Raw genomic sequence first — 576716 nt, 5'->3', positions numbered from 1 at the left:
CTTGGGCAAGTCACTTAGGCCCCCTTTTATCAAGCTGCAGTTGAGCATTTTAGCGCAGGCTGGCGAGGTAAATGCTCCCGAGTGCTCATTCAATTCCTATGAGCGTCAGAGCATTTACCTCACTGGCCTGCACTTAAACGCTCTACTGTAGCTTGATAAAAGGGGGCTTTAACCCTCCATTGCCACAGGTATCATAGTTAGCTGCCCCCCACCCCCCACCCCTTTTACTGTGGCACGCAGGTGCATGCTCTGACATCCATTCAACTCCTACGGGCTTCGGTAGGGTTACCAGTCTTCTGTATTTCCCCGGACGGCTTTTCAAATCCCAGCACTTTGCGTTTTGAAAAAGCTGGTGAGATCGGGGCATCTGCGGAACAGGGCAGGGCCACACATCCTCTTTTACCAGATGGAAAATCTGGTAACCCTAGACTTTGGAGCATTTATAGCGTCAGCCTGCACTGGGTAAGGGATTGGCTAGATGGTAGGCTTCAAAGGGTGATGGTAAACGGTACCCCCTCCAAAACGTCAGCAGTGATGAGTGGAGTACCTCAGGGCTCCGTCTTAGGGCCGATTCTATTCAATTTATTCATAGGAGATTTGACCCTAGGACTTAGAGGAAAAGTATCAATGTTTGCCGACGATGCCAAACTATGCAACATAGTTAGCAAAAGCAGTGTGCCTGACTTTATGACGCAGGACCTAAAACAGCTTGAACAGTGGTCATCAACTTGGCAGCTAGGCTTCAATGCTAAAAAATGTAAAGTAATGCACCTAGGCAAAAAAAATCCACACAGAACTTACACACTAAATGGTGAAACCTTGTCCAGGACCACGGTGGAACGTGATTTAGGAGTGATCATTAGCGACGACATGAAGGCTGCCAATCAAGTAGAGAAGGCTTCGTCCAAGGCAAGACAAATGATAGGCTGTATCCGTAGGGGTTTTGTCAGCAGAAAACCTGAAGTCATAATGCCACTATACAGATCCATGGTGAGACCTCATCTCGAGTATTGTGTTCAATTCTGGAGACCACACTACCGAAAAGATGTGTTGAGAATTGAGTCGGTTCAGCGAATGGCTACCAAGATGGTCTTGGGGCTCAAGGATCTCACGTATGAAGAAAGGTTAAAAAAACTGCGGATGTACTCACTGGAGGAGCGAAGAGAGAGAGGGGACATGATTGAGACCTTTAAGTATATTACTGGGCGTATAGAGGTGAAAGATGATATCTTCAGTCTTACAGGGCCCTCGGTAACCAGAGGACACTCGCTGAAAATCAGGGGAGGGAAATTTCAGGGTGATGCTAGGAAGTACTTCTTCACCGAAAGGGTGGTCGATCATTGGAACGAGCTGCCTCAGCGGGTGATTGAGGCCAGCAGCGTGTTAGATTTCAAGAAAAAATGGGATATTCATGTGGGATCTCTAGGAGAGTAAGAATCAGGGAGTGGATTATTGGTATGGGCAGACTCGATGGGCTATGGCCCTTTTCTGCCGTCAATTTCTATGTTTCTATCGGGCTTAGTAAAAGAGGGAGTTAGATTGTGAGCTTCTGGGACAGATAAGGAAAATACTATTCCTATTCAATGTAAACCGCTTAGGTTCCCCTTAGAGAGAGCACCTTTGTGAAGGGCCTCAAGAAAGGCCGAGTCATTACACTTAAGAACACCAGGGAAGGAGAGCAAGGTAAGGACACAGCTAAATAACCAGGGGGAAAAAAAACAACAACATACAACCAAGGAATAGGAAAGTAGCAAGCAGCAGGCACAGAAGAGAACACACGCACACACAAGCAAAAGGGTACCAGTGCAATAATAAAGAGTACTCCAAAAAGGCGGACAGCAATGGAAGCAGTGGGAATCCAGAAGATGAGCTTTCCAGTGTACTGCACGGACTGCCATATGTACGATTACCTCCCCTCAGGGAGGCAGTCGTATGTATGCGGTTGGTGTCAGGAGCTGAAAAGCTTGAAGAAAGAAGTTAGTCGACTGAAGTACAGGATACAAGAACTGGAGGGACTTTACATCGCAGAAGACCCAATCAGGACAGCTGAAGACCCTAAGAGAGAGAGGCACATCGAGGAGCAAGTCAGGGAGCTCGAGGAGTTCATTGAGGAGGCCTACAGGAGGGTGGAAGAACACGAACAATATAGGAAAGATGTAGATACACCCACATGGAATGGAGAACAAGAGGAATCTGACTCCAAGGAAGAGGAATCCCGCAGGAGGGGAGGCATGGTCTTGCCGATGCCTAGAAGAAGAAGCAGCGAAGCACATCAAGGATACAGACCTGCAACCGGAGTGAAAACTGAAAAAAGGAAAGTCTGCGATCCTAGTGGGAGACTCAATCCTAAGGCAAGTAGACAGCCACATAGCAGGAGGGAGAGAGGAACGCCTAGTGACCTGCCTCCCAGGAGCAAGAGCATGAGACATCATCGACAAAATTGAAAGGAACCTAGAAGGAGCAGAGACGGAAGAGACTACAGTGATGATCCACATAGGGACAAATGATGTCAGCAGGAGAGACTACAGTAGGAATGCACTGATCGAACAGTTCAAGATTCTGGGAAGGAAGTTGAAGATGAGGACTCAGAAGATAGCGTTTTCAGAGATCCTACCAGTACCGAGGGCAGATGTGAAGAGTAAGACGGAACTACAAACAATAAATGCATGGATGAGGAGATGGTGTGAGGAAGAGGGGTTTCACTTCATGAGGAACTGGACAATGTTTTGGGGCAAGAACAAACTTTTCAGGAGAGATGGACTACACCTGAGTGCAACAGGAACCAGACTTCTAGCAAACAACATCAGGAGAGGAAAAGAGCAGGCTTTAAACTAAGAAGAAGGGAAAAGCCGACAGTCGACCAAGTGTCGATGATTCGGAAGAAGGTATCCCGAGAAAATACTGAGTGGGTAAAATGCTGGGAAGACACAATGGGCAAAAAACAAGAGTTGACAGTTCAAGAAGAGGATGATAAGAAGAAAGTAGCACAGGAAAAGAAAATGAAAACAAAAAAATACCAGGACTTAAATTGCATGTACACTAATGCAAGGAGCCTAAGGAACAAAATGGGAGAATTAGAAGTCATAGCCAAAAAAGAGAACCTAGACATCATTGGGGTCTCTGAAACATGGTAGAATGAGGAGAACAAATGGGACATAGCACTTCCAGGGTACAAACTCTATCGCGAAGACAGGTCAGGTCAGAAAGGAAGAGGAATAGCCCTATAGATAAAGGAAAACATACACTCGACCAAAGTGGACACAGTGGCGATGAGCGACAAATTGGAATCACTATGGGTTAAAATACCGGGAAGGAATGGGCCCGAGATAAAGATGGGCCTGTACTATCGTCCACCTGGGCAAACCGAAGCAAATGATGAAGAAATGAAAGCCGAGATGAGGCGAGAATGCAAAAGCAGTAACACGATTGTTATGGGAGACTTCAACTATCCTGTGATAGACTGGAGTCTTAGAAACTCAAAATGTGCTAGGCTATACAGGACTGCTTCATGGAGCAGCTTGTCAGAGAACTGATGACAGGGAATGCCACTCTGGACCTAATCCTCAATGGGCTAAGAGGACCTGCAAAGGAAGTGGAAGCAGTGGGACTGTTGGGAAACAGCGATCACAATATGATCAAGTTCAAAGTAGAAGTAGGAATATCCAAGGGGAAGAGAACCCCAGCGATGACTTTTAACTTCAAGAAAGGAAACTACGAAGCGATGAGAGTAATGGTAAGAAGGAAACTTAGGAACAGCTCAAAGAAATTTCAGACTGTAGAGCAAGCCTGGTCTTTATTTAAGGACACAGTGAGCGATGCGCAAAATCTGTATATCCCCAGATTTAGAAAATGATGCAAAAAGAACCGAGCAAAAGACCCGGCGTGGATAACTAAAGAAGTGAAAAAAGCGATAGGAGACAAGAAACGTTCATTCCGGAAATGGAAAAAGGACAAAACCGGGGAGAACTGGAAAGAGTACAGGAAGTATCAAAAACAATGTCACTTCATGGTTAGAAGAGCAAAAAGAGAATATGAAGAGAAGCTAGCCAGGGAAGTGCAAATTTTTAAACCGTTCTTCAGATATGTTAAAGGAAAGCAGCCCACAAGAGAGGAGGTGGGACTGCAGGATGACGGAGATAGGAAAGGAGTGGTGAAGGAGGAAAAAGAAGTGGCGGATAGACTAAACATGTTCTTTTTGTCAGTATTTACAAAAGAGGACACATCCAACATGCCGGAACCGAAAAAAATCTTCAAAGGAGAACAAGTGGAAAAATGAACATCCATGGAGGTAAGCCTTGAAGACAAATCTTCGGGCCCGGACAAAATCTACCCTAGGGTATTGAAAGAACTAAAGGAGGAAATAGCAGAACTACTACAGCAGGTTTGTAATCTATCCCTGAAAACAGGCGTGATCCCGAAGGATTGGAAGATAGAAAATGTTACGCCCATCTTTAAAAAAGGATCAAGAGGTGACCCAGGGAACTACAGACTGGTAAATTTGACTTCAGTTCCGGGGAAGATGGCGGAAGCGCTGATAAAAGACAGCATCGATGAGCATCTAGAAAGGAATAAACTGATGAAAACAAGCCAACATGGATTCTGCAAAGGGGACCCCATAGACATCGTATACTTAGATTTCCAAAAAGCCTTTGACAAGGTACCCCATGAACGCCTACTACGGAAACTGAAGAACCATGGGATGGAAGGAAACGTACATAGATAGATCAAAAATTGGTTGGCGGGTAGAAAACAAAGGGTAGGAGTGAAGGGCACTACTCGGACTGGAGGAGGGTCACGAGTGGTGTTCCACAGGGGTCGGTACTCGGACCGCTGCTGTTCAATGTATTTATAAACGATCTAGAAACAGGGACGAAGTGCGAAGTAATAAAATTTGCAGATGACACCAAACTAGTGGAGTAGGGACAAAAGAGGACTGTGAGGACTTACAAAGGGACCTGACAAACTAAAAGAATGGGCAGCGAGATGGCAGATGAAGTTTAATATAGAGAAATGTAAAGTCTTGCATGTAGGAAACAGAAACCTGAGGTACAGCTATACGATGGGAGGGCTGGTAATGGGTGAAAGTACTCTAGAAAAGGACTTGGGGTAATAGTGGTCTTTTTAGGTTGCAGGGAATATGACTCAGGAGCAATGTTAGGAAATTATTTTTCATGGAGAGAGTGGTAGATGCCTGGAATGCCCCCCCCCCCCCCCCACCCGAGAGAAGTGGTGGAGAGGAAAAGTGTGGGATAAACATAGAGGATCTGTAATTAGAAAATGAAGGATGTAAATTAAGGAGCTAAGGCTGGTACTGTACAGACTTACACGGTCTGTGTCCCATATGTGGTGATTTGGTGTAGGATTGGGCTGGGGAGAGCATCAACGGGAACTCCACTAACTTGGAACATGAGATGTTATTGGCCAGACTTTATGGTAGATATCCTGTAAACAGGATGGTTGGATAGGCTGGAGTGAGCTTGGACAGCAACTTCAGCATTTGGAACCTAGGGCAATACCAGGTGGACTTTACAGTCTATGACCCAGAAATATCAAAGAAGAGAAAAGTTAATTTAATCATGTGTTTGTAATGGGTATAACTAATGGGCAGACTGGATGGAACGTTTAGGTCTTTATCTGCCATCATTTACTATGTTACTAGGAGTGCAATTCTGGAGACCGCACTTTCAAAAATATATAAAAAGGATGGAGTTGGTCCAGAGAAAGGTGTGGAATTCGTGATAAGGCGTATGGGGACAGAGTTAAAGATCTCAATCTGTATACTTTGGAGGAAAGGTGGGAGAGGGGACATATGATAGAGACGTTTAAATAACTATGTGATGTAAATGCGCATGAGTCGAGTCTCTTTCATTTGAAAGGAAGCTCTGGAATGAGAGGGCATAGGATGAAGTTAAGAGGCTCTGGAGTAATCTAAGGAAATACTTTTTTACAGAAAGGGGGGTAGATGCGTGGAACAGTCTCCCAGAAGAGATGGTGGAGGCAGAGACTGTCTGACTTCAAGAAAGCATGAGATAGGCACATGGGAAAAGATAATGGTTACTGCAGATGGGCAGATTGGATGGGCCATTTGGCCTTTATCTGCCATCATGTTTCTTTTTTGAGGACCTTCACGTTTCTTCATTATCTAGATCAGGGGTGTCAAAGTCCCTCCTCGAGAGCCGCAATCCAGTCGGGTTTTCAGGATTTCCCCAATTAATATGCATGAGATCTTTTGGCATACAATGAAAACAGTGCATGCAAATAGATCTCATGCATATTCATTGGGGAAATCCTGAAATCCCGACTGGATTGCGGCCCTCGAGGAGGACTTTGATACCCCTGATCTAGATACAGCTTAAAAAAATATTCCCTTCTAAGTCCTGTCAAACTGTGAAAGCATATCAGAACAACTTGTCTGAACAGTGTCAAAGAGGAAGGCCCTGCAAAAATTCACTTCCACTCACACAGACTCTCTTATGTGCTCCCATTGGGGTCAACGTTTGAGAATGTGCAGGCTCAAAAAAGGGTACAGAAAAGCAGAGCAGATGTCTTAATTTCAGCCAAGAAATCCTGGACACATGCCATAAAAAGAGGAGTGCCAGAGAGCAATAATACACATTTTGTGCACAATGCTAATTTTTTGTAAGTTTATTCAACATCTTACGATGGAAAGAACTTTCCAGCCACACTACTACAATCCTTGCTCCATTGCTAGGCTCTGAAAGTGACTTCTGTGGGGTTTTTTAGCCGTTATTAAGATGGACTTGGGGAAATCTATTGCTTATTCCTAGGATAAGCAGTATAAAATCTGTTTTACTCTTTGAGATCTTGCCAGGTACCTGGGACCTGGGTTGGCCACTGTTGGAAACAGGATACTGGGCTTGATGGACCTTTGGTCTGTGCCAGTATTGACAGCTCTTATGTTCTTATGTGAGCCAATTATAGGACGATCAAGCCATTGTGACATCACTGATGAGTTTGGTTCTTATGCATTGATGGAATGAGGCATTATGATGTCACAATCTGAGGTCTGGAATGTTGCTACTCTTTGGGTTTCTGCCAGGTACTTGGCAAATGAGGTTCAACATGGATAAATGCAAGGTGATGCCCGTCAGTAACGGAAATTATATGCACGAATACAGGATGTCCGGTGCTATACTTGGAGAGAGCCCCAAGGAAAGACTTGGGAGTACTTGTAGACAAGTCAATTAAACTGTTCACATAATGTGTGGTGGCGGTGAAAAAGGCCAACAGAATACTAGGAATGATTAAGAAGGGGATCAGAAACAGATCTGAGAAGGTTATCATGTCGCTGTACCGGGGCATGGTATGCCCCCACCTGGAATACTGCATCCAACACTGGTCGCCGTACATTTAAAAGGACATAGTACTACTTGAAAAAGGGTCCAGAGAAGAGCGACAAAATTGGTTAAGGGACTGGAGGAGCTGCCGTACAATGAGAGGCTAGAGAAACTGGGCCTCTTCTCCCTTGAGAAGAGGAGACTGAGAGGGGACATGATCGAAACATTCAAGATATTGAAGGGAATTGACTTAGTAGAGAAAGAGAGATTTTTCACTCTCCGAGGTGAAGAGAACGAGAGGGCACTCGCTAAAGTTAAAAGGGGATACAAAGTACAAATGTAAGGAAGTTCTTCTTAAACCAGAGAATGTTAGAAATCTGGAACGCTCTTCCAGAGGCTGTTATAGGGGTAAGCACCCTTCAGGGATTCAAGAAAAGGTTAGATAGGTTCCTGCTGGACCAGAACATACGCAGGTAAGGCTAGACTCAAATAGGGCACTAGTCTTTGACCTAAGGGCCGCCGCGTGAGTGGACTGCTGGGCACAATGGACCACTGGTCTGACCTAGCAGTGGCAATTCTTATGTTATGTGTCTAGTGGTCCTGAAACAATAGGGTTCTGTATCTCAATCGCACCTTGCTTGTAGAAAACTGCCAATTACGTATTCAATTCCGCTTCCTTCCCAGAGAGCTGCTCCTGCCCCCCCCACCCCCTCCAGTTTGTTTTCTGCAAGCAAGTTGCTCAGAAGTGCTTCTGATATGCTTTGCAGTTGTATTATTTTCGGTATTTTTCTCAGTGTTCATTTGGAGGTTCAGAACCCAGAGGTTCCCACCTCTGCCTGGGAGAAGATACAGACCCACACAGTGAAAGTATGCTGCTAGCAGGATCAGCCCTTGGGGACACTAGCCAGCCTACTTATATATTTTCTAAGCTCAGGGGCTGTCCCCTGTGCAGCTGCTCGCATCCCTGATTTACTCAGGTGCTTATGCAAAGGCTGTTTGTCTCCTTCCCTTTGTGGCAAGGTTTTCCAGGAGTTGAGGCTCAGTCAGACTGGCAGCCAGAACACCAGGTTCGTCCAGCAAATCTGTGAGGCAGAGTTCTTCTCTATTTGTTCCAGCTAAGGCAGGTAAGCACGCACCGCATGGCAAGGTGAGTAAAGCTATTATAGCCTATGGGGAAAATTGGGATTGTGGAGGAAGGGTCTTCAAAACTAATTTTTTAAGATTGCTGCAACTAGAGCTCCTCTAAAACTCTTTTCCCTGCATTTTTTTACTTTCAGAAAAGTCTCCACAGACCGTTGTTGGGGGTGATTTAACTGGCGGTGGCCATCTTGGATTTAAAATTATATTTTTTTCTGAATCCTCCATCTGACTCAAAACCCCTTGATTTTGCTTAAAATTTGACAGGGATAGACTCCTCAGGTGGTCTTACCCCTATATCATGCCAGGTTTGCGCTAGATGGCTGGCTGGGGAGCATCTATGTTATGCGAGCGATGGAGCACACGGGGGAGGTGCGGGAGCCTTAGGCTCAGCCTCCTCCGAGTCCACCATGGCTGGATATCTGCAGGAGGTACGTCCCCAGGGAAAGAGAACATTTCTGGGCCCCTCCGAACATGGTTTGGCCAAGCGCAGTCGTGTAGGCATTGTGGAGCCCGGGAGGATTGGCAAGGTGTCCCTGCTGGGATCTTCGATACCCCCAGTGCAAGGCTATACGCCAGATTTTTGTGAGCCTCATATGGAATGCTTATTTGACTTGCCGAGGGTCTTCAGCATCTGTTTGCAGCGCACCAGTAGTAGTAATGCGGGGAGCTCCCCTCAACATGCACCCCAGCCACATAGAGGGTGTGATAAGACAGAGTACGATTTGGGGGTTCAAGAAGGGATTAGATAATTTCCTGAAGGAAAAGGGGATAGAAGGGTATAGATAGAGGATCACTATACAGGTCCTGGAAGTAAAACCCGGATGCCTCAATCCATCCTCCTTTTTCTAGAGCCATATGGTAACCCTACATCACTCCCCTGATTTTCCCCATAGGCTTCAATAGCATTACTCAGTGTGCCATGTGGTGCTTGCCTGCTTCAGCATAGGATTTCAGCTGGAATTAAGGGAGAAGAAATCTGCCTCTCAGATTCCTGGACTTCGGGCTGCCAGTTGGACCAAGGTCGGATTGAATTTCAGCAGCTGGAAAACTGCACCGCGAAAGGGGAGTACCATGCATCCAGCCCACTGTTAGTCCAGGATGAGCCGGGAAGAAGCCAAACAGCCTGCGTTCCAGCTCCTTACTGAATCAGGGGTCCGAGCAGGTATGCAGGGGATGGCCCCTGAGCTCAAAAATATAAAAGCAGGCCAGGCAAGGTTTATCCTGCTACCGTGTTTCCCCAAAAATAAGCCCTAGCATGATTTTCGGGGTAAGTCTTAATATAAGCTCTAGCAAATGCAGCGTGTCCTCCCCCCCCATCACCGCGTGTAGCCAAACCCCCATTGACCTTCCCAAGTTGTAACCTCCTGTTGTGCTTCGCTCCGTTATATTGCCTCGGGCCTTTTTCGGGCTCCCGCTGCTTGGTTGTTTGCCGCTCACTTCTCTGGGGGGGGGAGGGATAGCGGCAACAACAAATATTTGCAAGAGGTTAATGAGAGAGAGACGCAGTGTGGGGAAGCCGAGTTCCAGATTCTTAAACTGAACCAGGTGTGGGAGAAAGCGCAAAGGCGGACCTCTACCCTGATGCAGGAATCAAAACACTGGCCGTGTCAGCAGCGGTCTGGTGGAGCAATTGTTCAAGCTTACAAGTTTAGTTTTTGTATGAGATATTGATCTGTTTTTAAAAGAGAAAAAGTTTTGTTAAAACTGTACGGGAGACCAATGATACAGGTGACTGTGAGTTGGCTTCTTTCAAGCACTCTTTATCCCCGGTGAGGTTTATGTAAACACTGCTGGATCTTTTTGCTTTTGTTTTTGAATGAGATATGTTTTGTGCTGGGGGGGTTTCTTGTTAGTTGCTGCAGAGGGGAGGCACAAGGGGATGGGTGAGCTGGGAGGGAAGATGCTGCCCATGTGGGTGAGAGAAAGGAAAGATGAAGAATTCGGATGGAGGAGAGGAAGGGAGAGATGATTATTATACCCCAAAAATAAGACCTAGTGCATTTTTTGGATCCAAAATTAATATAAGACAGTGTCTTATTTTTGGGGAAACACAGTAGCAGCCGACTTCTGTTATGCAAGTCTGCATCTTCTCCCAGGTAGAGGTCCAACCAAGTGGGAACCTCCGGGCACCAAGCCTCCGAAGAACACAGAGAAAAAAATACCCGAAAATAATAAAACTGCAGAGCAGATCAAAAACATTTCTGAGCAACTAGTTTGCAGAAAACAAGCATCTCCCTAGGAAGGAAGTGAATACATGATTGACAGTTTTCACCAAGCAACCCTAGCATTCAGGACCACTAGACACATTGCACTAGAATATGCCAAAGCAGCAATAAGGGAACCAAATGATTTACAATGTCCCTGTGGCTGAACCTTCCTTTTTTCGTATCTTTTCTATATACAACAAAATTTTCCAACACCCATTGCCATATCCCTGGAGCGCTAACTTTCAGCTTACCAGATTTAAAATCCCCCAAATTAAATCCCTTTCTCAGCTGCAGGACCAATCAGAAAGGGGGCAACAGAGTCACACCATAAGGAGACCTCAATTTGGGGAAAATATATATTTGTTTAACATCTTTTACTTAATTAAATGCTTTTACAGAATTTTTCTTCTTCGTTATAAACAAGTTTGTACGCTTACTACAGTTAAAAAAAAACCAACCTGTCTCAGATGCTTCTCGGTGTAATTATGAGTTCCAGGACTCTGGGGCCTCCTGATTTGCAGTGACCTGGGCTTCTGCCCAGCTGAGAATCACAACAGTTTAATGAGCTCAGAAAGCCAATCCAGGCTCAACTATACACCTATTCTCTTTGGGTTCCCCACCCCCCTCCCCAGGATACGCTCAAGTTTTCTGTCAAAAGCCATATGAATCTGTTGGTATCTTTGTCCCCCACTCCTTCCGCAGCCCTTAGTGTCAATTATGAAACAGCTCTAGTCTAAAGCAGACTGGACAAGAAGATCTCATCCCTGTGGTGCAAGCTAGAGAATGACATGGGGATAAATTTGTCCCCATCCCCCCAGGAACTCAATTTCCCTGTCCCATCCCCACTAGTTTTGTCGCTGTCCCTGCTCCATTCCTGCAAGCTCTGCCTTAACCGCACAAGCCTCAAACACTTATGATTTTAAAGTGTTTGAGGCTTGTGCAGATGGGGAAGGAGCTTAGGCATTGGTGGAAGGAGGCATTATGACATCACAATCTGAGCTCTAGAATGTTGCTACTTATGATTTTAAAGTGTTTGAGGCTTCTGCAGATGAGGACGGAGCTTAGGCATTGGTGGAATGAGACATTATGGCATCACAATCTGAGCTCTAGAATGTTGCCACTTATGATTTTAAAGTTTGAGAATTCTGCAGATGAGGACGGAGCTTAGGCATTGGTGGAATGAGGCATTATGACATCACAATCTGAGCTCTAGAATGTTGCTACTTATGATTTTAAAGTGTTTGAGGCTTCTGCAGATGAGGACGGAGCTTAGGCATTGGTGGAATGAGACATTATGACATCACAATCTGAGCACTAGAATGTTGCCACTTATGATTTTAAAGTTTGAGAATTCTGCAGATGAGGACGGAGCTTAGGCATTGGTGGAACGAGGCATTATGACAACACTATCTGAGCTCTAGAATGTTGCTACTTATGATTGTACAGATGAGGATAGAACTTAAACATTGGTGGAATGAGACATTATGACATCACAATCTGAGCTCTAGAATGTTGCTACTTATGATTTTAAAGTGTTTGAGGCTTGTGCAGATGAGGACGGAGCTTAGGCATTGGTGGAATGAGGCATTATTACATCACAATCTGAGCTCTAGTATGTTGCTACTTATGATTTTAAAGTGTTTGAGGCTTGTGCAGATAGGACGGAGCTTAAGCATTGGTGAATGAGGCATTATTACATCACAATCTGAGCTCTAGTATGTTGCTACTTATGATTTTAAAGTGTTTGAGACTTGTGCAGATGAGGACGGAGCTTAGGCATTGGTGGAGTGAGGCATTATGACATCACAATCTGAGCTCTAGAATGTTGCTACTTATGATTTTAAAATGTTTGAGGCTTGTGCAGATGAGAACGGAGCTTAGGCATTGGTGGAATGAGGCATTATGATGTCACAATCTGAGCTCTAGAATGTTGCTACTTAGGATTTTAAAGTGTTTGAAGCTTGTGCAGATAGGACGGAGCTTAAGCATTGGTGAATGAGGCATTATGACATCACAATCTGAGCTCTAGAATGTTGCTACTTATGATTGTACAGATGAGGATAGAACTTAAACATTGGTGGAATGAGACATTATGACATCACAATCTGAGCTCTAGAATGTTGCTACTTATGATTTTAGTGTTTGAGACTTGTGCAGATGAGGACAGAGCTTAGGCATTGGTGGAATGAGGCATTATGACATCACAATCTGAGCTCTAGAATGTTGCTACTTATGATTTTAAAGTGTTTGAGGCTTGTGCAGATGAGGACAGAATTTGCAGGAATGGAGTAGGGACAGGAGAATTTGTTCTCATAGGGACATGGTAAAATTGTCCCTGTGTCATTCTCTAGCGCAAGCCTGTACTGACAATTCATACCTGTTTCTAAAACTACCTTGACCCTGGAGTGGGGAAGTAGCCTATTGCAGTGGTTCCCAACCCTGTCCTGGAGGAACACCAGGCCAATTGGGTTTTCAGGCTAGCCCTAATGAATATGCATGAAGCAAATTTGCATGCCTATCACTTCCATCATATGCAAATCTCTCTCATGTATATTCATTAGGGCTAGCCTGAAAACCCGATTGGCCTGGTGTTCCTCCAGGACAGGGTTGGGAATCACTGGCTTATTGGTTAGAGCAGCTGAGAACAAAACAAAAAAGCTGGTATTAAAATCCTACTTCTCTCACTGATTCCGCTTGTGAGGTTGGACACAGGTCACTTTACCCTTTTGCCCCAGGAACAAGCTCACATTGTATGTCCACTCATAAAGGGGAATAACTTCTGTATCTGAACATGTAGCTCATTAGGTGAGTAAATTTAAATCCAAACAGAACTTCTTATTCACATTTATAAGCCCCTTTGTTAAGTGGGGTGCTAGGTAGAGAGTTGCATGGGGACAGAAATCCCACCCATCCCCGCCCGTCCCCACCAGGATCTTCTCCGTCCCCACCCGTCCCCGTCAGGATCCTCTCTGTCCCCATCCATCCCCGCAAGGAATTACCTCCATCCCTGCCCGTCCCCATAAAAAGCAGCAATTACTTCTGACAGGATCATCAATTCCACAGTTTCCTTGTGGAATCTCTTTGGTGGAACCCTTTTTTTGTTTTCTGTTCAGGTAATTAACTTATAAACCCCCTCTTTTACTAAGGCTGACGTGTCCATTATATTATATGGACGAACCCTGTTTCCAAAGCCTTCCATCCCCGTGGGAGTCCCGTTGGCTAGAGGGGGGGTCCCCGTGGGAGTCCCATGGGTTAGGGGGGGATTCCCGCAGGAACCCCGCGGGATTCCCGCGATCCCCATTCCCGTGCAGACCTCTAGTGCTAGGCAGAAAGAGTGAATGCCATGGCAGAATTTGTTTGGGACCAGGGCTGCTGTTACTTATTTATAGAGCTCTACCGGACGTACGCAGCACTATACAGAGTCACCCAGGAGACAGGCTGGGACCAACTTTGTAGCTGGGGCCCTTTGCAAACACACATCAGGCTGTCCGCTCCAGTGTCTCGCAAACTTTGCCAAGCCCACGGCACACTAAACACGGTGGCCATGGTGCGAGGCGTCTGAAAGTGCGCACATGCGCGACATCATGGCGTCGAAGCCCACGCATGCACGAAGGCCCTCTAACGGGGCCGTGAGCCACCTGCGTCGAGCGCTGGAAGGGAAGACACGCAGAGAGAAGGAGAGATGCTGGCGCTGGCTGCCTACAGGACGTGCCTCTTGCCACACATGTCCTGTAGGCAGTCAGCCAGCACTGTCACCTCTCCTCCTCAGCGCCTCGCAGCACACCTGGAATCTCGGGCGGCAATACACCGGTCCACTCCCGATAAACAAAAGGTAGGCCACACCAAACTCAAAGACTTTACTCTGCCCAGTTGATGAAAAAAGCACTTGACAATTACCCTGTTTCCCGCTAAAATAAGACCTATTCTGAAAATAAGCCCAAGCTACCTCATCCCACACTTTAAACTAAATCACAATAAGAACTCTCGCAGAATTCATCTGTTCGCCTTCCCCTCCCTAAAATTATGTCACCTCAAAAGGTTCCTTGACAAAACCTTCTCCTTCCAGGCAGCCAAACTAAACTCATGGCTTGCCCAAATTGTACTTGACGCCCCCACCTACCTTGGCTTCAGAAAAAAACTCAAAACTCACTTATTCCACGGACAGAACCCCTAACACACCCTCTCACTTCTTCAACTCCCATCAATACATGTGAACCTCCACCTTCCCCTCTTATTATACCCACCAAACCAATTAACTTCAATGACCGGTATTTTTCCCTGTAAATAAAATTTTACCTTCCTATTGTACACTCTTGTATATTCCTGTCAACTTCAATGACCTGTACACTCCAAAAATTGTTAATTCCAATGTTATCTTCGTTTGTAATCTTAATTAATTGCTGTGAACCGCCTAGAACTCTCTGGGTATGACGGTATACAAAATAAAGTTGTTATTATTATTATTATTAATAATAAAGATGCTCCTAATATAAGGCCTACTCCAAAAATAAGCCCTAGTTATGATTGACCCCCCGAACCTCCCTTCCTGAATGTCCCCGACACTCCCTGACTCTATCCCTGACACTAATGCTGCCTGATTTGCATAAAAAATTGGACTCGTCAATTCAGCAATCCCCCACCCCTGCTGCTTTAGGTGCCCTCGGAGCGTAGGTATGCCAGTCTCATGGTGGGAGGATCGGTGGGGATCTACTGCACAAGGAGATGGGCGAGAGGGGAGGAATGATGCTACACATTGGGGGGGGGAGAAAGGAAAGAGGAAGAATTGGGGTAGAGGAGAGGAAGGGAGAGATGATTGTTGTAAATGATAAAATTAAGACATCCCCGAAAATAAGATCTAGTGTGTTTTTTGGACCCCAAATTAATATAAGACACTGTCTTATCTTTGGGGAAACATGGTAGTTCCAGCACATATCGTACTGTTCATGTACTTTCTCCTTTCAGTAACCAGGATGTTAACTGCACAGTTCTTGGATGGGTGACATTAGCAAAATGCGAACAAGAAAGGGATTTGGGGGTACTGATTGACAGAACCCTGAAGCCTTCGGCACAATGTGCGGCGGTGGCGAAGAAAGCAAACAGGATTTTGGGAATGATTAAGAAAGGGATTACGAGTAGATCGGAAGATGTAATAATGCCACTTTATAGAGCAATGGTCAGACCGCAGTTGGAATACTGTGTCCAACACTGGTCTCCATACCTCAAGAAGGATATAATTCTACTGGAAAGGGTACAGAGGAGAGCTACGAAACTTGTCAAGGGATTGGAGAAATTGAGCTATAAAGAGCGCCTTAGGAAACTGGGATTGTTTACCCTCGAGCAGAGAAGACTGAGAGGGGATTTAATAGAGACTTTTAAAATAGTAAAAGGATTTGATAAAATCGACCAAGAAGAAGCATTACTAACCTTTTCAGATGTGACACGGACAAGAGGTCACAGACTGAAACTGAGTGGCAGCAGGTTCAGGACGAATGTCAGGAAGTTCTTTTTTACACAGCGCGTGCTGGGAATTTGGAATGCTCTCCCGAAGGATGTTGTGACGGAGATTACTGTTCTGGGATTCAAGCGCAAGTTGGATGCACACCTTCTTGCAAATCGTATTGAGGGCTATGGTATATCTGGGTCTCCAATCAGGAGTACCTAAAAGGGCCGCCGCGTGTGCGGATCACCGGACTGGATGGACCTCGGTCTGATCCGGTGAGGGCTTTTCTTATGTTCTTATGTTATGTTCTTATGTAATTGCTGCTCACCAAATTAGAAACATGACAGCAGATAAAGGCCAAATGGCCCATCTAATCGGCCCATCCACAGTAACCATTATCTCTTTCTCAGAGATCCCACATACTTGCAGGTACTGGTTCTTTGTACCAGTAGTTGTGAAGATTACCTCAGGCTACCAGAAGTCTGTTTATGTACATGCAAAATAAACACAGCAGAATAGATCCTGATGGACACAACGAGGGAAAAGACCTCAAATCCCCCTTTGTCGAAAAAACCTGGAGTTTTTGCAACGACAATCTGGTGGAGTCAGGTTCTTATCATAGGTCACAACCTCGTTGTGGCACCAGGATGTGAGAAAAGATGAATGCAGAAATGTTGGGGCATAGTAAAGTATTTAATTTGGTTTGGGGCCCGTTGACATCCTTAATTCAACATACAGTAGTTTCTTGGTTTAAAAATCTTTTGTTTATTTTTATACATGTCCAGTACAGGGTGGGTGGGGGGGGGTATATTTATTATCTGCATTGTTATTGATGGAATTTAAGGGGTTTAAGGCGTTCAACGGCCGGCCACGCTAGCCACTAACGCCTGCATTGAGCAGGTGTTAGTTTTTTAGCCATCCGCGGGGGTTAGCGCGTGATAAAATGTCCGACGAGCTAACCCCGCTAGCGCGGCTTGATAAAAGGACCCCTAAGTGCTTATTTTGTTATTAATGTATATATAATTTATGGCACTTTGTATTAGTTATGAAAATTAATAAAGATTAAAAAAATAAAAAATTATATTTTTTGTCAATATACATTTTTTATTACTGTTTTTAATCGTACAAAGAAAACAAATTAGAACAATAACCAGCAGTGCAACGGGTAATATAAAGCCCTCTGCATTGGTTCTTCACGAAGACTTTAAAGAGCAGAACAAAGAACAGAAAAACTAAACATTCCACCCCCACCCCCAACTCCTCCCCTGAAAGCTCAAGAATTCAAGAGAAATTATATTTTTTTATGAAAAAATTGTATGATGCAAACATCCTGTTTCCCATATTTGTGTATGGGGAGTTCCCCAAAATATTTTTTTTGTATGTGTGTGTTTATGTTCAAATATTTTATTGAAAGAATAAAGCAAAAATATAGATATTATACAGAAAGATATTCTTTACAAATGATTTCAGAAATGTTAAAATTCTAATCCATATATTCTATAAAATTCTATCATTGTAAATTTCTATATAAATCTACTATTCCAGATTTAATGAGTCACAGAAAACAAAAATGGTTGAAATGGCAGTCTTTGCCTTTATCCCTAGGTGGGCGTATTGCTCTTTTTAAAATGGTTCTTTTCCCGAAATGGTTATACAGTGGAACCTTGGTTTACGAGCATAATTCGTTCCAGAAGCATGCTCGTAAACCAAATTGCTCGTATATCAAAGCAAGTTTCCCCATAGGAAGTAAGGGAAACTGCTTTGATTGGTTCCACCTCTTCCCCCCCCCCACGAGGCTACCGGCGCTGCTCCATTCTCCTCCCCCGACGCTGTTCCAAACCCCTCCCCGCGATCCACCTTCCCCCCCCTGCGAACCGGCATCCCCCCTCGCTCGCGTTGCCCCCCCTCCACCGCGATCCTACTTTCCCCCCCTCCCTCTTCTGGCGCAGCTGGGTGGTGCGTCGGAGATCCTCCTTCTTCTGGTCTTGCCTGGGCTGGACTGGCTTTGAGCATTTGCGCATGCTCAAAGCCTTCTGGTCTTGCTCTCTCTGAGATTGAAAGCGAGACCAGAAGGCTTTGAGCATGCGCAAATGCTCAAAGCCAGTCCAGCCCAGCCCAGACCAGAAGAAGGAGGATCTCCGACGCACCGCCCAGCCCAGGCCACGCCAGAAGAGGGAGGATCTTCGGGCAAGTCGGGTAAAGGGTGTCATTGACTGCTCGGGGGGGGGGAGTAGGATCGCGGTGGAGGAGGGGCAATGCGAGCGGGGGGGGGGGGGAAGCCGGATCGCTGGGGGGGGGCTCGTACTCGTACAGCGAGGCAAGCTCGGTTTACCAGGCACCAAGTTTGTGAATGTTTTGCTCGTCTTGCAAAACACTCACAAACTGGTGCACTCGTAAACCGAGGTACCACTGTATTCTTTTCAAATGCTTCCCCTGAATTTGACAAATGGAGATTGGAGGAAATTAAAAACTGCTTTAACTAAATTTTGTTGGGCTGGGAAAAAGCCAAAATTATCTTTTGATTTTTTTTACTAGGATCAGGGATGAGGGGTGGTATGGGGCTACCTGATCTTTGTATTTATGGGAAGGCGTGTTTACTAAGACATATTAGGGATTGGGTTCTGGTTGATGTTTTATTTAATAATAATAATAACAGTTTATATACTGCAATACCATTAAGTTCTATGTGGTTTACAATACATTAAGCGAGGTACAAATTGATTGAATTTAAGAGGGGGGAAGAGGAGAGTTAATAGGACCGGAAATGCGTTGTTGAGAAGAAAGAGATTAATAGGACAGAGGAATGAATCACTATGGAGGAGAAAGAAGATGAGTGGGTCAGTTGTCTAGATACTTTAGGAACAGTTGAGTTTTTAGACGATTTCTGAATTCTCCTATAATATATGAAAAAGCTTTTTATCCCCAAAATATTTAATGAAAAAATAAACATAAATCACAGTGATCTTGCTGTCTGTAATACCCCTGTATAGCAAAAATTTGCTGATTTTCAAGGAGAATCCAGGGGCAGTAATAAGATATAATTAACTGCCCCCACACAGTGGAGCACTTATCTTAATGGCCCGACGGAGGCCTAGCAGGTACTGGTTCTTTGAACCAGTAGTTGTGAAGATTACCTAGGGTTACCAAATAAGAACATAAGAACATAAGCATCGCCTCTGCCGAGTCAGACCACAGGTCCATCGTGCCCAGCAGTCTGCTCTCGCGGCGGCCCCCCAGGTCAGTGACCTGCAAAGGATCCTCTTTTGAAGACATTTTGACCTGTATAGTACCCCCTCTATCTATATCCCTCAATCCCCTTTTCCTTCAGGAACCTGTCCAACCCCTTCTTGAAACCTGAAATGTCTGTTTACGTACCTCCAAAATGTACTGCTCTGTCATACAATTAGCTCCTTGTGCCAACTATATTTGTCAGTTTTAACTATACACTTCTCCCTCCATATTCACTGTGATAGGGGATTAACAGAACCGCAAATACAGAAAAACCGTGAATAACTTTTTTTATGTTATTTGCTGTTTTCTATTAAAAACCATCATGAATATGATGAAACCGAGAATAACATGGTGGGAGACCTGGCCTGTTTCAGAAGGAGAGGCAAAACACGGTGAAGAAAGTGCTGGGAATCAGCGATTTTCTCTGTAAACGCTTGGAATCAGCGATTTCTCCATGCAAGCTGATGTCATTTGGGGGGAGGAGCCAGCAAGCTAAAAACCGCGAATAATCGAAACCACGAATACGGAGGGAGAAGTGTAATATATGTATTTTATGATAATGCATACTGCCTAGAAGCCTGATTTGGCACTCTGTCCGGGTTTTGTAAGTCCCCGACCTCAGGGCTGCAGCTGAAGGCGTCCGCGCACGCATGGATGTTGACGCAATGACATCATACGCACGCACGTGACATAATTGCATCAATGTCCGCACATGCGCCCTTCAGACACGGTCCTGATCTCAGGGAGGTTTATGTGGGGGTGGGGTGGTGGGAGGCGAAACAGGGTGTGGCTGGGGCGAGAACAGGTGTTCTCATTTTTGAATAGAGGAATTCTGGCAACCCTATATATGAAATTCTCTCTTCTGCCCTGGATGTACTGTAGTTTCCCATGGAATGGAATATGGGCTGCCTGGATTGAACTGCTGGTTACAATCCCGGGGCTTTATTTTGTAGTGGGAAGGGTTCCCCCCAACCTTCCCAAGGTAACAAGTCAGCACCAGGTTTCTGTTACTGTTACTTGCCCTGGAGGAAGTGCCACTGCCTATGTTGACTAATGCTAGAGCAGAGGTGTCAAAGTCCCTCCTTGAGGGCCGCAATCCAGTCGGGTTTTCAGGATTTCTGCAACGAATATGCATGAGATCTATTAGCATACGATGAAAGCAGTGCATGCAAATAGATCTCATGCATATTCATTGGGGAAATCCTGAAAACCCGACTGGATTGCGGCCCTCGAAGAGGGACTTTCACACCCCTGAACTAGAGTTACCATATGGCTCCAGAAAAAGGAGGTCGGATTGAGTCATCCGGGGTTTACTTCCATTGAAAACATAGGAAGTAAAACCCGGATGTCTGAATCCGTCCTCCTTTTTCTGGAGCCATATGGTAACCGCGTAATTCTATTTTCTTTCAGGTGTTCAGCTGCAGATATTACCATAGGTACAGGGAAGGGGCTGTGCTTTAGATTTTCTGGCCAAGAGAGGATCCAAAGAAAATTTTGGCAGCAAAACAGAGCTTAAATCTTCTTTGGGAGTGTAGCTACTGTCACTAGCCCACCCCTTCAGAAAATCCTGGCTTCTACTGCTTCCAGAAACTACCAGAACCCTTGACCTGGCTTCTAGCAGTCGCTGTAAGTCAGCAGGTCTGTACATCGTATCAATTTGTTTTGGAACGTCCTAGCTCAAGCAGGTCAGGTGCACCTAGTTTCAAGCATAAACAAACAAGGCAAAAAGTACATCTCTAATTAAGTTCTGGGGTTGCAGATAGGCCAGGCTGCAAAGAGCTGCAGCACTGTTAATGAATTAAACAGTTTATAAGCAATCATGGGATAGAGAGATGACCCGGGGAACTACAGACTGGTAAGTCTGACCTCGGTTCTGGGGAAAATGGCGGAAGCACTGATAAAATATAGCATCGAGAAGCATCTAGAAAGGAATAAACTTATGATAACAAGCCAACATGGCTTCTGCAAGAGGACCCCCTAGACATCATATACTTAGACTTCCAAAAAGCCTTTGACAAGGTATCCCATGAACGCCTACATCGGAAACTGAAAAACCATGGGGTGGAAGGAGACGTACACAGATGGATCAAGAATTGGTTGGCAGGTAGGAAGCAGAGGGTAGGTGTGAAGGGCCACTACTCGGACTGGAGGAGGGTTCACGAGTGGTGTTCCGCAGGGGTCGGTGCTTGGACCGCTGCTGTTCAATGTATTTATAAATGATCTAGAAACAGGGACGAAGTGCGAAGTAATAAAATTCGCAGACGACACCAAACTATTTAATGGGGCTAAAGAGGACTGCGAAAATTTACAAAGGGACCTGAACAAACTAGGGGAGTGGGCGACGAGATGGCAGATGTTTAATGTAGAGAAATGTAAAGTCTTGCACGTAGGAAACAGAAACCTGAGGTACAACGATGGGAGGGCTGTCATTGAGTGAGAGTACCCAAGAAAGGGATTTGGGGGTAATAGTGGACAAGACAATGAAGCCGTCGGAAAGCGAATAGAATACTAGGTATAATCAAGAAGGGTATTACAACCAGAACGAAAGAAGTTATCCTGCTGTTGTATCGGGCGATGGTGCGCCCGCATCTGGAGTACTGCGTCCAATATTGGTCGCCGTACCTAAAGAAGGATAGGGCGATACTCGAGAGGGTTCAGAAGAGAGCGACACACTTGATAAAAGGTATGGAAAACCTTTCATACACTGAAAGATTGGAGAAACTGGAGCTCTTTTCCCTGGAGAAGCGGAGACTTAAAGGAGACATGATAGAGACTTACAAGATCATGAAGGGCATAGAGAAAGTGGAGAGGGACAGATTCTTCAAACTTTCGAAAACTACAAGAACGAGAGGGCATTCGGAAAAATTGAGAGGGGACAGGTTCAGAACCAATGCTAGGAAGTTCTTCTTCACCCAGAGGGTGGTGGACATTTGGAATGCGCTTTCAGAGGGCGTGATAGGACAGAGTACGGTTTTGGGGTTCAAGAAGGGATTAGATGATTTCCTGCATAAGTTGGCTCATGTATAATGTTATAGCTAACACAGGCATCTGAGAGCTTAAGAGTTAATCACCTTTGATGACAATACTACAAGTCCTAGTTGGTTTTCACTTTGTATTCTGAGGACTTTTTCCATTACTTTGATATAGGATATCTGTGACAGGCCAGTCACCAAACGATGGAGAAAATTCCCTTCGTCTTCACGGAGCATCTTCAAGTTCTCCTGATAGCACTGGAGCCTCCTGGCCTTCTGGCCTGGCATCTGCATTATTGGAGCCCATTTTGCACTAATCTAGGACCTGCCAAACTTTTCATGATCTATTTTCCAAGAGGGAGAATTGGACCAGTGGTTAGAACCCCTGTCTCAGAACCCTGAGGTTGTGGGTTAAATTCCCAGACAGTTCCTTGTGACCCTGGGCAAGTCACTTAACCCCCCATTGCAGCGTAACACCTTTACAGAAGCTCAAGTAAACCACTTTGAATGGTGTCAGGTCAAAAGCGCGCCGGGACAAAGGCGCGCCCAGACAATTGAGCGCAGTGCACGCCGCTGCGCCGCTCTAAATTACTGTTTTTAGGGCTCCGATGGGGGGGCGTGGGGGGAACCCCCCACTTTATTTAATAGACATTGCGCCGCGTTGTGGGGGCGTTGTGGGGTGTGTGGGGGGTTGTAACCCCCTACATTTTACTGAAAACTGAACTTTTTCCCTGTTTTTAGGAAAAAGTTCAGTTTACAGTAAAATGTGGACGGTTACAACCCCCCAAACCCCACATAACGCCGGCGCGATGTCTATTAAGTAAACTGGGGGGGTTCCCCAACAAAACCCCCCGTCGGAGCCCCTAAAAACTGTAATTTAGAGCGGCACGGCGGCGCGCGCGGCGCTCAATTGTCGGCTCGCGCTTTTTTCTTTCGCGCCGTTGTCTATGAACCCTTTGAATTGACTCCCCAGTCATTAGTAGCAGTATAGAAGCTTTCAATAATCATAAACCTAAAGGTGTGCCCACACTGAATATCTGGATCTAAATTAGCGGGTGACCCGTGTTTTCTTTTTATCTAGCAATTTTGCTGTCTGACTGCCCTGATTGGTAAAGTTGACATTTGCATGTGATTAGTTTGCTGCACTGGAAGGCAAAACTTTTGCCTCATGTTAGAAAGCTCTGACACTGCTTTTTGAATCAGTCCCTGTCAGGAAAGCTAAGGAGAGGGGGAGGGGGAGAGGGCAAATGAAATGCAGATGCATTTCACACTTGCTTAAAGCCTGTTTGCAGGAGCCCCTAGGAAGAGCTCTTTCTTATCCACACAGCTACAACCACAAAAGGTATGGAGACAAGCATGGTCAGAAGCGTAATTACTTTACCACATCCAGTAAATAAAGAGCACTGCTCAAGGGAGTCTAATTCTTCCTCACCAGCAGCACACACTGGTTTAACACTATCAAAATAAAGCAAGTCAACAATGCATTAAAAACAGCCTTCTTCGGGTTCTGAGGAAGTTGTTAATTCATTTAGGAAAGTGCCTAACAGAGAAAAATAGATTTTAATTAAGGTAAAGGAAACAGCTGCTTAGCAGGACCCGAAAAATCTCTGTTGGAGATCAATAATTTACAGCAACACCTTCAATTTAAGGCAGAACCATGTCAACCCAGATACACAATCGATCTAGAACGGTATAGATTAGGGAGTGAAGAGCTTATGTGCATGACAGAAGAGCAGGACCCGGGTGTGATTGCATGTGATGATCTTAAGGTGGCCAAACAGGTTGAAAAGGTGAGGGCGAAAGCTAGAAGGATGCTAAGGAGCATAGGAAGAGGTATGGCCAGTAGGAAAAAGGAGGTATTGATGCCTCTGAATAATAATAATAATAAACAGTTTATATACCGCAGGACCGTGACATTCTATGCGGTTTACAATGGTTAGAAAGATGCTACAAATTGAGTGGAACAAATATAATTAGAGTTTAGTGTCTAACAGATTAAGGGATCAGATTTATGGGAGAGATTGTGATGGTAGCGATTCTCCAGATTCGTTACCTAGGTACTTCAAGAACAGGTATGTTTTTAGGTGTTTCCTAAATTCACCATAGTTATTTGCTTGAGGACATGGCCACTAGCTGCAAAGCTTGGTTGCTAGACTGGAGGAGAAGATCTTTAGTTGGCAGGATCCCCACCAGCTCAAGTATTTATATTTTGCATTCAGGTGGGGAGAAAATTTGGTGCCTCCTCTGCACAGGCCTCAAACACTTTAAAATCCTAAGTAGCAACATTCTAGAGCTCAGATTGTGATGTCATAATGCCTCATTCCACCAATGCCTAAGCTCCATCCTCATCCGCACAAGCCTCAAACACTTTAAAATCATAAGTAGCAACATTCTAGAGCTCAGATTGTGATGTCATAATGCCTCATTCCACCAATGCCTAAGCTCCGCCCTCATCTGCACAAGCCTCAAACACTTTAAAATCCTAAGTAGCAACATTCTAGAGCTCAGATTGTGATGTCATAATACCTCACTCCACCAATGCCTAAGCTCCGCCCTCATCTGCACAAGCCTCAAACACTTTAAAATCATAAGTGTTTGAGGCTTGTGTAGTTAAGGCAGAACTTACAAGAATGGGGCAGGGACAGGAAAATAACTTGCCAGGACGGGATGGGAAAATGAGTTCTCGTGTGGATGGGGAAAAATTTGTCAAGTATTAAATAAAGTTGGAAACTTGGCATAATTGCTTGACACCAATAAGTTTTCAAATGCCTCCTAAAATCCAAGTAAGTGCTGAAAGTCATGATTAAGATATTTAGATCTTTATTCCAGGATGCTGCTTGGTAAGACAGAAGGCGATGGTGGTACTTTTTTTAATTTGCATCCTCTTACCGATGGAAAAATAAAATTGCCATGTGAACGTCTGGTATATTTATATTACATTAGTGTTTTTTATTCTGCCATTACCTTGCGGGTTCAAGGTGGATTACATATGAGGTTATCTGGACATTTCCAGAGGTGTTACAGAGTAGAGCGGGTTGCTTCAGGAGATTGAAATGCTTCCTGCGGTGTTAGTATGTCTTTATTAGTAGCAAATGAGAAATGAATTAGTGAGATAATTAGGGGACGTCCAAACAGGATGTTATAAGAAAAGCATCCAAACTTACACTTAATCCGAGCCTCCACTGGCAACCAGTGCAGAACGCGAAAGAAGGTAGTGATATGATCATATTTCTTCAGTCCGAAGATCAGCCTAACTGCTGCGTTCTGCACAATGTGTAGCTTCTGCAAATGTTTCTGTGTTCCTGCCAAGTAAACAATATTGCAGTAATCTAATTGGCTGAACCAAAAGTCTAAATCAGTAGTCTCAAACTCGCGGCCCGGGGGCCACATGCGGCCCCCCCCAGGTACTATTTTGAGGCCCTCGGTATGTTTATCGTAATCACAAAAGTAAAATAAAAGTTTCTTGATCATATGTCTCTTTAGCTATAAATTACAATATTATTATTAAGACTTAGCCAAAAGGAAAGATTTATAAACTATAAAAAGTTTTACCTCATGCAAAATTGTCATTTCTTTAATAAGACATTAACTATTTTTTTCTGAGGCCCTCCAAGTACCTACAAATCCAAAATGTGGCCCTGCAAAGGGTTTGAGTTGGAGACCACTGGCCTATAGGAAGAGGAGATGCAAATGTTAAGAGCCTTAGCCAATAGAGGGAGAGGAGAAGATAGTGGATGCTGTGGATTGGTCATTTGGCCTTTATCTGCCATCATGTTACTATGTTTCCATAACCATAAAGTTCTATGACAATGCAGGTGTAAAGAGCCTTAGCCTATAACAGTGGTCTCAAATTTGTGGCCCACCAGGTCCTATTTTGAGGCCCTCGGTATGTTTATCATCATCACAAAAGTAAAATAAAACCGTTTCTTGACCATATGTCTCTTTAGCTATAAATGACAATATTATTATTAAGACTTAGCCAAAAGGAAAGATTTATAAACTATAAAAAGTTTTACCTCATGCAAAATTGTTATTTCTTTAATAAGACATTAACTATTTTTTTTTTTGCGGCCCTCCATGTACCTACAAATTCAAAATGTGGCCCTGCAAAAGGTTTGAGTTTGAGACCACTGGTCTAAATGATTTAACATCAAAATATGCTCTGATTGATTGGAGCTTCCATAGTGTGTGGAATCCCCTCCTCATTAGGGCATCCACCTGATTCCTCATCGTCAGATTCTGGTCCAGGATTACACCTAGGATCTCTATGACGGGGTCAATTGAATAGGTTTTGTAAAATCTGGGCCCATAGCTCCGCCCCCAGGTTGGACCAGTTCTGCCCCAGCCTCACCCTGGCCCCACCCCCTCAACCTGTTCTCGTGTTCGGAGCTGTGTCGAGGGTGTTTGCACATGCACAGGTGAGACACGCTGATGTCACATGCATGCACGCATGTGCGTGATGTCACCACGTTACGTACACGCATGTGTCGATGCCTTCCCGACGCGGTCCCGAGGTGGAAGCTTTTCAGAACCCGGGCAAAGTGCCAGGTTTTGAAAAGCCGTCCGGGTAAATCCAGACGTCTGGCAACCACCGTACCTTTGCAGAACTTGCAATTAGCATGCATCATCCCAGTGCATGATACAGAATTTCCCCCTTTCCAAGTTAAAAATATTTTGTCAAATATGTTGAACACAGCACTCCTTGCCTGAGCCCCCACTCCTTCACGCTGCTGCTCTGTAATATGGTTTAATTGTGATGGCTGAACTAATAGGCTCACATCATAGACTTTTACAGCCTGACCCCATGTCATCCTGCTCTATCACTTTGCACCAGTTTTGTGCTGTAAATCAATTTAAGATCGGGAGCAAAAGGCTGCAGAGGCTGGTAATGCTGCTTTCTCTGCAGTCTCCTGAGACTCCCCATCATACCCAGACTCCATTATTTATAAAGGCAAATCATGCCTCCATTAGCCCAGGAAGGCTACGCATATGAGACACTTTTAAATAGAACTTGTTCTTATTTCTCCCTTCTGGTACAGTTCCAACACATGACTAATTTTGCCCTGAAAGTCTGCCTAATGAACTTGAAGTTTTGCTTTTTTGCATGGTCCATTTTTAGTAAGAAATGTCACCTAGACTATCCACATACAAGTCTGCAGGACAATTAGTAGCTTGCTGAATCAGGACATTGGAAATCTCCGCAGCCTGATCTACAGCTGGCAACATTCAAACTAGCCAATCTAATGATCAACAAACGTTTTCTCAGGGCAGACAGAAATATACACAAGGCGTAATAAGGGTGAGCAGTGCCCGGGGTGGTGGCACTCCTCCCCCGCCCTCTTCCCAGCCCCTTCCCTTTCCCCGTACCTTTTTAACTTCTCCGGTGCGAGCAGCATGCCTACATCGGTGTCCGCTTGCCCTCTGATGTCACTTCCTAGGTGTGCGTCCCAGAAGTGACGTCAGAGAGAGCGCCGATGCTGACGCGGGCAGCAACCTGGCGCCGGAGAAGTAAAAAAGGTACGGAAGAAAGCAAAGAGTGGGGAAGGGCAGAGAGGAGGAGGGGTGTGGCATACGAAAGACCACGCCCAGGGCGGACAAAGCCCCCCCATATCCGCCTTACTATGCCACTGCAAGGAAGTTATAATTTCCATAAATGGGCTGCATTAGTGTTAGGTCATCAAGCACATGGAAGACATACATTCGATTTTGTATAACAAGATGTTGAGATTCATAAGCAGCGGAACACTTTTTTGTTTGGGTGGGCCATAAGCTCTTTCCTAGATCCCGCCTCCAACCTGTCCAAGCTCCACCCCTGACCCGTACAAGCTCCGCCTCAGACCCCGCCCCCATAATATTAGTACTAATTGTAAATGCCATTCATTTCATTAATTTTTCATATACACACAATATAATCTTATTAACAATACGTAATGGTAACCGCAAAATTAAACTACACAAAGCACATTCCATGCACAGCATTTCTTCCTCTCTCCTCCACCCCCATGTGCAATGTCTCCCTCTCTCTCACTGTCCACCATCTCTCTCTCTCTCTCTTTCATTCCCTTCCTTGCTGCAAAGGGAGTAGGGAAAGAGAGAGGGAGGGAGGGATGCAATATGTATTTCTCCAACTCCCGCTACTGCCACATCCAACATTTCTCTCTCTTATCCCAGACTCTGTGTAGCATCTTTTGTCCCTGTCCACCAGCCCCATGCCCAGTATTTCTCCTTCTATCACCCCTTTCCAGCTCCATTCTACATCTCTTCCTCCATTCCCTCCACTACCATGTCCAACATTCCTCCCTCTTGCATCCATTTCCATCTGTCCCACAGTTTCCTCTCCACCACCACATCCAACATTTCTCCCTCTCATCTCTCTCTACTTCACTCCTCTCCCACCACCTGTCCAACAATTCTCTCCCTCCCTCTGCCCAACAATTCTCCTCTTTCTTCCTTCCCCCATGTACACCATCTCTTTCCCTCTCACTCATATTCATGTTCAACAATTCTCCCTTTCTATTCTCTCCCCCACCTCAGTATCTCTTTCCCTTCCTCCAGCCTATATCCCAAGTTCACGCCCCCTCCTTCCCTTTGGTGTTCCAAGTTTGTGCCCCCTCCCTCCTTCCTTCCAGCTTTTGTCCCAAAGTTTGTGACCCCTTTCTCCATTTTATATCCCAACATGTTCCCTCTTTCCATTCTGTATCCCAAGTTCATGCCCCCTCCTTCCTTCCTTTGTCCCAAGTTCACACTCCCTTCCTTCCTTGTGTCTCAATGCGCCCCTTCCATGTCCCAACGCACCCCTCTCCTTCCCTCCCTTTTGTGATTCAACATGCCTCTCTCCATTCCTCCCTCCCTTCTGTGTCCCAGGTTCATGCCTCCTCCCAGAACCTGTGTTCTGGCTGGCTCTAAGACATCTAAGTAGGTCTCCTCCTCCTTTTTCCCGGACACACTTCTTCACAAGGCCCCAAGCAGCAGCAGAAGAGTATGACCAGAGATCCTGGTGGTTGTGCAGCCTACTACCAAAAGGTGTACGGCCACACAGCTTAGAGGGAACATTGCTTTATTCCTTTTCACTTTTCATCTAATCAGCTTTCTGTCTCCTTCTCTCATTCCATAGCTTTCACATTTCTCATCCTATTTCTTTTTATCTGCTTAGCATTACCACATTTCTACCCTTGTAAATTAATTATTCTTCTCACTCATCTCCTTCACAACTCTCTCATATGGATCCACTATTTCTAGAATCTTCCCTATTTGTCACTCACTCTACTCTTGTAACCCAGCATTTCCCCCTCTCTTTCTTTCTCTCCCTTCAACAAGTCCCATCATCTTTCCTTTCTGCCCTTCCACTCCCTTCTCCCAAGTCTGATATCTCTCCTCCCTCCCCCATTTCAGACTCCAGTCCATATTCCTTCTGCCTTTCCCTGTCCATCTCTCCTCTCCCTCCTCTGCTCTGAGTCGTCCATCTTTCCCTCCCCCTTCTACCCCTCCCCTGAATATCTTTCCATTTCCCCATTTTGCCCTCTCCACCAAATCCATCTCTCTCTCTCCCCAGTTTTCCCCCTCCACATTCATTTCTCCCTTTTCCCTCCCTCTGCCATCTCTCCCTTTCACCCCCTTCTACCATCTCTCACTGACCCCACTGTGCCTTCCCCATGTCCATCTCTCCCTCTCTTGCTCCCTGTCTTCCTCCAAATCCATCTCTCATTGTCTCCCTTCTACCCCATCTGCCACCTCTCCTTGTTCTCCTTCTACCCTCTCTGTCCTCCCCAAGTCCATCTGTCTCAGTCCCTCACAAATCTGACATCTTTCCCTCCTGAATCTCACATCTCTTCCTCCTTCCCTCATTTGAGTCCAACATCTCTCCTTCTCCCACTTCCTCCCCCAAGTCCTATATTGCTCCCTCTCTAACTTCTATCCCTCCCCCAAATCTGAAATGTCTTGGGTGGGTCTTTATTTCTATGCGTCACTCCGGTGGAAGTGGCATCTCACTACCAGCCAGCATGCCTGCTGGTTGTCTCTCTCTGCCGTGTCCCATCCACGCCATCTACTCCCCCTACTGCATGTCTATCTCAAATTTATTATAAAAGCACAGCGCCGCCCAGCTGCTGACTCCGGTGTCTTCTCTCCACTGTGGTCCACCCTCTCTGACAACTTCCTGTTTCTGCTGGGGCTGGCTGTAGTGGAGAGAAGATGCCGGAGCCAGCTATTGGGTGGCAATATGCTTTTACAAGAAATTAGAGGTAGACACCTGGCGGGGGTGGGGTGTAGATGGTGGGGAAGGGATGCAGCAGAGAGAGATGTCAGCAGGCACGCTGGCTGCTAGTGAGATGCTGCTCCCATGAGAGTGCCGTCTGCCTAGATACATCACTGTAGTCTCACAAGAGGTGTATCTATCACTGGATCCCTGACGGCCTTGTTAGAGTACTACCAGTAATCTTTAGGGAGGCCATGACCACTGTGGCCCCCCCTTGTTCCGACGCCTATGTTGAGATTTATCACATATAAAGTCATGATGCAGGTAAGCACAGGAATGGGCAGTTGTCTGAAAGGACATAAAAAAGTTCATATGAAATAAGAGAATCAATTCAGTTTGGTGTGATATGAAGTAGAACCTGTCCTCATGGGGGCCCAGTATCCTCTTGCACCAAGGACATATCTCCAGGGGGCACATGCCCAGGTGAGACAGACATTGTTGTTGCTGATTCAAGCTGGTGGACATGAGGTTCATTTGGTAATTTGCCTACTAGGTTTGGTAGCAGATCTCATACATGATCTAGATAACATTTTAAGAAAGTTCAGATCATTTAAAGGTAAATAAATTGATTAGAGGATCTTACTTTTCTTTTGCCTCAGATTTAGTTGGAGAAGAGATGGCTCAGGGGTGATATAACAGAGGTCTATAAAATATTGAATAGATTAGTATCTGATATTAAAGTATTGCACTGCCCAAACTCCAGAGCAACACAATGTTTTACGATACCATTCCCATCTCCTCAGCAGATTTGCCAGAATCTACCTTTGAATTCCACGGACCCTGTTTTTGGAATAATCTGCTCCTGCCCCGAAAGCCTGCTAGACCACCAGGTGAGCCCGGGATGCCAGGGGGAAGGCTAAACTATACAGGGTTTTATTTTTTTCCCCCTCCCCAAAAAATTGCGAATATATGAAATTGCGATTGCCAAAACCGCAAATGGGGAAGGGGAAGTGTACATAAATGCTAGGACTAGGGGGGACTGATTGTAAAACCGCTTAGATAACCTTGATAGGTGGTATATAAAATCCTAATAAAACTTGAAAACTTGAAATGTCCTACACAGGCGTCTAATAAATAAACTGAGTGCCCTCAGGATGAGCCCCAAAGTGACGGGCTGGGTCAGGAACTGGTTGAATGGAAGACAACAGAGAGTAAAGATCAATGGAGATTGGTTTGAGGAAAGGGCTGTTACCAGTAGTGTGCCTCAAGTTTCTATTCTTAGGCCAGTTCTTTTTAACATTTTTATAAGCGATATTGCTGAAGATTTGCCACTTTGTGGATGATATCAAAATCTGTAATAGAGTAGACACTCCAGATGGTGTGAATAACATGAAAAAAGACTTGGCAAAGCTTGAAGAATGGTCTGAAACTTGGCAGCTAAAAATTTAATGCTAACAAATGCAAAGTGATGAATTTGGACTGCAAAAATCTGAAGGAATGGTACAGTTTAGGGGGTGAAGAACTTATGAGCATGACAGAAGAGTGGGACTTGGCCCAATGTACGATGGCGGCCAAGAAGGCAAACAAGATGCTAGGAATTGTTAGAAAACAAGACTAAGTATGTTATAACGCCTCTGTATTGTTCAATGGTACAACTTCACCTTGAGTACTGTGTTCAGTTCTGGTCTCCTTATCTCAAAAAATATATAGCAACACTAGAAAAGGTTCAAAGAAGAGCGACCAAGATGATAAAGGGGACGGAACTCATCTCATATGAGGAAAGACTAAAGAGATCTGACCTTAATCTTTTTAAAGTCCGTCTCTTCCTTCCTCACTGTCTATGACTCCTGGCTTTCCTTCTTTCTTGAACAATGATCTCCCTCCCTCATTCTTGGTGACATTAACATTTACGCTAACAACCCCTCCGACTCTTATGCTTCTAGGTTTCTAGCTCTAACATCCTAATTTGACCTTCAGCTGGGATCTACCACCCTTACCCACCAGAATGACAACTGCTTTATCTCGTCTTCTTTTCCAGATGCTCTTCCTCATCCTCTTTACCAGCTGCTCGTCCTCTTTTCACCACAGTACTTCCTCTCTATGATCATAGAAACATGAAAGCAGATAAAGGCCAAATGTCCCATCCACAGCATCCACTATCTCCTCCTCTCCCTAAGAGTCCCACCATGCTTGTCCCATGCTTTCTTGAACTCAGACACAGTCTTTGTCTCCACCACTTCTTCCGGGAGACTGTTTCAAGCATCTACCATCCTTTCTGTATAAAAGTATTTCCTTAGATTACTCCTGAGCCTATCACCTCTTAACTTTATCTTTGCCCTCTCATTCCAGGGCTTCATTTCATATGAAAGATATTGCCTCATGTGCATTTTTGCCACATAGATATTTAAATATCTCTATCATATCTCCCCTCTCTCGCCTTTCCCCAGATCTTTAAGTCTGACCCATATATTTGAAGAACATGGACCGTTTTAGTAGCCTTCCTCTGGGACAACTCCATCCTGTTTATATTTCTTTGAAGGTGTAGTCTCCAGAGTTGTACACAGTATTCCAAATGAAGTCTGTTAGCTTAGTGGGGTTTAAAAAAAGTTTGGATAAATTCCTAAAAGGGAAGTCCATAGGCCATTATTGAAATGGCTTGGGAAGATCCACTGGTTAGTCTTAGGATAAGCAGCAAAAAATCTGTTTTATTAGTTGGGATCTAGCTAGATACTTGGGACCTGGGTTGGCCACTGTTGGAAACAGAATACTGGGCTTGATAGACCTTCGGTCTGTTGCAGTATGGCAATTCTTATGCTATCTCCTGCTGTGGTAAGCTGGCTTAGTGCTATTTAGCCAACCAGGAGATGTTCCCAGTCAGCTGAATAGCACTGAATATCAGGCGATTAGAATTTTGGCATATATAAATAGAAGGAAATATGTTTTTTTTAAACGCAAAGAATAGTGCTCTGGAACTCATTGCCAGAGAGAAGCTGGTTACAGCAATTATTGTAGCTGGGTTAAAAAAAGGTTTAGATAAGTTCCTGGAGTTAAAGTTCATAGTCTGCTATTGAGAGAGACATGGGGAAGCCACTGTTTGCTCTGGGATTGGTAGCATGGAATGTTGCTACAATTTGGATTTCTGTTAGGTATTTGGACCTGGATTGGCCACAGTTGGAAACAGGATACTGGACTTGATGGACCTTTGGTCCCTCCCAATATGGCAGCTTTTATGTTCTTATGTGAGCCAAGTAAAAGACAATCAAGTCATTGTGACATCACTGATGAGTTTGGCTCTTAGGCATTGGTGGAATATAAACATAGAGGCAGATAAAGGCCGAATGGCCGATCTAGTCTGTTTGTCCGCAGTAACCATTATTTCTTCCTCTCTCTGAGATCCCAGGCGCCTAAACCACGCTTTCTTTAATTCAGACACAGTCTTTGTTTCCACCACCTTTTCCGGGAGACTGTTCCATGCATCTATCACCCTTTTTGTAAAAAGGTATTTCCATAGATTACTCCTGAGCCTATCACCTCTTAACTTCATCCTATGCCCTCTCATTCTAGAGCTTCCTTTCAAATGAAAGAGACTCGACTCTATCATATCTCTCTTCTCCCGCCTTTCCTCCAAAATACACAATTTTAGTAGCCTTCCTCTGGACCAACTCCATCCTTTTTATATATTTTTGAAAATGTGGTCTCCGGAATTGTACACAATATTCTAAATGAGGTCACACCATAGTCTTATACAGGGGCATCAATACCTCTTTTTTCCTACTGGCCATACCTCTTCCTATGCACCCTAGCATCCTTCTAGCTTTCGCAGTCGCCTTTTCAACCTGTTTGGCCACCTTAAGATCATCACATACAATCACCCCAAGTACTGCTCTTCTGTCATGCACATAATTTCTTCACCCCCTAGACTGTACTGTTCCTTTGGGTTTCTACAAGTTATTCACATCATTACATTAGTGACATTTATTCCATCATTACCTTGCGGTTCAAGGCAGATTACATAAGAGGTTATCTGGACAATTCCAGAAGAGATTACAATTCCAGAATAGATTACATAGTTGAGTGGGTTACTTCGGGCGATTGAGATGCTTCCTGCGGAATTAGTTTGTCTTGATAGATTTCTTGAATAGCAGGGTTTTTATTTCTCTTCTGAAAGTTTTGTAGTCTGGTGTCATGATCAGTAGCATCTGGAGTGTCTACTCTATTGCAGATTTTGGTATCATCTGCAAAGAGGCAAATCTTACTCGACAGTCCTTCAATAATATCGCATATAAAATTGTTAAAAAGAACACGTCCAAGAACAGAACCTTGAGGCACACCATTGCTAACATTCCTTTTCTCAGAGCGATCCCCATAGACCACTACCCTCTGTTGCCATCCACTCAACCAGTTCCTGACCCAGCCCGTCATTTTGGGGTCCATCCTGGGGGCACTCAGTTTATTTATTAGACACCTGTGTGGAATACTGTGAAAGGCTTTTTCCGTGTACATGCTCCACCACAGCATGTGCACCTCCCAGCTCCAGGCCCACCTTCTCCAGCAGCCACTACTCTACTATGGCTCACAGCTTAGCATCGCAGATGGTTTTGGGCAGGCCAATAAAGCGCATGTTGTTTCTGTGTCCTCTATCCTCCAGATCTTCCAGGCAACCAGTATGTGTGGCGCATTGAGCCTCAAGGGCTGAACGCGGGTAGCAGACCAGCCTTCCTGGTCATCCTACTCCTATAGTCTGTGCTCCAGCTGAGAGATCTGTGAACTCTGTCTCTCCATGCAGTCTTTAATTTCATCCACTGAAGCTTGAAATTTGCCAAACTTGTCATCGATAAGAACTGAGAGGTGCTTGGTGAGCTCTCGAATCGTGTCCTTCTATAGCGTTACCATGGTGCGGGCAGGAGTCCCCTCAGCCGCTATCTTAGGTGAGAGCTTGGTTTGTTGAAATTTAGTCGGCCACGGAGCCTTAGAGGGCATATTCCAGCCCTGTTGATATGCACCAATTAAACATGCAGAAACACTGAACAAGCACTGGGCACTAAAGAAGATCACAGATTCACGGCTGTAGTATAACGATATTAAGGAAATTTAAAGTGGAGGAGAGACGGAGTTCGGGCAGTGAGCCACCATTCAGCTATGCGTCATCATGTGACCACTGGCTTTGCTAAAATCTAAATACACCACATTAAGCGCACTCCCTCTATCCAATTCTCTGGTAACCCAGTCAAAGAAATTGATCAGATTTGTCTGACAAAACCTACCTCTAGTAAATTCATGGATTCCAGAAATTTCACTATTCTCTGTTTTAAAAGTGTTTCCATTAATTTGCTTACCACAGAAGTCCCTACTTCTTCCTTACTTCCACTTTTGTGTAGAGGTTCCACATCTGCCCTTCTCCAACCCTCCGGTACCACTCCTGACTCTAGAGAAAGGTTGAAAAGGTTAGTCATTAGAGCCACCAGAACTTCCCTAAGTTCCTTCAGCACCCTCAGATGTACACCATCCGGCTTCATCGCTTTGTCTACCTTTAATTTAGCTAGCTCCTCACGAACACAACCTTCTGAAAATCAATCAGGGTCTACCACTCTACCATCCCCATTTGCATTTGTCTCCTGCAGTCCTGCTCCTGGATCTTTAGCTGTGAACACAGAACTTAAATATTTGTTAAGCAATTCAGCCTTTCTTTATCAGCTTCTGCATATTCCTCCCCTTCAATTTTGAGTCTCTTCCTATCACTGATATATCTAAAAAAATGTCTTGTCTCCCCCTTTTACCATGTCAGCTATTTTTTTCTTCCATTTGTATTAAAGAATGACACGGGGACCGTTTACCGTGGTACACCGCGGGTCACCGCACGAAATCTGCTGGAATGGAGACATTTGCAACTGGTTTACCGCAGGAATGGGGTCAAGACCTTTACTGCCCCGTGGGAGCAGTGAAAAGTCTTATTCCTGTGGTAAAAAAAATTGCACCCGTGTCAGACTCGGCATCTTCTCCCCAGCTCCTCTTTTACCTTCAGGAGCCAGCCATGCCACGATGAAGACAGAAGAAACATAAAACCAAAGCCTGAGACCAATGTGATTTGAAGAATAAAATTACCAGACAACAAAAAGAAAAAAAATAAATTTATTTTATATTTTGTGATTAGAATATTTCAGATTTGAAATATGTATCCTGCTAGAAATAGTATTAGACATAACTGGGGACCGCAAAGTCCAGGCTGTGCTTCTTTAGCATCCAGCTGGCTTAGGGTCTCTCTCTGACCAGGGGGCAGTTGCCCTAGTTGCTCTCCCCTAACACTATTCCTGCCAAGTGTGACTGAAGTATTCTGTTAGCTTGATTTTTCTATGTAGCATTCTGTAGTAATTTGGTTTGTTCAGTTTTCACAATAGTGAAGGGGATATTTGTGAAAGGGAGGGGAGATGGGTTTTGTTCAACCTTGCTCTGTTTTATCTGTGTTTATAAAATGACAATTGTCAGAGGAGATGTTTCCGCCCACACACACACGACTGCAGGGTAGCACAGGCAGGCTTCGCCGGCATCAGTTTATTTTCTAAAGCGCCGTGAAGGTAAGGGGGAAGGAGGGAGGGAGATAGATTTGGCCAGAGGTAGGAAGGGAGGGAAGGGGCCGTGCGCATGATTGGTGACCGCGCGCCTTCACTCCCTTAAATTTCTTTACGCCGCAAAGGTAAGGGGGAGGGAGGGAGGGAGATTCTTGGGCTGCTGAAGGGCAGTGAGGTGGCGAGAGGGAAGTTGATGCTGTGGGGACGGGGCGGTGAAGGGGACAGCGGGTTCGGGGACGGGGCGGTGAAGGGAATGTCAGGGACGGGGCGGTGAAGGGGATGGTGGTCCAGTGATGGGGCAGTGACGGGGACAGATTTTTTTCCCCGTGTCATTCTCTAATTTGTATCTCTGCTTTCCTGACTACACGACCAGCCTCTCTTAACTTTTCCAGATATTTTTGCCTGTCTTCCTCTTTCTGTGATCTTTTGTAGTTTATGAAAGCAAACCTCTTATTCCTTACCTTCTCAGCTACTACTTTTGAGAACCAAAGTGGCCTTCTTTTCCTCTTACTTTTCCTTACTTGCCTCACATAAAGATTTGTCACCCTTACAATAACTCCTTTCAGTTTTGCCCACTGCATTTCCTCTCCTTCCAGATGTTCCCATCCAGACAACAATTCATTGATCTAATTCCCCCATCTGAACAAAGTTTGTTTTTTTTAAAGTCTAGAACTTTTACTTTTGAATGAGCCCTCTCTACCCATTTTAATATTAAATCTTACCATACTAGATGATCACCCGCTGTAACATCAGAAACACTTTTCCCGTTTGTAAGGACTAAGGGCTAGATTCACTAAGCAAACCGATTATGTACCGATTGGTTTGCGAGCCCTTTGCGACCTGATTTCCCTCTGACCCGATTCACTAACCTGTGTACCGATCCGATCCCGATCCGTGCATGCAAATGAGGGGAATTGGCATGCAAAGCAGGAAGGACGCGATTCACAAAACTTCTTCTGGCACATCGGCTAGCTGGCCGATCAAAAAACTAGCGACTGGTGAGGACCAGTTGCTTGTGCTAAAACCCTGCTCTCCGCCCCGATTCTCCTGCTCTGGCTGCCCTGCTCCCTACTCAGCCCTGACTCGCCTGCCCTTCTCTGCAGTGTGAGCCCATGGTTTTAACCTGCAGGTTTTAAGCGGGTTAAAACCACAGGCTTGCCAAGTAAAAAAAACAGTAAAGTTAAAAGTAAAAAAGCAAAAAACTCTGAGGGGCATGAAGGACCAGTGCATGCGCAGACCATCTACAGTCAAGGAAGATGGTCTGCGCATGCTTAAGGATCGCTCTCCAGCGATCCGGGCGGTTGGTGGGGTGTGTGCCTCTGATCGCCCCCATTAGAATATCCTTGTTTGCAGACTTGATCGGCCTTGCCTGGATCAGACATGGATCGGTCACGATCGGGCAGGTTAGTGAATCGGGCCCTAAGTCCAGTATGACCCCCATCCCGCTTGGGTTATATTACCAACTGCTGGAACAGTTCTCCTTGAAGAGAATCTAGGATCTCCCTACTTCTAGAAGACGCCAGGCTTACTGAGGTTTAGGCACTAGGCCAGCATTCCTCCCCTCAAGGGTCACCTGTGGAGTCTGATCTCTAGAAAAGCCCTCAGAGTTCATAATCTCAGCTCTGGAATGTTGCTACTCTTTGGGTTTCTGCCAGGTACTTGGGACCTGGATTGGCCACTGTTGGAAACAGGATATTGGGCTTCGGTCTGTCCCAGTATAGCAGCTCATATGTTCTTATGTGAGCCAAGTATAGTACAATCAAACCATTGTGACATCACTGATGAGGTTGGCTCTTAGGCATTGGTGGAATGAGGCATTATGACATCACAACCTCAGCTCTGGAATGTTGCTACTCTTTGGGTTTCTGCCAGATACCTGGGACCTGGTTTGGCCACTGTGGAAACAGGAATCTGGGTTAGATGGAAATATAAATGAAGCAGTCTTGGAAAAAAAGAAAGAGTAAACGAAGTGAAAATGCGCTAAATCAGCAGAATGATGGGCACGATGGACCACTGCTCTGACCCAGCAGCGGCAATAGTTTAGAAGTTACATGCTTTGTTGCATAAGATGTGAATATAGAAATTTAAACATGTATGGCAGTGTTTTCCTGCTGGACTATATACTATGGGGCTCATAATAATAATAATAAAAAAAAGTATCTAAAACCAGCTTAGGCCTTTCCCCTGTCTCTAAATGCCTAGAGCGAAAAGAGGTGTTTTTAGAGGAGGGGAAAGGGGGGGAGGTGGGCCGACCTAGACTTAATCGTACAGCAAGTATAACCAAAAACTTTAGCAGGTTGCCCAGTCGGAACTTATATGTTTTGACTTAAACCAAGTCAAAACAGATATAAGTTCCGAAAAGGGGCCACTGAGCTGATTGTGGCTACCGTGATCAGCTCAGTGGTCCCGACAACCTGCTCACCCCCACCGCAACGATCGCAGCAAGAGAGATGCCTAATCTTCCCTGCTGCAATCACGAACTGCTGCGACCCGTGGCAGGAGAGATGCCCAATCTCTCCTGCCGTGGTTTGTGGCAGTTTGAGGGGATGGGTGATCGTGATCGTGGCAGGAGAGATGCCCAATGTCTCCTGCCACGATCCACCCCCACCCCCGAACCAATACCGTCAGGAGGGAGCCCAACCCCTCCTACCCATGGCAACCCCCACCCCCTAAAATATGGGCAGGAGGGAGCCCAGGCCTTCCTGCCCATGATGCACCCCCCACGACTGCCCCCGAACCCCTGATCGCCCCCGAACTCTGCAACCATGGAGGGGCCTAAGGCCCCTCCTGTGGGTGGGGTCTTAGGTGCCTGGCCCATTCAGGCCCTAAGACCCACCATTCAGAGGATGGTGGGCCTGACGGGCGGACGGGCTTGGGACCTGTCCGTCCGTCCAATAATGTAAGTGAAGGGGGGGGTTAGTGGGGTGTCGGGGGGGGGGGGGTTGGTCATTGGGTCACGGGGTTTCGGGAGGCAGTCAGGATTCGGGGGGCGGTCATGGGGGGGTCGTGAGCAGGAGGGCCTGGGCTCGCTCCTGCTCATATTTTAGGAAGGGGTGGGGGTCGCTGTGGGCAGGAGGGGTTGGACTCTCTCCTGCCAGTATTTTAGGGGGGTGGGGGGGTTGACATAGGCAGATGTTGGGGGCTCCCTCCTGCATGTATTTTAGGGGGGGTGGGGAGATCGCCGTGGGCAGGATGGGTTGTGCTCCCTCCTGCCCATATTTTAAGGGGGGTGGGGGGGTCACCATGGGAAGAGGGCCTACGATCCCTCCTGCCCATATTTTAAGGGGGGTGGGGGTGGGGTCACAGGGCTCACGCCTAGGCAGGAGAGGTTGGACTACCTCCTGCCGGTATTGGTTCGGGGGTGGGGGGTGGATCACGGCAGGGGAGATGAACCGCGGGGATGTGGATTCTGTTTTTGACAGATGCCGGTTACAGAATCCAGCTTTTAGGCGAGGGACTGGCCCCTCCTTTGCCTAAAAGGTCTTGTTTTGGGCGTTTGGGACTTAGGCTATTTTTTGGTTGATATGTTGTAAGTTTAGACGTAATGGTAGTCTGGGTGTTTAAACTGCTGAATGTAGAAGTAGGCCATTGTTAAAAAAAACAACTAATTTTGGACGGTTTTTTTAAAAATGGACATTTTCCCTGCTGCTACTTTCAGCGTTTAGGGCCTTAGTTCTAAAGGGGACTTTGCCGGGTTTTTTTTTATTATGCTCTTCCACATCTTCTGAAAAACGATATGATTTTGTCATGAGTTTACTACAACAACCATACTAGAGAATGACACGGTGACAAAATTCATCACCGTTCCCGTGCCCGTGGATAACCGCGGGAAATAATCCCATGTGATTTTCTAGTATCTATTTCAACCTCGGTCCTTCTACACCAGCATTCTTCAAAGCAAAGCTTGCGGGTCAGTGGTTGTGGCCATTTATGCTCTGATTCTTATGTGAGCCAAGGATAATGAAGCCATTGTGACATCACTGATGTGATTGGCTCTTAGGCACTGGTGGAATGAGGCATTATGACATCACAATATCTGCTCTGGATACCAGAGACTGTCATTCTTTAGTGTCTGTTTCAACCTCAGTCCTTCTACACCAGCATTCTTCAAAGCAAAGTTTGCGGGTCAATGGTTGTGCCCAATTATACTCTGATTCTTTCCTTTCTCCTTAAAGAATGACATGAAGATGGCTTCCCGCGGTTATCCGCGGGGACGGGAATGGGAACGGTGATGAATTTTGTCACCGTATCATTCTCTAAACCATACTATCAGTTTTTCTATTGAGAAGGATTAAGAAGAATTGTGAAGACTTATGAATGTATTGATTAAATGATTGGATATAATTTTTATGAATTTGCCAGACGGAGTAATGAAATCTGCCCTCCTGAAAATAGATCAATACGTTTTATAAAGAATATTTATGAAAAAATTTTAATGGAAGAAATAATAAAGAAAATAAGACTAATAAAAGGTTAGAAAAAGGATAAAAATTAAAATTATATAATAAAGTCATATTAAAAGAGGGGGGGTTTGGCCTATGATTGAAAATGTGAGTGAACTGTTGTGATCCTATGCAACTATACAGTCACTCCACTCCGAGGGTATTTTTATCACCTATAGTGTAATATAGTGAGAAAAGAATTTAGGGATTTATGGGTGGAAGATATAGGACTCCTTTTACTAAGCTGTGCTAGCGGTTTTAGCGTGCGCCACAATGCCGCGCGTGCTAAACGCTAACGCCTCCATAGAGCCGGCGTTAGTTTTTCCGCGTAGTGCATGCTAATCTTCAGCGTGCGCTACAAACGCTACCGCAGCTTCGTAAAAGGAGGCCCATAATATATTCATCTTGTTTCAATGAAATTATATTTCTAGATGGACCATTGGAGATTTTTGTTTTCATTTTTAAGATATTGTAAAAATGAGTGAACGCTTCTAATTTGTTTTTCTATGTCTCCAAAAGTGAGGCTTGTAAACACACTTTCCAGCCGTGTTCTACCAGAAAAACCTCCCATCCCAAAATAGAAAACCAAGATAGCTAAGCTCAGCAGATTTCCACTCGGGTATTACCTGTCAGTGACTTAGAGGCAAGGAAGCACAGGAGCAAATACGCATAACTTAATAAGAGCAAGGCTAAGGGGCAGAAAGATGAAGAGGTTGTAAAGAGGCAGCTTCTGGAGCTTGTGCTCTTTACTGGGTTTGATCGTCAATAATGGCTGCAGGAGGTAGACATTGCTTCTTTGCTCTGACGTCAGTACCAGGGCTGTGGAGTCGGTAGATAAATGTTCCGACTCCGACTGCTCAGTTTTTGTACTTCAGACTCTGACTCCGACTCCAGGTACCCTAAATTTCCTCCGACTCCACAGCACTGGTTAATTTTCAGATCGTTAAAATGGAATGTCAAGTTGAGAGAAATGAGCATTTTCGACACCACCTGCTTTTTGCTTTTAATCAAGGTTCTAAGGCCGCAGAAGCTGCTCGCAACATTTGTGCTGCGTATATAGTGGGTGCTATAGCTGAAAGAATCGCTCGTGATTGGTATGCCAAGTTCAAAAATGGAGTCGGTAGATAAATGTTCCGACTCCGACTCCTCAGTTTTTTGTACTTCTGACTCCGACTCCGACTCCAGGTACCCGAAATTTCCTCCGACTCCGACTCCTCGACTCCTCCTCCGACTCCACAGCCCTGGTCAGTACACCACATGTGACCTGTTTTATATAGGCCATACCAAACGAGCTATTAACGTAAGGATTATGGAACGTCTGAGTAAGATACGACGCGAGGAATTAACTGCCCCTCTAGTCCAACATTGCAAGGATGCTGGTCACTCGGAGCATGATCTACAGTTTGTAATATTAGAGGTAATCTCAAAACCTGGCTATGGAAGAAAGAACAATTCTGGATTTTTAAACAGCAGCGCCTCACGGGCTTAATTGTGAGGTAGAATGGTGGGCGCTCCTTCATTAATGAGCTTTACATCAGTGGTTCCAAACCCTGTCCTGGAGGACCATCAGGCCAATCGGGTTTTCAGGATCGCCCTAATGAATATGCATTGAACAGATTTACATATCTGTCACTTCCATTATATGCAAATCTCTCTCATGCATATTCATTAGGGCTAGCCTGAAAACCCGATTGGCCTGGTGGTTCTCCAGGACAGGGTTGGGAACCACTGCTTTACATCACTTCCGGTATTTTGGAGATAAATGAACGCTGGTTGGGAGTAGGCATTGTGAGACTAAACAAGTAGGAAAGAACATTAGGTAAACTTCAGGATCGCTGTGAGTGTTTTAAATGTTTTGATTCAACACATCTTTTCAGGTTGGTTCACTTTTATTTAATGTTTTATTTTTAGATCACATAAATTTGGAAGAAATTACGTGTGGGTTCTCTGAGGAAGCCTGGTCTGGCGAAACGTGTCAGACCCTGGAAGAATCAGACCTTTAAGATGAGTACATAGTAGTTTTTTGTATTGTTCAACATTTTTAGCAATTGGAGTTTTCACCAATATAAAGTTTGAAGTCCAATGAACGAACATTGAAAACACCACCTTCGGGGGTTTCACCCTGTTGTGATCTTCTTTTACCATCTGAGTGGTTCTGAGCACTGTTAAGTTCTAACTGTTTCATATTAAAGTTTAGAGTGGGTGCTTTCATATTTGTATCTTTGCTAAGCCAGCCATATCTCAGATGTGCCAGGGAGGATGCAGCTACTTAATGACTGGGGCCGTGGGAAGCTCGGTTCTGTTGTTGTCACTGGCCACTTGCCTGGCAGTGAAGCAGAGTCATGGATACATTTCACATGCTGACTTAACACAATGGGTTTCGGTGTAAATCAGAGAGGAACTGGAGATGTTTCTAAACATTACCACCTGATCCGTTACTGGCCCTCTTGTGATCTGTGATTTGGGGGCTGTGCTATTTCCTTTCCCATGATTCTGCAACTTCTGAACAAGCTGGTTCTATTTTTGTCAGTCATTTCAGTATCTAAACCTTACAACAAGCTGATCGGGGACCCTCTCCAGACACATAATAACATAGGCCATTTCGAACAATCTGGGAATCTGCTCTATATTAAGAAATACCTTTTGTCTGCCTAAACAAAAGAGTTCCCTTGTTGGAATTGCTATGGCATAAAAGCGAGGCTTCTGGGTTACTGACACCCAGGTCACATCTGCTTAGTCTTCTGGCTAAAATCATCTTCTTCTTTTGCACAGTTACTGCACAGAGAAAATAGAATTCAAAGCTTGGGGTGTGTTCTTTATGTGATTGATGTAATTGAACAATAAGCAGAGAGCACTGGTCAAAATCTCTTCTATTGTTGTATGACTGGCACCAGGCAGAACACATCCTGTGCTTCATATGCCATTCAGACTCCTAACTATTCACTTATCAGGCATGTAAAAACAGATTTTAACTTGTACAGAGCCAAGAGCCACAAACTAATCAAAAGACTCATTCTCTCTCCCCTTGACTTTTTGTCCCAGAGGGGCTTTGAACAACCGGAGAGGTAGGAAGAAAAACCCCTACATGAAAAAACTTAGAAAGAAGTAGAAGTTGACCAAATGACTTCTGTCAGTCAGGTATGAATACATCAAAAGTTTATTTCCAAAGCATTCAAAATTAAAAATTCCCGACACAGGGCTGTGTTTCAGCGGCAAGTCACCCGCTTCAGGGGTCAAGGCAATGGCATAGCCAGACAGCCAATTGTGGGCAGGCCTGAGCCCAAAGTAGGCGACTTCTCTGTTTCCCTCCCTTTCCACCCCCAGCCCATACAGCAGCCTTTCTTTCCTTCTCTTCCCACCCACTACTCCGGTCCGCGCGGCCTCCCTCTTTCCCTTCCTCCCTCCTTTCCCACCCCCCAACCCTAGCCAGTACAGCATCTTCAGGTTGCTGGCAGCAGTTCCTACATGTTGCTGGCAGCTGACCCAGAAGTCTTCCCTCTGTTGCCAAACATGTCAAGAGGCTCAGCTGCTGGCGGCCTGTGGCTGCTCAGCAGGAGGGTCTGTTACATCCAGGCTTATCCCATGGCTTCGCCCCTGGGTCAAGCTGCTCTAAAACCAAAAATAAAACATAAACAAACAAACTTGGAGCTAGTTCTCTGTCCTTTTCTATAAAACTTTTCACAAGGAGCTAGACCGCTAATTCTCCTCATTACCACTCAATTAGAAGACTATTCTTCCCTCCTTCCTCCTGCTTCTATCTCCTCTCCCCGTTCTCTTTCTTCTGCCTTCACTCTAATTGTATGTCGCCTTGAACCTAATTAGGCATAGAGCGACTCAAAAATTGTAGATTAGATTAGATTCTCGATCAGAAAAATTGGAGGGACATAATTTGGGCTCTTAGTTAGTGCGATCAAAAAATTACAAAAACCCCCCCCCAAAATCCAAAAAAGAGAATGTAATTTTAAAAGTGTTATTCTAATGATACTGGTTGGCTAAATGCAAACAGGGAGCCTCTGACTACTGTCGGAGAGGATGCACAGAAAGGGGAACTTATCTACATAGGTGGTGGGCTTGGAAATATATCCAACAATTTTGGAACTTGGTAATTGCTGCAGCTAACTGGATGGTGTCTGGGTCGGTACCAGCCAGTCCAGGTCTCTGTTTAATCTCTGCTGGACTATTTGAGTGTTCTTCTGATCATCAGAAAATGATTGCCAACTGCTTTTTGGCAGCTAGGGGTGTGATTGCGCAATTTTGGAAGACCACTAAATCTCCTGCAATGAATCTGTGGAATATGTGCCTAAGAGATGTACTTCTGATGAAGCGTTTAACTGCTATTAAATATCATAAGGACGATGAATTTGTTACATCTTGTGACACTCTGCAATAATATTTAGCTTTAGTATAAGTTTGTTTGCTTCTTTATAAGACACTATTGGACTCTTGTCTGGGGAGGGGGGAAGGGGAAAGTTACTGATTTTTATTGAAAATTGTGAATGACACTTGGATAAACCAATATGTTTAGTTGGACTAAGTTGTTAACCTCTAAGATGTTAACATATGCTGTATTCAGCGCATGCACAAAATTATCACCGAAAATCTACCAGCTCCTAAAAAGGAGGCGGTAGTGGCTAGCGTGCTCGGGAATTTAACGCGCGCTATTGCGCCTGTTAAGGCCCTAGCACACCTTTGTAAAAGGAGCCCTAAGTGTGAGTGTGGTTTTTCTGTTAAACCAACATACAGTACGTTTCTTTTTTTGACTTTTCATACTTATACGACTGTACCCACTTTTTAGTAGTTATAATAGAACAATTTTAACCACTTCAGCAAGGCTTTTGACAGCGTCCCATACCCAGATGTTGGGCTGCATCTGGAGAAGTTTTGTCAGCCGAAAGCCCAAAGTGGTAATGCCGCTATACAGGTCCGTGGTGAGACCACATCTGGAATACTGTGAACAATTTTGGAGGCCACATTATCAGAAGGATGTGCTGAGAATAGAATCGGTTCAACGGTTGGCCACTAGGATGGTCTCAGGACTCAAGGATATCCCATATGAAGGACATCTAGGTAAGTTGCAGCTATTCTCTCTCGAGGAACGCAGAGAAAGGGGTGACATGATAGAGACATTCAAATACGTTACTGGCCGTATTGAGGTGGAAGAAGACATCTTTTTCTTTACAGGACCTACGGCGACAAGAGGACATCCGCTAAAAATCAGGGGCGGGAGATTTCATGGTGACACTAGGAAGTACTTCTTCACCGAAAGGGTGGTTGACCGTTGGAATGATCTTCCACTTCAGGGAGTTGAGGCCAATAACGTGACTGACTTTAAGAACAAATGGAATCAACATGTGGATTCACTTTAAAAAAGAACCTAGGGGGAGGGTTCTTTGAGTGGACAGACTTGTTGGGCCGAAGGCCCTTTTTCTGCCGTCATATTCTATGTTTCTACGTAACATAAACTTACCAGTATTTAAATGAGAAGTGTGGGTTTGCTTTTGGCTGATGAGATAGTCAATGTCTGGTTCCATGTTTGTCACTGTGCATCAGTTAGTCTGGATCTGGTTGGAGATTTCAGATGTTTCATTCGGGAAAAAGTCTGTTCACAGAAATACAGTAGTTCCATTTGGTAAATCGGATCAACAATTTCTATGTCAACAGAAAATGTTTCTGGAAAAGCTGTGGAGAAGGCTTCGTCCAAGGCAAGACAAATGATGGGCTGCATCCGTAAGGGTTTTGTCAGCAGAAAACCTGAAGTCATAATGCCACTATACAGATCCATGGTGAGACCTCATCTCGAGTATTGTGTTCAATTCTGGAGACCACACTACCGGAAAGATGTGTTGAGAATTGAGTCGGTTCAGCGAATGGCTACCAGGATGGTCTTGGGGCTCAGGGATCTCACGTATGAAGAAAGGCTAAAAAAACTGCGGATGTACTCACTGGAGGAGCGAAGAGAGAGGGGGGACACAGTGGCGTACCTAGGGTATGTGGCACCCGGGGCCCATCATTTTTTGACACCCCCCCCCCCCCCCCTCATGTAAAATTTTTTTTTTTTTTTTTTTTGCAATAACCATGAAATGGAATAAATGGTCAGAATAGAAACAGGCAGTGAAAATTTTCTTTTTTTTTTTTTTTTTTTTTCCAAAGTATTTTTATTGAGAATGGCAAAAGGTCCAGACAAGCAACCATGGTCTGTACAGAAACTTATACATTATCAAAAAGAACACAGAATGAGAGTAACAGCAACAACAAGCATGAACAAGCCTCTCCCAAGAGAAAATTGCCAATGAGAGGCATAGCAATACACAACAAAAGGCCAAAACTTGGGGCAAGCAAACAAATCCCACCCCAGAACCCACAAGAATAATAAGCCGGACTAGACCCTCAGCCATATTTTATAATGAAAAAAACCCCCACAAGCAACAACACCCAGACCGCTCACCAGACACACCAATCCGCACAACAAGCACCCAAGAAACACCCAGCCACCACCCAGACAAAACTACCAGACACACCTACCCCACCAAGCCCAGACCCAACCCCCCCTCCCCAGAGAGTGCAAGCGCAAAGTGGACCGTGAAAAGGGCAGCTGCAGAAGTGGAAAGCCCCAGATAAGTAGGTTAGCTAAAGAAAGCCCACAGATAGAAGAAATCAGGATAACAGAAGTTCCAACAAATGCTCCCACAGAAAATTTTATTTTATTGAACCTCATTTATGTAACCATTATTCCAAACATAACATAACATAAATTATGTCTGAATTGTCATGACATCAGAAGTACATATGGAGTAGTTGCAGGTGATGCTTGGGACAGTTCTGATTATGTTAGTTTGGTTTTATGTGTTTTTTTAATAGAAGGGTTTTTATTTCTTTTTTTAAGGTTTTGTAGTTTGTGGTCGAGGTCAATAGGTTGTAGAGTTGGGGGTCAAGTGTTGCAGCTCGAATGGCTAGGAGGTTGTCGAACAGTTTTTTTCTTTTGATGTTTTTGGTTGGAGGGTGTGTGAATGGTGCGTGAGTTCTCCTATGTCTGTTTGAAGTGGATTGAATTATTTAGCTGAAGAAATTAGTTACCCCCCCCATTCCACACACATTAATTCTCTTCCATTTTTGTTCCCATTATAAAAAAACACTGATAAGTTCCCAGGAAAAAAATACATTAAAATAAGAAGTGAAAACAAAGGCCCCTACAGATGAGAACATAACATAAGAATAGCCTAACTGGGTCACACCAATGGTCCATCATGCCCAGTAGCCCATTCTCATGGTAGCCAATAGTGCTGCCCGATTCAGAGAAAAATATTTCATTCGATCCGATTCACCCTGTTGAATCGATTTTTCGATTAGATTCACTGTTAATGACACCGCTTTTTAAGTTTAAACAAAGTATAACAATAAATTTCACAACAACAATAAATTTCACAAAGTACTTAAAAAAAAAAAAAATCACATTTTTCCATTAAAGCAGTTCTGGAGACATTTGCTTGAACAGTCTTTTTTCCCAGTCCATAAGCAAGCAATATGAAAAAGATTTCCTTAATTATCTACTCAAACATTTTTGCTATTTACTTTCATTGTACCTATACTATTATTCAGTAGAAAAAATGGACTTAACTGTGCAGGAAATGAATCTCCTCATACACCCACCATATAGTGCAAAAATGTGCAAAGGTCTGTTTTTTTCTTTCGATCACTACATAGCCTAATGCCACACAAGCAGCGCTGTTACAAACATATTCTGAAGGTCAATGCTAAGGTTGACAAAGTTTCCTTCCTTGGACCAGAAGGAGATACTGACAAACCACTGGAAGAGATTCTAAAACAACTACCCAGAAATAACACCCAAAGACCCACTCAGTGTGTGAACCAGTTGAGTGGAGTGGACTAACTGGGGGTGGAAATGGGCCCAGAGTTTGCTCAGCAGAATTTCCCAGACTACCTCTTCCTCTCAACACACTGACATGCTACCACCACCACCAACACTAGGAACACCTCACTGAGTATGCCAGCAATGCTTATAAACTTTATAAAACACATTATTATATTTTCTTATAAAGCATATATTTTAACTGAACTCAGCCTTGCCATTCACAAAAATAGAAAAGTTCCCATTTCAAGCTCTCATGTACACTTTTCAAATCTAACATATTGTAATCACAAAACAGAAAATAAAATTATTTTTTCTACCTTTTGTTCTCTGGTCAATATTCAAATCTTGTTGGTCCCAGGCTCTTGTTGTCTTGCTTGCCAGGGTCTCCTTTCTCCGTGCTAACCATCCGTCTGCCATCTCTGTTCTCCCCTTCCGTTTCCCTTCCCTCTCCCGGAGATCTGGCATCTTTCCTTTTTTTTGTCTCCATCCACAGATTCACCTTTTCTCAACTCCCCACCACCCCAGGATCCACCATCTCTCCCTTTCTGTTCCCAACTATCCTCCTATCCAGTATCTCTATCCCCCCTCCACACCATCCCCTGTTTCCAAGTTCTCTCCCTTTCTGTTCCTTCCCTCCCTAAATCCCATTATGCACCATCTCTCTCCCACTCCTCTGTTTTTAGACCCATTATTTCTAACCCCCAAAGTCTGGCATATGCATGTATCTTTGAACCCCCCCTTCCCTCTCTCCCTCTGTGTACTTTTACACCAGGACCCCCCTCCCCCGAAGGTCTGTCCCCCCTTCGAAGGGCTACACCCCACCCCTGAAGACCTGCACCCCCCGAAGGACTTTACCTCCCACCCGAAGGTCTGTCCCCCTCTGAAGGCCTAAACCCCACCCCTGAAGGACTGCACCCCCCCCCCGAAGGCCTGCACTCCCTTGAAGGTCTGCACCCCCCCCGAAGGCCTGTCCCCCCCTTGAAGGCCTGTCCCACCCCCTTGTAGGCCTGTCCCCCCTTTAAGGCCTGCCTGCCTGCCTTTCCCCCCCTTGAAGGCCTGTCTCCCCCTTGAAGGCCTGCACCCCCCCCTTGAAGGCCTGCACCCCCCCTTGAAGGCCTGTCCCCCCCCTTGTAGGCCTGTCCCCCCCCTTGTAGGCCTGTCCCCCCCCCTTGTAGGCCTGTCCCCCCCTTGAAGGCCTGCCTGCCTTTCCCCCCTTGAAGGCCTGCACCCCCTTGAAGGCCTGCCCCCCCCCTTGAAGGCCTGCACCCCCCCTTGAAGGCCTGTTCCCCCCCTTGTAGGCCTGTCCCCCCCCTTGTAGGCCTGTCCCCCCCCTTGAAGGCCTGCCTGCCTTTCCCCCCTTGAAGGCCTGCACCCCCTTGAAGGTCTGCACCCCCCCAAAGGCCTACACCCCCCCCCCGAAGGTCTGCACCCCCCTGAAGGCCTGCCTGCCCCCCTTGAAGGCCTGCACCCCTTGAATGTCTGCACCCCCCCCCCCCCGAAGGCCTGTCCCCCCTTGAAGGCCTGCCTGCCTGCCTGTCACCCCCTCCCCCTTGAAAGCCTGCTTGCCTGCCCGCCCGCCCCACCCTGAAGGCCTGATGCCCCGACCCACCCCGAAGGACCGCTCGCCCCCCTGGCCTCCCCGCACCACCTATGAACAGCCGCAGCAGGATCGCGAAGTCAGCGTCGGGTACCAGCCCTAAGGGGGTGTTCCCGGCCTTGCCGTTCAGTCCCCCGCCCCCCCCGAAGGACCGCTCGCCCCCCTGGCCTCCCCGCACCACCTATGAACAGCCGCAGCAGGATCGCGAAGTCACTTGCGTCAGCGATCCCTGCTGCTTCCTGCGCCACGGTCCCGCCCCTCCTCTGACGTCAGAGGAGGGGCGGGATCGCGTCGTAGGAAGCAGCGCAGGGATGCTGACGCTGACTTCGCGATCCTGCTGCGGCTGTTCATAGGTGGTGCGGGGAGGCCAGGGGGGCGAGCGGTCCTTCGGGGGTGGCGGGGGACTGAACGGCAAGGCCGGGAACACCCCCTTAGGGCTGGTACCCGGGGCGGCCCGCCCCCCCCCCCGCCCCCCCCTAGGTACGCCACTGGGGGGACATGATTGAGACCTTCAAGTATATCATGGGGCGTATAGAGGTGAAAGATGATTTCTTCAATCTTACAGGGCCCTCGGTAACCAGAGGACACTCGCTGAAAATCAGGGGAGGGAAATTTCAAGGTGATGCTAGAAAGTACTTCTTCACCGAAAGGGTGGTCGATCATTGGAACGAGCTACCTCAGAAAGTGATTGAGGCCAACAGCATGTCAGATTTTAAGAGAAAATGGGATATTCACGTGGGATCTATAGGGGAGTAAAAGTCGGGGAGTGGGTCATTGGTATGGGCAGACTCGATGGGCTATGGCCCTTTTCTGCCGTCAATTTCTATGTTTCTATGTCCTGTTCATGGAAATAAAGCTCTTTAAATCTAATTTGAAACTCCCTTTGCAACATTTCCAGTGATGGTGGCTTGGCAAGTCCTCGGCCCCAGTGCATCAGGTCACTGTGTGCCCCCAGCTGACGCTAATGACAGTTTTGGAGTTACCTTTGTAGTTTTCCATCACTGGAACTGTATGTTTCCTGAGCTTTTCCCTTTACAGTTTTACAAGAGATACCCAGAATTGCTGAAGATATGGTAAACATTATCAGGATATATGTAAATCTAAGATGAACAGAGAACACAATACAGGTATTATGTGTGCAAAAAAGTAGGATTTAGTATGAATATAGTACACAATACTAGTATTATATGTATATACAACCTCCACAAGAGGAAATTATGCTAGCTAGTTCCAACAACATCTGTTCTCTGAGTCAGCTAACTGCATCCCTGAAACGCAACTGTACTAAGACATGACACAAAACAAAACCAAAAACCCTTTTGATTTGGGCAGAATAGAATCACTTGTTGCACTGATTCTGTCAGCAGTTCCCACAGCATATGTCTCTGGAATCCATTCAAAGACTACAACTCATGTGATCTGGTCTAGAAAAATCATACCAAATCAAAAAGCCGCTTTTCGGCATGGCTCCGCGTTTTCAGTACAGTAAAAGGACCATTTTACATAGGACAGTGAGATTGGAATCGAGAAGACCGAGATGAGATGTACTCAGTCCCTATTACGTTTTATAAAAGGCTCTAATGAACGTGGGCCAACTTTTAATTATATTAGTATGAGCATTTCTATGCTCTTAGCAACTTTAAACAACTAAACATTTCTCCTTTTTTAAAGGAGTACCATTGGCTTCCCGTTAAATTTTGCCTTATGCATAAGGCTTTAACGCTTGCATATAAAGCATTACAATCAGGTCAACCAGACTACTTAGGAAAATTATTAGTTCCCTAGAAGCCTTCCCGTAGCCTACGTTCATCGACTGCTCACCAGCTGGCTTTTGCCTGCTGTTTAGCCATCTACGCAAAAGTCTGCCTTTTTTGCAGCAATTCCTTGCCTGTGGAATTCTCTTCTAGTTATGATTCGTTCTAAGCTATCTTATGTCAAATTTAGATCAATGGTTTAGCATTTTTACGAAACATTTGGAAAACCACGATCCTGTTTTTTTTTGGGGGGGGCAACTATTTAAACAAGATTTAAACAAAATTATTTTCTTTTTAGATTTAGATTACTTAGATTTAATCAATTTTTTAAATTTTATTTTATTTCATTTCTGTTCTTTCTCTATTGTTGGGAGGTTTTTTCTTTTTACTTTGCTTTCCTATTTTTTATGGCGTTCTTTTCATTTTTATATATTTTGTACAACGTGCTGTTAAAACTTTAACCGTGCTGTTAACCCATTAACCATGCTGTCAAAACTAACCGTGCAGTTAAAACTTTTAATAAACAAAAACATGAACAATTCACCGGTGTCAGGTCAAAAGCGCGCCGGGACAAAGGCGCGCCCAGACAATTGAGCGCAGTGCGCGCCGCTGCACCGCTCTAAATTACGGTTTTTAATGCTCTGACGGGGGGGGCGTGGGGGGGAACCATTTCACCAGTACTAAGATGCAGACAGCAAACCAGCAACAAGATGGGCGCTATCCAGTCTTTTGCACCGAGTGCCACATGTATGATTATCTCCTAACTGGCGAGAGATCATATGTGTACACTTAGAAGGGAGGTTCTTTTCTGTCATAGTCGGTGGCATCTCTAAGCAAAAACATTTGGGGTGGCAAACTAGGTATGAGGGGGCCACGTAAAAAAAGTAACATTTCTACACATCCTATTAACTCCATTTCTACCAAGAGAGGGGGAGTGGGAGTGTGTGGGCAGTGGTTAGAGCTAAAGCCTCGGCATCCTGAGGTTGTGGGTTCAAATCCATGGGCAAGTCATGTAATCTTCCATTACCCCAGATACATTAGATAGAGTGGGAGCTGGAAAAATGCTTGAGTACCTGAATAATTTGTAATCTGCAATGCACAGAATTGTAGGATATGCATAATATAAATTATTGAAAAAAAAAAAAAAAAGAAAGAGCACTTTCCACATCTGGTTCCCCTGAAATGTAATAAGAACATAAGAAGTTGCCTCCACTGGGTCAGACCAGAGGTCCATCACGCCCAGCGGTCCGCTCCCGCGGCGGCCCATCAGGTCTATGACCTGTGAAGTGGTTCCTGACCATTTCTCTAACCTATCTCTGTTTCTATCTGTACCCCTCAATCCCCTAAGAACGTATTGTAAATGATATTTAGTAGTAGGGTTTCATTCATACCACATAAATAGAAACTGCTAACATGACACAAATTGTGTATAAAATGAAAGATACAAAAAACGGAGAAATACAAACCTCAATTGCAAGCAGCCGGGACTACACAAGTACCCTAAGCCTCTTGCATCATCACTGATTTGTAAAAAAACTCCGTACAGATATATGTGCTTAGCTTTCATTCATATATAACCATATTTATATTTTTTGTCTTTTCAAAATTCTTTAAACGTAAAATGTGTCAAAAAGGTGAAAGAAATCCCAAACTATCTAAAATATTAGCGAGGGCAACAGCTCAGCTGCAAAATTTCAAGCGGTTTCAACAAACGTGGAATCCAAAGCGATAATGTCAGATATAAAAAGTTACTCATCTGAGGGCGCATGAATTGAAAAATCACTCTTCTCTTCTCATATCTGGCTTCTTATCCCGGCAGAAAAGTCTTTCTGTTTCGCCCCAATTGGCTCCATTCTCAAGGGAAAGTGCAGTCCCCAAAGAAAATCCTGCAGCCATAAGGACAATTTTATGCATTGATAAGCTGAATGTGTCTACATCTTTGTTTAAATAAAAAGGTTATTGGCTTGTTACTGTGGGAAGTAACACACTCTCTCTTTAAAAACTCCAGGAGTCCCCATCACGAGAGGATCTACTGGGGTCTTCTGTCCTCTTCTGTACCCTCCCTCTTCAGACTTATTCTTACTTGGATTCTCTTATGGGGTTAATTTCTCTTCCTCTTTATTTTTTCCTCTTTTTCTTCCCTTTTTAACCTAGTTTTCCTCACCATTTTGTCTATTTTTTGTATTTCATATACAGTATATATTTCACAGGTTGGGAGTAGGGGTGGGTGGGGGGGTTGGGGGTGGTGGTTTGGATCCGGTTTTCTACGGTGTATTCTACTGTATGTTATAGTATTGGGGTGCTACGATATGTCCTGGAGGGGGTTTTCAGAGGGTTTTACATGGAAAATTGTATTGAGCACCTCTTGTTCCTGAGACATCTGATCTTGGTTGTGTTTATGACCTTTTCTTTGTATGCCCGGTAGGGCGGTTTTTTCTGGATTGCTGGATGTCCCTTTACTCTGTTATGTTATGTGTGTAATGGTTTGCTCAATAAAGAAATATTATATATAAAAAAAAACAACAACTCCAGGAGGACATCAAAGTGAAGCAGGCCTATGTATATTAAGTGTCCTTGCAAGACTAGGTGTCCAACAAGTAGGCACGCCCCAGCATATTTTTCCTTCATATTATATAGTTTATTTTCCCATTCTAGTCCCTCCTGTCCAGGTGCCCATTGGTTAGGGTAGAGGTGGCTCACATCCTATCATCTTTCTCCTAAACTTCTTCTGTTTTTTCCTCCCCTTTTTATATCTTCCACTACTCTAATTCTTCCCCTCCCAGAATGACCCTGTCTCTTACTTTCTTTTATCCTTATATGGTCTATCTCTTTACTTATGTTCTCTGTCCCACCCTCAATTTAGTTCCACTGATGTTGTTCCCTGCATATGCTGCAGAAAGCAGTTTACCTTCTTATCTCTCTCAAGCAAATAAGAAGGTAAACTCTTCTCCCCTCCCACTCTTGTCTGCAACAAGCAACATAAAATTTATTTCTCTCACATTACTGAAACCAGGTCAAACAAATTCAGGCAGAACAGAAAACTACATAGGAGTAACTGAATGGGGAATCGCACTCTGCTAACTTAAACTTTAATCTTTAGCACATTTAAATTTCAGACTATTCACAACAATAATCTTTAGTACTTATAATTTTATAGTGCTGCTGGAAGTATACAGTGCTGTACAATGCAACACAGAAAAAGGATGGTAAACAAGACTAAAATTGTTATAATGCCTTTGTATCGCTCAATGGTGTGACCTCACCTTGAGTATGGCATTCAATTCTGGTCTCCTAATCTCAAAAAAGATATAGCGGCACTAGAAAAAAAGTTCAAAGAAGAGCGACCAAGATGATAAAGGGGATGGAACTCCTCTAGTAAGAGGAAAGACTAGAAAGGTTAGGGCTCTTCCGCTTGGGAAAGAAGCGGCTGAGGGGAGATATGATTGAAGTCTACAAAATCCTGAATGGTGCAGAACAGGTACAAGTGGAATGATTTTTTTAATGCAACAAGATTTACAAAGACTAGGGGATCCTGGATGAAGTTACAGAGTAATACTTTTTTCAATCAGAGAATTCGTACCGTATTTTTCGCTTCATAAGATGCACTTTTTCCGCCCCCCCCAAAAATGGGTGGAAATAAGGGTGCGTCTTATGGAGCAAATACCACAACCCCCCCGGTACCTGTTTTTAATTGTGGCAGAACCCCCCCCATACCTGCTTTTAATCGCGGCACAACCTTCGCACCCTTCTTTACCCTCCTTCCTCGTGCTTCTCCCCACCTCTTCCTCCCTTTCCCTGTAGACCAGGGCGCGTGGAGGATATGCATTCCATAAACATAGTGTCTCCCGTCACCACTAGAGCCCTCATCGAGAAGCCCCAGCATTGGCTCCTTGGCAGGATGATGGACCTGTTCAATACCCACATGCAGAACTGCTGGCGTGAGCTGCTGAAGGAGATGCGCACAAGGCTCGCCTGAAAGGTCAAATACGAGAGTGGGGGTTCCTGCTGCCATCGCAGCCCGCAAGCGATGCGAAGCTCCCGTCGTCGTCATGTGCGGCCTACCTGAGATCAGCGCCACCTGGAGGCTTTGATGTCAGCTGTATTGTGGGATTTGTGGTTCTGTATAGGAACCTTAATGCATTCTTGTGCATTGTCTATAAAAGATGAAACTAGCCAAGTGGCTCCCCCTAGTAACTGGAACTTGGAGACTGCCTGCGCTGTCCCTACCTGCCTGCCAACCACTAGGCCTGCCTGCCCTGTGCCATGTCCCTGCCTGCCCTGTCCTACCACTAGACCACCAGAGAGGAGACAGGGTGCAAAGCCTGGCAGGGAGAATTTGGTTCAGAATGTTTTTTTTTCTTGTTTTCCTCCTCTAAATCTAGGGTGCGTCTTATGGTCAAGTGTGTCTTATGGAGCGAAAAATACGGTAAGCTCTGGAATGCTTTGTCAGAGGATGTGGTATGAGCGGTTAATGTAGCTGGTTTTAAAAAAGGTTTGGACATGTTCCTGGAAGAAAAGTCCATAGTCTGCTGTTGAGACAGACATGGGGGAAGCCACTGCCTGCCCTGGATTGGTGGCATGGAATGCTGCTACTATTTGAATTTTTACCAGATACTTGTGACTTGGATTGGCCTCCGTGAAGATGGGATACTGGGCTAGATGGACCATTGGTCTGACCCAGTAAAGCTATTCTTATGTTCTTACCACAGTAATGTATGGTAAGTCCCTGCCCTACAAAGCAGGCTCCTGGGGCAATGAGAGATAAAGCAACTTGGCCAGCACTAAAAGGAGTTTATACAAAGAAGTAAAGATGGGAGTGAGTTGATATTAGTGTAAAGCAATAGATCATTAGTATAAATGGACAATTTAAATGAGTCATCCTGAATTTGTATACCATATATATTAGGATGGGCCTTTATAGTCAAAGCATGGGATTCCAGGGCTAAATTAAAAAGTAGTGGTGAAGGAGGACAGCCTTGCTTTGTTCCACGTTTGAACTCAAATGTTTTTGAAGCCATACCACTGATCATTATAGAGGCAACTGCTGATTCATATAAGGTTTATATCATGTAAAAAGTACCTTTATCTTTATTGGAAGCCTCTACACTGCTACTACTGATTGGGGAGTCAATTCAGAGCGGTTTTCAAAGACATCTGTAATAGATTTTATAATACAGATTCAGACGGATTCCACTGTGATTGTTGTCAGCCTCCTAGCTGCTTGGCTAGGATAGCATGTTTGCATTTGCTTTATTAAATATGTATGTATCATATGTATATTATGTTTACACAAGATTAGTTAACCATTCTAAGTATGCTATATTTACACCCTCCTAAATAGGTTAACCACTACACTTATGTAATCTACACAGGGTGCCCACAAAAACACTCTTTGATTTTAAATGGTTACAAACCCAAAATTTATTGGACTATTCTTTCACCTTTGAGGCTACAATTTCATCAACTCGTAAAGTTTCATTTGGTATCTGTTGATTACATGCACTCGATGTGGTCCCACCTGTTACTCGACAAACATCGATGCGATAATCGAGCTCGGACCAGACTCTCCGAAGCATATCCGGCGTGATCGCGTTTATAGCTTCAGTGATGCATTCCTGCAGATCATCCATAGTTGCGGGTAGTGGAGGTGCGTACCCCCAAAGGAAAAAGTCCAAACAGTAATGTCCAGTGATCTCAGGGGCCACTTGAGGAACACCTGGTCATTTTGTCGCGTTGCATTGTCGGAAGGTTGTAACTTTTGCACCAATTGCAGCTTATAAGGGTGAAAGGGCACGTGATTGTGCAAGATCTTGCTAACCGTGCTTTTTGGGACTTGTATTTGCTGTCGTCTTATTTATAAACATATTCCAATTTAGTAACCATTTAAAATCAAGGAGTGTGTTCCTTTGATCTGTTACATTGGGGGTTGGTTGGGGAGGTTTATGGGGGTTGCACGGGAGATGCAGATTACTTTCCCTTTTCATTCTTTCTTTTTTCCTTTTCTTCTGGTTCTTTTTGGGGTTTTCTTATTTTCTTGTTTTCGTTCTTGAGGGGGGGGAGGGTTCTTCTCTTTATCATTTTGAACCGTAGTATTACCCGGCTTGCTACAATTTGAGGCTGGGTGGCCAGTTTTCGAGCCTGCCCGCTGGCTTTTCCAGGACTCATAAGAATCCAGGGTCTTGGAATCTATCTTTCATTTCTTTACTTATGGCTGAGTGGGTGGGGCCAGGGTTCAGCTGCAGTAGCAAACGCACTTGTTCTATTGATTCTCCATGCTACTACCCAGGTAAGGCTAGACTCAAATAGGGTACTGGTCTTTGTCCTAAGGGCCGCCGCGTGAGATGAGTCTAGTTCAGTTGTTCTGGATTAGCAGACACTTGGAGTCTAAAGCATGCACAGGAAGAGAGTCATTGTGTGCAAAGGGAGAGTGTCAGTTGAATATCTATTAAGAATACTGTGGTTTGAGAGTAACCATCTGAATGCTAGCTTGTCTTGAGGAGTCAGGTGAAGAGGTAGTTTTTTATTGCTTTCCTAAAGCTCAAAAATCCATTATGAGATTTGATGTTAGGAGGTAGCTGATTCTAGTGCTTTGGTAAGAAGTGAGAGTATGAGAAGTGAGAGTATGCCTTCGTCTGGCACTTTCTAGTTTGAGGCTCCGACCAGGTGGTATTTGAAGACGCTTTTCCTCCTGGAAGTGGAGGGATCTGTTTGGGACATAAGGTGGGAGTTTGGCTGATATGTAGTCAGGATTCATGTCGTGTAAGGACTTGAACTCAAGTACTAAGCCTTTGAAGATGCAACATTTGGCTATGGGTAGCCAGTGGGCCAACACTAATGCTTGAGAAAATGAATTGCAGGCGCAAAGGTTCTTCAGTAGTCTGATTGATGCATTTTGTACACATTGGAGACGCTTAATATTTTTTGCAGTCAGTCCCTTGAATAATGTATTGCAGTAGTCCATGCGGGAGAGGATGAAGGTATAGAGAAATTGTGAAAAGTCTGGTTCAGAAAAATAGTTTCTTATTTTCCGTAGTTGTTGTAGATAGTAGAACAAAGACAAGACCACTTGCGAGATAGTTCAATTGCAGCATGTTCTCACGGAAGAGGGAAGCTTACAAAGCTTAGAGTCCCAGACGGGCCCTTCACCGACGGACAGATCATTTTGCCTGTCTCCAACTTTAGCATTAGAATAGGCTTACAATATGGGATTCTTGGGGTCTGCCCAGTGTCTGAAAAGCACAGTTACTTACCGTAACAGGTGTTATCCAGGGACAGCAGGCATATATTCTTACATGTGGGTGACGTCATCTACGGAGCCCCGATGCGGACAGCTTTTTTCAAGCAAACTTGATTGAAGATTTAAGTTTGCTCTGCTGCTCCACGCATGCGTGCCTTCCTGCTCCACTAGAGGGCGCATCCCCTCCTCGTGGTCTCCAGTTCACATAACCAGTAAAGAAGCCAACCTCGGGGAGGTGGGCGAGTTGTGAGAATATATGCCTGCTGTCCCTGGATAACAACTGTTACGGTAAGTAACTGTGCTTTATCCCAGGACAAGCAGACATGATATTCTCACATGTGGGTGACCTCCAAGCCAACCAAAAAAGGGCAGGTGGGAGGATGGCAATTTAGGAAAACAGGTTACGTAACACCGACTGGCCAAACCGGCCGTCGCTTCTGGACAAAGTGTCCAGACAGTAGTGGGAGGTGAACGTATGAACCGAAGACCAAGTGGCAGCTTTACATATGTCCTCCACAGGAGTAGACCGGAGGAAAGCAACAGAAGCTGCCATAGCCCGGACCCTATGTCCCGTTACTTGACCATGCAGCGCGAGACCAACCTGAGCGTAGCAAAAAGAAATACAAGCAGCCAACCAATTGGACAAGGTGCGCTTGGAAACTGGGCGACCCAATCGATTAGGGTCGAAGGACAAAAACAGTTGTGGGACTGTCCGATGAGATTGAGTGCGTTGAAGGTAAAAGGCCAACGCTCTCTTACAGTCAAGAGTATGGAGCGCCACCTCTCCAGGATGAGAGTGGGGCTTGGGAAAAAACACTGGCAAGACAATGGACTGATTGAGGTGGAAGTCAGACACCACCTTAGGCAAGAACTTAGGATGTGGAGGCCGCGAGAAAGCAGTAGATTTTTGTGGGTAGCGGCGCGGGGGGGCCCTGAATGGCCTGGACGCGGGCGATTTTGGCTTAGGCCGGACGAGGGAGGCAAACAAGCGTTCGTGTTCAGAAAGGCGTTTCGTAGCAGCCTCAATGGTATCATCAAAAAGTTCTTTGCCCACACAGGGGAGGTTAGCCAACCGGTCCTGTAAGTTGGGGTCCATGTCGACCAGGCGCAACCAAGCTAGCGCATGGCGATAGCAAAGGCTGCCACCCTAGAGGAAAGTTCAAAGCCATCATAGGCCGCGTGGAATAAATGGAGGCGTAGGTTGGAGAACACCTCCAAGAGCAAGACAAAGGCTCCTTGGCGGGAGGCCGGCAAGTCAGTCGCAAAGGCTCCCAGCAGTCCAATGAGGTGTTTCAGGTAGGATGTGAAGGTGTAATTTTGCACCCTAGAGGCCATCATGGAGTTCTGGTACAGTCTCCTGCCGAACTTGTCAAGGGTCCGACCCTCTCGACCTGGGGGGACAGCCGCCGAGACCCGGGAGGGGTGAGCCTTTTTTAAGGAAGATTCTACCAACAGCGATTGGTGGGAGAGCTGTGGGTGTTCAAACCCTGGGCAGGGTACTGTACGATACTTGGACTCCATTTTGGAGGGGACAGCCGTTACCATATAAGGGTCTCCAGATTCCTGATGAAGGCCTGTTGGAGTACCGGGTTGAGCAGTAGGCGAAGGGACTCTCTGGGCGGTGACGGCATATCCAGCTCCGCCAGGTACTCCTTAGAGTATCTTGAGTCGGACTGGAGGTCTAAGTCCAGAGCATGGCCCATGTCCTGGACAAAGCGAGTGAAGGAGGGACGGGACGTTCCCGGAGCCCCGTGTGGGGACGGTGAACGAGACCTCCGTTGGGCGGAGAAGGACGGGGAGGCTTCCCTCGAATATCGAAGTTCAAGCTCCGACCCGCGCTCCGAGACAGGGGAGACACTGCGAAAGTGTTCCGGGGTCGGGGACCTGCGTCATCTCGAGGAGCCCCTTGGAGACGATGCCGGGGTACGAGGTACCGACCGATGTCGAGTCGGCGACCTGGACCCGGACTCCCTCGGCGAAAGCCTGGAACCTTGGTTCGGAGCCCCGGACCGAGGGGGAGTTAGGAGAATCTGAGGGTTGGAAAGTGATAGCTCTACTACCTTCAGCGGTCCCGCACGAGGCGCCGGGGAACGGCCCCGTACAGTGGGAGAACTCCGGGCCTTCTTAGAGGTACGGCGGTTCGAGGTTTCGATCATTTTAGAGCGACGCTTCGCCCCGCGGCGCTCCGTGGAGGGAGAGCGTCTCGAGCGCCTCAGCGAGGAATCCGACGAGGATGAGATGCGGCGAGGCTGGCGCACCTTGCCCCGAGGGGGCTCGACGCAAGGCTCAGGCTGGTCCGGCGCACGCGGGGTCGAGGTCGGGGCCGGTTGCAGATGGGCCAGTGCAGCGGACAGCTCCGACGAGATCATCGCCCGGAGCATGTCCTGAAAAACGGGCACGGACAGCATTGAGGGCATGTCCGATGCTGCAGTGCACTCCACCGAGGGCGACCTCGATTTTGAGTATTCCCGGGTGGTGGAGGCACGTCCCGAGGGCTTGGAGGACTTCGCCGGGGCCGAAGGCATGGAACTTCCCCCATGCGCCACCGGTGTCCCCGAGGTTGGCTTCTTCGCCGTCACGGAACCTGAAGAAGGAAGAGGAGACTTACCCGGAGCCGAGGCTTTCTGCGTACCTGAGGACTTCGGGGTCGAGTCTCGAGGCGGTGCCAAGGTATTCGGGGCCGAGATCAAGGCTGGGGCCGAGGCCGACCTCGAGGCCGAGGTAGTGGGCTGGTCGGCGGCGAAAAGGTCCGCCATGCGGGCTTTCCTTCGACGGAGGGCCCAGTTCTGAAAAGTAGCGCACTGGGGGCAAGAATCAGTTGGATGGGCGGCCCCCAGGCAGAGGATGCACCGGCGATGCAGGTCTGTGATAGAAAAAAGCCGCTCGCACCGGGTGCACTTTTTAAAGCCGGTCAAAGGCCTGGACATAGAAAACAAACTGGCTGCGGCTCAAGTAGCCACGCGGCTGCGGCGACCCGGAAGCCTCCGGGTCGGTCAAAACGAAGCAGGAACAAATAAATAAAACAAGAAATAAACGCGCACAGCGACTTAATCGATTAAAAAAAAGAAAAAATTGCGGTGCTAGAAGGCAGTTGGGGCAGAGCCTAAAAACACACGACTTCTAGGCTCAGCGGAAAAATTTGAACTGGAGACCACGAGAAGGGGATGCGCCCTCAAGTGGAGCAGGAAGGCACGCATGCGTGGAGCAGCAGAGCAAACTTAAATCTTCAATCAAGTTTGCTTGAAAAAAGCTGTCCGCATCGGGGCTCCGTAGATGACGTCACCCACATGTGAGAATATCATGCCTGCTTGTCCTGGGATAATGTTATATTGAGTTGAACTCCCTGATCCACGCATTATGGGGGTATGGTTCTATTGCTGCTTTTTGGAGGTCAGTGACAACTTACTTGGAATGGGTACTGCATCAATCTATCAAGTCCCATGTGGGAACTATATATGGGCCAAGGGTCAGCCTTAGGAGTACAGGTCCTAGAATTTGGGTGATGAAGGTATACATAGTGGGGAAGAAAAGTATTCTTCAATACAGGACACAACCCAATACCCCCTATTTCTGGCATTGGAGGCACAAATTCAATGATCTCCTGCTGATAGAACTTAGAGATTTGCAGGTGACTTTTAAATGTAAGAAACACTTATTGCCCATGGGGGGGGGGGGGCATACATATATACGTTGCACCCAAGAATCAGGGGGAACTTTATGAATCAGATGGGGGATCCCTCATTTTCTGTGCCTTAAACTCTTAGGCTCCTGTCCTAGTGCGTTGAGGATTTTTTCCCTCTCAATATTAGCTCCACACTGCATTTTTTTTTTGTACTTTGGATTTTTTTTTTTGCTACTCCCCCTGAGATTCTAGGGTCAGTTAGTTTGCTCTGGCTTGGAGGGCTCTGTTGCGTTATTGGGTGGGGGGAATAAGGGAGGAGAGTAGATGGGGGATTAGCAAGAGGGATAGTTTTCTTAAGTAGGTTTCATATGGGGTGTGCGTCAGTAATTGGGGCTTTGGGGGAGACTTTATGTATGTATCTAATGTCCTAATCTTCTTATATGCTTATTTCCCATTGCAGTTCACTAAAACCCGTTTTATTGTACAGTAAGGGGGGGTTAAGCAAAATATAAACCTGGACATGTTTTATACCACTGCACTTCTTTATTGTTGTACAGTTGTGAAGTCATCAATATAATTGTTGCAGGAGTACCTAGAAGATTGGGGGGGGGGGACTTGAAATTGTAAAACACTGAACATTTTACATTCATGTTTCTAATGTATTTTAGATTCATGTTGAATTAAAAAAACATTTAAAACTTAATACTACGCCTCCCTCTCTAAGCAAGGATGTGCACTTGGTTACCTGAGCTACCAAGGAATCCACCTTAGGCTGAGCAAATATCTGTTGCCACTCAAGAGCATCCCAGCGCTCCATGACTAAAACACTCATATCAGGATGCAAGGGAAAAGATGTGGGCTGTGCTCTCACTCTGCTCAGGATAGAACAGAGTGGAAGGGAGGCTAACTGTAACTACCGCAGGGAGTCAGTAATCAGCTCTAACAGCACCGAAGCCTTGAACAGCCCACATATATAAGAGCATCCAAAACCAGGTACCAAAATCCCATACTGTGGACCTGTAGAAATTTCTAGTGCAGAGAGGTATCTTTTTCTACACCCCCACACCTGTAGGAAATATATGATTAAGGTTCGCACCCCCTACAAAAAAATAATATCACAACAACCTACTACTACCACTACTCAAAGAACGCTGGCTGAGTGATGGCTCGTGAGTCATCACTAAGGGACACGAGCCATTTGGTCGCACCCCCAGGTTGGGAACCCCTGTCCTACATCATCCGTTTAAAAGTTATACACCTGCTATTTGCGTTATCACCACCTAGCTCTGAATGTCACCCCCTTTTAAAATAAAATATATCACTTTGGTCCTTTAGCCATTTTTAAAACGCGCGAAACGTTACAGGATGCAACAGGCCTGGACTTTAGATTTTCCCAAAAGCAACGCACGCATAGAGGAAAACAAGCTCGCTTCGGGCTTTGCTGAGGTTCGTTCGAACTCCCAGGCCAACTGCTAACGCTTCCTCTTAACTCGCAGGCCTTGGCATTCACTGGCACTTCCCCCCAGAAGAGAACGCGGTTTGCCCAGAAAACTAGTTAAAAGAAAAAAAAATTGACCTAACAGAAAGATTCAGTTCTGTTACTTGATAATCCGTTACCTCGGTGGATTCAAATCGAGTTGTCGACCCGCGGCGGGCGCATAAGGTTAACCCCCCCCCCCAAAAAAAAAAAAAACAACAACAAACAAATTCCCGCTTCCTCAGCCGCTTTCTGTTCCCTAACGACGGCCGCAAAGCCGCTCCCACCCCCTGCAACATAGCAACCAGAGAACGCACCCCCACAGCCCCGGCCCAGCCGCCCGCGAGGGCCGCATTTACGGGAACGTCTCGGAGAAGCGGACAGTTTTGCGCTCGCTAAACGGTGGGGGAGTTTAGGAACAGGCAAGTCAGGGAGACCCTTTCTTTCCAGGCCGAAAGCGGGGCTCCCCCTCCACATCCTTCCCCCACCCCTTCGGAGACGCAATGGCTTCCGGGAATCGTAGTTCCGTCGCAGCCCGCGGCGCCCCCTTCCCTCAATTTCGTAGAGCCGGCCGCCGGGGCCGCGGGAAACCACAACTCCCAGCAGGCCGTGCGGCGTCGGTCCGAAAGTGAAAACAAAGTTTTTGGCCGTGCGTGTTTCTTCGGCGGCGCGTGCCCCTCCCCCCCCTCTCTTGTTCACTCACCTGCTCCTTCCTCTCACCCGCCGGAGCTCTTCGTTCCGGGTTCGGCGGCGATTTCTGTTTCCGGAGGAGCGCGCCCGATCCTGCCTCCCCCCCCCCCAGTGTGTCTCTCTCAGCGATGCGGGCTGCCCGTGCGCGGCTGCCCTGAAGGCCGGGGAGCATGGATGCGGCGGCCGGCGACGGCGGCGGGAAGAGCGAGGCTCTCATGGACGGCTACTTGCGCTCCCAGGGCTTCTATCGGAAGCGGGTCGCCAAGGACGGATCGTGCCTTTTCAGGGCCGTGGCCGAGCAGGTCAGTGGGTGTGGGCAGGAGGGAGCCGCGGCCGCCGTGGAGCTGCGAGAGGGGGGTCTCGGCCGGGCCCTGTAGGGAGGGAATTGCCGACTCCCGGGGTGGTTACTATGTGCTGCGGCCTCTAGATCCAGGCAGCCAGCGCGGTATAGGAGGGGGGAAAGGGGGCCGAGCACGCGCTCTCCAGGTCCTGCGGCTGACCCCTAACGGCCTCCTCTGGTTGCTAACAGTGCAATGTAACTATAGGGTTACTAAAGCCGCTGCTGCCCTGGAAGGGCTCGGCCCGGGCTCCCCCCGAAATGCCTCCATCCCAGGATCCACTCACAAAAAAAATGCAGTTCAGGGGATGATCTTAACAGTTAGGAGGGGTTGGTTTTTTATTTTTAGTATTTTCACAGAAAACAGGATACTGGCTCTCGGTCCTGCCCTTTTCCATTGAGAGCCTGCTGAGAAGTCGCTTTTGCAGTTTTATGTCACCGATCGCAGTAGAATCGGAGGTGTGGCAGTTGTTTCGCTGTACCATTCATTTTGGTTCCCAAAACTGGCCCTGGAAGCATCCCAGCCAGTCTGGTTTCAGAATATCCACAACGAATAATAAGAGAGATATGCATGCGATGAATGCAGGTATGCACATCTTTCTCATGATTATTTATTGTGGAGATCCTGAAAACCTGACTTACCGGGGTACCCCCCCACCCTCTAGGGCCAGGTTTGAGAACCACTGTATTATGAAAAAGTGTGCGGTGTGGTGAAGGGAGCAGGAGCACAGGGAGCAGCAGTGGCTCATTAGTGCCATGGATCAGAGAGAAAGTCAGAGGACAGTGACAGCCTCACCCATTTTGTCTTCACCCCCCCCCCCCCAAAGTCATTGCCGGAGCAATGGTGACTCCTTTGTGTCACTGATCAGGATAGACTAATGGGGTGTGATATTGCGTCCCATGCCCTGATCAGCGGCACAGTGGAGTTGCCAATGATGATTCTGTGCCACTCATCAGGGCAAAAAAGTAGCCTTTATATCTTAAAGAGGGCTACTACTGTGAAAATGTTGCACTTGCATACCTGTGCTAATAACAGTGAAAGATCTAGATAAGGGAAGGAGTCACATATATTATTGTGCCTGAAATTCACACCATGCAAGTTGTTCCACTGTATGCCTTCACTAGCTTAGGGTAACATAAATAGTGTTGTGACCAAAGTCTGTGCTCCCGTTAACATTGATTCCTCTCCTATTCAAATGGACAACAAAGTTAAACTTCTTGGCATTATCCTCGATAAAGATCTTACATTCCATCAGCAAATCAGTGCCATAACACAAAAATACTACTCATCCGCTCTATCTCTTATCGATTCTCCCTCAGTTAATATACTGATCCATTCCCTTGTTATTTCGACCCTAGACTACTGTAACTTCTCTACCAAGGCATAACTGAAAGAAATTTGTTGCGTCCAATTAGTACAAAACACTGCGGTGAAACTAATCTACTATCCAAAAATAATTCGACCACATTACTCCTCTCCTCCGCAAAGCATACTGGCTGCCCATCACTCATTGCCTTACCTATAAAATACTACTTCTTGCCATCAAAACAAAACACTCCCATCAACCAACTTTTCATTGATAAATTTCTAATTCCATATGCATCTTGTAGGACTCTTCGATCTAGTAATCAAAATCTATTCACCATCCCTTTGATAAGAGAACTCTTCTACGACACTGCCTGCAAATCCATCTTCTCTGCTACTGCTCCCACCCTGTGGAATGCCCTTCCTGCTGACCTTCGTTTAGAAAACTCTTCAGATAAATTTAAAATCAAACTTAAAACCCTCCTTTTTAAAGACGCCTATACCCTGTTAACCCTGACTTCAACGACAGTTGTTTCTCTTTTGCAGAACTTCTTTGACAACCAAAATGCTTCTTTTGAAGCGACCCCAAATGTACTTCCCCCTTCCACCCTTTATTTTTATTTTCCATCTCGATGTATTTAATAATTTTCCTCTCCCCATTTTGCCTTTCTGGATCATGTACATCAATGCATAAGTGCTTCCCTCCTTTTAGCTTAGATATGTTTTTATTTCTATTTTATAATTTTTATATTCTATTATATTGTTAACCATTCAGATACCTGTATAATAAACGGTATATCAAAAGTAAAGAAACTTGAAACTTGTGTAAAAAACTGTATAAAGGGGAATGCCACCTTTTTGTTGTTACACATTCAAAGCGGTTTACATACTTGTGTTTGAGTCTTAGCGACTTGATGAATTACATATCTAAAAAGAAATCGGTTTTGTGCAAGTCCGGTAAGGTCCTCCAACGTCATTCCCATGGTTGCTTTCAAAGTTTCCAGCCTTCTTTCTGATTGCAGGTCGGCCTTTTTGCCTGGTTCCTTCAATCTTCTCAAACATGATGTCCTTCTCCAGTGATCTTTCTCATCCGACGGTGTGACCAAAATAAGACAGTCCTAACTTCATCATTTGTGCTTTAAGTGACATTGCTGATTTGATCTCTTCCAGAATCTATTTGTTAGGTTTTTTTGGCAGTCCATGGCATGCATAAAATTCTTCTCCAGCACCAAAGCTAAAATGAGTCAGTTTTCTCTCTGTCTTGTTTCCGTAGTGTCCAGCTTTTCCATCCGTAATTGATCACTGAGAAAATCAGTGCATGGACAAGTCTGATCTTTGTTTGGAGTGTTATTTCCTTGCCTTTGAATACTTTGTCAAGAGCCTTCATTGAAGATTTACCAAATGGTATTCTGTGGAATTTTTCTTCCCTGCTAGTTGGTTCTTTGTTTACGAAAGAGTCCTTATGTTCAATTCTAATCCCACTTATTTTGTACCTGGGGCAATGGAAGATTTAAGTGACTTGCCCAAGGTCACAAGAAGGATTACGTGACTTGCCCAAGATCACTGGGATTCGATCCCACAAGCTCAGGGTGCTCAAGCAGCAGCTATGCCACTAGACCATTCCTCATGTTATCCCAGGACAAGCAGACAGCATATTTTTGACATGTGGGTGACGTCATCCACGGAGCCCCATCGCGGACAGCTTTCAAGCAAACTTGATTGAAGATCTCAAAGTTTGATAGTGCTGCACCACACATGCGTGTGCCTTCCTGCTCAACTAGAGGGTGCGTCCCCTCCTTGTGGTCTTCAGTTCTTAGTTTTCTGCGGAGCCAGAAAGCCCTGTCTCTCTTCTCTGCGATCCTGTGGCTTTCTTGCACCGCGGCTTCTTTTCTTGTTTTCGAGTCGGAAGTCGCTGTGCTCTGCGTTTTATTGTTTTCTTTTTTTAATGCCATATAACTAAAAAAAAAAAGTTTTGTTTTCGGTTCTCTGTGACCGGGGCATCCCGGTCTTTTTGTGGCCGCTCGGCCTCGCCTGCGCCGTGGCCCCCTCTCTTCGCCTTATGTCCCGGCCTCTCACCGGGTTTAAAAAATGCACGCAGTGCGGTCGGGTTATCTCTATCATGGTGTATGCTTTGCCTCGGTGTCGATCACCCCTCGGACTCCTGTCCTCGTTGCGTCACCCTTCAGCCTCGGGCTCTTCGTCTGCGTCGGGTGAGGATCCTTGACCTTGAAGCTGGTGACACCTCGACCCCGGCCTCGGTCTTGACGTCGGCCTCGAAGACCTCGGTCCCGGGCAAATCTCCCTCGGCCTTGAAGTCCTAGGGGGCCCCTGCTTCAAAGACCTCGGCTTCGGGTAAGTCTCCTCTTCCTCTTTCAGGTTCAGCTCAGCTACCGAAGAAGCCTTCCTCGGAGTCTCTGGCCTCCCAGGCAGTGAGCGTAGTCCTGCTGGCCTCGAAGAGACCTACTCCCAAGCATGCCTCCACTTTAAGGGAATACTCTGCGTCGAGGTCACCCTCGTTGGAGTGCAGTGGAGCACCGGTTCGTCCGAACCCTATGGTCTCCGTGCCGATGTTCGAGGATATGCTTAAGGCTATTTTAACTTCGCAGATCTCCTTGGCTTTAGCCCAACTTGCCCCGGCCTCGACCTCGCTCGTTGTAGACCAGCCTGAGCGTCGCGCTGGGGACTCTCGAGGCACATTGCGTCGGTCTCGACGCTTGTCCTCGAGTGATTCCTCACTGGTTCCGTCGAGGCGGACTTCTCCCACTGCCCGGCCTCGGGCGAAGCACCAGTCGAGACGTGCTTCGTACTTGAGGCAGAGAGCTGCAAAGCGACCCAGGGATTCTCCCCCGAGGCGAGGTCGATCCCCGGGTCCTCGCACTATGGGGTCCATTAAGCCGTCGGACCTCGTCCTGTCTGACCCCTCTCCTCCCGCCCCGATCTCCGGACTGCGGAGACCGGGGTTGAGGACTCTCGCTTCCCTCCAGGGTCACCGGGGCTCATCGGAGTGGGCTGCCCAGTTCTCTGTTCCTCGGACCCCGGGGTCTTCACCTTTCCGGGTTCCTCGACGCAAGCAGTTGTCGACTCCTCGTTCCTTCAGTGGGGCCTCCTCGCCGTCCATGCTTGTGGACACTGATACCCCGGCGCAGTATTCGTGGGAGGCATCCCCCTCATTTTCTGCTGCCCCGAAGTCTCGCTCGGCTTATCCCCGGTGGGGGGGGGAGGCCGTCTGCAGGTAAGCCGTCCTCCTTCACCAAGTTTGTGTTGGACCTGGGAAAGGCGCTGCAATTGGACCTCCAGTCTGATTCCAGGTACACCCAGGAATATTTGGAGGAGATGGAGCTTCCTTATCCTCCTAAGGAATCACTTCGTCTTCCTTTGAATCCGGTCTTGCAGCAGATCTTCTTCCGGAATCTGGAGACTCCTTGTGCTATCCCAGCTATTCCGTCCAAAATGGGGTCCAGGTACCCTTACAGTCCCCTGTAAAAGCTTTGAGAAGGCTCAACTCTCCCACCAATCCCTGGTGGTGGAGTCTTCCTGAAGAAGTCTAATCCTTCACGAGTCTATGCTGCTGTACTCCCGGGCCGGGAGGGCCGGACTATGGACAAGTTTGGCAGGCGCCTGTACCAAAACTCGATGATGGCCAATAGGGTGCTGAACTACAACTTCATGTTCACCTCCTACCTCAAAACAATGCATTAAATCTATGCCCTCCTTTCTGGAGGACTTGCCAATCCGTCGCCAGGCGGAATTTCGCCAGCTCCTGGATACCTTGTCGCAGATTCGACTTTATATGTTTCAGGCATCATATGATGCCTTTGAACTCTCCTCCAGGGTCTCTGCTTTTGCAATAGCCATGCGCCAATTGGCTTGGCTCTGCATCATGGACATGGACCTGAATCTGCAGGACCAGCTGGCAAATCTCCTGTGCTTGGGCAACGAACTCTTTGATGACTCTATCGAGGCAGCCACCAAACGCCTCTCTGAGCATGAGCGCTCCTTCGCCTTGTTGGTACGGCCCAAGGTGAAGCCCGCCCCTCTGAAGTTGTATAAGTTGCCCCCCCGGCGCTACCTCCAGAAGTTGACGCCGGTGTTTTCCAGGCCGCCTCCTCGGTGCCAGCAGCAGCAGAGGGCCCCTCAGAAGCCTCAGGCACCGGCGATGGCTAAGCCCGTGCCGTCCTTTTGACTATCTGGGTTGGGGCGGGCCAGCCCCCTCCATCCTCGAGCCTTCTCCTCTGCCTATAGGGGGGCCGCCTCAGTGCCTTTTCTCCCCGTTGGGCTGTGATTATGGCGGACAATTGGGTCCTCTCCGTCATCCGGGAGGGGTATTCTCTGCATTTCTGGGCGCCGCCTCCTGCCCGGCCACCAGGAGGGTGTCCTTCGAACAAAGCGCAACTCCCCCTTCTTCTCCAGGAGGCCCATGCCCTCCTTCGTCTCCAGGCTGTGGAGGAGGTGTGTTAACGGGGCTCGGGGTTTTACTCCCGGTACTTTCTGGTCCCCAAAAAGACCGGGGACCTGCGCCCTATCCTGGACCTCCGAGAGCTGAACAAGTTCCTGGTCAAGGAGAAGTTCCGTATGCTTTTTCTTCCCCTGTTGTACCCCCTGCTGGACGAGGGGGACTGCCTTTGCTCCTTGGACCTCAAGGAGGCCTACACTCACATTCCGATCCACCCGGCCTCTCGCAGGTTCCTTCGGTTTCAGGTGGGAGACCTTCACCTGCAGTATCAGGTCCTTCCATTTGGGCTCGATTCATTCCCTCGGGTGTTCACCAAATGCCTCGTGGTGGTAGCGGGGGCCCTGCGGTCGCAGGGTCTTCAGGTGTTTCTGTACCTCGACGACTGGCTTGTCAAAGCACCATCGCGGGAGGGGGTTATTTCAGCGACCCAACGGACTATTTTCTTCCTTCAGAATCTGGGCTTTGAGGTCAACTTTCCAAAGTCCCAGTTGAGCCCTTCTCAGTCTCTGCAGTTCATTGGGGCGGTGCTGGACACGGTTCGCCTCCGCTCATTCCTGCCTCAGTCTCGGCAAACTGCCCTTATCCACCTGTGCCAGAGGGTCGCCCTTCTGTCCATGACCTCCGCCAAACAGATGATGATCCTGTTGGGCCACATGGCCTCCACGGTTCATGTGACTCCATTCGCCAGGCTTCACCTCCGCATACCACAGTGGACTCTGGCGTCCCAGTGGAGACAGGACCGGGATTCTGCCTCTCGGCGCATTACGGTGACTCCCTCCTTAAAGCGTTCACTCCACTGGTGGACGCATTCTTCCAATCTTTCGAGAGGTTTGCTCTTTCTCGCGCCCCCGCCGCAGAAGGTCCTCACAACGGACTCCTCCGCGTATGCCTGGGGGAGCTCATCAACCTGTTGGAGCTTCGGGCCATTTTCAATGCCCTGGTTTCCTTTCGTCATATGCTTCAGGATCAGGTCGTCCTGGTGCTCACGGACAACCAGGTGGCAATGTATTATGTGAACAAACAGGGGGGTACAGGTTCCCTGTCTCTGTGTCGGGAGGCTCTTTGGCTCTGGGAGTGGGCAATCAGCCACAACATCTTCCTTCGAGTGGACTACATCCAGGGAGAACACAACTGCCTTGCGGACAGGTTGAGTCGACTTCTCTAGCCTCATGAGTGGTCGCTCCATGCCTCGATTCTGCACCAGGTGTTTGCTCGATGGGGGACGCCGCAAATAGATCTGTTCGCCTCTCCCCTCAACCGCAAGCTGCCTTACTTCTGTTCCAGGATTTACTCCCCGGATCATCTCGAAGCAGATGCTTTCCTGCTGGATTGGACGGGCCGGTTCCTCTACGCGTTCCCTCCTTTTCCTTTGATCTTGAGGACTCTCGTGCAGCTCGAGTCAGCTCGCACCACCATGATCTTGATAGCTCCTCGCTGGCCCTGACAGCCGTGGTTCTCCCTTCTCCTTCAACTCAATGTCAGGGAGCCTCTGCTGCTGTCTGTGTTTCTTTCTCTGCTGTCTCAGAGATGCTGTTGCATCCCAATCTGCAGACTCTACACTTAACAGCTTGGTTCCTCTCTACGTGCCTCCCTCTTTCGGCTTCTATCAGTTGGTGAGGGATGTTCTTGAGGCCTCTCGGAAGAGTTCCACTCGACAATGCTATTCCCAGAAATGGACCAGATTTGCTGCGTGGTGTGCTGAGCACCGCATGGAGCCACTATCTGCCTCCTTGCCTTCCGTGCTGGATTATCTGTTCCACTTGTCTCGGTCTGGCTTCAAATCGACATCTATTCGAGTCCACCTCAGTGTGATTGCTGCCTTTCATCAGCCGCTTGATGGGAAACCGCTCTCCGTCCATCTGGTGGTTTCCCGATTTTTGAAGGGCCTCTTCAATATTCATCCTCCACTCAAGCCCCCTCCGGTGGTTTGGGATCTTAATGTGGTTCTGGCTCAATTGATGAAACCTCCGTTTGAACCCATTGAAAAGGTTCATCTGAGGTACCTCACTTGGAAGGTGGTGTTCCTGGTTGCTCTCACGTCTGCGCGCAGAGTCGGTGAGCTGCAAGCGCTGGTTGCCTTTCACTGTATTTCATCACGACAAGGTGATCCTTCGTACTCATCCCAAGTTCTTGCCCAAGGTGGTTTCGGACTTTTACCTCAACTAGTCCATTGTTCTTCTGGTGTTTTTTTCAAAGCCCCACTCTCATTCGGGTGAGGTGGCGCTTCACACCCTTGACTGAAAGAGGATGTTGGCTTTTTACCTCCAACGCACCCAGTCTCATCGGACGACTCCTCAACTCTTCCTATCTTTTGATCCCAATCGGTTGGGCCGCCCTGTTTCCAAGCATACGTTGGCTGCTTGTATTTCCTTCTGCTACTACGCTCAGGCTGGTCTCCCGCTGCCGGGTCGGGTCAAGGGGCATAAAGTCATAGCGATGGCGGTGTCTGTCGCTTTCCTCAGGTCCACGCCTATTGAGGAGTTCTGCAAGGCCACCACGTGGTCCTTGGTTCATACATTCACCTCTCACTACTGTCTGGATACCTTTTCTAGGAACAACGGCCAGTTCGGCCAGTCGGTTTTGTGTTATCTGTTCTTCTAAATTGCCAACTCTCCCACCGTCCCATCCGGGTTAGCTTGGAGGTCACCCACATGTCGAGAATATGCTGCCTGCTTGTCCTGGGATAAAGCACAGTTACTTACCGTAACAGGTGTTATCCAGGGACAGCAGGCAGGTATTCTCGCAACCCTCCCACCTCCCTGGGTTGGCTTCTTTGCTAGCTATCTGAACTGAAGACCACGAGGAGGGGACACGCCCTCTAGTGGAGCAGGAAGGCACACGCATGCATGGTGCAGCACTAGCAAACTTTGAGATCTTCAATCAAGTTTGCTTGAAAGCTGTCCGTGACAGGGCTCCGTGGATGACGTCACCCACATGTCGAGAATATCTGCATGCTGTCCCTGATAACACCTGTTACCGTAAGTAACTGTGCTTCACAGCACTAAAAAATATTAGCTTTTAAGAGAGTGGCATGGCGCTCAACACAAAGACAGTATCAAGAGCAGGAAGTCATATTCAACCACAGCTTCTTTTCAATGCAGAGCCACTGTGTGCTATATAACTTAAGAGCATTGAAATCACTATATCACTTTGGCATCTTTCATCATCCCAAGATGGCAATCACTATATTGATGTTGTTGCAATAAACTTTATTGATACAAAAAACAATCATAACCTTACTATTAACTAGAATTGCTTTCTGAGTTTTCATTATGTTGCCATAAACTGATGGAGACATACAGTGGAGCAACTCACACAGTATGAATTTCAGGTACAATAAATATCTGCAACTTCTTCCTTTGTATAATTTTTCACTGCTATTGGCACAGGGGTGCAGCTGGAATATTTTCATAGTAGCTTTTGTACAGCTTTGGTTCTTTAATTTCATAGATTTTATTTTTTTGAAGTGGTTTTTTGGGAGGGTTAGGCATGATGGTGAGAGAGGATATTTTGGGTTAAGGCATGGATCTCAAAGTCCCTCCTTGAGGGCCGCAATCCAGTCGGGTTTTCAGGATTTCCCCAATGAATATGCATTGAAAGCAGTGCATGCATATAGATCTCATGCATATTCATTGGGGAAATCCTGAAAATCCGACTGGATTGCAGCCCTCAAGGAGGGACTTTGAAGACCCCTAGGTTAAGGGAACATAAGGCTATAGAGAGGGAAGAGTGGGGAATAAAAATGCTGGTGATTGAGGGATGTGGAGAGTTAAGTGTTTTTGTTTCTCCTGCTCTACCTGACAGTGGCAGAATCAGCTTTTAGGCTGAAGTCAACAGTAATTTGAAGAGAAGTCAGGGCACTGTAGCTTGTTAAAAGTACAGGGCACAGCAGTTAAAAGTACCATATTTCCCCATGTATAGGCCGTGGCCTATACATGGGTTTTACAAATCTGTGCAGTGGGTGCAGTTTGCTTAAATGGGGCGGCTTATCTAAAGACATTAAAACTCGCTGTTAGATAACCTGCACCATTAGATGAGTACTGCACCTGAACTTTTTTTTTAAAAATCATCCCCCTTAAATACCTGAGCAAACTGTGGACGCTGGTGGAAGGCGCGGCCCATCACTTGGAGTCAGGTTGGTGCCGGCCTTGGAGCTTAGGCCAAGGCCCCTCTGCATGTGTCGCTGTCCGACTCCAAAGACATCTCTGCTGGCAGGTGCTGCCTCCTCCAATCACGCTGTGCAGGGCAGTAGCGATGTATGCGATCTCAAGTCTCACCCCGCACTACTTCCTGAATGGCTGCCATTATGAGAACTGACGGCAGCCAATCAGGAAGCGGGGCAAGGCTTGAGATCGCAAACATCGCTCCTGCCCTGCACAGCATGATTGCAGGAGGCACCTGTCCACGAGGTATTTACCAGCAGAGAGGGCAGCAAGGGAGGAGGTATTTAAGGGGGAATAATGTATAGGCCACTGTAGGTTTAAAAACCTCTTACCATGTTTCCCCCATTATAGGACCTCCTCCTTTAGTAAGACACCCCCCTTTTTTTCCCCACCTGGGAAATATAAGGCCCCCCCCCAAAAATAAGGCACTATTTGGCAAGCACCCCCACAGCCTCCCGACCACCCCCATCATGTAGAAGCTCCTACCGGTGTCCTCCTGCTTCCTCTTGGCGGTCCCGACACGATCGGGGCAAGAGGGAGCTCAAGCCCTCTTGCCCCAGCCAACCGCGGCACCCCCGACACGATCGGGGCAAGAGGGAGCCCAAGCCCTCTTGCCCCCCCGACTCCCCGACACTATCACCACAGTTGAAGTGAACTTAGATCAGATATACTACCAGATTGACAAACTTAAAAGTGACAAATCCCCTGGACCGGATGAAATTCACCCGAGAGTCTTGAAGGAATTGAAGGTTGAAATCGGAGAGTTATTGCAAAAACTTGCAAACCTGTCAATCAGAACTGGTCAGATACCAAACGACTGGAAGAAAGTGAACGTCACGCCAATTTTCAAAAAAGGATCGAGAGGAGAACCGGGCAACTATAGACCTGTGAGTCTTACGTCTGTCCCCGGCAAGATGATTGAATCACTGATCAAGGATAGCATAGTTCAGCATTTGGACACACACGACTTGATGAAACCCAGTCAACATGGATTCAGGAAAGGGAAATCGTGTTTGACGAATTTACTCCAATTCTTTGAGACCGTGAACAAGCAAATTGATAGTGGAAAGCCGGTGGACATAATATACTTGGACTTCCAGAAAGCATTTGACAAAGTTCCACACGAAAGACTTCTCAGGAAACTACAAAGCCATGGCATAGAGGGAGATATACAAAGATGGATAGGCAAATGGCTGGATAACAGGAAGCAGAGAGTGGGCATAAATGGGAAGTTCTCCGACTGGGAGAAAGTGACTAGTGGTGTACCCCAGGGCTCGGTACTTGGGCCGATCCTTTTTAATATTTATATCAATGACCTGGAAAACGGAACATCCAGTGAGATCATCAAGTTTGCAGACGACACAAAACTCTGCCGGGCAATCAGATCGCAGGAGGACAGTGAGGAACTCCAGAGCGATTTGTGTCGGTTAGAAAAATGGGCGGAGAAATGGCAGATGAAGTTCAACGTGGAGAAATGCAAGGTAATGCATTTAGGCAGTAAAAATAAGGAATACGAGTACAGAATGTCAGGTGCAACTCTGGGAAAAAGTGAACAAGAAAGGGATCTGGGTGTACTGATAGATAGGACCCTGAAGCCGTTGGCACAATGTGCGGCAGCGGCAAATAAGGCAAATAGAATGTTGGGCATGATAAAGAAAGGAATCTCGAGTAGATCGGAGAAAGTTATAATGCCGCTTTATAGGGCAATGGTCAGACCCCACTTGGAATACTGCATCCAACATTGGTCTCCCTACCTAAAGAAGGATATAAAACTGCTGGAGAGGGTGCAGAGACGAGCAACTAAACTAGTGAAGGGTATGGAGAAACTGGAATATGAGGATCGACTTAAAACACTGGGATTGTTCTCCCTTGAGAAAAGGAGACTGCGTGGGGATATGATCGAGACCTTCAAAATACTGAAAGGAATCGACAAAATAGAGCAGAGAAGATTATTTACATTGTCCAATTTGACACGGACAAGAGGACATGAAATGAAGCTAAGGGGGGGCAAGTTCAGGACTAATATCAGGAAGTTCTGCTTCACACAGAGAGTGGTTGACATCTGGAATACTCTCCCAGGGGAGATTATTGCGGAATCGACAGTCCTAGGCTTCAAAAGCAAACTAGATGCATATCTCCTTGAGAGAGGCATATAAAGATATGGTTGGCTATAAAATAAGCCAGGTGTATACCTAGCAGGGCCTCCGCGTGTGCAGATCGCCGGACTTGATGGACCGAAGGTCTGATCCGGAGATGGCGCTTCTTATGTTCTTATGTTCTTAAAAGGGAGCCCAAGCCCTCTTGCCCCGCCGACTCCCCAACTCCCCGACAATATCGGGCCAGGAGGGAGCCCAAGTCCTCCTGGCCCTGGCGACCCCTCCCCCCCCCGCTAGTTGTTCGGGCTAGGAGGGAGCCCAAACCCTCCTGGCCACGGCGACCCCCTACCCCCATCCCGCACTACATTACGGGCAGGAGGGATCCCAGGCCCTCCTGCCCTCGACGCAAACCCCCCCTCCCTCCAACGACCGCCCCCCCCAAGAACCTCCGACCGCCCCCCCAGCCGACCCGCGACCCCCCTGGCCGACCCCCACGACACCCCCACCCCCCTTGGGCCCAACCCGACCATGTGCCCAAGGCCCCGCCCCCAGGAGGGACCTAAGGCTCCCGGGCCTATTCTGATTGGCCCAGGCGCCTTAGGCCCCACCAGTAGGCGAGCTTTGGGACGGATGGGCCAATCCGGCCTCATTCCGTCGTTGGCTGCCTGCCGGACAGGCGGGTTTGGCTCCCGTCTGTCCGGCCAACTACAGAAAGGTACGGGGAAGGGGGGTGGGGGTGTCGTGGGGGTCGGCCAGGGGGGTCGCGGGTCGGCTGGGGGGGCGGTCGGAGGTTCTTGGGGGGGCGGTCGTTGGGGGGAGGGGGGTTTGCGTCGAGGGCAGGAGGGCCTGGGATCCCTCCTGCCCGTAATGTAGTGCGGGGTGGTGGTAGGGGGTCGCCGTGGCCAGGAGGTCTTGGGCTCCCTCCTGGCCCGAACAACTAGCGGGGGGGGGGGTTCGCCAGGGCCAGGAGGACTTGGGCTCCCTCCTGGCCCGATATTGTTGGGGAGTCGGCGGGGCAAGAGGGCTTGAGCTCCCTCTTGCCCCGATCGTGTCGGGGAGTCGGGACCGCCAAGAGGTAGCAGCAGGACACCGGTATAAGCTTGTACATGATGGGGGGGGGGGGTCGGGAAGCTGTGGGGGTGCGAGCGGTCCTTCAGGGTGCGGGTGCGGGTGGGAGTGCATTCGAGCGGTCCTTCGGGGTGGGGGTGCGAGCGGTCCTGCGGGGGGAGGGGGGAGTCGGGGGGGGCATCAGGCTTTCAGGGTGGGGACAGGACGTGTGTGTGTGTCAGCTCTGCTGGTCCCCTACCCTGGAACAGGAAATTGATATGAGAGAATTTGGGGCCAGTGGAACAATGATGGCACACGTGGACTGCGGACCCACACCTGCTCCATGCACACACCCTGCCTATACCCAGAACAGACTACCCCTCTGCTCCTTCCTTGGTATGCTAGAGCAATTACCTACCAAATTAACAGAGAATGGAAATATGGAGATGTGATGACCTGTACCATATACAGGTAATAAATGTCTTTTTTTCAGCAATAAATGTGTACTGTATTCTTCTTCAAATAAGGGGGAAAAATAAGACATCCCCCTGAAAATAAGACCTTGTGCATATTTTGGAGTTTTTAAAAATATAAGACAGTGTCATATATTCGGGGAAACAGGGTAGATAAGCCATGGCTAGTAACATGGGACGGCTATCTAAGAGTTTTAAAACCTAAATCGGCATTTTCTGCAGCCTATACATAGGGGTGGCCTATACATAGGGGTGGCCTATACATAGGGATATACAGTATACTGTATAAAGTCCCCATCTGTTCTAATACTTTAAGGTTTAAATATTTTACTCAGCCTGCTGGGACATTGGGACATATGTTTTGGTGGTGTGTACCCATACAGGGTTTTTTGGAAAGCGATATGGAGCTTTATACGAAGAGTGGTTGGGGTTCATTTTGTGGGGACAAAGGAACAAATGATGCTGGATTTACCTGGTGCTTTCATAGCCTTGCCTAAGAAGAAGAAATTGTGGCGCAAAATGATTTTAGTAACTCGGAAATGAGTGGCACTGGAGGGCCTCCCTCCAAACATTGGCAGGATGGGAAGCCAAAGAAGTCAAAGGGAGACTTAAAGCAACAAATACTTTTATGAAGGTATGGGGTCCTTATTTGAATATTTTATCGCCTACTGGGCGCAGCTTACTATGTAACAAATTGTGAAGATGGGAAGGGGGTTGTTTGGGAGGGATGTGGGGATGTGTAAGAGGGGGGTGGTGGTATATTTCTGGGGAGAGACTTTGCAATCTAGTTGTTTAAACTTGGGGGATCGAGAAACAGTTAACCTATGAAGGGAATAGGATTCTTGGGGTGAACAGCTGTTGGTAATTTGTTGGTTGGGGTATATAGATTTCTCAATTTATGGCTGCATTAATTCAGGGTCCATAAGAACACAGGACCTCGGATTGATGTTTGTTGTAGTCATGGGGAGAGGTCTTTAATTTGCTTTGGGTGTTCAATAAGGATTAGGATATGGGGAGGGGTGAGGGAGCTGGGGACTTTATGTAAAATGCATTGATGACTAGACACCCTTGATTGCAGACTTGAGGTTGTATTCTGGATATACTGTGTTCAGAATATTGTGTCACTTAATCTTTCATACTCAAAGTTGAATCGAATCAGACTCCCAGAATCTTCAACTGTCTACATATTACAAATTTCATGTTATTCACCACGACACTTTGATGCCAAAGGGGGTCGGTCTTCTTACCAATTAATATCATACCTGTCTTGGTAAGATTTAGAACCAGCTTATGATCTGTCATCCAATCATCCACCGCTTTCAAACACACAGACAATTTTACATTCAATTCAGTTTTCCAGTCATCCATTGGAAAAAAGAATATCATCAACATAGAATCTATAATTGACATTCAATTTTCGAAAGACAGCACCTAGGTTCCTACTTGCTAATATCTTTTCTAGTAGATACTGTATTTTTCGCATTATAAGACACACCTGACCATAAGACGCACCCTAGATTTAGAGGAGGAAAAAAAACAATCTGCACCAAATTGTGTACTAATTTATACCAGGCTCTGCACCCAGCCCCCCTCACTCCCTGCCAGGCTTTGCACCCAACCACACTCTCCTTGCCAGGCTCCGAACCCAGCCCCCTTCCCTCCCTGCCCTACCAGGCTAAGCAGCTAGCCCCTCTCCCTGCCAGGCTCTGCACCCTGTCCCCCCACCCTGCCCTGTACCCCCTCTGGTGGTCTAGTGGTGGGACAGAATACAGGGCAGGTCTAAGTGGTAGGCAGTCCCAGTCCCCCGGAACCTTTAAATTCTGGTGGTGCAGCGGTGTTTCATCAGGAGCGAGCTTTCCTCGCTCCTGCCCCTCCCTTGCTGGACAGCTACCTCCTCATTTTCTTGGGGCCAGCGGTGCACAAGGTAGGAGTGAGCTTTTCGCTCTCCAAGCTGGGCCTGCACCGTTCCCTGACTGGCTGTTGTCAGTTCTTGCGGGACTCATGACAACTGACGGCAGCCATTCTGGAAGCGGTGTGGGCCCAGTTGGAATGCAAAAAGCTCGCTCCTGCCTTGTGCGTTGCTGGACCTGAGACAATGAGGAGGCAGACATCCAGCGAGGGAGGGACAGGAGCGCAGAAAGCTCGCTCCTGCCAGAATGGACATGAAATGTGTTCCGTGGTACTAGAGAATGACACAGGGAAAAAAAATCTGTCCCCGTCCCCGGACCACCGTTCCCTTCACCACCCCGAACCCGCCGTCCCCTTCACTGCCTTGTCCCCGCCGTCCCCTTCAAGGCCCCGTCCCTGCAGCATCCACCCTTCCCTCTCGCCACCTCACTGCCCTTCAGGGGCCCGAGAATCTCCCTCCCTCCCCCTTACCTTCGCGGCGTAAAGAAACTTAAGGGAGTGAAGGCACGCGGTCCCTTCCCTCCCTCTCTACCTCCGGCCAAATCTATCTCCCTCTCTCCCCCTTACCTTCACAGTGCTTTAGAAAAAAAACTGATGCCAGCGAAGCCTGCTTGTGCCACCCTGCAGTCATGTGTTTGTGGGTGGAAGCTTCTCCTCTGACAATTGTCATTTTATAAACACAAATAAAACAGAGCAAGGTTCAACAAAACCCATCTCCTCTCCCTTTCACAAATATCCCCTTCACTATTGTGAAAACTGAACAAACCAAATTACTACAGAATGCTACATATAAAAATCAAGCTAACAATACTTTAGTTACAAATGGCAAGAATAATGTTAGGGGAGTGCAACTAGGGCAACTGCCCCCTGGTCAGAGAGAGAGCCCTAAGCCAGCTGGAAGCTAAAGAAGCACAGCCTGGACTTTGCAGTCCATAGTTATATCTAATACCAGCTCTAGCAGGATACATATTTCAAATCTGAAATATTCTAGTCACAAAATTTAAAATAAATTTATTTTTTTTCTTTTTGTTGTCTGGTAATTTTATTCTTCAAATCACATTGGTCTCAGGCTTTGGTTTTAGGTTTCTTCTGTCTTCATTGTGGCATGGCTGGCTCCTGAAGGTAAAATAGGCGCAAGAGGAGCTGGGGAGAAGATGCCGAGTTTGACAAGGGTGCAATTTTTTTTTACCACAGGAGTAAGACTTTCTACCGCTCCCATGGGGTGGTAAAAGGTCTTGTCCCCATTCCCACGGGGCGGTGAAAGGTTTTGTCCCTATTCCTGCGGTAAACCAGTTGCAAATGTCTCCATTCCTGCGGATTTACTGCGGTGACCCGCAGTTTACCACGGTAAACAGTCCCCGTGTCATTCTCTAGCTGGTACTATACGCCGGCTTGTCTATGAGATTTGGGGGATATGTTTCACATTGGTGGGCTTGCCCAAAAATTGGTGGCTTTTGAAACTCTTTATTTGTTTTGGTACACCAGATCATGGGTGAGCATTAACTGGGTCAGGCGGAGTGTTGCCTTTTGCATGTTCGTCCGCCTGGGTTAGTTCCTTGGTTCACCGGCTGGCTTCCCACATTTTTGTGGTAGCTAGGCTGGTGTTGGCAAGAGCCTGGAAAATTCCTTCACCACCGTACTTGACAGCGGTACTCCATAGATTGGATTTTATTTTTCTGATGACAAAGTTAACCGCCCTAAGGTCTGGTAATCTGGTGTCCTTTTCTAAAGTTTGGGGCCCATATCTCTCTTGGAAAGAGGCACAACTATCATCTTCTTGATATTGCTTTTCTTGGTTTGGGGATTCATTCTGCTATTGTATATGTATATTTTTTATTGCTTTTTTAGTGTGTTGATGAACCTCTACTTGGGGGGGGGGGGGGGGGCGGGCTGGGGTTTTCTTTTATTACTTTTAGAAACATGGTGGCAGATAAAGGCCAAATGGCCATCTGAAGTAACCATTATCTCTTTCTATCTCGGAAAGATCCCACGTGCCTATCCCAGTCCCTTTTGAATTCAGACAAAGTCTCTGTCTCCACCACTTCTGCTGGGAGACTGTTCCATGTGTCTACCACCCTTTTTGTAAAAAAAGTATTTCCTTAGATTACTAAGGAGCCTATCACCTTTTAACTTCATCCTATGCCCTCTCATTGCAGAGTTTCCTTTTAAATTAAAAAGACTTGACTCATGCACATTTACATTATGTAGGTATTTAAACGTCTCTATCATATCTTCCCTCTCCCACCTTTCCTCCAAAGTATACAGATTGAGATCTTTAAGTCTGTCCCCATATGCCTTATGATGAAGACCACATACCATTTTAGTAGCCTTCCTCTGGACAGACTCCATCCTTTTTATATCTTTTTGAAGGTGCGACCTCCAGAATTGTACACAGTATTCTAAATGAAGTCTCACCAAAGTCTTATACAGAGGCATCAATACCTCCTTTTTCCTACTAACCATACCTCTCCCTATGCAACCTAGCATCCTTCTAGCTTTTGCTGTCACCTTTTCAACCTGTTTGGCCACCTTAAGATCATCACATACAGTCACACCCAAGTCCCACTCTTCTATTGTGCACATAAGCTCTTCACTCCCTAATCTGTATCGTTCACAAATGCATGGCCTTGCATTTCTTAACATTAAATTTTAGCTGCCAAATTTCAGACCATTCTTCAAGCTTCGCCAGGACTTTCTTCATGTTATTCACACCATCCGGTGTGTCTACTCTATTGCAGATTTTGGTATCATCCGCAAAGAGGCAAATCTTACCGATAACCCTTCAGCAATATCTTTTATAAAAATGTTAAAAGAACAGGCCCAAGAACAGAACCTTGAAGCACACCACTGGTAACATCCCTTTCCTCAGAGCGATCTCCATTGATCACTACCCTCTGTCACCTTCCACTCAACCAGTTCTTGACCCAACCCGTCGCTTTGGGACCCATCTCGAGGGCACTCAGTTTATTAGAAGTCTGTGTGGAACACTGTGAAAGGCTTTGCTAAAATCTAAATACTCACAATATACAAAATGTGAAAAATTGGAGTTTGCCACTAATAATCTAGTTCCTCACAAGGTAAACTACCGAGGTTAGCAAAAGTAGGAGGAAGTGTCTCAGAATACCACACAAAGGTTCATTTATTTTCACCTTAGACACTTGTGGTAATAGTAATTTTTACAGCTTAATTTAAATAAATATATAAATATCAATTGTCTGAAAAGTTAAAAAAACAATTGATATTTATATATTTAATATTTAAATTAAAAATATTTAAATTAAGCTGCAAAAATTGCAGCATTACCAGTGGAGGTTACCATTACCATAAGAACTGCCATCACCGGAACAGACCTTGGATATGCTCACGCGGTGATCCGCTCACGCGGAGGCCCAGCCAGGTGTAACCTGGCGAAAAACTTAGTCACTTGTAACCCTCTATGCGCCTTCCAAGGAGACGTGCATCTAACTTGCCCTTAAATCCTAGAACGGTGGGTTCCGCAGCAATCTCCACCGGGAGAGCGTTCCAGGTGTCCTCCACTCGCTGTGTGAAGCAGAACCTCCTGGCATTTGTCCTAGACTTGTCCCCCCTCAACTTCAGTCCATGACCTCTTGTCCTAGTCACATTTGACATCGCAAATAACTTTTTGTCCTGCTCTATCTTGTCGATTCCTTTTATTATTTTAAAAGTCTCAATCATATCCCCTCTCAGTCTCCTCTTCTCAAGGGAGAACAGTCCCAGTTTTCTAAGCCGTTCTTCATAGTTCAAGTTCTCCATACCTTTTACCAGTTTCGTTGCTCGCCTCTGCACCCTCTCGAGCAGTTTTATATCCTTCTTTAGATAGGGAGACCAGTGTTGGACACAGTATTCCAAGTGTGGTCTGACCATAGCTCTATAAAGCGGCATTATGACACACTCCGATCTACTCGTGATTTCCTTCTTTATCATGCCCAACATTTTATTTGCTTTCTTTGCCGCCACCGCACATTGAGCTGACGGCTTCAGGATCCTATCTATCAGTACCCCCAGGTCTTTTTCTCGTTCACTCTTACTCAGAGTTGCACCTGACATGCTAAACTCATGCTCCTTATTCTTTCTGCCCAAATGCATTACTTTGCACTTTTCCACATTAAACTTCATCTGCCACTTCTCTGCCCATCTCTCTAACTGGCTCAAGTCTCTCTGTAGTTCCTCGCTGTCCTTTTGTGATCTGATTGTCCGACATAGCTTTGTATCATCTGCAAACTTGATGATATCACTGGACGTTCCTTCTTCTAGATCGTTGATGAAAATATTAAATAAGATGGGCCCAAGAACCGAGCCCTGGGGCATGCCGCTAATCACTTTCTCCCAGTCTGAGAGCTTCCCATTTATGCCTACCCTCTCCAATCTGTTTTCCAGCCTTTTACCTATCCACCTTAGTATGTCTCCCTCTATTTCGTGGCTTTGTAATTTTCTGAGAAGTCTTTCGTGTGGAACTTTATCGAACGCTTTCTGGAAGTCCAGGTATATTATGTCCACTGGTTCCCCGTTATCGATAGATTTGTTTACTGTTTCAAAGAATTGTAGTAAATTCGTCAAACATGACTTCCCTTTCCTGAAGCCATGTTGACTGGCTCTCATCAGGTCGTGTGTATCCAAGTGCCGAACTATGCTATCTTTAATCAATGCTTCAACCATCTTTCCAGGGACAGACGTAAGACTCACCAGTCTGTAGTTGCCCGTTTCTCCTCTTGACCCTTTTTTGAAAATTGGGGTGACGTTCGCTATCTTCCAGTCTTCTGGTATCTGTCCAGTTTTAATTGACAGGTTGGCAAGGTTTTGCAGTAGTTCACCGATTTCCATCTTCAGCTCCTTTAATACTCTAAGGTGAAAATAAATGAACCTTTGTGTGGTATTCTTTGACACTTCTTCCTACATTTGCTAACTTTGGTAGTTTACCTTGTGAGGAACTAAAATCTAAATACACCACATCTAGCGCACAACCTCTATCCAATTCTCTGGACACCCAGTCAAAGAAATTGATCAGTGAATCCATGTTGCCTCCGGTCCTGTAATTCACAGGATTCCAGAAACTTGACCATTCTGTGTTTTAAGGGTGTTTTCATTAATTTGCATATCACAGAAGTCATACTTACTGGCTTGTAATTCCCTACTTCTTTCTTACTTCCACTTTTGTGGAGAGGGACTACATTCGCCCTTCACCAGTCCTCTGGTACCACTCCTGACTCTAGAGACTTGTTGAGAAGGTCAGTCAGCGGAGCTACCAGAAGTTCTCTAAGTTCCTTCAGCACCCTATGATGTACACCAGGGGTGCCCACACTTTATGGGCTTGCGAGCTACTTTTATAATGACTAAGTCAAAATGATCTACCAACAATAAAATTAAAAAAATACACAAAGCACACTGAAAGGCAGAGAAAATGTTAATTATTCATATTCCGGGTTTTTTCAAAGAGGTCACGGCAGATGACTCTATGCAATGTCACCTCAGTAACAAAATACAAAAATAGACAAATACACCCTCTCCCTTTTTACTAAACCACAATAGTAGGTTTAGCACAGGGAGTTACGCTGAATGCCTCGCGCTGCTCTCAATGCTCATAGGCTCCCTGCACTAAAAAACGCTATTGCGGTTTAGTAAAAGGGAGCCATAGTGCAAAATATAGACAGCAGATATAAATTCTCAAAACTGACACATTTTGAACACTAAATTGAAAATAAAAATCATTTTTCCTACCTTTGCTGTTTGGTGATTTCATGAGTCTCTGGTTGCACTTTCTTCTTCTGACTGTGCATCCAATCTTTCAGCCTCCTGTATGTTTCCTCTCCTCCAGTCCTCATTCTCTCCCCCAACTTTTTCTTTCTGTCTCCCTGTTCCCCCTTCTTTCTGTCTCCCTGTCTGCCCCCTTTCTTTCTTTCTGTCTCCGTGCCCTCCCCCAAGCCACTCGGTTTGCTGCCACCACCACGGGGAACAGCCCCCAAGCCACCGCCGTCCCAAGCTTTCCCTGAAGAAGCGTCGCTCTGACCAGCATTCCGCTCCCTGACGTCAATTCTGACGTAGGAGAGGAAGTTCCGGGCCAACAAGGCATTTCTCCTCATTCCATCCAGCCTGAGCCCCATCTCTCCTTGATCCAGCATTTCCCTTCTGTGTCTGTCAGAATTACCATTCCACCTATTTTCCAGCATCACCCTTCTTTGTGTCCATCTCACCTATATCCCTATCTCACCACTTTTTCAGAATCTTCATTTGTCTCTGTCCTTGTCTTTACCCCATGTTCACCATTTGCCCTTTCAATGTCTTTATCTCCCCCCCACACACACTTTTTCAGCATTACTTCTATGTCTCTATTTCACCTCCTCTTCATGTCCCCTCTGTATCTCTATCCTTATTCAGTAGGTCCTGCTTACTCTTTCTCTTCTTTGTGTCATTATCTCCATTTTCAGCTTTCCCCCCTTTTCCTTTGTTAATGCACCCTGTAGCCAGAATCTTTCCACCCTCCCTCCACTCCGGCCCAGCCCAGTATGAAATATTTCCTTTTGTTTCCCTCCCCTCTCTCTTTCTCTCTCTCTTCTGCTCCCTCACCCACGAGTCCTGCATCTGGCCCTCTCCCTTCTACCTGCACCTGGCAAAACCCCCCTGCTCCGCAGCTCTCTTAAGCAACTCGTCAGCAGCGGTGATCAAGACAAGCTGCCGACATCGAAGCCTTCCCTCTACGAGTCCCGCCTTTGTGGAAAAAGGAAGTTGAAACAAGCGGGACTCGCAGAGGGTAGGCCCCGACGTCAGAAGCTTGTGTCGATCGCTGCTGCTGAGTTGCCGAAGAGAGCCGCGGAGCAAGGGGTGTGGCCAGAAGCAGGTAGAAGGGAGAGGGCTGCTGGAAGAGGTACAAGTTCTGGAGTATGACACCGACCCGGGCCAGGATGATTTCTTTTTCAGGCTGTTGCTGCTGCCACCACCACGTCCCCCACCCCTCCCGAAATGACAAAAACAGCCTAATGCCCGGCGTCGGCGTCTTTGACGTCGGGGAGAGGAAGGCTGATAGGCCCGGTAGATCGGGACGGCAACACGAGTCTATCACAGAGCCCGGGATGGGCTCTGCGATCGACTCACGTTGCCTTCCTGAGCTATCGGTCGATTGCGATCGACGCGTTGGGCACCCCTGATGTACACCATCTGGCCCCATCGCTTTGTGTACCTTTATTTTAGCTGGCTCCTCATGAACACAACCCTCTGAAAATCGATCACTATCCCTATTCACATTTGTCTTCTGCGATCCTGCTCATGGCACTTCAGATGTGAACACAGAACAGAAATATCTGTCAAACAATTCGGCCTTTTCTTTATCAGCTTCTACACAGTCCTCCCCTTCACAATGCCACTTTTTCACTTCTTCCTATCACTAATATATCAAAAAAATGTCTTGTCTCCCCGTTTTACTGTGCCAGTTATTTTTTTCTTCCATTTGTATCTTTGCTTTCTTGACTACAAGACCAGCCTGTTGACTTTTCTAGATATTTTTGCCTGTCTTCCTCTTTCTGCAATCTTTTGTAGTTTATGAAAACTAACATTTTATTCTTTACCTTCTCAGCTACTACTTTTGAGAACCAAAGTGGCCTTCTTTTCCTCTTACTTTTACTTACTTGCCTCACAAAAAGGTTTGTCGCCCTTACAGTCGCTCCTTTCAGTTTTGACCACCGCATTTCCACTCCTTCCAGGCGTTCCCATCCAGACAATAATTCCATGAAGTAAACCCCTATCCGAACAAAGTTAGTTTTTTAAAGTCTAGAACCTTTGGTTTTGAATGAGGGCTCATTCAAAACCCATCTATGGCTCTCTATACCCATCTTAATATTAAACTGGATGCCAGATAATCACCCACTGTAACATCAGAAACAGTTTCCCCAGCACTAAGTCCAGTATGACCCCATCCCGTGTGGGTTCCATTACCAACTGCTGGAACAGTTCTTCTTGTAGAGAATCCAGAATCTCCCTACTTCTAGAAGACCCTGCAATAGGGATGCCCCAATCAACATCCGGCATGTTAAAATCACCTACTGTATTAGCAAGACTTCTCCTTTTTTAGATATATGCTGAATGTCTACTATTAAATCTACTTCTTCCATCTGTGAAGGAGGCCTGTATATCACACCAATGTAAATATATTCACCATTCCCTCTTTCCAAATTGATCCGCAGTGCCTCTTCCTTGCCCTGCAGATCCTGCAATTATGTGGCTTTAATATGTTTTTTAACATATAACGCTCCTTTTCCTCCTTTTCTTCCTACCCTGTCTTTCCTGAACAGATTATAGCTCGGTATAACTACATCCCAGTCACGGTTCTCTGTGAACCATGTCTCTGTGATCGCCACTATATCTAACTTCTCTTCTTCCATCACAGCTTCTAGATCCAGAATCATGTTTCCCATACTTCGAGCATTAGTATATACTGCTTTTCAGACATTGCCCCCTTTTCCCATCCATGTAGAGCTATTAAGTGATTTACTTACCTAAGGGCTTATACTCTCCCGGGAGCTTTGATAATCCTGCCCCAACACTTCTAGTTTAAAGCCCTCTTTAGTAGATTAGCCAGCCTGCTGGCAAAAACACTTCTTCCCTTCTTTGATAGATGCACACCATCGCTGCTCAGCAGCCCTTGGAAGATCATCCCATGGTCTCGGAAGCCAAAATACTCTTGATGACACCATCCACGTAGCCAAGCATTCATCTCCAGGATGCGAGCTTCTCTGCCCTTGCCTTTACCCTCGACAGGGAGGATGGACGAGAATACCACCTGCGCACTTGACTGATTCACCTTCTCTCCCAGAGCCACAAAGACACTTTTAAGACGTTCGCAGGGGTACCTGGCAGTATCATTAGTGCCAATGTAGATGAGCAGCATTGAATAGTAGTCATCAGGCCTTCAATGTAGGCGGCCTGCCTGGGGAGCATTTTTTAAGAAAATGTGCCTCCCGATTGGCTGAATAGATAGCTGTAGGATGCCTTCAGCTGCCTACATTCGGAACACACTTTGCAGAATCTGGGCCTACGGGTATGAAGAATAATCTATTGCTATAACACGTTGCGGTAATACTTGATATCCATAAATGTTTATGTTTGTCATGATTAGCTTTTTGTTTTGATTGTTCATTGGCAATATTTAACATGTTTGTTATGATTTCAAAGCAGAACAGAGTTGTAGTTTGGGGAGTGTCCCCCATACCCCTCCTTCATATGTGTTTTTATATAGGGCTATTGCCTGCTTTGGTACAAACTGAAGGAGGAAGAAGAGCCCTTTAGTGAAGGAGGAGGGATTCAAATGCTGGAGTGGATTCCTTTTGCATGGCTCGTGATCAAGGGGATATTATTACCCGTTCGTCCGAAGACACACCTATCTACTAGAAAAGATATATTAGCAAGGTAAGAACCTAATCTCTTTTTCGCTGCTACCATTGTGCTTTTTACCTATCGTAAGTGGTTTTTTAAATATTGTTACAGTTTTGCTTACCATTGGTAAGCTTTCAAAACATTTACTACTCTCTCAGTATGTTTACATATTTTTTATTAAAGTTTTCAAAAAAGAGTGCAAGTAAAATCACATAGCAGTGAAATCCAGAACCTGTTACATGTGCACAATACAAACCCCCACCACCCCTCCATCCATACCCTCCTCCCCCCCAACATCAATAGTATCAACATCCAACAATCTGACATGTGGCGTGTGACCCCCTTCACAAATTCAGTAATCGTCCACGAGCCTGGGGTGTAAGGTCCATCCAAAAGTGTTCCCAAATCTGACAGAAGTGGCGACCTGGTCCCAGGTCAAGGTCACCAGCCTGTCTCCACTCCAAAGAAGCATGCGATCTCCATTGACTGTAAGTTGGTGGAACCCGGGATAGCCAATTGGTCAAAATGGCTTTCTTTCCCAGAAGCACAGTTTACTACTCTCTCAGTAAAGGAACTACTTGCTTTTCACTTTTTGGCCTGCAATGTCCTAACATTGATCCTTGCCCTTGAATTTTTTTTTTATGGAAAATGTTCTGTATTGAAGCCGGCCAAATGTTCCCTTGTACAGCTGATTTGATGCAGGGTTGGTTCCATGTTAGGAGTCCACTGCCCAGGAAAAGAATCTAGGTATCATTATTGAGGATACATTGAAACCATTAGCTAAGAGTGCAGCAGCGGCTCAGAAAGCAAATACTGTACAATGTTAGGAATAATCAGGAAAGGAATGGAAAACAAAGATATAAATGTTATAATGCCCTTGTAGTATTCCATGGTGTAACCACACATTGAATGCTGTGTGCAATTCTGGTTGCCACATCTCAAAGAAAATATGATGGATTTAGGGGTGGCAAACAATACAAAAAGGTAAAGAAACGAAAAAAGTGGAAGTAGCCAGAAAATTGCAGGATGAGATCAGGAGTCCACAATAAAAAAAAGTCCATATACTGTTACTGAGAGAGACATGGGGGAAGCCACTGCTTGAGATACTAATAATCAATAATTATAATATGTAGGGTCCAGAGAGAAAGAACTATTGTACTTATATATAACTCTCTACAATGCACTCTATTGACTAACAACATAGACCAGTGGTCGGTGTTCAATATATCTGCTCAATCTCAACTACTGTAACAATTTAAATTTAAACTTTGTTTAAAAAGGAGGGGCCTCAGATCCCTGTGCGCTGCCAGCAATGTGCTTATCAGCTGCACTGGATAGGGAAACTACCTCATCGGCCTCCCTCCCCCTCCTGCCCGGTATTCACAACAACAACGAATGTTCAAATCAGACTTAACTTAGGCAGGGAAATGTTCGAAAGGTCAAATCTTCTTCAAATGCTGTCTCCCCTCGTCCGTTCCTGCCGACGTTTCGCTGCAAAAGCTGTGTCAGGGCGGTGGACTCCTAAATAGACAAACAGCAATATTAGAGAGAGCAAGAAATGGAAAACCTCTCTCTGCGTCTTGGTACTTACTCGGCTGTAATTCACAAGCTCACAGGGCGAAGACAGCGACTGCTTCGAGCAGCCTAAATTTATCTATGTGCTCACGTCTTAACGTTTGCCACGTGACACGAAACAGCTGTTGTGAATTAAATCCCCCCGCAGTTCCTCCAAACAAAACTCATATCACAAGTCCATGTCAAAGTGTGATGTGTACTGATATATTGTCACAATGAAAACTTTCAGTTCAGATGTGCATTAAATATTATCAAGGAGTTCTCCAAGGTGCACAAACATTCATCCACATTGTCCATCCATTCCTCCACTTTTTGAATCGGGTAACAGGAGTATCAAAGCTTTCCTTAATCTCTTCAGCCAGTTTTGCTTTCATCACTTCAGTGAGGGAAGTTCCTTAATAGAGGCATCTTGAAGCGTGAACACCATCGCGTTCCCCTCCTCCACCATTTTGGAATCCTGTCCGTGGGGTTTATCTTTTGATCCTTGGAGCGATTTGATAGCTATAATCCACTCAAAAAATTCAGAGGAGAGGATCGGAGTGGAGGACAGAAAATCCGCTAACAGGGATTGTAACTGTGAGAAAACCAGGGAGTTAAAAAAGCAAAAATGCCAAGCAGAATTAGTCAAGTGTCCTGCCAGAGACCCAGCCGCACACCCTTGGCTTTGGTGGGATAGGCTCTATACATAATTCTATATTGGGTCTCCTGTAAAGAAGCATTTTTAACAAAGGTGGCATTATAGAAAAACTTTTCCAGATCTTTGACAAACCCTGCTATGTAAATCTGTGGACCAGCCATCAGCTAAGACCTGAAGATGTTTATCCTCTTGAGAATCCCTACATAATTTGCACCAAAAAGAGAGTGTTATGGGAGGATGGTGTCTTAGTCAATTCTTTTATCTAGGGTCCCCAGGTCCCAAGAGTCCCCAAAGGATCTATTGAGAGATGTATAATAATGGTGAAGTTGTCTGTGAGCAAAATAATGTAGGGAGGGAATGTGCCAATGCTGCTGTACCTGAGGAAAGGAGGGGAAAATACCCCCTTCCACCTGAAGAACTTCCCTCAATAAATGGGCTCTTGCTTCTTCCCACCTACAGAATCTAGTATTTCTCACCCCTGAGAGAAAAGCAGGATTATCCACACAAGGGTAAATGGCGAGGCCTGAGAGGGCTTCCCTTGACAAGTGCGCCACCACTTCCATGCATGCTGAAGGGGGGGGGGGGAGAGGAAGGAAGAAAACCTACCATCCACATGAATCTTGAGAGGATACTGACAGCTCCAGGGTGCTTTGAACACGCCCTCCCCCCCAGAATGTCACTGGAACAGAACAATGGCAAAAAGACGAGAGAAAAAAAATTAAACAGTACTCCGCATGTCCAGTGGCAATAAGAACATAAGAAGTTGCCTCCCCTGGGTCAGACCAGAGGCCCATCCTGCCCAGCAGTCTGCACCCGCGGTGGCCCATCAGGTCAAGTCAAGCTTACCGGCCTGTAGTTCCCTGGATTGCCCATCGATCCCTTTTTAAAGATAGGTGTGACATTTGCTATTTTCCAGTCCTCCGGGATCTCCCCAGTTTTCAAGGATAGGTTACAAATTTGTCAGAGTGTTTCCGCTATTTCGTTTCTTAGTTCTTTTAGTACCCTTGGGTGGATTCTGTCTGGGCCGGTGATTTGTCGCTTTTCAATCTATCTATCTGTTGGAGGACATCCTCATGGCTTACCTCTATTTGCTCCAGTTTTTCATCTTGATCCCCACTTATGATCTCCTCGGGTTCTGGTACATTTGATGTGTCCTCGCTCGTGAAGACCGAAGAGAAGAACTTGTTTAACCTATAGCTACCTCTTTTTCCTCCTTTACCACTCCCTTTCTGTCTCCATCATCCAGTGGTCCCACTTCCTCCCTTGCCAGTTGCTTCCCCTTCACATATCTGAAGAACGATTTGAAGTTTCTTGCTTCCCCAGCCAGCCTTCTCTTTGTATTCTCTTTTTGCTTTCCTAACCACTCGGTAACATTCTTTTTGGTGTTTTTTGTGCTCCTTTTGGTTTTCCTCAGTTTGGTCCTTTTTCCATTTTCGGAACAAATTTTTCTTGTCACCTATCGCCTTCTTCGCTTCATTTGTTATCCACACTGGGTCTTTTGTTCGATTTTTATTTTTTTTTTGCACCCTTTCCTAAACCTGGGTATGTACAGGTTTTGTGCTTCTTGCACCGTGCTTTTGAGTAGGGACCAGGCTTTCTCCACGGTCTCCATCCTTCTTGAGCTGTTTCTGAGTTTCTCTCACCATTGTTCTCATAGCATCGTAGTTCCCTTTCTTGAAGTTGAGCGTTGTCGCTGTGGTTCTCTTCACTTTTGATGTTCCTACTTCTAATTTGTACTGGATCATGTTGTGATCACTGTTTCCTAGTGGCCCTACTACTTTCACTTCCTTTACAGGTCCCCATAGCCCATTGAGGATTAGGTTGAGAGTGGCATCCCCTCGCGTTGGTTCCTTGACTAGCTGTTCCATGAAGCAGTCCCTCGCAGCCTCTAGGAATTCTGTTTCCCTCGCACAGTTGGAGTTTCCAATACTCCAGTCTATCCCAGGGTAGTTGAAATCCCCCATCACCATCACTCTTCCGCTTTTGCATTCCTGCCTCAGTTCTGCCTCCAGGTCATGGTCATTTGCTTCTGGCTGTCCAGGTGGGTGATAGTACAGTCCCAGTTTCATGTCGGCTCCATTTCTTCCTGGTAATTTAACCCATAGTGATTCCAATCCTTCCACCCTTGCTGCCGTATCCATCCTGGCCGAGTGAATGGAGTCCTTTATATATAGTGCTATTCCTCCACCCTTCTTGTAAATCCTGTCTCTCCTATAGAGTTTGTACCCTGGCAGTACTACATCCCATTTGTTGTCCTCAGTCCACCATGTTTCTGTGATTCCAATTATGTCTAGGTCAACTTCTTTGGCCAAGACTTCCAGTTCTCCCATTTTGGTCCTTAGACTCCTAGCATTTGCGTATAAGCAATTTAAGTCCCGGTTTATTTTTTCCCCTGCTGCTTTTCCTCGTGGTTTGTTTCTCTTGCCGTCCCCCTCACGGGCTGCCAGCCCCTGAATTCCGTTTTGTTCTTCCCCTTCCTGTGGTGCGTCTTCCTCGTCCTCAGCCTGTTCCCTCATTTTCACCTGTTCCTCTAGCTCCTGCTGTTTTCTCTTCTTTTTGTTCTCTAGTTTCACTTGGTCCTTGGACCCCTGTAGTTCGTCTTTTACTTCTTCCCAGCAATTTTCCTGCTCAGTATCTTCACTTGATACTCTTGTCTGAAGCATCGACGTCAGGTCGTCTGTCGGCTTTCCCCTTCTTCTCAGTTTAAAGCCTTCTCTATTTCTCCCTTGATGTTATTTGCCAGCAGTCTCGTTCCTGCCATGCTCAGGTGTAGTCCGTCCCTCCTGTAGAGCTTGTTCTTCCCCAAAAAAGTTGTCCAGTTCCTCACAAAGTGGAAACCTTCCTCGTCGCACCATCTCCTCAGCCATGCGTTTATTGCTTGTAGCTCGGTTTGCCTCTTCACATCTGCCCTTGGTACTGGCAGGATCTCTGAGAATGCTATCTTCCGTGTCTCTGCTGTAATCTTGCAGCTTCCCACAAAAGTTGTGAGCAGCGGATTTGGAATGGAGATTCTTAGGAAGTCCATGCATAATCCAACAGTGAGTGCCCGCACTACCAAAACCATGGCATGACCAAAATACCAATGTAATTTAATGTATAAGGTCACTCAAAAGCAGAGGGTACATAATTCGAGTAAGAAAACAGATGGCCGCATGAATGTGGAAGAGGTCAAGGCTTCTGAGAAGCCATTTTTTTTTAGTATAAACTTTTTATTCACCAACATGAAAGATATACACAGAACAGAGAGAACACAATCATTTTCTCAGTACAATGCCACAATACAGATGAACACGGTAACACCCAACTAGAAATCCCAAATATCAGCGAGAGTCCAGGCCTGTACTCTGATAGCCTGGAGCCCTCCAAATCCATACTAGACACAACCCCCCAACCGCTCCCTCCCAACACCCCCCACCCCCAAAACCCCACCCTCAACCCACTGGCAAGACAGGGGCAACTGGCTTCCGCAAGCGATTGACCACTTGGCTCTTTATCACAGGGGGCAAAGTATCCAAATAAGAAGCCCAAACAGACAGAAAAAGCTTGCTCCGAGATCCAGAGAACCGAGCGGACATGGACTCCCAGTCCATTAAAAGATGCAATTTATTGCGCCAATACCAGATGGTGGGCGGGGAGTCCTGAAGCCAATGAGTAAGAATACATTTCATTCCCACAATATAGCCCTTACGAATGAGCTGGCTATCCCCTGCAGAACGGCCGCCTAAATAGCCCTCCGCCAAAAAAATAGTCCCTTCCACCGATGAGGGGAGCCGATAACCTACCAAAGATTCCAAATAACAGCGGACCTCCATCCAAAAGGCAGAAATTGAAGTACACAGCCACACCCCATGTGCCAAAGAATTATCAACCCGGTGACATTTCAGACAAATAGCCGTAGGGGCACATCCGAAATAAAAGGCCCGCTGCTGCGAGACATATCCCCGATGTAAGACCCGAAAGTGACATTCCCGGAGCTCGGCGCTCTGCACCACCCGAGGTATCCGGCGCACCAGAGGAGCCAAGGACGCCACCCGCGGGCGACATCCCAGGTCCCGGGCCCAAGATGCCAAAAGCCGCTGATAATCCCTCCGAGGCTGCAGAGCCACCAATCGGCGATGATATTGAGAGATAGAAAGCCAATCCCACTGAGCATCAAAGAAAAAGTCGCGTACAGTGATAGCAAAAGACTGGGTCAATGAGTCCCTGGGCAAGGAGGCAACATAATGTGAGAGCTGCATATAAGCAAACCGATCCGTCGCACCCAAAGACCAGGACGCCTGGAGAGTCAAAAAAGGAACAGCGCTACCATCCATCTGGAGAAACTGCTCCAAAGTTCGGAGTCCCTTCCTCGCCCACCGTTTGAAAACAACATTGTCCTGTCCCGGACTGAAGGCCGCATTGCCCACTATGGGCAGCATAATAGAGCTAAAAGGCGAGTGACCCCACATCCGCGAAACACATCTCCAAGCCCGACGAAGCGGCTCCACCAAGCAGCTACGGGCCCCAGGCCCCAATCTCACCTTCCCGTCCCACTGTAAAAGATAAGGCAGAGCCCACGGAAAAAAATAATCAACCTCCAACTCCCGATCAGTATGCTGAGAGCCAAAAAAGAGCCAATCCCGGACATGCCGAAGCAAGCATGCCAAATTATACAAACGAATCGAGGGAAGACCCAAACCTCCCTGTGCCCAGGACCCCTGAAGGAAAGAACGATGCATTTTACCTTTCTTACCCCCCCAGCAAAATGAAATCACCAGTCTCTGAAGACCCAAAATATCTTTTTCCAAAAGAAAGAATGGAAGCGTTTGCAGAACAAATAACCATTTCGGGAAAATAATCATGCGAAAAAGATGAACACGGCCCATCAAGGAAAGCGGTAGATTCAACCAGCGCCGTAAAAGCCCCTTAGTTCCCTGCAACAAATGATCAACATTCAAACGGTAAAGCGCGGAGACATCCATAGACAACAAAATACCAAGGTATCGAAAAGAGGATCCCGCCCAGCGCAAAGGAAAATCCGGCCCCCATTCCACCCGCAAAGATTCCGGAGACGCCATAGCCTCCGACTTCTGCTTATTTAAACGGAAACCAGAAAAATCCCCATACTCACGAAAACACTCCAAAAGAGCAGGAAGGGAGGCCCGAGGATCCGTCAAATAAACCAAGAGGTCATCGGCAAAAGCCGCCAGTTTAAAATGATGAGCCCCCACGACCATTCCCATAATGTCTGGGTTATCCTGCACATCCCGAATGAGAGGATCCAGAGTCAAGACAAACAACAAAGGTGAAAGGGGGCATCCCTGGCGAGTACCCCTACAAATTGGAAAAGGATCAGAAAGGGTATCATTGGCCCACACACGGGCCACCGGGTTTTCATAAAGAGTCCGCACCGCCTGAATGAACCAGGGGCCGAGACCGTACACTCGCAGGACCTCGAACATAAAGCCCCAATCCACCTGGTCAAAGGCCTTCTCGGCGTCAAAGCTGATCATCAAAGAAGGCACCTGATCCTGTGCGGTCCGCTCCAAAGCCGCCAATATACGGCGGACATTCTTAGCAATCGCACGTCCCTTCACAAAACCCACTTGCTGATCAGAAATAAGACTCGGGAGTACCAAGGCAAGACGGGTGGCCAAAACTTTAGCAAAAAGCTTAGCCTCAAAATTCAATAAAGAGATCGGTCGGTACGACTCGGGTCTAGTCGAATCCTTCCCAGGTTTCAACAGAACAATAATCTGTGCTACATTCAAGTGGCGAGGGAGCTCCCCCAAACCGACCGCCTCGTTAAACACCGAAGCCAACAAAGGCGCCACCTCAGCTCGCAATATCTTATAAAACTCGCTACGTAGCCCATCCGGGCCAGGAGACTTACCCAAAGCGCTAGCCTGGATCTCCCGCTCAATCTCCCCTGCAGTAACCTCCGCCTCCAACTGCTCCCGAGAGGAAGCTGAAAGAGTCGGGAGATCCCGTCCAGCCAAATATACCTCCCCAGCTAGCAGAGGGTCAGAGGGAGCAGAATACAAGTTCTCAAAGAAATCCCGCAACTCCCTGTTGATGTCTCCATCAGTATGCACTATCTCCGAGTTCCGCGTCTGAAGAGAAGCAATACGCGAACTACCCCGCTGCTGTCGAACTAGCTTTGCAAGAAACTTACTACTCTTATTCGCAAAACGATAAAGATGATACCTATAATGCTCCATAGACCGACGAGCATGTTGGTGTAACAGAGAGTTAAGCGCACACTGAGCCTCCAGCAATCTAGCCCTATCCGGGAGTGCCCGAGTGGTGCCGTAGCGTCGACGGAGAGAAGAAACCAGTCTCTCCAGCCGAAGCAGCTCTCGCGTGCGCGCTTTACGCTGAAAACTAGCATAGGAAATAATCTCACCCCGAAGGACCGCCTTTGCCGTCTCCCAAGCCAACGAAGGAGTACCAAAATGAGCTGCATTGGTATCCTGAAAGGAGCGCCACCGGGCTACCAGATGTTCGTGAAATTTACTATCACGATATAGGTGGCAAGGAAAGCGCCAACCCCGAGGGGTCCCCGGCGTCCGAGATAACTGCCATACCAACGCCACCCAAGCATGGTCCGATACCTCAATAGGCCCCAGCGTAGACTCTACGACCTCTGCAAACACAGAGCGGGAACAGAGAATATAGTCTATACGAGATAAGGAAGCATGGGCCCGAGAAACGTGAGTGAAATCCTTCTCCAAGGGATGCAAGACCCTCCAGGCGTCCACCAAGTCAAGGGAGGCACAAAGAATCTCAATTCCAGTAGCAGATTTCCGAGACTCCCTCCCCACCCCCGACGATCTATCCCAAAGAGGATCCGCCACCTCATTGAAATCCCCCCCCACCAACAGAGGAACATCTCCATAAACCGACAAAAGGTCTGCTAAATGATGAAAAAAACCCACGCCCGGGCTATTGGGAGCATAAAGGTTGCAGAGAATGTAAGGTTTAGAGTTCAAACTAACCGAGGCTATCACATACCTACCCTCCGGGTCCCTAAGGACAGTCTGTACCACCAAATGAAGATGTTTACCCACCAAAATAGCCACTCCAGCCCTCTTACCCAACGCCGGGGAATCCAGGACATCCCCCACCCACCAGGTGCGCAGTTTGGCATGCTCCGCAGCAGTCAAATGCGTCTCCTGCAAAAAGGCCACGTCCGCCCGGCTCCTCCGCAGCTGTCGAAGCACCTTCTGTCGCTTTATTGGGGAATGAATGCCCCCCACATTCCAAGATAATAACTTAAGGGACATAAAAATGAAACAAAAATACCCAACAAGGAATCAAAAAATTCAAAAGCCCAGGAAGAGGCGTCCCAGCAAGTCCCCCTCCTAAGGCCACAGTCCTGCGGAAGCCAGTGCCTGCGGTCACCATGGAACAAGAACAACAACCCTCCCCACCCCTCCCCCCCAACACCAACCCACCCCCACCCACCCCCCACCCCAACCCAACCCCCAAACCCAACCAGACCAATCCTACCCCACTAAACTCCTCCCATCCCATCCACCCCAACCCTTCTGGTCCCCACAGGAACCCAATCACTACAGACGCCCCCTCCACAGAAACCCCCCCAAAATAGCGAATAGAACTGGACAAACCCCCAAGAGCAACCTAGCTGAATTTGAACCCATCTCCCGATCTCAAGACAGCCTCATATAATGCCTCAGTGTCCCAGGAAGGGCCCCCCGACCCAAAGAAACCTAATCCCAAACCCTATCCACCCCCTAATATCCCTTGAACATGAAAAACCAAGAACCCCAAAACTCATACACAACCGGAACCCCAAAACCCCCACTCTAACTCTCCTCCCCCCCTCGCATCAGACACTCCACCAACCACTCGTCCCCATGCACGCCCCTCACCCCAGTCAACAAGCGCAACAACACCCGCTCCAAAAGATGGATCCAGGCCACCGTCCACCCAATACAGCCTGGGCCGTTTAGGGGTAGAGAGAGGCCCCGTCCACCCGTAGGAAACAAGAAAGCCCCACACATCCAAGGGCCTGGAGACCACTGAAAGTCAAAAGCACAGAAGCTGAGCAGCGCCCCAGTCAAAGACCGAAGTCCAACCAAGGTCCCAGCCAAATCCAAGAAGGAGTCCCAAGTTGTAGTCGAGCCAGAAGAATGAGGAGCTCCGAAGAGAGAAATCCAGCAGAAGTCCAGGGACACCGCGGCATCTGGAAGCACAGAATCCGAGCGGTGCCACCATCAAAGACATAGCCGCACAGGGCCATCTAAGAACCTGACAAAGATCCAAGGAGGAGACCATAGTTGCACCAACTCCAGAAGAAAGAGTGTCTCGGAAGACCGGCAGCTATCAAGCCGGACCAGCAGTAGAGGAGATCACACCAGCGGCACTAGTAGAAGGCAGGTCCACATTCCACGCATCCAACATGCTCTGCGCCTCCGCTACGGTAGAACAAAACTGAGTAGTGCCATTGTGATGGACCCTCAACCTCGCCGGGTAGAGGAGGGCGAAGCGAACATGGCGAGCCGCCAGCGTAGAGCACACCGGAGCAAATGCCCGCCGTTGCTGAGCCACTTTTGTAGAATAGTCCTGAAAACAGAGCACCCTGCCGTTTTGATAGGTGAGCACGCGCTCGCCCCGAGCCGCCTGAAGAATAGACTGTTTGTGAGCATAGTTCAAGATCTTTGCTATTACCACCCGTGGCCGGGCCTGATGAGCTGAACTGAGACCCAGGCGATGCGCCCTCTCGATACGAAGCGGGCCGAGATCCGCAGGAAAGGTAACGGAGGCAGCTAACCAGGCTTCCAGCGTGCCTCTCAAGTCCCGCTCCGCTACAGCCTCTGGAAATCCGATAAAACGCAAATTGGACCGGCGTGATCTATTTTCCAGGTCCTCAATGCGATCCTCGAGAGCAGAAATAAGGCGCTGCTGTGTTGTCTGGACATCCTCCACGTGCTGCAGGCTATCCTCCACATCGCTCACCCGCTGCCGGAACGCCGCCGTCTCCTGGCCCATAGCATCCAGCGAAGCCTGGACCACCGCCAGCTTGTGATCCAACGGCAGGAGCTTTTGTTCCAACACGAGCTCCATCGCCGCCGTAACTCCGGCCGTGATTTCAGTTATCCAAGCCGGCCCCCCCGTAGCAGCTCCAGGACTCGGCGGCGCCGCCATCTTAACTTCCCCCTGCTTGCCGCGGTCCTTTTCTCTGCGGGCCGACTTCAGCGACATGCCCCGAAACTCGCCCACAGCGACCGGAGAGGGGGGAGATATCGGAGGGTCCGGTCCGAAGGCTCAATGACAGAGAGTGCCTGTTAAGGGAGGAGAAGCTGCGAGGGGCCACGGGAGAGCGAGACACAGACCAGCTCTCAGGGCCAGATCACCATCTCTTCCAGTAGTCCCCAGAAACTCCGTTTGGAGCGAGTCCAACCTCCCCTCTCCTGATCGCCCCCCGTTTCATGGGCAGGAATGCTCCCTTGCAGACCACTGGAGCTGCGATCCCGGGACTGCCGCTGGACTCGGCGGCGCCGCCATCTTGGCTTCTCCCTGCCTGCCGCGGTCCCGTTCTCTGCGGGCCGATTCTAGCCACACGCCCCCGCGAAATCGGCCCGAAACTCACCCACAGTATCCGGGGGAGAGGAGGCAGCGGAGGGTCCGGTCCAGGGCTCAAAAGCCGAAGGATACCCGACAAGGGGGGGGAATCCGCGAAGGGCAGCGGGAGAGACACAGACTAGCGTCTGTCCCGCCGCATGGCGTCACGTGATCATCTTCTGAGAAGCCATTAAGGCCCCGCTGGGCTTCAAGGTGAGTGCTGGGAGGCTATTGACAAAAAGCTTCAATTCCTTAGGAGAGTCCATATAAAGTACCTTATTGTTATTAGCACTCGGGCCCTGGCAGGGTACATGAGATTGATGTGTATCCCACGTTGATACAATTTGTTACAAAAGAGTGCTATAGCATTGGGGTGCATTCAGACAGCAGCATAAAAATCTTGGAAGAGTAAAATTTTAGTACCTACGTACTTGCAATCTCACTTCGTATTCTACAGCCCTATAAGACAAACCAGAAACTGCTATCTTTTTGCATACCCAAGCATTATTAATTGTAAATACAAAACCTTTCTGGATAGAACTTTCGCGTACCAAGCAAACAAACAACAACATTGGCTAGACAACTACATTAATAAAACTAGACTGACCTACAACGCTTTTAGAAAACTCATAAAAACTGCCTTATTCGATAGATATATCACCTAAACAGAATCTTCTCCGAACACTTTTTTCTTTTCTCGTCTTCCCAATATGCCCCCTCTGAAATCCTAATCAAACTGTATCTCGTAATTTCGGGACCTTTCACCTAATATGTCCCCTCTGAAAATCCTTAACAAACTGTATATTGTAATTTATGCTTTATTTTTGTAATTTTCTCTGTATATTATAATTTTTGCTGTATTTTTTGTAATTCGTGACCTCTCTCAAACAGGTCCTCTCGGAAATTTCTTAGCAAACTGTATATTTTATTTTTTCGCTTTCTTAAAGTTTCTGTACTCTGTATTTCCTCTGACTATCTGGATATTGTAACTCGCTGAATGTCCAGCTCTCTTGACTGTAAACCGCCTAGAAGTCGCAAGATTGTGGCGGTATAGAAGAATAAAGTTATTATTATTATTCAAGTGGGATTTCATCTTTTTTCTTGTATTTCATCAGAATCTGTTCTCAAATGGCATAATTAAGAAAGCGGACGATGACCGGGTGTGTGCGATTATCCCCGTCCTTCCGAGGGCCTACATGATGCGCCTTCTCAATTGCCATGTGGTTGATAAGGCCCAGTAAGTCTAGAACTTTAGGCAACCAACCTTCCAGGATAGAGCATAAGTCAGCATCTTTGATGGATTCTGGTATACCGATGAATCTAAGGTTGTACCTTCCTCAATTTTTGTGGTCTTCCAATTGGTCCACTAGCATTTTCTGGCTTGATTCCAAGGTGCGCAAACATTCCCCCCACGTTGTCCATCCATTCCTCCACTCTTTGAATCGGGTAACGGGAGTATCAAAGCTTTCCTTAATCTCTTCAGTTGCTGTCTGTATTCCAGCCAGTTTTGCTTTCATCACTTCAATGAGGGAACAAGTGAGTTCCTTAATAGAGGCATCTTGCAGCGTGAACACCATCGTGTTCCCCCTCCACCATTTTGGAATCCTGCCGTGGGGTTTATCTTTCGATCCTCGGAGCGATTTGATAGCCATAATCCACTCAAAAAATTCAGAGGAGAGGATCGGAGTGGAGGACAGAAAATCCGCTAATAGGGATTGTAACTTTGAGAAAACCAGGGAGTTAAAAAAGCCAACAGAATTAGTCAAGTGCCTTGGAGCTGTATTCGCAAGTGTCCACACAGCTAGAGAGCATCATGTGACCCCCTCCCCACTTTTTATTTTTTATTGAAAAAGCAATATTAAAAAAAAAAAAAAATCAACATCATTAGCTCTGCCAGAAGACAAGTAAATGAGATGAGTTGATCTGCAGATGTAGACGCAGAATGGATAGAGAGTAGACAGGGTCCACCGTATGTTGAAAGCAGCAAGAGATATTTATTCAGTGAATGAACTACAGCAATTCCCAATGTGGCCATGTTTCACCTAAAAGTAGGCTGTGTGGGGGCTTAACCTTCCCTTTATAGCATGCCAACATGCAAATAGCCAAATGAAGTCACAGCACTTTTTCATACAGCTCAATAATGAAGTTTTACTGGGATGATATAGAAACCTACAAGCTATATTGTATTGGAAGCTACTCTGTGCTGGTTTTTCTTCTTTGAAGCTTTGTATCCCTGGGTTATTAACACATGCTCTGGAATGTGGGCTGGTGGGTAGACTCCCATTTTTATCTTATTTATTTATTTGGTTAGTTTTATATCCCATCTTCCCCAGCGAGCTCAGAACGGGTAACAAGGTTGACATACATAATATATAGACAAACAGATTATGAATTTACATTGTACTCTCACCAGAGCCAGGCAGTGAGTGTGCCACCATGCTAGTTAGTGCTTTTCAGCGTACAGGTCTTATAGTCATTGGACTTTTAGGCTTAATCCTTTATAGTGGCAGCTCCTTTTTTTCTTTTTCCACAGAAAATTTATTTGAGAAGGAGAGAGGTGGGAGAGCGCCTCCTACATTCAGATTATCTTGCTTCCCGCCAGTTCAGAAGTTCATCTTTACCTTCCTTCATATGTTGCACTGGTGCTTGCTTTGCAGAAGACATTTTTGGGTAGTGGCTGATGGTTCAGGTTATAATGAAATGAATTCCCCAAAAATTAGTTAGAAGCCCAAAGTCTTTTGGGCAGAAAGAAAAAACAAACAAACAAACAACCAAACCAGTTTGGAGACCACTAAAATGGTATTAGGACTTGTGAACTAAGTCGGATAGGTACTAGCAAGCAGTGCCACTATTTGTATGTACAGTATTTATTAATTTTTTTTATTGTAAATCTTTATTGAGAAAATTTTTATAAAAACAGTACACAAATACCATAACACATCCAATCTAGGAATATCCAGATTATAATACAACCATTTTTTTTCCCTCCTCTATTTCACACAAAAGATTACCATAATCTTCTATCAACAATAGTAACCTGAGGCTTAAAGAACACTATTTGCTATTATTATGTTCAACTTTCAACATTTCATCCAAAATTATATTGACTATACCATACTTCAAAAGATTCCCACCTCTTCTGAAAACCAGTCATTTGGTTCCTATGAATATCACCTGGAATTGTAACTTAGGTTTCTTGGAGGCCCAGCAAAACTTACCCCCTCTTCTATGAAACTGCACTAGCAGTTTTTAGCGCGGTGAGCCGCGCTGAATGGCCCGTGCTGCTCCCGACGCTCATAGAGTTCCTATGAGCGTCGGGAGCAACGCGGGCCATTCAGCATGGCTCTCTGCGCTAAAAACTGCTAGCGTAGTTTAATAGAAGAGGGGGGTTAGTGAACAGACTATGCAGTTTATGCACATATTTATGCAGTAAACGCAAGGGCAATGCCTGAAACAAATAGAGCCATTTTGGTAAAATAATCATCTTGATAAGACTGATACAACCCATCAACGATTTTGCAGCATTTGATTTATGGATGGCTGTGTAAGGTAGAAAGGGTTATCGGTGTTCTCCCCAGAAATTTTTTCCAGCCGGGTGGCATGAAAAAGTTGCCGGGTGGGGCGGGATGGGGAAATTTGGTGGTGGGGAAAATTAAATGTGCACTATTTTTATTAATTATTATTATTTTCCAATGCTCAATATGACTCCCTTTTTTAAGGGTTGACACTTAGTCAGTGTTCCAGTAGCATTTAAGCCAACCTTGTAAAAAAGTAATGCAGATCCTTTTATTCCGAATAACTACTGGCCAGTATTGAACCTTCCATTTCTTTTGAAGCTACTGTACTTAAGAGAGTGATATTCAACCAACTTCAAACTCATGTTGAATCAGTTAATGCTTTGCATCCCCGGCAATATGGTTTTTGTTTAAGACATAGCACAGAGACAGTAGTTCCTACCTTAGGGCTCCTTATACAAAGCTGCGATAGCAATTCTGCCACAGCAAATGCACTGAAGCCCATAGGAATTGAATGGACTTTGATGAATTTGCCATGGGAGAATTGCTACTGTGGCCTTGTAAAAGGGACCCTTACTGCGTGAACTCCATAGTCACCTAGATCAGTGTTTCTCAACTTTTTTAATTCAAGTACCCCCTAAGTCTAATAAATACCAACCAAGTACCCAGCCCAAGCTCTGCCCCTTACCCCACCCCCATTTATAATAGTACTAATTGTAATGCAATTTCTTCCATTCATACACAATATAATCTTATTAATTCACAATGGTAACCACAAATTTAAAAAAAAAACAACACAAAGCACACTGTATGCAGAGAAAATGATAATTATCATTTATATTTGTTTTATTTTTCAAAGCGGTCAAGGCAGATGACCAAAATATGCAATATCACCTCAGTAACAACTATAGTGCAAAATATAGATAGCAGATTATAAATTCTCAATACTGACACATTTCGATCACTAAATTGAAAATAAAATCATTTTTCCTACCTTTGTTGTCTGGTGATTTCATGAGTCTCTGGTTGCACTTCCTTCTGACTGTGCATCCAATATTTCTTTCTTTCTGCTTCCTGCAAGCTTCCCCTCCTCGGACCTCATTCCTTTACCCAACCACCATCTCTCTCTGTCCCTCCATGAGTCCAACTTTCCTTCCTCTCTCCTCTACCTCTATTGGCAACATGTCTCCCTTTCTCTCCCTCCTCTGTTATGATCTTGCATCTCTCTGTTCTTCCTCAGGGTCTCCCCTCCCCCCATCTCTTCTCTGTCTGCACCTCCCATAGTCCAGCATCTGCCTCATGTCATAGAAAGATGATTCAAAGCAAAAAATGGCACCAAATGCAATACTATTACAACTGTGAATACCTCCACCAGTCTCAATGTCAAGTCACATACGTTCCTCAGATTGCCACACCAATGTATAGTGTGGTAGCATATCCTCACTGGAACATTGTTTTGTGTGACATTATAAACTAAATTATTTAAACTTATTATAATGAACTGCTAATAATTTATAAAGATATTCTGTGCATTTAAAGTGACTTATCTTTTGCACCGGGTCTGCTTCATTCCCTACCGACGCGTTTCAGGTATTTCCTCAGGGTCGGGGACATGAACAGCAGACTTGTCCGGAGAACAGCATAACGCTAATCCATAGTAGAAAATCTGAGGCTACAGCTGTTCTCCGGACAAGTCTGCTGTTCATGTCCCCGACCCTGAGGAAATACCTGAAACGCGTCGGTGGGGAATGAAGCAGACCCGGTGCAAAAGATAAGTCACTTTAAATGCACAGAATATCTTTATAAATTATTAACAGTTCATTATAATAAGTTTAAATAATTTAGTTTATAATGTCACACAAAACAATGTTGCAGTGAGGATATGCTACCACACTATACATTGGTGTGGCAATCTGAGGAACGTATGTGACTTGACATTGAGACTGGTGGAGGTATTCACAGTTGTAATAGAAAGATGATGGCAGATAAAGACCAAATGGCCCATCCAGTCTGCCCCTTTGGTCCAGGCCTCTGTCTCTCTGTTACAAATACCCCCCATCCCCAGCATTTGTTCTCCTTTTTTCTAGGTCTTTCTCTGACTCTCTTTCTCTCCTTCCTTCCTCCTTGATCCAGAATCATTCAACCTCTCTGCAATCTCTTTCTCTCTTCCCTCTATATACCCCCAAGTTCAACATTTGTCCCTCTCTCTTCTGCCTCCCCTTTGTTTCAGGTTTCTCCCTCTATCTTCCTTCTGCTAACTTTTCGAGTCATCTCACCTTTGTTTCAGGTCTTTCTGTATCTCTCACTCTCACTGTCTTCCACCTCCCCAGGACCTGGTGTATGCATATCTCTCTCCTCGGTTCAAGGTGTTTCCCCTCTCTGCAGTCTCTTTCTCTCCCTCTATGCCCCTCTAGTCCAGCATCTGCCCTGTCTTCCCCCTCCCTTTTGGTTTAAGTCTACTTTCCCACCCTTTCTCAAGGTCCTTTTCTATCTCTGTGTCCTCCTTTTCCTCCCCCCCAATATTCAGATCCATTGTCTCTGAAAAGTTTTTTTTAAAGTTACTGACATTCATACGCCCTTTCCCCTGTAATATCAACCATAACACCCCCCCCCCCCAAACTCACTCACCTTCTTCTTTCTGAAACTCCCCGAGCATGGAAACATAACCAATTGTACCACAAAATCACCCTATACTGAGCAACAGACGCTCCTCTGAGCTCTTAACTCCTGCGCTGTAGTATCCAACTTATTTTTGATTTGAGTCAGGGTTGCCAAATACAAACTTTATTTATACACTGCACATATCCAAAAAGGCTATTCTTTTGTTTTTATACAATTCAAAAAGACATGGGGTATACACACAGCATTCCCCATTTGGGAAAAGAATAAAGTATAATATACTTCCAATCCAAGCAAAACATAACTTCCTCCCCCCCCCACATACGCATACACACCAAAAAAAGAGGAGCTCATGGGGTGGGGAAGAGAGGTTATCTGCACAGTGAGAGGATAACTTACATGGATCGGCAGGTTCAACTCTAGAGAACTTTACAAAACCCACTGAACCGCTGAGGCTGTCCTGCAGGATTAAATAAAGAGAGTGGCTGACAGTTTCACTGCCATAGCTCCTCCTCCTCCTCAATTATCTTCCATTCGACCCCTCTACATACAAAATAATAAAAAAGAGGGGGGGGGGGGGGGCTGAACAGAATTAAAATAAATGCAGGATAGGACTTAGAAGTCAGCGGCCCATCAGTCTGCCTTAGGAGGCCTGCATTCCGTCTTCAGCTCATCTCCCTTTCCCTTATAACTTTCTTTTTGGCTTCCTTATGCTGCAAATTTCGACTTTTTTTTTTTTTAACAAAACTGGTGGGAGATGGGGAAAAAAGACTACAAGAAAAATCTCTCCTGGCGAGGCATTTAGTAACAGAGGGATCTGAATCGCCAGCGCATTCTCTCATTACACGAAGGAAACACAGATGGTATAGTCGGCGGCAGCACGTGCACACAGACACCTACACACGCTTCTCACATTGATGAAAGCTACTGGTAAAAAATAAATAAATAACCCACCGGTTCACCTCCAAACCTCCTCCCTCACTCTTCAGGCTCCTACCCCAGCTGTTGGCCGTCTGCCCAGGACCTCTCCACTCCACGGGTTGTAAATTAAATGCTTCCAGTCGGTGCGGGTCTGTCCAAAGGTTTCTTGCTCTCCTCTTTGGCCATGGCGGGCTCGCTAGTGTTGGCGCTCTTCCCGTACCGACAGTGGCATGGCTCTTTCCCAAAGTTGAAACTTCTGCGGCGCCGGAATTTTCATTGGCTCAGCTAGGGCACAACGGATCAATCACAAACTACCTCAGAGTTCTAAGGTCATTTGTGATTGGTCTGTTGTGCTGCAGCTGAACCAATGAAAAAAAAACCCTCGGCAATAGGCGGTCCGGAACCAGCCAAAAAGTAGCCCAATAAAGCGGAGAGATTTGTGAGCTCTTGTAATGAGAACCACTGTAGCCAGTACTGTCCCATTAACTAGATTTTGAAGGGTAGTTGTGGTTTCATTATTTAACAAGTACCGTTCCACACTGTCTGTCTGAAATTCACATCCGGGTGCTCACTTAAATTAGCTGGGCTGGGCTAAAAGTCCCTAGGGAGAACACTGGATTATGATGAGATATTGAGGTATGAGTGAACAGTATGTTTTGTGTATTTGTTTATATTTTATATATGTTTTTACAGTGTGGTTTGCTCAGAATAGAAGGGATGTAGTGAGTAATAAATTTTTAAATAAATAAATAAATGCGACTGGAAGATCTCTCCACTCCTTCAGCAATACCCGGGTCTAAGACAGGATCTTTTATAAACTCTGATGTCGCACATGATTTACAGATCAAGAAGCTCACATATCAATTACACTAGATGGACAAGCTAGAAAACTAAAGACCACCAGCACCCAAACAAACAGTCAAGTGGGTCCAGAAGCCAGCGATTGAGTTCTAGAAGCTTGGCGAGTAAGGTGCCCCTTCCCATGAGACACCTTCTGCCAGCGTGGGTGCCCTCGCGGCAAGGGCAAGATGAATAATTAGTGTGTGTATGTCTAATAATTTATATTGTTTGTTTCCCAGCTATTTTAAATTATTATGTACAATGCTTTGTACCTTTGGATAAACGTTTAATCAGAAATTTAAATAAACTATGAAACTTTGAATGGCAGCACTTTGGTTTTCGATTCCAATTGAGACACAGGCTTAGGAGAGGAAAAAGAGACATCCAGAAATAAACCTTGAGCATCTTCCATAGTATGATCCAAATAAAAAGTGAGTGTGAATGAATGTTGCCATTTATATTACATTACATTACATTAGTGATTTCTATTCCGCTTGTGCCTTGCGGTTCTAAGCGGATTACAATTAGAAGAGATCTGGACATTACCGAGAGAATTACATATACAACGATTCAAGTAAATTACATGTTATGGTAGAATGTTACAGATTTAGAGACATCTGGAATTTTTCAGATAGAATTACATAGCCAGATTCAGGTAGTTACAGGATACAGTGGGGAGTAACAATAAATTCAGGTAACAGAAGAGCATTATCTAACATTGAAGGTAGTTTAGGGATACCACTGTCCACCAAATAGCAAGTATAGGGCTTTAGCTTTCCCCTTCTCCGAAGCATGACTACAGTTAAGTCTTGAAAGATTTGAATGGGATAGGAATCTCAGTGAAAAGAGTTCTTTTTTCGTGCTGCGGACATTATCAATTCTTTCAGCTTAAAGTCAGTAAAACAAGCCACAATATCCCACGGGATGTTAGCCCGCTGATGTACCAAAGTCCGATGTGTTCGCTTAGTACCAATGGCCTCAGGAGACAAGGACCTTGAGGTATCAGTTAATAGGAAGCTCACAAGCCGCAGAATTGTCAGTTCAAAGTCATTATAATTGGGTGATTCCTGAAGGCCCCAAAAACAGAGATTGTGCCTGCGGGACCTATTTTCGACATCTTCAATTTTGAATAACAGGTAGGTATTTGTAGACTTGCAATCTTGAAATGCCGACTCCACCGCAGTCAACGTGTCTTGATGTTCCTTCAGTCTTGCCTCGGCCTCTAGCACTCTGCCACCAAGTTCCTTAATCTCGCCTCATAGATAGCGGAGAGGGTGGTGAGCTCAGATTGAACTGCTTTTAAGATCTGATTTAATTTCCTCCTGGATCTGGTGAAAGTCTAACAAGGGATCGGTCACACCCAGCTGAACATTTTCGGCAGCCATGTCCCGCTGAGATCTTGCACAACACGCTGCATGTTCCGTCGCCATTTTATTCTCACCACGAGGCTGAGAGAAAGGAGGGCAATAAGCAAAATTGGCCAGATCCTTTTGTGTCACAGAGCCACTAGGCATACTAACGTGAAGGCCAGCCTTTCCAGCAACTGATTCTCCACAGAAAAAAAAACTGATAGCTGGTGAAGGATGCTGTTTATTGCTAAATACACTCTGGACCCTGCAGAGCTCTGGACCTAAGTTCTATTATGTGTGTGCTGTGTACTTCGCCTTGTAAAAGGTGGATTATAAATAAACAAACCATTTGAGCGGTTACGTCACGCTCCTCCAATGCAGCTTTTATTCATGTACTACTTCTTACTGCTAGGGAAATTCATGCACTTAGCCTCACCAGTGCATAGATGAAAGCGCGTGAGGACAAAAACACTAAAACAAATGCATGCATGACATCAGCGTGCCGGATTAAAAGGTAACTGTAAAGTGCTCAAGGGGGGTGTGTATGTGGTAGGAACCCCCAATCTTACTTAGAAGTGTTGGCACTGCCGTTGGGGGGTTTGGGGGAGGAAACCCCCCAATTAAAGAGGAAAGTGTAATTTTTCCCAGTGTTTTAACAAAAAAGTTATAGTTTCCTCTGTAAGTGTGTGTGTGTGTGTGGGGGGGGTTCCCCCCCAACAACAGTGGCAACTCTTCTACGTAAAATCGGAGGGTTCCCCCCCCACACACACCCTCGGAGTGCTTTAAAGCTACCTTTTAATCCAGGGCGCTGACGTCCTATGCACATTTGTCTTAGCGTTTTTGTCCGTACACGATTGTCTGGCGCGCTTTAGTCCAGTCACCAGCCTTAATACTCCTGGTGCATGAATTTATCCCAGGCTACAGTGGTCTCCTGATTGTTTGGACTTAACTAGTTCAAAATTGGAAGTTTAGTGCTGTTCGTTTTTTCAAACTGTATTTGGTTGTGTCTGCCTGTCTTTCTAAATAGACCTTTTTTTAAACTCTTTTCTTTCTTCTCAGGTTTTGAACTCCCAGGCTCGACATGTTGAAATTAGGAAGGCCTGTATAAAGTATCTCCAGGAGAACCGGGATCGCTATGAAGCGGTAAAGCCTTTGTGTTTCCTTCTTTTCTCTCTGGTATTGTTTCACAAGCTGGCCCTCCAAGGTGGGCATTGTTTGCATTGCTTGCTCTGCTGACTGATCAGGTTTTCCTATCTGCTGGTTTTCCTTTCCTGCTGCTTTTCCTGTCTGCTCTATCAACAGTTGCTTAGTATTGGTTGTTAAAGTGACTTTCTGGTGGAACAAGTAATTACAGTGGAATTCAAAACTGCTGATGAGAATAGCAGGCAAGTAGGCTTTGTCTAAAACTACTAGATCTAGAGTGGTGCTTCTAGTGCCCCGCAGGGCATCACAAAGCCATGTTTGGGGTGGTGACCAGGGTAAGCTCTCCATAAAGACATTATTTGGCCGTAGTGCACTTTATCCCAGGACAAGCAGGCATGATATTCTCACATGTGGGGTGACGTCATCTACGGAGCCCCAGCGCGGACAGCTTTTCAAGCAAACTTGATTGAAGTTTCAAGTTTGCTACACTGCACCACGCATGTGCATGCCTTCTTGCCCACTAGAGGGCGCATCCCCACCTCGTGGTCCTCAGTTCAGTTTTTTCCGCGGAGCCAGAAGCCCTGTGGAAATTGTGCTCTTTAGCTTTTGCCTTCTGACACCGCGGCTGGGTGTTTTCGCTCGGTCGCTGTGGTCCATTTGTTGTTTTTCTTCGTTCGTGTATTAGTTAACGTAAAAAAAAAATAAAGGTTTTTGTTCGGCTCCGGGGGCTCCCGGTAGCCGCGGCCGCGGGACATTGTTCGTTCCCGTCCATTTTTTGAGTTCATGTCCCGTCCCTTGACGGGCTTTAAAAAGTGCACCCGGTGTGATCGGTTGCTCTCTATCACCGATCCACACCGGTGGTGCTTGCTCTGCCTGGGTCCTGAGCATCCTACAGAGTCCTGTGATAGGTGCTCGACTTTTCAGTCTCGAGCGCTCCGCAGACGCCGTGCCCGAATGGCGGAGCTCTTTGCCGTGGACCCTGCGGCGCCAAAGGCCTCGACGTCGGCCTCGGCTTCGGCCCCGGCCTTGACCTCGGCCTCGGGTACCTCGACCTCGCCGCGACCTTCGGCTTCATCCAAGCCTGCTACCTCGACGAAGCCTGCCCAGGGTAAGTCCTCGCTTCCTTCCTCGACTCCAGGGTCTGCGAAGAAGCCATCCTCGGGCTCCTCCACGGCGGGTGGGTCATCCTCGGCCCCGCCCCGAGTGTCGAAGTCGGGTGCCCCGAGGGAATACTCGAGACCGAGGTCGCCCTCCAGGGAGCACCCGACGGCCCCGGACCTACCCGCCATGATGGGGGTTCCGGTCTTCCAGGACCTGCTCCGAGCGCTGATTGCCTCGGAGCTGTCCGGGGCCCTCGCACACCTGCAGCCGGCTTCGGCCTCGACTGCTCCGGCCACATCCTCGACTGCTCCGGCGGCCTCGGCCTCGGTCCCCTCGGCTTCGGCCCCCGGGGTTCTCCCGGTCTCGACCCCGACCTTGCCCTCGACCTCGGCCTCGGTTGACCAACCTGAGCGGAGCGTGCGGCCTCGGGACAAGGTGCGTCGGGTTAGGAGGATCTCTTCTTCTTCCTCTTCCTCGAAGTCCTCCCGGGAGGAAGCCCAAGCGTTCTCGGGGTTCTCCTCGGAGACGCGGTCGCTCCTCGCCGACCGGGGGTGAGACGTTGCGGGTCTCGGAGCTCCGCCTCGACAACCCGAGGCTTTTCCGTTCCTCCGAGGGCAGGGGTTCGAGAGGCTCCTCGCCGAGACGGAGGGGGCGTGCCTCGGTGCCTCGTACCCCGGGGACTTCTCCCAAGGGCTCCTCGGGGCATAGGAGATCCCCGACCCCTTCAAGGTCCCTGGATGTGGCCTCCTGGGGGTCGAGGTCTAGTAGGGAGCCTCAGTATTCCCGTGAGGTTTCCCCCTCCTTTTTGGCGGCACGGGCTTCTCGAACTCCTTCCCCGCCTTCCAGGCCCTACTCATTTTCCAGATTCGTGCAGGATATGGCACGTGCTTTGGACCTGGACTTACTCGCGGGTTCTCAATATACGAAAGAGTTTTTGGAGGAGCAAGACTTGCCCACTCCCCAGAGAGAAACTCCTCGGCTGCCTCTCAATAAGGTCCTCCACCAGACCTTCCTGAGAAATTTGGAATCCCCTCTTACAGTCACAGCGGTGCCGTCTAAGATGGAGTCCAAGTACCGGACCATCCCATGTAAGGGCTTCGAGAAGACACAACTGTCTCACCAGTCGTTACTTGTCGAGTCGGCGCTGAAGAAATCGCAGCCCTCGAGGGTTTCGGCGGCAGCTCCTCCCAGACGGGAAGGGCGGACCCTGGACAAGTTTGGTCGCCGCCTCTATTCCAATTCATTGATGGCTACCAGGGTCCTCAATTATGCCTTTACATTTTCCTCCTATCTTCGACGCATGGTGAAAGACTTGCCCCGTTATCATGGGGTCATGCCAGATTCCCATAAGGAGGGGTTTGCTACTTTCATGGCCAATTTGTCTCAATTGCGTCTGTACCTGTTCCACGCTGTTTACGACGCATTTGAACTGGCCTCGAGGGTCTCCGCCTTTGCGGTGGCGATGCGCCGGCTGGCATAGCTCCGTACGGTTGATATGGACCCGAACTTGCAGGAGCGTCTGGTCAATCTACTGTGTGTTGGATCGGAATTATTCGACGAGTCCTTGGAGGCGACGACCAAACGACTGTCGGAACATGAGCGCTCCATCGCCTCCTTGGTCCGTCCTAAACCTCGGGCCCCGCCGCAGAAGCCTTTCAGACCTCCCCCGCGGCGATACCCGCAAAAGTCCATGCCGGCTTTCTCGAGGCCTCCGCCCCGGCGCCCCCCGCGACAGGGTAGAGCGGGCCAACCAAAACCTCAGGCGCAGGGGGCGTCCAAGCCGGCGCCGTCTTTTTGACGTGATGTGCGGATGGGGGCGGGCCCCCTCCGCACTCTCGCCGGACCCCCTTCCCATCGGGGGTCGACTGCGGGCCTTTCATGCGGTCTGGACCGGGATCACCTCAGATGCTTGGGTGCTTCGGATCATCTCCGAGGGCTACTCACTAAATTTCTTAGCCACGCCGCCGGAACATCCGCCGGGGGCTTCTCCGTGCAATCGAGCCCAGCTTCCTCTACTCCTTGCGGAAGCCAGGGCCTTGTTGAGCCTTCGGGCGGTGGAGCGGGTTCCCCCCGAACAGCGGGGGCGGGGGTTTTACTCCCGCTACTTTTTGGTCCCAAAGAAGACCGGGGACTTGCGCCCCATTTTGGACCTCCGGAAGCTCAACAAGTTCCTGGTCCGGGAGAAGTTCTGTATGTTGTCGCTTCCAGTTTTATACCCTCTTTTGGAGGAAGGGGACTGGATGTGCTCCCTGGACTTGAAGGAAGCATATACTCATGTTCCGGTGCATCCCGCCTTCCGCAAGTTCCTACGGTTTCAGGTGGGGGAGTTGCACCTTCAATATCGGGTCCTCCCCTTCGGACTGGCTTCGTCCCCTCGAGTCTTCACGAAGTGTATGGTGGTAGTCGCTGCAGCCCTGAGATCTCGGGGGCTGCAGGTCTTTCCCTACCTGGACGATTGGCTGATCAAGGCATCGACCAGGGAGGGGGTTATCTCAGCGACCCAACAGACTATCATCTTCCTTCAACGTCTGGGGTTCGAAGTGAACTTTCCCAAGTCTCAATTGTGCCCTACTCAATCCCTTCAGTTTATCGGAGCCGTGCTGGACACGGTTCGCCTCCGTTCGTTCCTCCCCCCCCCTGGGTTGGAGGCCCTGCTTCAATTGAGTCGCCAGGTTTCGCTGATGCCTGTAGTATCGGCTCAGCGCATGATGGTTCTTCTGGGCCACATGGCATCGACGGTCCACGTTACTCCGTTCGCCCGCTTGCATCTGAGGCTTCCTCAGTGGACCTTGGCCTCGCAGTGGCGTCAGGATCGCGACCCAGTCTCTTGTCCGATAACGGTGACTCCTTCTTTGAGACGCTCGCTCCGTTGGTGGACCAACTCTTCCAATCTTTCTGGGGGTTTGCTCTTTCTCGTTCCTCCGCATCGCAAGGTCCTGACCACGGACTCCTCGGAGTACGTGTGGGGGGCTCATCTCGACGGTCTGCGGACCCAGGGTCTATGATCGGCAGAGGACCGTCTTTGTCACATCAATGTGTTGGAGCTTCGGACCATTTTTCTGGCGGCTCGAGCGTTCTGCCACTTGCTACACGATCAGGTAGTCCTCGTGCGGACGGACAACCAGGTGGCAATGTATTATGTGAACAAACAGGGCGGAACGGGCTCTTGGTCCCTGTGCCGGGAAGCCCTGCGCCTTTGGGAATGGGCGGTCTCCCAGAACATCTTCCTACGTGCGGTTTACATTCAGAGAGAGAGGAACTGTCTGGCAGACAAACTCAGTCGTCTTCTCCAGCCGCACGAGTGGTCGCTGAACTCCCGGGTTCTACGCGAGGTCTTCGACCGCTGGGGGACTCCTCAGGTGGATCTGTTTGCCTCCCCGGAGACTCACAAACTGCCCCTCTATTGTTCTCGGATGTTCTCCCGGGACCGTCTCGAGGCCGATGCCTTCCTTCTCGACTGGGGGGGGGAGGTTCCTTTATGCGTTCCCTCCTTTTCCTCTGATCTTGAGAACGTTGGTACATCTCAAATCGACCAGAGCCACTATGATTCTCATTGCGCCTCGTTGGCCCAGACAGCACTGGTTCTCCCTGCTCCTTCACCTCAGTGTCAGGGAACCTCTGCTTCTGCCTGTTTTTCCCTCTCTGCTGTCTCAGAGTCGGGGTTCGCTGTTACATCCCAATCTTCAGTCTTTACATCTGACCGCTTGGTTCCTTTCCCCTTGACTTCGGTTCCTGTTTCTCAGTCGGTGAGGGAGATTTTGGAAGCCTCGCGCAAGGTCTCGACTAGGCTTTGTTATTCCCAGAAGTGGACCAGATTTTCATCCTGGTGTTCCTCGAACCATCTGGACCCGAGTTCAGTTCCAGTGTCTTCGGTGCTGGAATATTTGTTGCATCTGTCTAAGTCTGGGCTGAAGACTACTTCCATTTGGGTGCATCTCAGTGCCATTGCGGCGTTCCATCGGCATCTCGAGGGTCGGTCTCTTTCTCTTCATCCTCTGGTAACTCGTTTCATGAGGGGTCTCGTAAATGTTCACCCTCCTCTGAAACCTCCTCCTGTAGTTTGGGATCTTAATGTGGTCTTAGCTCAACTGATGAAACCTCCTTTTGAGCCTATCGACAAATCTCATCTTAAGTTTCTCACTTGGTCTTTTTGCTTGCGCTCACGTCCGCTCGTCGGATTAGTGAGCTGCAGGCTTTGGTTGCGGATCCACCTTTTACTGTGTTTCATCATGACAAGGTGGTTCTTCGCACCCATCCTAAATTTTTGCCTAAGGTTGTGTCTGATTTACACCTCAATCAGTCCATTGTTCTTCCGGTGTTCTTCCCGAAGCCCCACTCTCATCCTGGTGAGGCGGCGCTTCACACGCTTGAGTGTAAGAGGGCGTTGGCCTTTTATCTCCAACGTACCAAGTCTCATCGGAAGGTTCCTCAATTGTTTTTGTCCTTTGATCCTAATCGGTTGGGACATCCTGTTTCCAAGCGCACCTTGTCCAACTGGTTGGCTGCTTGTATTTCTTTTTGCTACGCTCAGGCTGGTCTCACGCTCCATGGTCGAGTCACGGGGCATAAGGTCCGGGCTATGGCAGCTTCTGTTGCTTTCCTCCGGTCTACTCCTGTGGAGGACATATGTAAAGCTGCCACTTGGTCTTCGGTTCATACGTTCACCTCCCACTACTGTCTGGACACTTTGTCCAGAAGCGACGGCCGGTTTGGCCAGTCGGTGTTACGTAACCTGTTTTCCTAAATTGCCATCCTCCCACCTGCCCTTTTTTGGTTGGCTTGGAGGTCACCCACATGTGAGAATATCATGCCTGCTTGTCCTGGGATAAAGCACAGTTACTTACCGTAACAGGTGTTATCCAGGGACAGCAGGCATATATTCTCACAACCCGCCCTCCTCCCCGGGGATGGCTTCTTTGCTGGTTATGGAACTGAGGACCACGAGGTGGGGATGCGCCCTCTAGTGGGCAAGAAGGCATGCACATGCGTGGTGCAGTGTAGCAAACTTGAAACTTCAATCAAGTTTGCTTGAAAAGCTGTCCGCGCTGGGGCTCCGTAGATGACGTCACCCCACATGTGAGAATATATGCCTGCTGTCCCTGGATAACACCTGTTACGGTAAGTAACTGTGCTTTCTGTGGCTGTGCGATAGAAGTATTAAAAAACGTTGTCCTAATGCAATTTTACTATTCACTATTGAACTCGGATAAACTCATAAACTAGGCCTTACCGCTAAGTTTCTCACCGAAGCCTGTACAGTTAATTAGGGTATCTAGGATGTTTTATTTCTACTATAGTGGATTAGTATATCTAGATGGTTTATATCAAGCATAGTTGATTGATGTATCTCGAATGTCTATATCTACAATAGCATGTATAGTTAAAAATGTATCTCGAATGTCAATAACAGGTATGGTTAATTAATGTTTCTTGGCTGTTTATAGCATTTATAGTTATAGTTACTTACTCCCTCTTCTATGAATCTGTGCTAGTTTCTAGTGCGGGGAGCCGTGCTGAATGGCCCGCGCTGCTCCTGACGCTCATAGGAACTCAATGAGCGTCGGGAGCAGCGTGGGCCATTCAGCGTGGCTCTCTGTGCTCAAAACTGCTAGCGCAGTTTCATAGAAGAGGGGGTTAGTGTTTCTCAGATGATCTCTATTTTACCATAACTCCAAATATGTCTTGTCCACATTTGTCTCGACTAAGTACCCATGTAACCCATTCTGGGCTCTTTTGGGAGGACGGGCTAAATAAATGAATAAATAAATATTAGGATTTTTTTTTAATCCATGTTCAGGTCTCCTCTTATTCACAGGCTTTTGCTGGCTAGAAGGCTTAGAGGCAATTCTTCTCAGAGAACATAAGAACATAAGAATTGCCGCTGCTGGGTCAGACCAGTGGTCTATTGTGCCCAGCAGTCCGCTCCCGCGGCGGCCCTTAGGTCAAAGACCAGTGCCCTAACTGAGACTAGCCTTACCTGTGTACGTTCTGGTTCAGCAGGAACTTGTCTTACTTTGTCTTGAATCCCTGGAGGATTCTCCTATAACAGCCTCCGAAAGAGCGTTCCAGTTTTCTACTATTCTCTGGATGAAGAAGAACTTCCTTAAGTTTGTACGGAATCCCAAGGGTGCTCAAGGAATTAAGGAATGAAATAGCAGAGACACTTCAGCAAATATGCAACCTATCCCTAAAAACTGGAGAGATCCCGGAGGACTGGAAAATAGCTAATGTCACGCCCATCTTCAAGAAGGGTTCGAGGGGCGACCCGGGAAACTATAGGCCGGTAAGCCTCACATCGGTCCCGGGAAAGATGATGGAGGCACTGATTAAGGACAGCATCTGTGACCATATCAAAAAAAATGGACAGCTAAGGTCGAGCCAGCATGGGTTCTGCAAGGGTAGGTCGTGCCTCACAAACTTGTTGTACTTCTTTGAGGGGGTAAATAACCAGGTGGACAAAGGTGAACCCATAGACATAATTTACCTAGACTTCCAGAAAGCCTTCGATAAGGTACCACATGAGCGGTTGCTCAGGAAGCTATGGAATCATGGGGTGCGCGGGGAGGTCCACCGATGGATCAAAAACTGGCTGGCAGACAGGAAGCAGAGGGTTGGTGTAAAGGGCCATTACTCGGACTGGCAAGGGGTCACGAGCGGGGTTCCTCAAGGATCGGTGCTGGGACCGCTCCTGTTTAACATATTCATTGACGACCTGGAGGCGGGAACAAAATGCGAGGTCATCAAATTCGCAGATGACACCAAACTATTCAGCAAGGTTGAAACCACGGTTGACTGCGAGAATCTCCAAAGGGATCTTACGACATTGGAAGAATGGGCGAAAAAGTGGCAAATGAGCTTCAATGTAGGGAAATGCAAGGTCATGCATATAGGGAGAAGGAACCCGATGTTCACTTACAAAATGGGGGGATCAATGCTAGGGGTCAGTAATCTGGAAAGAGACTTGGGAGTGATGGTAGACACGACATTGAAGGCGTCGGCACAGTGCGCCATAGCCTCGAGGAAAGCAAACCAAATGTTAGGTATCATTAAGAAGGGTATCTCGACCAGAACGAAGGAAGTCATCCTGCCACTGTACCGGGCTATGGTGCGCCCGCATCTGGAATACTGTGTACAGTACTGGTCACCGTACCTCAAAAAGGACATGGCAATGCTTGAGGGAGTCCAGAGAAGAGCAACTAAACTGATTAAGGGTATGGAAAACCTTACATACACTGACAGACTGAAGAAGCTGGGGCTGTTCTCCCTGGAAAAGCGGAGACTCAGAGGAGATATGATAGAGACCTTCAAGATCCTGAGGGGCATCGAAAAGGTTGACAAAGACAGATTTTTCAATTTGAAAGAAACCACAAGAACAAGGGGTCACTCGATGAAATTGAAGGGGGACAGGTTTAAAACAAACGCAAGGAAGTACTTTTTCACACAGAGGGTGGTGGACACATGGAACACCCTTCCGGAGGCCGTGATAAGAAATAGCACTGTACAGGGTTTCAAGGATGACCTGGATAGGTTCCTGGAAGACAAAGGGATTGAGGGGTACAGATAAGAGCAGTGGAAGGTTTAGTGTAGAGGTAGGCAATAAAATTAGTCAGGGACCGCTGACCAGGCAATATGCCTGATGGGCCGCCACGTGAGCGGACCACTGGGCTGGATGGACCTCTGGTCTGCCCCGGCGGAGGCGACTACTTATGTACTTATGTACTTATCCCCTTTTAACTTTAGAGAGTGCCCTCTCGTTCTCTCTTCCTTGGAGAGGGTGAACAACCTGTCTTTTTCTACGTAGTCTATTCCCTTCATTATCTTGAATGTTTTCGATCATGTCCCATGCTTTCTTGAATTTAGACACAGTCTTTGTCTCCACCACCTCTGCCAGTTGACTATTTCACGCATCTACCATCCTTTCTGTAAAAAAACGTATTTCCTTAAATTACTTCTGAGCCTATCACTTCTTAATTTCATCCTAGTCATGTAGTTTAGTGGACTGGTTATTACCACCAAACAGGTAAGTCCTAGCTCTGACTTAGCTCCACTCTTGCAGCGAGATAGTACTGTGGCAGTCCATGGTAATTTTTGGCAGTATTATCCAGATAATGCTGAAAAACCCCAGTGAGCCACTGCTCCTAGCTGGTTAAGTGGCACTGAATATTAACACCTAAGATGAAGCAAAAACAACCAAACTTGAATTTCACATGTGCCGCATATTCTTCTGGGGGAGTGCCAAGTAGGCGATGTTACAATAATTGAGTTGACTCAGTATAAGAGATTGTACCAGAATTCGAAATGATGAGATATTGAAGTAAGCTCTGATGGACCGAAGTTTCCAGAGGGTGAGAAAGATTTTTCTAATCAAGAAGTCTACCTGGTCTTTCATGGTCAGGCTCTGGTCCAGTGTTACTCCCAATATCTTCATAGAGGGTTGAATGGGATAACTAAGGTTATTGATGCACATTGGTGCTTTAGTGTCAAGTGGGTATGGCGATGCTATGAAAAATTTTGTTTTCTCTGAGTTTAGTTTTAGTCTGAATTCAGTCATCCATTGCTCCATCTGATTTAGTACTTCTGTTGCTTTGGGGGTGACTTCTGAGACAGAGTTAGTGAATGAGATAATTATCATGAAGTCATCAGCGTAGCTAAATAGTTTTATCCCCAGCTAGGACAGTTGTGCACCCAATGAGGACATGTAAACATTGAGGAGCAAAGGGGATAGTGGTGATCCCTGTGGCACGCCAGATGGATTGCTCCATGTGTCAGAGAGATCGTGAATAAAATGGACTTGATAGGTATGTGATATAAGGAAACCTCGAAACCAGTTCAGTACCTCTCCTCTGATTCCAATTGCGTCTAGGCATTGTAACAGTTTTCCATGGGTGGATCAGCTTCAGACAGAAGTCACGTTTCCGTTAGGAAAAGACAGGCTATTTGCTTGTTGATGATCCAATCTTTAATTAAAAATGCTTTGTTCCTAACAGATCTGGTGTTAAGATATGCACAGGGAACGGAAGTAGATGTGATAGGTTTGGTGGATGTAGTGGTTCTGATAGGTTTTACTTCCCTTATCCTTTTATTTTTTGGGGTACATTGATGTGTTGTTTTATTTTACTCTATTTTTTAATATCTGAATATCTGCCCTGATTTGGTTGTGTCTTGAATAGATTGTAAGCTCTGTATCTTACATGTTTGCAAACAGTGTTGCAGATATCTAATGTCACTACAGCAGTGTCTCGCAAACGTTTTCGAGCTGGGGCACACTAAACCTTGTGTCCCCGGCTCGAGACACCCGGAAGTGTGCTGGCGTCAGCGTGATGGTGTCACGCGCATGCGTGACATCAGCGCATGCGCAAAGGCCCTTCAAACGGGCCTTGAGTTGAGAGAAGAACCTGCGCTGGAGAGAAGGGCTGGCAGAGAGAAGAGGTGCTGGCGACAGGAGATTGCTCTTCGTGAGAGGCACGTCCTGTAGACGGTCATCGGCACCTCTCCTCTTCCCCAGTGTACCGCGGCACACCTGAAATCTCAGGAGGCACACAGTTTGCGATAAACTGCACTATAGAAATGATGTTATTTTCAGTAGTAGTAAATTTTAGGAGCCCAGGAGAGCCTGCACCTGGGATTTCTTTGCTTTATTCTGCGAGTCTGCAAGACTCCACCAGCCTCTGTGTTGTTTTTGCTGCTATTCCCTGACACAGCTTCTCCTCTGGAAGTTTTCAGATACAGCATTCTTTCTCATCAGTTTCTATCAACTGATCTCCCCTTTTTCCATAGTTTCTTGGTTCCATATTCACTACGAAAAACCCTATGCTCTGCACAACAACAGTTATTATTTGTTCCTTCATTTTGACAATTTTTCCTTGGCTTTCACAGGAACTCTTCTTTCTCTGTCATGGCTCCTACTTTCTGGAATTCTTTGCCTCACTATCTCCGTTCTGAAAAATCATTTACAACTTTCAAGTTGCAATTAAAGACATACTATTTCTCTTTGGCTTTCTGTTCTTAATTTTTGTCAAGTGTAATAGCTGCTGGCAACTGTTCTCTTGTCAGTTTTCTTGACTTCTTTTCACGTGAGCAGAAATAAAACAAGTTTCCATTCTCCACCATATTGTTCATTCCTTTCCTTTCCCCAATCCTTTTTGTTTTTATTGTAACCTACTGATTTATTTCTTTCCTCATGTTTCCATAACCATTTGAATGTTGTGTTTTGTCTAATTTTCCTGCTCCCTATCTCATCTTAATTTTAAAAATATTTTTGCTTTTTTATTCATTTTGGCCCCCTTTTATTAAACCACTGGGAGCCACACTCATAGAGTTCCTATGAGCGTCAGGAGTAGCGCGCAGCACTCAGCGCGGCTAGCGCAGTTTAGTAAAAGGGGACCTTTATTATTATATTTTATTGTAAACCACTTAAATTTACTTTGGTTTTATATTTGTGGTATATCAAATAAATTGGACTTGAACTTCACAGAGGGCAAATGAGCCCTGGTTTTAAGCAGAGAAACATTAAGTTGTCCAAATTTCTATCTTCTGCCATCACCAGGTTTTCTCACAGTGAGATGACACATTTAATAAATTTCCGATTTGTTGTTTTTTCCCCAGTTTATCGAGGGATCTTTTGAAGACTATCTAAAACGCTTAGAAAATCCACAGGTATGTACTGAGTTAATGTGGATGATTTTGATTATGTTGAAATAAGAGTGGAATTAGCTCATAAGAGTTATCGCAAATAGATTTTTTGAGTTCCTCTTAGTTCCTTTTTTATTTGTATGTGTACTTTGGCGAGGAGGGCTCAATCTATGACCAGTTCAGGGTTATCTCAGCCTGCCAGAAAAAGGTCAATTTGCCCTGAATAAACTCCAAATGGTCAAATGTGGGCTTTTGGCCTAGTCACAGGTGTTTATTGAATCCTGGTATGGTGATGATGTTTTGCAATGTTTTGTTTAGTTAAAGCAGTGTACCTCAGGGCCTAGATAAATACATTTTTCCTTCACTTTTCTACTGATTTTATAATAAAAAGAAGTGCATTGTTGGTTGTTGCTTCCTGAACTAGACTGGGCTCAGAATCTGTCACCTTTGTTTTGTGAAATGCCCATCCTTTTCCTTTGGCAGTACTCGCTGTACAGCACTGTTCCAGATTCCTTGCTTCTCTGTCCTGTAGTCTGGTTATTTGTTCTGATAATGTGGACATAAACACTAGCTCGTGCTCAGTTCAACAATTGTTTGTTAATATATCGATATATGAGAACATGTAAGTCTTAAAGGGAGACATAGTATGTTCTAAACCAGGGGTGGACAAACTTTTTGACTCGTGGGCCACAATGGGATCTTAAATTTGACAGAGGGGCCAGGTGACGGGGGGGGGGGTGTGTGTGTGGGGAGGGGGTGGTACGGGAAGGTCTGATGCTGAAGGAGGAAACAACACTCCTGTGGCTGCCAGCTGCTGAATCCTCACATATCCTAAACATAACATATTCCAGTTAATACATTCAAAATAAAACACTTTTTTCTTCCTTGGTGTCTGGACTTTTTGTTTTTCCATCATCTTGGTCCCAGTTTCTCTTTCTTCTTTTTCTCTATCTTTTACTAATTCTCTTCTTTTGCTCCATTTCATTCACTATACCTGTCTCCAACATATTGAATTTTTTTCCCTTTCCCATGGGTTCAACTCTTTTCCTCTTTCCCCATGGTCCAACATTTTGCTCCCTCTCTTTTCTATTGTTGTGTTCTTCCCTTCCCCCTTAATGCTGAACAGTGGGTTGGAGGGAAAGAGAGATGTTGCATCTCTCGCTCCCTTCCATCCCCAGACCTAACATTTCTCCCTCTGTCCCTTCTTTCCATCCCCAGGTCCACCATCTCTCCCTTTCTCTTCCCAACTAGCCTCCCCCTATCTTTCCCTCCCTCCCCAGGTTCACAATCTCTCCCTTTCTCTTCCCAACAGCCCTCTCTTCAAGTATCTTTCCCCTTCCTTCACTCCACCCCACCCCACATCCAACTTTTCTGTTTCTCTTCTCTCCTTTCAGATCTCTCCCCCCTCCTTCCATCCATCCAACCTCTCTCCTCCTCCGTTTCCAGTACCATAAGCTCTTCCCCTTTATCTACTCCCACACTCAGTCTGCCACTTCTTTTAACTCCCTCCTCGTCCCCCTTCCTACTTAAAAAAAATTACAGCTAGTAACGAGGATTTCCTCACCCATATGTCTTCCTCCTTCTATCCATGCCAGAAGAGGCGGTGAGGGTTGCCAAAAAGGTCTATGAGGAGAAAATAGCGCGAGAGGCCAAAAATTTCAAGCCCTTTTTTAGATATGTAAAAGGGAAAAAACCGCACGGGAGGCGGTGGGACCGCTGGACGACCTGGGAGGAAAAGGGTGCGTCAAGGATGACAAACAAATTGCAGACAGACTGAATTCCTTCTTTGCGTCTGTCTTTACAAAAGGAAGACACCGCAACAATACCTGACACAATTAAAGTGTTCAAGGGAGTCGTACAGGACAGCCTCACCACAGTAGAAGTGTACTTGGACCAGATTTACCACCAGATCGACAAACTTAAAATTGATAAATCTCCTGGACCGGACGGAATTCATCTGAGAGTCCTAAAAGAACTGAAATTTGAAATCGGAGAACTATTGCAAAAACTTGCCAACCTGTCAATCAAAACAGGACAGATACCGGACAACTGGAAGATAGCGAACGTTACACCGATATTTAAGAAAGGATCGAGCGGAGTGCCAGGCAACTACAGACCTATGAGTCTCACGTCTTTCCCTGGAAAGATGGTTGAGGTACTGATCAAAAATAGCATAGTTTGGCACCTAGACACACACGACCTGATGAGAGCCAGTCAACATGGATTCAGGAAAGGGAAATTATGTTTGACGAACCTACTTCAATTTTTTGAGACAGTGAACAGACAAATTGATAGTGGAGAACAGGTGGATATTGTATACTTGGACTTTCAGAAAGCATTCAACAAGGTTCCACATGTAAGACTTCTCAGGAAATTACAAGGCCATGGAATAGAGGGAGATATACTAAGATGGATAAGCAAATGGCTAGAGAACAGAAAACAGAGAGTGGGCATAAATGGGAAGTTCTCAGAATGGGAAAAAGTGACTAGCGGTGTACCCCAGGGCTCGGTACTTGGAGCCATCTTATTTAATATTTTCATAAATGACCTGGAAGAAGGAACATCCAGTGAAATCATCAAGTTTGCAGACGACACAAAGCTATGCCAGGCAATCAGATCGCAGAAGGACAGCGAGGAACTCCAGAGCGACTTGAATCAATTGGAGAAGTGGGCAGATAAATGGCAGATGAATTTTTAATGTGGAAAAATGCAAAGTGATGCATTTAGGCAGAAAAAATAAAGATCACAAGTATAGTATGTCAGGTGTAACTCTGGGAAAGACCGAACAGGAAAAGGACCTGGGTGTACTGATAGATAGGACCCTGAAACTGTCGGCGCAATGTGCGGCGGTGGTGGCAAAGAAAGCAAATAAAATGCTAGGCATGATAAAGAAGGGAATTACAAGTAGATCAGAGAAAGTTATAATACCGCTCTACAGAGCCATGGTCAGACCGCACCTGGAATACTGCGTCCAGCATTGGTCTCCATACCTAAAGAAGGATATAAAACTGCTAGAGAGGGTGCAGAAACGAGCAACGAAGCTAGTGAAAGGTATGGAGAACCTGGACTACGAGGAACGTTCCAGAAGCATGCTCGTAAACCAAAGTACTCGTATATCAAAGCGAGTTTCCCTATAGGAACTAAGGGAAACTCACTTGATACGTTCCTCCTCCCCCCCACCCCCCCCAAGGCCCGCGGCGCTGCTCTAGCCCCCCCCCCCCGAGAACTGGCATTGCTCCCCCGCTCACGAAGGCCCCCCCCAGTGTGATTTGCCATCCCCCCCTCGCTGCGATCTGGCATCCTCCATGCACCCATCCACCCACCCGAACACATTGCTTACCCCCATCTGGCACCGGCACCAACGCACAGGACATGCCGGTGCCAGTGCCTGAAGATCTGCCGTCTTCTTTTTGCTCAAGGCCCAGGAAAAAGAAGACGGCAGATCTTTGGGCACCGGTATGTCCTGTGCGTTGTTGCCGGTGCCAGATAGGGGTAAGCAATGTGTTCGGGTGGGTGGATGGGTGCATGGGGGATGCCAGATTGTGGTGGGGGGTAGAGGCATGTGGGGGGGGGGATCGTAAATCGAGGCAAGCTCGGTTTCTGAGGCGCCGATTTTGCGAATGTTTTGCTTGTCTTGCAAAACACTCGTAAACCGAGGTACCACTGTACTTGTGTTGAGTTTAGGCACTGAGATAACTATACACTGCTCCCAGGTCTCTCTGATGATGACCTTTACTATTCATGTAATTTAAAAGAGAGGGTAAGGCTGGCCTGGTGGCTCCTAGGAGGGAAGACTTGGATTTATTCCCAGACTTTTTGTTCTTTTAGTCTGCCAGGGCTGGGGATGCTGCAGAGTTTTTGACTAGCTCTATCACTGACCTCTCCCTATTTGACCTTGGGTGCGGCACTTTACCTCCTTATGCCTCTGGAAACCAGTTGAAAGCAAGGTTTTAGTCTGAGCTCTCCTGGCTAGCAAATTTCATATTTTGATGCATTTTTAAATGAACATGTATTGTTGGCATAAATGGATTTTCGGTGCAATAGGTGACACATTCTAGACCAGGGGTCTCAAAGTCCCTCCTTGAAGGCCGCAATCCAGCTGGGTTTTCAGGATTTCCCCAATGAATATGCATGAGATCTATGTGCATGCATTGCTTTCAATGCATATTCATTGGGGAAATCCTGAAAACCCGATTGGATTGCGGCCCTCAAGGATGGACTTTTAGATCCCTATTCTAGACAGATGGGGTAGTGTCTCCATGGCCACTTGCCATCTACAGAATGAATCTACTCTGGATTTTTTCTCTGTGCCTCTGCTCTACTTCACTGGGCTCCTTAGCTCCTTCTACAGTTTTTCCCTTCTGCACGCATGCCTGCAGGAGTATGTTTGCTTTGCTCTCTACAATTTATTATTTTATTTGGTGTATTTTATGTCCCTTTTTAGGGGTTTTGTTGTGCTTGGAGTGATTATTCAGTTTTGCCAGCGTTATGATCACATAGACTTTGGTCTGCAGCTGACAGGCCAATCCCTGATGGTACCTGTCAGCCAGCCTGTATTTACTTTATAGGAGCTCAGGGCTATCCCCATCTTTCTCCTTCTGCTAAAGAAAGGTTCGTGTGCAGGCTGTTTGGCATCCGTTGGAGACTCGGCAGTGTCTCGCAGGTTGCCGGCTTTGTCGCTTTACCTCCGCCTGTCCCTGAGCATGTCCATTAGTCCACAGGAGTGGAGGGAGGTACAGTCAGGCATGCGGTCTGACTGGCAGCTTGAAGATCCCAGGCATTCTCAGCATGAGGCAGTGATTTTCTGATTCCAGCTGCTGACAGACAGCTGAGACAGACTGCAGCACATTTTCAGCATAGGCTGTAACAGCATGTGAGGTGAACTGGGGAGGTTGAAATTTAAAGTTTTGAGGGTTTCTGCATGTCCCCCTGTGTTCCCCCCTCCTGAAAAATCCCAAAATTGCAATTTTTGTAGTTTGTTTAATGTAAAACATATTTCGATTTTCTTAATGACAGCCATCTTGGATTTTTTAGCAATCTTTTTTTCAAAAGCTCCTTGCTTCTCCAAAACCGCAGTTTTTGCCTTAAAACTTGTTGGGATGGAGTCCTTGGGCTCTCCTTATATGAATTCTTACCAAGATTGTGCAATTTTAGCACCTCAAGAGCGTCCTTGTGCCGTGTGGTGCGGCCGAGTGAGGCAGCAGCATTTAGTTTAGCCTCTCCCATGTTGAAGCAGGTGACAATGTTTGGCTAGCCCAGTGGGGTACCTTTCTTTATTATCGGGGCTTGGCATGGCTGCTAGTTCCTTGTGCCTGGCTGCGGACCCTTCACAGCCTAAGAAACGCAAAGTTAAGTCATTAAATGGATGACCCAGGAGCCGGTGGCTTTCTCTGAATTCATAAAACATTTGTGGAATGAGTTTCAAAGCTGGTGTTCTTCTCCTGTGCAGTCCCGCTCCACTTCAGATGAGTCTCTTAGTGGCATAGCTTCTATGGACATGTCCCAGTCTTCTGCCTCCCGTCCTGCACCTTCTGCCAAAAAGGTACAATGACACCAGTCCCCAGGGATGCCCTTCTCCAGATAGGGGATAGGCTCTCAACATTCCTATCCGCCTGGATTTGCATTTCGTCCAACCAGTGGGTCTTGGACATGAACATTCCGATATTTTCAGCCCACCGCATATTCTTGCGGTTTCATGTCCTGGAACAGCATTACCAGTTCTCGACTGTACCCTTTGGGCTGGCAATGGCTCCCTGTAGTGGGAGCCCACTGCAATCATTGTCCCATCCAGGGAAGTTGGACATCCTCTCAGAGGAAATGGTCAATCATCTGGTTGAAGCAGAGAGCCATTTGGCTGGCCCTGATGTGATTGCAGAAGACTCTAGAGGGCTAAGTGGTCAGGGTCTTCTTTGACAATGTGATAGCAGTAGCCTATGTCAATCTTCAGGGAGGGACCAAGAGCACACATCTCGATCAGGAAGTCCGCCTTCTTTTTCTATGGGTAGAAGGCTATCAGCAGTGCATGTGGCAGGAGTCGACAATGTTCAAGCCGACTTTCTCAGCAGACTGGACCTGGGCGAGTGGGCTCTGTCTGCAACGGCGTGCCAAGCCATAGTACGGCACTGGGGCTGGCCCAGCTTCGACCTCATGGCCGCAGCAAGGCACAAGAAAGTGGATTGTTTATTCAGTTGAAGATCCGAGCCCAGAAGTGAGGGTCTCAATGCTCTAGTGCAGCTGTGGCCCCAGGAGCATCTTCTGTATATTTTTCATCCCTGGCCCATGATAGGCTGAGTCATTCGGCAGATTGCAGTCCATTCGGGCTGTGTCATTCTGGTCGCTCCAGATTGGCCTCGCAGTCTGTGGTACGCAGATCTGATGTGTCTTCACAAGGGTTGCGGCCTTTGGCTGAGCGCTCATCCAGACGGCATGGCTCTTGAGCATACAGCCTTAGAACAGAAAGGTTATTCTGCTGTGGTTAGACTTGAAAAGAGTGTCAATAAAGTCATCCACAGTTTTTGCTTATGCTAAAGCATGGCAGGCTTTCCAACATTGGTGTGCTCAGGACTAGGTGGACCCTTTTTGGCTCTGATCTTGGTGATTCTTGTCTTTCTGCAAGCTGGACTTGATAAAGGACTCACTGTAGCATCTCTTTGGGTCAAGGTAGCTGGGCTTTCTTGTGTTAGAGCCCGAGTTTGTCATTCCTCTTTGATGTCTCATCCTGATGTCACTAGATTTCTGAAGGGGGCTCTTTGCATTAGACTGCTGGTCAAGTAGCCGTTCCCTTTCTGGGACCTCAACCTGGTGCTGTCTAGCCTCGCCATGGCTCCCTTTTAGTACCTTTGGGATGCTTCCCTCTTGGACTTGACACTCAAGACTGTGTTTCTGCTCACTGTTACCTCAGTGTGGTGGGTCTTGGAACTCCAGGTTCTTTCTTGTAGGGAATCATTCCTCTGCATCTCGAAGACTGCAGTTTCCCTGCATGTGGTTCTTTCCTTGCTGCCGAAGGTGGTTTCAGCTTTCCATGTTAATCAGAAGGTGTGTTTGCCTGCTTTTCAGCCTACTGGTTCCAGGACTCAAGATCACATATTGAATAAACTTGATGTGTTCAGAGTGCTTTTTCGCTACCTGGAGGTCACTAACAAATTTCATCTCTGTCAATATATTTGTGCTGACTCATTCTGTTAAGCAGGACACTCCTGCTTCCAAGGCCACGATTTCCAGATGGGTCCATAGGACCATTTCGTCAGCCTATATTCTTTCTGGGAAACAGTCTCCTGCTTCTGATAAGGTGCATTCTACCAGGAGAGCTGTCTCCCCTGAGGAGATCTGCAGGGTAGCAACATGATCCTGTGTATACACATTTTGTCAAGTTTTACAGAGTGGATGTGGTTGCAAGACAGGACTCTGCCTTTGGGTCCGCTGTCATATGGGCCAGTGCAGCAAGCCCGCCGTAGCTTTTTGGGGACTGCGTTTGTACGTCCCATCTATTTAGAATGTCTCACCTATTGCATTGGAAAAAAAGATTATGTACTTATGTATGTAAGCTCTTTTCCAGTAGATAGATGAGACATTGTTGACGCCCGCCCTGTCCTTCCTGCCCTGCTTACTGTCTCAGTTTGTTTATGCTTCTCCAAGTTTTTTTCTTGGATACTCGTCAGCCCTTAAGGACTGGGAAGAACTCTGTATATATGTTCCTTTTTCTGTGGATATGTTCCTTTTTCTGCGGGAGTAGTTTCTGAGCTCCTTTGAGGCCTTTGTTGTCTGTTTGCAGTTGATGTTCTAATGTTGAGTAGCATGGTTGCTGCTGAACCTGATTGCCATAGGTGTCTCTACTTCACGTTTATTTAGTGGCTCTCGTTGCTTGGGTATTAACGTAGAGGGAGCTAAGGAGCCCAGTGAAGTAGAGCAGAGAAAAAATCCGGAGTGAATTCCTTCTGCAGATGGCATGCAGCCATGGCGACAGTATCCATCTGTCTAGAATGTCTCACCTATCTTCTAGAAAAGTGCTTACCAGGGTAAGTACATAATTTCTTTGTAGTTGGTAATTCAGTACAGATCTCTTTGAAGGAAATTTTTATGTTACAAATAATCGGGGCTTTGTTTTGAGGAGGTACTCGGGGGTACTGAGTACTGGCACTTGTTCCTTTACTTGATAAAAATGACCTGTGGGCTCCAAGTATTAATAAGAGATTAGGTTCTGCATACTCAGGTTCTGATTCTGGAAGTGGCACCTGCAAAATGAGTGTATGCCAATCACTTGCAGGAATCTCATCTTTTTGGTAACATAGGTGTCTTAAATGTAGACCAGCATTTTAAAGGCCTACATTTAAGACGCCTGTGGAGGCGCTTAGGGACGCCTATGGATGCCTAAGGCCATTTCCAGCGCAAACTACACCCATGGCTCCATAGACATCCCTATGTGCCTCAGGCGTGAGACAGATGCCTAAGAATGGCGCCTGCATTTTGTTTTAAAACATGTGTCCCGATTGGTTTGTTAGACGGCTGTAGGATGCCTACTGCTGCTTAACTTCGGGATGCTGTTTGGAGAATTGGGCCCTCAGTGCTGCCTTCTCATGGGTTCTGTGGCTGGTTGTAGGAGGCCTTGCTATAATAGGGTGGGTCCTTCAGTGATCATCCCATTCCTGAAGATTGGCCTGGTATTTGAGTACTAGAAACCTTTTTGCTTAAAATAAAAAAAAGCAGCACTGCAAATAATGAAGACCATAAATATTGTGCTTGGATTTTTTTTCATGTTATATTGATCAGTTTGTCTGAGTTTTCTCATATGTATGTATGTTGCCTACAGGAATGGGTTGGCCAAGTGGAAATAAGCGCTCTGTCCGTGATGTACAAGTAAGATAAATGTTTAATTCACTCTTACCTGATTGCACATTGTAGGCAGCTATGAAACTGAAGTTTCAGGTTTGCTTATACCAGGGGTGCCCAACCTGCGGCCCCGCGAAGTATTTTGTGCGGCCCCGGTCGAGGGCGATGCAGTGTTTTCCTCTGCTGCCCCCTGGTGTTTACCGTCTTGCTGGCTCCCACCTCTGTCTTGCTGCAGTGTTTGTGCGGCCCCAGAAACATTTTTTTGGGCCAATGCGGCCCAGGGAAGCCAAAAGGTTGAACACCCCTGGCTTATACCATTAGAGAAAAAGTCAGTTATAAGAAAGTTTTAGGGCTCCTTTTACGAAGGTGCGCTACGGGTTTTAGCGCACGTTAGCCAAAAATCTACCGCCTGCTCAAAAGGAGGCGGTAGCGGCTAACGCACGCGGCATTTTAGCGCATGCTATTCCGCACGTTAAGGCCCTAGTGCGTCTTTGTAAAAGGAGCCCTTATTGTTCATGCAATCCCCAGAATTTTTAGGGGAAAAATGTTGACTTGGTTTATATTAAGATAGGTTTAGATTTGAGTATATATGTTATGTGGGTCCCTGATTCTAGTCCAAACAAGCCCTGCACCCAGGTTTAGAAAGTGCTGTTGTTTGTTCTAGCACTGGTGAGCCTCTGACTTTGTTTTCTTTCTGCAAAGTGGTTTTAAATGTTCCATATTACAGACTTTGATGGGTTTTTTTTGTCTTATTATTCTGTGGCTGTGAATTGTACTGTTTCTCTTTTCTTCTTAGGAGAGATTTTGTAATTTATAATGAACCTAATTCATCTCCTTCGTATGTCACGGAAAATGGTTTTCCTGATAAGGTAAGAAAAGAGCAAGCATAATCTGAATCTCTCTTCTGAATTTCATATTCTTCACTTCTGCCCTCTTCTTCTGTCGGATATCTTACCTTCAGCTCACATTTTCCAAGGCCGAAAGGACTTGAGTCTGGAAAGGCTTACAGTTTGGAGGCCATTGGCCAAAAATGCTCTTGCATATCCTTAGAAATTCTCCCAAAGTGGTAATAACTACTGCCCAAAATATCTGGCGACAGCCAAAAAGGCTTTTAGGATGTATCCCTTAGAGCAGTGTTCTTCAACCGCCAGTCCTTGGACCGGTGCCAGTCCGCAGAAATTTCCTGCCGGTCCACAGGGCCGGCACATGTATTGGGCCCAATATTTTTGAATTTAGTGATTGAATTCTGTCTGAGAATTTACATCTGCTGTCTGTATTTTGCACTTTTCAGGAAGAAAAGCATTTGTTTCTTTTTCTCTGGGGTTGTACTGCATGTAGAGTCTTGCATCTTAGGGTTTGTTTGTATATATTAGTACTTTTAGTTTTTGGTCCCGTATTTGCATAGGGTTATCTGTGTTCTGGTAGGAATGAATGTTGAGAAGCATATGTACAGTCTGTTTTGTGTTGTTTAATTTTGTGGTTAACCATTATGTGTTTTTAATAAGATTATATTGTGTGTATATATGAAAAATGAATGGAAAGAATTAGTACTATTATGGGGGCGGAGATTGGGTGGAAATGGGCGGGGTCTGACCTATGGCTTAGCCCAGTGTTCTTCAACTGCCAGTCCGCAGACCGGTGCCGGTCCACAAAATAATTATTTTTATTTCCGCCGGTCCATAGGTGTAAAAAGGTTGAAGAACACTGCCTTAGAGGGCATTCTTTAGTTTAAAATTTTCTGCCCTTGTCAAATTAGGTGTCAGACTAAAATGAAGCCCAGTCCTTGATGAGTAGCTCCTTTCTGCAAACATCTCCTTACTGTGGCCATTGGAGCTTTTTATTTAGTTGTCTAAAACTACTTACAGAGAGAGCATCTGTAAAATAAGGCACTGTCCATTGCCCGGTGATAGCCCCATTTCAAACCACCTGACACCTATTACATAAAATCTACCCCCCCTTTCATTGCATTCCCTATATCATTGAGCTACAGCAGTTTTCTCAAACTCAAACCCTTTGCAGGGCTACGTTTTTGATTTGTAGTTACTTGGAGAGCCTCAGAAAAAAATAGTTAATGTCTTGGAGGCGAGGATTATCTTCAAATTTGCTTGCCTTTGCTTCAAAACCCTAACAGGCTCGTCTCCAATCTACCTATCAGATCACTTTGTCCTTCCTGGCCCCACCCGCACACGTAACGCCCACATGTTTGCCTTCCCGTCCCTAAAGTGCTGCATCTACAAGAGATTCCTTGACAGATCCCTGGCGTTCCAGGCATGCAAATGGAACAAATGTCTATCCACTCTCATCTCTAATTCTCCGTCCTACCAAACTTTCAGGAAGTCAATCAAAAACTTATCTCTTTGACAAATATCTCTGACTCCCGCCCTCCTTGTAACTCTACTTTTAACTATGCCTTGTACCTCCCACCTTCCTGCACCTCCCACCTACCTGCCTCCTCCCTACCTGCACCCGACTTCCTAAGCCACGCCGATTGACTTGTTTATAACCTCTCTATTTCCTTCTTGCCTGCTCCCGACTTGCTAAGTTATATTGATTGATTGACTTATTTGTAAATTTCGCTGTAGATGTACAGTCTCTTGTCATGTAAACCGCTCTGAACTATTCTGGTACTGCGGTATACAAAAATAAAGTAGTTATTATTATTATTATTGAAGAGGTAAAACTCTTTATAGTTTATAAATCTTTCCTTTTGTCTAAGTCTTAATAATAATATTGTAATTTATAGCTAAAGAGACATATGATCAAGAAACTGTTTTATTTTACTTTTGTGATTATGATAAATATACTGAGGGCCTCAAAATAGTACCTGGCAGGCTGCGAGTTTGAGACCACTGAGCTATAGTTATTTCCTTTCCATGTGCACACATCCCAATCTAAGAAAGTTTAGCTGTCATTTGCTGCTGTCTGCTTTGACCATATCTCTGGAATCTCAACGTAAACTTCTAGAGGTTCAAGTTTCTTATCAAAACAAATGTCTAGAAGGTGTACAATATAAAAAGATTGTAAGAAACAATTAAAATAGGTAAATAAAAAGCAATGTTTTATCAAATATTAAAAATACTAGACAAATTCTGAAATTCTCCCAAAGTGGTAATAACCTTTTTTGTTTCAGCTCTGAATGTTGCAGCCTGTTGCTGGCTGATATCATTCATGCCCAGGCCAACCAGTGCTGTAGGCATTCTGGATTGGGGGAGTGTGGGAACCTTTCTTATGCGTTTGGCCCACCAGAGCCTTCTTCCAGTGATGCGGTCATCTGCTATCAGCAGTGTAAGACTTAGGAGCACGCCTAAAGCAGCATCAAGATTCTTGCATGCCACCCCCTGGTGAGGTAGATTGGCACCCTGGCTGGTTGTCCACTTTTTCTGTTCTTCCAGTGGTTCTGGAAATGACAGCAGTGTTAGCAGGAGGGAAATCTATATCCTTTCTGCAACAAAGAAATAAGTCCTTCTGTAATCATAAGTGCAGATCCCTGAACAGTGATGGTGGGAGCTTTGGCATCTTTAAGAAGCAGGGAGTAGGGGAGGCAGTTAAAGGTTACCTGGCTCTTTTATATAGAAACATGATGACAGATAAAGGCCAAATGGCCCATCCAGTCTGTACATCCACAGTAACCATTATCTATTCCTCTCTCTAAGAGATCCTACATGCCTATGATCTCCCTTTTTGACGACCCGATGTGGTAACTGTGGGGCAACGTGTCATCGATGCGACAACCTAGTCAAATTTTCCTCAAGGACAACCTAGTCAAATTTTCAAAATTTCTACAATTAATATAAATGAGATTAATTTACATGTATTGTTCTATTGTGTGCAAATATATCTCATGCATATCCATTATGGAAATCTTGAAAATCTGAATTGGTTTTGGTCTTTGAGGACCATGGTTGCCAACCCCTTCTATGGAATTGTAATTCACCAAACTACATAGCATCAAAACTTCAAAATTACATTCCCAACCGATCACTGAGATCCCAAACAGAAAAACGGCTGGTCCTGCCACCAGGCCGCTCACTCACATCTGTGACAGCCCCCGAAGAAGCTCATATTTTCATTACATATCCAGAATGTGGCATGTCATCCCCTCATCCATAAGATCACTACACAGTCTATGGAACTTCAGAAAAGTTGTGAAAACCTTCCTCTTTACAAACCCAGCTTTTCGAAGACCCGCGTCTACACCCCGGACGGATGGAATCCCAAAGACACCACCTAATATACTAAACGTAATCTCGCTAAAATTCACATGCCACCGCAAATATAACCTGAATTACTACCAGTTTCTCTGACAACAAAGATGCACCCACCTGCAAAGAAAACCTATTTCACTTCCTAGTATATCTACACTGAAAATGCTGCAATTTAAACCACCCTAAGTCCACTAAGTCTGTATTTGTAAGTCTAAATGTTATATCTATACTGTAATTGCTGTAATCTATACTCTTGTCTATGCTGTAAAGTCTATGTCTCACTAAAATGTGTCCTACCCATAATATGAATGTACTCCTGTAACCCGTTCTGGGCTCCTTTGGGAGGACGGGCTAAATAAATGACTAAATAATATCCTAGCTGTAGTTTTCTCAGGGTTGCAGTACTTAATGTGCAAAATCATGTTAATTTTCCTGTTACTTGTGGTACATTTAAGATTTCCATGATAACTTTAAAATGTTGCCTATAGCCAGTTTTAATAACCTGGATATCACCTCTACTGTTTTCTTTTTTTGTGCAGGTAGTGCTGTGTTTTTCAAATGGAAATCATTACGATATTGTCTACCCAATGGTGTATGAAGAGAATGCCGCTTTTTGCCAATGTGAGTGCCTGTTAGTTGATGAGAACAATGCTATTCATTTGGACTGTATATGCAGAGGGCAGTTTTCAGAACAACCTAGCCAGCTAACTAAGGAATGAGCTGGCTTCTTTACTGGGTATGAAAATTGTCCTATGCAGAATAGCTTAATTAGCCTCTAGTATCTGCTGCTGTTTGGGGATCGACACCTTAGTTCCTTGGATCTCATTGGATCAGTCCAGATTAGAGAAAGCATTGGTTTTGCTTAGTTCTCATGCATGTTTATCTGTTGTTACTTAGATCTGGAGGGAAACCTTCATTATAGAGGGTTTGGGAATGGAGGGCGGGATGGTTTGGGGTCATTTTCAAAGCTAAAACACGATCAGTCAGGCTCTAAGCACCTTATTTTGTCCTGCAACACTGGGGAGACTGGAAGTGATGTCAGCTTGTGGTAATGGTGGTTGACCCGTGATCAGTGGCAGTGAGGTTTTTCCAGTGGTGATAAGTATCTGATAGTGCCTCTGTGAGGTAGATGTCGATATTAGAAAAGGTACAGAGAAGGGTGATGAAAATGACAGAAGGGATGTATTGTAAATCCAATTGAATTTTGGGCTCATTACGAATTATACCCCAAAATTGAGGAAGTACTGGACTTCCCTACAAGATGAGGAAAGTTTAGCAAGGAAGTGTTAGATCAATTAGCACCATTCCAAACTTACAAAAAGAAAGAAAGGGTGTTAAATGCTATATAGCCCTACAAGGACAACTAGAAATTGTAATTTATTTGCATGCCCAAGGATCACTGATTGTAAATACAAGCCCTTTTTGGATAGATCTTTCATGTTTCAAGCTAGTAAACAGCAGTCGTGGTTAGGTAATTACATCAATGGAGCCAGGTGTCTTTCGGAAAGAAATTAAAACTGACAGATTTATCTCCTAAACAGAAGTCATACTAAATTTAATAATTTTATACTGTCTATTTCTTGAGTAATATGTTGTACTTTCACTATTTGCATTTTGTAATTCGCTGATTGTCCAGCTCTCTTCAGTGTGAACCGCCTAGAAGTCGTCTGATTATGGCGGTATAGAAGAATAAAGTTATGTTATGTTATAATTTCTTTCCATTCCTAGAATCTGAGCTGTATTGTGCTTTCTGTTCAGGAGCTATGTTATGTCAAATATTTGCCTGTGTATTCAACGACAAACTTTTTCAACTTTGTGGTCCCCCAGTGATGCACCAAAGCATGCACCAATCATCTGAGTGATATATTTGAATTCAGTACAAAATGTTGTACTAGAAATATGACTTTCAGCTTGGTCAAGCAACTCTCCTTTCTACAATCTGAACCAAAAGTTGATGTTTTTTCACCATCTTCCATGGAACGAGAAAAGTGGCCCCAATAACAAGGCCCCTAACTTTGGAAGAAGTTGAGATTCTGCTCTAAGATTTTGCACATATTCATTGCATGTATTTCCAGTAAAGAATTAATCAACTTCTGAGATGGTCAAGTGGGGAGGCCTAGACCACTTGGCATGTAATAGCCCTAATGAAATTTTATTTGTACAGACATTCAAGTTGAAGTCTTCCCTCATGAAGTTCAGAAGCATGTTGTAGCTATTGTGTAGTTCAGTGCAAAGTCTAATATTCTTTGGTATTGTGTAGTGTACTTGGATGCTAAGTTGTTGTAATACATAAACTCTTGATCTCTCAGTTATCATCTTCAGGGGACATCAGATGTCTTGAAAGTTCATGCATAATGACATTTTTTCTTGACCCAAGAGAAGTAATTGCTTCCTAGAAATGTGCTCACTTTCTCCTGAACTGATGTAGCAAGAAGGATCCTAAGCTCTCGAATAATGTGAAAAATATAACATAATATAACACTATTGATTTTTCTCTTGCATTTACAGTGCAGCAGAATCCTCTGTAGTCTGCTGCCTTTGTCTGCATCGGCTGACCATATCTTGCTAAGCAGTAGAGATGCATCCTTTTTCTCTCTTTGACCTTTTTAAAAAAAAAAAATTAAATTTTTATTAAAGATTTTGTAAAATATACAGTACACACTTAGAATCAAACAACAGTCCAGTCTCATTAGATGCAAAAGAAACAACACATACAAACTCACAAGAAAAAAAGCACAATTACCGTACAATTTTCTCCCCATGATCCTCCCCCAAACTCCCCCAAGCACAAGATCCCCGCCACATTATTCCCCAGTATAACCCCCCCCAGCCAATCCCCTATCATCTCTGACCATCAAGGCGTCAAAAACAGAGATACCCTTACAAAGTGGTCAACAGATCCCCTATTTTATTCCAGGTCAGAGTGTGGATCATAAATTTATGGCGACGTTTAGCCACCGCTATCTCCATCCTCCCAATAGACAAGAATCGAGTGGTCCAGTCAATGTGTGTGGGAGCGACCCTATTTTTCCAATGATTAGCTATTAAACATTTGGCTGCTGCTAAGCCCCAACGAAGTAGCTTAGTCTGCCAGAGATGTTCCCGATTATTATGGAGGCCTAGCAAGCAGGTCTGAGGAGTTGAAGCAACCTGGTCTCCTAGTAATGTGGACAGAGCACGAACCACATCCTTCCAAAAGGGACCAATGATCACATACTCCCACCAAATATGTAAAAAAGACCCCACATGCAAACCACATCTCCAACATTGATCTGACACTCCGGGGAACATTCTATGCAACCGTTCTGGGATATAGTACCAGCGTGTCAGAACCTTGTAAGCATTCTCCTGAACCAATGCACATGTGGAAGCCTGATAGACTGCCCCACATATAACTCCCCAATTCTTAGTGGTTAAGGGCGACTGCAGATCCCTCTCCCAATGCTTATGAAAGGAGAAAAGAGTGGGGGAATGACCCCTCTTATACTGGTACAGCACTGAAAGTGGCCTAGGAACCTTCTGTATAATCAGCCATAGATTCTTGAAGTGTTCCCGCTCTAGAAATGAGGGAGAACCCCAACCGTGGGCCTGCATGAAATGCCTTATCTGGAAATAGGCCAAATAGTCCCCATCGGGCAAGTCAAATTTCTTCTGGAGCATGGCAAAGGATAGGATCCCGGAGGTCTCCAACAAATCTCGAAAGACACTCAGTCCCCGTTGTGACCACCGGTGAAATTATCTCTCCCTACCTGAAATTGGGGTTCGAATTCTATAGTAGCCAGCGAGAATACCAAAGCTCCAGTGCCCAAGGTAGCACAAGCTTGATTCCACACCTTAGCCAGATGTACAAAGGGGTTAGAGATACTATGAATCCATTGACGCTGTGATCCAGAGACCCAAAGCCTATGTCTCAACAACACCCGCTCCCCAAATTCCTGTTCCAGCTGTACCCCACTTTTATGTTCTCCTAATGCCCAATCAAGCACCAATTTCAGCTGAGCCGATTGATAATACCATTCTAGGTTCGGAAGCCCCCTACCCCCTACTTCTCTAGCAGCCCACATCAAAGATTGAGATAACCTAGGAGACCTGCGTTGCCAGATAAAACTATGCAGCTCCTGCCCCAGCCCCCTTAGCTCCCTGGAAGGCACTGGCACAGGCAGCATTTGAAAGAGGAACAGCAACCTTGGAAGTACATTCATCTTTACAATAGCTATCCTACCCCACCAGGACAGCCAAAGTCCGTTCCAGCGTTGTAAGTCAGCTCTTATGCGGTGGTAAATGGGCAGATAATTCTTCTCATAGATCAGAGTAAGATCCTTGGGGATGTAAATACCCAGATACTTAATCCCATGAGTAACCCACCGAAAAGGGAAACAACCCTTAAGCCCATCTAGCGGAGTTAGGGTCAAATTCAAGATTTCCGTCTTATCCAAATTTATTTTGACCCCAGAAATTCTCCCATACATTTCAAAAAGATGTGGAATTTTGACTTCAGGTTGTCCCACGTATAATAAAATATCATCTGTAAAAAGCGCTACCCGATGTTCAACCCCATTCCGCAAAAACCCAACCAAGTCAGGGTGGTTCCGAATACTCAAGGACAAAGGCTCTATAGACAGAGCAAATAAGAGAGGCGAAAGCAGATAGCCCTGTCTGGTCTCTCTATAAATAGAAAAAAAATTCGTATGAGTGATTAATATGCAGGCAAGCACGAATCCATGCACTAAAGATATGGCCCAAACTCATACGACCCATCACGTCCCAAAGAAATCCCCATAAAACCCGGTCAAAAGCTTTTTCAGCATCTACCGATATCAGGACCGATTTATCCGGACAGGTGCCAGCCCCCCACAGCAGATTAAGGGTTCGTCTAATGTTATCACTCACTTGTCTACGCTGTATGAACCCAGCCTGATCCTGGTGAATCAAGGATGGCAATACCTTTCCCAGGCGCAAGGCAAGTACCTTGGCCAGTATTTTAGCATCCAAGTTCAACAATTAAATGGGACGATAGGACCCACAAGACAAGGGATCCCATCCTGGTTTCAAAATTATAGTCGCGCCAGCTTCTCCCATCGTTTTCGGTAGGCTGCCCCATTGTGGAATCCCATTCGCCACCCGGACCAGGAGGGGCCCCAAGTGTGCTGAAAATTGTTTATAAAAACAACTGGTGTACCCATCTAATCCCAGGGATTTGCCGTTCTTCAACGCCCTGATCACGCCCAGAACTTCAGCCAATTTAACGGGTTCCTGTAAATACTCCTGATCCGAAACTGAGAGTCGCGGTAGCGGAATCGAGTCAAGGAATTTAGTCTGAGCCCCCTTATCCACAGGTCCAGGAGGACCATATAATTGAGAATAAAAGTTCAAAAACTCCTGGCTGATCGCTGAGTCCGTAACCCGTGGCTCCCCACTTGGGACTCCCCTTATACGAACTATTGTGGCCCGATTCTGTTTAATCCGTATATATCTAGCAAGTTGAGCACTAGCCTTATTACTATGTTTATAGATATTAATTCGGAAACGTTCACGCATCCTGTCCGTATCTTCCACTTGAAGTTGGTAGAGTTCATCTCTCACCCTCTTCAATTGGGTCAGGGCCTGTGCATCTCGAGTATCCTGATGAATCTTTTCCAGCTGAAACAACCGTTCACGTAACTGGAAGAACTTCTGGGTTCTTTGACGTTTATATCTAGCCCCCCATTTAATAAGTTCCCCACGAACCACCGCTTTTAGGGCATCCCACAAGACAGCATCGGAAACCTCCCCAGTATCGTTCAGAGCTAAATAATCATTCATAGTTCGTTCCACAGCAGCAACCACTGGTGGAGAGCTCAAAAGAGACTCATTAAGCCTCCAGTAGTTGCGACCTCCCTGGTCTATTTCTGCCTGGGTGAGCCCTCCCATCTGGTTCCTATGAATCCACAACCTAGTATATATATTTTGGGCATGAGAATAAAAGGTGAACGATTTTTGGGAGCCATGAAGCAAGTGCCAACAGTCCATTAAGCCCAGTGAAAGCATCAGTTTGCCAAATGCCTTAGCAGGACTCTGTAGTGATCTACGCCCCCCACCTGAGTGATCTAAAACGGGATCTGGAGGGACATTAAAATCCCCGCCAAGATAGACTGCTCCATGCACAAAATGACCCAGTTCTGATTGAAGACCCCTAAAGAAAGCAGCCTGGGCAGAACACGGTCCATAGATGTTGATAATGGTCAACGGGCGATCCTGCAGTACTCCCTTCAAGGCCAAGCAGTGACCTGCTTTATCCCTATATACTTGTTCCACCTGGAGCCCTAAGCCCTTTCGTACCAGAATGGCCAGCCCTCCCGCCCTTTTAGTGGCACCCTCATCTTGGTGTGTCCAAATCAAATCAAATTGGGGTCTTTGAAGAAGACCAATATCTCGGGGTCTCAAATGGGTCTCTTGTAGCAAACAAATATCCCATTTCATACGTTTTAAGTCTCTAAATACCATGCTCCTCTTACCGGGACTATTTAACCCATTAACATTCCAGGACCCTATAAGAATCTCATGATCCTTGGCCTCACCACTCTGTTTAACCAACTCCCTCCTTCTAGCAAATCCCCCCCACCCCCTTCCAAGTAGCCGATCCTCCTAATTTTGAATCAGCCAGGTCGAGAAAAAGAAGTCATATCGAAGAGGCTCACTTGGTTTGCATGATAGTAGAGAAAGAGAAGGCAACCTAATCATCCCCCCAAACATTCAATCAACACACTCAGCACACCATACATTCCTCCACATTAATATAAAGTGGCCACTGATAATGTGGCTATTAGCTAAGAAAAGAAAATGTGAAAAATCCAGCAAGACAAGGTACTAAAAACTAAGTAATACAAAACTTCCACTGAAGGGATCTCTAGTACCTAAGAAAAGAGTGCGTGAAAAGCACCACAAAACTAAGCACTATAAACAATTGAAAACCACAACAGTAAATATAACAATGCAAGCATTCTGAATTAGCAAATTTGAACTGTGAATAGTAGTCAGAAATAGCAAGAAAAATCAGACCAAATGAAGATATGTCAGTTCAAGTGCCTGAGCTTGAGCAAATCTCCCAAATCCCTGGCACTGGACTCTTCGATAGCGCCTGGAGAGCTCCGCTCACACCGTTCCACTGGCAATCGGCAGCCCAAGTCCTTCAGGGCAATCCAGGCATCCGCCAAAGTATCCACTCTGCGATGTTTCCCATTCACCGTAATTAACAATCCAAACGGAAAGAGCCAGCGATAATGGTATCCCTCAGCACGCATTATTTGAGTAACTTCCTTAAATGCATGGCGTTTTTGTAGGGTCGTATTAGCCGAATCCTGATACACTCCAACCGCTACTCCCTGCCAGATAAAATTGGGATGACGCGGGGTTGCTTGAAGAATCCGTTCTTTCAACAGAAAGTCTCCAAAGCAAGCGATGATGTCTCTGCTTCCTGTTCCCCGGGCTGGACCCAAGCTCCTATGGGCTCGCTGCAGGACAATAGGACTCCGGTCCTACCGATCCTCCTCCGAGAGCAGGTGGGTGCAAAAGTCCTGTACCACTGCACGCGCATCTTTATACCGATCGGTTTCAGGAATACCTTTAAAACGCAAATTATTGCGTCTCGATCGGTTCTCCAAATCCTCAACTTGATGCCGCAAATCTTCCAACTGTGACACCGCTGCACCCATCTCCGTGGATCGCTCCTGTAAAGTGGACTCCACTTGGTTCAATCGGCCTTCAGCTGCCGAAACTCTGGTGCCCAGGTTGCTCACCTCTGATCTTATCTCAGCCAGGGCCGCTTTAACATCCGATCGAAGCCCCACCATTTCTTCTTTAATTTCCCGGAACCATCTCTCAAGGTGCCACTCTAGCCGCTGCTCCCCCGATCCAGAGCCGGCCAGCAAAGATCCCGCCTGCACAGGCCCGGGCTGTTGCGCCATCTTGTCAGGAGCCGTCGGGGAGTCAGTAGCCTGCGATCGAGTTTTCACACTCACAACTCCCGAGTACTGAAATTTTGCCAACTTTTTCCTGCTCGCCATACATTCAATGACGATATGTGCTAAAAACAAGCTCACACTTCACAGTAGAGAAGTTTTATAAAACCGATGAACTCGAGCCCCTCTGGAGCTCCAAAATTAAGCGGCCATACTACTCGATGACGTCACTTCCTCTTCTTGTCTCTTTGACTTTGAGTATCCATGTACTTGATGTAAATTTATTGAGAGTTGCAAATTACGAAAACATGCTTTGCATAAGGTTTGGAGCATGGTTGGACAAAATGTTGGTTCTTAAGAGATGTCTGCAGCATGACATGAAGTGATGGAGAATGCCCTTCTAGAACGAGTATATATTTTCCCAGCTTCCTAGAGTTGTTGCCCTGTTTCTCTTTTACTGGAGATCTGCATTTTCTTGATGGATAACCAATTGATGATCTTGTGCAAGAATTTTGTATTGATTTTTACCATTCTGTGCAGCTCATGGCAACCGCGATTATCAATTGCCATTTCAAACATAAAATTATCTCTGTAGACTAGTCTGGCACTCAGAGCCAGAGTTTAAAGGTCAAGAAGCATTCCAGGCTGCTCTACGCCTACTGGCTCTGGCAGAGATAGTGCCAAGCGGTTCAACATATCTATCATGCAGGATCAGCTGTGATGGTTCAAACCAATACGAGATTGAAATGTTAACTTCCAGTGTGCTGGTCTGCGCTGATACGTTCCTGCAGCATCAGCCTTGTTTTTTCTGCTTCCTGGCTCTTAAATAGCTAGCAGACACGCACTGTATTAGGAAGGAATCCCAGATGCAGTTCAGGCACAATACAGCAATTGTTTCCTTTTTACTTTGCATGGGTTTCTTTGAACTGTGTCGAAGAAGCAGAACTGCTCAGTGGTCAATACAGTAAAATAAAATGTCCTTTCAGCGAGCATCTACTAGAGGTAGATGTAACATATGAAGTTAATGGTCTGCTTATAGTCTTGTGTATTATGAGCTGTTAAGCCGGGGACCTGTGGAAACCAAGGATTGCATGGCACTGTCAATTCTGGCATCTACATGGAAGACATAAAACTGGCTATAAGATAATCAACACATGCACAAAAAGTGTTGAATATATTGTTTTTTTAAAAAAAAATAATTCTATAACAGCAAAACTTCCCAAAGCGACCATTGAGGTCCCAAGGAGAAAAACGACTAACCATACCTCCTGACCGCTCCCTCAAAACTGAAACAACCCACAAATGCTCCTACTCGCATTTCATACCCAGACTATTGCACATCATCCCCCACCATCTGTTAGAATACTAGATGGACTTTGGAGCTTCAGGAAGGCCGTGAAAACCTTCCTCTATACAAACCCAGCGCCTTAAGGACATGCACCCAGAAATGCCATTCAGAGTCAATGCACCTAAGACACCTAATATCACCAGATGCTACTTAGCGTATATGTTTTATTGTCATGTCTATATTGTAAATTATGTCATCTCTGTCCTGTCTCGATTATATTCTGGATGTACTTTGTAACCTGTTCTGGGCTCCTTTGGGAGGACTAGCTAAATAAATAAATAAAAGAGGAGCAAAGGTCTAAGGATATACAACTCTGCTCCAAATGCCTTGAGTTGATGAGCTAAAGGCTGAGCACTGGGCTTTTTTAATTGACAAGTGACAAGATGGCTCTTTAATTGATGAACTCTAAAGAACATTTCCATCAGTATAGACTCTTCAGTCAATCATGAAAGGACAACGGGGATTTATGTCTGTTGGTGAAACATGAAGGCCTAATTCTCTGGACTTTTGATGGTTAGGATTTCTTTTTCTTTTTTTCCCCTTTTGTGGGTTGGGAGAGAAGGGTTAGGTTAGCATATGAGTAGAGCCCTGTACTCTTGCATCAGCCCTAAATGTACTGGCTCATTTATTTCTCTTTATGATGCTATAGCACTTAAGAGTCTGTGGTCAAAAAATGCTTTTTTAACTTGCGTTTATTGAGCAAGGTTAGACATCTCTTTCATCATCGACATTTTTCCATATTAGTTCAGTCAATTATATTATCTTGTCTCGATTATTGTAATGTTATCTACCTCAGTATCACAAAAACCTGTCTTCACAGATTGCAAATGATTCAAAACACTGCTGCGAAATTGATCTTTGGGAAACGTAAATTTGATCACGTGACTCTATTGCTCCAGAGTCTCCATTGGCTCCCGTTTTATTTTGGAGTTCAATTTAAATGTGCTTGTGTTGTTTTAAAAATCCTATATGGTATCTTTACTCCTCTCCTTCCTTTATCTTGGAATGCTTACAGACTTTCTTTTGCAAGAGGTAACCAACAATTTAAATTATCTCTTCCTTCCAAAAAAGGGATAAAAGGAGTCAAGATTTTCATTCAATCTTTGACTTTTAAGCTTTCTCAACTTTGGAATGATCTCCCACTCCTTTTAAGGAGCTCTGGTTCACTTCAACTTTTTCGTAAATCTTTAAAAACCATTTTATTTGCTAAACACTTTGAAAATTAATCTTCCGAAACTTAAGAACAGTTCTCCCTTGCATCCACTTATCTCCAATGTGACCTAAAATCATTTAGGGCTCCTTTTACAAAGGTGCGCTAGTGGTTTTAGCGCGTGCTAGCCGCTACCGCCTCCTTTTAAGCAGGCGGTAGTTTTTTGGCTAACACGCACTAATTTGTGTGAGCTAAAAACACTAGCGCACTTTCGTAAAAGGAGCCCTTAATCTCTTTCCTCATGGTCTTTATTTGTTAAGTAACTATTGTAAACTGAGTCAAGCTTTCTTGGATTGATGTCTCGGTATATAAAACCAAGCCTTAGATTAGATTTTGTATGTTAAGCCGTTGCAAGTACTGAGAGTAATTTTACAATTTTTTAAATGTAAATTCCCATTTAGTTTGTACAGTCTGAGAGTTAAGCAAAATCTCTTTTCTGTTCTTTAAATTGTATTGGACTGTGAAGGAAAAGGGCACAGAACTACATTCTTTGTGATCATAGGCCTGACCATTTGGTGGTTGTTTTGTTTGTTTTTTTTTGTCTTTTAGCCATTCTTTATGAACTGTTATATGAAAAGGTATTTCGTGTAGATGTCAGAAAGCTTCGGTTAGAACAAAACGCCTGTGGTGTGGCAACGGAAGACAATGATGGGAGTGTTGGATTCAGTGATGAGTCAGATTCAGACACTGAGGGAGACCTATGCAGGTAAGGCAGATAAAAAGTTTTGATTCACAGCCTCTAAAGGTAAATTTACTGGTTGGGAATGAATGAGATGATGGCTCCATAGACTGCATGAGATGACATTAAACACTCAGAAATGACTGTGTGCATTTAGGGGCCTGAAATGAATTTGGGTTTGCATATGATGATCTTCTGCACTTATTCCCAGTCATATGTAGATCATTGCAATTAAATGTTTTCTAAGTTGTCTTGCTAGGGCATTGAAGCCATATTCAATCTGGCCACATTTCTACAAATCTTGTGGGTAGTTATTATCCACAAGCTTTGCCAGAATAATTAAGGCAGGGTAGTTTGGCTTTGATTATTGGCCCACAAGAAAATATCTGCCCAAATTTTGCCTGCTTTTTGTATGGTTGCCATGTCAAGGCTCAAGTATGTGCTTAGTTTCAATGGTTGAAAATGGCAAGTGTAAATTCCGAACCAAAGAATGCCACCAAACCCTGCAGGCAAAAGTTACATGGATTGTTTGACATATGCATGCACTTGATTTGTTTATAAAGTGGGCATTAATCAAAAATTCCATTTCCCAGGGGTAAAACAACTCTCTGCATATTTTCGTTTGATTTTAAAAGGAGCTCATTATTTTCTAAACTGGTTCTTAGTGCTGTGGGTGAGGACTTTCTCTGTTAAACTTGGGTACTTTGGGAACTGTGAAGAGTTGAGGCTTTCTGTAGGGTAATGTGATGGTAGATAAAGACCATCCAGTCTATTCACTAATTCTGTTTAAGAATAATTCACTAATTCTGTTTAAGAATAATTCCCAGCTGCTAGCTACAGATTTTTCTACTGTGTACTCAGGACAGATTTTTGTTTTAGTCCTTGGTACTCTTATCATCTTGGTTAGAGGAACATACAAGATGTCCATCTAATTTTCTCTTGCTCCCATCTTTCCCATGCCTGACCACAAGACTAATAATCTAAATAAAATACTAGCATGGCCATTGCACAAACATCCATTGTTGAGGTCCTGGCGATAGAGTGCTTGGAATAAGCCTGGGTTTTCTTATTGCATTCCCTGAATTCATTAGTTTAACCAAGAGGACCCAGTCAGAGAAATTTAAAGTCTTCGAGGAAGGCCCTGAATAAGGAGTAAGAGATCTTTCAAGTGTGTTCTAGGTAGATGCCAACTGAGATTTGGTTTCAGTTACGGTGCTGAAACTTTTTTCTGTCTGGTTTTAGTTTAGGCCAAAAGGCTATGGCCATGGTTTTGGACAAAACTCTTGGTGTTTTCAGTAGAAGCCAAAAATCTGTGCTTTGTCTTGTTTGCCTCCCTCCTTCCCCCTCCCCTCTGAACAGGAGTTGCCTTTTCCCCCTGCCCACCTTCAGCCCTACATTCCAGGCTGTCTAGGGGTATAATCAGATCGGAGTGATTCCCAGGTGCGCCTGCTAATTCTGCTCTCAAAATGGCTGACATTACTTATAGCTGCAATTTTGCTAGACTGCTGCATGAGGTCACAGTAGCCATTTTGAGGCTAGAGTTGACATTAGGCAAGAGCGACTGGGATCACTCCTGGCCTGACTACACTAAACCACAAGGAATTGTAAGGTTGCCTGGGGGGGGGGGGGAGGGAAAGCCTCTCTTTGCGTTCTTTGTGCTTTCTTATTTACTTATTCCACCTTTTCCCTGAAAATAGTTCTTCTCAAGGACAAACAGAATTTGTAAGCCTGGGGCTGTTATCCAATGGAGTTTTTTGCAGAAAGAAGCTTTGAGCATAAATCTAGGTTCAAGAAGCTTTTGACAACTCATCATGAATATGCATCATTTTCATATTGTGTCATCACATGGGACCCCCTCAGTCTTATTTCCACAGAGTCAGAAAAATGCCCTTCCTGCTGCATTTTTTCCCCTCCATACTTTTACTATAGTTACAAAATTAAAAACTTGTCTCACAGTGTATTTTGGTATGCTTTCTGCTCAATAAAAATTATTTTCAAGTTAAAAAACACAAAACCAAAACTTGCCTCACTTGGCTGTATTTCACCCTGAATGGGCTGCTTCAGGGGTAAAACAATACTGCAGAAAGCAAGTAAAACAACATGAATGAATACACATTATAATAAAATAATATGAAAAATATAAAAATTTAATACATATAAACTATTAAAAGTACTTGTAAATCTTAATACTATTTCTGGCTCATGAAATCTCTTAATACTATCTCTGGCTCATGAAATCTCTGGCTGGATTCTCTGGCTCATGAAATCCAGGTCTTCCAATGAATAAGTCTGTATTGTTAAAACTGCGTAATCTGCGGTACCAGTATAATCAGTTATATAATGCTAATGCCAGATCGTCTTTAGTTTTACAAGCTGCTACATATTATGAGGGTGCCAACAGATCTTGATCACCTTTTAGTTCGGTATCTTCAAAGTAAAAGAGAGGCAGTGTGTTGCAGCACTATTCAAGGAGATGTTCGATCTGGTTACCCAGAATCAGGATATCCTACAGATATTTCAGAATTATTTCAAGGATCTCTACAGCTCAAATATGTCTACCTCATCTCTTCAGCTGGAGTCTATTACAAGCTATAACTCATCATTTCTTACATTATAGTGGCCTCATTGGAGGGGGCAATCACAGAATTTAATTTAATGTGGTGTCTTATATACCGCAAAATCTCCCAAAGGATTTGAAGCGGTTTACAAAACAATTGCATTGACTTAAGTAATGGCCCAAACTCTTAATCAGGTATTTTGAATTCCCTCTCTGTCCCAAAGGGCTCACAATCTAACTATAGTACCTATAAAAGAAATAATTTCTTATATTTACCTATATAAAGAGAAGGAAGAGGGAAAAGATCCAGGGCTTGGCACCCCACAAATCACCAGGCCCAGATGGATGCTTTTCTGGTTGAATTCTATAGACATTTTAGCAAGAAACTACTTCCACATTTGGTTACCTTCTTTAATACTCCTGATGAGGCTCATATGGTTGTGATAGAGAAACCGGGTCAAGATCCCAGTAGGATTCAGAATTATAGACCAATCTCTTTGATTGAAGTTGACTGCAAGTTATATTTTGTGGAAGGGGAAACTTGTCTGCATAGCACTAAAAACTCTGAAGCTCCAAAAATTTATGGACGGGGTTAGTTTCCCAAATGTGAATCAGTATCATATGGCTTTCATTTTGCAGCAGGGTGGGTAATGACTTTGGAACTGGGGAGATAAGCCTAAGTCACTTTGACTTTGTGTGGAAGAACAGGTGCTTACCCCTCTTTTACTTGGTCATAAGTTGGGTATTATACATCCTGCTCTATAAATGGAATTCAGTACGATTACTGCAGTGTTCTCTGCTTTTAGATAAGTCCCTCTCTTTTGATCCTGAAGATTGAGTCTCCTCCTATGTTAATTTAGTATAGTTCCCATCTCATGATTAATAAGAAGTGTTTTAATTTGAAACTGTGGCAGAGAAGTGGTCACGCTCTCATGTCATGACAGCTAATGGGATAACTCCCTTTGCTGATTTGCAAGAGAGACATGACTTACCCGCCACCCAGTTCTTTCGATGGGCCCAATTGGGACATGCATTACAGCACAGTGAATTGAATTTGAAAAAGCTTGGAGAAACCTGGTCTCTGTGATCTGCTTTATATAATGTTTCCATTCAGCCACATGCTGGGTCAGTTTTCTACAAGAGCTTGCATATTCATAAAGGGAAACTCCTGGTCAGGTTTAAGGGAAAGGAAGTTGGGTTGTATAGAAGAAGATTATTAACTGGGACAGGTTGTGGAAGTCTGTTTTCCGTACATCTAAAGTGTTGTCCCTTCTGCAAACAGGGTACTTTTTGATTCACAAGAGTTATTGGACCCCAGTCAAACAAGCTAAATATCAGGTGGGTGCAAGGAACATACTGGTCTTGTAAGTTACAAGTGGTCATCCTATCCCACCTGCAGTGTGATTGCAATCTCCTGTGGGAGTACTGGGACTCTATATGCATATTGTTGCTATTTTTAATCTTCAAGGGCCTCTTGTAAAATTGTGATTTGGAAGTCTCTAGGACTGACCTTTCTTGCAATTGAAGATGCTAGACTGATTTCTTAATTCTGGTGGCAATTAAACTTATTGTTAACAGTTGGAAAGATAATTCCATCCTGACAGTGTTTCATTGGTGGAACACTATTTGTCTCTATTGGCTAAGGCAAGCTCCTCAATGCCTGAAAATCTTAGCTCCTGATTTGCCTTACAAAGAAAAAAAAAAGGTGTACCTGATTTGCAAATATATTCTTATTTTCTTAAAAATTTGAGGTCTGAGGAAAATGTGAGTTCCAAAACTGGAGTATTGATCCATGAGATGTGTTTATTTAAATAATGTGAATTTAACTAAGACCCGGGTTGGGATAGAGTTTTTTGGTTGGTACGGTTATCTTTCAGTTTGGTTTGTTACTGGGTCTGAATAAATGAAAGCAACTTTATTGGACCAATTGCTGCTGTTCTTGTTTCTTAAGCCATTCTTTGTATAAATATTAAAGCTATTTCACAATAACATGACTCTTAAAAAAAAGAAGAAGGTATAATTCAAATAAACTGAATGCAGACATGAAACAATGCTTTTAAGCCTCCAATTTTCTGGCTGGTGACCCTTTCTGTGTAGTCCATTGTCAGGGAGAAGATGGAGCACAGGGCTGGGGCTAGGAAGGACTTGTGTCCCCCATCAGGCTTTTGTTGATAAAAGATTTGGGATGACTACCTTATGAGGAGAGGCTAAAGTGGCTAAGGCTCTTCAGTTTTGAGAACAGACGGTTCAGGGGTGATATGATAGAGGTCTATAAAATATGGAGTGGAGTGGAAAGGGTAGATGTGAATTGCTTGTTCACTCTTTTCAAAAATACTAGGACTAAGTAGTACTGTAGATTTAAAACAAACCAGAGAAAATATTTCTTCACGCAACTTGTAATTAAACTCCTAAAATTCGTTGCCAGAGAATGTGGTGAAATCAGTTAGGGTTTAAAAAAGGCTTGGATAATTTCCTAAAAGAGAAGTCCATAGGCCATTATTGAGATGACTTAGGGAAATCCACTTTTTTATTCCTAGGATAAACAACATAAAATCTGTTTTACTCCTTGGATCTAGCTAGGCACTTGGGACCTGGGTTGGCCACTGTTGGAAACAGGATACTGGGCTTGATGGACCTTTGGTGGTCTGTCCCAGTATGGCAATTCTTATATTGTTATGTTCTTAAGTATGAAGGTGTCAACATGTATAAATATTCCTTGTCTTGGAATTATTGGGCCAAGTTTTATGCTTATGGCTCTCATGTATAATATGTATTCTTGGTTTTCATATTGGGGTTTTTTTTGTTCTTTTTATGAAAACATGTCTAATAAAAAGATGTGAACCCCCCCCCCCCCCCAAATCTCATAAACCATCTCAAATAAGCAACAAATAAGTTTACATAAAAAAGGAGTTTGTCATGTAAAAAATTATTAAAATGTGCAGTGACATACTACCCTTGCAATGTATAGCATTCACTTCACTAAAGGTAGTACTGTGGATAATGCAGATATAAATAAATAGCAGTTAATAAGCAGTAAAATTAACTTCGAAAACTAGAAAAAGGAGTGTGAGTGTCTGTAAGCAAGAAAGCTAAGTGAAACACTCTTAAGACTTCCAGACTCCAGGGGGCACTGTTCAAACAGCATCTCTAGTTGGCTCTTTGCAGAACCTTCCTTTTAAAGTAGTGTATGGTCAAATGACTCCTCCTAAATTACTAGTGCAACAGCATATTAATGTAAATAAAGCCATAAAAAAGCAAATATATACCATCAAAAGTTATAAACTATTTAAATACATAAAAACATAAAGCCATGTGTTAGTGAAATCATAGGGGAATAACATGGCTGCCATGATGAAAAAAACCAAACAAAATCCAACTAAAATATGCCTTAAAAACCCTTGTTTTACCAAAATAAGCATATCTCCATGATGGACAGACCATAAGCAGTAAAACTATGTACAAAAGTCCAGGACCTCCGTATCCGCAGGTAATAGGTTCCAAGACCTATTTTAACATACCTTAACACTTCAATTATCTGTGTTTTACTTGGCCTGAGCACAGAGTGTCCCCCCTACATTTTACACCACTGTGCCCACAGACCTCCCACAGCGTATCTCCTCAAATCCTCACCATCAGCGAGCAGAATCTCCTGACTGCAGCTTGCACTGGTCTGAGCTCCCTTCCTCTGTTATCACTTCCTGGATGTGATGTCACCTGGATGTGATGTCAGAAGGAGGTAGCATAGGCTGGTGCGAGCAGCAGGCAGATATTTTTGAAATGATAGAGAACTTTAATAGAAGATTGAACTTACATAGAAACATAGAAAGTGACGGCAGAAAAGGGCCAAGGCCCATCGAGTCTGCCCACTCCATTGACCCACCCCCCTAGTTAATCGCACTCTGATGACCTTTTCCCTCGTAGAGATCCGACATGAGCATCCCAACTGTTCTTAAAAACTGGCACGTTGCTGGCCTCTACCACCTGTACTAGGAGCTTATTCCAGCTGTCCACCACTCTTTCAGTGAAGAAGTACTTCCTGGTGTCGCCATGAAACTTGAGGGTCCTAAATTGTCCAAGGATTCCGCTAAGGTGAAGATTTGGGGAATGCTGGGGGGCTGTGAGCACAATGGGGTAGAGCATGGAGGGAGTGCTCGTTTTTTGGGCCATGGTAATTCACAGACAGTTGAAACCGTGGATTCAGAATCAACAGATTTGAGGGACCTACTATATATCAAATTTTATAATAATTACTAAAACATTAATGTGTTGTTGCCAGAGTGGATAAAAATCAACGATATGAATGGTTTAAAGGGATTCATTTGCCAAAAACGTTAAGCATTGCATGAATACACAACCTCATGCTGCATAATTAAAAACTAATCCTTATTTCATGATGAAAATTTTCGACTATAATGCATCTTAAATAGAAAATTCTCTTTAGACAGGTCTTTCCTTAAAACCCCCCCCCATATATATATATATATATATATAAGGATTAGTTTTTAATTATGTAGCATGAGGCTGTGTAGTTATGCAATGTTTAAAGTTTTTGGTAATTGAATCCCATTAATCTATTCATAATATCATGGGCAGATTTTCTATGTAGAAGATATTATCACTGATGCTTGATTTTGCATTTCTCAAAACTGAATTTGTGTCTTCAGAGATAACATGCTGCTGTTTCACGGCAAAAATGTTATAAAATATACAGAGTTGAGAAAAAGAACTTCGCTCCATTGTTCCTTTGAAAATCGATGTGCACAGAATCAACCCCTTACTTCTTAAGTGTTAAGATTATATGTCTGCACAAGGAGTTAAATGTGAGGAGTAAGCGAAATGAAATCTTTTGAGCAAAATAATCCAGAAGTCTTGGGATCTTTGTATGTATAGCCTGAGGTTTATCATATTATTCTCTCCTTGGAGGAGTAAACCTATCATGGATGGCAGTAGGCTGTAAAAGAAACCCAGTTTAGGAATCTTTTAAGAATTGAGTCTTTCTGCATAAAACCATGATTTAAATTGAGTCTTTCTGACTAGTGATTTAAATCAGATCCACCCTAGTTGTTTCACAAATCATGCTGTTTTACTGCTTTTTAACTGCTATTTATTTATTTCTGCATTATCCACAGTACTGCCTTTTGGTGAAGTGAATGCTATACACCATAAGGGTATGTAGTGAGTTCTACTTCATTTCCCACACAGTTTATATGTTGTATGTCACTTTGCATGTTTTAATATATATTAACATGTCAAACTCCCTTTTATTTATATGAACTTATTTGTTACTTAGTTGTTTGAGATGGTTTGCAAGTATTTTGCACAGCTTGTATGTATTTTCTTTTTTTTTAACTTGAAAATCTTTATTAGAATTTTGTCGATATACAAGCAAAATATGGATATCATAGCATAATCACCCCTACAGTATGGAACAAAACAGAAAAACAGCAGGATCAAGAATCACAAAAAGCAATAACATAATATCATAAATAATTAGATATCCCTCGCAGTGAATCTCAAATCCCCCCACCCCTCCCCAATAAACTGAAACAGCCAAAGTGGACAACTCCCTGTTGTTCCTTCAGGTAGTCATCCCCACAACAGCAATCCCCCCAATCCCCTCAACCCCAGTAAACTCAAACCAAAGTATCAATCTTGTCCATAATAACAGCCCAAGTTCGAATAGATGAAAAATAGTGCCCATGCTGTTTGGCAATGGAAAGTTCCATGGTACACATATAATGAAATTTCAGAGACCATTCCAAAATAGCTGGTGCCTCCGATCTCTTCCAGTGATTAGCAGTTAAACATTTAGCCGCTGCCAGACCCCCAACGGCGAAGTTTAGTTTGCCAAGCATGTTCACACACATTATGTAAGCCCAATAAACATTCTGTAGGCCCCAACGGGAGCACAAATTGTAACAATTGGGATAAACATCCAACAACATGTTTCCAGAAAATCTGCAAAGGAAGACAATCCCACCATACATGAAGAAATGTTCCCAAAGCCCCCCCACACCTCCAGCACATTGCAGAAGACTCCGGAAACATTTTATGCAACCTAGCTGGGGTATAATACCACCTGGTAAACACCTTGTAGGCATTCTCCTGTATAAGAACACAGGAGGAGGCCTTACCCACCTCAAGGCAAAGTTGGGTCCATTCCCTCTCTGAAAAGGAACAGCCCAAGTCCCGTTCCCAAATGGCTTTATATTTAGGATGAAAGGTAACGGAGCCCCGAAAATATTGATAGAGAACTGAAATGGGCTTAGGCAAACTGCGAAGCGTAAGCCATAAATGTTCTAAGGGAGCTATAGATTTAATCGATTCCCCAGTCCAGCCCTGTGATTGAATAAAATACCGGGTTTGGGAGTATGCCAGATAATCCCCCTGAGGTAAAGCATTACTCCTCTGAAAGGCCTCAAAGGATACCAAGAGCCCCTTATGAAGAACATCACCAAATGTCCGAAGCCCTATACACCCCCAGCGCGAAAAGACTGAACTCTCCCTACCCACCGGGAATAAGGGTTCATCACACAACGCCCCCAAAAGGGAAGGTACCATCCCAGCTCCCCATCTCCTCCTCGTCTCACACCATAATCGCAAAAGGTGCTTCAAAATAGGATTACTCCAGGTCCCTAGAACCACCCTCTCTGATAGAGAAGACCAAAGCAGAAATCGTAAAACCCTGGTACCCACCAGTTGTTGCTCTAGTTGGACCACACGCTTTTGTTCTGCAATATCCCAATCCAACAAGAGTCGCAACTGCGCCGCCCGATATTGTATGTATTTTCTTATATTCTCCATATTTATTTTATTATGACTGCGTATCATGTTTCATTTGCTTTTGCAGTATTATTTTGCCCCCAAGCTGCTCATTCAAAGTGAAACATGATTGCGTCAGACACATTTTTAATTTTGCAGCTAATAAATTACTTCTCTTGAACTGACCTAGTGCACTTCCATGATTTTTTTTCCTACTGGATCTATTAGATTGCCTGTCATTGTGTTTTTTGGGACCTTCGCATGTGTAGCCGTGGTAGCTACGCACCTAGACATGTGGATCGGTTTTGTCACTTACCTTGAAATGGATCGTTTGATCTAATGCCTTATTGTTTCCTTAATTGTTGAAATTTGATTTGATTTGGTTTATTGACATTTTAGATTGGGAGGATATTAATGATGTTGTCTAGTTATGTCTATTATATGTGGAAATCGCAGGGAAATAAGATTTTATGTATGTGATATGTAAACTGCATAGTTGTATGCGGCATATAAATTTTTAAATAAATAAATGGATTTTTTTTTTTCAAATTTACAAAATTGGCTGTCAAGATTCCATCTTAGGAAGAGGCTTAAAGATAATGCACATAGCCATTCAAGTTCTGCAGTCTTTAGGTTTTGGCATAAATTGCGCAAACTCATACTTAAGCCCTACCTTTAGATTGGAATTCATGGGTGCTCTACTAGAGATTACTCAGACAAAAGCCCTTTTCTCACCAGAAAGGATAAACATACTGGAGTCTGTGGTTTAGAAGATATTAAGGAGTCAGCAGATATCAGCGTGGGGAGTATATTGAGATTTCTGAGTTGTATGGTCTCAACAGTGCATCTTGCAGAATGAGAGAATCCCAATGGACCTTAAGTCTGAAGTGGTCTCAAGCTTATAGGGACAGTCTGTGTCATCAAAACCTGTTCTGGTGATTGGACCAATTAAATGTCAAAGGAATTCTTTTTTCCAAATTTCTTCACACAATCATGTCTAGGCTGGGCTGAAGAGTCCATGTAAATAGTTGTCATACTCAGGGGTCTTTACTCTGCTCAGGAAAAACTTCATCAGATAAATTTCCTGCAGGTGAGGTTAGTCTGGAACACCTTAAAGATGTTCAGAGATCAGTTAGACAGCAAAATAGATCTAGTCCACATGAATAACAAAGTGGCTATGTAGTATATCTTTAGGCAGAATTCATACTACCTATGTTGGGAAATAGTGAGAATGTGTACTGAGATTATTTTTCACGAGAATGACTCTTGGGGCCATGTGTTTGATTGGAAAAGACGATGTCTTAGCAGACAAGTTGAGCTAGGTACTTCAGCAGTACAAGTTGCAGACTTGTGATAGACCTAGAATAGGGGCTCACTGCAGATTAGATCTAGAATAGGGGCTCACAGCAGATTAGCTTCCCTGTTTACATTGGGTAGAAGGACTGAGGGGCAGAGTATTATGGTAATCTAGTTGTAATGGACCACTGTGGTCAGGCTTATCTTTTCAATGTATGAAGAGAAATTTTGTAGCTGCTGTAGCTGATGGAGACAATTTTTAAAGGTTGTTTGAATTTGTGGGATAAGAGTTGAGTGAGTGAGTTAAGTCTAGCAGAATCCCAAGATTCTTGACCTATAATTTTAGGGGGAGTTCTTCCGAAAAGGTATTTTGAAGGTGGATATTTGTCCATTTGTGTTAGGAGTCCAAAGAATCTGTTTTGCTTGTGTTGTTGAGTTTACTCAAAGCAGTGAATAGATATGAGTAGTTCCACATCATCATCATAGATATAGAATTTTGTGTCCATCAACTGAAGCAGCTTAGCCAGAGGCTTAATGTAGATATTAAATAAAATGTGAAATGGTATTGATCCCTGTGGCACCGCACAGTTCAATGTCTGAGGTAATGATGTGCTGTTGCTGAACAGATTTGATTGTTGTCTGTCTGACAAATAGGACTTGTCAGGCAAACAACAATTGGTTCTGTGTCACAGATAACTGTTTCTGACAATCTTGTAAGCATGATGTTATGATCTAGTGTGTCAAAGGCTGCTGAGAAATCCAGCAACACTAGTATCGAGGCAGATCCCCTGTCACAGTTTCTGTGCAGATCATCAAGAAAGGACACAAGAACTCTGTTCTAGTACAATCCCACTTTATTCCAGTGGGTTATTTCCGTCTACCCGCCAGGACTTTGTAGGAAGACTCAAAATTTCAGAGACTTAAACCCCTCCACCTCATACCTCATCACTGTGCCAGTGTCTTATTTCCTCAGTCTCTCTTCCGACAAGCCAGGCTGTAGGATCTTATCTTTTCTGCTCGAGTTTAATTTTGTGTATTTTCAGTATTTTGCGTTTGCGGTTTTTGTCCTTGTGCTGTGGAGGTTCCCTGCGGGGACATCCTTGACTGTGGGAAATTGTAAACCTTTGGAAAAAGTCTACTTCTATGGGGTTCCCTGCTTGTCAGTAAGGCCCCTGGATAGTCTACACATCAGATTGAGGCTCAGGGACCTTTCCCTTGGGAGCTTGCTCACCCCAGGTTCGTCTGCTAGTGGGTAGAATGCAGGCTGAGTGGAAGCGCGACTGGAATTAGAGCCAGACTGTATTCCTCTGCGAGGCATCTATGTGGCGTGTCTGAGGGTGACGGATGTATCCGGCCATGGTAGTCAGCCCTGAGGGGTAATCAGAAGATTTGAAATCCAGATTTCCAGTTCTCTGAGGCAAAAGGATCTCCATGTGAGCTGTTTTCAGCTTTGTCTGCCATGTTTCCCATTCAGCACAGGTCACAGTGAGTACAGGCTGACAGCCTGAATCAGCAATTTTAATTTATTTTTGGGGGGGAGGTCTTAAAAAGGGGGTTTGGGGTGGTTTCCCTGCATGCCCTACCCCTCCCCACTTCTAAAATCCCCAAATAGCCTTTTTTTAGGGTTCCTGTGATTTTTTTTTTTTTTTTTTTTCCTCCAGGCTATTTTTTTTAATCAAAATTGGTACCCGCGGTGGCCATCTTGGATTTTCCCCAATTAGAATTTAAACATATTTTTTGTACTGCTAAGCTTATTGTGTGTACCTCCAAGCTTCGTTTTTGCAAGAAAACTGCATAGATGGCCTGCCCAGGGCAGGATAGAAAGGATTCATGCCTCATTTGGCTGTTGGATGCGCAGCCGTGTTTCATGAGTGCTGCAACCTGCAAGGGGTGCGAGGGCTTGCCTGGATTTGGTGCTTTCGACCTCCCAAGGAGGGTCTTCTAGCGCCTACTGCCCAGCTACCATGGAAATGGTGTCGGGGGACCCTGGGGAGTGCGCTGGTGATGTTTAGGTGAAACGCAAGTGCATCTCTGGCGAGAAACCTGTGTGACTCGGACAAGAGGTCATGGACTGAAACTGAAGGGAGACAGGACCAGGACAAATGTCAGAAAATACTGTTTTACACAGTGAGTGGTGGATGCCTCCCGGAAGAGGTTGTGGCAGAAACTACCATTCTATTATTTAAGGGCAAGTTGGACGCACATTTTCTTGCAAGACACATTGAAGGATACGAGTGACCAAGGTCCTCGTCGGGGAACACCTAGCTGAGCCTCCGCGGGTGCGGACCACTGGACTAGATGGACTAATGATCTGATCCGGTGTGGGCATTTCTTATGTTCTTATATTCTAAATCCTTCAAGCATAAGAACATAAGCAATGCCTCCTGAGGTCCATCGTGCCCAGCAGTCCGCTCACGCGGCGGCCCAACAGGTCCAGGACCTGTGCAGTAATCCTCTATCTATACCCCTCTATCCCCTTTTCCAGCAGGAAATTGTCCAATCCTTTCTTGAACCCCAGTACCATAATCTGCCCTATTACGTCCTCTGGTGTCCACCACATGTTGAGTAAAGAAGAACTTCCTAGCATTCGTTTTGAATCTGTCCCTTTTCAACTTTTCTGAATGCCCTCTTGTTCTTTTATTATTCGAAAGTTTGAAGAATCTGTCCCTCTCTACTCTCTCTATGCCCTTCATGATCTTGTAAGTCTCTATCATATCCCCTCTAAGTCTCCTCCAGGGAAAAGAGACCCAGTTTCTCCAATCTCTCAGCATATGAAAGGTTTTCCATCCCCTTTATCAGACGCGTCGCTCTCCTCTGAACCCTCTCGAATAACGCCATGTCCTTTTTAAGGTACGGCGACCAATATTGGACGCTGTACTCCAGATGCGGACGCACCATCGCCCGATACAACGGTAGGATAACTTATTTCGTTCTGGTTGTAATACCCTTCTTGATTATACCTAGCATTCTATTCGCTCTCTTAGCGGCTGCTGCGCACTGTGCCGTCGGCTTCATTGTCATGTCCACCATTACCCCCAAGTCCCTTTCTTGGGTACTCTCATTCAGTAACATCCCTCCCATCATATAGTTGTTCCTCGGGTTTCTGCTTCCCACATGTAATACTTTAAGGTTTCAAGGTTTATTAAATATTTGATGAATCGCTATATCTTTATACAAAGCGATGTACATAATAATAAAATATAATTGAGTTAAAAAACATATAGTATATATAAACAACAGAAATCCAACATGACCAACAACAATTGGGAGGGAAGGGGGGTTAAAGTTACATCTATTGTGTTGAGAAATACATTTAAGGAAAAAAACATTGGGGAATAAGGGGATTTTAAAAGCGAAATTGATATACTAAAATAAATTTTAGATATTAAAAGCCTGTTTAAAAAGAAATGTTTTCAAGGATTTCTTAAAGGATAAAATGTCTTTTTCAATTTTTATGTATTGCGGCAATGAATTCCACCATTGGGGGCCAACTACAGAGAACATATCTAATCTTCGAGTGCCTATTATTTTTAAGGAGGGAACAACTAATAGGTTTTGGGAAGATGATCTAAGTGTACGTGTGGAGCTATAGGGAATTAACATTTTAGAAATGCATTGAGGTTGATTGAAAATCAAATTTTTAAATATAAGTAACAAGACCTTAAATTCTATGCGCTGGCAAATAGGAAGCCAATGTGATTCGATGAAAAGAGGAGTTACGTGATCAAATTTTTTGGCATCATGGATTAATTTAATAGCAGTGTTTTGAACAATTTGAAGTTGTCGTTTTTGTTTTTGAGTAATATTAAGTAACAAAGAGTTACAATAGTCTATTTTAGCTATTACTAAAGAATGAATTAAATTTTACATTTCTCAACATTGAACTTCATCTTCCATCTCGTCGCCCATTCCCCTAGTTTGTTCAAGTCCCTTTGCAATTCTTTGCAGTCCTCTTTAGTCCGAGCTCCACTAAATAGTTTGGTGTCGTCCGCAAATTTTATTATCTCGCACTTCATCCCTGTTTCTAGATCATTTATGAATTTATTAAATAGTAGCGGCCCGAGCACTGAGCCCTGCGGGACACCACTCGTGACCCTCTTCCAGTCTGAGTAGTGGCCCTTTACTCCTACCCTCTGTTTCCTTCCCGCCAACCAGTTTCTGACCCAAAACTGATGTGCAGAGGTTGGTTCCCGCCGCAGAAGATAGGTTTTCCCCAGAATTTGTGAATTTGTGAATTTTTATCAGGTGTACTTAGTTAAAAAGTCTCTGCCTGTTTCCCTTCTGCTGGCTTCTGCGCCAGTCACAGGGACTCCTGCTCCTCTGGACCAGGGTCTTTTCCTTCGAGGGTGCCGGAAGATAAGCCAGCTTGTCCGCGGTTTCGCCAGACACCCTTTCCTCTGCTGCATCTGTTGAGGCGGTTCGTGGCCCACGAAGGTCCAGTGATTCTGGTTGCACCCGATTGGCCAAGGTGGCTGTGGTATGCCGACCTGGTTTGGCTCCAGTAGGATTGGGAGCTCCAGTTGCCTTGTCATTGCGATTGCAATGCAGGATCCGGACCACTTTGCTCTTATGGCATGGCTCTTGAGTGCATGGCTTGAGTAGCTGGGGCTATTCTTCAGTGGTAATTGTCATGTTGCTTCACAGGAAACGGAAGGCTTGGAGGTGTTACCAGGCCTGGTGCGCTCTGAGACATGTGGACCTGTCTCTTCTGTCGATTCCTCGGGTTCTGAAGTTTCTGCAGGATGACCTGAATGAAAGGTCTAGCGGTAGCTTCACTCTGAGTATAGATGGCCAGTCTTTTGAGTTTGGGCCCTCCTTCTCTAAGAGTCTCATTGCCAGTTCATCCGGATATGTGTGTGGGGGGGGGGGGGGAGGGGGAGATAGTGTGGCGCAATGGTTAAAGCTGCAGCCTCAGGATCCTGAGGTTGTGGGTTCAAACCCATGCTGCTTCTTGTGACCCTGGGCAAGTCTCACTTAATCCCCCCATTGCCCCAGGTACATTAAATAGACTGTGCGCCTGCCGGGACAGACAGAGAAAAATACTTGAGTACCTGAATAAATTCATATAAACTTTTCTGAGCTCCCCTGGTAGAACGGTATAGAAACTTGAATGAATGAATAAATAAATGTGGTTCATTTTCTGTGGGGTGTTCTGCAAATTAGGTCTCCCTTGTGCCTTCCCTGTCTGACCTGGAATCTTAATCTGGTTTTTCGCTCTCTGGCTCATCTGCTGTATGAGCCTCTGGAGCAGGCATCTCTGATGGGTTTCACGATCAACACGGTCTTCCTGGTGGCTATTACCACAGTCCGCAGGGTTTCGGAGCTCCAGGCTCTCTCCTGCAGGAATCCTTTTCTGCATATTACGGATTCCGCACTGATGCTGCATACTGTTCCTTCTTTTCTCTCGAAAGTGGGTTTCACTGTCCTTGTGACTCAGGAAGTCTGTTTCCTGCTTTTGCTTCCTCTGGTTCGAGGGAGCAGGACCGGGTGTTATGGTGCTTGGACGTGTGCAGAATTTTATTGTGATATCTGGAGGTCACCAACGAGTTTCGCCTCTGACCACCTGTTTGTTTTGGCGGGTCCTACCCTCAAATGTAGGCCGGCTTCCATTTCCAGGGGGATTTGCATGGTCATTTCTACGGCTTACAGGGCGGCCAAAAAGAAGCCCCCCTCACGGTGTGGGCTCATTCAACAAGAGGTGTTTCATCCTCTTGGGCAGAATTTTTGGCTGTTTCTATGGACCTCTTTATATACATTCACCAAGTTCTACAGGATCAATGTATTGGCCAAGCAGGATGCTGCTTTTGATGCCTCTGTTCTGGCAGCGGGCTCATCAGTCCCACCCTGAATTTTCGAGACTGCTCTGTAACATCCCACAGGTCCTGGAATAAAGTAGGATTGAACAAGAATGAAAGATTAGGTTCTTACCTTTGCTAATCTTCTTTCTTATAAATCCACACTTTATTTCTAAACAAACTGTATATTATAATTGCTGCATTTCTAAGATTCTGTATACTGTAATTTCTCTACCTGCATACTGTAAATCGCTGATTGTCCAGCTCTCTTCAGTTGTAAACAGCCTAGAAGTCGCAAGATTATGGCGGTATAGAAGAATAAAGTTATTATTATTATCATTATCCAGGAACCCACCGTATTCTTTGCTGATTTGCCGATCGTCTGCCTTTACAAGTATTGGTAAGCTGGATTTCTGGTTTTCTGACCAGCCTTTATAAGAATGCCCTCAGAATGGGTTTAGCACTTGGTTTGGGAGGGTCCTTAATACGGGCACCTCCTGACAGTACAGGATGTGTCTCCCTATAGCACTGTTTTGTCGTTCAGGTTTCTAATGCTTCCTAACCTGTTCTCTCATTTTTCATTGTTGCTGTTTTGCCTTTGTTGATTTGAGCAGAATTGATTTATTTGCCAGGGAGTTCTCCCCATTCCCCTCTCTTTTGTTTTTGTCCTCTACAGATGTTCCTGGCTCCTTTTTAGACTGACTGAGGAACTGAGGCACTGGCACAGTGATGAGGTATAAGAGGGAGGGGATTAAGTCTCTGAAATTTTGAGGCTTCCTACAAAGTCCTGGCGGGTAGACGGAAATAACCCACTGGTCTCGGAATAAAGTGTGGATTTACACGAAAGAAGATTAGCAAAGGTAAGAACCTAATTTTTTTGTTCCATACCCAGGTCTGAAGCCAGATTGACATGGATCTAGCTCAGGGTTAGGCAATTCCGATCCTTGAGAGCCACAGGTAGGTCAGGATTTTAGGTTATCCACAATGAATATATGTGAGATGTATTTTAATGCTCTGCCTCCTTGAGATGCAAATCTATCTCATGCATATTTATTGTGGATATCCTGAGAACCTGACCTGCCTGTGACTCTCGAGGACCAGAATTGCCTACCCCTGGTCTATCTAATTCAGTGATTCCCAACCCTGTCCTGGAGGAACACCAGGCCAATCGGGTTTTCAGGCTAGCCCTAATGAATATGAATGAGAGAGATTTGCATATGATGGAAGTGATAGGCATGCAAATTTGCTTCATGCATATTCATTAGGGCTAGCCTGAAAACCCAATTGGCCTGGTGTTCCTCCAGGACAGGGTTGGGAACCACTGATCTAATTACTTTCAATTAGCCAGTCACTGAGTTGCATGCAGACTGTCCGTTTTATAAGTTTTGCAGGGAAAGGAATATTTAATGACTGGTTGGTAGTTTTTGAGCTTGTCATAAGAACATAAGAAGTTGCCTCCACTGGGGCAGACCAGAGGTCCATCGTGCCCAGCGGTCCGCTCCCGCGGTGGCCCATCAGGTCCACGACCTGTGAAGTGGTTTCTGACTATTCCTGTAACCTACCTCCACTTCTATCTGTACTCCTCAATCCCCTTTTCTTTCAGGAACCTATCTAGACCCTCCTTGAACCCCTGTAACCTGTTCTTGTCCTCATAAAAGGAGCTTTTTTCAGTAGGGGGGTGCACCATAGCTCTTTTTAGTGTTAGCAGGTGCCATTCCACAAGTGAGGAGTTAACAGTTTTAGTCACCCCTTCAGTGAGGCCTATGCTCGCTTATTGTACTGTCTTTGCTGGGCAGGGGTCAAGAGAACAGGTTGTAGGCCTTTCAGGATTTTATTAAGATCTTTCTCTTGTGATTTTGTTGAATGAGGCCCAGGTAGCTGTGCTTGGTGGGTGAGAGAGAGAGTGTTCTCATTGATTGGTGGGAGCTTTTATGGGACTATCTTTAGGTCTTAGTATGTGACAAAATCATTGCTAGTTGAGAGCTTGTTCTGTTGTGGGGTTTGCAGTAGACTTAAATAGTTGCTTGGTAGAATTTGCAGTTTGCTCAATGTATTTGGAGAAATATTGGGTGGTTTTTGGCTGCTGTTAAGGCCTAACAGTACATTGCCATATTTTCTTGATAAATTAGGCTTTCCCAAACTTGTCTTGGTGACTCCATAACCAGTTGGGTTTTTAGGATCTCTGGAACCAATTGCATGAGAGAAATGTGTATATATTGGGTCGTCAATGGTGGAGATCCTGAAAATCCTTGAGATCTGCCTGGCTATTCAGGTTGAATTCAGATCTGTTGGTTTATATGACTGGCACAATATTTTCTGCTAATGGGTCTTAATTAAGAAAACTAAGCCTGAATCAATATTTGACTGACCTCGAGTGCAGAACTACCAAGTTATCCAGATTCAGGTGGGAGACTTTTTTTTCAGCCATTCCTAGTTTTGAACTTCGTACCTTACTGGTTTATGATTTTAAGTCCTCATTGATCTCAAGACTGGCCTGAAATCTCCCTGGAATTGGGTAACTTGGGCAGCTGTGGCTCAGGTGGTAAACAACTTGGCACTACCCACTACCTGTTGTGGGACATAATGTTACAACCATTGATAAAGTAGGAACATGAAACCTCTTGCTTAAAAAAAAAAGTAAAGCTCTGAAAGGAATAACTGATGAGTGTTCACTTCCTTCCCTTGATCCCCCAAAAGTTTAGGTTTTCAAGGTTTTTGTATTGGGTATGCAAATCATCATGCATATTCATTAGGACTTCCTGGAAAACATGATCTGTGTGTGGCCATTGCAAGTGGCTTACAACTAGAAACAAACCGCTCTGTGATTAGGGGAGGAGGGACTGGTTACCATGACTACTGGGTAGGCCCTGTCTGCTGCAGGTGTAGCTAATGAAGGGAGATGAGATTGATCTGCTTCAGCCTAGGTGGGAAGAGAACAATGGAGAAAGAGAGCCTGAGTCAGCTTTTACTCACGTTTTTGCTGGTGGATTTCCAATGCAGCTGGTTTTGGTAATGTGATAATTTCCATCTCTTACCTCAAAAATCTTATTGAAGTAGGATGAACTATTTTGATGTGAAGAGTTTGTTAGAGACATGGCATGAGCTAAGTTTTGGTTGTTGCCTTCATCTTGTAGTAAGTTCATGAGAAATGCATAAAAGTGGTGAAATTTCTGAAATCTCGGAAGAACTTCTTTATATGAACTTCTTTTCATTTTACTGTGTAATTATTTCTTTTATCAGGAATAAAAACACAGGCTCTGCTGATATGAATGGATTTAGGTCTCATTCTGGCAATAAGGTACGTTGGAAACTAAAACTTGTCTTACATATACTTTTTATCTGAAGTAGTAGTTTTCAATTCTAAGGGAAGTTCTATGGGGCAATATTGTAGTGCTGTAGGATTTACCACTGATTTATAATAGAAAGTTCATAGACTAATTTAAATATTGTAGAAAATAGACTAATTGTTGTAAATATAATAAAACAAAAATATACTATCAAATCTAGAACATATCAAACGTAAACAATATAAATCAACTCTCTGCCCTACCAGATACCAGATCTACAATATATATTAACTCTTTATAAACATCTAAGAAATGCCTGTTAAATAATAGACTGCCTTAAATCATTCTTAAATTGCTCAGTTTGTTGGATTTAGCTTTTGAAATTCTAATTGTCTTCTAAATCGGAGACAGTATATTTGTTTAGCAGGAGTTCCTGGCTAAAGAAAATCTCTATTTTGGAATTAATCTTCCTCTTAAGGTCTGTACCTTAATATATGATGAGGTACCCCTTTTCCCCCCTAAAAGGAGGAAAAAATGTTGACTCAAATATAAGGGGGGGGGGTTAATATTTATGTGCCAGTGAGAACTCAGGGCAGCCATTCAGCGAGCAGCTCAGCACCGGGCAGGAGCAAGGAAAGGTCGCTCTTGCCCGGTACACTGCTGGGCCATGAGAACTCATGGCGGCCATTCAGGGAGGGACTCAGCATGGAGCAGGAGGGCGGAAAACTTGCTCCTGCCCGGTACACCACTGGATCACTAGGGATTCAAAAAGGTACGCAGGGGGGGAGGTAAAAAAAAAATTGGCAGAGTTGACCGGGACAGGACACGGGAGGGATCCCTCATGTCTCAGCTATCCCCTGCAGAGACCTGCAACAAGTCCTGGAAGGAGGTGGGGTGGGCAATGACCCGAATATAAGCCAAGCCCCCCATTTTTGGTCCATTCGTTTTTGCCCCAAATTCTTGTTTTTTATTCGAGTATGTACTCTTCAGGCTTTCCTCTTTGTTATCTTTGTCCTTTGTTTATGGAACATGTTTCCTTAGTCTTTCTTTTTATCATCCATTCTATGATTTTAGTCCCACATTTTGTTTTGCTCTGCAAAAGGCAATTATTCAAACCCAATAAAAGTGTGTCTTCACTGCTGTTTGAAGCTTAAGCTGCTCTTTTTTCAAAGAGGATTAATCAGCCTTTTAATTAATTTTAAAATTTCTTGGCACCTTGCTTAATTTGTAGTGATCCAGTTTTTGGGAAGTTTAGAGATAATCCTGTCCTTTTTTTTCTGCATCTGCAGCAGCTCCCTAAAAATGGGGGCAGTTTGCCAGGTGTCTCTTCACTTCCACGGAAGGTCCTACAGTTGCTTAACCCAGCAGTTTACCATAATGTGGAATACGAGGTTTGGTTGAAATCACAGCGAGGTGAGTTAAAGTATACATTTCTTCTCCCTTCCTCTTAAATTGCTACTAAATTAGAGAGACTTTTTTTTGTCTTGATGTGCTGGATTTGAATTATTCTAGCAGTAAGCAGGAAAGTATCTTGTGGCTGATATTTTTCTCCAATTCTGTTGCCAGATCAGCAGAAACGCGACTTTTCCATTGCTGCTGGCATGCAGTATTCAGTGGGAGACAAATGCAAAGTAAGTAATGTTGCACTGTTGGCTCAAGGAAGATTAGCACAGAAGTCTGCATATGTGACTTGCATAGACACTTGAATTAAATGCTTAAGTGAGGCTTGAGTTTGGCTCCTTTGACTTAAAACAATCCTTGATTGGATTACAGGGCATATTAAGGGTAATTCTATAACCGGGCGCCTACAGTTATGTGCCACTTAAGCATATAAATGTACTAGTAAATCTCACCCAAGAAAGTAGAAATAAGATAAATATCTAAATACACTCTTCTACCCAATGTAAAGCATGCAATTAAATATATATGTATGTTTGTGCATAGAACTAGTGAAATTCTGATTATCAACATTGAAACCGGTCCCATTGCCCGGTACACCACTGGACCACTAGGGATTCAAAAAAGTGCGCAGAGAGAGGGAGGGAAAAGCCTCAGAACCCCACCTGTACAAAATCAGACACAAGTTATAGGTTACAACGGGGTACAGGAACCTCATTGGCATAAAAAAACCTCCACACTCAAGCTGTTCTTTTCACAAAAATCTGTTTATCGGAACTGATGGATCTGTGGAGCCAGCCTGCTGTGTGCCACCCTTCTTAGATCTGGGTTCCTTCCCCTGGAAGTTCGCTTGCTCGCAGACCTTGTCACGGGTGTTAAATGCAGGCTGTGTGCATCTGAAGCGAAATCCATGGGTTTTTAGGCACAGGCTGCTTTTCCCACACCCGACCACGTGGACAAAGGTCCGTGAGGGCGGAGGTTACAGTCAGTGTCTGGTCGACTGGCAGTCCGAAGATTTCAAGGCTGGACCATTTGGAGCTGTTTCTGAGGCAGGAAATCCTTTTCCTCCATTCTAATGCTGTTTAAAGCTTCTGACAGTCTGGTGCTGCATAACTGTGAGTAAACCTCCATTGTTTCCTATGGGAACTTCAGGGGTGGCTTGTAAAATGATTTTAAAATTATTTTTCACAGTTTCTAAGGGTAGGATTCAGGCCCCCCACCTCCCCAGACTCTAAATCGCTATTTTTTTATTTTCGGGTTTTGTTTATTTTTGCTATTTGGATGGAACCAAGCCTGGCAGAACTTCTACGCAGCTGTTCCTGACCCAAACAATCTGAGAACTCCTGTAACCAAGAGAGTTATCTCCACATGGATTGCAGACTGTATCTCGTTCTGTTCTGCTTAGACTGGTCTGACACTAGAGGGTCATGTAACCACACATAAGTTGTGAGCAGTGGCGACTTTGGTACAGGGCAAAATGATGGCAACAAGTATAAAAAATTAAAATTGTGGAACACATAGACAAACATGATTTAATGGGACAGAGTCAGCATGGGTTCAGCCGAGGGAGATCGTGCTTTACCAATTTACTTGACTTCTTTGAAGGTATGAATAAATTTGTGGATAGAGGTGAGCCGGTTGATGCTAGATTTTCAGAAAGCTTTTGACAAAGTTCCTCATGAGAGGCTCATGAGAAAATTAAAGTGTCATGGGATAGATAGCAAAGTTCAGTTATGAATTAGGAATTGGTTATCGAATAGAAAACAGAGGGTAGGGTTAAATGGTCATTTTTCTCAATGGAGGAGAGTAAACAGTGGAGTGCCGCAGGGATCTGTACTGGGACCAGTGCTATTTAACTTATTTATAAATGATCTGGAAATTGGAACGATGAGTGAGGTGATTAAAATTTGCAGATGACACTAAACTGTTCAAAGTTATTAAAACGCATGCAGATTATGAAAAATTCTAGGCAGACCGTAGGAAATTAGAAGACTGGGTGTCCAAGATGAAATTTTGGGCTCCTTTTACAAAGCCACGCTAGAGGTTTTATCGCACGCACTGGATTAGCATGTGCTAGCTGGAAATCTACTGCCTGCTCAAAAGGCGGCGGTAGCGACTAACGCACATGGCAATTTAGCGTGCGCTATTCCGCACGTTAAGGCCCTAGCGCGGCTTTGTAAAAGGAGCCCTTAATGTAGACAAATGCAAAGTGATGCACATTGGGAAGAATAACCCAAATCACAGTTACACGATGCTAGGGTCCACCTTGGGGGTTAGCGCTCAAGAAAAGGATCTGGGTGTCGTAGACAATTCAATGAAACCTGCCCAATGTGCAGCAGCGGCTAAAAAGCAAACAGGAGGTTAGGAATGATTAAAAGAGGGATGGTTAACAAGACTAAGAATGTTATAATGTCTCTGTATCACTCCATAGTGCAACCTCACCTGGAGCATTGTGTTCAATTCTGGTCTCCTTATATCAAGAAAGATATAGCGTCACTGGAAAGGGTTCAAAGAAGAGTGACCAAGATGGTAAAGGAGATGGAACTCCTCTCTTATGAGGAAAGACTAAAACGGTTAGGGCTCTTCAGCTTGGAAAAGAGACGGCTGAGGGGAGATATGATTGAAGTCTACAGAATCCTGAGTGGAGTAGAACGGGTACAAGTGGTTCGATTTTTCACTCCATCAAAAATTACAAAGACTAAGGGACACATGATGAAGTTACAGGGAAATACTTTTAAAACCAATAGGAGGAAATATTTTTTCACTCAGAGAATTGCCAGAGGTTGTGGTAAGAGGTAGCTGATTTTAAGAAAGGTTTAGAAACATAGAAACATAGAAAGATGACGGCAGAAAAGGGCCAAGGCCCATCAAGTCTGCCCACTATAGACCCTCCCCTTAAGATTAGCTAGTGTTTTGCCCTGACCCTCTTAGGGATCCCACATGGGCGTCCCATTTATTCTTAAAATCTGGCACGCTGCTGACCTCGATCACCTGCACTGGAAGCCCGTTCCACCGATCAATCACTCGCTCCGTGAAGAAATACTTCCTGGTGTCGCCGTGAAATTTTCCGCCCCTGAGTTTGAGCGGGTGCCCTCTTGTGGTTGAGGGGCCTCTAAGAAGGAAGATGTTATCTTCCACTTCTATACGTCAAGTTTGGACAAGTTTCTGGAGGAAAAGCCATAGTCTGTTATTGAGAAAGACATGGGGGAAGCCACAGCTTGCCCTGGATTGGTAGCATGGAATATTGCTACTCCTTGGGTTTTGGCCAGGTACTAGTGACCTGGATTGGCCACTGTGAGAGCGGGCTACTGGGCTTGATGGACCATTGGTCTAACCCAGTAAGGCTATTCTTATGTTCTTATGTATGCTCCACTCCTATTGAGGACATCTGTAAAACAGCCGCCTGGTCTTCAGTTCATACATTCATGACACTGTTGTTTACAAAATTTTACCTGATAGGATGGTCAGTTCGGCTGCAAAGTTCTCCAATATTTAATCTCCATTTAGAAGCCAATTTCCCTCCAACCCTATTTGTCAACTGGAGAGTTTCCACATGTGAGAATTTGCTGCCTGCTTGTCCTGGGATAAAGCACAGTTACTTACCTGTAACAGGTGTTATCCAATGACAGCTTGCAGGTATTCTTACAACCCGCCCACCTCCCCTTGTTGGCTTTTTTGTTACTGAACTGATGGTCCTGCGAGCTGGCAGCAGGCAGTAAGGCACTTGTGCACGCAAATTTTGAGAGTCTTTTAGTTTCTTAAAGTGACAGGTCACTTTGGATGGTCAATGTTGGGTTCTGTGGATGAATATCTGCCTGCTATCCTTGGATAACACCTTTTACAGTTAAGTAACACTGCTTTTTTTTCTTTCCTCCTCACCAAAGCAAATGTTTTACTGTTTGTCTTGGGTGGGTAAAGAAAGAGCAGGTTTTAGGTCTTTTTAGTTCCTCAGAAGTGAATTTGGTTGTGTTTCATATAACATGACCTTGTCTTTTTTTTTTTCTTCAGGTGCGCCTGGAGCATGCTGGGAGGTTTTACAATGCACACATACAAGAAGTTAATTCTGAGAATGGACCAGTTGTTGTATTCATAGAAGAACTTGGAAAAAAGTTAGTTTAACCAACTTTATTTAAAATGTACTTCAAGTATTGTTATGTAATGTATTGGGGTCTGTTGGGATGAATATATTAAAATAAATGCATGTTCTTTTTATTGTTGAGGCTCCCACCATCCTGACCTCTGACTCCCACCATTTCTTCTTCCTTCACCCAAGCGACTAATAACTGGTGCAAAAGAAGAAAGAATACTACTCTAAACAGATCAGCACAGAAGATAATCTTAAAAATTAACAAACTGTTCTCAATATTAGATAACCTAACCAACATGAACAAAATCACAAATGGCAACAATCCCTCTATTCCAACAGTCCCAGAGCTAGCTAACTATTTTAAAACAAAGATTCAATCCACATGAGACCAGCTACCCCCCCACCAATCCATCTAGACCCACTGCAACAAAGCCACCTATGGAAATACCAGTATACAGATCTTGGAATGATTTTGAAGAAATTGAATTCAAAGATACAAAGCGGCTTCTCCTTACCTTATCAAAGCAGCCATCCCGACAACCATAGGAAAAATAACCCAATGGCTCAACTACCACCTAAAAACTGGCCTTTTCTCCAAACCAGGAGGAGAAATTATCTTAATGCCCATTCCCAAGATCCCAAAACTAAGCCCCTTTGATGTGGCCAATTATCAGCCAGTAGCTTCCATCTCCCTATTTATCAAAATGATGGAAAGATATGGTCACAGAACAACTCAGATGCTACTTACAACCCTTCACAATTGGGATTCAGGAAAAATCACTGCACTAGTAACATATGGCAGAATACTACTAAGCAAAGGTCACAGTACAATCATAATCCAATTTGACCTGGTAAACTTCAATCAAATGTCCGAGATCTTCAGTGATTTCGGATTTAGCGGCCCAGCCCTTTCCTAGGCACTATGCTGTACGTAAGGGTAGTGAAATGTCTTATAGCTGGCACCCTTCTAGCGTGGTCCCCCTAGGATCCCCACTTTCACATCAATATTCAACCTAGATCTTGCATGTATAAAACATTTCAGACTACATAATGATCATGCTCCCTGTAATGGCTGCATTAGCCAGCACTCTCACCACTGTCCAAAAATGTATCCACATCATGGAAAACTGGACCTCAACCCACTGCTTCAAACTAAATAAGAACAAAACCAAATTTTTTTAGGATCCACACTACACTCCTAGTATTACAGTAGACAACACTTTCCGTTAGAACTACAGTCCCGAATCTTAGGAGTAGAAATTGATAACCACCTATTCATGAAGAGCCACGTACAAACTTTCCTTGTGATGAGAGAGCTGAGATATATCAGAAAATACTTTGAAATAGAGGCATTCCAAATTTTAGTTCAACCCCTAATCCTATCCTGACTAGACTACTGTAATATACCATTTGTTCTTTGCTCTAAAACACTGCTATCACATCTACAAGTAGTTCAAAATGCAGCAGTAAGACTCGTATATAGACTATGGAAATTGGAACACCTACAGCCCTACTTTATGAAACTACATTGGCTGCTCATAACCTCAAGGATAAAGTTTAAATTAGGCATCCCTGCCTTTAAAATCCTGATAGACAATGCCCCCGACTACCTAACAGAGTTGGCCATTCTACTCCAGATATTCACGGTCTCAGGCAGAGGCCAGTAAAGAGGTGGTGGTAGCCCTTGACCAGAGAGAAGACCTGACGGTTCAAAAGCCGGTGGCTTTGCTGGAGTTTTACAGTGTTTCTGTAGGAATTAAGGGTAGAACGCCCTGCAGACCTCAGCTGCACAGTGTTCTGGCATGAGCAGCTCTAAGGCTCAGACAATATTTTTCTCCTTAGCGTCCAGACATTTATTTATTTATTTCAAATTATTTGTAGCCCACCTGCCTACAAGTCTAGGCGGGGACCAATGTGAACATACACAAACAGCAGTTAACAAAGAACAAAGTACAATGGCAATACACATAAAAATCATAAAACATCTGAACTTCTTTACATAATCTTAAAATTACATCTTCAAAAAGACGGTTCAAAACTGGTGCCAACCACAGTCCAACACTAAAAATTAGAATCTCATACGCCTCCACTGCTTGTGCCAAAAGCACGCGCAAATAGTACAGTTTTTACCTCTTTTCTAAATTGACAAAGCATAGTGTGCTCTTTGAGGGTAACACCCCCCCCTCCCGCGCAACCACTAATGATGGTCATGGTAGTTGCACATCACTGCAAGGTTGGGATCCAGGTGCATCCATACCTGCACCTGCATTGATTACTGATCAATGTCCGATGGAGAAAAAACAATGGCACAGGTTTTACAACTGTTGTAGGTCCTTGGTAGGTCCTTGGTTGGTTTTTCAATTTTTGGAAAAGCCATCTGGAGCCGGTTCAATTCCTAGAGTTTATGGGAATCTGTTTCAACATGACAGAGGACCGTGTTTTTCTTCAGAGACATGGAAACTGAAGCTCACTCGCTAGATTTCAGACCTCTGGGCGATGCCAACTCCTAAGACTTGGCACTATCTCCAGGTGCTAGGGTCGATGGCAGCAGCCACAAAGGTTGTCTCTTGGGCAAAAGCTCATATGTGCCCTCTCCACAAGCGGATTTGATCCAGAAGCTGCTGTCCTGGATGGTGAAGGCGCATCAAAAGTTTGCATTGGTGGCTCCAACTAAAGGGATGCCAGCCACTCCGCATATCCTGTTTGGTGATCCTGATGACAGTTGCCAGCCTATATGACTGGGAGGTGGGGGGAGAGAGTCATTACAGGGGTCATATCCAGTTCAGGGATGTCAGTTGATCTCAGAGGAAATGGTGTAGAAACCAACTGGAACTGTGAGCCGTTTGTCTGACGCTACAGATGTTGGTGAACTCCCTGAAAGGCACAGTGGTCAGGGTTTTCTCAGACTGCCAAATCAATGGCCTATATCGACAGGCAGGAAGGCACCAAGAGCGTTCTGTTGTGACTAAGGCCCTGTTGTTCCATTGGGCAGACATTTACCTGAAGGCTCTTTCAGCAGCACATGGAAGGGATTGGACAATGTACAGGCCAACTGTCTCAGCTGGCAGACACTGGACCTGGGGGAGTGGTCGTTGTTCTGGAAGGCGTTTGACAGCATTGTGTGTCGATGGAGATGACCAACGGTCAATCTGATGACATCAGCAACCAACAAGAAAGTAGATCATTTCTTCAGCCAAAGATTCAAGACTGGATATGCTGATTTGGATGCTCTCATTCAACCATGGCCAGAAAGAGGGCCATTGTACATGTTTTCCCTGTGGCCCAGGATAGACCATTCACAGAATAGCAAGCCACCTGGGGTTCGTAATCCTGATTGCCCCAGATTGGCCACATCAGCCATGGTACATGGATCTAGTGTGCTGGCAGAGGGACAAGAGTCTCAAATTGCCAATTCATTCATCCCTTCTGTAGCAGGATAAATTGATATATAGTTCATTTTGTCAAAATATTTTATTAGATGAAATATTGGTATGAAGGGATGTTGTGAATTGTGGAGTTTTTTAAATTATAATTTGTCTAATGTATTGATATTAGAGTTACACCTAATTATTATATTAATTTTACAAATAATTTTATTAAACATGATTACAGGAAATGGATATAATTTAATAATAACTTATTTAAACATGTTATTTTATGAAGATGCACAAATATATATATTTTTTTAGATAATATGAATTCTTATAGGGTGTTTATTTAAATGTTTACAAATATCAATAATATTTTTAATGGGTATGTATGCGTAGGTATCAAAGTTAGTTTAAAAATATATAATTTATGATTTAGAAGATATAACTTAATGGCTTATTATATTGTATAATTATTTTTTTAAAAACATTTAGCCTGTGAGGAGTTCTTTTTCACCTGATATCAAATGTGCGTTTCCAAGTTTTCACTGTTAATCTTTTTGGGGTAAAAGGTGGGATGGGGATATGAGGGTAGGGATTGGGGGGATAAGGGGGGATTATTTCAGTTCTTAGAATGGGGAAAAGTGATTGTTCAATGTATATTCATTGCAATTTGAATTATGGGAAGATATTTATAAGTAGTATATATAAACTATATAATGGATTTTAAAATATATTCCCTAAATGTTAATGGCCTCAACCATCCGATTAAAAGGAAAAAAACATTATTATTTTTAAAACAACAGGATGCCGATATTTGTTATATCCAAGAGACTCACTTATCTAATATAGAATCTACAAAACTAGAGGGAGGTTGGGTAAAGCATTGTTTTTTTGCCCCTGCAATAGGGAAGAAGGCTGGAATAGCTATTTTAGTGAATAGAAAATGTAATGCTTTATTTAAATTAGTTGCTTCTGATCCTTTAGGAAGACGGGTACATGTAGAAATGAGCATGGGAAATACTACAATGGCGCTCTTTAATGTATATGCCCCAAATACGAACCAAAATGAATTTTTTAAATCTCTACAACAACTGGTATTACCACTGGCTACCTCTAACTTAGTAGTGGCTGGGGATTTTAATGCTGTTATGGATCCTTTGTTGGATAAAAAAACCTAGTGAAATTATAAAAATCATTGGGTTTGGATAATTTTGTAAATTCTTGTGATTTGAAAGATATATGGCGAATACTTCATTTTGATGGACGGGAATTTTCTTTTTGATCCCATATTCACAAATCATTTTCAAGAATAGATTACATTTTTGTTTCAAACCAACTAGTACAACAGATAACACAAGCCTCCATAGACCCAATTATTTTATCTGATCATGGAGGGATGTAGATTGAACTTAAAATAGGAGATAAAAACAATTATAGACCTTTATGGAGATTCGATAATACACTGCTTGCAGATCCAAATTTTTGTGAAGATTTTCATATAAAATTTTCATATTTCCAAATTAATGCCTCTGATGGAATCTCTGTAGAAATTTTATGGGATGCTTTTAAGGCAACCATGAGAGGTCAAATTATTTCATTTTTCGGCACATATTAGGAAACAGGTCAAAAAACAATTTACTAATCTGGAGCAAGAAATTAAATTTTTGGAAAGGAAATTGATTGATAATTGGGAATATTCTACATTCCAGGATCTTTTAAAAGCTAAATGTAAATATAATGAGATTTCTTCCAAATTGGTAAGGAATGATTTATTTTCTCAATAAGCTTTGTATTATGGAAATTCAAATAAGGCGGGAAGATTATTGGCAAACTATCTTAAAGCAAAAAAAAAATAAAATAAAAAATAATTGTCATTAAAGATGAGAAAGATGATACTTATACTCAAATTGAACCTATTTTAAAACAATTTTTAAAATAAGGCTCTTTATTCTGAGCCTTATTCGGATAAAGAAAAAGATGGTTTAGAGTTTTTAAAATTGTTAGAGGGACCTAAAATTCCTGAACATATAAAAGAAAGTCTTGAAGAGCCTATATCATTAAAAGAATTGCAAACAGCGTTGAAGTCCCTTAGAGTTGGATCCGCTCCAGGTGGTGATGGTTTTACGGTGGAATTTTTTAAATCATTTCAAATTACCCTATTACCATATTTGTTAAATTTATATCAGACTCAACTAAATAAAGGTTATATTACAGGCACTATGGCAGAATCTTTAACTATAGTTTCGACAAAGCCAAATAAAGATCCTACTTTGGTTTCAAATTACAGGCCTATTTCTTTAATTAATGTAGATGGCAAACTTTTGGCTAAACTTTTGGCTTTGCGCTTAGCAAAGGCTCTCCCTTATATTATTGGTATGCACCAAACTGGATTTGTTGCTCAGAGACATTCTTCTAATAATACCAGATTGGCATTTCAAATGTTATATTTAACAAAAGATATGAAAGATCCAGCTTTTTCTGTTTCCTTGGATGCAGAGAAGGCATTTGATCAGGTGGAATGGATCTTCATGTACCAAGCTATGGAGTGGTTTGGTATAGGGACAGGTTTTATACAGATGATTCAATCCTTGTATAGCTCCCCGACTGCTAGATTATATATTAATAATAATTTTTCAGAAAGGTTTTGTTTGCAGAGGGGGGTTAGGCAAGGATGTCCCTTGTCTCATTTGCTTTTTGATATTGTATTAGAACCCTTGTTATTAGCTATTCAACAGACAAAGGAGATACAGGGTATTCCCTATTCAGAACGGGAATATAAGGTCTCTGCTTATGCAGATGACATTTTGCTTCATTTGAGAAACCCTGAAACAACCATTCCAGGCTTGCTTGAATTAATAGAGAAATTTGGAAAGTTCTCCGGATATAAGATTAATTGGAATAAATCTGAAGTTCTTCCACTCAGTGTACATTGTACAAAAGGTTTGTTTGACTCATTTTCCTTTATATGGAAGGAAGATGGAATAAAATACTTAGGAATTTGGATAAAAAATACACTGGAAGACACATTGAAAGTAAATGAAAAAGCTTTATTAAAGAAGGTAACAGAAATGTGTGAGCAATGGAATCCTTTACATTTATCTTGGTGGGGGAGAATCCAAACAATTAAAATGATGATATTGCCTGTGGTTTGTTACCAAATGGGTATGATAACAGTTTTTTTTCAGGGTTAAAAGTTAAATAGTATTCTTACAAAATTTGTTTGGCTTGGTAAAATTGCTAGAATTGCTTTAGTGTCTTTGCAAAAGTCAATTAGGGAAGGGGGTAAATTCTCCCAATTTTTATAGGTATCATCAAACCTATATTTTGCGCCAAGGTATGTATTAGGTCCTCCCAGAGCCTATTGATAATATTCCAGACTGGTTGTGGTTGGAATGGCGACTCATTTTTCCTCTGTGATTAAACCATGTTCTTAGTATCAAAATGCCTAGGATATATAAAGAAAACAGACTGTTAGTTGATACATGGAAAACTTTGAGATTTGTGAATAATTTAACACCTGTTTCTATACATAAATCAACAAATCAAACTATATGGCTTAACTCCAAGATTCAAATAGGCAGATTTAAGCTCATCTGGAAGTATTGGGTTATGGCAGGTATAAGAACTTTGAACGATGTTATTTCTAATGGTAAACTGCTTGATTTTTTACAATTGCAACATAAATTTGGTCTTAATAAATCACAAAGTTATAGATGGTTGCAACTGAAGCAGGCCATTCAGGCAGGGTTCCCTGAATGGAAAAATCTTAATAATCAATATAGTCTAGAGTTCTTGTGTTTTCAGGTAGACTTCTTGGGACACCAGGCCGCACAGTGGTATAAATTGATATTTGGATTTATGAATAAAAAAACAAAAACTGGTCTATTTGGAGCATTGAGATTAAGCATCAAATTACTATATCGCAATGGCTACAAATTTGGTCTTGGAGGATGAGTTGTACAATGTCGGCATCTATGAGACAAACTTGTTTTTTTCTGTTGCACCGAGCTTTCTGGACACCTGTTCGTTTACAAAAATTAGATAGCTCTAAGTCTAATAGATGTTGGCATTGTCATTTCGAAGCGGGGACTTTAGATAATTTATTATTCAATTGTCCATTCATTTTGGCTTTTTGGAAATCGATTTGGGGCCAAATAAATTGTTTGTTGGAAAATCCTGTGGCTCTATCCTATGATACTATATTATTTGGAATGTCAATGAGGAAGAAAAGTCAAATTTCTGCAAAGAATAATAAGCTATTACTTATTATGACAGGAGTTGCCATTCAGCAGATTACTTTTAATTGGAAAAATTGGAATAGATTAAATTATAGTTTTTGTTGGAATTCATTATGTCATATGTACAAGATGGAAAGAATGTTAGCCTTGCAGAAAGGTAATTTTTAATAACTTTCAGGAGGTTTGGAGACCATTAATAGAATATTGTAATGAGTAATTATTGGATTATCATTTTTCCCTAATAGGTATAATTACAAAGTATGGGGGGGGGATTTCTGATTTGATATTAAATTATTAGATTAATAGGACAGAATATATAATATATTATATGATATATGTACTACATATGAATTAGTAGGGTTGGGAGGGAGGGTTTAAATATTATGATTTTAGTTAAATTGATAGAGAATCAAGTGATATTGTATAAGTTTAAATGTTATTTTATGATACACTTGTAAGATGTAAAATGAATAAAGAATTAAAAAAAAAAAAAAAGGATCTGGTTCTCATGGAGGATCTGGAACGCTTTGAGCTTATGGCATGGTGCTTAAGTATGCTGCATTAGTGCAGAAGGGCTACCTGGAGGTGATCATAGCTACCCTTCTAAGGTCTGAAAAACTAGCCAGAGGTTGTGGTAAGAGCAGATAACTAGCTGGTTTTAAGAAAGGTTTGGACAATTTCCTGGAGGAAAAGTCCATAGTCTGTTACTGAGAAAGACATGGGGGAAGCCACTGCTTGCCCTGGATTGGTAGCATGGAGTGTTGTTACTCCTTGGGTTTTGGCCTGGTACTAGATGTCTGGATTGGCTATCATGAGAATGGTCTACTGGGCTTGATGGACCTAGTAAGGCTATTCTTATGACTGTTGCGGTCTATGCCAAGGCTTGGAAAATGTTTCAACGCTGGTGTGCTAATGAGAATAAGAGTTCCGATGCCAGTGGCCCTAGCTTTTCTCCAATGTGCAGGTGCCAGGCCTTTCTTGTGCTAGGGCTCGAGTGGTGAAAGTTTTACTGGCTTCTCATTGAGATGTAACCAGGTTTTTGAAGGACATACGTAGGATGCATCCTCCTGTACAGCAACCCTTTCTGTTATGGATCCTTAGTATTGTTTTGCAGGGCCTCAGTAAGGTTCTGTACAAGCCTTTGCAGGAGGTGACTCTCCAATAAGACAGTTTTTCTGATGGCTATTGCCTCAGTGGGAAGAATCTCAGAGTTGCAGATGCTCTCATACAGAGAGCCATTCCTCAAATTTACAGAGGCTGAAGTTTCTCTGCGCATGGTATCTTTCTTTTTGTTAAAAGTGTTTCGGCCTTCCATGTAAATCAGGAAATCCGGCTACCCGTGTTCCATCCCACAGGTTTGAAAAAGAAAAAAGAGACAAAGGTTTGTTAGAAACATAGAAAGATGACGGCAGATAAGGGCTACAGCCCATCAAGTCTGCCCATACCATTGACCCCCTTTTAAGTCTACTGGCCCCCTTAAATCTACTGACCTGCTCTATTAAATCTATATCCTAGCGACCCTATTTATTGGTATGACTCCCGCAGTGATCCCACATAGGTATCCCATTTGTTCTTGAAGTCTGGGATACTGCGGGCCTCGATCACCTGTACTGGAAGCTTGTTCCAATGCTCTATCACTCGTTCCGTGAAGAAGTACTTCCTGACGTCTCTACGAAACTTCCCTCCCCTGAGTTTGTTGTTGCTGGATGTTAGGAACATCTATTACTTTGAGGTAACAAATGATTTTTGTCTCTGCTCATTTTTTTGTGCTCACCAGGCTTCTATTTCCACATGGATTCGCATGGCAATTTCATCAGTGGTAAACAGAGGCTGATCTCTTTGAGGCACATTCCATTAGAAATATGGCTTCTTCATGTGCAGAATCCTGGGCAGTAGGGCAGCTACATGGTCCACTCTCCATACTTTTACAGAGTTTTACAGCGTGGATATGGCGACACAAAGGGACGCCACATTTGGGTCCTCGGTGCTCACAGCAGGCTCATCTACCCTGCCTTAGACTCAAGGGACTGCTTTAGTACGTCCCACTGGTCAAGACTGATGTGCCTTTTGCACCAGAAGGAAAGATTAGGTTTTTACCTCGATAATCTTCATTCTGGTAGAAAGTAGAGGTCTGCATGGGAACGGGGATCGCGGGAATCCCGCGGGGGTCCCCCCCAACCCACGGGACTCCCATGGGGGCCCCCCTCTGGCCCACGGGACTCCCACGGGGATGGAAGGCTTTGGAAGCAGGGTTCGTCCATATAATATAATGGACACGTCAGTCTTAGTAAAAGAGGGGGTTTATAAGTTAATTATCTGAACAGAAAACAAAAAAAGGGTTCCACCAAAGAGATTCCACAAGGAAAACAGCAGCACAAACAGAAAAGAAACTGTGGAATTGATGATCCTGTCAGAAGTAATTGCTGCTTTTTATGGGGATGGGCGGGGATTCAGATAATTCCTTGCGGGGATGGGTGGGGACGGAGAGGATCCTTGCGGGGACGGGCGGGGATAGGTGGAACATAAGAAGCGCCATCTCCGGATCAGACCTTCGGTCCATCAAGTCCGGTGATCCGCACACGCGGAGGCCCTGCCAGGTATACACCTGGCTTACCCTATAGCCAACCATATCTCTATATGCCTCTCTCAAGGAGATATGCATCTAGTTTGCCCTTGAAGCCTAGGACTGTCGATTCTGCAATAATCTCCCCTGGGAGAGTATTCCAGATGTCAACCACTCTCTGTGTGAAGCAGAACTTCCTGATATTAGTCCTGAACTTGCCCCCCCTTAGCTTCATTTTATGTCCTCTTGTCCGTGTCAAATTGGACAATGTAAATAATCTTCTCTGCTCTATTTTGTCGATTCCTTTCAGTATTTTGAAGGTCTCGATCATATCCCCACGCAGTCTCCTTTTCTCAAGGGAGAACAATCCCAGTGTTTTAAGTCGATCCTCATATTCCAGTTTCTCCATACCCTTCACTAGTTTAGTTGCTCGCCTCTGCACCCTCTCCAGCAGTTTTATATCCTTCTTTAGATAGGGAGACCAATGTTGGACGCAGTATTCCAAGTGGGGTCTGACCATTGCCCTATAAAGCGGCATTATAACTTTCTCCGATCTACTCGAGATTCCTTTCTTTATCATGCCCAACATTCTATTTGCCTTATTTGCCGCTGCCGCGCATTGTGCCGACGGCTTCAGGGTCCTATCTATCAGTACACCCAGATCCCTTTCTTGTTCACTTTTTCCCAGAGTTGCACCTGACATTCTGTACTCGTATTCCTTATTTTTACTGCCTAAATGCATTACCTTGCATTTCTCCACATTGAACTTCATCTGCCATTTCTCCGCCCAGTTTTCTAACCGACACAAATCGCTCTGGAGTTCCTCACTGTCCTCCTGCGATCTGATTGCCCGGCAGAGTTTTGTGTCGTCTGCAAACTTGATGATCTCACTGGATGTTCCGTTTTCCAGGTCATTGATATAAATATTAAAAAGGATCGGCCCAAGTACCGAGCCCTGGGGTACACCACTAGTCACTTTCTCCCAGTCGGAGAACTTCCCATTTATGCCCACTCTCTGCTTCCTATTTTCCAGCCATTTGCCTATCCATCTTTGTATATCTCCCTCTATGCCATGGCTTTGTAGTTTCCTGAGAAGTCTTTCATGTGGAACTTTGTCAAATGCTTTCTGGAAGTCCAAGTATATTATGTCCACCGGCTTTCCACTATCAATTTGCTTGTTCACGGTCTCAAAGAATTGGAGTAAATTCGTCAAACACGATTTCCCTTTCCTGAATCCATGTTGACTGGGTTTCATCAAGTCGTGTGTGTCCAAGTGCTGAACTATGCTATCCTTGATCAGTGATTCAATCATCTTGCCGGGGACAGACGTAAGACTCACAGGTCTATAGTTGCCCGGTTCTCCTCTCGATCCTTTTTTGAAGATTGGCGTGATGTTCGCTTTCCTCCAGTCGTTTGGTATCTGACCAGTTCTGATTGACAGGTTTGCAAGTTTTTGCAATAACTCTCCGATTTCAACCTTCAATTCCTTCAAGACTCTCGGGTGAATTTCATCCGGTCCAGGGGATTTGTCACTTTTAAGTTTGTCGATCTGGTAGTATATCTGATCTAAGTTCACTTCAACTGTGGTGAGGCTGTCCTCTATTTCTCCTGTAAACAGTTTCTCCGCTTCAGGTATTGTTGAGGTGTCCTCCTTCGTAAAGACGGACGCAAAGAAGGAATTTAGTTTGTCTGCGATTTGTTTATCTTCCTTGATGTACCCTTTTCTTCCCTTGTCGTCCAGGGGTCCCACTGCCTCTTTTGCAGGTTTTTTCCCTTTCACGTATCTAAAGAAGGGCTTGAAGTTTTTAGCCTCCCGGGCTATTTTTTCCTCATAGTCCTGTTTTGCATCCCTCACCGCCTTGTGACATTTCTTCTGTTTATCTTTATGTTTGTTCCAGGCTTCGGTTGTCTTCGTGCATTTCCATTTTTTGAAAGAGTCCTTCTTTTCTTTTATGGCTTCCTTCACCTGTATGGTAAGCCATGCCGGTTCTCCTTTGCCTTTAGTTCTCCGATCTTTGGAAATCCTCGGAATGTAGAGATCTTGTGCTTCTGCAATAGTATTTTTCAATAGGCACCATGCCTGATCTACTCCAAAATATATTGGAAGAATGTTTTGACTGATAGCTTTTTTCCATAGAGCAGTTTTTCCTGCTTGCTTTACTCCAGGACTACACCTGAATATCGAAGGGCTCAGATAAGTGACTTCTATTTTTGACAATTGTTGTTTGAAAAAAAGTTTAAAAAAATATATAAAACTATAAGAAAATATATAAAACTATTAGAAAATTAGAATAGAGGTTCACTTACTAATTGGGAGTTTTTCTGACCAAGGATGTGTCTGCTAGGATTAAATTCTGTTTAAAACTAGCCTGTCTATATGGGAAGCTTAAAGAGCCCCTATTAGACACTGAGGTCTTTTCTCCCTTTTTGTAAAGAAAGGTGACTTTTTTGTCCTGTATTTTGGAGGGTGCAATTTTTTGTGATTTATTTTGGGCATCCTTTTCTTGATTTTTTGGATATTTTTGTAATATATCAACTATAACATTTTAATATACCAACCATCATCATATATCTGGCCAGTTTACAAGGCTAAAAATGTTAAAATAAATTTAAGAATGGGAGGTAAAAGAAAAGGTTGAACATAAATTAGACAAATACATTGATGTATGCAAATTTGAGGGAGAGGGGGGAGTGGAAAGTTTATAATTACATCGTTAAATAAAATAAAAATAAATGAGGGGAAGAGGGGGCAGGAAAAACATCAAACAGGTATGGGTTTCCAAAGGTTGGGATCTTCTCCAGTCAGACATATGAAGAATAAAAAGACACCTCCATTGTTAAGAGGCAAGTGAGAGTAAGAGATTCATAGGTGTTAGTGCTGGTTGCACTCAGGTAGGTGTCTTGTTCTTTCCACCTTGTTTTCTGTACTGGGTTTTGTTTTTGTTTTTTTGACAGTTTGTTTAACAATAATTTTTGCAGGGCAGAAAGAAGTGATTTGTCAGGGAGATTCCCCATACGTCTCCTTATTTCTCTTCTTATAGTGGTTTACAACTGCTTTGAGACAAACTGAGGAGCTACAGTACAGCCCAGTGAGGAAGGAGGCGGAGCTGACAATGGTAGCTGTCTTCTACAGAACTTGTGGTTAGAGAAGAATAACCTACTGGTCAAGACTTGATGTGCCTTTTGCCAGAAAGATTATCAAGGTAAGAACCTAATCTTTCCTAATAGTAGTAGTAGATGTGAAATTGTAGCACTAATTTTCAAAGTTTGAGTGAAAGAGGATTTATACATCCCAGCTCAGTCACTCTGTTAGAGAGATGTAGACATTTGAAAGTTCTGTGTTCTTTCTCTCCTCTTCATTTATCTGGGTGTATAATGTATTCCACTTGAAGATAAATACACACTATGAATAAATGAATTTTTCTAAAGGAAACATAATGGACCTGTGTCGGGCATGGCTATTAAGAGCTGTCTGATGCCGCCTTCTGTTTATGTCTCAGTAGAGATATATTGAAGTGCAATTCATTGAAACCTTTATTGAAGAGGAGAAAGTTACTGCTGGGCGATCTTGCTAATTATTAGCTAGTTTCCAGTTTTCCATTTGTAGCTACTGTATGTGGCCATACAGATGAGGATTTTCTAGGAAGAGAACAATTGGGGCTTTTGCCTAAGTTAAAGTACAGAAACAAAGATCATGTCATGTGGTACTTTAATTGGAGTTGGCACTGTTTTGATGGCTTTTTTTAAATTATTTTAATCTGTCTCATTAGTTTTAGTAATTGTATCCTCTCCAATTAATAGTGTCTTCCCCGGTAGATAATCCCAAGATATATAGTTGAGCTCTTGAATTCATTGCCATAACAAGTGATAAAAGCAGTTAATGTAGTTGCATTTAAAATATGTCTAAATTCCGGAGAAAAAGTCCATAAAATATGAAGATAGACTGGCAAAATCTACTGCTTATCCTTGGGATTAAGTAGCATGGAATCTTGCCATTTTTTTGTACCCTGTCAAATATTTGTGTCCCGGACTGGCAGTTAGAAACATCCTCCTGAGCTTTAGATCATTGATTTTGACCCAGTAGAGCAGCTCTTATGTTCTTATGTAGCTGTGTCTTTGCTGAAAATAGACATGCATACTTAAATTTTGGAGGTCCATATGGGATCAAGTGAACAACATATTGGAAAATCCAGTGGCATTAACATATGACATCAATTTAATTGGTACATTGATGAGAGCTAAAAGCCAAATATCTAATCGAAATAACAAACTTCTGTTTATAATGACAGGGGTTGCCATACAGCATATTTTAAGGAATTGGAAGAATTGGGATCGATTAAGTTACAATTTTTGGTGGGAATCTCTGTGTTATATTTTTAAAATGGAATGTTTCATGGCAAGGGCGTTACAGAAAGTTTATGGATGTTTGGGAGCCATTGGCTAAATTTTGTAAGGAAGAATAATTGATTTTATTTTATAGACTTGTAAACATACACATCTAGGGTGGGTTGGGGGAGGTGGGGGAGTTACATTGGAACTTGATTCAGGGTATATATGGATAGTTTCTTGTGGGTTTTATTTTATTTGAGTATTAGGTGGGAGGATGGGGAAAAATTTAATTGTATATTAATGTCTGAAAGTTTATTGTGCTTGTCTTGTGATATTTTATGTATATGAATTACTTGTTGCACAATTGTAGTTTGAAAATCTTTTTTTTTTAATAAATATTTATTCATTTTTACAACTTACAAGTGTATCAATAAGTGACATTTGAAATTGAATACATCACTTGAATTTCTATCATATTCAATGATAATTAATAAAATTATCCCTCCCATCCCTACCATAACACATGCAATCACATATATCATATAAAATATTCTTTCCTACTGATCTAAACATTTAATAAAAGATCTATGCTGAAGGAACCCCGCAAAAATATTCTCGCAGGGGAGACTCTGTTTTGAGGGGCAGAAGCTGCGAGATGTGTGAGAGAGCAGGGAAAGCTGGGAGTTGGAGAAGTTAGCTCCCAGCTAATGAAACTGTCAGTGATAATGTTGGAGAGTATATGGGAAGCACTTCAGAAGCTAAGCAACATAGGGATCCTTTTACTAAGCTGTGTTAGGGTATTAACGCACGGAATAGCGCACGCTACATTGCCACACGCGCTAGACCTTAATGTCAGCATTGAGCTGGCGTTAGTTCTAGCCGTGTAGCGTGCAGTAATATCTTGCATGTGCTAAAAACGCCCCCACCCCCACCCCACCCCCTCATTTGCCATTGTACGAATAAAGAAAAATGGTATCTATTCATTACAATAATTTGTCAATGGCCCCCAAATCTTTTAAAATTTATTATAATTCCCTTTTTGTATGGCTATTGTTCTTTCCATTTTATAAATGTGACACAACGAATTCCACCAAAAACTGTAGTTTGAAAATCTAATAAAGATATTAAAAAAAAGAAAATAGACGTGCATCTGCAGATCACTATTTGCACTTTTTCTTGTATGAAGATTTAAGAATACATTTCCGTGGGCTTTGACTTCATTGCCCCCCTTATAATTGAGGACTGTATGAAGATAAGATTTTGTATGCACATGTGATGTAATCTTGGATTATCGCTTGTACTTAAGTGTGTCTCTGGTATTTTGTTTATGAGAAAAGCTAAAAATAAATGAAAATGTTCACTATTGACTGGATATCGATTATGATCAGATTGTCACTGTGCATGCAAGTGACACATCTGAGCATGAGACATACTTCAGTTAAAGGAGGGGGTTTACTTCTGATACTCTTCAGCGCCACATGCTTTATTTCAAGATTGGAACATTCTGGTCTTAGGTTGCCCTATCTGAATGTGTTTTTTTTAATGGTGTACTACTGCTCTGGCAAAAGATTCATTTATGGATTTTCAGCAATTCTGAAAAGTGAGTTTGCAAGTACAAACACGACCCTTAATAATCCATTCACCTCACATGACACTTACCCCACCCCTGCCCCCTTCCTCCTTCACCAGTCCCTCCCTCCCCCACTCTCTACCTCCCCTACCTAGCTCGATCAAACCTGCAATTTCTGTAATATTGTTGTAAACCTGCCCTCTTTGCAGACAGTTAAGAATCGCTGTAATTTCACAGCTGACTGCGGCAAATCACTGTAATTTATCGTAATTCAGCCTGCAATTTGCTGTTAAAAATACTTCTAATTATGCTGTAAATCTGCTTCTAATTTTGTAAACCTACTTCTAATTTTGTTGTAAATCTGCTATTCAATGCAGATCATTTGCTAATTGATGTAAACCGCCTAGAACTCACTGGGTATGGTGGTATATAAGAATAAAGAATAATAATAATAATAATAATAATACATGATTGTATGCTAGCATCTCTGTTGCAGGTAGGCTTGATATTACATGTTTTTTGGATGCTTGTCATTTCTCCTAGGCAGGTGGTCCCACTGAAAAACCTCAAACCACTAGTGCAGGCCAGCAACACAGATGGCTGGAACACTGTGTCAGGGAAGAAGGGGAAGAAGGTTCCTTCAGCGAGTAGCCAAAATTTACAACCAGGTGAGAGCCACTGTTTCTCTTCTGATTCTGCCTTTTGCTCTTGGCTGGTAGTCTCTATAGTTGCTTAAAGAATGTTTAAATTTTTCTGTCCTATGTGTGATAGAAGCAGACCACCGAGGGCAAAAACCTCAGAGCAAGCCTGGGAAGTCACAGTCACTACCTCCTCGACTCCAGCATGTAGCAGGAAGCCAGCAGCACCATTTTTCCACTCAGCCCACTGGGCCACTATCCCAGCACTCCCCAACTGAGCACAAAACCCAGAGCCGGACTCCTCCACAGATGACAGCCAGGTAATATTTAAGGCTGCTATGGACCCTGCGAACAGCTACTGCTACTTTTCTATGTATCCTTCAGTAATGTGATGAAATAGGAGCCAATGTTACTTCAATTTTTAAAAAGGATACTGGAGAGATCCTAGAAATTACAAACCTGACTTCAGTGTTGGGCATACTAGTGGAAACAATTATAAAAAAGTGAAATTGTGTAACACGTAGACAAACATGATTTAATGGGACAGAATCAGCATGGGTTCAGCCGAGAGAGATCTTGGCTCACCAATTTACTTGACTTCCTTGAAGGTGTGAATAAAGATGTGGATAAAGGTGAGCCGATTGATATAGTGTTTCTAGATTTTCAGAAAGCTTTGGACAAAATTCTTCATGAGAAAATCCTGAGAAAATTAAAGAACTATGAAATATGAGGCAAAGTTCAGTTGTGGATTAGGAATTAGTTATAGGATAGAAAACAGAGGGTAGAATTAAATGGCCATTTTTCTCAATAGAGGAGAGTAAATAGTGACGTGTCGCAGGGATCGGTTCTATTTAACTTATTTATAAATGATCTAGAAATTGGAACGGCGATTGAGGTGATTAAATTTGCAGATGACTCTAAACTGTTCAAAGTTGTTAAAATGCATGCGGATTGTGAAAAATTGCAGGCAGACCTTAGGAAATTGGAAAACTGGACGTCCAAGTGGCAAATGAAATTTAATGTAGACAAATGCAAAGCGATGCACATTAGGAAGAATAACCAGATGCTAGGGTCCATCTTGGGGGTTAGCGCCCAAGAAAAATATCTTTTTGAAAAATTTAGCGGCTTCTATCTAAAAGACTAGCGACGGGTTCCTGAGGAAGGGGCTCTTTGTCTCTGAAACCAAGCCTAGTCGAACCATGGAGATGGGGGCCATAGTTATACAATGCGGCTCCTGTTTTGATTATGCTAAACTTCTGATTTCAAGCGTGGATGAAAGCTAAGTTATTTGGCAATTTTGCAGTAAAATCTATTGGGGAGGCTTGTAACGGGGAAGAGTGCTACACTATTTGACATCACATTATTTCATTATTTTTGGGTGCGTTATCACCATAACGTTGAAGAAACATGAGCACACTAGTGTACCCTGTGATGCTGTGCGGCCAAATGGTGAGCTGACTCAGCTAAGCATTGGCACTCGGAGCCAGTCTCGCAAGCTTATCACCTCACAATGAGGGTACACTTTATTCACAAATTATTTATTATGCTTTGGCATATTGCTTAGATTTTTGCACTGATTGTGTTAGTGCAGCACTCTTTTCCTGTTTTTGGGGGGGGCAACTGCTGCCTTTCTAGTATATGTGGGAAAGCTTTGTTGTGAAAGGGCTGCTTTCTAAGCTACCAAAACTTTGCCTTTTCATATAGAAGATTGGATCGTGAAAGGAACGAAGATTTGGACTACACTAGTCGAGAAGGTGGTTACTTTGGGCTATCTCCAGAGGAGCGCCGAGAGAAACAGGCTATTGAAGAGTCCCGTTCACTTTATGAGATGCAGCATATGGACGAAGAGGCCTTCCCTGCCCTCTCTGTATGTATTAATTGGTTCTTGCGTGGTTGTCCTCCCCTTTGAATCAGGAGGAAAAGAAGCAGTGCCCTAAGTTTCTGTTGCTGGTGTCTCCTCTTTAAGGAGCTTTGAGAAGGTGGAAGATTCTAGATTTCTACCTAGAAGCAGCTACCAACCCAAAATTTAAAAGAATCTCTGACCTTTTCAATCATAGCTCTACAAGAGACTGGTTTGTCTTTAATCTTTTTAGCTTTAGTCTTGTATTACGAATTAATATATTTTTAACCCAAGGTAAGATTGTCTTTCTAGTTTTAGTTGTTGTGGGGTTTTTTTTTTAATGAGGGGTGGGGAATCCACCTCCCATAGAATTGCCAGATATTGGCTGTATTTTTTTATTTAGCCATGAGGTTCAAGTTGAAGATCAAGCTGCCTTGATCTGCTTTACCTGTATTTTGATCATAACTATTACCACCTTCAAGTTTATTTAAAATATTTGATTTGATCACAAAATCCAAATCCAATGCGATTTACATTTGGTTAAAAATTAAGTTAAAATAAAAAATAAAAAAACAAGACAATTAGTACTAATTTTAATAAATACCTCACATTCTTTGAGTATTAGGAATTAAATATACACTTATTCTGTAGTAGCATCTTTCACATTGTATATATGGTGCAGAAAGGTAGAAATCTTAAGTTTTTGTTATATGAACTTTAAGAATCTTTCCTAGCTTGAAGGTACATTATATCTATGCTAAATCTTTTAGTGGTTTTTGGCTTTGGTTTGGTTTGTTTGTGCTTCACATTTTCCATCTTTTTCCAAGTATATTACTTCTTCTTTTGGGCTGCCCTTTTGTATTTTTTTAATTTATTTATTTTGATAGGCACCATTTAAGTATGAATCTGCTAGGTAGAAGTAGGTGAATGCATTAAAATACTTAACCCTTTTCAGATGAGGATAATTACTTGGAATTGGCCTTAACAGGTTGATAGTTTTATGGATTTGCAGCACTGACCCTCCTCAATAAAGCTGTAAATATACCAACCTGGGTTGAAAGGGGCATATTAGTATTCTGGTTGATATGGTGTTCTAGAATGTGCAGTTCCCAGGACTTTGCTCATGTCAAGAGAATCTTAGTAACAGTAAATGACAGTAGATAAAGATCTGAACGATCCATCCAGTCTGCCCTGTAATTACATGCATTACAATTTCATGATTAAATTAAAATGTCTTTTTTTCTTTGTTATTTTTGGACCATAGTCCTTAGAAGTCCACCCGGTACTGTTCTTAAGTTCCAATTACTGGAGTTGGAACTCATTCTAGCCTATCCAAACTATCACCTTTGAGGGATTCAGACTGTGAAAGTTTGTCTATTCCTATTCTAATTAGAGATCTTCTGTGCTCATCCCATGTTATTTTGAATTCCATCACCATTTTTCTACACCACCTCACTTGAGAGGGTATTCCAGGCATCCACCATCCTCTCTATGAAAAATAATTTCCTAACATTTCTCTTAAATCGACCACCCATCTACCTCAAGTGTAGTTTTACCAATTTCCCTTCTCTGGAAAAGATTTGGTTCTATATTAATACCTTTCAAATATTTAAATGTCTGTATCATATCACCCCTGACCCTCCTCTCCAGAATATACATGTTGAAGGCTTCTAGTCTCTTTTTGTACTACTTTTTATGTCAACTCCCTACTATTTTCGTTGCTTTCCTCTGGACCTCTTCAAGTCTTCTTATATCCTTAGCCATATACGATCTCTAAAACTGAACACAGTACTCCAAGTGGAGCCTCACCAATGACCTGTACAGGGGCATCAATACCTCCTTTCTTCTGCTGGTTATGCCTCTCTCTATACAGCCCAGCATCCTTCTGGCTACAGGCACCGCCTTATCACAGTGCTTTGTCACCTTCAGATCTTCAGACACTTTCACCCCAAGATCCCTATCCCTGTCCGTGCATATCAGCCTCTCACCTTCCAGCACATACATCTCCCTCGGATTTCTACTCCCCAAATATATCGCTCTGCACTTTGCATTGAATTTTAGTTGCCAGACCTTAGACCATTCTTCCAACTTTTGCAGATACTTTTTCATGTTTCCCACTCCCTCTGGGATCTGTTACAAATCTTGGTATATTCAGCAAAAAGGCAAACCTTACCTTCTAACTCTTCAGCAGTATCACTTACAAACATATTGAACAGAATCGGCCCCAGCACCAATCCTTACGGCACTCCACTATTTACTTTTCCTTCCTCCAAGCAAATTCATTTAACCGCTCTCTGACGTCTGTCCGTCTACCACTTTGAGTCCTAACTTTAGCTGATCAAGTTTGTTCAAGAACCTCCTATGAGGAACTGTGTAAAGACTTTGCTGAAATATAAGAAAATTCTATCTAACGCACTTCCTCGATCTAATTCTCTGGTTACCCAGTCAAAGAATTCAATCAGATTCATTTGGCACAATTTAACTTTAGTAAAGCCATGTTGCCTTGGATCTTGTAACCCATTAGATTCTAGGAATTTCACTATTATCCCAGGACAAGCAGGCAGCATATTCTCAACATGTGGGTGACGTCATTCACGGAGCCCCATAGCTGACAGCCTCGCAAGCAGACTTGCTTGAAGAACTTTCAAAAAGTTCACGAGTGCTGCAATGCACATGCGCGAGTGCTTTCCCACCGAACGTAGGTCGTGCGTCTCCTCTGAGGGACCTCAGTTCTCTTTTTTTCGTGGAGCCAAGAAGCACTTGTGTTTCTCAGCTCTGCCTGACTTCGAATTCTGCCTTCTCGCACCGTGGCTTTTTGCCTTTAATTTGTTATTTTATTTTTAAGTCGCTGTGCGGCGTGTCAATTAAAAAAAAAGTTTTCCTCTTTTTTCCGTCGGTCCTTGTCCGGTGGGGCTTAGGCTCAGGCCCTGCCGCTGACCCTCATTTGGCTGCGGCTGTCTTTTTTTCTATGTCCCGGCCTGTTACGGGCTTCAAAAGGTGTAGCCAGTGTAACCAGGCGATTTCACTCACCAACCCGCACCGTTGGTGTATTAAGTGCTTGGGACCTAAACATTGTCCTGAGTCCTGCCCGCGCTGTGCTACCTTTCAAAAAAGAGCTCTCTGGAGACGTCATGTCCAGATCCAGCAGCTCTTTGGTTCCATGGAGCTGTCTGCAGAAAAGGCCTCGACCTCGGTGGTGGCCTCGTCGGCCAAGTCCTTGACCTCGAGCAAATCGCCCTCGTCCGTGAAGGCCTTGTCTGCTGTGCCTTCTAAGGTCTCGTCCTCAGGCAAGTCTGCTCTTCCCTCCGCAGGTACGATAGCTAAGAAGCTTCCAGCTGAGTCTCAGGCAGTCCAGGCAATGAGTGCAGTCGTGCCAGCCTCTACGAGACCCCCTCCAAAGCGTGCCTCCAAAAATAGGGAATACTTATCCTCGGGAGCTCACTGCTGCACTTTCTAGACCAGAGTCATTGGTCTCGGTGCCTGTCTTCGAGGATATGCTGCAAGCCATATTGACCAGGCAGCTTACCTTTGTCTTTGCCAAGCTTGTCTCGACCTCGACCCTGCTTTCTGCAAGCCAGTCTGAACATTCTGTCGAGGCACAACGAGCAAAACCTTTTAGGTCTTGCATTTGTCCTCCAGTGACTCCTCACCTCGTCCTTCCAGGTCCGGGTCTCCAGCTACTCAACCTGCTTGAGAGGTGGTGGTGGAGGAACCTCGATCGACGTCTCATTCTAAGCATTCTGTCTCTCTCTCTCTGCCCCCCTGTCTGTCTGTCTTTCTTTCTTTCTGTCTCTCTTCCTGCCCCCTGTCTGTCTGTCTTTCTTTCTCTCTCTCCCTGCATCCTGTCTTTCTTTCTGTCTCTCTCTCTGCCCCCTATCTGTCTGTCTTTCTTTCTCTCTCCCTGCCCTTCTAGTCATTGCCGCCAATTTAAGCCTGCTTCCCCGATGCGTCTTTCTTTCTTTCTTTTTCTCTCCCTGTCCCTCTAGCCACCGCCGCCGATTTAAGCCTGCTTCCCTGACGGCGACGTATCGTGTGCTGAGACTCTTCCCGCTGTTGATTTAAGCCTGCTTCCCCGACACCATCTTTCTTTCTTTTTTTTTTCTCTCTCTCTGCCCCTCTAGCCACCGCCGCCGATTTAAGCCTGCTTCCCCGACGGCGACGTATCGTGTGCTGAGACTCTTCCCTGCTGGGCATGCTGATATGCTTCCCTGTACTGCGCATGCGGAGGCACACTAAGGGTTTTATTATAGTTAATGGCTTAACTGTTATCCCACATTCTATTTTAACTGTTCAATAACACTAAATATTTCCAGTAGCCAATTTCTTCATGTCATTAAATGCCCTTAGTTGATCTGGGGACAAAAACATATATTTCACCCCCAGGTATCTTATCTTATGCATTTACAAGGATAAGAAAGCAAAAATGAGGCACCCAGAGAAACCACCTCAGGTCTCATGGCAAGAAATAACTTCCTTTGTTCTTGAGTTTGTCTTGTAACGTCTGGAAATATCCAGACTTTTTTCCCCATAAAATGGTAACTGGGATTTTCTAAAGAACATTCTGAAAACTGAGTTAATGTTCTGTTCAAACATGAATGACACTAATAAAGTCGCTCTTTCTGTATTTTCAGTAATAGTTGACTCCGTTACATTTAAAGGATCAATAGGATTTATTTGTAAACTCCCTGGTTCAGGTTCCATTTCTTTTTTAACAGGCAAATGGTAGATACGGTTTACCGGCGGAATATTTTCAAAAGGAAAACCTAGAACTTCAAGTATTTTTTAAATAAATCAATGGAGGTCATCACCAGGGATTTATGAAAATTCAGAATTCTTATATTTAGCCTACGATTGAAATTTTCAATCTGTTCAATCTTCCTATTAATAAAATCCTTTCCTTTACCATCCCGGATGTTAGTCTGTCTTGTCTGAGACCTTTTTTAATTCAGAAGAAAATTCAGCTTTTGTCCCATCCAGTTTCCTCCCCAGATTTTCAACTGTACTCACAAGTGATTAAATTTCACTTGAAGATCTTGATACTATGGTGTTCAGTGACTGGAGAACTTCCCAAATGCTCTCCAGAGTAATTGCCACAGGTTTCACTAGCTGGGGAGTAGTTTGCAGTACCCCTTCCAGCTCTCCATGCTCCTCTTCAGGTCTTGCAGTAGTTGCCCCTTGGATTGGGGTTTCCCGAATTGAGTGTTCCTCATCAGGAACCCCCAGCAATGCCGTGACTGGTGGCGGAGGAACAGAACCCGGAGGAGAGAGAGATGCTTCAAAGTCCAGCTCTATGCCGGTTCCTCTTGCCGATGAGACAGCAACTTCAGGAAATAGTGGGGACGAAGTGTAAACAAAACTCTGCATAGACCGCTAAGCAGGTAGGGAAGTGCTTGTTGCCAAGGGTTCAGACCGCACGTTCCCTTTTCTCTTCATATGAGGCATTTCTTTGCTGTAAACTAGTAAAGCTCGGATCTAGTTCAGGAGCGTTCCACTATGCTGCCGCCATCTTGGATTCAAGCCGTCCTAGAGAGCTACTTTTCGACCATCTCTATCTTTCCTAAAAAGATTAGTCATCCACAAAAGTCCATAAAAATGCTATTTACAGGTAAATAACCTTGCAGCTCTTGTGTCTGTATTGCTAGATGCTTGAAAGACTGCCTCATATAGTTTTTTGTGTGCTGGAGAAAGGAGTTTTTTTCCCCTCCAACTCCCCAGAGCTGGTGGTTCTGCATGTCATGTCTCATTGTGAATATCCTTCTGACTGGTCTGGGGGTTAGTGTGGGCTTACTAATCTTTGTCTGTGACCCCTATTTTAGAGGCCACAGACAAGCTTCTCCTGTCCCTCCTATAGCATCAGCTGTGACACTAGCACGATCCCCTGCTTTCAGTGGAACATGCACAGGCTTAGTTACAGCATGGACTTTGATGGGCGATGCGAACTGATGACATGCATTCTTTTCCCCCCTCTCTCACAAAGCTTAGCTGTGACTCAGTTTTGTAAGTGCTACTTTACACCTTGTGAGACTGATGTAAAGTGGAAAACATCCTAGAAACTAAAATCTTTAACTAGATCGTTCTCAGGTTCCAGATTTTACAGGACTGCAAAGTAAAGGTCACTTAAAGCCTACCTTTTCATGGGTGCACTCGGGGAGCTTTTAAGAATCTACAGATATCCAGGTCATTCTTAAGAGAGCACTACAGTATAATCCCGTTATAACGGACTTCAAGGGACCTGGAAAAACAGTCCGTTATATCCAGAGTTGCATTTTTAAAAAAACTTTATTTAGGGCAACTTGAAACAACGTAAATCGATGAACAACAGTCACTTCACAAGCATATCAGCAACATCAATAAAAAAACTCAGCAAAATATTGGTATGGCACGAAATGATTGCAAACCAGAACACTGTACTGGAAAGAAAAATATGTCATTTTTTTTATGGGCTGCATTTTGATACTATTATCACCGGCATTCCACATGCCTTGTAGGTGGAGCCTGCATGTCCGTTATAGCCGAATAAAACTACAGCTAAAAGCAGCTCGGGGTTCCAAAATAGTTGTCCGGTATATCCGAAAGTCCGTTATATGCGAGTCTGCTATATCCAATGATTTTCTGTATGTTTATAATGGCGCTTGGCCGGGACCAGTGGACCTCGTCCGCTATACACAAGGTTCCATTATTAGCGAATCCGGTATAACGGGATTATATTGAATTATCTCTTTCCTTGTTTCTGTCCTGCATTGAAGATGTACAAAAGGAGGAATAGACCCATCTGGAACCTTTGTTTAAAATACTTAGTCATAACTATCCTTAGTTATGACTTACATAAAATCCTATTTAAATTTTTTTTTTTTTTTTAATATAATTTTTATTCATTTTAAATTTTACATAAAGTGTACAAAATATTGAAATACAATTAATGAATATACAATATCACTTTTATATCTAATACATAATATTCAAAACATATTTTTATCTTTTTTTTTTTTTTATCCCCTCTCCCTCCCCCCACCCTTCTAGTACTTTCCAATCATTCATTACATATTATAAATCATATTATATCTTTTTTTTGTAAAATTTATTTTCACTATCTTCCCCTTCTTGTGTGTCACAAAGAAGATATTGAAAAGAAGAAAAGAAATCTTACTATTTATTCATTACAATATTTTGTCAATGGCCCCCATATTTTTATAAATTTAGTATATGTCCCTCTTTGTATTGCTATTGCTCTTTCCATTTTGAATATATGACATATTGTATTCCACCAAAATGTATAATTTAGGTTACTATAATTCTTCCAATTGTTGGTTATATGCTTAATGGCAACCCCTGTCATGACTAATAAAAGCTTGTTATTTTCTGGTGAAATTTGACTTTTTTTTCTCATCATCATTCCAAATAACACTGTATCATATGATATTGTTACATGATTTTCCTATTTAAATTAGATAAACAAAGTTGGAATAAACATAACAAAAATATAAAATAGTATCTTCTTCATCTATTTTCGGAACACAAAACAGTTCCTTCCAAAGAAAAACAGTATCAGAGTAAATAGCTGACCAAAAAGGATTCTTGACTTGTTTCCTGAAACAACAGTAGTTCCCCATCACATTGGTAATTTATTCCATTTACTGACCAAGCAAGGGAAAAATGTTCTGTTATGTGTCTTTGCCAATCATTGTTTCCATACAGCAGACAATTGTAAAAGTCTAGTACCTTCTAAATGTAATATTCTTGTACAATCCCACTTTATTCCAGGACTGTTGGGTTATTTTCCTGTACTCGCCAGAACTTGTAGGAAGCCTCAAATTTTAGAGACTTAAGCTCCATCCCTCTTAACTCAGCACTATCCCCTCAGGAACCAGTTTCTTTCCTGCAAGCCAGACTGTAGGAGCTTTCTTTTCTGCTCGTGTTTATTTTCGTTGGTGGTTTTTGCCCTTGTGCTGCAGAGTAGAAAATGACATGGTGACAAATTTTTCCCTGTCCCTGCAGAAACTCAATTTCCCTGTCCTGTTCCCGCGAGTTTTGACCCTGTACCTGTCCTTGCCCCATTACCGTAAGCTCTTCCTTAACTGCACAAGCCTCGAATACTTATGATTTTAAAGTGATTGATGCTTGTGCAGATGAGGACAGAGCTTGTAGGAATGGGGCAGGGACAGGAAAAGAACTCACCAGGACGGGAAAATGAGTTCCTGCGGGGACGGGAAAAAATTTGTCCCCCGTGTCATTCTCTACTGCAGAGGTTCCCAGCGGGGATAGCTTTGACTGCAGAAGATCGCAGACCTATTTAAAAAGTCTACTTCCAGGGGGTTGTCTGATTGTCAGTTTACCCTCTGGACAGCCTGCACTTCAGATCTGGACTCCAAGGATTTTTCCCTTTGGGAGTTGGCTCACCCCAGGTTCATCTGCTAGTGGGTCGAGCACAGGCTGTGTGGCTCCATGGAGGTGTTCCCAGGATCAGACTACGTTCCTCTGCCAGACATCTGCGCAGCATGTCTGAGGGTGGTGGAAGCACCCGGCTGGTGGGGCAGTGCAAAGTTTTGAAGTCCAGCTTGCCTGCTTCCTTAAGGTAGAGAATCCCCCTGCAAGCTGTTTCAGCCCTTTCAGTAGTGTTTTCCAGTCAACACATATCACACCGAGTACAGGCTGATGGCCTGAATCAGCGATTTTGGGCGGGGGGGATCTGAAAATGGGGGTTTGGAATGATTTCCCTGCATGTCCTACCCTCCCTCCACCCCCTAAAATCCTAAAATCACCATTTTTGAGGGCTTATTGTGTTTTCCCCAGGCTCTCTTCTTGAAAAATCGGCACCTACGGTGGCCATCTTGGATTTTTCCAATTTAGAATAAAAGTTATTTTTAGCACTTACAAGCTTTGTTTTTGTAAGAAAACCACTCAGATGGATTCTCCAGGGCAAGATTTGATGGCTTCATGCCCTGTTTGCGGTGGATGGCTGTCAGGTGTGCAGCTGTGTTCCATATGAGCTGTGGTTCACAAGGGGGGCAAAATTTGCCCGACCCTGCGTTTTTACCTCTGAAGGGGGTCTTCCTGTAATTTCTGCAATTGCTCATACATTATAGGAGCATCAATCAAAGATTTAACATGGTTGCTCACAAAAATACTTGCAAATCTGGTTTTTAGAATTAGTTGCTCACATGAAAATTGTTTTTAGATCTTGTTGCTGAAATGAAAAAAAATTTGCACCCACCCAGCCAATTTTTAGAGGGAGTATTAATCGGAAGCTATAATCAGTATTCGGGTTTTAGTCCAAAAGCTTACAACAAACCAAAGAAAGTGTTTCTTCAGACAACATGTAATTAAACTTTGGAATTTGTTGTCGTAGAATGTGGTGAAATCAGTTAGCTTAGTTGGGTTTTAAAATTTCCTAAAAGAGAAGTCCATAGGCCATTATTGAGATGGCTTGGGAAAATCCACTGCTTATTTCTAGGATAATCAGCATAAAATCTGTTTTACTACTTAGATCTAGCTAGGTACTTGGGACCTGGGTTGGCTCATGTTGAAAACAGGATACTGGGCTTGATGTACCTTCGGTCTGTCCCAGTATGGCAGTTCTTATGTTCTAGACTGTTCTTCTGCAACAGGAATGTGCAATGAATTATATAATGCAAAACATTAAATTGGTGCTGGTTTTCTGTTTGTTAGAGCCAATCTGTCTGTCAGGTAGCCACACAGACCAGTGAGTTCAACCAGAGAAAGCCAGCAGAGAAGAGGAGCACCCGCCAGAAATTGAATGTAGAGGAGCAAAAGAATAAAGGTACAGTATGTTGCTCTCTTCAGGCTTCATTAGGCAGTGGTCGATGCTAAGCTTGATGATGTATACTAAAATTTGTCTTGAGCACTTATTTGTTTGATTTCCTTAGCTTCATCTCTAAAAGCCTGCAATATTTATTAACCTAGTATGCCATGTCAGATATCTCACATTGGAAAAGTCTGCTCGTTCCTCTTCCCTGTTGTCAGTTACTTGGACTGTATTACTCCTGACTAATACTTCAGCTTCCTGCACTGAAGAAGAAAAATCCTCCTTTGATACATTGGTACATAAGTTTCTAAATCCTAGTATTCAACTGACTTCCTGCCTTCCAAAGCGCTTCCTAGTTTTGAGGAATGAAAACACATATTTTCCTAAAACCTCCTGTTCATCATCTCTGCTTTGACTAGCTTGCAAGCTCCACAGAGTAGTGGTGCTGTTGATTCTGTTTGTACTGCTTTATTTAGATCTATAGAAGTGATAGTTGCCCCTATTGGACAAATGTTTATATTGTTGACCCACTGAGCTGCTTTATGAAAGTTCTTAATCTAGGGAAGAGCGAGCGTCATACATAGTTGGAGCTTAGCCATCCCTCCCTGGGTTGACCTAACTAATAACCAAGCTGACCACTTCATAGGCTAGCAGCTCATAGATTCTTTTTTTAATTATTAAAATTTCAAATACAGTGTTCCCCCGCAAATTCACGGTTCGCGAATCACAGATTCGCTCATTCGTGGTCTGTTCTGACCGCCTCTTCCTGTAGTAAAGTCGGGCTACACCAACCAGGAGCTGCATGTCAAAGCAGCTCCTGATTGGTGTAGCCCGCCTTTACTACAGGAAGAGGCGGTCGGAGCAGACCGCGAGTGATTTTCTTCACTTGCTGGCGCTCCAGCTGCCCTCTCCTGCCTTCCCTGCCTTTTGGCAGGCGAAAAACTGCATTCACAGTTTTTTGAAATTCGGGGGGGGTTCCTGCTGTTCTTGTATATTAATCTTTCTCTGAGGACAAGCAGGCCAGTTATAATGGTAATGGTACAAGTATTTGTATTTGCCAACTCCTTTAAATAGGTTCAAAGCGGATAACATAAAGTTAAAACAAATCACTATGGAACAAAAATTATATTAGAAACTTTTTTAACAGATAGGCTTTAAGGTGTTTATGGAACAACAATTAAGGGATCAATTTTAATTCAGTAGGAAGAGAATTGTAAATGGGCACTGCCTGATACAGAAATGAAACTGATTAAAAAAAACCTTTGGGTCTTAAACACAGAAAATGACTCACTCTAGATTTCATAACACATCTAATTCTCCCCTACTGCCTGATATGGAAATGAAGTTGATTTAAAAAAAAAACAAAAAACCCTTGAGTCCTAAACACAAAAGGACACATGCTAGATATCTTTTTTTTTTTTTTTTTAATTCTTTATTCAGTTTTAACTCTTGCAACAAGTGTACAAAATTCAATCAGATAATTCGTACAAATCACTTGACATTCTAACAATTATTGTCAAATGCATATAAAAAAGACCCCTCCCCCACCCATCCCATTCATCCATAATAATAAAAGGCTAAGCGCGCATGCGCTGTCGAAAATCCGTGAGTCCTGGTGGCGTGAGCTGTGCTTCTGTGCCAGTGCTCACGGCGCCTGCGCTAGCGAGTGTGCCAGCGACTCCTCCCTCCCACTGCCGGTCCTCTTCAAAGCGGCCTGCTGAGGTTCGCCAGCCACTGTAGCGAACCTTGCAGGCCGCTCTAGCAAATCCAGGGAGGCGAAGGCGGGACGGAGGCTGCAATCGGCAGCGGCTGCTGCTGCTCCTCTCCGCCGGCCCCGGCTGGCAGCCCCTCTGCTCCGGTGGCCCGCGCAGGAGAAGGAGCGGATGAAGCAGGGAGACTGTGCAAAGGGAAACAAGGGGGTTGACGGGATGGGAAGGGGAAAGGGAGGGGGAGGAAGCCGAGGAATCTCTAGCACCCGTTAATGTAACGGGCTTAAAGACTAGTCAGGAATAAACCCATTAAATCACATAACATACCTCCCCATCCCCACATTAAATATAGTCCTATGTAATAAAAAGGTGTCCAAGGTGTCTAATCATTAGAATATGCGATCAATGGCCCCCAAATCTTTTTGAAACTATTATTATCCGAGGACAAGCAGGACAAACTGAATTCCACCAAAAGGTATAATTAAGTTTAGTATAGTCCTTCCAATTTCCAGTAATATGTTGAATGGCAACCCCCGTCAGTATTAACAAAAGTTTATTGTTATTTGCTGAAATTTGACTCTTGAATCTCATAGACATTCCAAATAAAATAGTATCATAGGATAGGTATAACATATCTTAACATCTAATCCTCCCCCTCTCGTCACTGACCCAGACTAGGCTATAGTCTCCTAGTCGGATCTCTGCCTACTGTCCTTCAGCCTTACCCTGTACATGGGAAGTGCATCCACTAAGGGTGCTACTAAAAAATAACATTAACAAGAGGCAGGATAAAACCAAACCAATTTGGGGCTAAAGCATCTGACCTACTAAACACATTTTCAAACAACCCAAGTACAATGCTTACTAACTGGGACAACACAATTCAACAAGCACTAGACACGAAACCCCCACTACGTCACCACAACACAAGAACTGCCAAGACTTCACCCTGGTATTCTGAAAACCTAAAGGCAGAAAACCAATAGCATAAAACAGCATGGAGGGTGGCTATAAATAAATATAAATTCAGTATCGCCCAAACAAAATAAAAACCTTCACCACACTTGAGAAATAGAAAACAAAAATTGATATCAAGAAACTATTTTGGCTAATGCATACCATGATTGCACCTCCAGAATTAGGCCTGTCCGACATTAATTCTCAACCAAGTGCTAGCTGATTCCTCCTTAAACAAGATCGAGAATGTACAAAAAGGGAAGTCTAGAGGCCATTATTGAGATAGCTTGGGGAAATCCACTGCTTATTCTTAGGATAAGCAGAATAAAATTTGTTTTATTAGTTTGGATCTAGCTAGATACTTGGGACTTGGGTTGGCCAGTGTTGGAAGCAGGATACTGGGCTTGATGGACCTTTGGTCTGTCCCAGTATGGCAATTCTTAAGTTCTTATCTGCCACTATAGCACCAGAATATATACACTGTGCCTAACGACATGGCTGACCAAATTTTGATCTCCTTCAAGCCTCTGACAACATCTGATACAGCCACACAGCTAAAAAGGCTATCTATTTGTAGCAGTGTTCTAGACAGTTGCCCCACTTGGCTATTAGCAAATGCTCCAGACTCCGTCATAGTCTGGTTGACCAAACTTCTGAATGACGTACTAGAGCAAGGCCAACTATTACTACTGTTACTATTAATTATTTCTGTAGTGCTACCAGATGTACGTAGTGCTGCACAGAGTCAGAAAGAAGACAGTCCCTGCTCAAAAGAGTTTACAATCTAAACAGACAAACAGGATGTCATGGATACAGTTAAGGGGAACATTTAATCTGCTGGTTTAAAGATTCCTATAAAACAGAAAGTAATTTGTCTGGAAAAAGTACTCCAAAAGTTGGCAAGCATTTTGTGGCATTCCTCAAGGATCACCACTTTACCCAATACTTTACAACCTCTTCATGAGTTCCTTGGGTCATATTAATTTCCATAACAACGAATGCCTACTTTCATATGAGGATGAAATCTTCCTACTCCTGATCAGAAACAATGCAAATGATTCCTCTCAAAAATATCCTACGGCATAGAAAAAATACATACCTGGGCCACACTTAATAATAAACTCAACAAAAAACAAAATTCTCTGGTTTCACAGCACCTCGCAAACAGTCCCTACATCTGTTACATTACCCTCAGGAACCTCTTTAAATATTGATAAACCTCTAAGGTCCTTGGAGTTATACTCGACTCTATCATATGAACCCCAAATCTCCAATCTGTGGGGAAAAAAAATAACCTTCTGTAGCTTGAGACAACTAAAACTAATCAGATCCTTCTTCCACGAACTCTACTTTGCTTTATTGATATAGATGCTTATCATATCCCAATTAGACTACTGTAACTCTTTCTATGCTGGCATAAACTCTATCCCCCTGCACAAACTGCAGCTGATACAAAACACAGTAATAAGACTAATAATCAAAATGAAAAATATGATTACATTTCACCTTACTACTGCATATTGCACTGGCTACCTATTAATGCTCACATATCCTTCAAATTATCATGCATAATGTTCAACATCTACATGTAAACTCCGCAGAACCACTAATAAATCTTTTTACCAACTCCTGGTCTACATCATCCAGAATACTCAAAACACTTCAACTGATCCTTCTAGTGCAACAGGAATATCTTTCTTGACCAATGGGTATTTACCATCCTTTGCTGCAAAGTCTGTAAAGAGCCTAATATTCTTCTGCTCCTACTCTCAATCTGGGCTGTGCTGGATTTCTTCAGTCTTACTCTCTGCATTGAAGTTGTAGGAGCTTCTCTGTTTTCCTTTATTTTTTATTTTTTTTTTTGGGGGGGAGTGTTCTCCCATAAATGAGCCTTTTTGGTGCTACAGAGGCTCTTGATAATAATAATAATAATGATCCCACCGAGACATCTCTGACTTCGAGAAGATATAGACTCTCAGGGCTGTAGTCCCCTGGGCCCATTCTCTTGGGAGCAGGCTCGCCTCAGGTTTCGTCCGCAATGGGCTTGAGCACAGGCTCTACAGATTCCGTGGTGATTTTGAACCAGGATCGGGGGCTGACTGCATACCTACCCCCCCCCAAGATTGTACGGGCTCCGATTGAGGAGACCGGACTGCAGTCTGAAGAAACAAGCCAATTTCCCTTTGTCAAGCTTGTCTGAGGCAGAAATATTCTCATACCTCTGTCTAGAGGTTCTCTTTGAGCAGCTCCCAGCATTCAGCATGGCACAGTGAGTAAGGCTGTTAACAGCCTATGGGAAAATTGTGTGTGTGTATGGGTCCTTAACAGTTAATTTTAGAAGTTTCTGAGGCTAGGGACAGGGTCCCCACCTCCAAAAACTTCTTCCCTGAAATTTTTTGTGTTTCATTTTTGCCTCCACAGGCCATTTTAGGTGCTAAAATTGCTATTGCGGCGACCATCTTGGATTTCTTGATTTGATTTTAAAAGCCACTCTCTGCCTCAAAAACCTCTTGTTTTTTGATTTAAAAGAGCATAGATGGACTCCTCAGGTGGAGATCCTTTGGATTCATGTTAAATTTGTGACGGATGCCTATCTAATGGCTGGGGGTGTCATTGTTACAAGTACGGCATGGTATGTGAAAGAGGTGAGAACTTCAGGCTTCACCCTTCCTCATGCTTCTGGGGGGATTGGAGCCCATGTAGAATGTTCTCCAGGGACAATCAGGGGAAAATGCAGCCACACTTGAGTACCTGATTGTAAAACCGCTTAGAAAACTTTGATAGGCGGTATATAAAATCCTAATAAATTTATGTGTCAGTGCCCTCCCCTAGCTATAGTAAGCTTTAAGCTTACTGAGCATGTGCAGGATTCTCTAGTGCTCGAGCCCCCTCTCCTACCCTGTCAGTTTTTTCTTGACCCGCTCCTGTTCATTCGCAGCTCTCCCCTTTTTCTTTCCTCACACAAGGAAAAACTAAATAATTTCTTCTTCCCCTTAGACTAGGGATCTCAAAGTCCCTCCTTGAGGGCCGCAATCCAGTTGGGTTTTCAGGATTTCCCCAATGAATATGCATTGAAAGCAGTGCATGCACATAGATTTCGTGCATATTCATTGCACAAATCCTGAAAACCCAACTGGATTGCGGCCCTCAAGGAGGGACTTTGAGACCCCTGCCTTAGACCATCAAAATGAATAAATAATCGATAGCGCCTTTTTAGAACAGAGGTTTTTTTCTTCAGACACTGTTCTCTCTCTCTTTTTTTTTTTTTTTCTTTTTTTTTTTCTCTTCAAACGTCAAACTTCTACGGAAAGCCTTTACTTTCCAACTGCAAACACACTTCTTCACACGTTGCTGACATTTTTTCTACAGTGGCAGAACTGGCATTTTTCAAACTATTTTTTCTCTTCCTGCTGCTTGCCTGAAAAGAGAAAAGTTTAGAATATCCTCTGTCTACGATTCTTCCCCTTCTCAATCAGCACGATTGGTTAGCTGCCCTAGACTTCAAGGATGCATGCACTCATGTTCCCATCCATCCTTCTCTCTGGTGCTTTCTACGCTTCAAATTCCTCAACAGGCATTTCCAGTATAAGGTTCTTCTGCCTTTTGGCCTATCATCGGCTCCCCGGGTGTTCACAAAATGCCTGGCGGTGGTAGCAGCACATTTGAGAAAACATCATCATGTTTCCTTACCTCAATGATTGGCTACTAGTGGTCCATTCCAAGGACCATCTCCTCACCATTCAAACCACAGTGCATACCTTGCAAACATTGGGTTTCATCATCAACTTTGAGAAGTCCAAACTGAATCCAGTTCGCTCCCTCATGTTCATTGGTGCACTCCTGGACACCACCTTTGCAAGGGCCTACCTTCCTCAAGAGAGACATCAAGCCATTATCCAGCTAATAACTCAAGACAATCAGCTTCACTACCAGCTCAAACGATCTTGTTTTTACTAGGGCACATGGCAGCTTCGCTTTTGCTGGTACAACATGCCAGACTCCACATGCGACCTTTACAGTGGCACCTCAAGCTACACTAGAATCAACGTCTCCACTCAATGTCACAGCTGATTCCTCTACCTTTAAACATCAAAGATTCCCTGCTGTGGTGGATTTATTCCCCCTACCTACAAAAAGGATGTCCATTCCAGCTTCCATCATCTTCCCTTACCTTAACCACTGATGCCTCCAATCAAGATTGGGGGGGGGGCGCATCTCAACAGCCCTAAAACACAGGGTCAGTGGTCAACAAATGAAAAGACCCTGCATATCCAGCTCTTAGAGCTCAGAGCAGTTTTTTAATGTGCTTCAAGCCTTCCGCCTGTGGTTTTCCAAGTGAAACAATCTCATTCAGACATACAATCAAGTGACCATGTTTTATATAAACAAGCAAGGGGGTTCCGTATCCCTCAGACTCTGCAGTGAAGCTTACTGTCTATGGAACTATGCCCTCTCTCTTCAAGTAGACCTTCATGCAGTCTATATTCCAGGGGAACACAATATCCTGGTAGACTCCCTCAGCAGGAAACTCAACCCTCACAAGTGGACTCTTGTTCCTGCTGTCCTAAACAACATTTTCCAGCACTGGGGGACTCCAAAGTTAGATCTGTTTGCTTATCCAGTCAATGCACAATGTGACCTGTTTTGCTCTCTATGCCCAGCGCCACAAGCATGGCAAGAGATGTTTTTTCCGTTACATGGGTGCACAATCTTCTCTATGCCTCCCCACCATTTCCCCTCATTTCCAGGGTACTTGAGAAAGTTCTTATTGACAGGGTGCAACTCATACTCATTGTGCCTAGGTGTCCCAGACAGATATGGTACTCTCTGCTCCTGGATCTTCTGGATGCTTCTCTAATTCTTTTAGGGGACCATCCTTCTCTTCTCTCTCAGCACAATGGCCAGCTTCTGCATCACAATCTCTGCAGTCTCAGTCTCACGGCCTGGAAATTGAGAGTTCACTCTTAACCAAACTCCCTCTCTCTCAATCAGTAAAGACAGTTCTGCTTGCAGCAAGACACCCTTCTACAAGAAAATCATACCAGGCTAAGTGGAAACACTTTTTATCCCAGGACAAGCAGGCAGATATTCTTAACGTATGGGTGACGTCACCGACGGAGCCCCGGTACGGACACTTTTAACTAGAAAGTTCTAGTTGACCGCACCGCACATGCGCGGGTGCCTTCCCGCTCGACGGAGGAGAGCGTGGTCCCCAGTTTCTTCGTTTCCGCGGAGCGAAGAAGACGCATGTGCTTTCAACGGCTGTTGAAATTTTCTACTTTGCCTTCCCGCTCGCGTAATTTTCTTCCTTTTTTTGCTTTTTTCCCTTCGGGTTTCTTTTTCGTCTAAAAAAAAAAAATTATTTAATTTGTCTTTTCCTTTATTTTTCTGGCCGGCCCCGGCGGGGCCTGTTGCCAACATACAGGCCTCCGGGTTTGATTTTGTGGAGGCCGTGTTTCTATTCATGCCCCCTCAGCCGGGTTTTAAGAAGTGCCAGCGGTGTGCACGCCCGATCTCTCTCACTGACCCGCACAATTGGTGCTTACAGTGCCTGGGTCCAGAGCATCGGGCTGACATCTGCACCCGCTGTGCTACTCTTAAAAAACGTACGTTAAAGAATAGGCAGATCCAGCAGAACATCCTTTTTGGCACCGGATCTGCCATGGAGTCTGCCACACCATCGACGGCGCCACTAAAGTCGGCACCGACTACCTCCACACCGCCTGATCCTTCCTCGGGGTCGATGGCGTCAGGTAAACCGGCTAAGAAGCCTTCCACTTCTCTTGAGCGCCCTCCTACCACGGCGGCGACACCGGTCCTCCCGGCATCCAGCCGACCCCGTAAACGCTCCGCCCCGATTTCGGTGAGTGCCTCGTCATCGGCCTCCTCATCGCCGGGGCGTAGAGCAGCACCTATGGTACCGAAAAAGAAAAAAGCGGTACCGGTGCCTCCTCTGGACGACCGCATTGCGGCCATACTCCAAACTCAATTACAGGAGCAGCTACAGCAACAACTACAGCACCTGTTGCCAACAATATTGGCCCCGCTCCTTCCGGTACCGGACCAGCCCGAGCCTCGCACCATACCACCGGAGTCGACTCCATCAGTACCATTAAACACGTTCATGCCGGTGCTCGCGGCGGAACCCATCAACCCTCTCGTGCAACTACACTCTGATGCCGATCCTCTCCGACATCGGGACCGTCGCCAAGCCGACCGAGACCGGCATCGCTCCTCTTCCCCCGGTACCGTCTCCATGCGTTCTGGCAAATCTCTCTCTAAGACTCGCCACGCAGAACCATCCACATCACCGTCCCGTCCTATACACACCGACATCAGGGACCCGGACCTCTGGGAAGAATCCCAACCCGGTACCGACGATGAGGCTTCTTCAACCGACGAGGAGCCCTCCACAATTGATACCGGTTCCAAGCCTGAACAATCCTTGTTCACCAAATTTCTTCGGCAAATGTCAGCGGCTCTGTCTATCCCATTAGAATCTGACTCTAAGAAGTCACAGGCTTTCTTAGATGCCCTAGACTTCGAGCAACCCCCCAAAGAATTCCTAAAGTTACCCGTCCACGACATCTTATGGGAAACTTTCTACAAGAATTGGGAGAACCCTCTCTCGGTACCGGGGGCCCCTAGAAAACTGGATAGTCTCTACAGGGTCATCCCTATCCCGGGGTTTGACAAACCCCAACTACCCCATGAATCTCTTCTTGTCGAATCCACCTTGAAGAAAACCCAGGGATCCAGTATTTATGCTTCTACCCCTCCTGGCAGAGAGGGCAAAACGATGGATAAATTTGGCAAGCGCCTTTATCAAAATTCAATGCTTGCAAACTGAGCCAATAATTACACCTTTCACTTCTCCTTCTACATGAAGTATCTGGTTCAACAACTCTCTTCATTACAAAAGTATCTTCCTGAACGTAAGGTCCCTCTTTTCCAACAACAAATTTCCAGTCTGCTCCAACTCCGCAAATTCATGGTGTGCTCTATTTATGATTCTTTTGAGCTCACCTCTCGAGCTTCGGCCATGGCGGTTGCCATGAGACGTCTGGCCTGGCTGAGAGTTTCCGACCTCGACGTTAACCACCAAGACCGCCTGGCTAACGCACCTTGTCTTGGTGATGAACTTTTCGGAGAGTCCCTAGACTCCACCACCCAGAAACTCTCTGCTCACGAGACCAGGTGGGATACTCTCATCAAACCGAAGAAGAAGACTCCGCCTGCTCGCCCCTATAGACAGCAGTCTTCATACCAACGCAGATTCTCAGCCAGACCTCTTCATCCACCTCCGCAACAACCTCGCCGACCTCGTCAGCAACAGCAAACTCAGGCTCGCTCCCAATCTCATCAACCTGCCAAGCCTCTCCCTCAGTCAAAACCTTCTCAGCCCTTTTGACTCCTTTCTCCAGGGCATAGCCAGCCTCTCACCAGCGTTACCTCTTCCTCAACCTATCGGAGGACGCCTGCAACTTTTTCTCAGCCGTTAGGAGGTCATCACGTCAGACCAGTGGGTCCTTACCATCATTCGCCACGGCTACTCTCTCAACTTCCAGACTCTTCCACCAGACAATCCTCCCGTAGAATCTGCTTCTCACTCCTCTCAAACCCTCCTCCTTCTCAAGGAGGTTCAATCCCTCCTTCTTCTCAATGCCATCGAAGAAGTCCCCCAAGACCAAAGGGGTAGGGATTCTACTCCCGCTACTTCCTGGTACCCAAGAAGACAGGAGACCTACGTCCCATCCTCGATCTCAGGGACCTCAACAAGTGTCTGGTCAAGGAAAAGTTCAGAATGCTCTCCCTTGCCACGCTTTACCCTCTTCTCTCTCAACACGACTGGCTATGTTCCCTAGACCTCAAGGAGGCCTACACTCACATTCCAATCAATCAGACTTCACGTCGCTACCTCCGGTTTCAGATACAGCACCATCACTACCAGTACAAAGTGCTACCCTTTGGCCTCGCATCATCGCCCAGGGTGTTCACCAAGTGCCTTATTGTGGTGGCGGCCTTCCTCAGGTCTCACAACCTCCAGGTGTTCCCCTACTTGGACGATTGGTTGGTGAAAGCACCTACGTCTCCGCTTGTGCTACAAGCCACTCAACACACCATCTCTTTCCTCCATCTTCTGGGGTTCGAAATCAACTACCCCAAGTCGCATCTGCTTCCCACACAGCGACTTCAGTTCATTGGAGCAGTTCTCGACACCACTCTGATGAGGGCGTTTCTCCCCTCCGACCGTCAACAGACCCTGCTCCATCTTTGCTGCCAGGTGCTCCTTCATCACTCCATCCCCGCTCGGCAGATGATGGTCCTCCTGGGCCACATGGCTTCCACGGTCCATGTGCTCCCTCTGGCACGACTCCACCTCAGAACACCTCAGTGGGCTCTAGCCAACCAATGGTCTCAGACCACGGACCTTCTTTCTCATCCCATCTGTGTGACATCGTCTCTTCAGCGATCTCTTCAATGGTGGTTGAACTCCTCCAATCTTTCCAGGGGTCTGCTTTTTCATCTACCCCCTCACTCCATGGTCATCACCACGGATGCCTCCCCCTACGCATGGGGAGCCCACCTGGGAGAACTTCGCACACAGGGTCTCTGGACCCCTCAGGAACGTCAACATCATATCAACTTCCTGGAACTCAGGGCCATGTTCTATGCACTCAAAGCTTTCCAACACCTTCTCTACCCTCAGGTTCTTCTCCTGTGCACAGACAACCAAGTCGCCATGTATTACATAAACAAGCAAGGCGGCACCGGTTCTCCCCTCCTCTGTCAGGAGGCCATCCGCATCTGGACCTGGGCCACGGCCCGCAATCTCTTCCTCAAGGCTGTCTACATCCAGGGCGAACAGAACTCCCTGGCCGACAATCTCAGCCGCATCCTTCAACCTCACGAGTGGACTCTGGATCCGACCACACTCCACTCCATCTTCGATCGGTGGGGCACTCCTCAGGTGGACCTCTTTGCAGCTCCTCACAACCATCAACTGCCCCTTTTCTGTTCCAGACTCTACTCTCCTCATCGTCTGGCCCCGGATGCGTTCCTGCTCAACTGGACGGGTCGGTTTCTCTATGCCTTCCCTCACTTCCTCTGATGTTGCGGACGTTGTTCAAACTCCGCAGAGACAATGCCACCATGATTCTCATCGCTCCTCGGTGGCCTCGCCATCACTGGTTCTCTCTCCTGCTCCAGCTCAGCTCCAGGGAGCCCATTCCTCTTCCTGTGTTTCCTACTCTACTTACGCAGCAGCATCAGTCTCTACTACATCCCAATCTGTCCTCGCTCCACCTGACAGCTTGGTTTCTCTCGGGCTGACCTCTCCACAGAATCTGTCTCAGCCTGTCCATCGCATTTTGGATGCCTCCAGGAAACCGGCCACCCTCCAATGTTACCATCAGAAGTGGACCAGGTTCTCCTCTTGGTGTCTACTGCATCACCACGATCCCACCTCATTGGCGGTGGAAACTGTAATGGACTATTTGCTCTCTCTGTCCGACGCTGGCCTCAAGTCTACCTCCATCAGAGTCCACCTCAGTGCCATCACTGCGTTCCATGAGCCTATCCTCGGAAAACTTCTTACGGCTCATCCCCTGGTTTCCCGGTTCATGAGAGGCCTCTTCAATGTCAAACCATCTCTGAAGCCTCCTCCAGTCGTCTGGGACCTGAATGTGGTTTTGTCAGCCCTCATGAAACCTCCGTTTGAGCCTCTTGCCACTGCTTCACTCAAATTTCTGACATGGAAGGTGCTTTTCCTCATTGCCATCACCTCTGCCAGGAGGGTTAGTGAGCTTCATGCACTGGTTGCCGACCCACCTTTCACTGTTTTTCACCATGACAAGGTGGTACTGCGCACCCATCCTAAGTTCCTTCCCAAGGACTTTCACCTCAACCAGTCCATTGTTTTGCCTGTCTTTTTTCCCAAACCCCACTCTCATCCTGGGGAACAGGCGCTGCATACGCTGGACTGTAAGCGTGCCCTTGCTTACTATCTTGATCGCACCAGGGCTCACCGCTCATCCCCTCAGCTCTTTCTATCTTTTGACCCTAACCGTTTAGGTCGCCCTGTCTCTAAACGGACGCTTTCTAACTGACTTGCTGCCTGCATTGCCTTCTGTTATGCTCGGGCCGGTCTCTCACTGGAAGGTGCTGTCACGGCCCACAGAGTCAGAGCTATGGCTGCTTCCGTGGCTTTCCTCCGTTCCACGCCCATTGAGGAAATCTGCAAGGCTGCCACTTGGTCCTCAGTTCACACGTTCACTACTCACTACTGTCTGGATGCCTTCTCCAGACGGGATGGACTCTTCGGCCAATCTGTGTTACAAAATTTATTTTCCTAATGGCCAACCATCCCTCCTCCCCCTCTGTTAGCTTGGAGGTCACCCATACGTTAAGAATATGCTGCCTGCTTGTCCTGGGATAAAGCACAGTTACTTACCATAACAGGTGTTATCCAGGGACAGCAGGCAGATATTCTTAGGACCTGCCCTTCTCCCCGGGTTGGCTTCTTAGCTGGCTTATCTTAACTGGGGACCACGCTCTCCTCCGTCGAGCGGGAAGGCACCCGCGCATGCGCGGTGTGGTCAACTAGAACTTTCTAGTTAAAAGTGTCTGTACCGGGGCTCCGTCGGTGACGTCACCCATACGTTAAGAATATCTGCCTGCTGTCCCTGGATAACACCTGTTACGGTAAGTAACTGTGCTTTCCTATGAGCACATGCTCAGGGTCAAGAGCCTCTTTATTGCCCACTGGATCATATTTTCACCTATCGTTTACATTTCTGACTCAAGACAAACTCTGTCAGGCTTCATTTGTCAGCCATCTCAGCTTACCACTCCTTGGTGCAAGGTAAGCCACTTTCACAACATCCTCTCATTTCTTGTTTTTTGAGAGTCTTACCAATCTTAGACCTCCACTAAGAGTACCTACTCCACCCTGGGATCTCTAAACTAAACTAAACTAAACCTTAGGTTTGTATACCGCGCCATCTCCACAAGCGTAGAGCTCAATATTATTTTGGACTAATTGATGACAGTCCATTTTGAACCGTTGGGGTCTGCATCTCTTACTTTTCTTTCTTGGAAAACAGCTTTTCTTATTGCACTCACATCAGCTAGAAGAGTTTGTGAGCTCCAGGATTTAGTCACATATTATCCTTAATTACAATTTTTTTCCAAATAAGGTGCACTTGTGGATTCATTCTAAATTCTTTCCCAAGGTGGTTTCGGACTTCCACCTTAACCAGACCATCACATTACCATCTTTTTTTCCACCTCCACACTCTGAGGAAACTTCATTCCTTAGATTGCAGAAGAGCACTTTCTATTACCTCATGGTGGGGAAGAAGATTAAGAAGAGGATAAGCACTGTAAAAACACTAGAGCAAGCATGGTCCTTTTTTAAGGACACGGTCACCGATACACAAAATCTATATATACCACGTATCAACAAGGGATTCAAGAGGAAAAAGAACAAGGAACCGGCGTGGCTCACTGTATCGGTGAAGGAAGCGATCAGAGACAAGAAGACTTCATTTAAGGAATGGAAAAGGTCAAAACCAGATGAAAATGGATGGAAACGACCTGCAAAGGAAGCGGTGGGGCCGTTGGATGACCATGGAATAAAAGGAGTGCTAAAGGAGGACAAAGCCATCGCTGACAAATTGAACACATTTTTTGCATCTGTATTTACTGAAGAGGATATACACAACATACCGGAAGCTGACAGGCTGTACGCGGGAAACAAAGATGGGAAACTGACAGGGTTGACGGTCAGTCCAGAAGAGGTATGCAGGTAGATTGATAAATGATAAATGCCCGGGACCGGATGGCATCCATCCGAGGGTAATCAAGGAACTGAAAGGAACTATAGTTGAACTGCTTCAACTAATAGCCAATCTGTCAATCAAATCGGAGAAGATTCCTGAAGACTGGAAGGTGGCAAATGTTACGCCGATTTTCAAAAAAAGTTTGAGGGGAGATCCGGGAAACTACAGACCGGTGAGTCTGACTTCGGTACCGGGAAAGATGATAGAGGCACTGATAAAGGACCGCATCATTGATCACCTTGACAGAAACAATCTGATGAGGACCAGCCAGCATGGCTTCAGCAAGGGGAGATCTTGCTTGATGAACTTGTTGCACTTCTTTGAGGGAGTAAACAGGCAGATAGACAAGGGCGAGCTGGTCGACATTGTATATCTGGATTTTCAGAAGGCGTTCGACAAGGTCCAGCATGAACGACTACTACGAAAAATTGCAAGCCATAGAATCGAGGGTGACATACTCATGTGGATAAAAAGTTGGTTGGCGGATAAGAAACAGAGAGTGGGGGTAAATGGACAATACTCAGACTGGAAAAGCGTCACGAGTGGAGTGCCGCAGGGTTTGGTGCGTGGACCCGTACTCTTCAACATATTTATAAATGACCTGGAAATTGGTTTGATGAGCGAGATGATTAAATTTGAGGACGATACAAAGCTATTCCGAGTAGTGAATATGCAGAAGGATTGCGAAGACCTGCAACAGGACATAAACATGCTCGAGAAATTGGCCACAACATGGCAAATGAGGTTTAACATGGATAAGTGTAAGGTGATGCATGTTGGGTAACAAAATTCTTATACACGAATACAGGATGTCCGGGGCGGTACTTGGAGAGACCCCCCAGGAAAAAGACTTGGGAGTACTGGTCGACAAATCGATGAAGGCATCCGCGCAATGCGCGGCAGCAGTGAAGAGGGCGAACAGAATGCTAGAAATGATTAAGAAGGGGATCACAAACAGATCGGAGAAGGTTATCATGCCTCTGGTATGCCCTCACCTGGAATACTGCGTCCAGCACTGGTCGCCTTACATTACATAAAGAAGGACACAGTACTACTCGAAAGGGTCCAGAGAAGAGCAACTAAAATGTTAAGGGGTCGGAGGAGTTGCCGTACAGCAAGAGATTAGAGAAACTGGGCCTCTTCTATCCTCGAAAAGAGGAGACTGAGAGGGGACATGATAGAAACATTCAAGATACTGAAGGGAATAGACTTAGTAGATAAAGACAGGTTGTTCACCCTCTCCAAGGTAGGAAGAACGAGAGGGCACTCTCTAAAGTTAAAAGGGGATAGATTCCGTATGACCATGAAAAACTGAAACACTCTTCCGGAGGTTGTTATAGAGGAAAACACCCTCCAGGGATTCAAGACAAGGTTGGACAAGTTCCTGCTGAACCGGAACATACACAGATAGGGTTGATCTCGGTTAGGGTTTTGGTCTTTGACCTGGGGGCCGCCGCGGGAGCGGACTGCTGGGTACAATGGACTACTTGTCTGACCCAGCAGTGGCAATTCTTATGTTCTTAAGGCAATTTCTCATTACATTACATTACATTACATTAGTGATTTTTATTCCGCTTGTACCTTGCGGTTCAAAGCGGATTACATAAGAAGAGAACTGGACATTTCCAGGATGGTACATGACAATAGAGAATACAGTTTGAGGATAGAGACTTAATAACAGAATGATAGTAAAGACTTAATAACATCGGAAGATGTTTTGGACGGCAGTGTTTTGGTTTCTTGGGGGATGGGGTGAGGGAGGTTAGGTAGATTGTATATGCTTTTTGAACAGCAGTGTTTTGATTTCTTTACGGAATGTCTTGAGGTCTGATGTTGTGGTTAACAATCTGGTGATGGAAGGTTCGAGTTTTGCATGTTGGGCATGATTAAGAAGGGGATCACGAGTAGATCGGAAGATGTAATAATGCCACTTTATAGAGCAATGGTCAGACCGCAATTGGAATACTGTGTCCAACACTGGTCTCCATACCTCAAGAAAGATATAATTCTGCTGGAAAGGGTACAGAGGAGAGCCACGAAACTTGTCAAGGGATTGGAGAATTTGAGCTACAAAGAGCGCCTTGGGAAATTGGGACTGTTTACCCTCGAGCAGAGAAGACTGAGAGGGGATTTAATAGAGACTTTTAAATTAATAAAGGGATTTGATAAAATAGACCAAGAAGAAGCATTACTAACTTTTTCGGAGGTGACACGGACAAGAGGTCATAGACTGAAACTGAGAGGCAGCAGGTTCAGGATGGATATCAGGAAGTACTTTTTCACACAGCGCGTGGTGGGAATTTGGAATGCTCTCCCGGAGGATGTTGTGACAGAGATTACTGTTCTGGGATTCAAGTGCAAGTTAGATGCACACCTTCTTGCAAATTGTATTGAGGGCTATGGTATATCTGGGTCTCCAATCAGGAGTACTTAAATGGGCCGCCGCGTGTGCGGATCACCGGACTGGATGGACCTCGGTCTGATCCGGTGAGGGCTCATCTCTGAAAATCTACTCAACTATTAATTTCCTACAACCCAGCTATTTGTGGCCAACCAGTGACTAAGAGAGCCATTTCTTCATGGATTACGTGCTGCATACATTTTTGCTACATAAGAGCTCATCTTCAGCCCCCTGATTCAATTGGGGCACATCAGCTTCGAGCTACAGTGGCTTCAATAGCCAACTTGAAGTCCATCCCTAACCAGGATATTTGTAAAACAGCTACCTGGTCTTCTGTACATACTTTCACCACACACTACTGCTTAGACCAAAGTTTAGCTCGAGATGTTTGCTTTGGTCAATCAGTTTCACGGAATGTCTTGGCATTATAGACTGTTTCTACCTCCCATATACTTTTCAGCTTGGGACTCAGCAACAAGTGTGGCTGCATTTTCCCCTGCTTGTCTCCGGAGAATGCAAAGTTGCTTACCTGTCACAGGTGTTCCCGTAGACAGCAGGGGAATGCAGCCACACTTGCCCGCCCATCATCCCCTCAACTCCTTTTCTCCTATTGCTAGAGACAAAACTGACAGGGGGAGGAGAGGGGACTCAAGCAGAAGGACATGCGCAGTAAGATTAAAGCTTATTATAGCTAGGGGAGGGCGTCGAAACACAGGCTCAGTCAGAGACTTCACCAACAAGTGTGGCTGTATTCCCCTGCTGTCTAAGGAGAACATCTGTTACAGGTAAGCAACTTTGCTTTTCCTGGGCCAGAAATTCAACTGGAGTCAGAAAATGGAGAGTTTGTGTCCCCAGCCTAAATAAAAGCAACACTAGGCACATATTTGGGTACAGTTATTCACTTTGGTTGGTCAGCTTCAATATTCAGTACTGGTTACTGAAGTTTGGTAACCCAGATTGCTTCAGTAGGCAAAAGGATAAGTAGATAACTTTATCAGGTTAAGCTTACTGTCTGGTCAGGCTGAGTGGATTTTAACTGAATATCTGGATAAAATTAACCTTTCTCATATGTGACTAGCTGAAAACTAGGCTCTGTATAGTTTACAACTAACAGAAAAATGCATTATCCCAGGACAAGCAGGCAGCTATTCTTGACTGATGGGTGACGGCACCGACGGAGCCCCGGTACGGACAATTTTAGAGTGATTGCACTCTAAGAACTTTTTAGAAAGTTCTAGCTCGGCCGCACCGCGCACGCGCGAGTGCCTTCCCGCCCGACAGAGGCGCGCGGTCCCTCAGTTTCTTAGTTTCCGCGGAGCTAAGAAGACGCGTTTTCAACGGCTGTTGAAAATTTTTTCATACTTGCCTTCCCGCTCGCGTAAACGTTTGGCTAATTTGCCTTTTTTCTTTCTTTTATTTTGTTTAAAAAAAAAAAAAAAAAATTCTTTCAATTTTTTCTTCAATTTCGGTTTTCCCCGGCGGGGCCTTCTGCCACCATCGAAGCCTCGGCCTTCGATTTGGCGGAAGCCGTTTTTCCTTTCATGCCCCCTCAACCGGGTTTTAAAAAGTGCCAGCGGTGTGCTAGGCCTATATCTCTCACGGACCCACACAACTGGTGTTTACAGTGTTTGGGTCCTGAGCATCAGGCCTCCTCTTGCACCCGCTGTGCTACTTTGAAAAAACGAACTTTAAAAAATCGCTTAATTCAACAGCGATTGTTGTTCGGTGCCGAGATGTCCGACCCCGTTCCTTCGACTCCGGCTTCGGCACCGATTCAGTCGGCACCCTCGTCTTCGACGCCGCGTGATTCCACACCGGCATCCCAACAGTCAGGTAAGCCGGCTAAGAAGCCTTCCCCGCTGGAACGTCTTCCGGCCTCGAGTGCAGTGAGCCCAATCCTGCCGCCGGTTCGACGCCAGCGGAAGCGCTCCGCCCCTATAGAGGTGAGTCCCTCGACATCGGGCTCCTCATCTCCGGGGCGTCGAGCGGCACCGCAGGTACCGCAGAAGAAAAAAGCGGTACCGGTGCCATCCCTCGATGACCGCATTACGGCCATTCTTCAGGTGCAGCTGAAGGAACAATTAGAACGACTCCTTCCTGCTATCATGACACCGAACCTTCCGGTGCCAGTTCGCACCGAGCCATCGGTACCGGTTGTTGAACAACCTGTATCGGTACCGATTGTGGAACCCGTTTTAACCACTTCCACTGTTTCGGTACCGCTTCACCTAACCTCATCGGTATCGATGCCAGTCCTTGCACCGGAGCCGAGAGCTCACCATCAATCGGTGCAGACTTCGGCACCGGTGCGTCCGATAACTTCTCCGGACACGGTATCGATGAGGTCGGGTAAGTCGATACGCAAAACCCGACACATGCAAACGTCGACACCTGAGTCTCGGGACCATTCTTCCCATGTAAGGGACCCTGATCTGTGGGGAGACTCAGAGGAACCCTTTCTTTCTGAAGGAGAATGTTCCTCAGAGGAGGAGGATTCGGCTGTCCCTGACCCATCCTCCAAACAGGCCACTTCCTCTTTCTCTAGTTTTTTGAAAGAGATGTGTGAGTCCTTGTCCATTCCTTTGGAGGCTGAATCCAAAAAGTCTAAAGCTTTTTTGGATGCCCTTGATTTTGATCAGCCTCCAAAGGAATTTTTGAAACTTCCCCTTCATGACATCCTAAGGGAAACTTTCTATAAGAATTTAGAGACTCCTTTAACTGTCCCAGGGGCCCCACGTAAACTGGATTCTCTATATAAGGTAATTCCCATTCCTGGGTTCGACAAACCTCAACTACCACATGAATCCTTATTTGTCGAATCCACCCTTAAAAAGACTTCAGGAGCCAGTGTATATGCATCTGTCCCTCCTGGCAGAGAAGGAAGGGCCATGGATAAATTTGGTAAGAGGCTCTACCAAAATGCTATGTTAGCTAATAGGGCTAGTAATTATGCTTTTCATTTTTCTTTTTATTTAAAGCATCTCCTTACCACCATGGCTTCTTTCGAGAAATATCTTCCTTCACGAAAGCATTCCGCTTTTCACACATGCTTGTCGTCTCTTCTCCAATTGCGTAAGTTTATGGTGAGATCCATATATGACACTTTTGAACTTACATCCAGAGCGACAGCAATGTCAGTAGCTATGCGTCGTTTGACCTGGCTTCGGGTATCCGAGCTTGATGTTAACCATCAAGATCGGTTAGCCAATGCCCCATGTCTAGGGGATGAGCTCTTTGGGGATTCCATGGACTCAACCACACAAAAGCTCTCTGCTCATGAGACGCGCTGGGATACCCTGCTCAAAAATAAAAAGAAGCCTCCTCCGCCAAGACCATACAGGCAGCAATCGGCCTATCAACGCCGTTTCACAGCCCGTCCATTGCCTACCACTGCTCAACAACCTAGGCGTCAGAGACAACAGCAACGTCAGCTTCCCAGACAACAGCAACAGCAACAAGCTGTAAAACAACCTCCTCAGCAAAAGTCACAGCCCTTTTGACTTCATTCTCCGCAGTATAGCCAGTATCCCTATTCCTGCTCTCCTGCCTCAACCAATAGGAGGTCGACTTTCTCTGTTCCTCAGCCGGTGGGAAGTAATCACTTCGGACCAATGGGTCCTCAACATCATCCGCCACGGCTACTCTCTCAACTTTCAGACTCTCCCACCTCAAAGCCTGCCAAAAGAGTCTGCTTTGAACAGTCCTCAATCAGCCCTCCTTATTCAGGAGGTCCAATCCCTCCTCCTTCTGAACGCTATAGAGGAAGTTCCTCTAGATCAAAAGGGGCAGGGATTCTACTCCCGCTACTTTCTAGTTCCCAAAAAGACAGGAGATCTCAGACCCATCCTGGATCTTCGCGATCTCAACATTCATCTGGTAAAAGAAAAATTCAAGATGCTTTCTTTAGCCATCCTTTATCCCCTTCTAAATCAAAACGACTGGCTATGCTCCCTCGATCTCAAAGAGGCTTACACTCACATACCGATCAATGTAACCTCCGATTCATGATCAATCATTGTCATTACCAGTACAAGGTGCTGCCCTTCGGTCTTGCCTCATCTCCAAGGGTATTCACCAAATGTCTCATTGTGGTGGCGGCTTTTCTACGCTCTCACCACCTGCATGTATTTCCTTACCTGGACGATTGGTTGATCAAAGACACTTCTGCCCAAGCGGTCCTTCTGGCCACCAACCAAACCATCCAGTTTCTACAACTTCTGGGATTCGAGATCAATCTACCCAAATCCCATATCATTCCCACTCAGAAACTTCAATTCATTGGAGCGATCCTGGATACACTCCTCATGAGAGCTTTCCTGCCATCCAATCGTCTTCAGACCCTTCAGTCTCTATGTCACCAGGTACTTCCTCTGCCGTCCATCTCAGCAAGGCAAATGATGGTGCTCTTGGGACACATGGCATCCACAGTTCATGTCACACCTCATGCCCGTCTTCACCTGCGCACTCCTCAATGGACCCTTGCGACTCAGTGGTCCCAAGTGTCGGACCCTTGCTCACGACACATATCTGTGACATCATCTCTTCGTCAGTCTCTGCAATGGTGGTTGGTATCCTCAAATCTATCCAGAGGTCTTCTGTTCCATCAGCCTCCTCATCAACTAGTCATCACCACCGACGCCTCCCTGTATGCATGGGGAGCTCACTTGAACGAGTTCCAGACTCAAGGTCTTTGGTCAGCCCAGGAGAGGAAACATCAAATCAATTTCCTGGAACTCAGAGCGATGTTTTACGCCCTCAAGGCCTTCCAACACCTTCTCTTTCCTCAGGTCCTTCTGTTGTGCACAGACAATCAGGTTGCGATGTACTACATCAACAAACAGGGTGGGACAGGCTCTCGCCTTTTATGCCAGGAAGCCCAGAAGATCTGGACTTGGGCCATAGATCATCATCTCTTCCTGAAAGCTATATACATTCAAGGGAAACAGAATTCCTTAGCAGACAAACTAAGCAGAATTCTCCAACCTCACGAGTGGACACTCGATCCCGTAACTCTGCATTCTATCTTCACTCAATGGGGCACTCCTCAGATAGACCTCTTTGCAGCTCCTCACAATCATCAGCTGCCCCTATTCTGCTCCAGACTTTACTCTCCACACCGTCTAACAGCAGATGCTTTTCTCCTCGACTGGTCGAATCTGTTCCTGTACGCCTTCCCTCCTCTGCCTCTCATGTTGAGAACCTTGTTCAAGCTCAAGAGGGAACGAGCCACCATGATTCTGATTGCTCCGAGGTGGCCCAGGCAACATTGGTTCTCCCTTCTACTTCAACTCAGTTCCAGGGAACCTTTTCTTCTTCCTCTGTTTCCTTCGCTGCTTACGCAACAGCAGGGAACCCTTCTGCATCCCAACCTCCAGTCTCTACACCTGATGGCTTGGTATCTCTCGGGCTGAACTCGACTGATACTCTTTTATCTCAGCCCGTTCGTTCCATTCTGGATGCCTCCAGGAAACCAGCCACTCTACAATGTTACCATCAAAAGTGGACGAGGTTTTCTTCCTGGTGTCTTCTTCATCATCTTGATCCCACTTCCCTAGCGGTGGAGACGTTGTTGGATTATCTTCTTTCTTTGTCTGATTCTGGCCTGAAGTCCTCTTCCATCAGGGTCCACCTCAGTGCCATTGCAGCTTTTCATGAGCCAGTCCATGGAAAACTTCTTTCAGCTCATCCCCTGGTATCCAGGTTCATGCGTGGCCTTTTCAATGTGAAACCACCTCTTAAAGCCCCTCCGGTTATCTGGGATCTCAATGTGGTTCTTTCAGCTTTAATGAAGCCTCCATTTGAACCTTTAGCTACTTCTCCTTTCAAATTTCTCACTTGGAAGGTACTTTTCCTTATTGCTCTTACCTCTGCCAGGAGAGTCAGTGAGCTTCATGCACTGGTTGCAGATCCACCTTTTACGGTCTTTCATCATGACAAGGTGGTTCTGCGTACACATCCAAAGTTTCTCCCCAAGGTTGTCTCGGAATTTCATCTCAACCAATCCATTGTCCTACCGGTTTTTTTTCCAAAACCTCATTCTCATTCTGGGGAACAAGCTCTGCATACTTTGGATTGTAAAAGGGCTCTTGCTTACTATCTGCAGCGTACGAAACCCCACAGATCAGTTCCCCAACTTTTTCTGTCCTTTGATCCGAACAAATTGGGACGTCCTGTTTCTAAACGCACGTTGTCTAATTGGCTAGCAGCGTGCATTTCTTTCTGTTATGCTCAGACCGGACTGACACTGGAAGGTTCTGTCACGGCCCATCGAGTCAGAGCAATGGCAGCATCTGTAGCTTTCCTCCGTTCCACTCCTATTGAGGAAATCTGCAAAGCTGCTACTTGGTCCTCAGTTCACACTTTTACATCTCATTATTGTCTGGATGCATTCTCCAGAAGGGATGGTCACTTCGGCCAATCTGTATTACAAAATTTGTTTTCTTAATGGCCAACCTTCCCTCCATCCCTCTTTTTGTTAGCTTAGAGGTCACCCATCAGTCAAGAATAGCTGCCTGCTTGTCCTGGGATAAAGCACAGTTACTTACCGTAACAGGTGTTATCCAGGGACAGCAGGCAGATATTCTTGCGTCCCACCCACCTCCCCGGGTTGGCTTCTTAGCTGGCTTATACTAACTGAGGGACCGCGCGCCTCTGTCGGGCGGGAAGGCACTCGCGCGTGCGCGGTGCGGCCGAGCTAGAACTTTCTAAAAAGTTCTTAGAGTGCAATCACTCTAAAATTGTCCGTACCGGGGCTCCGTCGGTGCCGTCACCCATCAGTCAAGAATATCTGCCTGCTGTCCCTGGATAACACCTGTTACGGTAAGTAACTGTGCTTTAGTTTACAGAATACTGATTCATTTATGGTGGAATATTTTGGGTTAGTGGTATCATTGGTGTGTGTTTGTGTTTTTCATAGATCTGAACTCAAAATCAGTCCAGTCAGATCAGAGCATTGAATCGAGCACTGAGGTAAGTTCTGCCTTTCCACGTCCTCCCTGTTGGGATTATCGTTTTGAGAACCTGAAAAATTGTTGAGGATACCAAAGACATCTGTATTCTACCTCCAGCATGCCCAAGAAGAAGGTGGTGAGGTCTGGGACCCCCCCCCAACCCCCAGCCTCAGAATGGGATGGAGAGACAAGAATTGAAGAAAAAATGAAGGGTGTATTAAACACACTCATTTAATTGTATATGAGATGCTGGTTGGAGTATAAGATGTTTGGCAGTATAGCTGCTAACCAGAGGCTTTCTACAATATATGGGTAACTTATAAAACTTTTTCTATGTACTGTATAAAGCATGTTTTATACTTGGAAACTGGCTCGTATAAAATTATGTGGCTGTATTCATGCATTGAAGTACAGGCAATCTTCTCAGCATACAGGCATTTCAGGGTCATAGACTGGAACAGGGTTATAATTACAATGCATGCATATGTTTTATAAAATATGTATATGACAGAGAATATGCAGCAATTTATACCTTTAGAGCAGGTGTAAATTTGTGTAAGAGCATTTGTGCACTGCTGAGGTTCATTGATCTTGTTTAATAAAGGCATCTATTTTGCCTTTTCAGAATTAACTGACACCCTTTTTCAGCTTTCACACTTGTCCCTTTTTATGAAATTACCCCTCACATATTACATACTTTCCAAGAGTAGATAAAAGTAGTTGAAGTAAGAGCATGCAGTGGAAGGCCTTGACACCTAAATAGAATAATAATAATAACTTTATTTTTATATACCTTAATACCACAAACAGTTCAGAGCAGTTTACAGAGGAAGAGACTGTATACAGACAGCGATATTACTAAAAACTTTCAAAATTACATTAACATGGTAAGATTAATCAATTTTTCCTGGAAGTGTTTTAGAAGTACATCATGGTGGAAATGGAGTCAGAGAAATTTGTCAAAGAGATAAGTTTTGATTGACTTTCTAAAAGTTTGGTAAGAAAGAGCGTTTGAGATAAAGTTGGTTAAACATTTATTCCATTTGCCTGCTTGGAATGATAATGTTCTATCGAGGAATCTCTTGTAGATACAGCCCTTCAAGGATGGGAAAGTGAACAAGTAGGCACTATGGCAAAGTGCATCCTGATTTTAGTCAGCTGTAGGCGTCCTACAGCTGTCTAATCAGCCAATTGGGATGCACGTTTTTTAAAAAAATGTTCCCCAGGCAGGCCGCCTATATTGAAGGCGCCTCCGGGAGCCTAGGGAGGCCTGCAAGACCACCTAAGCTCGCCTAAGGGCCTTAGGTGAACCTAGGCGACCCTACGTGTCTCCCTAGTAGAGGGAGAAACGCTTACAATGTAGGCCTACATTGTAAGTAGACGCAACCGCTATACTTATCGCAGCAAGGGATCTCCCTGCCACGATAAGTATAGCGGCCGCGGCTGCCTGTCCCCCCCCCCCCACCGATTGCCGGCAGGAAGGTGCCCAACCTCTCCTTCTGGAATGCTGCCCACCCAACACCCCCGATCGCTGGCAGGAGAATGCCCAACCCCTTCTGCCGGAAGGCCGACTGCCCGACACCCCCAATCTGTTTACATTGTTATGTACATAAATACTATTGGCTGTGATGGGGGCCCACACAGGCTGAAACCACTTGGACATCCTGGCACTGGTGATAATACATCCCTGTAGTCTTCCACCAGCTGATCAATTCCATGGGCTTGTGGCGGGGGGGGGGGGGGGAGGGGGGAATGCAAATTGATCACCACTTCCCCCTCTTGTTTGAAGTCTTCTAATTGGGGCCTAAAATCCTCCTCCTGTTCGGCCAGGATTTGGCGTTGCTTCCACAGCTCTAATAGTCACCCCTTCTGATCCTTCACCTCATAGTCCACCCTGGACAGCTGATGAGTGATAGTACAGGGCCCTTTCCATTGTGCCAGGAATTTATGTGGATCATCCAGTACTAGCACCAATACTTGCTGTCCCACCTGTAATTGGCTTTCCTGGCCACACACCCCCTCAGTCATAATACCTCTTTTGCTTTGCATGGCTCTCCTCCAGGCTCAGGTGGCCTTTATCCTGAAGGGCCCCCAGCCTTTGCTTCAGTTGGGCAAGGTAGGAGATCACATTCGCAGATGGATGTTCTTTAGGAGGTCCAACAGGCCCCTTGGGACTCTCCCAAACAGTAGCTCAAAGGGACCAACCCCCAGGGAATCCTGAACCTTTTCCCTTGACACATAAAGTACAAAAGGTAAGAAAAGATCCCAGTCCCACAAACACTCCTTTCCCAGTCTTTGCAACATCCCTTTTAGTGATTGATTAAAGCGTTCTACCACTCTGTTGCACTGGAGATGATAGGCCACTGCCCTAAGATGGCGTACCCCGAAAGGCTCCCAGAAGCACCGCATTTCTCTGGAAAGTAAGTTGCTTCCCTGATCTGTGAGAACTTCACAGGGAAAGCCCACCATACAAAACAGCATATCAATTCCCCTATTATACTTTGGGTGGTGATCTTCCTTAAGGGAAATGCCCATGGAAATCTTGTCCCAAAATCTACTTCAACTAGAACCCCTAGGGAGTGCGCTCAAGCGGTCCCATAGTATGTAACCCTATCTTACACAGGGGTGGGAGCATGGCTGGAATCGGTATTAAGAGAGCCTTTTTTGGGTGGTGGTGAGACAATTTCTGGCACATGGGACAGGAGGAATAGAAACCAGTTATGTCCTTCCCAACCCCCGGCCAGAAGAACTGTGAAAGGAATCAAAGGAGTCAAGAATTTCAGTCAATCCTTGGTTTTCAAATTTTCTCAACTACGGAACGAACTTCCTCTTATTTTAAGGGGTCCTGGTCCTTTTCAACTTTTTCGTAAATCTTTAAAAACTATTTTATTTGTCAAACATTTTAGAAACTAGTCATATTAATATTTTCCGATTGTTACTTTTTAAAGTATTTTTTTTTAGTTACTGTTAACCGAGTCGAGCTCCTTTCTGGCTGAAGTCCCAGTATACAAAGCTAAGTTTTAGTTTAGTCTTAGGACCTGGATCTTGGTGGCTTCGGGCCCTTTATGGCCCGCTATGGGGTGGTCATGGGCAATTTGTAACACTGAACTCCGGAATCCCTTAGGCACCATGAGCTGCTCTGTTACTTCAGGCTCCCCTTCCTTTGGAGCCACTCTTTCTCCGGAGACAAGCAGGGGGAAATGCAGGCACACTTGCTGGTGAATTCCTCTGACTGAGCCTGTGTGCTGGTGCTCTCCCCTAGATACAGTAGTTTTTGTTTTTTTAAACTACTGAGCATGTGCAGACACCTTGCCTCTGGAGCTCCACCTCTTTGTTGTTCAATTTTTTTATGACCGGGCTCCTAGCAGATCGCAGCTGTTCTCTTCTTGCCTCTTAAAAAAAAAATATATATATATATGGAATACCTCTTCTTCAGTGAGAGATTATTTAATTTCCTACTTTTTTCTTTAGAAACCCCCCCTCCCCCGACTTTTCACACTGTCTCAACTGATTTTTGGTTTCTTTCTTCAATAAAAAAAAAATACTAATAATAAAAAAGCAGCAATGAACAACAAGGAGAACCGCTGGTATTATTTTTTGTACCTTGCTCTAGTGCCACATGCCAGGCTGCACATGCGTCCCCTGCAATAGCATCTCAAGCTCAATTGGAACCAGCAAATTCAATCACTGGCAACCTTAATTTATTTACCACCCAAGGTCAAAGCTTCTCTGTCTTGGTGGATTCACTTTCTGTCCCTCAAACAAGGATATCCATTCCAGGTTCCACCTCCTCTACTCAAAGGCTGAGGAGCTCATCTCAATCACCTCCAGACTCTGGGCCAGTGGCCAGAAAGAGAACTCCATTTTCACATAAATTTGCTGGTGTTTCAAGTGATTTATTATGCGCTTTGAGTATTCAGCCCATGGGTTTGCAACACATAGCTGCTTATGCAAACAGACAACCAAATAACGATGTTCTATCTGAACAAGCAAGGGGGCTCAGGGTCCTTACTCCTTTGCAGAGAAGCCCATTGTTTGTTGGCTTTTGCTCTCTCTCTCTCTCTCTCCACAGAAATATAAGCAGTATACATTCCAGGGAAGATGAACATTATTGCAGACTCCTTCAGCCGCAAACTCGATACTCACGAGTGGACGTTAAATCCGAAGGTGGTATAATACATTGTTCAAAAATGGGGCACTCCTACAATAGATCTCTTTGCTTCTACAACCAATGCTCAGTGTACCCAGTATTGCTCCCTACGATCTGCCTCTCATGCAGTCGCAAGAGATGCCTTTTCAATTTCATGGAATTCCAGTCTGCTGCATGCTTTCCTGCACTCAACTGATTCTCATAGCACCTCGTTGGCCCAGACAAATCTGCTATCCCATTCTCCTAGACCTTCTCGATGCTCCTCCACTCCCATTAGGGGATCATCTGTCTCTTTTATTCCAACACAATGGTCACCTGTTGCACCCCAATCTTCACAGCCTCAATCTCACAGAATGGAAATTGAACAGACAATCCTCACTGATATCTAAGTCTCTTCATCAGTGAAAATGGTTCTTCTTGCAGCAAGGAAACCATCTACAAGAAAATCTTATCAACTAAAATGGAACTTTTCTATATGGGCATGCTCGCGCTCAAGATCTGCTTAGCTGCCTGTTTAATCACATTTTAACCTACTTGCTGCACTTACCAGATTCGAGCCTTAAGACCAATTCTGTACATTTTCATCTTTCAGCCATTTCTGCGTACCATCACTTTCTAGATGGGAAACCAATTTCACAAGATCCTCTGGTTTCTCGATTTTTACGAGGTCTTGACAACCTCCGACCTCCACTTCGCACTCTACCTTTAGCCTGGGACATCATCGTTTTGGACCATTTGATTAAGGATCCTTTTGAACCTTTGGGATTTGCTACACTACAATTCTTAACATGGAAAACAGCCTTTCTAGTGGCTCTTACTTTGGCAAGAAGAGTTAACAAATTGCAATCACTAGTCATATCTTCAATTTTTCCCCAATAAAGTACTCCTGTGTACTCTTCCAAAATTTCTTCCAAAAGTTGTTACGGATTTTCATATTAATCAGTCCATAACACAACAGGGCTCAGTCTTGGGCCCGATTTTATTCAACTTATTCATAAGAGATATGACGCAAGGGCTTAGGGGAAAGGTATCACTGTTCGCCGATGACGCCAAAATTTGCAACATTGTAGGCAACAGCTTATTACCTGACAATATGACACAGGACTTACTGCTGCTGGAAAGATGATCAACGACTTTGCAGTTGGGCTTCAATGCTAAAAAATGCAAGGTAATGCACCTGGGTAAGAGAAACCCGCGCAGAACTTATGCACTAAATGGAGAGACCTTGGTTAGGACCAAGGAAGAACGTGATCTAGGAGTGATTATTAGTGATGACATGAAGGCTGCCAATCAAGTGGAGAAGGCTTCCTCCAGGGCAAGACAAATGATGGGTTGTATCCGCAGAGGTTTTGTCAGCAGGAGACCTGAAGTCATTATGCCATTGTACAGATCCATGGTGAGGCCTCACTTGGAGTACTGTGTTCAATTCAGTAAAGACATGCTGAGGATCGAGTCGGTTCAGTGAATGGCCACCAGGATGGTCTCGGGGCTAAAGGATCTAACGTATGAAGAAAGACTAAAGAAGTTGTGACTGTACTCACTTGAGGAACGAAGAGAAAGGGGAGACATGATTGAAACGTTTAAGTACATCACGGGTCGCATTGAGTCGGAAGATGATATCTTCTGTCTTATGGGTCCCTCGACCACCAGAGGGCATCCGCTGAAGATCAGAGGAGGGAAGTTTCAAGGAGACTCCAGAAAGTACTTCTTCACCGAAAGAGTGGTGGATCAGTGGAACAAACTCCCACTGCAGGTTGTTGAAGCCAGCAGCGTGAAGGATTTTAAGAGTAAATGGGATGCTCACGTGGGATCTTTAAGGGAGTAAATTCGGGAGCGAATACTTTGGAATGGGCAGACTTGGTGGGCTATAGCCCTTTTCTGCCACTATGTTTCTATGTTTCTAACATCATTTTTTTCCTCCTCCGCATCTTCAGCAGAGCAAAGTCTACATTAGAGCTGACTGCTCCTACTCTTATGCAGGCAAGGTTACAAGCAACTAGAATGGGAGCATTGTCTTGTGCCAGACGCTCGAAATCATATTCTCTTTTATATTAGAAAGCAAAAGGATGTAACTGTTTTTACGATGCTTTTCCAATGAGGCTAACTCAGGAGTCTAATTTCCCCCCCTTCTCTCTAGGCCTAGATGCACAAAGAGGATCTGTAAAACCATGTTGGGTCTGCACGAACCGATTTTTTGGCCTATTTAAAAAGTGTTGTTGATGCCCATGCAAATAATTCACATGGATGTTCATCGTAATCCCTGATTCGGTCTCCGATTGATCGCCGCAGAGTTGGTAAGGAAAGCCCGAACAGCTGAGAGGCAGGGGAAGCCTCATGAGCAGCCTCCTGCCACTCAGCTGTTTGGGCAAGAAACCTTTTTTTGATGGACGCAAATGCTGTGCATGTCACACATGTACAATATCTGCCCTATTAAAAAATAGAAAGAAGAGAAACCACCTCTCTTCCCACCACTGACGGCCCTACCTACTAACTGGCACCACGAATCGACCCCCCCCCCCCCGACAATGAAAAAGACAGGGGGAATGCCCATTTCCTCCTGCTGTGCTGCCCCCACCCCCAAAAGAAAATTGGCATGAGGAATGCCCACTTCCTCCAATCAACAGAGCCCCCCTTGAACCATCTCCTACCCTCCCCACCCTAAAAATGCAGGAGGGATGTCCATTCCCTCCTGGCAACGGATGCTCCCCCGAACATCCCCCCATACCTTTTAGCGTTGGAAGGAGGAGGGATGTTTCTATGAACCACAGTCCCTCTTTCAACATCCACCAATCCTAAATGGAGGGCCTTCCCTCCCCATGCATTACATGATGCATCAATCCCTTTACTAGTTTACATGGCATTTTAATATTAATTAGCTTATTTGCATGGTCGGATCGGGGAATGAGCGATTGTGCAGAAAAACAGGCGGTAAGCCATTTTCTGCATCAGGTCAGCAAATGCGATTGTCGCTAAAGCTGTTAAAATAGGTTTTGTGACAATTGCTGGCTTTAGTGCATCTGGGCCTTAGTGCTCTTAGCATAAATTTCAAGCTCCAGTCCCTGAGAGCACTTCATTCAAGGAAAACAAAATAATTATGAAAACTTCACAGTTCATTCACAGGCCCAAACCCAAAAGGAAGAAAAAAAGAAAGCAGGAGTTTCCTTTCCCACTCGGTAATAGCTTCTCTCAGCCACGCTCTTCCCCCTCCTGGGGTGCTCCACTGTTCTTCTGAAACCAACATAGGAAAAAAGAAGTCCACTTTTCTTGGTTTACCTTTGGTAGCTCTGGCCTTGGCAAAAGCTAAGGGCTAGATTCACTAACCTGCCTTTCTGTGCCCGATCCGTGTCTGATCCTCAGCAGGCCAATCAATTCACCAAGGCTCAGCATGCAAATGGGGGTGATCGGAGGATTGCTCCCCACTGACCACAAGGATCGCTAGTGAGTGAATCCTGAACCATGCGCAGACCAGGTCTACCGAGGTATCTGGTGGTCCAGCGGGGGGTCTTTGTGATAGGAGCGCAGCCTTCTTGTTCCTGCCTCCTCGAGGCTGCCTTCTAAAATAACTGCCATGACCTCTCGCAGATGCTCACAGCATTTCCTGTAGTACCACAAGCTGTCGTGAAAGGTTGCGTTAGCCAGTTTAGAAGGCAGCCGTGAGGAGGCAGGAGCAAGAACACTGTGCTCCTGCCACAAAGACTCCCACTGGTCACCAGGTACTTCGGTAGGCCTGGGGGGGGGGGGGGTTTGGGAGAGCGATTAATGGATCAGGGCCTGGAGAGAGGAGAGAACCTTGGCTATGGGTTGGGAGGGAGGGGGAGGGAGAGATGATAGGTACAGAGACCTGCAAGGGGTTGGAGGGGAGAGAAGTCACACTTTGCAGCTCTTTGTAAATATTGGGTAAAATGTTTAGGATAAATTGGCTCTTTGTTATAAAAAGGTTGCTGACCCCTGAGTTAGCTGGTTGTCATTGGATGATCAAAGCTGTCTTGCTAGAGCAAAAGGAATTAATATGTTGAATAAGGGCCTGGTAGTCCAATTTTTAAAGCTTTAAATGCAATTGCAAAGATAATAAACTTGTTCCTAAAACTCATTGGGAGCCAGTGGTATTGGATCAATAATAATGGAGTCCCATGATCACAGGAATGAGCATGGTAAAAGAGGCTTACGGGTGCATTCTGAATCAGCTGTAAATGATGTAATGTCATTTTGGAACCCATATGAAGTAGAGTTGCAGTAATCTGACCTGCTAGTAACAAGGGCATGCAATAACATGTGGAAGGCATCTTCGGTAAGTAAACTGATTTGACAGTGCATAAAAGCCAGATCTAACTGTCTGAACATGGATTTCAAAGGAGAGCTGAGCATTCAGTGCACACCAAGACTTGAGGTGGGATTTTTCATCCAAGGATTTTCAGAGTTGCAGGCCTTGTGTTATGAGATGTTTTTGCTTTTTTATGAGGAGTGACACTGAGGATGATACCATCCTTCTTGTTGAAGGTGATATGTCTTTCATGTTGATCAGGCCCTTTTTCTGCTTTCGTTTGATAGTCTGAACCCTTGCATGTGTGCAAGGGCTTGAGACACTATTTGAAGGCAACCTTAGATGTTTGAAAGTTAGGTGGTTTGGCCTTTTTGATGGAAGAGAGGTAGCTTTGAAGGCCATGTTGGCCAGGTGGATTAATGAAGCTGTGGCTTTGGCACAATAACCAGGGGGCACCAGGTTCCAATAGATACCTAGGTGCATTTTACCAGGGTTCAGGCCACCTTATGAGTGGAGCACAGATTTGTTTCCAACCACAAAAATTGTCAGGTTGCCACATGAACATTTATTTGCTCTTTTTCAAAGTGTGACAGGCTTTATATATAGGTTTTGGAGGATTCTGCAATTTTAGGTAGCATTTCAAAGGCTGGCTTGGAGAGATCCTGCCATTATGTTAATCCAAAATACGTGGAAACTAATGCAATGATTGTGGAATTCCCTTGTTGGGCAAACATGGAAATGCAGTGATAGGGGTGCATTTAGAAAGCTACTTAAAACACAATTGTTTGTAAATGCGTTCTTTTAGTCAGGGGTGCTCAATTTCTGCTCTTGCCAGGTCAGGCTTTCAGGATGTCCCAAATGAATATGCATGAGATCAATATGCATACAATGGAAGCAGTGCAGGCAAATAGATTTCATGCAAATTCACTGGGAAAATCCTGAAAACCCGACTGGATTCGACCCTCGAGGGCTGGAGTTGTGTAGGCCTGCTTTAAGTAGTGATTTTCCCTGTTTGCTGATTTTCTGAAAGAATTGAATTGTTTTTGTGTTCATTTGTTTTAATTTGTTGTAAAATTTTATGTATGTAATATTTCTGTAAACCGTACTGCTCACACACCTGGACTGGTTTGCAGGGACAATAGAGAAGGATACATTAGATCTTGCTTACTAACTTTATTTTAGTCTTTCCAGATCAATCCAAAACATGCCCATATTCTGCTGCAGCCTGTTCATTAGGCTTTGGTATGCTAGCTGAGGTCTCCCAGAAAGGACTTTGATTGAGTTATATTCTATGTTCATGGAGTTCCTGGAGTTGTTGTTTATCTTAACTGGTTCACTGAAGCCCTCTGGTTTGAGGGGGAGAGGGCAGTGGAAATAGTGTTCCTCTATCAAAGCTAGTATCACACAGAGATGCTGAGAACAACACAGAACCCTTTAGGACAATAGTTGTCAATCCTTTTGTGGCCATGACCACTACCTGTGGAGATCCCACATACTTTGTACTCCCAAAATGTGGGTCCTGGCCCAATTTGAGAAGGTCTGCTTTTAGGGGATGATGTCAGGAAATTGTTTGTTCTCTGTCTCCACCTACTGGTAGAAGCTTGTAAACTCATGCATCTGTACTGGTTTGGAAGGACTCAAGAAAAGAAAATTATTCTGATTAGCCAAGGAGAAATTAGACTTTATTTACTAAACTGAATAGGTATAATCCCAGGTTAATTGGTTCTAGAAGTAGCAGTATTATCTGACATGAACAGGTGGCTTATAACAAGGGCAGCATTAAAATATTTGAACAATAGACCTCTTTAATTGTATATCTGTTGGTGAAGCCCAGGATTTTGTGCTGTTTTAAGATCACAAATCCAAAGAGCTTGGGAGCTGCTGTACTATTCATACAAAAATTGGAGGAAAAAGCCTCAAAAGTTTCTGTATGCATAGCTTGATAACTGAATTGCAAACACTTAACAGGACTAGTTTCTTTTCAGCAAAAACCATGAGTAATGTGTAACTTTTTCACTTTCTCTTTCAGAAGAATGAGAGAGAGGATACATCTGCGAGACCTACATCTCCTGTGAAATTAAAGACACAGTCTCCTCCTGTGTCTGCTGAACAAGTAAGAAATGTCCTCAGGATCTTGCACAGAAATTTTTTGGGATTTTAAATTTTACTAGGAATTACTCACCAGGAATCAAATATCCTTTGTCATTTCATCAACTCCTCCTTCCCAATAAGTAGTAAACATATTTCCTTTCTGGTGTGTGTATAGCTTTCCACTGCAGCTTGGTAAAGCTCTTTACCACTCCTGTGCCATAGCCCCATTCTCCATCATACCTGTTCTCCGGAGATAGCCAGGGGATATGCAGCCCCACTTGATTGGTGAAGTCTCCAACTGAGCCAACAGCATTGATCCTCTCTCCCATAGCTATAGTAAGCCTTTTGAGCTTACTGAGCATGTGCAGGATTGCCTACTCCACAAGTCCCCTCCCCTTCTGTCAGTATTTTTCTGACCTGCTCCTTGACATTCACAGCTCTCTCTCCCTCTTCAGAGAAAAACATAACAGATTACTATTTAAAGACTTTTTTGTCAGAAAACCTTGGTTTTCCAGCCCTTATAGCATACGGAAAAAAAAAAAATTAATTGAAAGAAGAATTCCTCAGTACAACGAGTGACTGTTCACTCACTGTTTCCTCTGGCAATAAAACTGACTTATTTTCATCAAACTGCAAGTAGTTTCCTGCCCAGTTAATAACTGTTGTCAAAAAAATAACAACCCACCATTGATCGGTTTGTGTGTGGAAGCCGGCTGGTAATTTTTGATTGCTTACTGCACTTCCCAAACGGTGGTTGCTAGGACCGCAAAGACTTTCTTACAATGTCCATGCCTTCGACGACGCTACACGCCGGCAAAGAAAAAACAGCTGACTTCTTCGGCTCCCTCTCCTCAGGGCCCTGCTTCGGTTCCGGCGGGGGAGGCTAGCGCAAACCTGCCAAAGCTTACGAATCACAAAGGTTCAGCTACGGCGGTGCCTACAAGAAGGGAAAAAGATAAGAAAAGACTCCCGGTGGTTCAGAGGCAAAACACCCCCTCTCCAAAATTGGCAACAACTCTGACATGTCCTGCTGAACAGGCTTCAGTTTCCAGCCTCACAGTGGTGTCTTCATCACAGGGGATTCCCGCGGGCTCTGCTGCAGCCTCGCGATCCTCTCCTCTGCTTTCCATTACAGATTTGCCGGCAGCATTTGGACCACAAAAGGGTTCTGGAAAAGTTTCAAAGTCCAAACAGGTGTCTCCTTCGCTGGACTGGGAATAGCCACAGGTACCTCCTAAAAGGTTAGTCCTGTCTTCTGTAGTACAAGTTGCTCCTTCTCCTGGGGCTCAGTCTTTTCAAGCAATGTCAAATTTCTTCACCTTTTTTCAGAAATTAATGCATAAGAGTGCGGGGTTTTTTCAACAACAAATTCCTGCACCTCCTATTCCTGTTTTGGAACCTCAGCAATGTCCTTTACCCCCACCAGCTAAGTTAGAAATACGTTATAGCAACGGTCTCAAACTCGCGGCCATGGGCCGCATGCAGCCCACCAGGTACTATTTTGAGGCCCTCGTCCACTCCACAAGTGTCCAGTGGTTGTTGTAACCTCAAGCATAGCATTTCCTGCTTCTGTACATGATTGTGAGGTGGAGTCCAATTGCATGCAGACAGGAAAGCGCTTGTGTGAGGTTTACAGCAGTGAGGTGGGCAACGTTCCAGAATGTGCAGCTTGGAGCAATGGTTGGAGGCAGTGCAGCTTGTGCATGTGTCCGGTGCTGGAGGTGGTGAGAACTGTTGATACTTTTTTACTTTCTGCATGTTGCACTGCTTTCAGCTGAAATTATCAGTATAGCTGAAATTATCAGTTCAATTAAGGAAAGATTTATAACTATAATATAATTATAAATCTTTCCTTAATTGCTTCTGATAATCCACATTTCGGATTTGTAGGTACTTGGAGGGCTGCAGAAAAAATAGTTAGGGGTCCTTTTACTAAGGTGTGCTAACCGATTTAGCATGCACTAAATATTAGCGCATGTTAAACACTAACACATCCATAGAATCTAATGGATGCGTTAGCATTTAGCGCGTGCTAAATCGGCTAGCATGCCTTAGTAAAAGGACCCCTAACTATTTTTTCTTTTTTTTTTCCAATTCTTTATTCATTTTTTTTCATCTTACACCAAGTGTACAATATTACATCAATTAATTCATATACTTCACTTGAAAATTTTTTCCTATTATTATTTCAATACATATTTTAAGCCCCCCCACACCCTCCCTTTCCACAATTACTGTAAATCAAACATATCATATATGTAATGTGTTCAAAATAATAATTAAACCACTAATATAGCAATATACCCCTCCCTTTCCCATTATTAGAATTATACTTTTAGTGTAAAAAGGTGTCTAATCATTACAATATGTTATCAATGGCCCCCAAATTTTTTTGAAATTATTATAATTCTCTTTTTGTATGGCAATTGTTCTTTCCATTTTGTATATAACTATTTTTTCTGCGGCCCTCCAAGTACTTAAAAATCCAAAATATGGCCCTGCAAAGGGTTTTGAGTTTGAGACTACTGCCTTATAGCTTGGAGTCCTGGAACTCCCATTTGTTCCTCTTCAACCCAAGAGCTGTCATCTCCTAGGCAATGGCTGGACCAGCAGGAGTCTTTGCTTGGGGATTTAGAAGAACCTTGACCAGCCTCTGCCCCAGCTCACCACAGAGGAGCACTCTTACTCAAAGTTTTTACAAAAGGTATCTTCTCTTCTTAGTCTTACTCCAGATTCAACTCCTTCAGATAGTAAGGATTTCCAAACCATCCTTCAATCCTGTAAGTCTTCAGTGAAAGATCTTAATGCCTTACCAGTACATCAAATCCTACAAAAAATTCAGCTTAATAATTGGCAGAAACCATGGTCAGTATCCACGGCCTCCAAGCACCTTGAGATTAAATACAAAGTGCAGAAGGCGCCTGGTCATGATTCCCCTCAGCTTCCTCACCATTTGATGATTTTGGAGTCAGCCATCAAAAAGGGTAAGGCTTCCAGATCCATCGCTAATGCCCCCCTGGTAGGTATTGTCATCTCCTGGACTCTACAGACCGCAAGGTCTACCAGGGTGCCATGCTCTCCACCAAAATTATGGCCCATCAGATTCATTTTTACATTTTCAGCACTCAGTCTTGCAACAGCTGGAATCAGCCTCGCATGAGTCCATTCCCAATTTGCAAGTGGCTTTTCAAGAATCCACTTACAATTTAATGAAAACAAACTATGACGCCTATGACATGATCACCAGGACAGCAGCTGTGGCTATAGCTGCCAGACGCACTGCATGGCTGAAGGCATCAAATCTTAGAGAGGATCTTCATGACAGGCTGGCAGATGCTCCTAATTTAGGAGACAGCCTTTTTGGCGCAAAAGTAAAAGACACCATTTCTCAGCTGAAGGAGGATTCTTCAGCCAGCCGAGAACTTGCGGCAACTCCTTCGGATCAGTCTACCCAATTTTGTCGCCTTTCTCCTAATTAACTCTACCGAAGAACATATCAATCACAACAGTTATTCCAGCAATATTATCCAAGGAGACGATTTACATCTTATGCCAGAGCTCCTTTGCAACATGTTCAGACATCTCAGTATGCACCTAGACAACGTCCTCGGGAAGGTAAGCAGCAGGCCGGCTCTCAACTCCCGACACTCAAGCCTGCTCCTAGTTTTTGACCATCTTCCAGTAGGGGGGCGACTAACACAATTTTACTTAATCTGGCAGCAGATCATAACAGACCAGTGGGTCCTCAGTATTGTGCTTCAGGGGTATCGACTAAATTTCCAGTCCCATACCATGCCTTCCCATCCACAGTTCCTCCCCAACACGTGTCTCAGTTGGCAGCAGAGATCTCACTTCTTCTCCAAAACAATGCCATAGAAGAAGTACCATCCCATTCAACTCAATCAGAGTTTTTCTTATTTCCAAGAAGACATATGGCCTTCGACCAATTCTCGACCTCAGACCTTTCAATGTCTGCCTCAAAAGAGAAAAGTTCAGAATGATCTCCCTTTTGGTGATTCTGCCTCTACTTCATCAACATGATTAGTTAGCCGCCCTAGATCTCAAAGATGCCTACACTCATGTTCCCATTCATCCTGCCCATTGGAAATTTTTCAGGTTCAAATTTCTCAATCGCCATTTCCAATACAAGGTCCTCCCGTTCGGCCTCTTGTCAGCCCCATGAGTATTCACAAAATGCCTGGCAGTGGTGGCAGCACATTTAAAAACACAACATCACATAATGTTTCCATACCTGGACGATTGGCTATTACTAGCTCATTTCAAGGACTGTCTTCTTTTCACCATTCAAAACACTGTAAATACCTTGCAAAGTTTGAGCTTCATCAACTTTGAAAAGTCCAAACACTCTCCAGTGTGTATCCTAACTTTCATCGGAGCACTTCCAGACACCACTGCTGCAAGGGCCTATCTGCCTCAAGAAAGACATCAGGCAATCATACGATTGGCAACTCAAGCCAGACAGTCAACTCTCTTACCAGCTCGAGAGATATTACAACTGCTAGGCCACATGGCAGCTTCACTTGCATTGGTGCCACATGCCAGATTCCACATGCGTCCATTGCAGTGGCACCTCAATTTGCACTGGAACCAACGTCTTCACCTGCTATCACAGCTGATTCAACTGCCATCCAACATCAAGAATTCCCTTCTATGGTGGATTCACTCCACCTCCCTTCAGGCAGGATGTCCTTTTCAGCTCCCACCGCTTTCTCTAACCATCACCACCGATGCTTCCTACTCAGGGGTGAGGGGCACACCTCAACAATCTTTGCACTCAGGGTCAGTGGACACCATCCGAGCAGTCCCTTCACATCAATCATCTGGAACTCAGAGCAGTGTGCTGTGCACTTTAAGCTTTTCGTCACTGGATAGGTCACAAGAACATTCTCATTCAGACTGACAATCAAGTGACCATGTTCTATATAAACAAACAGGGCGGTTCCGGATCCCTCAAACTATGCAGAGAAGTATATCACCTTTGGTCCTATTCCCTGATTCTCAGCATAGATCTTCATGCAGTCTACATTCCAGGGGATCAAAATATCCTGGCAGACTCCCTCAGGAAACTCGACCCACACGAATAGGCCCTCAATCCTGCAGTAGTAACATCCATTTTCCATCAATGGGGGACTCCTCAAGTGGATCTCTTCGCTTCTCCAATCAATGCACAGTGCACCCTCTTTTGCTCCCTGCGCCCAGCGCCACGAGTTCTAGCCAGGGATGCTTTTTCAATTACATGGAACCACATTCTGCTCTATGTATTCCCACCGTTCCCTCTCATCTCCAGAATGCTTCAGAAAGTTTCAGCAGACAAAGCCCATCTCATTCTCATTGCATCCAGTTGGCCCAGACAAGTCTGGTTTCCACTGCTTCTGGACCTACTGGATGCCCCCCCCAATTCCCTTGGGCGACCATCTGTCTCTTCTTTCTCAACACAATGGCCAGCTGTTGCATCCCAATCTCTGCAGTCTGAGTCTCATGGCATGGAAATTGAGAGCTCACTCCTAACAGATCTCCTGTTTTCCCAATCTGTGAAAACACTGCTTCTTGCAGCACGACGACCTGTTATGCAAAAATCATATGCAGCAAAATGGAAATGATTTTCCATATGGGCTCAGGATCATGGTTTACAACCGCTCCATTGCCCATTGGACTATATCTTCACATATCTCCTACATTTGTCCAATTCAGGGCTTAAGACGAATTCTGTCAGACTTCATTTATCAGCAATTTCAGCATACCATTCGTTGGTCAACAGTAAACCAATCTCACAACACCCTCTCATGGCACGGTTCCTGAGGGGTCTCAACAATCTTAAACCTCCATTGAGAGCCCCTACTCTATTTTGGGACCTCAATGTAGTACTAGATCAATTGATGACAGAGCCCTTCGAACCACTGGGTTCTGCCTCTCACTTTCCTTTTCCTGGAAGACAGTCTTCCTCGTAGCACTCGCATCAGCCAGGAGAGTAAGTGAGCTTCAAGCTTTAGTCACTTATTATCTGTACTTGCAATTTTTTTCCTATCAAGGTACAGCTACAGACTCATCCTAAGTTCTTACCTAAGGTGATTTCGGATTTCCATCTCAACCAAACCATCACTTTGCCTTCCTTTTTTCCATCTCCACATGCCTCTGAGGCAGAAGAAAAACTTCATTCCTTGGATTGCAGGAAAGCACTGCTTTTTAACCTCAAGACAGCTTCTCATCTCCGGAAATCCTCTCAATTATTCGTATCCTACTTGTGGGCAACCTGCAACTAAGAGAGCACTTTCAGCTTTAATTTCACATTGCATCTAATTTTGCTACACAAAAGCTCATCTGCAGCCCCCTAGTTCAATTGGGGCCCATAGAGTACGGGATGCAGCAATTTCAATTGCAAACTTGAGGTCCATCCCAATCTAGGACATTTGCAAAGCAGCTATCTGGTTGTCTCTACATACTTTAGCCAAACATTACTGCTTAGACCAAAGTTTGGCTCATGATAATCGCTTTTGTCAGTCAGTTTTATGTAACCTCTTCACATTATAGACTGTTTCTATCTCCCATGTGCTTCTTCAGCTTGGGACTCACCAATCAAGTGGGACTGCATATCCCCTGCCTGTCTCTGGAGAAAGCAAAGTTGCTTACCTGTAACAGGTGTTCTCCGTAGATAAGAGGGGAATGCAGCCACACTTGCCCACCCACCATCCCCTCATCTCTTTTGCTAGAGAATAAACTGACAGGAGGAGGGGAGGGGGTCTCAAGGAGTAGGCAATCCTGCACATGCTCAGTAAGCTCAAAAGGCTTACTAAAGCTAAGGGAGAGAGGACTGGCGCTGTTGGCTCAGTCGGAGACTTCACCAGTCAAGTGTGGCTGCATTCCCCTGCTGTCTACGGAGAACACCTATTACAGGTAAACAACTTTGCGGTCTGTGCAGTCCTCTTTCTCTCTTTTTCATGTTATCCTTCTCTCCCCTTTTTCCTTCTCCCACCACCTCTCAGAGCTGTGGAAAGGCATCTTAAGCCCCCCTCCCCCAAGCTGTTTCCTTCCCCATCTCACTTCATCTGACTTTCTTCCATCCAGAGTGTAACAGGTACAGTATTCCATGCTGTTCTGATTTAAACCCAAACTATTCTTCTCCTGCTTGGCTCTTACCCAAAGCCAAAGATGCTCTTACTGCTGTTGTTTCAGGACCCTAGTTAGGACCACAGATGGGAGGTTTGGATCTGGGTGATGCCTTGGAGGGGGTGTCATGGTTTCGGGGGAGGTCTGCTGGTAGGAGGGAATGGGCATCCCTCTTGCCTATTGCGAGGCTGGAGTTCAGGTAGGGGGGTTTCATGGTTTTCATGGTTTCAGGGGGGGGGCTGCTCGCAGGAGGGAGTGAGCATCTGTCCTGCCTATCTTAGGTGGACATCCCTCCTGCCTAGAGACTTTGAGGGGGATTCAGGGATGGTGGCGGGAAGAATTGGGCATCCCGCCTGTGGGCAGTTCTATTCCATTGCTGCGAACAGCTGATGGGAAGGGATCAGGAGCGACTGTGTCTGAATTCAAAGAAGCCTGGGATAGGCACGTGGGATCTCTTAGAGAGAAGAAGAGGTAACGGATACTGTGGATGGGCAGACTGGATGGGCCATTTGGCCTTTATCTGCCATCATGTTTCTATGTTTCTCTCAAACTAGCACCTGCTACATGGGCGCTGGTTAGAAAATTGGGCTGGTTGGATGTCTGTCGTTTAGGGCAGATAAAATTCTGTATAGGATGCCTGTGTGTGATTCTCAGCCGCTTCTTAGGCAGTCCTATACAGAATCCCCCCTTGGTGTCCTACTGGATTTACTTGAGAGAGGTTTTGAGGGTATGGTTTTTAACCTCTCTGAGGCTACAGAAACTGGAAATGGATTATTAAATTTGGATTGTTGTGATGGGCTGCTTGATCTCCACATATTAGTAATTGTAGCATTTTTTTTCAGAAGCAGGCAGACCATTTACCTGCTACTGTTCCAGATGTGAATCTGACTCCAGCCCCTATAATGCTTAATGAGATGCAAACCCACCCCACTGTGCCTTCTACACCACACACTGTGCCAGCATGGCCGAGCGAGCCAACAGCTTACAGACCTGCAGGTAAAATAGCATGAGCCTCATTGTCTAGCTGACACACATTTTGAATTACTAGATAAAATGAAGGGCACACTGACGGAGCCTTCCCTCTACTACTAGACTGTGTAGTAGGTGACATCTTCCGAGGCTTGACATTTATTTATCTTGCTGGGGATCATATATACACACCAAGCAAATAATGGTAGTTAGAAAGCAAAAATGATTTCCACTTTTGGATAGAAAGCACACTGATGCCAAAGCAAGTTGCATAGCTCCTGCTGCTGTTAGCCAGTCGCTCATGAGTGAGGTCCTAGCTAACTACCAAGTTCAGAAATAAAGAACTCCTTTCCAAGGGAAAAGCAACATTATGAGAAACACAGAAAGGTTATTTCCTTTTATAAGACACTTATCTGGCTCTGTATTTTAAATACTTTGTAATTTATTGTGTAAACCGCCAAGAACTGATAGTGTGGCGGTATACAAAAATAAACTATTATTATTATTATTATTAATAATGTGTACACAAAGTAAGAATAAGGTGAACGTGACAGGGAACAGATACTCAGTTTCAAGAACCAGCACCAGTGGTTTATGGAGCATCATGAATCTGCTCCCTTTTAATGTGTATCCTCCGTCAGTTATCTGAATTACATTGTAAGATTGCTGGATTGTTCTTAAAGGATAGTTCTCACGCTGGGTGTTCTGTTCTAACGTCATCCTCACCGCCCTTTGGTTTACTGTTCAGTAGTTTGGAACTCCTTGGTCAGTATGCTTATTGAGTCAGATTATGTAGACTTGAGGTATACTCATGTTTGGATGTATTCTTGTAGCAATATGAAAAACTAAATTTGCTTCCCATTCTAGGCGTTAGCTAGTGGAGACACTATAGAGATAGTGTGCCCAACTTCTGAATAGATAGGAATTCCAACCATAAGAGCAGCAATGGCTAAAAAGAGCTTTTGATTCATGTTTTGGTAAAGCCATAGACCATGCTTTTCAGCCATAAAACTTTCTGCTGTAAATGGGGGGGGGGGGGGGGGGAGGTCTTGATAGAAGCAGAGAGATGTAATAAAATGGCAGGAGTTAAAGAGAGTGAATTGAATCCTTACTCAAGATAGATTACAGGCATTTCCAAGCAATAGTGCAGTCTTTTGCATGATAAAAGTTTCAAAACATTTTTTATTCGAAAGTTTTTTTTTCTTTTCCAACACTACTGTTAGGCTCCCTAGTTGTGGACTAAATGAAAAGATAATTTACTTTCTTTTCCTTGTCTTTAGCTTTCTAATACATTTTTTTTTTTGGTGGGGTGTCTGTGTTTTGTGTATTAATAATATTGCAATAAAAAAATGTTTCAAAAAGTTAACTACATAGGCTTATATATCCCCAACAATAAAATACATAGAAACATGATGGCAGATAAAGGCCAAATGGCCCATCTAGTCTGCCCAACCTTAGTAACCATTATCCTTTTCTCTCTCCGAGAAATCCTACTTGCCTATCCCAGGCCCTTTTGAATTCAGACACAGTCTCTGTCTCCACCACCTCTTCTGAGAGACTGTTCCATGCATCTACCACACTTTCTGTAAAAAAGTATTTCCTTAGATTACTCCTGAGCCTGTCACCTCTTAACTTCATCTTATGCCTTCTCATTGCAGAGTTTCCTTTCAAATGAAAGAGACTCGATTCATGCGCATTTACATTATGTGGTTATTTAAACGTCTCTATCATATCTCCCCTCTCCTGCCTTTCCTCCAAAGTATATAGATTGAGATCTTTAAGTCTGTCCCCATACGCCTTATGATGAAGACCACATACCATTTTAGTAGCCTTCCTCTGGACTGACTCCATCCTTTTTATATCTTTTGGAAGGTGCGGCCTTCAGAATTATGCACAATATTCTAAATGAGGTCTCACCAAAGTCTTATACAGGGCCATTATTACCTCCTTTTTCCTACTGACCATACGTCTCCCTATGCAACCTAGCATCCTTCTATCTTTTGACGTCACCTTTTCAACCTGTTTGGCCACCTTAAGATCATCACATACAATCACACTCAAGTCCCGCTCTTCTGTTGTGCACATAAGTTCTTCACCCCTAAACTGTACTGTTCCCTCGGGTTTTTGCAACCCAAATGCATGACCTTGCATTTCTTAGCATTAAATTCTAGCTGCCAAATTTCAGACTATTCTTTAAGTTTCGGCAGGTCTTTCTTCATATTATTCACCATCCGGTGTGTCTACTGTATTGCAGATTTTGGTATCATCCACAAAGAGACAAATCTTACCCAACAATCCTTCAGCAATATCATTTATAAAAATGTTAAGAAGAATAGGCCCAAGAACAGAACCTTGAGGCACACCACTGGTAACATCCTTTTCCTCAGAGTGATCTCCATTGATCACTACCCTCTGTTACCTTCCACTCAACCAGTTCTTGACCCAGTCCATCACTTTGGGACCTATCCAGAGGGCACTCAGTTTATTTATTAGACGTTTGTGTGGAATACTGTCAAAGGCTTTGCTAAAATTTAAATACACCTAGCACACATACCCTATCCAATTCTCTGATCACCCAGTCAAAGAAATTGATCAGATTTGCCTCCAGTCCTGTAATCCACAGGATTCTAGAAACTTGACCATTCTCTGTTTTAAAAGTGTTTCCATTAATTTGCTTATCACAGAAGTCAGACTTTCAGGCCTGTTATTCCCTACTTCTTCCTTACTTCCACTTTTGTGGAGAGGGACCACATCCGCCCTTCTCTAGTCCTCCGGTACCACTACTGACTCTAGAGACTCATTGAAAAGGTCAGTCAGTGGAGCTACCAGAACTTCCCTAAGTTCCTTCAGCACCCTAGGATGTACACCATCCGGCCTCATCGCTTTGTCTACCTTTATTTTAGCAAGCTCTTCATGAACACAACCCTCTGAAAATCGATCAGGGTCTAATACTCCTCCAACCCTATTCACATTTGCCTTCTGAGGTCCCGCTCCTGGCTCTTGAGCCGTGAACACAGAACAGAAATATTTGTTAAGCAATTTAGCCTTCTCTTTATCAGCTTCTACATATTCCTCCCCTTCACCTTTGAGTCTCACAATGGTTAGAGCTATAGCCTTAGCACCTGAGGTTGTAGGTTCAAATTCCATGCTGATCCTTGTGACCCTGGGCAAGTCACTTAATCCCCCCACCCATTGCCCCAGGTACATTAGATAGAGTGTGAACCTGCCAGGACAGACAGGGAAAAATACTTGAGTACCTGAATGTATACCACTTAGTTATAAGTGGTATATAATTAAATAAATAAAATAAATAAATTCAGTAATATATCTAAAAAATGTCTTGTTTCCCCATTTTCCCTTGTCAGCAATTTTTTCTTCCATTTTCATCTTTGCTTTCCTGACTACACGACCAGCCTCTCTTAACTTTTTCTGATATTTTTGCCTGTCTTCCTCTTTCTGCGATCATTTGTAGTTTATGAACGCTAGCCTCTTATTCTTTACCTTCTCAGCTACTACTTTTGAGATTACTTTCCTTTTGAATGAGCCCTCTCTATACCCATCTTAATATTAAACTGTGCCATACAGTGATCATTGGATGCCAGATGATCACTCACTGTAACATCATAAACACTTTCCCCGTTTGTAAGCACTAAGTCCAGTATGATCCACATCCCGCAGGGGTTCCATTACCAACTGCTGGAACGTTCTCCTTGTAGAGAATCCAGAGTCTCCCTACTTCTAAAAGACCCCGCATTAGGGACACCCCAATCAACATCCAGCATGTTAAAACCTATTAGCAAGACTTCCTCTTTTTTTAGATATATTCTGAATGTCTACTATTAAATCTCTACTTCTTCCATCTGTGAAGGAGGCCTGTATATCACACCAGTGTAAATATATTCACCATTCCCTCTTTCCAAATTGATCCACTTGTCCTGCAGATCCTGCAATTGTGTGGCTTTAATATGATCTTTAACATATAACGCTACTCCCCCTCCTTTTCTTACTACCCTGTCTTTCCTGAACTGATTATAGCCTGGTATAACTACATCCCAGTCATGGTTCTCCGTGAGCCACGTCTCTGTGATTGCCATTCTATCCAACCCCTCTTCTTCCATCACAGCTTCTAGATCCAGATTCTTGTTTCCCATACTTCGAGCATTAGTATATACTGCTTTCCAGACATTGCCCCCTTTTCCCATCCGTGTAAAGGTATTCAGTGATTTACTTATCTGAGGGCTTATACTCTCCTGGGAGCTTTGATCACCCTGCCCCATCACTTCTAGTTTAAAGGCCTCTTTAGTAGATTAGCCAGCCTGCTGGCAAAGACACTTCTTCCCTTCTTTGATAGATGCACACCATCCCTGCTCAGCAGCCCTTGGAAGATCATCCTATGGTCCAGGAAGCCAAAACGCTCTCGACGACACCATCCACGCATTCATCTCCAGGATCTGAGCTTCTCTGCCATGGCCTTTATTCTCGATGGGGAGGGTGGATGAGAACACCACCTGCCACCTGACTGCTTCACCTTTTTTCTGAGCCACAAAGTCACTTTTGACACGTTCGCAGGGGTATCTGGCAGTATCGTTAGTGCCAATGTGGATGAGCAGTATCGGATAGTAGTCATGAGTCTCGGGAAGCTCTCCATAACATCTTGGATTTTGGCACCAGGCAGACAGCTAATATACAATGCCCAAAAAATATAGATTGAATTAAAACTATATTTACTGTAGTTGCATCTGCCCAGATTTCCATTGGTCACACAAAAGAAATGCACTGATCTGGTATTTGTTGCTGTTTCTCAGGGCTTCCTACACCCTGCGGATGTCACAGTGCTACCCCTCCCCAAAGGTCTCTTCCTACACTATATACTTTACTGTGTAAGTTTACATGGAAGGTCAATGGAACATTCTTACATGGTGTTACTGGAAACACAGATTTCTCCTGCTTGCTTTGCTTTAATCTTTCCTGATGCCTCTGCAGCTACGTTCTCATTGTAAATCAAATGTCAGAGTTAATTTATTTTAATTGTTAAGGTTAATTGGTTAAATCTTGATTAACTAGTTGTATCTGCTCTTAGTTATCTTATGATCTAACCTAGCAATGACTAATTCTACCAATATACTTCCCAGGTATTCCAACACAAATACCTGTTTCTCCAGTGACTCTGGCCCCTGTAAAAGGGCTTGATTCTGCCATGCCACAGCCTCAGGTTACATCCACTCCATTTGCACCAGTTCCAGTTTCAATACAAGCAGTGAACCAGCCTTTGATGCCTTTGCCTCAGACATTGAACCCCTACCAGGACCCTTTGTATCCTGGATTCCCTTTCAATGAAAAGGGAGAGAGAGCCACAGCACCTCCTTACTCCCTCTGTAAGAGCGGAGAGGATCTGCCTAAAGGTAAGGAATCTAGCCTATGCATTGGTAGGTGGAGTTAAATAATCTTATTTTATGTCATGTAGTGACTAATAACTTATATCAGCATTCAATTCTTAAAAAATTCAAAAATAATTTTTTTAAAATTAATGTGCAAACCCCCCCAGTGTAATAATTGCGAGTGCTCAATTCAAAACACCAACCTCACAAATCAGCAGCATCTTATTATGGTGTTAATACAGACATCAAAGTACCTACCTGTCTACCTCAAACATTGGTTCATGTATTAGATGACCCCTCAATAAACTCATAAAGTCACTTATTCACCTTTATCAAAAGAAATATGTATTTCACTTATCTTTTTAGTTGATATGCCCAAGAGGGCTGAAGAAATTCTCAAATTAAAGTCACTGCTGATGGAAAATATCTTAAGTGCTCTCAAAAATTTTTTTGTGTTGTATAATCCCTTGTGTTGACAGAAACAAAAACAAAAAACAACAAGCAAAAACTTCTAAAAAACAGTCAATAATCGAGTTTCCACTGCTTCCTCTACACCAATCGTGTTTCACAAGTCTTGCTTCTTCAGGAGGAAGAATGAAAAAACTAAAACATAAACCAAACAATAAAAGTGTAGATTTAAAAATAACTCATAGACAGTGTTCAAACTTAGAAGATAAAAAAAATATCAATAGAACAAATTCACTTCTTAAATTCATATGATGTTTCAAAAAAAACTTTTCGATACTAAATTCAAAATTACCCTCAGGACTCCAAATGGGCAGGATAGGAAATCGTGGGTACTCTCCACCGTACACGCGTACACCATACACGCACACATCCTGAGTAAGACAGAATGACGTATATATAACGTCAATCCAACCACTTAATTATTCAGTCATAGAACACAAGTTATAGATTGAAACCAAAAGGACATAAAACAATCTTAATGACTCATTGTCCATTCTATCTCTTTGTTAAGTCCATATGGTATAACTGTGTTCCAAGAGAAGATCAGGCGCTATTCATGATAAATTAGCATTTGAGAAATATCACCTTTTTTATAGAAGTTAAAATGCCTGATTACACAAAATCTAAGATTATTCAATGAATGATTGGCCTGTTGCCAATGAGTTACCAAAGGTTCCTCACTTTTCCCTGTTTGAATACAACTCAGATGTTCGGCAATCCTCAATTTGACAGCTCTTTTAGTCTGACCTATGTAAATCTTTCCACATGAGCAAAAAATTGCGTAAATAACTTGAGAAGTGTCACAATTAGAGTTGCCCTTCAATAAATAGGCCTTCTTAACATTTGGGATAACTATAGGATTTTTGTATTTTTTAAGAATTGAATTCTTAAAAATTGAATTCTGATATAAGTTATTGCGTTATAGGGAATTCAACATTTTATATTTTGCTGTCTCCCAACAGTTTTTCTTTTTTGATTTTCAAAATGTAGTGACTTAATACCCATGAAGGATTTACTCCATGGACATGGTTGACCACATCTTTAGTATTGTATTTAGTTTTGGTTGCCTCAGCTCAGACAAGATATAGCAGAACTAGAAAGGTACGGAGAAGAACCTCTAGGGTGAAGGCTGCTGCTGCTTATTTCTGTAGCACTAATAATAACTTTATTCTTTTATACCGCCATAACCAAAAGTTCTAGGTGGTTTACACTAAAAAGAGATGGACAATCAGCGAAATACAATAATACAGTAAAAAATACAAATATTTATAAAATAGAATTTCAATAATAGAACTCTCATTAAGTAATAAACTTATCGAACAAAGTGATCTTAATTAATTTCCGAAAACAGCAATAGGATAACATAGCTTGCTGAATACATTCCTAACCAAGATTGTTGTCTAGCAGCTTGAAATGCTAAGGTCCTATCTAAGAAGGTCTTATACCATTAATTTTTTGATAAGCAAATAAGTAGAAGTTTCTAGTTTCTCTTGATGGTCTATGCAACACAAAATGAGAAAAAAGGTAAGCTGGAGATAATCCCGATATCAGCTTAAAGCAGATACAGGAAAATTTGAATAATACTCTTGCCTCCAAAGGCAGCCAATGAAGTAAACGATAATATGGACTAATATGGTCGTTCTTTTTTTAAACCAAAAATCAATCTAACAGCTGTATTCTGAATTATTCTTATTTTGCTTAGAATTTTTTTCGTTGCTCCTAAATAGATGACGTTACGATAGTCTAAACTAGATAAAACTAATGCCTGCACGATAAAGGATCAAAATATTTTTTTATGGTTCTTAATTTCCACAATGTTAAAAAGCATTTTTGTACCACTAAGTTTGTGCGTTCTGCTAGTGTTAAATGTTGGTCTAGATATGGGCTCATAATCTAAGTTTTTATACTTGGCACAGTGGAGCATTAAGTGACTTGCCCAGGGTCACAAGGAGCTGCAATCAAGTTGAACCTAGTTCCTCAGGATTTCAATCCACTGCACTAATCATTAGGCTAAGCAAGCTCTTCAGTTCTGAGAAGAGATGGCCGAGAGAGGATAAGAGAGGTTTATAAAATGGAGTGGGGTGGTACTATGACTACTATTTATGATTTCTAAACAAGCAAAATACCAGTGCCATTTAAAAAAAAATAAAACCCCCGGCAGATCTGTCAATAACACAGTTAAGAATTTGTGCAGCTATTCGTGCATTGGATACAACACTTTGTTTCAATCTAACAACAATGATATCCCCTGATGAAGGTCAGTTGACTCGGGCAGTTTAAGCTCAGTGAACCAACGTTGGACCAGCAGTTCGCTGCATAAGATAAGTGTTGCTGATAGCTTTAAACTAAGAAAGCATATAATATTTTATTTATGGGGTAGTTTGATTGATGAATTTAAATACTATTGAAGTACAGACACACATTAATTATAAAAACACATACAAAGATAAGGGATGGGATGGAGGTAATGGTACAAATGATTATTGGTTGAAAATTGAACAGAATGTGGACTTGGGATGACGTATGTTATGTGAGATCCTATGCACTGAAAATCATCCATTGTGTATGATACACCATCCTCCTAGTTTATTACTTTAAGGTTTATCAATTGGGTTTGTGATAAAAAAGAGAAAATGATAAGAAACATTATTAAATTAAATGAAAAGAAAAGTAGTTTGATGATACTGATGCCAAAAAATTATAGTATAAATTGATTATGAAATATCCTTTAACCCTAGTTTTTGCAATTAATTCCTTTTTGGGCTGGATTTTGATTAGAAAGATCCGTTTCTCTAGGTAACACAGTTATCGACAGGTCTATAGCAGTCGAGTTTTTAGAATTGTAAAACCCGATGCAAAATAGCCAAGCAATGTAAGTGAATCATTTGCTTGCCTTTTTTGCATGGGGTTTTACTAATTTGCATGGCTGGATCAGACAATGGGCGATTGAGGGGGAAAATACGCAGTGGGCTGTTTTGTGAATGGGGTCGGTTAGCAGTGATTATTGCTAAACTTGTGAAAATAGGTTTAGCGACGATCACTGACTTTAGTGAATCGGGGCCTAAGTATTTTATAAAAGTTAAGGGTTCAATGAGCTTTTTGTAAAATACCTTGGACACCTTGAATGTCTTAACTTGGAATGGGGAAGGCAGCCCAATGGTTAGAGCAGTATGTTGAGAACCAGGAAAGCAGATAGAGAATGACATGGGGACAAAGTTTGCCACCACCCCCATCCCTGCAACAGTACAAAATCTCATCTGTACAAAAAGCGAGTGATTGTTTTTTATTGAAGATGATGGAACTAGTGCAGGAAATTTGAGTTTGGGGAGGATGGGAGTGTGGATGGGGATACTTTGCCCCTGTCATTCTCTAGTTCACTCACTGGAAAAGTCACTTAACCCTCCATTGTCTTAGGTATAAATTGGATTATAAGTCCTGAATGTAACTTGCTTTGACCTACTACTAAAAAAGATGCGAGCCAAATCCCCAAATTCCTGAACATCCCCTTTTCCAACCTAGATGACCTATACAAAATTGGACTTCACATATTTATTTATCTGAGTAGAAAGAAGGTAAGTGGTCCATTAAATCTAATATTTTGGATTCTAGATAATAATCTCAACATGGTAATTCAAAAGATAAATCTCAGATATTAAACAAATGTGTTTTTTTTTCTGTTTAGATAAAAGCATTGTTCAGTTTTTCTTCAATCTTGGTGTAAAGGTAATTTTTTTCATATTTGTCATTTTATTAATGAGAAAATACCATAACTGGAGATTCTTGGCATAAATACAGAAAAAAACCTAGCATCAGAATTCATAAAATGTTTTATGGAGTGAAGAGGTTTCTAATTTGCTTACCACATTAGTCATAATTACTTTTCTGTAGCAAAAAGACGTGGAGGGGCATAATCAAAAAAATGCGTCTATGTCCCCTTTTGGCCTAAGTCCCTAAACGTTCAACCCAGAAGCAGGGAAAGTGTCCATAACCAAAACAAACGTCCATGTTTTGATTATGGCCTTCCTCTGCCTAAACACCCAATCTCTACTATGTCTACAAGTACCCCCACAGCACGTCTACACTTTTTAGCCATAATGAAACAAAAACACGCCTAGGCCACAAACGTCCAACAGAAGGGCTTTTAGGCGAAGGAGGAGCCAGTCCTTCGCCTAAAAGCTGGATTCTTTAACCGGTGCCTGTCAAAAACAACACCGGTTACAGAATCCCCCCCCAACGATCCAGGCAGGAGGGTGCCCAAGCCCTCCTGCCATGTCAAACCGCGACCCCGCCTCCCGACAACATTGGGGCAAGAGGGAGCTCAAGCCCTCTTGCCCCCCCTGACTCCCCGACACGATCGGGGCAAGAGGGAGCTCAAGCCCTCTTGCCCCCCCCCGACTCCCCGACACGATCGGGGCAAGAGGGAGCCCAGGCCCTCTTGCCCCGCCGACTCCCCAACAATATCGGGCCAGGAGGGAGCACAAGCCTTCCTGGCTCTGGCGACCCCCCCCCCCCCCCCCCGTTAGTTGTTCGGGCCAGGAAGGAGCCCAAATCCTCCTGGCCCAGCCGATCCTGCCCCCCCCCGACCACATCGGGCCAGGAGGGAGCCCAAACCCTCCTGGCCACGGCGACCCCCTACCCCCACCCCGCACTACATTACGGGCAGGAGGGATCCCAGGCCCTCCTGCCCTCGACGCAAACCCCCCTCCCCCCAACGACCGCCCCCCCCAAGACCCTCCGACCGCCCCCCCCAGCCGACCCGTGACCCCCCTGGCCGACCCCCACGACACCCCCACTTTTCTTCCCCGTACCTTTGGTTTAGTTGGCCGGACAAACGGGAGCCAAACCCGCCTGTCCGGCAGGCAGCCAACGACGGAATGAGGCCGGATTGGCCCATCTGTCCCAAAGCCCCGCCTACTGGTGGGGCCTAAGGCGCCTGGGCCAATCAGAATAGGCCCGGGAGCCTTAGGCCCCTCCTAAACTTCCCTAAAAGTGTCTTTTATTACATATCCAGAATAGAGGGATCCTGGTTAGTCTGGTGTGAGGGCATCATATCTACATAGGGTTTTTTTCAGGATCACCTCATTTAAAATGTGTGCAATTCTGGAGACAGCACCTTCAAAAAAGATATAAAACAGGATGGAGTCAGTCCAGAGGAAGGCTTCTAAAATGGGTGGTGGTCTACATCAGGAAGCGTACAGGAGGGGGTGTGGCTTAGCGCGCACACAAAATGGTCGTGTGATCGCATCGCTCCTCTTACCTGGGCAACCGTTGAATAAATAAAGATTTCCTTTTAAACTGTTTTCGGCTGAAAACATCGGAGAGGACAGCGGGAGCATGGCGAGTACCCGACAGAGTAAGAGTGAAACCGGAGGGGCTGTGAAAAGGCAGAAGCAGGATCAAATTACCCCGAGTAAGGTTCCGCTTCCTGCTGATGTATCAGAGGAGTTAAGCAAAGCTGAAGTTATGGGGGAACTGAGACAAATCAAACAAATGCTGACAGAGACTGTGAGTAATATGGCAGAACTGAAGGAAGAAATCCTGAATATACACAGACAAATGGAAGTAGCTAATAAAAGAACAACAGAGTTAGAAGTTAAAATGGAGAGCTTAGAATGTGAAGGAAAAAGATGCAAAAATGACAGTTTGGAAATAATTCAATTGAAAAGTCAGCTGGAAGATTACGAAAACCGTGGAAGAAGAAAGAATATAAAACTTTTTGGAATACAGGAAAATTTGGAAGGGAAAAATGCAATACAGTTTTTTTAGAAAATTTAATTCCTAGATTATTGCAGTTGGATTTCAAACAGCCTTTGGAAATAGAACGGGCACACAGGATTCCAATAAAGAGTCTGGAAAATCAAGGGAGACCAAGACCATTAACATTCAAGATGTTAAGATACCAGCAAGCAATAGAAATTTTAAATGCTGCCAAAAAAGATAAAAACTTAAACTATGAAGGATCCAAAATATGGTTTTTACCAGACTTTGCTAAAAATACAGCAAATATTAGGAAGAAATTCCTTGATCTGAGATCTCAATTAAAGGAAAAAGGATATAAGTATGGGTTATATTACCCAGCAAAAATGAGGGTATCTTGTGGGGATAAATCTTTGTATTTTGTTGATCCGGAAAAACTAAAGATCTTTCTTTCAAAATCAGAACCTATGTCATTTTAGCACAATGGGTGTTGAAATGAAGGGATAAATACTAAGACTGGATTGGTGGATATTGAACAAAAAATTAAATATAAAGAACTATGGGACTTTTGTTTGTTGGAAAAAGAAGAATATGCAACAAAGAACAGGAAATAAAAATGAACAAGTGAAAAAGAAAATAAAAGAATGTAAAGAAGAAAGTAGAAAGAAGGATAGACTGGAAAGACATTAAAGTGAAGTTATTAGACTGAACTTTTAGGAGACTGAAAGATGAATGGTTGGAGTAAAGAATGAACAAGAAGGATTAAAGGACTGGACAAATTAACACAAAAGGAAAAGTGAAGACTGAATAGGAAAATAAATAGATGTGAAGAAGAAGAAAGCAGGACTGATAGACTAAAAAGATATTATAAAAAAAAAAAAAAAAAATGAATGACAATTGGCAGTCAAAAATCTTTAAGAGTGGATGGATGGAGATAAGAAATAAATATGAAAGTTCAGTTTATTTAATAAGTCAGAAAAGGAGAAAGTAAAGAATGAAAGGACAATAAGGAAAAGATTACAGAATGGACTAATGATAGAAAGGACAAGTTATATGATATTTAAATGCAAGTAAAGGAAAGGAAAATGAATAATATAAAAGAAAGATACATAAGAATTTATTGGTAGCTGAAGGAATGTAAAGATTGATGTTGTGATAATATAGTTTTAAAAAGATTGGATTTAATTTGGAGAAGAGGAAATATAAAAAGGGGGAAAAAGAAAAAAAAAATTATTTTTGAAAATGAAATACAAATGTTTAAATACAAATAGGGGATAAAAACTTATAAAATTGAAATTTTTATTTATTTATTTATTTTTTTTAATAGAAATATATGAAGAGATGGATATTTGTTGTTGGATATTTAAAGAAGGATAGGAGAAGATGGATTAGATAATATAAGATATAGGAAAATGATACTTTTTATTAAATATATGACTAAGATAGAATTTTCTTGAATGAAATAAAATGTTGGGGGAATGAATTAGAGATTGGTGAAATGATAAAAATGCATTAATGGAATGTTAGGAAATAAATATGGTTATGTGACTAAAGGTTAAATAATAGATAGAGAAATTAATTACTTTAAAATGGAAAAAAAAAAGAAAGAAAAAGGTTTTATGATTAGAAGAGAGATATAATTAGATATATTGTGGAGAGGTAATGAGTTTGTCTTAATAAAGGATAAAGGGGTTATTAATAAATATTGGTTTCCTGGGGGGGAGGGGGAAGTTGGGATTACTGTCCAATGTGTGTCCTTAAGCAATCATTATATTGGGGGAGAGGGGGGGAAGAAGGTGGGTATTAAAGATATTACTAGGATGATTAAGGAAAAGATTAATAAGGGATTGGGTAATTTGGAGGTAAGAATGTGTGCCATGGGGAGAAGTTTTTTAGATCTTAGTTATGGAAGAAGGGAAGAGGAAGATTATGATAAGGAGTATAAAATATATTATGTCTTTTAAGATATTTTCTATTAATGCCAATGGCCTGAATCATGTAATCAAAAGGAAAAAGGTATTATCATTTTTAAAGAAGCAAAACGCTGATGTTTATTGTCTGCAGGAGACCCATCTTAATATAAAGGAATCACAGAAACTAACGGGTGGGTGGGTGAAAGAATGTTTTTTTGCTCCAGCAGAGGGTAAAAAAGCAGGAGTAGCAGTTCTTATAAATAAAAAGTGTATGGCCAATTTTAAGATAGTAAATTCGGACCCACATGTTGATATAAGTATGGGAAATAATGCCCTGACGTTGTTCAATATATATGCCCCTAATTCGAATCAATCAGAATTCTTTAAAAAATTGCAGAGTATGTTGTTACCACTGGCTGCTTCTAATTTAGTGGTGGCTGGAGATTTTAATGCTGTAATGGATCCATTAATGGATAAAAAACCAGGTAAAAGTATAAAATCTTTAGGTTTAGATAATTTGGTTCAATCATGTGATTTGAAGGATATATGGCGTATTCTTCATTTTAATGATCAGGAATTTTCATTTTGTTCACAGGTTTATAAATCATTTTCAAGAATAGATTATATTTTTATTTCATCACATAAGGTGCAGCAAGTGATTAAGGCTTCCATTGATCCCATTATCATTTCGGATCATGCGAGAGTATGGATAGATTTACAATTAGATCAATTAGAAAATAGAAGACCTCTTTGGAGATTTGATAATGCATTGCTTGTGGATGAAAAATTTTTGGAAAATTTTAAAACACAAATTAGTGATTTCTTTCAAATTAATTTAGAGGAAGATACATCTATTGAAAATGTATGGGACGCTTTTAAAGCGACTATGAGAGGTCATATTATATCATATTCGGCTTTTGTTAGGAAACAGATTAAAAAACAGTATATAGAGTTAGAAAAAGAAATTAAAATACTAGAAACTAAATTGGTAAGCAAATGGGAACATGATGTATTACAAGCTCTTTTGAAAGCAAAAGGTAAATATAATGAATTAGCTTCAAAAATGATAAGAAGAGACTTGTTTTCCAAACAGACAATGTATTATGGAAATTCTAATAAGGCGGGAAGATTATTGGCAAATTATCTTAAAGCAAAAAAAAGAAGAACTAACATTAATGGGATAAAAGATGATAATGGTATAATAACCAATCAAACGGATATAATTTTAAAGCAATTTCTAAAATTTTATAAGGACCTGTATTCTTCCGAGCCTTATTTGGAGAGGCAAAAAGATGGTAAAAATTTTTTAGATTTAATTATTGGACCTAAGGTTCCTGATCATATAAAATGGAGTTTATATGAACCTATATCATTAAAAGAATTAGAAACAGCGTTGAGATCTCTTAGAGTTGGATCCGCTCCAGGTGGTGATGGTTATACAGTAGAATTTTATAAAACATTTCAAAATGTCCTTTCCCCATATTTACTAAATTTATATCAGACACAACTTATAAAAGGTGATATTAAAGGTACTATGGCTGAATCAATAGTAATTGTTTTGCCTAAGCCAAATAAAGATCCTACTTTGGTTTCAAACTACAGGCTTATATCTTTAATAAATGTGGATAATAAACTTTTGGCGAAAATTTTGGCTTTGAGATTAGCCAAAGCTCTCCCACATATTATAGACACGCATCAGACGGGTTTCGTTGCTAAAAGACATTCTTTAGCACTCTCCAGACCAGTAGAGGTTAACTTTACGAATGGGTATATATCTAATCATGACCAGCAGGTGGAGACTGAAAACAAAACTTTGGGACAGTATATCCTAGCCCCTCCTCTCTATTTCCCTCAGTCTTCTTTCAGTCTCCAGCAGGTGTTGAGTGATCTGTACCCATCTCCCTTGGTAGGGCTGTTGGAATTTGTTTAGGGGGTTTATTGTCCCTGTTTTTAGCCGGACGGAGCTTGGGCGGACTCTGTTTGGGGGTTCGTCCGACCTCGGGGGTGTCAAACCCGGCGGGTCACGAGCGGGGTCCCTCCCCCCACTTCCTCCACCTCCCCACATTTTTTTAGAGGAGCCTCAGCAGTAAGCCTTGCCCCCTAAATCAAGCAAGGCTATTGCTTTGAGAGCCTGTGGAGTCTGTTCTGTAAAAAAAAAAAAAATCCTGAGGTAGTGCTGGTCTGGAGGGTTGTATCCCTTTAAGAAAACTGTATTTTACTGTAATTTTTCAACTAACCGGCACTTTTTTACAGCTAGGTCGCGTATGGAGCAATGAGCACTTCTAAAGGGAAAAAGTGCTCATTGTGCTCCAGACGCGAGGCACTCGCGGCCGGCCTGTGCAAGCGGTGTTCAGGCCGGTGCGGTGGAGGAGCTCCGTCGGCAGCGGCTGCAGGCGCCCAGAGCTCCCCGCCGATAGTGCCTCGCGAGTCGGCAGGGAACGGTGGGGAAGCCCGGTCTTCTCCGTCCGCCCACGGAGGGAATCCCCAAACCGCCGACGGTCGGGTTTTAGAGGATTCCCTCTCAGCTGATTTTTTGACAGCTGATGCCGGCTTGCCTGCTTTAGCGGCTGAGACTATTCAGGTTTCTCAGCCGCTTCAGGCTATGGAGGGAGCTTTTTTGGCGGGAAAACCGCCATCTTCTCTGTCTGGCCCCTCCATTTTGTCTTCCACCTCAGGTGACCTTCCCCCTGTTTTGACTATGCAGGGGCAAGGTTCTGCTGGGTCCCCTGCTGTGGCAGGGAGTCCCTTGGGACCCTCGGGGGGGTTTTCTCCTGAATTTTTCTTTTCTTTATGCAGAGCCTATTTTCAGGCGGCTGGGGGTCCCGGTTGCGCCCAGGGGGTTTCGGGGGGTGGGTTTTCCTCCGCGCTCCCTGCGGCTTTGCCTCTTTCGTCTGGCGTGACGTCCCCTCCGCCGCCTCCCTTGTCCAAGCGTCCGCGGGTGTCGTGGGACGAGAATTTGTGGTCGGAGGAACGGGTCGGTCTGGAGGAGGACCTGGACCCTTCTGAGGAGTTCCAGGACTCTCTGGAGGGGACGGAAGCTGGCGGCGGGTTGTCGGATTTCCCGTTCTCCAGTGACGAGGCGTCCGTGGTGCGTCTTTTTCAGAAAGATGAGCTGCCTGACCTTATTCAGCAGGTTTCTTCGGTCTTGCGTTTTGAGGACGCGCCGCCGGAGACTCCGCGTGTGGGGGACCCCCTGTTGCGGGGGATCCGTTCCGTTTCCCGCTCTTTTCCTATGCATCAGGATATTCGGGATATTCTGGAGCAGTGGAAAACGCCGGAGACGCCGTTTCGGCTGGCGCGCAGCATGGCTCGCCTGTATCCCATTCCTGAAGGGGATCGGGCTACGTTAGCTTCGCCGGTCGTGGATGCGGTGGTCTCGGCAATTTCCAAGCGGCATACCGTGCCTGTTGAGGGCGGTTCTGCCTTGCGGGACCCTGAGGAGCGCAAATTGGAGAGCATCCTTAAGCAAAATTTTCAGGTCTCTGCCTTTGGGGTCCAGGCGGCTATTTGTGGGGGACTGGTCGCTCGCGCCGTGTTTCGGTGGGCGGAGCGGGTCTTGGATCGAGAGTCTGACGACTGGTCTCTGGTGGTTCAGGAGGTAGCGAAGATTGAGATGGCGGCCTCTTTCCTCTCAGATGCTCTATATGACTTGGTGCGGATCTCGGCTAAGTCTATGGCTTTTGGCGTGGCCGCAAGGCGTGTGTTGTGGCTGCGCGCTTGGGCGGCGGATGCTGCGTCCAAAGCTAAGCTTACTAAATTTCCCTTTCGGGGGTCGTTTTTGTTTGGAGAGGACTTGGATAAGTTGATTCAGACTCTGTCGGACTCGAAAGTTCCCCGTCTGCCGGAGGACCGTGCCCGCCCGGCGTCTCGGGGGGGTGTGGCCCGGGGGCGTTTGCGGGATTTTCGCAAGTATCGCCCTGGGCGTGGGGCTGCTTCTTTCCAGTCTCCGGGATTTTCCCGGGGTCGGTTCTTCCAGCGTATGCAGCCCTTTCGGGGGGCCCGTCGGGGGGCAGGGAATCCCTCCGCCGGTTCCCCCGCTTCCCGTCCTGCACAATGACGCCTTGCCGGCGCCCCCTTTGGTTCCGGTGGGGGCCCGGCTGCGCGACTTTTTCCCCAAATGGGCCGAGATCACGTCCGATCAGTGGGTTCTGGAGGTGGTGCGGGACGGTTATGCCCTGGAGTTCGCCCGCTCTCTGCCGGATTTTTTCCTCGCTTCTCCATGTCAGACTCCGGGGAAGACGCAGGCTTTTCGCCAGACCCTTCAGCGCTTGCTAGATCTCAGGGCAGTTGTTCCGGTGCCCCCTCCGGAGTGGGGCACGGGCAGGTACTCCATTTACTTTGTGGTGCCCAAGAAGGAGGGGACCTTTCGGCCCATCCTCGATTTGAAAGGGGTCAACAGGGCTCTCAAGATTCCCTCTTTCCGTATGGAAACTCTGCGGTCGGTCATTCTGGCGGTTCAGCCGGGGGAGTTTCTCACTTCTCTCGATCTGACGGAGGCCTACTTGCATGTTCCCATTCGGGCCTCTCATCAGCGTTTCCTGCGCTTTGCGATCTTGGGTCGGCACTATCAGTTCTGTGCGCTTCCCTTTGGGCTGGCCACGGCTCCTCGGACGTTCACCAAGGTGATGGTGGTCGTCGCGGCAGCCTTGCGGTCGGAGGGCATCCTGGTACACCCCTACCTGGACGACTGGTTAATTCGGGCAAAGTCGTTGCAGGAAAGCTCCCGGGTTACTGCTCGGGTGGTGGAGTTTCTCCGGTCGCTGGGCTGGGTGGTCAACCTTTCCAAGAGTCGGTTGGTCCCGGCTCAGCGTCTGGAGTACCTAGGGGTGCTGTTCGACACCTCCTTGGGGAAGGTCTTCCTCCCAGAGGGCCGGGTGAGCAAATTGCAATCTCAGATTCGCCTGCTTTTGGCGTCCCGGTGTCCTCGGGCGCGAGATTTCCTCCAAGTCTTGGGGTCGATGGCGGCGTCCCTGGACGTGGTGAAGTGGGCGCGGGCCCACATGCGTCCTCTCCAGTATGCTCTGCTCCGGAGGTGGTCTCCCCAGAGGCACGGGATGGATGTTCCGGTTCCCCTGCGAGGCTTGGCGCGCTGCAGTCTGCGTTGGTGGCTCCAGACCCCTCACCTAGTTCAGGGGGTGGGTCTGGATCTCCCGCAGTGGACGGTGCTCCTGACGGATGCGAGTCTCCTGGGTTGGGGGGCTCAGTGTTTGGGGCACTCAGCTCAGGGCACCTGGTCCGCGGAGGAGGCCGCCTGGTCGATCAACGTGTTGGAGACCAGAGCGGTCCGTCTGGCGCTGTTGGCTTTCCACTCCCTGTTGCTGGGCAAGTCGGTCAGAGTGCTGTCGGACAATGCCACGGCGGTGGCTTATGTCAATCGTCAGGGGGGCACCAAGAGCACTCAGGTGGCGCAGGAGGCGGCTCTGCTCATGGTTTGGGCGGAGTCCCATCTGCTGGACCTCTCGGCCTCTCATATAGCCGGAGTAGAAAATGTTCAGGCAGACTTCCTCAGTCGTCACTTCCTAGATCCAGGAGAGTGGTGTCTCGGCGCCGAGGCGTTTCAGTTGATAGTGCAGGCTTGGGGGCAGCCCCTGATGGACCTGATGGCCACGGGTGGCAACGCCAAAGTGCCCCGCTTCTTCAGTCGTCGCAGGGACGGTCTGGCCGAGGGTCTGGATGCTCTGGTCCAGCCGTGGCCAACGGAGGGGCTGTTGTATGTGTTCCCTCCTTGGCCGCTGGTGGGCAGAGTGCTTCTTCGCATTGTTCACCATCCGGGTTTGGTGGTGCTGGTGGCGCCGGATTGGCCTCGACGTCCGTGGTATGCGGATCTGGTGAGGCACCTGGTGGCGGATCCTCTTCCTCTGCCTCTCTCGGACGACCTTCTGATGCAGGGTCCCATTCCCATGTTCGACCCGTCTCCCTTCTGTCTTACGGCGTGGCTCTTGAAAGGGGTCGCCTTAGCAAGAAGGGATATTCAGACAAGGTGATCTCTACACTGTTGGGGTCCCGGAGGCTTTCTACCTCTCGGGTTTATGTGCGGGTTTGGCGTCTCTTTGAGGAATGGTGTCGGGCGCGGGGAGTGACCTCTTTTCGCGCTTCTCTGCCTAACATTCTGGAGTTCTTGCAGGATGGCCTGGATAGAGGCCTGGCTTGGTCTTCTCTCCGGGTTCATCTTGCGGCCCTGTCGGCTTTTCGAGGGTTGGTGTCAGGTCAGCGTTTATCGGCTCTTCCTGATGTGATTCGGTTTTTGCGGGCGGCCAAGTTGCTTAGGCCTCCCCTACGGCCCTCGGTTCCCTCTTGGGATCTTAATCTGGTTCTCTCTGTTTTGGTGCGTCCGCCTTTTGAGCCCTTGGACGACTGTTCTTTGAAGGACCTTACTTTGAAGGCGGTCTTTTTGGTGGCCATTACTTCTGCTAGGCGTGTTTCTGAGCTGCAGGCTTTCTCTTGTAGGACTCCCTTCTTGGAGTTTTCTAGGGAGCGGGTCGTCTTGCGGCCTGTTCCTTCCTTTCTGCCTAAGGTTGTTTCTCCTTTTCATGTCAATCAATCGGTGGTTCTCCCGGTCTTGGGTGGTCGGGAGGGCTCTTCTGAGCAACGGCAGCTGCGCAAGTTGGATGTCGGTCGGGTCCTTCGCTCTTATGTGCAGCGGACCCAGGAATTCCGGAAGTCCGATCATCTCTTTGTCCTCCTGGCGGGTCCTCGTCGGGGAGCTGGCGCTTCTAAGGCTACTATTGCGCGCTGGATCAAGGAGACGATTGCTTCCGCTTATCTTCTGAAACAGCAGCCTGTTCCGGAGTTTCTCAAGGCTCATTCCACTCGGGGTCAGGCGGCTTCTTGGGCTGAGTCGTCGCTCGTGCCTCCTGTGGATATTTGTAAGGCTGCGGTTTGGTCCTCCTTGCATTCCTTTGTTCGTCATTATCGGGTTGATGTGCAGGCGCGTCGGGACGCGGTGTTCGGTGAGCGTGTACTGGTATCGGCCCTTCGGGGGGTCCCGCCCGTGAGAGGGACTGCTTTGGTACGTCCCATTCGTAAAGTTAACCTCTACTGGTCTGGAGAGTGCTAAAGAAGGAGAAATTAGGTTCTTACCTGCTAATTTACTTTCTTTTAGCTTCTCCAGACCAGTAGAGCTCTAATAACTCTAGATTATTGTTTCATATGTTAAATTTATAAAAAAAAATGGATGAACCGGCTTTTACAGTTTCCTTGGATGCAGAAAAAGCGTTTGATAGGGTAGAATGGAATTTTATGTATCAGGCTTTAGAATGGTTTGGTATAGGTTCTGGATTTATACAAATGGTAAAAACATTGTATAGCTTCCTGATTGCAAGATTAAATATTAATAATATGATATCTGATGGTTTTCAATTGCAGAGGGGAGTTAGACAAGGTTGTCCTTTATCTCCTTTGTTATTTGATGTTGTATTAGAACCCTTATTGTTAGCAATACAGCAAGCAAGGGGGATACAGGGTATTCCATATTCTGATATGGAATATAAAATTTCGGCTTATGCGGATGATATTTTACTTTATTTGAGGAATCCAGAGTCTACCTTATATTGTTTATTGGAATTAATTGATATGTTTGGCAAATTTTCAGGTTATAAAATTAATTGGAGTAAGTCTGAACTTATACCTTTAAATGTTCATTGTGTAAAAGGATTATTTGACGCTTTTCCGTTCATATGGAAAGAAGAAGGATTTAAATATCTTGGCATTCAAGTTAAAAATACAATTGAAGATACAGTAAAAGAAAATGAAAAATTTGTATTGAAAAGAGTTACAGAGTTATGTGAGCAATGGAATCCGTTACATCTTTCTTGGTGGGGGAGAGTTCAAACTATTAAAATGATGATCTTGCCTGTAGTTTGCTACCAAATGAGTATGATACCTATTTATTTTCAGGGGTCCTTTTATAAAAAGCTTAATAGCATTTTAACGAAATTTCTTTGGCTTGGTAAAACGCATAGAATAGCTTTGGTATCTTTGCAAAAATCAATTAAGGAGGGTACCTATAAAAATTTTCCAAATTTTTATAGGTACCATCAAGCCTATATTTTACGTCAGGGTATGTATTGGATCCTCCCAGAACTGATAGATAATGCACCGGATTGGTTATATTTGGAATGGCGCCTTATGTTTCCCCTAAATTTTGTTCATCTTCCAAGTATCAACATGCCTAGAAGATACAGAGAAAATAAGATATTAATGGATACTTGGAAAACGTTGAGGTTTATTAGTAAATTAACACCTGTCCCAATAAACAAGTCAACTAATCAGTCTTTATGGATAAACTCCAAGATTAAAATTGGCAGAGCTCAAATCCTTTGGAAGGACTGGATTATTGCAGGCATTAGATCTCTGAATGATGTTATTTCGGAAGGTAAACTGCTGGAATTTTCACAATTGCAACATAGATTTGGTCTTAGTAAAAAACAAAGTTTTAAATGGTTGCAATTGAAGCAGGCCATTCAGGTTGGGTTCCCTGAATGGAAAACATTGAATAATCAATATAGTTTAGAGTTCTTATGCTTCCAAGCAGACTTCCTAGGGCATCAAGCCGCATTGTGGTATAAATTAATATCTGAATATTTGAATAAAAAACCAAAAAATGGTCTAAGAGACATTTGGAGCATTGAGATTAAGCATCAAATTACTGCATCTCAATGACCACTAATTTGGTCTTGGAGAATGAGATGTACAGTGTCAGCATCTATGAGACAAACTTGGTTCTTTTTATTACATAGAGCTTTTTGGACCCCTACACATTTGCAAAAATTAGATAGTTCTAAGTCCAATAAATGCTGGCACTGTAATCTGGAACCTGGGACGTTGGATCATTTACTGTATCATTGTCCCTACATTAAAAGTTTTTGGAATGCAATTTGGCCACAAATTAATAAATTGATGGAAAATCATGTAGCAATATCATATGATACAGTGTTATTTGGAATGATGATGAGAAAAAAAAGTCAAATTTCACCAGAAAATAACAAGCTTTTACTAGTCATGACAGGGGTTGCCATTCAGCATATAACCAATAACTGGAAGAATCATAGTAACCTTAATTATACATTTTGGTGGAATACAATTTGTCATATATTCAAAATGGAAAGAGTAATAGCAATACAAAGAGGGACATATCCTAAATTTATAAAAATATGGGGGCCATTGACAAAGTATTGTACTGAATGAATAGTAGGATTTATCTTCTTCTTTCTTCTTTTTCTTGTCTTCTTTATGGCACACATGGAGGGGGGGTAGTGAAAATAATTTTACATAACATGTTATAATATGGTATACAATATGTATAAGGTGATTGGAAAGTACTTGAAGGGTGGGGGGTGGGAGAGGGGATAAAAAAATTTGTTTAGAATATTATGTAATAGATATAAAAGTGATATTGTGTATTCATTAGTTGTAACTCAATATTTTGTACACTTTATGTAAAATATGAAAATGAATAAAGAATTATAAAAAAAAAAAAGGAAGCGTACAGGAACAGACTCAAAGATCTCAATATGTATACTTTGGAGGAAAGGCAGGAGAGAGGAGATATGATGGAGTCTTTTAAATACCTATGTAAGGGGGGCACTGGCATCTCTCCTCCATCCCCCGCTCTTTCCCACCCCCTTCCCCGCCATGCGCGTGCCTTCACTTCCCCCACCCCCACCCCATCCCTCTAGCTCTTTGCTAGCGCAAGAAGCAGCTCCAACCGGCTGCTTGCACAGACCTCGGTTCTCCCTCTGATGTCACTTCCTGGTCGCAGTGCGGGCAGCAAGTTGGAGATGCTGTTTGTGCCAGGGAAGTTAGAGGTATGGGGGAATGGAAGGGGTGCGTGGATGCAGAAGGAGCTGGGGGATGGAGAAGAGGGCGGGTTGGCTGCCACTGTCCTGGGTGCCTCCTACTCTTGCTACATCACGGTATTCCATGGATCTACCACCCTTTCTATAAAAATTATTTCCTTAGATTACTCCTGAGTCTATCACCTCTTAAATGGAGACAAAGACTGTGTTTGAATTCAAGAAGATGTGGGATCTCTTAGGGAGAGGAGGAGATAGTGAATGCTACAGATGGGCAGACTGAATGGGCCATTTGGCCTTTATCTGCCATCATCAAGTTTCAAGTTTTTATTAAATTTGATACAGTCGCTTATCAAGTTTCTAAGCAAGTTTAACAATTTAAAATGGAGGGGTTCTTTTAAAAAAATAAAATAAACACCAACAACAATACAAATATTGTAAAAAAACAAACCAACCAAAAAAAACCAACAAAAAAATTAATTAAGTGGCGAACTTAATATTATACAGACTAGACTAGACTTACAGGAAATGAAAGGTGGAAAGGGAGGAAATACCATTGTAAAAAGGGACAAGAACATTGAAGGGAAGGACATGAGGAAGGTAGAACCTGCCTATTGTTTCTTTAAAGGATTGTTGTACAAAAGAATGAAAAAGGATTAGGTATTAAAGACTTCTTGAGAAGGTCTTTAAAGCGGTCTAAGTTATTTTCTTCCCTCACAAAATTGGGCAGTGTTCCAAAGTTGAGGGTCAACCATATTCATGTATTGCGGCTTAGGAACCCTTTTACATCCTGTGGTGACTGCTAAATTAATGTGCACTAACCATATGCTAAAAAAATTTACATTATTTTTTGGAGGATGAAAAGTGGGCATTTTGCATTAATCGGCACAACTACCTTACCACATACTAACTGGTTAATGCTGGAATATTGCATGAGCCCTTACCACCTACAAAATGGTTGGCAGTTAGTACTCGTTCGGTAAAATATTTTTAATGGCTGTGTGCTGACAACATCAAAGCACAGCCATTAATAAGTGTTGTAAAAATGATCTTAGCACATGGGGAAAACCCATGTAAATGTGTGAAAAGGCCATATTTTGCCGCAGGTTATTAAAATAACCCCTAAGTTATCAAGCGTCCGGAACACTCAAGATGCCAAAGAACATAGGAAAAAAAACATAAAATAGTAAAACAGGTTAGTACTTAAAACAAACACATAGCAAATATAACTCATTTGGGTTGCTTTTATGTTTGCCGTCAGAAGATTTCTGTATTAGTTTGGTGATGATAATGATCCCTGTTATGTTGCTGTGGACATGTTCTAATTGGTTGATCTGTAAGGCCTTGTCTGGCTGTGCACCCTGATGTGAAAAAGTCCTAAATAGCTAGGTAGAGAGAAATCACTTTAGAAATACATTTAAAAAAATATTGAAATGCTGAAAAATAAACTGTCAGTCAACCATGCCTATCCCTTCAAAAATACTGTCACTGACTAATCACCCTTAACAAAAAATGATGGAAAATATGGAATGGTGTGCTCCTCCTCAAATTTAGTAGTTCTATTAGCCGATTTAAATTAGGTATCTTGATGATTATTATAGAGGGGAAAGGTGACCTCAAGTACTTGAAGCTATCATTAGTCCCTTAGGTTCCCCTATTTTGTTCCTATTTTTCTTTTTTAACATCGCTATTTAGCACAGCAGGAAGCTCAAAACATCAGCTGTGCATAATCTTATCAACAACATACGGAGGAGACAAAGCTAAGTAGAGCACATAGAAAATTTAAGAGAAAGACTTTTTTATCCCTCAATGATTATTATTGAAGATAAAGTAAATTAAATTATTGAGAATAAAAATTGTTTATAAATTAACATAAAAAAAGAAAAATAGGAACAAAATAGGGGGAACCTAAGGGACTAATGATAGCTTCAAGCACTTGAAGCTTTCCCCAGAAAAAGTTTTGCTCTATAATAATAAGAACATGAAATTTGCTGCTGCTGGATCAGACTAGTGGTCCATCGTGCCCAGCAGTCCGCTCACGCAGTGGCCCTTAGGTCAAAGACCCATGCCCTATTAGAGTCTAGCCTTACTTGCGTATGTTCTGTTCCAGTAGGAACTTATCCATCTTTGTCTTGATTCCCTGGAGGGTGTTTTCCCCTATAAAAGCCTCCGGAAGAGCGTTCCAGGTTTCTACCACTCTGAGTGAAAAAGAACTTCCTTACGTTTGTATGGAATCTATCCCCTTTTAATTTTAGCGAGTGCCCTTTTGTTCTCTTCACCTCGAAGAGGGTGAACAATCTCTCTTTCTCTATTAAGTCAGTTCCCTTCAATATCTTGAATGTTTCGATCATGTTCCCTCTCAGTCTCCTCTTTTCAAGGGTTATTAGTCAACCATGCCTATCATATTAAATTAAAATATACATTCAAGCTGTGCTTGTATCTTGGCCCATATTATAGCTGTTTGCATGGTGGCAGTGTAACTCGGAGCCAGCGAGAAAGAAAGTGAAAAGAAATTCTTCACAAATGGTGCATTTCATCGGAGTGATTGGAATTGACTTGTCATGGCTTCTGCCTCTGGTATCAGTGACCTTGGCTGATGAGGAAGCTTGAATATGTTTGTTCTTTCCAATCCAACAGGTGGAATAGAAATGAATACAGTAAGAGGGGCAAAATAACATTGAAAAACAAATGAATAAAGTTGTGTTACTTCCACACTTTAATTCATTGTATATGGGGGTTTTGGATAATGTTATCATCGGTTTGTATTTTATGCTTTTCTATGGAAAGTATTATGCTATATTTTGTTCAAAATAAACAATTGAAAAAAAAAAAGAAAACCAAATGGAACTGGTCTAAATTTGGGGTAGCAGAAAAACTGTTAAAGACACACCAAGCTACAAAATAAACCAGATCAGACCTAGATATTCCAGAGAAATACTTCTATTCCTTTCATCTGCCCCTCCCCCCCACCCCCCCCCCCAAAAAAAAAAAAAAAGGTCCACCAAATGTATTTCTTTCTGAGTGGTAGTTCCAGCTTTTGCATCATAAAAACACTGATAACATTGACACACAGCAGTAAGGGGATTGTTCCTTTTAAATTACCTTTCCTTCTATTTCTGGTTATACAGACAAAGCCAACAAATACATAAGAATTGGAAATGATTCCATGAGGCATACTGCACATACTTTCCCCCTTCCTCCCTAGTGCTGTCTCGCCAGTATCCATGCTGGGCTGGTTTTTAGTGTTTCAGATGTGCATGTTTTTATGAAACCTAGTGACTGCATCTTATGTGGTTCTTACATATATGACAACTAGTGACTGAAGCAGATGCTATGTATACTGCCAACCAGTAATGGAGAAGCACAGCAGTACGGTGTCTAGGAGTCCTGTCTATAGGTAATATCCCTCAAATCATGAGTTGTGTTGCAGAAGTATGAAATTTACATTCTTCAACTTTGCCTCCTTCCCCAGTGGCTGTAGTGCCCCCTTCAGTTTTTCCTTCTGCAAGCGAGTTGAGAAGTTGGTGGTCCCAGTGACCCTGGGACAGCTCTGCTGGGAGAGGATGCAGACTGGGAAAGAAGTCTGCAGCTGGCAAGGAAATCCTTTGGGTACCTGTCTGGCCAGCCTGCAATAGCACTTTTGGAGCTCGGGGTCTGTTCCCTTGGAAACTTGATCGCAACCTAATTTATCAGGTGCTTGAGTGCAGAATGTTTGGCCCCCATGGCAGTCCAATCAGGCTTTTATCAGGTGGCAGCTATGTTTTTTCCCCGCCCCCTTGTTGCGTGGATCTGTGGGGGTTGAGGTCTCAGTCTAACTTTGGTCCGAGTGGCAGCGCAAGGATTGCAGCAAGTGAGCTTGATTTGTCTGAATGAGGCATCATCTTCTTCATATTCCAGCTTCTGTGACAGCTAAAGCAGGATAGCACCAGCACGGACTGTGAGGCTGTTTGTAGCCTATGGGAAAATCAGGGGAGGGGGGTTTCCTGAAATTGCATGTTTGAAGCATTTATGGGGCTGGATATAGGGTCCCTCATCTCAGAAACCCCTTCCCAGAATTTTTTGACCTTTGATTTGGATTTTCCGGGCTGTTTTTGGCATGACCATAGTGTCGCATTAGCCATCTTGGATTTCCCAAATTTTGTTTAAAGCCTTCATCTGTCTCAAAACACTTTGATTTTTCAAAAAATACTTGGGATGGACCCATCAGGGTGTGATACCCCTATATCATTCCAGATTTGTGCTGGATGCTCAGCTGAGGAAAGTCCATGTACCAAGGGGCATGTGAAGGAGGGATGTGAGCTTTGGGTTTAGCCTCTCTTGGTACCTCCAGGGCTGGGGGATCACAGATAGCTCTTTTATCTGGGATAAAACCCCTCTAGATACTCTGGATGGCGATCAGGCGAAGAACAGGTGCATGGATGCCATGGAGACCAAGAGGAGACCTCGGTAAGTCCTGAAGGAGTCCTTGGGGCCCTCTAGTTAAGGCTTTACCCCTGATTTTGTAAGTCTAATGTATGGTACGATCCCTGAACTCATCAAGAGTAAGATGGCTAATTACCAACCAAAAAGATCATTGCACTCTGAAAGTTCAGCTCTATTAAGAGCGAATGTCAACCCAAAATATATAGAAACCAGTTCAATGACTTTTTGTTGTGCAAGGGTAAAATTGTGGAATTCACTTGTAGGGCAAATTCAAAAATGTGGTAATAGCAGTACATTCAGGAAACTACTTAAAACACAATTGTTTGTAAATGCCTTTTTTTTTTTTTTTTTTTTTTTTTAAGGCATTGATTTTTCCTGTTTCCTGATTGCTAATTTTCTGATCTGATTATTAATGTTTATCTGTCTTTTATTTTGTTCTAAAACTTATATATGTAATATGTTGTAAACTGTTTAGGCTTTATACGGCATAGACATTTTTAAAATAAATAAATAAATTGTCGAGGTTCCCAGGCTCTGGCGGAAGGAGCGCCAGTGGCTGTGCAAGGGGATTTGCCCACTTCAAAATCACACCGTCCAGAAGAGGACACTGGGCAGAGTCCAGAAGTCTAGTCAGATAAGGACTGGGAGTCTGAAACTATGCTTTTGCTGTCGGAGTGGGAGACGTGGAGGCCCAGGCAGACTGAGTCCAGAGACAGTAGTAGCACTGGACCAGCGGGAGGACCCGATGGTACATAGTCGAAGTCGACAGCCTTGTTGGTGCTTATTACTGAGACACTGCGAGAGTTAAAACTATTTTCTCTGCAGCTGTCTGCTACACAATGCTGTGTTTTGAGTGCTTCCCAGTCTCAGACTTCTTTTTTTCCCCTCACATCAAGATCTCACTTCCTTAATTATGGAGCTTTGGGAAACCCCGGAGGGCTTCCTTACGAGTTGCTAAGATAGTGACAAAGCTTTCCCTATGGCTTTTGAATTTCAGCAGTTTTTTTGTCCAGCCAGAGATAGATTCACTGTAGTGCAGGTTACTGAGTGTATTTCTCTCCCTAGCGAGAGAGGGAGTAGTGTTAAAGGATTCACAGGACCAGAGGATGGATGTAGTCCTTAAACAATTCAAAGCCTTAGCCTTGAGAGTTAAAGCAGCATCAGCGGCCTCTTTCATGACATGCACCTGTCATATGAGAGTCCGCCAGATTCCTATTATGGATGATGTTGTCTACCCCCAGCTGATAATGGTGGAGATTGATTATGTAGCAAAAGCCCTATATGACTTTATAAAAGTCTTGAGCAAGGTATCTGCTTACTCTATCTCTGCCTGCAGAATGCTTTGGATTAAGCAGTGGGCAGGAGATTCAACTTTGAAAGCCACTTTAAGCAGGTTCCCCTTTAAGGGACAGACGCTCTTCTGTAAAGGACTGGACAATCTCACGGCCAGTGTGGCAAACCGTTGACCTAAGACTCTTCCAGACAGCAGACCTCGTGCCCCTAGAACAGGAATGTCAAAGTCCCTCCTCGAGGGCCACAATCCAGTCAGGTTTTCAGGATTTCCCCAATGAATATGCATGAGATCTATTAGCATACGGTGAAAGCAGAAGAAAGAGAAGGAGGCAGAGTTGAAGAATGTAAATTTCATCCTTCTGCAACCCAGCTCACAATTTGGGGGATATTTAGTCAGGACTCCTAAACACATCTACAAGAAAGAAGGTTATTGAGGTAAGAACCCAATCTTCTGTTACGCTGTATTTGAACTTTGAATCCTTTGAAATCTGACAGTGTAGGAATACACACTCGTACTTCATGCACCATGTTAAGCATGCTTTTTCCTGCTTGTTTTATGTAAAAGTCCACATCAGGGTTGTTATGTCTGAACTCTAGTACAAGCAGTGGAGGCATAATTGATAATACATTTTATGCCATAAGCTTAAAGTGGTAAGCAATGAAATCATATAAACATAATAGAAATGTAGAAAAAGGCAGGTAAAGACCATATGACCTTTCAAGTCTGTTCAATCATACCAACTACTAAGTTTTACAGTTCATCCTTCTCCCTTAGAAATGTTCTGTGCTTGTCTTGTGCTCTTGAATTCAGATACAGTCCTTGCTTCTACTGGGAGGTTGAATAGAGGCCTCTACGTGACACATTCACCACCTTTTCCTTAACTAAAAAAACAAGATCCGTATTAAAAAAGAAAAAGTAACAAAAAACTGAATTGGTGTTAAACATCTCTTTAAACTCTTCAAGTAGCCAGAGTCTGGTTAATAAGCCTATTTTAAAAAACAAATTAACCCCTGATCCTCAGAAAGGCACCTGCAACTTTGACAGTAGCAAGAAAAGGAACGGTAAGTTTTTATTGTAAAGTAAATTGATGTATTTTGTTTGTAGTTTTTATCATCATATCTTGCTATGAAACAATATGGAAAAATGAGTCCTCAAATTTTAATAAAGTGCATGAACTTGAATTTATTTCAGAATTGGTCTTAACTGATGTGTAAGGAATCCAAGGTCTATATCTACTAACTCAGCTTTTTCATGTTACAGGCATACAGTTGTCCCATGTGGGCACCCCATTCTTACTTGTACCCTCTGCATCAGGCATATTTGAATGCCTGTAGGATGTACCCGAAGGTCCCCCTCTATTCTCACAGCCCTTGGTTTCAAGAGACAGTATCAACTATGCCCGATAATGATCATCCACAAGCAAACCAACATCCTCACCTTCAGAATGAGGCAAGGGTCAACGGCCAGTGTCTACAAGTTGACTACACGGCCTCACCACCACTGTTGATTCCTACAGCTCAGATGGCAGGCAATGCAGGACAAGTACCTCAGCAGGATATGGTTAATGAGCATTCAGTTCAACTCCATCCTGGCTATGAGGAGTCATTTGGAAATAAAAATATCTATCCACAGCCTGCATTTGGGCACAGCTCTTATTTAGGAGCTGTCCCAATAGCTCCTTCCTTTTTCCCTCATTTTTGGTATGGGTATCCATTTCAGGGCTTTATTGAAAGTCCAGCAGTGCAGCATAATGTTCTTCTGTCCTCTGAGAACAAAGGGGCAACTGTTCATATTGTTTCACAAGAATTAGATATGACAAAAAAGTGTCACACACCAGATCTAGCAGGAGGCATCAAGGAGCATGATTCCGAAGCCAGTAATGTGGCTGGGCTACACTTCCCTGTAGCGTGTGTGAGCAGTGAACCCATTCAGGATACAGCACTAGACAGGGTACCTAAAATGGAGCAAAGCTGTGCTGCTTCCCCTGTTCCACAGGGAAAGATGGAAGCATCAGGTTCTCCTGTGCAGAGACAGGAAATGGAGCCACAAATAGCCATGCTTCCTCCTCTCCACTCAGACAGAGAGCCTCAGAAAAGTCAAGTCCCAAACATTCTCAGACCTAAAGAAAAGACGGAAAACACCAAGGCCTCTGGCAGCCTGCAGGCTGGTCTTTCAGAAAGTGGCACTTTGCGAACAAGGGAAGAAAGCTCAGAAGATGAGTGTGAGGTATCAGACATGCTCAGAAGTGGCAGGTCCAAGAACTTCTACAATCAGACTTATGGGGGAAGGAAGTACAGGAGTGACAGGGGCTACCTTTCCAATAGAGGTGGATACTACCACCTGAGGAATGATGAAATTTGGAGAGGCCAAGGAAACCGCAGTCGGGATGAGGGTTACTATTATCACCGAAATGTTAGAGGGAGGCCCTACAGGAGTGATAACAGAAGGCGACCTGCTGGGGATGCTTACAGAGCACAGCAAGAATAGAACTGGATGGTTTGGAGGAAAGATTGATCAAGGTTTGCTCCGAAATGTATGATTGTGGAGGGAAATATTTGGACAAATCAGACCTATGTGTTTTCACAACTAGCATAACAAAGTCTAAGGGCGTTAACCTGTTTCTGGTGGAAAGTAGGACTCGAATGGACTATCCATAAAGGTCTTCTCACAGCATAGGTCAGGGTTTGATTGGGCTTTTTTTTGTTTATTTCTGGTATTTTGGGATTAATTTTTTAATTTCTTTCAAGTATGCCAGAGCAAAATATGTAGATATTTTAACTGAAAGTAGAAGAAAGATGTAAGTCTCAGTTTAAACTTGTTTGCTTTTTTGCTGAAAGGTTTGTAAGACAATATGAGATGGATAGTTGAAAAAAGAAAAAAAAAGAGAGAAAGTATTGCAGTGATGTTATAAAATCTAGAATCTTATCCAATTCTCTGTTAAGAAACACGCCAAATATAAATGTATATTTTATTGTATATAGAATTTGTTTCCTAATTTACAAGTGTGTCTAATAACTGTTCTTTTGATGTGCTTCCAACACAAAGGCCTTTCATCTCAATCTGATAAAAAAAAATACAAAAATGCAAACTTGAATGTCTTTTTTTTCTTTAAGTTAACTGTAAAGCAACTGACTAGCTTTGTCTTAGATTATTGTATATAGTTCTTTTAATATTTATAGCATATATTTTTCAATTTTTAGCAAGCGTTTCTCAAATTAGAATTCAGGCAGTGTCAGGAACAGTTCAGTTGATAGGCTGCAGAATTAACGCTGGCCGTGTGAACCGAGAATGGGAAATACAATTAGTGCCTGCTCGAGTCGTTACAAAGATGTAGATGCTATGCATTGCAAAATAAAAGACAAATAAAAATTCTGCGCCTGTTACAATAGCAGAATTTGTTGATGCTACTTTAACACTAATGCACTGAGAAACCGGAAATATTTTGTGAAAGACATGCATATACACTTCCAAATGGGCGAGGTTTATTTTTTAAACATCAAACTGTATGGTGAGCTGCTGGTGTATCGCTTTATTTTGATGTGTTTTTTTTTAAATTTGTAGACAGCATTGGTAGAAAAGGTTGTGGATATGCGTTGAGTTGTTTTTTTTATTTTTGGTACATCATTTTTGGAGCTTTTGGGCGTAGGGTTTTATAGCAACGCCAAATTTCCTTACTTGGGAGTGCCTTCTACTTTCTACTCTTGAACCACGGTACTTCCTGTTCACATTCACTGTTTGGAAGCTGGAGAAGCTAAGCTTGCGATTCAGTACTGTCCTGTCTGAATGTAGCTCGTGCCACATAAGAGATTAGCGATCTTGATCATCTGAAAGCTCTGTGCTGCTTCCTCGACCTGTCTGTTTCCATCTGTATGCCTAGCAATACTTTGAGGGACTTAAACTATATTTTAACCAGACGTAGGATGACTTGCTGCATAACTCCCACATATTTTGATTTCTTGCGTGAACGCATCAAACCGAAGCTGGATAGAGAGAAAATCCTAATCCACACACTAACAGCAGGTGACCCTTATATAACTAAGGGATAATGCCAAGATGGTAGAATGGGATGGATGGTATTCGGATATAAGAAGAGACAAGCTATGTACATCTGGGAATTGACAATGCGCAGTGAAATATGCATGAAACCCCCCCCCCTGCATCAGCATCTACAAATTTTATCTTGCATAATCATGGGAGGTGGGGTTTGAAAAGCCATGTAATAGGCGTATTCAGCGTCAGAGCCTTTATTGACGAAGGTCCCACTAAAGGTCCAACATTCTGGGTTGTGGATTGAGTTTTAGGCATGCCTGCTTTTTCTCTTGCATTCCAGAGGTGCTAAATGTTGACTTTAATAGGCAGCTGCAGTCTGTCCCATTGCTATTCTTTAGCTTTGTTTACATTTTTTAAGAGAGGCGGCATATAAAAGTTTTAAATAATCGTAATAGCTCACAATGGTTGTGTAATCCTTGAATTGCTTCATCTCGAATAATTTGGACTTGATGTATTTCCCGGCATGGTGCAGTAGCTGTGAGGTGCACCACTTAGCTGCTACTTAAGGCGGCCTTGTGGCTTCATTTGCAACTCCCTACTGTTAGAACGCAGATTAAATGAAATATAAAAACAGGGAAGACACGTGGTTTTTCTGCAGAAGATGTTCAGCTACCTAGTTATAGGGAGGGAAAAATGCTTACCACAGTGGCACAGGGGAACCACGCTTGACGCTTAGAGCATGCCCCTGCTGTCATACCCTGCCAAGGAGGAGAGTTTGGGCAGAGATATGGGAAAGGCGGGGCAGCAAAGACAAGCCATTTCAACTTTAAAAGTGCAAATATTATAAGAGAAATATGTATATAGTTTTGACCTCTGAAACCTGTACTGGTGCTTGTATTTGCATTTTTCTGAAGTGTATTGGATTGTTCATGTCCCTTCTTTCTACAGTAGTGAAGGTATATAAATTAGAGGAACAAGATTGCCTGATCTTGCTGAGCACCACTGAGAGTCTGCCAGGATGTATCTAATGCTTTTCATCTGCAGGTCATAAGGGTGATCTACAAAAATAACATTTAAAATGCCCACAGTTACAGTTTTGCTCTAAGCAATTTTCTCTTTCCTGTTTTGGCCCCTATCAGTGTTTAATGATCTAAAACAGCCCCTTAACAGTTGGAGATTAGCCAAACGAAAACAGATGTCACCCTCCTCGTACTTATTCAAATGCAGTTTGTCTTTAGCATATATTAATGTAAAGCACCTGTTTGAATCTGCAGGTCAATGCTAATTAAAGTAGCATCTTGCCAATGAAAAGCTATTGGTCTTTGCCACTTCTCTTCGTAGCTGTTTAATTTCATACTGATTACAAGCAGCTGGTCTAAGTTGTGTCTTTGCTTTTAAGGATGACATACATTGATGCTGGTTAGAAATTTGTGATACTAATGTAAGCAACACAAGTCTTGATATTTGTAGATATGTTCAGTTGATGTCCATTGAGCTACATCTGGTTCTTGTTCTTAATTTTCTGTTGTACAGAACTATGGCATAAGACAGTGGTCTCAAACTCATGGCCCATGGGCTGCATGCGGCCCGCCAGGTACTATTTTGAGGCCCTCGGTATTATAAAGAATGATTCTTTATGGAAAACTTGTGCCTTAAGTGTCCAGCGGTCGCATCTGGGGGTCATGTCCGGAGGTCGCTGTAACCTCACACAAGTGCTTTCCTGCGTCTGTACACGATTGTGAGGTGGAGTCCAATCGCATGCAGATGCAGGAAAGCGCTTGCGTGAGGTTACAGCAGTGAGGCGGGCAACGTTCCAGAACATAAGGTAACCATTGGAGGTAGTGCAACTTGTGCGTGTGTCCGGTGCTGGAGGAGGTGAGCGCTGAAGGCGGTTGCGGACGCAACCGCCAGACACTTAAGGCACAAGTTTTCCATAAAGAATCATTCTTTATAATGTAATACCGAGGGCCTCAAAATAGTTGGTCCAAAATCTTGTCTCTTGCACTTGATACTTTGATAGTTTTTTCACTATATTACAACTATATAACTAGTATAACGAGTTTTACCTCATGCAAAGTTGTCATTTCTTTAATAAGACATTAACTATTTTTTCTGCGGCTCTCCAAGTACCTACAAATCCAAAATGTGGCCCTGCAAAGGGTTTGAGTTGGAGACCACTGCCATAAGATAATGAAGGCAACCTAAAGGTGGTATTGAGTCTCATTGTATTCATTTTTTTTCTAAGTACGTACACAAACCACTGTAGCTCTTCAGTTGTTCTTCGTTATGGGACACTGTGATGCAGCATCTGATAGGGAAGGGAAATAAGGGAGGAATGAGAGCCTGTCCAGGCCTCTGTGCTCTATCTAAAACACATTTTCAGGGATTTCTGTGCTATGTGAATCACATTGTATGTCCATGGTAAAATTAACTAAAGCCCTGTGATCTGAGCCCCGTTAACTTATCTTTCCATTAAATTGCATCTTAATTTTGACCCTAGGAATTAATGGAGTGTGTTTTCCTGGTATATTCCTGCATGTGACATTTACCAGAAGATGCCAAGACGTGGTACATGGCATGCAAGGGGATTGCAATTTAAACTGTTCAGCATTTTAAAAACTGATCATTTACTTCTGTAGCTCTTTTCATGGGCAGGTTTAAAGTAGATGTTATACCCAGTGCTGTGTTTTAGAGATGGATCCTGATTATTTTAACTGTTGCATATGTGGCTGTGTTTAGAATCCAGATAAAGAGGGATTTTAGATGGTCTTTGCTTGTTTATAGTTACAGGTCCTAAATTTTGGACCTTTTGCCATTTGTTGAAGGTTTAATGGCAACGGCGGAAAGGCAGTATATCAGATAAAGAGAACCAAAACATTGATCGTCCTGGCATCTGTTTCTTTGGTAAGTTTAGGAAATAATGAGCTCTTCTATGCTTTCAACTTGACGTTTTTGGAAGAAACCTAAAACACTTTTTTTCCCCCTGCAAACTGTTAGGATGTACTTAGTCTTCCTGAAGGGAGTCTTCAGTTGCACATTGTACTAGGGATTCCACTTTGTGCTTCTACTTATCTTGCTGTGTTTTATTCTCTTTTTCTTGCCTGTAGTTCTGTACTTTTGGCATACTCTGCCTACAGGCATGTGAAAATCTTTTGGGTTGGGCTTTTTTTTTAAAATTATTATTAAAGTTCAAGTTTGTGCCTGTTTCTGTTGACCTTGGACTTTAATGCCTGTGGCCCACACTGCGAGCATGTCCAAAATTGAAATAGCGGCAGGAGAATTAATACAGCACAAACATCCTTTTTAAAATTCCCTACAGGGCATTAGTAGAACCAGAAGGCAACATATCTGTAGTAATTTAACAACCCCCCCCCCCATAGAAGCCAGACTTGCTAGCTTCAAGTATAAAATGAAAAGTTTTGACCATATGATGAGCAAAATTTTTTAAAAAGATGGATACTTGACTGGCTGCAGCTGCAGCATCTTCACTTGAAAAAGTGGCACAAGGGTTTCCTTTTCTCTCTGCTTGTGCAGCACTGACATGACACAGGATTCCTGCGGTTGGCATGAGCTGCTTCTCTTGAGCTGACCATGTTTCTTGGGTTTTGTGCTAAAGCTGAATATTAAAGCATCTCATTTGTCAGGATTGGCTATTTTCCAATGTCTTGAAATGATGGATGGCATGGTTTTACCAGATGATAGTATTTGGTTGTTCTTTCTTCTGGAGTACATCTGTATGTGTTGTGGGAGAAAGGTGCATGAGTTTTAATGCTGCAGAACACCTTTTTGGCAGAATAATTTACTTGAAATAATAAATTGCAGTTTTCCTCAACAGAGGAAGGATTACGCTTTTATGTATTAATGAATTATAGCCTTAAAATGAGTGCAATTAATTACTATCAGCATGTGAAAATGTGATAAGTTGTAAAAAAATATATAAATATATATATATATATACATCTTTTGATGTGTTTAAAAGAACCTTTGTATTCTTTCACATCACTTTTTGTATGTGTTCAGTATATTGCTGTTTATTTTTCTATGTTACGTTTTGTAGTCCTAAGAAATGTTTCACAAAAGTATTTGAATGTATGAAATACAATTAAATGCCTTTCATGGTGTGATGCTGCATTGTATATAAAGTGTGCATAATATTAAAAATGTCTTTGTCTGAAACATTTTGAGAAGTGACTTGCTGAGCGTCTCCTGGCTATACTTACTGAGGTGATAAGGTTTTCATCTCGGGGGGGGGGGGAGGGGGGAGGAGTTGAGGGGAGGAGGCCAAAACCACATTTTTCCAGTAAGAGTGTGTTTGTTTTTCCCTGTGCCATAAGACTCCTCGCTGTATAACTGATACCCACCTGGGTGTAGAGAGAACTGGCTAGTCAAGTGTAGAAGAGGCCTTGCTTCTGCTTTACTGTATATTGTAGTGCTGCCCGATTCAGGAAAAAAAATTTTGATTCGATTCAGCCTATTGAATTGGTTTTTCGATTTAATTCGATTTTCCTGCCCCATTGGGTGTTTTTTTCAAACATCCGGGTGGGTTTATTTTATAGCCTCTTCACCCACTTTGCCCTCTCCTACCCACACTGGCGCTGTGGTACAAACAAAAAAAATTTGTCCTCTGTTAAATCCTAGCTCACGTTTGCGGTCTTACACCAGCTCTGGCAGGATGCACATTTCAAATCTGACATATTGTAATCACATGGGAACTGTGAACTAGGCACCAGCAACAGGAAGAGCAGGTCAGAGAAGCACTAGGCTCACTGCACTGCCAGCTACATGTACTGCTGTCAAACTGGGATTATTCGACTATTTGGGAGGCAGGCGGGTGTGTGTGTGAGAGTTGATACCTAGGTGTGAATGTGTGTGTTGGGGGGTGCCAGAACAAATGTAAGCATTGGCCCCTGCTCACTGAAGACCCTTGGTATAGCACTGATGTATCTTTTCTACACTTAATACATTATACACATGGGTCAGTACATACATATGCATGTACCATACAGGAACACACAGATCTGTAGTGTGCATGTACTGTACATACCAGACAACAGTGCTGACAATACAAACATGACCCAAACTATATATTCATGCATGCAGTCTGTATGCACATATATTATACACAGACTGCGCACACATACACACGAGGGCAGTGCTGATTCTATACACATAGTACTGCACTGTGCACATACCGTACACATAGGTACATTCTGGAAGTAAACCCCCCTACCCTTACCTGCTAGCCAGGCTCTGGTGGCAGTAGTGCCTGAAGGTCATGAGATGGTAGTCCATGATGTCAAGCAGCAGCTTCTGAAAGATGGGGTCGGAGCGCATGAAGTCGACTGACTAGACATGCTCCATGAGCTCAGGCGCTGGCATGAGGACAAAGCAGAGGTGCTTCATAAGGTCCGGCGTGTGCTGCATTCGCGTCTCGCGCTCATGCTCCAGCCAGAACACAGACATCCGGAAAAGCTAACTCGGACTCGATGGGCGGCGGCAGCGAATCGAGCAGGGCATGGGGCTCATTGAAGTTGAGCAGCAGCATGTCCTCCACCAGGTAGTTGTTGGCCAGCTTCTTGGTCTCCTCCAGGCCACGCAGGGTGGCAATCTTACCAGCTTATCTTCAGGCGACCAGGAGGGCATGCTAGGCTTGTCCTGTGGCCCCACCTCCCGCATGGCTGTAGCACTTCCAAATTGGCCAGGCTGATTTTTTTTTTTTTAAATGAATCGATTCGAATTAGTTCACCCAAAGTGAATCGGTGAATTGATTTGAATCAGAAATCGGGCAGCACTAGTATATTGTCCCCCAACTCTCTCTTTTCACAGATCCTTCATCTTCCTCGGCCTGCTTATCCAGAGCTGCCAAATTACCCAGCTCAAGGAGGGAGATTTTTGGTTAGTCTTGGTTTTAAATTTGCATCCTAAAGCAGTGTTTGTATGTTGCAGTCCCTGATTCTGCCTATTGAATTCAATGTTGTTGGCCCTATAGTGTTCCAGGATAAGGCAGAACAAAATCTTCCTTCTGGAACTGAGTAACTTGGAAGCTGTGCCAGCAAGAAGAGAGCAGATTGAGGTCACTGTCTTGTTCTTCTTGGGACAGATGAAGTCAGGGCCAGCCCTGCCACAGAGCAGTGGTTTTCAACCCAGTCCTTGGACCACATCCAGCCATTCAGGTTTTCACAATATGTATGAGAGAAATTTGCATATACTACCTCCTTGAATATCCTGAAAACCCAACAGACTGAATGTTCCCCAAGGACTCAGTTGAGAACCACTGCTCTAAGGTACTAGAATTTGAGGGACAGCAACAGGGCAAGCAAGTCTAGCCAGGTGGAGCAGTATGGCTGGAGGGGTTCTCCAGGCTATGCAATTGAACTGAGTTGGTGGAATGCGTCAGGTGCCTGTGCCACGGCTCCCTATCGCCTAAGACTGGCACAGCAAGCGTATTCAAAATACATGTGTAGAGAATGACACAGGAACAAATTTGTCCCTGCTCCATCCCTTCAAGCTATCTTCATCTCTGCACAAGCCTCGAACATTTAAGGAGAGAGCTTGGAAGGGATAGGGCGAGGACGAGATGGAGATAGATCCCATGGGGACAGGGTCAGGGCCAGTTACAAGTCAAGCTCAGGGGCAGATGCAGACATAAGGCTGGTTTCCCTACTGCAGTGTTTCCAAAGTTGGTTCTGGAGTGCCCCTGTGCCATTCAGGTTTTCATGATATCCACAATGAATATACATGGAAGATTTGCAGTGTATGCAAATCAATATTATGCATGTTTGTTGTGGATATCCTCAAAACCTGCCTGACAAGGGGGCACTCCAGGATGGAGTTGCGGAAACAGTGACCTAAGACACCTAGTCCTCTTGCAATTTGAATTACATGAGTTGATGTAGCTTTCGGTGTTATCCAGGACAACTCATTTTTTGGCCTTATGTCACTGAGAAAGAGAGGTTACAATTTGCTTTTCTGTAGGTAGGAGTGAATAAAATGGCAGGGGATAGAAAGGAAGAACTATGCGAAGAAAAGGAAAACCAAGAGGAAGTGAGCTATAGAAGGGAGAGAGAAGAAGATAGAGCTAGAGTACAAGTAGGAGGGAACGGAGGAGAGGAAATAGAAATACAGAATGGAACAACTGCAATAAGGTTGGAAAGGTACTTATTTTACCTTCTGAGTATCCATTTTATTTAATTGAATATAATTCTTTGCTGTCAAAAAAGACTTAAATGGTCCATCCAGTCTGCCCATTAGTTTCATTTAAACTTTGAAAATATTATGAGTAGCAGAATAAGAGTTAACTTGATTGGTTATCTTGCAAAATGTTCCCTCTCTCGATTCTGAAGACTGACATTTCATAGCAGCCTAGTTTTAAGAGAATTGAAGTTAGTTGACAAAAGTACATGTGTGAACCCTATTACAGTAAATTAATAGGGGGCTGCTGAAACACTTAAAGCAAAAGCACATGACATTGCATATTAAGAAAAATTTAGCACAGCAGACCATCTAAACTACCTTTCCCATGAGCTTCGAAAAGAGTAAGCCAGCTCCCTCCAGAGCTCATTCTTCCTACACTACTACTTTGATGTATAGCTTCCTACTTATAGGGATTCCAATAAAATACGTGATGCATGTGCAAAGAGATTGGAAGTTAGATATTACAGGTATTTGTGTGTAGGGTATGACATTTTCTTAATCGGGGTCTGATCCTCAAAAGGTTCCTGGTAGTCTTCACTCTATTGTGAAACTAGTTCAGAAGAATTGCCACAATATGCTGAAAAGTAATAAATTAATGCTGTTAAAATTGTGGCAGTAATCTGCTGCTCAATCCTGTCTGAGTGGCCATTGGCTCTGGCACTGACAGAAATTTGACACAGAAAACCCACAAGAAGACCAAGGCATGCATCAGCCTCTTACTCCCTTCCCCTCCAAATATCCCTGGTGGTCTAGCAGAAGCCTGACCCCCATCACTACCACAACCTTGTACAAGGCAGGAGTGATGCTCATGTGCTTCTGCCTCTGGACACTGTCTTCTTCAAAATGGTGGCTTTCTACCCATCTGCCATATAAGGGAGAGAGGTTCTGCGCAGAATGAAAATGATGGTGTGATTGGGTATATCACTGCCTCTTGGATGGAGTTAGGGTAGGCTGCTGGACCATCAGGGTACTTAATATTAGGAGGGGGGGGGGGGGGGGGCGGAGGTCAGGAAAGAGGCTGGGACAGAGTACCGTGTTTCCCTGAAAATAAGTCTCATTAACTGGGCCCATAAAAGGCACTAGGTCTTATTTTCTTTCATGTACCATGATCATCTCTCCCTTCATCTTCTCCACCCCAATTCTTCCTATTTCCTTTCTCTCTCCCACATGTGCAGCAGAACCCTTGAAGTTTCTATCCCTCCCATATCCCCCGACCGTGAGACCGAAATACCTGGGAACAAACAGCAGCACAGGCTGCATCGCGGCCTTCTCACACCTGGATGTTCCTTTGCTGCATCACTGATGATGTTATCAGCAACACGGCATACAGAACACCCAGGCGTGAAAAGGCTGCGATATAGCTTGTGCTGCCGTTGCCAGGTATTCGGTCTTGCGGTCACAGTTCAGATAGATGGGGGAGGAGGGGGGAAGTGCTTCTGCCAGCAACTAGAGCTTATTTTCAGGGGTAGGGCTTATATTAAGACCTAACCTGAAAATCATGCTAGGGCTTATTTTTGGGGAAACATGGTAGTTGGATTGGAGGGAGAGAAAGGATGAATGACACGGGAACAAATTTGTCCCTGTGAGATCTCAATATCCCCATCCTGTCCCTGTCCTATTCCTACAAACTGCATTAACCACACAAGCCTTGAACACATGATTTTAAAGAGTTCGAGGCTTGTGCAGATGAGGACAGAGCTTGCGGAGATGGTACAGAGATGAGAGATCCTGTGGGGATGGGGAAAAGTTGTCCCCAGGTCATTCTCTAGGTGGCACCAAACAAGTGCTTCTCTTAACCAACCCTTCTATGTTCCCCTCACCTGGTATTAAGTTTCCTGTGCTAAATACAAGGGAGAAACTTTATTTCTGAGCATAGCTGAGATGGGTATTTAGTGTTTTTAAAAGTGCTCTGCATTAATGGTTTCAGCATGAGTTAAAACCTGTGCTGAAACCACATGAGTATTAGGCACACAATAACATGCATGCAAACCTGACATTAACACCCTATTAATTCCAGCAAGTTTTCAGCAATGGCCCCTCTGAGCAGGATGAATCAGCCACACAAATTGGTATTTGGTGGGGTTCAGAGGGAGTATCTTTCTGTTATGTGGCCACTGATGAGGGCTATTTGTTTCCTTTCAGCTGTCTAGAGGTGAATGGTAGCAATCATCCCTGCATGATTCAGTTTAATAATACCATTTCCAGTGCAATAGGTGAGACATTCTAGACCAGGGGTGTCCAATGTCGGTCCTCGAGGGCCGCAGTCCAGTCGGGTTTTCAGGATTTCCCCAATGAATATACATGAGGTCTATTTGCATGCACTGCTTTCATTGTATGCTAATAGATCTCATGCATATTCATTGGGGAAATCCTGAAAACCCGACTGGACTGCGGCCCTTGAGGACCGACATTGGACACCCCTGTTCTAGACAATAGGTTATTTCCCCATTCTTGCATGCTCTGCAGAAGGAATCCTCTCTGGATTTTTTACTCTGCTGGTTTAGCACCCTCTACAGTCTTTCATTTTGCACACGTCTGCAGCTGTATGAGTTCTGCTCTCCCCATTTTATTGTTTTAAATTCGATGTAGTTTCATCCTCTTTGCAGGTATTTTTGCGTTTGAAGCAAATTTGGAGCTCTGCCTGCTTGAGAATTCACAGACTTCGGTCTGTAGCTGACAGGCCAATCCCTTTTGGGTACCTGTTAACCAGTCTGCATAGTTTTCTTATACGGCTACCAAGTAAGCTGTGAGCAGGTGGATTCCAGTGTATCAGGTCACAGTAAGTAAAAGGATCTTACAGTTTGTAAGAGACATCAGGGAAGGTTTAAAAAGTGGGGTTTTCTGAGTTTCTGCATGTTTCCACTCCTGAGAAATATTGCATTTTTGGTGCAAACTTGGTGCTGGTGGCCATCTTGGATTTTTAGTGATCTTTTTTTTCTTCTCAACTGCGATTTTTGCTTGGAAAATGGCTGGGATGGAGTCCTTAGGGTATAATGTGAATTCATGCCAGGATTGCACGAATTTTGTGCTTTTAAAGTGTCCTTGTGCCGCAGCTGGGAAGGACGCTGTAGCAACCGGCTTAGCTTTCCCCTCACAAAAGCAGGTGATCAGACACTCAGCCAGCACAGTGGGATTGCCTCCATTACTTTCGGGGCTCAGCCTGGCTGCAGACTCTCTGCAGTCTAAGACACTTAAATTTAAGTCATCTAAGGGTGACACCATGCCCCAGGAACTGGATACCTTTTCTAAAAACATGAGGTTTTGTAATTAGAATAAGAGGAAGCATGCTCTCCTGAGCAGTCTCCTTTCCCTCCCAGGGCGTGTCCTCGCCTCAGCCTGATCCAGCTGTTGATCTGCCTGCTAATCCTGACCTCTCTGATTCCTTGTTTGATACTGCAGGGGGATCAGGGCTTGTGTGATGGATCTGTGGATCCTTTGGGGGCTCTGGATCCTGGTGATCCTGCTGTCCTGCACTTAATCAAGTTTGCAGCTCTGCCTGTTCTTACTACTGCATCTTTGCAGGAATTGAGCTTAGCCACTCAGCCGGCTCCATCCAGGCTTTGTAGTGTACATTCGCATTCTGCAACCTTTCCCTGGCATCCGGATATGAGTTTTATGGTCTCGAGCTATGTCCTGCTTGTATCCCATGGCGCAGGAGTGTCAGCAGCTTTTGGGGCAGCCCAAGGTGGATTCCCTGTTGGCAAAAGTAACTAAACGCACCTCTCTTCCCAGTGCAGGAGATGGTGTATTGAAAGCTATGCAGGACTGCCATGTGGCTGTGGTTCCTCAGGAAACTGTTTCAAACAGTCAATTTGGGCATCAGAGCTGCTGTGGCGACGTCTTTTGTCACACGCACCTGTCTCTCGCGGCTGTTCATCCTAGAAACTGATGCAATGGCGCCTCCGCAACTGCTGCTGGCTGGTACACTTTATATAGCGGATGCCTTATATGACCTTTTGACAATGGTGGCAAAGGTATTAAGTTCTCTCTTCGACCCGACAAATGCTGTGGGTCAGGCAGGGTCTGGTGTTTCCACTTCCGTGGTGACTTTAACAAGGCTATCTTTCAAGGGGCAGTTATTGTTTGGCTAAGGCCTGGAGGTCCTCGTGGAATCAGTAATGGACCGTTGCCCAAAGTCCCTGCCTGATAGTAGACCCAGACCCTCCAGGGGATCTGGGCATTCTAAGTTTTGTGGTTCCACAGTATGCGAGCTACAGCTGTTCCCAACCTTCTGCCCCCCATTCTGCACAACCTACCAGAAAGATAGAATGACGCCAGGATGCCAAATGCCCCGCTGCGGATAGGGGGCTGACTCTTGGACTTCTGCCTGCCTGGATGTACACTACAGCAGACCAATGGGTGTTGGACATTATTCAATCAGGATACAAGCTGGAATTTGCCCAGCCTGTCAGATTGGTTTGTGCTTTCTCTGTCCTGACGTACTGAAGACCTTGGAGGGCCAAGAGGTCAGGGTCTTCTCCGACAATGCAACGACAGTAACCTATATCAAAAGCCAGGAAGGGCCCAAGAACACTCCTCTGGCTCAGGAAGCCCGCCTTTTTCTTGGGTCGAATATCTTATCCTGGCGCTGACAGCAGCACATGTGCACATGTGTCTCTGGATCCAGATGAGTGGATCTTGTTTGCACAGCATTTCAGTTGATTGTGGAGCACTGGGGGGAGTCTCCACATCAATCTCATGGCTACTTCCTGATTCCTTCGAAGATCTGAGCCTGGAAACGGAGGGCTTGATGCTATGATGCAATGCTGGCAGCAGATTTCTCCTGTTTATACTCCTGGGTCGACAGTGTCCTTCAGAGGATCCTGTTTGCGTTATGCTGGTGGCTTCAGTTAGGGTCCAGTTGCCATGCCAGTTCTGGGGACTTTGGCTCTTGAGCACATGACCTTTGAGGATTTGAGATGTTCTGCCCTTGCATTGAGGCTCTTCTACAAAATCATCCAGGGGGTCGGTGTATGCTACGGCGTGGAAGGCCTTCCAATATTGGTGTGTCCAAATCCAGGTGGATCCAGATTCAGCTTCGATCTCACTGATTCTTGCCTTTCTTCCTGCTGGAAAGATACTGGCCTTATGGTGGCTTCTCTGCAGGTCCCGGTAGCCGGGTTCTCTTACTTAGAGCCCAGGACAGTTGGTCCTTTGTGGCGGCTTATCCTGTTGCGCCATTCTTGCAGGCTGTGGGGGGGTCTGTTGTGTCAGACAGTTGGTTGTCCATTCTATCCCTGCCTCGGACCTTAGCCTGGTGCTGTCTAGCTTTATCTAGGCTCCCTTTGGCCTTCTTTCAGATGCTTCTCTGTTGGGTTTGACGCTGGAATAATACAAGAGCATCACTTCTTTAGAAATTATAAGATGCAAGTCCACATTAAGAAGAATCAAAGCTGGACATAACGAATATCATAGGAAAAGAAAAAGATTTAGAAATTCCTGCATAACAGTGAGGATAATCATTAACTTATTTAACAACCTGATTCTAATAATTATCCTAATTTAGATTCCTTAGGTAACAAAAAAGGTTTCTAAAATAGGATCTAGAAAAATAGAAGAATATTTTTCAAATGTGTCAAACATTTAAAATGATGATTCCCCCCACACACACAGTGCTAAAACACAAGATTTCAGCTGGAAGGAGGCTTTACGTTTTAATTGAGTTTGCTTGGCCACATCAGGAAACATTTGTATTGTTTGACCACAGAATGGGGATGCTCTTAGCAAAATATGTATTTCTATAAAGCCTAATGTAACCAGTAAAATAGCTCTTTTAATTATATTATCCTGAGATGTTTCTAAAAATTTAGATAGATCTAAAGTATCAGGAGAGTTTAAATTAACAAAAACCCCTTCAGGATTAACCTGTCAAGGAAGATTTCCAAAGATTCCAGTTCTAACTGCAATACATTTTTTGGAGCTACAGGGACAGGCCTAACAGCAGAATCCACTTGTGTTCAGAAGGCAAAAGTAGCAATCTTTAGTATGGTCTCGCGATTCCCTCCATATCATTGGGATTGCAAATGACATCGCTGCCTTTCGTCAATTGAGCCAGTCACGAGGTCCGTTGGAACAACTGGTACAGATGATATGTGGAGCCCAAGACTGTATACCTTCTTCAGATCTACGATAATTGGACAACATTGTGCTTTCATCGTGAATGAACCACAGAAGTAACAGAAACTATCTGGATGACTAGTACAATGTCTTGGCATGATAGACATATTAATCACAGTCTGTAGCATAAAAAAAACCTATAAACGCATGATATATTGCCCAATTAACATTTATAATTACATATAATGAGCCTCATTACAAAAATGTGACGTGCTAGTGAAAAACTAAACACAGATTTGAAATCAGCATGAAAAATACTACAAAACCCACCCAACATTAACTCTGATGAAAATGATGTGTTGACCTGTGTTATCCTTCAAATTTTTGTCCATGTGAGCAATTGCTTCATAGACATCCTTTAAAGAAATATCACCAGATTTATATGGAGTCAAAGATTTATATTCAAACAGAAGAGAGTACCTTATCATTCAGTTAATTCCTGTGTCTTGGTTACAGAGCTGGAAGCCTCATCTCCCATAGGGGCCTGATCCTTAAATGAACTTGACTCTCATACCAGTGAGAGTATCCACAGAATTCCTTTGTATAACAGGTTGGGAGGGGGGGAAGGCAGGGTAGGGCCCCATGATGACAACAAAGTGTCTAATGAGGATAAATTCCCATTAAGAGGTAAAATAGCTGTCTTTAAAGATGGAAAATGAAGATCCAAAGGTCCCCTAACTACAGTAACTTCAGTGGGATTCTTCCTAACACCTGTCTGTTTCCCAATTAAAGCGAGGCAAGAAAACTCACACCTCACTTGCTCCAAAGGGATAGGACCTGGCCCTTAGGTCACACCCCTTCAGCATATTCCTGCAGCTATGTTCTGCAGAAAAGGCTTCCTTTTGATGAAAAAGAAGGTTTACTCTGATGCAGTCAGTTCGCAGTGTGCCCAAATCACTGCCTGCACAAATCCACACAAGTTCCCAAATGATTCTCAGATATTCTGAGGAGAAGGCTTCCTTTTGCTGGAAAAGAGGGCTTCTTCAAGCTGCTAGCTGTCTTGGACGGTGGGCTGAGATACCACCCTCCCAGCTCCACTTATGTGTGTGTGTGTGTGTGGGAGGGGGGGGGACCGACTCGGGGCCATTCAACCTGTGCTCAACTTCAGACAAAATCTGGAGTGAGCCTCACCATAATGGATATAAGTCCCCCAAGTGTCCTCAACTGTTAAAGCAGGCTGGCTAGACAGGTACTCTGAAAAACAGAGAAGCCAGCTAGCTACAGACTTCTATGCAAAGAGTCTGTGTGTTTTTGCAGTCAGAACTGTCCCAGGACCACTGGGAACCTCTACAGCATCAAAGCCTTGAAATCCAGGTAAAGAAACCCAAAAAATAAAAATAAGCAAATCAGACACCTGATTGTGAATGATCCATCTGAGAGAAAAGGAAAAACTATAGTTGGCATTTTCCCGCTTTCATATTAACCAACCTTTTCACCCACAGACAGAATAATACTCGATTTTAACATATATTGCTGCCATAGTGAAAATACACCAGCGACTCTGCAAGGAGGTATGTCTGACAAATATCAGTAGCTTGTAAACCGTGCCGAGCTCTACTTCCGTGGAGATGATGCGGTATATAAACTTAAGGTTTAGTTTAGAGACAGAAACAAAAGCCATTCCAGAGCAGCCTTTTTTCTCTCTCCTAGTAAGCCACAGTGGATAGATAAAGACTGAAGAAGCAGCTGAATTTGTCTGTTGAGCAGCAATTACATTTGTGCACTTAAATTTTTCCCCAAAGGAAAGGTCTGAGGTACAGGAAAAATTTAACACCTTGGTTGGTTAAAGTGCCGGTTCGGGGGTGGAGGGGAGGACAGACCTGGGACTCCTAGTTGTCACACTTAAAATTTTATTTTTAATATAAGTGAGCAAGGGAAATGGAAATAACATCCTACTATACCAGCAGAAGTTACAAGGAAATCCTACCACCTGCTACTGACTGGCCAGGGGGTTGCACAAGGTTCTTAACTGAAGGTATCACAGCTCAGCAGTTGTCAGTTCCAACTGTTGGCAGGACAGCACAAATTCAAGCATCTGGATTGGTCTGGTGAGAAGATAAGGAAATGTTCATCAACACAATGTCTGTGTGTTCTTAATAAAATGTAATGGTTAGATGTTTTTGCTTAGGTAACATGACAGAATCTTACCTATTCATAGCGCCAGACAGCTGGTAATGACTTTCCCTTACAAGTTGTACATAAATATCCAACTTTGATTTTACATCATGAAAACGCAGTCAGGATACCAGATGATGGACAACAAAAGACAAAAAGTACTCTTTAGACAGAAGTTTATTATCAAAGTCTCATCCAAAGAGGCTTGCACGTGCTTTAAAATAGGGAAAGGTCTAGATCAATAATTTGTTTTTGTAAACCATTCAAACTAAACTGCTGTCAGATACCTAAAATTTAAAAATAAATGGTCAGCATATTCGTACACGAATAAATTACATAGTTGATTTTAAACCCCATAAAAGTTGGAAAGTGTCTCTTGCATTTATGCAGGCAGTATTCTGGATTCAGAACGCTGTATGAGAAAAGAAGATACGGTCACCAAATACAGAAAATGCAGCAATTCTCTTGCTCAGACTACACTGGTGATGGCTACAGGGCTCCGGTGTTAAGACAAAAAAAATGGCATTGTGGGTTCTGGAACAATGATCATCTTCTACATAACCTGATCAACAAGCTCCGTTACAGAGCTCTTCCTTTTTGAGCTGATGAAGTCTTGCACCGATACATTTTAGTCATCCAGGAAGAAATAGTTTCCACTCTTCTTTTGATCCACATCCTGAAAAAGAACAGAACACGAGAAAAGGGAATACGGCTTTATCCACAGTTACTGGTTTTCCTAAGTTGTAGCAACACAATGCCAGGCTTCATGATCGTATACCTATGTTTTTTTTTTAATAGGATATAATTTCTATTCTTAACCTTGGGTTTTTAACCATATGAAGTGCTCAGAAGCATTCCAACTACATGCGAGCCGCTGCTAGTTGTTACTGGGGACCATCGTGACACTTCCCCTTACCCCCACATAAACAGTGAGCATAGCATTTGGCCAGGGCAATGCACTTATCTGCTTAGTTGCAGGTACTACAGAACCCCAGCAGAACTTCTTAGAACTTGTACAGTCAAACCTTGGGTTTACGAGTGCACCGGTTTGCAAGTGTTTTGCAAGACGAGTAAAACATTCTCGCAAATCATGACTTGCAAACCAAGCATTGACTCGATTTGCGAGTCCCCCCGCCCACTAACTGGCATCGCCCCACCCGCCCCAAATGCTGCCCCCCCCCACAAACCGGCATCACCCCCTCTGCCCAAACAAACTGGAAAAAAAAAAAAATTAAAGAATATAATGTATGTGTGTCCAGTCTATTATAGTGCTGCTGATATTAACTTTATGCCCCTCCAAAGGACTCATCAATCCCGATGTGCAGGTGATGAGTTTACCACCAATAAATTCCCAAGATGGTGCTTTATTTATTTAAGTATACATGGAGAAGAAAATCACAAGTGCCTACTGAGAAATTTAGCAGAAGCAGAAATTGGAGGATTGTGGAACCTTTAATGTTATAGTTCACGTAACTCATTGCTCTGCAGTTTAAATCAAGAAAATTCCCAGGTCTTCTTCACCACTTCTATAATTACTGCACAGGAATTGACTGGTATAATGAAGAGTGGAAAATGGTTCTCAATTGTGTCTTTGGCTGGATGCCGACAGCAGAAGAGGACATTCCCTGTTTATGACCTGTGACTGAATTCTAGTAGCCAAATACTGGATCCAAATGATGAACGAGAACACTAATGAAAAATTTATTAAAAAAACAAACAAACAAAAAACCCCAAAACTTTACTAAATAAAAAATGTGAGTTAACCAAATTCTATGAAGTTTATAAAATTTTCATTTACATTCTGGTTCTTCATTTTTTTTTTTTTTTTTTTTTTTTTTTTTTTTATTTATTTATTTATTTATTCTTTTTTTTTCATTATATTTTTATTTTCAAATTTCATAAAAAGTGTACATAATAATAAAATATATTTGATACATGCATGGTATCACTTTTATATCTATCACAATGTATATCTGAATTTGATTTTCCCCTTCACCCTCCCCCCACCCCTTCACCACTTTAATATAATATTTTCAAATTTTATAAAAGTATATAACATATTAGAATACAATTGATAATTATTCAATAATATATTTATATCTAATGCAATATATTCTGGATAAATTTTATTCATTTTCCCTCCCCCCACCCTTCTATTATCCCTTAATCATTTGTTACATTTTGTATCATATATTATAATATATTATATCTAAATTGTTTTCCTTACCCCCCCCTATATGTGTGTCATAAGAAGATCTCTAAAAGAAGAAAGGAAGAAAAAGTATTCTATTATTTAATCATTACAGTATTTTGTCAATGGCCCCCATATTTTTATAAATTTATTATATGTCCCTTTTTGTATTGATATTGTTCTTTCCATTTTAAAAACATGGCATATTGTATTCCACCAAAATGTATAGTTTAGGTTGTTGTAATTTTTCCAATTGTTAGTTATATGTTGAATGGCAACCCCTGTCATAATTAATAAAAGTTTATTATTTTCTGGTGAAATTTGACTTTTTTTTCTCATCATTGTTCCAAATAAAATTGTATCATATGATATTGCAATATGATTTTCCATTAATTTATTAATTTGTGGCCAAATTGAATTCCAAAATATTTTAATATAAGGACAGTAATATAATAAATGATCTAATGTCCCTGGTTCTAGATTACAGTGCCAGCATCTATTAGACTTAGAACTGTCTAGTTTTTGTAAACGAGTAGGGGTCCAAAAAGCTCTATGTAATAAAAAGAACCATGTTTGTCTCATAGATGCTGACACTGTACATCCCATTCTCCAAGACCAAATCAGTGGCCATTGAGATGCATTAATTTGATGTCCAATCTCAATGCTCCAAATGTCTCTTAGACCATTTTTTGGTTTTTTATTCAAATATCCAGATATTAATTTATACCACAATGCGGCTTGATGTCCCAGGAAGTCTGCTTTAAAGCATAAGAACTTTAAACTATATTGATTGTTTAATGATTTCCATTCAGGGAACCCAACCTGAATGGCCTGCTTCAATTGCAACCATTTAAAACTTTGTGTTTTATTAAGACCAAATCTATGTTGCAATTGTGAAAAATCCAGCAGTTTACCTTCTGAAATAATATCATCTAGAGATCTAATTCCTGCAATAATCCAGTTCTTCCAAAGGATTTGGGTTCCGCCTACTTTGATCTTGGAGTTTATCCATATGGATTGATTAGTTGATTTATATATTGGGATGGGTGTTAATTTATCAATAAATCTCAATGTTTTCCAAGTATCCATTATTATTTTATTTTCTCTGTATCTTTTAGGTATATTAATACTTGGTAAATGTACTAAATTTAGGGGAAACATAAGGCGCCATTCCAAATATAACCAATCTGGTGCATTATCTATAAGTTCTGGGAGGATCCAATACATACCCTGACGTAGAATATAGGCTTGATGGTACCTATAGAAATTTGGAAAATTTACCCCTCCCTCCTTAATTGATTTTTGTAAGGTTACTAAAGCTATTCTAGGTGTTTTACCAAGCCAAAGAAATTTTGTTAAAATTCTATTAAGCTTCTTATAAAAGGACCCCTGAAAATAAATAGGTATCATACTCATTTGGTAGCAAACCACAGGCAAGATCATCATTTTAATAGTTTGAACTCTCCCCCACCAAGATATATGTAATGGGTTCCATTGTTCACATAACTCCGTTACTTTTTTTAATACATATTTTTCATTTTCTTTTACCGTATCTTCAATTGTTTTTTTAACTTGAATGCCTAGATATTTAAATCCTTCTTCTTTCCATATGAATGGAAAAATATCAAATAATCCTTTTACACAGTAAACATTCAAGGGTATAATTTCAGATTTATTCCAATTAATTTTATAACCTGAAAATTTGCCAAACTTATCAATTAATTCCAATAAAGAAGATAAGGTAGACTCTGGATTTCTCAAATAAAGCAAAATATCATCAGCATAAGCCGAAATTTTATATTCCATATCTGAATATGGAATTCCTTGTATCTCCCTCGTTTGCTGTATTGCTAACAATAAGGGTTCTAATACAATATCAAATAACAAAGGAGACAAAGGACAACCTTGTCTAACTCCCCTCTGCAATTGAAAACCATCAGATATCTTATTATTAATATTTAATCTTGCAATCGGGAAGCTATACAATGTTTTTACCATTTGTATAAATCCAGAACCTATACCAAACCATTCTAACGCCTGATACATAAAATTCCATTCTACCCTATCAAATGCTTTCTCAGCATCTAATGAAACTGTAAATGCCGGTTCATCCATTTTTTTTGACAAGTTTAGCATGTGAAATAATAGTCTAGAGTTATTGGAGGAATGTCTTTTAGCAACGAAACCCGTTTGATGCATATCTATAATATGTGGGAGAGCTTTGGCTAATCTCAAAGCCAAAATTTTAGCAAAAAGTTTATTATCAACATTTATCAGAGATATAGGCCTGTAGTTCGAAACCAAAGTAGGATCTTTATTTGGCTTAGGTAAAACAATTATTATTGATTCAGCCATAGTACCTTTTATATTACCTTTTATAAGTTGTGTCTGATATAATTTTAATAAATGTGGGGAGAGGATATTTTGAAATGTTTTATAAAATTCTACTGTGTAACCATCACCACCTGGAGCGGATCCAACTTTAAGAGATCTCAATGCTGTTTCTAATTCTTTTAATGATATAGGTTCTTCTAAATTTCGTTTTATATGATCAGGAATCTTAGGTCCATTTATTAAATCTAAAAATTTTTTTCCATCTTTTTGTTTCTCCAAATAAGGTTCGGAGGAATATAGATCCTTATAAAAATTTAAAAATTGTTTTAATATTATATTTGTTTGATTTGTTATTATACCATTATCATCTTTTATTCCATTAATATTAGTTCTCCTTTTTTTTGCCTTAAGATAATTTGCTAATAATTTTCCCGCCTTATTAGAATTTCCATAATACATCGTTTGTTTGGAAAACAAATCTTTTCTTATCATTTTTGAAGTTAATTCATTATATTTACCTTTTACTTTCAAAAGAGTTTGCAAAACTTCATATTCCCATTTGCTTATCAATTTAGCTTCTAATATTTTTATTTCTTTTTCTAATTCTATATGTTGTTTTTTAATTTGTTTCCTAATAAAAGCTGAATATGATATGATATTACCCCTCATAGTTGCTTTAAATGCATCCCATACATTCTCTATAGATGTATCTTCCACTAAATTTATTTGAAAAAATTCATTAATTTGTGTTTTAAAATTTTCCAAAAATTTGTCATCTACAAGCAATGCATTATCAAATCTCCAAAGAGGTCTATTATTTTCTAATTGATCTAATTGTAATTCTATCCATATTCCTGCATGATCCGAAATGATAATAGGATCAATGGAGGCTTTACTCACTTGTTGCACTTTATTTGTTGAAACAAAAATATAATCTATTCTTGAAAATGATTTATGAACCTGTGAACAAAATGAATACTCCTGATCATTAAAATGAAGAATACGCCATATATCTTTCAAATCACATGATCGAACTAAATTATCTAGACCTAAAGATTTAATATTTTTACCTGGTTTTTTATCCAATAATGGATCCATTACAGCATTAAAATCTCCAGCCACCACTAAATTAGAGGCAGCCAGTGGTAATAACATATTTTGTAGCTTTTTGAAAAATTCTGATTGATTCGAATTAGGGGCATATATATTAAATAACGTCAGGGTATCATTTCCCATACCTATATCGATATGTATCCATCTTCCATGTGGATCTGAATTTTTTACCTTTATATTGGCCATACATTTTTTATTTATAAGGATTGCAACCCCTGCTTTTTTACCCACTGCTGGAGCAAAAAAACATTCTTTTATCCATCCACCTGATAATTTCTCTGATTCCTTCATATTAAGATGGGTCTCTTGCAGACAATAAATATCTGCATTTTGTTTTTTTAAATATGTTAATATTTTTTCCCTTTTAATTACGTGATTCAGGCCATTGACATTAATAGAATATATTTTAAAAGACATTATATATTTTAATACTTTTCATTATCTTATTCCTCCTCTCCTCTTTCATATTTAATAACCAAAAAATTTTCTTCATGACACACATATTTAACCCTAATGTATCTCCCTTAATTATTCTAATAAATATTCTTCTTATCCCTCCCTTTCCCACCCAATACATTGGCTGCTTAAGGATACACATTGGAACTATAATCCTAACATTCTCCCCATTCCAGGCAATCAATATTCAATTGTTTAAATAAATTTCCCTTCTATCTATCTATATTGATCTTTTATATTATATTTAATCATTTTCCATAACATTTTATTAATGTATCATTTTCCATTTAACAATATGTTAATTTGTATTTCCTTAGTATTATGATTTCAACATATAATTATTTTAAATTTATATGCAGTGTATTATTTAATAATTTTCATATATTCTGTTCTTTCTTTCATATAATTATTATTGTCTTTTCTTTGTGTTGTTTTCCTCCATTTCTTCAAATATTTCGATATATTGTATTTCCTAATTTTTCATAGAGTCTTCAAAACCTTTTTAATATATTTTGTTAATATATCATAGGTTCTGGTTTAGAAAGAAACTCTTTTAGTTTTTCGGGATCCTCAAAATATAAAGACTTGTCTCCAGATGACACTCTCATTTTCGCTGGATAGTATAGACCATATTTAAATCCTTTTTCTTTGAGTAGAGGTCTCATATCTAGTAGTCTTTTCCTTTTAGTTGCTGTGTTTTTGGCGAAATCTGGTAAAAACCATAATCTTGATCCTTTATAATTTAAGTTTTTATCTTTTTTTGCAGCATTTAGTATCTCTAGTGCTTGTTGGTATCTCAACATTTTGAAAATGATTGGTCTTGGTCTGTTTTTATTTTCTAAATTTTTTATTGGGATTCTATGCGCCCTTTCAATTTCAATTGTTTGTTTCAAGTCTAATTGTAGAATTTTTGGAATTAAATTTTCAAGGAAAAGGATAGTATTTTTTCCCTCTAAATTTTCTTGTATTCCAAAGAGTTTGATGTTCTTTCTTCTTCCTCTATTCTCGTAATCCTCCAGTTGATCTTTTAATTTATTTAATTCCAGGTTGTCGTTTTTACATCTTTTTGATTCACATTCTATAATTTCCATTTTTGATTCTAGTTCAGTTGTTCTTTTGTTGTTAACTTCCATTTGTCTATGTATATTTAAAATTTCTTCTTTCATTTCAGACATATTAGTAATAGTTTCTTTCAGCATTTGTTTGATTTGTTTTAATTCTTCCATGACTTCAGCTTTGCTTAATGTGTCTGATTCTTCGATAGGAAGTGGTATCTTGCTTGGTGTTATTTGTTCTTGTTTCTGTCTTTTTGCAGATGTACCTGTCTCATTTTTGTTTTGTCTGGTACTTGCCATGTTATTGTTCTCTTTTCCTTGGTTATTATTATTTCTTGTATTTAAATCTTTTAGATTTGGTATTCTTAGGTTTTTAATCTCTTTTCTTCCAAGATTTTGTTATCTCTTTGAATTAGAAATTTTTCTTTTTAAGCTCTTTTCTTTTTCCTTTACCAATATTAGTTTGAAAATTCTTTTCTCACTTTCACTTTTTCAATGATGTAGGGGAACTCTTTTTTTTTTTTCTCTCCTCTTACAAGCCCAATCGCAGCTCTGATTAAGGAGAGCAACACTTTTTTAGAGTTATTTTTTCTATTTTGACCAACTTTAAGCAATTTTCTTCTGTTTTTTCTCAGCGTCTCTCAAATTCCTCAATATCTTGCTATTTCAGTTTTTTAAAGTTCCGTTGAACCTTTTTTTCTGTCTCCTCTCTCACAAGCCCAATCGCAGCTTTGTCAGAGGAAATTGATATTCATTTCAGTATTTGTTTTTTATTAGTAAGCTGATATTTATTTGTCTTCAGTGCTTCAGCACCCAATTTCTAAGAGAAAATGCAAGTCCTCCTCTCTCTCAATTTTTTTTTTTAATCCCCTTTTTTATCAAAGAATAATCTTTTTTTTTCCAATATAACTGGTCAGAACACAAATTCCTTTTTTATAATTTTTCCAGTCAATATTGATCTTTCACTTGTACTTCGCGGTTTCAACGCTGCATTCAATTTCAATGAAACCGCCAAAATCACAAATGGTTCTCTGCCTTCCCGTTTCTTGTCTGCACTTATCTCACTTCAACTGCCGCAATTCAGGTTATATTTTTTTTTTTTTTTGGTTATATTTGATCAGATCTCAATCTGGTCTTTCACATTCATCAGCATCAGTACTGCTGCAAAGTCTCTCGAATCAGTTGAAATACAGACAGTTCTCAACTTTCCTGACTTTTAACAGCTTCCTTTTTTTCTGTTTCAGTATATATTTGTTCAGAATATAAACTTTTCTCCTCTTTTTTTCTATTTCGCCAAACTGTTCAATCACATATACCACGCGGTTTCAGCGTTGCATTCAAACTTCAATAAACCGCCAGCACAAACGGTTCTATGTCTTCCCGACTTTCATCAGCACAAATCCCGCTTTAAATATAGCAATTCGGCTTTTTTTTTTCTTTAGTTATATTTTGTCAGAACATATCCATTCTTTACTTTTTCTCAATCTAACATATATCTCATAGTCTCTTAAAATCGCCGACACTGACAGCTCTCTGCTTACCGACTCCCTTCAGCTTTTTTTTTTTTCAGTTTACGTTCGTCTCTCCGTCTCAGCACTGCTTTCAAGTCTCTCCAAACCTCCGAAAACACAGACTACTTTCCCGATTCCCCTCAGCTTCTTTGTTATATCTGATCAGAATATAAACATATACTTCAGCGCTGTATTCAATTCTATGTAACCGTCAGCTCAAACGGCTCTCCGCTTTTCCGTCTCCTGTCTGCACATACCCTTCTTCAAATACCGCAGTTTAGGATTTTGTTTTGTATCTTTTATTCAGCTTTCCGTATATATATTTTTATATTATTATTTTGAAGGAAAAATAATTTTTTCTTTATTTCATTGCCTGGATGGTGAGGAGCTTCAGGATCACACCTCCATCCGTGCTCGCGCTAAGCCACGCCCCCCTTCTGGTTCTTCATTTAAATCCGCTATCTGGACACTCCTTTGGTATGGATCTTTGCCTCTTGTCTGTCACTGTCTGAATGGCTTGGTACACCGTCAAAAGCGCGCCAGACTTTGGTGCGCCGACAATTCCACAGTGACATTTGCATGCAGGATATATGCACGCCGCTGCTTTTAAGCCTTTCCGTTAGTGCTGTGAAGGGGGGGGTGGAATCCCCCACTACATTTACAAGTCCTCGCGCTCCCGTTCCACCTCCACAGCGCTAATGGAAAGGCTTAAAAGTGGCGGGGTGCATATGTCCTGTGCGCAAATGTCGCTGCAGGATTGTCGGCACATCAAAGTCCGGTGCGCTTTTGACGGGTCACCGAACTGCTTTATGATGTTCACCCAAAAGCACAAAATTTAATACTGAATAATTTTTGGTGGTAGCCACTCAGTGTATCATTATAAAAGAAATGCTTCACCAAATTCCTAGCAGAAAGACTTGAGCCTGCCATCCTGGCATAATCTATCTAGAACATGCACTTTTTTAAAATTAAAAGCTTATTAAAAACTAAAGATAAGCAGAAATATTGTTTATGTCAAATTAGCCAAATCAAATGTACAAGCTGGAATATTATGTCACTTGATCAGATTCTCTAACAAATACAGTAAAACCTTGATTTAAGAGCATAATTAATTCTGAAAACATGCTTATAATCCCAAACACTCATATATCAAAGCGATTTCCCCATAAGAAATAATGGAAACTCAGACGATTTGTTCCATAACCCAAAAACTTTAATACAAAATACTATATGTACTTGTATTGCAAAACCTCACTCATTTAGAGTGGTCACTACACTCCCGCATGTCAGAGAGTAGAATCATCGGCTCAGTTGTGATGATGTGATGTGTGTATACTGTATGTACTTATATTGCAAAAGTTAAAATATTGTATATAAAGTTATATTTTATATAAAATATTATATATAAAGTTAAAATATTTTGCTTGTCTAAGGCACCAATCAGGCCTTAGACTTAGTGGGGATGGGCGGACCCGCTATGCCTAATGCCTATTGGTCCAGGCTTCTAGAGCCTGGGCCAATCAGGCCTTAGGCTTCGGAAGGATGGGCCGGGAAGGGGCGGGCCCGCCTCATTTCGACCAGACGGGCCTGCCGGCTGGACGGGCAAGTCCCGTCTGGCCAACAAGGAAAGGTTAGTTTGGTTGGGGGGAGGTTTGAGGGCTGTAAGTGCAGGGGAGGGGAGGTGTGGAGTGGGTGCGTCTTCCGGCAGGAGGGATTGTGCACCCTCCTGCCAGAGATCGGTAATGTCGGGGTGGGAGGGAGATCGGTAATGTCGGGGGGGGGGGGGGGGGGCGGCGGTTGGTTGTGTCGGGGGGTGGGGCATCTTCTGGCAGGAGGGTTTGGGCCGTGTCTAATCTAACCCGATTCTCTAACCAGCGTCTGTAACATGGACGCCGGTTACAGAATCAGGGTTTAGTGTACGCCGATTCTGAATAGGACACCTCTCCCGGGCGTCCTATATAGAATCAGAGCCTCGCCTTCAATATAGGCGGCCTGCCTGGGGAGCATTTTTTTTTTAAACGTGCATCCCGAATGGCTGATTAGACAGCTGTAGGACGCCTACAGCTGCCTAAAATCGGGACGCACTTTGGAGAATCAGGCCCTTTGTCTCTTCAACTTTTAGGCTTTAGAAAAGGTGGTGGTAAAAGGAAGCAGGGGAGACCAAAGGCCTGTTGACTGGATACCATTAAGAATGACAAGGGAATGATCATCAAGACATTGAAAGCAGCCGTGGAAAATAGAGAAGCATGGCGAGGACTGGCCTAAAGAGTGGCCAAGGATCGGACATGACTGAATGGAGACTCTAAAAATACGATTCAGTTAGAGCTTTCTATTCATTTGCTTTCAACTGAGGCATGAGCACAATTTAAATTAAGAATTACAGTTCTCAAGGTTTTATCTGGTTTGACCTGGTTTCTTTACATCTTGGCACGTGGGATCTCTTCACAGAGGAAGGTAGGGGGTGGGTCATTAGTATGGGCAGACTGGATGGGCCGTGGCCCTTTTCTGCCGTCAGTTTCTATGTTTAATCTATGTTGTGTTAGCTACAAACAAGTTAAAAATCCAAGAAACATATTTTTCTTTCTATATCAGATGGCAGCAATTTGGAATGCATTATGACTCTCTAAAACATCTGGTCATCATCAGGACTGCCAAGACACAAAGCCAAGCCTGGGACAAACAATGTTAAAGGCCCCTCCCCCCACTCATAGCACTACACTTCCCCCTCCGTATTCGCAAATTCCATATCTACGGATTCGCTTATTCGCGGTTTTAAACCCAAGAACCCATTTAAATTTTGGGGGCTATTTTTTAAGCCCTGTAAGCCCCTCCTGAAACCTTACCTGGTGGTCTAGCGGGTTTTCGGGGCAGGAGCGATCTTTCCACGCTCCTGCCCCATGCAGATCGCTCATAGGAAATGGCTTGAGAGACTACGGGAGCTTAAGGCAGCCATTTCCTGTGAGCGATCTGCATGGGGCAGGAGCGTAGGAAGATCGCTCCTGCCCCGAAAACCCACTAGACCACTAGGTAAGGCTTAAGGGGGGCTTTCAGGACTTAAATTATCTGGGGGAAGCAGGGGTTAGGGGCAGAACCGGCCTGGATATTATTCGTGGTTTTTTAATATTCGTGGGCCGGCTCTGCCCCTAATCCCCGCGAATACAGAGGGGGAAGTGTATTTATGTGCCACATTTGTGTGTGTATACATCGGCTAATACAGTGCATGTGATGCTAGAAGCTCCTAAACATTTGGATTTAGAAGATTTCAGAAGGGTCAAACCATCTTCCTACAGTAAGAGGAAAGCAGTTCTGCAGAAGACATGCACAGAATTGGACTTGCAAGCGCAAAGGGCTACCGATTATTACTGCACACTCCTTTTATGTATTTAAAATGACTTATATGCCCATACATCTAAAAATCATCACTAACAGCAACATATAATAAAACAAAAAATGAGAATGTCTCTGAGGATAAGAAAAGACTGACCAGCCAAACCACTGCTGTTAAAACTAAGGATTTCTGTAAGCTGATTTGCACAAAAGGGGCTTAGAGGCTGTATAACAATACTAACCTTTCCTAGTTCCAGTTCTTCTAATCAACGCCTGCTCTTACCTTGATTGAATTAAGTTTGTTTATTCTTGGTCTATAGTTGTTTGGATCTCTTCTGAAAGTGATTTCCAGTTGTGACAAAAATTTATTCATACCAGCCAAGAGGGTCTGCGGACTGCAATATAGAAACAGGATACAGAAGTATTCAGTGATGCCGAGAAAATCAGCTATCCACAAATGCAAAATGGATACACTTATCCTGATCTAATGTCACCCAAAAGAGCACTACAGGCACCTGAAAATCTCTCTCACTTCCTTTGCTTTTTTCTGTTGAAGGCCCAGGTCCTTAAGGGAACTGGCCCAGAATCCTACATGGAAAACAAACCATCAGCGAGAAACAAGAAACCCAAGATATATTGAATAGTAATTTTTGTGCAACAGGACTGGTAGTCTTGACCAGTGGATAAAACCCTCATCAGCTGCGAGGGTTGTAGAGAGCCCACTGTTTTGTTTTCATGCTCCATCTCCCATCTCTCTGGGATAAGCTGCGCCCCCCCCCTCAGATTTAATCTCTACAAGTGAGGAGTAGGGAAGCCTGGTCTTGTTCAGCTTGAGTTTAATATTTATCATTTTCATGATTTTTATTATCTGGTCAGAGGATCCCCAGGGCATCTCTGGCTGTGAGAAGATACAGACTCTTAGGGCAGAGGTTTGTAGCCCACAGGCACATGCCTCGCATGATTCTTGTGTGGCCAGTCTACATCAGTTGTTTTCCGAGCTCAAGGTCTATACTCATGGGAGGAATCTTACCCAAGGTTCTGTCTGCAGTGGGCTTGAGCACAGACTGATCTGTTCCCATGGGGCAGAATGCGTGTCCCCCCCCCCCAGTCACATAGCTCTGATGGAGTTCTGAGGATCCAGTTCCATGTCGGGAACTGGGCGGCAGTGCAAACAAGCCTTCTGTTGGACTCCAGGTTTGTCTGAGGCAGAAATCATCTCTCTCCTCTGATCAGAGAGGTTTCCCTATGCTGCTCCAGCACAGAAACATGGCACAGTGAGTAAGACGATTGCAGCATATGGGGAAAATCAAGGTGGGTTGGTCCTTAAGTCATTTTAAAGGTTTTTGAGGTTTTTGAGTGGGAATCAGGTCTCCCACTTCCCTGCATTTTTGTTTAGCTTGCATTTTTTCTCTATAAGCCGTTTTAGGCGCCCGAATAGCTTCACTGGCTCCCCGTACAATTTCATATCCAGTATAAGGTCTTGAAATTGGTTGATCAAGATATATAATAAAATGCCAAGTTATTTCAGTGATATTTTGCAAATATATAGGCCAGGATGTGTATTGAGATCTGAGAACTCCATGTTGTTAGAAGGAAGAAGGGGAAAGATATGTGGATACTTTAAAATCCTCTTTTGGGTCATTCCATGTCAAGTGATCAGATTCTTGGAAAGTGCCCTGCATGACCATCATGGATTTTGATGAAACTTCATATGCAGAGTCCACCATGTCTCAAACGAACTTTGGTAAAGTTTTAGTTTTGCCTGTGGAATATTTGTAGAGATATAGCCATTTGTTTGACCCCATACCACAATGAAATACAGTACGACAATGACTTTCTGACAACTTTGAGACACAATATCTCCCGAGCTGTGTTTCCAAAAAAACTGAAACTTAGCTACCCTGCACAACTTTTTGAGCTCTGTTCATTGCTACCAATAACAATTTTTGCCGAGCACTGATTGAATGCCTGAATTACAGTAAACTTGGCCGAAAAAATTAGTGCTCCAAAAAAAGTCAAAGTTTGACATTACTTAGCTCCCACAATAATTGAGTAATAAATGCGAAATTTGGCGCATGTCTCAGTACAACGTTGTTTTCAAAAGTACAATTTCAACCTCCAAGCTCTTTCCATTAGTTTACAAATTAAGTGTAAAGTTGCTAATTTGTGTAAAAAGGCCAAAAATAGGGTATTTTCAGCCTGCTTTTACAGAAAAATACCTTTCAGAAACTCTTTCAAATCAGTCTCATTAGAAAGAGCATATTTCAAACCCCCTAGAAAAGTGGACTTCATTTTTCAACGCAGGTTAACAATGGCTGAAAAAGGGGGACAAAGTTGGGAGACGTTGCCACGGCAACAACCTCTATTTCAACATAGTTCTGTCATTTTTAAAGTTACAGTTTTGTATTGACGTAGTATTACTACTACTCTATTGCGTTGGTCCATGGTGACATTGTCACTATCAGTTCAAGAGTTTGAACTGGCAACCCCATCGCCATAGGGGTCACGCCCGATAGCTGTGCAATACCAGCCACGGGTTGGCCACTTCGTCCAGGTTCCCAAGCCTCGCATTTGGTTTCTTTGTCAAGGTTCCAAAGTTGGTATCTTTCTGGTTCCAAAGCCAATGATTAGGGTGTCTCATCCTAGGTTCCCAAGCCTAAATTGGGTATCTTATATGGTTCCCAAGCCGAAGTGAAGTCCACTTTGATTTTAACTGCCAGCAATCTTTATAACATTCTGTTAAATTTTTGAGCCACTTTCTTCAATGCAGTTTCTGGAAATTGATATTGGCGGCCGGATGATGTAACTGAAGGGGCACAAAGCATGCAGATGAGGTGTTGCTCTGGAACCCAACAAACGTCTTGCCTTTCTGGCCAATAAAACGAATGAGCTGGACCGTGAGGATGCATAAATTTTATCAATGCATCATTTTGTTCAATTGAGACTTCAACAACGTTGCCTATCCACCATTGATTATCGTAAGTACAGGCAACGTAGCAACCAGGAAAGATTTCGGACACTTTCAAATTTGGAATGGCAGTATCAGAAATTTTGGCAACAAAATTTATTGTGTCATTTGAAACTTTGCTGACACGAACCGAGTTTGAGTAGACTGGTACAAATTGGTGGTGCTCTCTGGTACCGGCTACTGTGCTGCTTTCATGCCATCTTTCTTCTTGAAACTTTTTGCTTTCTTCAATTTCTTCTTTTGGAACATAAATGTATTTAACTCCGTGTATATTTTGGTCACAAAAGTTAAATAGATCCTTTGGCGTCAATATTTGATCCGTTGATGGTCTTTGGAGGCTAGCCCGGGCAGCCAGTCGTTTAGTTGTTCCACCAACTCCATCGCAGGGTGATTTTCCGTGGCTAGTTCCAAAAAAATTCCATTCAGCCTCAATGTTGAAATCATTTCTGTGATTGCATAAATTCACAAAGTTCTTGTAGTTTTTATATTGTGCAGCTGAGCCGTCACTGAAGTAGTATATTTTGGTAATGTTTGTTTGAGTTACCAAAAATTCGATCAACTTTTGAATAAACACATGTACAGATATCGTATCATGTTGCATATGATCAGAAATAATGCAACAGTTTACAACTTGCAATGTGCTCACTTCATTGAGGTAATATGCAACAAAAGGATGTACCGTAGCTTGTGAATTTTCCCAGTGAAAGCCTTGGGCGGCATCCTGTACAACAAATGAGTAATTTTCAGCGAAATCCATCAAAACGATCATTTCCGTTTCTTTTAAGCCTGTCTTCATCTTCAAATATTCACTTTGATGTTTTGAAATGAAATGGTGGCTTGTCAACTTCCAAATCTTGCTTGCAAGTCTTTCAATAAAGTTGTCCATGGTTAGTACGCTTGTTTCTAATGTTTCACGGTCAGCGTGAACCCATTGCTTAAATTCTATTGATTCTTCTGGATCTAAATCCTTGAATATTTCTTCCAGGTATGCTGTTAGTGCTTCTTCACCAGGGCAGTTTTGACATCGTTGTAGCATACAGTCCTTGACATTTAGGTCGCACACAGTTTTTTCCATAAGAACTTTGTAGTTCTCTTTGACATTGGCGCCTTGTAGCATGAGCTTTACATTTTGATGTATCGTGCAGACACACACGGAGTGTGCACCTGATGCACCAACGGTTACACACCACTTTGACCTGAGCTCACATAATTTGGAAAAACCAATTTCAGTTCCGTATTTGTTACAGAACGCCACGTACAGCTCTTTTAAATTACACAACAGCAGCCGCTTTTGCTTTTGTACTTTTAAACCATTGAGGCGGACTGAAATGCAATCTTTTTTGCCAGGACATATTCTGCTGAATTCATCGTCTTCGTAAAAATCTTGAACTCTATTTGCAATTTCTTTTGGAAGGGACTTGCCAATTTTTGCATCAGGTATAGAACAAATGCCTTTCTCTTTCTTTACTTTTTGGGCTGTTCTGACCATGCGCTCTGAAACGCCAAACTTCATTGCTGTTTCCTTTATTGACCAACTTTTTGGGGCCATCGTCAATAATTGAACTTTCATTGACCTGTTGGATATTGCAATTTTCGTTTTCATTTCTTCAATGAGGTCAGTGTAATCTTCACATAACTTGCATTCTACAGACTGACGAGACGGCCCAACTTCTTCAGCTGAAACTCCAGCAGCAGATGTAATCTTCTTGGCTATCACATTCTGCACACGTTCAATTTTTCGTATCACATAGCCGGCTTTATCTCTACTAGCTAACCTTCAAATTTTCAATGGAGAGGTTCCTAAAGCAGTCAAGCTTTGATCAACTGCATCGGAGATGCTGATATCCAAATCGTCTGAAGATGAAGATGCTGCAGTAGCTTCACTCATTGAAACGTATTGGGCTTTGCACCTACTGCAAAGTTTCTGTTTCTGACATGGCTTGATATTTATTTTTGCCACTTTTCTAAAATCATTAGACATGGCAAGATCGACTTTTAACAATCCACTTTGAACAATGTGATTTTTCTTTTCAAATGGATTACAACACGATGTTTGCTTTAATTCGTATTTGTCGAGATACTTTGCTTTGTGGTGGAGGCAGATTTGGTCTTTATCCATCAGTTCAACTTCAGAGCGCCGAGTGATAAGCAATTTTTCATCGGTTGACAAATTATGTAAAAAAATGAGCCCACATTTTTTAGAATAAAATGTGCCGTCATGACACTTTGACAACAATTTTTGCCCAATGGCACAGTCTGACAGAAAAGGATTGTTATTAGTTGATTCATTAGCATCCATTTTAAACTGAATTAATAATAATGTGGATCTGAAAAAGAAAACAAGTTGTAATTTGTGATCTGCATGCAACAAAATTATCACCTCAATTTCTAGTTAGGAATAATCATTAATTAAGAACACTATAATTGTACCCAAAGCTTGAGTAAAAATAAACAGGGAAAAACAGTGTGAAAAGTGACATAATTGTAAGTTGAAACGTAGGCCGTTGCCATGGTGACATCTCCCAACTTTGTCCCCCTTTTTCGGGCATTGTTAACCTGCGTTGAAAAATGAAGCCCACTTTTCTAGGGGGTTTGAAATATGCTCTTTCTAATGAGACTGATTTGAAAGAGTTTCTGAAAGGTATTTTTCTGTAAAAGCAGGCTGAAAATACCCTATTTTTGGCCTTTTTACACAAATTAGCAACTTTACACTTAATTTGTAAACTAATGGAAAGAGCTTGGAGGTTGAAATTGTACTTTTGAAAACAACGTTGTACTGAGACATTATGCGCCAAATTTCGCATTTATTACTCAATTATTGTGGGACCTAAGTAATGTCAAACTTTGACTTTTTTTGGAGCACTAATTTTTTTGGCCAAGTTTACTGCAATTCAGCCATTCACTCAGTGCTCGACAAAAATTATTATTGGTAGCACTGAATAGAGCTCCAAAAGTTGTGCAGGGTAGCTAAGTTTCAGTTTTTTTGGAAACATAGCTCGTGAGATATTGTGTCTCAAAGTTGTCAGAATGTCACTGTCGTACTGTATGTCATTGCAGTATGGGGTCAAACAAATGGCTATATCTCCACGAATATTCCACAGGCGAAACTAAAACTTTACCAAAGTTCGTTTGATACATGTGGGACTTTGTGCATAAAGTTTTATCAAAATCCGTGATGGTCATGCAGGGAGCCCTTGATCACTTGACATGGAATAACCCTTTTTTCAGTGGCTGGCTCTGTTATATGGAATGGATTGCCAGGGATTCTATGTCTGTGTGATACGTTGGGATTTAGAAAGTTGTTAAAAACTCACTTCTTTGTTCAGGCATTTAATTGAAAATTAATATTCTTTGTATTTGGGATTATTTTGCTGTGATTTTTTTATGAATGTGTTTTAATTTTTATTGGTTTTGTATGTTTTAATGATTTTGAATGTTTTATTATAAACCGCCTAGACCAGGGATGTCAAAGTCCCTCCTTGGCCACAATCCAGTTGCGTTTTCAGGATTTTCCCAATGAATATGCATGAGATCTATTAGCATACAATGAAAGCAGTGTATGCCAATAGATCTCATGCATTGGGGAAATCCTGAAAACCCGACTGGATTGCGGCCCTTGAGGAGGGACTCTGACACCCCTGGCCTAGACCATAAGACTGGCTGCATTTTGAGTTGTGGAATGTTTTTACCAGGCTATTTGCGCCTGTGTTAAGAGTATGGTCCAGTTTTGGAAATTGTTAAAAACTTATTTTTTATTCAGGCATTTTTCAATAATTGAGCCTTTAATAGATTGAGGGTTTCTTATTAGGGAGGCATAATACAGTAGTTCTTGTGGGGAAGAGAATGTCAGCAGCAAATTATTATGTTTGTGTGGTAGATGTATGGAGTGTTTTGGTTTGATTGATTTTAATATGTGTGTGTTCCATTTGTGACCTGCCTAGGTTGTAGGCAGAATAGACATTTTTAAAATAAACAGCATCTAAAAAAATATATCTTGAGGACTATACTCTGAATCTACGAATAAGTCTTCACCCAACTGGTCCCCAAATGTAAATACACCATGCGAAAAATCCAACAGATAAGGTTGCACAGAAAAGCCAGTTAGAAATTCTCCATGGGTTTGGTCTCTGATAAGTCTCAGAGCAAAGATCTGTTTTAGTGTTACTTGAATATATTATTTTATCTATTTATATAAAAGACTTATATTATAGTCCACCTAAAAACTAAGTGGATTACAACCATATATAAAATATTAAATAAACATAACTATTAAACACACAAACAAAATTTAAAATCATGCTTGTCTCTCTTACAAAGTCGAAAACTGACCAATGCAATGATTTTTTTGTTTCTAAAGTGAACCACTGAACTTACCTGTTTGCAACTGTGTCCTTAGATGGAACACCATCAAATACAATTACACGATCTGCAAGATAGGTGGCCATAATGAAATCATGTTCCACCACAAATGCTGTTTTCTTAGCATGGAGAATAAAGCTGAGGGATAGAAAAAGAACTACAATTGTAATCAAGACTGAGTATACGTGGTAGAAAGCTTAAGTGAACCAAGAAGTCTCCCCCCCATCTCCATTTAGCATACAGGAAAAAAGGATTACCGTTTGATGACTCTTGCAGCCATTAGACGCTGCTCAGAATCAAGGTACGCTGAGGGCTCATCAATTAAGTAGACATCAGCTGGTTTGCCCAAGCAGAGCGCCAATGCCACACGCTGCAGCTCACCCCCAGATAACGTCTGCACCTGTCAGAGGAAACAGCAAGCTACTCAGCATTCAGCAAGTTATCCAAGTAAAAGTGAGACTTGGTGCCATGTAAGGCATCCATACCTCTTGGTCAATGATGTTTTCGATCTGCATGGGCTTCATCACATCAGTCACAAACTGTGGATGAGTATAAGCATCTCTAATCTTCTCATGCAAGAGCTGACGTACAGAACCCTGTCCAAATAGAAGTCAAGAAAAAAAAGGAGAAATTAGCTTCTTACCTGCTAATTTTTTTTCTGTTAGCCTGTAGACCGGTATAGTCCTTATGACTGGGTTTATACCTCACTGTGACCAGCAGGTGGCGACCAAGGCCAAAACTTGTATATGAGGATAAGCTCCCCTCTACCCCTTCAATCTGCCTAACTGCCAAGCAGAACCTAGGAAATACTAAACTGAGAACAGTAAACATATTCCGAACAGGAGTAAAAAACAACAAACACATGAAAACAACTGTTGGAACATGTATAGAAACTAGAAACTAGGAAAATAAAATGTCCCCACAGCTCACCAGCTAAGCCATTGCCGCTGTTCTTATATCTTCCTGGCTCTAGGAAAATACTAGAACCCGCAGAAAAAAATCAAAATCTGCACGTGAGCAAAAACCCGCAAAACCGCATAAAGACAGACAGGATGGGTAACTATACCGGTCTACAGGCTAACAGAAAGAAAATTAGCAGGTAAGAACCTAATTCCTCCTTCTGTATTGCCTGGTAGACCGGTAAAGTCCTTATGAATGGGATGTACCAAAGCAGTACTCATCAAAGGTGGGACCATTGAAAGGCCAACACCAGAACACGCTCACCGAATACTGCATCCCGATGCGCCTGAACATCCACACAGTAGTGGATGACAAAGGAATATAGAGAAGACCAAACTGCAGCCTTGCAAATATCCACTGGAGGCACTAAAGACGACTCAGCCCAAGAAGCTGCCTGACCCTGAGTGGAATGAGCCTTGAGAAATTCAGGAATAGGTTTTGTCTGAAGAAGGTAAGCGGAAGCGATAGTCTCCTTAATCCAGCGTGCAATGGTAGCTTTGGAATTGCCATCCCCCTTACGAGGACCCACCAGAAGGACAAAGAGATGATCTGATTTCCTAATCTTCTGGGTCCTCTGCACAAAAGAGCGAAGGACCCGACTGACATCCAACTTGTGCAACTGTTTCTGCTCAGAAGAGCCCTCCCGACTAGAGAATGACACGGGGAAAAAATTTGTCCCCATCACCGCACCGTCCCCGCGACCACAATCCCTGTCACCGCCCTGACCCCATGACCACTATCCCCACGACTACTATCCCCGCAGCATCCATACAAGCCTCAGTACTGCAATATTTAGCTTAATCCTTCCTTATAAATCAAAGTTCTGGCTACTGAACTAGAGAACGAGATGTTCAGCTGGCAGGGCTTTGTTTATAAATTTTTATTAACACAACTAATATACTACTTTATCCCAAAGCAAAAAAAATAAAATAAATATAATTTTTTTTCTACCTTTGTTGTCTGGTTTCTGCTTTCCTCATCTTCTCCTCATTCATTTCCTTCCATCCACTGTCTGCCTTCTCTGTCTCTTCCATATGCTCTGTTACTGTACCTCTCCCTTCCATCTCTCCCTCCACCCCCACCCCAATTGGTCTTCCACCGTTCTTCTTCCCTCCGCTCCCCTCATAGTCTGGAATCTTTCTCTTCCCCATTTCCCTTCAGCATCTGTTCCTCTCCACCCCACCTTCCCCAATTCCCTTCAGCGTCTTTCCTCTGCACCCAACCTTCCCTAGTTCCCTTCAGCGTCTCTTCCTCTCTAACCCTACTCCAAAATGTTAGGCAAGGAAGCGCGAAGAGACCACTCCATGTCTCAAAGATAAGCCAAACCCGCACATAAGCCTGAGAGGTGGAATGTCTACATGATCCCAAGCGGGTCGAAATCACCTTATCAGAATACCCCTTCTTACCTAGGCGGTCCCTTTCAAGAGCCAAGCCGTAAGACAGAAGGGACCCGGATCGAACATTGGAATGGGGCCAGAAGGTCGGTTGAGAGAGACAGAGGATCCACTACCAGATGCCTCACCAGGTCTGCGTACCACTGATGCCGGGGCCAATCCGGAGCCACCAGGCCTGGATGGCGAACAATGTATAGAAGAAATCTGCCCACTAATGGCCACAGAGGGAACACATACAGCAGCCCATCCACTAGCTATGGTTGAACCAGAGTATCCAGACCCTTGGCCTTACTGTCCCTGCAACGACTGAAGAAGCGGAGAGTTTTGGAGTTGACACTCGTGGCCATCAGGTCCATGAGGGGCTGACCCCAAGTTGCACTATCAACTGAAACGCCAAGGGACTTAGACACCACTTTCCTGGATTTAGCATGTGACGACTTAGAAAGCCTGAACATTCTGCATTCCTGTGCCTCTGCCCAGACCATGAGCAGAGCCATCTCTTGTACCATCAGAGCGCTCTTGGTGCCCCCCTGACAATTGACATAGGCCACCACCGTGGTATTGTTGGATAGAACTCTGACTGGTTTGCCCATCAAGAAGGAATGGCTCTGGTCTCCAGAACATGGAGGCCTCCTCCATGGACCAGGTGCCCTGAACTGATTGACCCAGACACGGAGCCCCCCCAATCCAGGAGACTGGCTTCTGCGAGCAGCACTGTCCACTGTGATTGATCCAGATTCGCCCCTTGAACCAGATAAGGAGACTGCCATGAGCCAAACCCGAAGAGGGACAGGATGATCCAGACCATACCCCTGAGGCAACCACCTTTGAAAAAGAGCATACTGAAGAGGATGCATATGGGCAAGAGCCTACCTCACTATGTCTAGGGAAGCCGCCATCGACCCCAAGACTTGGAGGAAATCCTGCGCCAGAGGACACCTGGAAGCCAGACGAAGGCGAATCTGAGATTGCAATTTGCTTACCCAGGCCTCTGGGAGAAAGACCTTCCCCAAAGAGGTGTTGAACACAACCCCAAGATATTCCAGGTGCTGAGAAGGGGCCAACCAACTCTTGGCAAGGTTGACAACCCATCCCAGCGACTGTAGGAACCCCACCACCCGAGCCGTGACCTGGATGCTCTCCTGAAATGACTTTGCACAAATCAACCAGTCGTCCAGATAGGGGTGAACTAGAATGCCCTCTTGTCGCAAAGCCACTGCGACAACAACCATCACCTTGGAGAACATCTGCGACGCTGTGGTCAGGCCAAAGGGAAGCACACAGAACTGAAAGTGCTGACCCAAGATCGCAAAGCGAAGGAAACGCTGATGAGAGACCTGAATCGGTACATGCAAGTAGGCCTCTGCCAGATCGAGTGAAGTCAGGTACTCCCCCAGTTGAACCGCCAGAATAACCGACCTCAGAGTTTCCATCCGGAAAGAAGGAACCTTGAGAGCCTTGTTGATACATTTCAAATCTAAGATGGGCGGAAAGGTCCCCTCTTTCTTGGGTACCACAAAGTAAATCAAGTACCTGCCGGTGCAACACTCCTGAGGGGGCACAGGAACCACTGCTTTGAGATCCAGCAATCTCTGGAGGGTCTGACAAAAGGCCTGCTGCTTCCACGCCACCTGAGAAGGTGAAGCAAGAAAATGGGCTGGTAAGGTCCGGGCAAACTCCAGAGCATACCATCCCGAATCACCTCTAGAACCCACTGATCTGACGTGATCTCTGCCCACTTTGGGTAAAACTCGCACAGCCGGGTGCCCACCGGAACCAAAGTTGGTGCCAGCAAGGAGTCAAGGAACAGGACCTCCAGCACATAAGCCTTACAAAGTGCCAACACAAATTGAGGGAGAAAACCCCCGGTGGCCCCAAGGGACACCCTGCCACAGCAGGGGACCCAACCCCACCTTGCCCCTGTTTCTCTAATACAGGGGGAAGGTCACCTGAGGTAATTGAAATGAAAGAGGTGTTTCCTGCCAAAATTGGCCCTGAAACCGCCAAATTCGGAGCTCCAGAGTCCTGGGCTTTTCCTGCCACTAAGGCTGGGGAGCCAACCGATGCAGTAAGGGAATCCCCAGCCGCACTGGCGGTAAGTGAGTCCTTTGTACCCTGACCGTTGGTGGCTGGGGAACTTCCCACTGGGCGTTGGGGGAAGCCTGAGTTTCCCCACGATCCGAAGCCAACTCACGAGGCACTTGCGGCGGGGTTTCCTGGCTGCCGGTACCCGATGCTAATGAGGATCCCCCACCACACCGGCCTGTACAACACTTGCACAGGGTGGCTGTGAGTGCCTTGCGTCTGGAGCACTTTTTCCCTTGCAAAGTGCTCATTGTGCTGAAAAGCGCCCTAGGTACAAAAAAGTGCCGGTTAGATGAAAAAAACACCAGAAAAACAGCAAACTGAAAGGGAAAAGAGCCCTTAAGATTGGCACACCTCAGGATTTTTTTTCCCACTCAGAACAGACTCCACGGCTCTCAAAGCTGGCAGGCTGACCGGTATTGGTGGCCAGGCTGCCCGCTGAGCCACCACTACAAAAATGTGGGGAGGTAGAAGGACACAGCACGAGACCCGCACGAGACCCCCTGAGGTCGGACGGATCCCCAAATAAGACACGTCCAAGCTCCGTCCAGCAAAACAGGGGAACTCAGGAGTCCTAAACAAATTCCAACAACCCTAAGGGGGGAGCCGAATGAGTCTTACCACACTGCTCAGAGACTGAGAAAGACTGAAGGGGTAGAGGGAAAGCCTGTCCTCATATACAAGTTTTGGTCTCAGTCTCCACCTGCTGGTCACAGTGAGGTATAAACCCATTCATAAGGACTATACTGGTCTACCAGGTGATACAGAATTCCTCAAGTTACTCAATTGTTCCGGATGTATAGAAACAAATTTACCAAGATTTAGTGACAGGGTTGCCAATATATGTTGCAACTATCCACAAACCAAAGTCATTACAAAGTGTTAGAAAATGTTTGTCAGACACTAGAAATCTTTAGATCAAAACACAAAGTGCTTGAATGGTTAGAGCAATAAGGCTGTGAATCAGGTTCAAATACTAGTAGCTCTCCCACTGATGGTCTTTGTGACATGTCCAGCTGCCTTGGTTACCCATATACTGAATCATACCTGAATTCTAAAAAATGCTGCAAGCTGTCTTGAGTCTTATTGGAATAAAGCGGGCTAAAATCCAACTTTCCTTTCCTCCTTCCCCATCAAAAGAAATGAAAGGAAAATCAGATTTCTTTATGTTGTGATCTTTACTTGATGGCACAGTCCAAGAATTTTACTTGTCTGTCACCAAAATTAAATTAGGATAAATGGTGGATATAGAAGCAATTATTTCTTTGGGGAGGACAGGATGTAAAAGCTATGACACCCAGGAAACTGACTTGCTATTCTATTCTAATTATTTAAACTTTTTATAGGCTGCTTATGCACTGTTACAACTAGGGTTAAACACAGAGGAAAGTACAATTAAAAAACAAATACATAAAAAGAACAAAGAGCAAAATGCAGGCAACACATCCAGGCCTATTAAGACCTCCAGTATAGATAAGATACAATTCAAGAAAGACACTAGATTCTAGCAGCAGTGGAAAATAAAAATGTTTTCAAATGCAAAGAACTGGAAAGAAGCAACTTACTGTTGATTTGGGACTGATCTTTTGTGGTTTGTAACTCACATTCAGAACTGGCACCTCACCTGCAAGACAAAACAGCTGTCAAAAAAGAGCAGTTAAGTACAATCCAGCATCTCTAAATACTAATGAAATTCGTTTACAAGGTACCTCCTTCATCAGGCTTCAAGCGCCCAGCCAGCATCCTAATGAATGTCGTTTTTCCAGTTCCTAAAAGATAAAATGAGCCATCAGGACTTCACTTTGGCCACCTTCAAACTCATGCAATTGTCTTCCCTCCCCATGCCCCCTTGCCTTACCCCTTTCATTGTCCTCCACTTTTCTCTTTTCTACGTAAGAATTACAATTGCTATTTCACATCATCCAAACCCAACCCCAATTTAAGATTACAGCATCTTAAACAGGGGTCTCCAAAGTCCCTCCTTGAGGGCCGAATCCAGTCGGGTTTTCAGGATTTCCCCAATGAATATGCATTGAAAGCAGTGCATGCGCACAGATCTCATGCATATTCATTGGGGAAATCCTGAAAACCCGACTGGATTGCGGCCCTCAAGGAGGGACTCTGGAGACCCCTGATCTTAAAGAATAAAAACACACACATAAAACCCCTCTCCAAAAATGTCAGAAACCACTCTTAAAAACAACTCTAAAGTCATATGGCCCAAATATTTCAACATCAACATCATACCGCCACAAATGCCTGACAAAACCAACATGCTATTAATTTATTTACAAAAAAAAACAAAAAACCTACATTGCTCTGTTCTACTCTGAAATCGTTAAGCAAGGCATTCCTACATACTTGAACCGGTCACAGAAAAAATGGTCCAACAGGTTAACATGAGTGAGATAATGGTGAAAACCATAAGACTTATCCCCTCTTTTACAAAGGTGCGCTAAGCTTTTTAGTGCACGCTAAACACTAACGTGTACATGTTATCGTATGGACGTGTTAGCGGTTAGCGCATGCATTGATTTAGCGCGTGCTAAATCTGCGCTTAAACGCTTAGTGCGCCTTTGTAAAAGAGGGCCTAAATAGTCTTTCCCTCTGTCGCTGCAACAAACGATTCTATCATATAAAACAAGGACCATCCCCTTGTAGTGCCTGAAAAAAAATCAAACGGGTCTTAAAAAAAATTAATTGCTCTGGCATTGTAAAATTGAAATTGGAACTTTAGATCATCTTTTATTTTATTGTTCATGTATTCAGGCATTTTGGTTATCAATCTGGGATCAAGTTAACCTAATGATGGAAAATCATGTGGCATTGTCCTACGATACGGTTATTTTTGGAATGTGTATGAGGGCTAAATGCCAAATATCTGCAGCAAATAATAAGCTTCTGATGATCCTTACCGGTGTGGGGATCCAGCAAATAACATTTAATTGGAAGAATTGTTCTAGACTAAATTACAGCTTCTGGTGGAACTCAGTATGTCATCTGTACAAAATGGAACGACTAATTGCTGTACAAAATGGTCATTTTAAAAGGTTTCAGGATGTGTGGAGGCCATTAATAGACCATTATAATGATTAAGGATAATTTACTATTCTTTTTCCTTATGTGATAATTTGTAGAATTGGGGGGATGGGGGGGGATATGATAATCTAAATAAATATCTGCATAATTTAACTGATTAATACACATAGGAATTATAATATAATATATATGTATGGATATGGAAGGGGGTGGGGAAAATTTTTTTTGGAAATATATTGTTATGGAATTTCAAGTGATATTGTAATATTATGAGTTATATTTATTGTACACTTGATGTATATGTTAAAACGAATAAAGATTTTGAAAAAAAAATAAAAATTAATTGCTTAATGGGCAACCAGTACAACTCAGCAAAAAAAAAAAAGGGGGAAGATATGCCACCTAAAACTGTGCCGAGTCATTAATTCAGCAAAAGAATTTTGAAATGGCTGGCAAGCCTTAATCCGAGATGTCAACAGATCACACAAGTGAGTTACAATCACTGATTTATTTTTTTTTTTTGTAAGTTGGATTTATATATTTATTAGGATTTATTGCCTTTTTAAACAAATTCACTCAAGGTGGTGTAAGCTAGAATAAGTCTGTAACTGTTAGGAAAACGGGATAGAAAACAAATTAAATAGACAATTACAGAAGTAAAAATATTTAAACAACACACGTTATGGCATGGCATGCTATTTACAGTGACAACACAAAACACATTATAAAACATGGTGTAAGTCAGCGATCTCAAATTCCAACCCTTTGCAGGGCCACATTTTGGATTTGTAGGTACTTGGAGGGCTGCAGAAAAAAAATAGTTAATGGGGGTGGGAGAGAAAAGGTCGGTTAGGGGGGTGATTTGTGGTGGCAGAAGGGAATGGGCATCCCTCCTGCAGATTTTTTTTTTTTTTTAAGGAAGGGGAGGTGTCAGTGTGGGGGTTACTTGCTGGGGGAGGGGGAGTGGGCAGCCCTCTTGACGATATTTTGGTACTGGGATCATCGGGGTCAGTGGCATGACACTTTTTTTATGGGCACATCTATGCCCATAGAAAAAAATGAAAATAAAACCAGGCAGACCTGTCGGGTTTTCCAGGTCGGCAATATCAATTTGATTCTGGCATGCAAGGTTAGGCCATCGCCTGGATGGCTGGTTTTAATATTAATGATCTAATTTGCATGCCAGAATCAGAGAATGTACGATTGCACAGAAAACCACACAGTGAACCGTTTTGTGCTAATTCGATCGGTCCCTAAAGCAGCGAAACTGGTTTAGCATCTCCAGCAGTATTCAAATCCAGACTCAGCCCACCTCTTTGAAGTTCTTTTCAATTCCAAACCCAACCCGCCTGCTAAGTGCCAATATTTGTTATCATTCTCTCTGTAATTCTCCCACGTGAGCACCTTCTTGTCTAGTTTGTCTACCCTGACTAGATTGTAAGCTCTTTTGAGCAGGGACTCTCTCTTCTGTGTTTTGATGTACAGCGCTATGTCTAGCAATGCTATAGAAATGATAAGCAGTAGCAGAATACAGAGACAAGTTCTTTGCTGTAACAGGATCTAGTCAATTTCTGTCTTCTAGCTAAAAATTGAGCTGGACTCAGTTCAATATAAATTTTCCTAGAAACAGGATGTTAAGGTAACTGACTGGTTAACTTTCAAGTTTGTCCTGGTCAAGGCTGTTGCTCTTTAGCAAAGGGTATGCTATTGCTGAAGTGAAAGGCTGCTAACTTTTCTTCATTGGGAGTGTCCGACGTGATGGAGAGAAAAAGCCCAAATATAAAAATAAAAACTAAAAATAGACATTGTATATTCCAAAACAGATAACTTCTTATTCTTCTAGTCATTAGTATTATAGCAGCATTTGTCAAATCAGAAATAAATCAGTTTGGACATATACAATGGAGAGAAAATACCTCATACCAACAACGCCGGCATCTTTCTGTAAGCATGGCGTAGTCTCTCTAAAGAGACTGCCAGAGCATGGGGGTTTTTTATACAAAAAGTATCTCTTTCTAGTAAGACCTTCCCCTGGCTATTAATTTACCACCCTACTGGATAAACCAAATGCCTATCTAACTCCCTCTCCTAGTCCACGCCTCCATTCTTCCCTGGGGGGCCCTGGACAGGCATAGCATCTAGAACAGTGTTCTTCAACCTTTTTACACCCGTGGACCGGCAGAAAAAAGAGAATTATTTTGTGGACCGGCAAACTACTAGGACTAAAATTTAAAAACCCCGTTTCCGCCCCAATCTCCGTGAGCTCGGTCCCCACAAATCATCTGATCCCATCCACACAAGCCTCAGTTATGATTTTATATTGAATGAAACAATATTCTGTACAATTGTCATTTTATAAATACAAATAATTCAGAGCAACGATCAACAAAACCCCTGTCTCCCCTCCCCTTCACATATATCCCCTCTACTATCAAGAAAACTGAACAAGCCAAATTATTACAGAATGCTACACAGAAATATCATGCTAACAGAATACTGCAGTCACACATGACAGGAATAGTTTTAGGGGAGTGCAACTAGGGCAACTGCCCCCTGGTCAGAGAGCGCCCTAAGCCAGCTGGAAGCTAAAGAAGCACTTCCTGGGTTTTGCAGTCCCCAGTTATGTCTAACACCAGCTCTAGCAGGATATATATTTCAAATCTGATATATTCTAATCGCAAAATAGAAATAAAATTATTTTTTTCTACCTTTTGTCGTCTCTGGTTTCTGCTTTCAATCTTCTTTTCACTCTCTTCCTTCCAGCGTCTGCCCTCTCTGTCTCTTCAATCCAGCATCTGCCCCTTCCATCCACTGTCTGTCCTCTCCCCCTTCCATATGGTATCTGTCTTCTTTCTATGCCCCTCTCCCCTTTCCATCCAGCTTGTACCCCTCTCTCCTTTTTACATGATTCATTCCAGCTTCATTGCTCTCTTCATTTTTATCTCTCCTACACCAGATCTATCATCGTTGTCCCTCTCTGCTTATTTTTCTGCTGACCCCTTCCTATCATCAATCTCTCTACTTTCTCATGCCTGTGTCTCCCCTTCCCCTCCTCTAATCTCTCTGCCAGCTCTTCCCTTCCTCCCCTCCCAGCAGCATCTCTCCTTCTCCCTCTCCAGTAGTAGCTGTCCCTTTATTCCCTTGTCCAGCAGCTTCACAGACTGCTTTCCCTCCTCCCCTCCCAGCAGCATCTCTCCTTCTCCTTCCCTCCAGGTCCAGTAACAGCTGTCCCTTTTTTTCCCTTGCCCAGCAGCTTCCCAGATTCCTTTCCCTCCTCCCCTCCCAGAAGCATCTCTCCTTCTCCCTCTCCAGTAGCAGCTGCCCCTTTTTTTCCTTGCCCAGCAGCTTCCCAGATTTCTTTCCCTCCTCCCCTCCCAGAAGCATCTCTCCTTCTCCCTCTCCAGTAGCAGCTGTCCCTTTTTTCCTTGCCCAGCAGCTTCCCAGATTCCTTTCCCTCCCAGCAGCATCTCTCCTTCTCCCTCTACAGTAGCAGCTGTCCCTTTTTCCCCTGCCCAGCAGCTTCCCAGACTCTGATAGTGGTTTTCTCCCCTCCCAGCAGCTCTTCTTACTTCCCAGCGCAGCGATTAATGAAGGCAGCCTCGGGTCCTTTGTTGGGTCGCGCCGCCTCTGAGGAAAGAGGAAGTTGCATCATCAGAGGCAGCCGCGACTCAGCAAAAGCCCCGAGGCTGCCTTCGTGAATCGCTGCGCTGGGAAGTAAAGGAGAGCTGCAGAGAGGGGAGAAAGCCACTGTCGGAGGCTCCCCAAGATCTCTCCGGCCCAGCGCAGACTTCAGATGTTGATCTTGCCGGCCCTGTGCGGACCGGCAGGAAGTTGAAGTAAGTCAATCTTGCCGGCCCTGCGCGGACTGGCAAAAATTTCCTGCGGACCGGCAGTTGAAGAACTGTGATCTAGAACTTTCTTCTTTTTGAAGTTTCCATTCTTCACACGGGTACAGCATCACGTTATCAGTTCTTAGGTTCCCGGATGGAGTGTTTTTGCTGACTTGCATTTTCCTTTCAGCACTGTTCATTGTCTTTTCCAGCACTGGTTAGTGTCCTTGAGAAACTCTTTACAGTAAGATATCTACACACTCACATGCCACACATTAGCATCTCAGCATCTAAACTGAAACCAGTTTGCACAAGCCCATGACTAACAACTTCAGCAAAATATAGGAATAGGTCTCACAACCTGTAAAAGTCTCCCATAGGCTCCTGTCATCCATCTCACTGCCCTTTCAAAGGCTGTTGGTTGCTGCCCATAAAAAAGGGTGTTCACAATATTCATGGCTCCTTCTATGAGGCCCCTGCTTGCTTGCTGTGTTTGATGGGTAGGGTGTCAAGGACCTCTAAGGATTTTGTCAAGGCACTTCCTCTGTAATCGGGTTAAGAAAGTCCCTTATATCTGGCAAAGGAAAAGTTTGGTTGAGACTGCCTGCAAATCCTGGCAGAGACAAATTTTAACACTGACTAAAAATCTTCTCAATCTCCTGCTAACTGCAAAGAAGTGAATTTTTACCTCCAAAGCTACTAAGATCCTAGTATCCACATCAACTTTCCTCTGGTAGCTCAGACTGACTTATCTACAAGATCTCTGTTTTCACCAGGTTCAACACTAATCTATTTTGACTCAAACAACTCTTAATAAACTGAAGACACTCAAGTCTTTGTACAGTCTCAAATTCCATGCAGGTACCACTACTTGTACATCTGCCTATATTCTAAAATCAAAACTGTTGTTTCAGAACATTTACAAAACAAGGTAAACTTTAAGCATCAAAGCAGCAAGCATGAACCTCTGAAAGACCCCCCCCAAACCCCCCCCCCCAAATCCCTCTCAGTTCAGCGGGGGTGAGGTGGTGTTCAGTCCTCACTTACAAGAAATTCGACCATATCACATAGGCATACCACGACTCACATTGGCTTCCAATACAAGCGAGAGTATATTTCAAATTTTCCTGCCTACTATTTAAAGCAATAAACAGAGACAGCCCAGCCTATTGGAACGATCGACTAGTTCAATCCACCTCAACCAGACATAGGAGAACCCACCCACCATCCAAGCAAAAACGTCAAAAGAAAAAAAACTGTACGATAACCTCCTAGCCACTCGAGCTGCAACACTTGACCCACAACTCTACAACCTATTGACCACGACCACAGACTTCAAAACCTTCAAGAAAGAAATAAAAACCTTTCTATTCAAAAAACACATAAAACCCAACTAACACAATCAGAAATGTCCCAAGCATCACCTGCAACTACTACATATGTACCTCCAATATCTTGACAACTGAGATGTAATCCTTAGCAACTCAAACAAATGTACAAACTACTCCATAAATACTTCTAATCTCCGGACAATCCATTTGTAATCCGCCTTGAACCGCAAGGTAATGGCGGAATAGAAATTCATAATGTAATATAATCTTTTCTTTCTAAAGTGAGCAGAACCAAGCAAACATAGTTTATTAAAATTCTGATTAAACTCAAATCATAAAATTTGAAGCGTTGTACAAATAAATAGGAACAAGCTCTAAGTCACAAACAGGACAGAGCGAAGACCGTACACACTAAACATAGGGAAAGGTTGCATACAAAAGGAGAGGAGGGAGAACTACAATGTTGTAAAGAAAAGAAGACAATGATGGGATAAAACAAGGCGGGAAGGGGAGAGGGCAGTGAAAAAAGGCATCAAAAAGTAAAAGAAATAATTACTCATAAGAATCCTTGAAAAGGAAGCATTTAAAACTACCCTTAAATTTATCAATATTTTGTTCAACTCTGATATAAGATGGAAGAGAATTCCAGGTTACAGGTGCTGTGACAGAGAAGATGGAGGTACAACGGGTGCTGATAATTTTTAGCGAGGGGACATGGAGTGTTCGTTGAGAAGTGGATCTTAAGGCTCTGGGTGGATCATAAGGAATTAAAAGTTGGTCTATGAAAGCAGATTCGTTGTTTTTTTGTGTTTTAAATGTTAAGAGAGCAATTTTATAATGTTATCCAGTGAGGAATAGGTAGCCAGTGTGCTTTTTTTTTTTTTTTTTTTTTAATAATGGAGTGACATGGTCGTATTCAGCACAACATGCCAATAAATTTACAAATCAATTGTATCAAAATCAGGAGCAATATACAAACATACTAAAGTTTTGATTTCTGCCTATTCAGACTAAACCTGGTTTTAAGAAAGGTTTGGACAAGTTCCTGGAGGAAAAGTCCATAGTATGCTATTAAGAAAGACATGGGGGAAGCCACTGCTTGCCCTGGATCGATGGCATGGAATGTTGCTACTCATTGGGATTTGGCCAGGTACTAGGGACCTGGATTGGCCACTGTGAAAATGGGCTACTGGGCTTGATGGACCATTGGTCTGACCCAGTAAAGCTATTCTTATGTTCTTAACCTCAATAAATCTGCTACAGTGTCTGTACTACACTCGTTTTTAAATCCATTCAAAGGATCCAGAGGATCATTTTCCTCAAGAAGCCTTAATGCATGCTTCTCAACAATCTTATACAGGGTTAAGTTCAAGACTGGGTGGTGAACTACAGAGTGGAGAATGACACGGTGGACAAAATTTTTCCCTGTTCCTGCAAGAACTTATTTTCCCATCTTCTCCCTGTGAGTTTTGTCGCTGTCCTGTAAGCTCTGCCTTAACCGCACTTGTGATTTTAAAGTGTTTGAGGCTTGTGCAGATGAGGACAGAACTTGCAGGAATGGGGCAGGGGCAGGGACAGGAAAATGAGTTACCGCGGGGACTCCATGTCATTCTCTACTGCAGAGTCAAAAATACTCAAGTCTTTTTTTTTTTTTAAGGATGCACCACTGCTTTCTTTTAGGTCTTAAGAAACCAGTATTTTTTTGGTGGGGATCATATATTCCTGAAGACAGTATGCAAGAACACACAAACACTAACCATTCTCTCCCAGCATCACCATGATTTCAGAGTCTGTGAACTCTCCAGCTACAATGCTGAGCTCAAACTCTCCCATCCTCTTCTTCATCGCAGGGTACTTGTACATACACATCTTTTTAACTTCTTCTTCATTTGCAGTCTCTGCCACTTTAAAAACAAGCGATGCATCTCGAAAACGCAAGTTTTCTGTGGGGACGTAGCCATCCAGGAAAATATTAATACCTAAAGGAAATCAGAAAAAGGGACTTTAGTTGTATGGCAACAAAGCATTTTATAAAAAGCTTGCATTCATATGATTACCCCAAAATCCACAAAAAATATATATATTTTTTTCAAATTATTTATTCAACTTTTTAAATTTTTAAGCAAGCAAATCAATACTTGAATACAGATTTGTAATATTAAAACATGAAATTATATACCCAGCCTCACTTAAATCAGTGGTGCATGGCAAGAAAATAATTATTGATTATTTAGTCCACACAATAAAGCAAAGATCCAAGTAATACATTCTATCTTAAGAACAGCTTGGGAGACACTGATAGAAAGCCCCAACAGCCTGGCCTTAAATTACAGGAGGGTCTATTGGACCTATCACCACTCCACCCCCTTCTTTGGCCACAATAAATTCCAATAGTTGCTTTGGTTCAAAAAACAAAAAATGTTTTTCCTGTAGTGAAACGTCAAAATAAAGGATGCACCCAGGGCCAAAACCCTGGATTTATAAAGTAGAAATTATTTTCTCCTTTTCTGCATCACTTGAGCGACATCTGGAAAAATCTGAATTGTCAAACCATTATCATTCACGTCTAAAATATAGTCTAAAAAGTAAATCTCTGTCATGCTCCAAGGCGAATGTCACCAAGAGAGTAGATCTCTCTGTGACTACTTCCAGAGAACGTTTCAAAAATAATTCTGTTAAGTTCATTTCTCCCTTTTCTGTTACTCCAATTTCAATAGGGGTTGAGCTATCTTGCTTCTTTCCTGGAGATAAATATTGAGCCCCAGTTATAGGTGGTAAATTTTCTTGCGGAATCATTAAAATTTCCCTGAAATATTTACGCATCATCTCAATCGGAGATAACACTGGAGATTTAGGAAAATTCAGCAGTCTTAAGTTGTTTCTTCTCTGCTTATTTTCCATATATTCAAGTATTTTTAAAATAAAAGATCTCTCTTTAATAATCTCCGTCTCTATATTTTTAATTTGAATGACCTGTTCTTCATGTTTTTTAAATCATCTCCCTATTTTGTATTTTGTTGTTTTTTTTAATTCTTTATTCATTTTTTCATCTTACTAAACATTTGAAATTAAAAACATCACTTGAATTTCTTTCATTTATAACATTAATACATAAAGTTTACTCCCCCCACCCTTCCCTTAACAAATTCATTCAAATATATCATATAAATATTCATTTATAACAATCTAAACACTTAAAAATATAGAATCCCCTCCCAACCCCACATTTGCAATTATATTTGTAATGGAAAATGGCATCTATTCATTGCAATAATTGTCAATGGCCTCCAGATCTCTTTGAATTTATTATAATTTCCTTTTTGTATAGCTATTGTTCTTTCCATTTTATAAATGTGACACAACGAATTCCACCAGAAATTATAACTGAGTCATCTTCCTGTTGTTTTAACAATTTCTCATGGGTTTCTACCTGAGAGCTGACAAGAGACATAATCATGCTGAACAATAATCATTGCCTTCTGGAGGTTAGAGTCCATGATTTCAATAGCCCTCCATAGTTCCTCTAAATTTATCACTGCGGGCTTAGTCAACTGTCCAAACTGCATCTTACTCACAAAAGTTGGATTTTCCCCTGCCTCTGCATGGAGAGCCGATGTCTGGGCTTCAGTGGAAAGTTCTTCTCCTCCCACTGCTCCTCTGGGGCTATTCAATGGGTAGATTGTATAGCCACACTCCCTGCAGGGCTTCTTCTTCCGGGTTGGTCAGGACTTCGCCCCTGGATCGGGCTAAGGGAAACCCGATCATCACTTAGGTTCACCAATGTACTCGGTGTTCCTGCCAGAGTCGGGGCTGTCTCCCTTGGCTGGCGAGTGATCCCTCCATCTAGCGTTGTCTGGATTAAGGTCTTAGACACCAGAGGAGTTGGCCGGATCACTCCCTTCCTCTTCCCCATTATCGGGTCCCGTCTCTTGCCTGGTCCCACAGTGTCTTACAGGGCCCGCTAAGGGAAATAATTATTCCAAAGTGCTGATCTATTCCAGGTGTTTTCTCACAAATACGAGATATTCAGACTATTCAATGATGCCAACATAGGTTGCTATCTCAGAGATCCAAAATTTGTGGCATCTGTGGGACTTCTCTGTCACATCATGAGTCCCCCCATGTCTACTGCAGAACTTATGAATCAGTTTCCCAGAAATGTGTCTAAAAACTCTGTTTCAAAAAAAATCACTGCTTCATTAGGCAGGATGAATCAGCCACAGAAGTATGGAATTCAATAGCAGAAAGTTGCTCTATATTTGTTCAGAGCTTATCTTGTAAGGCAACTGAGAGTTGTTGTTTTTTTTTTTTTTTGGGGGGGGGGGTTTGAGGGGTGGTGATAAGGAGGAGTTCATTTAATTAAAAAAGGACCTGTATAATTGTTTATCCAAACGTACTTTCTCAGACACTGTCCAGATGCAAAAGTATGAATGGAAAATCTGTTTGAGCTCTAAGTATTTCTTCAGTAGAAAAGTGAAAGATATAGGTAGCCAAAGCCAAGCTAATATGCTTTCAATGCATCAGTTAGTTGTAAACTTGCTGTGCCAAGACTGAAAAATACACTCCACTAGCCAGTCTGATAAAAATTATTTTAGCTATCTCACAGACCACAGGATTTAACAGGCTGAGTAGACCAATGTAGCTGTGCTTTTGAAGGATTTTGAAATGTGGAACTTTGATTTTTGGAACCAGTATAAGAACTTTGAAGATTAGACAATTGATGATGTCATATCTGTGATATATTTTAGCAACACACTGCTTTGGTCTTTTATGAATACAGACATATTTTTCAACTGAGCAATGTAACATGTACTTTATACACAATTTTGCAGTTTGGCACTTCAATTCTTTGTTGCATGCCACACTGGACTCCTTGCCATGTTATCTGTGCCACAGTATTCTGCTCCGCACACTGAGACACACGTGGTAGGATTTAGTAAGACTTATGGGGAATAATCCCAAGGTGGCAGATCAACTTTCCATTCAAGGTAATCTCCATTTCTCCCTGAGAAGACAGAGCCCTAGTTTTAAACATTGGGCCCGAAAGGTGTGCTGGATGGCTGCAACCTGGACTGACCACTGTTGAAAGGATGCTGGGCTTGACTGATTTTGGTCTGGTTCATCTTACATTTTTACATATGAAGCACACAAAAATAATGTTAATGACTTTGGTGCCATCATTTGCACTAAGCATTACTCTTTCTTCTCTAACTGAACAGAATACTTGTGCATCAAAAGCACATCCCTCTTCTATACACAGCATCACTCTTGGGTCAGATGTTTTTTTTCAGCTCAGGAAGTATACTTTCAAGCACCTCTCTATGCAGAGCTCACCATTTGTATATAATGTGACTCCTGCACTGAATCCATCAGAATGAATATCTGCTGTCACAGGGCGCTGAGACTTCTGTGCTAGCAGCTTTAATTGTATATAGTGACTATTTGTCCATAGATCTCTAATGTTTTAGGCTCCAACTTTCTCTTTTTTTTTTTTTTTTTTTTGGGGGGGGGTTGGACCAGCATTCTCCTTTAGAACGGTTTACAAAGCCCAGAACACTTCTTGTCTTTTCAGGCCTTCCCCTAAGCTGTGGTGGGGGGAGAGGGGTCCAGTGGAGATGACCAAAGGACCTTCATTTTGTAGCTCCTGAAATACCTTTGCACTTGATACACCGAGGACAGTTTGGGACATTATGGTCTGGTGTCAGAAAGAAGTACAAAATCCTGAGTGGTGTAGAATGGGTACAAGTGAATCAATTTTTTACTCTATCAAAAATTACAAAGATTAGGAGACGCTCAACGAAGTTACAGGAAATACTTTGAAAACAAATAGGAGGAAATATTTTTTCACTCAAAGAATAATTAAGCTCTGGAATCCATTGCCAGAGGATGTGGTAACAGCGGTTAGCTTAGCTGGGTTTTAAAAAGATTTGGATAAATTCCTGGAAGAAAAGTCCATAATCTGCTATTGAGAGAGGCATGGGGAAAGCCACTGCTTGCCCCTGGGATCAGGAGCATACTTGGGGTTTTTTTCTACTAGGTACTTGTGACCTGGATTGGCCACTGTGGAAACAGGATATTGGCTTAGATGGCCCATTGGTCTGATCCAGTATAGCTATTCTTATGTCTGGTGGATGTCTGTGACAAACCTTTTCTATCAGCAAAAAGCATTGTTTGAAATTCCACATCGAATACCACATCAAAATTTAGAAGGGAGACAAAAATAAAATGAAAATGTCCTATTTACTGACAAGATAGCATAAACCACATCTAGGCAATAGCATGGACAAAAATAAATTAAGGGGATTTGTGAAGTAAAAGCCGTGTGGGAAGACCCTTCTTAGTTTTTAACCCTTCCATGCATATGTTAAATTATTGTCTACTTTACACACCTGGGGGGTTATTTTGACCCCCATCGCTTATAAAGCACTGAAAGTTGCTTCAGCATAACAATTTAGCAAATTCTCACTGTCATGGCACTCAAGTGAAACATTTATGTTTATAAAATGTATATTTAAGCCTACAGTACAACCGGTGATGTTCCGGTAATGTTTCAAAAATGTTTCTTCTCTTACTCAGTACACTCACTGTACAAATGTAAAAATAATGGCTGTTGTTAGCAGTGTTTCTTTTACAGCAAAACCTAACAGAATATTTTCACATGTTTTCGACTTCTCTTATCTCATTTGTTAGGCATTACTTTGGAGATACATTACGACTTTTTCAGTGCTGTATGCCACTGCTGACAATGTTGCCTTCATAAACCTGTGGGGTCGATTTGACCCCAGGTATGTATAACCAGAATACTCACGTTAAACTAGGTTAAAACAAAACAAAACAAAAAAGCTGTATTTATCAGATGACAGGAAACGCATTGTCTGTTACTATTGAAAAGGTTCCTGGAATTTGAAATCAAAATGACAATTTATAAGTAAGCAACTAAACTAAGAAGACAGACTGGGGTCAAAATGACCCCAGGTGTGTACAGAAGGGTTAAGAACTCAGAACCATGTACCTGATATCATCATCCACTCGCTTGCTGACAGTTTGTTTTTTTTTTAAATCTAATTATGTGCCATGTAAGTCAGAGCACCACAGTGTCAACCCAAAGGACTCATTTTTGCAAAATGAATTATTGTTGGAGACTCAAACCAAAGATCAATTAAAGAATCAAAACTCTGTCCGCTTTCAGGATACAGCATTCCCCCGGTCATTTGCGGTCAGTGGTTCGCAGTCCCTGTCATTCACGGTATTTTCCGACCAAGAGCAAGCAGCGCTCCGGCTGCTCTCTCCTCCCTCTACCGCTGCCCTCTCCAGTCTCCCCCACGAAAAACCATATTCGCAGTTTTTCAAGATTCGCAGGGGTTTCCGGAACGGAACCCCCACGAATATCGGGGGAGTACTGTACTCTGCTTCTACTTCATGATGGGAAGAGGGTGGTGAAAAGTTTCTGTACCTTCTCTTACGCTGAAAGGCATGGTTACCACACCATATGCACTTGGTACACCGTACAAACAACAGATGAAGTCAGAGAGGTAGTCTAGCACACTTAGATCGTGTTCCACCACAATGATATACCTGCAAAACAAGAACAAACCAAACACTAGTTATACTTAGCTAGAATTCATAAACGTGGTGTAAAAGATAAAACAGCAAGTGACACAGTAAATTAAGTTGAACTTTCCAATGGTTCCCCAAAAAAACCAGAGGAAGGCAGAACACACTGGCACAGTAGTAGTGAGTTAATTAAATTTGCTGATGACAAAGGTTGGAAGTTGGGAGGGAAAGGAAAGGTGCTACAAACTAGAGGGGAGGGTGAGATGGTGCATGGGAAGAAAGCATGTTGGGTAGGGGGCTGGGAAGGAGGGATGCCACTGAAGGAAGAGGCAAGGACAGAGAGAGAAAGCGTGCAGGAGGCAGAAAGTGTTGGACTCATGGAGAGGGCAAGATGGATGGGGAGGATGGGAAGGAGAAATGTTACACTGGGGAAGGGGGAGAGGGCACAGTGTGAAAAGTTGGACTCATGGAGGGAGAGAGAGACATGTTGTTTGGAGGGAGAAATGTTGGCCTGGGAGGGGGGCCAGAAAGGAGGAAGGGAGACGGACTGCAAGGGGCAAAAAGGAGGAAGGGAAAGAGAAATGTTACACTGGTGGGGAAGGAGGGAAGGAGAGAGATGTCAGACCATGGAAATAGGGAGGGAAGGAGAGAGAGATAAGAAGGGAAGGTAAGACATGGAAACGTACATTTTGAGAAGAAAGCAGAGAATGGAAAATTTGAATGTTAAAGTTAATGCCAAAGGTGGATGCAACTTCGTTTCCAGCTCAAACAGGGAACGTGTATCCAATTCTGGAAGTCAGTAAAGCTTTTTGAATAAATAAAGAAAAAACTGACTATAATGGAAAACTGGTCTCAAGAGAGTAATCCTCTTATGTTAATAAGTTTACCAGCCAGTTATAGCGAACTTCACGTTCAAGGATACTCTCTGAGACTTAGAATTCAATTTATATTTTTAACTTCTTTTTAATATGTAATTCCGTTGTGTAAAGTTTTATACGTTAAAGTCTGCATATAAAAGATTACTGGAGTGCTAGATAAACTTCACTTAGCTTTTGCAAAATGTTCTAAAGGGTCCCAACCTGGCCCCGTTTTGACATCTGCTTCAGGAGACCCAGTTGAAGATTTGCATAGTTCTCAATCCGAGGTGAAATGTTAACTAATATTTAAATATCCGTGATTCTTGATATTATCGCTTGTCAGAGTTTACACAACTTTACACAACAGAATTACATATTGAAAAGAAGTTAAAAATATAAATTGAATTCTAAGTCTCAGAGTATCCTTGAACATGAAGTTCGCTATGACTGGCTGGTAAACTTTTTAATACCAGAGGGGGTTACCTCCCCCTCTTCAGGAGTTTCATATCTCTGAGCGTACCATATGAATATAGGATTACTCTCTTGAGACCAGTTTTCCATTATAGTTAGTTTTTTCTTTATTTATTTAAAGATGGATGCAAGACAGAAAGTGAAGACTGAGAGAAAACCAGTCAGTGGACAAGAAGGCCCTGGAAACATAGTTAAAAACACAGAAAAATAAAGTCACCAGACAACAAAGGTAGGGAAAATGATTTTATTTTCAATATAGTGATTGAAATGTGTCAGTTCTGAGAAAGGAAAGATGTTAAACTTTAAGTGTGAGGGCCTCAGAAAATATAGGGTACTTGGAGGGCCACAGAAAAGATAGTTAATGTCTTATTACAGAAATGACAATTTTGCATGAGGTAATACTCTTTATAAATCTTTCCTTTACAGTTAAATGAAAGATTTATAAAGAGTTTTACCTCACGCAAAGTTGTCATTTCTTTAATAAGACATTAACTATTTTTTCTGCGGCTCTCCAAGTACCTACAAATCCAAAATGTGGCCCTGCAAAGGGTTTGAGTTTGAGACCACTGTTATAAAATGTACTTTCTATGCACCACCTGGCTCTTGTCTCATCCTATTTCCCTCTGCCTGAGTGAAGCCTGAACCTGGGTCCCAAAATGGATTAGACAATACAAAAACACAAAATACAAAAAAGATTACAATAACCACTTGATTTCAGATCACTAGAGATATGCAAATCTAGTCTGGTTTTCAGCTCCTTTCAAAGCTTTTCATATACAGAAATTAATTATAAAGGGCAATAATTAAACTGCTCGCAATGACGAGAAGTGCTCTGTTGAAAACGTACTGCTGTTTAAATGGTTTCCAAATCCAATGCCCCTTTCCATGGTAAAATGCCTTTTCACATACAGAAATGGTTCCGAGTACTGCCCTTCAAATGTTTTGAAACTGGGACTGAAAATCCAGGGCAAGTGCTTCTAATGCTTCTGAATTGAAGCAAAGTTTTCTAAGTAAAGAATTGTTTCCATGATCGAAAACTGCACTCTTTTAGACTGTATGCACTGTATGCCTAAAATCTAAGCAGCTCATCATACGTGGGTGTATGATGAGCTGCTTAGATTTTAGGCATAAAATGCATACAGCATCACAGCAGCCACCTATATCTCTAGTCCCATGTGATTTCATTACTATTGCTACATATGATTCCCCCTGTGATCTTGGTTCAAATCCTCTTGAAGAAAGGACACCGACTGTGGCTAGGACTTTCTCTGCCAGCTGAAACATGCACAGCACTGCTAAACATAGAAACATAGAAGATGACGGCAGAAAAGGGCTACAGCCCATCAAGTCTGCCCATTCTGCTTACCCACCCCCTGTCTATGCCCTAATGACCCAATTTTCTTATCTTGACCCTCGTAGGGATCCAACATGGGTATCCCATTTATTCTTAAAGTCTGGCACGCTGTCTGCCTCGATCACCTGCACTGGAAGCTTGTTCCAATGATCAGCTGCTAAATACATTTGGTCATTTGTCCTGCAGTGGCACTGGCTCCATTTTGATGCTTTGGTTTATTAAATGGCTAGAAATGACATATTTAAGCAGAAATTGTAATTATTTTTAAGTACCACTGTTGGCATGCAGTGGTAATGCAAAATAGGCAGGGAAGAATTCACAATACATATTTTGTCAGACTGAAGACTCAGGTACATTATATGTTCTAGATTAGAATTACTATCAAAACTGTAGTGACCAGATGTTTTAAGAGACATCTAAAGGTGGGTAAAACCTATCATGACTATCTATAGTTGTCAAAAATGAAGACCCTAAACATGATATGCTTTAAGTGAGAGAAAAAAGTTTGTACTCACCTGTCTGGGTTAATTAGCGATCGGATTGTAATAGCAGCTTTTAGGCGCTGCTTGACATCCAGATAGCTAGAAGGCTCATCAAACATGAAGCTGAAAAAGAGGAATACTTTAGACAATTTTCTGAAACCACATTTTGAAACCATTATAAAAGAGCTGTCTAGTAAGGTATGCCTCTTTGCAGATGATACCCAAAATTTATAGAATTTGGAAGATGAGATTTAACACAGGGTCACAAATATGAGCTACAAACTTGAGATAAGAAGTGTCCAACTTTTGGCTTCCCTGGGCCACACTGGAAGAAAAAAATTTGTCTGGTGCCACACAAACACTAATGCTAGCTGATTAGCATAAAAAAGGTCACACAGGTTCCAAATTTGCAACCATTAATATAGAAGATGTACGTATCTAATAATAGACCTTCATTAAAAGGACACTGTGGAGAGGAACCCAAAAAAACAGTAATATTTACCCTGATTGAGCGATCCTCCACATGTGCTGCTGACAGTGGGAGCAGCCACAGGCTTTTGCATCCTTGATCTGATGAGCAGGGATGCGCACTCCTGGTTCTCCCATTCATGTCTATTGCAGCTACAGCGAGCCTCTTCAGAGCAGGGATGCTGACGCAGCTGTCAGCAACGCACGTGGAGGATCGCTCAGTCTGTAACATGAAAGACTGCTATTTGAACCTTGAGAGGGCATAGGATGAAGAGGCAATAGGCTCAGGAGTAGTCTAAGCAAATACTTTTTTACAGAATAAGTTGTAGATGCATGGAATAGTCTCCCGGTAGAGGGGGGGTAGAGACAAAAACTGTGTCTGAATTCAAGAAAGCAAGGGACAGGCAAGTGGGATCTCTTAGGGAGAGTGAGAGATAGTGGATGCTACAGATGGGCAGACTAGATGGGCCATTTGGCCTTTATCTGCTGTCATGTTTCTATGAGATCTCCTACCATCAGGCCCTTCTCAAGACCTTCCTGCAGAAAGGACGGGACCTCGGAAAAGGGAACCCGTAAGGGATCCAACTGCTTCTCCTTATTCCAGTACTGAAAAAGTTTCCATAGGCCACTACAGTCACCGGCTTCTTTGATTGTAGAAAAGTTGTGATAACCATATTCGAATATCCTGTTTGTGCTAATGCTGCACGCTCAACAGCCATGCTGTAAGCCCAAAGCATTCTGGATTCTCTATGTCTAGGGACCCTGGGACAGAAGATCCTGGTGCAGCAGTAGTCTGAGAAAGCTATCTCATTGTAACTGAACTAGATCCGTGTACTAAGGATGACACGGCAAATTCGGAGGCACCAGGATTACCAATGCTTGATAAGTCGCTATCCTGTGAAGGACCCAGCATATCACCGGCTGAGGGGTGGGGGGGGGGAGGAGACACATTTAGAAGTCCCTTTACTGGCCAAAGTTGGAATACAGTGTCTATGCTGACGCATCCTGGCTCTGACAGTTGATGGAAGAAACAAAGGAGTTTTCTTGTTGCCTGCTGAGGCCATGAGATTGAATTTTGGTCTCCCCCAGCATTTTACAATGTTGTTTAATGCTCTCTGGGACAAGGACCATTCCCCCAAATTCATGGTCCAGCGGCTAAGATAATCGGCCTGGACATTGTCCACTCCCGCTATATGAGCCGCTGTGATGGCCTGCAGATGGCCTTTCACCCAGCGAAAAACAATTGAGACTCCACCTGCAGCAGAACACTCTTGGTTCTCACTTGTCTATTGATGTACACCACGGTTGAGGCATTGTCTAAGAAGACCCAAACTACTTTGTTTTACAGTCACTCCTGGAAGAACCGTAGAGCCCACCAAATGGCTCAGCTCTAACCTGATGATGGACCATGCCCTCTGTGAGGGCAACCAATGCCCTTGTAGACTGGCATTTTGTCATTAGGATCACCCAAGATTCTATGTGGAGAGGGAGGACCCTTGTATAATGACTCCAAATGGAGCCCTCACTGAAGACACTGACACACTTTTGCTGACCAGGCTAACTGCGACTGGAGAGAGTCCTTCTGAGGCAACCAATGCATTCTACAGGGAACATAGATGGGCTCTTGCCTACGAAATCACCTCTATGGTCACTATCATGGAGTCTAGCACCTGCAGGTAATGCCAAGCAGTAGGAGTCAGTAGTTCTAAAATCACCAGGATCTAGCAGCTGAGCTTCAGTTTGCGTGGTTCTGGAAGAAATATTTGGCCCTCTTCTGGCTAGGCAGGTACTCTTAAAAGCGTGACCCTCCTGGCTACAGACCCCAACATCTGGCCCTTCTCCCAGGCAGAGCTGTCTCAGGACTACTGGAAAGCCTTAAAAAATATCAGATTAAATCCCCAAAATATAAAATCTAGTGCAGAGCAGATGAAAAGATACCTTTTCAACTCGCTTGCAGAAGTTAAGACTGAGGAGAGGAGGCACTGCCCATAGAGACAAAGAAGAAAATGATCGATATCTTCTGCAAGCAATACGTGAGTTGAGATGCTTAACCTATCCATAAGGAATTGTATACCGCTTGCATAAGAAAAGTAGTGCTCAGAAAAGCTAACACCTACTTTTATGTGACACATGCATAGGCATTCCCAGGGGCAGAGCAGGGGTTGTGTTGGCACTTCTATCTGTATTTTATAAAATGAACTATGCATTACAGTAACTTTACAATCATCTTGGAGGTGGTGCAGTGGTGTGGGTCAGGGAGGCTTTTTATAAAAAGCTAATATAAGTGCATATGTTTCCTTTATAAATGACCAGAACAGTAATAAATATTAAAAAAAAACCCCACAAATCTTAGTGAGGAAGTACTTCAAAAACATACAAACATCATCCTCACACTACACTCAACTATTTCAAATTAGGTCTATCATGACTTTGAAAATACCAACACTAGCATATCATCTGTCCATTTTCTGCATTATATTTTGATTTATTTATATAAAAAAATTAAGATTTCACTTATCGCACAATTGGTTACTATTTCACAACTTGGCAATGTGCTTTTGTACATTTGTAACTTATTTGTACTCCAATGCAGCCAAGAAGTAGTAAACAGTGGCTAGCTGTACAATAAAACTGTGGTGAAGATTTGAGATAAGTTCTGTATTTGAAACAAAAAGAATTGCTAAATTGCACGTGATATGATGAGACAGGCTAGGATTGCTTATAAAGGGCTCCTTTACCAAGTTGCAGTAAGCACCAGTGAGTGTTGACCGCAGGATGAACTGCAGGGTCCCACGGTAAGTTCCGAATGTGCACGTGCAAACCATGTGCTAAAAATGTTTTTATACAATTTTTCTGAAAGGAGGCATTATATCTCCCTGTGCATGCTTCAGGCTCCAAGTGTCTGCTAATCCAGAATAATTGAACTATACACACTAGAGAATGACACGGGGAAAAAATCTGTCCCCGCAGCATTCACCCTACCCTCTCGCCACCTCAGCGGCCTGAGAATCTCCCTCCCTCCCCCTTACCTTTGCGGCGCTTTAGTAAAGAAACTTACTGAAGCCGGCGAAGCCTGCCTGCAGTCGCATGTGTGTGGACGGAAGCTTCTCCTATGACGCAACCAGAAGTTGCATCAGAGAAGAAGCTTCCGCCCACACACATGTGACTGCAGACAGGCAAGCTTCGCCAGCTTCAGCAGGTTTCTTTACTAAAGTGCCGCGAAGGTAATGGGGAGGGAGGGAGGTAGATTTGTCCATAGGTAGAGAGGGAGGTGACCGTGCACCTTCCCTCCCTTAACTGCAGGGACAAGGCCATTCACCACTCCACGGGGCGGTGGATGGTCTTGACCCCGTGCCCACAGTGAACACTTTTTCCCCCCCACCATTTTGGCGGGCTAGCTGCGGGTAACTGCCACCGTGTCATTCTCTAATACACACCTCACAGTGCCCTAGGGCCTTAGTCTTCTTTTCCCTGTTGTTGTTCTGGGTTCCCTGGGGAGGACGGGATATAAATAGAAATAAATAAATTTCCACACTAATCAGTTAGAGCATTGGTCTCAAACTTGCAGCCCGGGAACCACATGAGGCCCGCCAGGTACTATTTTGAGGCCCTCGGTATGTTTATCATAATCACAAAAGTAAAATAAAACAGTTTCTTTATCATATGTCTCTTTAGCTATAAATTACAATATTATTATTAAGACTTAGCCAAAAGGAAAGATTTATAAACTATAAAGAGTGTTACCTCATGCAAAATTGTCATTTCTTTAATAAGACATTAGCTATTTTATTAATATTTAGATCAATAATAAATAATATTATATAAGAGTTTTGTGAATGCAAAGATTATGGTTGGGTTGGGAGGGATTGGGTTAAAATTATAATGTTTTAATGCTGAATATGATAAAGTTACAAGTGTTGTATTCAGTTTTAACTGTTATTTATTGTTACACTTGTTATATGATGCAAAATGAATAAAGATTTGTAAAAAAAAAAAAAAAAAAAAAAGACATTAGCTATTTTTTCTGAGGCCCTCCAGTACCTACAAATCCAAAATGTGGCCCTGCAAAGGGTTTGAGTTTGAGACCACTGAGTTAGTAACATAGTAACATAGTAGATGACGGCAGATAAAGACCCGAATGGTCCATCCAGTCTGCCCAACCTGATTCAATTTAAATATTTTTTTTTTTTTTTTCTTCTTAGCTATTTCTGGGCGAGAATCCAAAGCTTTACCCGGTACTGTGCTTGGGTTCCAACTGCCGAAATCTCTGTTAAGACTTACTCCAGCCCATCTACACCCTCCCAGCCATTGAAGCCCTCCCCTGCTCATCCTCCTCCAAACGGCCATACACAGACGCAGACCGTACAAGAGTTAGAGCATTTACATTGCCATAAGCTGATTAGTGTGGGATTAGTGCTGGTGGTAAGGGTTCATGTGCTAATTTTTGGTAAAGGCCGCTGAAGCTCAGATACTGAAACTCAGGCAAACCACTCAGAATGGACTCCCCAATCATTAGTAGCAGTATAGAAGCTTCCAATAAACAAGCCAATGGCAGCATTAGCATGAGCCCATTTATTTGGGACACTGGCCATTTTTCCAGCATCAGTACAACTGGCCTTAACAGATGGGAAAGACCTGTGTAAGGGTGTGCTAAGGCCACTCTCTACCACATCTTTGTAAAAGGATCCCAAAATGATATTGTGCATTGTTATGTTATTGAGGTTTTACTGACCATCGATGTGTTTCAGCTACTATTCTTTGCAGCTGTGGCAAGTTCTCCATTCACCAGCAGTATATAAAAAACAAAACAAAACCTAATAATAATAGTATCAGCTGACTTTTTGGTCAGGAAAGGATCGAGAGGGGAACCGGGCAACTATAGACCTGTTAGTCTTACGTCTGTCCCTGGCAAGATGGTTGAAGCACTGATCAAGGATAGCATAGTCCTGCACTTGGACGCATACGACTTGATGAAACCCAGTCAACATGGATTCAGGAAAGGGAAATCATGTTTGACTAATTTACTCCAATTTTTCGAGACCGTGAACGAGCAAATTGATAGTGGGAAGCCGGTGGACATAATATACTTGGACTTCCAGAAAGCGTTCGACAAAGTTCCACACGAAAGACTTCTCAGGAAACTACAAAGTCATGGCATAGAGGGGGATATACAAAGATGGATAGGCAAATGGCTGGAAAACCGAAAGCAGAGAGTGGGCATAAATGGGAAGTTCTCCGACTGGGAGAAAGTGACTAGTGGTGTACCCCAGGGCTCGGTACTTGGGCCGATCCTTTTTAATATTTATATCAATGACCTGGAGGAAGGAACATCCAGTGAGATCATCAAGTTTGCAGACGATACAAAACTATGCCGGGCAATCAGATCGCAGGAGGATAGAGAGAAACTCCAGAGCGACTTGTGTCGGTTAGAAACATGGGCGGAGAAATGGCAGATGAAGTTCAATGTGGAGAAATGCAAGGTAATGCATTTAGGCAATAAAAATAAGGAATACGAGTATACAATGTCAGGTGCAACTCTGGGGAAGAGTGAACAAGAAAAGGACCTGGGTGTACTGATAGATAGGACCCTGAAGCCGTCGGCACAATGCGCGGCAGCGGCAAAGAAGGCAAATAGAATGTTGGGCATGATAAAGAAAGGAATCTCGAGTAGATCAGAGAAAGTTATAATGCCGCTTTATAGGGCAATGGTCAGACCACACTTGGAATACTGTGTCCAACATTGGTCCCCCTACCTAAAGAAGGATATAAAGCTGCTGGAGAGGGTGCAGAGACGAGCAACAAAACTGGTGAAGGGTATGGAGAAACTGGAATACGAGGACAGACTTATAACACTAGGATTGTTCTCCCTTGAGAAAAGGAGACTGCGTGGGGATATGATCGAGACCTTCAAAATACTGAAAGGAATCGACAAAATAGAGCAGAGAAGATTATTTACATTGTCCAATTTGACACGGACTAGAGGACATGTAATGAAGCTGAGGGGGGACAGGTTCAGGACTAATGTCAGGAAGTTCTGCTTTACTCAGAGAGTGGTTGACACCTGGAATGCCCTCCCAGAGGAGATTATGACAGAATCGACCATCCTAGGCTTCAAGAGCAAACTAGATGCATATCTCCTTAAGAGAGGCATATAAGGATTTGATGGACTATAAATTACGCCAGGTGTACACCTGGCAGGGCCTCCGCGTGTGCGGATCGCCGGACTTGATGGACCGAAGGTCTGATCCGGAGAAGGCAGTTCTTATGTTCTTATGTTCTTATGTTCTTACCTTGATAATCATCTTTCTAAGACATAGGATTCTGTACTGAAGCTGTTGTCTTCCTTTAGTGACAAACTTTGTAGAAGTGTGTCACTCATATCTTTCAAGGTCCTCCCTTTCACCAGTAGAGAATAGCTTCCTCTTTAGTTAGTACAAAAGCAATCGAACTCCACTGAAACAGAAGAGAAGGAGGGGCCCAGGGTCTTCCCCAGAACTAAACATACATTTCTGTTCTGCTCTGTAACACATGAAAAAAGAACAATCAACAGGAACACGCAACTTAGGAGTATCCAGGAATCAACCTGCTGTGTGCAACTAGCCCTATCGCATAAGAAACCTCAAGGTTCAATAAACACAGTGTTGCTTTTAATAAACTCTTGCTCTGTAATCTTTTTTTTTTTTTTTTTTTACATGCTCATCCAACTGACAGCGGAAGATGATGGACCTCAGGAAAATCCGAGGCAGTAATCAGGTGAACTGTAAATCTGCACAGAACAGGCCATATAGAATCCTATGTCTTATAACAGAAAGAAAATTATCAAAGTAAGAACCTAATCTTCCATTCTGTTGCAAAGACATAGGATTCTGTACTGAAGCTGACATACCAAAGCAGTGCCAGACATCTAGGGAGGGAGGAATAGATGTGCCTGCCCACAGCAACCAAAGACCCAAATGCGGCATCCTCTCGAGCTACCACATCAACTCTGTAGAACCCTGTAAAAGGTATGGAAAGTAGACCAAGTAGCTGTTCTATAGATTTTATCAGGCAGAACAAATCGGGATTCCACTCAGGAGGTGGACACAGTTCTGGTTGAATGTGCTTTGAGTAAGTGCTGTTTGACGCAGGTAATGGAGGAAGCAAAAATAGCCCAGTGAATCCATGAAAGCTGGTCTGCCTCATTTTGACTGACTGGTCAACATAAAAGAATAGTCAGATACACATGAATCATTAGGGTTTTCTAGGTAGTGAAGTAAAACTCTTTGCACCTCCAGCCTATGCAGAATTCTGTCCTGTAGGATGAAAAGTGGGCAAACTAATCTCTTGGTTGAAGTGAAAAGCTGAGCTCACTTTCAGAAGAAAGGAAGGTACTGTCCACAGTGAAACACCAACCTCTGTAAACCAGAGAAAAAACTCTCTGCAGGAGAGAGCACCTAGAATTTCACATAGACTATGGCCATCAGAAATACTGTCCTGACCATAAGGTCCAGAAGAGAAACATCTTGCAGAGATTCGGACAAGGACTGAGAAAAAGTCCTTCAAAACAGTATAAAGGTTCAAAGATGGGAAAGGATGGCGCAACCGAGAACGAAATCTGAGCACCCCTTGCAAAAACAAACAGTGATGTCTGGATGAGACACCAGCAACCGCCTACCACCTCGAGGCCAAAAGCATGAGAGGCCTGCCACCTGGATTTTGAAAGACGCCACCACTAGGCTTTTGCTTTTTCCCCCCACCAGTCCGACTCGCAAGAATGTCAAAACTACAGAAACTGGTACTTCGCAAGGCTCTACCTGTTCCTTAGCGCACCATAACTGGAAAGCCTTCCAGATCTTAGCGTAAGCTACAAACATCAGAGGCTTCTTTGCTCTAACAATAATTAGAACAACTATCTCCGAGTAACCCTTACGTGCTAGGGCTGTATGCTCAAGAACCATGCCGTAAGACTGAAACGCTCTGGATTTTACTTGGGGACTGAGGAGCTCCAAATGAACTGGCAGCTTGAGACACCTGCCTCTTTGTAGCCGCACTAGATCTGTGCACTAAGCCTGATGAGGCCAAACTGATTGCTATTACCAGACCCTGGTGGCTTGCAAAACTCCAGACGATCTGGCCCACAGTGAGAAAATGTAGAGGAGATGCTCTGTGGTCTAGCGCTGAACCAGAGCATCCTCTCCTGTACTTCTTTGACCATAGAAGCGAGTCGCCTTTGCGTTCATGGTTGCGGCCATGAGCTCCATCTGTGTTCTTTCTTAGCGCTGCACAGAGGATGAATACTCTTTGGGACAGGGACCACTCCCCTGGATCCAGAGTCAGCCAGCAGAGAAAGTTGGCCTGGATATTCCCCATTCCTACCACGTGGGTCGCAGAGAGATTCAGTAAGCAAGTTCCTGCCCATCTGAAAAACATCTGTGCCTCCATGCACGAATACAGGATGTCCGGGGCGGTACTTGGAGAAACCTCCCAGGAAAGAGACTTGGGAGTTCTGATTGACAAGTCGATGAAGTCGTCCACGCAATGTGCGGCGGCGGCGAATAGGGCGAACAGAATGCTAGGAATGATAAAGATGGGGATCACAAACAGATAGGAGAAGGTTATCATGCCGCTGCACCGGACCACGGTGCGCCCTTACCTGGAGTACTGTATCCTGCACTGGTCACCGTACATGAAGAAGGACATGGTACTACTTGAAAGGGTCCAGAGAAGAGCGGCTAAGATGGTTAAGGGGCTGGAGGAGTTGCCGTACAGCGAAAGACTAGAGAAACTAGGCCTCTTCTCCCTCGAACAGAGGAGATTGAGAGAGGACATGGTCAAAATGTTCAAGGTACTGAAGGGAATAGACTTAGTAGATAAGGACAGGTTGTTCACCCTCTCCAAGGTAGGAATGAGAGGGCACTCTCTAAAATTGAAAGGGGATAGATTCCGTACGAAGATAAAAAAGTTCTTCTTCACCCAGAGAGTGGTAGAAAATTGGAACGCTCTTCCGGAGTCTGTCATAGGAGAAAACACCCTCCAGGGATTCAAGACAAAGTTGGGGACAAGTTCCTGCTGAACCAGAACGTACGCAGGTAGGGCAAGTCTCAGTTAGGGCGCTGGTCTTTGACCAGAGGGCCGCCGCATGAGCGGACTGCTGGGCACGATGGACCACTGGTCTGACCCAGTAGTGGCAATTCTTATGTTCTTATGGTGCCTTCTTGACTATTCACATAGAGCTCTCATTATTTTCACAAAGCTTCCTAATCATTAATTATACAAAATATGTGTATTAAAATGTGCTCAGACCACCAACCACTGTGCTCAAACTTTTAAAATCAAGCACAAGTTGTCATTGGGACCATCACAGCACTTTCACAGTCCCTGTAATCACCTTGGTAACAATGTTACTTTAATTTTTCACTAGTCTCTTAAACACCTTGTGTAACATTGTAACTTCTGTCTCAAGCTATTATTCTCTACTTTGCTTTGTTGCTTTCTTTGACGGTTTTGAGCACAGTGGTTGGTGGTCTGAGCACTTTTTAATAATACAGTGGTACCTCGGTTTGCGAGTGTTTTGCAAGACGAGCAAAACATTCACAAAATCGGCACCTCGGAAACCGAGCGTGGCTCAAATTACGAGCGCCCCCCCCTCGCGATCCGGCACCCTCCCCCCCGGCGATCCGGCACCCTCCCCCCCGATTGGGCACCCCCCGCCGCTTCTTACCGTCTTCTGGGCCTGGGCACCGGCATGTCCTATGGGTTGGTGCCGGTGCCTTAAGATCTGCCTCCTCTTCTTGCTGGGCCTTGAGCATCTGCGCATGCTCAAGGCCTGCGAGTTCATGTTCTCTCCGCTGCTTCCTGAGTTTCTGTTTGCGTGGCTTGGGAAAGAGGACAGGGACACTCAAATAACGTATTCTCCAAGAACTGAATTGGATGTAGCTGACTATTCTGGAAGTTGACTAATCAACCGAGGCCCTGAAGAAGATTCACCATCTGCTTCATGCTCACCTTCTTGTCTTGAAGGTGCACTAAAGTATATGGAGTATCAGCTGGAACAGAATTCCTCTTTGGGAACTGGTTCTATAGCATGAATATCCAAGAGACATTATACAGTCGCTTGGACCCTGGCCTCCATTTCTGACCATCCGCAGAGGGAGGTGAGGAACAGAGTTGGAGGAGAGCAAGAAAATGCACTCCTGAGACCCTCTCAAATAAATGTCCAGTACCAGAGGTCTTAGGAGATCTGTTCCCATTCCCTCTTGAAAGCCGGAAGTCTTCCACTCATGTGAGGATGAGTGGAAGTCAACCTAGTATCATTGTGGATTTCTGTTGGCTATGCCTTTGTGTGACTCCAAGAATTGTTGGTGTCTGTAGTTGCCAAATCTATGTCTGGATCCTTGAGAGGTCTCTAGGATCTCAGAGAGGAACGAAGAGCCTCTGCCTCCCCCGGCAGAACGTCGAGTTCTGTTATCTGACCATTAAAGGGCAATCATAAGACATCCTCCTACTCCTTAGGACTGCGCCTCAACCTGGTGTGACAGCCATGCACCACAAAGAAAGTCACTGCTGGGGAGGGGTGATGCTGAAGGAAGCCATCTGCACAGTGCGCAGCAGCCTCGAAAAAAGCCAACAGGATGCTGGGCATCATAAAGAGGGGCATAACAACCAGGACGCGGGAAGTCATCATGCCATTGTATCGAGCGATGGTGCGTCCGCATCTGGAATACTGCGTTCAATATTGGTCGCCGTACCTCAAGAAGGACATGGCGGTACTTGAGAGAGTCCAAAGGAGAGCAACGAAACTGGTAAGAGGGCTGGAACACTGCCCATACGCCGAGAGGTTGGATAGGCTGGGGCTCTTCTCTCTGGAAAAGAGGAGGCTCAGGGGAGATATGATAGAGACCTTCAAGATCATGAGGGGCATAGAGAGGGTGGATAGGGACAGATTCTTCAGGCTGAAGGGGTCAACAGGCACGAGGGGGCATTCGGAGAAACTGAAGGGAGATAGGTTCAGAACAAATGCAAGGAAGTTTTTTTTCACCCAAAGGGTCGTGGACACTTGGAATGCGCTACCGGAGGAAGTGATAAGGCAGAGTACGGTACAAGGGTTCAAACAGGGATTGGACGGATTCCTGAGGGATAGGGGGATCGTGGGATACTGAGAGAGGTTCTGGGATGTAACACAGGTATAGAAAGCTAACCAGGAAATAAATATAGAAATCCAACCAGGTCGTGGATGTGCAAGACCGGAGGGTTAGGACTTCGATGGGAAGATAGGACTCAATGGGAAACCAAGGTGGCAAGGGGGCCCCTTCTGGTGACTCAGACAGGCCGTGACCTGTTCGGGCCGCCGCGGGAGCGGACTGCTGGGCGGGATGGACCTATGGTCTGACCCGGCGGAGGCACTGCTTATGTTCTTATGTTCTTAAGAGCTAGCTTTGTGAATCAAAGAGGCAACGATGACCTCCTTTGTGGTATGTGCCTGTTACACCAGGTTGAGGCAGAGTCCTACGGAGCAGGAGGACTGTTCCTCAACCTGAGAAGGGAGGTATGCTTGGTCACTTGAGCTATGATGGAATCCATCTTTGGATCAGAAAACAGTCGTTGAATTCCTGAGCCATAAGGTAAAGTCCGGACATAGCTTTTGCAGTAGGCTTCTTTAGGGAGCCTATTGGGGATTACCATTGATCAGTGACTTGAGGTGATGTCTGGAAGTGCCAGCAAAAGGGCAGTCAGTGTTCGTGCCACACCTGGGAGGAGGGGGGCTGCTAAGGGTCCAACTTCAACTCACATAGTGTGTCCGAAAAAAACATGTGAAGCAGATGTGCACTTGAAAAGATGACGTACCGAGGGACCGTTACTCTGATCGAGATCAGCAATGGCCTGTCTGACCTCCAGTCCTGGACAGGGACCCTAAATCATCCAAGCACGCAGCCAAGCCCTGAGATAATAAAGGCATGGACCTCACCGACACTTGGAGCCTGCTTGTTCTGAGGTGGGGAAGCCTTCTTAGAAAAGAGCTCCCTGTTCCAGTGCTGGCATGCTTGCAGGTAGTGCAGCGTTGCCCAGGCCCGTCAAATGAGCTTTCCACAAAAGTCTGAAAAAAACCTTGAACAGGTGGCCCCAAGGGCTCCTGCAGAATCTGACAGGAGTTACTGGACCTCTCCCACCTCAACACACGTTTCGCACCCTTGTGACTTACTCTTCTGAACAGGATCGCATTCCTATTGGCCAGGCTTTTTGGGGTTCTCCTGCCCTGGAGGATACCAAGGAGGATGAGCCTGAACCACCCACCCCTTCCTCCCATGCCCAGCAGCATGTGGAACACGGCCGTTCTTCTGCTGAAAGAGCAGCACAAAAAAGGAATTAAACAGGCATATTGACCTGGGGAATCCATTACAAATGAGGGGCAAAACGAGGGGGTTTGAGGCAGAAGGAAGATTTTGAAAAAAAGACAGATAAAAATCCAAGAGAGCCGCTGCCACCAGTAAAATCATGCCAAAAATGGTCCTTGTCAGCTTTCCTGAAATGCAAAAAATGCGGGGTTTTTGGGGGGCAGGGAACCTAATTCCAGAAACCCTCGGATCCAGCATTTTCTGACCCCGCCCCTCCAATTTTTCCCATAAGAAATAAAGGCTTCTCTGGTGCCTGTCTGTCAGTTTGCAGCAGCCAACCTGCAGGGAAAGGATTTCTGCTCAGAAACTGCTGGAAACAAATCCATCACTGAAAATCTTCTGGCTGCTGGTCAGGATGACTGACAAAGGACTCTGGACCCCAAAATCCATGCAGTGCTTTGGGGGTGGGGTGTGTGAAGAGAATTCGCAGTCAGCTCCCTGATACCCAAAGGGTTACATGGGGGCTTCACAGCCTGTGCTCAAGTCTCTGATAAATCAGCAGGCAAGCAAGCTCCCAGAGGTAGAGACCCCAAGCTTTAAATGGATCACAAAATAGGCTGGCTCTACAGGTACTTCAACAGATTGGCCTGCAAGCACCAGTCTACCCTTGCAGGTCTACATCCTTTCCCCGGTGAAGTAAGCCCAAAAGGGGACCTCCGGGTACTGAAGTCAGGAAAAAGAACCAACAGACAAAAATATGCAAAAATATTAAAAGGAAGCAGAGCAGAACACACATTCTCTGTTAGCTTGCATAAGGAAAAACTGAAGAGGGATTCTCCACTGATGAAAGGGAGGAGTTTAAAGATACAAGTAACTCCCTTCTGCAAAGTTCACAACTAAAATGACAACAGCTTAAGTACAGAATCCTATGGGCTCCTTTTACGAAGCCGCGCTAGCGGTTTAACGCGCGTAATAGTGCACGCTAAACCGTCAGCCGCTACGTGGCTTTGTAAAAGGAGCCTTATATCTTTGTAACAGAATGTAAGATTTTGGTTGTTCCAATTCACCTTCATGTCTCTAGTTCTGTTTGTATTTGAAACATGTTCCATTTAGTAAAAAAAAAAAAAAAAAAAGGAACTCAAAAAGGAGTGGCGGCTATACATACATATCTGCTTTCTGAATGCATACAACAGCACAGGCAAATCGCTGCAGTTCCCCTCCAGAGAGGTCTTCCACATTCCGCTCTTTCAGATGGGTTAAATCTGCAATAAAGAACATTCTCATTTCATGGCCTGCCTTATGCATACCAGATAGTACAAAGCACACTTTTAATTATGGGCAAAGGATACTGATTCAAAGCTCAGCTGCCAATTCAAAACATATGGTTCATTTATAATGCCACTGGTAAACAGTACTGCACCAGCATGAATTATCTGAAATAAACTGTAGCTGGTAAGTAGTACACTGTAGTTAGCTATTTACCTAATGCAGGGGTGTCCAATGTCGGTCCTCGAGGGCCGCAGTCCAGTCGGGTTTTCAGGATTTCCCCAATGAATATGCATTGAAAGCAGTGCATGCAAATAGATCTCATGCAGATTCATTGGGGAAATCCTGAAAACCCGACTGGACTGCGGCCCTCGAGGACCGACATTGGACACCCCTGACCTAATGGGAAACGATCTAATGCACAATGTATTCCAAAGGAAAATGGTAAAACTAGAGAGCATGAATTAGGAGCTTTGTTCACCTTCAATTTTTCAAGTTGTTTGCACTACTACTACTCATCACTTAAATAGTGCTGAAAGGTGTACGGACAGCTGTACATTTTGACATTTTGATCGGAATGACATTTAGGGATGCGGATGCATATCCCAAGATGAGAGGAGTTAGGAGTCGAAAGCACTCTCAAAGAGGTAGGCTTTTGGGCCTTGAGGTGACCCGTCATAACCGCACAGGACAAACACGCGGACTTATGCGCACCGGATTAAAAGTTAGTGTAAGCACTCTGAGGGGGTGTGTGTGGGAAACCTCCCACTAAACTTAGAAGTGTTCCCATTCCCGTTGGGTGTGTGTGTGTATGTGTGTGTGTGGGGGGGGGAAGGGGGGTAACCCCCCATTACAGAGGAAACTGTCGATTACATTACATTCCACCAGTACCAGTACCTTGCAGTTCTAGGCGGATTACAAAAGAAGATAACTGGACATTTCCAGGAAAATTACAAATTAGGGTGCTGATAACATGGTTGAGACTTTGATGGGAAATTTACAAGAGTGGGGATGGTCATGGAGATGTGTTATGATTTCTTGATAAATTTTTTGAACAGGATTTTGATTTCTTTTCAAAATGATTTGAAGTCGGTCGTTGCTGTCAGCATGTTGGAGATGGGGTGATCAAGTTTCGCTGCTTGCGCTGCTAGTAGGTTGTCATACATCTTCTTGTGCTGTGTACCTTTGATTGGGGGGTGGGTAAATGGGGTCTGAGTTCTCCTTTGTCTGGTTGATTTGTTCCACTTTAGGCGATTGATTAGATACAAGGGGGAAGTGCCATTCATTACTTTGAATAATAAACAGTAGGATTTGAATAGTATTCGCGCTTGTATAGGTAGCCAGTGTGAGTCAAGGTATGCGGTGGTGATGTGGTCATATTTGCTTAGTGAATAGATCAATCTGAGGGCTGTGTTTTGTACTGTCTGTAATTGTTTTATCATGTTTGCGGGGCACGGCAGGTAGAGAGGATGTTGCAATAGTCCAAAGGTCCTAGGACTAGGGATTGGACTATGAGGCTATACTGCTCATTGTCAAGAACTTTCTTATTTTTTGCAGGTTGCACATGACTATAAAGGCTTTCTGGATGGTTTTGTTGATTTGAACTTGCATGATGCAGCATCTATCTATCATCACTCCGAGGAGTTTTAGGGCGGACTATATTGGGTATTTGGTAGCGTTTATTTCTAATTCTGTTATGGATGGGGTTTTGTCCTTTTCAAGCAATAGAAATTTTTTTTTATCCGAGTTCAGCTTTAATTTGTGGTCTATCATCCATTTTTCCACTGCTTCTATTATTTTTTTCAGTTTTTCTATTGAGGTGGGAGCTGGTGGGTCGAGGGGGAGGAGAATGGTGATGTCATCTGCGTAGCTGAATGGTGTTATGTCTAGATTATCTAGACTGGACCCAAGGGAGGCTATAAAGAGGTTGAAGAGCGTTGGAGATAGTGGTGACTCTTGGGGAACGCCACAGGAGTTAGACCAGGAGTCTGATTTAAGATTGTTTGTCTTTACTCTGTATGATCTTGATTTAAGGAATCCTTGGAACCAGGTGTGTACCCTGCCTGAGATCCCTATGGCTTCTAGTATTTGTAGTAGTATGGTATGGTCTACCAGGTCAAATGCTGTGGAGAGATCAAGTTGAATTATCAACATCCTTCTGCCTTTGCTTAGGTGCTGTCGGGCTGTGTCTAGGAGAGTTCCTAGTTGTGTCTCCATGCTGTGGTTGGTTCTGAACCCAGATTGTGAGGGGTGAAGTAGCTTGTGGTCTTCTAGGTAGTTTGTGAGGTATTGTGCAAAATGGCTGTTTCCTCTGTAATGGGGGGTTTCACGCTCTCCACCCCCCCCCAAGTAAGTGTGAACACTTCTAAGTTTAATGGGAGGGTTCCCCCTCCCACACCTTCCCTCGGAGTGCTTACTGTAATTGTTTTAATCCGATACGCATAAGCCCTGTGCGCGATTGTTGACGCACCATTGTCTGTGTGTGTTTTAGTTAGTGTACCGGGCTTTGAACACTGCCAGAGAACGAATCCGCTGTAGGGATTCGGTCAACTTGTTCCAAGCATACAGCACAGCAAGGCAGAAAGGATGGAGTCTGGAGTTGGTAGTTGTAAACACTTTCTTCCCATTCTCAGGTGTAACTTTGCTAGCCAATCGTGGTTCTTCTCCAGGATCTTCTTCCATGAGCACAGAAGTATTTATTTAGTGCATTTGCTTTTTTCTCATCACTCTCCACATAGTGGTTCATACCTTCTTTCAGTCTAGTAATTCCATTTTTTGTCTTCCTCCTTTCACTAATATACCTGAAAAAAATTCTCCCTTTTTTATATTTCTAGCCATTTGCTCTTCTGCTTGCGCTTTCCCCAAACATCTCTCTCTCAGCTTCTTTCAGTTTCATTTTATATTCCTTTCTGTACTCTTCTTCTTGAGTTTTGTTTTATATTTCATGAATGCCAACTTTGCCTTCATTTTTTCCTCCACTAATTTGGAGAACCATATCGGTTTCCTTTATCTCTTATTTTTATTTATTTTCCTCACATAAAGATCATTAGCCCTTTTTATTTCCTTTCAACTTGGACCTCCATTTCACTTATGTCCTCCCATCCAATCAGCTCTTTCTTCAGGTACTGCCCTATGCTACTAAAGTCTGCACATCTGAAATCCAGAGCTTTAGAGTTTTGTGTGGCTGCCCTCCACTTTGGCTACTTATATCAAACCAAACCATATGATGATCGCTACTTCCGAGGTGGGTCCCCATTCGGACATTAGAGACACTTAATTTGTAAGCACCAGATTCAGTATCACTTTTTTCCTCTTGGGTTCTGTCACCATTGGCCTGAGTAGAGCCCCTTGAAAGGCATCCATGATCTCTCTACTTCTTTCCGATTTTGCAGACGAACTTTCCAGTCTGCATCCGGCAGGCTGAAATCACCCAGCACAGTCCTTTCTTGCCCAACTTTTTGATATCTGTAACCAGATCTTTATCAAATTGCTGCGATGGAGTTAGAGGTCTGTAGACAACACCCACGTAGATAGATGTTCCATCTTCTCTTTCCAAAGCGATCCATACTGCTACTTCCTTTCCCCAGGCCCCCTGCATTCCAGTCACTTGGATATTGGTCTTTACATAGAGAGCTACGTCTCCGCCTTTTTGACCATCTCTGTCCTTCCTAAAAAGATTATAGCCCAGTATATTTGTGTCCCATCCATGGGAATCACTGAACCATGTCTATGTGATAGCAACAATATCCAAGTCTGCCTCTAACATCAGGGCTTCCAGATCCTGATTTTTGTTGCATAGACTGCGAGTGTTTGTGATCATTGCTTTCCAGATATTATTCTGTAAAAATCTCATTTTTGGTATTGTTTTTAGTTTTGTCTCATTTCCTGTTGAATTGTTAGGAAGGGTTGTTTTCATTGATATCTTTATTGCCATCACATCTTGTCTTTTGCTGGGGTGGCCACTGGAAGTAAAGGTAGTTTTTCATATGTTTAGTGTGGACTAATTTTACCATTGTTCGAAGATATCTTGAAGAAATAAAGGAAAATCAAGGACATTGTGTTTCTCCACAGTTTTGTCCTCTGTCTCCCTTGTTCTTCATACTGGCGATGAAACAATTGACAAGTGTTGTTGGCGTCAGTCTGCATGTTCGTGGGCTTTGTGAAGATGATATAGACATTACAGTAATATTTGCTTACCAAGGAGATCGACACAAATCTATCAGCAGCACTACTTAGGAAAATGAAGTAACATAAGAACAATCTGTAATATAAAATTAGTAGTAATGGTAATAAGAACAAAATGGAAGAATAGCATTAACTGTTGCTAAAGCACTTTATTAGATTCAAGTCTCACTTACCTAGCTGCTGACAGACAATAGTCTGAGTCTTAGTTTCATCCTTTCTATCTAAGATGGTCCCTACAGTTCCCTAGGACAAAACAAATTTCATGTCAAAAGCAGTGCCTTGTGAATTTAAAGCAAAATTATGATTAATCCTCCTGGATTAGTAATTCCCTTTCTATGCACCAGCAAATACAATCTATAGTCAAACAATCTTTCTTGACAATGTGAAAACTTAGGCCCATAAGAAAGTATTTTGATACCAAACTATTTTGGACTCTGGTGCAGTCTTTGCTTTTGTTGAAATTGGATTACTGTAACCTTGCACTGGCTATTTGTTTCAAATATCTTATTAATCACTTACAATTACTTCAAAATTCATCAGTTAGGCTGATATTTGGCCTCTGGAAATCAGAACACTTACGATCTTACTATTAAGAAACTACACTGGCTACCTGTCATAACCAGAATAAAGTAAACTAGGAATTGCAGTTTTCAAAATCTTAAGTGATAATGCTCCAAGTTATCTGATTTGACAGGGAGAGTATGGCGCAGTGGTTAAAGCTACAGCCTCAGCACCCTGAGGTTATGGGTTCAAACCCACGCTGCTCCTTGTGACCCTGGGCAAGTCACTTAATCCCCCCATTGCCCCAGGTACATTTAGATAGATTGTGAGTCCGCCGGGACAGAGAGGGAAAACCTGCTTGAGTACCTGAATAAATACATGTAAACCGTTCTGAGCTCCCCTGGGAGAATGGTATAGAAAATTGAATAAATAAAAATAAATACTACCACAAGGAACTACGAAGGGCTCTTTTTACGAAGTTTAACAGCGCGCGCTAAACTGCCGGCTGCACTAGCCGCTACCGCCTCCTCTTGAGCAGGAGGTAGTTTTTCGGCTAGTGCGGGGGTTAGCGCATGATTATAAGTCGCGCGCGTTAAAGCTGCTACTGCGGCTTCGTAAAAGGAGCCCTAAATATTCTATTAGAATTTTTTTCCAATTTGAAATTTCCAATGTTCAAGAATCTGAAATTTACTACACAATTATCCTTGTCTAGTCAACTTGAAAATTGATGGAATCATCTTTCATTAAGGGCTCCTTTTACTAAACTGCGATAGCGTTTTTAGCGCGTGCAGAATTGCCGCGCATGCTAAACCCGCGCTACACAGCTACAACTAACGCCAGCTCAATGCTGGTGTTAGCGTCTAGCGCGCGCTAAAACCGTTATTGCACCTTAGTAAAAGGAGCCCTAAAAGTTTATGTTCATGTGATCATTACTTTAGATTCAGGAAATTATTAAAATCTTTTCTATTTCAGGATATACAGTAGACATTTACAGAGTTGGCTGGCTCGGTTTCTTGATTTTGTAATCTGTCTTCACACTGAATAGGTAAAGGCGGAACATAATATAAAACAATATAACACAACATAGCATTATACGTAGCAATGACACCTTTCTCAGAAGCTGCCAACAGGTAAGAATTTAAAGTAAACTTACAATTCCTAGCTTTAAATGTTTTGTTCTGGATCTAAAGTACTGGTCAATATAAAATGTATTCCTAGATCCAAGACAAAGATATATACAGTAAAACCTTGGTTTGCGAGCTTAATTCGTTCCAGAAGTATGCTTGTAATCCAAAGCACTCGTATATCAAAGTGAATTTCCCCCTAGGAAATAATGGAAACTCAGACGATTCGTTCCACAACCCAAAAACTTTAATCCAAAATACTATACGTACTTGTATTGCAAGACCTCGCTCATTTAGAACAGTCACTACCAGTGTTCCCGCTAAGCTGCGCTGGCCTGCGCTCGCGCACAAAATAATACATCGCAGCGCACAAGTTTCTCTTCACAGCGCACACACGCGTCGCAAAGGTAAGGGGAGGTAAGGTAAGGGGACGCATTGGGGGGATTGCACTTCCCCACAATTGCCATGCTTCGGTTCCTCTTCTTCCTTCCTTCCTCCCCCCCCGCGGGACCCTGCGGCACCATCAACTCTTACTCCCTCTAATGTCGGCCCTGCAGCTCCAGACTTCCTCGCACCTTCTCCCCTCCCCCTTTGGATCGCTATTATTTTAAATGTTATAGCCGCGGAGCTGTATCCATCAGTGGAGATGTCTAACCTCGGCCTGCCCCGGAACTCTTACTGCAACAGTGACTTCCTGTTCCTGCCTAGACGGGCGGCTGCTGCAGTAAGAGTTCCGGGGCAGGCCGAGGTTAGACATCTCCACTGATGGATACAGCTCCGCGGCTATAACAGCTCCTGCAGCTCTGCACTTCCCCACAATTGCCATGCTTCGGTTCCTCTTCTTCCTTCCTTCCTCCCCCCCCCCCCCGCGGGACCCTGCGGCACCATCAACTCTTACTCCCTCTAATGTCGGCCCTGCAGCTCCAGACTTCCTCGCACCTTCTCCCCTCCCCCTTTGGATCGCTATTATTTTAAATGTTATAGCCGCGGAGCTGTATCCATCAGTGGAGATGTCTAACCTCGGCCTGCCCCGGAACTCTTACTGCAGCAGCCGCCCGTCTAGGCAGGAACAGGAAGTCACTGTTGCAGTAAGAGTTCCGGGGCAGGCTGAGGTTAGACATCTCCACTGATGGATACAGCTCCGCGGCTATAACATTTAAAATAATAGCGATCCAAAGGGGGAGGGGAGAAGGTGCGAGGAAGTCTGGAGCTGCAGGGCCGACATTAGAGGGAGTAAGAGTTGATGGTGCCGCAGGGTCCCGCGGGGGGGGGGGGAGGGGGGGAGGAAGGAAGGAAGAAGAGGAACCGAAGCATGGCAATTGTGGGGAAGTGCAGAGCTGCAGGGAAGAGTGTTGCGGTACCCAGCTGGAGGGAGAAGGAAGATGAGGGAGGGAATTAAAGGAGATGCCAGGGCTTGGAGCGTAGGAGGAAGGTATGCCAGTCTAAGGGAAAAGGAAGGGGGAGATGTGAGAGCATGGAGGGGGAGCGAAAGATGGAAGAAAAGGAAAGGAGAGAGATGCCAGAGAATCAGGGAAGGGGAGATACCAGACTATGAGGAGAGGTGTGGGAGAGGGAAGGCGAGGAGAGAGATGCCAGACCAATGGGGTGAAAGGAGAGATGGAAGGGGGAGGCATACAGTTTCTGGAAGGGGCATAGAAGGAGAGAAGATGCCATATAGGGGAAGAGAGACGGCAGACAGTGGATGGAAGGAAGAGAGTTACAAGAAGATGAGGAAAGGAGAAACCACAGAAGACAAAGGTAGAAAAAAATTTCTATTTATTTATTGCTTTAGGAGACATGTGTCACTGTTTCTGTGAAGCATTGTATGCAGAGTCCAGCTTCTTGCTGGTTCAATTTAACCTTTGTCTATGTATTTTTATTTTATCCCCCCTTTTACAAAACTGTGAAGCGTTTTTAGCACCAGCCTTGGTGGTAGCAGCTCTGATGCTCAGAATTTTATGAGCATCAGAGCTGTTACCTCCGTAGCTAAAATCCACACTACAGTTTTGTAAAAGAGGGAGGGGTTAGTTTGTGATTACATATTCCTTACTAGGCGAAGGTGTTTTCTGTGTTCTGTGTGTTTTCTGTTAGGATTGACGGTGTAGGATTGATCTGTGCTGGTCTGGCTTGTTTAGTTTTACAATGGGTGTATTGATGTACTGCTCACTGCAATATGTAAGATGCTGCCTTTTCCTAGGTACTCATGTGTGACGTGTGGTTTGTTACTAAAAATCATGTTTTTCTTACAGATGGGGGGGGTGCCAAAAAATGATGGGCCCCGGATGTTACATATGCTAGGTACGCCACTGTATGTAAAGATACCAGAAAGCTGGCGTAGCAAAAACTTCTAAGTTTTGAGTATTTAACCCTCCCACAATCTCACGGGCACTCGTTTCAAGTTTATTGAGATTTTGATTTAAACGCAATATCAAATATTTTCAATGCGTATAACAAAAATAAATTTGGGGAAATAAATAAAACCATTTGAACCAGTGTTCCCGCTAAGCTGCGCTGGCGCACAAAATATTACATCGCAGCGCACACGTTTCTCGTCACAGCGCACAATCGGAAGAGGCGTACGGCAGATGGCAGGGCGGCGAGAGGAGAATCGGGCGAGTTGGCTCATAACTTGCTGGCGCCCGATATTTTTGGCTCACGGTGAAAAAAGTTTGCTCACAACACCCGCCCGCTTAGAGGGAACACTGGTCACTACACTCCCGAATGTCAGAGAGAGAAGAACCATCGGCTCAGTTGTGATGATGCGACACGTGTATACTGTATGCACTTGTATTGCAAGACATTGCTTGTATATCAAGTTAAAATTTAATAAAATGTTTTTCTTGTCTTGCAAAACACTTGCAAACCAAGTCACTTGCAATCCAAGGTTTTACTGTACAAATATAAAACGATAAATTTACCATATATTATAAGTTTATTGTGAAGCTGGAGTCAGGAGTTAGTAATCCACCCAAAATTGCTTCCAACCAACTCCACAGCCCTGGGTTAAAGATAACAAGGTAAAATTATGTTCATACCTGTTAATTTTCTTTCCTTTAGAAGCAGCAGATGAATCCAGAGACAAGTGGGATAGCTCACATCGACCAGCAGGTGGAGATAGAGAAACTGATTAACAGTTGGTCTTATAGACTGGTATTCCTCTTGTCCATTCAGTTATGCTCCTTGCCCAAGCATCCAGAGACAGGAGAATGAGCATCCAAAAAACTTCTTTCCAGTAGCGAATGTTCAAACCATAAATTCAAGAATACAACTACCAACAATAACCCAACTGAAAAAATGCCACATAACACAGAGACAGATAGTCCACAGAAGGGGTGGGGCTCTGGATTCATCTGCTGCTTCTAAAGGAAAGAAAATTAACAGGTAAGAACATAATTTTACCTTCCTTAGCATAGCAGCAGATGAATCCAGAGACAAGTGGGATGTAGCAAAGCAAAACTCAAACCGGGTGGGAAGCTAATGCCGCCTCCGCAACCACTGAAGCGCCAAAACTAGCCTCCGCACGGGCAGCCACATCCAATCGGTAATGCTTCAAAAAGGTATTTCCAGACGACCAAGTAGCCACCCGGCAAATTTCCTCCAAGGAAAGACCTCCGGACTCCGCCCAAGACGTAGCCAATGCTCGAGTCGAATGAGCACGAAGTTGCTCTGGTACCTGCTTCCTCGTTAACAAATAAGCCGAAGCAATCGTCTCTTTGACCCAACGAGCAATGGAAGCTTTAGACGCGGCCATACCCTTGTTTTTGCCCGCGAACAACACGAACAGGTGATCCGACCGACGAAAGTCGTTAGCCACCCCCAAATAATGTAGAACCATCCGGCGCACATCCAGGAGACGCAACGACGAGTATCGCTCCCCCAATCCTCCCACCAAAAGGTCGGGAGGAATAAATACTGGTTCACATGAAAGGAAGAAACCACCTTAGGCAGGAAGGACGGCACCGTCCGAACAGACACCCCAGCATCCGAAATACGCAAAAATGGATCCCTGCAAGATAGCGCCTGCAATTCCGACACCCGTCTTGCAGAAGCCATAGCCACCAAAAACACCGTTTTCAACGTGACATCTTTCAGCGTAGCCGTAGACAAAGGCTCAAAAGGCGCCGCCCGCAACCTCCCAAGGACAAGTTTAAGACTCCACGCGGGACAGGTTCGCTTTACAGGAGGCCGGATATGGTGAACCCCCTTGAGGAATTGGACCACGTCGGGCTGTGATGCGAGCGCCAAACGAGAAACCCGGCCCCTGTAACAAGCAATGGCCGCCACCTGAACCTTCAGAGAATTATAGGCCAACCCTTTAGCTACGCCCTCCTGCAGAAAAGAAAGAATAGCCGACAGAGACGCCCGGAAGGGCGAAATACCCTGCCTCCCACACCATGACTCAAAAACTCTCCAGACTCTAGCATTGGAGGCAGACGTAGAAATCTTCTTAGCTTGAAGAAGAGTGGCAATAACCTGCTCTGAATAGCCCCTACTTCTCAGCCGCGACCGTTCAATAGCCAGGCCGTAAGACCAAAGTGGGACGGATTTTCCATGGAGATTGGACCCTGAGTCAGTAAGTCCGGAGTCACCTGAAACCTTAGCCGATCGCCTGCGGATAGTTGAATCAGATCTGCGTACCACGGCTGACACAGCCAATCCGGAGCCACCAGGATCACCCTCCCCTGAAAGAGAGAGATGCGTTGTAACACTCGACCTATCATCGGCCAAGGAGGAAATACATACAGAAGGGAATTCGGAGGCCACGGGAGAGCTAACGCGTCCACCCCCTCCGAGTCCTGCTCCTTGCGTCTGCTGAAGAACCGAGGCAGCTTTGCATTGCGGGACGAGGCCATGAGATCTATTTCTGGAAGCCCCCACCGTAGGACCAGCAGATCGAACGCCCGAGCGGACAGCTCCCATTCGCCTGGATCGAGAAGATTTCTGCTGAGGAAATCCGCCTGAACGTTTTCGTGACCCGCAATGTGTGCCGCCGAGAGAAGAGGAACATGCACCTCCGCCCATCGAAACAGCACCATTGCCTCTTCGGCTAACTGAGGACTCCAGGTACCTCCCTGACGATTGATATACGCCACCGCCGTGACGCTGTCCGAAAAGACCCTGGTCGGACGGTCCTGAATCATGGACTGAAACGCCAGAAGCGCAAGCCTGATAGCTCTCAACTACAGCATATTGATCGACCACTGGGCCTCCTCCGAGGACCAAACCCCCTGCACCGATGCTTGCAGGCACTGAGCTCCCCAGCCCAGAAGACTGGCATCCGTCGTAATCACGACCCATTCCGGCGTCGCTAGCGGCATGCCCCGGAATAGATTGAACTCGTTGAGCCACCACTGCATGCTGTGAGCCGCCCGAGGACTCCACTGGAGACGCCGATCGTAGTCCTGAGATGCCGGGGACCACCGGGAAAGTAGAGACTTCTGTAATGGCCTCATGTGGAACCGAGCCCAGGGAACCACCTCCAGAGCCGCCACCATCGAGCCCAGAACCTGTACATAATCCCAAACCCAAGGTCTGGGCGACCCGAGAAGTAGACGAACCTGAGACTGCAACTTCTCTCCCCGGTCTCGGGGCAGAAACACCTTCCCCAGACAAGTGTTGAACCTCACTCCCAGATGCACCAATGACTGGGACGGGGACAGAGAGCTCTTGGGAAAGTTGATGATCCACCCCAAAGACTGAAGGAGAGATATCACTCTCTGAGTCACCGACAAACTCTCCTGCCTGGAAGAGGCGCGGATCAACCAGTCGTCCAAGTAAGGGTGTACCCGAATTCCCTCTTTGCGCAGAAATGCTGCCAATACCACCATCACCTTTGAAAAGGTGCGGGGAGCCGTTGCCAGACCAAAGGGCATCACCCGAAATTGATAATGCTGGCCTAGGATCGCAAACCGCAAAAACCACTGATGCGGAGGCCATATCGGAATATGGAGGTACGCCTCCTTGAGATCGAGGGACGTGAGGAACTCCCCCGGCCTTACTGCCGCAATAACTGAGCGAACTGTCTCCATACGGAAATGACGAACACTGAGAAATTTGTTGACTCTTTTGAGATCCAGCACCGGTCTGAACGACCCCCCTTTTTTGGGCACAATGAAGTATATGGAATACCTGCCGAGGCCCACCTCTTCCGGTGGCACCGGCACCACCGCCCCAAGATCCAGAAGCACCTGAAGAGTCCGTTGGACCGAGTCTCCCTTGGCCGCCCCATTGCACGGGGACACCAAGAAAGAATCGGCGACGGGAGAGGCGAACTCTAACTTGTAACCTTCTTGAATAATGTCTAACACCCACTGATCCGACGTGATTTTGGCCCACTCTGCCAAAAAGGCCGACAGCCGCCCCCTAAGGGAATGGCGGAGGGAGTCAAGACCCCGTCATTGTGGAGTGCGACTTGCTGGGGCACGGGCTGGCTGAGCTGAAGGAGGTTTCGCTGTACGAAAGGAACTTTTCTGCGGAAACCTAGGTCTCGAAGAAGTGAAGGAACCATACGCGGACCGGAAGAATGGTTTACCTGTCCTATATCTCTTAACATCCCTGAAACGCGGTCTGGAAACTGAGGACTTCAACGGGGGCCTAGGCCTATCTTCCGGCAATCGTTGGGTTTTGGTATCACCAAAATCCTTCACCAATCTATCTAAATCTTCCCCAAACAGCAAACGCCCTTTAAAAGGGAGTTTCACGAGCCGAAGCTTGGACGCCGCATCCGCCGCCCAATTACGGAGCCATAAAGATCTGCGAGAAACAACCGAAAGAGACATCTGCTTTGCAGAAGCGCAAATAATATCATATAAGGCATCTGCCAAATACGCCAGTCCCGACTCCAAATCAGCCAGTTCCGATGGGACAGAACCCCCGGACTCCATCAAATTATCAGCCATCAACTGAGACCATTGCAGACACGCCCGCGCCGCATACGAACTACAAATCGCGGCCTGTAAAGTGACCGCAGCCACTTCAAAGGACATTTTCAGTGAAGATTCAATCTTCCTATCCTGGGCATCCTTCAGCGCAACTCCCCCTTCAACCGGCAAGGTAGTCTTTTTGGTAACCGCGGCCACCAGCGCGTCAACCCTGGGTAACTTAAATTTCTCAAGTTTGTTCAGGGCAACAGGATACAAGAGCCGCATGGCTTTTGCCACCCTTAGACTGGCCTCCGGCGTGTCCCATTGCGCCGCGATAAGCTCCTGCATGGCTTCATGCACCGGAAAGGACCTAGGCGGCTTTCGTGTCCCTGCCATAAGGGGGTTCGCGGACCCAGAAATTTTAGCATCCTCCTGCGAGATGTTTAATCCCTGCAACGCCTTTGAAATTAAAGAAGAAAGTTCTTCCCTATGAAAAAGACGGAGAGCGGAAGGATCATCCACTTCCCTACACGGGGGATCACCGCTTCCAAGTCTAACACCTCACCTTCCTCCAGTGACTCAGGAAGAGATAAAGGGGAGACTGGAATAGGATCCCCTTCGTCCGCGGCCGCGAGTCTGCGCTTCTTCGCTACCTGCGACTTCACCGGAGAAACAGTATTAACCGCAGCCGCACCAGCATTATTACTAGTAAAAATAGTAGTGGAAGTAGATGGAGCAGGCAGCAACGGAAAATTCAAAGGCACCGGCTGAGCAGGCTGAGAGCTCTGCAAAACAAAAGCCCGGTGCATCAGCATAACAAATTCCGGTGAAAACGAGCCCAGCCCGAATCCCGCCGACCCTGCCTGTTCTGAGCAGTAGAGCGGAACCGCGGCTCCTCCCAGCGTTCCCGACGCCACTACAGCCGCCGAATTCCCCTCAGCCGCCGAAGTGCACTGTAGCATGGCCGACTCGACCGCGAGGGAAGGGGAAGTCGATCGCGCCTCACCAACGCGGGAAATGGCCAAGTCACACGCCTGCAAGAAAGAATCCTCTGCCGGTGCATCTGTATAACCGGCAGAGCACAGTCCCGACAGTGTTCTGCGCTTCCCACAGCGCGAACACCGCTTTACAGCCTCTGCCGCCATTTATCTCCCTTTTTTTTTTTTTTAAACGGAGAAAGCCCGCCAAAACCGCTGACGCAGCCCTCCAAAAAAACCGGCACTCGTTCTGCGGACCGGACGGACGGGACGCGGGGGGGAACCGAACAAAATGCAATAAAACTACAGAAACCAGAAATCTTACTCACCACAAACTCCCAAACAGCACCACAGGAAGCAAAGTTATGGCTGGCAATTGTAACTGAAAGCTGACCAAAAAGGCACAGCACAGCATAGGCAGGCTCTTTTTTTTTTTTTTATACTGGAAAGAAGAAACTGCAGAGCCCAAGTAAACCCCTCAATCTACCGGAGGGGAGGGTGGAGAAGGGACCTGGGAGGGCCCAGGTGTAGCTCCCAAAGCCGGCACCGCTCAGCCAGGCACCCCTGTCTTTCTGAAGAGAGCTAGTCTCAACAGAAGAATATAACTGTACACAAATTCACCCGGCACAGCCAGAATCCAGGAGCTAGAGTGATAGCTCCAACCCCTGCTGGGAGATAGAGCAAAACTGAATGGACAAGAGGAATACCAGTCTATAAGACCAACTGTTAATCAGTTTCTCTATCTCCACCTGCTGGTCGACGTGAGCTATCCCACTTGTCTCTGGATTCATCTGCTGCTATGCTAAGGAATTACTATTGAAATTTATGCACACTTTTACTCATAAATATTTATTGCAAATGACCTGAAAAAAGACCCTCTTAAGACCAGAGTTTAATAATCCTACAAGCAGTAGAAGACAAACCCAATAGGCTTTCAAGCACACAGGGATCTGGCCAGACTATTCTGAAATGCTACTCAGACTACTGCATACGAGTTATGCAAATTATTTTATAAAAGAAAAAGGCAGCATTTGCTCTGCCTCCAAGTGTCCCTCAAACTTATGCAATTACTGCACCAACCTTTGCAGCCTTCGGTATCTGGTCCACATACTGGGGCTTGATGATGGCCTTCAGATCATCTTCCAGAATTTTGGTGAAGTAATTTTGTAACTCAGAACCTCTGAAATAAGTCAAAATTTCTTGCCAATCAGGTGGTTCCTACACAGACATACAAAAGCAGGAACCTAATGAAAAACTATGGTGGTATTCATTCACTGTTATATTGACTAGCTCAGTTTCATTAAGACTTAGAAAATCCTTGATGTCTGGAGCCCTTTTAATGTACATTTATAAAGGAAATACAATCCGATTCTTAATCTCAACTTGCACTTAATATATTTAATAGATGTAACCTTCTATGTGAGAAAACTTGGATTATAACTTAGAAGGTGCAAAAACACAGGATTCTGTACTGAAGCTGATGTACCAAAGCAGTACCAGGCATCTAGGGAGGGACAGATGAGCTTGCTTGCAGCCCCAAGGACCCAAATGCAGCATCCTCTCGAGCCACCACATCCGCTCTGTAGAGCCTCGTAAAGGTATGGAGAGTAGACCAAGTAGCTGCTCTACAGATCTCATTGGGTGGAACAGCCCTGGACTCCACCCAAGAGGCACAACACTCCTTGTTGAACGTGCTGTGAGAGATAGGTGGCCCTTTCCAGGTAGTGAAGTGAGACTAAACACATCAAGACTCTGCAAAATCCTGTCCTCTTTAGCTGAACCCGTAGGATGAAAAGTGGGCAAACAAACTTCTCGACTGATATGAAAGGCTGACACCACCTTTGGTAGATAGGAAGATACTGTCTGCAGTGAAACACCAACCTCTGTAAACCTGAGGAAAGGCTTGACATTATTTTGCCACTGTAGCTGAAAAAGCACAGTTACTTACCGTAACAGGTGTTATCCAGGGACAGCAGGCAGATATTCTTAATGCATGGGTGACGTCACCGACGGAGCCCCGGTACGGACACTTTTAACTAGAAAGTTCTAGTTGGCCCCACTGCGCATGCGCGGGTGCCTTCCCGCTCGACGGAGGAGAGCGTGGTCCCCAGTTAAGATAAGCCAGCTAAGACGCCAACCCGGGGAGGAGGGTGGGTCGTAAGAATATCTGCCTGCTGTCCCTGGATAACACCTGTTACGGTAAGTAACTGTGCTTTATCCCAGGACAAGCAGGCAGCATATTCTTAACGCATGGGTGACCTTCAAGCTAACAGAGAGGGAGGAGGGATGGTTGGCCATTAGGAAAACAAATTTTGTAACACAGATTGGCCGAAGTGCCCATCCCGTCTGGAGAAGGCATCCAGACAGTAGTGAGAAGTGAATGTGTGAACTGAGGACCAAGTGGCAGCTTTGCAGATCTCCTCGATGGGCGTGGAGCGGAGGAAAGCCACAGAAGCAGCCATAGCTCTGACCCTGTGGGCAGTGAAAGCACCTTCCAGTGAGAGACCGGCCCGAGCATAACAGAACGCAATGCAGGCAGCAAGCCAGTTAGAAAGCGTCCGTTTAGAGACAGGGCGACCTAAACGGTTAGGGTCAAAAGATAGAAAGAGCTGAGGGGATGAGCGGTGAGCCCTGGTGCGATCAAGGTAGTATGCAAGGGCACACTTACAGTCCAGCGTGTGTAATGCCTGTTCCCCAGGATGAGAATGGGGCTTAGGGAAAAAGACAGGTAACACAATGGATTGGTTGAGGTGGAAGTCCGAGACCACCTTGGGAAGAAATTTAGGATGGGTACGCAGAACTACCTTGTCATGGTGAAAAACCGTGAAAGGTGGGTCAGCGACCAGTGCATGTAGACCGGATATGCAATCTAGGGAGGTCTGCTGTCTGCCTGGAGCCAGGATACGAGATGTCACCGCCAGTCTGGATAGACTACTCACGCTCCGAGACCACTTTCCTATGCTTCTTGTCCACATAGGAACCAACGACACTGCCAGGAACACACCGGAGACCATCACCAGAGACTTTGGAGCACTGGGTGAGAGGCTGAAGCGGACAGGAGCGCAGGTGGTTTTCTCATCAATCCTCCCAGTTAGAGGCAAGGGAAGAGCCAGAGATGAACGTATCCTGAGGACGAACGAGTGGCTACAGGGATGGTGCCGGGATATGAACTTCGGATTCCTAAACCATGGGGAAGCGCTACAAGGACTTCAGGGACCAGACGGACTCCATCTGACCAGTAGGGGTAAGAACATCTTCGGACACCGACTAGCCCGCCTGCTTCACAGGGCTTTAAACTAGGTAAGTCGGGGGAGGGTACCCATTCACATATTAGTGCAGAAAAGAATTATCCTGATGAGGTGAGTCGAAACTCCGCTTCCATGTCCAAGGTAAGTACGCACATTGCAAACAGTTCTTTGGGAGTCACACCGACTCGGGTAGGATACGCCTCACAGGGACTTAGCAAACACAAGATATGGAGGGCCATGTATGTCAATGCACACAGTTTAGGTAACAAAATTCTAGAATTGGAGGCTGAAATAAGGAATGCCGACCTAGATGTGGTGGCAATATCTGAAACTTGGTTCACGGACTCACATGGGTGGGATATGGCTATACCGGGCTACAATCTACTTCGTCAGGACAGAGAGGGCAGGTTAGGAGGGGGGGGGTAGCTCTATACATTAAAGAGGACATCAAAACCACCAGGATCACAGATGTCAAGTACACCGGGGAGTCCCTCTGGGTAAACTTGGCAAGAGGCAGAGAAAAATGCCTGTATCTAGGTGTGGTATACAGACCCCCAAGACAACTGGAAGACATGGATGCAGAATTAATTGAAGACATAGAGAATATCACTTTACGAGGAGAAGCTGTACTGCTAGGGGACTTCAATATGCCTGATGCAGACTGGAACTCATTTTCAGCGACAACCAGCGGTAGCAGGAGGCTCTTAACCTCCATAAAGGGAGCACGTCTCAAACAAATGGTAACGGAGCCCACTAGGGCCCAGGCGATCCTCGACCTGGTACTCACCAACGGGGAAAGCGTCTCAGAGGTCTCAGTAGGAAATACGCTAGCCTCCAGCGACCACAACATAGTATGGTTCAACCTTAGGAAAGGCTTCCCTAGATCAAACATGAAAACAAAGGTACTCAATTTCCGGGGCAAAGACTTCGCACGCATGGGAGATTTCGTCCATCAGACGCTGCAGGACCAAGCGGAGACCGATGATGTAGAAGCTAAGTGGTTAACACTGAAATCAACCATACTAGCAACTAGCCGCTTCATAAAATCAGTAAATAAACGACAAAGAAACAATAAACCCCAATGGTTCACCGCGGAGATCTCGCACCTCATTAAGGAGAAGAAAAAAGCGTTTCTCTCCTACAAGCGCATGGAGAAAAGAGAGGCAAAAGTAGAATATAGGACCAGGTCTACAGCGGTCAAAATGGCAGTTAGGGAGGCAAAACTTCGAGTGGAAGAAATTCTGGCAAAAAACATTAAAAAGGGGGACAAATCCTTCTTCAGGTATATTAGTGACAGAAAAAGGAATACAAGCGGGATAGTACGCCTTAGAAGACCGGATGGAAGTTACGTGGAAGCAGATTCCGATAAAGCCGAACTACTGAATGAATACTTCTGCTCATTCTTTACCTGTGAGGCACCGGGATACGGTCCGCAGTTGAAGGCAACACAAAGCACAGAAGACCCGTTTCAGAATTTTGAGTTCACACCAGGTGAAGTTTACAGTGAACTGGCAAGACTCAAGGTGAACAAAGCCATGGGACCAGACAATTTGCACCCAAGAGTGCTCAGAGAATTGAGCGATGTCCTGGCGAAACCGTTGGCTGAGCTATTCAATCTCTCCCTAAGTAAGGGAGGCTGCGAATTATAGACAGGTGAGTCTCACATCAATAGTGTGCAAACTCATGGAAACACTAATTAAAAGCAAATTGGACACGATCTTGAATGAAGGGAATCTTCGGGATCCCAGTCAGCATGGATTCACAAAGGGTAGGTCCTGCCAATCCAATCTCATCAGCTTCTTTGACTGGGTAACAAGAAAGTTGGACTTGGGAGAGTCTTTGGACTTCGTGTACCTGGACTTCAGTAAAGCTTCCAGTGCAGGTTATCGAGGCAGACAGCGTGCCAGACTTTAAGAATAAATGGGATACCCATGTGGGATCCCTACGAGGGTCAAGATAAGGAAATTGGGTCATTAGGGCATAGACAGGGGGTGGGTAAGCAGAGTGGGCAGACTTGATGGGCTGTAGCCCTTTTCTGCAGTCATCTTCTATGTTTCTATGTAGCTCATTAACCCTCCTGGCAGAGGTGATGGCAATGAGGAAAAGCACCTTCCATGTCAGAAATTTGAGTGAAGTTGTGGCAAGAGGCTCAAATGGAGGTTTCATGAGGGCTGAGAGGACCACATTCAGGTCCCAGACGACTGGAGGAGGCTTCAGCGGTGGTTTGACATTGAAGAGGCCTCTCATGAACCGGGAAACCAGGGGATGAGCCGTGAGAGGTTTTCCGAGGACAGGCTCATGAAACGCAGTGATGGCACTGAGGTGGACTCTGATTGAGGTAGACTTGAGGCCAGCGTCGGAGAGAGAAAGCAAATAGTCCAGTACAGTTTCCACCCCAATGAGGTGGGATTGTGATGATGAAGTAGACACCAAGAGGAGAACCGGGTCCACTTCTGATGGTAACATTGGAGGGTGGCCGGTTTCCTGGAGGCATCCAAAATACGACGGACAGGCTGAGACAGATTCTCTGGAGAGGTCAGCCCGAGAGAAACCAAGCTGTCAGGTGGAGCGAGGACAGATTGGGATGTAGTAGAGACTGATGCTGCTGTGTAAGTAGAGTAGGAAATATAGGAAGAGGAATGGGCTCCCTGGAGCTGAGCTGGAGCAGGAGGGAGAACCAGTGTTGGCGAGGACACCGAAGAGCGATGAGAATCATGGTGGCTCTGTCTCTGCGGAGTTTGAATAGCGTCCGCAACATTAGAGGCAGTGGAGGAAAGGCATAGAGGAACCGGTCCGTCCAGTCGAGCAGGAATGCATCTGGGGTCAGACGATGAGGAGAGTAGAGTCTGGAGCAGAACTGGGGCAGCTGATGGTTGTGAGGAGCTGCACAGAGGTCCACCTGAGGAGTGCCCCAGAGAGCAAAGATGGAGTGGAGTGTGGGAGGATCCAAGGTCCACTCGTGAGGTTGTAGGATGCGGCTGAGTTTGTCGGCCAGGGAGTTCTGTTCGCCCTGGATATAGACGGCCTTGAGGAAGAGACTGCGGGCCGTGGCCCAGGTCCAGATGCGGATGGCCTCCTGACAAAGGAGGGGAGATCCGGTGCCGCCTTGCTTGTTTATGTAGTACATGGCGACTTGGTTGTCTGTGCACAGGAGAAGAACCTGAGGATAGAGAAGGTGCTGGAAGGCCTTGAGAGCATAGAACATGGCCCTGAGTTCCAGGAAATTGATGTGATGTTGATGCTCCTGAGGGGTCCAGAGTCCCTGGGTGCGAAGATCTCCCATGTGAGCTCCCCATGCATAGGGGGAGGCATCTGTGGTTATGATCATGGAGTGAGGGGGTAGATGAAAGAGTAGACCCCTGAAAAGATTTGAGGAGTTCAACCACCATTGAAGAGATTGCTGAAGAGACGATGTCACAGAGATGGGATGAGAAAGAGGATCCGTGGGCTGTGACCATTGGTTGGCTAGAGTCCATTGAGGTGTCCTGAGGTGGAGTCGTGCCAGAGGAAGCACATGAACTGTCGAGGCCATGTGGCCCAGGAGGACCATCATTTGCCGAGCCGGAATAGAGCGACAAAGGAGCAGCTGACGGCAGAGATGGAGCAGGGTTCGTTGGCGGTCTGAGGGGAGAAACGCCCTCATCAGAGTGGAGTCGAGGACGGCACAAATGAACTGAAGTCGCTGTGTGGGGAGGAGATGTGACTTGGGGTAGTTGATCTCGAACCCCAGGAGATGGAGGAAAGAGATGGTGTGTTGAGTGGCTTGTAGCACAAGCGGAGACGTAGGAGCTTTCACCAACCAATCGTCCAAGTATGGGAACACCTGGAGGTTGTGAGACCTGAGGAAGGCCGCCACCACAATAAGGCACTTGGTGAACACCCTGGGTGATGATGCGAGGCCAAAGGGTAGCACTTTGTACTGATAGTGGAGGTGCTGTACCTGAAATCGGAGGTAGCGACGTGAAGTCAAATGGATTGGAATGTGAGTGTAGGCCTCTTTGAGGTCTAGGGAACATAGCCAGTCGTGATGAGAGAGAAGAGGGTAAAGCGTGGCAAGGGAGAGCATCCTGAATTTTTCCTTGACCAAACACTTGTTGAGGTTCCGAAGATCGAGGATGGGACGGAGGTCTCCTGTCTTCTTGGGAACCAGGAAGTAGCGGGAGTAGAATCCCTGACCCCTTTGGTCTGGGGGTACCTCTTCGATGGCATTGAGAAGAAGAAGGGATTGGACCTCCCACAGGAGGAGGGGGGATTGAGAGGAGTGAGAAACAGGCTCTAAGGGAGGATTGTCTGGTGGAAGAGTCTGGAAGTTGAGAGAGTAGCCGTGGCGAATGATGTTGAGGACCCACAGGTCTGATGTAATGACCTCCCAACGGTTGAGGAAGAGTTGAAGGCGGCCTCCTATCGGCTGAGGAAGAGGCAATGATGGCGGGAGACTGGCTATGCCCTGGAGAAAAGAGTCAAAAGGGCTGAGATGGTTTCGACTGTGGGAGAGGCTTGGCAGGTTGGTGAGACTGTAAACGTGCCTGAGTTTGGTGCTGCTGACGAGGCCGGCGAGGCTGTTGTTGCTGAGGCGGGTTGAGAGGTCTGGCCGAGAACCTGCGTTGGTAGGAAGACTGCTGTTTGTAGGGGCGAGCAGGTGGAGTCTTCTTTTTAGGTTTGATTAGGGTATCCCACCTGGTCTCGTGTGCTGATAGTTTCTGTGTAGTTGAGTCCAGGGACTCCCCGAATAGTTCATCACCAAGACAAGGTGCGTTAGCCAGGCGGTCTTGGTGATTAATGTCGAGGTCAGAAACTCTCAGCCAGGCCAAGCGCTTCATGGCAACAGCCATGGCAGATGCTCGAGAGGTCAGCTCAAAAGAGTCATAAATGGATCGCACCATAAATTTCCGGAGTTGGAGCAAACTGGAGATTTGTTGTTGGAAAACCGGGATCTTACGCTCAGGGATGTACTTTTGTAAGGAGGAGAGTTGTTGCACCAAATGCTTCATATAGAAGGAGAAGTGGAAGGTGTAATTATTAGCCCTGTTGGCAAGCATGGAATTCTGATAAAGGCGCTTGCCAAATTTATCCATTGTTCTGCTCTCTCTGTCAGGGGTGGAGGCATAAACACTGGAGCCCTGGGTTTTCTTCAAGGTGGACTCCACTAGAAGGGATTCATGGGGTAGTTGAGGTTTGTCGAACCCCGGGATAGGAATGACCCTGTATAAACTATCCAGTTTTCGAGGGGCACCCGGTACCGTGAGAGGATTTTCCCAGTTTTTGTAAAAAGTTTCCCGTAAGATGTCATGGACGGGTAACTTTAAAAATTCTTTGGGAGGTTGTTCGAAGTCCAGGGCTTCCAGGAAAGCCTGGGACTTCTTAGAGTCGGATTCCAAAGGGATCGACAGAGCCGCCGACATTTCCCTGAGAAATTTTGTGAATGAGGACTGTTCAGGTTTGCAACTGGTATCGACCATCGATGGTTCCTCGTCCGTTGAGGAAGCCTCATCATCGGTACCGGGTGGGGATTCTTCCCATAAGTCCGGGTCCCTGACGTCGGTGTGCGCAGGACGGGACGGTGGTGCGGACGGCTCAGTGTGGCGAGTCTTAGAGAGAGATTTGCCAGAGCGCATCGAGACGGTACCGGGGGAGGAAGATCGATGCCGGTTCTGGTCTCGGGCGGACTGGTGTCGGTCTCGATGTCGGGGAGGGTCGGCATCAGAGCGTGTTTGTACTGGAGGATTAAGTGGTTCAGCCGCGAGTACCGGCATGGAGGTGTTCGACGGTACTGATGGTGTCAACACCGGCAGTATGGTGCGAGGCTCGGGCCGGTCTGGTACCGGAAGGAGTGGGGCCAAAATTGCGGGCAACAAGTGCTGGAGTTGCTGTTGCAGTTGCTCTTGCAATTGGCTTTGGAGTATGGCCGCAATGCAGTCGTCCAGAGGGGGCACCGGTACCGCTTTTTTCTTTGTCGGTACCATAGGTGCCGCTCCATGCCCTGGCGATGAGGATGCCGATGACGAGGCACTCACCGAAATCGGGGCGGAGCGTTTGCGGGGTCGGCGTGATGCCGGGAGGTCCGGCGTTGCCGGTGTGGCAGGAGGGCGCTCAAGGGAAGTGGAAGGCTTCTTAGCTGGCTTACCTGGTGCCAGCGACCCTGAGGAAGGATCAGGCGTCGTCGAAGTAGTCGGTGCCGACTTTTGCGGTGCCGTTGACGGCGCGGCCGATTCCATGGCAGATCCGGTACCGAAAAGGATATTCTGTTGGATCTGTCTATTTTTCAAAGTACGTTTTTTAAGAGTAGCACAGCGGGTGCAGGTGTCAGCCCGATGCTCTGGACCCAGGGACTGTAGGCACCAATTGTGCGGGTCAGTGAGAGATATTGGGCATGCACACCGCTGGCACTTCTTAAAGCCCGGCTGAGGGGGCATGAAGGGGAACACGGCCTCCGCAAAATCATCAAAACTGGAGGCCTGTATGTTGGCAACAGGCCCCGCTGGGGCCGGCCCGAAAAATAAAGAAAAAACAAAGTTGTTTTTTTTTTTTTTTTGCAAGATAGAACGAAAAACGAAATCCGAAGGAAAAAGAACAAAAAAGGGAAGAAAATAGCGCGAGCGGGAAGGCAAAAACAGAGATTTCAACAGCCGTTGAAAGCACTTGCGTCTTCTTCGCTCCGCGGAAACGAAGAAACTGGGGACCACACTCTCCTCCGTCGAGCGGGAAGGCACCCGCGCATGTGCGGTGCGGCCAACTAGAACTTTCTAGTTAAAAGTGTCCGTACCGGGGCTCCGTCGGTGACGTCGTCACCCATACGTTAAGAATATGCTGCCTGCTTGTCCTGGGATAAAGAGAACTACCAGGGAAAGAAAAAACAGGAAACAAAAACATTTAGAAAAGCTGTTTTCAAAACATAAAAGGATTAGTTATTACACTTATACTTAATTAAATAGCAGTTCTCATTGAGCAGAGCTGGTGAAACTGGAGATGCTTCTCCACCACTAAACTTTACTATTTAGCTGGATCTAGCCAGTGCCAGTAGCACTTACATTTATGTTTTGTCGAGTGCATTTTAAAGTGTAATTGTCTGACTAATGCTAGTAATGGAATAACTTTAAAAAAAAACATTAAAAAAACTTACATCATACTTCCCAAGGTTTGGCTTTTGCTTTCCAGCTAAAATCTTAAGGGCAGTAGATTTTCCAATTCCATTGGTTCCAACCAATCCCAGTACTTCACCTGGCCGGGGAATAGGCAGCCTACAGACAAAAACAAGCATGTTCACTGTATGTCATGCTACCAGAGTTCAGGTTAATGCAATTAGTGATTTCCCAGTTGAGACTATCTGTTCACATGGATTAATTCACGTCAGTACATACACACTATAAAAGCAGCACACAGTTTGAGAAGCATTTGGGCCAGATCTGCATCAATCAATTTGCTTACGTTCATCATTCAGCTACCCTGTGTGAGGGAGACTAACACCAGCATCTGTCATTACCAAACTCATCAGAAGGTAGACCCAACAGTGCTGGTGTCCGAGGCTAAGCTGATAGAATTTTGAAAGATAATGAAAACATGTAAAGAGAATATGGTTAAAAGGGGTGCCCACTTTTTTGGCTTGCGAATTACCAAGTCAAAATGATCTACCAACAACAAAACTTTTAAAAACACAAAGCACACTATACACAGAGAAAATATTAATTATCATTTATATTCAGGGTTTTTTTTCAAAGAGGTCAAGGCAAATGACTCTAAAATATGCACTGTCACCTCAGTAACAACTATACAAAAATAGACAAATATACCCTCTCCCCTTTTACTAAACTGCGATAGCGGTTTTTAGCGCAGGAAGCTGCACTGCTCTTGATGCTCATAGGCTCCCTGCGCTAAAAACCGCTATTGCGGTTTAGTAAAAGGGGGCCATAGTGCAAAATATAGACAGCAGATATAAATTCTCAAAACAGACAAATTTTGATCACTAAATTGAAAAAATAATTTTTCCTACCTTTTTGTCTGGTGATTTCATGAGTCTCTGATTTCACTTCCTTCTTCTGTAAAGCCAATATTTCTTTCTGCCTTTCTTTCTCTCTCCCCCTGGCCCCCCCTCTTTATTTCTGCCTTTCTTTCTCTCTCCTCCTGCCCCCCCCCCAAGCCATCATGCCGATTTCTCCACTTCCCCGATTCTTTCCCTATCCCCACCCCCAACGCGATTTCTCCCTGCTGCTTCCCTGAGCCAGGCCTGGCACGTACAAGCGTTGGGCCCACAAGACTTCACTTCCGACGTCAATTCTAACGTCGGGGAGGAAGTTCCAGGCCAGCCAGGCAGCGATTGGCTGGCCCAGAACTTCTTCTCCGACGTCAGAATTGACGTCGGAGGTGAAGTTTTGTAAGTCCGGCGCTTGTATGAGCCAGGTCTGGCTTGGGGAAATAGCAGGGCGAAAAAGATCAGTCGATCGCGATCGACCTTTTGGGCACCCCTGGTGTAATATAATACTCTACCCTGGAACTAGGGCTTTTTTTAATTTTATTAAAACAAAAACAAACAGTAATAAGATAAAGCTGATCAACCTTGATGCACTGACCATTCACATACAGATCTCTTTAAACATTATGAGTAATGCTAATATTTAAATGACTAGTATACAACTAAAAGGCAAAACATTATATTTTCCCCTTTTAAATACTATTCAGCATGGAACTAGCAGCCTTCACATGAACATACCTATGAAGTTTAAAGGCGTTGGCACAATATCTGTGGGTTGTTTCTTTTTCCAGGTTGCTAGGCAAATTAACGATGGACAAGGCTCCGAAAGGACATTTCTACAAAATAAATAAATTTCTTCTTACACAAATGCAAGATGCCACAGGTTTCCCCGGGCCAGCTCCTACTTTTTTCCTTATCTGACAACATGCAAAGCAGCGCTCAAATGGAAAGTTTACATAACAGATGCTTAACATACCACATGAACACCCTAAAAGGCCTAGATACTAAATGCTGGCATCTATTTTCTGCCCATGGGACAAATAACTTGAAAACATGGTTACAAGTATGTACAACTTGTTGATACTCTAGGAGGTGGTTTCACAGAGTCAAAACTTCCCTTTGCATAACAGTAACAACTAGTGCTGCTTAACCCCCAGACAGTCCACACCATTCAAGTTTGCAACAAGAGCTAGCAAGTTAGGAGGAGGGAGTGGGGAGGTAAGAAGGGAGCTCCAAAGATACTGAAATTATGCAAAATACAAGAGCAATTTGGAGGAAACGGGGGAGGGGGAGGAAAGTAAGACAATACACAGAAGACACAACTTTGAAAAGTAAATGAAAATAAATAGAAAAAAAGATCAGAATGAGAGGATGAACTAGACATTTACAAAAGGCAAGGTTGACTTTTTTTTTCAAAGAAAGGACATTCAGCATAGAGTTGACAAAATAAAGCTAACTAATCCTAGTTGTTGTTAGGTGCTATTGACTTGTGCTCGAGTATTTTTTTTTTAAATAATGGAAACACACCAGTGCTAATTGTATACACACAAAATTAATTACTCTATAAAGCTCGGGAAAAAAGTGTAGATCTTCTTTGAGAGAAAAGTTGTTTATTTTTACAGCATGAAGTTTTAACACTGCATCGCACAGAACTTTTTCAAACAATGGATTTTTAATGCCAGTGAGGTTATTACCACCCCAAACACCTTGAACCACACTAGTGTGGGGTAGAAGGGGCTAGGTTCTAAGGCTTTTTCCTCCTGAGTTTTTTGTTTAAGCCTGTATTGTTGCATAGTGTGTATTTAAATTGTTTATTGCTTCATTTTCTTGTACCTACAGTGTTTCTCCGAAAATAAGCCCTAGCATGATTTTCAGGGTAGGTTTTAATATAAACCCAACCCCCGAAAATAAGCCCTAGTCGCTGGCAGCAGCAGTGCTTCCCCCCCCTGCTGACCCATCTCTCCTTCCCATCTTATCCATGAGACAGAAATACCTTATAACAGTGTCGGCAGCAATCTACACAGGCTGCTTCGTGGCCTTCTATCTCCTGGGCATTCCTCTGCCGCATCACTGATGATGTCATCAGCAAAGCAGCAGAGGAACGCCCAGAAGAAAGAAGGCCGTGAAGCAGCCTGTGCAGATTGCTGTCAACGCTGTTATAAGGTATTCCTGTCTCACGGTTCAGATGGGAGGGAGAGATGGGTTGGCGGGGGTTGCGCTGCGGTGAGCGATGGGGGGATAGATGCTACACAGGGGGATGGGAGGGATAGAATCTGCAAGGGTTCTGCTGTACAGGGGGATGGGAGGGAGGGAGGGAGATACTGCACAAGGGGATGTGCGAGAGGGGAGGAAAGATACTGCACATGTGGGGGAGAGAAACGAAATAGGAAGAATTGGGGTGGAGGAGAGGAAGGGAGAGATGATCGTTACATGAAAAAAAATAAGTCATCTCTGAAAATAAGACCTACTGCCTTTTTTTGGCCCCAAATTAATATAAGACAGTGTCTTATTTTCGGGGAAACACGGTAGCACTGTTTGTGTGGAAGAATTATTTATTGATATTATTGGATTTTCACTACACTTGTGTCACTAAGGCAGATTTCTCCAAGGACATGTAACACAGAAACATGATGGCAGATAAAGGCCAAATGGTCCATCTGGTCTGCCCACCTGCAATAACCATTATCTCTTTCTCTCTCTGAGAGATCCCACGTGCCTATCCCAGGCCCTTTTGAATTCAGAAACATTTGGGTGATGTCATCTGACGCAGCAGAGTGCAGACATCACTACTCGGTGTTCTATAGCTTTAAGAAGCCTTTTGACAGCATCTCACTGTGTATGTGCGCGTGCCTTCCCACCCGATATGAGCATGCAGGAACAACAGCACAGTATCAAGATAAAGGAATACAATTTCTAGAGGATGGAGGAATGAAGAATATGAGAATATATGTCTTGTGGTCAGAGAACACCTGCTACAGGTGAGTAACTTTGCTTTCTCCGAGGACAGGAAGGAAATTGGAAGTCTCACCTATGAAAATCTAACTACCAGGCTCACCAAAAACAAGAGTGGCGGCTTAATGGTTAGAGCTGCTGCTTCACCACCCAGAGGTTGGAAGTTCTGCGTACAATATTGGTCGCAGTACCTTAAGAAGGATATGACGATACTCGAGAGGGTTCAGAAAAGAGCGATGCAACTGATAAAAGGTATGGAAAACCTTTCATTTGATGAAAGAGAAACTGGGGCTATTTTCCCTGGAAAAACAGAGGCTTAGAGGGGACATGATAGAGACTCACAAGATCATGAAGGGCATAGAGAAAGTGGAGAGGGACAGGTTCTTCAAACCTTCGAAAACTACAAGAACGAGAGGGCATTCGGAAAAATTAAGAGGGGACAGATTCAGAACCAATGCTAGGAAGTTCTTCTTCACCCAAAGGGTGGTGGATGCCTGGAATGCGCTTCCAGAGGGTGTGATAGAACAGGGTTCAAGAAGGGATTGGATGAATTCCTGAAGAAAAAAGGGATATAAGGGTATAGATAGAGGATCACTATACAGGTCCTGGACCTGATGGGCTGCCGCGTGAGCGGACTGCTGGGCAAGATGCACCTCTGGTCTGACCCAGCAGAGGCACTGCTTATGTTCTTATGCTCCTTGCGACTCTGGGCAAGTCATTTAACTCTCCATTGCCCCAGGTATAACAGTTAAGATTGTGTGCCTGCCAGGACAGATAGGGAAAACAGTTAAGAGTACCTGATTACTATTCAATGTAAACCGCCTTGGGTAAATCTTCATGAAAAGGCGGTTAATAAACCCCAATAAATAAAGGACAATGCAGATTTGCAACAACAAAGCCAACCAAAAACCAAACCACCTTTACTTATATGCAGGCTGGAACAGAATAAAAATGACCTGGGAGCTGGATGCTAGACACCAAGCAAATTCTGCAAAACTCTCTGACTAAACCAACTATGAAGGCAGTATGAGATGTGAATGTGTGGACTGAATACTATGTTGCAGCTTTACAAATCAACGGAGGCTGACCTCAAGTGGGCTACCAACATGGCCATGGCTCTGACATTGTGAGCCGTGACATGACCCTCCAGAGTCAGCCAAGCCTGGGCATAAGTGAGAGAGATACAGTCTGTAACCCAATTGGATAACATGCGTTTACCAATGACAACCCCCATCCTGTTTGAGCCAAAAGAAACAAAAAAGCTGGGTAATTAAATTTTCAGATGGCACTAAACTGTCCAAAGTTGTTAAAACACATGTGGATTGTGAAAAATTGCAGGCAGACCTTAGGAAATTGGAAGACTGGGCATCTAAGTGGCAGATGAAATTTAATGTGGACAAATGCAAAGTGATGTACATTGGGAAGAATAACCCAAATCACAGTTACTGGATGCTAGGATCCACCTTGGGGGTTAGCGCTAAGAAAGGGATCTGGGTGTCATTGTAGACAATATGTCAAAACCTCTGCCTAATGTGTGGCAGCGGCCAAAAAAGCAAACAAGATGCTATGAATTATTAAAAAAAAAGGATGGTTAACAAGACTAAAGATATTATAATGCCTCTGTATCGCTCCACGGTGTGACCTCATCTGGAGTACTGGTTCAATTTTGGTCCCTGTATTGCTCCATGGCGTGACCTTACCTGGAATATTGCATTCAATTCTGGTCTCCTTGGGTTTTGGCCACCGTGGGCTTGATGGACCATTGGTCTGACCCAGTAATGCTATTGTTATGTTCTTATGTAGAAAAGGTTCAAAGAAGAGTGACCAAGATGATAAAGGGGTGAAACTCCTCTCATATGAGAAAAGACTAAAACGGTTAGCACCCCTGATACATAGACATGTTGGTGCTGTGAAAGCTGTTCCTCCTCCGTGGATTTGATGCTGATGAGCCAGTATCCTGATTACTGGGACCAGCCTTCTGATTCAGCACCAGCATCTTCGTAGCCTTCTGAACTTCACCAGCCCTGCCTTTTCCAATGCCTGCCTCCAAGGAACGGTTCCGGGCCATGCTATAGGAGGAGTACTCATGAATCGGTGCAGAGAACTATTTGTGTGTTTGAGTTGCCATTTCCTCTTGGTACAATGATTATAGTACATGGAAGCCCTGTTAAATATAGTTCAGGCTCAGGCCTACCTACCTCAGGGGACAAGCAGGTGCTTTGATCACATTGCCACTCAGGTTCAGTACAGCCAGCAGGTCACAGCACAGCATATGTTGAGATGATTAGACCACATGGCCTCCATTTGATAGCTGCCTAATGAACCCTGGTTTTCCAATGGTATCAAGCCATCTGGTACCTTGTTGGAGTGTCATCGAAGTTGTACTGAAGTTGGCACAGTTTATTCTTGAGTGGATAGTTTGGTCCAATTCGACATTGGGAGTCTAATTCCAAATCCGCCACCCCAGCAGATTTTGACCACAGAGGCATCCAACCTAGGCTAGAGAGCTTGTTCAAGGGCTTCACACTCAGAGGCACTAGTCTGCTCAAGAGACCATGCTTCATATTAATTTCCTGAAGCTGTAGATTATCTGGAATGCGCTAAAGGCTTTCAGAGATCAGTTGATGAATCAAATTTTTTTAATCCCAGACAGACCACCAGATTGCCATTCACTATGTCAACAAGTGTGTGTGGGGGGGAGGAGGTAACAGGCTCCTACCCCTTGTGTCAGAGAATAGTTAGGCTGTAACACAGCATGGTGCTCGAGTCACATACCAGGCTGAGCAGAGTGATGCAATTGTAGCCCTAGGTGAATATTATACACTACAACAGTGGCCCCCAACCCTGTCCTGGAGGACCACCAGCCAGTCGGGTGTCTGGGATAGACCTAATGAATATGCATGAGAAAGATTTGCATATAAAGGAGGTGCTTATTCATTAGAACTATCCAGGAAACCTGAGTGGCTGGTGGTCCTTCAGCACAGGGTTGAGAACCACTGCACTAGAAGGTGGTACTAGGAAGTAGTGCCTGTGTTTCCCCATGACAGCAAGTAAATGGTAAAGGGCTGCAGTGTAAAATTATCAGTGCTGTATTCTACAGCCTGGAAGGAGTAGGGGCAGCCTCATCTCTGGGGCTGCACAGAGTTGGCAATTGGCATATTAAGAGAGATGATAACTGGAAATAATAGATGAATTTGAACTTGTGACTTATGCGAGTGTGCTAATGCTATCTGCACCTGGATTTCCAATGTGCATCACTTTGCATTGGTCCACATTAAATTTCATCTGCCATTTGAACGCCCAGTCTTCCAATTTCCTAAGGTCTGCTTGCAATGTTTCACAATCCGCATGCATTTTAACAACTTTGGACAGTTTAGTGTCATTTGCAAATTTAATCACCTCACTCGGCGTTCCAATTTCCAGATAATTTATAAACAAGTTAAATAGTACCAGTCCTAATACAGACCCCTGCGGCACTCCACTGTTTACTCTCCTCCACTGACAAAAATGATCATTTAACCCTACCCTCTGTTTTCTATCCGATTACCAATTCCTAATCCACAACTGAACTTTGCCATCTATCCAACACTAATTTTCTCAGCAGCCTCTCTTCAGGAACTTTACCAAAAACTTTCTGAAAATCTAGATACACTATCCAATCGGCTCACCTTTATTCACACCTTCAAAGAAGTCAAGCAAATCTGTGAGGCAAAATCTCCCTTGGCTAAACCCATGCTGACTCCATCTCATTAAAGCATGTTTGTCTACGTGTTCCACAATTTTATTTTTTTATAATTGTTTCTACCATTTTGCCTGGCATTGAAGTGAGGCTTACCGGTCTGTAATTTCCCGGATCTCTTCTAGAGCCCTTTTTAAAAATTGGCGTAACATTGGCCACTCTCCAATCTTCAGGTACTACAGACGATTTTAGCGACAGGTTACAGATCACTAACAGCAGGTCAGTAATTTCATGTTTGAGTTCTTTTAGTACCCTGGGATGTATACCATCTGGTCCTGGTGATTTTTAACGTGTTGATTTGGCTTAGTACATTTTCCAGATTCACTGAGATTTCTTCCAGTTCCTCCACATCATCACCCTTGCAAACCATTTCCGGTTCAGGTAGATCTCTTACATCTTCTTCCATAAAGACATAACATCTCTGCTCCACGGAAAAAACAAAGTCTGTTGGTCCCACGTGCTCATTTCAAGCACTCATGCGTGAGTGGTGAGATGCTGCCAAAGGCTACTTAAAGCTACAGAATGCAAGGTAGCCTCCACACCAAGCTCTGTCAGATGGCATCACTCTGGAGAACAAGGATTAGGCAACAATGGTAATAGTGGTAATTTCTGGGAAAGACCAAATGCAGATTAAAACTAATAGAAGTAGCCTGACAATTCAACAGAAGTGTTAAAACTATCATGCAGATGATCCAGATTTCATTTCCAAGCCTGGCTTCTGGTCCTCAGCTTGGTAGGGGAGACTATGGAAATAGCCTTCTTAGTTTCTAGGTAGCAGGGGTGGACCTTGGCTATCATCACCTACTAGTAAGACTCAAGAGTGTACATGCACAGGATGGGGGGGGGGAGGGAGCAAGCTTATAACACAGATAAATGCTGTGTAAATGAATAAGGATTCATGGTGTCAGCCCAGCTAAAATAATTTTGATTGCACAGGAAACCAAAACAGGAAAGGAGCAGGAAGAAATTTCAATTTTAAAGAGATTAATAATGTTTCACAGCTGTTGAGTAAAGAATTACATTACATTACATTAGGGATTTCTATTCCGCCATTACCTTGCAGTTCAAGGCGGATTACAAAAGAATTATCAAGGATGTATTACAACAAGAACTTACCAAAAAAAAAAAAGTTTGGTCATTTTCGAAGAGAGTAAGAAATGAGTATGGTTATTTGTTTGGGGTAGTTGGCTTTAGTGAGATGTGGTGATTGAAACTTGCGGTGTTATTTCTTTTTTCAGGGCTTTCTTGAAGAATAGTAGTGTATTGTGACTTACCATGGGCAATTTTTAGAGCCCAGAAAACACCATAAGGGAAAGGGGGATTATATACTACCGCTCTCTGGTTACCATCAAAGCGGTTTATTTAAAAAAGTACTTTTTTTTTTTTTTTTTTAATCTTTATTCCTTTTCAAATTTTACAACAAGTGTATAATAATCAATCAGAAAATTTTTTTACAAATCACTTGACAATCTTACTTACTTATTTTGTACCTTGGGCAACTGATGGTTAAGTGACTTGTTCAGTCACAAGAGGAGCTGCCGTGACTCTGGAGAAGTCACTGCATTTCCAGATATGTCATCTGCCCGCTTTAAAGAAAAGTCTCATTTTCACAATTTCTCCGCTATAGGAAGGTTTGTTCCGATTTAAATGATTACAAGACCCAAGCTAGTAGTCTGAAATCTCAGCTGCTGTCTAGAGGTTATCCAGAAGATGTCATTAATAGAGCCCAGAAGTGTGTGTGATATTGTAATTGAGATTTGTTGTTGGAAACAAAACGCACTATACATAAAGACTGGGAACCTCTACCTGTGTCTTCCGATATGGAGGAGGAATACAGAAAGTAGCCTCTATTAAAAAAAAAAACAACTCACTGGGGAGTTGCTCCAACTAAGTGAATTCATTTGGAGAGAGACAATTTGGGATCGCTTTTACCTATAATCAAAATTTGAAAGAAATTTACCTGTAATCAAAATTTGAAAGAAATTTTGTGTCCTGTAGACTCTAGTCTAAGGCTACCACCACAATCGGGGTATCATCAGAAAGGTGGTAGTTGTTTAACATGCCAACACACAATTGAAGTGGATGGATTTTTTATACACCCTAAGACCGATCAAAAGTTCAGGATAAAACATATGACTACTTGCTCAAGTGACTATATAATCTATGTTATAGAATGTCTGTGTCCGAAACTTTATGTTGGTCAAACAGCCCATAAATTTCGGACATGTCTAACAGAGCATAGACGTTACATAAAGAATCTTAAATTGGAAGAACCTTTGGTCCAACATTAGGCAGATTTTGATCATCAATTAGCAGATTTAAAATGTTTAATGACTGATCATATATCTGTTTCTGTCTCGGGATGTGACAGGAAATTGATTTTAAGACGTCGGGAACAAGAATGGATGTTCTGTCTGCACAAGGACTAAATTTAAAAATACAGTGGTACCTCGGTTTACGAGTGCACCGGTTTGCGAGTGTTTTGCAAGACGAGCAAAACATTTGCAAAATCGGTGCCTCGGAAACCGAGCATGGCTCGATTTACGAGCGCCCTCCCCTGGCGATCTGGCATCTCCCCCGACGTGATTGGGCACCCCCCCCAACGCTTCTTACCCTCATCTGGGCACCGGCATGTCCTGTGCTTGGTGCCGGTGCCCGAAGATCGGCCTCCTCTTCTGCTAGGCCTTGAGCATCTGAGCATGCTCAAGGCCTGCGAGTTCACGAATCGCGGGGGGGGGGGGAGGGATTGCAGGGGGGGCCTTCGGGGGGAGCACGCATCAAAGCGAGTTTCCATTATTTCCTATGGGGAAACTCGCTTTGATAAACGAGCATTTTGGATTACGAGCATGCTCCTGGAACGGATTATGCTCGTAATCCAAAGTACCACTGTATTTGTTTAATTAATCCCTAAACGGGACTCTAGAATTATATGCTAATGTGCAGGACATGATGTCACCCACTGATTTATTATTAGCAGTCTGTCCAGTCAGCAGCCATCTTTGCAGAGCCATGAGCATGGAGAGCTGTCATTTGAAAGCAAGTAGAATAATAAGCACTAAACTCGGCTTGTGAAAATGCTTTTTAAACAGTTCTGTTCTATGTTTTTTTTTTCTGCACATGAGGTTCTGTTTAGAGAATGACACGGGGAAAAAATTTGTCCCCGTCACTGCCCCGTCCCCGCGACCACCGTCCCCACGGCCACTATCCCCGCAGCATCCATACAAGCCTCAGTACTGCAATATTTAGCTTATTCCTTCCTTATAAATCACAGTTCTGGCTGCTGAACTAGAGAAAGAGATGTTCAGCTGGCAGGGCTTTGTTTATAAATTTTTATCAACAGAACTAATATACTACTTTATCCTAAAGCAAAAAAAAAAAAAAAGGAAATAAATAAATATAATTTTTTTTTCTGCCTTTGTTGTCTGGTTTTTGCTTTCCTCATCTTCTCATTCAATTCCTTCCATCCACTGTCTGTCTTCTCTCAGCATCTTCCATTTGCTCTGTTACTGTGTCTCTCCCTTCACCTCCCCCTCCCAATTGGTCAGGCACCCATCTTCTTCCCTCCGCTCCCCCCATAGTCTGGCATCTCTATCTTCCTCCCTTCCAGCGTCTTCTCCCCACTCTCTGTTCCCCATTTCCCTTCAGCGTCTTCTCCCCACGCTGTCATCCCCTTCAGCGTCTTTCTCCCACCACCACCCTTCCCTCTCACCACCCTTCAGCGCCCCTCGTGCGGCACAAGAATCTCCCTCCCTCCCCCTTATCTTCGTGGCGTGTTAGTAAGTAACTTGTTAGTAAAGTAACTTGCTGAAGCCGGCCGAGTCTGCCTGCAGTCGTGTGCACATTCCCTCCCTTAACTGCGGGGACAAGGCCTTGTCCCTGTGCCCGCAGTGAGCACTTCCCCCCCCCCCACACCGTTTCGGCGGGTTACTCGCCACTAGCCGCGGGTAATAGCCACCATGTCATTCTCTACTTCTGTTACCCTAAAGCAGCAATATAGTGAAACTCTGGCTACTGTCGGTGGGACTGAGGCTTTTTTAGGTTCTGCTTAAACATAAGTTTTCAATATGTTTGAACGTGATCTTTATTATTTATATTCAACACTGCCAAAAAGAGGTTTTTGCCAAAGTAATTACCCTCTCTAGTCAAAGGACATAACTTTGCTCCTCATAGGAGGAAAAAAGCCTTTGAACCCTGTAAGGCTGACAAACCCCATCATTGAAAACCCTATTTAATATCATATTTGAAGTGGTTTTTCATGCGAAACATTTTTGTTCATTTTTTGCTGAGAAGCTTTTTCTTCTTTTGATATTTTGAAGCTTTTTCCGTTTGATATTGTTGCTAATCAAACTGAGTTCCCCAGGTTTTCAGGCTGCTGAAGTATTAGGCCATTCTCAGCATCCACACAACTGACAAACAGTTTGTAGGTCAGCACATTCTCATCCCTGTATTTATGCTACTGGAAGACTTGAGATTTTAGTATGAGATTTAATATTAAATCTTCCCCACTGAATTTACAGACATATTAGCACATGAAGATTCATTACCTTAATGCAGATACCACAGCCAATACAGAGGGTTTCAGAAATCCAAACAATTTTGCTCTGTGATGTGACTTCTATACACAGTTTTCCTGCAGCAAAAACACAAGGCCTTGCATTTCAACAGAGTTCTCATTTCAAGGGCAAAACACCAACTACAAAACCTAAAGAGATAACATTTCCAAGAGAAGTTTCCCTTAAAACAGATTCATATGCCATTAGCTGGGCCATCTTATTTCTGAACCAAATCTTTAAAGAGGTTAATTTTGATCTGCCATCCTGCCATCTTAAATTTGTGAAGAAAAATTAAACCTACCATTAAACTGACCACTGCTACACTGTCCTTCCTGTCCCCACAGACTAAGAACCAGAAGTGCAACAATTTAAAGAACAGGATGCTAGTTTGCTTTGAAGCATCACTATATACAAATTATAAACCAGAAAATGGAGTTGGTTGGCAGAAAAATGTAGACAAACTAATTGGGTGTTATCCTGATGGCTCTTTGTGAGGGTGAAAACAAAAACTGTGGATACAGATGTTCTGGAGATAATTTATTAAACAATGACATATAAAACCATGAAAATTCAATTAAAAAAGTACAATGATGAAAAATACAGTGATAAAAATCCAACTGGACCCTACACAGTCTGTGTTTCGGCGAACACGCCTTCCTCAGGGGTCCAATAGTTTGCAAACTCACATATAAAGAACTGGACTGAGAATTTTCCAATTAATAATTATTATTATATTCCTCAAAAAAAAAATAGAATCTGCCCAGGAGGTGGACCACTTGGTCACAACTAAAATTAATTTGACTGAATTTCTGGAAGACACCCAGGATGTGATCCAGAGTCGGTCCACCCTGGTGATAACATGCGTGAGTGAGATAGATAAGATGTTAATAATGAAACTTTATTTAAAAATAGGTTAACGAAATTTTGTGGGGATTTGGTTAGGATTTTTCCGGATGTCTCTAGAGCTACTCAATTAAGGAGGAAAGAGTTTTTGAAATTAAAAGTTAGAGTTTTGGCTCTAGAGGCATCTTTTTACCTGAAATTTCCATGTAAATGTTTAGTCAAGATACAGGATATTGAATATGTTTTTTGGGATCCCCTTCAATTACAACAATTTTTAGTTGCTAGAGAACAGAAATGAGTTTAATTTTCCTTTAAGCTTCATTGCTGAGAAAAAGAGGAGAAAATTAGAATCCCTATTAAGTAAGGAATGATTCAAGCAGTGGCGTACCTAGGGTATGTGGCACCCGGGGCCCATCATTTTTTGACACCCCCCCATGTAAAAAAATATTTTTTGTAATGACCATGAAACGGAATAAATGGTCAGAATAGAAACAGGCAGTGAAAATTTTCTTATATTCCAAACATAACATAACATAAATTATGTCTGAATTGTCATGACATCAGAAGTACATATGGAGTAGTTGCAGGTGATGCTTGGGACAGTTCTGATTGTGTTAGTTCGGTTTTATGTGTTTTTTGAATAGAAGGGTTTTTATTTCTTTTTGAAGGTTTTGCAGTCTGTGGTCGATGTCAATTGGTTGTAGAGTTGGGGGTCGAGTGTTGCAGCTCGAATGGCTAGGAGGTTGTCGAACAGTTTTTTTCTTTTGACGTTTTTGGTTGGAGGGTGTGTGAATGGTGCGTGAGTTCTCCTATGTCTGTTTGAAGTGGATTGAATTATTTAGCTGAAGAAATTAGTTACCCCCTCATCCCACACACATTAATTCTCTTCCATTTTTGTTCCCATTATAAAAAACACTGATAAGTTCCCAGAAAAAAAAATACATTAAAATAAGAAGTGAAAACAAAGGCCCCTACAGATGAGAACATAACATAAGAATAGCCTAACTGGGTCAGACCAATGGTCCATCATGCCCAGTAGCCCATTCTCATGGTAGCCAATCCAGGACACTAATACCTGGTCAAAACCCAAAGAGTAGCAACATTCCATGCTACCGATCCAGGGCAAGCAGACACTTTCCCCATGTCTTAATAACAGATTATGGACTTTTCCTCCAGGAATTTGTCCAAATCTTTCTTAAAACCAGCTACACTATCTGCTTTTACCATAACTTCTGGCCACTTCATTTTTAAGTTTAGATCTTTCCTTTCAAACAGAGACCTTGCTAGATGTCAAATACAGCACAAGGCAACTTCACATGGACTTAGCTGTGCAGGAAATGTGAATCTCCTCATACATCCACCATATAGTGCAAAAATGTGCAAAGGTCTGTTTTTTTCTTTCGATCACTACATAGCCTAATGCCACACAAGCAGCGCTGTTACAAACATATTCTGTAGGTAGAGAATGACACGGTGGCGGTTTACCCGCGGCCACCGCATTTTAGCCGCGGGTCACCCACCGAAAACGGGGAAGAAAACTAGCAGTCGCTGCGGCGACGGGGACAAGGCCATTCACCGCCCGCAGGGCGGTGAATGGTCTTGTCCCCCGCAGTGAGGCATGAAGGATCGCGCGGTCCCCGCAGCTCACACCCGCCCGCCCAATCGATTCCAGTGTCCAGCCAGCTCTCTCCCCTCTCCTCACCCCAGTCCGCAGATCCTCCTCCTCGGCGACCCGCATGCTACCAGAGAGCCGCGCACACCCGCCGCTGCTCAGCCTCGATCTTCTGCTCTGACGCAACCGGAAACAGGAAGTTGCAGCAGAGCAGAAGATCGAACACTGAGCAGCCGCGCGTGTGCGGCTCCCTGGGAAAGCGCGCAGGTTGCCGAAAAAGAAAACCCACAAACCAAGGTGAGGAGAAGGGAGAGAGCCGGCCAAACACCAGGATCGACCGGGCAGGCAGGTAGTGGCCGCGGGGACCGTGCGATCGCTAGTGTTCCCGGCTCAAATTGGAAGGAGGGAGTGAAAGGAAAAAGGATTCTGGGCCAAGAGGATGAAGTCGGAAAGAAAAACCCACAGCAGGAAAGAAAGGGAAGGACTGGCAGGTGAGCCAGATGCTAGAAGCAGGGGGGGGGGAAGAAAGAGGGAAAAAAGCTAGATGGGGTTGAAAAGAAGAGACACACTGGTATGGAAGAGGAAGATAGGGGAAATCTGGACACAGGAAGGTAACAGAAAGAGGGGAAATTATGTGCATGGGGCATAGGGACAGAGACATAAAGGGGACATGCCATGGGGATGGTATATGGACACAGGGGGGGCAATGACAAATACATAGGGGAGATATTAGAAATGGAGAAAATAGGAGCACAGAAGCGAGATGGTTTGTGGGGATGGGACAGGGACCAAGCTTGCAGGCTCCAGTGGCTTGCACAAATTACATTGTAACGTGCCATGAAAATAAGAGGAAGGAAGGTAGATAGGCCACGCGAGAGGAGCTGAAGGGTAGTAGAAAGGAACAGATGGTAAAGGAGGGAGGGAAGGGTGGTGGTGGAAAGGAATAGAACAGACATTGAAGGAGGGTGGAGAGGAACAGACCCCCAAGGGAAATGTGGAAGACAGAGTGGGAAGAAGACAGATGCCAGACTATGCGGGAGCGGAGGGAAGAAGATGGGTGCTAGACCAATTGGGGGGGGGGGGGGTTAAGGGAGAGGCACAGTAACAGCAAATGGAAGACGCAGAGAGAAGACACACAGTGGATGGAAGGAATTCAATGAGAAGATGTGGAAAGCAGAAATCAGACAACAAAGGTAGAAAAAAAAATTATATTTATTTATTTATTTTTTGCTTTAGGATAAAATAGTATATTAGTTGTGTTGATAAAAATTTATAAACAAAGCCCTGCCAGCTGAACATCTCTTTCTCTAGTTCAGCAGCAGGAACTTTGATTTATAAGAAAGGAATAAGCTAAATATTACAGTACTAAGGCTTATATGGATGCAGCGGGGACGGTGACGGGGCGGTGAATGGGATGGCAGTGGCGGTGACGGGGCGGTGAAAGGGATGGCGGTGACGGGGCGGTGAAAGGGATGGCGGTGACGGGGCGGTGAAGGGATCGGCGGTGACGGGGCGGTGAAGGGATCGGCGGTGACGGGGCGGTGCAGAGGATGGTGGGCCGGTGACGGGGACAGATTTTTCCCCCGTGTCATTCTCTATCTGTAGGTCAATGCTAAGGATAACAAAGTTTCCTTCCTTGGACCAGAAGGAGATACTGATAAACCACTGGAAGAGATCCCAAAACAACACCCAAAGACCCACTCAGTGTGTGAACCAGTTGAGTGGAGTGGACTAACTGGGGGGTGGAAATGGGCCCGGAGTTTGCTCAGCAGAATTTCCCAGACCACCTCTTCCTCTCAACACATTGACACGCTGCCACCACCACCACTAGGAATACCTCACTGGGTAGGCCAGCTATGCTATAAACTTTATAAAACACGTTATTATATTTTCTTTTAAAGCACATATTTTAACTGAACTCTCTGACATCCTCAGCCTTTCCATTCACAAAAATAGAAGGAAGAAAAGTTCCCATTTCCTGCTGTCTCATGTCCCCGGCCTATACAATATTTTTTTTCTGCAGACCCTTCAAAAGTCTGACCAAATCCTCGTTTCACTTGCATTATAAAGTACTGAGGATGCAATCTCTACCCAATCCCAGGTCCTAAAGTCTAAGACAGTAGCGCAAACTAATGCTGCCAGATTCAGGAAAAAAAATTTTGATTCGATTCAGCCTATTGAATTGGTTTTTCAATTCGATTTTCCTGCCCAGTTGGGTGATTTTTTTCAAAACTCCTGGTGAGTTTTATAGCTTTTTCACCCCCATTGGCTTCTCCTAACCACACTGGCGCTGTGGTGTAAATAAAATAAAGAAACAAAAAGGACTTTTCCTCTCTCTGTTAAATCCTAGCTCACGTTTGCAGTCCAACACCAGCTCTGGCAGGATACACATTTCAAATCTGACATATTATAATCACAAAACAGAAAATAAAATTAATTTTTCTACCTTTTGTTGTCTGGTTATATTTCAAATCTTGTTGGTCCAAGGCTCTGGTTTTCTTCTGATAACTTGCTTTCCAGGGTCTCCTTCTTTCTTCTTTCTGCATGCTAACCATCCATCTGCCAACTCTGTCCTTCCTTTCCATTTCCCTTCCCTCCCCTCCCCAGGAAGTCTGGTATCTTTCCTTTTTTTCATCTCCCTCCACAGATCCACCTTTTCTTAACTACCCTTTCATCAGGCATCTCTCCCACCTTCCCCACCACCCCAGAGTCCACCATCTCTCCCTTTCTTTTCCCAATTACCCTCCTATCCAGTATCTCTATCCATCCTCCACACCATCCCTTGTGTCCAATTTCTCTCCCTTTCTGTTCCTTCCTTCCCTAAATCCCATGGTCCATCATCTCTCTCCCTCTCCTCTATTTTCAGACCCATTATTTCTTCCTCCCCCCCCAAAGTTTGGCATATGCACGTCTCTTTGAACACCCCCTTCCCTCCATGTACTTCTAAACCAGGGTCCCCCCCAAAGGCCTGTCCCCCCTTAAAGGCCTGCACCCCCCTTGAAGGCCTGTCCCCACCCTTGAAGGCCTGCCTGCCTGTCTCCCCCTTATAGGCCTGTCCCCCCTTGTAGGCCTGCCTGCCTGTCCCCCCCTTGAAGGCCTGCACCCCCCCAAAGGCCTGCACCCCCCCCCCGAAGGCCTGTCCCCCCCCTTGAAGGCCTGCACCCCCTTGAAGGTCTGCACCCCCCCTGAAGGCCTGCACCCCCCTTGAAGGCCTGTCCCCCCCTTGAAGGCCTGCACCCCCTTGAAGGTCTGCACCCCCCGAAGTTCTGCACCCCCCCTGAAGGCCTGCACCCCCCCGAAGGCCTGTCCCACCCCCTTGAAGGCCTGTCCCACCCCCTTGAAGGCCTGTCCCACCCCCTTGTAGATCTGTCCCCCCCCTTGAAGGCTGCCTGCCCCCCCTTGAAGGCCTGCCTGCCCCCCCCCTTGAAGGTCTGCACACCCCCCCGAAGGCCTGTCCCCCCCTTGAAGGCCTGCCTCCCCCCTTGAAGGCCTGCCTGTCCCCCCCCCCTTGAAGGCCTGTCCCCCCTTGAAGGCCTGTCCCCCCTTGAAGGCCTGCTTGCCTGCCTGTCACCCCCCTCCCCCTTGAAAGCCTGCCTGCCTGCCCGCCTGCCCCACCCCGAAGGACCGCTCGCCCCCCTGGCCTCCCCGCACCACCTATGAAGCAGCACTACCTATGCTCCCGGCCTTGCCGTTCAGTCCCCCCCCCACCACCCCCGAAGGACCGTTCGCCCCACTGACCTTCCTGCACCACCTATGAAGCAGCCGCAGCAGGATCGCAACGCGATCCCTGCGCTGCTTAGGCGCTGCTTCCTGCGCCGCGGTCTTGCCCCTCCTCTGATGTCAGAGGAGGGGCGGGACCGCAGCGCAGGAAGCAGCGCCCAAGCAGTTCAGGGATCGCTGACGCTGCGGGCTGCTTCACAGGTGGTGCAGGAAGGTCAGTGGGGCGAGCGGTCCTTCGGGGTGGGGGGGGACTGAACGGCAAGGCCGGGAGCACCCCCTCAGGGCTGGCACCCGGGGCGGACCGCCCCTCCTGCCCCCCCCCTTGGTACGCCACTGGATTCAAGGATCTGCATGCCTTAAGCTTTGTAATACACCACTCATATTGTTCGATTCCTGTACACAGTAACATAGTAAATGACGGCAGATAAAGACCTGAATGCTCTATCCAGTCGCCCAACAGTAACATGCATTATTAATTCATGATTAAATTGTCTCTGATATTTCTGGGACATAGACCATAGAAGCCCCCCAGTACCGTCCTTAAGTTACTGCTGAATCCAGTAGAGTGCTGATATATTGGACAATCTGACTTGGCATTACTCAACTAGGAATCTGAAATTCTAAAGCACTGAGTGTCGTCTACTCCAAAACCAGCCAATTGCCAATATACTTCCTGTTACAAGTAAACCACTTTCTCGGTTCGATTCATACAACCAAACTAATGGGAAATTTGAGAGCTTAGAGTCACCTAGTGTTATTCTCTGGAGGCAACTCAACAGATTGCAAGGAGGCTGGAATAAAGCAGTGCTATACAAAACAAGGTTATGAAGAATTGCTTGTTCAAATTCTCTCGCAATGTGAAGATACCACAAGACAGTAAAGTCTAAAGCTGTGAACCAAGAGCTGCTTTACAGACATCCTATAAAGAAATATGGCAAAAAAAATTAGCGACTGCCTTTGAAGTTGTAGATTGTCAACAGAGGACATGTTGATTTGATTATAGCAGAAATCAATGCAATTCAAGATCCAATTGATCATGTACATTTTACCACTTGCATTTCCAACTTTGTCTCTTTAACCCAGCCAAGTTACAAGGTTCTGTGGCATTGAGATAGTACAGGGGTGTAGGGTAACCTCTACTGGTCCAGAGTGAGGTTTCAGGGAGAAACTTGGAAGGATGAATGCATAGTTGCTATCCAAAGTAGTATCAGACTTCCATACCAATTTGGAATATGTGTGGAGTGCTACTCAAGAAAAAAGAATGGAGGGGGGATTGCACTAAGGCTTGGAGCTGCATGCTGACATGGTAGCTGAGACACAAACTGTTTTTCTGGTAATATACTCGAGGGATGCTTTACCTCAGGGGTGCCCAAATGGTCGATCGCGATCAACCAGTAGATCCCAAAGGTAACATGAGTCGATCGCATTGCCTTTGCGATCTTTTTCTCTCAGCTGCTTCCCCAAGCCAGGACTGGCGTGTACAAGCGCCAGACTCACAAGACTTCACCTCTAACGTCAAATCTGGCGTTGGAGAGGAAGTTCTGGGCCAGCCAATCGCTGCCTGGCTGGCCTGGAACTTCCTTCCCGACGTTAGAATTGACGTTGGAGGTGAAGTCTTGCAAGACCGTCGCTTGTACGCACCAGGCCCGGCTCGGGGAAGCAGCAGGGAGAAATTGGCATGTTGGCTTGGGGGTGGGGGTAGGGAAAGAATCAGGGAAGTGGAGAAATCAGCACGACGGCTTGGGGGGTAGGGCGAGAGAAAGAAAGATAGGCAGGCAGGGGTAGAGAGAAAGAAAGACAGAAATAAAGAAGGGGGCAGGGGGAGATAGAAAGAAAGGCAGAAAGAAATAAATATTGGCTTTACAGAAGAAGGAAGTGCAACCAGAGACTCATGAAATCACCAGACAAAAAGGTAGGAAAAATTATTTTATTTTTAACTTAGTGATCAAAATGTGTTCATTTTGAGAATTTATATCTGCTGTCTATATTTTGCACTATGGCCTTTTACTAAACAGCAATAGAGGTTTTTAGCGCAGGGAGCCTATGAGCATCGAGAGCAGCGCAGGGCATTCAGTACAGTTTCCGGCGCTAAAAACCGCTATCGCAGTTTAGTAAAAGGGGAGGGGGTATATTTGTCTATTTTTGTAAAGTTGTTCCTGAGGTGACAGTGCATATTTTAAAGTCATCTGCCTTGACCTCTGAAAAAAAACCCTGAATACAAATGATAATTAACATTTTCTCTGCGTACAGTGTGCTTTGTGTTTTTTAAAATTTTATTGTTGGTAGATCTTTTTGTCTTGGTCATTTTAAAAGTAGCTCGCAAGCCCAAAAAAGTGTGGGCACCCCTGCTTTACCTAATGATTCAAAAGGGCTTTGAAACAGTCTGGCCAGGACTATATTTAAATTTCACTAAAGATGCAGATGTACAGGGAATCATGGGCTGAAAAGGCTCCTCATGAAATATGATGTTTTCTGTCCAAATGGTCATGATACAGTGTGTGATGGCTGAAAGATAAGATCAAGTGAAGAATTCTGGAGGTCCTAATTTGAGAAGGAGAGCAGATAGGATAGGACTGCAGAGGGGACAGGTGGCATGTGCCCTGCACCATCGCTGAAAACAGCTTCCATTTGAGAAAGCTAACTGCTTTGTGGATAATTTTCTGGAGAGAAGATGTCAGCAACTGAACCTGCTCCTAGTTTACAATATTGCACACAGAACCTCACACTGTTTTTCAATTTTTCCTAATTAAAGGTGTATAATCAGTTTCTGGAGATCAACCTGTATAGCAGTGGTCTCAAACTTGTGACCCAGGGGCCACATGCAGCCTGCCGGGTACTATTTAGAGGCCCTCGGTATGTTTATCATAATCACAAAAGTAAAATAAAACAGTTTCTTGATCATATAATAATAATAACAGTCTATATACCGCAATACCGTTAAGTTCTATGCGGTTTACAATAGATTAAGCAAGGTACAAATTGATTGAATTTAAGAGGGGAGAAGAGGAGAGTTAATAGGATCAGAAATGCGTTGTTCAGGAGAAAGAGATTAATAGGACAGAGGAATCACTATGGAGGAGAAAGAAGATGAGTGGGTCTTTAGCTATAAATGACAATATTATTATTAAGACTTAGGGGTCCTTTTATCAAGGTGTGGTAGAGGTTTAACACGTGGAATACCGCACGTTAAACCGCCTGCCGCGCTAGTCACTAACGCCTCCATTGACCAGGTGTTAGTTTTTTTGCTTGCCGTGGGGGTTAGCGCGTGATGAAATGTCCGACGCGCTAACCCCAGTAGCGTGGCTTGATAAAAGGACCCCTTAGCCAAAAGGAAAGATTTATAAACTATAAAGAGTTTTATCACATGTAAAATTGCCATTTCTTTAATAAGACATTAACTATTTTTTTTTCAGAAGCCCTCCCAAGTACCTACAAATCCAAAATGTGGCCCTGCAAAGGGTTTGAGTTTGAGACCACTGCTGTATAGTCACTTATTAGGTTTTCACAAGAGTATATCCCAGAGAACATGCACTATGGCTATTACCCCAAAACATCATATATATTCACCCAAATTTTTGTTTAAAATTTCAAAAAAGTGCTATGTGCGATACAAAACTTGAAACATTCAATATCAGTGTCACTTGTTCCCATATAGGGTCAACAATATCAATTATTGAAGTTTCATCTACAATACAAAAATCAATAAACTTATCTAGAGATGATCACTGCTGTCCATATGTTGTCAAAGGGGTGCCTTGGCTGATTGACCTATAGAGTTCCCCGTTTCATAACCTTCCAGCACAACCCGCTGCCATCAGACTATAACATCTCAGATGGATAGATGTCCAAAGGGACCGAGAGGCTAGTTAGAGACTACCGTTCTACAGTCAGGCAATCAGTGATAGTGACTTGTGGCAGGATACAGCAGTTCCCCTTCTTGCTGGTTAGCAAAGCTGGACATTTGCTTAATAGAACTTGCAGGACCGAGGTCATAGCATACAGTCTGGGGAAACAGATCACCCTCAGCCAGTTACTTGTGATGTGAATTAATGCAACCTCATCATGACAAGTTTTCTGAAGCACCTTGGAAACGAGTGGGAAAGGAGGAAATTCACATAAATCGCTTTGGTTGAAATCTCTTCATGAAAAGGAAGTTAATAAGTCGAAATGTGTAGGAGTGTGTGGTGCAGTGATTAGAGCTATAGCCTCGGCTCCCTGAGGTTGTGGGATGAATTCCGTAATGCTCCTTGTGACCCAGGGCAAGTCACTTAATCCCCATTGCTCCAGGTACATTAGATAGAGTGGGAGCCCGCCGGGACAGTTAGGGAAAAATGTTTGAGTACCTGAATAATTTGTAATCCGCATAGAATTGTAGGACATGCGGAATATAAATTATTATGAAGAAAAAAACCCAAAGGAAAAATAAATATAGTAGGACCTAATCCCAGGAAATTGCAAACACATTGTGTGCTAGATGGGAGACCTCAATTTTGGGGGGGAATAAGGAATAATTGGGAGTAAAACCTGAACAGTGCTGGAAGGGGTTTATCTGTTCTACTGCACAGGCTCTTAAGACAGGTATTTTCAAAGTTAGGAAACGGCAGAAAGAAATCTTATAAAAGACTAGACAGGCATCTTCAACTGAGTGAAGTCTTGGTGGGTGTCAGGTCAAAAGCGCGCTGGGACAAAGGCGCGCCCAGACAATTGAACGCAGCGCAGAGGTGCGCACCGCTCAAAACTACTGTTTTTAGGGCTCCGATGGGGGGGCGTGGGGGGAACCCCCCACTTTACTTAATAGACATCACGCCGCGTTGTGGGGGGGTTGGGGGGTTGTAACCCCACACATTTTACGGAAAACTTCATTTTTTCCCTGTTTTTAGGGAAAAAGTTAAGTTTACAGTAAAATGTGGAGGGTTACAACCCCCCAAACCCCCCACAACGCCGGCGCGATGTCTATTAAGTAAAGTGGGGGGGGGGGGGTTCCCCAACAAAACCCCCTGTCGTAGCCCCTAAAAACTGTAATTTTATCGGCGTGCGCCTCCATCTTGCGCTCAGTTGTCGGCGCGCGCCTTTGTCTTTTACGCCGTTGTCTATGAACCAGTCTGGTGAGGTTTATTTGGTACTCTTGGGTAAATTATCTTGCACATTCATTTGTCTGTCACGATAGACTGCCACATCTCTGATGAATTGGAGTCTGCCTTCTATAAGTGGATGGTCAAACTGGGGGCAGTTTTGCACATTGATGAGGTGGCTGATTCTCGCTTCTGTTCTCAAGGCCTCTAGCAATGTTGAATAGGACGTGTGTAAGGCTTGAATCATATATAGGGAAAGTAAAGATTTGTATGTTGTAAACCAGTGTTCTTCAACCTTTTTACACCTATGGACCGGCGGAAATAAATTAATTATTTCGTGGACCGGCAAACTAATAAGACTGAAATTTTTAAAAACCCCATTGCCGCCCCATCCCCGCGAGCTCGGTCCCATTAACCATCTGATCCCATCCACACAAGCCTCAAATAGTTATGATTTTATATTGAACATATTTTATTAAAGTATAAAAAGAAACAATATTCTGTACAATTGTCATTTTATAGATATAAATAATACAGGACAAGGATCAACAAAACCCCCGTCTCCCCTCCCCTTCACATATATCCCCTCTACTATCAAGAAAACTGAATAAGCCAAATTATTACAGAATGCTACACAAATATCATGCTAACAGAATACCACAGTCACACATGGCAGGAATGGTGTTAGGGGAGTGGAACTAGGGCAACTGCCTCCTGGTCAGAGAGAGCCCTAAGCCAAATGGAAGCTAAAGACGCACTGCCTGGGCTTTGCACTCCCCAGTTATGTCTAATATCAGCTCTTGCAGGATACATATTTTAAATCCGATATATTCTAATCACAAGATAGAAATCAAATTATTTTTTTCTACCTTTTGTCGTCTCTGGTTTCTGCTTTCATCTTCTTTTCACTCTCTTCCATCCAGCGTCTGCCCTCTGTCTCTTCAATCCAGCATCTGCCTCTTCCATCCACTGTCTGCCCTCTACCCCTCCACCTTCCATATGGTATCTGCGTACTTTCTATGCCCCTCTCTCCTACACCAGATCTAGCATCTTTGTCCCTCTTTCTTTATTTTTCATCTGATCCCCCTTCCCAGCATCAATCTCTTTCTACTTTGTCATTCCTCTGTCTCTCCCCTTTCCCTCATCTGATCTCTCCATTCCATCCTGACTCCTTCCCCTCCTCTAATCTCCCTGCCAGCTGTTTCCTTCCAATGTTCCTCCTCCCCTGTCCAGCAGTACCTTCTCCCTTTCTTCCTCCCCTTATCCAACAGTAATTCTCATCCCTTCCCCTTCTCCCCTCTCAGCAGTAGCCCCTTCCCCTCCCTTGTCCAGGAGTACCCCTTCTCTCTTTCCTCCTCCTCTTATCCAACAGTAATTTTCATCCCTTCCCTTCTCCCCTGTCAGCAATAGCCCCTTCCCCTCCCTTGTCCAGAAGTACCCCTTCTCCCTTTCCTCCTCCTCTTATCCAACAGTAATTCTCATCCCTTCCCCTTCTCCCCTGTCAGCAGTAGCCCCTTCCCCTCCCTTGTCCAGGAGCACCCCTTCTCCCTTTCCTCCTCCTTTTATCCAACAGTAACTCTCGTCCCTTCCCTTTCCCTTCTCCCCTGTCAGCAGTAGCCTCTTCCCCTACCTTGTCCAGGAGTACCCCTTCTCCCTTTCCTCCTCCTCTTATCCAACAGTAACTCTCATCCCTTCCCTTTCCCTTCTCCCCTGTCAGCAGTAGCCTCTTCCCCTACCTTGTCCAGGAGTACCCCTTCTCCCTTCTCTCCTTCCCTCTCCAGAAAATGTTCCCTCTATGTAGGCTAGCAGCAGCTCTGTGTGCTTTTAACTTCAGCACACAGCTGCCCCTAAGCAGTATTTTAGCCGCGGTTTCATGAGGCAGCCTCGGGGCCTTTGGTAGGCCGGCCCACTTTGATGATGCGATGTGGGCCGGCCTATCAAAGGCCCCAAGGCTGCCTCATGAAACCGCGGCTAAAATACTGCTTAGGGGCAGCTGTGTGCCGAAGTTAAAAGCACACAAAGCTGCCCCTGCTTGTCTGGGGGTGCGGAGACACGCGGCAGGAGTAGGAGGTGGAAGGCAGGAGTGTCGGCAACAGGAAGTTGCACGTCAGCTGACGCCGGCACTTTTTGCTGTGGCTGGGGACCCGAATCCTTTGCGAACCAGCAACATTTTTTTGCGGACCGGCACCGGTCCGCAGACCGGCGGTTGAAGAACTGTGTTGTAAACTATTTATTAGTCTCTTCTTAGCAGTGCTGGTTGGTTTGTTGATGTTGTGAGCTATTGGGTGGAGGATGAATGATCTTTAGTGAGAAAAATAATGTCGATTTTTCACCAGACCATTCTCACCCACATAGGGAGTGGTCAGGGAGTCATGGTGATGTGGGAAGCTCTCATTAGCACTGTGTGTGGCACTGATGAAATGGAACCCACACTCTTGCAGATCAAGAGGAAAGCACAACTATCTCACTTAAGAGTGGCAGGAGCACCAGGTCAGCTAATCTCTGCAGGATGAAATGGTGATAATATAGTAACTGCAGCTGATGGGATGCAACTCAGGTTGAGCATGGTAGATTTTCATCTTATGATCTTGAGGGGAGGTTTCTGTATTTTATTTCTAGACGGAAGGTTCATTTGTGTTCTGGAATTTTTTTTTTGTTTTCTTTAGAGTCACTTTGGTGAGGAAGCTGAGGAGGGTCATGATCTAGAGCAGAGTAAACGTTATATTTTAGATCCAGATGTTTGGAAGGTGTCAGCCGGGGCAAGTACTTCTTTAGTAGAATTGAGAATTTGGAGAGATGAACTGAAATCTTGTTTATTTTGCACAACTGTAGTAGTCTGCAAAGACGGTGCCTCAAAGATTTTCTGTAGAAACGAGTAGGAGTGATCATCTCTCTGAGCTTCTGTAGAAAGTTCACATGTAAGAGCTATAAAGTCCAATGAAGGTGGTTCCTTAGAAATGATGGTGCTCTCGCTGGAGTCTGGTGTACTGTGAGGCAATAAGAACATAAGAATTGCCATCTCCGGATCAGACCCTGGGTCCTTCAAGTCCGGTGATCCGCACACACGGAGGGCCCACCAGGTGTGCCCTGGCCTAGTTTTAGTCCCCATTTCACCGTAAGCTTCTCAAGTGAGATGTGCATCTAGTTTCACTCTATGCCACTCTTAAGGATATGTGCATCTAGTTTACCCTTAAATCCTAGAACGGTGGATTCTGCAATTACTTCCTCTGGGAGAGCATTCCAGGTGTCCACCACTCGCTGCGTGAAAAAGAACTTCCTGATATTCGTCCTGGACCTGTCCCCCCTCAGCTTCAGTTTATGTCCTCTTGTACGTGTCACATCGGACATTGCAAATAACTGCTTCCGCTGCTCTATTTTGTCAAATCCTTACAGTATTTTGAAAGTCTCGATCAGATCTCCTTGCAGTCTCCTCTTCTCCCAGAAATAATCCTGGGGGAGGGGAGAAAAGGTTGTCCATGTCTCAAGGTCCCATGTGCAGCCATCAGGCTCTGTTAGAGATGAGTGGAATACCATGACAGCTCTAATGGAGTTATTTGGAGAGCTGTGGTTCTGAGGTTAATGACAGGGTATAGTACTTGCAATTTTGTGCGAAGACCTTTGGAGGAACTTCTGAAGGCATTCAACATCTATTTGAGGCAAGAACATGGTAAGGGCAGGTGTTAAGACAGATGTCTCAGGAGAGGCACAAAGTATCTCTTGTGGGTGTATGAACCTTTAGCAAGTTCTGTTTCTTGTGTTGAGATATTGATGCTGTCTGGTTCAAATTCACAAAAGGGACTGGTTTTCTTTCTTGGGTTATACTGTTCCTAAGGGATTAAAGCTTGTGCTTGTCTTTCTAGGGGTATACTGTTGGGGGACAGGACTTTCCCTTGAGACCTAAGCTGTCTCAAGGTCTGGGCAAACTTGGGAGCAGAAGCCTCTGCAGCTGAAGTGAGGAAGAGGATTGTACCAACTATTTTTCTTCTGGCTTGGGGGGGGGGGGGCTGTGATTTCAATAGTATTCAGCACAGGGGAGAGATAAGTTGTGCAAGGTGGGGTTGGCTTTGATCATGTGGGGCCATGCTACTTTTTAGCTTAAAAAAGCTCAAAGCTGGTATGGTGGTGGCACCTGGTATACCCATAAAGGATTTCACTCCCGTGGCTGCAGGCTTCAGGCCCGCTGGAAAGAGAGACAGCCGAGAGCAATATAGATGGGAACTTGTGAGTACATGACTAGGTTCTAGAGGGATTTCGGTGGCAGGCACACTAAGTTCTGTATGTTATTTTGTCTGATAACTTCCTGTATAACTTCAAGGAGTGAGAGAACTAATTGCCATTCAGTAGGAATGGTAAGACTGGAATAAGGAGAGAGGAGGGGAGATGGGGGACTTGTGCAGGAATACTTGTGCATGCAAATTTAATTCATGAATATTCCAAAAACCTGACAGTATGGGGTTCTCCCATTAAAGGTTTGGTAACCACTGATGTATATATCTCATTAACAGTACATACTCTGACTCTCATTTTGTGCTGCTTTATCCAAAAAGCAAATTTTCTACAGTATTAGGTTTAACCATCCATAGTAAGTAATTGCTCAAGCACTAGCTCTTAGAATAGAAGATTCTTCCTAGCACAGACAAACAATAAACATTTTGATATAGCAAGGTAGGAATTAGTGCTGCCCGATTCACGATTTGAATCAGGTGAATCAATTCAATTTTTTTAAAAAATCGGCCTCCCGATTCAATGGCCGATCCTTTCCCCGTGCCTTCCTAAAGCAGGAGCTGCAGCGCTGCCTCTTGTTGGCCACCCGCTGCTGCTCCTGCTTTTGCTTGAGAGGGGAGGGTCGGTCAGAAAGGCCTCCCCCAGCTTGCCCGCTCTTGCCTCCCCCAGCTTCCCCATTCTTTACTTCCTTTATGCTAATAGGGCAGCTTGCAGGCTCGCTGGTGTTATAGCGATCCCTGCAGCTGCCCGTGGTCCTCAATGGCACGTTCTTTCTGCTACGTCCTGCCTCTGCTCTGACGTCAGGGGCAGGATCGCGGCAGAGAGAACGTGCCGCTGAAGACCACAGGCAGCTGCAGGGATCGCTTAACACCAGTGAGCCTGCAAGCTGCCCTATTAGCATTAAGGAGGTAAGAGTGGAGAAGGTGCAGGCTGCGGGGGGAGCAGGCGTTCGTTCACAGTGGGGGAGGAGGAGAAAATGTGCCTTCGTGGCGGGGGGAAGGAGAAATTAGGTTCTTACCTGCTAATTTACTTTCTTTTAGCTTCTCCAGACCAGTAGAGGTTAACTTTACGAATGGGTATATATCTAATCATGACCAGCAGGTGGAGACTGAAAACAAAACTTTGGGACAGTATATCCTAGCCCCTCCTCTCTATTTCCCTCAGTCTGCCGAATAGCCAAGCAGAACCAAGAACTGGAAAACAACAGAGAGAAAAAAAAAAACAATACTCCGAAAGGAGTAACTAATAACATACCCAAAATGCTGTTGGAAAATGCAGAGGAGAAATTCCCGAAGGAAGAATGTCCCCACAGCTCGCCAGCTAAGCCAGCCGAGCCACAGCCGCTGTTCTTCAATTCTCCCCGGCCCTAGAAAAATACTAGAACCCGCAGCAAAAACCAAAAACTGCCCGCGCAACAGCCCCAACAACAACAACAACAGACAGGGTGGGGGACCTCTACTGGTCTGGAGAAGCTAAAAGAAAGTAAATTAGCAGGTAAGAACCTAATTTCTCCTTCTTTAGCACTCTCCAGACCAGTAGAGGTTAACTTTACGAATGGGACGTACCAAAGCAGTCCCTCTCACGGGCGGGACCCCCGAAGGGCCGATACCAGTACACGCTCACCGAACACCGCGTCCCGACGCGCCTGCACATCAACCCGATAATGACGAACAAAGGAATGCAAGGAAGACCAAACCGCAGCCTTACAAATATCCACTGGAGGCACGAGCGACGACTCAGCCCAAGAAGCCGCCTGACCCCGAGTGGAATGAGCCTTGAGAAACTCCGGAACAGGCTGCTGTTTCAGAAGATAAGCGGAAGCAATCGTCTCCTTGATCCAGCGCGCAATAGTAGCCTTAGAAGCGCCAGCTCCCCGACGAGGACCCGCCAGGAGGACAAAGAGATGATCGGACTTCCGGAATTCCTGGGTCCGCTGCACATAAGAGCGAAGGACCCGACCGACATCCAATTTGCGCAGCTGCCGTTGCTCAGAAGAGCCCTCCCGACCACCCAAGACCGGGAGAACCACCGATTGATTGACATGAAAAGGAGAAACAACCTTCGGCAGAAAGGAAGGAACAGGCCGCAAGACGACCCGCTCCCTAGAAAACTCCAAGAAGGGAGCCCTACAAGAGAAAGCCTGCAGCTCAGAAACACGCCTAGCAGAAGTAATGGCCACCAAAAAGACCGCCTTCAAAGTAAGGTCCTTCAAAGAACAGACGTCCAAGGGCTCGAAAGGCGGATGCACCAAAACAGAGAGAACCAGATTAAGATCCCAAGAGGGAACCGAGGGCCGTAGGGGATGCCTAAGCAACTTGGCCGCCCGCAAAAACCGAATCACATCAGGAAGAGCCGATAAACGCTGACCTGACACCAACCCTCGAAAAGCCGACAGGGCCGCAAGATGAACCCGGAGAGAAGACCAAGCCAGGCCTCTATCCAGGCCATCCTGCAAGAACTCCAGAATGTTAGGCAGAGAAGCGCGAAAAGAGGTCACTCCTCGCGCCCGACACCATTCCTCAAAGAGACGCCAAACCCGCACATAAGCCCGAGAGGTAGAAAGCCTCCGGGACCCCAACAGTGTAGAGATCACCTTGTCTATCCCTTCTTGCTAAGGCGACCCCTTTCAAGAGCCACGCCGTAAGACAGAAGGGAGACGGGTCGAACATGGGAATGGGACCCTGCATCAGAAGGTTGTCCGAGAGAGGCAGAGGAAGAGGATCCGCTACCAGGTGCCTCACCAGATCCGCATACCACGGACGGCGAGGCCAATCCGGCGCCACCAGCACCACCAAACCCGGATGGTGAACAATGCGAAGAAGCACTCTGCCCACCAGCGGCCAAGGAGGGAACACATACAACAGCCCCTCCGTTGGCCACTGCTGGACCAGAGCATCCAGACCCTCGGCCAGACCGTCCCTGCGACGACTGAAGAAGCGGGGCACTTTGGCGTTGCCACCCGTGGCCATCAGGTCCATCAGGGGCTGCCCCCAAGCCTGCACTATCAACTGAAATGCCTCGGCGCCGAGACACCACTCTCCTGGATCTAGGAAGTGACGACTGAGGAAGTCTGCCTGAACATTTTCTACTCCGGCTATATGAGAGGCCGAGAGGTCCAGCAGATGGGATTCCGCCCAAACCATGAGCAGAGCCGCCTCCTGCGCCACCTGAGTGCTCTTGGTGCCCCCCTGACGATTGACATAAGCCACCGCCGTGGCATTGTCCGACAGCACTCTGACCGACTTGCCCAGCAACAGGGAGTGGAAAGCCAACAGCGCCAGACGGACCGCTCTGGTCTCCAACACGTTGATCGACCAGGCGGCCTCCTCCGCGGACCAGGTGCCCTGAGCTGAGTGACCCAAACACTGAGCCCCCCAACCCAGGAGACTCGCATCCGTCAGGAGCACCGTCCACTGCGGGAGATCCAGACCCACCCCCTGAACTAGGTGAGGGGTCTGGAGCCACCAACGCAGACTGCAGCGCGCCAAGCCTCGCAGGGGAACCGGAACATCCATCCCGTGCCTCTGGGGAGACCACCTCCGGAGCAGAGCATACTGGAGAGGACGCATGTGGGCCCGCGCCCACCTCACCACGTCCAGGGACGCCGCCATCGACCCCAAGACCTGGAGGAAATCTCGCGCCCGAGGACACCGGGACGCCAAAAGCAGGCGAATCTGAGATTGCAATTTGCTCACCCGGCCCTCTGGGAGGAAGACCTTCCCCAAGGAGGTGTCGAACAGCACCCCTAGGTACTCCAGACGCTGAGCCGGGACCAACCGACTCTTGGAAAGGTTGACCACCCAGCCCAGCGACCGGAGAAACTCCACCACCCGAGCAGTAACCCGGGAGCTTTCCTGCAACGACTTTGCCCGAATTAACCAGTCGTCCAGGTAGGGGTGTACCAGGATGCCCTCCGACCGCAAGACTGCCGCGACGACCACCATCACCTTGGTGAACGTCCGAGGAGCCGTGGCCAGCCCAAAGGGAAGCGCACAGAACTGAAAGTGCCGATCCAAGATCGCAAAGCGCAGGAAACGCTGATGAGAGGCCCGAATGGGAACATGCAAGTAGGCCTCCGTCAGATCGAGAGAAGTGAGAAACTCCCCCGGCTGAACCGCCAGAATGACCGACCGCAGAGTTTCCATACGGAAAGAGGGAATCTTGAGAGCCCTGTGGACCCCTTTTAAATCGAGGATGGGCCGAAAGGTCCCCTCCTTTTTGGGCACCACAAAGTAAATGGAGTACCTGCCCGTGCCCCACTCCGGAGGGGGCACCGGAACAACTGCCCTGAGATCTAGCAAGCGCTGAAGGGTCTGGCGAAAAGCCTGCGTCTTCCCCGGAGTCTGACACGGAGAAGCGAGGAAAAAATCCGGCAGAGAGCGGGCGAACTCCAGGGCATAACTGTCCCGCACCACCTCCAGGACCCACTGATCGGACGTGATCTCGGCCCATTTGGGGAAAAATTCGCGCAGCCGAGCCCCCACCGGAACCAAAGGGGGCGCCGGCAAGGCGTCATTGTGCAGGACGGGAAGCGGGGGAACCGGCGGAGGGATTCCCTGCCCCCCGACGGGCCCCCCGAAAGGGCTGCATGCGCTGGAAGAACCGACCCCGGGAAAATCCCGGAGACTGGAAAGAAGCAGCCCCACGCCCAGGGCGATACTTGCGAAAATCCCGCAAACGCCCCCGGGCCGCACCCCCCCGAGACGCCGGGCGGGCACGGTCCTCCGGCAGATGGGGAACTTTCGAGTCCGACAGAGTCTGAATCAACTTATCCAATTCCTCTCCAAACAAAAACGACCCCCGAAAGGGAAATTTAGTAAGCTTAGCTTTGGACGCAGCATCCGCCGCCCAAGCGCGCAGCCACAACACACGCCTTGCGGCCACGCCAAAAGCCATAGACTTAGCCGATATCCGCACCAAGTCATATAGAGCATCTGAGAGGAATGAGGCCGCCATCTCAATCTTCGCAACCTCCTGATCCACCAGAGACCAGTCGTCAGACTCTCGATCCAAGACCCGCTCCGCCCACCGAAACACGGCGCGAGCGACCAGTCCCCCACAAATAGCCGCCTGGACCCCAAAGGCAGAGACCTGAAAATTTTGCTTAAGGATGCTCTCCAATTTGCGCTCCTCAGGGTCCCGCAAGGCAGAACCGCCCTCAACAGGCACGGTATGCCGCTTGGAAATTGCCGAGACCACCGCATCCACGACTGGCGAAGCTAACGTAGCCCGATCCCCTTCAGGAATGGGATACAGGCGAGCCATGCTGCGCGCCAGCTGAAACGGCGTCTCCGGCGTTTTCCACTGCTCCAGAATAATATCCCGAATATCCTGATGCATAGGAAAAGAGCGGGAAACGGAACGGATCCCCCGTAACAGGGGGTCCCCCACACGCGGAGTCTCCGGCGGCGCGTCCTCAAAACGCAAAACCGAAGAAACCTGTTGAATAAGGTCAGGCAGCTCATCTTTCTGAAAAAGGCGCACCACGGACGCCTCGTCACTGGAGAACGGGAAATCCGACAACCCGCCGCCAGCTTCCTTCCCCTCCAGAGAGTCCTGGAACTCCTCAGAAGGGTCCAGGTCCTCCTCCAGACCGACCCGTTCCTCCGACCACAAATTCTCGTCCCACGACACCCGCGGACGCTTGGACAAGGGAGGCGGCGGAGGGGACGTCACGCCAGACGAAAGAGGCAAAGCCGCAGGGAGCGCGGAGGAAAACCCACACCCCGAAACCCCCTGGGCGCAACCGGGACCCCCAGCCGCCTGAAAATAGGCTCTGCATAAAGAAAAGAAAAATTCAGGAGAAAAACCCCCCGAGGGTCCCAAGGGACTCCCTGCCACAGCAGGGGACCCAGCAGAACCTTGCCCCTGCATAGTCAAAACAGGGGGAAGGTCACCTGAGGTGGAAGACAAAATGGAGGGGCCAGACAGAGAAGATGGCGGTTTTCCCGCCAAAAAAGCTCCCTCCATAGCCTGAAGCGGCTGAGAAACCTGAATAGTCTCAGCCGCTAAAGCAGGCAAGCCGGCATCAGCTGTCAAAAAATCAGCTGAGAGGGAATCCTCTAAAACCCGACCGTCGGCGGTTTGGGGAATCCCTCCGTGGGCGGACGGAGAAGACCGGGCTTCCCCACCGTTCCCTGCCGACTCGCGAGGCACCATCGGCGGGGAGCTCTGGGCGCCTGCAGCCGCTGCCGACGGAGCTCCTCCACCGCACCGGCCTGAACACCGCTTGCACAGGCCGGCCGCGAGTGCCTCGCGTCTGCACAATGAGCACTTTTTCCCTTTAGAAGTGCTCATTGCTCCATACGCGACCTAGCTGCAAAAAAGTGCCGGTTAGTTGAAAAAATACAGTAAAATACAGTTTTCTTAAAGGGATACAACCCTCCAGACCAGCACTACCTCAGGATTTTTTTTTTTTTTTACAGAACAGACTCCACAGGCTCTCGAAACAATATGCCTTGCTTGATTTAGGGGGCAAGGCTTACTGCTGAGGCTCCTCTAAAAAAATGTGGGGAGGTGGAGGAAGTGGGGGGAGGGACCCCGCTCGTGACCCGCCGGGTTTGACACCCCCGAGGTCGGACGAACCCCCAAACAGAGTCCGTCCAAGCTCCGTCCGGCTAAAAACAGGGACAATAAACCCCCTAAACAAATTCCAACAGCCCTACCAAGGGAGATGGGTACAGATCACTCAACACCTGCTGGAGACTGAAAGAAGACTGAGGGAAATAGAGAGGAGGGGCTAGGATATACTGTCCCAAAGTTTTGTTTTCAGTCTCCACCTGCTGGTCATGATTAGATATATACCCATTCGTAAAGTTAACCTCTACTGGTCTGGAGAGTGCTAAAGAAGCAGGCGTTTGTTTGCGGGGGGGGGGGGAGTAGGCCTTCGTGGCGGGGAGGAGGAGCAGGCCTCGTGGAGGGAGCAGGCCTTAGTGCGGGGAGGAAGAGAGAAAGTGCATTCCCTGGGGGGAGCAGGCCTTCAGGGCAGGGAGGCAGGCCTGTGCAGAGGAAGGAGGAGGAAGAGTTCCTTTGGCGGTGGGGAGGCAGGCCTGTGCAGAGGAAGGATAAGTGAGGGGAGATTTAAAATGTGTATCCTTCCAGAGCTGGTGTTGGACTGCAAACGTGAGTTAGGATTTAACAGAGAGGAAAAGTATTTTATGTTTGTTTATTTTGTTTACACCACAGGACCAGTGTGGGTAGGAGAGGGCAAAATAAACCCACCAGGATGTTTGGAAAAAAACACCCAATTGGGCAGGAAAATCGAATCGGAAAAACGATTCAATAGGCTGAATCGAATCAAAGTTTTTTTTCCTGAATCGGGCAGCGCTAGTAGGAATAAAGAGATTATTGAAAATATCTTTTCCAGTAGATAGGAATGGTATGCTGAACCATAGGGTACTCTATCCATGCTTGCGAGCATACTACAAAAAGATGTCAATCTTATAGAAACACTCTGAGGATTCTTAAGAAGCGTGTGCCGAGGGTCGTTCTTCCTCGGACCTAAATTGCACATTTTGGCCATGCACATATAATTTATGAACTCTGGGGTAAAGACCTTAGTAGGCAATTCTCCTTCCCCTTTAAAAGGAAGGAGATGCCTCTTCTTTGGCTGCAGAGCCTCTGCCCAGTTTGGCACACTGTGCCACTGTTCCGGTGCTTCTGGGAAACCTTTCACTCCCCTAAAGGCTCCAAAGCCACGTGTCATGCCCCAGAGGCTATGTGGAAACTAAACTCAAAGTTCTGGCCTCCCCACTTCGCTTGACGCAGCATGTGGTGCAAGGGCGCTCTTCCGCAGCCCATCCTTCACAGACAAGGCATGATATAGAGGTATTGGCATCAGAGGACTCCATCCTTGGCACTTTGGAAGCAAAATGAGGTGTTCTGGAGAAGTAAAAAACTGAGAGGAGGGGGGAAAGGGAAAATAGACGATGGCCACCAATGGAGAATTTTTTTGCTAGAAAAAAACAAACCTTAAATTCACCTCAGGGCTGACCAAAAACCTCAAAATAATGGAAGATTAGGTTTATACCTTCGATAATCTTCTGTTAGTCCCTATAGGATTCCATACGCTAGGTGTTCAATTCCAACCAGCAATCAGAGAGTTGCAGAAATTCAAACACTTTTCTGAGCACATGCTCCATCCTCTTAGCCTGAGAGCTAGCAAACATATCCAGTTAAGTCCCAAAGCCAAGCAACATAGCTGAACAAATCCATGACAAGAGGGTACAGGGGAAAATCCCCAGCAACAAACAAGTCTTGAACTAGTCTGCTCTGCAAAACATGAACAAGTAAAAAATACAAAGGCACAAAGGGAAAACTTTGAAGAACAATGTAGAACAAACCTGCTATGTGCAACGAACACCCCAAGAAAAGCCTTTGGTAATGTGCATACTCACAGAAAACTCCCCACAGGATCTGTCAACTGGCTGGAAAGTGTGCAAGTCTGTAAGGAGAATAACCAAGGCAGAAAGAAGCAGGTTATTCCAAACTACTGAGTGCATACAAAGAGAGCGGTCGTATGGAATCCTACAGGGACTAACAGAAAGAAGATTATCGAAGTTATAAACTTAATCTTCCATTCTGTTACATCCCTTCCAGATTCCATATGCTAGGTGATGTACTGAAGCAAAGGTAGCAGCTAGGGAAGGACAGAAGAGCCTGCCCTCAACACCGAGGTCCAAAACACAGCATCAGATCGAGCCACCACAGCCACCTGGAAAAAACGGGTAAAAGTATGAAGAGGGGACTAAATAGCCGCCCTGCAAATTTCATTTGGGTGAATCGCACAAGACTCCTCCCATGATGCAGCAAGCCGCGGGCAAAGTAAATCGCAGAAATGGGCATTCGAAGCCATTGAGCGAATGAAGACTTGAACGCCAGCCGACCCTAGTTAGGAGCAGCCATCAGGACAAATAGGTGATCAGACAGCCGGGAATCATTAGTCCGCTCCAAACAGTGGAGCAAGACTCTCCCGACATCTAACTTGCACAAGATCTGCTGCATCCACTCCAAGCCTGTGGAAGGAAACACAGACAAATGAATTCCTGGTTGACATGGAAGGCAAAAACCACCTTTGGTAGAAAGGAAGGATGGTACAGTACGGAATCCAGATAAAGGACTCCCTGCATTAAGAGCCTGAAGCTCCGAAATACGCTAAGCAGAGTCCATGGTGCCCAGAAATACGCTAAGCAGAGTCCATGGTGCCCAGAAAGACAGTCTTGACTGGAGATCCAGAAAAGAAGCATCCTTCAGTGGGTTGAATGGAGCCTCTCCAAGGCCCTGCAGAACAATGTTAATATTCCACAAAGGGAAAGGAAGATGCAAGGGAGGTCGCACATGAAGTGCCCCTCCCATAAACCTGGACATAGCTGGATGAGCAGTAAGTGAACTAGCGCCTCTGTGCATTCTAAAATAGAAAAGGCCTACAACCTGAACTTTAAGGGAGGCCACTGCTAAACCTTGTTCTAGACCCGCCTGAAGAAAAACCAGGACCACTGAAATGGAAGCCCTCTCAGGCTCCACGTGATCCTTAGCACAATACTGTTGGAAAGCCTTCCAGGCTTTGAAATAAAGCCATAGTAGAAGGTTTCAACGAATGCAAAAAAGTCAAGACACCTACATCTGAAAAACCGAACTTCAAAGCTGAACGCTCAAGAACCATGCCGTAAAACCAAAGCACCGTGGGTTCTCCATGGGCACAGGTCCCTGACTGAGAAGATATTGATAAAGAGGGAGTCGGAGTATCTCGTCCCACTGAAGAAGGATGAGATCCACATACCATGGGCGATGAGACCAGTCTGAAGCTACTAGAATCACCAGGTTGGGATGCGTTGCTATCCTGCGGAGGACCCAACCGACCAGAGGCCACAGAGGAAACATACAGGAGCTCGTGAGCCGGCTAGAGCCAAAGGCATTCAGCCCTTGCTTCCTCACTGTGCTTTGACTGAAAAAGTGCCTGGCCTTCGAGTTCTCTGCTGAAGCCAACAAGTCCATCGAGGGCTGACCCCGGCATTGCATGAGCAGACGGAATGCCTTATGTGAGAGAGAGAGAGACCCTGCTCCTGGGTCCAGGATCCATCGGCCAAGGAAGTCTGCCTGAACATTATCAACTCCGGCTGCATGGGCTGCTGAGAGGCAGATGTGCTTCTGCCTAGTAGAACAGTAAGTGAATCTTCTGGCCCAAGGGAACGCTTCTTGTGCCCCCTTGACAATGCACGTACACCACCACTGTGGCGTTGTCGGAGAATACCTTTCCTTCCAGAAGGGCTGGAGAGCGAGTAGCGCCAGCCGAATTGCCTGAAGCTCCAGATGATTGATCAACCAACCAACCAACATTTCTGAAGAGGAGACCACCACCCCTGAATAGAGTGGTCCCCGCAGTGAGCACCCTAACCCAACAGGCTGGCATTCGTCGTAAGTCATCCACTCGGAAATCTGAAGAAGCCAACCCTGGCAGAGAGCCTCCCCTGAAGCCACCAGCTCAAGCTGCTGTGAACTGACACTGTCCAGGGGAGCAGCATCTGAAGTGGATGATGCAGTGAAGACCACCGAGAGAGAAGGGACTGCTGTAAATGGCACATGGGTGCTCTGGCCTAGGGGACCGCCTTCAAGGAGGTTGCCATGGACCCCAGAACCTGCAGACAATGCCAGACCATGGGATCCAGACGGTCTAGATCTCTGATCTGTGGTTGAAATTTCTGACTGCATGCCTCGGGATGAAACACACGACCCTTTCTGGAGTCGAAGAGAAGGCCCAGATACTCTAGGGACTGGGAGGGATTCAAGCGGCTCTTCCTGAATTTGCCACTGTCTCCATCGCACTTTCGTACTCCTGATGAGACGAAGCCCAGATCAACCAGTTTTTCAAGAAAGAATGGATTTGATTCCCCTGCCGGCGGAGAAAGCCGCTACAACTACCATCACCTTGGCAAAAGTGTGAGGTGCCGTTGCTAAAGGTAGAATTACGAACTGGAAATACTGATGCAGAAAATGGAAAATGCAGAAACCAGTGATACTCCAGGTAGATCGAAAGATGGAGGAAAGCCTCTGTGAGATCCAAGGATACCAGAAACTCTCCTGGAGAGACAGCAGCTATCACTGTGCTCTGTTGCTATGCAGAAAAGAGGAAACAATATTTTATGTATGCAACTTTTTTGTAAACCGTTTTGGAATAAAACGGTATAGAAATTTTAAAAATAAATAAAATAAACAAACTGCAAGAAGTGGTGGCCCAACTTTAGATCCAGAATGGGCCTCTAACTCTCCCAGCCTTTCTGTGGCATGATGAAGTAGGAGTATCTGCCTAAGCTCTGTTTGTGTTCTGGAACAGGTGCTATCACCCTGATGTCTTAAAGGCGTTGCAGAGTATTGCGATCCCTGAACTCCTTTCCGGTTGATTTGCCAGAGTCCAGAAACAAATCTGGTGGCAGGCAAAGGAGGTCTAACAAGTGCCCCTCCCGAATTATGGTCAGCACCCACTGATCCAATGAAAGTCGAGTCCACTCCTGATAAAACTGAGAAATTGGTCTCCGATATGAGGAAGCCCTGCCCAACCCCTGGTGTCATCAGGCTGTTTAAGCGCAGCCACTGTACAGGAACCTGAGGATGCCTGGAATTAGAACGGAATGGGAACTTAGCCCTGGGAATATCTCTGGGAGGAAGAACCTGTAGATCCACAACACCTGCGGGAGGAACATAAAGCACTAAGATCCCCTCCCGATGTCCGGTAAAACTCCGTGTAGAGGTCATCTAGACCTGTACCAAAAAGAAGCTGGCCCTTGAAAGTATGTCTGCTTAAGATGGCCTTTGAGGCAGAGGTCCCAGCCCAAAGACAGATTCAAGGAGGCTGGCACACAGACTTGCACAAGCAGAGAATGTACTAACTCGAATGAGATCATAAAGTGCTTCTAGCACATAATTCACACCAAGGGACTGCATCCTTTCCTCCAACAGTGGACAACCGAGAAAGGGTCTCAAGGCACTGAAGCCACCAAGAAAGTGAACTTTAAACCAACCCCCCCCCAAGAAAAGAAGCAGAGCAACTTAAAGACTTTTGCATGGATTGATTGCAGAAATTGTAACTGGATATGTTTGCTAGCTCTCAGGCTAAGGAGTGTAGCATGTGCTCAGTAAAGTGTTTGGATTTCTGCAACTCCTGGATTGCAGGTTGGGATTGAGCACCTAGTGTATGGAATCTGGAAGGGATGTAACAGAAACAGGATTTTAGGGGAGGAGGACCAAGGAACTAGCTGTAGAAACAGTTCAAAAGCTGTTTTTGATAACTCCACAATTTTTTCCATAGGCTGTCACAGCCTTAGTCAGACCATGTGCTGGGGAAATGGTGCTGTTGCCGCCTACTTCATCTCCTTGCAGGTGTAGCTGTTCTAGGATAGGTCCAGTCACTCAGCCACTTCACTGGGATCTTTGGGCTGCCAATTGAACCTCCTCAGACTGACCCTCAATCCCCCCCATACCTCTCTCAAAAAAGGGGGGAGGATGACGACAAAATGCACCCCGAAGGAACTCTATTAGCACCTAAATAGCTTGTGTTCCAGCAGCCCCTGACCAAAATCAGGGGAACAGACCCTGAGTTCCACTAATCTTCAGCAGGCTGACTTAAACAGGTCCCTGAAAGATACACCCGACAGCTGCAGATTTAAAATCTGCTCCTCTCCATGCAGGCAGAGTAGACCTTTACAAAAGGGATCTCTGATTTCACAAAAAAAGACCGCAACTAGAACGAAAAACCACAAAACTATCGCAAAATAAAAAAAGAAATAAACCAACTAGATCAGAAGACACCTTTCATGCTTGCCTGCACAAAGAGAAACTGAAGGGAGCAGCAGACTCCTGGGAGAAGGTTTCAAAAGTTGTGACTGACAGAGAATGACACAGGGAAAAAATTTGTCCCCATCTCCGCCCCGTCCCCGCAAGCTTGGTCCCTGTCTCTATCCCCGCAAATCATCTGATCTAATCCTGAAACTTCTCTGATGCAACTTCCTGTTTCGTCAGAGGAGAAGTTTCAGGCAGCTGCGCATGACTTGTGAAAAGGCTTGGGCCACTCGAAGATAGAAAAATGAAAATCACCAGTGAAGATGAGGGGAAGGGAGGGAGGGAGGGAGATGCCTGGATTGTGGCGATCAGGAGGGATGGAGCTGCTGAACCACGCGATCACAAGGAGTGATAAGTGAGGCAACGCGTGCCTAATACTTAACTGCAGGGACAAGGCTATTCACCGCTCCATGGGGTGGTAAATGGCCTTGTCCCTGTACCAACGGCAACCAGGTTTTTTTCCTCCCCATTTTGGCAGGTTACCCGTGGCTAGCCGCGGGTAACAGTCATCGTGTCATTCTCTGACATCTTTCTGCAGTATGCTTGTTGAGAATGGACAGATTGCCCTAAGGTTCAGCATACCATTCCTATTGCACTAGAACACAAATTAGGGCACAAAGTTTCAACCATCTATTGTAGACCAAAATAAACTACACTTATTTTGAGGATACAGAAATGGGCATAATGCTTGCAAGTGTTACTTCTCTCAAATCACTTCTCTCCTGCTATCCTTTTCCTCTACTCCACTCTGCAGTATTCTATATTCATCATACACCTTTCTGCCATATATGGGCATGGTGGGAAGAATTTAATCCTCCTATGGGCCAATGGGTAAAAGGATTAAGACCCAGCCTCACCACTGATTTTCCTCTGAGCTACATGAAAGGAGTCCCTGGGTTCCCCTGAAAAACGAATTTTCCAGGCCTTGAACTGCCTTCTTTGACATGTCATCATCTATTATTGGGAAGATCACAGTGGTCATTGCAGTGCTCTTCCTGAGCAGATGCTAGACATTTGTGAAGAATTATTTTTACTTGCCAGCTGTCACCTAAAAAACAGGTGGATCACAAATGTTATGATAAGGTAATGGGGTATAAAGACCTGCAAGGCCCTTTTAGTCTGCTCATTTACTCTTCAGCTTTAGGCTTACTTAACCAGAAGGTGAGTTTTTCAAGGGGTGGGAAAGGGGAGCCAGGACACGAGGCGGACTGCGGCGGCGTCTTAGTTGTTGATTTTTCTTCAGCTCCGGAGGAGAGGAGAGGGGAGGAAAGCCAGAAAAGAAAGAGAAGCAGCAGGCAGGCAGTTCGGGGTCGCGGCGAGAGTTAGCTCCGCCCACCCCCGCGCGTCACAGGTCGCATCGGCCCGGGCTCCCCTTTGAGAGAAAGGGAGCCAGGACACGAGGCGGACTGCGGCGGCGTCTTAGTTGTTGATTTTTCTTCAGCTCCGGAGGAGAGGAGAGGGGAGGAAAGCCAGAAAAGAAAGAGAAGCAGCAGGCAGGCAGTTCGGGGTCGCGGCGAGAGTTAGCTCCGCCCACCCCCGCGCGTCACAGGTCGCATCGGCCCGGGCTCCCCTTTGAGAGAAAGGGAGCCAGGACACGAGGCGGACTGCGGCGGCGTCTTAGTTGTTGATTTTTCTTCAGCTCCGGAGGAGAGGAGAGGGGAGGAAAGCCAGAAAAGAAAGAGAAGCAGCAGGCAGGCAGTTCGGGGTCGCGGCGAGAGTTAGCTCCGCCCACCCCCGCGCGTCACAGGTCGCATCGGCCCGGGCTCCCCTTTGAGAGAAAGGGAGCCAGGACACGAGGCGGACTGCGGCGGCGTCTTAGTTGTTGATTTTTCTTCAGCTCCGGAGGAGAGGAGAGGGGAGGAAAGCCAGAAAAGAAAGAGAAGCAGCAGGCAGGCAGTTCGGGGTCGTGGCGAGAGTTAGCTCCGCCCACCCCCGCGCGTCACAGGTCGCATCGGCCCGGGCTCCCCTTTGAGAGAAAGGGAGCCAGGACACGAGGCGGACTGCGGCGGCGTCTTAGTTGTTGATTTTTCTTCAGCTCCGGAGGAGAGGAGAGGGGAGGAAAGCCAGAAAAGAAAGAGAAGCAGCAGGCAGGCAGTTCGGGGTCGCGGCGAGAGTTAGCTCCGCCCACCCCCGCGCGTCACAGGTCGCATCGGCCCGGGCTCCCCTTTGAGAGAAAGGGAGCCAGGACACGAGGCGGACTGCGGCGGCGTCTTAGTTGTTGATTTTTCTTCAGCTCCGGAGGAGAGGAGAGGGGAGGAAAGCCAGAAAAGAAAGAGAAGCAGCAGGCAGGCAGTTCGGGGTCGCGGCGAGAGTTAGCTCCGCCCACCCCCGCGCGTCACAGGTCGCATCGGCCCGGGCTCCCCTTTGAGAGAAAGGGAGCCAGGACACGAGGCGGACTGCGGCGGCGTCTTAGTTGTTGATTTTTCTTCAGCTCCGGAGGAGAGGAGAGGGGAGGAAAGCCAGAAAAGAAAGAGAAGCAGCAGGCAGGCAGTTCGGGGTCGCGGCGAGAGTTAGCTCCGCCCACCCCCGCGCGTCACAGGTCGCATCGGCCCGGGCTCCCCTTTGAGAGAAAGGGAGCCAGGACACGAGGCGGACTGCGGCGGCGTCTTAGGTGTTGATTTTTCTTCAGCTCCGGAGGAGAGGAGAGGGGAGGAAAGCCAGAAAAGAAAGAGAAGCAGCAGGCAGGCAGTTCGGGGTCGCGGCGAGAGTTAGCTCCGCCCACCCCCGCGCGTCACAGGTCGCATCGGCCCGGGCTCCCCTTTGAGAGAAAGGGAGCCAACGGCGCCCAGCCGTTCGGCGCGCGGCGAAGGCGCGCGGTAAAGGCGCTCGCCTTAGCGAGAGCGCCTTCGCGAAGGGCCTTGCAAGGGATGAGCGCTACACACTCAAGAACACCAGAGGAGAACAGACCAGTAAGGAATCGACAAGCACAAAAGATAAGGAAGAGACAGACACAAAAAGAAACCAACCTGCACATACAATCAAGGTGAGGTAGAGCAGAGACAGCACACACGAGAGAGACAACAAGGCAAGCAACACAAGGAAGCAGCAGGCAAGGGACACAAGCACACAAAGGCACAGGCACTGTAACACAAACAGACTCACTCAAACAGGAAGCAAGAAATGGAAGCTCAAGGAAGTCAGAAGATGAGCTTTCCTGTCTTCTGTATCGACTGCAATATGTATGACTACCTCCCTTCGGGGATCCAGGCATACATTTGCGATCGATGCATGGAGAGGGATAGCTTGAAATGTCAGGTAAGACTATTGGAGGGAACAGTGATGGAACTCGAAGACAGAATCCGAGCACAGGAGAAGATTCTAGTGGAGTACAGCCCAAACGACGAGGTCAAGGATCTAGAAATGTTCATAGAGGAAGCCCATCAGCACCACGTAGAGATCCCAGGGCTGGAAAACTGTACTCAGGAAACCCATGTGAGTAGAGAAGACACCCATGCAAACACAGAAGAAAGCGAAGACGAGGTAGGAGACAACCGCACACCAGGAGGAATAGTGAGAGCACAGGAAGATGTCCCCTCGCTCAAAGAACAGGGAACAATTTCAAGAGTATCATTGGAGGAAGAGGACTGGCACTACTCCAAGGACGTAGACCTACGCACCCCAAGGAACTCCCGAATAAAGAAGATGGGGATCATCGTAGGAGACTCCATTATACGACACGTGGACAGCCACACCGCAGGAGGAAGAGAGGACAGAGTCGTCACCTGTCTGCCTGGAGCAAGAGTAAAGGATGTGACCAACAGGATCTCCAGGATCATAGATGGCGCAGGGGGAGTGGACACCGCTGTGCTTATCCACGTGGGAACAAATGATGTGAGCGGGCGGAAGTATGACAGGGAAGAGATGAAGGGTCAGTTCCGCTCACTCGGAAGAAAACTGAAGATCAGGGAGGTGAAGGTGGCCTTCTCTGAAATCCTCCCTGTACCAAGAGCAGATGGAAAGAGACAAGGGGAATTGCAAGCAATCAACGCCTGGATGAGACGATGGTGCGAAGACGAAGGCTTCGACTTCGTGCGAAACTGGACGGCGTTCTGGGGAAAAAGCAAGTACTACAGAAGGGATGGACTACACCTCAACAAGGAAGGAGCAAGAGTTTTGGCAGGCAACATGAAGAAAGCAATAGAGAAGGCTTTAAACTGAAGGACAGGGGAAAGCCGACAGTCGACAACCGGTCGATGGCACGGACAACAGGATGCCCCGACGTAGGAACAAAGGACTACTACTCATACACAAGAGAGGTCGACCTCACAGCCAACAAAGGAGAACAAGCAGGAAGGGACAACTCAGACACAGGAGGGGATGACCACACAGCAAACATGGGAGATAACCCAGGAGCAGTAAAGGATACCGTAAATGAAACTGTAAGGACAGCCAAGAGTAGAAGGTCCAAAAAGGTAACACGAAGGGAACTTAGATGTATGTATACAAATGCTAGAAGTCTAGGAAACAAAATGGGAGAACTAGAGACGATAGCAAGACATGAGAACATGGATATCATTGGCATAACAGAAACATGGTGGAATGAAGAAAACAAATGGGACACAGTACTACAGGGATACAAACTATATAGAAGAGATCGAGAAGGGCAGAAAGGTGGAGGTATTGCCCTATATGTTAAGGAAGGAATAGATTCTGTTGGAATGATTACAACAGACAGGAAAGAGAAGCTGGAGTCCCTCTGGATCAAAATTCCTGGTCGCAATGGCGCAGATATAAAAATTGGCCTTTACTATCGTCCCCCAGGACAGGCGGAAGTCACTGACTCAGAAATGATGGAGGAAATCAAACAAGTATGCAAGACAGGCAATGTAGTTATATTGGGAGACTTCAATTTCCCAGGAATAGACTGGAAACTAGGAGCCTCCAACTGCGGCAAGGAGGCCAAGTTCCTGGAGGTGCTAGGGGATTGCTTCCTGGAGCAAATGGTAAAAGAGCCGACAAGAGGCGACACCACCTTGGACTTGGTCCTAAATGGTCTCACTGGACCGATAACAGAAGTAGAAGTCATGGTTCCACTGGGAACGAGTGATCACAATGTAATCAACTTTAAACTTGACATCGGGAAAGGGAAACATGTCAAAACCTTAACCACCACCTTAAACTTTAAAAAGGGTAAATACGATTGCATGAGAGCCATGGTAACAAAACGACTCGAGAAGATGGTGGACAAACTTGAAACAGTAGATCAGGCATGGTGCCTATTGAAAAATACTATTGCAGAAGCACAAGATCTCTACATTCCGAGGATTTCTAAAGATCGGAGAACTAAAGGCAAAGGAGAACCGGCATGGCTTACCATACAGGTGAAGGAAGCCATAAAAGAAAAGAAGGACTCTTTCAAAATATGGAAATGCACGAAGACAACCGAAGCCTGGAACAAACATAAAGATGAGCAGAAGAAATGTCACAAAGCGGTGAGGGATGCAAAACAGGACTATGAGGAAAAAATAGCCCGGGAAGCCAAAAACTTCAAGCCCTTTTTTAGATACGTGAAGGGGAAAAACCTGCAAAAGAGGCAGTGGGACCCCTGGACGACAAGGGAATAAAAGGGTACATCAAGGAAGATAAACAAATCGCAGACAAACTAAATTCCTTCTTTGCCTCCGTCTTTACGAAGGAGGACACCTCAAAAATACCTGAAGCGGAGAAACTGTTTACAGGAGAAATAGAGGATAGCCTCACCACAGTTGAAGTGAACTTGGATCAGATATACTACCAGATCGACAAACTTAAAAGTGACAAATCCCCTGGACCGGATGAAATTCACCCGAGAGTCTTGAAGGAATTGAAGGTTGAAATCGGAGAGTTATTGCAAAAACTTGCAAACCTGTCAATCAGAACTGGACAGATACCAGACGACTGGAAGAAAGCAAACGTCACACCAATTTTCAAAAAAGGATCGAGAGGAGAACCGGGCAACTATAGACCTGTGAGTCTTACGTCTGTCCCCGGCAAGATGATTGAATCACTGATCAAGGATAGCATAGTTCAGCACTTGGACACACACGACTTGATGAAACCCAGTCAACATGGATTCAGGAAAGGAAAATCGTGTTTGACGAATTTACTTCAATTCTTTGAGATCGTGAACGAGCAAATTGATAGTGGAAAGCCGGTGGACATAATATACTTGGACTTCCAGAAAGCATTTGACAAAGTTCCACACGAAAGACTTCTCAGGAAACTACAAAGCCATGGCATAGAGGGAGATATACAAAGATGGATAGGCAAATGGCTGGAAAACCGAAAGCAGAGAGTGGGCATAAATGGGAAGTTCTCTGACTGGGAGAAAGTGACTAGTGGTGTACCCCAGGGCTCGGTACTTGGGCCGATCCTTTTTAATATTTATATCAATGACTTGGAAAACGGAACATCCAGTGAGATCATCAAGTTTGCAGACGACACAAAACTCTGCCGGGCAATCAGATCGCAGGAGGATAGTGAGGAACTCCAGAGCGATTTGTGTCGGTTAGAAAAATGGGCGGAGAAATGGCAAATGAGGTTCAACGTGGAGAAATGCAAGGTAATGCATTTAGGCAGTAAGAATAAGGAATACGAGTACAAAATGACAGGTGCAACTCTGGGAAAAAGTGAACAAGAAAGAGACCTGGGTGTACTGATAGATAGGACCCTGAAGCCGTCGGCACAATGCGCGGCAGCGGCAAAGAAGGCAAATAGAATGTTGGGCATGATAAAGAAAGGAATCTCGAGTAGATCGGAGAAAGTAATAATGCCGCTTTATAGGGCAATGGTCAGACCTCACTTGGAATACTGCGTCCAACATTGGTCTCCCTACCTAAAGAAGGATATAAAACTGCTGGAGAGGGTGCAGAGACGAGCAACTAAACTAGTGAAGGGTATGGAGAAACTGGTATATGAGGATCGACTTAAAACACTGGGATTGTTCTCCCTTGAGAAAAGGAGACTGCGGGGGGATATGATCGAGACCTTCAAAATACTGAAAGGAATCGACAAAATAGAGCAGAGAAGATTATTTACATTGTCCAATTTGACACGGACAAGAGGACATGAAATGAAGCTAAGGGGGGACAAATTCAGGACTAATGTCAGGAAGTTCTGCTTCACACAGAGAGTGGTGGACATCTGGAATACTCTCCCAGGGGAGATTATTGCGGAATCGACAGTCCCAGGATTCAAAAGCAAACTAGATGCATATCTCCTTGAGAAAGGCATATAAAGATATGGTGGCTATAAATAAACCAGGTGTATACCTGGCGGGGCCTCCGCGTGTGCGGATCGCCGGACTTGATGGACCGAAGGTCTGATCCGGAGATGGCGCTTCTTATGTTCTTATTAAGAAATCCAAGAAAAGAACCACCCCACTGCTCCCAAAAAAACTTCAAATTTGTAAAAAAGACACAAATATTCAGTACTTTCTGCATAATCTGCATAAGACATGAATGGCTACCACCTCTGGCCCTTTAATACTAAAAATAAAACTGGATTTCAACACATGCAAAATAAACTAGAACTGTATGTCTACCCTTTGTAGAAAGCCTGAAAATCATTATTCAGGTACTTGCGAGGATCACAAATCACCAGCTTCAATCTAGAAGCAACACACATTGATGTTTTTATTTTGTGCATGGGGTCACTTACCCATGCGAACCACAGGACAGCTCTTCTTACATTCTTGCCGGCACTTTTTTGGTTTACATTTGTCATGATTGACAATTGCAATTCTTGTTAACTTGTCTGCCATGCTGCTAAACTTCGGGTCTATCCGTACGGAGAAAGACCCTTAGAAGATCAAAAGTAGAGGCACCAAAGCCTATAAAAGAAAAAAGGAATCACTAATGGAGAGATGTGAATCAATTTACTTTCAACATTAAAAGCTACCTTTTATACAATAGTTAAAAACTATGGTGCACCACTAGTGTCCAACCTCATTACCACCCTAGATATCCCCCTCAGCTTTCCTCTCTTTTATGCCCTCTCATACATTCTAATACTATAATTAACTAAATTTTTCCATGAAAACCTTCAAGTACAAGATAATTTTGTTTTGTTTTTGACCATGTCTTCTACTAAGGTTCTTCCACCTCTCAGCATGTGATCTTCAGTTTTACTTCTCTAGAAAAGGCTTAAAACAAGCTTTGCCTTCCTCCGTTATGCCACATATCGTATTTTTCGCGCCATAAGATGCACCTGATCATAAGACGCACCCTAGATTTAGAGGAGGAAAACAAGAAAGAAAAACATTCTGAACTAAATTCTCCCTGCCAGGCTCTGCACCCAATTCTACACTCCTTGCCAAGCTCTGCACCCTGTTCCCCCTCCCTGCCAGGCTCTGTACCCTGTTCCCCCCTCTTGTGATCTAGTGGTAGACCGGAACAGGGCAGGCTGGCCTAGTGGCTGGCAGGCAGGTAGGGACAAGGGTAGGCAGGCCTAGTGGCTGGCAGACAGGCAGAGACAGGGCAGACAGGCCTAGTGGCTGGCAGGCAGGGACAGGGCAGGCAGGACACTGTGGCTGGCAGGCAGGCCTAGTGGCTGGCAGGCAGGCCTAGTGGCTGGCAGACAGGCAGGGACAGGGCAGGTAGGCTTAGTGGCAAGCAGGCAGGGACAGAGAAGGCAAGTAGGGGCAGCGCCCCCCCATATACCTTTTTTTACTTCCAAAAATCCCAGCAAGGGGTTCCCCCTACCCCCCCCCCCCCCCGTTTACCATTTTTATTTTTTAAATCTCATCAGGGCCCTCTGTACTTTTGTACTACCTCCGATACCTTTTTGTTCTCCCAGCGCTTCCCCTGTTGGACGGCTGCGGCAGCGAGAGGCAGAGCTGCGAACAAGGAAGGCGCAAGCTTTTTGCACGCCTGCTTGGTACCGAGCCACTGCGTGATTGGCTGTCATCAGTTCTTGTGAGAACTGACGGTAACCATTCAGGAAGCAGAACGGGACCAGGCAGGCGCGCAAAAAGCTCACACCTGCCTTGTTCGCCGCTCTGCCTCTTGCTGATGCAGCCGTCCAACAGGGGAAGCGCTGGGAGTACAAAAAGCACAGTTACTTACCGTAACAGGTGTTATCCAGGGACAGCAGGCATATATTCTCACATGTGGGTGACGTCATCTATGGAGCCCCGATGCGGACAGTATTTCAAGCAAACTTGATTGAAGATTCAAGCTTGCTGGCTGCACCACGCATGTGTGCCTCCTGCTCCACTAGAGGGCGCATCCCCTCCTCGTGGTCTCCAGTTCACATATCCAGCAAAGAAGCCAACCCCGGGTAGGTGGGCGGGTTGTGAGAATATATGCCTGCTGTCCCTGGATAACACCTGTTACGGTAAGTAACTGTGCTTTATCCCAGGACAAGCAGGCATGATATTCTCACATGTGGGTGACCTCCAAGCTAACTGACACGGGATGGAGGGAAGGTTGGCTATTCAAGCAAATAGGTTACGTAAGACCGATTGGCCAAACCGGCCATCGCTTCTGGACAGTGTATCCAGGCAGTAGTGTGAGGTGAAAGTATGAACCGAAGACCACGTGGCAGCCTTGCAGATATCCTCGATGGGCGTGGACCTGAGGAAAGCTATCGAAGCTGCCATCGCTCGGACCTTATGTCCTGTCACTCGACCGTGCAGCGCGAGACCAGCCTGAGTGTAGCAGAAAGAAATACAAGCAGCCCAGTTGGACAGGGTGCGCTTGGAAACTGTTAGGGTCGAAGGACAAAAACAATTGGGGGGTCGTTCGATGAGATTGGGTGCGTTGGAGGTAGAAGGCCAACGCCCGCTTGCAGTCGAGAGTGTGAAGCGTCACTTCTCCAGGATGAGAGTGGGGCTTGGGGAAGAACACAGGTAGAACAATGGACTGGTTGAGATGGAAATCAGACACCACCTTAGGTAAGAACTTAGGGTGGGTGCGGAGAACCACCTTGTCGTGATGGAATATAGTGAAAGGTGGGTCCGCTACCAAAGCCTGCAGCTCACTAACTCTTCGGGCAGACGTGAGTGCAAGTAGGAAGATCACTTTCCAAGTGAGACATTTAAGGTGACATTTATCCATGGGCTCAAAGGGGTGTTTCATCAGTTGAGCCAGAACTACATTGAGATCCCAAACCACCGGAGGTGGTTTGAGTGGCGGATGAACATTCAAAAGACCTTTCATGAAACGAGAGACCAAGGGATGGAGTGAGAGAGCCTTTCCTTCCAGGAGCTGGTGAAAGGCAGCAATCGCACTAAGGTGCACTCGAATGGAATTGGTCTTTAGGCCCGAGTGAGATAAATGAAGCAGGTACTCTAGAACCAAGGACACTGGGACCGACACCGGGTCCTGGCGGTGAGATGAACACCAGGACGAGAATCTAGTCCACTTCTGAGAATAGCAGAGTCTAGTCGAGACTTTCCGAGAGGCCTCCAACACTTCCCTGACCGACTGAGATACAGGGAAAGGATTCAGTGGGAAAGAAACCAAGCAGTCAGATGAAGAGACTGAAGATTGGGATGTAACAGTGAGCCCCGACTCTGTGATAGCAGAGAGGGAAAGACAGGCAGAAGTAGAGGTTCCCTGGCACTGAGTTGAAGTAGTAGGGAAAACCAGGGCTGGCGAGGCCATCGAGGGGCGATGAGGATCAGAGTGGCCCTTACCGACTTCAGATGGACCAGCGTTCTCAGAATCAGAGGAAATGGCGGGAACGCATAAAGAAACTTCCCCTCCCAGTCTAGGAGGAAAGCATCTGCCTCGAGGCGGTCCGGGGAGTATATCCTCGAGCAGAAGAGAGGCAGTTTTTGATTGTCGGGGGAGGCGAACAGATCTATCTGTGGGGTCCCCCACGTGTCGAACACCTGTCGCAGTACCTGGGCATGCAGGGACCATTCGTGTGGCTGGAGGAGGCGGCTGAGCCTGTCCGCCAGGCAGTTTTGTTCTCCTTGGATGTAAATCGCTCGAAGGGAGATGTTTTGGGAGATCGCCCACTCCCAGAGCCGTAGAGCTTCTTGGCAGCGGGACCAAGACCCCGTCCCTCCTTGCTTGTTTACGTAGTACATCGCCACCTGGTTGTCTGTACGGACGAGAACCACCCGGTCGCGAAGCAGGTGTTGGAAGGCCACTGCGGCGAGGTAGATGGCCCGGAGTTCCAACACGTTGATGTGGCAGCGACGGTCCTCTGCGGACCACAGACCTTGAGTGCGGAGACCGTCCACATGAGCCCCCCAAGCATACTCCGACGAGTCCATGGTTAGGACCTTGTGGTGTGGAGGGGCGAGAAAGAGCAAACCCTTGGAAAGATTCAAAGAGTCGGCCCACCAACGGAGCGATCTTTGCAAGGAAGGAGTCACTGTCACGTGGCGGTTGATCGGGTCCCGATCCTGTCGCCATTGTGATGCCAAAGTCCACTGTGGTAACCGCAGATGAAGGCGAGCAAGCGGGGTAACGTGGACTGTGGAGGCCATGTGGCCGAGGAGCGTCATCATTTGTCGTGCCGAGACCGAGTTCGATCTCGAGACTTGTCGGCTCAGGTTTACCAATGCCTCCCGGCTCTGAGGAGGGAGGAAGGAGCGAAGGCGGACCGTGTCCAGCAAGGCCCCGATGAATTGTAAGGATTGAGAGGGGCATAGTTTGGATTTTGGGAAGTTTATCTCGAACCCCAGACACTGAAGAGAAGTAATAGTCTGTTGGGTCGCTGAGATAGCCCCCTCCATGGTCGAGTCTTTGATCAACCAATCGTCCAGGTAGGGGAATACCTGCAGACCTCGGGAGCGCAATGCAGCCGCGACCACTACGAGGCACTTCGTGAAGACTCGGGGGGACGAGGACAGGCCGAAAGGGAGGACCCGATATTGCAGGTGAAGGTCTCCCACCTGAAAACGCAGGAACTTGCGGCAAGCAGGGTGCACCGGAACATGGGTGTAGGCCTCCTTCAGGTCGAGGGAGCAGAGCCAATCGCCCTCGCCGATCAAGGGGTAAAGAATCGGAAGTGAAAGCATCCGGAACTTTTCCCGTACCAGAAACTTGTTCAGGCGCCTTAAGTCTAGGATCGGGCGTAGGTCTCCCGTCTTCTTCGGTACCAGGAAGTAATGGGAGTAAAACCCTTGGCCCCTTTGATTTTGAGGGACCGGTTCCACCGTCCGCAGGCGGAGGAGGTCCTGTGCCTCGGAGAGGAGGAGGGGCAACTGCGCTCGATTGGGAGGGCATGCGCTCGGTGGGCTGTTGGGGGGTACCTCTTGAAAGTTGAGCGAGTATCCTGATGAGATCATGCCAAGGACCCATGAGTCTGATGTGATGGCTTTCCAGCGAGGGTAGTAGGCTTGAAGGCGGCCCCCGATGGGGAGGGGGCCCGGTAGAGGTGCGGAGGGGGCCCACCCCCGTCCGCCCATTCCGTCAAAAGGACGGAGATGGCGTCGCCGACGCCGTGGGCTGTGACTTTGGTGGAGCCCTAGCGTGAGCCTGGGGGCGTCGCGGCGGTGGTCTGGAGAAGGCCGGTGTGGACTTCTGGGGGTAGCGTCGAGGTAATCCCCGGAAAGAGCGAGATGCCTGTGGTTTAGGCTTCTGTCGGACAAGAGACGCGAAGGAACGTTCGTGTTCAGACAACCGTTTCGTAGCAGCCTCGATGGTGTCGTCAAAAAGTTTCTTCCCAACGCAAGGGAGGTTGGCTAGTCGATCTTGCAGGTTGGGGTCCATATTGACGAGTCGTAGCCATGCCAATCGGCGCATGGCCACCGCGAAGGCTGCGACTCTCGAAGATAGCTCGAAGCCATCATAAGCGGCGTGGAACAGGTGTAGTCTGAGGTTGGAAAAATCCTCGAGGAGGAGGCTAAACTCTGTCTGGCGAGGGGTGGGTAAGCTCTCCGAGAAGGAGGCAAGCCGCCCAATGAGGTGCTTCAAGTAGGAAGAAAAAGTGAAGGTGTAGTTCAGGACTCTGGCGGTCATCATAGAGTTCTGATACAACCGGTGTCCAAATTTGTCCAGTGTCCGGCCTTCGCGTCCAGGAGGGACCGCCGCGGACACCCTCGAGGGGTGAGCTTTTTTTCAGAGATGACTCCACCAGCAGGGATTGGTGGGACAGCTGTGGTTGCTCAAACCCCGGGTGAGGTACCGTCCGGTACTTAGACTCCATTTTAGATGGGACCGCCGTCACCATGTAAGGAGTTTAGAGGTTCCTGATAAGGGTCTGCCCGAGTACCGGGTTCAGTGGTAGCCGGAGGGACTCTCGGGGCGGGGAAGGCATATCCAGCTCCGCCAGGTATTCCTTGGAGTACCTTGAGTCAGATTGTAAGTCCAAGTCAAGGGCACGTCCCATTTCCTGGACGAACCTCGTGAAGGATGGTGGATGGGGACCCGTGGCCCCTTGCGGGGACGGTGACCGAGACCTCCGTTTGGCTGAGAAGGAAGGAGAAGCCTCCTTCGAATAGCGGGGTTCTCGCTCAGACCCTCGGTCCGATACCGGAGACGCGCTGTGGAAGCGCTCCGGGGTCGAGGACTTGCTTCGCCTCGAGGAGCCCCTCGGGGACGACGCCGGGGTTCTGGGTACCGACCGGTGCCTGGTCGGAGATCCCTCCCCGGACTCCCTCGGCGAAAGCCTAGGTCCTCGGACCGGAGCCCCGGACCGAGGGGGAGTCAGTAGGAGCTGTGGGTTGGTGAGAGACAGCTTGGTGACCCTTAGCGGCTCCCCCGATCGAGTCGAGGGGGTGCGCCCTCGAGCCGGAGGGGAACTCCGGGCCTTCTTAGAGAGGGGTCTCGATTTTCGTTTCGAATGCCTCAGATGCCTTGAATGCCTCGGAGAGGAATCCGATGAAGAACGATGAGAACGGCGCGGTTTTCCTCGAGGGGTCTCGGCGCGTTGCTCAGGCTGGTCCGGCGTGTGCGAGGTTGAGGCCGAGTTCGGTTGCAGGTGAGCCATGGCAGCGGATAGCTCCGTTGTGATCATTGCTCAGAGCAGTTCCTGGAATACTGGCACGGACAGCATCGATGGCATGTCCAAGGCCGCTGTGCTCTCCACCGGGGGGCGATCTCGCTTCGGAGCATTCCCGAGGGGTGGAGGCACGTCCCGAGGTCTTCGGGGTTTTCGCCGGGGCCGTGGGTAAGGAGTTTCCACTCTGTACGGCCATTGTCCCCGAGGTTGGCTTCTTTGACGATGTGGAACCTGAGGAAGGAAGAGGGGACTTACCCGGGGCCGAGGACTTATGAGAGCTCGAGGTCTTCGAAGTCGAGTCCCAAGGCGGGGCCGATGTAGTCGAGGCCGAGATCGAGGCCGGGGTCAATCTCGAGGCCGAGGTTTGATCGGTAGCAAATAGCTCTGCCATGTGGGCCCGTCGGCGGCGGAGCGCCCGCTGTTGAAAAGTTGCACACCGGGGGCAAGTTTCCGTTGGATGGTCGGCCCCCAGGCAAAGGATGCACCAGCGATGCGGGTCTGTGAGAGATAGAAGACGCTCGCACCCGGTGCACTTTTTAAAGCCCGTAATGGGCTGGGACATCCAGGCGGCCGCGGCCAATCAGGCCTCGCGGTCGCGGTGATCCGGGAACCCCCGGATCGCGAGAAAAAGGCGCGAAAAGCGCAATGAGCAGGAAGAAAGAAAAAATTTGTTATGCACAGCGAATTTTAGCGGTAGAAAAGAAAAAAAGAAAAGTAATAAATCACGGTGCAAAGAAGGCACTAGGGCAGCGCTAAGAAAAACGTGTCTTCTTAGCACAGCGGAAAAAATCGAACTGGAGACCACGAGGAGGGGATGCGCCCTCTAGTGGAGCAGGAGGCACACATGCGTGATGCAGCCAGCAAGCTTGAATCTTCAATCAAGTTTGCTTGAAATGCTGTCCACATCGGGGCTCCGTAGATGACGTCACCCACATGTGAGAATATCATGCCTGCTTGTCCTGGGATAAAGTTTGCTACTGCACCCGTCCAGCAAGGGAAAAACCAGGAGTAACAAAAGGTCGCTGCCGCAGTCATCCAGTAAGAGAAATGCCGGGAGTAACAAAAGGTCGTTGCCACAGGCGTTCAGTGAAGGAAAAATCGAGAGTACAAAAAGGTACCAGGGGGAGTACAAAAGGGTACGGGGTTTGTTTTGGGATTTTTGTGGTATTCACTCCTTAAGACACACCCTTATTTCCACCCACTTTTTTGGGGGAAAAAGTGCATCTTTTGCAGCAAAAAATACAGTAATTGCTAACATACAATGCAAAATAAACATTACTATTAAATAAAACAAAGGAGAAAGGGATTGGAACCTGTATACCGCCTTTTTGTAGTTATACAACCATACTGAAAATGGACTATAGAGACATAGGAGAAATTAATGTCTTATCTGATAATTTTCTTTCCAGTGCAATAGGTGTGTCATTCTGGACAAGCAGGTAATTTCTTCATTCTCACTAGCTCTGCAGAAGAAATCCACTCTGGATTTTTTTTTTTGTAACCTTCTTACTTTACTGACAGCTCTACTGCCATATACAGTGTTTTCCTTCTGCATGCTAAACTAAAGATTTTTGATCTGCTCTCCCTTTTCTTTATTTTATTCAGTGTTTTCAGTTAATTTACTGGTTTCAGTGCTCAGAGCTTTCCATCTCTTCAAGGTCAGCTCCGCCTGAGTGGAGAAGAAGCAGACTGAGGTTTGCAGCTGACAGACCAATCCCTGGTGGTACCTGTTGACCAGCCTGCAAAAGTGATTTTGGAGCTTGGGGCCGTTCCCGCTTACCGTCCCTCACCTACTGCTTATCAGGGATTTGAGTGCAGATGTTCGGCTTCCGTAGGAGGCTCAGTGGTGCCTCGCAGGCTGCTTTTTTGCTAACCCCCTTCCATTAGCACATCCATTAGTCAGTGAGGGTGGGGGTACAATCAGACATCGAGTCCGACTGGCAGCCCAAAGATCAGCAGTGGAAAGGAACTTCCAGCACGAGGCAGCGATTTCTTCTCCTTTTCTAGCTACTATAAAGAGCTGAGGAAGGCTGCAGCACATTTCCAGCACAGGTCACAATGAATAAGGCTGTAAGCCTGTGAGAGAAATCAGTGTGTGTGGGGGGGGGAGGGGGGTTCATCTTAAATTCATTTTTGTTTATTTGAGATGTTTGCATGTGTCCTTGTGTTCCCCCCATCTTCAAAAATCCTATTTTTGCCATTTTTTTAGCTTAACTTATTTTAGTGATTTTTGGCACTAAAAATCTAACAGCAGCCATCTTGGATTTTTTAGCGATCTTTTTTTTCAAAAGTCCCCTGCAGCTTCAAATCAATTCTTTTTGCCTCAAAACTTGAGATGGAGTCCTTGGCTCTTTTACCACTAATCCATGCCAGGACTGCACAAATTCTGTGCCTCAGGAGCATCAGTGCACCACGTGCCACGCCACACACAAAGGAGAGATGGGGGCTTTGGGCTTAGCCTCTCCTTTGCTATCTCAGCTTGAGGAAAGGGCGGCTAGCCCGCTTAGGCGGGCTATTCTCTTTTTGGATCCCAGAAACTGCGACCATTCCACCCGAAAGAGCGTGGAAGTTGCAGAGCCCAAAAATTGGAGTCATCTCAGGGTGACTCTTTGCTCCCTGGTTTGGCTTTTTCTTCAGAATTCATCAATTTAATGTGGAAAGCCTTCCAGGAGAGCTGTTCTCCTAAAGCGCACACGTCCCGTGCTTTAGATTTGGCACGTCAGAACTCAGCCCCTCAGGGGTTTTCTTACTTGCAGTCTCACACTGCTCAGCCCTTGGGAGACCTGTTTGCAGGGGATACTAATGATGATGAGCTCTCTTGCTGTGCCACTGTTGTTCACAGATGCGCTTCCCGTATCGGGGGAGACTGCTCCACAAACTGGCAATTTGGATCTTGTTATGGCCTTGGATTCTGGAGAAGATCCCACAGTCCTGTGCTTATTTAAGCCCACGGCCCTGCTGGATCTCATTTCTGAGTCTTTGAATGAACTAAAGTTAGACTTCCAGCCACTTCCTTCTACTTCCTCCTCCCTAACATGTGGAGTGAGGTTTCAGTCTGTGATATTTCCCTGGCATAGACATTAAAGTTTTAATCACAGAACAGTGGGATTCTCCTGAGGGGTCTCTCAAGGTAGCGAGAGCCATGCCTCGCCTGTATCCTATGGCACTGGAGTGCCAGCAGCCCTTTGCTTAGCCTAAAGTGATTTCTTTGGTTGCACAGGTTACCAAGTGCACCTCCCTTCCAAGTGAGGACGGTGTGGTGCTCAAAGATATGCAGGACCACTGCATGAACTAAATTTAGACTTCCAGCCACTTCCTTCTACTTCCTCCTCCCTAACATGTGGCGTGAGGTTTCAATCTTTGGTGTTTCCCTGTCATCTGGACATTACAGTTTTAATCACAGAACAGTGAGATTCTCCTGAGGTGTCTCTTAAGGTTGCGAGAGCCATGTTTCATCTGTATCCTATGGCACTGGAGTGCCAGCAGCCCTTTGCTCAGCCTAAAGAGGATTCTTTGGTTGCACAGGTTTCCAAGCGCACCTCCCTTCAGAGTGAGGGCGGTGTGGTGCTCAAAGATATGCAGGACCACCGCATTATTGATGTGGTTCTTAAAAGACTCTTTGAGGTTTTGATTTTGGAAGTCAAAGCAGCCTCAGTGGTATCCTTTGTAACATGTGCCTGCCTTTCTAGGCTACATACTTTGGACAGTGACAGAGCTGAGCCAGTTCCTCAATTCATTTTATCTGGAGTGGATTATGTGGCTAATGCTCTCTATGACATTATTCGTGTCATGGGTAAGGCATCCGCTTATTCTATTTCTGCTCGTAGAATGCTCTGGATCAGGCAATGGGCTGGAGATTCCACCTGTAAAGCCACTCTTAGCAGACTCCCTTTTAAGGGACGGTTGTTGTTTGGGAAAGGACTGGATGATCTCATGAACTGTGTGGTGGACCGTTGTCCCAAGACTTTACTGGACAGCAGGCCCAGAACCTCTAGAGGCTTAGGACGCTCTAGTTTCTTTTTTTTAATTCTTTATTTTATTTTTTAATTCTTTAAGGATGCTCTAGTTTTCATGGCTCCTGGAGATTGACAGTATTACAATTCCACTTTCCAGAGGTTCTCCCAGAACTCTAGACAGAGGTTTTCCAGTTCCCGACGTACCCAGTCCGCTCCCTCCTTCAAGAAATCACAATGATGCCAGGTCGGAGGAGGTCCCTCTCAAAATTGGGGGCTGGGCTCAGATTACGTCTGATTGTTGGGTTCTGGAAATCATCCAGACTAGATACAAGCTGGAATTTGCCAGACCTCTGATGGATTGGTTTGTGGACTCTCTCACAGGAAAAAGGTGGTCAAGGTGCAAGCCACTGTGAAAAAGTTTCTTGATATCCAGGCCATAGAGCCTGTGCTGCTCGAAGACTCGGGCTCTGGCAGATACTCTAAATACTTTATTATGCCAAAGAAAGGCTCAGATGTTTGGGAGACCCATTCTGGACCTGACTCATGTAAATGCAGCTCTCAGAGTTCCGCATTTTCGCTTGGAGACAGTTTGTTCTGTTATAGTGGCAGTGTCTCCAGGAGAGTTTCTGGCCTTTCTGGATTTGACGGAGACCTACTTGTATATTCACATTTTCCAAGACCACAGGAAGTTTCACAAGTTCCCATGTCCTGGAAAATCATTATCAGTTCTCAAAGCTCTGTCCTTCGGTCTAGTGACAGCTCCTTGAACTTTCACCAAGGTTATGACTGTGGTGGTGGCAGCCCACCTGTGTAGGATGAGAATACAGGCTCATCCCTACCTAGAGAATTGGCTGATCCGGACCCCTTGTTCACCGATAGTAGGCATAAAGTAGATCAGGTGATCAGAGTCCTGGAGGACCTGAGTTGGATGATGAATTATCGTAAGAGTCATCCGACTCAATCCTGAGAGTACCTGGGAGTCTTGTTCGACATAGCAGCCAGAAGCACGCAAACAAAAGCTTTGCTCACATATATCGTGCCTTCTAGCTGAGTCTGCTCCATTGGTGTGGGGCTATCTTCAAGCCCTAGGTTCCATGGTGGTCGCTTGTTTTTCGCCAAAAGCAGAAGCTGCTTTCTGAAAATGGCTTGGCATTTTTTAAGAATCCACCGGAGGGCTCATTTCAATGTTGAAGAGCCCATTTGCATGTCAGTGTCAGAGACTGCTAGAAACCTCGCTAAAGACTGAGATAATCTTTTTTGATAATCCGTCGCTAAACTGCGTACAAGCTACACCACCAGAAAACAGTTTAGCAATGGCGTTAAAGTTTTGAGAATCTGGGCCACAGTGTCAGGAGACAGGATAGGCATAATATCCGCACGACAACTAAGGCAACTGAGACCTGTCACTCCGGCACAGGACCTCTGACAACGATGTGACAAGACTAGAAAAAAATGCAATGTGCCTGCCAGCTACATTAAATGGGGTAAGAACATAAGAACATAAGAAGCGCCATCTCCGGATCAGACCTTCGGTCCATCAAGTCCGGCGATCCGCACACGCGGAGGCCCTGCCAGGTATACACCTGGTTTATTTTATAGCCAACCATACTTTATATGCCTCTCTCAAGGAGATATGCATCTAGTTTGCTTTTGAAGCCTAGGACTGTCGATTCTGCAATAATCTCCCCTGGGAGAGTATTCCAGATGCCAACCACTCTCTGTGTGAAGCAGAACTTTCTGACATTAGTCCTGAACTTGTCCCCCCTTAGCTTCATTTCATGTCCTCTTGTCCGTGTCAAATTGGACAATGTAAATAATCTTCTCTGCTCTATTTTGTCGATTCCTTTCAGTATTTTGAAGGTTTCGATCATATCCCCACGCAGTCTCCTTTTCTCAAGGGAGAACAATCCCAGTGTTTTAAGTCGATCCTCATATACCTGTTTCTCCATACCCTTCACTAGTTTGGTTGCTCGTCTCTGCACCCTCTCCAGCAGTTTTATATCCTTCTTTAGGTAGGGAGACCAATGTTGGACACAGTATTCCAAGTGGGGTCTGACCATTGCCCTATAAAGCGGCATTATAACTTTCTCCGATCTACTCGAGATTCCTTTCTTTATCATGCCCAACATTCTATTTGCCTTCTTTGCCGCTGCCGCGCATTGTGCTGACGGCTTCAGGGTCCTATCTATCAGTACACCCAGATCCCTTTCTTGTACACTTTTTCCCAGACTTGCACCTGACATTCTGTACTCGTATTCCTTATTCTTACTGCCTAAATGCATTACCTTGCATTTCTCCACGTTGAACTTCATCTGCCATTTCTCCGCCCATTTTTCTAACCAACACAAATCGCTCTGGAGTTCCTCACTATCCTCCTGCGATCTGATTGCCCGGCAGAGTTTTGTGTCATCTGCAAACTTGATGATCTCACTGGATGTTCCGTTTTCCAAGTCATTGATATAAATATTAAAAAGGATCGGTCCAAGTACTGAGCCCTGGGGTACACCACTAGTCACTATCTCCCAGTCGGAGAACTTCCCATTTATGCCCACTCTCTGCTTCCTGTTATCCAGCCATTTGCCTATCCATCTTTGTATATCTCCCTCTATGCCATGGCTTTGTAGTTTCCTGAGAAGTCTTTCGTGTGGAACTTTGTCGAACGCTTTTTGGAAGTCCAAGTATATTATGTCCACCGGCTTTCCACTATCAATTTGCTCGTTCACGGTCTCAAAGAATTGGAGTAAATTCGTCAAACACGATTTCCCTTTCCTGAATCCATGTTGACTGGGTTTCATCAAGTCGTGTGTGTCCAAGTGCTGAACTATGCTATCCTTGATCAGTGATTCAATCATCTTGCCTGGGACAGACGTAAGACTCACAGGTCTATAATTGCCCGGTTCTCCTCTCGATCCTTTTTTGAAAATTGGCGTGACGTTCGCTTTCTTCCAGTCGTCTGGTATCTGACCAGTTCTGATTGACAGGTTTGCAAGTTTTTGCAATAACTCTCCGATTTCAACCTTCAATTCCTTCAAGACTCTCGGGTGAATTTCATCCGGTCCAGGGGATTTGTCACTTTTAAGTTTGTCGATCTGGTAGTATATCTGATCTAAGTTCACTTCAACTGTGGTGAGGCTGTCCTCTATTTCTCCTGTAAACAGTTTCTCCGCTTCAGGTATTGTTGAGGTGTCCTCCTTCGTAAAGACGGACGCAAAGAAGGAATTTAGTTTGTCTGCGATTTGTTTATCTTCCTTGATGTACCCTTTTCTTCCCTGGTCATCCAGGGGTCCCACTGCCTCTCTTGCAGGTTTTTTCCCTTTCACGTATCTAAAGAAGGGCTTGAAGTTTTTGGCCTCCTGGGCTATTTTTTCCTCATAATCCTGTTTGGCATCCCTCACCGCCTTGTGACATTTCTTCTGATCATCTTTATGTTTGTTCCAGGCTTCGGTTGTCTTTATGCATTTCCATTTTTTGAAAGAGTCCTTCTTTTCTTTTATGGCTTCCTTCACCTGTATGGTAAGCCATGCCGGTTTTCCTTTGCCTTTAGTTCTCCGATCTTTAGAAATCCTCGGAATGTAGAGATCTTGCGCTTCTGCAATAGTATTTTTCAATAGGCACCATGCCTGATCTACTGTTTCAAGTTTGTCCACCATCTTCTCGAGTCGTTTTGTTACCATGGCTCTCATGCAATCGTATTTACCCTTTTTAAAGTTTAAGGTGGTGGTTAAGGTTTTGGCATGTTTCCCTTTCCCGATGTCCAGTTTAAAGTTGATTACATTGTGATCACTCGTTCCCAGTGGAGCCATGACTTCTACTTCTGTTATCGGTCCCGTGAGACCATTTAGGACCAAGTCCAAGGTGGCGTCGCCTCTTGTCGGCTCTTTTACCATTTGCTCCAGGAAGCAATCCCCTAGCACCTCCAGGAACTTTGCCTCCTTGCCGCAGTTGGAGGCTCCTAGTTTCCAGTCTATTCCTGGGAGATTGAAGTCTCCCAATATAACTACATTGCCTGTCTTGCATACTTGTTTGATTTCCTCCATCATTTCTGAGTCAGTGTCTTCCGCCTGTCCTGGGGGACGATAGTAAAGGCCAATTTTTGTATCTGCGCCATTTTGACCAGGTATTTTGATCCAGAGGGACTCCAGCTTCTCTTTCCTGTCTGTTGTAATCATTCCAACAGAATCTATTCCTTCCTTAACATATAGGGCAATACCTCCACCTTTCTGCCCTTCTCGATCCCTTCTATATAGTTTGTATCCCTGTAGTACTGTGTCCCATTTGTTTTCTTCATTCCACCATGTTTCTGTTATGCCAATGATATCCATGTTCTCATGTCTTGCTATCGTCTCTAGTTCTCCCATTTTCTTTCCTAGAATTCTAGCATTTGTATACATGCATCTAAGTTCCCTTCGTGTTACCTTTTTGGACCTTCTACTCTTGGCTGTCCTTACAGTTTCATTTACGGTATCCTTTACTGCTCCTGTGTTATCTCCCATGTTTGCTGTGTGGTCATCCCCTCCTGTGTCTGAGTTGTCCCTTCCTGCTTGTTCTCCTTTGTTGGCTGTGAGGTCGACCTCTCTTGTGTATGAGTAGTAGTCCTTTGTTCCTACGTCGGGGCATCCTGTTGTCCGTACCATCGACCGGTGGTCGACTGTCGGCTTTCCCCTGTCCTTCAGTTTAAAGCCTTCTCTATTGCTTTCTTCATGTTGCCTGCCAAAACTCTTGCTCCTTCCTTGTTGAGGTGTAGTCCATCCCTTCTGTAGTACTTGCTTTTTCCCCAGAACGCCGTCCAGTTTCGCACGAAGTGGGTCCAAAGAACACGTTCTCCAAAGAAGCTGAAGAAAAACTGGAAAAAATGCACACCCCATGATCACTGCTGAGTCCAGCTGAGGTGCCCACACCAAGAGAGTCCCCAGACTCAGAACGCAGGCATTTGGTGCCAGTTTCTAGATCAGCTAGTGGGCGAGACTGTCCAAAGCATGGACCCAGACTGGTTCCTCGGCCCTGGGGGACACAGGGGAGGCAAAGCCCCCGCTCCAGCATGCTGCAGCACGTGGTACACGAACACTGTTCTAGCACAAAGTCAGCATAATTCATACAAGTAGTCGACAATTGTGAATGTCCACTTGTAACCCATTCTGAGCTTCTGGGAGAACGGGATAGAAATCGAAATAAATAAATAAATAAAATTAGGGGCTGGGAAGTCTATCCCAATCAATTTGTAACAAAACTGAGGGATTTTGAAGCAGAAATCAAGCTTTGAAAAAAAATGATCGATTAAAATCCAAGATGACTGTCAAAAATAAAATCTGAAAATAAAATAAAAAGCGATTTGGGGTTTGGGGAGGTGGGAGACCTGAACCCTATGCTCAGAAACATTTTACAGAGTCCCACAGACCATCCCTGAAGTTCCCATAGGAAATAATGGAGGTTTTTCTTTTTTTTTTAATTCTTTATTTATCATTATCAGGTTTTTCTTACAGTCTGTGAAGTGCCTGCCTGACAGCTCTGTTACGCTGTAGCTGAATGGAGAAAAAGGATTTTCTGCCTCAGAAATGGCTCCAAATGACCAAACGTGAAGATCTTTGGACTGCCAGTCGGACATACTCAGACTATAACCTCCATGGATACTTTTTCACGCGACTTGGGGGGAGGGGCAGAAAAGCAGCCTGCACCCTGAAATCCGGAGAGATTTTTACTCAGGATGTATGCAGCCTGTGCTTAAACCCCTGACAGGATCAGAGGGCAAGCAAACTCCCAGGGGAATGGACCCCGAGTCTGAGAAGGGTGCAGGGCCAGATTAAGACCCTTAGATGCCCTAAGCACTAACTAATTTTGGTGCCCCCCCTTACAATTGCAATTCAAAATATTAAAACAATAATAAACCATAAAATAAAATTTTATTGAACATTCAAAACTTACAGTAAGATGGAAAATATTTATTTCTGTATGCTTTCACTTTATTTATGGCTTAATAATTTTCTCGTACTTTTTTTCTTGCAAAGTTTTTGATCAGATTTTCATAATCAATCTTATATAACACATCTGCTTCTATACATAACAGAAATAAGGCATCCAGCCTGCCTTGTTGCATAATTGTTCTGAGGGGATTTTGAATATATTTCAACCGAGAAAATGGAACGCTCAGCTGAGCAGTTTGTGACCATTAATGTTAAAAATATACAAAATGTAATGTCTACATTTGGAAAGGCACACTATTGTCTTCTAAAATTATTTTAGAAAGTTCAGCGTGACTGAATCTTTTAAAGATGCCTTTGATATTTAATCTCCTAACCCCAGGCCATTGATTTTATTGTATTAATATGCTTTTATTTCTTTCCCTCGTGTACCTTTCCTTTTTTTGTTCTGCTTTTCTATATTAAATTGTATTTCATATCCCCTTTTTACCTTATGTTATGAATATGATGAGCTAATCTTTAACCCTATTGTATTGTTCAAAGTTTGTATTGTATTGTTTCCCATTGAATGTATTTTAAATTGTTCATCACTTAGAACTATGATTAAGCGATTAATCAAAAGAATTAATAAACTTGAAACTTTACATTTTCTGTTGCACTGAACTTATGGCGCACATATAAATGAAACTACTGAAGTTCAGCCGAGAAATTACTGTTGAAATCCTCTGGGTAAGCATCAATCAGCTTTTTACAGCACTGAGAATACCTTTCAATGTTAGAAGATGATAAAGTGACATTATATGGCACATCCCTTAGAAAAGAAAATGTCTCTGCTATTTCTTTGTATATCTCTCCTCTTCTTTTCATCTCAATTGCAAGTTTATCAAGAATTGTGCAAAAGGTGCTGATATGAAATTTATCTCTGGCATTCAGATATACTTCTGGTGTATCTCCATCATTGGGTAGCTTATTTCTGATACATTTGTGAGTTGTAGCTGCCTTGTAATCAACATCTGGTAACATTTCCTTTGCATCCTTTTCATATTTTTCAAATTCATCTTGTAAAGTACACAGTTGGTCAGCTAATGATACATACAAATCTGCACATGTTTTTAAGTTCACATCCTCATTTTATAGAGCTTTGTTTACTCTGTGAAAATTCTAAAAAATCTCATTCCAAAAATTCAACATAAAAACAAATTCTAGCTCATGCATCTTATCTGCAATATTATTTGCTTCTCTTCTAGTGTCTCCCTTTTGTGACTGGTCTTCGGCTATATATTCTAATGCTTCTAAAATGTCAAAGAAAGATGTCAAAATTGCTGTTATTGTCATAGCAAGTGCCTCCCATCTTGTATCAGAGAGGGATTTTAAGACACTTTCATTTTTAATACGATCTTTAAGAATTTTTCACCGGCTGGTTGAGGCTGAAAAAAAGGTATAGAGTAACTGTACTATAGAGAAGAAATGAACAGCCTCTTGATAGCAGTCAACAGCACTTCGGCCAATCAGATAGGTGAGTGTGCCAAAATGTCTGAGCTCATATCCAAGAATAGAATTAAACGCATTCAAAATATATAAAACGTACTTACATTTTAATAGATTAAAGAGCCAGAACTGAGTGTGCTATTGGAATAGTCATTAAGCAACTTTGAGGCTTTGAAAGTAGGGGGATATGAATGCACCTACAATTAACACCAGTGACAGTTGACAACTACACTAAGAACTTCTTATGAGCTAGTACCCGTCATTTGCGCTGTTTCAAACGTGTCTTAGACTTGTTTAAAATTTGTATAGCTTCCAATCTGCGAACACAGTGTACTTTATTTTGCAGGATAAACATGACACAAGAGAGAACGCTTTATAAACAGAACATTCATTTTTCATTAAATTTAATAATTTAAATGGTAAATTTGGCTATGAATTATTTCTGTAGTGCCCCCCCTTCCCTTGATGCCCTAAGCATGTGCTTACTTTGCTTATAGGGTTAATCCAGCACTGGAAGGGTGGCATAAGCAGGCTGGCTCCACCGAAGTTTCTCTGTGAAGCAGCAGTCCAGCTCCGCAGAACTGTCTCCTTTCCTCAGGAAGAGGATATACCACAGGGTTTCACGGCACTGAAGTCACTGAAAAAAAATTAACTTTAAGTGAAAAAATAAGAAAAAGATGCAGAGCATATCCAAAAGACTTCTGACGGATTGCTTGCAGAAATTGAAATGTAGGGGGGCTCTAACTCTCTCTCTAAGGTGGGAGGAGCATGTGCTCAGAAAAATGTTTGGATTTCTGCAACTCCCGGATTGTGGGAAGGGATTAAACACCTAGCGTACTTAATCTTGAAGGGACATAACAGAAATAATATTACCAAAGGATATTAAAGCACACACACTTCTAAGAACCATTAATGTGTAATAACTGAGATGACTTGGAAGGTCATAACCAGGCTACCAAAACTGTATTATAAGAGCTCCTGCATTAAGTTTGTAAAGAAAAAACTAAATTGGAAAAACTGTGTTAACTGAAGTTTTTTTCCATGAATTTGACTGTGCTTGATCAGAAAATAATTTTTTTAAACCCATCCTGGGGTCGCTCAAAGCCACCAATTGCATAAAGCTCCGTTCTTAAAATTTGCTATTATTTTTCCTTATGGAGCAAATTTCTTGGTATTGTAGGGCTATAACTTTTATGCTTTCACACTCAAGTAATGATACGTTGATAAAAAGACATTTTATGTCAAGTCTGTTTTACTGAAAAGAACAATAAATCAGTACAGAAAAAACACTAGAGAGTCTCCAACATGCTTATTATAACGAGTGGGGTTGGATTCCTTAGAATCCCACTAATAGTGTTACAAGCACAAAATAGGAAAATATTCTCCTGTCATCAAAAAATGAGACATTTTATACAAAACATCCAGCAGTATTTTATTAAATGAACCTTCAATATCTGCACTTTATTGTGGAAAGTTAACAGAACTTAACATATCTTGCTAATAGCTAAACACATACACTTTGGTGTAATCATCTACCAAAGGTGTTCCAAATACTCAAAGATTCAATGTCGTCTTGAAGTAGGGTAAAGCCTGCGATGCTTTTCAACAAGGCCTCACAGTGCACTGGGTTTGTGATAACACTAGTGGCAAAGTCAGTTGTCAATGACGCATCCGAGTGATGTGTTAAACTATAACGGATTTTGCCACTGACATCACATACCCAGTGCAGCATAAGGCCTTGTTGCAAGGAGTTGAATAGCAAGGTGATGCATGTCGGTAACAAAAATCATATGTAAGAATACAGGATGTCCAGTGCTATACTCAGAGAGAGCCCCCAGGAAAAAGGCTAGGAGTACTTGTAGACAAGTCACCGAAACTGTCAGCGCAATGTGTGACGGCAGCAAAAAGGGCGAACAGAAAGCTAGGAATGATTAAGAAGGGGATCACAAACAGATCTGAGAAGGTTGTAAAGCTGCTGTATCAGGCCATGGTACTGCATCCATCACTGGTCACCATACATGAAAAAGAACATAGTACTACTCGAAAGGGTCCAGAAAAGAGCGACAAAAATGGATAAGGGACTGGAGGAGTTGTACAAAGAGAGGCTAGAGAAACTGGGCCTCTTCTCCCTTGAAAAGAGGAGACTGAGAGGGGACATGATTGAAACATTCAAGATATTGAAGGGAATTGACTTAGTAGATAAAGAGAGATTGTTCACCCTATCCAAGGTGAAGAGAATGAGAGGGCACTCGCTAAAGTTAAAAGGGGATAGATTCTTCTTCACCCAGAGTGGTAGAAATCTGGAACACTCTTTCAGAGGCTGTTATAGAGGAAAGCACCCTTCAGGGATTCAAGAAAAAGTTAGATAAGTTCCTGCTGGACCAGAACATACGCAAGTAAGGCTAGACTCAAATAAGGCACTGGTCTTTGACCTAAGGACTGCCGCGTGAGCGGACTGCTGGGCACGATGGATCACTGGTCTGACCCAGCAGCGGCAATCTTACGTTCTTACAGGCTTTACCCTATCTCATGAAGACACTGAATGCTTGAGTGTTTGGAACAAACAAGAGAGTTGTAAGGCAGAAATGTCCATAGCCACAGTCCAAAACAGTTTTTATTGATGACAGCAAATGTAGGTGCCAAAGCAATTGATGACAGCAAATGTAGACTTGAAGCTGACGGTGTTTCAGCTAAAATAGCCCTTTGTAAAGAGCCTATTTTGTAATAGTCTTTTTATACAACATCAACAATGGTGAAAACGCTGAAAATGTTGAACAAAGAAAACAGCCGAGTAAAAAACCCGCTGAAGATACAAGTAAATTACACTTTTGATCACCAGTGGTGATCAAAAGTGTGTTGATGTTTTATAAAAAGACTATTACAAAATAGACTCTACATTTGCTGACATCAATATAGACTGTTTTGGTTGATTCATACTTTGGCTGTGGACTTAACTCTGCCTCACTACTCTTGTTTGCTCTGGTGTTTCTGTCTGTAAAGGTTCGGCTTTTTCTTGAGTGTTTGGAACACCAGTGGTAGAAAACTACACCAAAGTGAATGTGTCTAGCTATTAGCAAAGTATGTTAAATTTCTGTTATTTTCCACAATTAAATGCAGCTATTGAAGGATCATTTAATAAACTACTGCTAGATTTTTTTTTTTTTGCATAAAATGTCTTTTTATTAATGTTATCATTAAACTTGCTCCATTAAGCAAAAATAGCAGAAAGTTTTAAGAAAAACAGGACCTTTATGTAATCGGTGGCTTTGAGCGACCCCAGGATGGGCTTTAAAAAAAATTATTTTCTGACCAAGCACGATTAAATTCATGGGGAAAACTTAAATCAGCACAGTTTTTCCAACTGGACAACCCTACTCCAGTCTACCCAGCATGTAAATGGCACCGGCAAGCTCTACAGGTTTCAAACACGCTATACAGTAAAAATGGGTACAAAGAGCAGACAACATATGTGGTGAGATAACCGACCAAGGGGGCAGGAGAGAAGCTAAAAAAAAAAAAAACACACAAAAAAACAACAACCCCAAAGGGAACGTGCAGATGGAAAGACGCGCTTGGTGGAGACTTGAAGAGTGTTTTGTAGAAGCAGCAAGAGCCTGGCTGAGGTGAAGTGGAACGAAAGAGAACGACAACCGACTTTTCCAAAAGACTGGGATGTTACACAAGGGAAAGCGACTGGGATTTGATATGGTGCTTGGACAAGGTGCGTTAAGCCGTTCACAATCGAGGTACTCAAAGCTTTTTCTCTGTCTGTCCCAGCGGGCTCACAGTCTATCTAACGTAGCTTAGGGGTTTCTCCAATATTGGTGCCACAGAGCTAGCACCTATGATGGCAGGGAGCGGGAAGGGTTGATAAACAGATGACAGGGATCGTTAGACAAGGTAGCAGGCCGTAGCTCTGCTGGGCGGCGCTGGAGCTCGCGCCGACCAGGCAGTAGCAAATGCACGCGCGCGCGGAGGCTCGAGAGCATGCCCGCTGCTACCTATGGCCCCAAAAGGCAGGGGAAAGGGGGAGGGAGGAGGGTGCCTTTCTGCCAACCACTGCCCCACCCGCCAAGCGCCATTTGGAACGAAGCCATCCGAAATCGAAGCCGCCAGCATCAAGCGCGCACAAACTCACCCCAACCAGGCAGCCCTCCCCCCAAAAAGGGCGCTCTCCTCCCAGCCACTTCGCCCGATCCTTCCGTGGTCAACGTGTTAATCGCCCCGAACCGGCCAAGATGGCCGCCCCTGTCCCCGCGCACGCCATAGAGAACGGAGCATGCGCGGCGCGGCCGGGAGGGCGGTGACGACCGTGACGTCAAACAAACGGGACGCCGGCACGACGTCACGCCCGGGCTTTTGAAGTTGGCTGAAGTAAAAATGGCCCCAGAAGGGGCGTGAGGAGTCGCGTGAGCCGCGGCGGTTTGAGAGAGTTCGTGTGGAGAGCGGGAGGTTCATTTGCCTGTGGGAGATGCTGGGTAAGCAAGCCGAAGTCTCGTTTATTCATGAACTTGATAAGACATAGCAGGCGTAGTGCGAGTTTTTCTCCTCTTTGTATATACTGTATGTGCTCCCTAACCAACGAACCTCTGTCAGCCGTGAGTGTTGCCGAACAGAATACAAATTATCCCTCCCTGGATACAGTGAAGGAGTTTGCGCAATAGTGGGAGCGCTCAGCTCCTAAAGAGCCGGTTCTTATAGCCTAATTTATCCTGTACTGAAGGTGCTTATTATTAGGAGTAAGGGGAATGGTTCAGTCGCTTCTTTGCTGGAGAATTGTTTGGTAACATTGCTAGGTGGATCCCAAACTAAAAAAAAAGTCATGTCATGTAGTTAGCTCACTTTTTTTCCCATATTGGTGATAACAGAGAATATGATGACAGAATATAAACCCCAATATGGGTTGTTCAATCTACCACTCTAAATTAACGACCAGTGCTGCTGTGAGGCTTGGGGCTAGGCTAGTTGTGGGCCAGCTGCAGCTCTTTCTCTCTGGATCAGAGTTTTTTTTCTTTCCACTCCTTCTGGATCATTCATGTGGAGGAGTGGGCTAAAAGTTGGATCAGATATCTCGGTGTCTGATGTTGTTGCTGTATCTATTTGGGGGCTCTGGGAAAGGCACTTGTCACTTCGGGGCCCAGGTACAGTTTTGTTGTATTGCTTCTCCTCTGGCATTCTTCTTGACTTTGGTCAACAGTTTGCCTCCTGAGGGAGCTGTAGAGATTTGTGCTTCAGAAGCCTTCAGTTAGAGGACGAGTCTTCCCGTTTCCAGCTTGATGCCCTAGACCAGGGCTGCCCAAGTCCGGTCCTCGAGATCTACTGGCAGGCCAGGTTTTCAGGATATCCACAATAAATATGCATGAGAGAGAGATCTGCATACCAAGAAGGCAGTGCAGGCAAATCTCTCTCATGCATATTCATTGTGGATATCCTGAAAACCTGGCCTTAGATCTCGAGGACCGGACTTGGACAGCCCTGCCCTAGACCCTTGCGAGGAAAAGGTCTGGTCTGCGGTGGTGCTCATGGGTTTTGACATCAGTTAAGGACCATTGCCAGGCATGATGGTTCCATTCTACAGGAGGATATTTGGGGCCTGTCAGATATGATGGGAGGCTGCTTTGCACTCATTCTATTCGTGGGATGTAGCTGTGTTTTCCACAGCATGGTGCTCTCAGGCAAGGATGGCTCCTTTTCACATAGGCTAGGGAGGGTAGCCTCTGTATGATTGTGGGTAACATACTCTCTGGAATGTAGAATCTCCTTGGATACGTGCTACAGGGCAGGATTTGGGGGCGAGGGATTTCCCATTCGCTTCTTTATTTCTCTCCCTACGTTTGTACTTCTTTGATACATCTCACTAGTCTCTGGATTCATCTGCTGTGACTAAAGGAAAGAAAATTATCAGGTAAGGACATAATTTTACCTTCAAAGCCAACTTGCATATGCAGAAGGTGTCTTCAGTTAAATATTTATTCTTCTTTTTTTCCTAGAGGCCCAGTTGTCTGCAGCTTTCCCATAATCAAAGTCCTCAGGATCTGGGCCCTCCATGGAGATCAGCATGAGATTATTTAGTGTGCTTTGATTCATGCGATTTCTCAAACATAACTTGATCCTTTTAAGGGCAGAAAACCCCCCTTTCACATTCACTAACCCAATATGAGCTAGTTTGGCTAAGTTTGGAAATGACTCTTTGAGCTCTGATGTTGTTGCCATTTTTAGTAAAATTTGTTTTGGATTGAAGTCTTTGTATGATTGACTTCTGATCATTTTTGATGCAACTGTCCATTCTTGCCTGCTACTTTCATATTTTAAAATTGGAGGGCTACCATTTTTGGAGTAATGAGCAAAAAGAATTTCAGCAGACTCACTTGAATCGTGAGTTTCTGCATTGAAAACTTTTGAAAAGCTGGAAATAATTGGCATGTCAGGGAATCTTGCATCTAGGTGCTTGACAACTGTCTCTAGATATTTATAGACAATGCGGAGATCTGACCATTCTTCTGCCAGACAAAGATGAAGGCTTTGAAAATATCTCCCAGGAGTGTCTTTCAACTGCATGATGGACAATTTTGTGGCGAGCAAAATTGGCTCAATTTCGGTAAGATTAACATCTTGCCTTTGCCAAGCCTTAGATAAGTTGGACAACAAAGGTAATACAGTGGTGCCTCGCATAACGGACGCCTCGCACAGCGAACGCTGCGCACAACGAACTTTATGTCTTGATCCGTACAACGAACTTCGTTTCACACAACGAAGTCGCCCGAGCTGCATCCTTCCGCGCAGGCACTGCGCTTAACTGCCCTCTCTCCGCCTGGTTCCCTCTTGCCCCCCCCCCGACTCCCCGACACGATCGGGGCAAAAAGGAGCCCAAGCCCTCTTGCCCCGCCGATTCCCCAACTCCCCACACAATATCGGGCCAGGAGGGAGCCCAAGTCCTCCTGGCCACGGCGACCCCCTAACCCCACCCTGCACTACATTACGGGCAGGAGGGATCCCAGGCCCTCCTGCCCTCGACGCAAACCCCCCCCCCCCCCAACGACCGCCCCCCCCCAAGAACCTCCGACCGCCCCCCCAGCCGACCCGTGACCCCCCTGGCCGACCCCCACGACACCCCCAACCCCCTTCCCCGTACCTTTCTGTAGTTGGCCGGACAGACGGGAGCCAAACCCGCCTGTCCGGCAGGCAGCCAACGACGGAATGAGGCCGGATTGGCCCATCCGTCCCAAAGCTCCGCCTACTGGTGGGGCCTAAGGCGCCTGGGCCAATCAGAATAGGCCCGGGAGCCTTAGGTCCCTCCTGGGGGCGGGGCCTGAGGCACATGGGCCCAACCCGACCATGTGCCTCAGGCCCTGCCCCCAGGAGGGACCTAAGGCTCCCGGGCCTATTCTGATTGGCCCAGGCGCCTTAGGCCCCACCAGTAGGCGGAGCTTTGGGACGGATGGGCCAATCCGGCCTCATTCCGTCGATGGCTGCCTGCCGGACAGGCGGGTTTGGCTCCCGTCTGTCCGGCCAACTACAGAAAGGTACGGGGAAGGGGGTTGGGGGTGTCGTGGGGGTCGGCCAGGGGGGTCGCGGGTCGGCTGGGGGGGCGGTCGGAGGTTCTTGGGGGGGGCGGTCGTTGGGGGGAGGGGGGTTTGCGTCGAGGGCAGGAGGGCCTGGGATCCCTCCTGCCCGTAATGTAGTGCAGGGTGGGGTTAGGGGGTCGCCGTGGCCAGGAGGACTTGGGCTCCCTCCTGGCCCGATATTGTCGGGGAGTTGGGGACTCGGCGGGGCAAGAGGGCTTGGGCTCCCTTTTGCCCCGATCGTGTCGGGGAGTCGGGGGGGCAAGAGGGCTTGAGCTCCCTCCTGCCCCGATCGTGTCGGGGAGTCGGGGGGGCAAGAGGGCTTGAGCTCCCTCTTGCCCCGATCGTGTCGGGGAGTCGGGGGGGGCAAGAGGGCTTGAGCTCCCTCTTGCCCCGATCGTGTCGGGGAGTCGGGGGGGCAAGAGGGCTTGAGCTCCCTCTTGCCCCGATCGTGTCGGGGAGTCGGGGGGGCAAGAGGGCTTGAGCTCCCTCTTGCCCCGATCGTGTCGGGGGTGCCAGGGACCACACGGAGTCACCCACCGTACCACCCGATTCGGGTAAGCGCAGGTATCGGTGGGTGGCTTATTTGCGGGGGGGTGCCTTATTTTACATTTTTTTCTAAAAAGGGGGGGCTGTCTTATTTGATGGCCCTGCCTTATCATCGGGGAAACACGGTAGAAAAAAAATAAAAATGAACAGTTAAGTCCCAGTTTTTGCCGCTGAGACTCTGCCCTCTCACTGTAAAATTAGACTCTACTTAGTCTGTCTTTAAATTTAAAAAATGTGTGTTGTTTTAAAAAACAATTATGTTTTTAGATGTATCTAAATAAAAATAATAACCAAAAATTTATCTTTTTTTATGTCATCTTAGCATATTTTATGCTACAGAACGAATTATTTTTTTTAACATGTATTGTTATGGGAAAACGCGTTTCACACAACGAACGTTTCACATAACAAACTTGCTCCTGGAACGGATTAAGTTCGTTGTGTGAGGCACCACTGTACATCTGAAAGCATCATCAGAGAGGAAACAAAATTGTACGTTTTAATATATCTGCTTAATCCTTCAGCTGTGATGTCATTTCGTTCAGTGGCCTCTCTTTCCAGCGCAGCTATGACACTCATCATGCACTGTCGTAGTTACTATACTGCAGAGGCATGAGACAGCCATCTAGTGTCACTGGCCATTTTCAGCTTAATCTGGGGAATGTTCAGAATATTTTGCATTTCTGTTAAACCAGCCATCCTAACTGAAGAATTTTGGAAGAAATAGAACAGCTGCCTTAAGATGTCATTCAGTTTTGTTAAATAAGGTATGGCAGCTGCTGCTTGGGCACTTGCAAGGGCCAATCGATGGTTTTTACACAGTGGCAGTTGACCAAGAGTCCAGATGTTTTATCTTTAAGCAGTTTTGCCACACCTTTCTGTTTCCCAATCATAACAGCTACTCCATCTGACCCTAGTCCAACCAGATTAGCAGTTTTCAAGCCTAGTATGTCCATAGTCTCACTTAGTGTGTTGGTTATAGTCTCCGCTTTGCCATCACTCATATTGCGGGTTGATACAAAACTAATTTTGACCTGTTTAGTGACCTGGCAAACATATTTTATGTAAATAATTAATTGTTTTACAACTGAGATGTCTGTGGTTTCATCACACAGAATACTGAAAAAATTTTCAGCGTGCATATTTTTCAGTATGTTAGACTTTATTTCTGATGCTAAGACATCCAGCAGATCTTGCATTATTCTTTCTGAGGTGTAATGTGCATTTTTACCAACATTGAGATGTTGTAAAAAGGAACAACCCATTTCTTTACAGTGTTCCAACAGCTTTTCAAACAACGTTGTATGTGGTAATTCATTTTTTGCCAACCAATACATGGATCTTAAAGCTCCCACATAGGCATCTCTCTGTATGTTATTTAACATAGATACAGATCTTTTAATTTGACCAATTCCAGTTTGCTCTAGTATATGCTTTCCTAAAAGATCAGAAGAAGACTCAATGTGTGTTTTACTTTTTTCATGGTCCAGCAAGCTTTCTTTTCGAATTCTTGTGCATGGCACATTTACCTAAGGTAACTCCCTCCTTGGGATGTGTTTTTTTGAATATTTCATGCACAATGAGCACCACATACCATTTTCTTTGACCATTAGCCAATCAAACTCTTTAAACCATTGTTTGTTTATGCCGGATAAGCGGTGCTTAGATTTATCAATTGGCAGAGTGTGTGCTGAAAAGATTTCCCCTGATGGACCATCCTCTGCAATATCTTTGTCTGAAATTGCCACATCAGCAGTTGATGCTGCACCTTCATTGGTTTGTGGCATCTCTTTTCTGAAATAACTGAGCAGTGTTGTTTTCTGAACACTTTTTTTACTCATGTTGGTAAAATGAAAAGTACCTATGAATAAGACTTTTGAGTGGAGCCTATTGGTTATTCAGTGCACACTTACACTACGGCAGGGCAAGATATGAACAAAAAAAGGAATGGCAGATGTGTCACTTTAACAGGAACCAGTGAGTGCTACAAGGATTTTTATTTTTTACTCATCTGGACTTAACCTGCCCCAAACACTCTGTGATGAAAGAAGAGGGAAAGGCACAGCCAAGTCTGGCCCTGGACTCTTTTTTTTTTTTTCCCCCCCCCCTTTCTGGAGGACCTACTGCTATTAAATATTTCTATAGCGCTCTCAGATGTATGCAGCACTGCAGAGTCACAAAGAGGGAAAAGCACAGCCAAGTCTGGCCCTGGACTCTTTTTTTTTTTCCCATTTCTGGAGGACCTACTGCTATTAAATATTTCTATAGCGTTCTCAGATGTACGCAGCTATGCACAGAGTCACAAAGGGAAAAGCACAGCCAAGTCTGGCCCTGGACTCTTTTTTTTCCCTTTCTGGAGGACCTACTGCTATAAAATATTTCTAGAGCGCTCTCAGATGTACACAGCGCTGCAGAGTCACAAAGAGGGAAAAGCACAGCCAAGTCTGGCCCTGGACTCTCTTTTTTCCCCCCTTTCTGGAGGACCTACTGCTATTAAATATTTCTATAGCGTTCTCAGATGTACGCAGCGCTGCAGAGTCACAAAGAGGGAAAAGCACAGCCAAGTCTGGCCCTGGACTCTTTTTTCCCCCCCCCTTTCTGGAGGACCTACTGCTATTAAATATTTCTTTAGGTCTACCAGACAACGCAGGCTGCACAGAGTTAAAAGTAAGAAAATAGTCTCTGCTTGAAAGAGCTTACAACTTTTTTTCTCTCCAAAAATACCCTCCTGAAAGCACAGAGGGAAGTTAAAACCATCAACCTAACCTGCCCAAAACTTTCTGCCTGGTCACTCAGCACAGCGGGAAACAAAAGTTCGGTCGTTGAAGGGGCGGACCTTTGGAGCGTGGGCGAAAATGTTTTAATAGGTCGATGTTAAAACACTATGCAAATTACCCTTCCCTGCTCACGGTGAAGGAGTAGGGGCGGGGAAGGGGTAATTTGCATAGCGTGCTAAGGCATTGGACCAATCGAAATACAACCCCTTGGTGCGCTATGCAAATTACCCCTTCCCCGCCCGTACTCCACCGTGAGCTGTGGCGTGATTCGCTAATGCTGGTTCTTCTGCTCATGCTCAGTTAGACCTGATCTGAGCGGAAGAACAGGCATTATCCGAAGTTTGCGTGCTGAATTAAATGCTGCTGAAGTTGTGGTTCAGGCAGGAAAGGTATGTTCATCTTCAAGTACGGGGTGCAGGCAAACCGGAAGAAGCAGGCGCTTGACAATTCATGCGTGAACCACCGCCGAGTCGCGAGTCCGATGTCAGATCCCGGAACCGGTCCGGCGCGGTCTCTGCAGCTGTAAAATGGCAGCCGGGCGCTCACTTAAAGTAGCTGGGCGATGCGCCCGGCTGGAACACGCTGGGGAGAACACTGCTTCATGTTTTGAGGAAAGATAGACCGTTCTTCTACCAACAGCATTTTTCTGTTTTGGTCAAATCAATCATTCTGGCATGTTTGGACTATTGCAATTCACTGTACATAGGCTTATCTAAGGCTAGCCTTCAGAGATTTCAACTAATACAGAATAGTGCTGCCAGACTCATTTTTGGTAAGTATAAGTTTGACCATGTGTCTCTTCTCCTTAGAGAATTACATTGGCTTCCAGTCCATTTGAGAATTCAATTTAAATGCTTTTGTATTGCATTCAAGATCTTATTTGGCCTCTGTATCACTCTTGTCCCTTTGCAGATCTCATCTGGCTAGGAGCTCTCTGAGATTAAAACTTTAATTCCTTTCCTTCCTTTAAGGGCAAAATCAAATCTATCAGAAAACTTAGCCATTCTTTCTCCTACAAACTAACCAAGCTTTGGAATAACTTGCCACTCTCGCTAAGAAGCTTTGGCACCTTCTTATCTTTTAGGAAGGCTCTGAAGACAGTCTTGTTCGTCATACATTTTGAAAATTAATTATTCTACTTTTTCCAAATTAGATTTCTTTTGTTCTGTTCTTTTGTATTACTCTATTCTTAATGTTAATCATTGGTTGATGACCCGGTGTATAAAACTGACCCCCCTCTTTTACTAAGATGCGCTAACCAATTAGCACGCGCAAACTGATTTAGTGTACGCTAAGCAATAACGTGTCCATAGAATATAATGGACGCGTTGGCATTTAGCGCATGCTAAATCGATTAGCATGTGCTAAATCAGTTTGCACATGCTAATCGGTTAGCGCACCTTAGTAAAAGAGGGGGTAAATTTTAGTTTAATGTTTTTCCTTATGTCTCGAGCTACACAATTAATGCATAGGGCATTTTGATCTTGAAGCCTTGATTGGTGGCACTTGGGGCAATATTTTTCCTAAAATATCCATGTAAACATCTTATTACTCTCCAGGGAGAGGAATTTATTTTATGGGAATCTTTGCAGTTGGAAAATTTTGTTAAATCTAATGAGAAGTGTGATTGCTTTGGGTGGACGAGCTAAGGTTGATATAGGTGCTATATAATGGGTAGATTTCCTTTTAATTAAAGGCGATTATGAGAAGGTTTTCTTTACCTTCCCCCTGATGTGGACCAGTAAGTGTTAAATTGGTTATAGCTTATTCTTATCCCAGGACAAGCGAGCAGCATATTGTCACATATGGGTGACATTAACCACGGAGCCCCGATGCGGACAGCTTCACAAGCAGACTTGCTTGAAGTTTTAGAAAGTTCACGACTGCTGCACTGCGCATGTGCGAGTGCCTTCCCGCCCGACGTAGGGCACACGTCTCCTCAGCATCTTCTCAGTTCTAAGTTTTCCGCGGAGCTGAGAAGCCCTCATTTCAAGGCTCTGTGTAAGAGTTAGTTCTTAACTCATGCCTTCTCTTCACCGCGGCTCGTGTGATTCTTTTATTTTACAGGGTCGTTATGTAGCGTCAAAAAAAAAAAAAAAAAAGAACATTTATTGGTTTTTTTCATCGTGTCACGGCAGGGCCTACTCCATGGCCTCAGCCTGCGGGCTTCGATTTGGCTGTGACCGTCTTTCATTCCATGTCCCGGCTGGTCACGGGGTTCAAGAAGTGTAGCCGGTGTCAATACGCGATATCTCTCACTGACCCACATAAGTGGTGTATTCAGTGTTTAAGACCTGATTATCATCCGGAGTCGTGCGCCCACTGTGCTACACTTTAGAATCGAGCCCCAAGTTCAACTTGAAAAGATTTTCGGGGGTATGGATCTTTCTTCAGCTAAAGCCTCGATCACAACCTTAACCTTGACTCCATCGAAGTCTTCTGTGGGACCCAAAGCTTCAACCTCAACCTCGCTGAAGCCTTCCTTGATGGTGAAGTCCTCATCCTTGGGGAAATCTACAAAATCTTCTCCGTAGGGGCCGTTATCCTCAGTGTCTCAATCAGATAAGCTAGCCAAGCCAATCCTTCAGGAGTCACAGCTCATTCCACCAGCAACCTTAGTGGGACCGGTTGCTTCGAGACTTCCCAAGAAGCGTGTCTCAAAATCGAGGAAACACTCTTCTTTGAGGTCATCTTCTTCAGAGTCTATAGCTACACCAATTGTACCAGCTCCAGTGGTCTTGGTGCCGGCTTTGCAGAATATGTTGGAGAATGTCCTGCATCATTTGGTAACATGTTTGCCAAATTGACTCCTGCCTCGAGCCTGCTTCCTGCAGTCCAGCCTGAGCACTCAGCAGAATTACAAGGAGTTGAGTCCTTGAGAGTGCCTTGAGGTCAATCTGAACACTCTATAAGAGGAGCCGAGTCCTTGCAAATGTCTCAACCTCGATCTTCAACTTCCAGTCCTACCTCACAGCATAAGGCATTGCCGTCTTTGAGGCACAAGGTGAGGACACCTCGACATTCCTCATCATTGGCTGGATTTGAGATCACTGCCCCGTTCTTCGAGGCATAGTTCATCTCCACACCATCTGTCAAGGCATTCGTCTCGACCTGGGTCTTCTTCTCGAGGCAGACCTTGTTCATCGAGGCATCATGAACAGTCAAGGCCAACGACTCCCTTGTCGAGGAAATCTCCTGTGGAACCTCACATCCAGAAGTCACAGGATTCTCGCCAGTTGAGTTCTTCTCCTTCGAGGTTTTCTTCAGCTGGTTCCTCAAAATGAAAACGTTCTGTTTCTCCTACTCATTCCAGAAGTGGATTTTCGTCTTCATCTTTGCCTATGGATTTAGATCTTTGGTACCAATATTCCAGAGAGGCTTCACCTTCTTTCTCTGCTGTAAGGGGTGCTTCAAAGGGCTCTCATTTACCTTCACCTCAGCAGGGCCATCCCTCTTCTGGTCCGGTGTCCTTTACTAAGTTCCTATGTCAAATGAGTAAAGATCTCAACATTGCCTTGGAGTCTAATTCAAAATACTCTAAGGAGTATTTGGAAGAGCTGGGCATGCCTCATCCTCCTAGGGATTCTCTTAAATTACCCATGAATGGCATTCTCTCTCAGACTTTCAAGAGAAATCTGGATACCCCGTATTCTATTCCTGTGGTGCCAGCAAAGTTAAAATCCCGTTATAAGATGGTTCATTGCAAAGGATTTGAAACGTCTCAACTGTCCCATCAATCTCTTCTCGTGGAGTCTTCTTTAAAACGAACCAATCCTGCCAAAGTTTATGCCACAGTCCCTCCTGGCCGAGAGGGAAGGACTATGGACAATTTTGGCCGTCGTCTGTATCAAAATTCTATGTTGACGAATAGAATTTTAAACTATAAATTTGTCTTCATCCTATCTGAAGCATTGGGTCAACGCCATGCCTACTTTAAGTATCTACCTAAACATTGGCTCCCAGAGTTTCAACACATGCATCTTACTCTAGGTCAACTTTGCATGCATATGATTCAGGCTGCATATGATGCTTTTGAAAAGTCCTCTAGGGTGACGACGTTTTCAGTGGCCATGCACCATCTAGCCTGGTTCCGTACCGTAGATATGGATCCAAATCTGCAAGATCGACTGGCCATGAGCTGTTTGACTCTATTGAGGCAGCTTGTCTGAGCATGAGAAATCGTTTGCCTCTGTAGTTAGGCCAAAGCCGAAACCTTTCACGGCTAAGAGTTACAGGCCTCTTCCATCTTATCAGAGGCGTTATCCTCAGAAGTCAGCCCCTTATTCAAGGCCGCCTCCTAAGAAACAACAACAGCAGCGTACACCTCAGACTCCTGCTGCACCCAAGATCACTCGGCCTTTTTGACCATCTAACACAGAGCATAATCTCAATCGTTCTGCCTCTGTCCTCTCCTCTTCCCATAGGAGGTTGTCTCCATCATTTTTATCAACGATGGGAACTAATTACATCTGACCTCTGGGTCCTCGCAATAATCAGGGAAGGTTACTCTCTTCACTTCCTTCAGATTCCACCAGATCCTTCTAATCCGTCATAGACCACCCTTCGTCTTCAGGAAGCTCAAGCTCTGCTTCGTCTCTGTGCCATCGAGACAAGTTTCAAGTTTTATTAGGATTTTATATACCGCCTATCAAGGTTATCTAAGCGGTTTTTACAATCAGGTACTCAAGCATTTTCCCTATCTGTCCCGGTGGGCTCACAATCTATCTAACGTACCTGGGGCTATGGAGGATTAAGTGACTTGCCCAGGGTCACAAGGAGCAGCGCGGGGTTTGAACCCACAACCCCAGGGTGCTGAGGCTGTAGATCCAACCACTGCGCCACACACTCCTCTGGACAGTTCCTCTGGAACAGCAGAGCATGGGGTTTTACTCCCGTTACTTCCTTGTCCCGAAGAAGACGGGAGATCTGCGACCTATATTGGATTTCAGAGCTCTCAACAAATTTCTTGTCAAAGAAAAATTTTGGATGCTGTCCCTAGCATCCTTGTATCCCCTTCTGGATCACAACGATTGGTTATGTTCTCTGGATCTCAAAGAGGCTTGCACTTACATTCCCATTCATCTCGCAAGTTTCTCAGATTTCGGGTGAGAAATCATCATTTTCAATACAGAGTGCTACCTTTCGGCCTGGCATCATCTCCCAGAGTTTTCATCAAGTGCCTGGTTGTAGCAGCAGCTCTGTGCAGCCATGGTCTTCAGGTTTTTACGTACCTGGACGACTGGTTCATCAAAAATTCCACCTCTCAGGGGGGTTATTGTAGCGACCCAACAGACACTTGATTCCTCCAAAGTTTGGAACAGTACTGGATACTGTGCAACTCAGAGAATTCCTTCCTCAACAACGGCAGGATACTATAATACAACTTTGTTTCAAAGTGTCTTCCCTCACTTCACTCTCAGCAAGACACATGATGGTTCTCCTAGGTCACATGGCTTCTACAGTTCACGTGACTCCTTTTGCCAGACTTCACCTCAGAATTCCTCAGTGGACCCTGACATCTCAGTGGGTGCAGGCTTCCGATCCACTCTCTCAGCACATTACAGTGACTCCTTTGTTGAGACAGTCTCTTCACTGGTGGATGCGCTTTTCCAATCTCTCCAGAGGTTTACTGTTTCAAATGCCACCTCATCAGCAGGTCCTCATGACAGATTCCTCGACCTACGCTTGGGGTCCATCTCGATGGACTCCGTACTCGAGGACATTGGTCCATCACAGATCGTCGGAATTGTATAAATCTGTTGGAACTCAGAGCGATTTTCAATGCTCTCAAAGCTTTTCAACATCTTCATGATCAAGTAGTCCTCATTCATACAGACAATCAAGTAGCCATGTACTATGTCAACAATCAGGGAGGAACAGGATCCCTCCCCCTTTGCAAGGAAGCTCAGAAGGTTTGAAATTGGGCAATTCTTCACAACACCTTTCTGAAAGCGGTCTACATTCAAGGAGAGAAAAACTTTCTGGCGGACAAATTGAGTCGTCTTCTACAACCTCATGAATGGACACTCAATTCATCACCTCTTCATCACGTTTTTTTCTCAGGGGGAACCCTCTCAGATAGATTTCTTTGCGTCTCCCCACAACAAGCTGCCTCAGTTTTGCTCCAGGATCTACTCTCCACACCATCTGGAGGCAGATGCTTTTCTCCTTATGCATTTCCTCCATTTCTTCTAATTCTCAAGACACTCGTCAGACTCAAACACGAACATGCCACCATGATTCTGATAGCTCCTCGATGGCTCAGACAACCTTGGTTCTCCCTTCTACTTCAACTCAGCAGCAGGGAACCACTACTTCTACCAGATTTTCCGCCTCTAATTACACAGAGTCAGGGTTCTCTTATATCATCCCAACCTGCAGTCTCTGCACCTGACAGCTTGGTACCTTTCAACGTAACTGCCAATCTACAGTTTTCTCAATCTGTATAGGACATTTTAGAGACTTCCAGAAAGCCTACCACTAGACAATGTTACAACTAGAAATGGACTAGGTTTTCTGTTTGGTGTGCTCTTCATCACAAGAAGCCTCAGTCTACCTCCTTGTCTTCAGTTCTGGATTACCTGTTTCATTTATCTCAATCAGGCCTCAAATCAACATCCATTAGAGTCCATCTCAGTGCAATTGCTGCTTTTCCTCAGCCACTAGAGGGGAAACCTCTTTCTGTTCATCCTGTGGTTTCTAGATTTATGAAAGGACTTTTCAATGTCAAGTCACCTCTCAAACCACCTCATAGAAACATAGAAATTGACGGCAGAAAAGGGCCGCGGCCCATCAAGTCTGCCCATACCAATGACTCACTCCCTGACTTACTCCCCTAGAGATCCCACGTGGATATCCCATTTTCTCTTAAAATCTGACACGTTGTTGGCCTCAATTACTTGCTGAGGTAGCTCGTTCCAATGATCGACCACCCTTTCGGTGAAGAAGTATTTCCTGGCATCACCATGAAATTTCCCTCCCTTGACTTTCAGCGAGTGCCCTCTGGTGACCGAGGGCCCTGTAAGACAGAAGATATCATCCTTCACCTCTATACGTACTTAAAGGTCTCAATCATGTCTCCCCTCTCTCTTCGTTCCTCCAGTGAGTACATCCGCAGTTTTTTTAGCCTTTCTTCATACGTGAGATCCCTGAGCCCCAAGACCATCTTGGTAGCCGTTCGCTGAACCGACTCAATTCTCAGCACATCTTTCCGGTAGTGTGGTCTCCAGAATTGAACACAATACTCCAGATGAGGTCTTACCATGGATCTGTACAGCGGCATTATGACTTCAGGTTTTCTGCTGACAAAACCCCTACGGATGCAGCCCAACATTTGTCTTGCCTTGGACGAAGCCTTCTCCACTTGATTGGCAGCCTTCATATCATCACTGATGATAACTCCTAGATCACGTTCCACCATGGTCCTGGTCAAGGTTTCACCATTTAGTGTATAAGTTCTGTGTGGATTTTTTTTCCCTAGGTGCATCACTTTACATTTTTTAGCATTGAAGCTTAACTGCCAAGTTGACGACCACTGTTCCAGCTGTCGTAGGTCTTGTGTCATATTGTCAGGCACACTGCTTTTACCTACTATGTTGCATAGTTTGGCGTCATCGACAAACAGTGATACTTTTCCTCTGAGCCCTTGGGTCATATCTCCTATGAATAAATTGAATAGAATCAGCCCTAAGACGGAGCCCTGTGGTACTCCACTCGTCACGGCTGACGTTTTGGAGGGGGTACCGTTTACCATCACCCTTTGAAGTCTACCGCTTAGCCAATCCTTAACCCATGTAGTGAGTGTATCCCCTAATCCCATCGATTTTAGTTTGTTCAACAGCCTACGGTGTGGGACGCTATCAAAAGCTTTGCTGAAGTCCAAATATATCACATCCAGGGACTCCCCGGCATCCAGATGACTAGTCACCCAGTCAAAGAAGTCAATCAGATTTGATTGGCAGGACCTTCCCCTGGTAAATCCGTGTTGGTGTGGATCACGTAGATTTTCTTCATCTAGAATTTTGTCGAGTTCTGTTTGATCAGTGTTTCCATGAGTTTGCACACTATGGATGTGAGACTCACCGGTCTGTAATTTTCTGTTTCTGTTCTGCAGCCTTTTTTGTGTAGTGGAATTACGTTAGCCGTTTTCCTGTCCAGGGGTACTCTTCCCGTGCGCATGGAAAGATTGAAGAGCACTGATAGTGGTTCAGCCAGAACATCACACAGCTCTCTGAGCACCCTGGGGTGTAGATTGTCTGGTCCCATGGCTTTGTCTACTTTGAGTCTTGAAAGTTCGTAGTAGACGCTACTGGGCGTAAACTCGAAATCCTGAAACAGGTCATTTTGGCTGTCTTTTGTCTGTAGTTGTGGACCAGCTCCCGGCGCTTCACAGGTGAATACTGAGCAGAAGTATTCGTTTAGTAGTTCTGCCTTGGTAGAATCAGATTCTGCAAAGTTTCCGTCTGATTGCCTGAGGCGTTCTATCCCATCTTTGTTTCTCTTCCTGTCGCTAATGTACCTGAAAAAGGATTTATCCCCTTTTTTAATGTTCCATGCTAGATCTTCTTCTGTTTGGAGCTTAGCCTCTCTGACTGCTTTTTTGACAGCTTTAGATTTGAACAGATAGTCTTCTTTTGCCTCCCTCTTCCCAAGATGTTTGTAGGTGATAAATGCTTCTTTTTTCTTTTTCATGAGTTCCGAAATTTCCTTGTTGAACCATTGTGGTCTTTTGTTTCTCCGGCGTTTGCTTACTGTATTTATGTAGCGGTTAGTTGCCTCGTTCAGTATGGATTTCAGATTTGACCACATAGTTTCCGGATTGTCGGTTTCTGCATGGTTATGCAGCTCTCGATGGACAAAGTCTCCCATATCCCAGTGTTTCGGGATCTCAATGTGGTTCTTGCTCAATTGATGAAGCCTCCGTTTGAACCAATGTTTACGACCCATCTGAAATATCTCACTTGGAAAGTGGTCTTCCTAATTACTCTCACATCTGCTCGCAGTCAGTGAGCTACAAGCTTTAGTAGCGGACCAACCTTTCACAGTATTCCATCACGACAAGGTGGTCCTCTGTTCTCATCCTAAATTCTTACCAAAAGTTGTTTCAGAATTTCATCTCAATCAATCCATTGTACTTCCAGTGTTTTTTTTTTTTTTCAAAGCCTCATTGTCACCCAGGAAAAACAGCTCTTCATACTCTGGACTGCATGCGTGCTTTGGCTTTATAAAGGATTAATCCACATAGATCTTCTCTTCAACTTTTTGTCTCCTTCGATCCAAACAAGTGGGGCATCCAGTTTGTAAGAGAACCATCTCTAACTGGCTAGCTGCTTGCATCTCATTCTGTTATGCATCTAGAGGGTCGAGTCACAGCCCATAAAGTTAAAGCCATGGCGGCATCCGTAGCTTTCCTTAGATCTACTCCTATTTTTTCTGCTTTCTTCTTTTACCCATTTGTATTGGAAAGTACTTGAAGGGTGGGGGGAGGGAGAGGGGATAAAAATATGTTTAGAATATTATGTATTAGATATAAAAGTGATATTGTGTATTCATTAGTTGTATTTCAATATTTTGTACACTTCATGTAAAATTTGAAAATGAATAAAAATTATTAAAAAAAAAAAAAGATCTACTCCTATTGAGGAAATCTGAAAAGCTGCCACTTGGTCCTTGGTTCATACATTCACCTCTCATTATTGTCTGGATTCTTTTTCCAGACGGGATGGCTACTTTGGCCAGGCAGTTTTACAAAATTTATTCTCCTGAATTACCAACACTCCCACCATCCCATTCTGGTTAGCTTGGAGGTCACCCATATGTGAAAATATGCTGCCTGCTTGTCCTGGGAAAAAGCACAGTTACTTATCGTAACAGGTGTTATCCAGGGACAGCAGGCAGATATTCTCACAACCCACCCACATCCCCTGGTTGGCTTCTAAACTAGTTATCTGAGCTGAGGAGACACGTGCCCTACGTCGGACGGGAAGATACTCGCGCATGCACGGTGCGGCAGTCACGAACTTTCTAAAAGTTCTACAAGCAAGTCTGCTTGTGAAGCTGTCCGCATTGGAGCGCCATGGTTGACGTCGCCCATATGTAAGAATATCTGCCTGCTGTCCCTGGATAACACCTGTTGTGGTAAGTAACTGTGCTTTTTTTTCCCATGGAAATGCTGAAAAGAATTAAAGAATAAGAAAATCAATATAAACCTATCAATTCTAGTTCTGTAAACCACTCCACATTCCTCAATAATGAAGCTAGGTTTTAATAATGATATTGTTAACTAATGTTTTATTGTGTTTGTCTTGTAACATATCTAGCATTTTTAATATGTATGCATGTAATTTTGTAAACCGCATAGTTTTTATGCAGTATATAAATTTTTAAATACTGTAAATAAATATAAATATTAAAAACTTTAGTATCAAGTTAGGAACACACTCATCTTCCACTGGAAACACTTTGTGAAGTAACATAAAATCCTGCAGAAAAGACACTCAGAAATAAGCAAACACCTTTCCAAAATGGTACTAACTCCTATGATTAAAACACCAACTACCTACTTATGAAAAGGCAACACTACAAACATTGCACCAGGCCCTACAAAAATCAATATACCTCTTATTGGAGAAACTCAACAAATCAAACTGCTAGAAATCTCTACACAGGAATTACACAATATTAATCTATCATCTCGGGCACCCTCATCTAATATAGAATAAGAGATCACAACTTAGAACCAGAAAATGCAGAATAAATTAAGGCCCTCTTTTACTAAGCTACGGTAGAAGCTTCTACCATGGTCCAGGGCACTAAATGTTTTAGATGCTGCTCCGGTGCAGATAGGAGTGTTGGAGCATCTACCATGGTTTAGTAAAGGGGAGGAGGGTAAAATAGAAACTTTATTTATCAGTAGATAGAAAAAGAAGCCCTAAATGGCATAAACTGCTCAAAATGTATCAAAATGTCTTATAAATACACAGTAATGTCTATTTCAAAAGAGAAGAAAAAGGATCTTAGAAATCTGCTCAGAATTTTGCATTAAAGAACTGATCTGAGACTTATCAGTTCCAGATTTCAGTCATCGATCCTGAAAAAATCTCTTAACTCAATGTACTCACAATCGAAGAAATTAAACTAAACTAAAGTAACATACAATAATTGCCATTTTAAGCCAATCAGGGCCTTAAGCCTCTCCCAGTGCATCCCAAGATGCATTAGGAGGGGGAAGACCTGCCATTCTCGGCACACAGCCCTATAGGCAGGAAGGAATGGGCTTCCCTCCTGCCAATTTTTCAGTGGAAGGTACAGGATGTATGGGAGGTATTGGATTTTGCAAGGGGGCTGTTCCATGATGTCGGTGATGTGTGTGTAGGGTGGCCAGAAATGTTGAGGGGAGGGGTGGAGGGCTCCATGGCTCAGTTGATCGTGGCAGGGAAAATCCACATCAGCTGAGCCGGTTAGGAATCTCTGAAACCAGCTCAACTGATGGGTATTCCTTCTGCGATCAGACAAGGTAGTTGGATACATCTACAAAACTTGCTTTGGTGCATTTTTCATGGGAAGGCTTTTTTTTAAAATGGCCAAAAAGATATCCTAAGGACCAAAACTTAGGTCATTTTCAAAAATAAAAGGTAGACATCTGGCAGCTTTGAAAATGGACATTTTTTCTTCTCATCCAGCCAAGCACAGCACCACTCACCATACCAGCTCTTCCAAGCAATCCTTATCAGTCTTCTCAGCTTCTCCCGGGGTTCTCCTTAACCCACGGCTTCTGAGCTTTCTCTGCTTAAGGAAGTCTCTTTGTGGAGGCTCTCACCTTCCCACAGGTGGTCCTCTCCTAGGGCCTCTCATGGGGACCTCCCAGAATGAACTTCAGATTGGGCATATGAAGCTCTTCCTGCCTGGGTTCCACCCCATGACTTGGCAGGTTAGCCTGTTCATGCAATTCAGCACCACCTGCTGGATGAGGGTTGAGCTCTGAACTACAGAGCTCAATGTATTCTGGACCCTGTAGTTTACCCGCTAATTGGCCAGCGCCCTCTACTGCCTTGTGCCCCCCAACATAACATCACTCGTGAGGGAAAATCCCCGACTCCCTCACAGATGATCTAAATATGAGCTGCTTCAGCTCTATTGTCTATGATGCCATAGTTTGTTTTTTTTGGGGGGGTTTGGTTTTTAATCACCTCCTTGTCTTGCATCTTTGGTTTCTTTATAGTGAGAAATGACTACACCCAACAAGACACCACCTGGAGCTGACCCCAAACAGCTGGAAAGGACTGGAACTGTTCGAGAAATAGGTTCACAGGCTGTATGGTCCCTGTCATCATGCAAACCAGGTAGATAACCATTGGAGAACATAGCAAAACAAACTTATACAACTCTGACATTTCTGCTATCTACTTTCACTTCATTTGACACACTCATTTAGAAATGAAATGTTTTTAAAATATTCTTTTTAATGCATTATCTGGTTATTTTAGAAAACTGAAATTATTTTTTTAGGGGTTTAAAAATAAATTTAATATACACAGAGCATTTACAACACTGTGGTCACTGCAATGACAACTATCATATATTTATTCTGTTTATTTGGATTTTACCGTATTTTCGCGGATATAACGCGCGCGTTATACGTGATTTTACGTACCGCGCATACCCCTCGCGCGTTATATGCCTGAGCGCGGTATACAAAAGTTTTTAAACATAGTTCCCACCCCGCCCCGACGCCCGATTCACCCCCCCAGCAGGACCGCTCGCACCCCCACCCCGAACGACCGCTCGCACGCGCTCCCACCCGCACCCGCATCCACGATCGGAGCAAGAGGGAGCCCAAGCCCTCTTGCCCGGCCGACTCCCCGACGTCCGATACATCCCCCCCCCGGCAGGACCACTCGCACCCTCACCCCGAAGGACCGCCGACTCCCCAACAATATCGGGCCAGGAGGGAGCCCAAACCCTCCTGGCCACGGCGACCCCCTAACCCCACCCCGCACTACATTACGGGCAGGAGGGATCCCAGGCCCTCCTGCCCTCGACGCAAACCCCCCCCCCCCAACGACCGCCCCCCCCCCCAAGAACCTCCGCCCGTCCCCCAGCCGACCCGCGACCCCCCTGGCCGACCCCCACGACACCCCCACCCGCCTTCCCCGTACTTTGTGTAGTTGGGCCAGAAGGGAGCCCAAACCCTCCTGGCCACGGCGACCCCCTAACCCCACCCCGCACTACATTACGGGCAGGAGGGATCCCAGGCCCTCCTGCCCTCGACGCAAACCCCCCTCCCTCCAACGACCGCCCCCCCCCAAGAACCTCCGACCGACCCGCGACCCCCCTGGCCGACCCCCCACCCCCCTTCCCCGTACCTTTGGAAGTTGGCCGGACAGACGGGAGCCAAACCCGCCTGTCCGGCAGGCAGCCAACGAAGGAATGAGGCCGGATTGGCCCATCCGTCCTAAAGCTCCGCCTACTGGTGGGGCCTAAGGCGCGTGGGCCAATCAGAATAGGCCCTGGAGCCTTAGGTCCCACCTGGGGGCGCGGCCTGAGACACATGGTCGGGTTTGGCCCATGTGCCTCAGGCCGCGCCCCCAGGTGGGACCTAAGGCTCCAGGGCCTATTCTGATTGGCCCACGCGCCTTAGGCCCCACCAGTAGGCGGAGCTTTAGGACGGATGGGCCAATCCGGCCTCATTCCTTCGTTGGCTGCCTGCCGGACAGGCGGGTTTGGCTCCCGTCTGTCCGGCCAACTTCCAAAGGTACGGGGAAGGGGGGTGGGGGGGTCGGCCAGGGGGGTCGCGGGTCGGTCGGAGGTTCTTGGGGGGGGGGCGGTCGTTGGAGGGAGGGGGGTTTGCGTCGAGGGCAGGAGGGCCTGGGATCCCTCCTGCCCGTAATGTAGTGCGGGGTGGGGTTAGGGGGTCGCCGTGGCCAGGAGGATTTGGGCTCCCTCCTGGCCCGATATTGTCGGGGAGTCGGCGGTCCTTCGGGGTGGGGGTGCGAGTGGTCCTGCCGAGGGGGGAGAAGAATCGGACGTCGAGGGGGGGCATCAGGCTTTCAGGATGGGGACAGGACTTCAAGGGGGGACAGGCAGATCTTCAAGGGGGACAGGCAGACCTTCAAGGGGGACAGGACTTCAAGGGGGGACAGGCAGACCTTCAAGGGGGGACAGGACTTCAAGGGGGACAGGCACGGAGAGGCGGGGCAGTGCACCGAAAGTCAGGGCGGGTGAACGGTGAGTCGGGGCAACCAGAGGAGAGTCGGGGCAGTGCACCGAAAGTCAGGGTGAGTCGGGGCAACCAGAGGAGAGTCGGGGAGGGCGAAAGGAGAGTCGGGGTGGCCAGAGGAGAGTCGGGGAGAGCGAAAGGAGAGTCGGGGTGGCCAGAGGAGAGTCGGGCAGCATGCGCGTTATATGCCTGAGCGCGGTATAGAAAAGTTTTTGTACATATCATCGTGATTTCTGCGCGCTATACCCCTGTGCGCGTTTTACAATGGTGCGCGTTATATCCGCGAAAATACGGTACTTGCACCTTTATCAGTAGTAGCTCAAGGTGAGTTCCATTCAGCTACACTACGTATTTCCCTTTCCTGTTGGGAGCTGTTACTCCTCTTCTTTTTATTTTTTAGGGCTTGTTATCAATCCCCATGGTTTCTTCCTTTCTGTCCAAGGTGACCTTGGCATTCCATGTTAAGTCACCATCCAAGAAAAGGATTTAGGTGTCATTAATGATACATTAAAACATTCTGCTCAGTGTGTAATGGTGGCTAAGAAAAACAAATAGAATATTAAGCATTATTAGGAAAGGAATGGAGAACAAAACTGAGAATATTATAATGCTCTTGTATTGTTCTTTGAGGCACCTGCAATTTTGGTCACTGAATCTCAAAAAAGACAACAGAATTTGAAAAATTACAGAGAAAGGCAACAAAATGGTAAAGTTGATAGGCAACTTCCCTATGAGGAATGGCTAAAGAGTCTAGTGCTCAGCTTGGAGAAAAGGCAGCTGAAAGAAGATATAATAGAGGTCTATAAAATACCGATAAGAGTGGAATAGGTAGACATGATTCACTTGTTTATTCTTTCCAAAAATACAAAGACTATGGGATACATAGTTGTAAATTTTAAAACAAATCTGAGAAAATATTTATTTTTTTCTCTCAGCATGTAATTAAACTCTGAAATTCATTGCCAGAGGATGTGGTAAAAGCAGTTGGCTTAGGAGGGTTTAAAAAAAGCTTTCCTATTCCCTCCCCCCCATGATACACTAACAAGAGGTAGGGACTGATTTTTGGGTAGTGGGGATCGCATCTATTTCATATCCTCAGTGAGACCTCAGGAAGGAATATAGTGATCAAAATATTATTAGAGGTGCTGTAGAGATGTTTCTTGTATGACTGGATGAGCTATATTTATCTTTTTTTTTAGTTGTTTAAATTCATGCAGAAATAAATGGCTAGATTGAACCTAATGATTTCATTAACGCATTTCCCATTTTAGAGCAGGAATTTGTTCAGTTACTGACCAAATATAGTCCTGCCTCGACTCTGCTTCCTGCAGTCCAGCCTGGGCACTCAGCAGTCTCACAAGAGGTTGAGTCCTTGCCTGTACCTAGAGCTGAATCTACACACTCTTATGCAAGGAGTCCAGTCTTTGCGAGTGCTTTGAGATACCTTGATCCAAATCAAACTACTGATCAATTGCTAACCTACCCTTTTTGGCCCAAATCATAGAAAAATAGTTTTCAACCATATCTCTGACTTCATTGAAAAAAACCAAATGTTTTACACCCGAATCAAATAGGATTTAGATTACACCATTCCACCGAACATTCACTGATTGGACTCATGACAAACATTTTATACTACCTAGATCAATGGAAATTACCGTATTTTCCGTTCCATAAGACGCACTGGACTATAAGACGCACCCTAGATTTAGAGTAGGAAAACCAGAAAAAAAACATTCTGAACCAAATTGTGTACTAATATATACAAGGCTCTGCACCCTGTCAATCCTTCCCTGCCAGGCTGTTCATTTCATTTTTCATATATACACAGCAGATATAAATGATCAAAAAACTGACACATTTTTATCACTAAATTGAAAATAAAATAATTTTTCCTACTTTTGTTGTCTGGTGATGTGGGGACACTGAGGACGCCATTCTGAAACAGGGTGAAGTCAGCACACTGATTTCCTGGTCCCTGTGAAAGAAATGCTGAATCATTCCCTCTCTCCCCCTTTACCTGTCACAAATTAACCCTTATCTTAATTTAACTAGTCCTTATTTGGAAATGACATCAGCTGACAGGCCTTGGATATGTGCACAGACTCAGGGTTTGTCAACGTGTTAACCAGGCAGAGTTGAGGGCGATACAATGTAAATGCATGTGACTTTGTTTCCACCAATTTTTAGACATGTAATCGAGCATAGCATGGAAGTATAATAAAAGGGGTTCGGAGCTAGCCACTGGCAACGCCTCCTTCCCGACTTGTATCCTGTGTGTGTGTTCGCTGTGTTCCATCCCTACATGGTGATTTTATGAGTCTCTCTTTGTTTCTTTCTTCCTTCCTTTCTTCACTCAGGCCCAAGAATTGTCCTTTTCTATTCCCTCCCTCCCATGTCCCAAGTTCGTGCCCCCTCACTGCCTTCCAGCCTTTGTCCTTCATTCTCCCTGCTGCGCTGGAAACTGCCTTCCTCCCTCCATGCATGCTGAAACCTGCCTACCCTCCGGATTCCTCTTCCTCTGACCCCGGTCCACCATCACTGCACTGCAACTCAAAGAAGAGAACGGCCAGCGTGCAGCGATTGCATGTTGCCAGCCCACAAGCCTTCACCCGACGTCAGAACTGACGTCGGTTCTGATGTCGGGAGAAGGCTTGTTGGCCAGCGACATGCAATCGCTGCACACTGGCCCTTCCCTTCTTTGAGTTGCGGCGGCCTGCAGGGAGCAGTGGTGGGGAGCAGCAGCAGGCAGCAGTCAGCCCGCGTACCCCCGAGTGGGTCATTTTAAAAAGGTACACCGGGGTGGGTGGGGGGTGTTTTTTTTTTTTTTTTTAAGTTACCTTTGCATCATAAGACGCACTGAAATTTCCACCCAATTTTGGGTAGAAAAAAAAGTGCATCTTATGAAGCGAAAAATACGGTAGTCATACTTATCTCTCTTGATTTATCTTCTGCATTAGACACCATCGATCACAATTTGCAGTTAAAAAGATTAAGCTCAATAGGGATTTCAGACCAAGCACTTAACTGGTTCCAATCTTACTTCATGAACCGCTCCTCAAAAGTTATTATGGACAGCATGCCATCTGAAACCTCTACCTGTGAATACGGAATCCCACAGGGTTCAATATTATCCCCACTATTTAATATTTTTATGGTACCACTTATGACTCTAGGCCAATCAATCAGCTTTACCATGTATGCATACGCCAGTGATATACAGCTCATCCATCCAATAGACCCAGATTATCCAGTTGAAATTCAAACAATAAATAAAAAATTAGAAAAAATATACAAATGGCTAAATGACAATATGTTAGCCCTAAATATAAACAAAACAAAACCTATGCTCTTCTCAAGCAAAGAAGGCCATATATTGACTACTCCACCATTTCTCAAATCCACACCTTTTCAAATAGTACTCTTCGGGGGGCGTGGCTTGGACACGCATGAAGGAGGTCGGTTAACAGAAGAGCTCTATATAAAAAGTCCTTGAAAGAATAAAAAAGTCAAAAAAATTTGAAGAATAAAGATTAAATTTATGATAAAAATAAACTCGATGGCGTCAGGAAAGCAAAATAAAAACGACTTCGCAGTCTCTGGAAGCAGCAAAAGAGCAAAGCCCGAACAAGAGACAGGATCCAAAACCGCAGATCCAGAAGTAATGAAAGAACTTAAAGAAATCAAACAAATGCTTTCAATTCTCACAAAAAAAGTTACAGAATTAACAGATGATGTTTCAACATTAAATAAAAAGATGGATCTAATCGAATTAAAATCTAACGATTTAGAAGAAAGAATGATAACTGTGGAAGAGGAAATTCTCAACACAAAAACTGAAAAAAAGAAAATTGAAACACTTACTAAAGAACTGGAGGATTACTCAAATCGTGAGAGAAGAAGCAATGTTCGTCTGATAGGTTTACCGGAAGGAGCAGAAAAGGGAAATCCGGTGACCTTTATAGAAAACTTATTACCAAAACTACTTCCTCTACAAACTAAATATCCCATAGAGATTGAAAGAGCACATAGAGTGCCAACAAAGAGGTCAGAAAAGCATCAAGGACCGAGGCCACTGATATTTAAACTACTACGCCACCAACAGGTTATGGAAATTTTTCATCTTGCAAAACAGAGTAAAGGTTTACAATATCAAGATGCCCGTATTCACTTTGTCCCGGATTTTGCAAAAAGCACAGCAATTAAAAGAAAGAAACTGCTGGATTTGAGACCACAACTACGTGAACTGGGAGCAAAATTTGGTCTTGTATACCCAGCAAATATGAAAGTAACCATAGCAAACAAAACTTTAACCTTTGATAATGCTGAAGAGCTACAAAAATATATACTAAACCAGGAAATGCCAATGTCATCTTAATTTTCTTTATTTTATTATAATTCAAAAAATTTGAATGTCAAGTTTGAATGTCTTATAATATAAACAGGTAGGGGAAATGATATGTTTTTCATTGTATTAAGAAGAGCTAATATCACCTTGTATTTTTTGAAATTATTGATTGAATATAATAAGTATTTAGCAGATGAAAAACGGTATAGAATGTTTTTGACTCTGTTCAAAAAATTCCTTCAACGATCTTTTTACTAGAAATATGGATAGATTATACATTCTAGAATGGAATGATTCTTCAAATGATAAATTAACATAAGTATACAAGATCTTAGATAAAAGTAATATAGTTTTTAAACAAGGAAGAATATAATATTTATTAGATAATAAATAAGAACTTAAATATAAAAACGAGATATAAGCCCTTAATTGGTTTTAGAAAGTTAATAAATAAATTAACTATTGATATTAATACTAACAGATGCTGTAATGAGCAGATCCTAAATACTATTATGTGATTGAATCATGGTCCAGAGCTTTCTTCCTATGGAATGTATGTAAGAATGAATGAAGATGTATGTATATATAACCCACTTCTCAGAAGACAATACAGGAAGAATAAACCTATTAAAAATCCTTTCTCAGATTCAATGGAACTACAAATCCCAGAAGTCCTTGCAAAAGGAAATACATGTAAAGAATAACTCTAAAAACCGGATGAACTGTGAACAAATATGAATAAATAAACTACTAGACTTGATAATAAAGGATAAAGGATTACATCGGATGAAAGATCACAAAATAAACTAAAATTAGATCGTCGCTGGAACCGGAACTTATTCGGAATTAACAAACTATTGAAAAGAAATGAATAATACTCTGGATATAAAAAATACGAAAAAGAAGAAAGGAAGAAAAAATAATATTTACTTGGATGAATAAAGATAATGGAATGACACATCTTTAACTTTGATATATCTTAAAAATGAAACTAGGAAGTATGTTATATGAATGAGGTATGATTCTATATAATGAAGGAAGGAAGCTCTGGAACGGGAAAAAAAAAAAATCACATAGTACAAGTAGCACACATATGTGAAACATTGTTTATTTTCCAAAGAAATGAAACATCTCATTATATAATATATAAGTTTAAAAGAAATATAAGGATCTAGAATATATTCATAAACTTATATATTATTTAAAAATATTATAAAGAAATAGAATTAGAAAATATAAAGGTGATATATATGAATTTAAAAAAAAAAAAATTTACAATATTTTTCATATTATTTGAATTAATAAGATATACTAATAGTTATAAAATATGAAAATGATACAGAAAATAATATTTGAAAAGATTAAATTTAACATTGGGAAAAAAAAAAGGCAAAATGTTTAAATATTATATGGATTGTTAATGTTATTTAGTAATATTTGATATATTTGTGACTTATATCTGAATCTTAACAGGAAATGGACTTTTGTGGAGTGTTTTGATACCTGACCTAAGATGCGTGTTGCCAAGCATACACAGTTAATATTGGGGGGGAAGGGAGGGGAGGGAGGGAAGAGGGGAAGAAAGAGAATGGGAAAAATATATTATTACAATGTGTGGATATCTGAAAATAATAATCATATGATTTCATGTCAAATTTTAATTACAAAAGTAAATGGATATTAAATTTTTTTCAATTAATGTCAATGGCTTAAATCATCCTATAAAAAGAAAAAAATTATTAGGTTTTCTCCATAAGCAAAACGCAGATATTTATTTCCTACAAGAGACACACCTTTCGGACACTGAATCTAGGAAGCTAACAGAAGGATGGATATCAAAATGTTTTTATTCACTGGCAATAGGGAAGAAAGCAGGGGTAGCGATAATAATAAATAAGAAATGCAAAGCTGATTTTAAATTAATAAATTCTGACTCTTCAGGAAGATGGATACATATTAAAATGGATCTGGGAAATACAACCCTGGATTTATTTAATCTTTATGCTCCTAATTCGAACCAAATGGAGTTTTTTAATCAAATTCAACAGATATTACTACCACTGGCTACTTCTAACTTAGTAGTAGCTGGAGATTTCAATGCTGTAATGGATCCAATTGTGGACAAGAAACCAAGTAAAATCATAAAATCTTTAGGACTAGATAATTTAATACAATCTTGTAATTTAATAGATATATGGCGTATCCTTCATTTTAATGATCGAGAATATTCTTTTTGTTCTCAGGTCCATAAATCTTTTTCAAGAATTGATTATATATTTGTAACTAATAACATAGCGCAGCGTGTATCAAAAGCAGTTATAGATCCAATTATAATTTCAGATCATGCTGGTGTGTGGATTAACCTTAAGAATTATAATATTGATCAATTTAATTCAATATGGAGATTTAATAATGATTTATTAGCAGATTCGAAATTCTTAGAAGATCTTAAAGTAAAAATGCAAGAATTCTTTCAACTTAATTCTTCAGATGACATTAATATAGAAATTTTATGGGATGCTTTTAAAGCAACAATGAGAGGAAATATTATTTCTTATTCAGCTTTTATTAAAAAACAACTTAAAAAACAATATGAAGATATGGAAAAACAAATTAAATTATTAGAAAATAAATTAATTAAAAAATGGGAAAACAATACATTACAAGAGTTGTTAAAAGTAAAAGTTAAATATGAGATTTCTTCTCAATATGTGAGAAAAGACATTTTCAATAAACAAGTACAATATTATGGCAATTCAAATAAAGCGGGAAAATTATTAGCAAATTTTCTTAAAGCAAAGAAAAGAAAATCTAAGATTATTGCAATAAAAGATATACAAGGTAACACACATACCAGCACAAAAGATATTATAACACAATTTCTTGATTTTTATAAAGAATTATACACTTCTAATTCTTATAAAAATAAAGAACAAGAAGGATTAACATTCTTAAATTCCTTTCTTGGACCTAATATTCCGGATCATATAAAAGGAAGTTTAGAAGATCCTATATCTTTAAAAGAAATAGAAACAGCATTGAAGTTTCTTAGAGTTGGATCCGCTCCAGGTGGAGATGGGTATACTGTTGAATTTTATAAATCATTTCAAAATATCATTTTACCACATCTGTTAAATTTATATCAATATCAAATAAAGAATGAAAATATTTCAGGTACTATGGCAGAATCGATAATTATAGTCTTACCAAAACCAAACAAAGATCCTACTCTGGTTTCAAATTACAGGCCTATTTCGTTATTAAATGTGGATAATAAGTTAATGGCTAAAGTATTAGCACTTAGATTGGCAAAAGCTCTTCCTTTCATTATAGATGTACATCAAACAGGATTTATTGCTAAAAGACATTCATCAAATAATACTAGACTAGCATTCCACTCATTAAATTTAGCAAAAAATATAAATGATCCAGCTTTTCTAGTATCTTTAGATGCAGAAAAAGCTTTTGATAGAGTGGAATGGAATTTTATGTATCAAGCTTTACAATGGTTTGGTATAGGCTCCGGTTTTATTAAAATGATCCAGACATTGTATAGCTCTCCTGGTGCAAGATTATATATTAATAATAATTTATCAACTAGATTTAATTTGCATAGGGGAGTTAGACAAGGATGCCCTTTGTCTCCATTACTTTTTGATATTGTCCTAGAACCTTTATTAATTGCAATAAATAAGACTAAGGAGATAAAGGGAATCACGTTTTCCAACTGGGAATTTAAACTTTCTGCATATGCAGATGATATTTTATTATATTTAAGAGAACCGGATACTACTATTCCATGTATACTTAATTTATTAGAGAAATTCGGCACTTTTTCTGGATATAAAATTAATTGGAGCAAATCTGAAGTCCTCCCAATTAATGTTCATTGTACGAAAGGACTATTTGACCCATATTCATTTATTTGGAAAGAAGATGGAATAAAATACTTAGGAATTATGATCAAAAATACAATTGAAGACACAGTCAAAGAGAATGAAAAACTTTTATTGAAAAAAATAACAGAAATGTGTGAGCAATGGAATCCATTACATCTTTCTTGGTGGGGAAGAATTCAAACAATTAAAATGATGGTATTGCCTGTGGTTTGTTATCAAATGAGTATGATACCAATATTTTTTCAGGGGTCATTTTATAAAAAACTTAACAATATTCTTACAAAATTTGTTTGGTTTGGGAAAAGACCAAGAATCGCTTTAGTATCATTACAAAGACCAATTGTGGAAGGGGGGGTAAATTTTCCAAATTTTTATAGGTATCATCAAGCCTATATTTTAAGACAGGGTATGTATTGGATCCTCCCAGATCTCATGGAAAATGTACCAGATTGGCTGTATTTAGAATGGCAGCTCCTGTTCCCTTTATATCCAGAACATCTAATTACCATAACAATGCCTAGGAGATATAAAGATAACAGAATCTTTTTAGATACTTGGAAAACATTGAGATACATAAGTAACCTATCACCAGAACCAATAGCTAAATCTCTAAATCAATCAATATGGGTAAACTCCAGGATCAGAATTGGCGGATTTAAAATCATCTGGAAACAATGGATAAATGCAGGAATAAGAACATTGAATGATGTCATATCAGAAGGTTCCTTGCTTAGTTTTTCACAATTGCAAAATAAATTTGGACTAAATAAAACACAATATTTTAAATGGATGCAATTGAAGCAAGCCATTCAGGTAGGGTTCCCTGAATGGAAAGATCTTAATACCCAATATAGTTTGCAAGTTTTATGTTTCCAGGCGGATTTCTTGGGACACCAAGCCGCAAAATGGTATAAATTAATATATGGATTTCTAAATAAAAAAAAGAAAACTGGACTTAGGGATATTTGGAGCATTGAGATTGGACAGACAATTTCTGCATCTCAATGGCCAAGATTCTGGTCCTGGAGATTAAGATTAACAAAGTCAGCATCTATGAGTCAAACATGGATATTTTTATTACATAGAGTGTTATGGACCCCGACGCGCTTGCAAAAAATAGATAATACTAGATCTAATAGATGCTGGCATTGTAAAATAGAAGTAGGGACATTAGATCATTTAATTTTTTTTTGTCCTTGCATAAAAGCCTTTTGGAATTTAATTTGGCCCCAAATTAACATATTACTAGAAAACCATATTGGTCTCTCATATGATACCATATTATTTGGTACTGTAATGAGAACACAAAGTCCAATATCAGCAAACAATAACAAATTGCTTTTAATATTGACAGGAGTTGCCATGCAGCAAATCACACAAAATTGGAAGGATTATACCAAGCTAAATTATACATTCTGGTGGAACTCGGTGTGTCACATTTACAAAATGGAGAAAATATTGGCATTACAACAAGGAAATATAAAAAATTTTAAGAAAATATGGGATCCATTGACAAAATATTCTAAAGATCAGATATCTTAACACATTGATAATAATAATATAGGGTTAGGGAGGGAAATATAGAAATTAATATGAGGAAAAATGAAAAAACAAATAATAGGGGAAAGGGATTCAATATATATGATATGATATTGTACATACAACTATAATTATTATAAACTAAATATTATGCTATTCATTTATTGTAAGAATGAAAATTTTATAAATAAAAATTAAAAAACAAAAAACAAAAAAACAAATAGTACTCTTCATAAAACTATTAGGCATAATCTTGGATAACAAGCTCACGTATCAGCAAATCAGTGCAACAGTTCAACAATGATTCTAAAGACTACGTATGATTCGTTCACTACCAACAATTTTGAAACCACCATCAATCAACATACTAATACATTCATTAGTTATCTTAAAACTGGATTACTGTAACTCCTTATATAAAGGGATCACACAAAAGGAACTGAGAAGACTTCATACAAAATACCTCAATAAAATTTAAAATGAAAGCAAAAAAATACGACCATGTAACTCCACTACTTATAAAAGCACACTGGCTACCAAATTACATATAAAATACTACTCCTCACATTTAAGATCTTAAAAACAAACTCCCCTAACTTTATAAACTGACTATTAATCTCCTACACACCATCCAGATTGTTAAGATCTCAATCCCAACATTTACTTGCAATACCCTCTCTTTGCCACATAAAGTACGATACAACCCGATCTTCTATCTTTTCAGTAACAACTCTCACACTCTAGAACTCTGTTCCAACTTATATAAGAGAAGAAAACCAATTACCGTATTTTCACGCATATAACGCGCGCGCTATACGTGTTTTTACCTTGCGCGGTATACGCGTGAGCGCGCTATCTAAATTTTTTTTTTACATAGTTCCCCCCCGAAGTCCGATTCACCCCCCCTCCGCAGGACCGCTCGCACGCACCCCCACCCCGAAGGACCGCTCGCACGCACTCCCACCCGCACCCCCACCCTGAAGGACCGCTCGCACCCCCACAGCCTCCCGACCCCCCCCCCCCATCATGTAGAAGCTCCTACTGGTGTCCTGCTGCTTCCTCTTGGCGGTCCCGGCCCTTCTGTGAGCCCTGCGCCTGCTGCTTCCTCTTCCGGCGGTTCGCCCTTTCTCTAACGTCAAGCCCTCTTGCCCCGCCGACTCCCCGACACGATCGGGGCAAGAGGGAGCTCAAGCCCTCTTGCCCCCCTGACACGATCGGGGCAAAAGGGAGCCCAAGCCCGCTTGCCCCGCCGACTCCCCAACTCCCCGACAATATCGGGCCAGGAGGGAGCCCAAACCCTCCTGGCCACGGCGACCCACTACCCCCACCCCGCACTACATTACGGGCAGGAGGGATCCCAGGCCCTCCTGCCCTCAACGCAAACCCCCTTCCCCCCAACGACCGCCCCCCCCCAGCCGACCCGCGACCCCCCTGGCCGACCCCCACGACACCCCCACCCCCTTCCCTGTACCTTTGTGTAGTTGGCCGGACAGACGGGAGCCAAACCCGCCTGTCCGGCAGGCAGCCAACGACGGAATGAGGCCGGATTGGCCCATCCGTCCCAAAGCTCCGCCTACTGGTGGGGCCTAAGGCGCCTGGGCCAATCAGAATAGGCCCGGGAGCCTTAGGTCCCTCCTGGGGGTGGGGCCTTGGGCACATGGTCGGGTTGGGCCCATATGCCTCAGGCACCGCCCCCAGGAGGGACCTAAGGCTCCCGGGCCTATTCTGATTGGCCCAGGCGCCTTAGGCCCCACCAGTAGGCGGAGCTTTGGGACGGATGGGCCAATCCGGCCTCATTCTGTCGTTGGCTGCCTGCCGGACAGGCGGGTTTGGCTCCCGTCTGTCCGGCCAACTACACAAAGGTACGGGGAAGGGGGGTGGGGATGTCGTGGGGTCGGCCAGGGGGGTCGCGGGTCGGCTGGGGGGGCGGTCGGAGGTTCTTGGGGCGGGCGGTCGTTGGGGGGAGGGGGGTTTGCGTCGAGGGCAGGAGGGCCTGGGATCCCTCCTGCCGTAATGTAGTGCGGGGTGGGGGTAGGGGGTCGCCGTGGCCAGGAGGGTTTGGGCTCCCTTTTTCCCCGATCGTGTTGGGGGGGCAAGAGGGCTTGAGCTCCCTCTTGCCCCGATCGTGTCGGGGAGTCGGCGGGGCAAGAAGGATTGACGTTAGAGAAAGGGCAAACCGCTGGAAGAGGAAGCAGCGCAGGGCTCACGGAAGGGCCGGGACCGCCAAGAGAAAGCAGCAGGACACCGGTTGGAGCTTCTACATGATGGGGGGGGGGGGGTCGGGAGGCTGTGGGGGTGCGAGCGGTCCTTCAGGGTGGGGGTGCGGGTGTGGGTGGGAGTGCGTGCGAGCGGTCCTTCGGGGTGGGGGTGCGAGCGGTCCTGCGGGGGGGGTGAATCGGACATCGGGGGGGGGGCATCAGGCTTTCAGGGTGGGGACAGGACTTCAAGGGGGAGAGGAGAGTCGGGGCGGGCGAAAGGAGAGTCGGGCAGCATGCGCGGTATACGGGTGTGCGCGGTATATAAAAATTTCTGTACATCAATTTGTGTTTTCCGCGCGCTATACCCGTGTGCGCGTTTTACACGGGTGCGCGTTATCTACGTGAAAATACGGTAAACCTCTTCAAATCTAAAATAAAAACCTTCCTAGTCACTGATGCTTTTGAAATCTGAAAATTTTTCTTCTGGGCTAGCCCAGATTAAAAAACAAAATAAAAAACCCTTCAATTACTTGCTCAAACAAGATCCTCCCTTCCTATTGTACTTCCCTTAAATGTCTTATTATTCTATATATTTTATGGATTCCCTCCCCCCCCTCATATCCTTCTGTTGCCAATATGTCTAATATCTTATCCGTATAGTTTTATATTATTAGTTTGTAATTCTCTTGGGGTTTAAAAAAAAAAAAATTTATATTCTGTACACTGCTTAGAAGTACGATAAGCGGTATAACAAATTTTAAATAAATTGTATATGGTAAGATATATGTATATGGCACTTTTTATGTGAAATTCACAGCAGTGCCTTTTAAGGTGCCACATAGCTCTGTTAGCATGTCTATGTGGCCAGTCCATTAGAATAGTGGCCTCTTCACATCTAAATGGACATTTCAAATTTGAATATTGTTCGGGTTAAAAATGGCAAATAAATTAGGCATCCTGGCAGTCTAGACATTTTGATGGCCAAGACATCCAAAAGGCAATTTTCAAAAAAAATATTTGAACATCCCATTCGAAAATGGATGCTTCTCCACTTCCAACTTTGGATGCCTTGAAGGAAACATCCAAATTCAGACTTAGACGTCCTGTCCAAAATGCCTTCCCATGTAACTTTTTCTCATAACTTTGATATTTTTCATGTTCTACAACCTAAAAACTGCAAGTGCCTAAAATGTACCAAAAGTGGGGTCTTTATACCACCATATAGAGGTATATCAACTGCATAATCCTGCAGAATTTCAGCCTCAGGTATAGACTATATGCTTATGTTTGTTTATGTTTATTAAAATCTTTCTGTACCGCAGGGAGGAAGCAGGGGATAGCGGCGGCGAGGAGCGGGTAGCGGCGAGAGTTAGCACCGCCCACCCACGCCGCGTCATCGGCAGCGCCGGAGCCCGGACTTCCCCTTAAAAGGGGGCGATTTAACAAGCCAGGTCCTCATCCCAGCCGTGTGGAAGAGAGAGCAGCAGCGGCTGGGAGGCAGGCTTGGCAGGGAGGAAGCAGGGGATAGCGGCGGCGAGGAGTGGGTAGCGGCGAGAGTTAGCTCCGCCCACCCGCGCCTCGTCATCAGCAGCGCCGGAGCCCGGACTCCCCCTTAAAAGGGGGCGATTTAACAAGCCAGGTCCTCATCCCAGCCACGTGGAAGAGAGAGCAGCAGCGGCTGGGAGGCAGGCTTGGCAGGGAGGAAGCAGGGGATAGCGGCGGCGAGGAGCGGGTAGCGGCGAGAGTTAGCTTCGCCCACCCGTGCCGCGTCATCAGCAGCGCCGGAGCCCGGACTCCCCCTTAAAAGGGGGCGATTTAACAAGCCAGGTCCTCATCCCAGCCGCGTGGAAGAGAGAGCAGCAGCGGCTGGGAGGCAGGCTTGGCAGGGAGGAAGCAGGGGATAGCGGCGGCGAGGAGCGGGTAGCGGCGAGAGTTAGCTTCGCCCACCCGCGCCGCGTCATCAGCAGCGCCGGAGCCCGGACTCCCCCTTAAAAGGGGGCAATTTAACAAGCCAGGTCCTCATCCCAGCCGCGTGGAAGAGAGAGCAGCAGCGGCTGGGAGACAGGCTTGGCAGGGAGGAAGCAGGGGATAGCGGCGGCGAGGTGCGGGTAGCGGCGAGAGTTAGCTCCGCCCACCCGCGCCATGTCATCAGCAGCACCGGAGCCCGGACTCCCCCTTAAAAGGGGGCGTGCCAACGGCGCACAGCCGTTCGGCGCGTGGCGAAGGCGAGCGCCTTAGCGAGAGCGCCTTCGCGAAGGGCCTTGAGAAGGGCCTAATCTAAACTCTTCATTCCACTCAATCAATCACACTCTTCCTCTTCCTTCTCACACCCATACACTTTCTTCTCACACCCATACACTTCTCACACCCATACACTTTCTTGCACTCTTAGCTTGATAGTTAGTCCTCCCTTGAACCTCTCAGACCCTATATATATTTTTTAAAAAAACAAAAAACTCTCTATCTCTCTATCTTCATCCTTCTCCTCACATACTCTCTGACATCTCAACCTTTCTCTTTACAGAAATAAATCTTGGAAATGGCAGGAAGGACACGGAGTACCAAAGCTACAATCAAGATCGGCACTCCAGCATCCGGAGGGACCCTGGGGATGGTCGAGGTCTGTACACAGAAGGCAGAGAGCGACACGGATCAGAGGGCTGAGGTCTCAGTGCAGACCTAGACCTTCCCCCCCCCCCCTCTCAAAGTGCACTACAGTCACTACACAGACAGAGGAGCTGGGAAACTTAGGCGAGGATATCTTACAGGAACTACTGAGCCTCAGGGAGGAGGTAAAGCGCCTGAGGAGCATAAGGGATGACGAGGCCTTCATCGACGACGCCATCCTGGAACTGTCGTACATCACAGAGAGAGCCCACGACAGGTCCATCCTCGACACGCCCAAACCTACAGCACTAAACACAACGATTGGAGTACAGGAGATGATTGGAGAAGCAGGCCCCTGGCAGCTAGTAACCTCCTCTACGGGCAAGCGAAACAAACCCACCTCATTCTCACTCTCTTCTTCTTTTTCTCTTCAACAGGATAGCAGTTCATCACTACCACAGCTAACTCTGAGAAATAGATTTCAGATCCTTCAGGATGTAGCCACCGAGGAAATAGCAGAAGAGGCTCAAGAGGATGACCAGCTCACAACATCATTTCCAGAGCACGCGGACCAGCCCCGTCGGAAAGAACGAAGAGTGGTAGTCATTGGTGACTCCATGCTAAGGGGCACCGAGGGACCAATATGCAGGCCTAATTTGCAGTCAAGAGAGGTCTGCTGTTTCCCTGGAGCCAAGATCCAGGATATTACCACTAACCTAGACAAAATTCTAAAACCTAATGATCATTTTCCCATGTTTCTCATCCATGTAGGCACAAACGACACTTCGAGGAATACCACAGAGAACATACCCAGAGATTTTGGAGCGCTGGGAAAGAAGTTGAAGCAGATAGGAGCACAGGTGGTCTTTTCATCAATTCTTCCAGTAAGAAACAAAGGCAGAGCTAGAGAAGAGCGTATTCAACGGACTAACGAATGGCTCCGAGAATGGTGCAGAGAAATGAACTTTGGATTCCTAAACCATGGCGAGACGCTCCAGGGACTACAAGGACCAGACGGACTCCACCTAACCAGAAGAGGTAGAAACGTATTTGGACATCGATTGGCCCGCCTACTCCATAGGGCTTTAAACTAGGTAAGTTGGGGGAGGGTACATACTTATATCCCAGAGCAGTAAGAAACCACCCTGAGGAGGCAAGTCGCACTCACACTACCAAGTCTAAGGTAAGTACCAATGACATCCACATTAATTCAGGGAGAAATATCATTGATAATTTAGGAGCCACACTAACTCATAAAGTAAACTCTTCACAGAAATGGAGGGCTATGTATGTTAATGCGCACAGCCTGGGTAATAAAATTATAGAATTAGAAACTGAGATAACTAACGCCGATCTTGACGTGATAGCGATATCCGAAACCTGGTTCACGGAATCGCATGGGTGGGATATGGTTATACCAGGGTACAACCTACTTCGTTGCGACCGAGTGGGTAAATTGGGAGGAGGAGTAGCGCTATACACTAAAGAAAGCATCAAAACCACCAGAATCACAGATGTAAGATACACCGGGGAATCCCTCTGGGTGAATCTGGCCAGAGGGAATGAAAAATGCCTATACTTTGGTGTGATATATAGACCACCCAGGCAACAGGAGGACAAAGACATGGAATTAATCGAGGACATAGAAAATATCACACTGCGCGGGGACTTTGTAATGCTAGGAGACTTCAACATGCCAGATGCAGATTGGGACACACTCTCCGCGACTACGGGTAGCAGCAAAAGAATATTGAACTCCATAAAGGGCGCACGTCTCAAGCAATTGGTATTGGAACCCACCAGGGACAAGGCGTTACTAGACCTAGTTCTCACCAACGGAGATAGCGTCACGGAAGTCTCAGTAGGAGAAACACTGGCCTCCAGCGACCATAATATGGTATGGCTCAACCTCAAGAAAGGATTCCCGAAAACAAACACCACAACAAGGGTTCTCAACTTTAGAGGCACAGACTTCAACCGCATGGGAGATTTCGTCCATGAGGAGCTACATAAACAAGCAAAAACTGATAATGTGGAGGATATGTGGTCGTCTCTGAAGTCCATACTACACGAAGCAACAGACCGATACATAAAGACTGTAAGTAAACGCAGGAGAAACAAAAGACCCCAGTAAAGAAATTTCAGACCTAGTTAAACAGAAAAAAGATGCATTTATCGCCTACAAACATTTAGGCAGAGAGGGGGCAAAAGAGGACTATCTAGACATATCCAAAGCTGTCAAAACAGCAGTCAGAGAGGCCAAACTCCGAATGGAGGAAGAGCTAGCACGGAAAATTAAGAAAGGGGATAAATCTTTCTTCAGCTATATTAGCGACAGAAAAAGAAACAAAGATGGGATAGTACGCCTGAAGCAATCGGACGGTAACTTTGCAGAATCAGACTCTAAGAAGGCAGAATTACTAAACCAATACTTCTGTTCAGTGTTCACCCGCGAAGCGCCGGGAGCTGGTCCACAGCTGCAGACGGGAGATAACCGGAAAGACCCGTTTCAAGATTTCAAATTTACGCCCAGTAGTGTCTACAACGAACTATCAAGACTCAAAGTAAACAAAGCCATGGGACCAGATAACCTACATCCCAGAATGCTCAGGGAGTTAAGGGAAGTCCTGGCAGAACCATTATCTGTTCTTTTCAATCTTTCCCTAAGCACAGGAAGGGTCCCCTTGGACTGGAAAACCGCCAATGTAATCCCACTCCACAAGAAGGGCTGCAGGACAGAGACAGCAAACTACAGACCAGTGAGTCTCACGTCTATAGTGTGTAAACTGATGGAAACACTGATCAAACAGAATATTGACACAATCCTAGATGAAGAAAAACTGCGTGATCCACACCAACACGGGTTCACCTGGGGCAGATCCTGCCAATCTAATCTGATTAGCTTTTTTGACTGGGTTACTAGACAACTGGACGCCGGAGAGTCACTGGACGTGGTATATTTGGACTTCAGTAAAGCATTTGATAGCGTCCCTCATCGAAGATTACTGAACAAGCTGAAATCGATAGGATTAGGAAACACTCTAACTACATGGATTGGGGATTGGCTGAGCGGGAGACTTCAGAAGGTGGTAGTGAACGGTACCCCATCCGAAGCATCGGATGTTATCAGTGGAGTGCCACAGGGATCGGTCCTGGGCCTGATTCTATTCAACTTATTCATAAGAGATATGACACAAGGACTTAGAGGAAGGGTATCACTGTTCGCCGACGACGCCAAACTTTGCAACATAGTAGGCAGATGCTTATTACCTGATTATATGACACACGACCTACTGCTACTGGAACAATGGTCAAATACTTGGCAGCTAGGCTTCAATGCTAAAAAATGCAAGGTAATGCACCTGGGCAAAAGAAACCCGCGTAGAACTTATGTACTAAATGGTGAGACCTTGATCAGGACCACGGCGGAACGCGATCTAGGGGTGATCATTAGCGAGGACATGAAGGTTGCCAATCAAGTGGAGAAGGCTTCCTCCAGGGCAAGACAAATGATGGGGTGTATCCGCAGAAGTTTCGTCAGCAGGAGACCTGAAGTTATGATGCCGTTGTACAGAGCCATGGTGAGGCCCCACTTGGAGTACTGTGTTCAGTTTTGGAGACCACACTACCGAAAGGACGTACTGAGGATTGAGTCGGTTCAGCGAACAGCCACCAGGATGGTCATGGGGCTCAAGGATCTCGCGTATGAAGAAAGACTAAAGAAATTGCGGCTGTACTCACTTGAGGAAAGAAGAGAACGGGGAGATATGATTGAAACGTATAAGTACATCACAGGACACATTGAGTCAGAAGATGATATCTTCTGGCTCATAGGACCCTCAACCACCAGAGGGCACCGCTGAAAATCAGGGGAGGGAAGTTTCATGGCGATTCCAGGAAGTACTTCTTCACCGAAAGAGTGGTGGATCATTGGAACAGACTCCCATTCCAGGTGATAACGGCCAGCAGCGTGACGGATTTTAAGAAAAAATGGGATACTCACGTGGGATCTTTAAGGGAGTAAATTTAAGGGGGGCGGATACTTGGAATGGGCAGACTTGGTGGGCTATAGCCCTTTTCTGCCGCTTTTTTCTATGTTTCTATCAGTTTGTACCTTTGCTTAATCTTTGTAAACCGCATAGAACTTCACGGTATTGCGGTATATAAGCTGTTATTATTATTAAGCCAAAAAGGATCAAAACGGTTTACATCACAACTTAATCATTTTTTTTTCCCAAATCTTTATTATTTTCAAAACTTACAGTAAGTGTAACAATAAATACCACATTTTATACATCAATAACACACTTAATATTCCAATAATATCCATTACAGAATTAGACCCCCCCCTCTCTCCTGAACAATCATAATGTAATCACAATGAAATTTCTATAATGAACCCCAATATATCTAAATATATAAATCTAACAGACCCCCATTCTCCCCCCTCCTGGATGTGCACAACATAGGGAAAAATATTAATTAAACATTACAGTATTTTGCTAATGGCTCCCAAATCTCCTGAAATTTCTTAAAATTTCCTTTCTGAATGGCTAATATTCTTTCCATTTTATACACATGACACAACAAATTCCACCAAAAACTATAGTTAAGCCTCATCCAGTTCTTCCAATTGCTCGTAATTTGTTGTATGGCAACTCCTGTCATTATTAATAAAAGCCTGTTGAAGAAAGGAAATCCATTAGAAAATAGGAAAGGAAAGAATTCAACATTTCTAAAACATATCCACTAAAACTGTTATCATTTAACATAAAAGACAATATCCACAATTTCCTTAGCAACAGCAGCAGATGAATCCAGAGACCAATGGGATAGCACACATCTACCAGCAGGCGGAGATAGAGAAACTGATTAACAGGTGGTCCTATTGGCTGGCACTCCTCCTGTATCTTCAGTATGCTCTATCTCCCAGCAGGTGATGGTCGCTATTCAACTAGCTCCTGAATTCTGGCTGTGACTGAAAAATTATTTTCTCCTGTTGAGGTTTCTCTTCAGTGAGACTGCCATTCTAGTTCTCTTGTTGAGGTTTCTCTTCAGTGAGACAGGGGTGTCCGGCTGAACGGTGCCAGCTTTAGGGGTTACACCTGGGCCCCCCCCCAGGTCCCTGTCTCACCCTCCCTCCAATGATAGAGGGTCTGACTAGGTCTCCATTTTTTTCTTCTTTCCCTTCTCTGTTAAAAAAGCAAAACAAAAAAAACAAACAAACAGGAAGACCACAGTTGCTACATTCTGCCCTGTTAGTGCTGCACAACCAGTTCTTACTGGCTTCAACCCTCCCTAACAACAAACTTGTATAAAATAAATAAATCCAAATCAACACGAATCAGTACAAATTAATGCAGATTGCAGTCCCATTCCATTATTCAATTCGAGAGAGCCATTTGAAAAAATTGTGCTTTTAGATAAAATTTTGAAATGATTCTTCCTTCCTTAACTCTATTGGTAAATTGTTCTACAATATTGGAATTAAGTAGAAAAATGCACCATTTCTGGTTGAGGCAAGGTGAGCCTTTTAGATATGGGGAACAGCTACTCTATTGTCATTTACAGATCTCAACGAAGGACTAGATTAGAAAGATATAATGGCTGTAGCTCAAATAATGCCCTATGTGCATCAGGATTTTAAATTTAATTCTAAATTCGATTGGTAACCAATGGAATTTCAAATATAATGAAACTACATGGTCATAGATGTGTGTGCGACCTAACAGCTGAATTGCTGCATTTTGTACTGTTTGTAAACGTTTCAGTTGCACAACTGTTATTCCTGCATATATCAATTTGCCATAATCCAATTTAGATAGAACAAAAGCATGGATATGTAATGATTTCTCATCCAGGAAATCTCGAATAACAAAATAAAAAATGTTTATGAATAAGAAAAAGTACTTAACCTTAGAAATTGCATACCCCACTTTAGGTAGCTTTTAGGCACTTGCAGTTTTTAGGTGGTTGAACATGAAAAATACCAAAGTTAAGTATGATATCCCTCTATCTGGTGGTATAAATAAGTCACATATCCCACTTTTTGGTACCTTTTTTTCTCAGCAAGTCACATATGCAGAAATGCAACTACAGTACTACTCATTGCCTTCCTCTGCTACGTTCTGCACCATGGCTTTTTCAGATCTTTTATTTTAGAACTAACTCCCTCTCTTACTAAGCCTGATAGTGCGAGCTGACACATTAAATGCTCCAACGTCCATAGGGATTAAATGGTCGTCAGAGCATTTGTTGCACGGCACTCACTCCTGCGGCTTAGTAAAAGTGGGCCCGAGTGAACTGATCAAACCTACCATATCTAATTGCTGATGACTCAAAGCTTATTTAGGCAGAAATAGTGTGGATGGTGGTGGAAAGAGAAAAGAAAATCATATGAAGGAGATCCACTTTATAAGGGCTTTTGTTTTATTCAATAACAGACTTTAAGAACCAAGGCCTTACACTGCAATTTTGGTTTCATTACTACACCTGTCATTTAAGCTTCTATTCTGATTGCTCATTTGTATGTTCTATATATGCTCTCGCATGTTCAATAGTTTTGTTATGGACAATATTTAACAATTTTTCTTTGATTAAAAAGATTTAGACATAGAAATAGTATGTATGGGGCTGCTTTCTGTTCTACTGTATGCTAACATTAATTATAAAACTATTTTTTTTAACGTTTTAAATTCTTTTGTTTTTGTTTCCGTCGTTAGGATTTGGAGTGGATCAGTTGAGAGATGATAATCTAGAAACCTATTGGCAATCAGATGGCTCTCAGCCTCATTTGGTGAACATTCAGTTCAGGTACCTTTTTTATTTATTCAGTTTTCTATATCGTTCTCCTAGGGGAGCTCAGAACGGTTTACATGAATTTATTCAGATACTTAAGCATTTTTCCCTGTCTGTCCCGGTGGGCTCACAATCTATCTAATGCAGTGTTTTTCAACCGCTGTTCCGCGGCACACTAGTGTGCCGCGAGATGTTGCCTGGTGTGCCGTACGGTCAGGGCCGCCATCAGGGCAGTACCACCAGTCTAGGGAGAGGGGCGGTCCGCCCCACGTGGACAGGAGAGAGCTGGACGGGGGACCCGCGGAGTTCAACACATCTCGAGCCGCGAGGCTCATCTTCTGTTCCTGCCTGCCCTGCAGCTAACATATAGCCGATCGCAAGCGTTCCCCGATGTCAGCGCTGACGTCGGAGGGAGGGCTTAAGCAAAGCCTGCCCTCCGACGTCAGCGCTGACGTCGGAGAATACTTCCGTTCGGCTATTAGTGCGCGGCAGGGCAGGCAGGAAGCAGAAGACAAGCCTCGCGGCTTGAGCTTCGTTTTGCTGAGAAAGTTGCAAAGATGGGCTGGGAGGCAAACACGGAACACAAAAGGGGGGAGGGAGTGCGTTTTGGACACAAGGCATGAACTTGGGAGAGAGGAAGGGAGGGAAAGAGATGCTGAGGTGGGGGAGGGAATGCGTTTTTGGACACAGAAGGCATGGACTTGGGAGAGAGGAAGGGAGGGAAAGAGATGCTGAGGTGGGGGAGGGAATGCGTTTTTGGACACAGAAGGCATGGACTTGGGAGAGAGGAAGGGAGGGAAAGAGATGCTGAGGTGGGGGAGGGAATGCGTTTTTGGACACAGAAGGCATGGACTTGGGAGAGAGGAAGGGAGGGAAAGAGATGCTGAGGTGGGGGAGGGAATGCGTTTTTGGACACAGAAGAAATGGACTTGGGAGAGAGGAAGGGAGGGAAAGAGATGCTGAGGTGGGGGAGGGAATGCGTTTTTGGACACAGAACAAATGGACTTGGGAGAGAGGAAGGGAGGGAAAGAGATGCTGAGGTGGGGGAGGGAATGCGTTTTTGGACACAGAAGAAATGGACTTGGGAGAGAGGAAGGGAGGGAAAGAGATGCTGAGGTGGGGGAGGGAATGAGTGTTTGGACACAGAAGGCATGGACTTTGGAGAGAGGAAGGGAGGGAAAGAGATGGTTGTGTACACGGGGAATAGAAGAAAGGAGAATTTTTGGTCATAGGGAGGGAGTGAGGTACAGATAGTGGCATACCAGGGTGGGGGGGGGGCGGTCTGCCCCACCCCGGGTTTACGTCCCAAGGGGGTGCACAGCTGGCCACCCTCCAGTGTTGTCCCTAGGCCGGCAAACTGCGGCTCTTTAGCCACTTGAGTGCCACCGCCACCAACGGTGTTGTTGGCGGTGGCAGCATTATAAAATACTTTCTTTGTGTTTATTTGATTCCTATTCAAGAGAATTACTTTATATATAGTCAATATAGGCACAGAGTTAAATTTTTTAACATTTTCTAATGGTGGTGTGCCTCGTGATTTTTTTCATGAAACAAGTGTGCCTTTGCCCAAAAAAGGTTGAAAAACACTGATCTAATGTACCTTGGGCAATGGGGGGGATTAGATGACTTGCCCAGGGTCACAAGGAGCAGCATGGGTTTGAACCTACAACCCCAGGGTGCTGAGGCTGTAGCTTTAAACATTGCGCCACACTGTTTCTGGATTTGCTAAAACTTTTCTGCCATTCAAGCACAGATTCTCAAAACTTAACGCTGTTGCTAAACTGTTTTCCAGCCGTTTAGCCTGTATGCAGTTTAGCAAGGGATTATCTCTGGCTTTAGCAAGGATTCTAGCAGTCTCCAACACTGACATGCAAATGGGCTCTTCAACATTGAAATGAGTCTTCCGGTGGATTCTTAAAAAATGCTGAGCCATTTTTAAAAAGCGGTGTCGGCTTCTGGTGACTAAAAAAAGTGACTGGTCAAAGGTTTCCAATCAGTGTCACAGATTTCAGGAAACCCCTGTGTTGTGATGTAGCAGGAGAGATGCCCATTCTCTCTGCTGCAACACAACGCCCCTTACTGGCAGCAGTAGCAACCCCCCCACACACACACACACACACTCTCCCTTGCCTAAAATCCCCGCTGCAACTGACCCGACCCCCCTCCCCTGCAGCGAGAAATATGCCCACACTCTCTCCCGCTGCACAAAAATCCCCAACCTGACCTGACCCCCGCAGTGGGAGAGATGCCCACTGTCCCCCACTGACAAGTAACCCTCCCCTCCACCACTGTTGCAGCTGTCTCCACCGAACCCCCCCTTCCCCCTCCCCACAGCGGTAGAGATGACCACTTCCTCCGCTGGCAAGTTCCACCCCCCCTTACCTGAAAGTTGATGAGCCGGAGGGACATGGACCTACTCCCAGCTTCCTGTGTCATTTAAAATGGGCCCTCTCCTCCCCGGTGCATCTTGGGATGCATCCAGGGAGAGGCCTGAGGCTCTGATTTGGGCCAGGTTGTATAAGGCCCCTCCTATGGGGCATCCGGGCCAATCAGAGCATTAGGCCCCTTCCCAAATCTTTCAAAGTGGTGTATGTTTAGGTACAATAGGTATTTTTCTGACTTTGGAGGGCTCATTGAGTTTGTACTTGAGGCAATGGAGGGTTAAATGACTTGCCCAAGATCACAAGAAGCTGCAGTGGAATTTGAACTAAGCTCTCCTGGTTCTCTGACCGCTGCTCTCTAAACATTAAATGGCTACTCCACTGCTTTTACTATGTACTGTGTCCAGGAGGTTGGTGGCTGCCTGTAATGCTAACTTTTATTTAATTTTGAAAAACTGAATAAATTGTATTTATTACTAAGATAAAGATCAAATTTCACCTAAGTTGTTGTTTGGCCATTGGGGAGCCAGCCAGCAAGATTAATCAACTTACAGACAAGCCCTTCACACTCCCTCCAAAACTGCTGGTTGACAAGAAAAGATGCTAAAATCTCTCTCTAAGTAGTCATCAATTCTGAGCTTTCTACTGCCCAGATGTCACTCCTTTCAGGACATTGGAGTCAGGACAGTACAGTTGATTTGATTGACAGAAATTTGCCTCTTCAGCCTGAAGATCACAGCCAAGCCTGTTCTTTACCAAAGAAAATGGCTGACATTCTAAATTTTCATGTGGCAGGATGCTGCATTCTCCTAGTACAGGAAAATACTTACTGTACCTGAATGTAATTCACCTTGAATTACAGCTGAAAAAGGCATGAACTAAATCCCATCTCTTCACATATGTTGATGGCTTAATAGCTGCAAAAAGAAACTTCTGTCTCCTGAAAGTAGCTCATTTTTGTTGGGGCTCCTATTTACATCAGCTGTGTAGATGACTTCATATAATACACCTGGCGGAATTATGAGCAGAATTTCACAGTTGTGCTAAATTCCCTTTCCCCATGCAGAATCTCGACTGTCAGCTTCTTCGGGTTGCAGTATTAGCAGGAGTTCCCACACTCTGCCTGCCGCTAACCCGGAAGTCTCTCCACAGTAGAGAAGAGGCTTTCAGGTTAGTGGCAAACAGCATGTGAGAGTTGATGCCGATACTATAACCCGAAGAAGCAAGCCTTGGAGAACAGGGGAGGAGAAGAAGGAAAGTTGCTGGCTCTTAACACTTGGCGCAGGGTTAGGGAAGGGTTGAGAGGAAGAAAAGTTGGTGGCACAGGGGGAGGCGAGGGAGACATGCATGGTGAGGGGAGAGGATGAAATTGCACATAATAGAGGGATGGAAGGGAAACATGATGCATGGAGGAGGATAGAGATCTGACACAGGGCACAAGGAAGGGAGAGAGGGTGAGATACACAGAAGATGGAGTGAGAGGAGGGAGATGTTGGATCCAGGAGCAGAATGGAGTGATAGAGAGATGCCTGGAATTGGGAGCGAGGGAAGAAAGTGGGAGAAATCTTGGACCATGAGAGAGAGTGCAGCAGGGAAGAGATAGGGAGATGTCAGGCTACGAGGGTGAGGAGGGAAGGAAGAGAGAGCAGATGCTGGGTATAAAGGTGGAGGAAGGAAGATGCTGAGAATAATAGAACCCTGAGGGGGAGGAGAGGGTGGCAAGGAAATGGATGAGAAGATAGATATAACAGAGAGTAGAAATATGGTAATGCAGGTACATTGAAGATGAAAGGGAATAGATGGCTGAAGAAGGAATGAGATGGGGAATGGGAGAGAAGATGGAAATTTGATAGCTGAAAAGTAAAAAAGAGGAGAAGGGTAAGAAGCAGAAAAGAGCTAAAACGGAATGATCAATATGTCTCTCTTTTTTTATTCTTTATATTTATTGAAATTTTTACATTCACAAGAATATTCCTCTTGTACAAGTAAAACAGAAAATGAAACAACTTAAACATACTCGCATATTGCTACAAAGAAAATAGTCCATCTTTCTTAGACCACTAACTCAGAGAGGGGAGGAGATCGAATAAATTGAAGAGATACCAAACATAAGAAAATGACAAACTTGAAAGGCTTAACAGCATTTGACCCCCCTCTTTCCTTCCTGCTCTTAAACATTCCCTGTAACCAGATCTTTCAAATCTAAAAAAGCTCGTAGTTGTTCTGGTGCGTAGTAGACATATTTAACACCTTGATATTTAATTAAACATTTGCATGAATAGGCTAATAAGAATTGTCGTTCCAACAGTCAAAGTCTCTACTCTCATAGCTAGGAATAATTTTCTTCGCTCCTGCGTTCTCATGACGTCAGGGAACATGTTTCAAGTTTCAAGTTTATTAGGATTTTATATACCGCCTATCAAAGTTATCTATACTTTCATACTATACATCCATACTTTCTTTCCTAAAAACACTAGTTGAGGATTTCGGAAATACAGTCGCATAATTGCATTCATATCTTGTTCGAAGACAAAAGATATAAACAATGTGGCCCTCTCTGTGGATTCAGAAACGGAGATTTCTAATAATTCAGTAACATTGAGAGAGTCTATTGGTAAAAATCCCTCTGCACCTGGGACAGTTCCTTCAATTTTCTTTTTTGGAAAATAGCAGATTCTATTAAGTGGAGGTAAATGTTCAGGGGAAAACTTTAATATTTCAGTTAAATACCTTTTCCACATATCAATAGGTGTAACCCCCAAGGCCTTCAGGAAATTCAACAGACGCACATTTAATCTTCGGTTATAATTTTCTGTTTGTTCAATCTTTTTACTCAAAACTGTTCATTCCTTATCAAATTGTTAGTTATAGCTTGAATATTTACCACATTGTCCTTAGCTTCTTTTATCTCCGTTGAAAAGTCTCCTTTGGTTTTTTCCAAGGGTTTACCCAAAGTGTCTACGATACTAACAAGTGTTGTCAGTTCTTGTGAAGATCTGGCTACCTGGATGTTTAACCGCTCGAGAGAGTCCCAAATCTTCTTGAGGGTAATTGCCTCCGACTTTGCAAGGTACGTTAAAGGAAAAAGCTCCTAGACCGCTGATAAAACCGCCAGCTTCACGCTGCCACCATCTTGACTCCTCCCCTGATCATTATGTCTGAGGCAGGTGTAGTGAGGGAATAGACAGGAGAGAGTAAAAAAGACAAATAGATAGCAGTCACTTGAAGAATTAGTAGACGACAGGAAAGCAGAAAAAAGAAACTGGAAACATAAAACATCAAAGATAAAATAAAACCATTTTATTTTAAATAGAATATGGATAATTAGCAAAAAATATTGTTTACATCTTAATAAATAAAGTTGCAGAATTTGCTAATTTTCCCCCCTTTTATGAAGCCATCTTATGCTTTTTTTTTTTTTTTTAATTGTCAGCTGCGGCGGTATTAGCTCCGACACTCGTAGAATTCCTATGAGCATCGGAGCTAATACCGCCACAGCTGGTGATAAAAAAGCCTAACATAGCTTCATAAAAGTGTGTGGGATGGGGGTTGTGCATAGAATTTTGAATTTTTTTGCACATAATTCTGCCAGGAGGAATATAACTGTTTGCAGCTACTGTTGGGATAACAGGAGCTTGAGTCACCATTGATGCCATAATCCTGCTGATGTAATAATCTTGATTGTATGCCTATGACCTGTTGGGTGTCTGGTGCTTATAAAGTTCTGGACATAACTTGCTGTTTTTCATTTTGCTGTGGATCACCTGAGGAAGTATGTGACTTTTCTTATAAGTTTGTTTCTGTAGACTGAGGAGAGAACAATTTATTTGAAAGGTAAATTTGTTATCCCCAACCCCTCCCCCCTTCTTACAAATCTGCGCTAGCGGTGGCTGCTGCAATAACCGCCCCAAAGCCCATAGAGATTTATGTTCAAATCTATTTTTTATTGTGAATGTGAATCAAGAAACAGCAATGAACAGAATAAAATCCAAAGAATCAGCATCCATCAATACAACATTTGAGGATAGACAATGAAACAAAAGGAGTAATTCCCCCCCCCCCCAGTTCCCAAACCCTACCTAATCAACAGAACCCCCAAACACCAACTCCTCTCCCCAGATAAACACACAGAAGATGACCAAGAGGTCACTAAGATCCCAAAGGCCCGTACTCTTGTGGCCCCTGGGCTATTGGCAGAAGTCCCCTCCCCGAAAGAAAGAAATAAAAAGGAGCCTGCAGCGACCGATACCGGTAGCCAGCATGGGGCATAGCAACAAAGCTAAGCAAGATGGTTCAAAAGGAGACTATATCCTTTAGGAGATAGGGAAGCCAATTAGACTCCCCAGACTAGCAAAAAGCTACGTCTGTGGCGAGGGCGGCCAGCTGCCTCTCGAGCCTCCCAGGTGGCCAAGTTACGCACCAAAGATCTCCAGGTCCAAAAGGAGGGAGGCGTAGAAGCAGTTCAACTCTGCAAAATGCATTTGCGAGCAAGAAGACACACCTTATGACACCAGAGGGGTCCCCCCTTAGGAAGGCCCCTGAAGGCCCTTGGCAGGTCTAAAACCAGTTGCACGACAGTACCCACAATGGGACTCCAAAATAAGCCCCGCAAGTACTGGACTATAGACTGCCAATAAACTTGGACAGTCCAACAGTCCCAAAAGGAGTGAATAAAGGTATTGGGGTCCCGGCCACATTTCAAACAAAGAGGTGAGTCAATACCCCCAACTTTATGCAATTGCACCTGAGTATAGTAGGCCCTATATATCACTCACACATAACATTCTCGAAACAGCGCTCCCATTATCAAGCGAGGAACCCCTTGTAGGGCACGTAAAATATCCCAACAGCTGAGATCCATATGAAGATCCCGACCCCAGTTCCCCTGAATACAGGACACATCTTTCAGCTCCGTAAACTCCAAGAGGGCCCTATGTAATGCTGACACTGAAGTGGAATGGACTGCTACCTCTGCAAAGAAAACCCTAAGGTGCTCCCCCATGGGCTGCACGATCCGGTCCTGAGGTAGTGAGAGAGTGTAATGCTTAACCTGGCAATAGACGAAAGTATCACCCCAGCTCCCACCCAAATGATCCCCAAAGGCCGTTAGGGGTTTCAAACCTCCCTCAGTCAACAGGTGTTCCAGCAGACTAATTCCACGAGCAGCCTGAAAAGTAGGATTATCATGTCCTGGTGGAAAGGCTAGGTTCTCATGAAGTAATTGATTCGTCATTCGGGGTTCCCCTCCCAGTTTACTTATCAAGCTCTCCCAGACAGCCCATAGGGATTTAAAGGGCTTTTGCAGCGTGGCTTTGTAAAGCAGGGGGTTTATTTGAATGTGTATGGGTCATTCTTTTAAATGTGCACTTGACTTTCTATTGTGTCCTTTAATTTACTACTTTTTACTGGATTAAGATGAAAGCAGTGGTGACAAGGTTCTAAAGTTTGCTGAGGAAGGAAACATTTAGCAATGGAAGTGTCTTGCAGCTTCTGTCTGGTCTGATGTGGGTTAGATAACACAGGCCAACAAAAAACATTTTTCTTGGTGCCTTGGGTTTTTGACCTGTTCTTAAGATTATTTGGGATGCTGATTCAGGAAATTGTTCTTCAACTGCTGGTCTGCAGACCAATGCCAGTCTGCAGAAATTTCCTGCCGGATAGTGCAGAGCCCCGGCGAGATCAGGGGAGCTCTAATGTTTTGCTTCCCAGTTCTCAGTACTTGTCTGCAACAGCGCCAGTAACGTCAGCACAGCGATTCACTTAGGCAGCCTTGGGTCCTTTGATGAGCCATTCCGCCTCTGAGGAAAGAGGAAGTTGCATCATCAAAGGTGGGTTGCGACGCAGCAAAAGCCCCAAGGCTGCCTAAGTGAGTCGCTGCGCTGATGCAGGCAAGTACTGAGAGCTGCTGGGAGGAAAATAGAGAAAAGAGGGAGGAAGCCACTGTTGGAGGCTGGGAAGCTGCTGGATAAAGGGAGAGCTGCTATTGGACCTGGAGGGAAGGAGAAGGAGAGATGCTGCTGGGAGGGGAGGAGGGGAAAGGAAGAGTTACTATTGGATAGGGGGAGGAAGGAAGGGATAAGGGGTACTATTGGACAGGGGAGGAGGAAAAAAGGAAGGGAAGGTGGAATGGTGAGATCAGATGAGGGAAAGGGAAGAGACAGAGGAATGAGAAAGTAGAGAGAGATTGATGCTGGGAAGGGGTTAGCAGAGAAATAAGGAGAGAGGGACAAAGATGCTAGATCTGGTGTAAGAGATAAAAATGAAGAGCAGTGAAGCTGGAATGAATCATGTAAAAAGGAGAGAGGGGCTTAGAAAGAAGGCAGATACCATATGGAAGGGGGAGAGCGAAGACAGTGGATGGAAGGGGCAGATGTTGGATTGAAGAGATAGAGAGGACAGACGCTGGAAGTAAGAGAGTAAAAAGAAGATGAAGCAGAAACCAGAGATGACAAAAGGTAGAAAAAAAAATTTATTTCTATTTTGTGATTAGAATATATCAGATTTGAAATATGTATTCTAGAGCTGATGTTAGACATAACTGGGGGATGCAAAGCCCAAGCAGTGCTTCTTTAGCTTCCAGCTGGCTTAGGGCTCTCTCTCTGACCAGGGGCAATTGCCCTAGTTGCACTCCCCTAACACTATTCCTGTCATGTGTGACTGCGGTATTCTGTTAGCATGATATTTCTGTGTAGCATTCTGTAATAATTTGGCTTATTCAGTTTTCTTTATAGTAAATGGGATGTATATTAAGGGGAGGGGAGACAGGGGTCTGAAGAAATGAAATACCAGCGTATATGATTTGGAACTCCTTCCAAGATTTAGAATGGAATAATTATATCAAATTATATGAAAAGTACACTAAATCATAGTGCGTTTTGGACTCCTGTCCCCCAGAAATTATGAAAGCAGCCCCATTAGACTTTAAACTAACTTTGTTGAATTATTTGACTGATAATTTAAAAAATGGAAAATTCCTTGCTAATAATGGTCACATTATAATAACCCCAATTCCCAAAAATCGTAAAGAATCATCAGCATTAGTAACCAACTATAGACCAGTAGCATCCATTCATTTTTTTGTAAAAATCATGGAAGGATTGGTACATACCCAATTGATGGAATATCTTGATCAGCTCTCTCTTTTACATGAAACTCAATCTGGTTTCAGACCTTTAGTCAGCACTGAAACAGTAATCGCGGCCATCTTGGATAATTTACGTTCCTTGTTTAGTAGGAGCCTTAATGCCCTGATTATGCAATTTGATGTGAGCTCTGCCTTTGACTTAGTAGACCTTGGGAAACTTACAATGCTTAGATGCAATTGGTATCAGAAGAGAGGTGTTAGACTGGTTCCAAGGTTTCCTTATGTCCCACACCTATCAAGTACGTTTTAATTACAATCTCTCTGATACCTGGAGTAATCCATCTGGCCTTCCGCAGGGGTCCCCATTGCTTTTCAATGTTTACATGTCATCACTAGGTGCGCAATTGTCCCAACTGGGGATAAAATTATTTAGTTACGCAGACGACTTTACAATGATTATCCCATTCGCTACCTCTCTCTCTGAAGTCAATCCTATGGCAACAGAAGTACTAAATGTGATGGAACAATGGAAGACTGAATTCAGACTGAAGCTTAATTCAGAAAAAAACAAAATTCTTCATAGCATCGTCATACCCACTTGATATTAAAATATTGCTGTGCATCAATAAACTTAGTTATCCTATCCAATCTACTGTGAAGGTATTGGGTGTAGTACTAGGCCAGGGCCTAACCATTAAAGATTAGGTGGACTCTTTGGTTAGAAAGGGTTGTTTTACTCTCTGGAAGCTTCAGTCCATTAGAGCATATTTTGATGCTTCATTTAGAATTCTGGTACAATCCCTTATAATGAGCCAACTTGACTACTGTAATATCGCCTATCTGGCAGTTTCCCAGAAAAACATGCAGTGATTACAACTGGTACAAAATGCGGCGGTCGGGCTGATTTTTGGGTTGAAGAAGTTCTATCGTGTAACTCCTTCCTACCGACTCCTGCATTGGCTGCCGATGGCGGCACATATGAAGTTTAAGTTTGGATGTTTTTGCTTTTTAAAGTACTATTCGGCCTAGCCCCCAAATATATAGCGGACCTTTTCTCTTTCCCAACCAATAGACATAAGAGAAGCTCAAACTTGAATTGTGTTTCTCCACCGGTTAAAGGATGTAAATGTAAAAGACATCATCAACATTTCTTTTCATATCAAATGACAAATGATCTTCCATTGTAACCCACCGTTTATAATTCTTTTGTAATCCGCCTTGAACCGCAAAGTAATGGCGGAATAGAAATCTCTAATGTAATGTATCAGGCAGCATTATGGGGTAAAGATCTGAAACAATTACTCATGCTTGCTAATACTTATGTGGAATTTAGGAGACACCTAAAAACATATCTGTTCCTAAAATACTTAGGTAGCTGCTCTGCACAATCTTTCCCACAATAACTGATCTCTAGACTTTAACTCTTAGTTCTACTCAATCTGTAACATTTTTAATCATTGTAAACCGCATAGAACTTCACGGTCCTGCGGTATATAAACTGTTATTATATTATATATATTATTATATATTGTTGATCCTTGCTCTGTATTATTTGTATTTATAAAATGACAATTGTACAGAATATTGTTTCTTTTTATACTTTTAATAAAATACCAAATTACTGGCTTGCTTGGATGCTTTTTGCCTACAGGGTAATGTATCCAGTGGTTTAAAGGGTTCTTGGAATCCAGACAATATCAGGTTAAGTTTGATAATCAGTTTTCCTTTAACTGGAAAAACCCGAGTGGTGTACCTCAGGGTTCCCCACTTTCACCCACTTTATTTAATGTATATCTCTCCTCCCTGGGTTACAGTTTGAGTGACCTAGGTATAGAACTGTTCAGCTATGCTGATGATATCACAATTGTTATCTTGTGGTATAGTTCTATCTCATATTTCTCATAAAATTGAGTCTGTGTTGAAATTGATGAACTCTTGGATGCAGGACTTTAAACTCAAGCTCAACCCTGATAAGACAAAGTTTTTTGTCATGTCGCCACATAAGATAACTCACAAGCCATCGATTAATATAAATTCTAAAGTATATATAATCCAACCAACAATTAAGATACTGGGAGTCATTTTGGATCAGCATCTGACCATGAAAAAAACAAATAGATGCTGTGGCACGCAAGGGTTACTATACACTATGGAAATTGCGCACTATTAGACCCTTCTTTGAGTTTTCTGCTTCTAAACTGTTGGTATAGTCTCTGTTACTGAGTCTTTTAGATTATTGCAATATTGTATACTTAATTCCAAAGAAAGGCATGACTAAACTTATATTGATTGAAAATACAGTAGTTAGAATGATCTATGGTCTAAAAGTACGATCATGTAACTCTGTTGTATTGTGAGCTGCATTGGTTGCCAATGGAGGCTCGTGTTTTTGTTCAAGTTAGGTTGCTTTTGCTATAAGGTTATGTATGGAACCGCTCCGTCGTACATGGTTAATAGATTTTCTTTAGCATCTTATAAATACAGTAGGAAATCTCATGCCCTGTTTACCTTTCCGTCAATACAAGGCTGTAAAAGTAAGAAATTTTATGACCATATTCTAGCATTCCAAGCGGCTTCACATGATAAAGAATTTAGATTATTATTGCTTGAAGCCCATTCTTACAAACATTTCAGAACTCAACTGAAAATCTATCTCTCTTCAAAATATATGACAAAATAATTTATCTCTAGTCATCCTTAAATTGCTCTTAATTAAAAAAAAAGAATCTTTTGTAAACCGCGTAGAACTTATGGTTATGCGGTTAAGAATATGATGTTGTTATAACTATTTGAGGCTTGTGCGGATGGGATCAGATGGTTTGCGGGGCGGGGTGGAGACAGTTTTTTAAATTTCAGTCTTGGTAGTTTGCCGGTCCACAAAATAATTCTTTTATTTCCGCCAGTCCATAGGTGTAAAAAGCTGAACACTGGGATAGACCACGAGAGAGAATCATATTGCCACCACTACATATAAAGCTAGGCATGATGAAACAATTTGTAAAGGCTTTGAATAAAGACGGTTCGTGCAATGAATACGTAGCGCATGTGTTACCTGAACTTACCATGGAACAACTGAAGGCAGGAATTTTTGATGGCCCACAGATCAGACAGCTTATAAATCACCCACATTTCATAGCATCAATGAATGAAATCAAATCATGTGCCTGGTCTTCATTTGTTCTTGTGAAAAACTTTCATGGCAACAAGAAGGCAGATGACCACACAATTAGTAGAGAATATGCTCTTTCATTTCAACAGGCTTAGCTGTAACATGAGTGTTAGTCCAATGCGCTGCACTACTCCTACTCTACCTGTTCCTCAATAGGCTCTGCAACGCAGACAACTCTAACGCATCCCCCATCCCCATCCACTTCACAACACACCGACCAGCAAACCCCAAAACCCCAACACACACCCTCCTCACCTCACAAGACCATCCACATACCAATCCTTCCACCATCCCCCCTCCCCCACACAAACAAACCAAGCCCCACTCAAAAAAACCACGAACTCTAAAAAAACTGACCCACTCCCACTACTCCCCATTCGATCACACCAACCACCAAATACTACTTGGATTCTACCTAAATATCAGATCAATGAGGAATAAAGCGACACTGATCAAAGATTGGCTGATTGAAACTAACCCCGACTTCGTCCTCCTTACGGAAACCTGGTTGCTATCAGACAAAGACATCATCATTAAAGAATGCCTACCCCCAGGATACAAAATTCTCTCACTAGCCAGAACATGGGGAAGAGGAGGTGGTCTTGCAATAATCTTCCGAGACCAACTAAACTGCACCACTCTCAACACAACATCTTCGCCCAACTCAGAAATTCTAACCATCTCCCTAACATCAAAATCACTGCCCTCCTCACTAACCATCACTTTATTCTACATCCCTCCAAAAAAATGGACCACTTCCAAAGAGGACTTCGCAGAAACCCTACTAACCAATTCTCTAACAAGTCCCTACAACCTCCTATGCGGGGACATTAACATCCACCTCGAGCAACCCGATCAACCAGAAATCTTAGATTTTTGGTCACTCCTCACCCAACTAGGCTATGACAAACACCCCCCCATCAAAACCCACCAAAGAGGTCATCAGTTAGACCTGGTGACTCTCTCATCTAAGGATCAGACCAACCCCACTTTCTACTGGAAACAAGGCAACTGGTCAGACTCGCTTTGGTCTGACCACCGTCTATGTACCTTCACCATAGGATGCCAACATAAACCCCCCCAAAACAGCAAAACCAGAACTACCATATCCCACACTACCAGAGGAAAGATTGACCCAATTGAATTTTGGTCCCGTTTTGAAATCAACACCAACCCAACAGAAGAAACGGACCAGCTCATGAGCTCCTGGATCAAGGATAGTACCAACATATTAAACGAGATCGCCCCCATTAAAACACGCAGAATAAGAACCTCAAACAAAGAGGGCTGGTTCGACTCAGAACTGCTGCTATTAAAGAAGGACCTCAGAAAAGCAGAAAGAGTATGGCAAAAATCTGGTACCCTAGAACATAGACTGGCCTGGAGACTAAAACTAAAAAATTACAAAAACCTCATTAACAAAAAAAGAAAAAACTTCTACTCCCACAAAATTGGTAACATAAAAACCAACAGTAGTAACCTCTTCAAATTGGTTAATGACCTATATAACATCGAGACCTTCACAAACACACAAGAAGAATCCACTTTAACCGCCAACACCCTTGCAGACTTCTTCAACACCAAGATTCAAAAATTAAGATTAACACTACCTACCAGGCCCAACCCACTCGAGTTGTTCCCCATTCTCCTGGACCCGGACATATCGAACCCAGACACAGGAACTAGAACAGACCTAAGTTGGAAACAATTCGCAACAATCGACTGGCATACATTTAATACCTACTACAACAAATACACACACTCCTTCTGCAAACTGGACACATGCCCACCAAACATCATGAAAGCCGCCCCGCCCCACTTCAAAGCAAACATGATGATCTGGGTCAATTCACTTTTATCCACAGGAAACTTCCCGTTAGAGCATGGTCATATTATGATCACCCCAATTATAAAAAATGCGAAAGAACCATCAAACTCCCCTGCTAATTATAGACCAATTGCTAGCATCCCCCTATTTACCAAAATAGCAGAAGGGATGGTAAAGGCGGAACTCGTTGCATATCTTGAAAAATTCAACATCCTAAGCGACAATCAATCAGGTTTCCGCGCAGACCATAGCACTGAAACCATCATAGCCTCCCTTCTCGACCACCTCCACACCCTCTTTAGCCAGGGCTCAAGCGCCCTGATTATACAACTTGATCTGAGCAGTGCCTTCGACCTGGTCGACCACTCCATTCTCCTTGAATGCCTGGCCCACATCGGCATCTCCGACCAGGTCCTCAACTGGTTCCAGGGGTTCCTAAGAAATAGATCCTACACAGTGCTCAAGAACAACTTGTTCTCATATAGTTGGGACAATACCTGCGGGGTCCCCCAGGGCTCCCCCCTGTCACCCACCCTGTTCAATATCTACCTGGCCTCCCTAGGGAACCTTCTACACAACCTCAAACTCAAATCTTTCATTTATGCAGACGACATCACAATAGCCATCCCACTAACCAATTTCTCACAAGAACGACTCAACTACATTATAAACATTCTCAACCAGATCGAACTCTGGATGTTATCTTTTAGACTGAAACTCAATCCCGACAAATCAAAATTCTTCCTAGCCACCCCCAAGGACAAAATCAAGGACACTTCAATTCAACTAAAAGGACAAACTTTCCCCCTCGAGCCCACGCTAAAGATACTGGGAGTCACTCTGGACAAAAATCTATCCTTAGAAAACCACACCGATCTCATGGTCAGGAAAAGCTTCTCCGTACTGTGGAAACTCCGCACCATAAAAAAATACTTTGACGACACCTCTTTTCGCCTACTTGTACAATCCTCCATCCTCAGCATCCTTGACTACTGCAACATCATATACCTCAACGCCACAAAGAAAACCACCATGAGACTAAAAATAATCCAAAATACCGCAGTGCGTCTCATCTTCGGCCTTAAGAAATGGGAACACATCACCCCCTTCTACCACCAACTTCACTGGCTGCCATTTGAATCTAGAGTCCTCTTTAAATTCGCATGCTTCTGCTACAAATCGATAAATGGTTCAGCACCAAGTTACATCAATTCTCACTTTAGCCTCTACAACACAAACAAGAAATCCCGTAGAATTCAGTTGTTCGCCTTCCCGTCTCTAAAACTCTGCCACCTTAAAAGATTCCTAGACAAAACCTTCGCCTTCCAAGCAGCAAAGCTCAACCCATGGCTTGCACAAATGATACTCGAGGCCCCCACTTACCTAGGCTTCAGAAAATCACTCAAAACCTACCTATTCGGCAAACAAGACCCCTAACAACCCCCCCCCCCCCCCGCTTACATTACTACACGCCCCCCCACCCACCCCCGCTCTTCTCCTCCCCTTAATTGCTCCCCTCTCCCCTCCGCCAGTCATCCTCTGTTAAGTTCGATTAACACTGCTTATATCCGATAAACTATTTATATCGGATAAATTATCTTTACATGATAAAATGCTGTAAACCCCGCTTTAACATTTGTTTCTATCTGATAAATTGTGTATTGCTGATAAATTGTTGAAAATTGTTCAAACTGTTTGTAAATCTGCGTGTTAACGCAGATACTACTGTAACTGATGTAAACCGCCTAGAACTCTCCGGGTATGGCGGTATATAAGAATAAAATTATTATTATATAAGAATAAAATTATTATATTATCTATACAGTCACTTAGATCCAGAGAACCTTGGTGACTTAAGCAAAGAGCACAGTGAAAGATTTCACCAAGACATTAAAAAAATAGAAGCTATATGCCAAGGAAAATGGGATGTACACATGATGGTAGACCAGTGTGTCTCAAACTTTCTTGAGCCGGGGCACAATAAAGGTAGTGTCCATGGCTCAAGTCACCCAGAAGTGCATGGACGTCGCCGTGATGACATCCTGAGGCTGCCTGATGGAACTGCGTCTAAACTAATGCTAGCGGCAGCTGTGTAGCGAAGTTAAACGCACATTGAGCTGCAGCTTCTGGTCTGAGGGTGGGTAGAGAAGACGAGGAAGGCAGGAGTCCTGGGAGATACGCGATGGCAGCAGGAAATTGCTAGACAATGCAGTGCCAGCACCATATCATGTGTTGAGAACCTCTGGCCCTACAGGACGTGCTAGTTAGCTGGGGCCCCACTTCCTCCCTAGTGTGCTGCGGGACACTTGAAATCTCAGGAGACACACTCCTAGGAGGCTGAGGCACACAGTTTGCAATACACTGAGCTAAGGTCTCTTGCTGACCAGAGGACCAGTTGTTCTGTTTTCCCTCTATTCTGAGAAGCCAAGCACTGGTGCATGTGGGTAGGATCTTGGAATTCCACAAGCAAACTGAAAAATGTGTATGTGAGTGACAATAGTCTGCAATCCTCTGTTTCTTATACAGAAGGAAGACAACAGTGAAGACGCTGTGCATTTATGCAGACTACAAATCAGATGAAAGCTACACGCCAAGCAAGATATCTGTTAGAGTGGGAAATAACTTCCACAATCTGCAGGAAATCCGGGTATGTTCTTTCAAATTCCATTCAATGTTAACATTTTTTTTCAATGAAAGATTCTAATGCCTGTTGCCAGCCAAAATGATTTAGCTAGGTTAAGCTGTATTCTTTTTTTTTTTCATGAGTAAATCAAGGAAAATTTTTGTTTTGTTTACCTGCAATTATCGTATATACTTGAATATAAGTCGAGACCCCCATGTTTCCCCCCAAAAGGAGGAAAATGGTTGACTCGAATATAAGAAGGGGGCTTAATATTCAAGTGCCTTGCTCTGCCAGGATCTTCACCCAGTGTCCTCTCCCTCACGCCCTGCCAGGCTCTGCACCCAGCCCCCTGCCCTGCCAGGCTCTGCACCCAGCCCCCTTCCCTCCTTGCCCTACCAGGCTATGCAGCTAGCCCCCCTCCCTGCCAGGCTATGAAGCCAGACCCCCCTCACTACTTGCCATGCTCTGCACTGCACCCTTTCTCCCCTCCCTGCTAGGCTCTGCACCACACCCTGTCCACCCCTCCCTGCTAGGTTCTGCACCCTGTCCCACCTCCTCTTCTACCTCTGGTGGTCTAGTGGTAGGCCGGGACAGGAGAGATCCTTCCCATGTCCTGGCCTGGCCGATACTACTAATTTTATTTTATTTTTTTTCCATTATTTATTTCCAACAAATATACCAAGCATTATTATCTTGTACAGAAAGATAGATTAAGGCAATTATAATTCCAGATAATCAATAACATAACTTATACAGGAAATCAAACAATTCAAAATATAGGAATAAAGTTTAAGCCCAAAATTAGTCAATTCTTAATCTATCTCAAGTCCTCAAACATCACAGCATAAGATCCAAGATTAGCTTGAGTGAAAAAAAACAAAGCAAAAGGAAATCCTTAATTTAAGAAAATCAATGGTTACAAGTGGGTGAGAGAATTTATTCTTTTGAGGCCGTTAAACTTTTTTCTCTCCTAAGACGTTTAAGAGACACAAAGCTGGATAAGTGAGAAGGTTCTTGGAAAACATATTTTACAGACTGATATCTTATTGTACACTTACAAGGAAATCCAAGGTGAAATACATCTCCTATCTCTGTTACTGCAGGTCACAAAATTAAAAATTGCCGCCTCCTTTTCTGTGTTTCCCTTGAAACATCCGGAAACATCTGGATTTTGTATCCTAAAAATTATTTAGATCTATTTTGAAAAAACATTCTCAAAATCCATTCTTTGTCCGGCAACAATGCTACTGTTAAAAGTAGTGTTGCCGGAGTAGCAACAACAGTGTCAGAGGTTTCCAATATATTTGTGACATCTAGTGGGGTTTCTTGTTGATGACTTTTTCTAATTGTTGTGGTGCTTTGGTTGGTACATAATATGCTTTAACAAATGGAGGAATAGATTGTTCAGGTACATTTAGTACCTCTATAAAATATCTTTTCAGCATATCAATAGGTGTTATCATAGGAATTTTTGGGAAGTTCAACAGGTGTAAATTATTAGCTCTATTTTGATTTTCCAGGCTCTCTAGCTTTCTTCTTAATGAGGTATTTATCTGTAATCGTCTCCTGAATTTTCTTAATTGATTTTACTTCCGTTGCCATTTCTTACTATTCTTTTTTAACATTAAATACATCCTGCTTCAAAAAGGAAATTTCCTCTCTGTATCTTTAATTTTTCTCCTAATTCTTTAACTTGTGAAGACAAAGATTTCCCAAGGTTATCAACAAGGTCCCACAATGCACTCAGAGTAACCTCAGGAAGTTTAACTGAAGAAACAGCTAGTGTCTCAGTTAATTTCTCCTTTCCCAGTTGTACTCTTGTTTGTCTTGGTCCGTCTCCCTCCCTGATGTTCCCACCTCGGGCTGTTTCACAGGGCTGGAAAACTCCCCCTCTGAACTCAAAAGCAAGCCCTCACTGGCCTCGTGTGGCAAAAGCACTGCCTCTGAGGATGTGTTCAGCTCACACAGAGAGCTTGCACTCTGAGGCTGTGGGGGCAGAACTCTGGTGTCAGGGCCCAGAGTTGCATTGAGCCCAAGGAGTTCCATAGCGGCGTCGCTCAACGCCGGCATCTCCAGCAGGCAATTCCCCGACAAGTTGGACTCTCGTTGAAGACGTCGCAGAAGCTAATCTATCATGCCAATTGGGGGCATTTCCGAGCGACGGGAGGCTCCACTGACACTCCTTCCCCCTCCTCTTCGGCATAGTTCAGCAAAATACAGGCAAAGGTCTACAGCATCTCGCCAGATGCAATCCACTGCGGCCATCTTGGATCTAAATGTTCTCAGAAACCTGCACTGCTTTTTGACGTGTTCCTTCAGAGCATAGCCAGCGTTCCTCTGCTACTTTCTCTGCCTCAACCCATAGGGGGACGTCTTCAAATTTACATCCATAGCTGGGCGCTAATTACATCAGATCTTTGGGTCCTCAACATCATTCGTCAAGGGTATATATTTCATTTTCACACCCTTCCTCCGGACCATCCTCCAAAAGAGTCTGCTTTAAATCTGACACAGTCATCTCTACTTCTCCAGGAGGTCCAATCTCTCCTCCTCAATGCCATCGAGGAAGTTCCTCCCTCTCAACACGACCAAGGTTTTTACTACCGATTATTTCTTGGTCCCTAAAAAGACAGGAGGTCTGAAACCCATCCTGGATCTCCGAGCTCAACAAATATCTTGTCAAAGAGAAGTTTTGAATGCTCTCTCTCGCCCTCCTTTATCCCCTATTGGCTCAGAACGAATGGCTATGTTCTCTGGACCTCAAGGAAGCCTACATGCATATACCAATTCATCTGGCTTCCAGAAGATACCTCCGCTTTCAAATCAGTTGTCATAACTACCAGTACAAAGTTCTTCCCGTCGGCCTGGCATCTTCTCCAAGAGTCTTCAAAAAGTGCTTAATTGTAGTGGCAGCAGCCCTCTGATCCCAGGGTCTTCGGGTGTTTCCTTATCTGGACGACTGGTTGATCAAGGCTTCATCATCTCAGGAGGTGACCCTGGCGATGACTCACACCATTTCTTTCCTTCAAACCTTGGGTTTTGAAACCAATTTCCCAAAGTCCAACCTCCAACTGACTCAACGTCTTCAGTTCATCGGGGCTATTCTGGATACTACGCTTATGAGGACGTTTCTTCCTCCAGATCGCCTAGCTGCCTTGCTTTATCTCTGTCAACATATGTTTCAGTTCCAAATGATCTCTGCGAGACGCATGTTGGTTCTCCTAGGCCACATGGCCTCCATGATTCATGTCACTCCACTAGCCAGATTGCATCTTCACGCTCCTCAGTGGGCCCTAGCTTCTCAGTGGTGTCAAGCGACAGATCCACTCTCACAGCATATCCCTGTAACCTCATCTCTTCTGCAGTCGCTCCACTGGTGGATGACCTCTTCCAATCTATCCAGAGGTCTTCTTTTCCATCTTCCTCCGCATCACCAAGTACTCACGACAGATGCTTCTTCCTACACCTGGGGAGCGGCCTTCAGATGCAGGGTTATTGGACTTCCAAAGAACGCAAATTTCACATCAATTTGCTGGAGCTCAATGGGGCACTCCTCAAGTGGACTTATTTGCAGCGCCCCACAACCACAAACTGCCCCGCTCCAGGCTTTACTCTCCTCACCGCCTGGAAGCAGATGTGTTTCTTTTGGATTGGACACAATTGTTCCTCTATGCGTTCCCTCCCACTCCTCTCATCCTGAAAACTCTTTTCAAACTCAAGCAGGAGTCAACCACCATGATACTCATAGCTCCTCGGTGGCCCAGACAGCATTGGTTCTCCCTTTTACTTCAGCTCAGCACCAGAGAACCCATACTTCTTCCAATATTTCCTACTCTGCTTACACAGAATCAGGGAGCTCTTCTTAATCCCAACCTGCAATCGTTACACCTGACAGCTTGGTAACTCTCGGGCTGACATCATTGCATCTCTCTCAGCCTGTCCGCATTATTATTGACGATTCCAGGAAACCGACCACTCAACAATGTTATCAACAAAAGTAGACTCTGTTTTCTTCCTGATCCAGCTTCCTTGTCATTAGTCTTGAGCCTGGATTATCTTCTTCATCTCTCTGATTCTGGTCTTAAATCTACTTCTATCAGAGTCCATCTCAGCAGTATTACAGCTTTTCACATGCCAGTGGAGAGAAAGCCTCTCACTGCTCATCCATTGGTCTTCAGATTCATGAAAGGGCTTTTCAATGTTAAACCACCTCTCAAGCCTCCTGTCGTCTGGGACCTTAATGCAGTTCTTTCCAGGTTGATAAAACCACCATTTGAACCAATGGCAACAGCTCATCTCATGTCACCCCTCTCCTTAAGTCACTTCACTGGCTCCCTATCTGCCATCACATACAGTTCAAGATCTTATTGCTGACCTACAAGTGTGTTCATTCTGCTGCCCCTCAATATCTCTCCTCGCTTCTCTCTCCTTATACACCTCCCAGAGAACTTCATTCCTCAGATAAGTCACTCTTATTGTTACCCTTCTCCTCCACTGACAATTCCAGACTTCGTTCCTTCCATCTAGCTGCCCCCTATGCCTGGCATAAATTACCCAAGTTTGTCCATCAAGCCCCTTCCCTTCCCTTGTTTAAAAGCAGACTGAAAACCCACCTTTTTGACATAGCTTTCAATCCTTTACCCTACTCCTCTGCCCTCCTGCCCAGCCAACTGATTAACTGTTCCCCTTAACTGTATCCATGACATCCTGTTTGTCTGTCTTGCCTGTTTAGATTGTAAGCTCTTTCGAGCAGGGACTGTTTTCTTACTCTTTGTGACTCTGTGCAACGCTGTGTGCATCTGACAGCACTATAGAAATAATTAATAGTAGTGCTGTAGTAGTATTACATTCAACTATATATGTGCAGTTTTTTATTCTGTTTTGTAAACCGCATAGAACTTAATGGTATTGCGGTATAGAATTTCTGTTATGTCTTGTTTTTTGTTTTTAAATTCTTTATTTTAACACAAGATAGGAAACAAGAAAAACACAAAGATCCCAATTTTCAGAAAAGTAACAATAATGTCCCACCAAGCACATGGTTTTATGTTACTGGCCTTTAAAATAGGTTTCAGTTGCCTATTTTTTTTGCATATAGATTTTTTAGGCATACAATGTTTTGCATAGAAGCAGAGTATTCTTTCTCATCTTGGAGGGGGAGGGGGAGTGCTCGTTTCTATCTTTGGATAAATTTAATTACTATGTTAGTCCATTTGAATGCATGTAAATAAACAAACAAACAAAACAAGAAACATTTAAGGTGATACATTTTAAATTTTGACTGGCCTTTGAGAGCAAAAACTGCTTTCTCAGAGCAGTGCAGTACAGTATGAGCATTAGATAGCATTACTGGAATATATTAGTGAATCATAAAAACAGTCCTGCCCAGGTGGGGAAAAAGTGAGGAGGGGAGATGGATGGGTGTTAAAGTGACAGAATTAGAAATTTATGGTGTGTAATATTAGAAAACCCAGATGTTTTGCTAAGCTCTTTTCTTTCAAAATCACCTGCTAAAAATGATCTTCTCAACTTCATGTACAATGTGTGTGTTTTTTCCACTAGATGTCACTGTTGACCTTGTTTAGCAGCTGTATAACTATATCGTGGAAATAAGTTTGATTTTAAGAAAATAGATTGAATGTTTAAGTGGAGATTCAGTGAACATTATGGGAAACTGGAAGCCCTCTGGAAATTAAAGCCGATGTGTCAGTTTAGGGTAAAAAAATTAAACATGTTTCAAAAGAGGAGACTTTGGTGTAGTGGTTAAAGCTACAGACTCATTACCCTGAGGTGGTGGGTTCAAACTCATACTGCTTCCTGTGACCTTGGGCAAGTCACTTAATCCCACCATTACCCCAGATACATTAGATAGATTGTGAGTCCACCAGGACAGATAGTACCTGAATAAATTTGTGTAAACCATTCTGAGCTCCCCTGGAAGAACAGTATAGAAAATTGAATAAATAAATAGCGTGAAAAGTTTCAGCCTCTGATAATCAGAGCTGGTATTGTGACATCATAATGCCTTATTCCACCAATGCCAAAGTGGCAACCTCATTAGTGATATCACATTGGCTTCATTGTCCTATACTTGGCTCACTTCTGCTACATTTCAATTTCTAGAGTGGCACAGTAGTTACCCTGAGGTTGTGGGTTGAAACCTACACTGCTCCCTGTGACCCTGGGCAAATCACTTAATCCCCCCATTGCCCCAGATACATTACATAGATTAAGAGCACCCCAGGACAGACGGGAAAAAATGAGTACCTGAATAGATTTATGTAAACCATTCTGTGCTCCCCTCAGAGAACGGTATAGAACATTGAACAAATAAATTTATTTATTTTATTCAATTTTCTATACCGTTCTCCCATGAGAGCTCAGAACGGTTTATAGGTGCTCATGCATTTTCCCTGTCTGTCCTTGTGGACTCCCAATCTATCTAATGTACCTGGGGCAATGGGGGGATTAAGTAACTTGCCCAGGGTCACAAGGAGCAGCATGGATAACAAGGAGCACAAGGTTGCTAAGACTGTAGCTTTAACCACTGAGCCACATTGTTAAGTTTAAAAAAATAAAAAGTGGATGTCTGCTTAAATTTTTTTTTTTTTTTAATTAAAAACAAACAAATGTTTTAAGAAAGTAATTAGGCTTGCATCCATTTTTTTGATGTCAGCAATGATGTCAAGTCAGATCCTGTAACTGAGTGATATGAAAGAGGTATATAAAATAATGACAAGTGGAAAGGTTTTATTTTTATTTATTTATTCAATCTCTTCTCCCAAGAGAGCTCAGAACGGTTTACATGAATTTATTCAGATACTCAAGCATTTTTCCCTGTCTGTCCCAGTGGGCTCACAATGTATCTAGGGCAATGGCAGGATTAAGTGACTTGTCCAGGGTCACAAGGAGCAGCATGGGTTTGAACCTACAACCTCAGGGTGCTGAGGCTGTAGCTTTAACCCTATCCAGGTTAGATATGAATTGCTTGTTCAATCTTTCCAAAAATACTATGGCTAGTGGACATGTGATGAAGCTACTAAGTAGTAGATTTAAAACAACCCAGAGAAAATGTCTTTACACAATGAGTAATTAAACTCTGGAATTTGTTGGAGGAGAATGTGGTAGAATCAGTTAGCTTAGCAGGGTTTAAAAAAGGTTTGGGTAATTTCCTACAGAAGTCCATAGGCCGTTATTGTGGTGGCTTGGGGAAATCCATTGCTTATTCCTAGGATAAGCAGCATAAAATCTGTTTTACTATTTGGGTTCTAACTAGGTACTTGAGACCTGGGTTGGCCACTGTTTGAAACAGGATACTGGGCTTGATGGGCAACGGTCTGTCCCAGTGTGGCAATTCTTATGTTAACTTTCAGTGATGTCCTGGACTTGGTCATGAGGATCCTGACACTTGGCTCCTTTTCCCATCTAGCCTTGATGACTGTAAATAAACTACAGCCAAACGCATAAGTCTGAACTTCTCTGCATACACAAAGATATTTGCACATACCCCTGTCCGTCCTTTTTCTGGGGAAATTTCACCCTTACAGCCAAGGACATCATCCACAGCCTGGGAGTGTTTTTTAATTCAAATTTATCGCTCTCAGATCATATATCCAAATTAGTGTCATCATCCTTCTATCTCCGCCAGCTAAAGTGAATCCGGGCATACTTCTCGGAAATAGAGTTTCCCCAACCACTGTATGCTTAGACTACTGCAACGCGCTACTAGTAGGCTTACCTGCAAAAACCTTTTCTTGTCTCCAAGGTGTGCAAAATGTTGCAGTCCGCCTCCTGAAGAACCTAACATCCGTGACCACCACATCACCCCTGCACTAGCATCCATGCACTGGCTGCCTATCCAAAAACAGTGCACCTTGAAAGTCCAGGTTCTTGCCTTCAAAACCTTCCACAAGATGATACCAAACTATATGACATCAAAACTACAAATTTATGTCCCCAGCCAATCACTGAGATCCCAAGTAGGGAGACGACTGACTCAACCACCTGGTCGCTCTCTCATGACTGAAACAGCCCGCAAATGCAACTACTCACAATTCATACCTAGATTATGGCACATCATCCCCCCCATCCATTAGATCGCTCAACAGACTATGGAACTTCAGGAAGACTGAAAACCTTCCTTTTCACTAACCTAGAGCCTTAATGACCACACCTCAGTGACTCAATACCTCCACTATCTGATTGATGACACTCAAATGCAACCCGTAGTATAACATAAAGTGCTCAAATACCATTCCTAGTATTACTCAAATAAGATACCTAACTTTAATAGCCACTCCTAATATAACTTAAATGTGCCACTTACTATAACTCAAATGCCACATCAAGGGTCCAACCTACTGTAATGCAGATGCTATATTGTCAACCATGTTTAGGCTTGTAATGCAGAAGCTGTACTATCATCTTTTGTTACGTCTGTAACAGAAATGTTGCGTTATCAACCATGCTATGTCCGTCAAGAATTGTATGTTCACTTATGTCATGTCCTGACCTATATAGTGAATGTAGGTCAGGACATGACATAAGTGATCATACAATTCTTAAGCTTACTGGAAGCTGAAGACAGCAGGGACTAGTAGTGGGCTTTGGGGTTCCCTCCCAAATTTCTTCCCTGGGCCCTACCATGTCTAACACCAGCACTGGCAGAGTAATCATTTCAGGTCTCGTATATTCTAATCACAAAATAGAAAATAAAATTTATTTTTCTACCTTTTCTTGTCTGGTCATTTTATTTTTCAAGTCATGTTGGTCCCAGGCTCTAGTTTCTGTTTCCCTCTGTCATCTCTTAACTCACTCACCAGGGTCTCCTACTCATTTGACATTTCTTCTCTGTGCTCACCATTCATCTTCCATCTTTGTGTACTTATCTTTCCCATCTCTGGGTCCCCTATAACTCCCTGTCCAGCATCTTCCCTGTGTCCATCTCCCTGTATTCATCATCACTACTCTACGTCTTGCATTACTCATCTCCCTTCTGTGTTCCTATTCACACCTACATCTAGCACTTTCCCTCTGTGTTCTTATACTCCCTCCCATGTCTGGGATTGCCCTTCTCTGTCCATGTGCCATTCCCATGCAGCATCTCCCTTTGTCCCTGTCCCTATTCTTCTCTCCATGCCCATTATTTCCCCTCTGTTTCTGATACCTCCATGTGTCTCTCCCTCTCTTCTGCTTCGACCTGGACGCAGGGGAGAAACATTGGTCCAGAACGACGGCTACGGCGCTGAACGTCTGAAAGGGAAATTACGAAGGGATGAAACTCATGGTGGGGAAGAAGATTAAGAAGAGGATAAGCACTGTAAAAACGCTAGCGCAAGCTTGGTCCTTTCTTAAGGACACAGTCACCGAGGCGCAAAATCTACATATACCGCGTATCAACAAAGGATCCAAGAGGAAAACCGTCATGGCTCACAGTAGAAGTAAAGGAAGCAATCAGAGACAAGAAAACTTAATTTAAGCAATGGAAAAGGTCAAAAACGAACGAAAACTGGAAAAAGCAGAAACATCAACGCAGGTGCCACAAGGTGGTGAAAGGGGCCAAAAGAGACTGAGGAAAAAATAGCCAGGAGGCGAATAACTTCAAGCCGTTCTTTCGATATATTAAGGGGAAAAGACCCGCGAAGGAAGCGGTGGGACCATTGGATGACCGTGGAATAAAGGGATTGCTAATGGAAGACAAAAAAATCGATGACAAACTGAACACATTTTTTTGCGTCTGTATTTACTGAAGAGGATATACATAGCATACCGGAACCCATCAGGCTTTATGCTGGAAACAAAGAAGGGAAACTGACAGGGTTGACGGTCAGTCTAGATGAGGTATGCAGGCAGATTGATAGGCTAAAAAGCAATAAATCCCCAGGACCGGATGGCATCCATCCGAGGCTCATCAAGGAACTGTAAGAGACTATAGCTAAACTGCTTCAACTAATAGTAAATCTGTCAATCAAATCGGGAAAGATTCTGAAAGACTGGAAGGTAGCGAGCGAATGTTATGCCGATGTTCAAGAAAGGTTCGAAGGGGGATCCTGGAAACTATAGACCGGTGAGTCTGACCTCAGTACTTGAAAAGGTGATAGAGGCGCTGATAAAGAACCGCATCATTGATCAGCTTGACCGACATGGTCTGATGAGAACCAGTCAGCACTTGCTGCACTTCTTTGAGGGAGTAAACAGGCAGATAGACAAGGGCGATCCAGTCGACATTATATTCTGGATTTTCAGAAGGCGTTTGACAAGATACCACATGAACGACTACTTTGGAAAATTGCAAGCCATGGCATCGAGGGTGAAATACTCACATGGATTAAAAACTGGCTGGAGCATAGGAAACAGAGAGCGGGGGTAAATGGGCAATATTCGGACTGGAAGAGTGTTTCCAGTGGGGTGCCGCAGGGCTCGGTGCTTAGACCCCTGCTCTTCAACATCTTTTATAAATGACCTGGACATTGATAGGACGAGTGAGGTGATTAAATTTGCAGATGATATGAAGTTATTCAGAGTAGTGAGGATGCAAGAGGATTGCGAAGATTTGCAACGTGACATAACCAAGCTCAAGAAATGAGCATCGACATGGCAAATGAGGTTCAACATGGATAAGTGTAAAGTGAAACATGTTGGTAACAAAAATCTCATGCACAAATACAGGATGTCCGGGGCGGTACTTAGAAAGACCTCCCAGGAAAGAGACTTGGGAGTTCTGATCGATGAAGCCGTCCGCAGAATGTGCGGTGGCAGCAAAAAGGGCGAACAGAATGCTAGGAATGATAAAGAAGGGGATCACGAACAGATCGGAGAAGGTTATCATGCCGCTGTACATGGCCATGGTGCGTCCTCACCTGGAGTACTGCGTCCAGCACTGGTCGCCGTACATGAATAAGTACATGGTACTACTCCAAAAGGGTGCAGAGAAGAGAGACTAAAATGGTTAAGGGGCTGGAGGAGTTGCCGTACAGTGAGAGATGGGAGAAACTAGGCCTCTTCTCCCTTGAAAAGAGGAGACTGAGAGGGGACATGATCAAAATGTTCAAGATACTGAAGGGAATAGACTTAGTAGATAAAGACAGATTCATTCTCCCTACCTTGGAGAGGGTGAACAGAGGGCACTCTTTAAAGTTAAAAGGGGATAGATTTGTACAAACGTGAGGAAGTTCTTCTTCACCCAGAGAGTGGTAGACAATTGGAACACTCTTCTGGAGTCTGTTATAGGGGAAAACACCCTCCAGGGATTCAAGACAAAGTTGGACAAGTTCCTGCTAAACTGGAACGTACTCAGGTGAGGCTGGAGTCATTTAGAGCACTAATCTTTAACCTGAGGGCCGCCGCGTGTGCGAACTGCTGGGCTGGATGGACCACTGGTCTGACCCATCAGCGGCAATTCTTATGTTCATTCCTTCTTCATTCATCCACTTAGTATGGCATCTCTTTTTCCCTTCAGCCTCTCCCCCAACAGGTTCAGCACCTATCTAATTTTCTTCTAGCAGTCCCCCCTTCCACAGGTGCAGCACCTCTCCCCTCTTTTCCTCCAGCAGCCCCCTCTTCCACCTTTTTTTTGTTTATTGTAACCTACCGACTCTACTCTTTCCTCTTATTTCCTAGTTGGTTTGATTGTTTCATTGTATTTTATATTCCCTACCCTTTTAATTTTTATATTTACTTATTTTAAACTTTTATTGTAAACTGCTTAGATTACCCTTGGCTTTATATTTGCAGTATATTAAATAAATTAAATTTGATCTTATATCTGTAAAGGCATACTCTACTAGAAGCTTGGCTTCCTCATGGGTGGAATCTGAAGCAGTGTCCCCGGAAAAATTTTTTAGAGCAGCCACATGGTCACCTCTTCATACTTTCACGAAGTTTTACAGGGTGGATGTAGTGGTCAAGAAGGATTCCGCAATTGGATCATCCTTTCTGTCAGTCTCATCTGTTCCACCCTAAACTAGGGAGACTGCTTTGATACATCCCACTGGTTCAGGAATAATGTGTCTTATTGCACTAGAAGGAAAGATTAGGTTCTTACCTCAGTAATCTTCTTTCAAGTAGATAGATACCATGATTCCTGAAACCCACCCTGTCAGATGTTCATTTGTCTGCTTACTGCCTTGAATGTGCTAGGTAATCCAGATGTCTTGTTTCTTTCCTTTATTCAGCATTGACGTGGATAGAGGACGTGATTGCCGTTTTACAGAATCTAGGGGGTATCTAATGAATCTCCCACACTCTTAGTGCAGGTTGCACTCTGGTAGATGACTTGTTTATTTTCACCTTTTATGTATTGCAAATGATTAAGCTTTGTTTCATCTGTTATATGTTAATATGAGCAAAATGGACATGTTTCTCAGGGAGAGTCCCCATACCCTCCCTATTCTGTTTTCTCTCTGGGACTGACCATCTGCTTTGGTATGAACTGGAGAATTGGAGGACATCCCAGAGAGATGGGAAGTGGAGCAAAAGAATGCTAATGAGGCTCTCTACATGAATTTTCACGGGACTAGATTGACCACCCACAGGTTCAGGAATAATGTGTATGTATATTAGAAAGATTACTGAGGTAAGAACCTAATCTTTCTGTGACCTTCCCTGTAAACATACAGTTTTCTCTTATATGAAAACTATATTTTTTCTAGTATTGCTATCCAATAAGATCAAAGAGAATATTTTATGTTGAATCAATTTTTATTTTCAAACAACAAGAATCCAACCAACAAATGCTAACACTCAGAGAACAAGAGAAAGAAACCAAAGTACAAAGCATCAGATCCAACAATCCCAACTTAAACCATCCCTTCCCCAAACCTCCCGATCCAAAAACAAAGAAAAATCTGAGAGCAGTAGGCTTTGACTCTTATAACCTACTGCCAAGGACTAGGAACAAAACCCCAACACATGAAGGAACCCCCCCCAACCCAGAAAAAAGCGCCCCCGCGAAAACAATATAGAGAGCTCTGGCCTTGGAGAGGTTCACAAGGAATTCAAGATGTCACTTCGTGCCCTTGGCGATAGAGAATGGAGATAGGAATCCCAAATCTGAAGAAACAGACACACATCCTTCCGTTCCACCAGCAGCAGCAGAGCATGCAAACGATTCCTCCAAGCCGAAAAGGAAGACACAGCGTCTCCAATCCAGACAGAAAGAATCACCTTCTTCCCCAAGAAGTCCACCCGCCGTATAAACTGACGCTGATTCTGATCAGGCAAGCAAAAGGCTTCATATTTATCCAGCAAAAGGCCAGCTGCAGAAAGAGGAAGCGTACAACCCGAAAAACCCTCTACATAAGATAAAACCTGCCTCCAAAAGCGTTTAATTTTCACACAGGATCAAAAAGCATAGATAAACGAATGGGGCTTCATGAGGCACTTGGGGCACAGAGGTGAATCCGCATAACCCGAATAACATAACTGACTCTTCGTAAAATAGCCACGATGAAGTACCCGAAATTGACATTCACGCAGAGAATTCCCGGGATGCGTTTAATCAAGGAAGGGAGATCCAAAGCATCTCGCGCTATCCCCAGATCTTGACACCAACGTGCCTGTAACGCTGCACGATCAGTCTGTCCCATAATTCGATGAAAGTTCTTATAGAGGCCAGAAACTGCAAATCCAACCTCCAAATAGGGATCCAGAAGTGCCGCAAACCTGTCCTCAATAGGAAAAGCTAGAGCGTCCCAAGGGAGAGACCGAATATAATGATGAAGTTGCCGAAAAGCAAGAAAGTCCCCAATAGAAAAAACACCAGATGAGCTAAGATCATTCCAAGATATTAAGGATCCATCAGCCTGTAGAACATGGGTAAGCAAAGTAAAGTCCCGCAATGCCAATTTACGAAAACTAGCATTCTCTATGCCTGGGCGGAATTGGAGATTCCCCTGAATAGGTAAGTATCTAGTGATCGAGGGATCACCGTTCCAAGATTTCAACACATAAGACCATATGATGCGTAAAGAGTTTAACAGCAAACCATCCTTATCAGACAGGTACATGGGACAAAAGTTTTTGCAACCTGTTGTTAAGTTCCACATTCCAAGTTTATTAAAAAACTTCTACTCTGCCCAAGGGGGAACCTTCAGGGTTGGCTTACAGTCTAAAACATATTGTAATAACAATATATTGTAAATAATAGTAAATCCAACATAAAACGTAAAATTAAGGTTCAGGGATAGAACTACAAAAAATTAATAGAAAATGTGTGTGGGGGTGGGGGAAGTAGCATTGGGAACTTTCTTCTTATCAGTCTTTTAGAAAATTGTTAGTTTTATCTATTTAATAAATTTCCTTAGAAATCGGGTTTGTAATTCACTGATTGTTCAATATTCTATTCTTATGTTAATCACACTGAACTGAGAGGTTGTTATTTGTGGGATAGAAATAAAGTGTTATGTTATGAAGCGGAACGTTGGCCAAGTTTCTTATGGCTGTGTTCCACTTTTCCTGGTTCTGCTACAGCTGCTGAAATGTAATGCTACATAGAAAAAGAAAGTGCCATTATCTTTTCAGTCCTGAAGATAGAACATTGTGCCTTTGTTCCACAGTTTCTCTGAATCTCAATCCCTGGAGGATGTTTTCCCCTATAACAGCCTCTGGAAGAGCGTTCCAGTTTTCTACCACTCTCTGGGTGAAGAAGAACTTCCTTATATTTGTATGGCATCTATCCCATTTTAACTTTAGAGAGTGCCCTCTCGGTCTCTCTACCTTGGAGAGAGGATGAACAACCTGTCTTTATCTACTAAGTCTATTCCCTTCATTATCTTGAATGTTTCGATCATGTCCCCTCTCAGTCTTCTCTTTTCAAGGGAGAAGAGGCCTAGTTTCTCTAATCTCTCACTGTACGGCAGCTCCTCCAGCCCCTTAACTATTTTAGTCGCTCTTCTCTGGACCCTTTCGAGTAGTACTATGTTCTTCATGTACTGCGACCAGTGCTGGATGCAATATTCCAGGTGGGGGCGTACCATGGCCCAGTACAGCGGCATGATAATCTTCTTCGATCTGTTAATGATCCCCTTCTTAATCATTCCTAGCATTCTGTTTGCCGCCACGCATTGCACGGATGGCTTCATTCACGTGTCGACTAGTACTCCCAAGTCTCTTTCCTGGGGGGTCTCTCTGAGTACTGCATCGGACATCCTGTATTCATGTATAAGATTTTTGTTACCGACTTGTATCACCTTACACGTACCTATGTTAAACCTCATTTACCATGTCGCGGCCCATTTCTCGAGCGTGTTTGTCACGTTGCAGGTCTTCCTAATCCTATGTCTTCACTACTCTGAATAACTTTGTATCGTCTGAAAATTTAACCACCTCACTCGTCGTACCAATTTCTAGGTCATTTATAAATATGTTGAAGAGCATGGGTCCAAGCACTGAACCCTGTGGCACTCCACTCGTGATGCTTTTCCAGTCTGAATATTGTCCATTTACCCCCACTCTCTGTTTCCTATCCCCAGCCAGTTTTTAATCCACGTGAGTATTTCACCTTCGATTCCATGGCTCGCAGTTTTTTGAAGTAGTTGTTCATGCAGGACCTTGTTGAACACCTTCTGAAAATTCAGATATACAATGTCAACCAGGTCAACCTTGTCTATCTGCCTGTTTACTCCCTCAAAGAAGTGCAGCAAGTTCATCAAGCAAGATCTTCCTTTGCTGAAGCCATGCTGGCTGGTCCTCATCAGATTGTGCCGTCAAGGTGATCAATGATACGGTCCTTTATCAGCACCTCTACCATCTTTCCTGGTACTGAGGTCAGACTTGCTGGTCTGTAGTTTCCCGGATCTCCCCTTAAACCTTTCTTGAAGATCGGCGTAACATTCACCACTTTCCAGTCTTCGGAATCCTTCCTGATTTGAGGGACAGATTGGCTATTAGTTGGAGCAGTTCAGCTATAGCCCCTTTTAGTTCCTTGATTACCCTTGGGAATTTATCATTTTAAGCCTATCAATCTGCCTGCATACCTCTTCTAGACTGACCGTCAACCTGTCATTTCCTTTCTTCATTTCCTGTATTTAGCTTGTTGTGTATATCCTCTTTGGTAAATACAGACGCAAAAAATGTGTTCAGTTTGTCGGCGATGGCTTTGTCCTCTTTTAGCACTCCCTTTATTCCATGGTCATCCAACGGCCCCATCGCTTCTTTCGCAGGTCGTTTCCACTTAATATATTGAAAGAACGGCTTGAAGTTTTTTGCCTCTTTGGCTATTTTTTCCTCGTAGTCTCTTTTGGCCCCTCTTACCGCCTTATGGCACCTGCTTTGATGATTGTGCTTTTTCCAGTTTTCGTCCGTTTTTGACCTTTTCCATTCCTTAAACAAAGTCTTTTTGTCTCTGATCGCTTTCTTCACTGCTACAGTGAGCCTTTATAGGCTAGCACCATGTTGTGGAAGAGTTTGTAGGCCATTACCATGCCTTTGAATATATATCATTTGTCGATCAGCAGCCAGTGGGCTTGCGGAGTGTACCTCTTTTGCATATTCTCAAACTGGTCTCTTCTCTACACCCATTGAGGACATTTGCAAAGCAGCCATTTGATTCTCGGTCTATACCTTCACTTCCTACTACTGTTTGGAGACCATTCCAGATAAGACAGTCAGTTTGGGCAAGCAATTTAGCAAAATTTGTTCTCTGGAGACAAGCGGGGGATATGTAGGCACACTTGTTGGTGAAGTCCTCTGTCTGAGTCTGTGTGCTAGGGCTCTCCCCTAGCTAGGTAAGCTTTTGGCTTACTGGGCATGTGCAAGAATCCCTAAACCTAGAGCCCCTCCCCTCTGCTGTCAGGTTTTCCTTTTGACCGTTCCTATCAGGTCGCAGCTCACCCCTCTCTTCCTTTAAAAAAAAAAAAAAGAATATAGATAATTTACCCCCCCCCCCTTTTTTTTTTTTTTTTACTAAACTGCGATAGCGGTTATTAGTGCAGGATCCACATTGAATGCTCCACTGTTCTTGACACTCATAGGAACTCTGTGAGCGTCGGGAGCAGCACGGAGCATTCAGTATGGCTCCCTGCAATAATAACCGCTATCGCAGTTTATTAAAAGGGGAAGTGGGTTAATATTTACTTGGTTAAAAATCATTAGTTAGTATTTCTTTTTCCCTTTAGCATTTAGAAAAACCAAGGGGGACAAGACAGTTTTCCACATTGACTTAAAAAGAAAAGAAGTTGATAACAATGGAGAAAGAGCTTTTACAGCTCACTGTTTTCAAAAAAAGCGTCGGTAATTAAAACGGTAGGCACTAGGACCAAGGAGGAAATTTTTCTGCTCCTTCACAAACCGCGATGGACAGTGATTCATAGCTGACGCTTCGCACTGAAAATGAAGGGAAGCCAGCACACAGACAAACTTTGCTGCTGGCTCCCTCCCCCCAGGGCCCTGACTCAGTACCGCAAGGGGATGGTAACCAACAGCCACTGATACTGCGAGAATCTAAAAAACTGGCAGAATCAGCAGGCAAGAAGAAATCTGAAAAGGTTATCATGCCGCTGTACCGAGCCATGGTGCGCCCTCACCTGGAGTACTGTGTGCAGCAGTGGTCACCGTACATGAAGAAAGACACAGTACTACTTGAGAGGGTCCAGAGAAGAGCGACTAAGATGGTTAAGGGGTTGGAGGAGCTGCTGTACAGCGAAAGATTAGAGAAACTGGGCCTCTTCTCCCTCAAACAGAGGAGATTGAGAAGGGACATGATCGAAACATTCAAGGTACTGAAGGGAATAGACTAAATAGATAAGGACAGGTTGTTTACCCTCTCCAAAGTAGGGAGAACGAGAGGGCACTCTCTAAAATTGAAAGGGGATAGATTCCGTACAAACGTAAGGAAGTTCTTCTTCACCCAGAGAGAGGTGGAAAACTGGAACGCTCTCCCGGAGGCTGTCATAGGAAAATACCCTTCAGGGATTCAAGACAAAGTTAAACAAGTTCCTACTGAACAAGGACGTACGGCTAGTCGCAGTTAGGGCACTGGTCTTTGACCAAAAGGCCCACCGTGTGAGCAAACTGCTGGGCATGATGGACTCCCCCCCCCCCCCCCCGTCTGACCCAACAGCGGCAACTCTTATGTTTTTATGCAAGTTCCAGACGTTCGAACGCTGCCTCACACTTTCACCTCTGGCAGCAGCATCAACATCATAGAGCTCTGGTAAACAAAAGGGGCAGGCCCCCACGGGCCCAGTCTCGGCCTCGTGGTCCTCTCCTGCTTTGACTCCTGAACTTCTGGCTCAGTAAGGTACCATTTTAAAACCTATTAAGAGCACAGAAGCTAAACGGGAGGCCTCTCCTACTCTTCTGTCTAGGAACAAGTTCCCTCTAAACATGCATGTCTGCCTAATCTCCAACCTGAACCCCCCACTCAGAGCTCAGACTCCATGCAGGCTATCTATGCCTTTTTTCACACTTCTTCAAAGGTTCATGCAGGATAGTGCTTCTTTATTTCAGTCTTCTTCCCAACCTCCTCCAGTGTTCGAAGCCCAGCAATCTTTAGCCTGTATTCAACAGCCTCGATGTCCAGATCCTATAGCGGCATCTCCTGAGGTAACCCGGGCTCCATGTACTCCTGTTTGTTCTCCTCCAGCTTGGTCAGAGTCAGATTTGCTTCCTGCTTTGGATCCTGACCTACCTCCTCAAGCTAGTCATCTGATTCCTATGGAGGAATTCTCTTATCCAAAATTTTTGCAAAAAGTTTCTTCACTTCTGAGCCTTAGTCAGACAACAACACCATCAGGCAGCAAAGATTTCCAGGCGATTCTCCAATCTTGCAAAACCCTATTGAAGGAACTAGTAGCTCTTCGGTACATCAAATCCTTCAATACCTCCAGTTAGCTAATTGGCAAAAACCTCTGTCAGTATCCATGGCCTCTAAGCACCTAGAGTTCAAACTGCACCTGGCCTTGACCTTCCACAGCTACCTCATCAATCAATGGTGTTGGAATTGGCCATTAAGAAAGTTAAGGCGTCAAAGGGGCTGTTGTATGCACCCCAGGGAAGGATCTTCGCCTCCTTGATTCCATGGGCCACAAAGTCTATCAAGGATCTATGCTTTCATTAAAGATCATTGCTCACCAGCTGCAAATTCTCCATTTTCAGCATTCCATTCTTCATCAATTACATACTGTCTCTCCAGAAGCCTTACCAAGCCTGTGTATTGCTCTCCAGGAATCTACATACCATTTAATTCAGACCAACTGTGATGCCTATGACATGACATCTTTTACAGTGGCAGTGGCTATAGCGGCTAGGCGTTTAGCTTGGCTGCGAGCGTTGGATCTTGGAAAAGATCTCCATGATAGGTTGGCAGACACTTCCTGCTTTGGAGACAGTCTCTTTGGCGAAAAGATGCAAGGAACTGTTTCTCAACTTAAAGAAGATTCCTCAAGTAGTAGGAAGCTCGGTACATTCTTCAGATCATTCCTAACAGTTTAGGCACCCTTCCTCTTCTTTTTCTTATTGAAGAGTGTTTCATCAGCAGTACTATTCTAGGCACAGATTTACTCCATATAACCGCCCTGCCCTACAAAGATCACAGCCTTCTACTTTTATCCAGCCTCAGCTTACTGCACTCAAACCTAGTCCCAGTTTTTGACCATCTACCAGTGGAGGGGGTGGGGGTGAGTTGTGGCTAAAACCCTTCCTTTCAGCTTGGCAGGCCATCACGCCAGACTAGTGGATCCTCAACATAGTTTCCCAGGGGTACTTCCTCAGTTTCCTTCACAGCTCCATACCCTTCCACGGATACACACCATCACATTCCGCAGTTTGCAGCGGAGATTTCATTTCTGCTCCTCAACAATGCCATCGAGCATGTTCCAAGTGCTCAAGCGAATTGAGGATTCTATTCCCAGTTTTTTCTCATTCCCAATTTGCCCCATTCTCGACCTCAGATCTCTCAATGCCTGCCTCAAGAAAGAGAAGTTCAGGATGATTTCCAGCAACTCTTCCCTTATTGATGCAATATGACTGGTTAGCCGCCCTAGATCTCAAGGATGCATACACTCGCATTCCAATTCATCCATCCCACTGGTGCTTCCTTTGCTTCACATATCTGAATCAACATTTTCAATACAAAGTTCTGCCCTTTGACCTTTCATCGGCACAGAGAGTATTCACAAAGTGCCTAGTGGTGATAGCAGCGCATTTGCAAATGCAATACCACATGGTATTTCTTACCTAGAAAATTGGCTTCTAATAGCTCACTCAAAGGACCAGTTCCTATTCTATTCAGACCACAGTTCAAACCCTACAGTCTCTAGGATTCATCATCAACTTCCAAAAGTCCAATTTGACTCCAACTCGCTCCCTCATGTTTATTGGAGCTCTTCTGAACACAGATACTGCAAGAGCGTATCTTCCTTGAGACAGGCATCAGACTCTTGTCAAGATGATCCCACTTCCTGCAAAAGTCCAAGCTTCCCTCGTTTGGATTCACTCTCCATCCCTACAAGAGGGTTGTCCATTTCAGTCTCCGCCTCCTCTTCTCACTATAACGACAGATGCTTCCAATCAGAGCTGGGGAGTGCAACTCAACCAATTGTACACTCAAGGATAATGGTCAACAACTGAAAGATCCCTGCACATCAACCACTTAGAACTACTTGCAGTGTGTTACGCTCTTCAAGCCTTTCATCCTTTCAGGGAAAATATTTGAGTACCTGATTGTAAAAACTGCTTAGATAACCTTGATAAGCGGTATATCAAATCCTAATAAACTTGAAACTTGATCCTTGGATCCACAACAAACACATTCTCATTCAAACAGACAATCAAGTGACGACGATCTATGTCAACAAGCAGGGAGGTTTGGGGGAGAAAACAACTGAAAAAAAAAACTGGTAACATACCCATTTGATAACAAACTACAGGCAAAATCATCATTTTAATAGTTTGGACTCTCCCCCACCAAGAAAGATGTAAAGAATTCCACTGCTCACACATTTCTGTTACCTTCTGTAATAAAAATTTTTCATTCACTTTTATTGTTTCATCCAACGTGTTTTTTATCCAAATAGAATATTTTATTCCATCCTCTTTCCATAGAAAGGGGATTGTTTCAAATAAACCTTTTGTGCAATGGACATTAAGTGGAAGAACTTCTGATTTACTCCAATTTATCTTGTAACCTGAAAATTTTCCAAATTTCTTTATTAAGTCAAGTAAGCATGGAATGGTTGTTTCAGGATTTCTCAAATGAAGCAGTACATCATCTGCATAAGCAGAGACCTTATATTCCTGATCTGAATAAGGAATACCCTGTATCTCCTTCGCTTGCTGAATAGCTAATAACAAGGGTTCTAATACAATATCAAAAAGCAAAGGAGACAAGGGACATACCTGCCTAACTTCCCTCCACAGACTGAGGTATTTCTAATCTTAGGCCTCTGCTTTGAGACCCTCTTCCAGTGTGGGATCTGAATTTAATTTTAGATCAATTAATGCAGCCCCCTTTTGAACCTTTAAGGCAGGGGTGTCCAATGTCGGTCCTCGAGGGCCGCAGTCCAGTCGGGTTTTCAGGATTTCCCCAATATGCATTGAAAGCAGTGCATGCAAATAGATCTCATGCATATTCATTGGGGAAATCCTGAAAACCCGACTAGATTGTGGCCCTCGAGGACTGACATTGGACACCCCTGCTTTAAGGTCTGTTTCCCTTACATTTCTTATGTGGACGACAATCTTTCTCACAGTTTTAACTTCAGCCAGAAGAGTTAATGAACATCAAGCACTGGTGACGTATTATCCTTACCTCCAATTTTTTCCTGAGAGAGTGCAACTATGAATTCATCCCAAATTCCTTCCTAAAGTGGTCATGGACTTTCATCTGAACCAGCCTATAACTTTACCACATGTTAGACTGCAGAAGAGCTTTACTTTTTTACCTCAAGTCAACTGATCAGTTATGCCAAACAACCCAACTCTTCAGTTCCTACAATCCGGCTACTCGGGGGAAGCTGGTATCAAAAAGAACCCTCTCCTCTTGGATAGCACACTGCATTAATTTTTGCTATACAAGAACAAACCTACAACCACTGGGTTCAATTGGAGCTCATAAAGTACGAGCCCACAGCATCTTCGATTGCAAATTTAAAATCCATTTCTATTCAAGATATTTGCAAGGCTACAACTTGGTCCTCAGATCATACTTTTGCAAAACACTAGTGCCTGGACCAGAGTTTCACACAAGATTTGTGTTTTGGTCAATCACTGTGACTATTTTTTCCATCACCCATCTCAGTTGTTCACTTGGGACTCACCAACAAGTATGCCTGCATATCCCTTGCTTGTCTCCGGAGAAAGCAAAGTTGCTTACTGTAACATGGGTTCGCTGTAAACAGCAGGGGAATGCAGCCACACATGCCTGCCCTTCATTCCCTCATCTCATTTCTGTTCATAGCTAGAGACATACTGACAGCAGAGGGGAGGGGCTCTAGATGTAGGAACTTCTGCACATGCCCAGTAAGCCAAAAGCTTACCTAGCTAGGGGAGAGCACTGACACACAGGCTCAGTCAGAGGACTTCACCAACAAATATGGCTGCATTCTCCTGCTGTCTAAGGAGAACACCTGTTACAGGTAAGCAAATTTGCTTTTTCTTCCTAAATGCCAACTCTCCTTCCTTCAATTCGACAGGTTCATGTTTAACTGTAACCCTCTTCCTAGAGGCATGATCTTGGCAGCTTGAGAGTCCCATATGTAAAAATATATAACTGCTTGTCCTTGAAGAAAGCAGAGTTACTCACCTGTAGCAGGTGTTCTCCTGCGAGGGGGTGCTGAAAAGTTCTCAACCAAGACGAGCATGGCGTAGATATGGTTCAATCAATGATATGAAACAATGTCAAAACATAGAATTTTGTTTCTACAAATTTGGCACCTAACAAAATAAGAGAAACTCTTTTCAGCTACAGTGGCAAAATAACACTCAGAATTTAGGAAGTTGGTTGGGCTGAGAACCGTTCAGCACCCCCTTTTATTCTCACAACCTGCCCACCTCCCCTAATTTGCTTCTTAGCTTTCTTACTGAACTTCAGTTCTTGTGAAGTGATGTCTGGGAATGTACCAGCACACACGGGGTACGGGTGGTGCTAAAATTTAAAGTGACTGTACACTTTTTCATTGTCTGTACTGGGTTCCGTGGATGATGTCATCCATTTATGAGACTATATACCTGCTGTCCTCTTAAAACAATTGCTACAGGCGAGTAACTTCATTTTATGCTATGAAACCCTGCCCCTTCCTCAGGTTACTTCAGCTCCTCAGTCAGGTTTCCTGGAGGAACCTCCAGCTCTCCACCTCCTGGCCATCTGGAAGAAAGGCAAGGACAGCTCAGAAAGGGAAACAGCTTCAGGAGAGAGGGAGGAAAGTGTCAAACCAGGAAGTACAGGTGGAGAGTTTTTAAAAGGAAGAGCCAGGATCAGAACCAGGGGTCCCCAGTATGAAGGATGTGGAGGACCAGGAGACAGCTGTAACTTATTCCCAACTGAGGTAGGAACCCGCTGAACTGAAGTTTTGTTGGGGGTTTTTTTTTTTTGCTTACACAGGAATAAGTAAAAAGGCTGCATTTTAAAACTCAGAGGTGGGGTTTCATGAACTGTGCTCCTGGCTAGACACCAAGGACTGTCACCCAGAACTCTGGACTAAACTGAGAGGGACCATGTATTTTGGGAAAGCAGCAGGTTTCTGTGAGGGGAGATCTGTGAAGAAAACAGACCCCAAATTCTGTGTAAATAAAAGCTTATTCTCCTACCTCCCCAGACTGCATTTTAGCGCTTGTATGACTCTTGTTTGAGTAACCAGGCTATAGCTGTTATTGGAAGGTATGTGCCTTTATATGGACATATTCCTATAGAACATTGGTCTCAAACTTGCGGTCCAGGGGCCACTTGCAGCCCGCCAGATACTATTTTGAGGCCCTCGGTATGTTACCATTGTTCTGGAACGTTGCCGCCTCACTTCTGTGACCTCACGCAATTGCTTTCCTGCGTCTGTGGAGAGCACAATCGCGTACAGACGCAGGAAAGCGCTTGCATGAGGTTACAGCAGTGAGGCAGGCAATGTTCCAGAATGTAAGGTAACCATTGGAGGCAGTGCAGCTTGTGCATGTGTACATAATCTCTTGAACACTCGTGAAATTGGCACCTCTCCTGGCGGTGACTGTTTGATGTAAGGTGGCGGTTGTGTCCTGTGCTGGAGGAGGTGAGAGCTGAAGGCAGTTGCAGATGCGACCACTGGACCCTTAAGGCACAAGTCAGATATTGATTCTCCCCTCTACAAAAAAGCCTAGAGGACTACACCAAAATCTTGTCTCTTGCAGTTGATACTTTAGATTAAAATCTAAATCACAATTTTGCATGAGGTAAAACTCTCTTTATAGTATATAAATCTTTCCTTAATTGCTTCTGATAATTTCAACTATACAGTGCACATCTGAAAGCAGTGCAACATGCAGAAAGTGAAAAACTATCTAAACTTCATTTTCTGCATGCTGCACTGCTTTCAGCTGTGTATAGCTGCAATTAAGGAAAGATTTATAAATGAACGAGTTTTACCTCATGCAAAGTTATCATTTCTTTAATAAGACATTATTTTTTCTGCGGCCCTCCACATACCTACAAATCCAAAATGTGGCCCTGCAAAGGGTTTGAGTTTGAGACCGCTGCTATAGAATTATCCCCCCATATGTATGCTTTCATTTTCAATATCTAGAAGTGACTCAAGTACCTGATAATACTGTCCATAGGGAAGGGAGGAGAGGATCTTTGGCTATCAGTTTACACTGTGCGTAAAGCTACTAAGTAGTAAATTTAAAACAAATTGAAGAAAATATCTCTTCCCTCAACATATTAAATGCTGGAATTCATTGCCAGAGAATGTGGTAAACAGATTGGCAGGGGTTAAAAAAGTTTAGACAAGTTTCTAAAAGAGAAGTCCATAAGTTATTATTAAGATGGACTTGAGAAAATCCACTGCCTATTTCTGGGATAAACAGCATAAAATCTGTTTTACTCTTGATATCTTGCCAGATACTTGTGACCTGGATTGGTCTTTGTTGGGAACAGGATACTAGAGTTGATGTACTAGTATGGTGATGCTTTTGTTGTTGTTCTTTTAACAGAGAGGGTAAAAGAAATGAATAAGTGCAACAGATTTCATTCTCAAAAATAACAATTCATAAATATGCTAGGGGTAGGCCATGCATTTAAATTGGGCCTTTATGGTTTTTCGATACTGGCAAATGTGAGTTCACAAGGCACCAAGATAAGTATAAAGAACTGGGCAGCAGATGCCAGATTCCCTTGTAACAGACAAGGTTTTTTTTGTTGGTGGTTCATAGTTTTGTTTTGTTTTTTTTGGGGGGGGGGGTTTGTATAAAAGCTTACAGACAAGTTGGTATTTGAAACACATCCTGAACTGGGTAGCATAATTTTATCACTGAATGAACTTTAAAAATAATAATAATAACAAACAGAAACCTGTCATGAAAAAAAAAAGCTAGGGTGTATTTCACCAAAAGTACGAAACAATGTGTAGTGAGGGTTTTATGGTTTCACAGTTCAATGCATATGTTTAAAAGCTGTTCTCTCAGCAACGTGGGTGGCAGATTACACTACCATATAATGTATTGTCGTTGGCTTGCCACACTTGTCAGAGTAAGCGTTCAACCATTCGGAAAACTTCCCCCATTGTTCTATCATCATGTGAACCGGGGTTAGTGCTGAATTCCCAATAACCTAGCGTGCTAGTATGGGGGCGGGGGAGCAGGCTTCCAATTAAAAAGTTAGAAATCTCATAACATTATTATTGTCCTTTAACATGGAGTGCGTCATATATTTTAAGAAATCTGTGCATCTTTAAAATGCCATCAAAAGCAGTGCCCTGCAAAGGAAAGGAGGGAAGCAAAGTGAATATTGAAGTTCCTTCAGCAAATTTGACTAAAATTTCTTTGTATACTCAGCCATGCCCTTTCCTGCATTAACACTCTGTTTCCATCTTAAACATGTTTGCTTTAGATGGACCATAGCTTTTGGCAGCTACTACATTTTTAACAAATAATACTGTTTCTGGTAAGAGTTGCAAAAACAGGGGGGGGGAAGGGTGAGAGAGAAAAAGAGCAAACTTTGTGTGAGGTCCCTGTAAAAGAAGCTTTGGAACATGACGTTATTTCTGGTTTTTCCCTTCTATGAGTGTAGCTTTTTTTTTCTTATTTTTATAAATTACATCTTTTGAACAGAAGAGTTACACATTTTGATTTTGTGACTAGTGTCATTTAGAAAGGGACAGTTTTTGTGTGTGTGAGAGAGATCTGCTATTTCGAAGCCTGCCACATGGAGAAAATAAGTAATTACAGAAGGGAGGAAAAAAAGAGAGAGAGGAAAAAAAAAATACAACACAACAAGAGAGTATCTTATATCTCCTGCTGGGTTATTTGTGTGAACAGGGGTACCTGCTGTTCACACATGGTTTTATAAGGCTAGTTCCTTTTGGAATAAGGGCTTTGTGGTTGAGTGCAGTGAGGCATTTGTTGGGTCCTAAACATGACTGAAAGAGAGGTGCTTTATACTCCTGTACTTGTTCAAGCCTTCTTTCCCTCCCTTTAGAGGTGTCGCATACTGTCTTTGACACCTAAATCATGATAAAGGTGATTGCAGTTTTATGAATAACAAACTTCCCCTACTTGTTTTATGTGATGAGCACAAGACAACATATGCAACCATGTAAAATGCTGACTGGTAACATTTGTTTACTAGCCCTGGCTCACTAAACTTAATGCTAAAATCTTAAACACGTTTTTCTTACCAGAGTCCTTAACCTATGTATTATAAGTCTGTTGTAAACTGGAAGCTGCTCAAGGGAGAGACAACAGAACTAAGTAATGAATGGAATGCCATAGGGCTGAGTGCTGGGCAAACTAGGTTCCAGGGATGAGCATGCTTTTTTGACCCATCAGGCTGTTGAATAGTGCCACTCGGAGAAATAGTTAAGCTCTGGAACACATTGTCAGAGGTTGTGGTAAGAATGGATAGCATAGCTGGTCTTAAAGGTTTGGACAATTTCCTGGAGGTAAAGTCCATAGTCTATTACTGAGAAAGACATGGGGCAAGCCACTGCTTGCCCTGGAGTGGTAGCATGGAATGTTGCTACTCTTTGGGTTTTTGCCAGGTACTGGTCACCTGGATTGGCCACCATGATAACGGGCTACTGGGTTTGATGGACCATTGGTCTGACCCAGTATGGCTATTCTTATGTTCTTACGTGAGCCAAATATAGGACAATCAAGCCTCATCTGGGGCAGCCTCCTTGGAGCGGCTGGGGCACGGGCAGTGTGTCTGGGAGGGAATGCATGGATGGGAGAACATCTCAGGGGAGGAGACATAGGCATCTTGGGACTGTCGGCCAAGTCTCTTCCCTGAAGAAGCCCTTTCTGGAAACGTCAATCGCTCCTCCTAAACTTACTTGCTCCACTTCATCACTTCATCATGCTTCTATTCTTTTCTCTCCTCTCTTCTACCTTCCAAAGTATTTAGATCAATGCTGTCTTGTTAAAATGTTTATTTTATTTTTATTTTTCCTCTAACTCTACTTTTCACTTCTCTATTACCCTCCAGGTACTTTAGTTAGATTGTGAGCCTTCGGGACAGTAAGGGAATTTTTCAAGTACCTTTCTTATTTCTAATCTTAATGTATATTTTCTGTAAACCGCTTAGAACCTAACGGATGTAGCAGTATATAAGAAATAAATTACATTACATTACATTGTAACATTACTGAGGCACTGTGGAATGATGCATTATGACATGCACTGTGGAATGAGGCATTATGACATCACAATCTAGGCTCTGGAATGTTGCTACGCATTGGGGTTCCGGAATCTTGCTATTCTTTGAGATGCTGGAATGTTGCTACTCTTTGGGTTTTGGCCAGGTACTAGTGTCCTGGATTGTCCACCGTGAGAACGGGCTACTCAGCTTGATGGACCATTGGTCTGACCCAGTAAGGCTATTCTTTGTTCTTATGTTCATATACATATCTTCTGGCATGGTCAAAGGAGGAGGTCTGAAATACTATGGTAGCTTCTTCTGTCTTCCATTGTTTCCCTAAAATTTCTGGCAGAAGCAGCTGCTGAGCCTTTGCCCAATATTGCAGGGACAAGAATCATTTCCACAGGCTGGAAATAAAGCTTCTGCAGGCCATCTCTACTCTATTCCTAACCTTTCATAAACATTAGTTCTCTCCTAACCATTTTATATTATCTGCAGAGTGGTTGAAATGCCAGAGGCTATAGAAGAAAATGGATGTGCAATAAAATTAAAAATTAAATAAAGACTGAGAATTGTCAACTCCAAATATATTGCAATAAAGTGCATTCATGCATGGGGAGGCAGTGCATGGCTGGAGAGTGGCCTAGTGGTTAGAGCTTCTGCCTCAGCACCCTGAGGTTGCTATTTCAAACCCAGTGCTGCTCCTAGTGACTCTGGGTAAGACAATTGACCCTTCATTGCATCAGGTATCATAGATTGTGAGCCTGCTGGGATAGACAGGGAAAAATACTTGAGTATCTGATTACGAGAGAGTGCTGAAAAGTTCTCAGCCCAGCTAAGACGGGAATGACATAGAGCCATGAAACTACAGGTTATTCCAAATATTCCCCCCTAAGTTCAACACACTTGGTACATTGTGTTTAAAGTTTCTGTAAGGCTTCCAAAAATACTCTGGTCACTGAAAGAACTGTTCCGCTGCTGCAATTGCCTCTGAATCACTCAAAAATTGTCACCCTTTCAAACTCTCTTTAAGGTTTGGAAACAGAAAATAGTCAAATGGACCAAGATCTGGTGAGTAGGGTGAATGGTCTATGCACTGAACCCCAACTGCGTCAAAACATTCATCGTTTTGCAGCCTTGTGAGCAGGTGCATTATCTTTCAAAAAGAGAACTCCTTTCCTCAGCTTCCCTCTCCTTTTTTCTTTAAATTCCTCCTTTAATCGGTCCAGCAAGTTACAGTAGTATTCTGCATTAACTGTTTGACCTCTTGGAAGATAATTGGTCATTACAACACCATCCTGATTCCAAAACACTGTGGCCACGGCCTTTCCTCCTGACTTTTGGGTCTTGAATTTCCTTGGCCTTGGAGTGTCACCATTGCATGGACTGTTGTTTTGTCTCAGGAACATAGTAATGTAACTATGTTTCATCAACGGTAACTAGTCATTCCAAAAGGTTGGCGCCAACTTGCTTAAAATGCTTCAAAATCATCTTGGAAGTGTCCACTTGACATCGTTTCTCATCAACATTCAAACAATTTGGCCAACCACTTGACTGACAGTATCTGCATACCCAGCTGCTCATGTATTATAAATCCAGCATGCTCCCTGGATATCTGTAGTTCTCAGCAACTGTTTTAGCCAATATTCACCAATCTGCCAAAATCAGGTCATTGACATAGTCAACAATTTCAGGAGTTGACACCATTTGAGATCTCCCAGACTTTGCTACATCTTCGGTCTTATTCTCTGTGCTGAATGTTTGCACACCACTGTGGAGTATGATGGGCAATTGTCACTCAATGCATCCTACATTCATGGATTTATTTCCTTTGAAGTTTTCTTCTGCAGGAATAGGCACTTCATGACGACTTGGAGTTCCACACTTTTTCATTGATGTAGTTCAATCAATGATCTGAAACAATGTCAAAAAATAGCATTATGATTCTGCAAATTGGTACTTTGCAAAATAAAATAATACTTTTTTCAGCTACAGTGGCAAAATAACACTGAGAATTGATTGGACTGAGAATTGATTGGATTGGAGAATTTGATTGGACTGAGTACCCCCTCGTACTATACAATGCATTGTAAACCACTTTGGGTGAATCTCTTCATGAAAAGATGGTTAATTCTAAATAAATAAATGAAATTGGTGGCAGCAAGGTACTATTGAGTATAACGGGAGTGTGTGGTACAGTGACGAGTTATAACCTCAGCACCCTGATGTTGTGGGTTCAAATCCCATAGAAACATAGAAATTGACGGCAGATAAGGGCCATGGCCCATCCAGTCTGCCCACCCTAATGACCCTCCCCTGCCTTTACCCTGCGAATAGATCCCACGTGTCGATCCCATTTGGCCTTAAAATCAGGCACGCTGCTGGCCTCAATCACCTGAAGTGGAAGACCATTCCAGCGATCAACCACCCTTTCGGTGAAAAAGAATTTCCTGGTGTCACCGCACAGTTTCCCGCCTCTGATTTTCCACGGATGTCCTCTTGTTGCCGTGGGACCCTTGAAAAAGAAGATATCCTCCTCTGCATCGATGCGGCCTGTGAGATACTTGAACGTCTCGATCATGTCTCCCCTCTCTCTGCGCTCCTCGAGCGAGTATAGCTGTAATTTATCTAACCGTTCTTTGTGATCCTGTGATCTAACATTGCTCTTTGTGATCCTGGACAAGTCACTTAATCTCCATTGTCCCAGGTACATTATAGACTTGCACTAAAATCCGCTACTGGGGCTTAGTAAAAGGGGGCCATAGTGCAAAATATCTGAAAACCTGGTTATTCTCAAAAATGTAACTCCTCCTCCCTCTCTGGTTATTCTAGTCTTCTAAATTTTTTCTTCATTTTGCCTCTTCCCTCCACTGGAGTTCCTTTCTACCCTAACTCTTGTTAACTGTGTCGAGCTTTACGAATGTAGAGATGATGCGGTATACAAACCTAAGGTTTAGATTAGATTAGATTAGATTAGAAAATATAGTGAGCAAATATAAATTCTCAAAATGGACACATTTTGATCACTAAATTGAAAATAAAATCATTTTTCCTACCTTTTGTCTGATGATTTCATGAGTCTCTGGTTGCACTTTCTTCTTCTGACTGCGTCCAATATTTCTTCCCTTCTTTCTGCCTCCTGCATGCTTCGTCTCCTCCAGACCTTATTCCATTCCCCAACCAACATCTCTGTCCTTCCATGAGTCCAACTTTTTCTTCCTCTCTCCTTGCCCCCTCCCCTTTCTTTCTTTCTGTCTCCCTGCCCCCCTTTCTTTCTTTTTCTCTCTGTCTTTCTTTCTGTCTCCATGCTCCCCCCTTCTTTCTTTCTGTCTCTATGCCCCCCTTTTTTTCTTTCTGTCTCCCTGCCTGCCTTTTCTGTCTCCCCAAGCCACCACTGGGGCTGTCGTCTGGGAACAGGCCCCCAAGCTACCGCCAACATCTGGGAACAGGCCCCCCAAGCTACCGCTGACGTCTGGAAACAGGCCCCTAAGCCACCGCCGCCACCGAGTTCTTCATTTTCTGACGTTGCAACAGGCCAGCAGCCTTCTCCCTGACATCAATTCTGATGTTGGAGAGGAAGTTCCAGGCCAGCCAGGCAGCGATTGGTAGGCCCGAAACTTCCTCTCTGATGTCAGAATTGACGTGGTGGGTTGGGGGGATGGCTGACGTGCCTGGCGCTTCTTTAGTCACTGCTGGCCTGTTGTGGTGTCAGGGAACAAGGGAGAACGCAAAGGCAATGCGATTCTATTGCGAAGCTAGGGATGGGCTCTGCGATCGACTCGCGTTGCCGTTGCTATCTACTGGTTGATCGTGATCGACCTTTTGGGCACCCCTGTTCTAGAGGATATAGAAAGATTGTAAGCAGTCCCAAGAAGATTAGTCAAAATGATGTGGCCAGTAACATAGTAAGGATGAATGGCGCCTAGGGTGGTGGCACCCCTCCCTCACCCTCCTCCCTGCCCCCTTTCCTTTCCCGTACTTTTTTAACTTCTCCGGTGTGAGCAGCATGCCCACATTGGTGTTGGTTTGCCCTTTGATGTCACTTCCTAGGCTTGGGTCCTGGAAGCGACGTCGGAGAGAGCACCGATGTGAACACGGGCAGCAACCTCACACTGGGGAAGCTTAAAAGGTACGGGGTAAGGCATGGGGCTACTAAAATAGTGTATGGTCTTTATCATAATGCATATGGGGACAGGCTTAAAGATCTCAATATGTATATTTTAGCCTGAGGAAAGGCGAGAGAGGGAAAATATGATAGAGACGTTTAAATACCTATGTGGCCTAAATGCACGAGTCAAATTTTTCATTTGAAAGGAAGTTCTGGAATGAGAACATAGGACAAAGTTAAGACAGGCTCAGGGGTAATCTAAGGAAATTCTTTTTTACAGAAAGGGTGGTAGATGCGTGGAATAGTCTCCTGGAAGAAATGGTGGAGACAGAGACTGTGTCTAAATTCAAAAAGGGAAGGGTTAGGCACGTGGGATCTCTTAGAGAGAGGAAGAGATAATAGTTAAGGCGGATGGGCAGACTGAATGGGTCATTTGGCCTTTATCTGGCATCATGTTTCTATCTGTAAGGGGCACGCTCACATAGCAAGGAAAGGAGGGGGGCAGAGAGGAGGAGGATTACCACGCCCTTAGGAAGATCGCTCCTGGGGTAAAATGTTGCACGCCCCTTACTACACCACTGGATGTGGCATGTGCCCCACAAACATTATCAGGTGAGACTTATGCGCATTGTAGTTATAACTGGGAGCCTCTATTTTAGCACCTCAAGCCACATAGTAGGAGCATGTTCTTTAAAGGAATGGAGGTGCCTAAAACTAGTATAACTGGTATTAATTTGCTTAGCATTTAAATGTGAGCATTTGGCACCAGTCTTAGAGCTGGTGTAAGTGTGAGACCTAAGTGTAACAAGTACATACATAAATTACAGTATTCTGTAAGTTATGCATGTAAGTGGAAGCCCCATCTATGTCCCGTCCATGCTCTGCCTCTCTATATGCCTCCTTGCAAGTATATGCTATGTAGCTTAAGCAGGTAATGTTGTTTAAGCAGAGTATTCTCAATTATGCATGTTTATGTCATTATTCTAAATATTTACTGTATGTGCAAAATGCAAGCCTAAATGGAAGCATCTAGTTTATATGTTTAGCCTACAGGAGAGGAAGAAGAACATAAGAAGTGCCTCTGTTGGGTCAGACCAGAGGGCCATCCCACCCAGCAGCCTGCTCACACGGCAGCCCACCAGGTCCAAGACCTGTATAGTAACCCTCTCTCTATATCCTCCTATCCCCTTTTCATTCAGAAAATTGTCCAATCCCTTCTTGAACTCCAATACCGTACCTTGTCCTATCACGCCCTCTGGAAGCACATTCCAGGTGTCCACCACCCGTTGGGTGAAAAAGAACTTCCTAGCGTTGGTTCTAAATCTATCCTCTTAATTTTGCCGAGTGCCCTCATTTTTTCAGATTTCAAAAGTTTGAAGAATCTGTCCCTCTCCACTTTTTCTATGCCCTTCATGATCTTGTAAGTCTATCATATCCCCTCTAAGTCTCCACTTCTCCAGGGAAAAGAGCCCCAGTTTCTCCAGTCTTTCAGCGTATGAAAGGTTTTCCATACCTTTTATCAAACGTGTCGCTCTCTTCTGGACCCTCTCGAGTATCGCCATATCCTTCTTTAGGTACAGCGACCAATATTGGACGCAGTACTCCAGATGCGGGTGCACCATCGCCCGATACACGGCAGGATAACTTCTTTTGTTCTGGTTGTAATATCCTTCTTGATTATACCTAGCATTCTATTCGCTTTCTTAGTGGCCGCTGCGCACTGTGCCAACGGCTTCATTGTCTTGTCTACTATTACCCCCATGTCCCTTTTCTTGGGTACTCTCACTCAGTAACAGCCCTCCCATTGTGTAGCTGTATCTCGGGTTTCTGTTTCCTACATGCAAGACTTTGCATTTCTTTACATTGAACTTCATCTGCCATCTCGTCACCCATTCCCCCAGTTTGTTGAGGTCCCTTTGTAAATCTTCGCATTCTTCTATAGTCCTAGCCCCACTAAATAGTTTGTCGTCTGCAAATTTTATTACTTCGCACTTCGTCCCTGTTTCTAGATCATTTATAAATACATTGAATAGCAGCGGTCCAAGCACCGACCCCTGCGGAACACCACTCGTGACCCTCCTCCAGTCTGAGTAGTATCCCTTCACTCCTACCCTCTGCTTCCTACCCGCCAACCAATTCCTGATCCATCTGTGTACGTCTCCTTCCACCCCATGGTTCTTCAGTTTCCGAAGTAGGCGTTCATGGGGGTACCTTGTCAAAGGCTTTTTGGAAGTCTAAGTATACGATGTCTATGGGGTCCCCTTTTTCCATCCGTTTAATTCCTTCGAAGAAGTGCAATAAGTTTGTTAGGCACGATCTTCCCTTGCGGAAGCCATAATTGCTTGTTTCCATAAGTTTATTCCTTTCTAGATGCTCCTCGATGCTATCTTATCAGTGCTTCCACCATTTTCCCCGGAATCAAAGTCAGACTTACTGGTCTGTAGTTCCCCGGGTCACCTCTTGATCCCTTTTTAAAGATGGGTGTAACGTTGGCTATCTTCCAATCCTCCGAGATCACGCCTGTTTTCAGGGATAGATTACAAACTTGCTGTAGTAATTCTGCTATTTCCTCCTTAAGTTCTTTCAGTACCCTAGGGTGGATTCCGTCCGGGCCCGGTGATTTGTCAGTTTTTAGTTTTTCTAACTGCTTGTGTACGTCTTCAAGGTTTACTTCCATGGATGTTAATTTTTCTGCTTGTTCTCCTTTGAAGATTTGTTCAGGTTCCGGTATGTTGGATGTGTCCTCATTTGTAAATGCTGACGAAAAGAACGTGTTTAGTCTTTCTGCCACTTCTTTCTCCTCCTTCACCTCACCCTTCCTATCTCTGTCATCCAACGGTCCCACCTCCTCCCTGGCCGGCTGCTTCCCTTTAACGTATCTGAAGAACGGTTTGAAATTTCATGCTTTCCTGGCTAGCTTCTCCTCATATTCTCTTTTTGCTTTTCTAACCATGAGGTGAAATTCTTTTTGATACTTCCTGTGTTCTTTCCAGTTCTCCTTGGTTTTACCCTTTTTCCATTTCTTGAATGAATTCTTCTTATCACCTATTGCTTTCTTTAGTTATCCACGCCGGGTCTTTGGCTCGGCTCTTTTTGCACCCTTTTCTGAATCTGGAGATATACAGATTTTACGCCTCGCTCACCATGTCCTTGAATAGAGACCAGGCTTGCTCTACAGTCTGCCAATTCTTTGAGCTGTTCCTAAGTTTCTTCCTTACCATTACCCTCATCGCTTCGTAGTTTCCTTTCTTGAAGTTGAAAGTTGTCGCTGTGGTTCTCTTTCCCTTCAATATTCCTACTTCAACTTTGAACTTGATCATATTGTGATCGCTGTTTCCCAACAATCCCACTACTTCCACTTCCTTTGCAAGTCTTCTTAGCCCATTAAGGATTAGATCCAGAGTGGCATTCCCTCTCGTCGGTTCTCTGACAAGCTGATCCATGAAGCAGTCCTGTATAGCCTCCAGGAATCCGGTCTCCCTAGCGCATTTTGAATTTCCAAGACTCCAGTCTATCCCGAGATAGTTGAAGTCTCCCATAATAATCGTGTTGCCGCTTTTGCATTCTCGTTTCATCTCGGCTTCCATTTCTTCATCGGTAGCTTCGGTTTGTCCAGGTGGATGATAGTTCAGGCCCATCTTTATCTCGGGACCTTTTCTTCTCGGTATTTTAATCCATAGCGATTCCAATTTGTTGGTTGTCGCTGCTTTGTCCACTCTGGTCGAGTGTATGCTTTCTTTTATGTATAGGGCTATTCCTCCTCCTTTCTGACCTGACCTGTCTTCGCGATAGAGTTTGTACCCCAGCAGTGCTATGTCCCATTTGTTTTCTTCATTCCACCATGTTTCGGATACTCCAATGATGTCTAGGTTCTCAGTTTTGGCCATGACTTCTAATTCCCCCATTTTGTTCCTTAGGCTCCTTACATTATTATATATGCAATTTAAGTCCTGGTATTTTTTGTCTTCATTTCCTTTCCCTGTGCTTTGATCTTTATTTTCTTTTCCTGTGCTACAATCCTCCTGGATCAGTCATCTCCTGTGTTTTGCCCATTGTTTCTTCCCAGCATTTTACCCACTTAGTATCTTCATGAGATACCTTCTTCCGAATCGTCGACACTTGGTCAACTTATTGGCTTTCCCCTTCTTCTTAGTTTAAAGCCTGCTCTATTCCTCTCCTGACGTTGTTTGCTAGAAGTCTAGTTCCCGCTGCACTCGGGTGCAGTCCATCTCTCCTGAAGAGCTTGCTCTTGCCCCAAAACGTTGTCCAGTTCCTCATGAAGTGGAACCCCTCTTCCTCACACCATCTCCTCATCCATGCATTTATTGATTGTAGTTCCGTCTGCCTCTTCACATCTGCCCTTGGTATTGGTAGGATATCTGAAAATGCAATCTTCTGAGTCTTCATCTTCAACTTCCTTCCCAGAATCTTGAACTTTTCTATCAGTGCACTTCTACTGTAGTCCCTCCTGCTGACATCATTTGTCCCGATGTGGATCATTACTGTAGTGTCTTCTGTCTCTGCTCTGTCTAGGATCTTTCTGATTTTGTCAACAATGTCTTTTGTTCTCGCTCCTGGGAGGCAGGTCACCAGTCGATCCTCTCTCCCACCTGCTATGTGACTGTCTACTTGCCTTAGGATTGAGTCTCCCACTAGGATCGCAGACTTTCCCTTCTTCAGTTTTCGCTCTGGTCGCAGGTCTGTGTCCTCGGAGTGCTTCGCTGCTTCTTCTTCTATGTCCTCGGTGTGCTTCGCTGCTTCTTCTTCTGGGCATCGACTAGACATTTCCTCCCCTTCCTACAGGATTCCTCTGTGGATTTCTTCCTTGGAGTCATCTTTCCCTTGTTCTCCCTTCCATGTTGGTGTGTCTTCATCTTTCCTCTGATGTTCGTGTTCTTCCACCCTCCTCCTGTAGGCCTCCTCAATGAATTCCTTGAGTTCTCTGACTTCTTCCTCAATGTGTCTCCCTCTTGTGAAATCCTCCGCTGTCCTGAAAGGGTCTTCTGTGATGTAAAGTCCTTCCAATTCTTGTATCCTGTCCTTCAGTTGCCTGACTTCCCTCTTCAGGCTTTTTAGCTCCTGACACTGACCGCACACATATGACTGCCTCCTCGAGGGGGAGACTGTGTGACAGACTGTGCAGAACATTGGAAAGCTCATCTTCTGGAATCCCTCTGCTTCCATTGCTGTCTGCTGTTTTGGAGTACTCTTTATTTCACTGGTTCCTTTTCGCTCCCCGCTAAATGTTTTCTTTCTCTCTTTAAAAATTTGTAGTTCATCCCCTTTACCTTCCGTACCAGTTATGTATTAGAATGGATAGAATTTGACTGTAACTATGTAAAAGTTTTGTTCTGCCCCCCCCATTTTTAAAATGTTATATGCTTTGAAGCTTTTGATATTGCGTACATAACAAAAATTTAATAAACTTGAACTTGATTTCACTGGTTCCTTTTTCTTGTGTGAGTGTGTGTTCTCTTCTGTGTCTGTTTCTTGCTACTTCCCTATTCTCTGGTTATGTTTTTCCCAGTATCCGCTTCTAATGCGCCGCGTTTGTCTAGTGTTGTGGTGTTCTGTGTTGGTTGGATTTCCTAACTGTAGGACAGCAGTTTGCGTGTGTCCTGCTGTTGTTGCGTATGTATGTGCCCTTTGTGTCTGCTTTGTTTTTGCTTTTATGTACTTATTTGGGTATTTTAGCTGTGTTATTTGTTGGCTTCCTTACATTGTTTCCCATCCTTGGGTGTGGTGATTTTGCCCTTCTTGAGGAATATGGAAGAGGAGGAGGAATATAGAAATATCTGAAGGGGATGAGTGTTGCAGAAGTGTGTATGGCATTTTTGGGTGGAAAAGAAGTTCTAGAACAAGTGGTGGAGACAGAGACTGTGGCTGAATTCAAGATAGTCTGGGATAGGCATGTGGGATCTCTTAGAGAGAGGAAGAGAGAATAGTTACTGTGGATGGGCCATTTGGCCTTTATCTATGTAAAGGTAGATTTGGGAATAAAGGATGCATATCTCACAGACAGAGGATGGTGAATGCAAAGAACTCCAGTGCTGGAACAAAAAGAAGGGACTCTTAAAGAGATGAAGTAGGGTGTACAGTATTGCATTAGAAAGGGGAAATGGGCTGGCAAAAAGAGTCTCTCTTTTGCTATCTTCAATCATATTTTGTATTCAAGATTGGAAATTTTTGGATAGCATATATCCTATAATTGGGAAGAACCTGCGAGCCAACAGTTATGTGAAAATGTTCCTTGCTTTACAACTGTGACAAATTTTTCATTGGCCAGAATAAGTGGAAATCCTAAGCTTGATGGATTTCTATTTTCAGGTTTATTTTTGTAGCTTCTTCACCCACCCCACCTCCCTTTGCCCTCTCCAACTTTACATAGGTGCTGTGGTGTAAACAAAAAAGACTTGTCTCTCTCTGTTAGGTCCTAGCTCATGCTTACTAACACCAGCTCTGGCAGGATACACATTTCAAGTCTGACATATTGTAATCACAAAATAGAAAATAAAATTATTTTTTCTACCTTTTGTTGACTGGTCATCTTATTCAAATCATGTTGGTTCCAGGCTCTGATTCCTGTTTGTATTCTGTTAACTCGCTCACCAGGGTTTCCTGCCCATTTGACATTTTCTTCTTTCCCCATGCTCACCACTCATCTTTCATCTCTGTACTTTCCCTTCCACTGCCATATCCAACATTTCTGTCTCTTTCCCACTGTCTACCTTCTCTCTCTCTTCCTTGTGCCCTGAGTCAAACATTTCTATTCTCTTCCATTCAGCATATCTCCCTTCCTCCCTCCATTATCATATGCAACATTTCTTTCTCTCGCTGCCCTCCATTCTATTTACTACATATTTCTCTCTCTTATCTATGCATGTCTCCTTTCCCTCCACCATATGAAAGATTTCTCCCTCTCACCCCTTTCTACCTCTTTGTTTACTCCTGGTAGAATTCTGTGCAAGAAAGTTCAAAATTCTGTGCACAAAATTAGCAAATTCTGCAAGTTTATATGTCAAAATTTAAACAATATTTTTGCTAAGTATCCATATTCCATTTAAGAGTTAAAATAAAATGTTTTTCTTCTACCTTTGTTGTTTGGATGTTTTATTTTTCCATCATTTCGGTTCCAGTTTCTTTTTTCGCTTTCCTGTTGTCTGCTAATTTTCCTTCAAGTGGTTGCTATCCATTTGCCTTTTCTACTCTCTCCTGTCTATTCCCTCACTACACCTGCCACAGACATATTGATCATTCCTTTTTAGCTCTTTTATTTATTTTTTTTATTTATTTGCTCATTTGTTTAGCCTGTCCTCCCAAAGGAGCCCAGAACAGGTTACAAGAGAAAATTTATAATATGGGCCAAAACATGACATAGATGATAATATAGACATGACAAAATATAACCTGCTTTCCTGGTATTTTGTGATCCAGTGAGGGGAGGATGTAAAAACATTTGTCTGACTAGTCTGTCTTCCTGTGTTACACCTGTTTGTTTTTTTAGCGATCTTTGTGGATTCAGAGAAGTTCTGTCTTGGACTCGTTTAGCTGTAGTTTATTTACAGTCATCCAAGTCTTTATTTCTGTTAAGCATAACTGGAGATTCTTGATTTGTGCATCTTGGCATTGGCCTAGGGCAGGGGTGTCAAACTCTGGCCTGTGGGGTAATTAAATTTGGCCCGAGATTTAGGCCACTGTTCCTTTCCTCCCTCCATCCCGGCTTCCCGGTCTCATCTTCTAAGCAGCCTGCTAAGGATTGCCAATCAGCTATAGCAATCCTCAGCAGCATATTCCCTCTGTCACAGTCCCATACGTCAGAGGAGGGGCGGGATCATGGCAGAGGGAATGTGCTGCAGAGGTCAACAGCAGCCTGCAAGGTTCGCTACAGCTGACTGGCGATCCTCTGCAGGCTGCTCTGAAGAGGAGACCGGGAAGCTGGAATGAAGGGAAGGAAGGAACCGCGGGCCAAATCTCGAACATGAGACCGGGAAGAAGAGGGAAAGCAGTGTAGCACAATTGTCAAAACATTACGCTAATATGTGTTGTATCTGAATATTGATTAATGCAATATTTATTATTTTCATTTGATTTTTGCTTAATGGCTTTAGCTGCCTATATATACTTTAAAAATCATTTTTGAGGCTATTGCAAAGAACTGCTTCTGGTATTTAATCTCTCTAAGGTGGGGGGAAAAATAATGGATCTAAAACAGAGGAGAGGGAGAGAAATGGTGGACAATGGGATGGAGGGAAGGAAGGAACAGAAAGGGAGAGAAGTTGGACACAAGGGATGGTGTGGAGGAGGGGAGATAGAGATACTGGATAGGAGGGTAGTTGGGAAGAGATGGTGGACCCTGGGGTGATGGGGAAGGAGGAAGAGATGCTGGATGAAGGAGTTGAGAAAAGGAGAGATGGTGGACCCTGGGGTGGTGGGGAAGGAGGAAGAGATGCTGGATGAAAAGGAGTTGAGAAAAGGAGAGATGGTGGACCCTGGAGTGGTGGGGAAGGAGGGAGAGATGCTGGATGAAAGGGAATTGAGAAAAGGAGAGATGGTGGATCTGGGGATGGTGGGTCCATCGCTGAAGCTGCAGGGATGGAGACAAAAAAGGAAAGATGCCAGACATCCGGGGTAGGGAAAAGAAAATGAAGGGGAGGACAAAGATGGATGGTTAGCATGGAGAAAGAAAAAAATGACAAATGGGCAGGAGACCCTGGCAAGCGAGTTATCAGAAAACAACCAGAGCCTAGGACCAGACAATAAAAGGTAGAAAAAATAATTTTATTTTCTGTTTTGTGATTACAATATGTCAGATTTGAAATGTGTATCCTGCCAGAGCTGGTGTTAAACAGCAAGCATGAACTAGGATCTAAAAGAGAGGAAAAGTCTAATTTTTAAGGTGCGCATTTAGCGCATGCTAAATTGGTTAGTGTACCTTAATAAAAGGACCCCTAAGTATCTTAATAAAAAATTTGGCCCGTGACTTAGCCTGTGTTTTAGATTTCGGCCCCTTATGTGATTGAGTTTGACATCCCTGGCCTAGGGGGAGGTAGAGTTGTAAGTTGTAAGTGAATGAATGGATTCTAATTTGGTATTTTTCTGCCTCTTTCTTACCCCCCTTCTCTTTCTCACTTTTCAGCTACCTATCAAATTTCCATCTTCTCTCATGTTCCTAACGTGACCATTTATTTTTTTCATCAAAAGGGGAAATGTATTAATTGTCAATCCTGCCCTAGCCCCACCTTAGCCCATAGACAAATATAGTGCAAAATATAGACAGAGATATATATTCTCAAAACTGACACATTTTGATCACTAACTTGAAAATAAAATTTTTCTTACCTTTGCTGTCTGGCGATTTCATGAGTCTCTAGTTGCGTTTCCTTCTGACTGTGTATCCTTTCTTTCATTTCTTTTTTTCTGCACTCAGGCCCAACAATTGTCCCTTTCTATTCCCTCCCTCCTTCCTTCCTATGTCCTTAGTGCCCCCGGTGCCTCCTTCCCATGTCCTTAGTGCCCCCGGTGCCTCCTTCCCATGTCCCTCTCACTGTATTCCACTCCCACCCCCGAAGCCAACCTGCCTGCCTGCCTGTCTACCTCCCTCCCTGGCCAAAGCCAGCCTGCCTACCTCCTTCCCTCCCTGCCGCGCAAAAAAAGAAAAAGCCTCCCTCCTTCCTTTCCCCTGATCCACTGCTATCTTACCTCCCTCCTGCTGCTGCTGCTGTTAATCACCGACACGGAGTCTTCTTTGAGTATGGTTGTAAAACTACAAAAAGGCGGCATATAAGTCCCAGTCCCTTCCCCCCTCTTTCCCACATGCATCGCTTTGACATATTTGGGAAAGAGGAACTATAATGTTATTGGAGAGCAAAAGATTGAAGCAGCAGGAAAAGCATTTAGGGGGATCGTGTGACTTTACTTTGAGATGGATGCATGATTGAACTGTTCCTCAAGAACCTAACAAAATTTAGCGCAACAATCAACTAAAAGTGTCAAAGATAGCAAATCTAATTTAATACTTAAACTCTATAATATAGCTTCAAACCCGGCAAAAAATTATCACTCTTATACATTACAATCAACGACTAAATTCTCCAAACTAAACCATGCACTACAGAAACATTGGCCTTTTTATCTGACTCACCAGAACGTCCTACCTCACTTGCTGATGATATAAAATCTCTTCATGATCTGATCCAACAGAATTTGAAAGTAACCTCTGAAATAAAAACGGAGATCCCTGATATAAATGTACAGCTTAGCAAGTTCAATACTTGGATTGAACTAGTTACATAGCAACATGATGGCAGATAAAGGCCAAATGGCCCATCTAGTCTGCCCATCCACAGTAACCATTATTTCTTCCTCTCTCTAAGAGGAAGAAATATGCCTCTCCCACACCTTCTTGAATTCAGACAGTCTCCACCATTTCTTCCAGGAGACTGTTCCATGCATCTACCACCCTTTCTGTAAAAAAAAGTATTTCCTTAGCCTATCATCTCTTAACTTCATCCTATGCCCTCTCATTCCAGAGCTTCCTTTCGCCGTCACCTTTTCAACCTGTTTGGCTACCTTAAAATCATCAAATGTAATCACACCCAAGTCCCGCTCTTCTGTCGTGTACATAAGTTCTTCATTCCCTCTGGTTTTTGCAGCCCAAATGCATGACCTTGCATTTCTTAACATTAAAGTTTAGCTGCCAAATTTCAGACCATTCGTTAAGCTTTGCTAAGTCTTTCATGTAATTCACATCATCTAGGTTGCCTACTCTATTTTAGATTTTGGTATCATCTGCAAAGAGGCAAATCTTACCTGTCAGCCCATCAGCAATATCACTTATAAAAATGTTTAAAAGAACATGCCCAAGAACAGAACCTTGAGGCACACCACTAGTAATATCCCTTTCCTCAGAGCGATCTCCATTAACCATTACCCTCTGTTGTCTTCTACTCAACCAGTTCTTGATCCAGCCTGTCACTTTGGGGCTCATCCCAAGAGCACTCGATTTATTTATTAGAGGTATTTGTGAAACACTGTCAAAGGCTTTGCTAAAATCTAAATACACCACATCTAGCGCACTCCCTCTACCCAATTCTCTGGTCACCCAGTCAAAGAAATTGATCAGAATTGTCTGACAAGACCTATCTCTAGTGAATCCATGTTGCCTCTAGTCCTGTAATCCACTGGATTCCAGAAACTTCATCATTCTCTGTTTTAAAATCATTGCCATTAATTTGCTTACCACAGAAGTCAGACTTACTGGCCTGTAATTCCCTACTTCTTCCTTACTTCTACTTTTGTGTAGAGGGACCACATCTGCCCTTCTCCAGTCCTCTGATACCACTTCCGACTTTAGAAAAGCATTGAAAAGGTCAGCCAGTGTTGCTACCAGAACTTCCCTAATTTCCTTCAGCACCCTCAGATGTACACCATCTGGCTCCATCTACCTTTAATTTAGCTAGCTCCTCTGAAAATTGTTCAGGGTCTACCACTCCTCTATCCCTATTCGCGTTTGTCTTCTGCGGCCTCACTCCTTAGCTGTGAACAAAGAACAGAAATATTTCTTAAGCAATTCAGCCTTTTCTTTATCAGCTTCTACATATTCCTCCCCTTCACATTTGAGTCTCACAATACCACTTTTGCACTTCTTCCTATCACTGATATATCTAAAAAATGTCTTGTCTTCCCATTTTGCCATGTCAGCTATTTTTTCTTCCATTTGTATCTTTGCTTTCCTGACTACTCGACCAGCCTCTTAACTTTTCCAGATATTTTTGCCTGTCTTTCTCTTTCTGCAATCTTATGTATTTATGAAAGCTAACCTCTTATTCCTTACCTTCTCAGCTACTACTTTTGAGAACCAAAGTGGCCTTCTTTTCCTCTTACTTTTTCTTATTTGCCTCACAAATAGATTTGTTGCCCTTAGAATTTCTCCTTTCAGTTTTGTCCACTGCATTTCCACTCCTTCCAGTTCCTTGACATAACCCCATCCGAACAAAGTTTTTGGTTTTTTAAAAGTCTAAAACTGGGGAGTCACGTGATGCAATGAGGAGTGCAGATGCGGGTTTTGCAGTTCCCGGGCACTCCCTCACACGATCGTTTAACTAGCTTTAATTTGGATCAGCAGTGCTTTGTTTTAACTTATTTACTAGCAGCTCATACCCTATGGACAAGTTTGTCTCCAAAGTGTGAGGCAGTATGGCCGCAGAATGACAAAGAAGGACAGGGAGCGATCGTAGTCTGAGGATAAGCAACTGGAGCCGGCGGGTGCCGGTGGATTTCACGTAGGCCCAACTGAAACAATTAACTACAGCTGTGACCACCAACTGGCTCCTCAGACGGAAAAGCTCTCTGGCCAAATATCCCACTTGGAAACTCTTCTGGGGGAAACTGTGAGCCGCACTACCAAATTGCAGACGTGTCTCTGCGGTGGAGGACTCCTTGCAGACCATGTGCGCACAATTGTCGCAGCTGGAAAAAAAGCTTGCAGGTTCATACTGAGAGGCTTGAGGACATCGAGAACCGATCCCGCAGAGGAAACCTTATTGGAGTGCCTGTCGGACCGGCAGCTCCATTCCGCGCTTACCGACTGACTTTTCGCAGAGTTCCCCTTGCTGGCTACCATGGGGACACTCTGCTTGGAATTCACCCATCATGTAGGGAAATTATTGAAGGATCGACGGCAGCCCAGACCGGTGGTGGTGAAGCGCCACAATTATCTGCACAAGGTGGAGATCCTTCGGCAGTACAGACTTAAGTGGGATAGCCTTAAATATAATGGGTTTTGATCCGCATTTTTCAAGACTATTCTGTGGCCTTACAAGATCGCCAGCGGAAATTCCAGCTGTTGTGCACCACGTTGGCAGCAAAATAAAACAGGTTTTTATTTCTATATCCCGCGCTGCTTAAAATCCATGTGAATGGAGTATGGCAGTCTTTTGACACTGTGGAGGTGGCTCAAGACTTTGTGGTGAAACTACCCTGATGGCGTGGACTTAGGACAATTTGCTGCTATGGTTTCTTAGTACTAGATAGTTGGTACCGGCTCATACAAGCCTGAGTTGGGGTGGATGGGAGTACCCCTGTGCCGTTTTAAGAAATTTTTAGATAGGACTCTGGCTTTTCAAGCCAGAGTAATGAATTCATGTTTGAGTGCTCTTATTACTCCAGCCCTCACTTACCATCAATTTCAGAAAGATTTTAAAATTTATCTATTTAAACAATACAATATTTAATAATTTCAAAATTATTATAATAGGCGGATTTTTAATTATTTTTATGGAGTAAGGTTTAAAGTTGCTTATCTATTTTAGTATAAAAAATCTGTATTGTGTATATTTTATTTTGAATAAGTTAGGGTTGTCCTTTGTTAGTCAGTATCTTTTATTGAATTGTGTTATTTCCTTTTATAAGACATTGTTATTTGGATCTGTATTTTAATTACTTGATGTAATTACTATTGTGTAAACCACCAAGAACTGATGGTTTGGTGGTATATAAAAATAAACTATTATTATTCTTTACCATAGGCTATGTTGTGTTCTTGGGCAACTTTTAAGTACGCTGATCCCGATGTTTGGTATCGCTGATATAGGTGTGGGCCCATTGCATCCTAGTAACTCTCTGGGTATCCACACTTTGTGGACCTTCATGGGAGTAGACTTTGGGGGGGGAGCTGGGGGGGAAGTTGGTGTGGGGGGAGAGTGTTTTAGATTTGTTATTATTTGGAGAAGAGTGCCTGGGTGGGGTCTTGGCTGTGCTGTCTTTTACTATTGCTGTTGGTTTCTATCTGTAAGCCTGTCTCTCTTCTTTTAGCTGCCACTTTACGGGGTCCTACATGCTTTTTGGGTGGGGATGAGGGCTAGGCGCTCCTACTCTTTCTTATTCATATGCTTTGTCACATTCTCTTCTTAATTTCCTGGTTGTCTGCCTGATCGCCTGATCTCGTGGAATGTTGGTGGAATCACTTCTCCTGTTAAAAGGATGAAAATTTTGCAGGCTCTTAGGAGGCACTAAGCCTTTATTGCATGTTTACAGGAAACACGGCTTAGTGATGCAGAGCATCTGAAGTTGAGACGTGATTGGGTGGGTAATGTTTATTTTTCATCTTCGGAGGGCCGGCAGGGAGGGGTGGCGGTTTTAGTCCATAGAGCGTCTCCTTGTAAAACTGAACTCCTGTTATCTGACACGGAAGGACGTTACTTAGAGGTAAAGTTACAGTATCAGGGACAGGACTTCCTGTTGTTAGTACTGTATGGGCCCAATCTGCGAGATGCTTCCTTTTTTTGGAGTCTCCTGTCGATGCTGGCCCCATATCGGGATACTGCTTTAATTGTGGTGGGAGATATGAACTTAGTCATGGACCCTCAGTTGGATAGGTGAGTAGTTCCTCTCTTTCTGTTTTGCCCTCTTTTGTCTCTGAATTAGAACTCCTTGATACTTGGGCGTGTTTTGCATCCAACTGAGCGAGATTACACCCATCTTTCCCGGGGCTGAAATAGGACCTGAAGAAGTTTACAACCATTGTATGACACGGATAGAGCTTGACCCCCAGCTTGGTCATCCAGGGAATTGTAGTTGGTGGTTTCCGTCTTATTTGTATAAGGATGTAGAGTTCCATTTCCTGTGGGAGAGCATTCCACCACCTCCTCTGTGAAAATATACTTCCTCATATTACTCTTAAGTGGACTTCCCCCCCCCAACCTGAATTTATATCCTCTAGTTCAGGGGTCTCAAAGTCCCTCTTTGAGGGCCGCAATCCAGTCGGGTTTTCAGGATTTCGCCAATGAATATGCATGAGATCTATGTGCATGCACTGCTTTCAATGCATATTCATTGGGGAAATCCTGAAAACCCGACTGGATTGTGGCCCTCAAGGAGTGTCTTTGAGATCCCTGCTCTAGTTCTACCATGTCTCTGAAAACCATTTGTTTGTATATTAATACCTTTCAAATATTTAAGCCTTGGGTGACTCTCTTCATAAAGGTAGTTAATAAATCCCAATAAATAAATGTTTGCATCCTATCATCCCATCTCACCTTTCATTCTTCCAATTTTACAAATGAATAGTGGCAGAAGAAAGGTGTTAATGCCGCTGTACAAGTTGTTGGTGAGGCCCCACTTGAACTTCTGTGTTCACTTTAGGAAGCTGTATCTCACTAGTGACCTAAAAAGCCTTGAAGCAACGCAAAGAAAAGATAGAAGGATATGGAAAGGTTTTCCATGCCTCGCTGCACTTGTCATTTGCAGTAAATGTCAGTGAACAGATAGATTTCATTCAGGCACATCTGATTTTCAAAACTTTTTTCCCCTCAATGTAGCTATTTGGGCTGAGACTTAGAAAAAGTCCAGCATTACCTGTCAACACTCAAAACTGTCAAGTCCAAGACTGCACCATTTCCTCCCCACCCCATCATTGGTGAGGAAGGAACAGAACCAATTTATAGAAATGATGCATTGGTTACTTCCACCCACAAAAAAACATATATTGAAAAGGGAGTCTGATCTGAGAAATTCCAAGTGAGTTGAAAGGAGGGCCATCAAAGAAATAGCTTCAAGAAAAATGTCAGTGCCAGAACAAACAAGAATAGTTCCTCCTCATAGAGGTGATTGTGCCAGGTTTCTCTCATCTGACAAGCAAGAAACATTTTAATGACCACCTAAGGAGTCAAAACTTTTTTGCTTCTATTCAACATTTTTCCATTAAGGGTGGGGAGTGTTACAGAAAGAGTTGAAGTAAGAGTGTAAAAGAGAGGTAGAATTACACACTGAAGAAAATACCACACTATAAACTACTGCAGCCAACCTAATTAAGCCACAGATTCAAACAAAATGCAGAGAAATAAAGATTAATAAATAAAAAATAAGGTATTTGTTTTGACTAGTTTTCAGGAGCGAAACCCTCCTAGGTTAGGGCAGAATAAGCTAGGGTAGGTGGTTTTAGCTCTTGAAAGTTAGCCAAAATCTGTATTAAGCTACTCAAATAAAAAGAAAAGATATCATCTTACTGGATATTTATTTATTCTTAAAATTTATATACTATCTATATCTAGATGGTTTCTATATAAAACATATATAGCATAAAATCAACATTTCTATACATTCAGGTGGACTAACACAATACACAGCAACCATACTATTTTAAGATAATGCAATAAATCCTGCTCACAGACTTGTTAAATACACTTAGCCTTACTAGCCTTAGGAGCACCATTCCACTGGAAATCAGCTATCATGGGGCAGTTCCCTTCTAACAGACTGAAAGGGGGAATGTGTAATATCAGCTTTCCGGGGCTCAGCTATCTTGGCATCACTGATAAAGAGGCAGCACATTTCAGCTCTAACTGGTTTATTTGATGTGTGAGCTAGTTCAGTGGCTGGCGTTATGGCCCTTGACCAGAAGGCAGAATCACTGCACTTGCAAAAGATTCCATCAATCTCTAGAAAACTGCAAGTAACACTTTAGACCAGGGCTGCACAAGTCTGGTCCTTGAGATCTACTGGCAGGCCAGGTTTTCACAATGAACATGTATAAGAGAGATTTGCATACCAAGAAGGCAATGCAGGCAAATCTCTCTCATGCTGTATTCAATGTTTAGGACCTGACCATCACCCAGAGTCGTGTACTCGCTGTGCTACTCTTCAACCTCAAGCCCGCAAGCGTCGTCGAGTTCAGGTGGAAAAGCTCTTTGACAGTATGGATCCCCTTGCCCCGGTCTCAACCTTGAGCTCGCATCCGGTCAAGCTTACCGGGGTTCCGCCTTCTGCCTCAACCTCGGCCTCGTCTATCATCAAACTGCCTAAGAAGCATGTCTCCAAGTCGAAGAGTCATTCTTCCTCGGAGGCTCTAACAACAGTCCCAGATCCTCCAGTCTCAGAGTCACGCTTGGAGGCTCTGATCCAGACCATTTTGGACTGGCAGTTGGGCAATATCCTTGCCAAACATACTGCTGCCTCGACTCTGCTTCCTGCAGTCCAGCCTGAGCAAGCAGTATCGCAGAGTCGAGACCTTGGCTGCGCTTCAAGCTGAAACTCTTCACTCTATACAAGAAGTCAAGTCCTTGGAAGTACCTCAAGAGTAATCCACACTCAGTATGCAAGGAATCAATTTTTTTGCGAGTGTCTTGTCTGGAGCATAAGCATGCTAATCAAGGAGCCGAGTCCTTGGCAGTGCCTCGAGATGCCTCGATACCAGGAACTCAATCTCTAGTGTCTCTATCTCCAGCCTCCAGCCCTCGTTCCTCGCATAAGGCATCACCCTTCCCGAGGCATAGGGCAAAGACTCCTCGACTTTCTTCTCAGCAAGACCTGCTTGGTTCGAGGCACAGTTCTCCACACCAGTCGTGGCATCCATCAAGCAACGATCCTTTTCTCGAGACATGCCTCATCTTTCTACATCTCGAGGTTATTCGATGCTTTCTACTCTGAAGTCGAGGACACCTCCTCCATCTGCTCCTGTGAGGGATTCTTCTCCCAGTGAGTTGTCTATACCTGCATTTTCAGGTCTCAGTTGTGAGTACTTCAGGGAAGCTTCACCTTCATTCTCTGCTCTTCGAGGCACTTCGAGGTCACCTTCCCCTCGAGGTCAGCCTACCTGGGAACACACATCTCTATTTTTCTACATCAAATGAGTAAGGAACTCAAGATAAATTTGGACTCTGATTCCAAGTACACTACTGAGTATTTAGAAGAGATGGGCATGTCTCGACCTCCTGCGGAGTCTCTTAAAATACCCATTAATAGACTTCTTTCTCAAACTTTCAAGAGGAACCTTGAAACACCTTATTCCATTCCTGCTGTTCCAAGCAAGCTGGAATCCCGTTACAGAATAGTCCATTGCAAGGGCTTCGAGAAGTCTGAATTATCACATCAATCCCTTCTCGTGGAGTCCTCTTTGAAAAGGAACAACCCTTCTAAGGTCTATGTTACTGTCCCTCCTGGAAGAGAGGACAGGACCATGGACGAGTTTGGATGCCGTTTATATCAAAATTCTCTGATGGCAACCAGGGTTTTGAATTATAATTTTATCTTCATTTCTAATTTCAAGCATTTGGTTGACACATTTCCTGCTTATTTCAAGTATGTTCCTCAACACTGTCTTACAGGTTTTCAGAATACCATTACTACTCTGAATCAATTCTGCATGCATCTCCTTCAATCTTCCTATGATGCATTTGAGCTGTAGACATGGACCCTAATCTACAGGATTACCTCACCAACATCTCTTGTCAAGGCATTGACTTGTTTGATGACTCTATTGAGGAAGCCACTAAGAAGTTGTCTGAACATGAGAAGTCATTTGCTTCCATCATTCGTCCTAAGCCTTCCACCTCTAAGGGTTTCAGGCCTATACCATCTTACCAGCGACGTTTCCCACAGAGGGCAGCTCCTTATACCAGGGCGCCTCCTAAGAAACCACAACAAAGGCAACAGAAACCTCAGACTTCTGCTGCGCCTAAGGCCTCTCAGCCTTTTGACCAGCTACTACAGAGCATAACCTTCATCGTTCTGCCTCTGTCCTCTTCCATCTTTTTTTTACCAACGATAGGAGATCATTACATCAGACCTCTGGGTGCTGTCCATCATCGGGGAAGGATACTCTCTTCATTTCATCCAGGTTCCACCAGATCTACCTCCAAGATCCTTCTAATCTATCCAAGACCGCCCTTCTAATTCAGGAAGCTCAAGCTCTGCTTTGTCTCCGTGCCATCGAGGAGGTTCCATTGGAACAGCAGAGCAGGGAATTTTACTCCCATTACTTCTAGTTCTGAAGAAGATGGGCAATCTCAGAGCCATCAACAAATTTCTTGTCAGGGAGAAATTTCAAATGCTGTCTCTAGCATCATTATACCCCCTTCTAGATCAGAACGATTGGTTATTTTTTCTAGATCTCAAAGAGGCTTACACTCGCATTCCCATTCATCCAGCCTCTCGACAGTTCCTCAGATTTCAGGTGGGAAATCTGCATTTTCAGTACAGCCTGGCTTCATCTCCAAGAGTGTTCACCAAGTGCCTAGTTGTAGTAGCAGCAGCTCTGCGGAACCATGGGCTCCAGGTGTTCCCGTACCTGGATGACTGGCTTATCAAGGATTCAAAATTAACTCCCTCTTGCCATATAAAATCAAGTTTACAATGAATAGTTTGAAATCATCAGTCACTGGGGATTCTCAGAATGCTACCCTGATTTAAAAAATATCAGCGCAGCAGCACTCGTCACTGATTTCACCCGGTGTGTAGCACAATCTACTTATAGTACTTGTTTTTATTTATATTAAATAAATTAGATAAATAAATTCATTATTTTTCTTTACAATTCAGTTCATCTTTTCCACTTATTAGTCTTGCTTATTATTTCATTCTTTGCATTTTTTTACATTCTTAAACTTAGCTTAGTCATGTTGTTGCACTGTTCCCCACCAATGCCACTAGGAGCCACACAGACTCAGTCAGGAATAGCCTTACAGGGACTCAGCAAACACAAAGTGTGGAGGGCCATGTATGTTAATGCACACAGTTTAGGCAATAAAATTCTAGAACTGGAAACTGAAATAAGGGATGCCAACCTGGACGTGGTGGCAATATCCAAGACTTGGTTCACGGACGCACATGGGTGGGATATGGCTATACCGGGGTACAATTTACTTCGTCAGGACAGAGAGGGCAGGTTAGGTGGAGGGGTAGCACTATACATTAAAGAGGACATCAAGACCACCAGGATCACTGATGTCAAGTATACCGGGGAATCCCTCTGGGTAAACCTGGCAAGAGGTGGCAAAAAATGCCTGTACCTTGGAGTGGTATACAGACCTCCAAGACAACCGGAAGACATGGACGCAGAATTAATTGAAGACATAGAGAATATAACTCTACGGGGCGACACTGTACTGCTAGGGGACTTCAACATACCTGATGCAGACTGGAACACATTTTCAGCAACAACCAGCAGCAGCAGGAGGCTTTTGACCTCCATAAAAGGAGTACATCTCAGACAGATGGTAACGGAACCCACTAGAGCCCAGGCGATCCTAGACCTGGTACTCACCAACGGGGAAAGCGTCTCAGAGGTCTCGGTAGGAGATACGCTGGCCTCCAGCGACCATAACATGGTATGGTTCAACCTTAGGAAAGGATCCCCTAAATCAATTACAAAAACAAAGGTGCTCCAATTCCGGGGCACCTACTTCGCACGCATGGGGGATTTCGTTCATCAGAAGCTGCAGGACCAAGCAGAGACCGGCAATGTGGAAACTATGTGGTCGTACCTGAAATCATCCATACACAAAGCAACTAATCGATACATAAAATCAGTAGATAAACGACAAAGAAACAACAAACCCCAATGGTTCACTGAAGAGATCTCGCACCTCATTAAGGAGAAGAAAAAAGCATTTCTTTCCTACAAACGTACGCAGAAAAGAGAAACTAAAGTAGAATATAAGACCAGATCTGCAACGGTCAAAACAGCAGTTAGGGAGGCCAAACTTCGAGTGGAAGAAACTCTGGCAAAGAACATTAAAAAAGGGGACAAATCCTTCTTTAGGTATATCAGTGATAGGAAAAGGAACACAGACGGTATAGTACGCCTTAGACAACCGGACGGAAACTACACGGTGGCGGATTCAGAAAAAGCAGAACTACTAAATGAATATTTCTGCTCAGTCTTCACCTGTGAAGCACCGGGACACGGACCACAGTTGATGATAAAACAAGACGTGGATGACCCGTTTCAGAATTTTGAGTTCACACCTGGGGACGTTTACAACGAACTGGCAAGGCTGAAGGTAAACAAGGCCATGGGACCGGACAATTTACACCCAAGAGTGCTCAGAGAATTAAGAGACGTTCTGGCAGAATTGTTGGCAGTGCTCTTCAATCTCTCACTAAGTACGGGGAAAGTTCCGTTAGACTGGAGAACAGCCAACGTCGTTCCTCTACATAAAAAGGGTTGCAAGGCTGAGGCTGCAAACTATAGACCGGTAAGCCTCACCTCAATAGTGTGTAAACTCATGGAAACACTAATTAAGTATAAATTAGATACGATCCTGAACAAGGGAAATCTCCGGGATCCCAGCCAACATGGATTCACCAAGGGTAGGTCATGCCAGTCCAATCTAATCAACTTCTTTGACTGGGTAACAAGAAAACTGGACTCAGGAGAGTCCTTGGACGTCGTTGTACCTGGACTTCAGCAAAGCGTTCGACAGCGTCCCACACCGCAGGCTGCTGAACAAGATGAAATCGATGGGATTAGGAGAGACTCTAACTGCATGGGTTAAAGATTGGCTTAATGGCAGACTTCAGAGGGTGGTAGTTAACGGTACCCTCTCTAAAATGTCGGATGTGACTAGTGGAGTGCCACAGGGTTCGGTCCTGGGCCCCACTCCTCTTCAACATATTCATTGGGGATCTGACTCAAGGGCTTCAAGGCAAAGTAACCTTATTCGCCGATGACGCCAAACTATGCAATATAGTAAACAGCTATAATCTACAGGATGCTATGGAGCAAGACCTGCGTACTTTAGAAAGTTGGTCCTTGATATGGCAGCTGGGCTTCAACGCCAAGAAATGTAAGGTCATGCATCTCGGTAACGGAAATCCCTGCAGAACTTACACCTTGAATGGAGAAACTTTAACCAGGACTACGGCAGAACGAGACTTAGGAGTAATCATCAGTGCTGACATGAAAGCAGCCACTCAAGTGGAGAAGGCTTCATCTAAAGCACGGCAGATGATAGGTTGTATCAAGAGAAGCTTCGTCAACAGGAAACCTGAAGTCATGATGCCATTGTACAGAGCCATGGTGAGACCTCATCTGGAGTACTGTGTGCAATTCTGGAGGCCACATTACCGTAAGGATGTGCTCAGAATTGAGTCGGTTCAGCGGATGGCCACCAGGATGGTCTCGGGGCTAAAGGGTCTCCCGTACGAGGAAAGACTGAGCAAATTGCAGCTCTACACTCTTGAAGAGCGTAGGGAGAGGGGAGATATGATTGAGACATTTAAGTACATCACGGGACGGGTCGAGGTGGAAGACGATATCTTTCTTCTCAGGGGACCCTCGACCACAAGAGGACATCCGCTCAAACTCAGGGGAGGGAAGTTTCGTGGAGACGCCAGGAAGTACTTCTTCACGGAGAGAGTGATCGAGCATTGGAACAAGCTTCCAGTGCAGGTGGTCGAGGCACGCAGCATCCCAGACTTCAAGAACAAATGGGATACCCATGTGGGATCCCTACGAGGTCATGCCAAGGGATAGGGTCACTAGGACTTGAACGAGCGGGTCAGTAGAGTGACAGTATAATTACAATTATACTTAAGGGGTCAGAAGACTTAAGAGGGTGGGTAAATAGTGTGGGCAGACTTGATGGGCTATATGGCCCTTATCTGCCGTCATCTTTCTATGTTTCTAATGCGTTTTAATTCTTCAGGATGGGGCTAGTGCCGCAACTAGAGCAAACAACAAATACAACATATTAATTCAAATAATCTAAACTAACTACTATCTTTCCCATCATACAAAAAAACAGCTTACCAACATTCTGAGCTCAATAGCTCTGCTTATCCAGCAACCATAAGGCATTCTAAAATGGCCACGGCGTTCCTTGCAAACCTGATATACACACCCCCTGGCGTCATAAAGAGCAAAGCCAATCAGGATTTATCAATCCAAAACCACTCATCTTAGCCCCGGCAGAAAATTACTATAGAACGCTTTACAAATCAAAACAAGAGAAGAACGACGAGCAGACACTAGATTTAATCTAGACTCACTCACCCAGAACCATCCAGTCACTAGTTTCATTCAAGCCACTAGGTTGCATACTGTTTAGCTCGTACATCCAGCATAACTCTTTCAAATTCAATGTACATTCGTAATTCCTTCCCTCCCACCCAATCTTGACCATGTCAATCACCCTCCACTTTAAGCCCTGATCGTATGTTTCAGCAATCTCCAATGACGTACTAATGAAGCTGCTTCATTTTGAGTGTGAACACGAGATTTGTGCTCTGTGAGTCTTACTTTAATAAATCAGGTAGTATGCCCTACATACAATTTGGGACAAGGGCGCTGTGTAACATAAATCACATTGGACGAATTGCAGTCTGTTATCTCTTTTGCTTGGTATGTCCTACCCGTATCTGGGTGACTCCAACTATCATCCACAATGGCATATTGACACCATTGACATGCTCCATAAACATTATGGGAGCTATGTACAGATCTATTGTGATTTCTATTATAATTGGAGTTTAGGGATTCTCCTAGGTTCCTGGATCTCTTATATGCAAAAATAGGAACCTCACCCATTAAATCATCTATTAATTGAACTACATGCCGATGTTTACGTATGACTTAGCCAATTTTGGTAGCTAGAAGGGAGTATTGTTGTACAAATGTAAATGTATGTTCGGTAGCTGTCTTTTGCTGATACTGCAATAATAGAGAACGCTGGGCATATTTTGCTCTCACATATGCTTGATAAACCACTGCTCTTGGAGTATCCTCTCTGGTGAAATCGTTGTTTCATTCCCCGTGCCTGTTTCTTAAATTCTTCCAGGGAATGACAATTCTGCGTAACCGCAAAAACTGACTAATGGGCAAACTGGCTTTGAGCTTGTATGGACGAAAACTGTGATACCGTAACAAATTATTTCGATCTGTTGGCTTACAGTAAATAGTAGTGGTTAATTGACTCTGCATTTTCATTATCTGGATATCCAAAAAAGAAATCTCCTGCTGCTGTATAGTTGCAGTAAATTGGATATTATCATCTATTTGATTTAACCACGTTAAGAACTCGGCTAAAGATTCCCTGGAGGATGTCCAAATACATAGGACATCATCCAGGAAATGCTTCCATACTCGAATATTCTGGAAATATTGAGACCTATATAAAGAGTGTTATTCTAATTCAGCCATGTACAGAGTACCTAATGATGGTGCTAATGATGCACCCATGGCGATGCCATGCACTTGTTTGTAAAAGCTATCCTGATACCAGAAATAGCTTTGTGTATGTACTAGTCTCACTAGCTCCATAAGGAACTGCGTAGGAATTCTATCATATCTCTGTCATTCAAAAATAATTTGCAATAGATCTAATGCCCCTTGTGTCGATATCATTGTGTATAGAGTGGTCACATCTAAAGTAACAAGTAACCAATATTCCTCCAACATCATTAATTTCTGCTAATATTTGAAGCATATGAGTGGTATCCTGTACATAAGATGTTATTTTTACTACTTCCTCCTGCAAAAAAACATCTAAAAACTTAGACAAAGGCTCCAATACAGAATTTTTCATAGATATACTATAGGACGACCAGGAGGTGAGGTCAAATGTTTATGTATTTTAGGTAGAAAATAGATTCTCAGGGTCACATAAAAAATAGGACATAAATATGCTGCCTTCTTAACTGTTAATATTTTGGCTTTATAAGCCTCTGAGACTTTAGCTGCAATCTTACTTTTTAATTCCATTATTGGATCGCCAACCAACCAATTTCTCATAAAATCTGCAATCTTCAATTTGCCGTAGAGCCTCCCTCATGTACATTTGTGTAGTCTGAACGACTATTGCACCTCCCTTGTCAGCCCTAGAAATCACTAAAGAGTCCATAGTTTTAAGTTCATATAGGGCAGATCTTTCTTCTCGGGATAAATTATGTTGTACATATCCATGAGACTCTTAAGGATTCAATATCATGAAGTACAAGATCCCTAAACGTACTTGTATTTGGATGTAAAGGAGTAGGGGGACACCATCTTGATTTGCGAGATATCACCGAACTATCCTCTTACTATGGGATTGTCAAGAAAATATGTTTTTAAAAATAAACATTGCAAAAGTCTATAGACTGCCAGACGTGTTTCAAAGGCATCGTAATGTGTCATGGGCACAAAACCCAATCCCAAGTTCAAAATTGCCAATTCGTTCTCAGTCAGCGTCATCCCTTAGATCTACTCCTATTGAGGAAATCTGCAAAGCTGCCACTTGGTCCTCGGTTCATACTTTCACCTCTCATTATTGTCTGGATACTTTTTCCAGATGGGATGGCCATTTTGGCCAGGCAGTATTAAAAAATTTATTTTCCTGAATTGCCAACACTCCCACCATCCCATTATGGTTAGCTTGGAGGTCACCCACAGGTTGAGAATAGGCTGCCTGCTTGTCCAGGGATAAAGCATAGTTACTTACTGTAACAGGTGTTATCTAGGGACAGCAGGCAGCTATTCTCACAACCCACCCACCTCCCCTAGTTGGCTTCTCTGCTAGCTATCTGAACTGAGGAGACGCATGCCCTTGCGTGGGTGGGAAGGCGCATGTGCGGTGCGGCAGTCGCAAACTTTCTAAGTTCTGCAAGCAAATCAGCTTGCAAAGCTGTCCGCATTGGGGCTCCGTGGATGACGTCACCCACAGGTTGAGAATAGCTGCCTGCTGTCCCTGGATAACACCTGTTACGGTAAGTAACTGTACTATATATGATATAGATCAAAATGCAGAGAAATAAAGATTAGCATTGATGCACATATAAATATAATGCATCAGTGAAAGTAAAACTCAGAATGTTTGTGTTCTAAATATTTGAGGCAGCGTAAATCCAGCACTGGACAGTTCCAACATGTTTTTCCTTCTGTGTGTGTAACATTGAAAGTTCAGTGTCCTCAAACTAGTTGTTTTTTCTTTCTGGCTTACTTCAGATTGAAGTACATACGAGGTTTTGGTAAAAAGAAACACAAGGCATCACTGAGGGTAACATGGCATTTTCCTCATACTAAGTTATTATAACTTCTGGCTTTCAATCCTTGCAGTCACTGTGGAAGTAGCTCAGCTGACATGCTTGCAAATAGCTCTAGAATGCAAGCTTTTGACATGATGATCACTCATAAAGGCATGCAGAGCGCATTTTAAAAACTGCGTCTCCAAATAATCTGATGAATCTGAGGAGACTGCCTGTTTTTTGTTCAATCTGCCAAATAATTCCTAACTTTCAAGTCAAGGTCTACCAAGAGAAAGGCAAGACAATATTATTTGACATAGTGCTGCAATCTGATCTCTGACTTGAACTTATGGGTAAAATCACATATGCTTCACATTGATTGATTGGAAACTGGGGATGAATGATTAACTATTTCTGTTATCAGCTAGTAAAATATTTAACAGCTTTGACTAGTCAAGTAACATATTTTATAAAGCTGTATTTAAATCATTTTGAAGAGAATTTTTAGTGTAGTCGTTTAACACATTGCTACCAAGGTCACTTGAGTCCTGAAGTATAAGTTACTGTTGCAACAGATAAGACTAAATTACTACATATGAAAAAGAAAGGAATGTGGAGTACAGATAACAGTCTCAATCTCAAAAACTCTAAAACAGCTCCACTACATACCTTGCCCAGTGTCTCACATAACTCAATAACAATCTTTTCAAGCACTATTCAGCAAGTTCCACACATGAGAGTGGCCCTCTTAAAATCAAGAGAGGTCCATGTTTCTTGAGGCCATAAGACAAAATGCTGGCTGCCATCAGACATGGGCATTGTTTGAAATTCCTGAAGCTACCAAACAGAATTTGCCAAACAAATTCAAAGATAAGTTTCTTCAACTCTCATAAGTTTGAAATTAGAGCAGAAATAGGAGCTTTTTTATGCCTGTGATAAGACTGGAGGTTGCACCGAATAGTGCTTGAAAAATTTGTTGAAGCGTTTTCCTCCTATTTTTAAGCAGTTTTTATATTTGAGTTATGTGATACTATTCTATAAGTTGTTTGCATTGTTTGGTGACAGGCCTGTGGCCTGCCCACATGTACACACTCCCCCACCCCCTGGAATTTACGCTACATTGAATATTGAATAGTGCCCAGCACATATAATGCACGTAATTGCTTATTAGCTCAAATGATATGTACAAGTGTTATTTGCGTCCAGTTTGATAGACTGCTCCTTAGACAATAGGGTTGCTAAGCGGTTTACAATTAAATAATCTTAAAAGAGGCAGAAGGGAAGAGGTAAAATGAACAAAGAGAGATTGTAATCAAGGCTAATCAGAAAGCAGTGAGATGGAAAATAGAGAATGACACGGTGACAAAATTCATCACCGTTCCCGTCCCCGTGGATAACCACGGGAAACCATCTTCATGTCATTCTTTAAGGAGAGAGGGAAGAATCAGAGTATGAATGGCCACAACCAATGACCCACAAGCTTTGCTTTGAAGAATGCTGGTGTAGCAGGACCGAGCTTGAAATAGACACTAGAAAATGACATGGGATTATTTCCCGCGGTTATCCGCGGGGACGGGAACGGTGATGAATTTTGTCACCGTGTCATTCTCTAATGGAAAAGAAGGGAGGTAAGTGGTGGCAGGAGGTATGGTTAAATAACCAGCTTTTATTTTTTTATTTAAAAAATTTATATATCGCATAATAACTTTGCGGTTTACAAAATCACATGCATATATATAATTCACAAATGCTAAACATGTTTCAACAAGACAAGCACAGGAAGACATTAACATTGCCTTAAATTTAGAGAAGGAAAAATCGAGGTGCCTCTTATTTGCTTAAAATTTAGTTACGTTTTGGTTTTTTTTTGGGGGGGGTTCAGGTTATGGTATGTTTTCTTTAATACCTGCCCAAGTTTGTACTGATGAGTTTTATTTATAGGGCCTGCAAATGCTGTGCCAGATTATAACCAATAATATTCAGTTTTGTTTTTACAAGTACTGAAGCATAGTGCAATTGAAAATTCTCTAATAAACAGATATATATCGTTGCTACTGCTGTCAACGACTGACATAAACATGGCAGAACTGCAGAGGAATGAGAAAGGTGATGGAGCACTGCCAGATCTACAGGGAAGAGGAGGAGGAAGAAAAACTGTTCCGAGGGTAAAAATGCTGGTCCAAGGAAGGGAGAGATGATGAGCCCACAGTGGGGAAGGAGAGGACGCCATGACCACCAAGCAAGCTGGCTTAGAATACCACTTGAGACAGCCCCGGATTTGTACATTCTTTCTAAAATCTGCCTTCACATGAATTTAAAAGCAAATTGGATGAGATTTTACAGAAAAGTTATTGGTGGATGTGATAATCTACCTGCCTAATAGTGAACACCACTGATTTTAAGTCAAATTACCAGAGTCAATTCTTTTTCATTACTATAGAATGGACTCACCGCAGTGTTTGTTCCACCTCCCTCTGGATTACCTTGTGGACAGAATGGTTAAGTAACCAGAAGGCAGCTGAATTCAAGAGAACTTTGCTCTTTCTACAGCCGAACCAATCACGTAACTTGCTACTCACTGGTGGCGTTGGAGCTTTAACTTTTTTTTTTCATTTGTTCTGTGCCACAGGTGGTTACTTTCTTGCCGGCTCCCTCCTCCTTCTTGCTGCAGTGTTTGCTCAAAGCCGCGGGCAGTGGCTCCTACGCGCCTCCTGCAGCTGTTCTGGAAGCCTTCTCTCTGACATTGCGACATCAGAGGAAACACTTCTGGGTCAGCTGCAGGAGGTACATAGGAGCCGCTACCCACGGCTTTGAGCGAACACTGCAGCAGGAAGGAGGAGGGAGCCGGCAAGAAGGTAAACACCCAGGGGCGGCAGAGGAAAACACCACATCGCCCTCATACGGGCCGCACAAAATACCTCACGGGGCCGCGGGTTGGACACTCCTGTAAAGGAAAAACTTTCTGCAGTGTGGAAGAGAAGCAAAAAGAAAATATGCAGTTGCACGCAGGGGACAGCTCTGCCCCAAGCTGTGCGTGCATTGCAAGGTACAAAGAGGGGGATGCGTGATGTTTTACTTTGGGACGCGCTTGTATAGCGAGTCCATGCTCATTTTGCGAGTTAACATTTGCTGGAGTGTTTTGTTCGTCTTGCAAAACACTCACAAACCGCGTTACTCACAAACCAAGGTTTAACTGTACTTGATTTAAAATAGTCACCCTCTACTTTTACATTTTATGATTAATGTTCTTAGTTGCATTATGAAATGGGTACAGTTTCAAAAGATTTACTGTTTAAAAAAGTACAAAGAGTAGGGGACACTCCATGAAGTTACAAAGTAATATATTTAAAACAAATATTTTTTCACTCAACAAATAGTTAAACTCTGGGCTTCATTGTTGGAGCAGTTGGTAAAAGCAGTTAATATAGCTGCCCAAGGTCACTTGGGTCCTGAGGTATAAATGTGAAGGTTTATACAAATTCCTGAAGAAAAATCCATAAACTGTTAATGTAGACTTAGGGAAAGCCCCAGCATATTCCTGTGGTTAAGTAGCATGGAATGTTGCTATTTTTTGGGACTGTATCAGGTACTTGTGACCTGAACTAGCCACTGTTGGAAACAAGATTTTATGCTAGATCAGGGGTGCCCAACACGTCGATCGCGATCGACCAGTAGCTCAGGAAGGCAACGCGAGTCGATCGCGGAGCCCATCCCGGGCTCCGTGATAGACTCGTGTTGCCGTCCTGATCTACCGGGCCGATCAGCCTTCCTCTCCAGTGTTCTCTCTAGGGCCTTTTAGCTGGGCGGTCCGCCCAGCTGTCATCTGCTGCTGCCACCGCTGCTGAACATTAAAAAAAACCGGCTTGGAGATTTCAGCCCATTGCGAACTTATGCTCCGTGGCTCTAACGTGTGTGTGCCGGCTTCTCTTCTCTTCCCTCCGAAACCGGAAGTTATGTCCGGGGGTGGGGGGAGAAAAGGGAAGCCGGCACGCACATGTTGAGAGCCCTGAAGCAAGCGTTCTCTACGGGCTAATGCGGGAGACAGGTTAGTGAAGCATTTGTTCTTCTTGCTGCCGGGTCCTGCCTACTTTCTGTTTCCGCGAAGACAGGACCCGGCAGCATTTCCCCCAACAGCTCGATCGCGATGCTGGTCGTCCGAAGCAGGGAGAGGTTGGGGCGGCGGCGGCTTTTGGGCCTGTTATTGGTGGCGGTTTGGGGCCTGTTATTGGTGGCGGTTTGGGTCCTGGTCCCCGATGGCAGTGGCTTGGGGGAGGGCAGGGAGAAAGAAAGAAAAAGGGCAGGCAGGGAGACAGAAGGAAAGAAGAGAAACAGAAAAAAAAAGAAAGGGAGGCAGAGAGAAAGAAAGGGCAGGGAGAGAGGAAGGAAAGTTGGGGGAGGGAACGAGGTCTGGAGGAGAGGAAGCATACAGGCTAAAAGAAGGGAAGAAAGATTTGATGCACAGTCAGAAGAAGAAAGTGCAACCAGAGGCTAATGAAATCACCAGACAAGGTAGGAAAAATGATTTTATTTTAACTTTAGTGATCAAAATGTGTCTGAATTTATATCTGCTGTCTATATTTTACACTAAGGTCCCCTTTTACTAAACCGCAATAGAGTTTTTTAGCGCAGGGAGCCTATGAGCGTCGAGAGCAGTGCTGGGCATTCAGCGCAGCTCCCTGCGCTCTAAAAACTGCTATCGTGGTTTAGTAGAAAGGGAAGGGGGTATATTTGTCTATTTTTGTATTGTTGTTACTGAGGTGATAGTGCATAGAGTCATCTGCTTTGACCTCTTTGAAAAACCCTGGAATAGGAATGATAATTAACATTTTCTATGCGTACAGTGTGCGTTGTGTTTTTTTATTTATTTTATTGTTGGTAGATCATTTTGACGGTCATTTTAAAGTAGCTCGCAAGCCCAAAAAGTGTGGGCACCCCTGTGCTAGATGAACCTTTGGTCTGATCCAGCAGGGTACCTCTTATGTTCCCATTTTTCTGGGTTTTCTCTTTAGGAAATCATTCCTTCCAAGTGTTTTCTTTATATGCCTCTAGATCCCTGTAGAAATGGGCATGTACTCAAAATGTGTTAAATTGAGATATACATTTAATTTCAAATTTTCTCGATTTTGTCAGGGTTCCTTACATAAGGATTACTTTTTGACCTTAATGAGCATAACATTGCTGAGAACAGGTTTGGGATCATTCCTTTACTCTGGAATTCTCTTCCTCTTCCATTGCGGACTTAACCATCATATTTGAAATTCAGAGCCATCTTGAAAGAGCACCTTTTTGTAGGAGTAACCTAATGATTATTGCAGTGAGCTGAGAACCTGAGGAACTAGATTTGATTCCCACTGCAGCTCCTTGTGACCCTGGACAAGTCACTTAACGCTCTGTTGCTCCAGGTACAAAAAATGCTACCAGGGATGAATGGGAAGAAGTAAGATGCAGTACAGTTTTCTTTTTAGACTTTGTAGACAGCATGCACTCTATTTAGAGTGCTGAGATAATGCAGGTTATAAATACTGGAAATAAAATAAATCTTTCTCTGGAGTACAGGCAATCCCCAGGTTAAAACTGAGTTCTGCTTTTTAAACCGTTCTTAAGTTGAATTTGTATGTAACTTGGATCCTATACAGTACATAGTCTATAAAAACATTAAAGAAACAGTCCTCAAAATAAAGTACTTTAGCTTAAATAGAAAGAAAAGATAGGAAGTTTACACTTTTGTTCTTCATTAATCCCTCTATTCCCTCTCCACCACCACATCCAACATTTCTCTCTCATCGCTCTCTCTTCCCCATGCATCTCTACCTAGCACCTCTCCCACCACCATGTCCAATCTTTTTTTTTTCTCCCGCCCTCTCTATACCCAACAATTTTCCGCTTTCTTCATTTCCCCATGTGCACCATCTCTTTCCCTCACTCAGACCCATGTCCAACAATTCTTCCTTTCTATTCCCTCCCCACCTCAGCATCTCTTTCCCTCACTCTTTCCATTGTTCCATCCTATGTCTCAAGTTCATGCTTCCCATTCTCCCTCCACCTTCCATCATTTGTCTGAAGTTTGAGCTCCCTTCCTTCCTTCTGTGTCTCAATGTGATCCTGCTTCTCCCTTCCTATGCCAACGCACCCCCTCTTCCTCCCTTCCATGTCCCAACATGCCCCCCAAATTCGTGCCTCCCTCCCTCCAGTGAGTGTTTTACCTCCTCTGGCTGGCTGAAGCTCCCTCCTCTCAGTCGCGAGCAGCAGTCCCTGCACATGGCTCACGGTTGACCTAGAAGTCATCCCTCTGACGTTGGAGAGAAGGCTTCCGGGTCAGTGGGCTGTATGCAGGAGCCGCTGTTCACAGCTTTGCAAAGAGAAGTGCAACTGGGAAGAGGGAGCCTCAGCCGGCCAAAGGAGGTTAGCACCAATGAGAGGGAGGCAGGCACAAATTTGGGACCCAGAATGGAGGGCAAAACGACAAGGGGCATGTTGGGACATGGAAGGGAGGAGGGTTGTGTTTGGACAGGAGGAAGAAGGGGGGGGGTGTTGGCACAGGAAGGGAGAGGCAAGACCCTGGATTGTAGGTATGAGTTTGACTTAAGTTGGGTGTTCTTAAATCAGGGACTGCCTGTAGTTATATCCACATCACTTTTAAGATGGTCCTCTGACTAATAAATAAGTAGGATAGCTTGGTAGGAGTGGTGATTTCTGGGGAAGTATTTAAAAATATCTTAATTTTGTGCATTATCAGTAACACCAAAATAGACAGGGTGGTGATTTTCATGGAAGACCAATAACCAATTAAAAAAAAAAAATCACCAAGACAATCTAGAGAAAAGTTATTTATTATTGAAGAAATGCACAGTAAATAACTGATTAAAAATTAGGATAAAATGATATATGCTATATTGTTTTTATCTGCTTTTCTTACCATTGACCACAACAGCTTTTATTTACCATTAACTAGTCTGTTTCCATATATAGTAAAACCTTGGTTTGCAAGCATAATTCGTTCCAGAAGCATGTTTGTAATCCAAAGCACTTGTGTATCAAAGCGAATTTCCCCATAGGAAATAATGGAAACTCAGACGATTCATTCCACAACCCAAAAACTTAATACAAAATACTATACGTACTTGTATTGCAAGACCTTGCTCATTTAGAACAGAACTACACTCCCGCAGAATCAGAGAGAGAAGAACCATCGGCTCAGTTGTGATGTGTGTATACTGTATGCACTTGTATTGCAAGACATTGCTTGTATATCAAGTTAAAATTTAATAAAATGTGTTGCTTGTCTTGCAAAACACTTGCAAACCAAGTTACTTGCAATCCAAGGTTTTACTGTATTCCACTGTTATTGCCCTTCAGCTCTGTTCAATGATGTTATTGGAATCAATGTGATCATTTATTCTGTCGGTATCTACTGCAATTAAGAATTGCCATACTGGGACAGATTGAAGGTCCATCAATCCCACTGTTTCTAACAGTGGCCAACCCAGGTCCCAGGTACCTAGCTAGATCCCAAGTAGTAAAACACTGAACAGCTTGTAGATTGGAATATACCCATCTCAGGCTATACTTTCTTCAGAACATAAGGTGTAGATGGGAGAGCAGGGTTACCCCTTATAGAAGGAACACAATAGTAGCTACTGAATTAAATGGAGAACAGGGAGAAACTAAATTACGATGTATTTTTATGGGAGAACCTGAGAGAAATTCTATGTACATTTGAATCTTACACAAACCTATTTAGAGATAACAAGACATCACCAAATTGTTCTACAAAGGTGAAGTCCTGTTTTTAAGTGGTTTCAGTTTCCTACCTGCTGGGAGTAGAGATATCTTGAGTCATGAGAAAACTGGTTGAAGAGCTCATTTAAGGGAAGCCATTCTGGAAAGGACAATTTAGGGTTTGGTGATTTGAACAGTATTAATCGGTTTTAAACTCTGGCTAGGACTGAGCCATCCTGTGGTCCAGCATTTCAAGTGGGCTGATGTCAAGATTAGGAAAATCTATTGGAAATCCAAGAACTGAAGCGTACAGAATATTGGTCAGCCAAAAATAGAGCATAGAAAAGCGGTGCATCTCCTATGTAAAATAAAGTTAAAGAAGGGAAAGGGAGAAACAGTCCAACATCATTCTTTAAGGAAGTAGCAAAAAAAGTTAAGATTAAGAGGTCAGCATAAAAAAACAAACCATGAGCAATGAAGGTGGAAGATTACGGGCAGAATTATCAGAAAAAAAACAAAGTGAAGCTGAAAGTGCAGTTATATGAGCAAAGGAAGGAAAGGTGAGTAGTGGAATCCCTCAGGGTTCGGTGCTGGGGCCGATCCTGTTCAATATGATTGTGAGTGACTGCTGAAGGGTTAGAAGAAAAGGTTTGCCTTTTTGAGGATAATAACAAGATTTGTAACAGAATAGACACCGAAGAGGGAGTGGAAAATATGAAAAAGGATCTGCAAAAGTTAGAGGAATGGTCTAATGCCTGGCAACTAAAATTCAATGCAAAGAAATGCAGAGTAATTCATTTGGGGATTAATAATCGAAAGGAACCGTATATGCTGGGATGTGAGAAACTGATATGCACAGACGGGGAGAGGAACCTTGGGGTAATAGTGTCCGAAGATCTAAAGGCAAAAATACAGTGTGACAAGGCAGTGGCTGCTGCCAGAAGGATGCTGGGCTGTATAAAGAGAGGCTTATCCAGTAAAAGGAAGAAGGTGTTAATGCCCCTGTACAGGTAATTGGTGAAGCCCCACTTGGAGTACTGTGTTCAATTTTGGAGACCATATCTGGCGAAGGACATAAGACTTGAAGTGGTCCAGAGGAGGGTGACAAAAATGATAGGAGACTTGCACCAGAAGATGTATGAGGAGAGACTGGAAGCCCTGAATATATATACCCTAGAGCAGAGATGTCAAAGTCCCTCCTCGAGAGCTGCAATCCAGTCGGATTTTCATGATTTTCCCAGTGAATATATATGAGATCTATTGGCATACAATGAAAGCAGTGCATGCAAATAGATTTCATGCATATTCATTGCGGAAATTCTGAAAACCGATTGGTTTGCGGCCCTTGAGGAGGGATTTGACACCGCTGCCCTAGAGGAAAGGAGGGACAAGGGAGATATGATTCAGATGTTCAACTACTTGAAGGGTATTAACATAGAACAAAATCTTTTCCAGAGAAAGGAAAATGGTAAAACCAGAGGACAATTTGAGGTTCAAGTTTCAAGTTTATTAGGTGTCTTGATTAATCGCTTAATCAAACTTCTAAGCGATGTACACATTAAAATTTACATTTGTTAGGTGACAATACAATACATACGAATACTTAAAAAGGACTAAACACTCAATTTAACATATTCTTAACATTAGGTGAGGAGGGATGAAATACAATTCATTAAAGTAAAGAAGAGACATTAAAGGAAAATACAAGAGGGTAACAAATAAAAAATATAATAAAGTAAAGTGGAGTAATAAGATAATAAAATTAGTTTGCAAAGGCATCTTTAAAAAGAAAAGTTTTTAAGTTACTTTTAAATTTTCCAAATTCCTTCTCCTCCCTTAAAGAAATAGGAAGGGCATTCCAAGTCTGTGGTGCAGTACATGAAAAAATAAATTGTCGTCTTGTGTTTATAATTTTCAGCGAAGGAATAGACAATAAGTTTTGTTCGTTAGATCTTAAAATTCTCCTTGCAGAATATGGAATTAATAACTTAAATAAAAAAGCAGGGGTCATATTATATAGGGTTTTGAAGGTGATTATACAAAGTTTATAAGTTATTCTGTGAATAACTGGAAGCCAGTGAGCATTTTTAAGAAGTGGTGTTACATGGTCAAATTTTCTGGATTTGGTTATTAGTTTAATTGATGCATTTTGTATAATTTGAAGACGTTTTATCTCATGTAAAGCAATTCCTTTAAATAGAGAATTGCAATAGCCGATTTTAGACATCACCAAAGAGTGAATCAGGATGTTAAGTGATTTGGGACATAGAAATTTAGAAATAGAGCGAATTTTACGTAACCTGTAAAAGGTAGTTTTCATGATGTTATTAATATGGTCATGAAAATTGAGTTTGTTATCGAAAATTACCCCTAAAATTTTAATATTTTTGACTGATTGTAGGGGGATGTTTTGAATAGAGATAGGAGTAACAAGAGGGAAACTATCCTTCCATGGAAAAAGCATGACATTAGTATTTTTTATATTAAGTGCCAATCTGTTTTTATCCAGCCAATTATAAATTTGGTCAAGTTTTTCATTAATAGCCGAGATTTCAATTATATTATTATTATTTAGAGGGTGCAGTAGCTGAATGTCATCAGCATAGGCAAAAACATGAAAGGTTGAAGGGTGGTAGATTCAAGAGCAATGTTAAAAAGTTCTATTTTATGGAGAGGGTGGTGGATATCTGGAATGTGTTCCCAAGAGAGGTGGTGGAAAGGAAAGCGGTGAAGGAGTTCAAATAAGCATGGGATGAACACAGAGGATCTAGAATCAGAAAATAATATTAAATATTGAACTAAGGCCAGTACTGGGCAGACTTGCATGGAATGTGCTCCCAGAAGAGGTGATAGGACAGAGTACAATATTGGGTTTCAAAAAGGGATTGGATGACTTCCTGAAGGAGAAGGGGCTTGAAGGATACAGATAGAGGGTAACTATACAGGATACTAAATGAATAGGGAATACATGATTTAGATAAAGGATCACTTACAGGTCATGGACCTGGGGGACTGCCGCGGGAGCGGACTGCTGGGCACGATGGACCCCTGGTCTGACCTGGCAGAGGCAATGCTTATGTTCTTATGTCTGTATATGGCCATTTGGGTGAGGATGGTCTGGGGAGGGCTTCAATGGCTGGGAAGGTGTAGATGGGCTGGAGTAGGTTTTGACAGAGATTTTGGCAGTTGGAACCCAAGCACAGTACCAGGTAGAACTTTAGATTCTTGCCCAGAAATAGTTAAGAAGAAAAAATTAAAAAAATTTCAAATTGAATTAGATTGGGTAGATTGGATGGACCATTCGGGTCTTTATCTGCCATCATCTACTATGTTACTATGTAAGATTGAACAGAAGCAAAAATTGTTCAGCCAATAAATGAAGAACTATGGTTGTTCCAAATAATGGAAGCTCTGCATAAGTAAAAATAAAACCCAGGATAATGAAGCTACTTAGTAGTAGATTTAAAACAAACCAATGAAAATATTTCTTTACTCTGTATAATTAAACTCTGTAATTTGTTGCCGGAGAATGTGGTAAAAGCAGTTAGCTTAGTAGGGTTTTAAAAAGATTTGGATAATTTCTTTAAAAGTCTATTATTAAGATGGACTTAGGAAAATACAAGAATAGCTTTCCTGGGTCAGACCAATGGTCCATCTAGCCCAGTATTCTGTTTCCACAGTGTCCGATACAAGTTACAAGTACCTGACAGAAACCCAAATAGTAGCAACATGCCATGCTACCAATCCAGGCCAAGCAGTAACTCCCTCTATGTCTATTTTAATAGCGGACTATCAAAAATCCACTGCTTATTTTTAGGATATGTACTTCAGACAGAATGATAGTAGTTCATTATGCTTTTATAAGTATTGTTTTATTTGCTAGTTCATAATTCTCATGAACTTATTGTATTGCTCTATTTATTTTGTAGCTCCTGATTACAGTGTTTACCAGTGTTATCTTTTTGTAATCTGAACAGAACTAATTGGTGATAATCAGGGAATATAAACATGTAATAACAATAAAATCTGTTTTACTCATTTGGGATCTTGCCAGGTACTTGTGACCTGGATTGACCACTGTTGGAAATAGGATACTGGGCTTGATGGACCTTCGATCTATCCCAGTATGGCAGCTCTTATGTGAGCTAAGTATAGGACAATCAAGCCATTGTGACATCACTGCTTAGGTTGGCTCTTAGGCATTGGTGGAATGAGGCATTATGACATCACAATCTCAGCTCTGGAATGTTGCTACTCTTTGGGTTTCTGCCAGGTACTTGGGACCTGGGTTGGCCACTGTTGGAAACAGGATACCGGACTTAGTGGTATAGCGAGGGTCAGAGGCGCCCCTCTACTGCCCTCTTCTCTGCCTCCACCTCCACATACTCCTTCCCCGTTCCTCCTGTCGCTCATGCCGCTTCCCTTCTCCAATACCTCTGTAACAGGTCCAGGAAGTGACGTCGGAGGAAGACCTAACACAGCAGCAGATTGGGGGTTGCTGCTCACGCCAGGACATTGCAGAGGTACGGGGGAAGGGAAGTGTCATGCATGTGCAGCAGTGGTGGGGCAGGGAAGGAGCAGGAGGGCAGAGAGGACGACAGGTGCCTGCGCCCTCACCAAGATGGCGCCCGGGGTGGACCCCCCTCCCCCCAATTACTATGCCACTGACTGGGCTTAACTGACCTTCAGTCTGTCTCAGTATGGCAACTCTTATGTTCTTATAATGACTGTATAAAGTACAATTGATTTGATATGAGATATATATTTATACACACACACTAGACAGGGTGCTTGGGTTTTCCACATTTATTTGATTTTTACTGACTACTTCAACTGACTTGGACCATTTTCATTCATAGTGATGCTTTTGATGACTAGTAACATATTTCATTTCTTTGTTCAAATTTACTTCTGCTTTCTTCATTTTCAGAAAACTATCAAATCTCTAATAAAATATTCTTGTTTTTGTTGAACAGCAACTTGAACTAGTGGAACCCAGTGGTTGGATTCATGTCCCTTTAACGGATGCACATAAGAAACCCATTCGGACATTTATGATTCAGATTGCAGTTTTAGCCAATCACCAAAATGGAAGAGACACTCATATGAGGCAGATTAAAGTTTACACCCCAGTAGAGGAGAGTTCTATTGGAAAGTTTCCTAGATGCACGACGATTGATTTCATGATGTATCGCTCCATCCGGTAAATCTCTGTCTCAAAGATCAAAAAAGGACTACAAGGAGAGGCTTTGGGGGATGACCCAGGAAGAAAAATACATTTTTAAGAGAGATTTTATAGAAAAATGTCTGACCTAAAAGAGTTTTGCAGCTGTAGCCTCATGCTTATTTTATATGGATTATAAGTATTGGGAAACCTTTTAGTAAGTTATGCTAATGATTGATCTGGATTCTCTAACTAGAGAATGACACGGGAACAAATTTGTCCCCGTCCCCGCAGGAACTCAATTTCCCCGTCCCGTCCCCATGAGTCCCTGTCCCTGCTCCATTCCTGTAAGCTCTGTCTTAACTGCACAAGCCTCAAAACACTTGCAGGAATGGGGCAGGACAGGAGAAGAACTCGCCGGGATGGAGAAATTGAGTTCCCGCGGGGACAGGAAAAAATTTGTCCCTGTGTCATTTTCTATCCTAAATGGCTTATTTTATATGGGTTATAAGTACTGAGAAGCCTTTTACTAAATTGTGCTAATGATTGGCCTGGATTCTTTAGAAGGCGTCGATGTTTTCTTAGGCACCAGTAGGCGCCCATACCAGTGAAAAACACTATATAAACAATGTTTTTCACTGATCTTCAAGGCACCTACTAGAGTCTAAAATAGCACCGGAATCACATCTCTGTAGGTGCTTTACAGCACCTAACACCACCTTAGATGAGTCTAACGCCAGAAAGTGGAGTTAGGTGCTGTAAAGCACCTATGGAGGTGAAATTCACATCAAAGGTAAGCGACAGAAGTGTAGGCCTAGAAAACACTGGCTTATATTTCCAGCGCCTACCTTTGCTAGAGGCGCATTTCTCTAACTGGTGTTGTTGTGTGATTGACATGGGATTGGCAGCCGCTTTTAAGATGTCCGCCAACAACCACCCTGGTTAGAAAATCTTGTCCATAATGTCAATGCAGCTTATATTGCTGTATATTCATATGGGCTGCATGGCATTTAGTGTGCTAAATAGTTAGCACACCTTAATAAAAGGGCCCCTGTGTGTGTTATCAATTGAATAATTTTCTTATATATAGTTAACAATCTATTTGTCACCAACACATTTTTATCCAGTATATTTTATTTGCTAAATCTTAACTTTTGAAATAAAAGGTACATGAATCTTTTTTTTAAATCATGATTGTGCCTTCTATTTTTAAAATGTTCCTTTCCCAGAATTCACAATTGGCACTTCATGTGAGCAATGTGCAACAAAGCAGAACAGAGGGAAACAGCAACACAAACCACATATGAAGCAAAAACAGTGAAGAGGTGCACAGGTGGAGCAACAAGGCAGAACCAACAAGTGGTAGGAAACAAAATTTATTGATCCCCTTGCACATGGACCAGGTCATGTCCTTCAACAAATTTTGCTTCCTACCACTTATTGGCTTCAACTTATTGCTTCAGCTGTGACCCACTTCAATGTTTTTACAAGAATCAAGGCCAAAGACTGATCTGGTAGAGACAGACTTGCCCTTTTCAGTACAATACGTAGAAATTTCACTGAGGTGATGCTATTGGGCTCCAGTGGGTATGGAGTCTGCTACGGCATTGAAGAGTTCAACCTTATAGGAGGTCTCTCCAGGTTTTGTCAGCAACAAAATCTGATCTTCCTGGAGAAAAAAATGTGGGTAAAAATTAAATAAGCTCTGAAAGTAAGCAGTCGTAAATGCTTGAGAAATTCTATAATATGTAGAATGTTAACTTGCTATATCAATTGTATAATTGTTTATGCTTTGTCTTCTCATAACATTATTTTCTCAGAATATGCTGTTTGTCTTGTAATGCAGGCAGCAAAATAGTCAAGAATACGATGATCATATTGATGATTACAAATAGTCCAGCTAGAATTTTCTATTTTGCAAATAAGAGAAATTGATTCATAGGTTTTTGTTATAGCTGTCTCTGTTTAGGTATTGAAAATTTATTCTGTTAGTGTTTGAGTGGGTCTCTCTGTTCTATATAATAGAAAGTGAAGTGTATGGAAAGGAAAATGAATTGTATTCCTTAAGGCCTAATTATTGGAGACTGGTCCAGTGTAAGCATTACATCACTGTAGTATAACAATTGCATTTCAAGGCATGTGCAGACAACATTCCTTAGAATTTGTTGCAGGAGCCAACTTCAGGCTCATAAAATATTAAGAATTCAAATAAAAATAATCCCCCTACAGCTGTGCTTTTTCATAGCCAAGAAGGGTTTACAAAGAGAAGGATAAGATGAACTATAATGAAGACTACTGCAGGAAGCTGGACCAAAGACAGCATAGAAACCACTGAACTTTGAATAGCTAGTAATTTAGATAAATGGGAATAATTATAATAATTTCTAAGGGATGATACAAGGTGGATAAGACGTTGAGGCAGTCTGGTTTTATGTTTAAAGATCTGGGCATGAAGGGCTTTTAACAAACTTTGCAGAATAGTTTTTTTTTTTTTAATGAAATTTTAAAAATATAATCCAAGCAATAATACTTGATTACAGAAAATAGAGCAAGTTTCAAGTTTATTAAAAGTTTGATATACCACCTTATCAATTTATTTCAAGGTGGTATACATTTTAAAATAGGGTAAAAACAGATAATACAAATTAACAAAACTTTAACAAAAAAAACATATACGACGAAACAATAACATACTCGACTGGACAAATGGGTACGAGTGGAAAAAGGGGAGAACTACAATGATTAGAGGTATAAACAAAAGGAATGGGTTAAAAAAAAGTAAGTCCAATACAAGCAGACTCATAAAAGATAAGAAATTTTTTAAAATTCTTAAAAGGCATCTTTGAAAAGGAATATCTTAAGAAAAGATTTAAATTTCTCAAGATTAGTTATCTTTCTTAGAGCATTTGGTGCCGAATTCCAGAGAGTTGGGGCAACTACTGAAAAGATAGTGTTTCTTCTAGTGT

At 44.3% G+C, this 576716-nt stretch overlaps 3 protein-coding genes across 10 annotated transcripts; 2 read left to right on the top strand and 1 right to left on the bottom strand.

The window, feature by feature from the left end:
* The first annotated feature begins 64815 nt into the window (after positions 1 to 64815).
* OTUD4 (OTU deubiquitinase 4) lies at positions 64816 to 279730 on the top strand. Of its 6 annotated transcripts, none has more exons than XM_033940020.1 (21): positions 64816 to 66039; positions 112984 to 113067; positions 124774 to 124824; positions 133607 to 133653; positions 134423 to 134495; positions 138371 to 138452; positions 148876 to 149032; positions 168656 to 168713; positions 169995 to 170115; positions 170269 to 170333; positions 174109 to 174209; positions 190802 to 190926; positions 191030 to 191216; positions 192601 to 192763; positions 202403 to 202514; positions 226326 to 226378; positions 236800 to 236883; positions 244829 to 244982; positions 250088 to 250357; positions 254484 to 254524; positions 275182 to 279730. In XM_033940020.1, the coding sequence occupies exons 1-21, from the start codon at positions 65908 to 65910 to the stop codon at positions 276406 to 276408; spliced, it is 3387 nt and encodes a 1128-aa protein (XP_033795911.1). In that variant the 5' UTR covers positions 64816 to 65907; the 3' UTR covers positions 276409 to 279730. The 6 variants fall into 6 exon arrangements, with proteins under 6 accessions (XP_033795911.1, XP_033795912.1, XP_033795910.1 ...); XM_033940021.1 differs by having other exon boundaries at positions 169992 to 170115; positions 236803 to 236883; XM_033940019.1 differs by having other exon boundaries at positions 64817 to 66039; positions 169992 to 170115; positions 244832 to 244982.
* A 13766-nt stretch (positions 279731 to 293496) lies between these two features.
* Positions 293497 to 443996, bottom strand: ABCE1 (ATP binding cassette subfamily E member 1). 2 transcript variants are annotated; one of them, XM_033940013.1, is made up of 19 exons: positions 443842 to 443996; positions 440190 to 440340; positions 422102 to 422273; positions 386153 to 386238; positions 375656 to 375753; positions 374072 to 374189; positions 364784 to 364921; positions 354412 to 354481; positions 349953 to 350049; positions 336042 to 336131; positions 332744 to 332865; positions 327048 to 327269; positions 318800 to 318859; positions 318656 to 318714; positions 313137 to 313247; positions 312909 to 313051; positions 312667 to 312789; positions 305608 to 305719; positions 293497 to 294013 (listed from the first exon to the last, which is right to left on the bottom strand). In XM_033940013.1, exons 3-19 carry the CDS (start codon positions 422202 to 422204, stop codon positions 293966 to 293968), a joined length of 1800 nt encoding a protein of 599 aa, XP_033795904.1. In that variant the 5' UTR covers positions 422205 to 422273; positions 440190 to 440340; positions 443842 to 443996; the 3' UTR covers positions 293497 to 293965. The 2 variants fall into 2 exon arrangements, with proteins under 2 accessions (XP_033795904.1, XP_033795905.1); XM_033940014.1 differs by having other exon boundaries at positions 440190 to 440355; positions 443842 to 443956.
* Positions 443997 to 444024: 28 nt separating this feature from the next.
* Positions 444025 to 575976, top strand: ANAPC10 (anaphase promoting complex subunit 10). 2 transcript variants are annotated; one of them, XM_033940016.1, is made up of 5 exons: positions 444025 to 444181; positions 462812 to 462932; positions 486123 to 486213; positions 503187 to 503307; positions 573563 to 575976. In XM_033940016.1, exons 2-5 carry the CDS (start codon positions 462818 to 462820, stop codon positions 573791 to 573793), a joined length of 558 nt encoding a protein of 185 aa, XP_033795907.1. In that variant the 5' UTR covers positions 444025 to 444181; positions 462812 to 462817; the 3' UTR covers positions 573794 to 575976. The 2 variants fall into 2 exon arrangements, with proteins under 2 accessions (XP_033795907.1, XP_033795908.1); XM_033940017.1 differs by lacking the exon at positions 462812 to 462932 and having other exon boundaries at positions 444056 to 444181.
* The last annotated feature ends 740 nt before the right edge of the window (positions 575977 to 576716 follow it).

This window comes from Geotrypetes seraphini, chromosome 1, assembly GCF_902459505.1.
Source record: "Geotrypetes seraphini chromosome 1, aGeoSer1.1, whole genome shotgun sequence".
Lineage (NCBI taxonomy): Eukaryota > Metazoa > Chordata > Amphibia > Gymnophiona > Dermophiidae > Geotrypetes > Geotrypetes seraphini.
The sequence above is the reverse complement of the archived record's forward strand: the minus strand, read 5'-3'. Positions and strand labels throughout refer to the sequence as shown.

What these genes read in the sequence shown, in the direction of transcription:
- OTUD4 (XM_033940018.1), top strand. Translation starts at nt 65,908, where the DNA reads ATGGATGCGGCGGCCGGCGACGGCGGCGGGAAGAGCGAGGCTCTCATG. An exon ending in GCTCTGTCCGTGATGTACAA is followed by an intron (nt 133,654 to 134,422) that starts GTAAGATAAATG and finishes TTTTCTTCTTAG; the next exon opens with GAGAGATTTTGTAATTTATA. An exon ending in TCTTCAATCTTGGTGTAAAG is followed by an intron (nt 254,525 to 275,181) that starts GTAATTTTTTTC and finishes TTCATGTTACAG; the next exon opens with GCATACAGTTGTCCCATGTG.
- ABCE1 (XM_033940013.1), bottom strand. Translation starts at nt 422,204, where the DNA reads ATGGCAGACAAGTTAACAAGAATTGCAATTGTCAATCATGACAAATGT. An exon ending in AAAACATCATTGACCAAGAG is followed by an intron (nt 313,052 to 313,136) that starts GTATGGATGCCT and finishes TTCCTCTGACAG; the next exon opens with GTGCAGACGTTATCTGGGGG. An exon ending in AAGGACACAGTTGCAAACAG is followed by an intron (nt 305,720 to 312,666) that starts GTAAGTTCAGTG and finishes TCTATATTGCAG; the next exon opens with TCCGCAGACCCTCTTGGCTG.
- ANAPC10 (XM_033940016.1), top strand. Translation starts at nt 462,818, where the DNA reads ATGACTACACCCAACAAGACACCACCTGGAGCTGACCCCAAACAGCTG. An exon ending in CCTGTCATCATGCAAACCAG is followed by an intron (nt 462,933 to 486,122) that starts GTAGATAACCAT and finishes TTCCGTCGTTAG; the next exon opens with GATTTGGAGTGGATCAGTTG. An exon ending in TTGGTGAACATTCAGTTCAG is followed by an intron (nt 486,214 to 503,186) that starts GTACCTTTTTTA and finishes TTTCTTATACAG; the next exon opens with AAGGAAGACAACAGTGAAGA.